The 573,551-nt window shown below is 48.5% G+C and overlaps 8 protein-coding genes, 1 non-coding gene and 1 pseudogene across 24 annotated transcripts in view; 6 read left to right on the top strand and 4 right to left on the bottom strand.

Moving 5' to 3' along the window:
- Nucleotides 1-52,570: 52,570 nt before the first annotated feature.
- PRIMA1 (proline rich membrane anchor 1) lies at nt 52,571-89,391 on the top strand. 3 transcript variants are annotated; one of them, XM_058655504.1, is made up of 5 exons: nt 52,571-52,979; nt 53,679-53,802; nt 60,082-60,217; nt 82,949-83,078; nt 85,950-86,197. In XM_058655504.1, exons 2-5 carry the CDS (start codon nt 53,710-53,712, stop codon nt 85,963-85,965), a joined length of 375 nt encoding a protein of 124 aa, XP_058511487.1. In that variant the 5' UTR covers nt 52,571-52,979; nt 53,679-53,709; the 3' UTR covers nt 85,966-86,197. The 3 variants fall into 3 exon arrangements, with proteins under 3 accessions (XP_058511487.1, XP_004584375.2, XP_058511486.1); XM_004584318.2 differs by lacking the exon at nt 85,950-86,197 and adding an exon at nt 88,107-89,391 and having other exon boundaries at nt 52,579-52,979; XM_058655503.1 differs by lacking the exons at nt 52,571-52,979; nt 85,950-86,197 and adding exons at nt 53,028-53,149; nt 88,107-89,391.
- A 9,953-nt stretch (nt 89,392-99,344) lies between these two features.
- UNC79 (unc-79 homolog, NALCN channel complex subunit) lies at nt 99,345-360,737 on the bottom strand. 10 transcript variants are annotated; one of them, XM_058655396.1, is made up of 52 exons: nt 360,596-360,737; nt 282,365-282,485; nt 276,464-276,768; nt 273,345-273,515; nt 264,910-265,002; nt 259,635-259,690; nt 258,916-259,045; nt 242,585-242,649; nt 236,927-237,015; nt 236,253-236,293; nt 233,663-233,691; nt 224,942-225,171; nt 223,298-223,469; nt 221,799-222,029; nt 213,064-213,254; nt 212,401-212,524; nt 210,367-210,507; nt 207,552-207,773; nt 203,447-203,674; nt 200,078-200,219; nt 197,985-198,064; nt 197,752-197,900; nt 193,856-194,013; nt 192,367-192,548; nt 188,648-188,849; nt 187,829-188,008; nt 186,390-186,455; nt 179,664-179,950; nt 177,104-177,286; nt 176,219-176,381; nt 173,698-173,847; nt 171,891-173,111; nt 168,508-168,615; nt 164,933-165,049; nt 162,398-162,481; nt 158,807-158,909; nt 155,978-156,118; nt 153,386-153,424; nt 148,647-148,759; nt 148,480-148,565; nt 147,472-147,645; nt 143,461-143,529; nt 140,008-140,118; nt 130,462-130,566; nt 125,753-125,830; nt 121,391-121,480; nt 119,311-119,486; nt 117,656-117,842; nt 115,743-115,940; nt 112,783-112,860; nt 101,964-102,005; nt 99,345-100,531 (listed from the first exon to the last, which is right to left on the bottom strand). In XM_058655396.1, exons 3-52 carry the CDS (start codon nt 276,708-276,710, stop codon nt 100,331-100,333), a joined length of 7,923 nt encoding a protein of 2,640 aa, XP_058511379.1. In that variant the 5' UTR covers nt 276,711-276,768; nt 282,365-282,485; nt 360,596-360,737; the 3' UTR covers nt 99,345-100,330. The 10 variants fall into 10 exon arrangements, with proteins under 10 accessions (XP_058511379.1, XP_058511382.1, XP_058511385.1 ...); XM_058655402.1 differs by having other exon boundaries at nt 99,393-100,531; nt 276,464-276,609; XM_058655397.1 differs by lacking the exon at nt 360,596-360,737 and adding an exon at nt 341,967-342,092 and having other exon boundaries at nt 99,393-100,531.
- LOC131478053 (Y-box-binding protein 1-like) lies at nt 242,691-245,894 on the top strand (annotated as a pseudogene). The gene is made up of 2 exons (XR_009244286.1): nt 242,691-242,703; nt 245,104-245,894. The product of XR_009244286.1 is annotated as a Y-box-binding protein 1-like (transcript).
- An 820-nt stretch (nt 360,738-361,557) lies between the features above and the next one.
- On the top strand, nt 361,558-414,007 carry BTBD7 (BTB domain containing 7). The gene is made up of 11 exons (XM_058655407.1): nt 361,558-361,863; nt 376,157-376,344; nt 377,599-378,678; nt 396,366-396,574; nt 398,225-398,300; nt 402,368-402,528; nt 404,567-404,710; nt 406,202-406,391; nt 409,688-409,866; nt 411,058-411,501; nt 412,718-414,007. Exons 2-11 carry the CDS (start codon nt 376,263-376,265, stop codon nt 413,534-413,536), a joined length of 3,384 nt encoding a protein of 1,127 aa, XP_058511390.1. The 5' UTR covers nt 361,558-361,863; nt 376,157-376,262; the 3' UTR covers nt 413,537-414,007.
- A 9,196-nt stretch (nt 414,008-423,203) lies between these two features.
- UBR7 (ubiquitin protein ligase E3 component n-recognin 7) lies at nt 423,204-441,822 on the bottom strand. Its single transcript, XM_004584324.3, has 11 exons — nt 441,665-441,822; nt 438,175-438,308; nt 437,676-437,736; nt 436,459-436,554; nt 431,909-431,962; nt 431,648-431,753; nt 429,113-429,321; nt 428,817-428,966; nt 428,185-428,347; nt 427,181-427,242; nt 423,204-423,369 (listed from the first exon to the last, which is right to left on the bottom strand). The coding sequence occupies exons 1-11, from the start codon at nt 441,812-441,814 to the stop codon at nt 423,277-423,279; spliced, it is 1,278 nt and encodes a 425-aa protein (XP_004584381.2). The 5' UTR covers nt 441,815-441,822; the 3' UTR covers nt 423,204-423,276.
- A 229-nt stretch (nt 441,823-442,051) lies between these two features.
- Nucleotides 442,052-447,120, top strand: GON7 (GON7 subunit of KEOPS complex). 2 transcript variants are annotated; one of them, XM_058655410.1, is made up of 2 exons: nt 442,052-442,265; nt 446,997-447,120. In XM_058655410.1, exons 1-2 carry the CDS (start codon nt 442,055-442,057, stop codon nt 447,104-447,106), a joined length of 321 nt encoding a protein of 106 aa, XP_058511393.1. In that variant the 5' UTR covers nt 442,052-442,054; the 3' UTR covers nt 447,107-447,120. The 2 variants fall into 2 exon arrangements, with proteins under 2 accessions (XP_058511393.1, XP_004584613.2); XM_004584556.4 differs by lacking the exon at nt 446,997-447,120 and adding an exon at nt 443,358-443,688.
- Nucleotides 447,121-454,768: 7,648 nt separating this feature from the next.
- Nucleotides 454,769-455,981, bottom strand: LYSET (lysosomal enzyme trafficking factor). Of its 2 annotated transcripts, none has more exons than XM_058655409.1 (2): nt 455,903-455,981; nt 454,769-455,339 (listed from the first exon to the last, which is right to left on the bottom strand). In XM_058655409.1, exon 2 carries the CDS (start codon nt 455,321-455,323, stop codon nt 454,928-454,930), a length of 396 nt encoding a protein of 131 aa, XP_058511392.1. In that variant the 5' UTR covers nt 455,324-455,339; nt 455,903-455,981; the 3' UTR covers nt 454,769-454,927. The 2 variants fall into 2 exon arrangements, with proteins under 2 accessions (XP_058511392.1, XP_004584382.1); XM_004584325.4 differs by lacking the exon at nt 455,903-455,981 and adding an exon at nt 455,699-455,806.
- A 9,271-nt stretch (nt 455,982-465,252) lies between these two features.
- LOC131478070 (U11 spliceosomal RNA) lies at nt 465,253-465,386 on the top strand. The gene has a single exon (XR_009244288.1). It is a non-coding gene; the product is annotated as a U11 spliceosomal RNA (small nuclear RNA).
- Nucleotides 465,387-480,153: 14,767 nt separating this feature from the next.
- ITPK1 (inositol-tetrakisphosphate 1-kinase) lies at nt 480,154-564,111 on the top strand. Its single transcript, XM_004584326.2, has 10 exons — nt 480,154-480,368; nt 505,450-505,474; nt 535,691-535,816; nt 545,868-545,985; nt 554,298-554,396; nt 554,600-554,640; nt 556,215-556,380; nt 559,952-560,019; nt 562,489-562,651; nt 563,651-564,111. The coding sequence occupies exons 1-10, from the start codon at nt 480,274-480,276 to the stop codon at nt 564,019-564,021; spliced, it is 1,272 nt and encodes a 423-aa protein (XP_004584383.1). The 5' UTR covers nt 480,154-480,273; the 3' UTR covers nt 564,022-564,111.
- A 3,634-nt stretch (nt 564,112-567,745) lies between these two features.
- CHGA (chromogranin A) overlaps nt 567,746-573,551 on the bottom strand; it is a 9,136-nt gene continuing 3,330 nt past the window's right edge. The window contains exons 4-8 of one of the 2 annotated variants that reach the window (XM_004584327.2): nt 573,473-573,541; nt 571,736-571,834; nt 569,840-570,256; nt 568,814-569,283; nt 567,746-567,885 (exon numbers count right to left, since the gene is read on the bottom strand). In XM_004584327.2, the coding sequence (XP_004584384.2) occupies nt 567,802-567,885; nt 568,814-569,283; nt 569,840-570,256; nt 571,736-571,834; nt 573,473-573,541 (1,139 nt within the window). In that variant the 3' untranslated portion in view covers nt 567,746-567,801. The remainder of the gene's footprint in view (nt 567,886-568,813; nt 569,284-569,839; nt 570,257-571,735; nt 571,835-573,472; nt 573,542-573,551) is intronic. The other variant, XM_012926790.2, reaches the window with a different exon arrangement.

Here is a 573,551-nt window from a genome sequence, read left to right on the forward strand (position 1 = left end):
AGAGTGACTGGGGTTTGGACCCTCCCTTAGTGCACTGGGAGGAGGCTGACAAGGTCTTTGGTTCAGGTAGCCAAGGACGGGGAGCTGCAGGCTGCCTTCCCAGGCTGGGCTTCATGGCGAGTCATTGTTTCTCCATAATGTGACCCAGACAAGCCCCTCTGAGTTGGCACTGCTGGGTCACCCAGGGCACTCCCGGCTGTTGGAGAGGATACATGGCCATCCCAGGTGCCTCGGCAGCTGGCTGCAGGAGTTGAGGCTTGTCCATGGGCCTCCATGCAGCCTGAGTCCTCCTGCAGCGCCTGGGGACTCCTCCCCTGCATTGCCCGCTTCCTCACAGCTGTGGCTGTGACCCAGGCTCTGGGAAGGCCTGACTGCAAGGCTGGCAGGAAGGGTCCAGGCCACTGCCCCTGGTGGTCTTTGTTCGAATTGCACTGTCACCTCTGAGTGTGATCTGAAGGGGGCCAGGAGGCATGGCTTCACCAGAGTGGTTGACAGGGAAGGCATCCCTCCCGTTACTGGTGGGCTGCCCTCCACGCTGCTGCTGTGGGTTAGCAAGCGTGGAGGGCACATTCTGGGCCAGCTCGCTGTGAATCAGTCCCGGGGCCTGCTGAAAACTGCTCACAGCCTCATTTGGCTCCTGGTGTGTTCAGTGCTCATGACCAGCCTACGAGGTGAGCATGTTGTCAGCCCATTTCACAGACTGTGTTCCCTGTGGGTTTTTCCCTCCTGCCGCCATGTGGGCTGTGGCCTGGAGCCAGTGCCTTTCCTTTCTGGGCCCCAGTTTTCTTGTCTGTACAATGGGGGAATGCACAAATTCCATGAACTTGGAGCTGCCACAGCCTATGCTAAGAAAGAGTTCTCTAACTTCAAAGTCAAGACTGAATGTTTGCCCTGTGTGTGTGTGTGTAGCGACTCTGAAAGTCCACATCCCATGCCAGAGTGCCTGAACTTGAGACCCGCCTTGGCCTCTCTTGCAGTCTACCCCACAAACATGTATTTCAGAGGCATCAGGGAATGGCTCCGAGACCAGAGACCTGCTGCCCACAGAGGGACCTGGATGGAGTTCTAGACCCCAACCTGTTTCAGCCCAGGCTGCATGGGCAATTAGGGAAATATACTAGTTAATGGGAGAGGAGAGGGGAAGCCTCATAGATCAAGTTCTAAATCAGATTTCTGAACCGGAGCAGATACTGCCTGATGACGGCCTCCGGCCCAGGCTTGCAGTACAAGCAGCTCCACACATCACCCAGCTTCCCCACCCGTGGCCGTCCTCCGGCCTGCAGCCTGGCTTCGCTCCCCAGAGCCCCAGGCTATGAATCAGCCGCTTGCGGGAGGCGCAGTGGAGGCTGGGGGCTGCACCTGCTTGTGACGCGGAGGAGGGGCAGATGCGGCATGCTGAGAGCACCGAGGCACCTTGCACACCTTGCACACTTTCCTTGCACACTGGGGGAGGCAGCTATGGAATGTGACAGCTGCCAGGTCCTCACGGTCTCCTGTCCGTCTGAGCAACTGCCCCGCTCTGGGACCAAGTGTGCAGTAATGAGTGGGGGCAGCACACCCACAAGTGGTAGGGGGCTTTGCCCCCAAATGCTCTTATTCTGTGTCATCTGCAGAAAGAGCAAAGCTCTGTCACAGGCAGTGACACAAGCCAGACCTGTCCACTATGACACAATGCTTCCTGTCACTTAAGAAGATTTGCCCTTGTTTGTCAGCAGAGCTGGTGTCAAGCTGTTTCAGTTCCGGTTTGGAGGATGTTTGAAGTCCCATGTCACTCTCCTGCATGCCCAAAGAGTGTTCCCCAGCCTTCTTCATTTTCAGTCTGGCCCTCTGCGCTCATGTTCTGCGTCCTCACTTGGCCCTGTCGGCACTGGGATGCTCTTCCAAGCTGCCGACCCCATGGTGCACATTTTAATGAGATGTGGAGGGGAAGCCAAGCCTATGATGACACCCAGCTGTCAGCATCGACTGTAACATGCACCTCTATTTTTGGAATGGACAAAAACATGTGCATATGTTAGAATTCCAGGAACCCTGGTGTCCCCAGGGCTGACCTGAGGCACACCAGCTCGGCCCTCCAGGAGCCTCCACGTTCACAGCAAGATCCCTGCAAGTTGTTTCATGGCTATCATCGAGCTGATTGCAAAGGTTGTAGGGAGAGGGGGAGACCAGAGGAGCTGAACCAACAGTGGGGAGCAGCAGAATTGGAGGATGCTTGGCACCTGACCCGAATGGCTTCTGAGGCTGGAAGTGCTGGTGAAGGCAGCGGAACAACGATGAGTCCCAAGGGAACACAGCCAGCAGACCTTTGATAAAGGGACAAAGGTGATTTAATGAAGAAGTGACTGACTGAGAGCTGCATCCAAAACGATTAACCTAGACACTTTGATAAAGATCATCAAGGGGCAGCGTTGAGGCAAAGCTGCCGTTGGCCAGCCAGCCTCCCGAACAGGCAATGGCTCACATCGCAGCTGCTCCACTGCCAGTCCTGCTTCCTGTTAATGCAGCAGAGAGTGACCCACGTGTTTGGGCCCTGCCTCCCAGCACTGGAGATGTGCAAATAATTCCTGGCTCCTTGCTTCAGCCTGGCCCAGAACAGGCCACTGTGGTCATTTGAGGAGTGGATGGAAGATCTCTCTCCCTCTCCCTTTCTCTTGGTCATTTCGCCTTTCGAACAAATATAAATATTTATGTATTTTAATACACAAAGACTGGCTCAGTAGTCCCAACAAATGCACCACACAAAAGCAAGTCATTACCAAGAAGTGAGTGGGTGAGGGCCAGGCAGCATACGGGAAGGCAGTTGTTACACTAGCACTTTGATTCTCCACACAGGAAAGCGGCTCTGAGCCACCGAGTCCACCATGCTGCAGGGATGCGCCGATCTCCGTGTGGCTCTGTTACGGGGTGCGAGCGAGGTCACACCAGACATGTCTAAGGTTAATGGAGTCTTTGTTAACCAAGCTTGGTGATAATAAAACATACTAGAAATAGCAAATCACAAGTCCATATGGCAATCCAATCAGTCATAATGCAAGCAAACATAACCCAAAAGGGGAACAAACGGTCATTACCCTGTAGCCCATCTGTTAAGCTGAAAACCTGTGTCCCAGCTTCCCCAACAATGTAAGTTCTCCTAAGAGACATGCAACAAATAACCTGGACACACTTGCAAAGCTGCAGACATTCACCTTTCCCTGGCTTCTCTGCCCACACTCCACTACTGCTAGGCCTCACCTCTCCTGGAACTCCTGATAGCACACAAACCAGAAACAACATTACTATATCCACTGTCCAATCAAAGCAGCACACAGGGACCATGCTCAGGGGATTACCTGTCCTGGGTCAGCCAAGAGTCAAGGTACCAGAGTAACAGAAGCACCTGACCAGAAAGAGTGAGCGCCCCCCTTCCCCGGGCCTTTTAAAGGGGCTTGTGAGGGGAGTGGTTGCACAATGCAATACCGTCTCCTCTCAGTTCATCGGCATTCGCTCCTGCCCACCTGTGACTCACCTGAGTGTTGTGGGTTAAGGAGTTGATTAGTGCTCATTGGGAAGGACAGGAACTGGCTTGTGGCTAAAAACACCTAGACTAATTGGACTCATCTGTACCCAATATCCTGGCTAAATTAGGATGTGGAGAAGAGGAAGAGTATATAAGGAGAGGTGAAGGAGCAATAAAGCGAGACTTCGCAGAGACTCTACCATCACTGGCTGCACTCCATAACATTCCCCACTTCTCTTCGAACACCTGAGTCCAATCATTGACTCAGCCATGTATAACAGCTCCTAGGGCTGCTGTGAGGGTTGAATGGGACACTGCAGGACAACCGCTTGGTACAGGGTCTGATGCAGAAGGGCAAATGCCAGCACCTACGGGGAGCGTAGCAGTCATCAGTACTACCACAGCTATTTTTAAAAACTGCTTCTTTCATTACTATTATTATTTTGCCTTTTTTTTCATTTGAAGCGCAGAGAGACATGTAGCTCCCATTACTGGCTTGCTCCCCAAAGGCCTGCAAAAGCTGGGGTCAGATCGTGCCAAAGCCAGGAGCCTCAAATTCCATCCAGCTCTGCCACACAGGTCGCAGGAACGTGTGCTGTTTCTCAAGGTGTGCATTGGCAGGACGCTGGGGTCAGAAAGAGAGCCAGGACTCAACCCAGGTGAGGTGAGCACCCCGACCAGCCTCTTCAGGGGTTGCTGGCTTGTTGCTGGCTTGTTGTTGCAACTGTGGCTGAGGTTGTGGAGTTGACAGGCCATGGAGTGGTTCTATAATTGTTGGGATGGCTATGGAGCTGGGGTTCTCACTATGGTTGCTGGGACGCAGTGCCTGTTGTGGGTTTTGTTATAGCCATTGGTCAAAGTCATAGGTCCTGTTATGGTCACTGTGGTGGTACAATCTTGACCTTGGCCTTGACCAGCCAGCACAGGGCTCAGTGTGAGTCCCTTCTGCCAGGTGGAAGTCCTGGGCTAGACAGTCTGGAGCTCTCAGAAGCTGGAGGCATTGAATTTCAAGGGGCTCGCAGTGTGGTCAGCGGGCAGCCTTTGGACACTTAGTGGACGACGAAAAGGCAGCATCTTAGCGGAAGGCACACACTGGAGGCAGTGGGTGATGAGGGGCTGTGCTCGGTGGCGTGAGCTTGCTCTGCTTAGCACCGGTAGTTGCTCGGCCACCACAGGCCACGTCTCTGGTTTCATGTAAGCGACATTCTGGAAGGTAGATTACTATTGATAGAGGTGCATAAAAATGGGTGTGCTTATATGGAAAAGATATTTGTAAAAATATTCCATATGGGAGAGCTAGGTCAAGTCCCAGCTACTCCATACTTCCAAACTAGTTTGCTACTAATGTACTGGGGAGGCACTGGCTGACAGCCTGTTACCCACATAGGAGACTTGGGTGAGGTTCCTTGTTCCTGTTTCTGGCTTGGTCCAGATCTGGCTCTTGTGGGTATTTGGGGAATGAACCAGTGAAAAGAACTCTCCTTCTCTTGACCACTCTTTCAGATAAATAAATCCTTTAAAAGAAGGTTAGATGGCGAGAGAAACCCAACATCCCAGGCTCTCGAAGGCATCAGTATCTCCTGTTACACGGTGACATGGGAGCCCTGTGAGAGGAGCCACAGACCCCTTTCCCTGGTTCCTCTTCATGCCCCCTCCTGCCCTTGCACCTGGCTCACATCTGGCCCCTCCTGCCCTCTATTCGCTGGGATCAAGGCCTCCAGGGAATGTCAGCTCCACCTATATCCCCTTTCTCCCTGGAAGACTTGGAGAGTTTGCAGTAATGGGGATAGGGATGGAAAACAAAGGGCCAGTGGGACGGCAGCAGGTTAGGAGGAAGCCAGGGTGCGGAGGCCCCACTCTACTGAAGGCACAGGGACAGGCCCAGCCTGGACGGGCAGGCAGTGTCTTGCTGGGAGCCCGGCCGGGCATGGGCAGCGGGGGCTGGAGAGCAGCCAGGGAGGCGGAGGAAGGGGCTGATGCTAGTCCCTATGTGTCAGAGCTGCAGAAGGGGTGCCCTGGCCATGCCCTCAGCCCTGTGACCCTGGAACTCCTTGCATCATAATTTTCAGACTCTTCCCTGCCTCATACATCTGAACCCGTCATAGGCCATGTCACAGTAGAAGTGGCAATTTGTCAGTGACGTGAGCACCTTCAGATGAGCATGGGCAGACTGGTCTGCTGAGGGGTAGGTGAGCACAGCAGGCCGACCAGTCCCCCTGCTGAGCTATCTCGGCCCAGCTAACCCTCTGAAAGCAGCCAAGACTGGCCTGAGAACCCGAGAAACAAGCTCCCAAGTTCTGGGTTTTTAATGTTCTCGTAGCTTGCTCATCCAGCTATGTGGCAGAGCATCAGACGTTTGTGGAAAAATGGAACTAAAAGTCAGTTTGCTTCCGTGCAAAAAATGTTTTGAAATCCACACATGGTTTTTTTCCTGATGGGGAAAAGACCCCCTCATGTGCGCTCTCTTGTTGCCCCTTGCCTAGCGGCTTTCACTGTGAGGCTGTCAGGTACAACCGAAGGCCTGCTGCTGGCAAGCTGCTTTGTTTCCCGCACACGCTTTCCATAGAAGCATACGTTTTTCACGATCATCACTGTAATCCTAATTTATTCATAAATGGTTAAACCCAGAGGTCTGGGAACTACAGCCTGCCAGGGAAACCCAGCCCCTCACGTGCTTTTGTAATGAAGTTTGATTGGAATACAGCCAACCCTGCTCATCAGCAGCCTGTGTGCTTGTGGCTTCTCCCCTTGAAAGCAGGCCGAGCAGGGATAGCACAGGCACCGCAGGGCTCGCATGCTGGAAATATTTACTCTCTGGTCCTTGTCGGAAGACATTTGCCAATCTCCGGTTTAGACGTGTTCTTGCCAAATAGCTTTTCAAAAGCTTTTCAGTCGCTTTGTGCCAAATAGCTTCTCAAAGTATTAATTTGCATTAGCCTCAGGATCATGGAAAAACATCAATTTTTCTGAATCTAGGCCAGCTTCCAGGGTTTGTTTGTTTCAATCTTTGCATATTCGAAACATGAGATGAATAGCATCTTCTTGTCTCAATTTGAACTTCTTGGATGACTAATGAGCTTGACTTTTTTTCTGTATGTATTTCCTGAATCACTTTTCTTTTTTGTGAAAAAGTTCTTGTTCATTTATTTCCTGAGGGGTTGTTGTTTCATTTTCCCCCCAGCGATTCACATAAGCCTTTTATGCCGTTGAGATATGAATCCAGGGGATCGGTCTTTAGCTCAGGGGTCAAGACGCCTCCATCCCTAAGCTGTGCTGCCTACGCCTGCTTTCCTGGTAAGGTGGGCCCGTGTGGCAGTGGCAATGGCTTGATTCATTGGGTAACTGCCTCCTAGGCATGCTTGCTACTCCCAAGTTTACTGACTGGGACCAATCACTCCCCCTCACTCAGCTTCAGCTTTCTTACCTACAGGACAGAAAGAGAGAGAGAGAGAGAGAGAGTGTGTGTGTGTGTGTGTGCACGCACACACACACAATACTCTTGGGGAAACTGGAGAAGCACTAAACACAGCTAAAGAAATGAAAGTTGTTATTGTTTTGTTATTTTTATACATGGAAACAAGGCAGGAGAAAGCAAAGCAGCAGGTGCATTCTGCCTGGCTTCTAGAAGAATGACCAGGAAGGTGCAGGCAGGATAGAGAGAGCATGCCCAGGGGGAGGGAAGGGTGTGGAAGTGGGGGACACGGGACTGCCTCAAGGAGACACCTCAAGGAGACCTTGGCACCTCCTTTAGAATGCGAGGTTATCAGACATCTCCTGCAAGCTGGGCCTGGGATCCCAGCAGGGAGCAGGGCCAAGCACCACCCCCATGGGGCTGTTGTTCTAATTACCCAGACAGCAGCGTGCACTCATCAATAAAAGAGCAGAAGCAGTGTCTTCCAATCAAGGAGTGTTGCTGTTCTGAAGGAAGACACAGGGTAATCTGATAGAGAGCCTTGGGGCTACGAGGGGAGCAGTAACCCAGGCCACTAGGGAGGGCCTCTGTAAGAAAATGGCTTTTGAGCCTGATCCCAGAGAAATGCCTTGGGACATAGCCAGTGGCAGGGAAAGAGGCCCTGGGCTTTGTTTCTGAGCATAGACCAGCCAATGGGAATGTGCAACGGAGCCCCACAGAGCCTTGGATGCAGGGCTAGATTCCATCTGCCTCCCTTCCATCTCCATGAGTCCAGCCACCTGCCACCTGCCCCACCTCTGCCTCTTCCGTTCCTTTGATGTGCCTTACCCATGGCACAGCCACCTGTGCTTCCTTGCTGCAAGGGGTAATTCCAGGTCTAATTGGAAAGGAGTCAGCCCCTGCAGGGGGTCCCTAGAGCTGGCTGAAGCCCACTTGACCAGCTTGCCAACCAGACAAGGGCTCAAGACAAATGGTCAGGCAGGGTCTTACCTCCCCACCTCGGAACCTCCGGATGGCACAGAGCAGATGTGTCTTGCCGTCACTCTGATAACAAGCCTGGCACCAGGACCCCGCCCCCCAGAGGCTGGTTCACAGGTTTTAGGATGTTAGGGTTCAATGAAGACAAAGAGGGGTCTGGCGTTGTGGCCTAGTGGCTAAAGTCCTCATCTTGAACGCACAGGGATCCCATATGGGCACTGGTTCTAATCCTGGCAGCTCCACTTCCCTTCCAGCTCCCTGCTTGTGGCCTGGGAAAGCAGTCGAGGACGGCCCACAGCCTTGGGACCCTGCGCCTGCATGGGAGACCTGGAAGAGGATCTGGACTCCTGGCTTCGGGTTGGCGCAGCACCGACTGTTGCGGTCACTTGGGGAGTGAATCATCAGGCGAAGACATTTCTCTCTGTCTCTCCTCCTCTCTGTATATATCTGACTTTGCAATAAAAATAAATAAATCTTTAAAACGAAGAAGAGGCAGTTGAAGTAGAAAAGATTATATTTGAGTGGAGACCGAAGGCAGGGGAGGTTAAGAGAGTGGGGGTTGAGCCTGTTGGGAGAGGCAGGGGGTTTAAAGCCAGGCTTCCTCGTGCTTAGGGAGCAGCTGCAGAAGGAGGTGGTGAGTTGGGCAGGGGGCCACCCAGAATGGCTCCTTGGGGAAGCTATGAGAGCATTGACTGAGCAGTTTGGAATGTCCAAGTCGCGGGACTTTCCCAAGCTGTAAACATTTCACTAGTCTTGGATTGTCTGCACCAGGTGTGTTCGGATCTAGGGATGTAGCAGGCTTTAACATTTGTGATTTTTCCAGACAAGTCTCCTCTTTCTCATAGCCCTTTTAGAAGCTCCTGTTAAGACCGAGGCCAAATTCCTTGTCCTGGCCTTCTGAACGGGACGTGAAGTCGCTCGGTGAAACAGCACACACCAGCCGAAGGATGCAACAGCAAGAGGTTTATTTCATTCGCGAATGGGCAGCAACGCCCCAGTACTCCTGGTAGCTGCTGCTGCCCCGAAAAACATTTCTCCAGGGTTTTTATTGTCCCAAAACCACATACCATAAACTTACACAAACAACTTGACCTTTTTCTGCTATTGGCTAGTTTTACTCTAACGGCCTATTTCAAAACTACAACTAATAATTTCCTCATTCTTATACTACTTACTTCATTTTGGGGAAACAAAAACTTATATCTAACATGGCGGCTGTTCTTAAAATGGTTGCACTTACGTTAAGCCTTATTCTATTAGCAAGCAGAGTACAGAAGCAAACCAGCATCATTAAAATCATAAACACTTATAAAAAGACTTTAAGACTCTTCACCCCCACAGCCTCCTTGAGCTGGCTGGTAGTTCTTGGGACCCAGATCTGCCCACCTTCTCATTTGCCAGCAGATTGAACACACCTTGTCCTCATTCCTTTGATGCAGCCCTATGACAGGGACTGAACTTCCTGTGGGAATTGGAGTGTAGAAGTCAAAGTGTGTGTGGCTGAGAGTTGGAGACCCCAGAGTCCAAGGGCAGGTGATGGAAGTTGTCACAAACCTTGACAAGCTCACAGTCCCAGTCACTCCCACAGGGAGCAGAGTAAGCCTCGTGCTCCATGAGCCGGGAGCCAGCAGGGGCTCGGCATGCAGCCACGCCAGCTGCAGAGGGAACCCTAGCTCCAGCTTCATTAGAGAGGAGCCCTTTCAGGCTGGCCTCGGAACGGAGCTTTCATTCCCGTGCAGTGGCAGAAGAGGCCAAAACCCCAGGAGCCCCTGACCCTGTGAAATCAGCAGAGAAAAACAGGCAAACTCGGAAAAATAATGCTTAACAAAGTTTACAGTGCAAAGCGTCCACTTAAGACATTTTAGCAGCAGCCTGCTGCGTGCAGAGCAATCTCTGGAAATGATTTATTTACATATAAAAATGAGACATTTCCCAACAGCCTCCAGACAGCCCCTGGGGCGAGCCTCTCATTGGCCGGCGCCTCCCGAGGGCTCGGCCCCTCCTCGCTCTGGCCTCCGTGGGGGGCTGATTGCTTCTCCAGGGGGAGGCCTAGGCACCTGCCCTGCCAGCATTCCAGAGAGTTCCTGCTCCAACATCAGCCCCAGCATTTAGATGTGTGGGTGAGCATGAAGTAAAGTCAACTCTGTGATTCCGAGAATGCAGATGAACCCCTGAGGGCCTGCGGAGGAAGCAGCGACCTGGCCGCAGCTTGCTTTTTTTTTTTGCACTGTCAGGACAGACCTGGGGACGTGGAGGCTTCAGGGCAGCAAGGGGAAGAGGCAGATCACCTGAGGTTCTCCCTATGAGGACCCCGTTTATTTGCATCAGAACAGATGGGCACTGTAGGTCATTCCAGAGGAGGGAGTTGCTGAGACCGCACTGTGTATGCGTAGAGTCCCGGCTGGCTGGCTCCCTCTATGGCCCAGCAAGGAGGCAGCCCGCCCACCCTGAGGGCTCTCCCACTCATGGATTTCCCACACGGTGAAGGAGTTCCCCATCCTCTGATCCAGACAGGGCACAGGAGAGCCTTTTGTCCTCCCAAGGTCAAGGATGCTTGGTAGATGTTCGACACTCACTGCCACATCTCCATGAGTCCAGCCACCTGCCACCTGTCCCACCTCTGCCTCTTCCCATCCCCCCATCCACACCACACCTGCTGAGGCTCTTGCAGGAAGGTAGACAAGCGCTTAAGAAGGTGGCATCCTGGACAAGGGTTCCAGAAGCTCTGGGGGTGAGGGGCATCTTTGGGTCTCCTTGAGGCTCTAGCCCGCAGGTGTGGAGAGGCCTCCAAACTTCCTCACCTCTTACATCTCTCATGCTGACACCTGTGCTCCTGCTGGCCTGGGAGTGATGCTGGTAGAGCCATGTAATTGTGAGACGAGCCAAGGGCTTCCAGGGCCTCCCCATGAGCGAATTCCACCAGCTGGGCCATCAGGGATCTTGAGTTAAATCTGTTCAGAGGAAAGGCCATCTCGCAGCCCCAGTGCCCTGCAGGTGCCAAGCTCCCAACATCCCTATCCCTGCTCCCTGCTCTTCCCTACAGGCCTGCTTCTTGTCTTCTTTTGGTCTCATCTCCCATACCTCTGTCTGCCTGGGACAGAGCCTCCTGAGACAGGGGCAGGTTCTGCAGGTATGTCCAGCCCCAGCACCCATCTTAGTTGTGGCCATTGTGCCCTTCTAGGAAGTGAAGCAGCAGGTGTAAGATGGGTAAATCTCTCTGCCTCTTTCTGTAACTGCTGAAGAGCTGCTGTTGTCTGCCTCAGTGGGCACCTGGGGCTTGCACTAGCCTCATGTCCCTGAGCCCTTTGTGCTGCAGACTACTCCAAAGAGCCAAGGCTCTGGGAGACTTTGGCACCTGTGGCTACACACCTGCTCGCCCTGGCTCCTCCCACACTGCTTACCTTCATCTTGTCTACCAGTTTTTCTTTCAGCGGCTTTATTTCCCAGACCACATGCACACTGACCCAAACTTCCCAATGTCACAATGGGGGTGCTCTTGCTGAGCCGACACTTGCCCAGTGCTGCCCTCACTCCATCTAGGTCAGCTTGAAGGCAGTCACAGGCCACCAGGAATGGCTGGCAGATTTGCAAGCTGTTCTCGCATAGTGACAGTTGCAATGACAGAAGCATCACTGGATAAATTTCCATTTCTCAGCCATTACCGCGACCTCTGGCCATCGCCACCCAAGACAACCTCTCGAGAGGACGACCTTGTCATTCAACCAGCAGAGGTGGAACGTGCATGATAAACACTGGCGTCTGCTGTTGACAAAGCCAGGCTTGCAGAGGCTATGTCTGGGGCAGTTAGTGGCAGGCTGGCACCTTGGTTGGGGGCTGGCTGCACCTGCCATGCAGAGACAAATGCGGAGGCATCATTACATGAGCCTGCAGCACTTCAGTTTTCATAGATCTGCTGAAGGAAACCCAGGCGAGCACTCGAGCCAACACAGAACCCCCGGCCAGCCCTCGGGCTCTATAAGTGCCCAGGCTTACCCTTGCCTCCCACCCAGCACTCCAGGTACAACTCCCTCTCCTGATCTGCAACCCAGGCATTGCTTCCCTTCCATGGCTTTGTCCAGCCATATGCCAAGCCGGATGTATACGGGTTAACTCATTTCTCATGGCAGTGCCAAGAGACAAATGTTACTATGCCCACTTTCTGGAGGGCAGTGAGTAGCAGGTGGGCTAAGGGCTACATCTGACATCCCACAGGAAGTGGGTGGTGATGCTGGGAGGAACCACCACTTCCAATTGTAGAGCAATGTTTTTCCATGTTGGCAAAAGTGAGCATGGGCTTAGAATGCAGATTCCTGGGCCTGGCACCCAGTGGCTTTAATTCCGTGATTCTGGTTGGGACTTGGGACAGGTGCATCTGTTGTAATGGTTTGTATCCTGGACTTGGGAAGGGATTATGCTAAATAAACATATTTCCCAACCTGATGGTTCTCTCCACGCTGCCTGCCCATGGGACTGTCTCCTTTGCCCACTCCTACTGCATATTCTGACCTTCAGTGGTGCCAGAGTTCGAAATCAACTCTTCCACGTACCAGCTCTGTGACACTGGAGGAGATGCTCGCCCTGTAAGACGAGGGACTTGTGAGGAGCTACCAGAGAGTTGTTCAAGTGGTAGTTTGGTCCTCTGTGCCACAATGCTGGCCCCAGTGCACAATAAGCTTCTAAATTCCTGAAGCATTTGAGAGATTAGAATGGGCCAGGATATGCAATAAATACCCAATAGATATTCATTATGTCTACAAATTAAATATTGGGTTTTTAAGTAATTGATATATGAGAAAATGGAGAGTGAGGATCATGGAAGCAGACTATAAACAGTACTGTTGATTACTCATGAAATGCTTTTTATGTAGCAGAATTCTAGGCAAATGCTTTGCACGCCTATCTCACTGAGTCATCACAACAATTACTTGCAAGGTGGGGAGAATATTTGTAATGAGAAAACCGATGCACAAATAAGCTGAGCAATTGGTTCATGCTCTCAGGCTCCTAAGTGGTGAGACATATTTTGCTGCAAGTTTTTCTAATGCAAAACTCCTGCTCTTAACCGTGACATTGTGTGTCATTTTTCTCTGGCTAGACCAGAAGCTTCATCACGGGAGTACTTAGATATAATCGACTTTTTTCCCTAGCTATAGGCAAATAGCTTTATGGAAGTAGACCTCAAGTAAGTGTTTGGGAGTGTCCTTATAGATGTATGGATAAATACAAGGAAAAATAGGTGGGTGGATGGAGGGATAAATGGGACATGCAAGGATGGATGTATGGATACATGAATGGAGTGATGTGTGGATGAATACATGGAAGGATGGATGGATGAAGAGATGTATTGGTGGATGGATGGATGAATGGATGGATGGATGGAGGGAGGGAGGGATAGTTGGATGGAGGGATGGATGGATGGATAAATACATGTATGGAGTCACGAACAATTGAATGGATGGAGGAGTGGGTGTGTGGATGGTCAGTGGATCAGTTGATGGGTACATGGGTATTTAAGTGGATGTTTCTTCCAGAGACACACAGGACACATCTGCTGGAGACATATATGAATGAGCACTTTGGATGGAAGTGTGGGTGGGTGGGAAGATAGCAGAATAAGTGGAAGAACAAGAAGGTGGGTGAATGAATGAGAAGTGAGAGCACGCCTTTCCCATGTTACTCTGCAGAGTTACCCTCAAAGAATCCTGAGACAGCTGAGTGCTGGAAACACAGGTGCAATTGGAGATAAAAGGAGCTGAAAAGTAATTAGTGCTGTTCCTAGAAGGGAGTTGGAGGAAAGACACATCTGGGTGACGGGGAACAACATTTCATTCAGCATCTTCAAGTCTAAGAGGGCCCGGGGCTCCACAATGAAGGCACTAATTGGGTTTCATTAAAGCAAAGCAGATTTCCTAGCATTGGGAGAACTGGTTCATTAATTTGGTGTATACTCTATTTGCAGAAGACCCATCAAGAGGAAACCAGCTGCAGTCCACCTGGGCTTAGACAGAGCTGGAAACCCCACAGCTGATGCAGCACACAGGTTCTTGGTGCTTTCTCCATGCCCATGCCTGGGCTGGGACACGGCTCGATGTGCAATGAAGGGTCAGACACAGTCCTTTCCTTCAGAAATTCTCCGGGTGATAAGGGAATGCGTGTGCAGCAAGGCAGGGCACTGGACAAGGATGAGCAACTCGAGATATCTAACCCAGGTCCCTGAAAGTTATGGAGCAGTTCGATGGCGGTAAGAAATAGAGAAGAGTGAAATGGGTACAATAGGGATAAGGCTCAGGGATTCATTTTTCACAGAAGGAAGGTTGCCTGGACAAAGTGGTGATTGTACAAAGCCAAGGGAGAAGGGACGTGAGAGGGCTGAGGTTCACTCAATTGCTCAGCACTATTTACTGCACACCTACTACGTGTCAGATGTGTTCCAGGCACGGGACATTCAGCACGGCAGACTGGCGAGGTCCTGGAGCTACAGGGGATGCTCCGGGCTCGAATTTGAAATCAGAGGGCAATACCCAGCAGCAGGCAGATCCTGTCCCTCGGAAAGCTTGGGTAGGTGCCACACAGAGCCATGAGGGCAGAGTGGGGAGCCGAAGTCGAAATGCAGCAAGAGGTGGAGGCCAGGGGCTGGTGGAGGCGACGAGGAGCAGCTGAACCCCGTGGCAGCCACAGGAGAACCGTGGCTAAGGGACAGGGTGCCAGCCACCTGCGCATGCCCACAAAGGCTCTGAGCCCAGCGGGCTCTTGGTGGAGGCCTGGTGCTCCTTCCAGGACATAGAAGGAAGGGAAGTGTCATCTCTGGTGCCCCACCAACAGCAAGAGGTAGTTTCTCATTGCTTCCAGGGCAAGGTGTCTTCCTGCCTCACCGCTCATCCAAGAGGGACCAAAGAAACCCATTGTGCGGCCAAGGGTTGACCCAGCAGGCCTGGGCTGCCCACGCCCTGCACATTCCAAGGACAGCTCCTAGGCCATTAGAATCTCACAGATGAGCATTCCTGCCAGCAATGACCTTGGGCTACACATAACCAGTCTGACCTTGGAAGGGGCTGGAGACTGAGTGATTTCAGCCACAGGGACACCTATCCGTGCCTGTGTGACCCAATTCAGGACACAGTAGGTCAGGTGAGTTTCCCGAGTTGGCCACAGCCTTTCTGTGGGGTCACACGCTGTTGCTCAGAGGTTGTGCTCCGTCTGTGGAGCTCACCAGGGAAGGTGGCTGGAAGCACATGCCTGCACCGTTGTGGACTTCAATCTGTATGCTTCCATCATCATCAACCTTAGTGCTGAGTACGGCTGTGTGATCATCAAACCTGCGAGTGCTCTTGGGAGCCCTTAAATAACCTGCTACCCCACAGCACCCCTGCTTTGTGCCCACCACCGTGCCCCCAGACCACAGGCCAGGGCTCTGGGACCCACCTCTTTGTCCCAATTTCCCATTCTCCAAGCTGCTTCCTCGCCACCCCCTAGCTGGGTGCAACAGCCCAGGCGCTGGCTGATCAGTTACCCCTAAGCTGCCTTCCACTGTTTGCTTGACAAATTACAAGACTGATTTTCTCAGGCCAGCGTTGTGCCCGAGGGACCGGCATGACAGCCCCACCTGGGCCACTGTAGATGTCTATCCAGGCTGACAGCATTGCCCAGAGCTTTTGGGGCTGCTCGTTGGTCCTCGACTCTGTGGACTGAAGCACACAGTGCATTGAGCGAGCTGAGTGCATTCAGTGTCGCCTCTGCCCCTCCATCCACCACATGCACTACCCACCAACCCTGCCTTCTTGCTGCTGACCGAGTTCCCCCTTTCCCCCCACAGCTCTAATCCCCAACAGTCAGAGACCTCTGGGAGTTCCTGCTGGCTTGCCAGGCTGGGGGTGACCGAAGGTGACGGCCGCTCTACCAGCACAAGGTGCACCCAGCAGGATGACAGAAGGTTCCTCTGCAGGATGCAAAGATGTAGTCTTCCATGAGTTGGCTTCCCCAGCAAGGATGGAAGAGGAGAGCAAACAGCACAGTCAGAGAGTCAAGAGAAGCCTGTTTGGTAACTTCCTGGCTGGCCTGAGCCTGGCCTGGCTGCACACACCCTGGGAGGGACAGCTGTCCTCAGGACCCGTGACCGCAGCCAGGCCATCTCCTCCCTGCCTATGCACCCCCACCCTCTCCCCTGCAGCCCAGGCCCGCTTAGTAGGAGCTAGGCCAGGAGGTTGCTGCTTACTGCTGGTTGGTAGAGGCCTAGGCAGTGAGAGGGTAAATTCAGCTCCTTCTGGAGAGTTCGTTTTTGTTTAGATGCCCGTTTCAGCTCCTAGTAGTGGGCCAGGAATCTAAGTCACGTGTCCAGTGCTTCTGGTTTATGAGACCTTTTCCTGAGCGCTGCACTTGGTCATCACCATGACCCTGGGGGTCCTTTCCGGACAGACGCCAGGAGCAGTGAGCTGATGGGGGCGTGCGGGACAGTCAGAGCGGAGTATCCCAGAACAAAGGGGATCCAGAAGGGGCCACCTGGCCGTGGCCCACCGCCAATGGCCCTGGAATCTGCCACAAGCCGGTTTTCATGTTGAACCACTCCCTGTCCCCCAGCCAGGCTACTACTCATCCTTCTGAGCCCCACTGAAAGTCACTCTCCAGGCAAGAACTCCAGGACTCCCACCTGCCGACTAGATTTTGACTTTCCCTGGGCTGTTGCGGCTCCAGGGTGATTATTCCACATCAGCATTTGTCTTCCTCACTGGATCCCAGTCCCTGCAGCTCCAGCCCCTGGCACAGGGCATGTCCCAGAGGACACATACTCTAGCTGTTGGCCGAGTCAGTCATGAGTGTCGTTGACACTCCACATGTCTTTTACCCTCACGCAGATCCACACTTATATGTACTTTCACGGTCACTTGAATCATAAAGAAACACATCAGGACAGTTTTGATGTGAGTATGCTAAGCATAATTCTCTCCCTCAAAACCCTCTCTCAGGCCTGCCCCCGCATTGCTCTGGCCCCTGCTTCCCTCCCAGCCTTTCCTTCCCTGGAGGGCACCCCATGGCCTCTTTGGGGTGTCTTCTTCCAGGCCTCTCATTATGCATTGCCACAGATTTGTAGCCACATACAAAAATATGTGGTTTTGGGTTCTGTGTGTTCTTTTCACACATCAGCTGGGGCCCTGGGTTCTTCCTTGTGTCCCATGGTCAAGTGCAAGTGCAAGACTGGACTCTGACCACACGTTGGTCTTAGGTGCTTAAGTCTTCAAATGCCGGAGATGAAAGGGCTTCTGTTCCCTCCATGTCTGCAGTTTGTGGACTATTTCCTGAACACCTTAGGAAGTATTCACTGAAATGCTAATTCAATGGCCTGCTTACATTCCCCAGGGCAGTGGCTTCACAGTAAGGGGGCAGTGCTGGCAAGCAGACCCTCTTGGTGCAGCGATCCTGGGGACCTGGGGTCCAAGTGCAGGTTCCTCCTCTCCCTCACCACCCCCTGTGGCTATTGTGAGGAGCAGACAAGATGAAAGGACCACGCCTGGCCCAGGACCAGTCTGCCCAGGGCCTCCCAGCCTCTGATAGGACCAGTCTGCCCAGGGCCTCCCAGCCTCTGATAGGACCAGTCTGCCCAGGGCCTCCCAGCCTCTGATCCGCAGTGGCCTTCCAAGGCTGGCTCCAGCCCCTGCCCCATCCTGCTCCGCCCACTTGTCCTCATTCTGCCCCTGCTGGTGGCAGTGACGGCTGAGGAATGGCTCTGGGGTGTGTTTGGGAAGAGCTTGGCGTTTCCTTACATAAGACTAGGCTAGGAATTCACCTGCTGCCAAAGTCGCTGACAGTCACTGTTCCGGAATCCGAACGTGCTTGTGCCTGGGTCAGCTCCTTCCCCGGGCACCGTCGAGCCAAGGTTGGAGGAAAAAAAGACAAATCAGCAACAGAACGGCTCAGGCCAAGGCATGGTTGTGGTTCCAAGGTGGCCCACACTGCGCAGCTGGAGAACTCACAGTGCTGAGCGGTGATGTGTCCCGGCCAGAGGGTCTGGGAAAGGCTGTGTCCATGCTATGGGTGCTGCGGTGAGGGCTTGGCCTTGGCTGACTTGAACTTCCTCAAGGGACTGGGTGTTGTCAGATTGTCACGTAACCTCTCTCTGGGCCTTGTTGTCTCATCTGTGAAATGGGAACAGGGCTGTCATCTAGCTGGGCAGAGAAGCTCCTGGAGAGGCTGGAACGGAGCCAGGCCTCGCTGTCAGTGACACCCTTGGTCGGGGCAGAGCCAAGCTCACCTCCTGCACAAACGAATCAGGCAAGGAGGGATGGCCTGGAGCAAAATAAGGCGCAGAGTTGGGGGCCAGGGGGAGGAAAGGAGAAGAGGCAGCGGGGAAGGTAGAGACATGAAGAAAAGCAGCCTAGGCTGCCAGAGCCCATGTCCATTGCCTCCCTTTCCACTGCTGTTCCTGACACTCCCCAGGTGGGGCTCAGGCTGACCCGGGCGGGGGTGTCTGGGAAGCCAGGGAGCCCAGGCTGCCTCCCCGCCACCACTGTAAGCCTAGTCACTGCACTTCCAGCTCCTAACTTGGAAGAAGGCTCAGCAGCTGCAGCCCTGCCTCCGTCACCTTCCCCACTCCTGCCCAGCTCCCTGCCTCTCCCTGCCTCTGCCTCTCCACGCACACAGCTCAGCACCTCACCCTCCCAGCATTGACCTTGGCAGAGCCCAGGAACCCCAGCCCTGTCTGGGCCCATGAAGAGAGGAAGTGACAGAAACACACATACAGAAACATGCACGCACAGACACACACACCAGCAAAAGCAAGACCACACATGAGGCTGAAGGAGAGACAGAGATGGGAAGAAAGGAACAAAAAGAGATAGACAGAGGGAGGATGCAGGGGGTGGGGGAGCCGACACAGGCAGGGAGAGATGTGAGCTGGCATCGTGGATGTCAGAACCACAGCACGATTGAGAGCGGCAGGGTGAAAACCAGGAGGGGAGGGGCAGGAGATGGGTGCAGAGACAAGTGTGCAGGGCACCTCGGGAGAAGAGGAATAGTACATCAGAGACAGGCGTTCAAGTTCAAGGACACCTTGAATCCCACGCCGAGGCTGGCTGGGGCTCTCTGGGAGCCACATGGAGCAAGCCCTGCGAGGAGTGCGCCAGAGCACACGCTCCACGCAGTGGAGCGAGGCCACGGTGCAAGGCCTGAGAGTGCCCGCGCCTTGGTCCACGGAGGTGCTGTATCAGCTGCTGACGTCCCAACAACAGCCTGGCTTCTGGAGGCCAGGGATGAAATGAAGCCCTGAGAGCTACTGAACTGTTTGTTTTATTTTTTCAAAGATTTACTGTGAAGTCTATGGTTTGGGAAGAGCTTTCGAGATGAAACAGCAGCGGCGCGGCTGTGAAGGCTGGATTTGGCTGGCACTAATGCTGACTCAACCCAGCGAGTGTCTGCCTCCTCTAATCCCTGGTCCACGCCTGTGCCCCGGACAGCAGTCCCCGGGGACTCCTCTCTGAGCAGCCCAGCCGAGTCCCCTCTGTGTAGATTTATTTGTATCTGTGTTTCCCGCCGCCCAATCCGTCTCAATTTCTGCTCCAGGCAAAATGTGCCGGAAGGTTTCGCAGCGAGCAAACATCTGCTCCCTTCCTCTCTAGACCAGTTCACCTTCTCCAAGTCCCTATCCATGGCGTTGTGCCAAAACACAGATACGAGTGGATAACTCCCCTGCTCAAACACCTGCCAACCCCCCGTTAGCCACTGTGTCCACCCAGTGATCCCTCAGCCTTGAGAAGATGCTAAAGGCAGAATTCTTCACTGCCTTGCTTATGTTCCAAATAAACTCTGGCTCTTTCTTCTGCACTAGAAGAGCAGTCTCTTTGGCCTAGCCTAACCTGTGACTCACGCTTTGTGTGCCCTGCTCTCCCTCCTCGACCTGCTTGCTCCCAGCATCTTAGCCAACAGCCTCTGGGCACTCCATCTGCAGCACCTACTCATGTCTGCCAACAGTACAAAGCACCTCTAAGAAGAATCCATTGCATTCTGCTGCCCTCTCTTCCCCGGGGAAATGAGACCCACATTATGGAGTGACACATTATGGGGACCCATCCAACACGGTCCCCACTGTATTCTATAGGAGCTTGCTTCAGGCAAGCATACTCAACATTAAAGCTTGTTCTCTCCTGCTCTCCCCTGCTCTGTCACCATGTCTCCAGCCTGGATTAATAGAACGAGCATGCCCCTCCTTTCCTAGTTTCCAATACAGAGTGCTGGGTGCTTTCCTAGTTCCCGCTCTCCGTCGCTGCCCACTGCCCAGAGGGTGCCAGTCCCGTTCCACACTGCCTCAGCGACTTTGCTCAAGATGGCTGTCTTCCTTCCACCTCCACTTGGCAGGAGCCAAGCTCATCTCATCTCTCCCTTGGACAACTCCCAAGCTCCTGCCTGTTCCTCCCAGCTTCCAGGGTTTTCTCTCTCCAAGCTAAATTCCTGCCTCTACAGAGCAGGTGCGTCATTGTCTGGTTTGAAAACCTCAGGGGCTAATGAAATGTACACCCCTGACCTTGACCCACACCACCTCTCCCGATCCTCAGACTCCATCTGTTTCTCTGCCAAGTAGAACACTTTATCCCCTCCAGTCCATTGTGCAAGCCTTTCCCTCTGCCTCAGATGCCCTGGCAGCCACCACCTTACTTCTGCCCCACTTGGTTCCCATTTCTGGGCTGGCACTCATACTAGGAAGCTGTCATTTATTTATGTGTTTCTCTTCCTCAGCTTGGAACCCCCCTGAGTTATTCTGAGCTTGGTGCCCAGTACAGAAGCATGCTCAATAGCAATTCATTGAGTGAAGTACTGGATGGATTCATGGATGGATGAAGATTTAGACTGATGTATGAATTGTTGGATAGATGAATGGCTAGGTGAATGGATGGATGGATAGGTGGGTAGATAAATGGGTGGACTAAATGTATGAATTGTTGGATGAATGGAGAGCTGGATAGATTGATGGATGAGTGGATGGATGGGCGGGCGACACGTGGTCAGTCCCAGGCTAATGATGAGTTGTGACAAACAACTGCTACATCTGGCACCAGCCCCGGGACTGCTGAGAGGTGGAAGGAACAGAGGCCTGGTTGCCAAGCCGACCCCTGACAGCAAGACTGTCCCCGCTTCTTCCAGGGTGTGTGCCTGGGACTTGTGGACTTCTGAATGGTCTACAGTCAGAGTCCAGTGGTGTTGATGCCTTGAATAGGAAAAACTGTAGCAGAGGCAACCTACTACAGTTAGAGGAGTACTTCAAAACCGAGAAATCGCAAAGCTTTCCGTATCATATTATAGCTGTCACAGACATTTCCATTTATTGCTACCTACGTGTTGTGATCATCATCCACCATGGTCCGCTGCACTTACTGTTATCCCATCTTGTTACTACTGCACTGGAGATAAAGTCCACGTAGTAACACAGCACACACTGTTTATTACAAGATTTTAATATATTTTACTACAATGCAATTGTTTCTTACGCAATCCTTAGGCTTCCCACCCCTCCCAGCTGCCACAATGTCTCACTGCTGTCTATCAGTGCCTCCCTGGACATTGCAGAAGGGAGTCTGCTTCCTTAGGACTCCTCACCTGTGGGGACCCCAGTGACCTGCCTCTTGGGAAACCCTTCACTGGACCATGCCAAGCCAGAACCCTGTAGTACTGGCAGAAGTCTGAGAAAGGGCACAGCAGGCAAGGGCTCATACGCAGGCTATGTGTCACTAAGAACCATCTTTGCAAATGTCTGTGATAAGATAGAGTAACCCTAGGTTAGGCTTGGGGTTAGAAGTCAGCAGGTGCAGTTAGCACTCCCGCCTCACCAGGACTGGGGTAGGAACAGTGTGCTGGCTGAGACCTCACGGAGACTTTGTACTAGACCAGTTGGCCCCAGGATCCCTGTATCCCTTTTATATGGAAGCAAAAACCTCCACAGCTGTGCCTCAGGTTTGAGTTTGGGGCTAGGGTCCCCTCTACAGCCCTATCAGGGAGTGTCACTCTGGGACATGCCTCCCACCTGAATCACCCTGGTGGCTGTGGCTCTGGCTGATGGGTCACTTGTCAAAGTTGCTCCTGGTTCCCAAACTTCAGAAACTGGGTGAGCTACTGTGTGTGTCTTGTCCCAGATGGCTAAAGTTTGGGGTAGTTGGTGCCTTGGAGGCAAATGACCTGTGTCGTAGGAATGAGTAGGAGATGGGAGGGGTGGGAAGCCAGTGTCCCCACAGCAAGGAGGTGGCAGGGGCTCCCAGGGTGCTAGTGAAGGGAGATCCCCAGAGGGTGGCTTGGACAGCCAGTCTGAAAGGCCACCACTGCAGACTGGGGCAGCCCAGATTTCAGAAGCTTCTAGAAGGTTTAGATGATGTGAATGCCAGTCGTCACAGGAGTTTAGCGAGCCGCTAGTGACAATCACAGAGGAGAATACTGATACGGAGGCAAACGAAGGGCACCCCGCTTAGGCCCTTGCACAGCCCCTCCCCACACACCTCGGCAGGGAACAACCCCCACTGTTGGCCAAAGCTATCACCGAGCCTTCATCCCATAGGCTGAGCGGCACATTTTTCTCATGTGTTCACACCTCTGAAATGAATTTTTGAAGTCAACTGTTGACATTTTCTTCCTAGTGATACATATAAGCTGATCAGGTGCCTGGCAATTAGAATCACTGTGGTCTTCAGAGCAAATGCAAGATAGACACGTGTTTAAAAAATAAGAAACCAAAACTGAGCTGACACGAAAGGGTGGGCTACCTAGGCCTACGCTGGACCCAGGCTCTCTGCTGCCTGGCAGGTCCCACAATCCTTCCTTTGCACCTGCTTGGCCATTGCTGTCCACCAGCCCCACCAGAGACCCAAAGAATGGGATCTTTCATCTCTGGATCTCCAAAATCATGAGTTAAACAAACCCCTTCTCCTTCTTCAGTAGCCTGGATCAGGTATCCTGTAACAGTGATGAAAAGCTGGCCAGCATGTTGTTGTTAAGGATTCACTGCAGGACACGTGACCAACCTGCCCATTCAGTGTCCCCTGCTAGAATCGCCTGGCTGCAGACCTGCAGCACCCGCCCCCCAGACAAGACTGCCTCTAACCGCTGTGCTCTGGGCATCTAGCCTGCTGTCTAGCACCCAGTCAGTGCCCCATATACTCCTGGGGTGAGGGCACAAATACACATGTTAATGAGCTCCAGTTAAGGAAGAAGTGATGAGAACAGAATCATATTTCAGTTATGACTTGGTAGTTTTCTCTGGAATATTCACTCCCATGAGAATTCTTTCTCAAAGTGTGAGAAATAGATCCAGTTCTGGCAACAGCTGAGTGTTTCTCCAGTTGTCTGTGGTTTGCTGTTCTCTGGAAGTCCCCAGGCACTGACACAGCGGGACACGGCGAGGCAGCCAGCCAGCCACCCTAGGCTCTGCACTGACTCTGCCACAGAAGAGCTGGGCGGCTTTGAGCAATGCGGATGCTCCTGAGCCTCAGTCTTCCCTTCTGTAAAATGAGTCATAGCATGTCCTAGGTGAGGTCAGTGGAGGTGCCAGGGTGGTGTTCCTCTGGGCCCTCAATGCCTACAAGGCCCAGTGCCTTCTCCCTTGACCCATCAGCCAGGCGTCCAGTGTGTACTCAAAGGCATTAGCATGTATGAGTGCACAGGTGCGCAGGGCGCCCCGAAGGCCGATGTTATTGCTGATGGTTCTCAGCTGATGGCTCAGGGCTCACCCACAGCAGATGGGTCATCTGCCTGACTCGGAGACTGCCACCTAACTGCGTGTGTTGCCAAATGTGCGTGTCGCTCCAGCCGCACTCGAAGAGCTTGTGACTAAATGTCAGGGCCTTAGGTTAACTAGTGACATGAACCTTTGGAGGCTCTAGCTGTAATCCAGGCTCTACGTGGTCCCTCCCCCCGGCAGTGCTCAGCAGGAGGGGCCTGTCAGGGCTGCAGGTTGTCAGGGCATCCACATGACAGGAACCTGGGCGTTCAAGCAATGACTGTGACCAGAGCCCTGGACCCTGAGCACATCTTGGTCCCAAGGCCAGAAGTATAGAGGGGAGTGCCCCCGGCTGAGTGAACCCAGGGACACAGCAAGATCCAGAAGAACCCTGATTCTTCTTCTCCCTCTCCTGGGCCCATTCTCTGGAGGTGACCCTGGTCTTCAAGATACAGATGAGGAAGGCAGGGAAAAAACCTGAAGTCAGCTCACCAGTTCAAATTCTTTTCTACTGTTTTTTGTTGTTGTTTGTTTGCTTGCTTGTTTTGCTTTTGTAGAGCAGAACAAATGGAAGCACAGAGAGGTTGAGTCCTGAGCTCCAGGTCACACAGCAGTGCCAGGTCCTTGTTCTTGGTAAGTTCTCCTCGCCCTGGGTTGCACTGCATCCCTTCTCCCACCTGCCTTCTCCAGCCCCAGCTCCATCCCCCATCACTGTGCCCAGGAAGGAGCTAGAACAGCAAGGAAAACCATCTCAGAGGTTTGGGGAACGCCACTGTCTCTCTGAAGTTCTGAGATTTTATATTTAATACATGCCAACTTCTTTATGTGCTGACACTGTGCTAAGAACTATCACGTTGCTGTTATCAATTGAACATGGATACCAAGCCCACACTCTTGCAGGCTGGAGCCCAGGCGGTCATTCTGAGAATGAAGTGGGCTCCCATCAGGCACCAGGAGAAGCTGTGATGTGGGCTGAGCACATGACTGTATTAGGGAATCGTAGTTCATCTTGTTCGAAGTGATAATAACAGTGAGATTATGCCAGAGAAAATACCGTGTACACACACACACACACACACACACACACACATCCCTCTACTCCGAGCTGCAAATGGAAATATTTGTGAGTGCAATTTATTTAAAAAGCTCCAGGGACCAGGGAGTTGTTTGGCCTGGCAGTTAAGCTACCGGCGATGACACCTGCTTCTCCTCTCAGAGCTGCCCAGGGATAAAGTCTCAGCTCCAGCTTCTAGCTCCAGTTTACTGCTGCTGCAGACCCTGGAGGCAGTGGTGATGGCCCAGATAACTGGATTCCTGGCACCCCGTGGGAGACCTGCCCGAGCTCCTGGTCCCTGACTCTGCTTCATTCGCAGCCGTGGTAGGCATTTGATATGTGGGCTGGCAGACACAAGAGTTCTCGCTGGCTCACCTAAATTTATTAATTCATTGATGAATAATTTTCAAAAACATTCTAGGAACAGAAATTGACAAAATCTGGTGGTTGCTGAAGCTGGGAGCTGTGTATGTCACTGTCCTATTGTGAGAGTTGGAAAATTCTTCATAAACACCAAAAAGGAATCTAAAATGAATTTCTAAACAAATAACAAAAGGACCTCCTGGGGAAATTGTAAAGGTTTCTGAAGAGCCAATCAATGGAGACAGAGGGTGCTAAAAATAACAGGGAGACTCACTGGGCTTCTGCCCATGACGTCATTTGGATTGACGCCCCAACAAGGGAGCTTCATTTGACGGGTGGGGAGATGCCCACTCCTATTGGAACAGCTGGTCTTGTCCTGGAACGAAGTGCCTCTTCAGGACCCCATATGATCCTGAGGGTGCCCTGGGCTCCTTGGGGTGTGGGACCTTCCAAGGATCCCTGCAAAGGCTCCAACTAAAAATGACCCTGTAGAAAGACTTAGAAAAAAAACCCCAATATATGTTCAGGGCAGAAAATTTAGGAACAGAGATATTTTAAAATAAATAAGTAAAAACCACTCTCCATCTTTAAAAAAAAGAATCCCCCTTAGCATTGTCCCCTGCTCGTCACCATCAGCGTGGTGGGTCCAGCCTTCCAATGGCCTCCCAGGAAACTTCCAGTTTGTTGCTATTGTTTTTTGCCACACATATGTGCTTACAAAATTTATACCAACGGCCTCAAGTGACCCAAAATTGTTACAGTGTGGCTTAACATGCGTGTTTTCATACTGTTGTGCATTCTTCTACATTAATGTGCAGCTCCCTGTTAATGAGCCTGGGGAAGTAGTAGAGGATGGCTCAATGTTTGGGCTCCTGCACCCACATAAAAGATCTGGAAGAAGCTATTGGCTCCTGGCTTCTGCTTAGCCCAGTCTCTCTCTCTCTCTCTCTCTGGAACTGTACCTTTCATCAGAGGTGTTTTCAACAGAAGGGGTTGAACATAGGCGTTATTCATGCAGGAATAAAAGGGAAGAACTGTGACTGGCGGAGCTAGGATTGCGAAGGAGGAGGGTCTTTGTCTCCTGTAGCTGTAACAAAATGTCCAGGACAGGTAACTTACAGAGATTATGTTTATTTAGCTCATGATTCTGGGGTCCGGGACATCCAAGGTCATGGCACCAGCTCCACTGGCACTTAGCCAGGGCATCCTGTGGCAAGACAGAGCAGGTGCTCTGGCTTCTTCCACTGCCATCATACAAGTCTCCACCCACCACGAAGCCATCCAATACCAACTACCTCCCAAGGGACCCTCCAAGGACCATTGACCCATGACTTTGGGGATTATGCTTGCAATGCATGAATTCTAGGGGATAAACATTCAAGTCACAGCACTGCCTAAGGGTCACACTTGGTGCTGGGAGCCCTCCGAGGACACACACTGCAGGTGCTCAGGCCCACACTGCCCCAGAGGGAGCACCACGTGCCTGAGACCATCTTCTGTCCCCTTTCATTTTCTACCTTGCCTCCCATTGGCCAACTAGAAGACAGCAGGTTGTCTGGGATCTGCAGTTTGCGGACTTCCACTCTAGCTTTCAGAATGGGAATGGGGGCAGGCTGGGAAGGAACAGGTGGGGAAGGGGATGTGAAGAGGAGAGGCAATGAGTGAGTGACTCTCCTCAAGGTTTTAACATGCATTGTGCCACTGATCAGCTCTCCCTGTTGCCACCTGGGCACAGAAACATGTAGATCCCAACCTCAATTACACAGAGGAACATCATTCAATTTTGTTCTCAGTGTGATAGGGAAAAAAAGTCCATTATATTTCATTGGTTTTCAGCAATATTGACTATATTCCTCATGTTTTTCATCACTCCGGCTGTTACTTGTTTCACAAACTGTTGAGATCCAAAGATAAAATAATTCAAATGCCAGGTTTTACGTTTATTGCCCATTTTTAATACATGTGCCTTTTTCTTATCAATCCACAACATTACTTCATGCATTAAGGATATTAATTCTTGTTCTACAGTGCGTACTGCAAAGAATATTTTCTCATCGTTGTTTGACATTTAGTTTTACATATACTGTTATTTATGTCAGGCTGCTCAATTTATAAGTGGTCAAATCTATTTGTCTTTCCTTTAATGTGTTTGACTTTGATTTCCTACTTAGAAAGCATTTCCCCGAGCCAAGAGTCTATCAATATGTGTATTTTCTTTACTCCTTGCAGCTTTCCCATTTTTCGATGTGGAATTTCTTGGAGGGTAGAGCACAAGGTTCGAGATTATGGAGCAGTGTGTTTTCCCTCCGTAATTTGCAATGTCTTCTTCATCCTCCAGTCCATCTCAGTGAATATTCCGGGGTGACAGACCTAGTAACTGTGTCTCTGGTCTGAACTCTCTCATTCTGTTGTCTGTCTGATCATCACATTTTATGGGATCCTCACAGAGCACAAGAAGCCTACAGAAGCTGTGTCAGCACCAGCAGGACCTAGAATTCACTAGAAGTGACTTTGGCTGTTGGAGCCTTTCCAAAGGCCCGTGTGTTGCAGTCTTAGTTGACGGTACAGTAAGAGCGGACATCTAGTTCAATGGTGGTGCTTGGGAGCGTGCCTTTCACACCAGGGGAGTTCCTTTGAAAGGTGCCTGTCCCCAGAGTCGGCCACCATAGAAGCCTGGGACCCAATCTCTTGTCTGTTCCCTGGCTGGACGTGCAATGCTTTCTCCATGCACCCTCTACCTTTGCCCTTCACCATCAGACTCTAAACCCAGGGCTTGCCTGAACCTGGGCTTGAGCCACCTTGCCTGAGAGTTTAAAAAACCTCCTTTTCCCCTTCATAAATTAGGGTTCTTTGCAGTGTTTTGTAGTATGAATGGAAAGGTGATGACTAGCCATGATGTCTAAGACATGCTCAGAATGCAAGGGGCGCAGGCCGGGGCCAGCTCTGTGCACAGCAGGTTAAGTTGCTGGCATTCCATATGGGAGAGCCTGTTTGCGTCCCAACTCTGCTTCCAATCCAGGATCCTGATAATGTGCCTGGAATTGCAGCAGAGGATGGGCCAGGTATGGAGCTCTTGCTCGTCACATGGGAGACCCAGATGGAGTACTTGGCTCCTGGCTTTGGATCAGTCCACACCTGGCTGTTGTAGTCACTTGGTGAGTGACCCAGCAATAGTAGTTCTCTCTCCATCTCTATTTGTCTGCCCCTCTTTAGATGCAATTATTGGAGCTGGTCTAGGCTGAAGCCAGCAGCCAGGAAGTTGGAACGAAGTGGAGCAGCCAGGACTGGAATCTGCATTTCAATATTAGATGTTGGCATCATAGCAAGTGGCTTTACCTATTATACAACAACACTGGCCCACTATTGTGTTTAATTGATTTTTTTTAGATTTTATTTTTTAATTTTTATCACAAAGTCAGAGATACAGAGAGGAGGAAAGACAGAAAAGAAGATCTTCTATCCGATGATTCACTCCCCAAGTGACCGTAAAGACAAGATCTAGGAATTTCCTCCAGGTCTCCCAAGCAGGTGCAGGCTCCTAAGTCTTTGGGCCATCCTCAACTGCTTTCCCAGGCCACAAGCAGGGAGCTGGATGGGAAGTGGAGCTGCCGGGATTAGAACCGACTCCCATATGGGATCCCAGCACATTCAAGACGAGGACTTTAGCCGCTAGGCCACTGTGCTGGGCCCTGTTCAATTGATTTTTAAAAATTGAAAGGCAGAAAGATCAACTGTCAGAGAGAATGCTCCTCTTCACTGTCTTACCTCTCAAATGCCGGCTACAGCTGGAGCTGGGCCAAGCCAAAGTCAGAAGCCCGAAACTCAATTTAACTCTCCCATGGGGACGGCAAGGGTCCAGGGACTTAAGCCACCACCTGCTGCATTCCCTAATGGGCATCAGCAGGAAGCTGGAGTCAGAGGGGGAGCTGTGGGTCAAAGCAGTCATTTGGGGCTAGAATGTAGGAACCCAAGCAATGCTGTGCCTGACGCCCACACCCTGGGTTGGTTTCTAAGTAGACTGTGTTGCCTTTTCCAGAATGCCATGGCCATGGAATCACACTGCACACAGCCTCTTGAGGCAGGCTTCTTCTCCTAGCAAAATGCATCTGAGACTCACTCAAGCAGCTGTGAGCACGACGCTTCCTCCCTTTTTATGGCTGAGTAATATTTCATTGCATGGATGTATCACCATTTGTTTATCCATTTCTCAGGCGACGATAAAGTTGAGTTGCTCCTGATTATAATTATGGCAGCTTCCTAATGCGTTTTTATACTGAGACCATCTGTGAAGCTACCAGACAGAAGCCAGTTGTAGCCAGCTCTGGGCAGGACTCGATGTTCCTAGACCGTGGAAGGAAGATATTTTTCTGGGAGTGACAGTGGCAGCAACCAACTTCTTTTTTGTTTTGAACTTTCAAATAAAACTTTGTAAGACTTATTTATTTTTCATTGGATTATTCCCCAGGGCCAGGCCAGGCCAAAAGTGGGAGCCTAGAACTGCAACCCCATCTCCCATTTGGGTTTCGAGTATGGGTGCTCTCTCTCCAGCCCACAGCTCAGGCTGGATTTAGACATGGGTGCAGGATTTTCCTCCTTCTTTCCTTTGAGAGATGGAACCAACTTGGGACTGACCACTTCCACCAGCGCATGGGGCAGCAGCAATGTCAGGTGACTTCCGGTGCTTCTCTTTCATGTTTGCTGGGACACTTGCTACCGTGAGGCAGGAGGGAAGCAGGGGTCACGGTGCTGGTGAGCCCAGATGGAAGGCCCTGGGATCACCCAAATGGACAGAGCTAATGAAGGTACAAGCCATCTGTGAAGTGACTTACCCTAATCCCATCACCAGCCTGGTTCTTAGTTTCTTTCCCCAATCAGGCGTTAACCTCAGAAATTCCAGCCATGGGGCTCAGCCTGGGCCTCTGGGGAGACCCCTCCTCTCCCCAGCCACAGTGCTGCCTGCACAGATGCTGTGGGCTTGGTGCCAGCCTCAAGCCAGCTTCCCCTGGGGACCACAGAAGTCTCCAACTGCAGAGGCCGAGGAGCGGGCGGGGCATGTGTGCCCAGGGTGAGGATTTTATCTCCATCCATTCATTTGTAGGAGGGGAGGAAAGACAGGTACTTGGGAAATTTCAGCCCCACTGGGCTGCCCTCATAGCCTGCCACGTGTGATACAGATTAAAGGAAGAGAGGACAGCTCTAGCAATTTCAGCCCAAGCTGCAGGCAGCCCCAAAGGCCAGGAAGTGTCATGAAGTGGATGCCTAAAGCATGGAGGGAAAACTCAAGTCCCTATGTCTCATTGGAAGGAACATGGTGTCTCTGTCCCCTGGCCATGGGGCAGACCCTGTGCCCTCTTGTGTGGGGGCTAGGTGAGGGCACAGATTCAGCCTTGGAACTTGAGTTTTGCAAGGGCAGAGTCCAAGGCTGGTTTGTTTTGCACATGTTAGGCCTTTATACTCCATCATCAAGGCAGTGGGGAGCTGTGAAAGGATCCAGAGGAGGACAGTGATAAAGCCTTTGGCTTTGGTAAACACCTGGTGTTTTGGTTCCACTGTGTAAAGGAGCCAGCCATCCTAGGCTCCCCGCCGCCCCGAGGGTCTGCAGCAGCAAAAGTGACAACAAAGCCAGTATGGGACTGAGGGGGCACAGGTGCCCAGTGTGTGCTCTGCCTCCAGCCCCAGCTCACTCTCAGACAAGTCCCTGGGCTCCAGTCCCATGGCCCCATGGGCACAGGGACCAACCATGGAAAGATCCAGGTACAACACCGCTAAGACAACACCACAGAGACCTGGCTTAGGGCGCGTTCAGCAGCAGGAGCCAGCTGGTCTGAGTTTGGGTGACAATAGAGGAGCTGGGAAACCCAGGGAGCGGAGTTCTTGTGAGAGGAGAATCGAGGGGGCTGGCAGGACCTTGCAGTCCCTGTGCCATCACCAAGGATGTGTTCTGGAAGCGATGATTTCTAAAAATAACCAGCCCTGGGGAGAAGGGCAGGGTTTTCCAAGCCCTCCCGGGGGCTGCAAGAGGGTGGAGAAGGCTTTCCGCCAGGGCCAGGCTGACGCTGGGCATGGATTTGCACAGGGTGTCCACCAATCAGGGGGTGGAAACGCAGCTTCAGGATCATGAAACCGCCCTGTTGCTGAGGACAGAGCCCTCCAAGTGGCCCGGGGTGTGGGCGTCCGGCAGGTGACCAGCACCTGCAGGGCCTGAGGCAGTGACCAACTCCCTGCTTCCCCAGGGCTGGGCGTTGAACAAACGTCAGGGAGGCTCTACAGCCAACCTGTCCTCCAGGAGCCTGGCCAGGCTTGCTTTTAAAAAATAACAAATTTTTACAAAAATACAGCCATCACTTGTAACTTTTCATAGGCTCCCTCCCTCTCTACTTACTCCCTGCCCAGCCTAGCCCTGACTGGGTGCCGCCATATGGTTTCCTCTCAGACACTGATTGAGACAAGCTGTTCCTCAGCTCAGACAGACTGCTGTGACCCCCTAGTACCTGGAGACATCCCTGCACATGCCTCAGCCTTGCATTTTCTGAGAAAAATAAAAAATGGCACCTCCACCAGGAAGCCTCCCCTGATTTTTCTGCATCACCTGTGATGGTTCCCCTTTGCCCTATTCATGTTCACTTGTACTGGATCCAACACAAGGCCTGGGGTGTGAAGGCTTCATAGGACAGGGCACAAGAGTCACAGAGAAGAAAGACGAATGAGCGAAAGCAATGCCCACGACCACCACCAGGAAGAGCCAATGGCTTCCTGGGAGCCCCATGTACATTGCCACCTGGAGTTAGCCCCAAATATGTGTGGGCAAGACTGAATGTGGGGATGTTGGTAAACTTAAGTGCAATTATAGCATGTTCTGACCCAAGAGAGTTATCAGACCATCCGATGGAGTCCTATGCACATTGGGAAACTGGCTCGAAGAGGGCCAGAGAGATTTGCAGTTGGAGTTGGTGAATGCATTTGGCTGTTTTCGTTATTTGTTCTTTTAGTGACTCAGCACCCTGCCCATCTCCCTGCAGGACTCCAGCCCTCATGCCCGGCTCTGGCTGCACAGAGATGAAGGAGAAATGGCCCCAGCACCTGCAGGGCTGATGGGCAGGGGACATAGAGGTGTGATGGTCCCAGGCTGGAGGCCAGCTCTGGGGGTGGGAGTGGGGGATGCAGAGGAAGCAGGTGGCGGGTGGCAGGAGGGATGCCCAAGAGGAGGTTTCCCAGAGGAGGTGGTGCCTGGTCTGTGTACGAGGCACAGACAGCAGGTTGTGGGACCCCGGGCATGGACTGCAGAATGTCCACATTGCAACGCTGTCTGAGGGTGGTGGAGGGAGAAATGGGCCCTCTGCCAGCTGGCTTGGCCAGTACCCAAATAGCCAAGCTCAAGTCCAAAGATGAAGAAAGAAAGCAGGGAGATGTTTACGGGGTGGAAAGGCCCACTGTGAGCCCAGCTGGTCGTGCCGCGGTGGATCCTGGATCCCACGGCTACACTCTGCACCAACTGGCTGCCAGGGTGGTAGAGGCCTGAGGATTCCGGCAGGTGCCTCTTGCCGCAGGCTACAGAGTAGGACAGTGGCAGAGCAGACCTTGAAGCAGGCTGTTCTGCTCCTGAGGGGGAAGGCTGCAGAAGCCTGGGCTTTGATCACAGCCTTCTGAACCCACCCGGGGTGAGCCAAGCCTGATGGATGCCGTGGAGAGTCAGCACAGGTGTCAAGTGCTGAGTTAAGGTGACCTGGCCAGTGTCACCCATGAGCCTTTGCGAAGTACAGCTGACCTTCCTTCCTCCAGGGAGCCTTCTGGGATTTTCCTGCAACTTGCCTGGGCACCCCCAGTGAAGCATTTCTGTTTTGTATCCATATCCGTGCTTGTGCTCAGTGGACGGCACTGTCATTGCCTGTCCCCGGGGCTACAAGCTACTTCAGGCAGGGATGGTGCCTCATTTTAACCAACTAAAGAATAGACAGTCAGTGAACATATGCCAGTGACTGCACACACACACACACACACACACACACACACACACACACACAATGCTTTGCAAAAACATGTGACAGGGAAACACACCTGGGCCCTTCAGTTACTCATGCCGTTTTAGAGAGGAAAGCCCCTTCCCCAAGTCACAGGGCTGATCGGGAAGGGCCAGGACTGCAGTGGAGTAAGAGGCCAGGGGCTGCCCAGGGCAGTGGTCACCAAGAGGAAGCCTGGATCTCAACACTAGCAGGAACTTCGAATAGCCAGTGCGAGACACGGGTGGAATGAGTTGTGAGACTCCTGTCCCAGGAGGCAAGCAAGAAGCAACAGACACCTCTCCTTGGCAGGCCACGTTCACAGGCTCCTTTCTCTGAGGCTGTGGGAGATGTTTTCAGATTCCAGAGAGTGCACCCTGCTTACCCCACTCAGGAATGATGGCTGCAGACTCCAAGGCCCACTATCCCACACCAAAACTCCCAGGTGGGTCCCCCTATCTACTACTGCCCTGGGAGTTCCCATGCAGCCCGTAGGCATGGCTGAGTCTGGAGCTGCCTGGCTGTCACTGGCCCAGCCCAGCAGCACATAGCAGGGATTGTGGGTAGGGGGAGATGGCCGCCCCACCCACCACCTGCTGGAGCCACAGCACCACACTCTGTTCCCTGCCCAGTTCCACTCTGTAGACTCCAGGCAAGTGAGAAACTCCAGCACCTGAGCCTGGCCCTGCTGTGTCCCAGGCAGTGACCAGCAGCCTTTTCAACTGTGCAGTAAATCCAGAAACACACAAGAATTAATGAACAGCCAAGGCAATTTGGAAAGAGGACCTGAGAGATGGCCATCCAAGCAAACACATCAATGCAGCGAGCAAAGGCGCAAAACGTCAGAGGACAGTTAACCCGACACTCAAGGTGTCTCAGAGCGAGTGGTCCCTGCTGGGGAGGGGACACTGAGCTGAGAGCCCACGTATGGAGGCCTGGGACCCACACCCGGCCACGTGGCTGTCCCCCGTGCTGCGTGACTGTGACGGCAACAGCTCCTGCTCTAAACAATGCCGAGGGGGGTGTCCTCACCGCCCCACCGCTCTTCCCTGTCGAGCTCCGCAGGTGACATGGCAGCCCACAGTGCTGCCCAGATCAGGCGTCCGTGTGACCACAGGGCTCCTGTGCGGCTGTTTTCACAGTCCCTTCTGACCTCACAGCAGAGGTGAGGCTCACAGTTTCTCATCAGCATCACGGCTGGGGGTCTCTCCTCCTACTGCCCAAGGCCTCTCTGTGGCAGATCCTTCTAGAATATCAGCATCAGCAGGAGGATGGCCACAGAACTTGTCAGGAGAGAAACGGGAGTGGGGGTGGGGGTTAGAGGAGAGGTTCTGCAGCTCACAGTGGGTCTGACATTACAGCTGAGTCAGGACCCTAAGCAGCAAGCTTTTCCTTTTTTTCCACTTTATTTTGCTTTTTTTTTTAAAAAAAATGAGCAATGTATACATTTTTACATAGAATTGTCAGGTTTATTTATGAAAGGAAGAGAGACGAAAGTTGCAACAACCAAGGCAGCACCAGGCAGCTGCTGAGAGCTGGGCACCCCAGCTGGTCTTCCCCATGTGAGCGGCAGGGCCCTAGGAGCTGGAGCCACATTGCTGCTGCCAGGGCGCGCATCTGCAGAAGGCGGGGATTGGAACCCAGGCTGTCCGGCGTGTGGTGTGGACGTCGGACACGGTGTCTTCACCAGTGCCCCATACCTGTCCCTAGGAGCAATGTGTTTCAGAGTTTGTTTCCAGCTGGCAGCGGCCCCCTGTGTCTCCCATAGGTCCCTGTGTCTCCCATAGGTGGCCCCTGCGTCTCCCATAGGTCCCTGTGTCTCCCCCAGGCAGCCCCTGCATCTCCCATAGGTCCCTGAGTCACCCACAGGCGGCCCCCTGCATCTCCCACAGGTGGCCCCCTGTGTCTCCCATAGGTCTGTGTGTCTCCCATAGGCGGCCCCCTGTGTCTCCCATAGGCAGCCCCCTGCGTCTCCCCTGCACACAGGCCCTCGCTGCAGCGGGGAGCAACTGCCAGGAGGCAGTTGCTCAGCCACTTGGCACAATGGCTTTTTATTAATTATTGAATAATTGGATAAATAATCCATGCCTTGCCTGCTGGTGAAGGCATCTTCAAAACCTCACCAAGTGGAAAGCCGAGCCAACTCACAATTTCCCTAAAATTGGACTAAGTCCTGTCTGTTTCTCTAGTGTGTGTGTGTGTGCGTGTGTGCGTGTGTGTGTATGTGTGTCAGGAAAGGGTGGTTTTTTCTTTGTTATCTGTATAGATCATTCTCAATAAAAATGTGTGCATTCCAAATAAAGGAAGTTGAAATAAGAACAAAAAAAGGAAATGTGTGTGTGCGCGCTGGGGAGTGGTGAGCAGTGGGGCACAGGGACAGGACAGCAGGGCTGCAGCTGCCACCAGGAAACTCACAGCACCCAAGCCAGGCAGGTCAGGGTTGGCACGTGGCCGTTCTGCAAAAATGCAGAAGACGAAAGCAAGAAGTGACCCCGTATGAATCAAGGCATGCACACTCCATCCACTCACTCAGGGATCCCCTGCACCCAGCAGCTGATTGATAGCCTGGCTGGCACATGCCACTGCCTTGGGCTACCTCCCTCCTGGCACCCGCCTCTCAGTGAGTGGGAACTTCCCGAAGGTGTCTCCTGCTGAGGTTGGGGAAGTCCTGGCTGAGATGCTGCTCTCTGTGCAAGACAAATCATACACCCTCTCAAGCAGAAGTTGGGGTTCTCAGTATGAGGGGCGTGGGGTTTCAGTTGCCATGGCTACAAACCAAGCCACGGTGGTGCAAAGTGTCTGCTGGCTGTGCTCCGAGATTCCATGGTCAGGAATCCAGGGGGGGCCTCTGTCAGACAAGTTTTGCTTGGTGTCTCCTAAGATGAAGACACAGTCAGATGTGCCCAGGGAGTGCTGCCTGTGGCTGCTGGCCTCGGCTCCCCGCCCACTCCCTCACCCCTGCCTGAGATTGTTCAAGAGCCATCTAGCAGCTGGAGGACAGGTTAGAAGCCCAGATGTCTTGGCCTTAAAAGTCAGACATTGTCATTTCCAGCCAGTTCTATGAGTGACCCAGGCCAGCCCTGACTTGGCGACAACACGAATTTCCATACATCAGTGGGTCCTGACCATGGGGGCCACCTGGGCGGGTTCCCTGAGAGGCCTTTCCGAGGAGGGTGAGGGTCCCAGAGTGGGAACAGAAGGAAGACACCACACGCACCCCTAGGCTCTAAATCTGCAGCCATCAAGATGTCTAGGGGTGGTGTCTGGAGTTAGGAGCCTCTCTGGGGAACCCGCCACAGCAAGGCCAAGGATGACATGAAAGGGCCCTGCAGCAGGCAGATATTTAATGCCATCTCCTGTGACATCAACCACCTCTGAGGTCAGCTGTGACTGTCATGGCAGTCCTTCAGCACAAGACAGGGCCACCCATAGCACCGGCCACACCTGCGTGCCTGCCTGCTGCTGGCTTGACCACCAAGGTACGGAATGGTTAAGAACACTTGCAATCCACTGTGGAGGACCTGGGTTCGATTCCAACACTGTGGCCCATGGCAACAACCAGCTTATGAGAGCAGAGCATCTCCTTGCCTGCCTCCTGTCTGTCTCATCCCCTGCACCTAGCCTCAAACTCCGCTTCCAGAGCCTTCCCAAGCCAAGATACCTGACCTCGCCAGCATTGCCAGGAGACCCCTTTTCCTGCACGCAGCCAGGCTGCCTGTGCCCACACTCAGCCAATGCGCTTGCACAGGGGATACCAGACATGAGCTCAGCCTGCCCAGCCCTTAAGCCTCGCGTTCCAGACAAGGGCACTCCGAGGAGGGCAGGGACTGCTGTCCCAGCGTGTGACATGATGGGAACCAGGAGAAAGCTCTCTAAGGCAGCCAGCAGCCTAGGAAGCCACACAGAGGAAAATGCCCTGGCTAGAGGCACAAAGGAAGATACGTCCCCAAAGATTTGGTTTAAGCCGAGGGAAGGGACTAAGGGACAAACAGAGGTTGTCAGAGAACCACACGCAAGGCTCTTGTTGCCAGATATTTCACGGGATCAACACAAGTACGGGGTGTGCCAAGTGTTACTGCACCCAATTTATAGATGAGTAGGTGGAGGGGAGGGGTGACCTGGCTGAAAAGTGGCAGAACTGTGCATCAAACACAGGTGAATCTAGTTCCATATCCCAAGGCACTAGCCCGCAGGAATGTATTTCCTCCCATGGGCCAGGCTTTGCTGTGGATGGGGTGTCGGGCAAGGCTGAAAAAAACCAGGGAATCCTATTTTAGGATAGAATGCTGATAGCAATCAATTCTGGAAGTTAAAATGAGAGAGCATGGGGTTGGCATTGTAGTTACTATCTGGATACTAGCATCCCAGATGCTAGTTCAAGTCCCGGCTGCTCCATTTCCTATCTAGCTCTCTGCTAATGTGCCTGAGAAAGCAGTGGAAGATGGACTAAGTGCTTGGGCCCCTGCACCCACATGGGAGACCCAGAAGAAGCTCCTGGAACCTAGCTTCAGTCTGGCTCAGTCATGGCCATTGTGGCCATTTGGGGAATGAACCTGCAGATAGAAGATTTCTCTCAATCTTTCTCAATCCCTGTCCTTTCCCTACTTAACTCTGCCTTTCAAATAAATCAAATCTTTTACAGAAAATGAAAACAAGAGAATGACCATCTCAAATTTGTGTGTTACAAAGAGAGCCACTTGTCCTAGCAAATCCTGTCTATCACTCCCTGTTAAGATGTTGTCTAGGTGTTCAGCCCCTAGCTTAGGATCCCCGCATCCCACACTGGAGTACCTGGGTTCAATCCCCACCTCTGGCTTCTGACTCCAGTTCCTGCTGGAAGAGAACCAGGAGGCAGTGGGGATGGCTCTGTCTGGATGACCCAGATTGAGTTTCCAGGTCCTGGAAATTTGGGAGCCAACACATGGGAATTCTGCCTCTGTGCCTGTCAAGCAGATTTGCCAAATAAGAGGGAAAAGATATTGTCCTCCAGTGCTAACCTGCCAGGGTCCACAGTTTTACCGGGAAAAGTCACATTTTCTTTCAAGTGTATCCCACTTGGAAAGCTAGACAAACATTTCCTGGGGAACAGGAAGAGGCCTTGGGCACCATGATGTATGCTACGACTATTTTTGACTCATCCAGGCTTTTTCTAGAATAATCTTAATTAAGTGGAAGCTGCCAGTAACTCCAAAAGAATTAACCAACTGCCTCTCAAAAAGTAACTCTGATTAATAGTGGAGGCACAAACGTGTGGCCATAGTCAGATCACATGATACAATACAAATGACTGTTGCTATTTTTAAGTAATGTTTATCAGAATCCCTTGGTGCGTAATAAATTTAATTTACAGCTGCTTGCAGTCCGTCTTACACACGGCCTCCTGTGGCTCGGCTCATTAACATGCTCAGAGATGAAATGAGTTTGCTTTTGAATTCCCACTCCATTTCTCCTTTCTAATGAGGCCAGATTGTGAAACTCTGCAGAAGACACTTTCTCCATCACCTCCAAGTGCAAATCGTTTTAAATGCTCAAAATGTTTCATTCTCACAGAGGCACACAGCATAAATTTATGTGATGGCTTAGGGGTCAGAGCTGGAGAAAGATACAGAGCCATCCATGCTCACAAGGGAAGACAAGGAGGGATGGCCTGGAGGGGCCTGGGGCTGCCAGGAACACATCCACCTGCCTCTGAAGAGTTCCTGGCTAAGAGGTCAGAGCCCCGGGCTGATTCTGCCTCTGCCAGTTGGCTCACAGACCGCCCTGGGACTTCCAAGCTCCAGATGGTCTGCTTCCTCCCCTTGTGTGGCTCAAGGGTCAAATCCAAAGAGCAGACATCTCAGCCGAATTCCCTCACGGAGTGAGAGTCAGCTGACCAGCTCTGTGATGGGCCGGATGGCCTTGCTGGGCCAACGGATAAATTTGGGCTCTCACATGAATAGCTGCAACGTGAGAGAACAAATGTCCACACAGTGGTACAGACCAAATTTACGCTCGAAGAAATCACAGTGTCTACTACTGCCTAGCATGGGATGTTTTCTGATGGGACAGCAGTTTTGCTTTCCGGGACCCAAAGACCCTGTCCCCCATCATTCAGGGCATGAGAAGTGCTCATCCATGCTGACCTTTCTTAGTTCTCGGGCCAGATGTGGCCTGAGGACCATCCTTCACCAACTCCCAGAACTTGGATTGTGCAGACCAAGGGCCTGGGTTCAAATCGCAGAAGATGAAAAGTGCAGTTCCCACCTAAGCCCCACAGAACTTCCCCCTCCCAGCTTGCCTGATTGCCATAGGGCCTGTATCCACAGGAGAAGCCGAGTAGCTCGTCCCTCTGTGAGGGTGACTCAGAGAAGGTGGTCTGTTATTGGAGGAGCATGGATAGCTTCCAGGTCCCTGGTGGGACACAAGGAAGCATCCCTCCTGCCACAGCACCTCCGACATTTCTGTTCCTTGCTCCAGTATCCTCTGAGCTGTCCACATTCCATCGTGGAGAAATTCCACACAGGAAGTTCTGTGCTACCAATCACAAAGACATGACGGAAGCTGCTAGATGTCTGGGTTCCCCAGCGTCTTTCGCTCTTCCTCATGAGCAATGGAGTATGGCTACCCTCAATAGGAACATTGCCTTCCTTGAAGCCAAGTGGGGTCGTAGGTTACCTCCAGGTCATGAGGATGCAACCAGAAATGTTCCTTCGGACTTCCAGGAAGTTCTCCAGCAGGGAAGACTAGGGCTCCTTTTCTCTCCCTTTAGCTGGAAAGTGTATGTAATTAGAGTGTGAATGATTGTCTTGGAGCATGAGGTAAAAGAACCTCCCCCACTACGTGCTGGGCACAGCAGTTTAAGCTCCAAATAGGCTGCATCTTGCTTTGTGGGGGCATGTAATAGCCCCAAATTTCTTTTAACTAGAAAGACACAAAGAGAATCCTGCCACTTTCAGCCTATGTCTGGGCAAAACTATTCAAACCTAGTGTTCACATGGTGTTTTTGAGTCCACAAGATCGATTCCCATTTAACAATGAGTGTATTTGATACTTCTTAACATACAGATGAAAACCGAGACTTGAGTTTCAATCACACTGGATGTCTGACAGTGGCACAGATGCCATTGATAGACCTGGCCTTCGCAGGCAGCAAACCCAGGCTCTCATCTCCACAACTTCCACCTGCCACAGCCTAGCTTCCAGTCCAACACTGCCAACCTGAACTGTGCACCTGCAAGAGTGGGACACCACTCTGGCTTAAAATGCCCAGAATGAATCCCACAGTCTCAGCCTAGCTCAGTCTTTCCCACGATGGGGGCTGTTTTTCTCCCAACCCCCTCGCTCACACACCCTGCTCTCCCCTTAGGCTCAAGGTCCGCATCCTGGGACTCAGCTGGTCTGTGGGACACCATAGGCAGCCGTCATTCTCTGAAGCCATCAGCCTCCCAGTCCCTCATCACTGTCAGAGTTACACAGCACAGAGTGCAAAGGGCAGCCGTCTGGGTCTCCAGACACGGAGCGAGCCCAGCCGGCTTGGAGGAAGACGGCGCGTCAGGCTGGGGGGCTGCTTCCCAGACAACTGGACTATAAGACTGACAGGGTTCTGTCGGGAAGGCAGGCGGCAAAGCCTTTCAGACGGGAGGAACCTGCGTGCTCAGGCAGGGTGGTGGAAGCTACAAAGGGTGTGCAGCAGCCACCGCTGGGTGCACGCTAAATCGTGTCCAGATGCCGAGGGCATGGGGCTCCTCCTGCTGCTTGCAGGCCGCGCCACCTCACTCTTCCCCACTCCCCAACATCTCCATCGTCTCCTTCCTTTCCTGTCTTCTCCATCATCCCTGAGCTCCTAGCTGTGGGTGGGGATCCCAATCTCTGACAATTCCAGTTCCTGGAGCCAAAGGCCTGGCAGAACGTGCGTTCCGTTCACATTTGCTGCTGCCTAGCTAAGCAGACACTCTCTCGAGTATCCTGCAGGGTCTTTCAGCCCAAGGTGTTACACTTGAGAGGTGTCAGGCCTTTGCAGAGTTGTCAAGAACAGCTGCGGTCTGGGCCGCTCGAGGCCTGTGTTGGGACCGGATCTGCAAACCTTCAGATGCTTCTGACATTTCTGGCTAAAGTAAATGGTAATATTCTCATTGCCCGCAAAATCTACAAGGCGCAGAGGCAGACAGGTCTGCGGGCAGAAGCCATGCCATGAAAATCCCACAGTAAACAAGAGGAAACAGCACTCAGCAAGTTCTTCCCTTGATAAATCAGACGCCCAAACCTTTCATCACCGGGCAGGAGGCAAGCTGGGGGACTTCGCACCTCTCTTTCTCTCCTTTCTTCAACAAATATGTCCTGGATGTCTGAGGTCATGCGCTGCCCTGAGCTCCCGGAAATAGGCTTGGTGTCTTTGTTTGAGGCCTCCCCAAAACAGAGCATTGAGCCTTGATTGCAGGTGGTTGGTTTAGGGGGTGCCCCCTTGCACAGAAGAGAACAGGGAGCAAAGGCCAGGGTAGGGGGAGAAGCCGGAGCCTGTGCTGGGGAGGCAGTGACCTCCGTGGGCCAGCAGGCCTCAGTCCATGGGGACCCCATCCAGGAGCCATGTGGCATGAACCCACAGCTGTCTCTGCAAAGGTGAGCCGCATGTCCCTAAATCCTGCTCAGGCTGCTCTGGGTATCTCAGCAGCCGCCCCTCCCAACCTGGCTTTCACCAGTCCCCCGCCCCCTGGGCTGTTTGGGCTCTTAGGCAGGTAGCAGCAGCTGCTGCAATGTGAAAGCAGGTAGACTAGAGATGAGGGGACCCCAGGATCCAGAGGAAACATCCATCATGGTTGCTGTGGAAACCAGAAGTGGGCTGAGGGGACATGGAGCAGGAGGCAGAGTCTACTCCAGGCCACAGATGATGGACTCCAAACCCCTGTGCCCATGAACCCATTCTCCTGGTGCAATGCTCACCACCTCAGCACTCACAACAGGCCCCACCTCCCGATGCTGGCGCTGAGCGTCGGTTGCCACCACATGAATTTTGGAAGGGACACACCTTTCAAACCACAGCCTTACTATCCTTAAAAAAGTGATAGGGAGCAAGGGTTCAGAAGGGGAGTGGGGGAGAGGGCCCTGCTGACCCTCAAGGGGTGGGGGGACACTCTAGGCGGTGGAAACAGCCAGGCCGAGACCTCAGGGCTGGCTTGGACATGAACTTCCTCATTGCTTCCTCCTCACTTGGTGTGTCTGTCAAATATAGCCTGACAGGTCACTCAAACATATGAGGATGCAGTCACGTGCCTGAAGCCAGAGAGCAGCCAACAGGGTCCCAGCTCTGGGAGGAGGCAGATCTGCCACGGACATCACTTTTACAAAAACTGACTCAGGGGGCCAGCATTGTGGCATACCAAGTAAAGCTGCCATGTGATATGGCCTCCTTCATGGACACTGGTTTGAGTCCTAGCTGCATTACCTCTGATCCATCTTCCTGCTAACGATTTGGGAAAGCAGTAAGGGATGGTCCAAGTCCTTGGGCCCCTTCACTCACATGGGAGACCTGGAAGAAACGCCTGGCTTTGCAGCAGCCAGGCTCTAGTCATTATGTCCATTTGGGGAGTGAACCAGTTGATGGAAAATCTCTCCATTCCTCTCTCTCTCTTTCTCTTTTACTCTGCCTTTCGAATAAATCTCAAAAATAAACAAACAGATGAAGTTTCTTTGGGGATCTCCCCAATCGAACTGCTGGGCTCAGAACCCCAACCATGAAGAGAAGTGCAGGTTCCATGGTCTGACAATGGAGTGCAAGTGTCAAAGCTGTCTCCTCAGAGGCACAGACGGAGCAGTGGACAGCATACCCAGGTGCTCATGGAGGATATGGCAGTCCATCAGAACCTGCAGAGGACACTTAGTACCACAACAGAGGACAGAACAAACAGATCATTTAGCCCAGCCATGTGTTGACAGTGAAAATCTGGGCAAACAGAGAGTCTTGAGTGGACTGTGTCAGCCAGTGGATTCTGCAGCAATTTCATCGTGCTTGGAATGGTGAGATTGGCAGTGATTCAGAACTGTTGAATTATCAAAACCACTCGAGCAGGACCCTCAGAACATGCCCCATACAGGGACCTAGGATGGGTGGGAGGCCGGGTGGGGCTTCTCCCTTTATCTCCCTCTTTGCCCCAGATACAGAATAATAATAATAATAATAATAATAACAATAATAATAAAGTGGAAACAATAGTCTTACCCACTTTACTGTGGCCCTTGACCTTTTGTGCCCTGATCAACTATGTAAAGATTATCAAAAGAAAATCATTACAAAAAAATAAGCAAACAAACAAAACCTAACTCAGGGTGCATAATAACTCCCAAAGAAAGCATTCGAATGACCTCGTAGGCCACTTTAAAGAACCCATGACCTGTCACTACCATCACAGGTGACAGCCTAGTAAGGTTCATGGAATAAGTACCCCGGGAAAGGCCGTCAGAGGGGAGGGAGGCAAGACTGACTGTGTAGGGCCGAGCAAGCTGACAGGAAGGGAAAGGCTGGGCAGAGGATGCGGCACCAGCAAGGGCAGGGGGAGCTGTGATCCAAGAAGGTGCATGCCGGGGAGCTGCAGGAGCTCTGAGTGAAAAGGGACAGTGAGGAGGGGAGGGGAGGGCCCGGGGCTGGGGCAGGGAAAAGGTGCTGTGTGTGGAGGGGGGTCTCCTGGTGGTGGGGGACGGGGAGAAATGGCCTGTTTGCAGCCCAGGGCTGTGTGTGCTTCTCCTTCTCTGTTAGAACAGGAGCTCTTGGCGAGTCAGGCCCTCCTCCCTGCCCTGATGGCCCCTGCCTGGTGCATTGCAGGCTGCCGCTCTATGCAGCTGGCCATCCTGGAGGAGCTGGCTTTGAATTTAAGCATTCTGGCCAAAGGCATGGCCAGCCAAGCAGTCCTGACAGGATAACCTCTTGAATTCTGTCTGTCTGGACTCCCCGTGGGTGGGAAGATGGTATTGAACCAGGCTGCAGCTGCAAAAGCATGGACCATCCTCATGGTTTAAGCTAGCTCAATGAGGGAAGAAGATATAGATGGTTTTATTTTTATTAAGATTTATTTATTTATGTTGGAAAGACAGATTTTACAGCAAGAGAGACAGAGAAAGATTTTACATTTGTTAGTTTACTCCCCAAATAGCCACAACAACTGGAGCTGAGCTGATCCGAAGCCAGGAGCCAGGAGCCTCCTCCAGGTCTCCCAAGTAGGTGCAGGGTCCTAAGGTTTTGGGCCTTCCTCCACTCCCTTTCCAGGCCATAAGAAGGGAACTGAGTGGAAGCGGAGCAACTGGGACGTGAACTGGCACCCATAGGAGATGTCATGCTCAGACGTGGAGGATTGAGCCATTGCACCAGGTCCAAAACACAGATGACGTTAAAGCCAATAAAAACCTGGGCTCCTCCCTGGCTCCCTCCTTCACCCCTCACCCCTCACCCGCTTACCCCTGGCCCCTGCACCCAAGCAACTGAAGCACCAAGGTTTGGACTCACACGTTCTTGGGGCAAGCATAACCTCTTAGGCTGGGGAGAGCACACCCGTCCCCATCCTCCAGCCCCACAGCACCCCAGGCAGGTACGGGTATTCCTCAGGTCTGAGGTTGCCAATCGGCGTGTGGGGCACCCATGGGAACGACAAATAACAACTCAGACCGAGCCTAGAGGTGACTCGCAGCTTCCACGGCCCCTGCACTGGGCCGGTCAGCAAAGCCTCCTGTGTGGTCCGAGTCCCAGCTGCTCTGTAAACTGACATCAGCAGCTGCACACAGGGTTCCAGCCGAGCCATGAACAATGTGGGATCACCGCTGTCTTTTGAAATATGTGTTTGATGATGTGGAGCCGTTCAAATCATGATCAGACTGCACACGCTCAAGGTTCAACAACGAGTGCTCCGGGTCAGATCAAAGCTGTCACCTTCATTTTGTGTTTTGCTCCAATGTCCCCCAGATGCCAATTAGCACTGTTGCAAAAGGGCAGCACCTTTGCCTCTCTGTCCCTCGAGATAATTAGCTTTTTTCTTAGCATGTGTCAGGTTAAGTGTTTCTGTGAATGATCTTAGCTGTCACAGAACTCTGGGACCTCACTATTAGTAAGTCAGCCATCCCTTGCCACCTGCGGGGACGTGGTTTGCAGGACCCTTGCACATACCCAAATTCACAGGTGCTCTAAGTCCTCTGTAAAGTGGTCTCAACCCTGCGGAGATCTCCCATAAATCCTCCTGCTCACCCTCTAGTCATCTCCAGATTATCTAGCATACCTGGCCAATGGAAACACTGTTTACATTGTTATGCTGTCTTATTTGGGTAACGACAACCAGGGGAAAAAAAATCTGTACATGCTGAGTACACATGCACTGTTTTAAAAAGATTTAGTTGTTCACGTACTTGCATGAGAGACAGGATGAGAACAAGACCTCTTCCATCCACTGGTTCGCTCCCCAAATGACTGCAATAGCCAGGGATAGGCCTGGTGCAGCCAGGAGTCCCAAGCTTCTGTGGCTTGTAAGGGTCACACAACCATGTGGATTGCAAGGGTTCAAATCCACGGGCCATCTTTTGTTACTGCCTCAGGCATCTTAGCAGGGAGCTGGAGGGGAAGCGGAGCAGTCAGGACTTGAACTGGCCCTCATTAGCCTGCCTGCTTTGTGAGCAACCACTTAACCCATTGCATTAACCCCTTCCTTTGAAATTACGGGCAAATTTGTGCACACAAAACCCATGAATTCAGAGAGTCAACTACACGGTGATACTCCCTGAGAGACTGTCGAAACCTCTAGAATGCAGGAAACTCCCAACAGTCTAGCCTTTTGATATGTGTCATGGCACCTTTTAAGGGGTACAGGTCCAGGACAGACAGGGCGAGGGAAACTCAACAGAGAAGGAAGGGAAGCAATTCAAACCTGAGGCTGTGCTGGGCCCAGCTTGGCCAGCAAACACGGCCAGCGGCTGGTCACACAGGACACCTGCACAGAAGCCAGAGGACAACATAGGTGGAGGGAAGGAGACACGTAACCTGACCCTTGTCGCTCACCTGTAAGAATTAACCCTAAAGGGACTGAAGCCCCCATACCTCAGGGGTTCCTCGACTGCACAGAGAGCTGTTGGAGAGTGGGGGGCCTCTGGGCCTCCCATAGTCACCCAGCCACCCTCTCCTGGCTAAAAGTCCCCTGAGCCTGCTTGGACAACAAGGAACTCAGTGGATGGAGGGAGGGTTGCCGCTGGCCCTCCAGGGTCCTTGAACACAAGACCTGTCATTCAGCTGTCCCTGAGATAACACGGTGAGCTTCTGTCTTGTCTTAGGGAGCTATGTCCCAGGAGCTCCAGGTCCCGAGCCACCTGTAACCCCCACCTGCACATAGCCCCCAGCGTGACTGGAGCCTGCTTTGCCACCACCACAATGCTCCTAAAGAACTTAATAGCACCAACCCAGGGAAGCAGGGCCCCAGCACCACGAACCAGCCTAGGACCCAGACCGGTGCTGAACACATCCTTCTGAAACCCCACCCCCGTAAGCTGTAGCTGCCTTCATCCCTCACCTGCCAAGGAGCCAGGGAAATAGGCGATAGCTGTCCGGTTCTTTGCTCTGCCCTTGGCATGAAATACCCGCCTTCTTCCAGCATCCTGGTGCCAGGCATTGGCTTGCTGTGTGCTGGGCCAGCAGACCCAGATTTGGAGAAAAACAGAGCAAGTGTGATTTTTTTAAAGTGGACCCCTTGAGCTTCCTGAAAAGAGAAGAATTAGTGAACCAAGCTGCAGGTCCAGCACAGTGTCCCAGGGCCTGGAATGACATTCACCTCTCCCACCCCCTCCTCGGTTCTCCACCTCCACAGCCGAGTCGGCAGTGGAGACATCCCAGTGGAACCTAACCTACCAGATGCCTGAGCCCGCTCAGGCTGCCATAAGGAAACACTGCCAGCTGGCTGGCTAAACTAGACCACTATCTGTGTTCTCAGGGGTGGGCATCAGGCGAGGGGTCAAGGCACCTACATCCCTTATCCGAGTACCTGGGTTCAGGTCTGCTCTGCTCCCAGCCCCAGCTTCCTGCTAACACGCACTTGGGGAGCAGCAGTGATACTCAGGTCGCTGCCACCCATGCGGGTGACGTATGTGGATCCCCAACTCCTGGTTTGCGCTTGGCCCAGCCCCAGTTCTGTGAGCGTTTGGGGAGTGAACCAGTGGATGGGAGCACTCTAGTAAGCTGCTGTCTCAGTCTGTTTCTTTCTCTGTCTCCCTGCCTCTTAATAAAAAAAAAAAGAAGAAGAATCTTCACCTTAAAAATGTAATTTCCTCACCAAAATGGAGGTTCAGTGGGGCTGGTTTCGGGTGAGTCCACCCCGCTGGATCACAGAAGGCTGCTGACCCCTCGGTCTCCTTGGCATGTGACTCTAGCCGCTTTCTCTCTCTCTCTTTAAAGATTTATTTATTTTCAGGTTGGCATTCTCTTTTTATGAGGACAACAAGTGCTGTTGAATGCAGCCACACCCTTATGACATCATCTCATCGCAATGAGCATCTAAAGACCCTGAGCTCCAGTACAGCCCGGGGATTCCTCTTCAACGTACACGATTCAGGCCTTTACACCAGAGTCACTCTGCCCAGCACTCTCTGGGTAACAACCACCCCTCACAGCAACAAAGGCAAGCACCCACCAATAGAGCAGCCCCCCGCTTGTCATAGCTAACCTGCCCGCACGAGGAGGCCCTTGCAGTCACAGCTTCCGGGTAGTGTGGGTAGTGCTACCATGCCTGGTTTGTCCAATACGTTGCACCTTTTAGAAGCCAGATCTTCATCTCTCTCTTTTTTTTAAGATTTATTTATTAAGTTGGGAGGCATGGCTTTATGTGTGTGTGTGTATGTGTGTGTGTGTGTGTGTGTGTGTGTGTGTGTACATAGAGAGAGAATGGGAGAGAGAGGGGAAGGGACAGAGAATCTTGTCTCCTGGTTCGCTCCCATGTGGGTGCAGGGGCCCAAACACTTGAACTATTCTCCTCTGCTTTCTCAGGAGGGCTAATAGAAGTGGAGCAGCCAGGGCTTGAACTGGGACCCACATGGGATGCTGGTGCTGCAAGCAGTGGTTTAACTTGCTACCTTACGACACTGGTCCCAAGCCAGCTCTTGGAACCCTTCAGGATACCTCAGTTGCTGCAGGCCTCAGGGGGCCTGGCCTGCTCCTGCTCCTTGCTCTCCAAACTTGCGCTCCAGCTCTCTGAGCCACATCTATGCTCAAGAGTTGTTACCCTTTGTGCGATGTCCCAGCTGACCCCTCTGCTCAGGGAAGCGCCGGCATAGCTGAAGTGAGCCGCAGGGTCAGCCTGTGCTCACGATGGCTGACAGCCTTTTGGCAGGGGACTCCTCCCCATGAGCACACCGAGGCAGAAAGGCCCTCAGCCTTCACGCATGCGTCCATGGGCTCACCCACGTGCTGCCAACCTGGTCTGCCCCACCTGGCCTCGCTCCGTCAGCCAGCCTTGCTGGGAGCCAGGATGTGTCGGCATCTTGGGCCACTCCCCTCTTGAATGAGGATGTGACTCATTTTGCGTTCACTTGTCCATCGGTGAGGCTTAGCTCCATTTCTGCTCCATCACCCGGATGAAGCTACAAGGATCAGCAAAGAACTTCAGCTGAGATGACATGAGGCCAACTGCTCAGGCAATTTGCCTGTTCCTTTCGGTTGGACCACTCTTGGCCAACCTGATGTCCCAGTAGCATTGCATGGGCCTTCTTCAAAGAAGCCAGCCTCTTCTTGCACCAGTGGCCTCTGGGCTGCACCCAAACTGAGCTCATTTCCCATTGCAGTAGCTGATGTCATCTTCTTGGCCTTGCACGCTTGCCTTCCCAGTACTCGGACCAGCTGCGCACCGCCACTGCTAGCTCTCTTGCTCACGACCTGTTAGCCACTGAGTTGGACTCCAATGGCTCATGTCATCCTGATGGCCACTCTGGCACTGTGACACCCTGGTGATGACACCCCCTTTCTGTCATGACCCACTAGCCTCGGGACCCTTGACACCGACTTCCATTGACACAAGGGCCCCAAGGACTGCCACAGAGCCGGGTCTCCAGCCGGTAGTTCTACCACACCCTTCAAAGTGGCTGCTGCCGCCCTTGCACTTTGTTTTCTGTCTCAGTGAAAGGAGTGTTCTCTGAGCGGTGGCAGGGGACAGAGTCAGGAGGCGGGATCTTGTTTGCCGTAGGCATGGAGACTGCTGTTCCTTTTTCCCTTGCGATGCCAAGCAGCCCTGACGTGCCATCTCAACCCCTCTAGGCTCTTTCCACGAGGACAGGTGCCACGATGAGATCAACGTGGTCCCCGGCCAGGGGGGTGAGCTTCTCTCTGCCGGAGGACCTAGGGAGGCAGTGGGTGTGGAGGTTTCTGGTTTCCCCATCCAGATGATACTTTCAGACAGTACAAGATCCCAACTGTTTCCTCTTAATACCCCAGGCTTGGACACAAGACGGTGCATTTAGAATCCTTTTGAGCTCTGCTACCCTTACGATCGGATCCGGAGCTGAATTTGCAGGCTGGCCTGTCTGGTAAAGTAGCAGCGTGTCCTTAGAGCTTCCATGAAGCACGCCTTAAGTCGCACAGAGCTGCCCTGAGCCTGTCATCTCATTTGGGCAAAACACATAATCCTGCCAGCCCAGGCCACCTGGCCCCCATCCTTGGGATTATCATTATCCTACTCTGAGCCAGTGCAGTAGCCACTTAATTCCATAGTGGCTTTCTTTCTGAGTACATGTCACTCTAAGCAGCTGCAGGTGGAGCTTAAGAAACAATATGAGGGCCAACCTAGTGGTGTAGTGAGTTAAGCTGCTGCCTGCAATGCTGGCATCCCATATTGGCACAGGTTCATATCCAGGCTATTTCACTTTCAAACCTGCTCCTTGCTACTGGTTTGGGAAAGCAAAAGATTGCCCAGGACCCGGTGTGACAGCCTAGTGGCTAAAGTCCTCGCCTTGCCTGTGCCAGGATCCTATATGGTTGCGAGTTCACATCCTGGCTATTCCACTTTCCATCTACTTCCCTGCATGTGGCCTAGGAAGGCAGTAGAGGAAGGTCCAAAACCTTGGGACCCTACACCCGCATAGGAGACCCGGAAGAAGAACCTGGCTCCTGACTTCAGACCAGCTCAACTCTGGTCATTGTGGCTACTTGGTGAGTAAACCAGCAAATGGAAGATCTTTCTCTCTCTCTGTCTCTCCTTCTCTCTGTAAATATGACTTTCCAATAACAATAAATAAATAAATCTTTAAAGAAGAAGAAGAAAAAGACCACCCAAGTACCTGGGGTCCTGCCACCCACATGAGAGGCCTGAAAAAAGCACCTGGCTCCTGGCTTCAGCTTGATTGAACCTTGTCTGTTGAGGTCATTTGGAGAGTGAACCAGCAGGTGGAAGATACATGCCTCTCTCCCACCCATACCTCTGCCTTTCAAATAGATCAATGTTTTAAAAAATTAAGTGACACAATATCCAGAGACAGTCCTGTTACTGTCAGCAATGCAGCCAACTCCAGCAGCCCTTGCTGAAGTTGTGCTTTTCCGCTCCACATGTGCTACGCCTTGCCCTGATCCCTACGACACTCAGTGTGCAGCAGTGCCTGCTTGCTCGGACTTGACTGGAGGCTACGATGCTCGGACAATAGAAACAGGAGGAAAAGAGAAGTGAGGCCAGCAAACAAGCACAAGATGGCGCATCACCCAGCTGCCCACACCTTCTGAGGCTACATCTCCAGTTGCTCAGTGCACCTGCTGCATGGGCCACGTGGACTCACCTCAGCCACTTCTGCTGGGTCGCTTCCTCACTGGTCACGCATTGCTTAGCAATTTCCCAGCAGCTGAACCCCCTGCATTTCTGAGTTGAGTCACCTGGAAGATCCCACGTGCCCTGGTGTCTATTGCCATCTGAATCCAGGAAGGGGTGAGATGCCAGGACTTCCAGGGGCCCATGTGAGCCCTGTCTTCACCCTAAGGGGTGCTTGGAGCTTCCCTGATGTTGGGAGGCCTGAGAAGAGGTGGGACCCAAGGAATGCTGGAGAGATGCATGGATTAGGTCTGGGATGGGGGTACTGAAGACCAGAATGGACTGTAGATGCTTCCCCACCTACAAAAACTGCCCAGGCTCTCCCAGTCTTGGATCTTTCATTGGAGGAGGTTAATACTTTTGAATCCCAGGGAAGCAGTTGTGTGATTCAAGCTAAGCCACAAACAACATGGATCTTGACGAATAGGGCAATTGCGAATGATCTCCAAGTCGCAAGAACGTCATTACAAGGCAATGTGAAGAACATTTGTAAGGGGCACGGGGCTGGGTGCACACACCGGGAAGTCGCCATCACAGTTAAAGGTTTGCTCTTGACCCTGATCAGCTCCAGCTGCAGACACCTCAGCAGCTAGGGTCACCTTGATCTCAGCTGGCTCAAGTTGAGCTAGGAAGCATCTCGCCTCATCAGTGGATCCATCATCCTGCTCTGACAATGGGTCATGGCCAAACATGATTGAGTTACCATTTCAGACCTATCAACCGGTGTTCTGTCTGGATCCTTGCAGACACTGCGTGTGGAATGAGTGGACAAATACTTCCACAAATTTTGCCCAAAGAGTGACCAAAACACCTGACATGTTCCCCTGTCCCCAGTGGGTCTCCCGGGCTTGGCCTTCACTTCCTTCCCCACAGTCTCCATTCCTCTGCTCTGCCCTTACTTCACAGTCCCATGCTCCATGCAGTGCTGGTGGACAGTGGCCGGACAGGGCCCACAGGGATATGCTCCCAGACAGCCGCCAGTTGGGGTGTGGGTTTACAGAAGAGCCCCAGTCGACACTATCCGGCAGGAAGGAGGTGGATGTGGATGCTGCTTGGCAGGCAGTTTAAGCTCAGAGGTTTTTTGCCAAGGGTGACTTAGTCTTGCCCACAGAGAAAGAGGGAATCAATTATGTCCCAGACACCTGTTTCTTTCAACCAACTTAAAAAAAGGTCCTTCAGAACATCTGCCAAAATGCTGGCAAAATGTTTTTTCCTCTCCACTTCCCAAGCAGAGAGGCCTTGCGTCTGCTTCCTCTAGCTTATTGGACAGGTGGGACCCACTACGTCCCCAAGACTTATTGATAATCTCGCCTGTCACAGAGCCAAGGATTGGGGACCGGAAGATTTTCCCCAGGGCTGTTACAGCAGTGGAAGGCTGCGGGGGCGGGAGGGGAGACGGAGGCGGGGCCTGGGGAGGGAGATTCTGCTGCTGGGCCCCAATGGCAGGATCAGGCACTTGGACCTCCCGGGTGTGGGGGACATGAGTGGCCTGCACCTGCTGGCTCAGCCCCTGGGAGGCCTTTGGGGAGAAAAGCAACAGGGTGGATGCGAAAGGGGTCTCCATAAATCTGTTCCCCCAGGGAGACAGGGCAAGAGCGAGACTTCTCGGCCTCCAGGGTGAAGAAATAAATTATTAAGCGCCCAATACACAATAGCCTCGCTAGATGGAGACGAGGAACCACTGCAGCAGCGCCGGCAGCGGGCAGCGCGGGCGGGAGCGCAGTCCCTGGCGGGAGGCGGGCGAGGCGCGGGCTCGGCTCACGTCTGTTGCCCTTTTTCGTGCATTATTGATTTCGCCTCCGCCCGCGGCCCTGCTGCCCCAGCCCGCGGCTCCGGGCCCGGCCGCGGGAGGGGCGGGAAGAGCTCGGTACCCCAGCGACCCGGCCAGCCGTGCGGCGCCCCGGGGAAGGGCGGGGACCCGGGCGGTGCGGGGAGGGCTTGCGCGGCGGGTTCCAGGCGTCTCGGGGCGGGGGGACTTTACCCGCCCTCTGCCTCCGCCTCGGCAGCCCGCCCCGGCCCTGGGCGCAGGGTGCCGCCCCGCGCGCGGCCAGGCGCAGTCCGGAGCCGCCGCGCCCTGCGTCCCGAGCGAGCGCGCTGCGCCTGGGTCCCCGACTCAGCCGCCCCGGAGGCCCAAGCGGCGCGCAAACTTTTGCTCCAGTGCTCGGCGCTCCTCCCCGGCATGTGAAGCCCCCAGGCGCCCGCGCAGCCGCCAGGGTGAGAACGGAGGCCCCGCCTAGAGGGCGGGGGACTGGGGAGGCGGCGGGCTTTAAATGGGGGCCGTCCGGCGGGGAAACAGCCGCCGCGGGGACAGCGCGGACCTTCCTTCTCCCAGTACGGATCTGCTGGGGCCAGCGCCCGCGGAGGTGGCCTGAGGCGCTAGAGAGGTGCGGGCGGGGAGGAGGGAGTGATCGGGGATCGGGGGACTGCCAACGCACGGAGGTGCGAGTGTTGCGGTGTGCGCAGTGAGGCCGGCCGGGAGAGAGGGTGCAGGTTGCGTGTGATTTCGCGGTGCTGGGCATGCAGAGTCCACGAGTATGCACGGGCGTCCGTGGGTGGTGCACGACTGTGCCTGTGAGGGTGCGCGCAGGGTGCGTGGTGCCCGCCGGATTTGAAGTATGCTCACGGTGACAACGAGTTGTTTTGGGCGAGCTCTGTAGGTTGCACGGGGTTCGGGAAGCGTGCGCGTGCGGGCCACGGTGCACACGCTGATCCGGGTCGTGTGCCTAGGACGGGGTGTGAGTGCACGAAAGGTCGGTGAGTGTGTAGGCTGCAGTGAAAGTGCAGACTCGGCTGGCCAGGGCGTTAGGGAGCGCGGGGCGTGCCCGCTGCCCCGGGGCTGGTACGTGTGCCGGTGCGCAGCGGCGAAGGTGCTCGCGGCGCGTCCGCCTGACCCGAGCCTTGCTCCCCTGACAGTTGGCCGCTCCAGCGGGCGCTGCGAGCCGAGATGCTCCTCCGGGACCTGGTGCTGCGCCGTGGCTGCTGCTGGCCCTCTCTGCTGCTGCACTGCGCGCTCCATCCACTCTGGGGCTTCGTGCAGGTGAGGGGCAGTGGCGGGATGCCTCTAGGGCTGGGGCGGGAGAGGGGACAGTTTGCTCCCATCCCCAGACTTCCCCTCCTCTGGCTTCTCACAGTCACCCCAGTTTGGAGAGAGTTTTAGCTACAAAAACCTGCTAGGGTTCCTCTTTTGCTGGCTCTGCAGAAATGCAGCTCCAGAGCCAGGCCTCAGCTGTGGCAGGACCGGGGTCTTGGGTGCAAAGGGGCTGCTGGGAGGAAGACAGAAATGAGAAAGAGGCAAGTCTGAAATGGCAAAATGCTCTGGAACTGTGCATTCTTCATTTCCCACCCCAGTCGCTGGCAAACTTGGCAGGGATCTGTGCACAGTGCCCACTGGCCCCTGGTTCAAGAAGTCAGAAGGAAGTGTCCATGGGCCTCACCCCCAGCTCCTCCGGGCATCAGGACAGAGGCCAGGGAGTCCTTGCGGTGTTGGAGAGAGGTGACATGGCTCACAGTGCCGCAATGGGGCAGGAAGAGGTGGCCCTTGTGTCTGTCCTTCACCAGCAGGGCCACACACTTCACCTTTCCAGACCTTGGCTGCTGCATTGTGAAGGTGCCCCCAGAAGTACTGGTGAGGTAAAGCAGGATTCCCTGGGCAGCCCCATAAGAAGCATGAAGTGGCGGCTGCCACTAGTGATGGACGTGGTAGTAGTACCACTCTTCCCTCCCACCTGCCAGGTGGTTTGATGATCACCCATGTTGGAGTAGCTGGAGCTTCTGAAGGTTCTGGGCCACTTCTTGACTTGGACGGACCCAGGCTAGAGTCACTACAGCTTGATGTTCACCTGCTGGCCCTTTGGGGACTGGGAATGGTGCAAGTGCATGCCGTAAGAGTGACACACCAGGGAAGCAATGGGGCGAGGCTGCCAGCCCAGCAGGCTGCGACCCAGGAGCTGACCCAAAGACCCTGTTGGGAACCAGCTGGGTCAGTGCCACTGATGGCTGGCCTGGGTGACCACTCACTCCCCAGATAGCCAGGGACTTGGAGCTGGTTGGCAGCTCCACCCCATGCCAGCACCAGGCCCAGTCTTCTGTTTCACAATTGTTTTCCTTTTGGAATTGACAGCTTTGTTGAATGTGTGAAACAGCAGCTCTGAAGCCCAGCTGTGCTTCATCAGGATTGTGTCACTTCTAAACACTTCAGGGGCTTGGGACCAGGCATCCCTTGTACAGTTCTTGGCTTACTTCTCATCCCGGGGTTACGTTTAGAGCGCGCGCGCGCGTGTGTGTGTGTGTGTGTGTGTGTGTGTGTGTGTGTTCACTTGGTTAGTTTCCATGTCTCTGGAAGACTTTTAGCTAGGAGAGAGAGCCATGTGATAAAGGCAGTTGTCCCTGAGACAAAAATTCTACTGGGTGAACTAGCAGGGTCAAAACAGGAAACCCACTCCCACTCTGCACTGTGCCCCCTGCCCCCAAAGAAGGACCCGAGTGGGAGGCAGGCAGTGCTGCACAGTCAGGTCCCTCGGCCAGGACGGTGGTCCCTGCGTCAGTGGCTCCGGGTGTGTGTGCTTCAGTCGGCCTCAACTGTCTCACAACTCAATCAGAAAAGGATCCAATAGAGAGCTCGGCTAAAGGCTCTGGGAAAAGGTCTCTTACGGATGACAGGGACAGAGGGACCCCAGGAATGAAGTTCTAGACTGGATGTGCTGATCCTGAAGCTGAAAAGCTGACTCCAGAGCCACAGGGCAGAGCAGACAGACCTTGGGAGTCTGTGAGTAAGGCTGGCTGTTTGCCTGTAAGTGGTGACAATAAAACCTGTCACTTCACAGGTGTTTCTCGAATGGACAGGCCGAGAGAAAGAACTTGAGGCTATTTGTGCCTCTGGGAGCCTCTGGCCAGCAGAGTCCCCCCCAGAACAGCGAACTGATGGGGGGGGCAATGCGACAGTGCATCCAGGATGGGGTCCTGGGTGAGTTAAGAGCTAGGGCTTCCCCTCCTCCCACCGGCCCCCAGGGCTGCTGCTGGGCATCCAGGAGGCCCCTCGTTCAAGTCCAAAGCCATTTCCTGCCACTGCCACACCTCTGCCTGCTCCCTGCATTCTTTCACGCATCTGGCATTGAGCTTTTGTGATTTAGGGTTCTTCCAAGTTCACTTCCAGACAATTCTTTTTTGTTGTTTCTTGGCAAGGGGAGAGGATGGTAGGCTGGCTGATTGATTAGGTGTGACAGCGGCGTGTCTCAGCGAGTTACTGTGGGACTGGGCCAGCTCCTCAGAAGGTGCCAGAAGCCATCATCCTGCCGGTCACTCTCCTAAAGCAGGGAGACTGACTGTGCCTTGGGCTCACGGGGCTGTGCCCTGGGCTCACGGGGCTGTGCCCTGCACTGAGCAGGGGCCGCCCGGCCCGAGTGATACTGAACTCCCTCTAGAGTCACCCAGCAGCATCGATTGGGCACCTATTGTATATGTGGCCGTGTGTTTCGTGCACCAGCTCAGGAGTCCCTGCACTTGTGTTGGGAGTCTGCTACTGTCGGGTGCGGAAGCCAGGGATCTGAGGCAAGAGAGCTCCAGTGGGGGTGGACAGCATCGGCCTGGGGCCAGAGTGGATCAGGCTGAGGGGGCAGCGTGCCAGTGAGGCCAAGTGACCAAGCAGAGGGACAGCCCGTGGCCAGAGGAGTCAAGGGCAGGGAAGGCTGCTGGCGGGGACTTGCAGTTTGGATGTGATCCTGATGCCCCTGGGACTGGGGACTTTCTTAGAAGTCTCGACCCAGTGTGAAGCGGGGCAGCCAGGCGTAGCCAACGAACACTGAGCCCTGACATGGTCTCTAGCGCCGCTTTGTCCCGTACAGTATTGGGGGTGTATCCAAGATTCCCTGGCAACCCTGGTGAGAGGCAGGTGCCACCCAGGGGAGATTTCATGGTGGCAGAAGGGAAATGGAGAAAAGCAGACGAGAGCAAGGGCCATGATACAGGCAACATCCACCAAACCTGCGAATTGTGCCTGTTCGCCAGACAGGGCTGGTGGCTGAGGGGGTGGTGGTCCTAGGCTCGCCCTGGCAGCCATGTGGCACTGTGCCCCCTCAGTCTAACAGCAGGCAGCAAGTCCACATGCCCACAGCAGCTGGCCGGATTCTGGCCCCAGGAGGACGCAGCAGGGCGGATGACAGGAAGTACAAGGGGTCCCAGGAAACAGCTTTAGTAGCTCTTGGCCTGTGGGCTGCTGGCAAGACCCAGACCTCTGTCCAGGGACCTCTGCTCCCTTTTCAACAAGATCTGCTGAGAGCTGGCAGGCTAGCACCAAGCCAGGTGCTCAAACAAGCCCCTGGCCCCCGGGGCTCACCTGCCTGGCTGAACTGAACACAACCCTGCTCAGCAGAACCCCAAGTGGACCTGGACTTGGGGACTGAGGGACAGCCTACATGTCCTCCCCTCCCCAGTGGATTACACCCCTAACACATACACACACACTGTATACCTTCTCATTGAGCACCCATTGGATCCTGAGCACCCTGCAAATCCCGGATTTGCTCCCACTGGGCCTGTTGTTTTTGCCAAGTGAGTGTGGAAGAGAATTGCCTCTCCTAGCTATTCCAGTGTTAGGATTAAGGTTAGGCTTAGGCATGGCACTAGAGTTGAGGTTAGAGTTAGGCTTTACGTATATGGTTAGGCTTAGGTATAGGGTTAGGGTTAAGGTTAAAGTTAAGCTTAGCTATAGGGTTAGGGTTAAGGACTAGAGGTAGGGTAAGGGTTAGGGTTAGGGTGTGAATTCACAATTGACACCCAACAGGGGTTGGGGTTCACCCTCATGCTGGAGCCACACAGTACAGACTCACTTACCTGGCTGTCCCGAGACTCCCACATTATGGTGGGGGAGATAGAGACCATCAAACAGCAGGGAGGGTGCAGATGAGGAAGTGGTGCCAGCAGGTAGGGCTCCACTATTGGGGGAGGGGGACTGCATGGGTACACCCTGGCTGTCCCAAGCTACGGGACAAAAGGGGCTCCAGGATGAAGAGATGGGGGCAGGTAGAAAGTAAACGGGCTGGAAAGGCAACAGTCCTTGTGGGAGGCTCCGAGGTCACACAACTAGGCAGCTCCCATGGAGGGCCCCCTTTGGAGGAGGGACATCTGGCCAGACTTGACCTCCATGAGAAAAGTTGATACAGCTTGTGGTGCCTGCCCGCACCACGACGGGCCCTTCACACCACAGACCGGGAACCACAGACACCTTGAGCATCCAGTGCCTTCCCTTCCTCCTCGTTCGGTGTCAAACTTGACCCTTGCTTCCACACCTGTCATCTCTTCACGGTAAACGCTCACGCACCCCTGCACCCTTGCTGCCACTCGCAGAACATCACTGCGTCTTTGAACTCTGTCAACACCGGGGGCGGGGGCTGGGAAGTACTGCTTCCATAGAGATGGCCTCAGGGGGTCAGCATTTGGGGACACAGAACCTCCCAGCCACTTTCACCCCCCCACCCACACAAGGGCCCCCAAAGGCAGCCAACCCATGGGAGCTCCAGCAGGTCTGAAGCCCAGGGGAAGAAAACTGTGTCCCAGGATCTGAGATGCAGGCAGTGGTCCTTTAAAACCAGTAGATGCTGGTGAGTGAGCGCATCCTGGCTGCCTCGGCATTGAGCTCAGGCAGACCCATCTGTCCAACACCAGCTGTTGCCCACCATGACCCTGCCCAGTCTGTGGACGTTGGGGGTCTTTTTGGGGGATTTGCTCCCCAAGAGATGATAACTAGAGCGGGTCACTAATGGGGGGTGCTGGGTGGCTGGCAACTCACCCTTCAGTGCCTTTAAATCAGTTTGGTCCCTGGGAGAAGCGCCAAACCCCAGGTTCAGGAGTAACCAGCCCCTCGGAAGGCTGGGGTGCAGGCACTCAGCATGACCAGCGTGCTCAGGTCTTCCCCGTGTGGACTTGGAACCTGGGTAGCTCCCCCTAGCGCATTCAGATTCTGGGTTTCTGAGACATAAGACAGTCTAAGGGGCAGATGGGGTTGGGAACTCCCAAAGGCACAGCCCCTCCCCTCTCTACCTTGGCTACTCCAGTCAAGGAAACCAAGATACAACAGGCCAGAGAGCAAGATGCCTGGATTACGGCCTGGCTTCCAATATTCACATTCACTCACCAAGAATTTTTTTTAAAGATTTATTTATTTTTATTGGAAAGGCAGAGAAGGAGAGACAGAAAGGAAGACCTTCCATCTGCTGGTTCACTCCCCAAGTGGCCACAATGGCTGGAGCTGAGCCAATACGAAGCCAGGAGCCAAGAGTGTCCTCTGGGTCTCCCACACAGCTGCAGGGTCCCAAGGTTTTGGGCCGTCCTCAGCTGCTTTCCCAGGCCACAAGCAAGGAACTGGATGGGAAATGGGGCCGCCGGAACACAAACCCGACCCCACTCACTAAGAATTTATCGAACACTAGGCACTCCCTTAGGAGCTGTTTTGTAACACTGGGAGGGACGGGGGCAGGCCTGGTCCCTGGTCTGATAGTGCTGACAAAGGTGCTTCCAAATGCTCATGAAAATGAAATAGAAACATGTATGTTGGGGACAAAAAAAATCTGAAATTTTTGCATATGAGAGGTCTTCACAAAGTTCGTGGAAAATGGGATATAATGAGAAAAACCGCGTCTTTTCTTGGTGGCAAGTACACTTATTTTTTCGTTCTATTTTCCACTCGTTTGTTGACGTCTCCTGCTAGAATCCCATGGTGAAGACTGTGGGAAGCAGGGGTCACCCAAAGGTGGACTGGCACTCCCAGGGAGGAGGACGTGGGGCAGGCTGGGCAGTGCCCTGGGGTGGGGCCCTCACAGCCACTCAGGGTGATGGAGAGCGGCCCAGTGCCCTTGGATCATGTGGGCCACAGGGGCAGAGGCCTGGGCGAGTGAGCACCCTCCCCTTGGGGAGGACCTTTCCCCCCAGTGGGCACAGGAAGGTGGGCTGAAGCCAGGAGGAAGGGAACGGCAGTGAAGCCTGGGAGGCTGAGGAGGCAGAAGCAGCTCCTGCCATTGGCTAGGTGTGACATCATGGCCGCTCTCCTGGAGAGTCCGCCAGGTGACCTTCATGCTCTTGTCCATCCCTGCACACACAGCCAGGGACTTGCCCAGGGCCCCATAGCTGGTCCCAGGCTGTGTTGGGTGTGCAGCTGTGATCTTCCGACCACGCAGGCCAGCCTGGCACACCTACATCCCATTGAAGCCACCCAGCTGCTTTCTCTCCTCCCATCCCTGAAGTGTGCCAGGTCGCAGTGCTGTGGGGCACTGGAGTGGGCGGGGCCCATCTGGGCCGCATCTCTCAGGTGTGCTCATGTCCGCAGGTGACACACGCTGAGCCCCAGAGGTCCTGCTCCAAGGTGACTGACAGCTGCCAACACATCTGCCAGTGCCGCCCCCCTCCCCCACTGCCGCCACCACCCCCGCCCCCACCGCCTCCCAGGCTCCTGTCAGCCCCAGGTAAGTCTTGGCTCCTTTCGTTTCCAGGTTTCTCTTTGCGTTTTCTTGGGTCCGGGGAAGATCCAGGGAGCAAGGCCGAGGGCAGCCCTGCCTCCTTTGTAATTTTCCACTGGCCGAGCAGGAGGGAAGCCAAGGCTAAACTTTCCCCTGCAGTCTGCAGAACGCCGTTCCCACAGAAGGCTCCTGCGAGCTGGACAAGGATGCTGTCCGTCAGTTAATCAGATCACAGTCAATCTCCATCTGATGAGTGCCCGGGCCTGCATGGTTGAGGAGGCCAGACTTGCACAGGGGCTGGACTTCAGCACCCCTCCACATGCTCACTCACACACACACACACACATACTCACACAGTTTTGTTTTTTCCGTTTTAATTCCCGTTGAAGGGAACCACAAGGCTAGAACCACAATCAAGCAGGGTTATGGGAGCAAAGTGACCCGATGGCCTTTTAGCATTTGCACAAGATTCTGCTAGGACCTCGCCGGACAATGGGCATCTTTAAACTAGCTGATGGCCTGGCCCTTCAAACAAAGGAGTGTTTCTCTAGCCAGCACTGGCCTCGGCCTCGGCCTTGACGTAGTGAAGTTTCCTACGTGCAATGGCAGGCCGATGGAATCTCTGAACAGGGAGTCTGGGGTTTGGTTTCATCACTCGGTGTGGCTGCAGGACGCCCGCCATCGTGCCTGGCTCTGCCTCGTTAAACACGTCCCTGTTGAGTCACGTGGGGCGGGTCTTCAATAACCTTGGTGAGGCGGTGCTGTGGCTGGCTGGTGTCCAGTCAATAATGCAGCGTCTCTTGGCATTTGGTGCCCATTTCTGCCTTTTGATGCCCAGGCCCCTCCATGTCTCCATCCTCCTCTGGCAGCCTGGGACCCGCTGTGGCTCTCAAACTTCCTTCTCCAACTTTACCCGCGGCATTGGTTTTCAAGTGCACCTTCACGGCTTCACTGCAGTCTGTACTTGGTTGGGCCCAGCCCCGGCAAGCGTCGCTTTCGTTTGTTTTGTCTCGTGCTGGGTGAGCATCTGGGCCTGACACAGGTGCATCTCTGTTCTGCTCTTCTGGCATCTCTCACCTTCAGGAGAGGCTGTCTGGTTGTAAATCTCAGAGGATGGACAAGAGGACACAGGCGTGGTCAGCAGCTACACCACAAGTGCACTGTCAGGCAAGACGACACACCTGTACATGGTGACTTTACCCAGGGTCTTCAAAAAATCAATGGACTCATTTCAGGTTGAAACCTTGTCAGCTAGGCTGTGGGGAAAGGGCAGCAGGGCAGACAGACTGGTATGGGCAGGGCCTTGGCTGTGATCAGCCTCCCTGGGACTTCTCCTGCAAGCCAAACCCTCGGGGTTGGGGGGTTTGTATCCACCCATTTCCTGTTTTTGGACCAGAGTCCCCAGGGCTGGGTGGTTTAGGGTTTGGGGGCTCCTGGCTCTAGAGGTTGGCAAGTCTGTGACAGGTTGGCCAAGCCATGATAGGGCTGGAAGGGCAAGTAGACATGTGCCAAAGAGGGGGGCGCAGGGGCTGGGATCCATTTCCGTGGCAACACACCCCTGTGCTCAGGAAGTATCAACCTCTGACTCCCACAGGCTGCACCTCCCAAGCCTGGTGCCCTGGCAGCCAAGTTTCCACAGGCATTTCGGCAGGGACAACCCCATCCACACCATAGCAGGGCTTAAAGGTGTGGCAAGGAGAGAGGCCCCACGTGTCTGACCGGGTAGATGGCATCCATGGTTGGCCAGTCCACCCACTTGGCAGGTGCCTCGTTTTTCCCCTTAAGTCAACTCACATTTGTGGGATACAAAGGCATTTCTGAAGAAAGAAGCCAGTGTCACTTGCACTGGTAGAAGGTGACCATGAGAATCTGCAAGAAGTCCAGCTTGGGCAGTGGGGACACCTGGAGCGCAGGGCCTCCCTTCCAGTTTGAAGGGAGGGAAGTGAATGACGGAGCAAAGCAAAGGCCCTGGTTGCAGCATGCCGACCCTTCCTCTGTCCTACAAGGTTTGCAGGAGCCCGTGTCTTGTAGCTGCCCAGATGTACAAGTGTCAGGTGCCTTTCAGCCTGGAGACGTGGGTCCCTCCTGATGAAACTCCACCCTGGGCAGTGGTGAACCCAGGCAGGTGTGAAGGCTGGCAAGTGCTGAACTTATTTCAGCTCTTTCAGAGACATTCATTTTGCTGACAGTGTAGAGGATGGATGAGAACCGAGCTTCCAGACTGGAGTCCAGTTAGGGGGTGGGGGGAACTCCAGAGATAACTCAGGCACCAGAATACCATTGAGGGCCAGCAGCCAGGCTAGGGGGACTGTGCAAGAGGGGAGGAGGCCAGCCAGGGCTCAGTGAGGTTCAAAGTTGAGCTTTGGGCCTGCAGGGGAGGATAAGCTGTGGTTCGAGACCATAGAAGGGCCTTGCCCATTGCAGGCAGCCAAGAGGCATGTTAAGTGGATTAAGCGACGCAGAACGGAGGAGCTGCTCGGTTTTGTCTCAAGCGTCAGAATATGCTGGCTGCAGGACTGCTGGTTCCATGGCATCCAAGCACAGCACTGTTGGATGCCCACCTCCCTCTTTGCTGCTGCTTTTTTCCTGGGTAGCTTTTGCTCTTAGACCAGAGACTCTGACTCTGGAATTCCTTCAGCCTCATTTTCAGCAGTCTCCCCTCGCTGGCACTTTCTCTTTCCCAGTGTCCAATAAAAGTCAGGGGGCTGATTTTCACTGGAGTGGCTTGGGCCAGATGTCCATTCCCAGCCCAATCACAATGGCCTATGAAATGGACTAAGGTGATCGGTTTGGCCTTGGCCATGCGACCAGGCTTGAACTAGGAGAGTCATTGCTTGGCACTGTGAACCCAGGAAGAGGGGCAGTAACCCGAGGGTGAGGAGGAGAGGTGTAGGAGGCTGATGTGCCTGCAGCCATGGTGGGCACAAGGACCCAGGAGGCAGATGGGCAGAGAATGCTTGCTGCTTTCTCCTGGTCTTCCTGGCGCCTAGCCCAGAACCCTGCACACAAGTAGTGCCCGGGAAATGTCAAGGCCGTGGCCACATCCACAGCTTCTGCCAATTGTGAAGTGCAGACACACGGTCTGCAGCCCAAGTGTCTCCCAGAGAGTCCATGGTTCAACCCTGGGAAACGCGTTGTCTTTCCAAGCAACGAGGTGTTTCAGACTAATCACTCAAGGTCCCGTGCAGCACCCACAGTCATGTCAGGATCTGTTGCACAGCTGTGGGAAGTGTGCCAAGGGCCAGGGAACCGGCAACCCCCACCTTACAGAGCCCAGGGACCTGTGGATGGGGTCCCCACAAAGTGTCCCCAGGAGTGTCCTTCAGGCCACCTCTCTGGACACTCTGGTGCCAGGCACTGTTGTTTTATCGATGGTGTCTCATATCCCTTGTTCCTGCAGGAGCCTGTCCCTCCCCCAGTTCTGTTTGCTGACCCCTTGTTCCATGCCCAGCCCTGTGTCGGTCACCTGCGTGGATGCACAGACACACGGGGACCTGCCACTATTGGCAGGAACATGGGCACTTAATACTGCAGCCTTGGTACACAGGCTCGATTCTGTGTCCCTGGACAGTGAACTAGCCCTGCCTTCACCTCTCCAAGGATTCAGGAGTGCTGGTCAACTCAAGCCTCCATTTCTTCTATAAGATACGTCTGTGGGTGATGACACCCACCCCAGGGGTTGACTTGAGGATTCCCTTTAGTAAGAAGTGCTTTTAAAACCTTGTTACTATTCATCACCCAGTTGGTACCAGCCAGACAGGGGAGTCGGGAGCACAGGGGAGGGTACTTAGTACCAAAAGAGATTGACAAGATCCCAAAGGAACTTTCTGTTAGCCAGGCGTGACCTCGGCCCTAGCCTCTACCTGGCTAATTATTGGTCACTGCAGGTGGATGAAGCCTCTAAAAGGAAATTGTGTACCTGGGAGTCTTGAAAAAGTTCCTAGAAAATGATTTCTGGACAAGATAAACTCATCTGTTCATCCCATTTTCCTGCAACTTTTTTGAAGCAATCCTGTGTGTCAGATCAATCATTTGAGTTTTGGCCCATAGAATGCCATGATCATGTCCAGATCTACCAAACCCAGCAGGGAGGGAGCTGGGCTAGGCCAGGGCAGAAGGAGGCCCAGACAGGCCACAGGGGAGAGGGAGTGGCAGAAGCAGCGCCCCGGAGTCCCAGGCAGGGGATTCCCTGCAGAAGTGACCTTGATCCACAGGGCTGTGTCCCAGGAAAGAGGGATAAGGGGGTAGGGAGGAGACACCTGTTAGTGCAGACAATGATTATAGATGCCTGAAGGAATCGCTGTACATCCCCAACACAGTTAGCCCAGCCTCCTCTCCCTCCCAAGCACACACATGCATCTCGACTTGCAGGAAACTCCTGTGTCCCAGGACACTGCATCCGGGGACAGACAGTTGGTCTCCCCGGGGCCAGACTACCCTTCTTCTGGCCAATGCCATGTGGCTTTCCAGGTCCTTTTGTTGCATTTGCTCTGTTTGGCCAAGAACTTTCAGAAGCACTGGCTCCCAGAGGCAACTCCCGGCTGCCAAGGGAGGCTCAGCCTTGCCACCCTCCACAGGTTACTGTAGAGCCCTGCTCTGAAGCCCGTCTGCCACTGGGAAGCCTATGGCCAGGGTTCTTGGGATGCTCAAGGTTTCCAAGTCTGTTCCTGCCCTTTGCTTGCCAGGCTCTGCCTGCAGCCCATGTGTACAAACACAGGTGCCACCTGCCCATGGTGACATTTAGCCAAGCTGTGGGCTGAATGGGGAGGGGATGTGCTGGGCCAGCGGTTCTCAAACTCGGCCTCATTTGAACATCCATGGGGCTCCCGGACCTCCACCCCAGGATCTCTGACTTGGGAGTCTGTCCCCGCCCTCCTCTGTGATCTGGGTCTCTCTCAGAGCCTGATTCCCATCAGGGAGGGGTTGCTGGGAGAATAGGCACAAAGTGTAAGGGCACAGGAGGCATGAAGCCTCACATTCCTGCCCTTCAGACTTGTTCATAAGCTAAATCATGCTGGCAAGCCAGACTAAGCTGCTTGAAAGCTTAGTTTTGCAGTCTGTGAAATGGGTCTGCTGACCACACCTGCTGTAGATGAGTGGTTAGGAGGACTCAAGGCCATGGAACTCGCACAGCGCAGAGCCTGGAGCCAATGGGGCAGCCTGCGAATGGGGCAGCTGAGTCAGGGTACCAGCAGTAACACGCACAGGTCACTCACCTACAAGGGTGGGAGCTGCTCCGGTGAAGTCAGCTGAGAACGGAGCAGCACAGGAGAGCTTGGGAGGCTGAGGCTCAGGTCTCCCTCAGCAAAGCAGAAGTTCCTGGGGCAGTCCTGGCTGGGCTTATGGTCCGCAGAGTCCCCCAGGGAGCCCCCCAGGGAGCGTAGCTCCTGCAGGTGTGGGTGGGAGTGAGCCGAGGCACCGTCACACGCTGGTGTCTCCCCGCCTGCAGAGCCCACCGCAGACAGTCGCCCCAGCGCGGGGACCAGGGCTGGTCTTGTGACTGCCGGGACGGCCCCGCCGTGACGCACGTGGCTGAGGCCCTGGAAGGAGCCTGCGCCTTCAAGGGAAAACACACGTCCACCCCCTCGGAGCTCCGCTGCCCGCGCTGATGGGACAAAAATAGCTGCGGTGGAGCAGAGGCAGGCGCCGCGTCTCCAGGGCTCCGCTGCTGGAGCTCCCTCTCGGGATGGGGGAGGGAGTGGGAACGGGAACTGGGAGGTCAAATGGCTTGCAAGGGTCACACAGCCGTGCAGGAGCTGGGAAATGGGTAGCCTGGCTTCTCTTCTCTGTACCAAGGGCAAGTCTGAACCGAGAGGCTACAGGGAACCTCTGCATCCTGGACCGCTTAAGCCGACTCAGCCAGAGCGGAGGAAGAAAGGTGCTGACCGGGGTCTCTGCTTCCTCCCTCGTTTCCCTGCTTAGTAGCCCCTGTGGTAGCAGGTGTGTTGGTCCCAGCAGCTGCCAAGGAAGGAAGTCACTCAGGGCCTTGGAGTCAATTCCTGCTTAATTCCCCACTGCCTGCGCCTCCACCCTCCCTCACTTTGAGTCCTCCAGGAGTCTCTTCTGGGTCTCCCACGTGGGTGCAGAGTCCCAAAACTTTGGGCCTTCCTCTAGTGCTTTCCCAGGCCACAAGCAGGGAGCTGGATGGGAAGTGGCAGGAGTCAGTTCAACCATATGGAAAGCTGTCGCTTGCAGCTGGAGGATTAGCCTGTTGAGCCTGTTGGGTTGGTCCCAAGACAGATCTGGTATCTGCTGGTTTATTCCCCAAAAGCGCATAATAGACAGGGCTGGGCCAGAACTCTGGAATTTCATCCATATCTCTCATGTGGGTAAGGGGAGACAATGAGGTGAGAGCCGGGGGAGGCAGTACCCAGAATGCACAGGGCCTGGAGGCTCCGAAGGAGCTGGGACTTTATTCTCTTACGTGCAGCGGGAACGAGGGTGGTGTGACCTCACTCTTCCTGGGGACTGACTCCAGAGGAGGAGTGTGGTGAAGACTGAGAAGATGGTGCTGGCAGCCCAGCAAGGAGGCGGATGCTCTGGGAGACTGGGCAGCAGGGCGGGATGGGGCCCTCTCCGGGCACCTGGTGCCACAGACTTAGGACCAAGCTGGTCCCTGCTGTCCAGGAATTCTGAGTCTTCACACAGTGAAGGGAAGCAGGCGTCTCAGCAGGGGCCTGCAGGGACCTACCTCCTGGTGCGTTTTTAAAATGAAAGTTTTCAAGTTGAGATACAATGCACCATTCTATAGCACCTCTTTAGAACCTACAATTTACGATTTTGACTGTTTTAAAGTGTCCGGTGCCAGGAGTTCCCCTGCAGTCACCATGCTGTCTGTGCACTGTCACCAGTCACTGCTTCTAGACGTCTCCTACCAGAAAGCACTGCCTGTCTCCCAACACAGCTGGCCTGCCCCTCTCCCCTACCCCTAGCAGCCACAGAGTCAATCTGGGCTTGGTCTGCCCTGCAAATTTCTCTGAAGCCTGGCTCATCTTAGGCCAGCAGGGCACAGTTTTGGCCTTGGGGTCCTTTCCTGCTGACACTGCTGCCCAGCCTGGTTCCTGGCCCTGGGACCCTGCTTCTCGGCACACACTCCTGCTTTCCCTTCCTTTCCCAGGCCCTCCTTTCTGCAGCAGCAGCGAAAGGCTGCTCCAGTGAGAACCGTGGGGCTTTGGGCAAGTCCTTCATCTTGACCGACCCTAACGTCCTAATCTGAAAAGTGGGAATAAACCTACCACTTTCTGCAGTGGCTAGTGGTGAAGATTCCGAGAGCAGAGGATGTAATCTGTTATCCCTGGAGCTTGGCTTGTGTTGGTTCTCAGCAAGCCTTGATGCTGGTTAGTTCTGGTCAATGCACCTGCTGGCTGGGCGTTTTCTCTTTTTGGCTCAATCGCTTCTGCCTGGAGGACCTTTGCAAAAGAAGCTCAGTGTGTCTCCCGGAGTTGGATTCCAGACTCAGAGGCGCAGCACAGCAGTGAGGGAGGCCTCTCTCCGCCCTATGGGGTGCACCTGCTGTCATCAGTCATATAGAGCCCACGGTGGGCACCAGGTGCTGTGGGAACCCTAGGAGGGTTTCTGGGAGGAGGTATTGGGAACCACCCCTCAGACTGAAGATGAGGATTCTGAGGAGCAGGTGTGGGGTGGGTCCAGGGTAGATAGAAGTGGGGAAGAAACTGCGCGAGCAGAGGTGGACATTCAGGGAGGCCCAGGGCTGTTGATGCCACCTGTGAGATTTGAGGGCCACAGGCGTGGCACTGCTGGAGTAAGCGAGGCCCAGAGGAGCTGAAGGGTTCTAAGACACTGAGTGACCAATCAAGTGATGTGCTAGGACATTGCACTCAGAGGAGCCAGGCTCTATGTCGGCCTTGTATCTACGATAGTGCCAGAAAGGCCTTGTTTAGCTCTCTTGCATGGGCCAATCTGTGGTGACTTGATTTACGCGGCCTCTCCACCTCAGCCCTGCCATGTGTTCCCTGGACCTGCTCTACCATGGTCACCTCCCACTCCCCAAAACCTGGAAGTGGTGACCAAGACCAGCCAACGAGAGAGCTGCTGAGCTTAAGACATCTGAGCTATGTGCACAGGAAATGCAAGTTTCCCAGACATTGAGAGGCCCACCTGGTCCTTCTCACAGTCACTTTTTTTCCCTCCTCTCCCCTTCCTCATCCTCTCCTCTCCACGGTCACTCTCACCGTGACCTGACTTTGTTCTAGGGGCAAAAGCAGCACCATGGGTATGTTGGGAAATACGGGGTATCCATGGCTTGTTTGCCTGGCACGTAGTGACTGGCATGAAGTAGGCAGGGGCCAGGGTCAGCAGTGTCTCTCCCAGAGCACCAGGACCCTGACACTGTGCTGAAACACGGCTTCCCTGCCCAGCCGCCTTCCCACGCAGCCAGGTATCAGTCCCTAACCTGGCACCCAGGTGGAGGTGATGCTCACTATCTGGGGACTCTCAGGGACTCACTTGGGCAGGTGGCGACTGTGTCTTTTCGAGATGCTGTTTCACTGTTGTGTGACAGTCTGAGACTAATCCAGGCGGATCATGATGCATTTGCCAAACACTTACTCGTCCAGGCAACAGAGAGATGAGAGATAGGTGAGGCCTGCCCCAGGTACTCCAAGAGCTGGTGGACCTCGCAAGGGGTCACTGACTTACAGAACCCCCAGCAGGAGGACAGCAGGATCCCTTCATCCCTGAAGCACCCCCTCTTTCCTCTCAAGGCCTGTGGACCCTGAGACTTCGTGGCCATGACTGTTGATGTCCTGCTTGGCGGGGCCACAGGTCTCTGTGTCCACCCCCAGGGCGTCCACTGCGTTGCAGGCTGTTTCGCATGGAGCCGTCACGTGTTCTGATGTGACCAGTACCCAGCAGGGACTCTGAAAGCTCCGTGTGTGTGGTGATTTCTGTTCATTGTCCTGTCTTTGGTTGGTTCCTGAGAGCCAGAACCTGGCCAGGGGCTTTGACTGTGAGCCACGGTGAAAGAGGTGGCACTCTCCAGGAAAAGTGGTCAGGAAGTGAGGGAAGCAGACCAGGGTCCACAAAGGAGCCAGCTGGGGCCTTCCAGGAGAGCCCACAGGGAGCTGGGGCTGTGACAGGCACCCCAGGAGGGCTGCCTGGAGATCAGGTGGCCCTTCAGTCCTCCCTGTTGGGGGAACCACCAGTGGACCACTGAGTGATCTTCTTAGACAGGAGGAGCACCGTGCCTGCTTCAAGGTCTTGACCCAAATGCAGGAATGCCCGAGGGCATCCAGACCCTCATGCCCATCTCACCATTCAGAGGCTTCTGAGTGCCCCCTTCAACATTCGTGCCCCCGCCATGTCCTCTGAATTTTTGTGCCCGGCACGGCGGAGCCTGCCACATAGCTTGGGGAGGTCACCCAACTCCACAAGACCTCAGACCACGCAAGGGTCACTCCCGCCTAGGGCCCCCGAGGCTAGCTGAACGCTGGATTCCTTTACAGTCAGGAAGACACCAAGGCATTCCTCCTGGAGCTGAGACCCTGGGGACCCTCATCCCGCATCCTGGTTCTCTGCAGGTTCAATGCCAGGGTGCTATAGGGTGAGCCAGCCCCAACACCTCTGGGCTCCACAGTCTGCCCCAGCCCTCACCACTCTGAGTTGACCATGGGTTAGCTGGTGTGGTGGTGGCTGGAGTTAGCTAGTGTTCCCATCTGGGGGCTGCAGCCTTTAAGGAAAAGGCAGGCACTTCTCTCCCTTCCTTCCTCTTCTCTTCTCCCTCCTCCTTCTCTTCCCTCCACAACTCACTCATCCTCTCCTTCAAGTGACCCTGTTGGCTCACTCTGGCAGTACTGTCCCTAGGAAGTTTCTAGATTCTTCTCTACAAAGATTTGAACCCAAGAGACCATGCTGTGGACAGCGCTGAGCAAAGAAGCTGTGATGACGAGATTGGGGGTGGGGCAGGAGTGTGATGTCATCTCAGCCTCTTGCTGGAGGGTGGGTGGATTTGGGGTTGGGTAGGCATGTGTAGGGGGAGGAGAGAGACCCCTTCAGAGGCAGAACTGAGCCTCTGACTGCTGCAGTGATGGAAGGAGGGTCTGTCAGGAGAGACCCCCAGATGAATGGTGACTGGGGGATCAGAAGGTTGAGGAGTAGAAAAGTACAGAATTTAATTGTGGCATGTATACTCCAAACTGGGTTGCGGGCTACGCAAGCGCAGACATGGAGTCGCACGTGAATTTCAAAGTCGGGAAGTGCTGGGGCTGAAGCTCTGCCTGTAGGTGTCTGACCAGGAGGGGAAGGAGCGCTGGTGTGGCCTGGGCAGGGGCAGCTGCGCGGTTCTCTCCCAGCTGCAGGCTAGCGGGGAGAGGCAGGCGAGACAGCCTCTGGAGGTCCAGACACTGCAGGTGGCTTACTTTGTCTCTTCAAGATAGCAGCCTCTCTCCTCTCTGTGTTCCCAAAAGGCTTGATTAAGATGCACCTGTCGCTTAGGCCATGGCCTGGGTCGCTGCCCCTCAGGAGGACAGGCAGAGCTGCCACATGAGATGCCACAAGGACACAGATGGGCCACAGCCCAGCCCAGCCTGGTGTTTAAAGGGAGACAAGGAAAGACCCGGCTTTCCTAGTCAGAAACAGGGACCGTGCTGAGTTCATTTGCTGTTCTCTCATAAGCCAGCGGCTCAGAATGGCATGAGACGGAGAGATGGGGTGGAGAAGGGCACAGGCAAGGACTTGGGCAAACAGCAGTGGGGTGGGAGGGGTCTTTGTTCTCCAGGGAGCTTGGGGACCTCTTCCCCACTGGGCCAGGAAATGAGGTGGGGGGTGTGGGAAGCAAGAGCCACACCCAACGGCCCCGCCTGCACCACCTGCTTTCCCCATCTCCATCTAGGTCTCCATCTACCCCTCCCCCAAGTCCTGGAAGAGGTCCAGGTGGCTCAGCAACAGTTACAGGCGGGGGCGACAGGGGCGGGGGGCGGGGGTGGTGGGCAGGTGTAAAAACGTGTGGGTGTTCCCACTTACACGAATCCAGCCCACAGGCCACACACTCAGCTCAGAGTTGGCTGCCAAGTTGATTCTGGTACCTGTCTACCCAGGCAGTGGCCGCTCCTGGACTCGTGAGAACCATGGAGGCTGTTAGCAGTGGCACGCTACACAGCCCTTTACATTTTCTTAATATTATTTTTGTAGTTGAGAGGGATGAAGGGCCATGAGGCCATGATTAGGGTGAGAGGTTGAGGTATGGAGGAGGGTTGGTGGGACAAATGGTCTTTTTTTTCCTGTCTGCAGGGAGGGGCAGGGGAGAGAGGGGACGGCTCTTTCCTGCCAAACTGTATCAGCACCCAGAGACAGGGGAGGGTCATTTGATGACTCCTTAGAGAGCCGGATATGGGGAAGAGTGTTCCGAGGGTGTTACCGGGTGTTTTTGGTAGTTCTGAGACATTGTTGGCTTCATTGCACCAGGACTGAAGAAGTCCTGCAGTCCATTGGCGGACCAAGCCTATCTCAGTACTTCCACAGACCCAGACATCTGCTGTAAAGCTTGGGCAGGAGAGTTGTCCAACCTGTTCTGCTTTCCATCCTCTGGTGAGGCACTCAAGGTCCTTTGCTGGCCTAGATGAGCTGGCTGTCATGCCTCCCATGTGCATCTGGGCATGCTGTCCACTGCACAGGCATCAGCAACAGAGGAAGCACAGTTTGATACTTGGACTCCAAGGTCAGACCACGTATCCTATGACTTTCCCCGTGGCCGGATCTAGAGTCTGCAGTCTATTTGGGGAGTTCCCCGAAGAAACCTCACCTGGAGTGACCTCACACTTAACTCCTGTGAGTGTCAGCTAGTGCAGGGTCAGGTTTAGTCTGTCACCTGCACCAGCCAACCCATGTTCAGGTAGATGCAGTTTTCCCATGAAGTTATGGATGCTGCAGCCTAGCCTAGCCCATCCTGCCACAAGCCTGGTCCTCATGCACACCCAGTGGGTGCTGCAGCCTAGCAGGGGAGCCTAACCCTAATAACCCTCACCAGCCCTAATATATGCAACTGCCAGCATGTGCTACCGCCTAGCCTGACCCATCCTACATTCTGTCTGGCTTTTGTGCATACCCATGGGTGCTGTAGCTAAGCTCAGCCTGACCTATCACTACATCCAGCCCACATGTATGCCAACAGGTGCTGCTGCCTTGTCCAGCCTGGCCTGACCCCAGCCCTGGCTCTCATGCTCACCAGTAGGAGCTGCAGCCTAGCAGGGGAGTGTCCACAGTTCCCCTACTTAGGCCCACTTCCAGCCCTGGATCTTGCATTTGCCAGGGGGGTAAATCTAGCCTGACATGATCTGCATTCAGTTCCAAGATTTGCCAGAGGGCGTTGCGGCCTAGTCTGGCTGGCCCCCACGCATTCTGGCTCTCTCTCATGCCAGCAGGTAGAGCAGCCTAGTCCAACCTGGTCTACCCCAAAATCAGCCCACATGCTGGTGACAGGTGTCCTGGTTTGGCCCAACCGGCCCCCAGTTCCAGCTCTCATACACTTCAGTGAAAGCAATAGCCTCGCAGGTGAACCCTCCAAGTTCCCCTCCCAGGCTCACTCCCAGCTCCCGGTCTTGTGCATGCTGGTAGGTGCTTCCACACTGTAAGACCAAGAAGGGGCAGATGACACTTAAGACGCCACATGCCACATCATAGCGGGTTTGAAACCTGCCTCCTCTGCTTCCCATTCTGGTTCCCTGCTTGTGCACACCTGGGAGGCAGCAGGTGATGGCTCAAATACTTGGGTCCCTGTCACCCAGGTAGCAGACCCTGGATGGAAGTCCAGGCTCCTGGCTTTGGCCTGGCCTGGTCCTGGCTATTGTGAGCATTTGGAATATGAAGCAGTGGATGAAAGATCTGCCTCTCAAACAAAAAAGAAGAAATCAGGTAGCTCCACTCAAATGAAAGAATTGCCAAAACCTGATGTAGACTGTATGCTGTGTTTCATGAGTGATGGCATTGCTGGTGTTTGGGGGATGTTCTCTTTAAGATCATAAGAGGTTTACTCACTCCCTAAATGCCGAGGTAAACAGCCAGGCCTGAAGCCAGATGCCAGAAACTCCATCCAGGCCTCCCACACAGGTAGCGAGAACTCACTCTCGACCATCACCTGTGTTCCCAGGGAGGTGTCACCAGGAAGCTGGCATCAGGAGCCCGAGCTGGGAATTGAACCTGGTGTGGGAGCTGAGCATCCTAACCACTAGGCTAAATGGCTACTCCTCTTATCATCACATCTATATGAAGCAAATGAAGTATCTCCTTCTTAAAGATGTGTTTATTTGAAATGTAGAGTTACAGAGAGACAGAAAGATCTTTCATCTCTACTGGTTCACTTCTCACATGGCCTCAGTAGTGAGGGCTGAGTCAGGCTGAAGCCTGAAGCCTGAACTCCACCCAGGCCTCCCACATAGGTGGCAGGGGCCCCAGCACTTGGGTCAGCAGCCACTGCTTTCCCAGGTGTGTTTGGAGGGAGCTGGATGAGAAGCAGAGTAGCGAGCTTGGCCGCAGCTTAACCCACTGCTTCACAGCACCGCTCCCCCATGTTAGACCTTCTGAATATAGGTATCTACTTCATCACATTTTTCTGAAATGTCAGGTGTTGGCTCATGTATCCACCGATGACAAGTGGCAGCCCCTGGTACGGACTCAGATATAGCCTGGCAGGTGTCTTGATGACCATGACCCGTGGTAGCCCTGACTCCACACACCACAGTCACAGCATCTTGTACGCTGGAGCAGTTGCTCCAGTTCATAGCAGGGGTCCCCTGGGGCTTGGCATCAAACACACCTGTCTGGTGCTGTTTGTGCCTGGGAAAAGTCAGAGGGGCTCTGTCACCTTAATCCAGCGAGTCCTGTTCAGGCAGAGGGCTGGGTGGTCTCCCAGCTGACCAGGAGTAGTCTCCAGGGACCTCTGAGAAGGCCACATTGTTGTGCCTTCCCCTTGGGAAGATTGACATAGTCCTGCCTGACCCTTCAGGGAGAACCCCCTCCCATGCATACCCACTTCCACCCGAGAGAAATAGGCACTTGTTCTTGTCCCAGGTCTCTGCATCACCCTTGCCAGCGACCAGAGAAGGCCAGAGGGCACCACTTCCTGGAAGAGATGTTGACCCACTCCTGCCCCTCCAGCCCCAGCCCCTGTAGGAGTTGAATGAGTTCTTTGTCGCCAGACTTAGAATGAACTGGGCTGGCAACGGGGTGGGGGCGGTGCAAAAGTACATTGTCTCCACCCTGGCAGAGGCCGGCACAGAGGCCTGGGTTCCTCCTCAGACCCGACAGACAGCTCCACTGCTCAGCCTCTGAGCAGCCAGGCTCAGACTGCAGGTGCTTGGCTTGGAGTTTTAGAAAGCGCTGGCTGGGAAGGGAGCAGCGTGCTTCTAGGCACCAAGTCAGACTGTGCCTGTGTTGGCTGCAGCTGTGTCCACCCCTGGAGGTTCTCCTGGCCCCTGTGGACCCTCGGTTTTCCAGGCAGTATATGATCGTCAGGACTCAGCGTGGTGGCTGATAGATAAACCACAGTGCCCAGGACAACCTTAGGCAACAGGCTCATCAGCTCAGCGCACCCATGGTGCCGGGGCAGGCAGCATAACCAGGGCACAACGGGACAAGCAGCTGCAGGCCAGCGATGGTGATAGAGCCCAGATGGCGTGATTTTGGTCTTTAGGGTGAGCTGAAGTCAAGCAGAAATTCCCAGGCAGAAACAGGAAGGCTGCCAAGTGAGACCCCTTCCTTGGCAGACTGGCCAGGGTTGTGGCCATTGTCTGTGGACACGGCAATAGTGAGTCCTGGGCAGGACCTACCTCTGCAGTGACAACGCTTCCCCCGCAGCCCCCACAGACTAGGGAGCCACGTGGGGCAGCTGGGTGCTGTTGTCTCAAAGATGCACTCACCACTTTATATAATCCAAGGGGTCTAACTTTGGCTAAGCCAAGTAGCTAAGGTGAACATAGGTATCAAATTTGGTGCCAGAGCCAGCCCCTGGCTCACCTGTCTCAGGAGGAGGCATCTGAGAAGCAAAGCCTGTATAAGGAACTTGTGCTGTGAAGTCGGATGGCACAAATGGCTCTCACTTTGCTGTCGGGGTTAAGTATACTACCCTCGACTGCCTTCTTGGGTAGGGAAGCAGAGGTTTCCCAGCCTGCCTGCCCATCTGACCACACCAGCCAGTCAACTTCCCCAGAGGTAAAACACGCTCCATATCCCAGTTGGCCTCCATGGCAGCCACTCGGCACGTGTGGTCATGGGCATTTAGACTCCGCCAAGTGCCGCTGAGGCCAGGCAGCTGCTGTGCTGGACAGCGCCTCCCCGTGGGTAGTGTCCTCTTGAATAACATGGTTCGGTTCCAAACCAGGACTATTTCAAGTTTCTTACATTTCCAACAAAAACCCTGTGAACAGTGACTTTTCTCAGTCCTGTTATCGTCCTTTTGTGTTCCCTACTTGGACAAAAGCTTCATGCCACAGGGACCTTTGCACGGATATGAGACCCTGCAGCACAGGGAACCAGCACCTTCTGAGTCTCTATGAGGTCTCATCTCATCCCCTGCTCAGTGCATTAGCAGCAGGCTATGGACCACCAGCACCCCAGTGACTGTGTGTCTGGGGTTCCTGATATGGAAGCTGTCCATAGACACCCTTGTCCCGACAGTTCAGAAGAGTCTGTTCCCAGGAGACACTCAGGGGAGGCGGGATGGGCCAAGCAGAGGCACCAACTGGCCAGATCCCACCACGGCAAGGTGGTGGCGGGGCTGGACTGCCGCACTCTGCACCTGCCAGTGTCTGCAGGTGGGTGACTGAATTCTCAGGGCGTGGCCAAGAGCCACAATACAGATTCACCTCTGCCCAGGCTCCCTACTCCCCCCCTTGGGGACCTCATCCTATCCCAGACCTGGCACCAACCACATCAGCTTCTTGTCCCCAGAACTCAGAATCCAGATCTGGCTGCCTGTTTACTACTTCTCTTCATGTGTGCTGGCAATGTGCCTCCTAACGCCCGTGCCCTGCAAAGCCAGCCGTGTCCCTGGCTTCCCCATCACTGGGTGGCAGGAGTCTTGTCCTGCCCCTCCCATTCTGCATCCACCCACAAGGCATTCCTGGATCTGACATTTGCCACCATTCCCAGTGCTGGCTCCAGGCTGAGCTGCTTGTTTCAACAGGGTCCTCCCACCTGCCTTCCTCCCCTTCTTAGCTGCCACACACACGTACTCACTCTCAGGCACACAGGCACACACATGCAGGTACACACTCACACGAACATATACACAAACACACATGCAGGAACAGGCACACACATGCAGGGCACACGCAGGTATGCACTCATGTGAATACACACACATGTACCTGCACATACAGGGTCCTTCCTAAATGCGAGTGACTGCCCACCTCCCCCTTCTGGGACCTTCCAGTGCCTCCTGTTTCTTAGCCGTTTTCGAGGCCTCCAGATCCCTCATGATCTCAGCTCCTCGTCTCCTCGTCTCCTCACCCGTGTCACATCAGCCCCAGTGGCCCCGTTTCCTGTCCCTCCAACGTGCCGGGCCAGGCTGCCCGCAGGATGGACTGCTTGGCCACACTAGTGTCTGGAGGCTGAACCCACCCAGACACTGCATCTCCTGCACCCTCTGCTCTTGGAAGCTGCTCTGCTTTGGGGTGAAAGACCCTGCAGTGTCCAGGTGTGCCCTGCCTCTTCCTGTGGGAGACCACTGCTCTAGGGATGTGGAGGGGGATTGGGCAAGGAGGCCTCCCCCACTGCCGCAAGCTTCCAGCACAGTGACCTTGGAAGGGGGTCATGGCAGTGACTAAGAAGTGGTGGCAGGTAGGGGAAAATTTAGGGGCACAGAGTCGAGGAGGGAGGGCTAGGGTCCCCCCTCCTGCCCACGCCCAGGGATAGAAGGGTGCTAGTTCAGCTGCAGGCACCAAGGAGACATCTGTCTTCATTCACTAAGAACGAGGGTCTTATTCCAGAGGTCATCATGAGCCCCTAAAGTCCACTTCTATGCTTGTGGTTTTCAAGCCAGCACACACACTCGGGCACCCATCGGGTAAGACACGCGTGGACCACCCCACACCCATGCTGATCCCTGGCACTGGCCTCCCCGTGGGTGCCCCATGCCCATGAATGGCCGGCAGGGGCCTGAGAGTCAGTCCCTTGTGTCCAGAGACAATGGGGTTCTGTGTGGGGGTGGGGCGCCGGAGGGAAGAGGCGCCAGCCCTCCCAGGGGGACTCTGGGTCAGGCAGCCAGTAGGGGCGGGGCTGGGGTGGGGCTGGGGCGCTGCCAGCTGCAACTTCCTTGTGTGCTGAGCCACTGCAGGCCTTTGCGAAAGTGCACAAAACAAGGCCCAGAGATCCTTAGTCTGTCCCTACGGGGCCTCAGGCGAGCTCCTGCCCTTCTCTGAGTCTCAACTCCTTCCGCTGCCCCTGTCCAGAGTGTCCTTGTCATGTCCCCTGCATCTCCGGGTTATATCTTAGGGGAGCCGACTGGGGCAGGCGGCAGGGCAAGCAAGTTCTGGAACATGCGATGGCTTTGGTCACCTCCTGGGTGCCACATGGCTGCCCCACTCCAGGCTGTGCTGCACAGGCCCCCAAGATCCTTCAGGTACATGGCAACAGGTGCACAGAGAGGGACCCTGCACCCCCAGGGACTGTGGTACCTGCTGTGCAACTCCTCTCACTTCTATACCCAGTGCTTGGTGCCTGATGGTGTCACCCAGCAGAACTGGCGCCCAACCCAGCCTCTCTTTGGCACTGGAAAGCCTGGACTTGACCTCTGTGAACTGGGATGTGTGTGCACAAACAAGAACCCCTCGAGGAAAGCTGGGATGGGCTCCACTGTGCAGAAGCCTTGAGCCAGCTGGCCTGTCTACAGAGCTGAGAGCTGGGCTGCTGAAGATGGTGCTGGTAGACAGGAGCTGCAGGTGGCATCGCCTCTTCCGCCCTCGGCTAAGCTCTGTCACTCCAGGGGGCCCCGTTAGGAAAGCACACAAAGCAACCTGGGCGTGAGGCACCCACAACTTGAAATGTGAGGAGATGTCCAGCGGTTCTCCATGCCTGCCTAGCAGTGCCTGGCCCCATACCAGAGTCACGTGCGTGAGTGCCAGCCTCTGCAGGTGGTCACTCACAGGATCAGGAGGCTGAGCACAGGCAAAGCTTTAGGTGGAGAAGTGATCCTGAACTTGGCCTTTGCGCTGCCGCTTACGCAGTCCCTGGAAACCTGAAATTGCTTCTGACCTTCTTGCCGTTGCCCAGTCTTCGGCCAGGTCGCTCCTGCTGGGCGTGGCTCCTCCGGAGCCCTGTCTGCCCAGTTCTCACATGAGGTGTGTTCAGTTGGCTGTATAGCCTCATACAGTTGCCTCACTTGCAGAAGGGGCTCTGCACCCGGTGCCTGCCAGCACACCTCAAGCTCAGTGCTGAGCAGAGTGGCTCCATTCCCTGTGCCCCCAGGCCCACTGCCCCCATTGTCTCATTCAGTGATCTTAAACACCCCACAGGAGAAGAACTGTTCACAAACGTGTGACAGGTGTGTCCTGGGCTTCCCCAGCCCACTTGCTGCTCCTCCAAAACCTTGATCTCTTTTTTAAGTCTTCGGTAGCACATACCCCAGGAAGCAATGACTGGCTTCCTCTGCTTGTCTGAGCTGTCGCACCTGTCATGTTCTCAGCTCTGTGCCCTGTCTTCCAGGGCACGTGAGGCCCTGGCTGGCTGCTGTCATACCCACTGCAGGATTGAGTGCCAGCTTGAGGCAGACAGTGGGCCGGCAGCAGCTCCCATGTCACTGGCTTCTTGCCTGTCTTGGGGATCGCTGTCTTCTGTCGCATGGTGTCCACTGCTTGGTCGGCTGAGGATTTGCGTTGCATATCTCAGGAGGAACTTCCTGTCTCAGCCCTGGGCCTGCACCCTTGCTGGGAGCTTGCCCTGGTATAGATCTTCCTTTTTGTAAGTTTACTTATTTTTATTGGAAAGGCAGATTTACAGAGAAGGAGAGACAAAAGTCTTCCATCTGCTGGTTCACTCTCCAAGTGGTCACAATGGCCAGATCTGAGCGTATCTGAAGCCAGGAGCCTCTTCTGGGTCTCCCATAAGGCCACAGGGTCCCACGGCTTTGGGCTATCCCCCACTGCTTTCCCAGGCCAAAAACAGAGAGCTAGAATCAAAGTGGAGCAACCAGGAACAACCTTCACCTTGCACCTGAGCTCATCTCTCTCATCTCTGGCTCCTGGAGCTAGATGGTCAAGGTCTTAGCTTTGTAATGAGCCGTGGGACAGCTGGTGCCATCGGTGTCTAATTCATCCTTGGATTCCCAGCTCCTAACACATCACTGGGCCCAAGGATGCTCAGTGTATCCTTGAGGGATGGATGAATGAATGAGCAGGTGAGTGCCGTCTCAGCCACCGGCAGACTGCCCACATTAGAAGCTGCCTTGCCACCTGTGAAAGAGGCCCTGACTCGGGGGGAAGAGACAGGAGGGACATGCAGCGAACAGAGTTGGCCTGCTTCTGCATTCTGAGCACCAGTTTCCTCTAAACTGGCACCCTCCAGCTCCCACAATCGCCTGCTGACCCAAGACTCACTCTCAGAACTCAGCAGCTGGTATGCAGAGAAAACTCAGTGTAGATCCCACCCCTCGTTTCACATAGGCAGCACCTCTGCCTTGAGTACTTTAAAAAAAAAAAGATTTACTTATTTTTTATTGCAAAGTCAGATATCTATAGAGAGAAGAGACAGAGAGGAAAATCTCCAATGGTTCACTCCCCAAGTGAGCGCAACGGCCGGAGCTGAACTGATCCGGAGCCAGGAGCCAGGAGCTCTTCCAGGTCTCCCACGGGGGTGCAGGGACCCAAGGCTTTGGGCCATTCTCGACTGCTTTTCCAGGCCACAACAGGAAGCTGGATGGGAAGCAGGGCCCCTGGGATTAGAACCAGTGCCTCTAGGCCACCACACTGGGCCCTTGGCTCAGGTACTTTCCTCACCTGCTGGGATGGGGTGATCAACGCCCTGCTGACTACTGGGGGTGGGGCCCCAGGCCGAAAGAAAAGCAGCTCACAGCTTTCCCTTTCCATCTTGTCTGAGAAGTCATTAGAAGAAGAAGACACAGTCCCACCTTGTTAACAGAGCAGAGGTAGCTGGGAAAGAAGTGCCAACATCACAGTGAGGTTTCCTAGCCTTCGAGCTGCTGGGCTTTGTCAACAGAAGTCCGCTTATATTGTGGAGGCTGTCCATTTCATTGTCATGAACATCCGTGGCTGCTGGACTCACTCCTTGTGGCCACCAGACAGCCCTGCGCCCGACCCTTATCACCCAGTGATCTCAGCAGCAGCCCCCGCTTGAGGCCACACATGGGTGGCGACCTGCCAGAAGCTCAGCTCAGTCACAGAGTCAGTGATGGTCCCTGGGCAGGTATGCTGAAAGCCAAGCCTTTCGGGAAGACAGCTCTGGGCACTCTGTGGCATGTTGATTCTCCTCCCAAGGCACCCCTCCACCCCGCGCAGCACTGAGCTCCCACTCTTCAGGGACACCCCATCATGAGAAACTAAAGGGTTTGGTTCAGGTATTCCACCAAAAGCAGTCCTGGGCAAGTTCCTCCCCAGAGAAAACGAGCATGCTGACGACCCTGCTTCCTCTCACAGTCCAGTTTCCTTCCATTCTGAATTCTGCCCCCTGTAGCTTCTCCGTGTTTCTAAACACTTGACCCTGCTTTGGCTGGCAGCAGCCAAGTGGCGCCCCGTCGCAGCTGATTCTAGTGTGCAGAGCTGACACTGCCTGGCTTTGAGGCTCTCCCCCCTGGGGACCTGGCTTTTGATCCTAAGTGCTGAGCATCCCCTGGTCCCCTGGGGAGAATCCAATGGCTTCCTGGACCTTCCAGCTGCAGCAGTCAGGCCCCAAGACAGCAGCCACACCCTGCTCAGTCTCCTTCCTGTCCCTTCTGCATGCAGAACCGTCCAGCGCAAGCACTGGCAGTGCCAAGTGCAGGGAGGAAGACACAGCCTGTGGGAGCGGGCACGCACAAGAGCCAGGTACGGCAGCCGGCTCAGGCTCGCCCACAGCTGGAAGAGCTCAGCTATGCTGCTGCAGGGGACTTGCTTGTACTGGAATACTACTTGGCCATAAGAAGGAAGGGCCCTTCAGGATATGCACCAACATAGGTGAACTCACAAACAACTGTGCAAGACAAAGAAAAACACACACACTGCCTGATTCCATTTATACAAATGTCAACAGCCAGCATGCCTGACTTACGACTTTAGAAATCAGAATAGCAACCGTCCCTAGGGCAGGGTTTTTTTTTTTTTTTAATTTTTTTAAGGTATGCTTTCCAAGCGCTCACAACCTCTGTCCTCTATTCAATTCAGCTTTCCAGTTTTATTTGTTTTCATTTTATTTGACACAGAGAGATTGATTGTCCATCCCTGCTTTACCTCCCAGATGCTTGAAGCAGCCTGGGCTGGACCAAGCAAAGTCAGGGGCCTGGCACTCCATCCACATCTCTCCCTTGTGGGTGAATGGGACTCGCATTCTTTCTGTCACCTGCTGCCTCCCACGGTGTGCACCTGCCAGAATCTAGATGTGTAACAAAGTAGTCAGAGCTCTAATCAGTTCACATCTGTGCCAAACGCTCACTCCAGCGCATGGTAACTGGGGGCAGAGAAGACCCTCCCGGGTGTCAGAAACAGTCCGTCCACTTCTATCTGCATGTGTTGGAGCCGATCAGACGAATCAGCAGATGGGTGCATCTCACTGACGTCATAAGCCAGTCCTTGGGCAACACCAAGGAGTAACAATGAAGGCGTCCAAGGTTCCCTTTGCAAGGCCACCCTGCACTTCTCCCCCTGTGCTGGTCCGCGCCTCCCCCCAGAGGCCAGCCATGGAGTGGACACAGAGACCTTTTTGTGTAAATTTACGTCTTAAAGACCTGCCCAGAGCTGCTGCTGCTGTCTGTCCAGTGCAGAGCGCCTCCTCCCTCGTTCCTCCTCCCCAGACCTTGCTGCCTTCCTATCCCTTTCCTTTCACGGCTCTGAGCCCTTTTCCCACTTGTGTCTAAGGTAGGCATGTGGGTTTTTTTTTCCAGGGGGAAGTGACCAAGCCTTGTCTACACTTGTCTGTTTTAAGTGTACCCAACATGGCACGAGCCAGGATGGGAAGGGCAGGATCAACCCCAAGCACTCCACAGATCCCGTAGCCATGGAAGGGGCCCTAAAACAGCCAGGGTCAGACCCGTTGCCAAGGACAGACTTCTCCAAATGTCGGCTGTGCCCCCACAAGCTGGGATGGCTACAAGTGCCCATCACGTGTGCAGAATCCAAAAGGGGAGAGGAGAGCTGTCTGTTGTGAGAAATTAGCTTAAGAGCTGAATCTCGCTCCGGCCTCCCTTCCTCCCGCAGCGTCCCCTGTGAGCCCTGCTCCCCACCCCCACCTGCACAGGAACCGGATCTAATGCCTTAACCGAGAGAATGAGATGTTCTGTTATTTTTCATAGGGAATTAGACTTGACCCTGCTGGCCGTTAGCTCATGCCAAGAGACGATGGATGGCCAGGCCCCGGCGCTCAACCCCTGCTCTGAGCACGCCAGGCCTGGCTGAAGGCTCTAGGGGCAGCAGCCTGGCTGGGGGCCAGCCATGACGTCACCTGCTGCGGCTGGGGGTGGGGATGGTGGGGAAGGGCAGACAGGCTTCATGCAGCGATGGATGGCAGTGTCACCGCTAGCGGTCCCACCTGCTGACCAAGCTTGTCTGGGGATACTGACCCTGCTCCTCCTGTCTCTTTCAGCTCCCAACTCCACCTCGGGCCCTGCTGAGGAGAGCTGGTGGTCGGGGCTGGTGATCGTCATTGCTGTATGCTGTGCCTCGCTGGTGTTCCTGACCGTGCTGGTCATCATTTGCTACAAAGCCATAAAAAGGTGAGTGCCCATCCCCTGCACTAGCTCTGAGCCCAAGGGGACCGAGCCACCCGCCTTGGGTATCTCTGTGAATTAGAAGGACCATAGAGCTCGTAGCATTTCCCTAGATGTTGCTGTGTTTGCTGCAGCTGTTTCTCCTCTGCTTGTCTTTCTCATTGTTGGAATAGTTCAAAGCTAATTGCAAGCATGACATCCCCGCATGTTCAGGAGTTCAGTTTCACCAACATTGGATGAACACCTGTTCTGTGTCAGGCCCAGTGCAGTATAAAACAGAAAAGGAATGACTTCAACTCACCAAAGGGGAGCAGGACTTATAACAACAGCGTTTAGTTGTTTAATTCCCTGGGGCCCAAAGTCAGTGCACTTGAACTATTTACTTCAGCATGTTTCATTGGATGTTGTGTGTGACATCACGTTCATCATTGAAAGGCAGACAGAGAGGAATAGTAAGTGCGTGGACACAGTGGTGCCACCTGGGACGGGCCCTGCCCTAGGCACCTGCTCCCCACCCAGACTCCCCACCTCCAGTCCCCCTCCATCATGTTTTTTCAAGGCTCAGGCTACACAACAGTTTCCAAAAGCAGGGACCAGGAATGTGGGCATCACTGTCATGGGACAATGCCAGGGCTGGGCACAGGGCTCTTCACTGGCCCCCTATCTCGGTCCCTCATCCCTGCATGTTTCCCTACTCAGCTCCACTTTGCAGATGAGGAAAGGGGTTAGGGAGCTGCCCAGACCATGCACTTGGAGCCCAGGACCATGAGACGGCCACACCCTGGCCCTGACTGCAGCGCTGTGGTACCCACATGGTGAGACAGCGAGCAGGCTGGTCCTTCCCAGCTGCCCTTCCTCAATAGTATAGACATGGATGCCCTTTGAAGCCTGCAGACAGACATCCTGGAACCCACATGAATGTGTTAGAGTCACGTGTAGGGAGGCAACTGGTTCAATTCCCAGTGGTCTGTTGGTACCAGACCAGGAGGACACAGCCAGGTTAAACCCAGCTATGAATAGCAGGGCTATGCGAGCCTGCAGTGGGCACCCAGAGCAGTCTTGATGAGTTCTGATAAATCACATAGCTCTCGGGCTTAGAGGGAAGAACGCCTGGAGGGAGGGATGCGAGGGCAGGGAGCCCACCAGGGAAAGCCTGTTTCCACAGGCTGAGCACTGGGCCCTGGGAGGATGCTGCTCCAGTAGGGCAGGCCCTAAGGCTGCCCATCACCACTCCCTCCCCTGAGAGACCTCACTCAGCCTGATTCCCCTTATCTCCCTGCCCAACACCAGTGTGTCCCCCGGAAGGGCTTTGTTCCAGTGGACCCTGGGCTTCCCAGGAAGGAAGGCAGGAGGGAGGTGCCTTCCAGTGTGGGCAGGGCCTTCTCCAGGGCACCCTTGAGTCCCTCAGCAGAAAGGGTCAGCTCAGTGGGGACACAAGGCCAGGCCCTGGGAGGAACTGTCACATCGGGACCCAGTGACCTGGAACCTCACTCATTTTAGGGACTACCCAGGAGGAGCCGTGGCTGGAACTGCCACGGGAACGGAGGGGGTAGCAAGGTCTCCTGTGGGCCAAGCCCAAGACTCATGGACAGCAGGGAGGGAGCTGGAGGTACAAGGCCGGGTGCATGAGTGAGATGGCAGCACCCCACGCTGCGTCACCCCTGGGGACATGGAGTAAGAGGCTGGGGGCTGCACCCTGGGGACCCTCCCCTATTCAGGGAGGGTGTCCGTGCAGCTCGCAAGATGGCAGGCGGAGGCAGCCTAGCCCGACCTCGTGCCTGCCCTGCCAGGCCTCTGAGAGATGCTTCCCTAGCTGCCTGCCTGCATCTCTCTGCAGAGTAAATGGAGTATTTGTACTCACAGCAGGTGGAGAAGGAGTTCCTGTAGGCCAACACTTCATCCTGTGACTCCAGGACATCCCCAAGTCCCAGCCCTGGCTGGGCCACCAGGAACCCACTCTGGGGGGAGAGGTCACTGAGAGGACGAGGGAGGGGTCGCTCAGAAGGCAGGGAGCGGGTACTCAGAAGGCAGGGAGTGGGCACTTACTTAGACTTGGATGCTACATAGGTTTCTTAGAAGCAGGTGCATTTTCCAGGTCAGGGGACTGAAGTGAGGTGCTCCCCAAATCGGGGCTAGCAGATGCATTGGTCCCAAAGCCCTCTGCTGGCTTTTACAAACTTTAGAGGGTCTCGCAGTTTCTGGGGAGCCCACACAGTTTGCATTTTGGATGCCTCTCTGCCCCAAGCTTGTTCTGAACAAACTTCTTTCTCCAAAGTACTAGAGCCCATGGTGTGTTGTGCCCTCATGTGCCACAACTAGGTGTGGCCCCCTCCTTCCAATGCTATGCCTGACATGCCCGTTCTGGGCTGTGCATGTGAGTGTGCATATGTATTTGTGTATATGGGTGTGTATGAGTATGTTTGTATGTGTGTAGGTGTGTGTCTATAGGGGTGTGTATGAGAGAGTATGTGTGTGTGTTTATCTGCATATGTGTGCATGGGGTGTGTGTATAGGGGTGTATACATGTGAGGTGGTGTGCATGTGCCAGGGTGGGCAGTGGGGTGGGTGAATGCCAGCATTGGGAGAGGCAGGGCCAGGGCCTTCCCGTAGCCAATAGCACACCTCCAGAGCACGTGGCACCTGCCGAGGGCACGCAGCCCCCCTTCTCCCTGCCCTGAGCAGCTGGGGACGAGTGCCGTCACATCGCCATCAGCCACACCCCAAGAGGTGCCCGGCGCTGGCCCTGCCTCTGCAGCCCGCGGTGCCAGCACAGGTTCCCAGTCCCCACAGGCGAGCAGAGGAAGAGGCCACCCTCCCATGTCCAGGACTCCTGGGCACAGCCAAGCAGAAGCTCACCAACCTTTCTCTCGGTTTTAGGAACCACACCATTTAGGGCACCCTCAGTGGGCACATGGCCCAGCCTGGGGTGGAAGGTCCCTTTGTGGCTGCATAGGATTAGCTCTGACTGGCTCCAGCAGCTCCGGCGACTTCGAAGCCCACAGGCATGTGTCCGGTAGGAAGTCTGTACAGGCTGCAGCTCCCACTGGCACCTGCCAACACTTACAGGGCACCTGCCGTGTGCCAGCTCCTTGACTAAGCGCTTAACCCACATTAACATGTCTCACCACCCCCTATGATCCCCAGCTAGCCTATGGACCGGACACCAGCGTCGTGTCCATTTTATAGACAGGGAAACTGAAGCTTGCTCAAGGTCACATAGCCAGAAAGTGGCAGAACGCATGGTTGCTGAGCCACGGCCTCTGGTCTGGGCAGTGTCACTGTGAGGACAGTGCTTGTCAGGGACGAGGTATCTCTGGCTCTCAGTGACAGCTTGCTGCATCCCAGGGAGGGCTGGGAGGGGGAACCTCTGGGAGCAGAGTGGCTGGATACCCAGTTCTGCTGGCAGACCCTGTCCTCTTTTGGGGAGCCCTTGGGATGGAGTACACCACATGCAGTCAGAGGCGCAGCTGCTGGGAGAAGCCCCTGTCTTCCACCCAGACTCCCTGCTGCCTCTCCTGTCTAGAGACCAGAGAGCGTGGGAGGAAGAGGAAGAGGAGGAGGTGTGGCAGAGGGGACTCCAGGCCACCTCCTAACTCCCACTCCCTGCAGCCAGGCATCGGAGCCACTTCTTCCAGAAAGGCCTCCAGGTATTTCACAGAGGGGTCAGACAACAGCCTGGCTTCTGAGCTCTTACCTCTTTGGCAAAATGAATACTGACTTCCTCCTGTCCCCCTCCAAAGGGCAGAAATTCTGTATCCTCCAGGACTTGTCTGCAGGGAAGCTCCATGCTTCCTCTTAGCTGCCCTGAAAGGCCCTTCTGCCTGCACCTCCTGCAGAGCGTGCTGAGGGCTGAGGGTTCTGTAGCAGGAGTGGAGAGTAGGCTTGGGTACCGAGGGTTTAGCTGCGAAGTACCTTCACGTCCTGATGCTGGTGTCTAGGTGGCAAATGTTGGAATTCCACTGAAGTCCCTCTGCATCCTGGGGGCAGCCACAGGACTTGAGTGTGAGAAAAAGCTCCCCGCACAACCCTTCCAGGCCACCCAGCAGCCTCAAACAGGCAGGTGGAGGTAGGCAGGGGGACACAGGGCATGGGGGGAGCAGAGGACACAGGAGGTGGGCCACAGCTTCCATCATCTGCTAGACCCACCAACCGGAAAGTGGCAGAGAGCATCCAGGTAAGAGGGCTGCTCAGATCCCGCCGCTCCCAGACATGGCCAGGGAGATGAGATGGGCTTTTTGGAGGGCGCCGTCCAAATTCCAGGCTGCTCTCTGCGGAACTTGAGAGCCTGGTTTTAGGGATGGCCTGGGAAGGGGTACTGCTTTGCTGGGGAGATGTCTGGACCAGGATGCTGTAGCACTGGGTGCCAGCCCAGGACCCACCCTGCACACCTCCTGGTGGTCCTTGGGCAAGTCAGAGCTTCCTCAAGTCTCAGTCCCCTCACTGCAGGCCTGGCCGCCTCCAGGGACTGCCAGGAGAGGGGCCCAGGGTGTCTCCACCAGGGAGACCAGAGGCAAAGCAAGGATTTGCACATTGTTCCTCTAGCAGGTGTCAGGGTGGTGGGCATGGCCAGGGTGAATGCCCTGAGGCGTTTGTGCACAAAGTCAAGAGAAGAGTTAGGGGTTGGATCTTGGTGTTGTGACCATGGCAGGCCAGGTCCGGTCCTCCCAACCACAACTCTACCCATAATTCTTCCCTGCCCTGCCCCTCCTCTCCTGAACTGATGGAGATAGGGCTCTGGCCAACAGGCAGCAAGCACCTGGTGACCGAGCAGCAGCTCTTCTCAGGCCGGTCCCCTCCTAACCTCTCCTGGGTCCTGGCTTCCCTGGTTACTACACTGGTTATTTCCCTGGCTACCCAGGATAAGATCAGACCCAGCTTCCAACTGGCTCAGTGCCACATATCCTGCGTTGACTTCCTTCTGGAGCTCTCGCAGACTGAGAGCCAGCTGGGAGGTTACGCCTTGGCATTCCCCGCTCTCTAACGCGACGCCTGCTCCCTCCCCCTTGCCCTGCCTACTCCCTGCACCCCTTCCAGGAAACCACTGAGGAAAGACGAGAATGGCACCAGCACTGCTGAGTACCCCATGAGCGCCTCACGCAGCAGCAAAGTGGTGGACGTAAACAACGCCGTGGTGTGAGTCTGCAGCCCCTGCCCCTACTGGCCAGGGGAATGGCTTGGTGGCAGCAGCAGCGGACAGGGGCAAGCAGGTGGACACGAGCTGACCCCTGGGTTTATCATGGACTTCATCAGAGGAGCCGTCCTCTTCCCAGGCCTACCCTGCCCACTTGTGGGCCAGGGCAGCCCTACACCAGGCTGAGCCCGGCTCCCCCGCATGTAGTCCTGCAGCCACAGAGGCCCCCAGATGTTCCCCTTGTCTATGTCTGATACACTTCTGCTTCCCACCCCAAGCTGCTCTCTAAAGCTCGCTCTGACAAATGCAGGAAGTCTGCCTGCTGGAGAGGGGTGGCATCCCCCATTAGCCAAAAGGAAGCCAGTTTCCAGGGGCCCACTCCCCTGCCTGAAAACCTCTCCCCCTCCAGGAAGCCCACCTGTTGATGTTCCCAACAAAGCCATCGGCCATGAGACAGACCTCCCTTTCAAAGGTGCTTCCCAAACACCCACCTTATGCCCCTTTCCCATCTGGCATCTTTTCAACTGCAGGGCCTGCCTCCTTCCTCCCGTCCCCACCTGCATCTCAGGCCCTGGGCTCCCAACCACCTGCCATAGCGGGCTGTGAGCCCCGCCTGCAAAACCCCCTCCTGAGGAGCAGACAGAACCCTGGGTCATGGGCAGGCAGCTGGCAGGGGGCAGAGTCCAAGGTCCCACACCTGTTCTGCCCCCTTCCTGCCATGACACCATGGAAACCTGTCCGTCCATTGCGAGCCAGGCCCTGGAGGCCACCACTTGTGCCAACCCCCCTGGGACTGTCTGTGCCAGGCCCAGCCGCCCCCGGAGCTGAGTCCCCATCCCCCCTCACCTGGGGGCAGGTGAGGTGCTTCCCAAGTCACCCCAGAGCCAGCTAGAAAGGCAGAGAGGACAGGGCATGGGGCGCCCTCGGGCCTGAGGCTGTCCTGCCAGTTTCCCAGGGTCTTCCTGGTCTGGGCTCTGGGATCATCTGACTTGGGAGAGAACCAGACAAGTTAAGTGACTGCACCTGGTGCCCTGTGGGCACTTGGCTTGGTGGACCCCACTGGCCTCCTAAACCACCTGCCAGCTTTTCTGGGGGGGGTGGAGGAGGAAGACTGCAGGAGAGATCTTGCACAATCCGGGTGAGACCTAGGCACGTAAAGCAGCAAGGCCACAGCTGGTCCTGCTATCTCTGTGCCCTTGTCCTGAGGCTGGAGACAGGCCAGCTGCACTCCTATAAGGAGGTTTTCTTTCTGTTTTTTCCTCCGTTTGAGGACTTCCTTAGGATTAAATCCCAAGTTTCACTTTCCCAGCCCCTCACCCTGGTGAATGCTTGGCAGGTGCTGTCAGAGCGGGGGGCGGGGTGGAAGGGTCTCACATGCCCACCCCGGGGTGCCTCCTGGTGCCTGTGAGCCCCCCCATACCCTTAACGTATACCTGGACAGAACTCTGCCCCTAAACACATCCCACCCTGGGCTTCACCAATGAGAAAACGCAGCTGCCTGGGGCTGGCTAGGGGTCAGGGGTCATCAGAATGCATCTCCGTTGAAATGGAGGCTCCTGGGGGAGGGACGATTCCAGGGGTGCTGGGGTCTACCATCCACCTTGGGTCCCTGCCCCGCTCTGGGTCCCAGGCACCTCCAGCCCCGGTGTGGACCTAGGAGGCCCACCCATTGCCCTTGGCCTCAGCCTCCAGCCCAGGAGAGAAACCTCAGTGATGCCATGCATTAAGCTTGGGGGGCCACAGGATGCTCCAATTTGGACATAAGCTGTGCCTCGTCTGGGCTTATTAATTCCCTCCCTGCCCATAAGGAAACCAAGGGAAGAGCCTGGCTTTGGAAAGTCCCTCTTCCCACCACTCGCACCTACAAGCCAAGGACCAGTCAGAGGGTAGCTCGGCTCCCAGCCCAGCGCAGAGTCCTCACCAGGCATTTAGCTTCTGAGACTGAGGCGTACACAAAGCCACACCGGGCCTCGTACGTGAGCTTAGGACTTTGAAGAGAAAGCTGCAGCCCCTACGCACGGATCCAAGTCCCCAGCCTGTTCAGGCCAAGAATGACACGTGCACTCCCTGCCTCTCAGTTTTCTCCCATAGATGTTCCAGCGTCTCAGAGCTGCAGCTGCTCTTGGAGCTCAGTGGCCAGTGGGCGTTCGGGTTGTTCTTGGGAAGAAAGACGACTAGGTGTTAAAAAAACATAAACATATATTCTATAGAGCTATATATATTTAAAGAGATATCTATATCTACAAAATTCCTGTGCTCCCTGCAATCTGTACAAAGCACGCTTCAGCAGCCTGGGGGTGTGAGACGCCGTGTGGGGGTGTGAGACGCCGTGTGGGGGTGTGAGTACCCCAAGCACTGCCTGCTCAGCGCTGCGCCGTCTGGACGTGGGACAGGGGTTTTGCCTCAAGGGACACAGCCGGTCAACACTGTCTTGTCCACCCATGAGCCCCTCACATTGGCTTCACAGAGAAGCAGGACTGGTGGCACTGTGGGGAAGGGGCGTGTGTACTGTTGCTGCTACTTACAAGGAAGAAAGCATTGTGACTTTTTTTATTTTCAATAAAAATATCCTTATAAGATGGCCGTCGTGTGTGGTTGTGTGTGGTTGGCATTGGGCCCCGGGTGTGGGGTGGACAGAAGAGGGAAAGGCAAGTGAGGGTGGGGCCGTCATGAAGATCCTTTCACATCCTGCTCTGGGGCTCAGCTGCTGTCAGCCACGTGCGAGGCCACGGGACACACTGGGGTACAGCACCGTGGAAGTTGGTCCCTTGAGGCTGAGGGCACTGTCACACAAAACCCCAGTGCTCACTCAGGCTCCATCTCTAAGCACAAGCACCCAACCCTTCCCTCCCTCTTCCAGACTGCTTTCAAAAATCATTTGGCAACTCCCTTGCCACACACCCAGTGCCTATCTCCCTCCCTGGGGACCAGGTGCCTCTGTCTACCCTTTACCTAGCGGGTCCAGCTGGAGAACCACCCCCCACCCCATTCTTCTCCTAGCCTCTGCTGGAGGAACACCAGTCTGCTCCCCACCCCCACCAGCTTGTCCTGAGCTTGCTGACTTCAGATCCTCCATCATTTGTCATGCAGACATCCAGGCACCCTCCGAATATGTATGGGGAGTCTGTTAACTGCCAGGTCAACTTCACCCACTGACAGTCCCAGCTGGAATCCTCAGCCTCTGGAGCCTGGTGGAGCCTGCCTTGGTCCTGCAGTCTGGCCCCCAGTCCACCTCCATTCGCCCTATCCAGCCCACATCTATCCCTGCTCTCTGCTGCCCAGGTGTCTCAGCACTCCCCCGCCCCCACTCATTGCCTGGCCACTCAGGATATCCCTGGCACTCCTTGGTCTGGCTGCCCTGGGCCCTGCTGACCAGCTCCCCCGATGCAGCTGGTGGCTGGCTGCCAGCCTTTCCGCCCCTGCGCTGTGCTTACTACCCGGCTCTCTCTGTTTCTGCATGGCTGTATCTTTGGAGACAGACAAGTCCAGGTCCGTTTCCAAAGCTGCCTCCCACCTGAGTGCAAATCCACACATAGAGCTGGAGGGAACGGCTACCTTTTGGGGCCAGCACCCACGGCCCGAGGCTTGGCCCCTGCGTCTGTCTTGCCTCCTCTGAAACTGTGGGTCCTTCCACAGCTTCAGCTCACTCACTCTAGGTATGGACCAAGGATGCACACTGGGTCCTAGGGGTGAAACACAGGGCCCTGCTTCCCAACAGCAAGGTGGCAGTAGACCGGCCATGCACACAGAGGAGGCAATGCCAGTGTGCACATGAAGGGGCATCAGTGCCAGCTTCCCGGAGCTGCTTCTCTCTTCTTGGCCCAGGAGGCACCAAGGTCACCCCACTTTCCAGACAGAAAGAATGAGGTTCAGGGGCTTAGCGAGGGCCCGAAAAAAAGCAGCCCGTGGCAGAGCTGCCGTTCAGACCTGGCTGTCTGAAGCTGACAGCCCCTCGGGTTTCACATGCTGAATCCCAGCTAGACATGTACCTGTTGGACAGTTGGGAAGCCAACAGCCCTTCGGCAGCTGGGAGTGGGGTGGGGATTCGTGGCTCCGGCAAGGGTCACTCAGTATGTGGGTTCTGGCCAGGCCCTTTGCTCACACAGCTTCGGTGTCCCAGCTGGCCGACTGGGGGCAGTAAGTCCTGGCAGGCTCCTCCTTTTTATGGCCACCTCTAGTCCCTCTCACTGCTCTCACCCCTTCTTTTTGTTTGTTTTATGACACCGTTTATAGGCACTGGGGTCCCCCTCCCCAAGTTCCCTCTCCTCCCCCTTCTCTCCCCTCCACTCTTACAATGGCTGTCTTTTGTGAATTTTCACAAGTCCATCATGCTGCCACGGAGGTGTCTCCCAACAATGAGGGAGACTATCAGCCGTTTCGCTGTGAGTCCGTCCTTGTAGTGCTGCGTGGGGACATACTCTGTTTCCGCCAATGAACATATTCATTTCCATTGCACTTCCATTAAGCATCCCCTTGAGTACAGTCCACCGCAGGGAGAAAAAAATTTATATAAAAGAAAAAAAATAGTGAACCTTCATCCACATTAGGTTGACTAACATAACCAAGGTGTCAGTGTGGCACTCAGGTGACTACAAGTAATCAGTCACTTGTGGATGATTGATTAATGGGGTTCATCACAAGGTCTTATTACAAAGGTACAAATAATTAGGAAGTGCAATAAGGTAGAATTAATTCACAGGTAAAACCCTTAGATTTGACATATTGCTGGGTCATATGGTAGGTGCCTAAGTGTTCTCCATACTGACTTCCACAGTGGCTGCACCTGCCAGCAATCCCACCAGCAGTGGAGTAGAGTTCCTTGTTCCCCATTATCTCTCCAGCAGGTATTGTAGTTTTCTGTATGCGGGCCATTTTTACTAGAGTTAAGTGGAACCTCAGTGTTGCTTTATTTTAATTTCCTTTATTGCCAGGGAGCTTGAGCATTTTTCATATGCTTGTTAGCCATTTGGATTTTTTTCCTTTGAAAAGTGCCTGCCCATTTCTTGACTGGTTTATTTGTTTTGTTGTTGCTATTTGCTCTCACCCATTCTTAACCCAATGCTTCTCCCGCCTGAGAATGACTGCTGGGATGTGTTGTGTCCTTCACCTCTGGCTTTGTTCTTGCAACCATATCTCCAGGACTCCACACATGCAAACTTGCCTGGCCCGGGGAATCTTGGCTGAAGGGATTCGTTAGAGCATGACAGTACACAGACGCATAAAGAAAAGAAAGTAGCATTTTATTGCAGTGACTATTGGTAGCCCCCTTGCAGGGAAGAGAAGGGAGGAACTACCACTCCTGGTCTCAGCAGTCCCCTCACCTAAGGGATGTTCAACCTGTGTCTCCCTGGGCAGGTGTCTGTGGTGTCTGATGTGGGGAAGCTGGTCCCAGACCCCAGTGGGGTCTTCAGGGTTTCCACACTTCCCTGATGCGAGGGGCTGGCCTGGACTACCTTCTGGTGACGGTGAGCCACACTGAAGGCCAATAGGCCACCTGCAGCTGTCAGAGCTGTAGCCACCATCTATCTCATCATCTCGGCAGATGGGCAGCAGCCCCCAGCATGCTGCAGTCAAGCGAGGGGCTGTGACCACCGCCCTCAGAGGTGGGGACTCCCTGGTGCATTTCCAGCAGGACATTTTTCTCTGGCGACTTCCTCCCAAGAGGGAGCTGAAGCCACGCCCACCTGGCCCTGGGCCCCGCCCTGTTTGCCGCCCATTGTTGTCTGGCTACCATTCCATCAGGGGCGTAAGAGATGTGGGCTCTGATCAGAACATTCCCTGTGTGCTAACCTCGTCGTGTCCTATGCTGTCCATGGAACCACACCCGGACACGCCGGCTGCCGAAGAATAAAAAGCAGCTGTGTCGAGCGTTCCCCACCGGGTTGCCCTGGCACCCAGGCCGCTGCTCACGGGCACCATCTGCAGGACCAGCCCCCAGCCGCGCATTCACAGGCACCCAGGCGGAGGAGCGCAGTCACTCCCAGGCCTCGCAGCGTGGGAACACCACCCTCCTTGCAAGCTGTGATTTCGTTTTAGCAAAACACCAGCTGCCACCCGGCGTGGAAGCAAGGCGCTCGCACGGAGCCGGGCATAGGGGGAGTTGGGAAGGCCCCGGGAGGGCATAATGCTGGCTTTTACTTGGGACTGCCTGTCTTCTGGTGCTAAGCCCCTAACCCACTGACAGCGCTTGCGCACACGTTGACAACAGACAGGAATCCTCCACTTCGCAGCCCATGAAACCCGGACTGGGCCAGCGGGAGGCAGAGAACCGGTTGTGCGGAAGAACCACAAGCTTAGTCCGAATTGGCGGGCTGTGTCTTCTCTCTGCCACCCAAGGAACACCGCTTGCTGCCTGCCCGCCCTCCAACCTGTTCCCATTTCCCACCCCACCCCCAACGCTGCCCACATGCAAGGCAGCCCGACTGACCTCACCTGGAGAGGCTTCTGACCTTCATGCTTGATTGCTTGCTGGATCCTTGTCCACGTTGCCACTTCAAGCAGCGGAAATCAGGGCCTGGGCCAAGCAGCCCTGAGAAGCCGCCGCCTTCTCCGCTGGCCTGCATGATCACCGAACCAGCCTCTGCTCTGAGGCAACAGCACCCACGCAGAGATGGTGTCACCGGCTCACCTCGGCCCTCCACTGTCCTGGGCTTCCATCCAGAGGCACCAAGGAAGGGGATGGCTGGGCAGAGTAGCAGGATGCAGGGGTGAGGGCAGGGACAGAAGGCCAATATGGGGCTGAGAGCCTGGCCTGAGGTCCTGCCTGGCTTCTGGCTTAGAGACTGGGGGAGGTGGGTACATCCCATCCTCTCCTGGGCCCACTGAGGGTAGCAAAATCACAGGCCCTGGAACCAGGTAGATGCACGCTGCAAGCCGAGCAGGTCTCGTCTGTACCAGAGGCCCCACTGGCTTCTGATCAACAGCTGCTGGGTGGGCCACTGGTGGGAACCCAGCAAGTCAGGAACCAGATGGTCCCCGGAGGAGCCTGAACCAAAAGGATTTAGGAATGCCAGATCATCGGACAATAGGTGCTATGGGGATGCTAGCCTCAGTGGTGGTCACTTAGCTTGCTGGTCCAATAAGCAGCAAGGGGCGCTCCCTACGAGCTATGGAGTAGACAGAACCTGCACCCCAGAGCCACATCCAGGTTCTGTCTCAGCTTTCTCATCGCTAATGTGCTACTGATAATCAAGCACCTACTTGACACCACTGCTGTGAACGGAAGTGACATCACCACACTCCGAGCTCTCACAGGAGGAGCTGTGATTAGAATGAGTGAGCACTGGGGCCGGCAGGGTGGCTCAATAGGCTAAGCCTCTACCTGCGGCCCCAGTATCCCATGTGGGTGCCAGTTCATGTCCTGGCTGCTGCCTGCTTATGACCCGAGAAAGCAGTGGAGAATGGACCAAGTCCTTGGGCCTCTGCACCTGCATGGGAAACCGGGAGGAAGTTCCTGGCTCCTGGTTTTGTGCTCAGCTCCAGCTGTTGCAACCATTTGGGGAGCGAACCAGTGGATGGAAGATCTTTCTCTCACTCTCTCCTTCTCTCTGTAAATCTTTCAAATTAAAAAAAAAAATTAAATAAAAGAGTTAGTGAGTGCGAAGTCTCCTTAAGACTGAATGAACTGTTAGTCAATGCCAAGTGGCTCTGGACCACAACCTTCCCTGCCTACAGCAGTGTTGTGAACTGCTGTCCTGCCCTAACCCTAACTCCTCTTCATAACACTATTGTCTTAAAAAGGAAACTGTGTGAGCCATCACGTTCCCCTATGAATGTGCTCCCAAGCAAGCAGGTGTTCAATCCTGCCGTCAGCTGGCCTGATGCTGATCTATGGTAGCTGAGCAATAAACACAGGCTGCCTCAGAAAACCCCCAGGGTCCTCCAGCCCGTGCCTTGATACATTTTAACTGAGAGCTCAGAACCACAAACCGGAAGCTCTGGTCTTCAGTCCGACGGCCGGTTCCGAGGCTGCTATGGCCAGCTAAAGCCCTTGAACTCTGGGGATAACAACCACACCTGCCTCGCCCCAGGGAGGGCTGAAGAGTAAATGAGGCCCACGTGTGTGAAGCACCTGGTACCTGGCACATGCTCAACCGACAGCAGCTACTGCGGTTCACCTCTGACCCCGTGCCCAACAAGCTCACCACTTGATCTGCACCCCCACCCCGCCCGCCGCACCTCTTCCTCAGAACACCTCAAGCCACAGGACAGGATTTGGTATTATTGAGTTCCAATCAGCCACCCCCGTCATTCTTAGGAGCCCAATGAGACTATCAAACACCCCATTCCCCCAAACACATTGGCAAGTTAGTTCTATTTAATAGGCATAATCAATGATCAGCATTGTCCAATTCATGCCAGAGGCCCTTCAGGCCCCTCAGAAGAGTGCTGGAGGGTGAGCCATCTTCTTGGTGATGTGATCCAACTCACTGGCCAGTGGAAATGAGACGAGCGCTGCCACCACTCGGCTCGGATGAGACGTGTGGGAAGAGGTGTGCCGGCCACAGGCAGTGCTGGATGATACGCGTTCCAATGCCCACCATCCTGCAGAGGTTGGGTAGCTGGTACTCGTGGCAACATTTTCACTTCCACGCACCCTGTAGGACTTGAGGCGGAGACACTGGCCAAAAGCCAAGCCGCGGGGGCCTGCAGCCGGGCGCTGTTCCTGGCAAGCGTCTCACCAAACAGCAGCAGTCTGCGGAGGGCTCTGAAGAATCCAGCACAGCCTCCCAAGGGTCATCACAGCCCTCTGTCCACGGGTGCTTTTCAGGCCCCACAAAGATAGCTCCATGTTACAGAAAGAAACGCCAAGGTCCAGAGACATTGTATTCACTTGTCAAGGTCACCCAAGCAGTAAGAGGCACGCCTGCCATGGAAGCTCCCTGAGAAGGGAAGTTGGGCATTTGGAGATTCTAGCCCATTCCACTTGTCAGTTAATCTCTCAACATTGTCTTCACACACAGATCAGTGGGAGTCCGTAAAGGGACAACGGAGGCTGTTCCTCAGTCCTCCTCCGAGCTGGGGGCAGGGCTGGGGACATCTGGACCATAGGTTTCTCGGCCCACTGGTCTGCCTTCACCTGGGGCTGCGTGTGCCGTGGAGAGTCGGCATGGGTAGTGATGGAGAGCAGTCCTCACTGAGGGTGGGGAGAGGTCAGGGCGCGCAGTCCAAGTCCTGGCCCCACCCCTTACTAGAGGTGTGGCCTTCGGCAAGTAACGGCTTCGTAAGGTGTTCACATGAGGTGAGCGTCAGCACTGGTACCTGGGGAATGATCAGGCTGCCAGCTTCCTTCCACCAGCTCAACCCTTGGAGGTAGAATGTGTGATGGTCCCACGTAACACATGAGCAGACATTAACAGTGAGCTTCCAAACCCTTCAGGTGGTGGGAAAAGCAGCACTGTGCCAGGGTTCCAGCTAAGGCTCCTTGGCAAGCCTGCACCCAGGCCAGGGGTTGGCGCACCTTTTTCTACAAAGGGCCAGAAGGTCAGCACTTTCAGCCTTCTGGCCCATCAGTCCCTTTCACAACTCTTCCATTGTAGCACAAAGGTAGCCTTTAGTGCCGACATCCCATTTGAGCACTGGTTCAAATCCCTGCTTCTCTACTTCCCATCCAGCTCCCTGCTAATGAACCTGGGAAGTGCTTGGGCCTCTGTCCCTCTGTAGGTGATGTGGATGGAGTCCAGGGCTCCTGATCCAGCCAGTGCTGACATGCAGGGAGTGAACAAGTGCATGGAAGATCTTTGTCTCTTATCTCCTTGTCCTCACTTTAACTTTGCTTTTCAAATAAACAAAATAAGCCCTCTTAAAAAATTAAAGGCAGTCACAGTAAAAAGGCAGATGTGGCTGTTACCAATGAAACTTGACCAAGACAAGCAGAGGACTGTCTCTGGTCCCTGAACTGCAGAGGGCTGTAACTTACTGATTGACCTCTGACCTAGGCAAAGGGCTTCTCCTCCTACCTGTTAGACTTAGTCCTGCTACGCTTCCAGAAGTTCCCTCTCATCTGTGGTTTTCTTCTCAGCGCCTGCACCCAGCCTACTGGGGGGCTGAGACAAGCAGTGAAGGAAGGTGAGGGCGGGAAGTATGTAGGGATGGGGCAGGTTCCCAAACTCACTGATCCCTTAAGAGCCAGGGCAGTGGCTGGGTGCCAGCAGGGGCAGCACTGGAGCCAGCTGCAGGGCAATGAGGTAGTGTCCTCAAGGTGTGCCTGTGTGAGACTAAGACCCCATGGGGTGACCAGGGTCATGTTAACAGGTGCAGGCAGTGGGAAGCAGTATAAGGGGCCAGGTCAACAGTGCTGAGTTCAGGGTTCATGTCCAGCCCTTGGGGGAACAGATTCACAGGGCAGTTGAGGCAGCTGTCCACTCAAAAAGTCAGACCAAAGGGGTGGAGTTGGAGAAGCTTCCAGGGGTAGGGTGGACCTGGGTAAGGGCTGGGCCTCCAGCCTGCTCCAGCACCCCTCCAAGGAGCTCCCTACCCAGAAAGGGATCAGCAAAACCCAGTCCTGCCAGGGCTGCTCAGTAGCTCATTTGGCCTAACTGAATCAAGAGACATCGAACTGGCACTAAGTGCCAAGCCCCGGGGGCACGGAGAGAGGCCTCACCATTGGAACTGCCAGGCTTCACAAGTGAGACTCACCAGCACAACCCACCACAGTGCAGACAGAGCACACAGCATGGAGCAGAGGTGGGCGGGTGGGGGGCTCTCAGCAGCGCCCTCTGTCAGTCCAGAGAGGTGTTGCTACCTCTAGCATGCACAGAGAGGGTCTGCATGGCTCAATGTGCTTATTCCTACACATACCCTTCTAGAACTCACACGAGGCAGTCACCACGCGGGGACTGGTGTTCCTGAGAAGCACTAAGACACCAGACCTCCCGGAAGCCAAGGGCTGTCCCTTCAGTTGCCAACATTCCCAAAGCGCCACGCCTCCTGCCCCCAGGGTCCTTCCGAGAGAAGGGACTCTGGGTCACTTCTGTGTTTCTGTCTTGCTCAAACACCTGCCAGAAAAAAGAGAAAAAGCCTTTCCCTCTTACCAACTGCAGTCTAAAGGGAAGTTAAAAAAGCTGAGGAGGAATGGCGGTCCAGAACTAAACTCTAGCTCTATAAACTGGTTGTAAAAAACCCCAGGCTCACAGAGTCAATAAAAAAAAATGCATTTAATAGCATGTCAATATACAGCTTCTTCTTTGAAGTCAGTGCATTACAGGGACGAAGGAGAGAGATTTCATTTGGAATGCACAGTCAGATGCCAGTGGTCAGTGCTGACAGACCTCGCGGCTGACGCTCCTAGGAGGCCATCTTAGGAACTGTCACTCCCCACGCGGTGCCCTGTGCCAGCGTGGCATTCGTCTGACCCAGTAAGCAACCAGCCGTTGTAATGGACTTGTATACGAGTCTATAACCAAAGAATAAAATTTATTCTTCACAAAACTAAAGTGGTTGTCATAAAGCTTACAAGAGAGTACAGCCTGGAACAAATGAATTGAAAAAAAAAACGACTAGTTTTAAAAATAATAAAATGTACTGGACAGTTCTGGAAAAAGAGATTATAAAACAACGAACACCATTGGCACGGTTTGACCACCTAATTTCTAAGTGCACTTTGTAATGTTCCTCGCAAGCTGCCACTTTTCCCAGGATTATGACAAAAAAGCATCAGTCAGGTGTCCCTGGCTTATGGTGACGGTTTTTTGTTTGTTTTTTTTATTGCATTGCCAAGAGTGGATTTTAAGAAAAAACACTACAAAGGTTTCAAAAACCCTATTTATTCTCTATCATCAAAAATAGCAACAGGGGGCTTAGACAACTGTTCTGTGAGTACCCGCCAGTCTATTTTTTTTTCTTAAAAAAAATAGAAGTTAGTTAAAGAAAAATGATTTGGTTTTTTTTTTTCTTAAAAAATAATGTAAGGAAACACTTAATCAGATAGCCCAAGGAGTCATCAGAAATGTGTGTAGCAAGAAAGCTTCTTGTTGGCCCTCTCTGGCCTCTGCGCGTCCTTTTACTAAACTAGAAAGAGAAGGTACAGTACCAATATGTTCCCCGACCTGCTTGAATCAAATTGTTTTGTTTTTGAAACCCATTATTGCTAAACCAGAGTGTTGACACTGAGAGCCGAGGAGTCCGCTCAAAGAGGGTAGAACTGCGAGGCTGCTTCCGAGGACTGGATCTCCACCTGCGCCATTTTGAACTGGGTGCACTGCAGCCACTTGCGGAGGGCTGCGAGGCCAGCACTGCTCTGGCCCGAGCCGGGCAGCGTCCTTAGGCTATGGTGGTTCACGTTGGTCTGAATGGCCTGGAGGCGAAGCTGGAGGCCCGCAGGTAAGTGCTGTTAAGAAAGGGCAGACCACTTAGTGCCTTGTACCCCCAGATAGTGGCCCAGGACTTGGGGCCCAGAGAAGGCAAACTCCTGAACTTGGCAGAGCTCAGGATGCCAGCTCATCCCACATCTCTACAGTCACCCTCGCCCAGATCCATCTGGTTGCTGACCAGCCTGTCAGGCCTGGCACAGACAGCAGGAGCACAAAGCTGACACTGGTTCGGCTTGACACACACTCTTGATCCCCAGTAACTATCCACCACACGGGCCAGTATCAGGGTGAGGGGACTGGGCCCAATATCAGGCTGCCTAGATTGAAAATTCTGGCTCCTCTTGGGGTGACTTGGGGCAGAGGGCTTTCCAGGCTACATTTGAATCATCTCATTGACAGGTGGAGACAGCAACACTGGAGGGGCTCTTGGTGCCAGGGAGTCCACCAAAGGACCTGGCCCCTCCACGTGCCCACTGTTTTCATCAGCCCATAAGCCCTCCATCCTTGTACCAGTTCAAAGTTCTACTGGTTTCTCACAGCGCTCTGTGCAATGTCCAATTGTCACAGACTGCCAGACAGCAGGGAGACAGGTGCAAGTCTTGTGGATGGGACCAAGCCTCCCACCCTGCAGAGTGAAAATTTGGACTTGGAGGAAGTTGGCAGCAGCGCCAATGCCCCCACTCCCCAGGTGGTCACATTTGGCACCAGTTTCCGAGGCACTTAAGGGCCATGGTCACTGCAGGTCCCTCCATTTCCCTCTTGTGGTGTTGGGGATCTTGAGCTCAACCCTCTTCCTCGCACCAGCACTCTTCCTCGTGCCCCCTTATGCTCCTAGCGCTGAAGAATCAGGCAGGTTGGGGACCACAAATGCATCTGGTTTCGCTGATTAATATCATCCCCAATGACATCTGATGTGCTTGCCCCCACTATGACAAAATGCCACTCAAGGTAAGGTGTGGGGCTGGGGAATACATGTGACCAGCGTCTCCCTTTCCCGCCCTGGGACCCTAACCAAGGCACTCTTCCTTCCACTCCTGAACTTCCTCAGATGTCCAGGGGAGGGCTACAGGTGTCTTCCAACTCAATAATGGCATCTGTTCAATGCTGTACTTTCCCAATAGACTTCTCTTCACCACTGTAAAGCAACACTAGTGATCAGGAGACATCTCCAGGCGTGCCTAGGACCAACAGCCTGGGCCTCCTCAGTGACTTCAGGGACATAGCTCCTCCACCTATACCCATGTCAGCAGTGAGCAGTGGGCAGTGCTGCCCTGCCCCATCTCCCTCGTCTCCTGCCTCACCAGCCTGATGCAAGTTGGGTCAGGCTGACCTCATTTTTTTGCAAAGTCGGCATGGCACTGACAAACCCCAAGAATGCTCTGTCGGGGAAGGTGAGCACCCCATTAGCCAGGAGGGGTGGCAGCGGGGAGTGGGAGGCGGATAGCTTACCTTGCTATTGGACTGAATCATTGGCAGCCACATAGGTATGAGCTGTGTGGAGAAAGACAGAGGTCTGTTATCACTGTTCTCCACTCTCTTGCAAGCACACTCCCGCTACCGCCAGAGGAGACACACGCATTGAGTCCCCAGCATGCTGCTGCGTGGCTGTGGCCCCCATGGTGGGTCTGCCCGCTTTCAGCCAACCCCGCAGGGCTGGCAACATTTGAGCTTAATAAGCCCGCCAGGGGTGCCTGCGACATACACACTTCAGAGTAGATGACTGATTGCTCTTAAAAGCTACCAAGCTCAGGACAATTAAATGTGTATTTATTTCATTAAATTTTCACTTTCTTAGAACAGAATTTCCTGCATGGGCTCCATGGAGCAGAGTCTGAGCAGCTCTATCTGCCTGAGTCCTTAGGGAGCAATGAAGACACTCCAGTGAGAGTGGAAGGAGCAACCAACAAGACAGAGCTCGGGGTGGAAAGGGGGTTGATGCCCACACGGGGTGATCAGCACCAAGTCCCACTGGGGTAACCAGCCCCTGCAGGGGGTCATAGGTGGCCCTGGCCCAAGCACCCATAAAAGCAACTCCTCGCTCTGGTCTCTCCATCACATCTCAGGCTTTCAGAATCGAAGCAGGCATTCACAGCCTGGTAAATCCGAAAGTCAGAGGCCAAACAGGATGCTCCTCTGGGTGTGCTGCAGGGAGCTCTGGCCTGGTGAGGTGTGGACAAGGAGAGGAGAACTGTGGCCCTGTGTGTCTGGAAACACTCATCTCTGTTCTTTACTGTCACTCAGGGCATTACGTTGATACACAATCACTGACATCTCACTCCAGCTTCCCTCCAAACTGGCAGAGGGAATGATTTGGTAGGACCTGACGCGTGTCCTAACCCCTGCTGTCTCCTAGTGTGACCTCTGAGGAATGAGATGGTTCAAGATGCAATCAGGTATGGTGGGGTTGCCATGCAGGAGGGTGGGCCTTTGCTGCATTGTAACTGGTGTCTTCATCATCAGGGGAGGTAGGACACAACATACACACACAGGAAGTGCCCTGTGGATACTTCCGGCCTGCAGAAATGAGAGAAAATGCATGTGGCTCGAACCTCAGGCCTGGGGCACTGTGCCACAGCTGCCTTGGGGAGCTAGTGCCAACAGGGTGGGCACTGAAGGGAAAGCAGGAGTACAGCTCTGTGGTGGGAGTGTGCGGGGACACGGATATAACCCAGATCCTAGGAAAGGCCGCGGAGAAGGCCAGAAGAGAGCTCAAGGCCAATGGGGCAGTCTGGCTGGCATCCCAACCTCAGGGTGACTTCACCATGAGTTAAACTGTGCTCTGAGGGGATGGCAGCAGTCTGCAGCATGTGGGGATGAAGGCCTGCAGACCACCGGCACAACGCCAGGTGTGGCTGCCTCGGAGGGCTAGGCACGACCAGGGCGGGTGGCTGAGAAGAGAGAGGGACCCTGCCTGTTGAGGCAAGCTCGCGGAGCTGAGGGTGAGGCCTTCAGAATTGCCACGGGGTCAACAAAGTGTCAGCTGCAAGCCTGGGCAAACCGCAGGACCCTGACACAAGACAGAGTGGCAGGAGGAGGACCTCTGGGATGCAGGGTGCTGACACAGCTGGCCATGGCCTCAGGCTGACGGGCTCACTGCAGGCATCAAGTCAGTTTCTTAAAACCAAACTGGGTGGACAATGAAATGCATCTCTGTCGGCTTTGGTTTCCGAGGCTAACTCTACTTCCAGTGTTGTCTTGATGCGTATAATGTGCATATTTGCCTTCCACTCATGCCTGCCCCTCCACATTCCGGGGCCCCCATCTCTACTGCAAAATTCTGGGCCTGCAGCAGTCGCCAGCCAGATGCGGGCCTTCAGAAGGAAGGGGCCATCGAGGTATTCCAGATGGGAGCGGGACGGGGCACTTGGACAGCTGACTCCCACACACTCCCTGCACAGCACCGGCAAGGCCTGAGTCCCAGGGTCTACAGACTTTAACTGACCTTTGAGTCTTTGATGTGGAACCTGTCCCACACAGTGAGGCTGATTTTAAGCAGGCTTTTATCCTTTCCCCATTGAAGTAATATACGGTCACAGGTGGAAAAGTCCGTCTGCAAGGGGCCTTCACTTTTTGGCCCTACAGAACAGCACACCTGAGGGTATCAGCTTATCCTTGTCGCTGGCAAACACCCCGCAGTCATCCTATTTCAGGAATGCTAATTAGACTGCCTGAGTAATATTTATTTTCGCTAGTAACTCCTGCAACACTATCATTGAAACTGAGATGTAATTTGGGGGGAACTCTGAAACGTTATAATCAAGTTGGCTGGGTTATTCTTCCTCCCTAAGAATGAAGAAAATATTTTTTACACAGGTTGCTCTCCATCAAACCAAAGTGGGAAACTCTTCTCTTGGTTTACACTACAGAATGTGGAAGATTTCCTGAACGGTTGGACTGCGTTCAGCCCACCCTGCTCAGTCCGGCCCTCAGAGCCAAAACTGGTGGTGAATTCTTGTCTGTCAGCCCAGCTGGAATCACACAGACCAGATTTCTCCTGCTGCCTGCAGCCACGGAAAACTCAAACTTTCCGAAACAATGGCTTTCACATACCAAGCATCTGGCCATGCAGGCTAGAGATGACCAAATGAGAGGGAACACACAGGGACCCCGCTGGCCCCACAGGGTCTTCAGGCACTAGCTCAGGGAGCAGGGGCCTGGGGGAGGCTGGCTGTCTTCCTGAGTGGATAAGATGCCAAGGGTAGAGGGCGCGAGAGGTGAGAGCTGCACCCACACAGCAAACTCTGCAGATCTGCAAAGGGATCCCCTGAGTGCACACTGGGAACAGAACTGCCCAGGCTCAAGCAGAAACAACCCACAGGCATCAAGAGGGTAAAACCTCTGGAGATCACGGAGCCAGCAACACTGTGTACTCCTGCTAGATGGAGTGGAAAAATGCTGTTCATATAACATCAGGTGAGGTACCCACAGGCCAGGGGCGTCGTCGTCACAGTGGTAGTGAGAAAAGCAGCCCTAGCAAAAATGCCATCTGCATCGTCCCAACTAGGCTGAGAAGTCAGCCTCAAAAGGATAAAATACCTGTGAATAATCTCACTGTTACAGAATATGGCTCCAAACGTTTACATGAATGCAAAAATGTCCAGAAGCCTAGAAAGGCAAAGGGACAGTGTCAAAAATCCGATAAGAAATGACCAGGCATGCAAAGAAACAGGGACAGTGTGACCCAAAATCAGAACAGAAATCCATCAAAAGGGGCAAAAATGACACAGATGTTGGCATCAGCACACAAGGACCTGAAAGAAGTCATTACAACTGTATTCAGTATGGTCCAGACAAGAGAAAAGGTTGAGCACGCTCAGTAGAGGCACTGAGGAAATACACAAAGAAACACCCGTTGATCCTTTCCAAATCTAGAGAAAAAAAAAAAAAAGACCCTGTGAATCCACAGAATCAAGAAACTCAAAGCCAAGTCCAAGAAACATATAGGCAAATCCCACTGCAGTGGGGCATCACCAAGTTGCTACCCAACTGTGCAAAAACAGAAGCTTCAAAGCAGTGAGCACACAGGCATTCTGCAGACAGATGGGAAAGAGAAGTAGGGCAGGGATTTCAGGGTGGAAATAATGTAAGCGGGGAGACTGTGAAGAAGGAACACCTCAACCCCTGCAGGAAAAATCCTGTCAGTCTGAATCCAATACCCAGTGGAATCATCTTTCCAAACTGAAAGCAAGATAAACACTTTCCATCTGAGGAGAAAAGCTGAAGGAATTAACCACTGGAAGATTTGCACAAGAAATGTACCAGAAAGTCCTCAGGGCAGAAGGAAAGATAATAAAAGTTGGGCGTTTAAATCGATGAAAAGGATTGAGGAAAGATGGAAAAATGTGATGTTGCAGTAACAGCAAGGAAGAAGTAGAAAACTTAACATCTCTTTATGAGATAACTGGTCATTTAAAGCCGGATACTTGGGACGTATGGTTTGCTTTAAAACATAAATAGGGGCCCGGCGGCATGGTCTAGCGGCTAAAGTCCTTGCCTTGAAAGCCCCGGGATCCCATAAAGGCGCCGGTTCTAATCCCGGCAGCTCCACTTCCCATCCAGCTCCCTGCTTGTGGCCTGGGAAAGCAGTCGAGGACGGCCCAATGCATTGGGACACTGCACCCGCGTGGGAGACCCGGAAGAGGTTCCAGGTTCCCGGCTTCGGATCAGCGCACACCAGCCCGTTGCGGCTCACTTGGGGAGTGAATCATCGGACGGAAGATCTTCCCCTCTGTCTCTCCTCCTCTGTGTATATCTGGCTGTAATAAAATGAATAAATCTTTAAAAAAAAATTAAAAAAACATAAATAGGAGCAAAATGCATGACAACAATAGCACAAAGCCAGGAATCAGGTCATGGCAGTTTGCTGCTGTGCAGTTCTCACTCAATATACGAAGTGTTTTATATTCCTTGAAGGTAGACTGCGATCAAGTTTAAAACATACACTAATCATACTTCTAAAACATAAAAAAATGCACTTCTAGAGTTTCAAAAAGAAACCAAATTGGAAATCAGGAACTAATTTTAACTGAATGCAAGTGAGAATAGATCAAAATTTGGCTGGGGAAGCAAACAAAACAGTATTTAACAGAACCAAGCACTAAATACAGGGATTTAAAAAGAAGGTGATTCTGCAGTTAATAATGACTTCAATTTCCATCTTAAGAAACTAGTCAAACAGGTAGAAATTATATCCAAAATTTCAGCATAAGGATGAAACGAATGCAGTCAAAGGTGTGACAGACATGTTAGCCTAGCAGTTAAGAGACCCATATTCCACCGTAGAATGGTTAGATGTGATGCCTGGCTCTACCTGAAGTCCTGCTTCCCATCAAAGCTGACCTTGCAGGCATGTGTCACAGTCCTAGTAACTGAGTTCTGCTCTGGCAACAGTTCAGGCTCAGCCCCAGCACAGGCTCAGCCCAGCACAGGCACAGCCCATCACAGGCTCAGCCCCAGCACAGGCTCAGCCCATCACAGGCTCAGCCCCAGCACAGGCTCAGCCCCAGCACAGGCTCAGCCCAGCACAGGCACAGCCCAGCACAGCCCAGCACAGGCTCAGCCCCAGCACAGGCTCAGCCCCAGCACAGGCACAGCCCAGCACAGCCCAGCACAGGCTCAGCCCCAGCAGAGGCACAGCCCAGCACAGGCTCAGCCCAGCACAGGCTCAGCACAGCACAGCCTCAGCACAGCACAGGCTCAGACCCAGCACAGCCCAGCACAGCCTCAGCCCAACACAGGCTCAGCCCCAGCACAGGCTCAGCCCAGCACAGGCTCAGCCCCATCACAGCCCAGCACAGGCTCAGCCCAGCACAGGCTCAGCCTCAGCTGTTGCAACATCATACAAATCAGCAGAAAACTGCAGTCTCTCTCTCTGTAACTATTGACTTTCCAAAAAAATTAAATAAATAAGTATCTTTTTAAAAATCCAAAAGGTACAGTAAAAGAGAGAATAAGGGACAAAGATTGGAAGGAAATGTAGAGAGCAGAGCATGATAATTAATTTAAACCTGAAATGATCACAGAACTCATTTTATAAAAGACGGTCTAAGGAAAAAACTTTCAGATTAGAGTTTTTTTTGTAAGTAAAATTAAACTGTATACTCTGTATAAGAAATCTTTCAAACATACTGAACGTTAAAAGTAAAAGAACTGAAATTTACATACACAATTCTAACATTACCATTAAAAAGCCTGGACTGTTTTTACAAACATCAGACAAGCTACTTTTGTATTGCCAAGCACAAAGAGAAGTTTATACTTTAAACTCATTACCAAAGTATAATAATCACAAACATTTATGTACCAAAGACAGAGCTTAATTATACACGAACCAACAACTTGTAGACCTTAAAGGATAAACAAGCCCACAATTGAAATACAGATATTTCATTAACTAAAAATTCACAGAAGGGGCTTGGTGCAGTAGCCTCGTGGCTGAAGTCCTCACGTTACACGCACCAGGATCCCATAAGGGCACCTGTTCATAACCTGGATGCTCCACTTCCCATCCAGCTCCCTGCTTTTGGCCTGGGAAAGCAGTCAAAGATGGCCCCAAACCTTGGGACCCTGCACCCACATGGGAGACCCAGAGGAAGCTCCTGGCTTTGGATTGGAGCTCAGCTCCAGCAATTACAGCCACTTGAGGAGTGAACCAATAGACGGAAGATCTTTCTGTCTCTCCTTCTCCCTGAAAATCTCACTTTCCAAGAAAAACAAATAAATCTTTAAAAACTGATCCTACAAATATCAAAAGTATAATGGAAGAATAATATAATCAATTTAATGCCAAGAAATGATTACTTTTATGAAATGAAAACACAAATCCCTTGAAAGACATTAACTCTCAAAAAAAAAAAAAAAAGAAAAGAAAATCAGAGAGCAGCCAGGGACAAAGAATTTAGCCATCCAAACTGCCATTTGCACCCGTGGTTTTCATTGTTATCCTAAAATAATTAAACCTCTGTCTGTATCTTTATTCTGTAACTGTCAGTTACGACAGCATGAAAGCGTCTATCTTTACTTTCAGAAAGAAATACCTTTGTGACAACTCAAAATTCCATACTTCAAGTCATACGATGGGTTCTTAACAAAATAGGTTTTGAGTACAGAGGACACAATTACCTATTTTCTGCGGTCGCTCACACACACACAAAAAAATCCTAGAAGGTGACAAAGAGTCCAATTTGCCAGATGCTGTGTATTTAAAAAGTAAGCATATTTTCCTTAAATTAATTATTTTAAAACAAAAAAACAAAAAAAAGAAAGACATTAACTCTCAAAGTTCACTCAAGAATAAATCAATGATTTGATTAACCCTGTATCTACTTTAAAAATTGAATTCATCATTTAAAATCCTTCTGCAAAGAAAATTCTAAGCTCAGATAATTCCAGATGAATTCTACCAAATATTGAAAAGAGAAATAATACCAGTTCTACATAAACTTCTTCAAAAAGCAGAAAAGAATGAATTCCCAAGTCATTCTATGGGGCCAGCAACACCCTGATTCTAAAGACAAATACAGTCAGGGCAAGAAAATTACATTTCAAAATCCCTCATGAACATCGATGCAAAAATTGTTTTTAAAAGTCAGCAAATTGAATTCAGCAAGATACAAAAAGGGCAAGTATGGTTTGTCTCAGGAACACAGACTGGCTTAACATTCAAAAATCACCAGGGCAACTTACCACCCTACCGGTCAAAAAAGAAAGGTCATTTTATCATCTCAGTGGACACTGAAAATATGTTTGAAAAAGTTGGCATCCATTCCTTACAAGAATTCCTGACAGAATAGGAACAGAACATTACTCAACCTGTTTGAAGGGTATATAGTTAGTGATGAAAGTATAATTGCTTTCCTCTTGGGAATGGGAATAAGTCAAAGTATCACTTTGTATCACTTCTATTCAGCCTGGACTGTAGGATCTACCCAGAACAATGAAACAAACTAGGACAGGCACTGTGGCATAGGGGGTTAAGCCCCTGATTGTCATGCCAATATCCCACCTAGGTCTGCCTGTTTGAAACACAACTTAGCTGCTTCTGATCCAGCTTCTTACTAATGCACGTGGAAAGCAAGCAAAACATGAATTAAGTATTTGAGTTCCTGTCAACCACGTGGGAGGCCTGGATGGCATTTCCTGGTTCTTGATCTGTCACAGACCCAGTTGTTGTGGGCATTTGAGGAGTTAACCAGCAGATGGAAGAGCTCCACTTCTGTCATTCTGCTTTTCAAGTGAATAAATAAATAAATAAATAAATCTTTTGTAAAAGAAATAAAACAGAGCTGGAGTTGTGTAAGCTGCTGCCTACCACAGCAACCAGTTTAAGTTCAGCTGTTCCATTTCCAATTCAGGCGCCTGTTAATACACCTGAGAAAGTAGCAGAAGATGGCTCAAGCATTTGGGCCTCTGAATCCCATATGAGAGACTTGGATGAAGTTCCAGGCTCCTGGCTTTAGCCTGGCCCAGCCCAGGCACTGCAGCCACTTGGGGAGTAAATCAGTGGGTGGAAGATTGCTCTTTCTTTCCCCCTCCCCCTGGAACTCTGCCTTTTAGATAAATACATCTTAAAAAGAAAAAAAAAAGCTACAAAGGAAAAGGAAGAAATAAAAATGATCTTATTTTCACATGACATAGAAAAACCTACAGAACTAAGACACGGGTTTAACATGTAACAAAGTAAAAACTCCACACAAAACACTAGCAATGAAAAATCAGAAATTTAAATATAAAAAGCCACACTATTTATCATAGCATTAAAGCACAATTGCCTTCTAAGTTTAACAAAAACACTAGATATATATGAAAAACTATACAATATTGCCAAGAAAAGTTAGAGAAGACATAAAAAATGGAGAAACATACCATGTTCATGAATTGGAGGGCTTAATACAGTTAAGATCTCAATTCTCTTCAAACGTAATCTGAACAAGACTTCCAGAAGTATTTCTGTTGAAACTGACAAGCTGATTTAAAATGTATAGTCATAGAAGTGATATAGAATAGTCAAACTACCTTTGGAAAGGCTGGATACATTTAGAAGACTAACACCACCTGATTCCAAGGCAGAGAAACAGTCGTTTTGACAGTTTGGCATAGAGACAGACAAGGAGATCAAAGAAGCCAAATCCAGATTCCAGAGAGAGAGAATCGAATACATGTGGTTCGTTGATTTTTCACAAAAGCTCGAAGGCAATTTGACAGGAAAAGGGTAATGTTTCTAACAATGCTGCTAGAGTAACTGGTCTTAATCCACCACTACACCATATTACAAAAGTCAACTTAAAAAGGATCACAGAAAGTAACAGGGAGAAGACAGAAGTGATCTTGGATTAGGCAAAGTTCAAAAAAAAAAAAAAATAAATAAAACATCACAGCATGATTTATAAAAGAAAACCCTGACAAACAGTTTATCATTAAAATCAAGAACTTTGACTCTTGCCAAGGTACTGTCTAGACGGCAAAAAGACAAGCCGCTGAGACGGTCTTTGCAAGTCTCCTCTCTGATAAACCACTTGTATCTCAAAATAAAATAAGAAGAAAGCCCAACCTGGGAAGAAATAATTTTAACAGACACATCACCAAGCAGATATATGGACAGCAAGCTGGCACATGAAAAATGCTTAACATCATTTGTCAATAGAGCAAATACGATTTAAAAACACAGTTCATAACACTTAGAATAACTGATCTTCAAGACTGACTTTCTGAACTAGTTCAAAGCTATGAAGAGGCTGGAATGCTCAAACACTTCTAGTCTGAACACAACACATGATCATTCTGGAAAACAGTTGGCTAATGCCTTAAAGTTAAATACATAGCTTCTTGCTGCCTATTCTACTCCCATACTCAATAGAGGTGAAAGCTTAGATGCACACAAAGACTTACATGTGAATATTCATAGCAGCTTGATTTGTAATACCCCAGAACTACCAATCAACCTATCAATAGATAATATAAAATGCGGTATATCCCTACAACTGAATATTCCTCAGAAATGGTCTATTAACACATGTACATCATGGATTAATTTCAAATAATTACTGTTCTCAGAAGAAGGCAAGTGAAAAAAATGTGTATTATATAAACCCATTTACAGGAAGTTCTAGAAAGTTCCAACTAACTAACTGTACTGACAGAAAGCAGAGCAGTAGTGACCTGGAGAAAGAAGTGGTTGAAGAGGGCAATCTTACATGGGTAGAACGAAACTTCTGGAGAAGTCGGACATGTTCATTACCTCGATTGTGCTGAAAGTTCCGTGGGTGTGATTTAAGTGAGGACTCATAAAACTATCGACTTTGAATGGGTACGGTTTGCTGAACGGAATTCATATTCCCATAGAAACAGTCAGTTATGACACTCAATGGCCGGGGACATAGTCCCTCTCACAGTGTTGACTTTTGCTGTATCAGGCTGAGAAAGGACTACCTGTCCCTTTTGAACCAATGAACTTGCACCTCGGTGATCCAATCTCCTCTGCAGGGCTACTTTGCTTCAGCATAATTTGCAGGACAAGCATCTTTAACAAGAGGGCAGTCAGCTTAGGAGGGAAACAGGTGTAAGTAATACATTTCCCGGTGGGTGGTGGCGGAGGTGGTGGGCAAGAGGACAGAACACAGATGAAAGGTCAAGAAGGAAGAGCTGGAGGGACAGGGAAGTGGCATGGGGCAGTGAGACAAGTAGGCAGACTGGCAGGAAGGAGAAGAAAAAGCGGGGAAACAGAGCAAGTGCGAATCTATCTTATCCTGGACTGTCATTTTTTTTTAATAACATTAGTCTGTTTCCGACATCCTCAGGCAGATAACAAGTGCTTTGAATTACTTTCAAACACTGCATAATGAGTTAGAGTAATAGCATTTGGAACTAAATTAATTAATATTCAAGAAAAGCACCAGATACCAAACGCATGCAATTACAGGCTATTTTCCTTGATTTTTCTGGATATCTTTCAAAAGGAGAAGTGTCACTCAGCAATCGGCATGAGTCTAGAGTCATTGTCAGCTCCCTGTTCCCAGGTAATAGCTCACTTCGTGCTGTCTGGTCTCACATTTTTCACCTGTGCAGTTGGTCACAGCGGCACAGCAGTAGAGAGCAGAACACAGTGACCATTCACAAAAGGTTGGTATAGGAGCTTGACTTCTCTAGCCCCAATTCTGAATATTAAAACCAAACCACCATTGCTTTTCTCTTTAGAAAGCACACTCAAAATAAATCCACATTTGTTTTTAGCAGTAAGACACAGTCTGTAAAAATTGTAAGATTTTCCTACCTTGACAAAAATGGTTGAATTGCATTCTTGTAATGCCTCCATTAAGCTAATCACATGGAGACACACCATTTCTACCATCTGAAACAACAAACAGGAAAGTCAGGTCCACTCCCAATGAGAGGTAAAACTTGCAGACTGGTCGGTAGCCACACACAACTGTTACCTAGCACCCAGCAGACATTCCTGCGTGACGACCATGGGGGAAGTGGTGCTCATTCACCTCTAAACTTGAGTCCAGAAGTAGAATTTGTAAGAGCAGAGGAGAGCTGCAGGTGAACTCAGGCTTCAGTGTTGCTAACCTGCTCCGTACTGGCAGTCACGCCAGAGGACAGTGGCTTCTGCTCCCAGCCTTCTCTCCAGCCGGAGTGTTCTGAGTGATGCCTCAGCATCAGGGAGGGTGACCTATGATGCACAGCCACGCTCACTCTGACGCTCAAGGCTGCTGCGCCTAGCACATTCGGAAGTACACTACACTTGAGATGTAAGGCTGCCAGTTCCCAAGGCTGAGCTTAAACACACCCGCGGGGGGGGCGGGCGGGAGGGTTGACAGGATTGGCTTATGCGCCTTGACAACATCCTCAAGCTAAAATTCATTTGAACTCATCTGGAACATCATTTGCTTCAAATTGACTCCTAACAAATTATTTTGTAACATTCGAATATTAAAATGCATCAAAAAAGCAATGGCAGTAGAAGGAGGTTTTTTTTTTTATAAGATCCATTTTATTTATTTGAAGGATAAAGTGACAGAGAGTAATGAACAGAAAGAAAGAGAAAAAGATATTCCATCCGCTGGTTTCCTCCTCAAAGGGTTGAAACAGCTAATGCTGGGCTGGGCTTAAGTCAAGAACTCCATCCGGGTCTCCCATGTGGATTACAGGTGTCCGAGTACTTGGGCCATTGTACTGTCTTCCCCGATGCACTTTAGGGAACTGGACTGCAAGTGGAGCTGCTGGGACTTAACCTATCACTCTGACTGGAGATGCCAGCATTGTAGGCAGTGACTTCACCCGCCATACCACAAAACCGGCTCTCAGAAGAAAATGTTTTAGAATTCTAGTTTAAGCTCAGGGTCCTAGTTTCACTGATTGTATGAAATAACAGACTAGGATATTGGATATCCACATTCTCCTTTAGTCACAGACTCTGACCCAACCAATGGGAATTCTCTGGAGAGCAGCTAGAACTCTCCACGAACCAACCCTAAAATGCATTTCCTTTAACTACAACATCTCTCTGGAGACAAGCATGTGACAAAGTGGTTAGATCACTGCTTGGGGTACACACTGCCCGTGCTAAGTCCCAGCTACTCTGCTCCTGATCCATCTGTATCTGTTCCTGTATACTCTGGTGTGGCGAGTAATGACTCAAGCACTGGGTCCTTGCCACTGCTGTGGCACAGGTTTTTTTTAAAATAACATATTAAAACGTTTATAGCATATCAAAACATATTTAATAACGTAAAAAACGCAGTTTTTAAAACAACATATTCTCCATGAACTTTCCAAATGAAGCTGAAAGAAGACATTGTTTTTGACATACAGTGAAGTAAAAAAAAAAATCACGTTCTGAATGCTTGCCATGGTGGACAGTGCAGTAATGGATTTCTGGGCACACTGGAGTATCACCATGATGTTCTTCAAATCCTTCATCCCCTATAGGAGAGGACTACTCTTAGACTGGCATTGCGGCATAGCATGTCAAGGTCCTACCTGAGATGCCAGCATGCCGAGTTGGAGTGCTAGTTGAAGTCCTGTCACTTTACATACAATCCAGCTCCCTGTTACTGTGCATGAAAAGTAGCACAAGATGGCCCAAGTCCTTGGGCCCCTGTGTCCAGGTGGAAGAACTAGACAGAGATCCTGGCTCCTGGCCTTGGCCGGACCCAATTCCAGCTGTTGCAACCATCTGGGGAGTAAACAAGCGCATGGAAAATTCTCTCTCTCTCTCTCTTCCCCCCCCAACCCCCATTCCCTCCAACCTTCTCTTCTTTTCCTTATTTATATATATATTTCTTAAATTTAAAAAAAGTTACTCTTAGAAAGAAACAAGAGACTGGCACTGCTAGTGTGCCCATAAACAAGACCTTGACTGCTGCAAAGGAAAGCAAAGCCATCCCATGCCAGTACCTTGAATGTGCCCTTCCCTCTGGACTCCACAAGGACCAGCCCAAGCTGGCGGCATGAAGCCGGCTCTAGCGAGACACACCCAGATGTTTCTAGGTGGCCTGTGAACAACCAGCCCCTCCAGTGGGGGGCAGTGGTCCTGGGTCTGAAGCCTGAGGTCCTCACAAGGACAACTCCGAAAGGGGAGAAGGTTTTCAGGACACATAGTGAACAACTGAGGTCCATCTTCTTGGAAACCTCCACGAAAAAAATGATCTCATCTGCCCAAGGTTTTTCCAAATTAGTTGCAGACCTGAAAAGAACATGTAATTCATTCCCAGGCCACTTTCTTTATAGTGCATGGACAACCCTTATGTGTAGAAATCTCACATATGTTTCAGTTGGCCCCAGGCACATGAGACAGAACAGGCCTGTAATGAATGGACTTGCTTTCTGGCTTGATTCTGTATGTCTATGGTATATAACTTAATGTTATAGTGCTAAGTATATAACGCAGAATGGTTAAATCAAGCCATTTGACATCTGCATGGCCTTACATAGAAATAATTTGTGTTTGTATGTGTGTGCCCGCGTGAGAGAGACGGAGTAGGTTAAAAAAAAATACTCTCTCAGCACTTCCCAAGGCTCACTGTATTGTTCATAGGAATAGAGACCATGATGTACAATGCCACCAACTACCGCTTGCTTGTTGCTTGGGTTTCATCGGAGACTCTTGGGAAGTGGAGCATCCACCATCACGGGTAACAAAATCCCGACTCAAGGACGTCCTCTTACACCCAGGGCTGTAGGCACTCGGGGAGGGAGAGGAGGGAGTTCACTGCCCCGAGAACTCACCACTTTGTTATGGGCCATGAGCTGCAGGATGCTGGGAGTGACCCTGCTCCAAAACTCCAACGCCGTCAAGATGGCCGTGAAGCTGAATTCGTTCTGGTTCTGCACGTTTGTGGCGACGGCGCTTTGCTCACAATACACGGTCCAGAGCTGAGCAAAGATGAAGGCGTGGAAGAGCGAGCACATGTGTAGCACGGAGGTCTGGGAAGGAAGCAGGCAGGTGTGCTGCGGCTGTGCTGCGGCTGTGCTGCGGCTGTGCTGCGGGTGTGCTGCGGCTGCACTGGGGCGTCCCAGGGGCGTCGCCCCCTCTCCCTGCCCCAGAGCCAGCCAAAACCTCTAAGCTACAGTGCTGGGATTCACCAGCTGCAAACACAGTGCTTCCCCCAGTCAGTGGGAGTGCTCTCCCTCCCCCCGCGGCTACCCAGGGAATGGAGCATCTTTTCATGGCTTCACAGGGGAGTGCCTGACTACGGTTTCAATCTGCCCAGCCCCTGTGGCTTTCATGAAAGTCACAGGCTCTGTTCCCACATCACATTAGGAAAGTCAATCCACCTGCCACGTGAGGACACTTCCTCGTTTATTAAATGCAGTCAGCGTAGCCTTTTCTGAGAACTGGAGCTAGGAGCAAGGGGGTAGGGGCGTACAGAGGAACGCCCTGGCCAGCACCCAGGGATGACACTGCTGGTGTGGACCAAGCTGCAATGCTCCCCATAGGCCAGGCCCAGGGAAGGTCTTGCCTTCAACAGCCCTCAAATTCTCCAACTACTCCCACCCCCAGCTATTCTACAGATGAAGCTCAGAGAGTTAAAGTAATCTTTTTTTCAGACCATAAAATGGCAAGTTTAGAGTTAGAAATGAAACAGTTTTGCTGCAAATACAATGTGTTTTTTTTTTTTTTTTAGTTCAAACTTTGTTTTAACTCTTGGTCAAGTAAATTGGGAGGAATTACATATTCCCATAGTTTCAGTGATTTTGTGACTATTTAAAAATGTCCATGCATGAAATTGAACTGCTTTTCCTTTGAATACTGTGTACAGTCCTGGCCTGTATTCCTGTTGGACCAGAATCTTTTTGCTTTTTATTGATCTCACCCTTTATTTAATGGAGCCGAGAGGCCTTTGACTATAATGTAAATTTTAAAAGTGCTATTTCAAAAAATAATCAATAACAAATTAAAAAGAAAAATATCTGGGTGGCAATATTAGGAAGTGAGTGCCTAATTCCTTCTGCCAACATCATGCAGGTGGCTTGGCTGGGTGCTCAGTTCTATTGCACAATCAGCTCCCAGGCCTCCCAGGGCTGGCCTGTGGCTCCCTGGAGCTGATGGGCACTGGGGCCTCCCAGGGCTGGCCTGTGGCTCCCTGGAGCTGATGGGCACTGGGGCCTCCCAGGGCTCACCTGTGGGCTCCCTGGAGCTGATGAGCACCGTCGTGTCTGGTTTGCTCATACAAATTCACGAATGATGCCTGCCTGGGGTTCATTCCACTCCCTTAAGCACAGCTTCTGGCTTCACAATTCACAGAGCTCCTCTAAGGAGATGATCCCAGTGTGTGCTGCACAGATGGGGCCCATCTCTCCTTCCCATTTCATCCCTGGTTCTGAAAACCGAGCTCGGAATTCTCATTCTTTCATGTAGGCTCACTAATTTTGAGACAGCAATGCCTAGGAATACAACTCAGGCTTACCCTCATAATTTATCTCCATAAAGGAGGCAGGAAGACAATTTAAGGGGAGAAACAAAGGACAGTGAATTTAAACAACTTTAAATAAGGCATTAACACAAGGTTGCTTTTCCGACCTCTACGGGAGGCAAAAGATAAGATGCAATTTCTTCTCAAAAGAAACGTAATTAGCTGATAAGAGTCTCCATTAGCAATTTGGATGCACACGGTCTTGATCCTACGGGAATCACTCACCTTTGATTGCTCTGGGAATCCAATCAGGATCACAATCAGGTGGTCTGCGATGTGGGATCCTGCATCCAGAGGTATGGGGAGACAGGGCGAAGAAGAGTTTGGGCACACGGCATTGTGAGTGAGCGAGCCCAGGAGCAACCAGGACAACAGGCGGATGTGGGAGACACACTCGATGAATTCCTTAGGTCTATGGGGCAAGAAGGAAGGGATCAGGATGAGTAGACGTTCACCGTGTCGTTGGGTGTGTCCGAAAGCGAGGGGTGAGAAGTGCAGCCCCATGGCAATCCCAGAAAATGAAGCACCCAGGCAGCCAAGGGCTTCTCCACTCTCCTCCCGGGTCTGAGCCTCGCGAGCAAAGCACACCAGCGGTAATGGCATCTGAAACTCTCCACTTGTTGGGAAATTCTTCTGCAGGAGCCGGGGTTTGGCACAGCAGTTAAGATACCACTTGGCATGCCTACGTCCGTTTCGAAGTGCCTGAGCTTGCGCCCAGTCTCCTCTTTTCTATTCCAGCCCCTCTGTTGAGTCCAGCTTCCTGAGAGCACACATTGAGAGGCAGCAGTGGTGGCTCTAACACTTGGGTCTCTGCCACCCACGTACAAGACCTGGAGTGGCTTCCAGGCTCCTGGTTTCCATGGGGGCCAGCATTTGAGAGAGTGATGTTGAACCAGCACGTGGGAGACCTATGTCTCTCTCTTTGCTATTCAAATAAAATAAAAACAAGTATTTTCTTTAAAAAAATGTCCTCTGTGACGTCTCTGACAGAGTGGCAGGGCAGAGGAGAAGGCGTCACACACAGGCACGCACGTTGCTGCTCACCAACAGCAAGCGTTCTCCACCCTCCTCACTGCCCACTCTAAACTGCCCCGTTAGCCAGGAAGGCTCACCATGCCAGACAGCAGGCCCAAGCCTGCTCTGAATCTGAGGAAACTGGCCCAAACACCCTGCTCTCCTTTCTAATCCCCCTGAGAAACAGGAGGGGGTGTGGCACCTGTTCTGTTTCATCCCTGCTATCGCCTGTGCTCTGGTTGTAAGCTAAGCTGCTTGGAGGCGGAGGTCAGGGAAGTGCTTAACAGGGGCCCATTTTCTGAGCTGGTTGGAAAGAAGGGCTGAGAAGCCGGGCACTAAAGGACCGCATCCGCCAGCATCACTGACACTCTGCGGCAGAGTGCATTTCTTTGGCTGGCAGCAGGTCCCAATTGCTCCAGGCCAGCAAGTAAAATGGCAGCAGCCTCAGCTTGTTTTCCTCCCTGCGTGTCTCGCATGTCCTCCCAGAACGCGTAAGTTGGAAGCTTGGTCCTCAGCAGGATAGTGTGGAGATGGTGGGACCTTTAAGAGGTGGAGCCTGGTTCACTGGGAACATAGTTCTGGAAGGGAGGAAGGCCATTCTCTCAGGGGGCCATATTTGTCACTCTGACTTACTGTCTGGCCATGGGATCTGGGCCTCCCACAGGCGCCCCTACAGCTGTGATGCCACCCATGCTGAGACTCTCATCAGAAATGAGTAAAAGCCAGTATCGTACCCTTGAACCTTCAGAGCTTGGAGCCAAATCAGTCTCTTTTCTTTAAAAGTACCCAGACAAATAAACCACCTGATCCATGTTTCACTCTCGCCAGGCAGCTTAGCAGCACCTCCTGGCTTTCGAGGGTCTTACCCTTGCTGCATTGCCGAAGGAGGGTGGTAGAGCCAAGGCAGGTAGCGGATCACAGCTTTGTTATCTCTGTGGTTGCCCCTGGAGATTTCCATTGCTGCAATCTGAGCTAGCCCAACTTTGAGATGTCCACCAAAGGTATCTTCATGCAAAGGCTGGGAACATGTCTTCATGTGGCTCTACAAAACCAAACGGCATTGTGTAACTGTGGCAGACACCCTGTGGCGATACTGGCCACTCTTGGAAGACCCGGATTATCTTTCTCCCCTCTCCTTTCATTCCCTGGAGCATATCACCTGTTGAGGATCCCAGCTGTCTTTAGGACATAGAGCTGAACACTCCTTAGGATGTTCTATAAAGCCAGAATGAGCTCTGCTTCTTGCTCCTTCCCTCTGCGGCTCCAGCGGTACAGGCTCCACAAGTCCCCACCCACTGAAAAGCTGCTCCTGCGGTGACTCACATCCCAACTCAAACCATACCCACTGGGAAGCCTTCTCTGAGCGCCCTCAGCATGTGCAGGCTGCTGTCTACCCATTCTTCAGAGCAAACAGGAGTCACTGTCTTACTCTGGTTTGTAAGATGAGCTTGTTAAATTTGGTTTCTGTTCATACGAATTGATTGAAGGCATCCCCCTACCCAAATCTGTTTTTGTTCATCACTATAACTCCAATGCCCAAATCAGGGCCAGGCATGCTGTTGGTGCTCAGTGCCCAAATCAGGGCCAGGCATACTGTCAGTGCTCAAAGCATATTTATTGATTGACATTTGAAGGCATTCTTTTTTGAACTGGAAGCTGCAAACTAGGTTCTATACACAGTTCTGCCCTAAACAGTCATCTGGCCTCAGACAGCCCCTTGTCACTTGATTTTTCCAATCACATAACATCTGCAGTCCTTAATCTTTTCATTATCATGGATCCTTCTTAATATTTTCAAAAGTGTTTGCCAAGCAAGCTCAGAGTGTTTCTCTGTGTACTTAAGCGTGGTAAACAGACGCAGCAACAGTAACCAGCATCCGACTGGCTGACAAGGGGGTTTAGGGACTACTGTGCTGACAGATCATGGGATGCCATCTGTCTAAATGGCATTTTCACTTCTATCCTTGCATTTATGAAGGTGATTCAAAACATTTACAGAAAAATGGGCTAAGAGATAAGTCCAGGGCCAGAGTTATGGCACAGTGAGTGATCTACTGCGACACCAGCCTTGGCTGTTGTGGCCATGGAGTGGACTGCTGCAAGGAAGGTGTTCTCTCTCTCTCTCTTTCACTCTGTTTCTCTACCTTTCTTTGTCACTCCACCTTTCATACAAGAAAATAATTAATATTTGAAAAAGGCATCATTAATGCCAGGTTCTATCTGGCTGCTTTTTGGGCCTACGTTCAGGGTCTTTCTCCAACCCCTCCTACTCTTAGTCTTAAAGCTCCCCGGGGGGACTCACAGCGGGGGACAGGGTTGAGAGTCCGCCAAGCCCTCCATAAACTCATCAACTTCCCCGAGACTTTGTCCATACAAAAGTTAAGTTCTGACCTCCCCTTTGATAACTTTCTTGAAGAAGATAGTCTGCTTGCAGATAAAAGTATTAAATGGCTTACATTTGTACAGTGTGTTAAAATTTATGGGAGGTTCCCCACATACATCAATCCTATTAATGGCAGGCAACGTTTGTTGGACCAATGAGAACACAGAGGACCAAGTAGCTGAATGACACCAGGTGGTGGAGTGAGGAGAGTAGCTAGAGAACCAGAATGATCTCAGCTCCCACCTTGACCCTGGCACTCCCTGCTAGGTGACTTTGAGCAAATCCCTCTCTCCTCCGAAGCCTCAGTTTCCACATTAGCAAAACAAGGATAATATCTTCATAAGGGCGCTGTCACTAACGGCCAAAGTAAAGCCATGTTCACAGCTGATGCCACTCGCGTGCCTTGCCTTACTTCTCCCTGTCTCTGCGGGACAGGACCTGAGTCTTTCACACTCCAAGACAGGGTTTCAATTCCAAAGGGCTACTGCTGCCTCCCCAGGGTGGCCTCTAAGTGTCCCTGTGATCTGTGAAGGGAAGCAGTGAGCAGACGCATGCTGCCTCACCTTCAGTTTGGTCAGCGTATGCATGTCTGCCGTGAAATCCAGCACTTCGGTGATGTACTGCCGCACGCACTCCATCGCCGCCGTCCCACACTGCAACACAAGGACACAGCTGGTCACAAGTTCGTTTTTGCCCTGGTAGCAACGACTGTCACCTTCCAGTTTCATGATGTTTACTCAAGAGTGTTTTGTTTCCTGGCTTCCTCTCTTGTCCGCACAGCCTGTGATTGTCTGTTCAGAATTTGGACAAAACTGATGTAAAAGATTCGTGATAGAGAGCAAAGGAAATGGTGGAGGCTTATGGGAAATAAGATTCAATTCTTTTCCTCTGGGGAATTGAGCTGATTTTTATTTATTTTTACCCTGGTTGGTATAAAAACATTCAGCCCATTCAATTCCATTAGCCCTGGAGTCCTTAGAATCCTCCCCAAACCATGGTAATATTTTATTACTCCTGGGACATCTCAGAAGCACATAAAATCATGTGCTGCCAAATTTGATTGCCACAATCTTGAATCTATTTTCAAAAGGAGCTTAAGCAACATCATGGATGCTGGAAGAGTTAAGTAGCGTCATGCTGAAGTGACTTACAACCTCTTAGGCATAGCAGGTGTGCTAATAAGGAGATGGGCTCTTGTCTAGTCCCTGCCAGGGATCAAGAAAAGAGACAAAATGTTCACCTCCCCCATACACTTGACGTGTTTTGGGAATATTAAAGGAAAAGAAAAGCATTCTTGTCTTTTAGGTTATTAAACGGCACCAACCTGCTCCCTCAGGGTAATGCAGCAAATTTAGGATTATTAAAAAAAAAAAAAAAGAGGTAAAGCCAAATGCAGGGACAAGCTGCTACATCAGAGCTGTGTGAGAGAACCCCACATCAGGCTGGGGATACAGTGGATCAAAAGAGGGCCATCTTTGAAGCCACGTGAATACGAAAAACCTGGAACATGATATACTTAACCAGCTCACCCAGTGGGTCTCATTTTCCCATGCTCATGGAAATCTGCACAGCACTGAACTACATCACCTCCTCGCTCTTCTAGAATGTTCCGCCTGTCAGTCCCTCTAACAGGATCACAAACAGAATGAGGCCATTGGCTGTCTGGCAGAGTGTTTCCCAGCATTTCATCCGTTCTAAGGTTTTCTTCTTTTAATTGAAATCAAGTGAAGAAATTGTAAAAGGTTATTGTGTGCCTGCTTTTGCAATATGAATCCTTGAGGGGCCAGAAAGAATTCCCCCTCTGATTTGTTCCATTTTCTCTGACCATTAACATGCCATGCAAATTGGAGTATAGCCTCTGTTCTCAAGTTTCTTGAATGGCATTTGTTTCTTCAGTGGGTAATATTTTATACTGTCTCTGGGAGGAAGGTGTCACGGGAGATGACTACTGGGTGCATTATTCAATGTGTGCATGTTACGTTTAAATCTCAAGAGAGTGAGGAATTGACTATTAGCCTTACTCTGTTCTATGACAGCCACTACATTGGGTAAAGGCCTTAAAGTCCATTTCACAGTCAGGAGATTCCCAAGGAGCCAGCCACAGTGTGCAATGCACAAAACACAGTCAAAGGTAACAAGCTCCTTCTGTATTAGGGAGTCTGCAATTACCACAATGAGAAGCCTTTGCATCAAGGAACTTGAAAATACGTTCTGACATCAAACACAGGAGTTGAAGCAAGTTGTGTCCAATTCTTCCTCAAAGTGAAAACTTCTCTAAAGTTAACATTTCTCAGATTATATGAGGGTTCTTCCAAAAGTTTATGAAAAATGCATATTATAAAAAAGGTACATATGGATATGAACATTTTTATACCAAGATACATTTATCATATAGGTCCATTTTTCCACAAAGGTTGTGAAGTACTCTCATAAAAATACACACATTCCATGTAGAAAAGTTGGAAAATAAGAATTCTTAAAAAAATTGAAGTTACTATAGTCCTACTTCATGTTTTTCATTTCTAAGAAAATGCTTTCTATTTTTTTATGCACACAACATATACAAATACAACTCTTTTATGTAAGATTGTGATAAGCTTTCTTTAACATGCTTTAAAATTAAGCCCTTCAATAGGCATTTCCAATGACTTAAATGTTCTTTGAAACTTACTTGAAAGCCACATAAGAGCCTATCCGAGGATGCACATTATTTCACTTAAACAACATCTGGTCTTGGATATTTAGTCTGCTTCCAATATAATTTTGCTATTTTAAACAATGCCTTAATGAGTATCTTGTGTGTAAATATTTATGCACACACGTCTTTTCTTGAATGTACTTCTCAAAACAGACTGTCAAACTTCCTCAAGCAAAATCTGCTGGGGGGGCGGGATAACAAAGGGAGGGAATACCAATGTACCAATGGCACAAAGTTTCAGTTATGCAAGATGATAGGTCCCGGAGAGCTAGTTAACCTCTGGTTAGCAATACGGTATTATGTACTTAAGATGTGCTAAGAGCGTAGATGCTATGTAAAGTATTCTTAGAGTAACTAAACAGCGCAGAGGAAGTGTTGGCAATGGTGGATGTATTTATGGCACGGCTTGTGGTGGCGGTGTCCCAGGTGCACACACATCCACAACCTTACTAAGATGTTAAGCCTTCCATAAGGCCACATTTTCACAAAGTGATACATGAATCTACTGGTTTGCTACCCCATTTCAATTTTTATATCGGTTGTGACTGGGGAGGAAAGGTCCGTTTGGAATGCCTCACTGCTGTGTGCTCAGTCCTCAATGCTCTAAATCTACATGTCAGTCCCATGACTGCTGATTTTTTTGCACTGTTGGAATAGTTGTCCTTCACTCACTGATTTCAATAAACCTCTTACATGGTAGGGATGTTGCTTTGCAGTTACCACCTAGAGGGCAAGTGTTGAGTTCTAAAGAGACAATGAGTGTGCAGCAGAGGGTCAGCCACCCCGCAGGGCCACTTCTTTTCTTCCCTGGCACACAGCTGTGCCACATTCCCCACCTTCCTTTGTTAGGTGTGACCATGCAACTGAGTTCTAACCAATGGCATGGGTTACATTCTAGAAGAAATATGCTCTTCTAGACCTGGCGCAGGAATACTTTCCATAGCCCGGATTTTCTCCTCTTTCCTCAGCCACCAGCAGATTGCAGGGGAAGCTCCTTCCTCTATTAATCAGGATACCAATTTAAACTTAATATGAGCAAACAATTGACCTCTTTCTGTGTTAAGTCACTGATACTGGAATTTTATCTCATAGTAGCTTGCATAACCAAAGTGTTATCACAAACAATCTAAAGGGAGGGCATCTGGTACAGCAGTTGTCACTGGGGGGCCCTGCACCCCATGTCTGAGGCCAGGCTCCACCTCTAACTATAGCTGCCTACTAAAGCAGTTCAGGAAGCAGAGGTGAGTCCCGCACTTGCTCCCAGATACCCATGCGGAAGACCCAGACTGAGTTTTGGGCTCCTGGTTTTAGCCCTGCCCAGGCCTGATTGTTGCAGGCGTTTAAGGAGTGAACCAACGGGTGGGAAATCTCTGTCTCTATCTTGCAGCCTTTCAAATAAAAACAAATAAATGAATATATTAAGGCATCCTCTAAAAAATACAATGTAGTGATTTTATTCCCAGAAATCTATGATCAAAACAATGTAAAATGTGGATAAAGATTTAACCACAAAGATATTCCTTGTGGAACATTGAAAATAACTAAAATATTCAAGGTCATGTCTGTTGAGAGTAAATTAATGTTTGTTAAGAATATATTTAGCTGGGCCCGGCGGCATGGCCTAGCGGCTAAAGTCCTCACCCTGAAAGCCCCAGGATCCCATATGGGCGCCGGTTCTAATCCCGGCAGCTCCACTTCCCATCCAGCTCCCTGCTTGTGGCCTGGGGAAGCAGTTGAGGACAGCCCAAAGCTTTGGGACACTGCACCCGCGTGGGAGACCCGGAAGAGGTTCCAGGTTCCCGGCTTCGGATCGGCGCGCACCGGCCCGTTGCGGCTCACTTGGGGAGTGAATCATCGGACGGAAGATTTTCCTCTCTGTCTCTCCTCTCTGTATATCTGACTTTGTAATAAAATGAATAAATCTTTAAAAAAAAAAAAGAATATATTTAGCAAGTAATATGTACTTGCTGCATGACTGGCATTGCATTAATATGCTCTATAGACGCTGCCTTGTGCAGTCTTGACCTATACATTAGGTCCTGTCCCATCTGACTGTACTGATGATACACATCAAAGCATCAGAGATTAGAAAAAAAACTGTGAAAATTACACAACTCGTCAATGGCAGGAGGCCTCACTCCTGGACAGGCATCAGCAGCCTACACTCTTAAGCATGTCAAGCAACAATATAAAACTTCAGATGGCTAGTGTAGAAGTCAGGACTTACTCCAGGAAGAGAAGCGATCATTTGCTTGCTCAGGATTGTCGACTCAGCTAGTTTGGTTCCAGCATCTGCACAGATAAACTAATAAAACATTGAAAGAATAATTACTTTTGAGAGTACGTGGACGTAACAAGTAATTAATAATCTTATTAGCTTGGCTTAAATCCATTAGTGTTTTCTTGCGTGACAATCTGCCCTTGCCATCTTGAACTCGCCAATCATGACTGTCCATTTGTACTGGGAGCTCAGAAACATCAGGCTGACGTCAACACAGACATTCTGACTTTGCCCAGAGAACCCAGTGGCACTGAAAGGGTGTCTTGAGTCCAGGAAGAGGTTAAAAATGCCGGCAAGGATCCCAAAGTCATCCCACTTAACTCTTCGGCACCTCCTCACAGTTACTACAAGCTTGTATTTGTACATTTCTTTCACAACTTTTAACTTGTGGAACAAAAACAGAAAAACAATCAACCTCTGAGAATATTCTCCCAGTTTCTTCCTCTTCAGGAACCCTTGGTGTCTTGTCTTCCTCTGTCCAGTGCAGCCACTCCTGTCCTCCACGCTGGTAATGACCCCTCACACACGTAGGGCACTTCACACACCTGCACTGTGCCAGTCATCATGTTAGACTGCAGTCACCTATGGGTCTGCTTCGCCCCTGCTGCGTGCTCAGCTCTAGCCATTGCAGCTACTTAGGGAGTGAACCCACGGACAGAAGATTTTTCTCTCTATATCTCCTCCTCTCTGTATATCTGACTTTCCAGTAAAAATAAAAATAAATCTTTAAAAGAAAAGAAAGAAAGAAAAACCACCCTCAAAGTCAGAGAGAACCTGATACAGGAAAAAGACTAGAAGTGCTTGTGTTTCTGAAGTCATTGACTATTTGTTTTTTCATCAATGCATTTTAATCAATGCATTTAATCCAAATGAAAGCTTTAACAAATATTTTTGTCTTTAGTTTATATAGCAACCAACTATGGGCTGAAGAGAACCTCTTACAATCTTATAGAACTGTTCAAAGTATAATGATACAATTAAAATCAGAGGGGAGAAAGCTAATTACTGTGGAATGAAGAATCCTATACTTTTAGAGAGAAATGTGTCACTGATATATCCATGAGTATGAAAGAAAAGAAACCCATTATGTGTTATTACTAGGTCCATTATCAAAAAGACCCCCAAAATAGTATCTCCACCCCCCATCCTATAGTGATCAGGTTATTACTAACTTAACTAATATCAATCACCCCACTCAACAGAAACCCCTTGAATTAAAAACAATAGCTGTTCAGCTGCCACTTCTTTGTCCTCCAGCACACAACCCACCTATCTTTTAAAAAACACCTTTCACTGACATGATTTCTCAGAAGTTGAGTTTGCAGATATACCCCACAGAGTGGGAGTGATACATACAAATGAGAAGAATAACTACCTTTCACACATAATAGGAGCCAAAGAAATTCATCTTGATTTGAACTCAGCCTTCTGCCGCTTTTAACAAGCCATTTCTCTACAGTGATACCTTCCCATCTCTACAACTAAAATAACCTGTCACACACAAAATGTCTACAGCAAGGGCAGGTGTTGCAGCAAGATGGGTTAAGCTGCCACTTGGGACACCTGAATTACACATCAGAGTGCTGGTTCAAATCCTAGCTGCTCCACTTCCGATCTGGCTTTCTGTTAAAGCACTTGGCAAGGCAGCATATAGACGATGGAATTCCTGGTTCCTGGCTTTGACCTAGCCCAGTGGATGGAAGGAGTTTCTGTCACTCAGCCTTTCAAATAAATAAATTGCCTCCCACCCCCTAAAAAGCCTACAGCAAACCAGCAATAAAGAAAAAACTGTGAACAGAAGCAAAAATGTCACTTGTCCCCAATTAAAACCACAAGACAGTCCACAGCCCAGAGGAAGAGCTATGCCCTAACAGTAAACAACCCAAATTCTTAACTATGTGATTTTTTTCTTTGCTATTTGGAAAATACTTTTGTGTTTCTATGCTCTTTGGGGGAAAGCAATTTACTTCAGCCTCTAATGTCATTTGACTTCCTTTTTCTGTAAAAAGTAAATAAATAAACACCAGCTGTCATGGGTAGAAAACCATAACGCAGCAGACCAAGAAATCCGCCAGGTAGCAGGCCTCTGGGAAGAATTCTCAGGAATTCCAAACCAGATTGGTACCAATCACAGCCCTGACATGAACAGAACTTGGATGACCCTACAACCCCTGGACCAAATGTTTCCTTGTCCCATAAAGAGTCTCTCTTCCTGCCAGAGTATTTTAGATAAAACAGGCACTCATATCAGTGAGAAGAACATGGACGATTAGACTTCAGCAAACTCATCTGTCTGGTGTTACAGACCAGAGCAGCAGTAAACCCAGAGACCCTGGTGTTTCCACATGGCATAGGAGAATGGAAGGCAAGCCCGGCTTTGGAACACCCAACCTTCATCTCACTGCAGTGGCCAGTGTCATCTGCTTTTCCCTCCCACTGTTGGCTTTCTTTCCTGTTTCCAAGTTGCATCCCCAGTTAAGCAGATCCATTGCCACTACCCTGGGATGCCAGCCACTGGTATCCATGAGGAGAGCCACCTTCTGCCCACACTGCTAGCCTGGCTGGCCAACTGGCCCTAGGAAAGTGAACGCCTTCCTCTGACTCCAGTGAGAGCCTCTGGCCTAAAAGAAGCTGCCAGAGAGCAACCCATCACCTCCGCTGTCCTCCAGGCAGTAAAGTGAGAAACCATGGGGAAGATGCACTATGCACAAAGGGAAATCACCATGCTCTCCAGCTCCTGAACAGCCCATAACGACTCTTCTCCATGCTGGGCAGGACACAGAGCAGGAGGGCATTCTGTTTCATCTCTCTCACTGACAACGGAAGGGGCTGAGAATTTACAGAACAAAGACACATTACTTGAAAACAGAAGGATGCCTTAGGCTGGGGAAGATTGAAAGGTTATTCATAAGGTTGGCCAACACCAGCATGATCACCAGTGTCGCCAAAACACTCTTTAATTTGTGTTAATTCTATAACTTTACCTTTTTTGCTTAGTGAGTCAGTGACAAATATGTATTTTTTCAAAAATGAAAATGTTATGCATTTGAAACAACAGATGGAAGTCCATACAACACACTTAGAAGAACCTAGCTTTTGCCTTCTTTCTTCCTAAAGCTAATTCGTTTTTATTATTTATGCACCTAACTATGATGAAATAATCACTGTTTTCATGGCTTCCCCAGGCACAGGCTAATTCCAACTGTCAGGGCTCTTTTCCTGTCTTCTGACAAGTGCTGATTATGGTGGAGTAAACGAGCTTCATAGAAAACCAGGGCCCAGAAGTTACAGCACCAGGTGTGAGACCCCAACAAGGATCTGACACCCTGCGTCATATGCTGAAGCTACTACTGAGGCCAGCTGTGGGATCTCAGGAACATCACGGAGCCCCCCTGAAACACAACCAGCATTTCCCCCACCCCACTTTAAGCAGGAGTAAATTTAAATTGTAGAGCACAAAGCAGGTAATTAATACCCCCTCTGCCTCTCTCCAGAGGGTACCCAGGGAATCTATGATGCAGGGAAACCTCTCCTGTTCCTTAGTCTCAGGCTCCCATTTCCCCCCAATCGTTTAACCTCAGAGTCCACACTCTGAGATGTATCTTATTGCTCATCAGAGACAATCTAAACAGCTGTAAGTCAGTTACTGGGCACTTTGCACAAAGGTCATTTGAATGCTGCCCTGGTGCCAGCTGTAACTCACAGCCAGCTCTTTGAATGGGTGGGAGACAAGGACCCAGGCTCCCTGATTCCTGCTCACTGCTCCTGCTCTGCCACTTGGCTTTTTCTCAACCTTGCCTTCACATCTTGTCATCTACACCACCTTCCTGCCTAAGCCTCCCCTACCACTCAAAGCCAGTCAACCTCACCACTGAACCCCAACTCCAGACAAAGACGTTTGCCTGTACTCAGATGTCATTTCCTTCATGAGGTCTTCCTGACTTTACACCATGACGGGTGGGATGCCACCTGCTCACATCTGCTTCCTGGAGCTTTGGTTACCTCTCGCACCATCAGTCCCAGCCAGACTTGAGTGATCACAACCTGCATATGCTTGCCTGGGGGACTGACGGGGGACTCGGGGCGGAGTGGTGGGCTTTGGCCCCTCGGAAGAAGCCCTACCAGAACAGCACAGCCGTTGCCAGTTCTTCAGAGCCTGCCTGGGGTGTGCCCAGTGGTCACTGGCTGCTTTCAGCACTAGCTGCCATTCCACAGGACCTGGCCTGGCCTCCCCTCCCCTTTGCTGTGGCCACACACAAGAGTCACAAGCCCCAGAACCCTCCTGGTTCTGCTACCATCCCTCAGCCTACACTCTGCTCTTGACTTGTGAGGTGTGTCTCAGCTGTGCTGAGCGAGCTGTCCCTCTGACCATCTGGACTGCAAACTTCCTACGGACAGAAGGCACTGCTTCATTCCTCATGTCTCACATAGAATTAATTCCACCACAGGAACAAAATAAACACACTCTCTACTTCTTTTTTAAGCTAGTGGACGTGCCATGCACACAGCCTAAGATCTTGGCTTGTATGATACATTATTTCTCATCTCCGAGTAAAGACATTTGGTTTTACACACATACCTCGCACGCACTTCCCTTAATTTTCCCAGATATAACAGGTCTCATGAAAAACTATACAGAGAAGGCATATGCTTACCTGGACAAGCAGAAGGAGGTTTGTGTCTGGTAAAGGAGATTTGAGCTTTAGGGCCTGTAGAAGTTCTAGAACGACGCTACGAGACAGGTAGAATTTATCGCGTTCCTAAATGAAAGAAGACACAGGAAGGTAACTAATTTTGAAAGTCAACGAGAGGAGCAGTGCAACCTGCTAAGCCACTGCCTGTGACACTGACATCCCGTATGAGGGCCAGCTGGGGTCTCAGCTGTCCCACAGCCAATCTAGATCCTTGCTAATGTGCCTGGGAAAGTACCAGAAGATGACTCAACTACTTCTCTACTACCCAAGCAGGAAACGCAGATGGTGGCCTGGCCCAGCCACAGCCATCCCAGCCATTTGGGGAGTGAATCCATGAAATGGAAGATCTCTCCCTGCCCTTCTCTCCTCTTCTCCTTCTGTCTCCATAACTCGACCCTTCAAACACACAAATAAATCTTTAAAACATTCAATTAGAGTAGATCTGTCAAAAGGCCTTCCAAAAAATCCACAGCTCAGACATGAAAACTTTTTTAAAAATGCAGAACGGATTGTGCTGAAGAAGTGAAAAACGAAGGCTAGAAAGATGAAAGGCACTTTGTGTATGTGTAATGAGCTTCCTGAAGCATTGAGAACACATGATGTAACAGGAAAGGAAAAGCTACGTGATCTCTTCAGTACTGAACCCGCAGGGTTTGATCTCAATCACAGCGAGACAGAGAGGTTCCAGAATCGTATCAGTCAAACAAATCTAAAGGGGAAAGTATTTTTTTAAACAGGACATTTCCGGAGCACAACCAAATGGAGAGAAGGGATCATCCCAGGCACCCATCACTCATCCTCTTCAGGATGAAGAGGATTTGTCCACGCTGTTGGTTTGATCCACGTGACCCACCCTTTTCTAAATACAAATAAAACATGCCAGCAGCAGCTGGAGCACCCCAAGAGGCTCCTTCCTTAGTCACTATCATGAGTGGTGCTCATTATTTCATGTATGCTGTCACATTTTGCCTACAAGTGTCTGCCTCTATTGTAACATATTATTATTTTGCAGTTTTAAATGTTCTATAATGGCAGCCTACTAAGCATATCACTGTAAAACAGAATTATTTGCCACATGCTATTTCTGAAATCACTGACACACATAGCTCTTGTTCTTTCAGCTTAACAGCTTAGATGAATTCTTGTATGAAATTATCAGAATTCATTCATCAGGCCTCTTGGTGGGGGACCATTGGATTAGGTTTAATTTTGTAAGTCTTTTTACTTGTATTGTCAAATATAACATGCACACAGGACAGTACAGAAAATATAAGTCCAAAGGACTGAGACAGACTGAACACTCGTGCAGTTACTGCACGGGCAGGCAGAGGCACAGAAGGGCCCTAGAGGCAAGTCCTCTGGGTTCTTTCTTGATCTTTTCAAACTGGGAAACCCGATCTCCGTGGCTCTGCATCCACTGCTGATTTTCATTCATTATGTCTTGCCTCCTGTACTTCTGGCTATATTTGATTATGTCGTGAATTCTTTCTTAAAAACTGCTGGCAGGAGCTGGCATTGTGACATGACAGATTAAGCTGCTGTTTGCAATGCCAGCACCCCACAGCAATGTCACTTTAGGGCCAATCGCCCCCATTTCCCCTCCAGCTCCCTTCTAACACACCCAGAAAAGCAGCAGAAGATGGCTCAAGTACTGCAGCCCCTGGATTGTGGGAAACCTTGAGGAAGCTCCTGGCTCCTTCCGATCCAGCCCTTGCCATTGTGGCCATTTGAACAGCGAGCCAGTGGATGCAAGATCTTTCTCTAAGTCTGTCCCTTTCTCTCTGTAATTCTGCCTTTAAGAGAAATAAATGAATCTTTAAAGACTTTTTTTTCGGAAATAATTTGAAGCCTGAAATGTTAACTTCCTTCACAGAATTTCTGGCTCATTTTTTGTCAGCTATGTCAGGTGTCACGGAGGTGATAAAAGACCAGTGTTACCTTTATAAGACTGCGAGGATACTTCAGAAAGTTTGTGGAAAAAATGAAATTAAATGACAGGTTTATTTTGGTGCAAAAAAATTGAAACCCGTGAACACAGGGGTTTTAAACAGTTCCTGGGAAATGCATATTATGGAAAAAACTATGCACTGTGGACAGTGTTGTGGCATAGCAAGTTAAACCAAAGACTGCAACACAGGTATTCCTTGTGACTGCTAGTTGCAATTCTGTCTGCTACACTTTCTTTAAGATTTGCTTATTTTTATATGAAAGGCAGATTGAGAGAGAGAGAGAGAGAGAGAGAGAGAGAGAGAGAGAGAGAGGAAGAAATCGTGCCTCTGCTGGGTCACTCCACAAACGACCACAATGGCCAAAGCTGAGCTGAAATTGAAGCCAGGAGCTTCTTCCGGGTCTCCGCGAGGGTACAGGGACCCAAGCAATTGGGTCATGCTCTGCTGCTTTTCCAGATCCTAAGCAGGGAGCTGGATGGAAATGGTACATCCAGGAACAGAACTGGTACTCTTTGGGGATGTCAGTACTGCAGGTTACTCTGTGAAGAGTTGTGGTTTTTATCAGCCATGAAAATGAGATCTTTCCCTATTTATTGAGTACTCCTTACCACTTTCCAGCAAGATTTTGTGATTATTGCCATAGTATCCATGCACATTCTTGCCTCACTTCTTGTCAGCTTCATAAATGACATTTTAAAGTACATCTGATAATCATTTGTGGCTGAGTACTATTCATTTGTGTGCAGCATCCTTGCTGGAAAACTCTTTTGTAAGTTCTAGAAACGTGTTCGACATCGATTCTGGCTCATTTGTAATCAGATCAGGTGTGACACATGAGAGTTGCCCTATGACTTTCACGGTTCCAGGCCTGGTACCTTTGGTTTCCTCTCCCTGTCTTGCTCACCTAAGTAACATCTCCAGCACCGTGAGGACCAGAAGTAGCAGCAATGGGCATCTGTGTCCGTTTTACGATCTTAGCAGAACTACTTTGGACATTTCACCATCAAACAGGATGCTTGCGAGAGGCTTCCAGTAGACCCCGCTTAACAAGTTAGGAAGTTCCCTTCAGTGCCCAGCTTGGTAAGAGTATATGACAAATGGGTTATTATAAATAACTTTTTTCTTGCATCAGCCAAAATAAGGATAAAAGCTTTTCCCCTTTAATCTAGTAAGATGGTGACTTTAATAGATGTTCTAGCATGGAAACCATTTTCATATTTCAAGAAAATCCCAACTAGCTCATGAGGTTCTATTTTTAATGCATTGATTTGCTATTATTCATTCAGGACTTCTGCTTCTATGAAAGATATCAGCCTATAATTTTCTTTTCCCTTGCTGCTCCGGTCTGGGTGGCATCAAGCTCTACTGGTCTTATAAAAGGAAAAGTTTAGGAAGAGCTTCCCTCATTCGTTTTCGTCAGCTTGTATAAAGTCAAGATCAATCTTTCCCCAAATGCTTTGTAGAAGCTGTCTCTACTGCTGGTACAGTGTTTAAGCGTTGGTTTATAACCACTCATTCCATTTTAAATCATTTAAGTCCAGTCAGCTTTTTCTTTCTTCTGACACATACGTGATTATCCTCAGAGTTCAAATATACTGGCATAAAGCTTTCACGTTTAGATTTTCAATTTGTATGTATTTATTTGAGAGACACAGAGAGCGCCTCTATCCGCTTACCTACTCCCCAGATGCCTGAAACAGTCGTAACTGGGCCTGGCCAACCGCAGGGGCCAGGAACTCAACTCTCACATGAGTGGCACGAATCCGCCTAGTTGGGCAATCACTTTTCCCTCCCAAGGGTCTTCATTAGCAGGAAGCTGGCACCAGGAGCCATATCTTGAGGTTAAACTCAGGCACTCTGACACGGGATGCCGGCCTCTTCTGTGGCAAGCTTTCTGCCTGCTCACTTCCACGCTCCAGTATGCCTGCAGTTACATTCCCTCTCAGTGCTAATATTCTTATCAGTGCCTTTTGTCTTTTTTTTCTCTCTTGAAATTTTAAAATTTATTTTCATTTTATTTGCAAGGCATTGAGGCAAACACTGAAACAGACAGGGAGAAATCTTTCAAACATAGTCAAAAGCCGGCGATAGTCAGGGCTGGATAGGCCCAAGTGAAGAGCCCAGACTCAGGCTGGGTCCCTAACACGAATGGCAAGGATTCAAGAATTTGTACCACCACCTGCTGCCTTGCAGATGTGCATTGTGGGAAATTGGGAATGGAAGAGGGGCAGGGACTCGAACCGTAGAACTCTGAGATGAGAGGCAGGTGTCGCCAAGCGATGTCTTAATCACTGGGGCAAATGCCCAAACCTATCTTCTCGTCTTGATCAGTCTTTCCAAAGGTCTCTCTATGTGACTAATCAAAGAGCCGCCTTTGGGTTGCATTGAATCTCTACTGTATATGTTTCCTTCTTCGCTGGTTTCTACTCTTGTCTTTATTATTTTATTCCTGTACATTTCCTTGTGATTATCCTGCTGTTCTAATAAGCTGATTGCTTAGCTCCTTTAGTTTTGTCTTTTCAAGAAAGTATTTAAGGCAATAAATTTTCTTCTAAATATCTATGACTGCAGTTCCATACTTTAGCAGGTATTTTCATGAACAGCTTAGATTTAAATACTTTTCTAAATTTTCACAATATTTCCTTTGATCTATGAATCACTTAAAAGTACATTTTGAAATTCCCAGCACAGCCTCAGACACCATTAGCTTGTACAGCACCTCTGACTGAAAAACAGAATGTGCACACGTGCACACACGCTCACACAGGTGAATGTGTGATCGTCAAACCTGAACAACTCTAGGAGTTTTCAGGGGCCCACTCCATGTGTGCACATGCACTTTTCCCACATACACCATCAACACACTCCACACACATTACATCCTGCAGGTAGAGACTGGATCAAAATCGAGTGGGGAGAGAGGGTTTGGCTACCTGAGAATAGAGGGCAGTCAAGAGTAGCCCTGCCACCGTTCCTGGGGTACAGTTGCGGTGGGCATGGCCATACAGACTGAGTGTCCCCAGGGATGTTGCCTGCTGGTTCTTCTCCTGAGTTCGCAAGGCCCTGTGAACTGATGTGGTTTCACCTTTGTGTCGGGGGTGGAGGGGTGGGGACAGGTTGAGGGGAAGCCTCTTTGGGCTGCTCTAGAATTTAACAAGGATGACATGAATCTCTATGCTTGCCTCCATAGATTCAATAAAATGTGTACGTCTGGGAAGCGAATGATGCCCCCTAAAGGAAGAGCCCTTCCTCAGCCCACCCTGGAACATTTACAAAAGTGGTGGATTGTAAATGGATTTACAATACTTACACTGTGATGAAAGCACTTGATCTCTGTGGAGTCAAGATTTTTTCATATGTCCATTGAGTCCAATTAATGTGTTGATAAAATTTACTGTAGCTTTCATCACTTTTTATCTGCTTCATTTATCAAATACTTGAAGGGCTCTATTAAAATCTCCCACCTTGACTGTTAATTTCCTATTCTATTTTTTAAGCTTTATTTCTTATTTATTATTTGAAAGGCAGAGTTACAGAGGGAGGAGGAGAAATGGAGAATCTCTCATCCATTGGTTCACTTCCCAGATGGCTGCAACCCCCGCACCTGTTTCCCCATACACTTTAGCAGGGATCTAGATTGGAAGTGGAGCAGCCTGGACTTGAACCAGACTGCAAATGGGATGTTGGCGTCTTGCTGGGCCTGCATGCCACAATGCCAGCTCCCAGCCTATCTGGAGGTTATGTATTAGGTTCCATGAAGCTTTAGAATTGTCACCTTTTTCCTGGTGGACTGTTCATTTTATCAACAAAAATATGCCATGCCTTTCTTTATAATAATGCCTTTCTGCTTAAAGTCAGTTTGTTGACTTCAGATTTGATTTAATATTTGCCTGAGACTTCTTTTTCACTCATTTTCTTTCAAGCTTTCCCAGTGTCTTGAGACATACTGAGATGCATCTGTTACAAATAATACGTGGTTTGAATTTCACAGTGCAGTCTGACAGTCCTAGCGAGTCCCATCAGCTGCTGCGCACCGTGAGGACAGCTGCAGTTTGTTTTCTACCCGCTTACGCCTATGGTAGTCTGTTCTGTGATTCCCTTCTTGTCTGTTGAATTTCTATTCCCATTTTACTCTATTTGTTTAGAATTTGCATTTCTGGCTTTTGGATTTCACACTCAAAATATATAGAAAATTCTTAAGACTATACTTCTGTCCTTCCTGTGAACAATATATAGAATGCTTTAACTCTAATTCCCACCCCAACATATGCACACACACACACACACTCATAAATCAGAGTACTGTTATCTAGAATTTTCGTCTGATTTTGCTAACATTGCTATTTTTGACCACTGAGATTTTCATATTTTATCCATTTCCTTGAGTATTTCTCTGTACATTTCACTCCACTCTTCTTGATTCAATTTTCTCCTTACTGAATCTTTTAGCAATTTTTTTCAGGAAGAATTTATTAGAAAATCTCTTATTTTCTGATAGTGTATTTATTTAGCCTTCACTCTTAAGGGATAGCTTAACTGACAGAGAATTTCAGAAAGCTACTTATTTTATCATTTGAAGACATTTTTTTGCATGATTTTCACAATTGCAGTATCTGGTTAAGAAGTTTGTTGTCGGGCCCGGCGGCGTGGCCTAGCGGCTAAAGTCCTCACCCTGAAAGCCCCAGGATCCCATATGGGCGCCGGTTCTAATCCCGGCAGCTCCACTTCCCATCCAGCTCCCTGCTTGTGGCCTGGGAAAGCAGTCGAGGACGGCCCAATGCATTGGGACACTGCACCCGTGTGGGAGACCCGGAAGAGGGGGTTCCTGGTTCCCGGCTTTGGATCGGCGCGCATCGGCCCGTTGCGGCTCACTTGGGGAGTGAATCATCGGACAGAAGATCTTCCTCTCTGTCTCTCCTCCTCTGTGTATATCTGGCTGTAATAAAATGAATAAATCTTTTCAAAAAAAAAGAAGTTTGTTGTCAATCTCTCTTTAGAGGAATTTGACTGTAGGTTCCTCCTAAAACATTGTCTCAGCTGTTCTGCCAAACTGTTGCAGACTATTCTTGCAGGCCATGTGATGAGCAGGTAAAACATTAGTTAGTTTGTAATAGCTTTAGGAATCCTTATGCTCGCTTAGATAATTAACTGTTTTCATCAAGTACAGAATAGACACAAAGTCTCTTGCATTTCTCATATTTACTTCTTATTAGATGCATGATCTTTACGTTTTCTCTTTCTTTCCCTTTACTGTATTCAGATGTTTTCTTCAAGTTTTTCCGTTTCAGCAACTCTCTTTGGTTGCATATAACTTGCTGTTTCACTTTTTTTTCATGCCAGTCACTAGTTTTCATTTCTAGAATCTCTGCTTTGTTCAAATCTGGCTCTTTTTAGAAAATAATTGGATATCCTGTGTTTTCTCTTAACTGTTCCTCAGGTGTCTATCATCTGAAGCTTGTCTTTGGAGTATCACACAATTTTAGAATCTTGTCTGCTGACTGCAGATGCTCAGACAAGGGTCATGGGGCTTAGTTTTCCACTTCTGTCATTTTCCATGGTGAGCTCCTGTTCAGTAGGATCCCGGCCACAGGAATCCTGGTGGACCTGGGCTGCAGGATTACCCCTCAGCGCTATCTAAGGAAGGAGTTTGAGATCGCTTTTGCCAGATGTCGCAGGACTAACACGTGCCTAGTCTTGGTAGTACTTGGCTTTTCAGCTTGGTGCCTTCCAGAACATGCTGGTGGTATTTTAAATTCAAACTCTAAACCTATTAAAAGATAAACCCACGTCTGCTAATTAACGAGAGATTACAAATCTCTCTTCTAGGTTGCAGAGTGAGATAGATACCACTCCTTGTCACTTTCATAAAAGAATCTGTTCTTTCCAAAGCATCTTTTTTACCAAGTGCCCTTTTGAGGGCTCTGAATTTCTGCGGGGGATGACTCAGCTTCCACTCCCACCCTGGAAGAGTTCCAAAATTGATCTATTTTCCTTGTGTGGGGGCTTAAAATCTCAAGCCACTAAGTTTCCAAGACAAGAAACACTTATGCAATTCCCTCTTCATCTTCACCTCCATTCATTCTTACAAAATTAGGTGCACATGTGTAAAATCATGCCTGCTCTATTTTATCTAGCACCTTTAAATGGGATACATTTCAGATCACCTTCACCGTCACACTGCGTGAAGGGAAGGCACCCAAGCTCTTACCACCCCGAGTCTTTGGATTATATCTGGGAGAAGGCTCAATTAGATACCAATACTCTAAAACTATTTCTTATGGTTTCTCATCAATTATGAAGAAGATGGGACCATCGTGGATGGAGTCTTTCTAACATCTTGTGTTGGAAAAAAAAATGAGGGAAGGCAGATGACAATGGAAAGTAAGAGGATATTAATGTGAAGATAGGCTAATGGCAGGATGTGTTTTATAATGAATATCTTGAATTCAGAATGTTAGAAGACCCCCTATAATCGATCCCTACATTGTACAACATGCAAAATACAATTCATTGGGTTTCTTTCTCCAAAAATAAACATATTGTATTTGGTGTTATTACATCTTTCTCTTTTTAATTAAGAAAAAGGTGTAGGTATGGAGAAGTTACTTTTCAAGAAGAATTTTAACAGTCAAAACTGAAGATTATCATGACGTTAGGAAACCAATGCTACAGATACACTATTACATACTTTATCATCAGAAAGACCAAAAAATGAGATCAGGCATAGCATTTACCATGGCAGAACAGACACAAGCTGGCAAGAAAGGAGATGAGAGTGTCTTTAGCAGAATGAAAACCTTAGTCTAACATCGGGTTTATTATGAGAAAAACAAAGGGCTCCTGGAAGTGCACAACATGAGTAAAAGCGCTTTCTGCATGTTCAAGTGAGACACAGATCCTACTGGAAACAGGAAGATTGGGCGTTTGGAAGGGTGACATTTGCATAACTGTTCTTAAGACAGAAACGTAGTTTGCCTGCCCTCTCCCTGCCCATCAGCTCCACACAGGCTGCTGCAGCCATTAGGCAAGCAGTACTTTTCCATTTTCTCAGTCGTGGGGAAGGGGGTGCTGGAGATAATGCAATAGAGAAACCATTATTAAGGCAAGATGGCAAAAGATAAGATGATAACTTCAGAGGCCAGGAACCCAGAAATGGGGAGACAGACGGATGATGAGAATTAAGGAGCTCCCCACGGGCTTTTGGAAATGTCAAGCCCAGAGTCCTCTACTTCGGATAGAAAATGATGTGGAGTGATGACTTGCCTGTGAATAATGGGTGCGGACTTTGAGAAGGAGCCTCAGAGGTCATTCAGACCACAAACATTTCATTCAAATGACCTTTCCTCTTCTAAACCACATGACCCTCAACTCCCCACATCTGTGTATTTTTGGCAGTTCATGCACGGACGTGTAAAGCGTTTTCTCCCAATTGTATTCACTAAACCCCAGAGCTGCTCATTGTAAAACTATATTAACTAACCCGATAGGGACTTGGCACTGATTGGAAAGGCTATGATTTCTGCTAGTTCTCGGTTTCAGAACACACATGGGAACGTACCTTAGTGAAGGCTCGGTAGCACAAGCCACACAGCTCCACCAGGTAGGCCAACGTGAAGACAGCATTCTGGATTACGAAGCTGAGCAGTTTTGAAAATGGCTCCAACAAACTCTGTAGGGAGAGAAGGGCCAAGAAACATCAACCGCTGCATTCTCTCACCCCAAACAAAAGTTAATATCTCCCAATCTTTAATGATGGCATCATTCTTTTCTAAAATGTAAAACTTCTTACCAGGTGACTCTTATGGCAACTCTGTTGCTCTACTAGAACCTGAACTGCACCTTCAAAAAATGGCTCCAAGAACATGATTCAGTTATCATATTATTCAAAAATTAGCCCACGCTGCCTGTGGCATCATTCACAAACCCACCTAGACTATTATCCTAAGTCAATGTCCACTAAAGCCTTCAGAACCCTGGGAGGTTTGCGCCAGATCTTCTGGTCAGTGTCTCAGCACCCAGGCATCTGTGTATCACTTTGGGGTCTTCTAGAAGTCTGTCTTCTTAGTGTTGCCATGCAAAACATCCTTGTATTTCTGAAGTACCATTGGCTTAGAGAAAACCCATGGGCAGCCCCAGTTTGCTGCTGATTCATACCAGGACCGCACCACTCACTGGGGTTTCTCCATCGGAACTCCACCCATAAAGGGTCCACTGTAGCTCCACATCCTCTCTTCAGGCATTTAGAAACATCCTACTGAGTGTCAGGCAGAGTGAGGTGCTTTCTTACAGCTGATCTCACTCAGATGTCTTTGTGTCCTGGGAGACCACATGTTTACCTCAGGACACAGCTGTAGAATCTAACACAAATGTTTTACACTCTAGCTCTAGGACCCTGAATAAATGACTTCCGAATTTTTAAAACTGACTTTGATTTTATTTGAAAGGCAAAGAAGATAGACAGATGGAGCAATCTTCCACCTGCCAGTTCATTCCTCAGACACCTGCAACAGCCATATTTACACCAGGCCAAAGCCAGGGAACCCAGAGCTTGGTATGTCTTTGCGTGGATGGCAGGGGCCCAAGCACTTGAGTCACCAACTGCTGCACCCTAGGGTGCACATCAGCAGGAAGTGGGATCAGAAGCAGAGTAGCCTGGCTTGAATCAGACATTCAGCTGAGAGATGCAGGATCCTAAGCTCTGGCGTCATCCCTGTGCCGACTGCACGACCCTGAAGAAGTGCTTGGATGGCTCTGAGCTGTAGTTTTCTCCTCTGTGATAACATGGCTTAATCATGGCCTCACTACAATAAACCTTTATTCAGATGATGACAATGAAAGGACATAGTTATTTGTGTAGAATACATGGCAACAACGACCTTCATCACAAACCCCAACAACAGCTTGTTAGGTAACCTCGCCTGAGGCCATAAAGCTACGCAATGAAAATCAAATCAAAGTTCTAGAGCAATTTTACAGAGGTACAATTGCTATGTAGAGGAGACAGGATTTTAAGTGGACACCAAAGACGTCCATGCCTTAATTCCATAACTTCTAACCTTCTTAGACCTCACTGTCCGGATTATAAAAGTGAGACATGTTCAGTGAGCAAACTCAATCATGGAGAAAAGTAAAGGTGAGGAAATAAATCATTCGCCAGCTCATCACCAAGCGGTAGCACTGTGTGCACAGCTACTTTCTTCACCTTACCAGTTTATTTAACTGAAACCTTAAACATATGCTGTTTTATTTTTTGTTAACAATACAGCATAAAAAATTTTCCAGTGCTGTTCAATTTTTAATGGCTGTAAAAGTCACATTTCATATAAATACCACCTAAGTACAACCATTTTTGCATGAGATTTTCATGTTCTCCCTTTCAGTAAATTCTCAGGAAAGGAATCATGAGATCAACAGAAACAAGCATTTTTGAGATTCTTTCTGCTTACTGACACAAAAACAAGTTCATTACATGTTAGTTAACCCTGATAAAAATTATTTTACTTATTTGCATCCCCCACACAAGCCCATGTAATGCTTATCATATGAAAAAAACCTTAAAGAAAATCTTCAAAATCACACTATTAATTCAGTCTGTTTGATCTGTGACTCCCCCTTAAAACACTGACAGTTAATGAACTGGGTAGGGCCTTGGTCACACACTCACATTATGCATCCTTGATGGTCGAGAAGAGAAAACTGGAGAAAAGCCTGAATGGAAGTCCCAGAATGGGGCAATGTGGTGCAATACACCAGCCAAGCTTGGTCTCAAAGGACCTATGTGCAAATCTATTTTCTACCAACCAGCTATGTGAGTAGGCCAAAATACTTCATTTTCTGAGCCTGTTCCTTATCTGTAAGCAAACACATGAACCAGATGATCTCTTGGCAACTTTCTGACATAAACTCGAGTCTATGAAACCACAGTGAAGGTAAACAGGTTCAGAAGACACGCGGTGTTGATATACTAACTGGTAATCACCAACTACTGGAATACAAGCGATTGCTCTGTGCAGCCCAGAAATGTAGCCAGGAACAAAAACTGAATGAGACACTGTCCTGATTTCCTGATAACAGTTTCCAAGGGAAGACTGCGTGCAACGCAAGTGCCAATATAGAGAGGTCTATCAGGTATTCTGAGACTGATATGCAAGAATGTTAGTACAGATGATCTAAGCATTGTTTCCATTGCACCTCCAAGAATGAAAAGGAGTTCATCAGAGGAAATAGTTCAAGCAAAGACAAGCAGACATGGACCCAAATATGAACAATAGTGAAAAGTACTAAGCACACAGTATACCTGTGGTGGCTGTTTTGATAACAATAATAGCAATTTTGAAAGGATAGAGCAGGCATGGGAGAAGGGAGACATCATGAAACATTAAATTGGAAATCGGCGAGATATGAAGCAACTTCTCGTATGCCAGACTAAGGAATCTGGGGGGTCATCCTAAAAGAAATGAGAAGTTAAAAAAATATTTTTAAGCAAGGAACGAGTACAATGAGATCCACGTGGAGAAAGACCATTTTCTGGACCTGACATTGTAGCGTAGCAAGTGGGTGCCAGTTTGTGTTCTGGCTGTTTTACTTCCGATCCAGCTCCCTGTTAACGGCCTGTGGAAAACGGCCCAGGTGCTCAGGTCCTTGCAGCTCAATGTTGAGCCTGTCTCAGCATTGCAGCCATTTGTGGAGTGAACCAGCAGATAGAAAATTCTCTCTCTCTCTGTAGCTCTTTCAAATAAATAAATCATTTGAAATAAAAAGATTCTTTTCTTAATAATATGAAGAATGGATTGATGGGCATGGGCCAGAACTTGGAGAACCAATTATATACAATAATACTGTGATGTCTTAGAGTTCTTTATGTCAGACATTGGCCTGGCAGGAGCAGAGGCAAAGATGTTAAAAAAAAAAAAAAGGCCTTCAGAATGCACTACCTTGTCTTCAGTGCTGCCTATTTTCAGATCAAACAATAACTGAATAATCAGTTGGTTGCTTTTCTGAACATACATACCCTGGTGGCGTTGGTAGAGGGTATCTTCAAGAGGCAAATCATAATTCTCAAACTGGAATCTAAAGAACACTGTGAACAAATATGAAAAAGCAGAAGTCAGTACCTTCTTAATATATCTTCTACTTCAAATAGTTTCCTTAAGCATTTGTTAGGAAAAAGAAACAGCTGAAATGTAGCTGCCTCTATAAAGTGTCCCATACCACACATTCAAGGTGATAAGAAATCATTCTCAGTTTTAAAATGTTTAGTTAAACAATTTTAATTAAACATAACTTCTAAGTCAGTTGTCAAAAGTATAGCCCTAAACTTGAATCATATACAGAAAGGATGGAGGGATGGATGGAAGGAGGGGGCCATGGATACATAAATGGACAAGTAGATATTAAATGCCACTTGGGGAGTGAACCAGTGGATGGAAGATCTCTCTCTCTCTCTGTGTGTGTCTCTCCCTCTATCTCTTTGTAATTCTGACTTTCAAGTAAAATAAATGAATCTTTTAAAAAAAGGTCAGTTTTAGTAAGAAAAGACTGATCTTCACCTGCCCTTTCTTTGAGTTTAAGGCTTCTTCTGAAAAAGGAACGAAACTACTGTAAGCGAAAATTGAATGTTACAAATCTATTCAGAATTCTATTTTGGTAAGAAAGATACCCATCCAAATGTACTTTTTAAGTTGAATTTTCTGAGATTAGGGGGAAATTTTATTGAACATTGTACTTGAATATCTGTAGCTGTATGCAGAAAGTTCTTTAAAGCAGACTAAGCTGGTGTTCCGCAAACAGAACCCCTAGATCAGCAGCGCCTCTCTTCCCTGGAAACCCAGTGGAATGTAAACCCTGAGGACCCACCCCTCTCAATTGGGGACTCCTAGATCAGCACCAGTCACCTGGGCAACGCATGAGAAGTGTAAAAACCGCACATGGTGTATCAACGGTAACATTTTCCCCTAGAGATTAAAGACAAAGGCAGGTGCCAAGGTTGTGTATTCAGGTGCTGCTTGGGATTGCCACAACCTACACTGGGATACTTGGCTGACTTCTACCCACCCCATGCTTCTGATCCCACTGCTGTGCCTGGGTGGCAGCAGATGATGGCCCAGGTTCCTGGTCCCTGCCACCCATGTGGGAGACCCGGATAGAATTCCTAGCTCTTGGTTTCAGTCTGGCCAGGCCTAGCCCTGTGTTGCAGGCATTTGTGGAGTGAACACTGGACAGATCTCCCTCTCTCTCAACTCTTCTTCTTTTAAACAAATCGACAAATGTTTTAAAAAGAAGAAGGCAGAAGCTGGTTATAGCCAATGCCCAGATCTGACCTCGCAGACCAAATTCCTACAGAAATTCTGAAAGTATTTGACAAGTATCTTCTAAGGGAAGCACTGGTCCATTTAATCTGCTCAGTAGCCATGGGAGCTGATGTGACATTTACCCTGATTCAAGACAAGGGCTGAACACTGGCTGCTCAGCAGTCTCCCACAGTGATTGAAAAATCAGGAAATGTCTTCTTAGAAAGAATGGGAAGGTGGGCAACATGAGACCTGTGTTCCCTTGGGACGACAATCAGCAGGTGACGGACAGCACCTAACCTCATCACTGCAGTGGGAAACCTTTGTGCCAAAGGCCACTTGAATGGTTAGAATATCATTTATGGGCCACAGAAAATAATCAACTTAAAAACTACTTGCCATAGCAGTGCTGAATTTTGAGTCCCCCCTGTGTATCCCTTGGCAGGGGAGGCCTGGTATACTGGACACCCCCCATGCCTGTCACAGAAGGACAGGGGCCACCCAGTTCTCAAGAGTCATTTTCCTAATTATCTGATCTCTTTCCACTTCATGAATCAATCTTGCTGACAAGGTCCCTATGGGCAGGGCTGACTGTCACCAATTAGGCACACTAGTTGCTTATGGCTAGTAACATCCCCAACCAGTCAGTGTTCACGTGAAATATGTTGACTGTTACACGTGCACGCAGGCATTTGCCCTACTTGTTCCTATGCCTTCTCTCACCAGGGATGGCCCTCTGGCTCTATGAAAAATGGCCGTGGAAAATGTGTGGGATGCCCGGTCCTTGTGCAGTAACTCTGAGAGGGATCTTTGAAAAGCTCATAGTTATGAAAACATTGTGTATGGATTTCAGTCCTTCTGCACCATGATAAATTAATCCCTCCTCTTGAAAGTGTTTACCGATTTAAGAGGTAGCAGAAGGGACACAATTCCAATCTACTGTTTCACACTCGAAATCCCCAGCCAGGCTGGAGCCAGGACAGAAGAAAGCCAGGTGCTGGCAGCTCAACCCCATTTTACCATCACCTGCTGCCTCCCACGTCTGCATGAGCCGGAAGCTGGAGTCAAGAGCTAGAGCTGGGTATCAAGCACCAGCACGCTGATGCAGGACACGGGCATGTCAACATCTGCCTACTAACCGCTAAGACAAACCGTCACCTCAACCGACCCTTAAATCACATTTCCCCCAAAATCTCTTGAGGTACAAACTTTCAAAGTGCAGGTGTGCTTTACTTAGATTTGCTCAGCTGTTCCAGATTTGTAGGCCAACAGGATCATAAAAAGAGAAGTGGCAAGGATCCCTTCCTCTGTGCCCCCTCTGGTCTTTGAAGTTTCTTTCTTTTTTTGTTTTAAAGATTTATTTACTTTTTATTACAAAGTCAGATGTACAGAGAGGAGGAGAGACAGAGAGGAAGATCTTCCGTCTGATGACTCACTCCCCAAGTGACCACAACGGCCGGTGCTGTGCCGATCCGAAGCCGGGAACCAGGAACCTCCTCCGGGTCTCCCACGCGGGTGCAGGGTCCCAAAGCTTTGGGCCGTCCTCAACTGCTCTCCCAGGCCACAAGCAGGGAGCTGGATGGGAAGTGGAGCTGCCGGGATTAGAACCGGTGCCCATATGGGATCCCGGGGCTTTCAAGGTGAGGACTTTAGCCGCTAGGCCACGCCGCCGGGCCCAGGGTCTTTGAAGTTTCAAAGTCAAAGGAGCATAGCCCATGTTGGGTCCTGAATGACCACCCTCCCAGACCATCAGAGTGTTGCTGACTGGCAGAAAGGTATTCTCAGAGGCCACTGATATTCAGGCACCAGGTTACATATGAATTGTTAGATCAGAAGTGTAACTCACAGCATGCAACTTCACTTATCAGATTAACATGACATTGATCTCACTTCTGGGCTAAGTACTTCTGCCTGTGCGCTGCATGGAAAAAAAGCACAAAATCCTCCTGGAGTAAGTGAGGTTCAAAGATGCGACCACGGCTCTGCTAGTACCTCTTGAGACTTGGATGCCTTCACGTCAGCCCCACATGAGACAGGTGCCGGGAGTCTGTTGGTGGGAAGGACCCAGGACTGTGAGGTCCCGGCTTAAGGGCTGATCTCACTGCCACCACCGAGCTCTTTCAGTCATACCACCTCTCTGAATTTGCAGTCCTTCGTCTGGGAACTGGGGAGCCTGGGAAGGAGTTTTACAGTGCCCTTCCCCCCCAAGCAGAGTACCTTTCTGATCTTGCATTGAATGTGTTCGTATGGATAATGATGGTTAGGTCACCAGTCTCCCAGCAGGTAAGGAAGTACAGTTGTGATGGTATGATGTTGGGGGAAGGGAAATCAAAGAGAACATGGCTTCCACGAGTACATAAGCAGAGCCATCTCTTACATAATTCTCCAAAATTGTCTTTCTTTTCTACGTCAGCTCCTTGTAGACAAAACTACTTAGCTGTTTACTTAACATCCACCTGAGAAGTTTCTACATTTAAAAAAATTTTCACTAGCATCTCTCTGACATGTTAAAACACCCAACCCCTAAGTCTAGCCGTGATTAGTGAACAAAACACCCGGTCTGCCTTGGAAACAACAACCCAGAAAACCCTCACGTGGTGGAGGATTCGGGTCCCTTCAAGTCCTGGGTGATAAGTTTAATGCCCCTTAGAGATTCTGTTTCTCTCACTGTTCTCTGTAGGCAGAAGGTCCGCAAGGGTCAGAGGTGAACAGAGGTCCTGCTGTCAGCTCACCTTCAGAGGTAAAACACAAGGCAGCTTGGCGAAGAACGTCTGGAACTGGTTGCTGATTGTAGTCCAGAGGCTACTGGGAGAATCCATGGGCAAAGCTTCCATGAAAGTAGCCATGTTTTCCAAACAGCGTATCATAGCACCCCCTGCTGGTAAATTCTTTTTGTTATTTAGACCCTAAAAACAAAAGCATAGGCAATCAACTGCTGAAACTGCGTGGAAGTTCATAACAGCTATTGGGCGAGCAGCATTTGGAAAATGACATATTCACACTAAAAACATGGGTTTGAGTTCCTGCTCAACAATCACTGCAAAAGCAAGGAGGACCACACGATGAACAAGTCCAGATGAACTTACGGGGAAACGTGGGTGCTCTTTAAACTTAGTGAGAGGTGGAAAGTGAGTGAGACCTACGACATGTCTTCTAAGTCTTCTAAGGACATGTGTCCAGACACTAGGGAGGCACGACAAATGATGCTTGCTGGGAAGGATGCCCAGGGCACCCATGGAGTGTAAAACTGACAGAAGCAGCAACTTTTCTTCCCAGCCACTGGTATTGGCTGACAGAGAGGGCTAACGCATAGTGAGCTTGTCTGGACTCCAGGTCCCGAGATGCAGCGTGTATCTCAACGCACCACTCCACACTTCAAAGGTCGGACGATGCCAGGAGGCGAGTATGAAGCTGGAGTCTACCACTTAGCGGAGGACACCGAGCAGCTTTAAATCATGGGCTGGGAACCTGCTTCCTGCCAAGGGCCATGTGGATATTTACAAGATGATCACCTTAAACATCTTATTGATACAGATTTATTGAATTTCAATCCCACCTACAGTTGCCTTAGCAGGGCCAGACCAAATGACTTCATAAGCCGTGAGCAAGACTTTCCTGAACTCTGCTTTAACAACATAGTAAATCCGTGTAATATTTACTTAATTTTTAAATTAAGTGACTTTGCCTTCCTTCCCCCGCAGAAGCACACAGAGCTGAGAGTAGCATGAAAGCAAACCTACCTCCAAGAGCTGGCTGAGAGCGGCGATGGAGCTCAGCTCATTGAAATCCATCAAAGATGTGGCCAGGGTTCGTAAAAACGTCCCATCTGGAAAAGCCAATGACTGGGTTTAGTCGTGTTGGGGACCCAGGAGGTCTGTGGGGTCTGGATCCTCGACGGGTCAGTTACCTCTGATCGTGCTCTGGAACAGCTGTGGGAAGATGCCGTTGGGTGCCAGCTGATGGAAGATACAGCGCAGGAACTGCTTGGCCACTCCTGCTGCATTGCCTGGGACCATCATGCTGGGATGGGGCAAGGAGGAAAAAGACAGGAAATCATGGGCTGAGGGCCATACACTTAGGCATTACTTTCTTCATTTACAGTTCAGGCATTTATACAGCAGCCCTTTCAGGGAGCAGTTTGTTGCATTTTTGTCTGTAAGACAAACTATTTCAATCAGACCTTACCTACTCACATTAACAGTATTGGGAAGAGAAGACTGTGACATGTCTGAGCACTTCTGGGCTTATTCTAGGCCCCTGAAGGAGCGGAGGAGGGTTCTGAGGCCCAGAGAAGAAAGCCATGTTGCTGATGATGGCAGAGGCAAGACCAGAACTCTGGCTGCAGGATGGACAGCAAGGCCCTTGCAGGCAAGTGGCACTGGCTCCAGCAGAGCAACCCTGAGGCACGATGGGGGGGAAGGGGAGACTGGTCACTCCCACTGCAAGACAGGAGAGTTATCCTGGTGCCTCCAAGCTGGGATTTGTCTAAAGCACAGGCCTTCAATAGGCACTACTTCCCCTTCACCCACTGTCCACTTCTGTATGTCAAAAGGGGGAGCCTAAAGAAGTTTCTGGGACCCTGTTCCCTAGAATTAGGTCTCAGAGATGATTCAGGGACTAGGTGAGCAGAAGAAAGAAAGAAGAAATCAACAAGTCTAGTGGATGAAGGATAAAAAGGCCCATTTTCCTAAAATGAAACCAGTTATGGCCCCGCTATGTCAAGCCTACCCTGAAATGCTCTTCAGGAAAAAGATTAGACCAAATGTAACATAGCTTTCATAAAACACAGAGGGATGAAACACTTCCCAGTCTGTGTTATGAGACTAACACATTCCTGAAGCTAAACTTAGACATGTATAAAGCCATTAGCAAAGTTAATAAGTAAATTCAAAGAAGGAAACAGAAGAAATGGGGAGTGAAATGAAACACTACACAGTCCTCATGGACACCAAAGCCAACCATGCACTGAAAGAAGACGCATAACTGAAGGGTTATCCCAGGAATGCAAAATGAGGATAATGTCAAATGAAGTATATTAAAGAATAAAACAGGGCTACCACCGTGGCATAGGGAAGCCACCTGCAAAGCTGGCATCCCTACTGGACAATGATTCAAGTATCAGCTGCTGCACTTCCAACCCAACTCTGTTAGTGGCCTGGGAAAAGCAACAAAAGATGGCCCAAGTGTTCAGGTCCTTGTACCCATATGTGAGACTCAGAAGAAACTCCTGGCTCCTGGCTGTTGGCTTCTGGCTTCAGCCTGGCTCAGCCCTGGTAGCTACAGCCATCTGGAGAATGAACTAGCAAACGGGAAGATCTTTCTCTTTCTCTTTCTCTTTCTCTCTCTCTCTCTCTCTCTCTCTCTCTCTCTCTCCCACCTCTCTCTGTCCTCAGTTCTCCCGACTCCAGTTCTTGGCTCTCAGCCCTCTGCTGTCCCCACTAGCCTCCCTTGCAACTCCCTCCTCTTACTATGGCAGGAAACCTCTCTTCTTTTCTTACTCTGCTCTCTGCCTTCTCTCCCTTCCCATAGCCATCTTCCTCTGCCCTGCTTTCTCTCACTTCTCCCACTGGAATAAAGCCCTTCCCTGCGGCCGCCTCTCCTGCTGAAACAGAGACCTCTGGTGTAACTTGCTGTGTCTGGTGCTTGCGTTTGTGGCATTCTTCTCTAACACCAACAACTTCAGGCTCAGGTATCTATACAAGAGGAATCAACACAGTTTTACAAAGATCCTGCATAAGGATGTTCACAGCAGCTCCCTACAGACTGGAAACAACCCGCAAGTCCCTCAGTAGAAAAGCAAACTATGGAATAGAATTCAGCACTGAAAAGGAAACACACCTCATATACAAGTGACAATATCACTAAACTCCCAAAACAGGCACCGTAAAAGAAGGCAGCCACAAGCCAGCACACAGACAGTACAGTTCTGTTCATATGATGCACTACAAGCAAAACTGATCTCTGGTGGTGAAAGGACCACCGCACCTGCCTCTCTGGGGCAGGGACTGGAGGAAAGGTGGAGGGGACTGGTGTTTGGAATTGGTGGCAGCGTTCTGCATGTTGGTGGGCGTTTAGGCTTGCAAGCTGTGCCTCTGCCAAAACTCTGTGAAAGTACGCTTAAGATTTATAGATTTCTTGTACACACAAGGTTTATAAGACAAAGAACCATACTTAACACACGCCATGGTGGCTATCACCAACAGTGAAGTATTGTTCACTGAAATGTGCTGAGACAAGAGAAGACCACCAGGTGAGGTTATAGGAATGAAAAGGTTATGCCTAAGTCCCGTCACCTTACATATAGGGCACCTACAAAGCTAAAACTGAGTAATAAATATACTGCATCACTGAAATATTTACACAATTAAAACACTGGAATTTAATGGGATGCTTGACCATAGCAATCAATTCACAAAAGGACATGTATATCAAAATACCATGTTGCACGTATTAAATACCGACAATTTTTATTTGTCAAGCATACCCCAATAAAGATGGAAAAAAATAAACGACCATATGCAAAAATTGAACTTTGGTTAAGTGTAAGTATTTGGGGAGTAAGTGTGTTGATATCTGAGATTTACACTGAAATGCATCCCAACCAAGACAAGACAGACTGTGGAGGTATGGTTGTACATACGGTTAAGCAAATAAGATGCTCAAAGTTGGATGTAGGTAATAGGTGTATTACTGTAAAAACAGTATGCCTAAAAAGTTTAATCATGTAAAAAATCTAAAAGAAAAATGCTTATAAAAGTCTGTGTTGGAACAGGGCAAGAGAAAGGAAAGCAGACACTGTCAACCCAGAAGCTGTAGGAATAGAATCCTGACAACTGTGTCTCACACCTGCACAAGTGATGAGAAATACGCTCACGCACTATCCCTTGTGCTTCATGGAACAGACTACTGTCCTCGCACAGGTAACAGCAACCAGTGGACCCAAAGTAACACCTACATTCATCCTCACACACAATACCACACAATACCACACACACTCGTCATTCAAACATTCTTCAGTGTGCTCCAACCACCGCCAGAAGGAAGTCCCTGCACACTCGGGTAAGCCCAGGTCAGCAAGAGTGTGCGGCTCTGTGCTGTGGCCACCCTGGTGCTGTCACAGCTCTCTGCATGCTAGGTGCCTCATCGCCTTGGGTGTCTTACACTGACTGTTCCACAACTGCTGGCATAGTGAAGCTCAGCTCATGATTTCAGCTCTTGTTTGAAATCTATCACTTCTTAAGGAAAGTCCTTCCCTCCTTCTCTCTCCCTTCCTTCCTTCCTCAACACCCAGAAGAGACCATGGTATCAGCTCTCCTCTAGGCTTGTCCATCTCTGTAAATGGCACACTCGGCCAGCCAATTGTTCAGACCAGAACCTGCAAACCACTCTCGCCTCTGTAACTCCTGCCCTTTTATCAGCAAATCCTGTTGGCTTGACAAACCTTCTCTCTACCTGAAATCAGACCGCTACCAGCTTCCACCTGGAGGGGATTTCCGAACTGGTTTTCCTGCTTCGACTCTTTCCCACCATGACTTATTTTAGGCTCACGAGCCAGAATAACCCTTTCATTTGATTTGGTTTTAAATTTCCCCTTTGAAAAACTGCAATGCTATTCTGATAAGAACACTTACTTGAGAACTAGCCTCTCAACAGCGTTTTCAGGGAACCATGCATCACTGTTGGTTACAGGTGCAAGGCTGATGAGAGCCACTCAAGTGAAACCACACCTCTTCCCTGGCAACTCCCCTTCTCCCCAGTTTCCAGCACCCCATGTTCCTCTGTCATCCTATGAATTCAAAAGAATGGGCCCCAGAAACACAAGGCAAAGCGTGTGACTCAACTGTTGGCCTCAGCGACAACCTCCTTCACTCAGTAAAAGCCGAACTCCCTGCAATGACCGACAGACAGGGCACTGCCTGGCTGCCTCCCCGTTTCCTGGTCCAGCCTGGCTCCTACCATCCTTGGGCATGCTCCTTCCTTCCCAGCATTTTGCTGACGTAAAGGCACTGCGTTTGCTCTGTCTGGAATATTCTCTCTCTAAACTGCTGCCTAGATGGCTCGTTCATTTCACCCAAGTTCATTCAAATACTTCCTCAGAGAGAACTGTCCTTGATCATGGCCTCTAAAATACTACCTGCAGTCACGTTCTGTGACCTAGACTTACTTAGTTAATTTTCATAGCATTTAGCAGTAAAATAATATTAAGTGGCAGATTTCTTGGTGGTTAACTTGCTTATTTCCACTTTCCTAAGTTCCACCACAGCCAGACTGTGCCGCTTTGTCACCACAGCATCCTCCATCCTCAGCTGTCTCTATACTTGTCCTTCACAGCACTTGGCAAAGTTGACAAAGGCAAATGGGTGCAATGATTTCATCTGTGTTTGCCTCCCTGGGAGACTGTAAACCCACCAGGGCAAGCATGCAATTCTGTCACCGATTAAAACCCAAGCACCCTGCAGAAGACGGGCATCAACGTGTCTGTTGACTGAAATGAATGAATAAAGGCATGAACAGAAAATGGACAATCAGTACTCTTTGGGGCAGCAGTTGGGACCCCCGCTGGTCCTTGCCGGGTGTGAACTGGCCACAGAATGGACATGCACAGGGGACAGAGCAAGTGAGCCTGGGCTCACGTGAGACCCTTACCTTTCTGCCTGATTGGAGAAAGTGGTGCTGGATGCCAACCTAGGAGAGAAACGAAACAGTCACACGATGGCCGAGGCTGCCGTGAGGTAGGACGAGTGTCCTGGTGGGGCCTGCTGCCGCTCGGTGATCCGTGGGAGAGAGGCGAAGGGGTTTCAGAAAGCAGTAGGATGAACAAAACTGTGCAGTTTTTGGGAGCAAATTAATTTTTGAATCCCCTTTTTCTGTAAACTTTTTGAAGCTCCCTTCTGCGGCAACATGGAGGATATCCGTGCATAGCGACGGGGACCCACTCGGAGCTCACGCTCCCGGGACAAATACAATCTACTTTTGTGTCACGTCAGGTATTTCCTCAGACAGGCTCTCAGCCAAACTTTTTTTCTATCAAACAACCCATCAACAAAATGATCTCCGCAGCAGGTGTGTAGATACCAGGGCAAACCTGACCTAAACCGTCCCCATTTTAACTCAACTAAAATTCATTGCTTGGTGTCCAAGATATCTAACTACAATGAAGCACAAATGGTTAAAAAAAAAACCACCTCTATTATCATAGGATAGATACTGAATAGATAATACAATAGATAACAGATAACTTGAATTAATATGTTAAGCAAGGAAACCTATTCTACTGATAAATGGATTTTGTAAGTAATTAATAAATGACATGTAATTTTGACAAGTTTAGGGGACTGAGTGCATCGAAATAGTCTATATGTCATCATATCGAAAGGAAATGTCCTAACTTGGATATGAAAGGTTGCAGCTAGAAAAGAGAACAGGGGTAGTTTAAGAGGGATTTAAGTTGAAAGCAAATTATCAAATCACATGGAAATGCTTCAGCGACAAAAGAGAGGGTCACGTTGACCTTCTGCACGCTCAGAACACCCTGGGAATGGATGGAGCCGGCGGTCACCTGCACGAGTGGACAGTCAGCCCCTGCTCTCATGGTGTAACTGAGGTATGCAGGGAAGCCCTGGCACGCCGGCCGAGTCTCACCTTGGAAGCTCCCGATCACCCTGGGCTGCTGAGGACTGCAGCAGCTCCTGCCGAGTGCTCTCTGCCTTACCAGCCTGCCGCCGGAGGCAGACTTCAACACACGTACATGTAAACATGTTGTTCGCATCTGCTACTGTTTTTCCCTTGTTTTCTTCAAAGCTCATGTGCTTCCAGCCTGAGTGCTGGCAACGTTTGGAGAAGGATTATCTTTGTTTATGCTAAAACAAAACAAACCCCTCCATGTATCTGTTACAACTCAGAGCAGCTGCTTTACGAAGATGGTAACAGACTCAGATAATAATTCTAAAAGGAGAAACTCTCACAGCAGAAATGAGACCTGACATTAATTAAAAACTCCCAATTCCACCAGTATTGCTGATAGCAGATACATTATTTATTCCACAATTATTGTGATTAGTTTGAAATCAAGGACCTAAATGAAAATTCCATCTTTTCTTCTCTCTCCGTATCTCCATATTCATTATTTACTTTCACACACTGGCTGTTATAAAGTCTAGAGTTGGAATAGTTAGGCTTAACTCTCCACTATCTCCGGCAATAAACTCTTGCGCATGCTACCTCCAAAACATGTGGGAAGAGAAGTGAAAGGATCATATATTTATGAGGGCTTTTTAATGCTTCCCTTTCTGTCTTTAAAATAAAGATTTCTTTATTTAAAAATATTATATTCAACCTCCATTAAAATTCACTTTGCCCTTCTTCAGATGCCAGGAATTTGCAAACCCCTGTTGCTGTTGTGCTGCCTCTTGTATCTCGCCTCTTCCACCCTCAATTCCCACAGTTACCCTAAGTCACACCTATCCTGGCTGGCTTCTCAGACAGGCCTCTTCAACACTAGGCTACAAATCCCCAGACAGCTCGAGCTAGGACTGTGGCCCTGGGCTAGCACGACCAGCAAACTTCATCGATTCACACAGAATTTAATTCAGCCCTCCCTTCCACGTTGAGTTCAGTTCCCGGACTGGGACTGCATTCACATCATTTCTCATCTACCGTCTATCTGCCAAAGGGAATTTTCATAACGTGCACACTCTCAGAGCAGCCAAGTCTCACCTTCCCTCATCGGGCTGATGGCCTGTTGTCCTTCCTTCTTGTGAGTCAGAAATGTGAAGCTGCTCTCACTCTATGCTTATTCCCCCACATACCAATGCCACAGCTGCAGGGTTACTCGGCGAATCCATCTCAAAATTCAAAGAGATGATAACAACAATACCAGCAGTAACAACAATGAGAATGATAGTGATGGATCCTTGCAGTGCCTACTACGAACTACTGACAGTTCTGCACTGTTAGCTCAAGCTCACGGAGTATCAAACTTTGATAAGTGAGGGTTTTCTATCACAAGAGCAGCTTCTTCTATTTTTGCTCTGATGTTGTGACTTGACCCTACAATGCTGAAGAACCCAGTCAAAAGAGCAGTTCATCCAGTTTTTAACACTACTCTAGGTTAACCCCTAGACAGCAAGCATCTGCAGCATTACAAAACGCTTTGCTGCAGAACCACAGTTCCTATTTCAACAAGTAGCTTGCAGAAGGCTCCCCTCACCCAACAGAACAGAAGCTGACATTCCTCACCTTCCTACAGACTGCATGATGTCCAGCAACAGCGGGGCTGCCAAGTCTGGACTTAGGTGAATGAACGTGGAGAGGACCACGATGGCCAGCCCCAGCGTTTCTTCATCGTATTCTTCTAGAATGGCCCCACAGTCATGGCATCTGCAAAGAAAAAGGAGAAATTATCTCCATGCACATGAACCACAGTTTTTAGATACTCTCCACAGCTATTTCTGGCAAGCCTTGGAGAAGTCCCCACATGGAGGAAGGAGGAGACTGCGTAGCACTACCACCACAGACACAAAAAGAACACACACAGCAGCCATGGCAAGGGCTTCTTTGATAAGCAAAGAGATTCTTCCGGCTCACAAGCATCTGGCCCATGCACAAATTATTGCCAAACTAATGCCAAGGCTGGCATTGTGGCCACTAGGTAATGTTGCAGTCTGAAGTGCCAGCATCCCATATGGCTTCTACTTCATGTTATAGCTGGTCCACTTCCTGTCCAGCTGCCTGCTGGTGGCCTGGGAAAAGGAACAGAATATAGTTCATATGTTTGGGACCCTGCACCCATGTGGAAGACACAGATAAGGCTCCTGGCTCAGCCTCAGCCACTGTGGTCATCTGGGAAATGAACCAGCAGTTGGAAGATTTTTTTTTCCTCTCTCTCACACTTTCAAACAAGTAAATAAATCTTTAAAAATAAGATGAACGAGTGCCATTTGAATTAATAGTTGAAGCTTCTGGTTGAGAGCTTGGATGCATGTCAAATTATTGTAATCAATAACTATATCTATTTTTTGTCAAAATTTTAAAAGATGTATAAACATGAACAGAAACTTTCAAAGAAGTGTCCTATTTGTAAGAGGAAACTCAAGAGATGAATACATTAGAAGCCTTCAGAGTCCACCATTCAGCCCGATCAGTCACATGAACTCATCAGGCCTGCAGGACAAAATATGCAGGAAACCATAAGCAAAGGCCACCTGGTCCTCAGGTTTGCATAATTTGGGGTTCTTCCCACATGTCCTCAATGTGGTTTCCCTTAACTGAACTCAACCAAAGCTAGCCTGACATAGTGAGCAATTTACCAAGCAAAGAGGAAAGCTCCAGAGAACAGCAAGGCAACCATAGGCCCTATCACAATTGTGATCCTTCCATCTGAACCCATCCTAAACCAAAGCCGAAAAACACACAATGCTGACAGCGGGACTCTTAACATAGAGGATTCCCATTTGTAATAAAAAAAAAAAAGAAGAGAAAAGAAAAGAAAAAGAAGAAGAAGAGAAATGAGCACACACAAAAATCAACCAGCATGGCAACCAGGAAGGCCTGGACCTGTAGGAGGGGGAGCAGTTGTCTAAAATGGGGAAAATGATGCTAAAGGGGGAACCAAGAAGAGCCCTTCTGGGTAACTCAGGGCTCCCCAGGTAAACAGACAGGCATTGAGACAAGACAGGCATCTTCACTTCTTCAGCACCAACTGTCAGCTCATGGCCAAGGGGAACAGACGGGTAGCTGCACGGACCTTCACACTGCCCCTTCTCTCTTGCCAGAAGCCTGGTTCCCGAGATCTCCCAAACATGAAATCCTGCAAGTCTTACAGGATTCATATCATATTCACTGAACAGACCTTTCCAGGTCAGGTATATGCAGAGAGTGCAAAATACAAGACACAGAAGAAACAGGGCTAGGCCCCAAGGAACTCCCAGTGCGTTAGTATTACAGAACCCACACATATCAACAAAGCATAAAACACAAGGCTGTAAATGCCAGAATCAGAGTTGTACAAAATGCTATGGAAACTCACGGAATGGCATGACTAACTGCCTAGTGAAATAAGAGAAATTCCGGATCTTGGAGCACAAATAAGAGTTTATCAGGTAGAGAAAGTACACAGAGAAGGGCACCAATGAAATCACAGAGGACAGAACACATCAGAGATCTTCTGAAAAAGTTGAGGGCATTGGGGAAAGAACATGGTGATGTTTTCATAATGCAAAAGATTTTGTACCACAAGCAAAGAGGCATCTGGGCTTGGCCCTGGAAGAAATCTGGGGGTACTGAGGACTGACAAGTCTCCGAGTCTGAGACTCAGAGGACGGACATTGCTAGCAGGATGGGGAAACAAACAAGTGTCACCTTATTTCCATCCTGACAGTTTTATGTTTCCGTGTAAGGGACTTTATGAGTATGACATCACTGCCAGGGATAATGAGCAAGTGATACTTTCTACATTTGTCCAACTGAAAAAAGGAAAACTTTCAAGTGTAAACAGAAACTGCTTTTACAAGGGAACTTCCAAAAGCTCATGGGAAATGAAATTAAAGCATAAGTTCATTTTGGTTCTAAGGAATTCTGAAATCTGGGACTATATGAGATCTGAAGGAGATCATGGAAAAACTATGCACTGATTTCAAAAGTTTTGAACCAAAAATAAGTTTATTTTCACAAACTTTAAAAAAGTTTTTATTTGAATGGCAGAGTGATAGAGAGAGAGAGAGAGAGACAGAGACAGCGACAGATAAGCAAGGAAATATTTCATCCCTTGGTTCACTCCTCAATGGCCAAGTGATTGGGGCTAAGATAGGCTGAAGCCTGGAGGCAGGAACTCCATCTTGACTCCCTTGTGGGTGGTGGGTACCCAGGCACCCAGGCCATCTTCCACTGCTTTCCTTCTGTTAAGTGTTCTTGTGTAATATGGGATTTCTAACATCAGAAACGCACACCAATCCTTAGAGCTACTGCCATGGGTGAACAACAAATTATTGCTTAAAATCTTTCACCATCATGGTTGACAAAACTCTGATTTCTAGAAACAAGGTGAAGAAGATAGCTATGTGGGCTTACTTGTCCGTCATCACCGTGGGCTGCTCATCCGTGAATTCCTCAGGCGCAGGCACAAACATGCTGACTACACTGGGTGCTGACAGCAGGCTGGACTTGGTGGCACCTGGTTGGGCAGCAAAGAGACAAGCAGCAAAGATCAGCTTCCGGGGGTCCGGGAAGGTCCCCTTGGCCCCTCATAAGCCCCCCAAGGAGGAAGAATGTAACTTGCATTCCTAACCACACCTGGGAAATACTTTTCGTAAAACCAAACCCAGATAGATGGTGTCTGGCTTCTGCTGGCCTGATTTTAAGAACTAGATTTCTATAGCTCCCTTTGGTTTATGACCAAAGAAAGCCAGAGAGCACTCAAGTGTGGAAAGGAGGTGCCAGGATAAAGGAAGCAGCCTGTTCGAGGGTCTCCTTAAGCAAGCTGGAGCCCTGACCTGCCAGGAGTTTGCAGAGATCCCACACAGCACTTCATCACAACGCAGAGGCACGCCAACTTCAAAACATTACTAACTGGAAGGGGAGAAGATTCTGAAACTCCACATACCTTAACAAGAGAAGATATTTAAGCTAAGAAACAACATTGCCATTTTCCACTTTGGAAATTAATATTGTAAGTCCTGAGCAAGAGACTTCATGTTGGACACAAACATTTACAAATGGAAGGATCTGCCCAGCCAGTCACTCCTTTAGCATTTAAAGCTGGGTTTTTGTGCCATCCAAGGAACCAGAGGCAGGATCGTGGACAACACTTGGCAGTAATGAGCACATTTGGAGAGAGGTGGTGGGGAGGGGGGGGGCTCTTCTCTATTAAGAAAGCCTGTGTGTGTTAAACTTCCACCTAGGATGCTGACAGTCCATATCAAAGAACCGGGTTGGTGCCTGGTTGCTATTTTACACCCAGTTCTCTGATGCTCCTGGCAAGGCAGTGTCTGGCACTCTGCCACTGTCAAACCAGATGGAATTAGTGGCTCCTGACTCTAGCTTGAACCACCACCAGCTGTTGCCACCATTTAGAGAGAGAACCAGTGGATGGAAGATTTCTCTCTCTCTTTAATTCTGCCTTTCAAATAAATAAAAGAGATCTTAAGAAGAAGGAGGAGGCTGGATGATGAAGTATGTTGTAAATACCCAAATGGCCACAGGCAGAGAAAAGGCGCCCCACTCTTGCTGCACAGTAATGGGTTCTTCCCATAGGAGAGAAGGTAGAGAATCCACAGTCACTAAAAAATCTGTTTCACATCAAGGAACTGGCAACTAGAAGATGAAAACAAAATCCTATGACTTCTTTCCTTAAACCAGGTGGCCCATGTGTTTGTACCTGAGAGGAAAGCGTAGAACTAAAGGCCTGAATGGTCAAGACGCTTCCACACTACAAACAACCCTGCCCTGCCCTGCCTGGAACAAGGCGGCAAATTCTGCTTACACTTGTACAAATCAGGTCATGTAAATTCAGACAACAAGTAAAGTATCTCTCTGTCACTTTATTTAAAAGATTCATTTTTATTTTGAAATGCAGGGTAACACAGGGGAGGGGTTGAAGAAAAAGAGAGATCTTCCATCCTCTGGTTCACTTCCCAACGGCCACAAGAGCCTGAATGAGCGAAGCCCAAACCTGGAATTCAGAATTCTGCCTGGCTCTCCGATGTAGGCAGGAGAGAGTCCAGGGGTTCTGGGGTGTCATCTGCTGTTTTCCACATGTATTAATGGGATGCTGGAATTCCAACTGGCACTTTGATACGGGATGCCAATATTGTAAACAGTGGCTTAGCCAAACCTGGGCCCATTGCAGACACCCTCCAGGATCCCAAGGGGAGGTCCAAGCTTTACTGCTGTGTTGGTCAGATCTGAGACAACATTTTTTTTCTAACCCTAAGAGCCTTATTAACAAAGATCTCTGATTATTTCATACAGATATTATTGTGACTTGAAGACAAATATAATTATAAATCAATGAATTGCACAAAATGAAAAAAATAGGTCAACTGATGATTAGATAGTATTGTAAACAGAAGAAGCTTCTCGAAGAAACCAAAATATATGAAGTTTAAATTCAAAACTCCTCACTTCTTAAATGCAATCAACATTGGTATGGTAAACACAATTTTGGAGAAGAGGGAGACCAGAAGTTTTTGGCAGCCCCAAATCAATCCTTACCAAATACAAATGCCAAGGAGGACATATTTTTTGCCACAGCATCATGAAGTTGTCTTTCTTGGTGGAGTGCTTACAGCAGCTGCCTGCTAAAGCAGCCACCTGCAGGCCAACATAAGCCGAGGACATGGACTCCTGAACACTGCTGCTGAAGGCAGAACAAAGACTCCCAATCCAGAAGTGGGAGAACGCAGAAAGGAAGTCTTGGGTCTCCTCTCCCCTTTTGTCAACTGAATCATGCCAAGTCTGCACCGAGAGAGCAGAGCGTATCATCTCCTGGCTGCTGCCAAAGCTCTCACTCCTGGGTCCCCCCAACCCCTCCTGCAAATACCCAGCACTCAAAGCAGACACAGAGTGACCTCAGAAACCCAAAGAGGCAACTACTGCCAAAGCTCAACTTCAGAACTGGGGAGGTTAATAAAAAAAAATTCCCTTGGGAATCTTGTAGCTAGGAGAAACCATGAAATGGTCCATTTGTCTCAAAGCTTCCACACATGTATGTACACATCAGACCCCAATGCACTAATGCAATTATGTGACAGAGGCCAACTTTCCAGCCTTGTTGCCATGCTCTCATTCAACCTCGGTGGCTACTGAGTCACTAGTTCATGAACAAGCACCAGAGCTTATTCCTCCACCCTGTTTTGAGCTCACAGAAGCTTTCCCTGACACAGATGAGAGATGTCTTACTGCATTTAACACAAGGGTCAAATCTGCTATTCAATTTCCAAGTATTAGCAAAACCCAGACAAAAACACCTTCTTTTGGAGAACTCGAAGAGGGATAAGGTCTAGGAAAGTGGGTTTGCTTTTCTTTAGGGATGCAGTCTTAATTTCTTGTTGTTGTTTTACCAGTGGTAGGCTTACCTAACTTCTGAATAAGAAAAAGAACAAAAGTCATGATCAGCTACTTTTGTCATTAATATTCATGGGCTGAATTCTGATACTATTCTGGTGATCTCAGAACAGATTTACATTCAGGGTTCTCCCATGAGAAAGCTGTGTGGTTAAGTGTGTGGTCTCAGTACATTAGACAGCTGGAAAGAAATGAGGATCTGAACATTCTAGAAGAACCACAGAGAAGCTGGACCATGCTCAGAAGAGTAGGTAAAGGACAATATGGAAAATGATCTGTATTAGGAGGAATACTAGAGAACCTACAGCTGTCTAGTTTACTGAAAGGCAGAAAAAGCAATGCATGGCTATTTCCTAAAATTCAAAACATGATAGGGGAAAGACTATACTTGTTTTACATGGCTCCAAGGGTTATAAAGTCATTCTTTGGGAGAGTTTTCTGTTGGTCTTGTTCAAACATGAGACACCGCAAGTCCCCAGTCCCTGCAGGCAGGTGGGCAAAGGCTGGAGAGGAGTGGCTGAGAGGAGCTTAGTGGCTGCTGGGACCCTGGGGTGCCCACAGGTCTCCTCAGCTCCCGAGGCTGTGTGACTCACTAACCTCTCATTCTCAGCGGCTGTCCCTCCAGGTCAGGGTTGAGGCACATTGGCACATTACACTGGCGTTTCCCAGGCTGTATCTGTTCTGTGGATAAATAGGGCATTTCAGTCTTCAGTGTGATCAATTTCAATACAATACACAGTACAAGAAACAGAACCAGTTATCACTCAGGGGCTTTTGTGGGGTCATTGTTATTGTTAATGATTAACATGGAAGGATGCAATTTTTATATTAGGACAGAATTATCTGGATTTTTACTACAAACCTGCCATTCCGTTACATACAATACAACCAAAAGCAGGGGACATTTAAAACCATTCTGAGAAATTTCATAACTCCCCCCATCACTCCCTCCTCCACACCACTGCCAAAAGCTCAAATCTCACGTCTCCTGATATGAAATGGGAGACTAATGTCACGATCATGAAACAAATGTTTTATGCAAATAAGTCAACACATTCTGGGAACAATGGTCAGAAAAGTCATACAGAAAACATGTGGAACTGGTAGAAGGGAATGTTATGGTTTCACTGGAGGGATGGGAACCAGAATAAGCAGGCAGGGATAGGAAAGATGAGGCAAAGAGGTGGAACACCTAGCTGTGTACGATGGAGAGAGGCAGCCGTTCTGCATGCAAGCAGGCGTGTGCCAAGGTGGATGGGCCTCAACCCACAAGCTAGGCTGTGTTCTCAGTGTGTCCATGTCCACATGACCAGACTCATTCTTGTGCAGACTGAGCCACCGAGTCAACATGTGTGCTTTACTGCAACGTGCCACCTGGCATCGTGATACAAGCTCTCAGGCCCTCCTGTGGGCTCCACTCTGAGAAGTACTTTTTATCAGCATGACTGAAATAAAAAATGCTGGGATGAAGTTCTGATAAGACGGGGTGACTAGAGGACTCAGGGGATGGAAAACTCAGCTGGAAAAAATTCAGACATTATGTAAATGACAAGTTGTAATAAGAAACCAGAGTGACATGAACAAGAATGGAGTCTGGCTGAAGAGTGAAAACTTTAGTTAAATAGGTAATCTGGTATCATGTACATTTGTCTATTTTGAAATTGGGATTAGAAAATAATAACTCTACTGAATCAATCAATCCATCAGAATCTAGACTGATTAACTTGGGCAGAGCTACTCACTAAGGAAAACAGCAGCCAAGTACGATAGTTTTCAGAGCTGCCAGGTCAATCTCAGGGAGCCTGAGCATTTAGCGACAGCAGACCCAACCAAGCAAGAGCCACTCTCACTGTGCCACACTGCTCTGTCTCAGCAGAGAGAAAAACAGCCCTTAGCAGTGGATGCTGGCAACACAATCTCGTCTCCCTCTCTCCCTTGCCTGTTGGCCTTCGGCTGCTCACTGCTTACTAGTACGTGTCAATAAAATAAAAGGAAAAAATCAAGCCCCGTACAATATTTAGAACTGCACAAAGTTCAGGAGACCTAAAACTCCTTGTTAAATGTGACATTGGGTTTGGCACGTAGAACTAATCCACATTAGCTCTCCACCATTGTTTGAACAGTAACAAGGGTTGATGACATGCATATAAAAATATGGCTTTGAAAAAATAATCTCAAGATTTGGAGTTTTGTAGACATTGAATTTCCTGGTCATAAGGAAGAATATTAAAACAATCTCCTATTTGCGTAGCCAGAAAGTACTAACCAAGGTACTGAAAGAGGCCCAGTGTTGGCCTTTAGAGCTCCTCATGGCATTAAGCCCTTCATGTTGCACACATGGTTTGAAGGGCCTTCATGTATAATGGCTCCTAAATCAAATGACTCAATGTTTTTAAGCGGGAGGCAGGCATTTCAGAGGATTATGGCAGGGACAGTTTGTGCGCAGAACATGCCAAGGAAGTCTAGGTCAGGGCATGCCTGTGTTACAGAATTCTTGTTCTTATTGCAGAACAATTCCATTTTTGGAATTAACTTCAGATACAAACAGTTTTCAAAGGAACAGACGCATCGCAGCAGTCAACCCTGACTTTGAAACTGAGGTTGGGTGCAGCCCTTCTCACATGATGAGGCTGCCAACAGGTAGCTCTACTGACCACAGCTCACAGTTCTTCTCCACACACCTGCCAGCAGTTCACCACTGTCTCACCAAGGTGGCATTTGTTATTTCTATTGTTATTACCATAACTATTCCTTTATATTTTACTTAACAGCTTATAAAATAGAGGATATTGAAAACCTGAATTTTTTTGTTTTAAAAAATCTTTTGCATCATGAAACTGTGGTTTCACTTCCTCTTCCCCAGATAGATACTCTAATATCTGGAATCTAGGTCTTACAGAGGAAAAATAAGAGAATTGGTCTAGCTTAGAAGGGAGAACATAACACCCCAAAACACCTTCAAAGTGTTAACAGTCTTATTAATCACCTTAGATGCTTTCTGCAAAAAATTCCGTGAACCAAAGAACGTGAGAGAAAAAAAATCTACTGTTTTAATAAGGGAGCAGAGTGGACACAGAGAAAGTGACGTTAGCTAATCTGAGAGGTAAAACAAGAAGAAAAAGCTTGACCCACCAGTGTCCCAGTTGCTGATGTTATGAGGGGCGCTAGACTGATGTTCCAGCTGCCGCTTCATTAACTGGCTCATTGTCAGAACTCCCAGGGATCCCCTTTTCATCTGTCTATACTGAGCTAAATGGAGGAAATTAGGAGATGATTACTAGGGGGAAAAATCCCCACCACACACAAAGGCTCTACACACACATACAGAATCACAATTGAACCTCCATTCGCTGCTTGCAATGCTGGCAAATGACATGAGGCTATCCAAGTGAAACACACTAGCAAATCCTGGGTGCCTGCCTTCACACAGCCATGACAGCGACAGTGCCCAGTGCACAGCTTACAAAGGAATGAAACAGGATTCTTTGTTTTAATAAATACACTCTGCTGTGTTCCAACAAGAACTGAAGGCAAAGGACACTTACTATATGGCATGTATAGCCTCACTTCGTATAGTGTGGCTTTTGTATTCATAGCTGCAGTCTTCATGCCGTCTCTATGACGTCCCCATGTATATAAGCCTGTGTGCACAATGTGTGTCTGTATACACACTGACATCTCAGAGTAGGATAACACATCAAAACCTCAAATTTTACAGCAAGAAATGGAATCAAATGAAATGTTTCTTGGAATCAGCCAGCCACAGAAGTGATCCTGGAACCTAAATATGTCAACGCCAAAGCCATGCTGTGTCCAGCCTCTGTGTGAGCCTCTGCCTGCTGTTGGAAAAGTGTGAAGCAAATACCATTCTGTAAGTACAGTCTTGTCAACATCTTTGCTTCAGAAAATGGTGGTAATTTCTTTTTATCCTGCAGTGAGGCACTGACAAAAATTCCAACAGCAAAATGTTACAGGCATTTCCAGACCGGAAAACAATGCAGCACATTTATGCCAGCGCACCCTAGCATAGGAACATGGCCTGATGCCTGATGCCACCATCCCACCCAGGGCCAATGAAATAGAATTCCCAACGTTGCTTTCCTACACGGCCCCAGACATTGGGTATTTGGCATCTGTGGCTATATACACCCTTCCAAATGTAAATTCAAAAATCAAAGCTATGAAGTACATCACAAAGAAGGGGATGGTAGGAACCAGGATGCTGGCATGGTCCCTGGAAAGCTGTAAACGTTACACAGAGGTTTCGCAATCATGGTACCAAGGCAGTAACTTGGTGTGATATGAAATCCATTAGAACATTGTTTTTAATGTTAATTAGCATGCTGTTTGATTAATGGTAGTCATGGTACATTTAACTACAAAATAACTAGCTGATAAGGCTGATCAAAAGAGAGGAATGTGATGAGAACAGTTGTGTCTTGGAGTTCATATTAATCGAATTCATGGAAATGACTACTCAAGTTAATCTCTCTTTGTTTGCTGTTTGCTTTTGGTTGATTGATAAAATTTATAATTTCACGAGTCACTGATAAATTAAAAATTAGAAATCTAAGAGATTTAATCAATGTAAAAATTAATAGTACCTACCAAACATAATCAAAGGAGGAATTAAACCCTATAAGATTTAACACATTTTCCAGTTTCTCAGTTGTTTTAAAGACTGGAAAATTCCTTGGGACTGAAAACCCATAACGCTCAGCTCAGGGGGTGAAGCACCTGCTATCACACCTCCAAGAGCAAACCACCAAGAGCTGCAAAATGTACGCTGATCATGGCAAGCAGAGGAAGAGCAGAGATCTAACGATGCACTGGATTTATCGTGGCTTAGGATTGGGACACACTTGACACATTCAGTGAATGATAAATTTAACTAGTGCCAAAGTTGCACTGACTTCACTTGGAATTCTCATTAGACACCACTATCTTTCTTAAGATGACATGTAAATTTGAAGAAAAACACATTTTCATGATTTTAGTGTGTGGCCTTAAAAATGGCCATTTGAGGGCCCAGGGTTGAGGCAGGGCAGGCAGAGCCGCAACCTGTAATGCTGGCACCCCAACTGGGTATTGCTCTGAGTCCTGGCTGCTCCACTTTCAACCCAGCTCCCTGCTAATGGTTTGAAAAAAGCAGCAGAAGCTGGCCCAAGTTCCTGGGCTTGTGCATCCACGGGGAATATCTGGAAGAAACTCTTGGCTTCAATCTGCCCAAGAGTTTGCTGTTACAGCCAACTGGGGAGCGAACCTGCTATAGAAGATCCTATCTCTCCCTTTCCTTAACTCTGACTTTCAAATAATTTAAAAAGATAGGAAATCCTTACAGTGGGGGCAAGTACTTAAGAAACAAATAAAAGTGGGTACTTAACATTCTCAAAGAGATCTTTTGTGATAAACAAAGAACAATTAGATTCACAGGTAGTTGTTCTCTGCTTTCCTAAAGGACAAATAATTGTCATTTGGAAACAATTTCTTGGAATGTTGATATATCTATCACATGTGAATTTGAGGGAAACTTAAAAAAATGAGCTCAAAAATCTAAGAGAACTAGTATAAATTTCTCCATCTATCACTTAGCATCTACATGACTTGGGGCAAGCCATTCAGCTTTTTTGAACCTCAGTTTGCTCATCTAGAAGATGGGAATGAATATGATCTGCCATGCAATGCTGATGAGGATTGGAATGGATAACAATATATGTGAACCAATGGGTACAGTGACTGGCACTTGATGGGCATTCAATAAATGGTTGCTAAGATGCATGCTGTACTTGTAAATGCCTTCAGAGCAAGGGGTATCTTGTTCACTTTTGATCCCAGTGCCACGCACAGTGTCTGGCAACCAGCAGACACACGTGAGTAGCCGCTGAATGAATGCACGCATGAGGAACAAGTGAATGAACGGATAATGAAGATGATGACGTTCCGTTCTACCAGTCCAGCCTTTAGAATCTTTTACTTGGTTTATTAGCACCATGCTCATTTCAAAAGATGATCAAATGAAACTTCAGTAGCTGTTTAGGTGGCATCCCCACGGAACACAAAGCTTGTGGGCACGTGTGACAAAGGTGTGCAGAAGCTGTGCCTTTGAAGTCTCTTAACTGGCTTCACAGAGCCACACGGACGCTCCTGGGGACCTTCAGTGAAATTCAGACTTCTCAGAGACAGAATCTAGGACCCCAATAACAAAAGGAAATGTGAAAACCCTTGATCCCTGTTATCCTGGCACAGGCCAGGATATCTTTATTTTCTCGTTCAGAGGGAATAGATTAAATCACAACTTTGGAGTCAATAATGCATTAACTTTCTGACAACCTCAATAAAATGTCTGTGGAGAAGGTGATTTGAATTAAATGAAGGTTTTTATGCAAATTCTATCATAGAAAATGTTTTCCACCCATCCCAAAATCAGCTCCATGTTTTATGTATAGGCTAGTAATATACTAAAATTCAGTGATTATTGAACAAATAGTTAGATTTCTTGCCAATCAGTAACCACAGTGATTTGTCAAACACTTGAGACATGGACACAGTGGCTAATGGCATCTCTCAGGCTAACAGCAAATAACAAGGAAGCTAACACATTCGTTTTAAAAAGTGAGAGAAAAAATTAAAACTCCTAAAGTTGATAACAATACAGCAGACTATGCTCCAAAATCAATGTGAGGCGCAACGATCACCAGAGATCTTACTTGTTATGGAAGAATGGCTACTTGTTTCCGGCACACCTGCTTCTAATGTAGGTGCAGAGGAGGATTCTCGTGGCATTTCCAAAGTCGAAAGTCCTTTCGCAGAAGGATCTACAAACAGAAGATATTATTGAATCTTTCCCTTCAAAAGCATGTTGCAATCTTCATATACTTTCTTGTCCTAATAACTGTTTTAATGGAATTACATATATAGCAGGTTCCCAGTCCACGGACAGCTGATGCCATATTACACTCTGCAGCTAAGTGCTTGCTTCTTGGAGACTGAAGTTCACACAATCCCAGAGCCAAAGCTCAGCACGCTCAGAGCAGAGCCCTTGACCATGCCAACTCTGTTTCATCTAACATCTACAGCTGCTTAAGGTTCATTCCCCTACCTCCACCTCTGTCCTACAATTTACTACCCATCACTTCTAACTCAATTTACATAGAAAATTGCACTTCAAGGAGGTTTCCAGGACCCTTTTCCCTTCCCCAAAATACAAACAAAACCATTGGGTCAAATGACTTTCTTATAACTACACAGCACCTTGTCCTTAACCTTTTCCAAACTTAGCCACACAACAGTGTAACTGTTCACTTGCCTTTCAACTTTAATAGCCAGAAGCAACTTAAGAGTAGACACTGCGTCTAACATAAATGCTCACTCTCAGTTCATATGTTATATTTTATTAGGTAAGCAAGAGACATTGCATTGTTTTCTTGTATTTGATCACGGTTGATCTGCAGTGGAATATTTCCTACGTGTACTATTATCCTATTGGTCTATCCACAATATTAATCTATCAAGCTGATTTAAGTAATTTCTGACTATTCTTGAGCACTTTCTGAAAAGTCTGATGACCTGTCGTGGCAGAAGTTCTAAGGAAACTTTCTTATTATTTTCAGCAGTATTATACAGTAAGAACTAGACATCTCTCACTACCTGGCAAGCTACCAGAAGAAGCTCCTAGCTACCTGGCAGATTGTGAGGGACCCTGATTCTGCCATGCTGTCATTCAGTGAGATGCCCTCTCCCACAAATGGCTTAAAGTCTTCAATCTTAGTAACATGTCAATCCCATCTTTCTCATAGGCTTGCCACAGAGCAACCCACCATGTGTTCACCCAAACATATAAATAAAGGATGCTGTTTGGTTACTGTATAATATTAAGCTCACTCAATTGTCAGAAATAAAAGGAGCTGGGCCAGGCACCATGGCCTAGCAGCTAAAGTTCTCGCCTTGAGCGTGCTGGGATCCATTATGGGCACCAGTTCTAATCCCAGTGTCCCTGCCTGCCATTCAGCTTCCTGTTTGTGGCCTGGGAAATCAGTTGAGGACGGCCCAAAACCTTGGGACCCTGCACCCATGTGGGAGACCCAGAAGAGACTCCTGGCTCCTGGTTTTGGATTGGGTCAGCTTCAGCCATTGTGGCCGCTTGAGGAATAAACCAGCAGATGGAAGATCTTCCTCTCTGTCTCTCCTCCTCTCTGTATATCTGCCTTTCCAGTAAAAAATGAAGAAAATCTAAGGAAGGAAGGAAGGAAGGAAGGAAGGAAGGAAGGAAGGAAGGAAGGAAGGAAGGAAGAAAGAAAGAAAGAAAGAAAGAAAGAAAGAAAGAAAGAAAGAAAGAAAGAAAGAAAGAAAGAAAGAAAGAAAGAAAGGAAGAAAGAAAAAGAGCCAGTGTGCTGGCTCAATTGGCTAATCCTCCACCTGCAAGTGCCAGTATCCTATATGGGTGTTGGTTTGTGTCCCAGCTGCTCCACTTCCTATCCAATGTCGTGCATATAGTCTGGGAAAGTAGTGGAGGATGTCCCAATGTACCCCTCAGCGTCTGCACCTAGTGGAAGACCAGGGGGAAGCTCCTGGCTCCTGTCTTTGGATCAGCTCAACTCCAGCCATTGTCATCATTTGGGGAGTGAACCAGAGGAAGGAAGATCTCTCTTTCTCTCAATAAATCTGACTTTCAAATAAAAATAAATACATATTTATTCAAAAAGAAAAATCAAATAACTCCTAGATAAGGACCTGTAAGCAAAAGGGTCCGAGCATATTCTTTTCTCAGGCATTTTCCCCTAACCACTGTGCAGACACATGCGCTCTGTCTCTCGGTCCTGATTTGCCTCTATTCTATGTGGGCTGCAATTCTGGCATAACAACCCCATACACAACAGAAAATGAGAAAGCTTACAGTGAATTTAGGACTTTGGGTATGATTATTAACATCCTGACTACATCTTTAAATTTTAGAAATTTACTTGAGAGGAAGATAAAGAGAGCTCTCCCTTGTACTGGCTCACTATCCAAATGCATATACAACAGCTTGTGCGAGCTAAGTGGGTGGTGGTAACCCCCTGCCTCAGCCATCTCCTGTTGCCTCCCACAGTCTATGTTAGCAGGAAGCTGGACTCAGAAGCCAGAGACTGAGCCAGGTACCAAAATGCGGGACACGGGTGTCTTCACCAGTGGGCCAAACACCTGCCTTTATCTTAAAAGAAACAAATTATTGTAAGATAAACACCAAGATTCTTGAAGCCAGGAATTTTTTCTTCAGCTTTCAATCTTTTAGTTGCTAAGCCATAAAACTAGGATGAGACCACAAGAAAGTGAGTGTCCATGAAGAAAGACAAATGACCAAGAGGGAAAACTCCAGAACACGTACTCACTGGGGAAATTAGGTAGAGTCAATAAAGTAACTGGACAAGCAGCAAATGAAGAGAGCACGGAATTCTGAAAGCCAAGTGAAGTGGAAGGGAGCGACTGTGCCAAATCTGGCAACTATGTCAGAACCCTAAAGGGCTCTGCCGCCCCTGTGGAAGGCACAGAGTCCTGGTTCTGCAGCAAGGGTAGCCATAACAGCCATCTGGGGTACCACTTCGAGGGCATCTGTCTCTCTTCCCTATCCCTCTTTCATTCCTTCTCTCCTCTCTCTCTCTCTCTCTCTCACTCTATCTACTCTGCTCACTCTGCCTTTTAAAATCTTTTTTAAAATCCAAAAGGATTATACAACAAAATCTTTGTCACTGTAAGCACATTTTGCTTTGTTATTCTATGCCTATCCCTCCTTTAGACCTGATCTTAGTTCACACAAGTTGGACAGGGGAAAACATGTTGAAATGATATTTAGAATGTCCTGATCTGAAGCAACCATTGCTTCTTTCTGCCAAGGGTGGTCAAGAATGGACTGCTGAGTTTAGAAACAAGTATAGAAGAAGCATTTAGGGAGCCCGTGGACTTGCATGTGATTGCAACATTCTCCCCAGTAGGATGGATTCAGAGTGGCTGTGAAATGATCATATTGGCACACCCAGAAGTGATGTCTATTCAGTACCAATACCCTACCGAATGTCATGAAGCAGGGCTGGGAGGAACAAGGGACACTGCTCACCTGGATCCTTCTGCTCTCCCAGCTTGTCCAGAATGTTGAAGGAGATATCCAGGTACTCTCTCTGGATCGCACTGACAGCAATCTTTCTCTGCTTTCTCTGCCTGGGGACGATCTGAATCTTGAACTCTGACTCCTCTGTCCCATCCTCTTCCCCTTTCCTTTCGGGATTCTGTTCTGTGTCAGACTCGGCGCTGGTATCAGGCTTCTCACTTTCTGCTGGGTTCTCAGCATCCTCCGGAACTTTGAGGAGAACAGTCTTGACCCCTGAACTTGGCACCAGCCCACCAGGCCTCTCCTCCTCAGTGCTGGGCTCCAGGCTCTCGTCCACCGACATCTGGGGGAGGGCAACTGACTTCTGCAGAAGGTCTCTCTTCTGCTTCAGCGTCAAAGGGCTGCCACAGGAGAACTCTTGCCTCTCCTCTGGCTTGGACAATTCCTGGGAGTCTGTCCGGTCTTCCAGGGCTGCGACAGTGACATCCTGGGTGCCTGCTGGCTGGCTGTTCCCTGAGTCCGTAGAAGCAAAGTCTTTGGAGCAATCCTCTACGCTGACTTGCACAAGGGGGGTTGTGCTGAGGCTGAGGACAGACGGCTGGCTGGGGGTGGAGGGCGAAGAGGTGGTATTTTTACTGGAGGGACCATCATTTCCTTGCTTCCTCGCCTCCTCCTCTTCATCGCTCTCAACTATTCTGAGAGGGGGAAGGGGCTCGAAGACAAGAGAGTCACTGTCAGATGTGGAGAGGAGGGAGTGTTTCTCTGGGCCGGATGTGGAATCCGAGGACAAATCTATGAGATCTAAATCTTCTTTAGGGGCTGGCTTACCCGGAGAGTCCACCTTCACCTCAAAGGTCTCCATGCAGTTCAACCGAACTTCGGGGATCACCGGCCTCCGCGGTTCCTGAAGGCCCTCCAGGGCGGGGTTCTCGGGGATCTCCATAGGGTCGGGCCTCGTGGCCGAGTTCTGCCTAGAACGCGCATGGTCACTCTGTCTCTGTGGCAGATAGGCCACCTGACCGGGAGGCTTGTCTATGTCACAGCGGTCAATACAAGACTTGCGGCGATGCTCATCTAACGTGAACAAGAGGGAATCTGCGTTCCCTATATCAAGAGACTTTTGCTTTAAGGATCGCAGCTTTTTTTTCTGAATGCTTTCTTCTCTGACACAGTGAAGAAGGCTGTCTTGCAATGCGCCCGTGTCTCTATATTCAGCCAGTTCTATTTCACCTGATTAAAACAGAGAAAGCTAGTACTATTTAACTTTGAGTTGTCACCTGTTTTTATAAACCCCTCGTACCTGGGCATACAATTGGCATAAGTCATGATCACAATCCCAGATCCACCAGAACACGAAACCAACTTTCTGGCCAAATTTTTGTAACATTCAATTTTATTTCAAAAACCAGAAAACGTTGGAGTGAAAGAAACCCAAACTGGCAATTTAAGATTTGATTTAGAAAAATCAGGCTTTGGACTAATTCCTCAGCTCTATTCATTCATACACAGCAGAGGGGGATTTTGTTTTTGGCTGAGGCAGATCTAGGCAACCATATTTGAATTGTGTGGAAGAGAAGCAAACGTTTTGCAACAAATCAAGTCAAGCAATGGCCCTCAAAGACGATCATGACACTAATGATGTATCTGTCCGTTCACGTATATATATAATCAGGTATATATATACACTGTGCATACATAGATATATAAATCAACAGTATTAAAATGTGTAGTAACACAATAAAATTAAGATTTCACCCCAAACAAACAGTAGAGTACAACATTTCTGCATAAAATTACTAAGAGAAAAAATTCATACTTCTCTGAACATTCATCTCAACCGGCTGATATTTCACCATTTTGCTGCCGCCTATCCTTTTCAATCTTGCAAAAAAAGTTTGAGACTCTTTATGGCAGGGTCCAGTAGGTGTATCATGAATATCAGATTCATCAAAAACACTATCTTCTTCTAATTGGGGAGAGAAAGTCAAAATTACACTTAAGAGGTTATTCTCTCTTAGGCTGTGTCTACACAAGCAATTCAGCAAAAGCATTTAGAAACAAGGCGTGCACTGATTTCAGCACCAGCCTCAGCCTAGCCATGGATTGATGTTTTATCCAGGCAACAAATGACCTAGCAAAGCCACTTGTTGCAAGATTGCCCATCATTTTCCATGTGGTACTTGGCAGCATTTTTAAGAGAGGCATTTCAGGATGTCCATAGTGTCCTCCTGGAGACAATTTCTGCTGTACATAGAGCAGGTGGCACGCAGATGCCAGCTACTTTATTCCAAGAACCCATAACACTGCTTCAACTTGCCAGCAATGGGTGTCCAAACATGCTAATTTGGCCAAAGGAAATCAAATGTCATGTGTTGCAAGTCTTGCCCTTTCCAAAAAAAGATATGCCTCCCTGGGTTTTGGGAACTGGCATAGACACAGCCTAACAGTACATGCACCTTATACTGTGTAAATGCAAAATACTGTACTCTACATTGGGTAATGAAACACACAACACACAGAAAAAGCTCAGAAAAGCCACTGGTCATCTCAAAAGCTCCACAAATGATCATGGACTGAAAGAGGAAACAAAGGAAAAAGGAAACGGAAAATAACATTTCCTCCCATTAGAGCAAGACCCTTCTCTGAGGAGTTCATCATGTGTGATGATTCCCAAGATTTCCAGAGAGAACCTCTGGCCCTTGTGGCCCTAGGACTCCACAGACAGAAGTTCACAAGAGTCCCTGGTATGCTCATTTCCATGGCCTTGCTTCTACCCCTGTCTGACCCCTTGGCAATCAAACACAGCCCCTAGAACCCAGTCAGGAGCAAGGGACTGCTATGCTGCTACCCACGGAATTCACTCAACGGATTTTCTTCTTCCATTCTACCAAAGGTCCAAAGGCATCCAGCCAGTGGCCAGAGAAAAAGCTATTAAAATGCATTTACCACTACAGTAAATGGAAATAGGCTACTACTGGAGTTAAATATCACTGGAATTTGTAATAACTGTCCTATATGTATGTCTACCTGTGTGATTGGTTATGATAATTCAAAGTTTCTTATAAGAAGGGGAGACAGATACGAGTTTTAAGGACAGATTTGTTCCCGCACACAAGAGTCAGCAAGTACAGGAAACTGTAGATGAAATAGCCAAACTAATTTATTTAATCAAGTGAAAAAATGGGTCTTAAATATCAAAATGGATGTAAACTCCTGAGGGAACTTCCACAGAGACGAAAATGCCTATTATATCCCCGTACTTGTATGGAAATACAACAAAATGTTTTATTTCATTATTCCTTAAAAAAAATCTCCTTTGACATACGGATTTCCAAGCAAGTAACTGCTGCTTCCATTCTACGCCTCTGTATGATAGAGACATAAAGACCGCAGATAGCACTTCCTATCCAGAAAGGTTTATCTAGGATTAGACCAAACATTCTCATATTGATAACATCTGCAGCTTATCAGAATCTAAACTCTCTGAGACTAAGACCTAACCCAGTAGCCTAGATCTGCTTCAGGAGGGAGCTGATTGATGCTGGAACCCACACAGCTTGGTTCTCACCCGGGTGTCAACGGATACCCTAGATGCATAGACCTTTCAGCAACAAGCCAGAGCACACTGGATATACTCCATCCTGTGGAGACACATTTAGGGCAGTCCCAGCAAGGCAGCCAGTGCCAACACCACCAAGGATCACCAAGCACTCAGCTTTCTCCTTGGCCAAGGCTAGCTGTGCTGGAACAGGTACTAAGGAGACACCTTCATGCTTCACCTCTCACCGAACAGCTAGGCTATAATTTTACTCTAGCTAAAGTTTTCATTCTGCTGCCTTCTAAGAGGAAGCTCTTAATAGAAAGGGTGTCAATACTGGAAGTAATTTAAATCTAAGCAGCACAACTGTTTCACCTCTGCTGCCTTGAATTAGTTCATTTTGCATAATGAAGCCAGAAGGAAGGCACACTGAGGTTCCATTCAAAATCTATGAGCACCAAGTTCAGGGGGCAAAATAGAGACCTACAAAGGAATGCTCCACGAATATTTCCAAGACTCAACAAAAGGCTTAGTATTGTGGCTCAAGCAGCAGAACTTATTTTATAAAATTATCTATTAGGATAGGGCTTTGGACACATACCGATTATTTCTCTCAAGTGTTCAATTAGAACATTAGTAATATTCATGGCAAAGTGGGAAAACTAAAAAAGTAATCAGTGATTTTTTTTTTTTGCGACTCCAGAATGGTATCTGGGGGTGTTTTCCTATCTCTCAAAACAAACACACAAACACTGTCATCTGAGCTCAGTTTGGGGTGGAATTCTAAGATGGGAAGTACCTTTGTCTTTCTCACTGTATCTGCTGATGTTACTGTTGTCACTGTACAGAGGTCCTGCAGTGGCGTGGGGCTTGCAGCTGTGATACTGTGCATTGAGGGTATTGACTGTGATGTGAATCAGGTGCAGCAGGATCTTGCTGATCTCACAGTCTCGGTATGGGTACTAAGCAAGGAAGTGGAGGGAGAGAAACACAAATGGTTAATTCAAAGCATAAGTCAGTCCACTTGACCAGGCCAGATATTTTTTCCAAGACTCTGATTATAACCGTCTTTCCTCTTGCCCTGAACCACTGGCTTTCAAGAAAATTATCTGGCAGAAACATTTCATGGGTGAATGCCCTTCCTTATTTTCTGGCAAACTAATTCATACTTAGATAAAATATGAGATTGTGAACATAAATAATAATCACTGAACATGCCCTACAATTCATCATTTTTTGCTTTAAATATTTTTAGAACATAAAATGATATGGTCTCCCTTTTCTATTTTTATTTCAGTAGCTGTTTGCTTTTCAACACTAATTACATATCATGAGTATTCTTCTGAAGGTTAAAGCTTTATCCTACAAAATTCTCATCGTCAGTCTCTGAGGATGTTCTCTTAAGAGAACACCAAACTGTTGGTAAATTATTGCAGTCATAGGTTTCATGGAGTTTCAGGTTCTCAACTTATACATCTATAGTAAATATGAACCATGTATTTAGAAAGACAGGGAGAAACGTGGGAGGGGGAGCAGAGAAAGGAAGCTTTGGTATCTAGAATGGCACAGCCTTGCTTCATCAGACAGCTGCCTGCACTGACAATCACTAGTCAGCAGGTTCTCCGAGGCTGCACTCACCAGGGGAATTGTCCCATCTCCAAAAGCAGAGACTGTGGCAGCTCACCTTGTAAAGGATGACAAGCAAGGCCTTCAGCCACATCTGCCGGATGTGCGGTTTTAGGGACCAGAGGGAACAGCGAGGTGGCTGCTGGAAATAATGTCGCAGCTGAGGACAAGAGCAGTATTTGAGCACCTGAACCACCAAGGGGAGAAGGTGTTTTCCCAAATTAATGTTATAGTCCATAACCTGAAATAGAGAAAAGATTAATAACCAAAGGAAAAACCACCAGTCTGACACAGTAATCACAATGAAACATCTTAACCACTCCAGCCAAAACAGAGGCAAAACCTTTGTAACAGCCTTCTCGCAAAACAGCAGCTGCAACAGCTGTACCCGTTGGTGAAAAAGTTCATCCTCACAAGAAATGTTAAAACCCTCTGAATGAAAATAGCTTTCATCTCCTTAAATATGCATGCATTTATTTCATTACCTATTGAAAATAATGTTATTTTACTAGTATAAAACCAGACACACTGAAAAAGTATGGTATTAATAATTAGGTGGGGAAATGAGTATTCTCAATGACTGGTGGTAAGAATGTAACTTTTAAAATCTTTCAGAAGAGCAATCTGGCAAGTGGCTCTTATTCAGAAGGAAACATACATATCCTATAATACAGTAATTTAATATGTCCTGACAAAATAGCCAAGAAAGTGTTCCAAAATGTATGTAAAGATTATACAGCCTGGTTTTGTTTAAAATCACTTCAAACTGTAAACAGTCTTCATGTCAACACTTTGGGATTAGTTCAGTAACATACTCTGTGTATACTGGCTACTAGCTATGTAGCCATCAGATAGGATACAAACGTGTTTATATCCTAGGAACTTCATAATAAAGTTTAGTTTAAAAAGGTTACACTTATATGTGTTTGTGTCACCCATCATAAAAAATGTATATAATGTATCCATGGATATAGGTAAAGTATATATGCCTGTTAATTTGAAGGGGATAATATACTCCAAAATGCTGATAGTTATTTCAGTCATGAGTTTTACGGAGTTTTTCATTTTTACTTTCTTGCTTCAATAGCTATGGTAACCACACACAATGCAGGCGCAGAGAGTCGGGTGAGGGAGGAAGGGAAGGAAGTAGGTTTTCATATCTGAAACTGTACATCCTCGCTTCATCAGTGGGCATGACTGGCAATCAATCCATTAGCATCCTCAGCCACAAACACCTACACGCATATTGTTCCATTTTGCCCCTCTGTGGTCATTATAACATAACCCACTGGAGCCAACTGATAACAACAGCTACCATCTATTAAGTTTCCACCATGAGATAGGCACTGATGAAGGTGTTTTGGCAATATATGGTGTTCAATCTCTCAAAAAAAATCTGTATTATCAAATGAGCAAGCAGCAAAAGATACCCAAGGCCATAGAACTAGTCATAGCCACAAGGCTGAAATTCAGACTCCTCTCTCTCTGCTTCAGGTCCCACAACTTTGCAGACTGGTGCAGTTATCCGGAGAGTGAGAATGGTAGCACTGCTCAAATGGAGCTCTCCTATACCCCATGATCAGTTCTCCTGTGCCTGGATCTACATCAGAAAGGACTTCTAACACTGACTGATAGAGCAGAAGAGCAAGGATGCTCACTGTTGAACTGCTTGGAGTAGCGAGGATTAGAGCCAGCATCAGTGCAGAAATGGGGAAGTAAATGGGTTGACGGTGCAGCAAAGCGTACAAGACAGATGCACCGGGAAAACCCTAAGCTGCAGGATGAACTCAACTCCCTCAAAAAGTAAAGGATAAAAATGAATCAGAAACAAACCCCCCATATTCCTTCACTGTTCTATGGTCACCGAGTTTTCAGTACAGAATGATGAAAATATCTAGGGACAGGTGGTATTAGCTGCATGATAGCGTGAATGTACTTGATGCCACTGAATTGTGCACTGAAAAACAGCTAAATTGGTAATGGGTATGTTACAATACAAATTCATCTTCTCACAGCACTGCAGAATAAAATTCCCAAGAACACGATTCATGCAGGTTTGATTTTTTTCTGTCATCTTTCTGTTCAGTTAGAAGATGACCAACTTCTCAGCATGTCTTTCCATGGCCTTAGCTGTATATCTCTCTTAAGAAGACACCAGTTTATTTGGATTAGCGTCTAACCACAGGACCTCAATTAGCCGTAATTATCCAGTTGAAGGTTCCATCTGTAAATACAATCACTTGGGATTTGATGTCCACGTAGGTTTTAACTGGGACACTAATTGAGTCTATGACACAGAGCCAATCAGTAAGAGTACCACAAGGACACATGAGACCTGCTTTTAGGGTGTACATGCTTTTGCTGGTGTTTAAGATGTCTGTGTAAGGCTGGCTGTCTACCTCTGGTTTCTGATCTGGTAGCTTCAAGCTTCAAACTCACTGCCCATGATCTCCTAGTCTATGTCATCCAACCTTGAAGATACTCATCTTTTGTCTCTACCCCACCACCAACAACCACCCCTCACACACGCACCTGCCTAATATCAGTTAATCTGCACAAACTTTTACATGAAACAAATGTTGCTAACCTAACGTTGCACAAGCTGTTATCCCACTTACTTGGGCAATTCCTGCGATAAATGCATTAAAGCAAGTCGACAGGCGCATCTTTTGCGGTGCAATCATGAAGCAGCCTTCCTGTTGGTCATAGCCCAGCAGAACGTACAGGTGCCGCTTGACTGTATTGAAGGCCTTTGCGCTGCTGATGTCCGACTCGGCACTGCTCTCATCCTTGGCCATGAACTTCATGAGCACAGTGATCAGCTGATGCACTGTCTGGTGGTCTATCCCTGCATCTTCTGGGAGCAGGTCCTTGATAGTGTTGTCATTCTCGGGAGACTGTTGTCCTGCTGGTACAAGATAAGTCATCAGCAGGCAGTCCCCCGTAAGTTTAGTTGATACTAAAATCCCATTGAGACAACCTTTCTGCTTCCAATAATTATTTAATGGTTCTTTTCTAGGCAAGAAACTTGAGGGCACAATATAGCCAACTAAGAAAAACACAAGTCCAAAAGTAGAAGTTACTGCATTCATCAACCAAGAAACTGGGGAGAACCAAAGGAATGGAAACAAAAATCAGACACTAAAAAGCAAGGCTTCCCTCCAGAAGGAAAGGCAGATACCCAGATAAACTTTGCATTTAGTACACTGTTACTATCTTAACAAAACTTAATCCTCAGGAATAAAGGAAATTTCCTTCAAGTTTTGTAAAAAACACAAAAAAAATTAGTGGAGAACCCACTGAACATAAAAGCATTCATTGGGTTATTTTGCTCCAATTATTACCTCAATACAGTTTTGCTTGTGAATTAGTGCAAAAACAAAAACTTTCCTTTTCCACATCTTGAACAACAGTACTCTTAGAAAGTGAGAGTCAAAATTATAAACAGCAAATCAGAATCCCTGCTGTGTATAATGAGAAACATGCAACAGGTTAGGGACATGGACAACGAGAAGCATGGACTTGTAGAAACAGAAAACATCGCATGAAGGTGAGCTGGAAGTTCACATGGAAAGAACAGGCTTCCACTGATCGAATAAATGCATGGTCCTAAGCCACCCCCTGACACTGAGTTTCTTCTTTCAAAGTCAGGAATCACATCCTGTCTCCCTGCTTTGCCTCTTCTGATTGGGCCGGATGGAGGACCACTGGGACAGGAACAGAAACACTGGTTGCCCTTCTATATTTTACTTTTCAGGATTCTTTTTCAATTAACTAAATTGAAAACGAAGTTATTGCCTGATGGGTTAGAAGAGCAGACCACATTCTCATATTTCACCTTGCAAAGAAACGTTCTACTAAATGATTACCAGCTTTGGTTAAAATCAAACAATTCTTTGTTACATCTGTTATTACAGTATAAAGGATGCAAAAGAAGAGTGATCTGTATTCATGAATTCTTCAATGAATGCAGCAATACTGCAGTGCTCGAGGATACAGTCAAGAGAAGAAAGACACAAGAAACCTTCCCTTTGGGCAGGTGCTCTGGTGCATGTAGTTAGGCTGGGGTCCCAACGACTCTACTTCCCATCCAGTTTCCTGTGAACACTCCTGGGAGGCAGAAAATGGTTCAAGCGTATTGAGGCTCCTGCCACCCACACAGGAGACCAGGATGGAATTTTAGATTCCTGACCTCAGCCTTGCCGAGCCCTGGCTACTGTGGCAATCTGGGGAATAAATCAGCAAGTAGAAGATTCATTCCTCCTCTCCCCCAACCCCTACACTGCTTTTCAAACAAACTTAGAAGAAAACTGTTGCTACTGACTGTAGAAATTAGCTGAACTGAAGCCCTAACACTTATCTCTTGAAGCAATAACATGGGGGAACTATTAAGTTCAGATCTGACTACCCAGATTTGCATGCAACATTAGAAAGTCCGGTTGTCTAATTTCCTCAGGCAACCAGGAGCATGTTGGTCTGTTCAAAAATTAAGATCTGAGAAGACATCATTGACAATGAAGGGTGATACAGCAGAATCAATTTAGCCTAAGGGCCTGCAGTACTCACACAGGGAAACCATGTAACACATCTCAATACAACTCCAGGACACTAGTATTTTCTGTCTCCCAGAACCTGGTCACACAGGATTAAATACATGCAGTGTATTTCAGGGAAATTTCTCCAAAATCTGTTCAAATAAAACCTAAGGACTTAACACAGTATTTCAAATGCAGAAAGTGATCAATAAGTTGTTAATATTATTGATTAGGCATGCATAAGAAAACAAAATTGATTTATAAACAACACCATATTTCAATGGGAAGTCAAAGGGGGACTTTAGTGATTAAATTAACGCTTGGAATGGGAGGTTTGACCAGAAACATTATCTTTGGAAATTCTTGAAAACCCTAACAAGAAAAGCTCAGAAACTTATATTCTCAGCATTAAAAACATTGACTCTTGATTCTTTTTCTTTTCAGAGTATCCTTTTACAATTTCAAGAACACCATTGCTTTGGATGAGTTTGGGTGGAGAATGTGATTGTGGTAACAGGTGACGGCTGTTACAGAGAAATCCAACCCTTGGTTCCCTTTAGTTCTAGGAGTCAGGGTTTAAGACCACACATATCAGCTGGATGCCAAAGACTTAAAGATAAAGCAAAAGTAAAGGGCAGTGGGGAGGGGTGGCATTGGAGAGGGAGCTGTGCCCTTGTTTGATAACTGATAACACAGAGACTCCAGAACAGCAGGAGAGCCATTCAACACGGCCCGGCTAGAGTTCCACCCCCATTTCACTGCACCCTAATTTAAACCCAGAAACTAAACCATCAGACTCCAGCTTAAATATTCCAAAACTTGCTTCCCATTACAAGTAGCCAGGCTGAAGTTTTCTCAACATGGTTTTCTAGCCTTTTGGCTAAGATCAAGCACATCGTATTTTCCCAATGACTGAGGATCGTGTCACACATGGCCTGGTCTCCCTGTGACCTTCAGTGATTCGCTTGTTGCTCTAGGTCTGCTTTCTCTCCACCCCAGCAATGCATGATCTTCAAATAAACCATTAAACTGAAAAGAGAACTAGATAATGGAACCTTTTGCACAAGATGGGAAAGGTTTTTCTTCTCCACATTCCTCCAATTTTGATATATGCAAATCTGCATCCCATTATCTTTCTTGAGTATTGAGTAAGCTTGTAACGGGACAATTTTCACAAGGAAAAGGTGCCTTAGTCACACCCCTAAGAACTTTCAGCTGTAAACAAAATGAAAGCCTCCTTTCTGACAAAGAGTATACTATTGTCTTAATTTTCTATAAAAGCTTATTGAAGTTCCCATTTTAAAGTGAAATTAAATGCCTACAATACTTTCTCTCGTGGTTTAGATTTCTAACCTATGAAATTCCTGTAGCTGTCTTAGCCATACGGACTGAACACAATCGAAGAGCTTGGTTTTACTCTTTCTACAAAGAAAGTGTCCATATCATTATAATCATGGAGGCAGAATTACTCGTTGGTTAACTTGGACATGGCCTGAGTTCACCACAATCTCATCTCACAGTCATGTCACTGATTAAAACGCAGAGCTGTCACATAGTGCTGTTCATGTGTATGATTCGAAATGAACTAGGAAGGCTCAGGATCTGCTTTCCAAGGCTTCTCTCTACTAATCCATCAGCATGCTCAGCCTTCTCGAAGATGGCTGCAGCCAACATTTCCCTCACCTTTGTGGATCCCTGCTGGTGCTCCCCACACCTTGCAAGGGGGTCTTCCACACCCTCTCTCAGTTTGACGCTACAGATCTGGCTGGGTACTAGAAATCATTCTTATCATATATGCCCACCCTCCTCTTACCAACACAACGTGGTCCCTAAATTCTAGGACTTTTCAAAGACAAGAAGGGAGAAAGGGCAGGGGTGGGGGGAAAGGAGAGAAATGGAGGAAATTTTCCTTTAGCCTTTCCTAATTCTCACTTAGCAAGATAATCAGTAGACAAGGAGGAACCTTTTATTCATTTGCCTTATTTCCGCAATGAGAACAGAGGTTCTCTGAAGGCAAGTGCTATGCCTGACCCAATATTTACAAGCCTTGTAGCATATAGAGCTGGATCTGACATACAGTAGATGTTTGTTGTTCGCAAATGTCCATTTCCATGTGTCAAATTCAAGTAAACTCTGTCTCCTATATGAGAGAAAATTTGACGGAGCAGGGAAACAGGAATTTTTCTCTGTGTAAACTGGCTCTTTGACCCTTAGGTTGAACCAAAAACAATAGGGAGGAGCAGAAAGTAAGAGCGTCCTTCCACAAGCATATTCTGAATTTGACCCAACCAAGTCAGTGATCAGAAATGATCAGCCTGGGTCTGGGGTGGGCCAGACTGGGTTAGATTCCAACACCCACTGGTGCTTGTCAGAACCAGGGTAGGTGTAGGATGGGCTAGGATGCTTTCATGCAGAATTGTTGTAAGGTGACATTAGCTGATTTGCATAAACCATCATTTACAATAAGGAGTGACTATATATTTTTAAATTATTATTATATACCTACTATTAATCAGTTAATCATTCCGGGGAATGAAGGACAAGATAAAACTATGCATTCTGTGTTCAGAGGGGTTGACAGTGTTCATTTGGTATTGTGCTGATATCGAAGGGGTCTTTCCAGAGTTCAAAGAAAACACAAATTATGAGGAAACTATCCACAGATTTCCATTTTTGTACCAAATAAATGTATCTTTTAATTCCACTTTTGCACAAGCTTTCTAAAGGACCCTTGTAAAAGAACACAACTGCAGCATCAGATTTCATTGACCGTCAAATATCCAACACCAAGATCTCTGATTCTCAGAACAAATCCCAGATTAGCATTTGGAAAGATGATACAGGTCATCAGTTAGGATGAAATAAAGGTGCTGAACTCTCCCAGCGTTTACCATGCATGCTGCGTAAGGCAGCTGCCATCAAAGCTGGTGATCCTTGTTCCTCGGGAGCAGCCGCAGGGAGAATGCAAACACACCTCTAAGGTCCAGTCGTACCATTCTATGGATTTTACTTAGATATCTTTGATTTGACTCGTAAGAGTCACAGAGGAGTACAGCTCTTTTTAAATCTTACAGAGTATATCTTCTATAGAAAATAGGATATTATGTTCTGTTGGTTGCAGGTACCATGCAAAGGCTAAGATCAGAGAGTCATAAATTGTAAATCCAATGCCAAAAAGTTCAGCCCAAACAGAAATTCACACCAAGTCTTGCTGCCTAATTAAATAGCATCTATATAATTTCAATAACATGTCTGCACAGAAGCACTCATTATCTAGGCCAAACAAAAGTGTATTCGTTAAATAGCAAGTTCTTTAGATTCCATTTAAACACCATCTTCAACCATCCCACACAATCTTATGATTAGCCTGGCAAGTCTTTGCTTCAAAGTTAAAACATTCAGTGTCCAGCAAATAATAATGTAAAAATGGAACACTCATTTAAAGTTGCTTTTGACTGAGCCAACTGTTTCCCAATCTAACCAAATTTTGCTTATGATGATGGTGTTGCCTTTTGGGAGTTTTGGCTTCATACTGATTTTGGCTGTGCTATTAACGGCTCCTTTCCCACCTGGCCAAGAGGTTAGGATGATTACAGATCTGCACCCTTTTCTTAATTTCAGGAAATGCACGTACACATTTTCCCACAAAGATGTGAAGCAAATATTTTGGTTGAATTATTAAAATAACAATTAAAAAGTTATTAGTTTTAAATAGATAAGCTGGAGTAAAATGAAGATACTTTATGAAATTGCATAAGGAAAATTTCAGAAACAGCCACCTGATGGGGAATGGAGGACTTCACATTTGTAATGGAGTTTGAGATCTTCTCTTTAAACCGCAACACACCGTACAGCCGCCAATGATGTGTAAAATGAGGTGGAGGGACTCGATCAAGTCTTTGTCGGGCTCGACTCATCAATTTGAGAAGAGAAAAGGCACACTGGCCTCCATTTAAGTTCATAATTCTCTTCTCTGCCTCTCCAGTCTCCCTCTCCTTTCTTTTTTAGAACACAAAACACCCAGCATCTTGTGAAGTCTCCTGGCTTCAAATTTTCCTTCTAAGGGAATCAGGACCACCCTGAAAAGTCTATTTAAAAACTATTCTCAAAGGAAAACCAAACGTTGCCCAGCACGAAACAGGAGGTAATTCCCAAGTTTGGTACTGACAAATGAGCAGTGTCCAGGTCTTGGCTATCTTCCCAGTGAGTCACAGCACCACGTCTATGGAGAACACTGTGACCTCCTGGTCTATGTCATCCAATCCCGAAGATACTTCGTGATTAACTGTCATCTTCCACGGAACATCAAGTGATAGTTAACACCAGCCAATGCTGATTGTGATTCTATGGTCCCCCAAACAATGGAAACTCCTCTCTTGGAGAAACAGAAATGCATGTAGTTGCAAAAAATCAGGAATGGCCAAGGGGATGAGTGAATGATGGTGGTTCAAATGTATAACTTTATAAGATGTAAATGAAATGTATGCTTTTTCTATAGCAGATATATATGAGCCAAATATTTCTATGTGTAAATACACATACAAATATAAGGACTATTTTCACATAGTTCTAGTCCTATTGGCTCTCTGGTGCATACTCGAATAATACGATGCTTCTTACTGGACCAAAAGTTGACAAGATCATAAATCAGCTGCTAACAGTAAAACAGAAAAAGCTACCAACTCAAGGGCATCTGGGGTAAGGCCCTTTTCAGTTTACCAATCCTCAGTGTATCACATTGGTCCAGTTAGAGACACCATTTTGTCTGCCTTGTCTACCTGGGATAGACACTTGCACAGGAGTACCCACCTGGCGTCTGTTCAGGTGTCCCACCGAGAGCTGGAGCAGACTGCTCATGCCTGGTCAACCTCATAGCTTAAAAATCAACAACAACTCTATTTAAATAAACATCGTAGACAACTCAAGTCTAAAAATACACTCAGTGGTAACTGCAGTGGACAACAGGGGCAAGCTGAGTCGTCTTACAGGGAAGTCACATCACATCAAAGATCTTTGTACAACAAAAGTTTCTTGGTTTTATTTGCATCTCAAAAACATCCTTCAGTGTTAACAGGTCTTAATCTTCAAAAGTTTCATGTGTGTCAACTACCAATAGCAAAAAATAAACTACATCTCAAAATCAATCGGACTATAAAACAGCTGGAAACTCGTAAAAACCACAAATCAAGTAGTATAGATTTTGATTTCTAAGATCTGAAACTGCTTTATCTGGAGCTTAGTACTATACTACTGCAGGTGATTCTTAAATGTTTACTTGCAATTATTTTTGATCCCTGAAACACTGAGTTACTGATGAACTAATGGGCTTTAATCCACTCTTTCCAAGTTCAAGATATCACATTTCCCTAGCTTTTCATAAGATAAAGGTGTAACAAACCAAATCAAACACTATTTGGTGATTAAAAATGTTTACATTACATAATGTTGTCTTTCAAAAGACACCAATGAAAATGCAAGTCTTTCCGCTTTTGAGAGGATAAAAAAAATCCATGTGGACTGTTACTTTATTAACTTAACAGCAGTTACTCAAAAATTATTCACTTAATATTCGCAAGTCAATAATAATACATGTAAATACACTCATTAATATGGTCATTTAGTGACTGATTTTAAATTATTGGTCAATATTGTGCCTAGTCAATTGAAAAGTTAAGAGAATTTTTATTATCTTTAAAGGTATAATACAAAGAAAGAATTTCATACAAGCCTAAGCAGACTTTTTTTTTAAATTGGCAATGAAGCTTGTTTCTATTTATAAATTATCTCACAAAGTTGGGCAGAAATTCAACTCCTCTGCTAACTCATCTCAGCCAACAGCACACACGATGAATAGTGTATTGGGGGCCAGAGTGACTGCTTCTACCAGAAAGCTGAACTCCCAAGTTCAACCCCACCTCCTTAACTGCCAAGGGTCTTGCTGTCTGAGCCTCATCCAGAAAAACTTAAGCCATGAGGCTAGTGGTGTCAACTCCCAAATCCCAGACTTAGGGCCAAAGGCTCTTCAAGTCTCCCACCAAGCAGCTGCTGCCTTCTGCGTTTCAAAGCCATCTACTTCCATCAGGACTTTGTTGACCGTGGACCATTGGGAAAAGCCACCCATGGGCTGATTCTCTAGAGGATCTGCAATCCCTATCCAGCAAGCGCTACTCTGACAACATGCCACAGGTAAGTCAGCCTCAGAAAGACACTGAATAGTCTTCACGGAAGGAGCGAAGGTGATACTCAACGGATTTTGGAGGTCAGGGTCTCGGGAAGGGAGAGCGCCCTCTTGGACTCCGCTGGCCCTTTCACACTGTCCCTCAGGGACCGCACGCTCTTCTGCCGGTTCCGAGCGAAGCGGGCCCTCTTAATCTTCCACAGGGCAGCATCGCTGAGGTTGGCCACGTTGGTCCTCACGGCAGTGATGGCTGTGCGGGGGAAATCAGAAAGGGGATCATGTGCCTCGACTGGCCAGATAACGCAGCTAGTCTGAAACGATCCATCCAGGTATCATTTCAGAGTTAAAACACTGAAGTTGCTTAAAATCTTTCTGGATGCTTGAGTCCTCTGTCAATGATGAGTCTGATGTGTTAAAAAAAAATCATAACTACTGTCTATAATGACCAGGACATGTCCTTTTCCTGTTCAGATCATAAGAGTTAATTGTCTGATTTTGTTATTTCTGGACAGTTGAGGGACTAACATCTTTTCCCCATCTAGCTAGAGCGGCAGGTAATGAGTTAATAAGAACGCGGGAGAAAGTTTGCAAAGTGCAAACACATCTTGCATAACAGCTTACAAACATTACAAACATAACAGCTGACCAACGTTAGGGACAACATAGTCACACACGGTTATCAAAGGCCTTCCAGGAAATGAGAAGAGGTCTCACTTTGGAATGCCAGAATACACTGAAGTCTACCCATGTCTATAGTTAAGATTTAATAAGGTTTTGATCAGTTGAAGACATGCGGTCAAGGCATTCTCCCTGCGGGCAACTTGTATGCCAAGCCTATTCTGTGTTATCCAGCAAACACAACAGAAACTGGAACCATTGTTTTACTTACTTGTAGGAAAAGGAAATTCTTTGTTGCAATCCAAATGTAACTGGGCTTCCAGGGACAGGGTCTCAAACCTGTTTACAAAGAACTCCCAGCTCAAGGCAGGGATGTCTTGCTTAAGAAAATGCAGGAGCAAAAGCTTGCTCAATATCGTGGGTCGGTCTTTCACCACAGTGTCAAACTGGAAGTCAAGACAAAGACACAGACCCTGGGGAGATGGAGAGAAAGGGATATCAAAGCTAGACACCTAAGTGACTTCACCACTGACACACCGTGCAAAGCCAGAGCAACAAGACTGCCCCTGCACCCACGCTGACAGTGTAGCGATCCAACCCATCTTTCTGCCTACAAGTTTTAGTAGGGAAAAAACAAAAGGCAGAAGAGAAACTTCTCCTAATTGAGTTGTGATTCAGAAATCTGAACTAAATATAAGTTACTGGTTTTTTTTTTTAAGATTTATTCATTTTATTACAGCCAGATATACACAGAGGAGGAGAGACAGAGAGGAAGATCTTCCGTCCGATGATTCACTCCCCAAGTGAGCCGCAACGGGCCGGTGCGCGCCGATCTGAAGCCAGGAACCTGGAACCTCTTCCGGGTCTCCCACGCGGGTGCAGGGTCCCAATGCATTGGGCCGTCCTCGACTGCTTTCCCAGGCCACAAGCAGGGAGCTGGATGGGAAGTGGAGCTGCCGGGATTAGAACCGGTGCCCACATGGGATCCCGGGGCTTTCAAGGCGATGACTTTAGCCGCTAGGCCACGCCGCCGGGCCCAAGTTACTGTTTTTTAACATATTACATAAGGACTGCTTAATCAAAATACCCTGAAACCCATTTTTTTCTTATTTTTAAAATATTCATTTAATTTATCTGAAAGGCAGAATGAGACAAAGAAACACAGTGAGAGACAGACACGGAGAGAAAAATCTCTCACTTTCTGGTTTACTCCCAAATGCCTCCAATACCCATCCAGGTTTGGTAGAATCTGGGAGCTGGATATTCAGTGCAAGAGTCGCCCAAGGTGGCCTGGGCCATCATCATCACCCATCGCCTCGTAGGGTGTATAAGGACGAAGCTGGACTCACACCCTGGTGCTGACATTGATGAACCATGCAGTGTCTTAACCATGGTATCAGTGCCTGCCCCAAAGCTTTTAATTTGAATCATTTCCACTAAGAGAGACATACATTTGAAGATTTATTTTTCATTTACTTGAAAGACAGAGTTATACAAAGAGTCCTCCATCCACTGCTTCATTCCCCAAATGGCTGCCATGGCTGAGGCTGGACCAGGATAAGACCAGGAGCCCGGAGCTTCTTCCGGGTTTCCCACATGGGTGCATCCTGCTGCTTTCCCAGGTGCATTAGCAGGGAGCTGGACTGGAAGTAGAACAGGCTAGTCTCAAAATGTTGCCTAGGTGGGATGCCGGCATTGCGAGCGGCAGCTGGATCCGTCACATCACAGTGCCAGCCCCAAGAAGCATATTCTCATACCTGCATTTTAGAATGCATGAGAAGATGACCTTTAAATTCCCTCCCAGTCTTAAACTTCTTGCTTTTATAAGAAAGGGCACCTTTTCTTCTCGAGATGTGAATGGAACATGGAATGCTAAAAAGCTGTGGCTGGAGTGGATTGTACATCCCTTTCTCCAGTGCATGAGTCTACCACTCTGCCTCTTCTTAACAGAATGAAATTTAAAAATTGACACTCAGGGACCGGCATGGTAGCAGATCAGGTTAATCCTCTGCCATGGCACCAGCATCCTGTATGGGCACTGGTTCATGTCCTAGCTGCTACACAACTGATCCAGCTCCCTCCTAATGGCCTTGAAGAGCAGTGGAGGCTGGCTTAAATGTTTGGGCCCTTACAGCCATGTGGGAGACCCAGAAGGAGCTCCTGGCTTCAGAGCAGCCCAGGTAAGAACGGGGACTTCAGGAGTCAGTGTTCCCACTGCCACTTGCTAGTTATGTGATTCTGGAAAAGTTACTTAAACTTTGTAAGCCTCAGCTTCTCTGTCTGCATCGTGAGAACACTTAAAAGGCTACTGTGGTGATTAAATGAGATAATTTACAATGGGACATTTTTTAATACACCGTCCTGCCAACATAGAACCTAACTGACAATACTGAAATAATAATGAAATTTAAAAAGTCATGGATAAACATGAAAAACAGTAAATCTGGATTTTGCAGGTTCTGGTCTCGGTTCTCTCACTAGTTCATTTTGCATCCCAGAGCAGGCGCTGTGGAAACGTGGGTTAACCCATCCTCTATGATGCTGGCATCCTACACTGGAGTGCCAGTTCTAGTACCAGCTACCCTGTTTCTGATCCAGGTTCCTGTTAATGTGCCTGAAGAAGCAGTGGGAGGTAACCTAAGAGGTTAGGTCCCTGTCACCCTTCTGGGAAATCCACACAGAGTTCCTGGCTTCTGGCTCCTAGTCACTAAGACAATTTGGGAAGTGAACCAGTGCATTAAAGATCTCTGTCTCTCTCTGTCACTCTTTCAAATACATAAAATAAATTTTCATAATAATTTACTTTGTATCCTTTGATAAGTTCTTAGACTTGATTTCTCAATTATAAAATAAGGATGCCGGGCCCGGCGGCGTGGCCTAGCGGCTAAAGTCATCGCCTTGAATGTCCCGGGATCCCATATGGGCGCCGGTTCTAATCCCGGCAGCTCCACTTCCCATCCAGCTCCCTGCTTGTGGCCTGGGAAAGCAGTTGAGGACGGCCCAATGCATTGGGACCCTGCACCCGCGTGTGGGAGACCTGGAAGAGGTTCCTGGTTCCCGGCTTCGGATCGGCGCAGCACCGGCCCGTTGCGGCTCACTTGGGGAGTGAATCATCGGACGGAAGATCTTCCTCTCTGTCTCTCCTCCTCTCTGCATATCTGACTTTGTAATAAAATGAATACATCTTTAAAAAAAATAAAAATAAAAATAAAATAAAATAAGGATGCCGAGCAAGGCATAAAAAGAACTCTGTCCTGATCCCACAGTTGATTTTTCTTTGGCCTTCATTTGTCAGTAGACTATTTACTTTCTCAAGTTTAATGCTGATTAACAATACACAATTAATAACATATTGATAAGCTACGTTATTTCTCTAGTCTCAACTGACAGAGCTTTCAGCCCAGGAAGCAGCCAAATATGGCAGAAAATAAATCAGCCTATTCTCAAACCTGCCCCCCTCTGCAATACTCACAACTTTAATCATAACAGCAGCTGTACAAATGTGCTATCAACCCAGAGACAAAGAAGGGAAAGAAAGTACCAATAAACAAAAGAAGGAATCATTTGCTATGGTGTAGTTCTGGGATGGTTTTCATTCCAATTTAAAAATTCCACTGTCATCATCATCTATGTGTTCATGTGATGCTGCAATCAGATGCTTGTGTCCCTCCCAGAGGTCATCACCAGGGTGATGGTCCCAGGAGACAGCCAGGCCACACGGACAGAGCCTTTGGGAGTGACCTTAGCGTCACCAGAAAAGAGGCACCAGGCACAGCGGATGATCCCACCTGTGATGAAGAAAGCAGCCCTCACCAGGCTCCCAGCCCCATGCACCTTGATCCAGCCTTCAGCACTGGGAGAAGTTAAACTACCCAGTCCACGGTACCATATGGCAGTCGGCCAGACTGACCACACCACGTGGCACCTCTACAGTTTAGTGGCGCTGACACTGACCACATGCAGAGCAGCAGATCACACACCACACGTCACCTGCAACGCGGGCCTCTTGATGGTGTCGAGTAGCAGACCAGCCCTGGTGGCCACCGCGGGGTTGACGTCCTCCACAGCTGTCAGGAAGCAGCAGAAAGCATGAGCCAGGGAGTACTTCAGCAGGTGGTTTTTGGTCACTGAATGAATGTCCAGAAATCTACAAATCACAGCCACTTTTTCCACTGCAGTGACAAATACAGAGGACAGTATTATTAGTATATATGTATGTATGTATATACGTGAGGAGAGACAGTATACATGAATAGACAGATGTTAGATAGATAGATAGAGTCTGAGAGCTGACCTTTCTCAGAACAAGGTAACTTCAACACTGAGAGGGAATTCACAAGGCACTGTCTCTACTGTCCCACCTCAGTCCAGCAGAGATCACCTTTACTCATACAGTGCATTTCTGCCACGTCTCCGCTCATCTCCAGGCCATTCCACAGAAGCTGCAGAGAGCGGAGATCAGCCTGGTTCTGGGCCCCCAGTCCCTACTTCACTCTCAATAGGTCATCATGAGAAACGACAAAATCCGGATAGACTCTTATCAGAGCTATAGAAAGCGCACATGTCTTCCACGATATGAATAGATCTATGCTTGCTAGAGTTCTAATTATTCTGCAAGCCTCTGTGCTACATCACTAAGTAAGGGAGACTGATGTAAAGCACAAAGATGAATCATTTCAAACTCTTGACTTCAAAGTCAAGTTGACTGAAAGAGTTGAGGAAGGAACAACTATAACAGAAAAGTCATATAAAGCCTCTATGTCTAATGAGGTACAGACATTTGTAGGATGCTTTGGGAGATCCAGGGATAAAGAAACCACTGTCTGTGAAGACAACAAAACAGGGGGAACTGTGTAACATGACCTTGCCTGCTGCACCTTCCTACAAGACAGGAGGCTCAGAGAATACCCACAGGTCCCTCTTCACCATACTCTGAGAGCCTGCCATTGTGGGCACTCTGCAATCAGCCCCGTCACTGTGCCAGACTCAGTCCCCCATGCCGTGATGGTAAGAGAGGACTGCAGCAAGTCTCCAATCTCCTGCAACTACCTGGAGGACTTGTGGAAAATCCACAGTCCTGGCCTCAGCTCACCCCTGGTTCAGTCGATTTAGGGTTGGACCTGACAAATGACATTGTCACAAACATTGCCAGCATCTGTGGTGTAAGTAACCTCCTAGGATGGCCACATTATGGATTGCCCAAGCAGAGACCTTTCTGGGAGCAAATGGGGGTGCAGTTGATCGTGACACCTGTACAACAGGCATAAAGTGGGGTTACCCTAGGCAAACCTGGCAGCATCACCCTACCTAAGGACCACTCTGCAGAGAAAGTTCAGCTACACAGACCCACAAAGAGCACCATCCAGCAGAAGGATGCCCTTTTGCAGGAGGGGAGGAGAAAGACGGCCACACATGGGTGAGCGTCAGGACTGCACACCTGCTTTCCGGAGAGATATTTTTTAAGCTAATACAGAAGTACCTGCTTCAAACCTCATCTTCCAGTCTTTGCTGTTGAAGTTGCCATTGATGACTGCCCAGAAGATGTCAGCACCATGAGGAAGTGACAGCGCATGCAGCAGGAGAGGGACGGCCAGCGAAGACAGCTGAGAGAACTCGGACTTGAGTACTCTCCACAAGCTGGGGATGAGGAATGGCACAGAGGTTAAGGTCATCGCCACCTTGCCAGAAACGTGACCCTCTTCTCTCCAGGAACGGGCAATCTACAAGGATGCTTGTGGAGAAAATCCCGCTCATCTACAAAACCGTCACCCTCTGACAAACCTGCCCCAGGCTCTGCCAATACAGACAAACACCACTTAATACTATATTCCCAACAGTGAAACTAGATCTCATAAAATCAGCTGTATAAAACCCAAGTGACTTAAGAACATATCAAACTGATATTAGATATGTCACCACAATACAGGACTAAGTGATTCTTTACTTTTTTTTTCTGATAGTGAATATCTTGGAAGTTCTGGTTCTGTCTGCCTGGCAGGCATTTTCCTTTTATTGCAGCAAAGAGCAACTCCTTGTCTATTATTACCAGCATCTTGGTCAACTGACAATGCTGTCAGTCAAACTCACCCACCTTCCTTCTCACAAGGGAGAACAAAAAATATAGATTGATCAAAGAACATCATTGCCCTGGGGAGTGATTATTCCAGGAGTGGGCATGTGATGCCTGCTTGGGCAAGCCAAATGACTGGTATGGACTAGGGGAAACAGGTCTCTCTCTCCTTCTTAAATCTCAGCAACAGAGGGCAGTGTCCATCCAGGGTTATCAACAGCCCTACTGACACCCCTCTGGAAGAAAGCCAACACTAAACTACCAGTCAACATGTACTTCCATGTAAGGAGCCAGCAGTAACTGATCCAAGTGATGAGCAGGGGGGTGGGAAAGAGAGTGGTGGGAGGAAGAAAGAGAGAGAGAGAAAGAGAGAGAGAGAGAGAGAGAGAGAGAGAGAGATATCTGATAATATTTTGGTTGAGGATTCTATTTTAAAAAAAAAGATCTATTTATTTTACTTGAAAGTCAGAGCTATAAAGAGAGGGGAAGAAGCACAGTATAAGATCTTCCTCCTGTTGGTTCACTCCCTAAATGGCTGCAATGGCCAGAGCTGGGCTAGTGTAAAGCTGGGAGCCAGAAACTTCTTTCAGGTCTCCCACACGGGTGCAGGGGCCCAAGAAGTCGGGCCATCCTCCACTGCTTCCCCAGGCCATTAGCAGGGAGCTGGATCTGAAGAGGAACAGCCAGGATTCAAGCGAGCACTCATACAGAGTGCCTCCCCAGAGGCTTAGCCTGCCTTACCACTGCGCCAGCCCTTCCTTGGCAGTATTTTACACCTCAGCAGACTTAACTCAATCTCACAGATTCCACTATGATCTGGACACATTTTAGTAGTATTTGTTTCAAAATCTGTGGTCAATTATTTAAGAATGTTTTGTTCTTGTTTACTATTGGTTAGTTTGTTTCCTGTTTGGTTTCATGATTAATATCAGAATCAGCTTGTGAGACTAAAAAGCTCATAAAGCACAGTTCAAGGATGCAAAGAACCACCCACAATGGCAATGCCTTAGAGAGAACACAGGTGGGCACAGGTCACCAGGGGCTTTACTTCTCAGATGACGCTCCAGAACCAGAGAACCAAGAGAACAATTCCCAAACCCTGAATACTTCACCCAAATGCATGTGAACAAACAAGGGCCTAATCCCAACCAGCCACTAGTAACAGGAAGTGCTCAAAACGTGGAGTCACAGTTACAGTACTGTGGAAATAAAGTTTGCTAAATATGTGTTTTGCCATAATACTGTTGTAACGGAATGTAAAAATGGAATTTGCTGGAATGTGTGTTGAAGTATTTGCTTTGCTAAGATATTATTGTAATCTTAAGTTATAGATATTTCTGCAGCTTGTTGTAGACACCTTTTTGCAGGAAGCATATTGAACTTGTCAAAAAAAGAGAAAAAAAAGTGTTAAAATGTATCTATTGCTAAAAACCTGTTGCCACCTTGAGCTGTTAGGTACTTTTTGCAAGGAGCTGGATGTTCCGGGAAGTGGCCCCGACCACGCTGTGCCAAGCAAAACCACAGCAGCAGATGTTCTGCGACCCTGCCCTGAGAACCGTTGCCACTTCTCTATCTCAAACTCTTCTGCCTCACCCTCCCCTGTTGAAAACACAGTATAAAAACCTGCCTAAAATGTTCTTCGGGGCTCTTGGTTCTTGGCAACCTCAAGCCCGCACACGTGTGAATAAATTTTTCCTTCGCCTCAGTGAGAGTCATCTGTTTATTGTGTCTCCTGCCGCTAACAGTACCACATCAAGTCCCACGAAGCAGGATGAGGAGAGGGGCCCTGCCTGCTGCCACTTAGTCTAATTGAAGCAAATACCCTTTTGTTTGCGACTGTACACTCTCCTGCCTTCCCAGGCTGGACTTCACCAACTGGTCCTTTCTTCTGGCCTCTCCTCTAACCTTTCCCCCCAGGCTGTGATGTTCACATTTTGTCCGAACAGTCCTGGAGGTCCACTCCCAGTTTTATACATGTCTGGCATTTCTCCTCCTCCAGCACATAACAGGTGTCCGCATTCCTGAAGCTCCCACAATGTCCTCTTTGCCTGGCCCAAAACATGGCAGTGTCCAAAGATCTCTCTTTCCTCCACCCTTTTCCTAGCAAAACACAACTCTGACCCTTTCCACATCTGATCTCCACGCATCGTTCAATAAGGTCCTCCTCTCCAAGGCGCCTTGAGTGAATCCTAAAGCTAGTTCTCCAGTGTCATCTTCCAGGACTCCTCTAAAACCACATTCTGTAACAAAAAAACCAACCATGGTCCCTCCGAAGCACATTTTGGCTCCGACTCTGCCATCTGCTCCTGACATGCTCACTTTCCAACAAAAGGCCCTCTACTTGTCAGGCAATAAAAATCCAGCATTCAAATGGGATCTGCTCCTCAGCCTTTCTCTTTCCAGTTATCCAGAAATGATTTTGCCCACCTGTGTATCACCCCAAAAAAGAAAGTAACTTTTTACATTTTCTGGGGATTAACAATGACTTATAAATGCACAGGGTAACTATGCATCTTAGAAACCCAAGACCTTCTGCTTGGAGAGTACTATGCAGGGCACTCCCCCTTACTCTTCAAGGTAGGCCAATCTGAATAACAGCTTCTATGGTCCCTTCTGCCTGTATAATATTCATCACTTTCCAAACTACACTGCACAATCCCAAGGTTCTTGAAATAATATCATATGTAGAAAGTCCTGATTTTATTTATCAAAGTGAATAAATGAGCAAAATTAGTAAAGACCAACAGAACCTCAAGTTGGCTTTGTTATTAAGCTAACATTAATCAACTCACTCTCTTACAAATTAAAATGAGGATAATATTTTTCTAACTTACTTCCAGAAAGACTGCTAATAGTTACTTTAAAGCTCTTAGGTAGAAAAGTACCGTAAATCTAGGGCAAATGCTTTAACAGTCTCTAAAACAAAACTTACTAGAGCATATAGAGAAGAACTTTATATTGTCTATTAGCAGCTCTATTTTCTGTAGGAAAAAAACTAAACCCTTATTTAATCATCCCAAGTAATTGTTGACTTATTAGCTGTTGACATTTGTCTGTAGTATGCTGTATTCTTAAGCCACCTAACAACCAAAAGCTCTAAACTAATCCTTGTTTTACCTTTTTATTCCTATAATATTTAGCAAATGAGCATTACATCTTCTCATTTGCATACTTCAATCCCTGTAAGATAATGAAGCTATCCTGGCTAAGAAAAACAAGCAAAATGCACTAGTAAGACTCAATGTAACATTCTTTCATGACTACAGCCTAAATAATCTTCAAAGCAAAATACAAGAAAGACATACCTTGCAATCAACATGTGGTCCTGAATGTAGGCCAGAAACTGGGGGTGGTCTTTCCTAGCAATGTACAGACACTCGCCATGCAAGCAGAGGATCTTCAGGCAACTGAGCATATTAAAAAGAATGTCTGGCTCTTCAAACTTAGCCATTTCCTATGCAAAGAATCACACAGTTAGTGGGAGATCCAAAGCATGAATGCCACCAAACCAAATAGTCAAAGATTTCACACATTATACCTGAAAAATGGTATAGATTAGTCTCAACGTTACAGGAAGTTGCTGGTAGCAAAATTTTCTTTCAGTGTCATTCTTTATTGCTGTCAAGAAATAATTACACAAAGGTTAATGAAACTCCTTTTCCCTACCCTTCATCAACTGAAAAATGAAGGATGTATCTAAAAGTGAGTGATATTTGTATTTGTTTTCCAAATCAACAAACAACCCTTCCACAAAACTTTTTGAAGGTAGCACTCTAAGGCTTTATTTTCTACTGGACAATCCATACAAAATTCAGATATCTTTTTTTTTAAGACTTATTTTATTTTTATTGGAAAGTCTGATATATAGACGAAGGAGAGACAGAGAGACAGAGAGGAAGATCTATCATCCGTTGGTTCCCTCCCCAAGTGGCTGCAACGGCCTGAGCTGAGCTGATCAGAAGCCAGGAGCCAAAAGCTTCTTCTGAGTCTCCCACGTGTGTGCAGGGTCCCAAGGCTTTGGACCATCCTCCACTGCCCTCCCAGGCCGTTTGCAGGGAGCTGGATGGGAAGTAGGACCATCAAGATTAGATGCCCATATGGGATCCTAGCACATGAAAGGCAAGGACTTTAGCCACTAGGCTACTGCACCTGGCCCATAATTCAGACATCTTTAGCCCCTGGGGCATCCCAGCCAGCCCCATGCTCCTGTGCGTCACCAGTTCTGCTGCTTCCTAAGGGAGCTCTGGAGCTTGGCTGGAGCATGCTTTGCTTAGGGAAAGGGAGCAACACAAGTATTAAAGAGAGGTATTCAGGGGTTGCCACTGTGGCACAGTGAGTTAAGCCAGCATTTGTGACACCAGCATCCCACCTGAGCGCCTGTGTGAGTCCTGGCTGCTCATCTCGAATGCAGCTCCCTCCCTGCTGACGTGTCTTGGAAAGCAGTGGAAGATGACCCAAGTGCTCAGACCACCAATATAGGAGACTAGATAGAACTCCAGGTTCCTGGCAACCTCAGCTTCTAGGGCCAGTTGTGGGGCTGTGCCAGTGGATGGAATGTCTCTCTCTCTAACTCTGTCTTTCAAGTAAATAAATTCATAAAAATAAAGAGAGGTACTCAGGTCACATTGGCAACTACAGAGGTTTGAGCTCACAGACTTACACAATAGGTCCGGGTAACAGCCTGGGGAGTGTTTTGGAGAAGTTGAGCATCTTCTGCTGAGCGCAATGACTGGAGGTGTTCTGCTATGAGAAGCCCCGAAACCCTCCACAGCAGGAACGGCAGCACACTTACTGTTCAGGAGGTGCGCCAGAAGAGGTCACTCACACATGAACCTCACTTAAGAGTGAGGGTAAACTGCCTTCACATCACCACTGTGTGTTCTGGGCTTGTCGAGGATCAGACAGTGGCAGCCAAACCTACTGAGTCTACACACTCAACAGCTGACCATGGAATCTCCCACTCAGTGGCACTTGGCTCCGTTTTGTCTCAGGCGAGGGTTTAATCAGTGGCAGATAGAAGTGATCACTCTAAGACACAGGTGTCGGGCTGCTAAATGCAGAAAAGGGAACCACTCTGGCAGGAAGGGAGGTCACTGAACAGGACAGTGCCCCATCCAAGGGGTACCTCTTGGTTTTCTGACAGCACAGCTTGGGACCCAGGTCTGAAGGTAGGACCAGGCTGTGAGCAGCAGGGAACACAGACTATGGATGAAAAGTCAACAGGGTTTCTAATTGTGTCCCACAGGACAGCATGAGCACCAGTTACGCTGCTCCAGCCCAAAATGCCCCACTGTGGCCATAGTCCCACACAGTTGGTGAGACCTCCAGCACTCCTGCCCTAAGCCCATGCAGCCTTCCCTCATAGCCACCTCTTCAGGGAGAGCACAAGGCTGGGCAGGTGGGGCGGTGATGCTTCTTACGCCAACACGATCGGTTGGCATCTATGAAAAACCTCTGCTGCCAGAAACACACATCGGAAGCAGTGTCTCCAGCCCCAGAGTGGCTGGGTGGCACCAGGCCATTCCGAGGAAGCCCAGTCTGAAGTTGTCTGAGTCCATTTGCACCTAAGCAGCCAGGGTTCAGAACCTGAGGCCCGGCTGCAGCGTTGGAGAGGGGGTGCTGCCCACCTACCAGCAGGTTCGGTGGGTGCGGCACGGCTGCCTGGGTTCTCCCCATGCCTGGCTGCAGGGTTCTCCTCCTCCTCTCCTTCGGGGCCTATGATGAACTCTGGTCTGGAAGAGAGGAGACTGTCTTCAAGGCTGTCTGTGGGTTCCTGAAACAGACGCAACAAGCACCCAGATGAGCAGCCCTCGAGGGACACAAGCCATCGGGCTAAGATCCACAGAGACCAGGACCTTCCTGCTCTGTCCCTGACCCCATCTGGGCCACAGGAAGGCAAGGGGGCCACCTCACAGGAGCCCTGGGCCCACTGCCAGCCCACTGAGAGCCAGTCTCTCTCAGCGGGGGCTGCCACATTCGCTTTCAATTGAAGTCAATGTGGGAAAACACAACGTTGTCGGATCTTCCCACAGCTGCTTTCTCACCTCCACTCTAATCCCTAGCACCCATGTCCCACTCACCAAGTGACTCCCACGCATGCACATTTTGTTCAGAAACAGAACTGGGAGAGGAAAGAGGAATAAGAGAGTCCTGGAGATACATTAAAATACAAATATTGGCCATCTGGGGAAGCCGGACTTTGAGCAGCAAGAAATTGCTATCCCGCAGGATAGCAAGCGCTCATCAGCAGGTGGGTGGATAACAGTGTGTGGTCCACACATACACAGTGGCATGTTACTCAGCCTTCAAAGGGAAGGAGGTTCTGATTCAGACTACAGCACGGATGAGCTCTGGGGATGTTTTGCTCAGTGAAATGAGCCAGTCCCCAGAGGGTCACCACTATATGAGTATCTACAGTTGTCACACCCAAAGCAACAACGTGAAACAGTGGTTGTCAGGCACCAGAGGCAGAAAGAATAGAAAACTGCTATTCAGTGGATGCAGTTTGTCTTATTCTACCTTTCCTCTTAGATTTCATCTTCAAACATCCTCCTTTAAAAATGTCCTCTTCTGGTGACTGTTTTAAGTAGTAAACATTTTTTCAAGCATGACTTGAGGGTCAGCACAAAGAGAGCAGGGGACAAAGACCAAGGGGATACAAGGTAGACCCGAGGCAGAAGGAAAGCTGGGCAGGCCAGCCCCATGGCTGGGAGAGCTCTGATCGCCTTCGCTGGTCGCTCTGGCCCTGTGCTGGGATCATTCAGCAACAAACGCTCGGTTGCCCCAGGCTCTCGTCCTGTACTTCTGCTGACAACACAACAGTTCAGGTGGCCAGGACACACCACAGGGACCAGTGTGCTACGGCACAGGCCTCCTGTAAGGATGGACTTGAGAGAGGAAGACTGGATCTTTGAGCTTCATCTCCAAGTATGTATGAAACACAGGGCAAACCTCCAAAGCCTCACGGGAAAGGCCCTCTCGAGTAGCCGAGCCCGTGTTGGCACAGTACCCTTGAACTCCCCGGCTTCTGGAACCAGCAGGCAGGTCACCTTCTGTTTTCCATCCACACAGTTTCAGAAAGCACGGTGGAGTTTGTTTTGGTGACTCGGTTTCCCCACCTTCCCGCCTGTTCCTGTCCTGTTCATGGGGTGGTATCAGTATTGGAGGCAGAGGACGGGGTTCAAGACACCCCCACCCCACCTTGTCACCCCCCACTGCCCGTGGCCACTTCCTCCGCTGAGTCTGTTCTCCAACAACTGACGCCTGGGACCAGTGTCAGTTTCTTCCCAGTCACCTCCCTCCCCAGGGCACCAAACACGGACCCCGATGTCAGGATCCCCAGGGCACTTCTCAGTCCTGCCTTTCTCCTCACTTCCGAATCTGGCATGGCTGGCAGCCTTGGTCATTTCAAAATGATCACCCCCAGAGCCTAGCTCGCCCTGGTTTCTGAGCTATTCAGTATTCCTCTGCATCTCGGCTGTGATCAGTTTAGTTTTGACCTCTTCCCTCTTCTTCCCTATTATGTGGGCACTTCCCAGAATTCTAGCCGTTGCCCTCTCCCCCTTTCCCTGCACACATCCTACCATAACATGACCATGGACTCCAAATGTTTGTCTCCTTCTGATCGTTCTTGTGAGAACCAGACATCTTGGGTGAGGTTTCCACTTGAATGCCTAAAAGTCACCTCAACTCACTATGTCCAAATATGATCACATTACAATCCACTTCCAAAAAAAAATAAACTTTCACAATTACAGTAACATCATCTGTAAATGGCAACATTATCAACTCCAGCTCTCAAGGGGGGGGGAGGGAGAAGGGTTACTGCCTTTTTACACGAAAACACTGTCAAGACCCGAGGTGCTGTTGAGTCTCCTTCCTACAGTATCTTCCAGACTGACCCCCTCTCCATGAGCACTGCCACTCCACGGGGGTGGCCCGCCTAAATTCCTCCCTGGGTCACTGGACTGGCTCTCATATTTGACCTCACCCTGTTCATTCAACCCTTTTAGTCTATCCACTCCACTTGTCCTGTGTGTTTCTCCAATTGGTGGAACTCACCTCTCTGCTGAAAGTTTTTCAGAATTCCCTCATTGAGACGTAACCAAAACCCTAACTAACTTATTTTGTGAATACAAAATTGGGTTCATCTTTCCAAACTGAACTTTCACTACCTTCTGGTCCATTTCATGGCCTTAGCCACATGGAACCACTTGCACTTTCCTGAGTACATCCTCCTCTTCCATCATCTATAAAGAGAGAGTTCTGGGTCTGATGGGCCCTTCCCTCCAATTCTTTTCATTCACTCCTCATTCGGGGAAGAGCTCAGATGGCCTTCCTGTACCAAAACACCTTCAAGCTAGCTCTACTCTCCCTTCTCTGTATTCCTATAATTGCCCTGGTCACTGGCTCAGATAATTCAAGTTCACCTACTGTGATGGTATCAGAGTATTTTAGTGATGTGTGTGCCTAGCTTTTTCTTTATGTAAGCAAAGAACAGCCAATATCTGAAGTAGCTAAAATATGACATATATTATCTGTTTCACTTCAGACAATTTTCTTGGAAAGCTGAGTGGGAAAGTAATAAGAAAAAGGAATGATAACTTCTGACTGCCAAGGAAGTTGATGGGTTTTCCAAACTGAAGTTCCCGAGGAATTCTCAGTGTCCACGTGCAGTTTGCAAGTATTTACTTGAGATTTGTTTGTGCAATCTATAGTACTTACTGGTATTTAAATCTTGTAAGACGATACTGTGATCCAAGTTCTTCTAAAGATAACGGGAATGTTTTGCATGCATGAACACTGCAGAAATGAGGACATTACAAACCTAACTCAAGCCACCTAAGAGCAGGAGCCTGAGCTGACAGAGCCACCCGGAAAACTTTCTTCCAACACAGTGTGAGGCATAAAAGATAATACTGGAGCAAGAGACTCCATTGCAGCAGCTCCCACAGACTTCATCACTGTTACACATGCGCATCGCAATTCTTCAACACTTACCACCAGCCGGCTCTCTTCTTTGGGAGCTAGTCTCTCCAGGAGTTCACAAGCAAGCTGATAGCAGAGAATACTCAACTGACAGAGGTTACACTCAACTGCTTTTTCATCCTTCTGACAGGTATGAGAGCCCCCCCAGGGGGCTTGGAAGACATTGTTTATGATAGAAATGATGTCCTTTGACAAGTTGTGCTCTAAACCCATCGTGATTCCATCATCTTGTAATTCCATCTGGAAGCCAAAAAAAAAAAAGGACAAAGAAAAGGAAAAAAAAGAAGAAGAAGGAGTTTGGTCTTTGTGTCCAACATTTCACTGGTATTTGACTTGGGGACAACTTTCCTAACTGAACACGTTTTTAAATTGTTTCAAGACGATGTTAGCATTCAAGAGTATCAGTACACTTTTTTTTTGAAAGATTTATTTTTATTACAAAGTCAGATATACAGAGAGAGGAGGAGAGACAGAGAGGAAGATCTTCCGTCCGATGATTCACTCCCCAAGTGAGCCGCAACGGGCTGGTGCTGCGCCGATCCGAAGCCGGGAACCTGGAACTTCCCCTGGGTCTCCCACGTGGGTGCAGGGTCCCAATGCATTGTGCCATCCTCAACTGCTTTCCCAGGCCACAAGCAGGGAGCTGGATGGGAAGTGGAGCTGCCGGGATTAGAACCGGCGCCCATATGGGATCCCGGGGCTTTCAAGGCGAGGACTTTAGCCGCTAGGCCACGCCGCCAGGCCCTATCAGTACACTTTCTTGCCACAGATTCTTCCAGCGAGTCAAAGCATTAGCAATTAATTTAGAACATTTACAAAGAGTTAGTTTTCAAACTCCTTACTTCATGAGATTTAACAGATTTCTTTAAAGGCTTCTCCTCACCTAGTGGACAGATCTTGGTATCTAAAACATCATTTTCCACTAAAAGGAATCGTGGATAACCCCTGGGAAGGCATTAGGAAAATATGAGCCTGGAGGGCCCGGCGGCGTGGCCTAGCTGCTAAAGTCATCGCCTTGAAAGCCCCGGGATCCCATATGGGTGCCGGTTCTAATCCTGGCAGCTCCACTTCACATCCAGCTCCCTGCTTGTGGCCTGGGAAAGCAGTCGAGGACGGCCCAATGCATTGGGACCCTGCACCCGCGTGGGAGACCTGGAAGAGATTCCAGGTTCCCGGCTTCGGATCGGCATAGCACCAGCCCGTTGCGGCTCACTTGGGGAGTGAATCATCGGACGGAAGATCTTCCTCTCTGTCTCTCCTCCTCTCTGTATACCTGACTTTGTAACAAAAGATAAATAAATCTTTCAAAAAAATACATGAGCTTGGAACATCTTTTCCTACCAGAAATTAGGAAAGTGCTCCGAGAGCTGTGCAGCCATGTCAAAGGAGTGCAGAGGTCACTCTGCAGGGACGACCACTGGCCAGATACTCCACACTAAGAGCATCAAAACAACTAATCCTAGTAACAGGGGACAGCCCGCTAAGTCAAGGTCCACAGGTGCATGGGAAGACAAGCAGAGAAATAAACAAACTCTCTCCCTTCTTAGACTATCAGCTAATGAAGTTAGAAGAAATCAGAGAATTAGAAAACAGTTATTGAGGCTGGCACAGTGGCTCCACCTGCAGCAGTGGCATCCCAGATGTGCACTGACTCAAATCCTGGCTGCTCCATTTCCTGATCCAGCTGCTTGCTAAAGGCCTGAGAGAGCAGCGGAGCATGGCTCAAGTCCTTGGGCCCCTGCATCCGCACGGGAGACTCAGAACAAGCTCCTGGTTTCCAGCTTTGGACCAGCCCCAATGGAGTCACTTGGGGAGAGAACCAGTGGGTAGAAGATACTCTCTCTCTTTCTCTCTCTCTGAAATGCTTTCAAGTTAAAAAAAAATTTTTAAAAAGAATTATTTGGCAGGCACCAACATTTATAATGATTTAGGTGTGAATTATCCCTTGATGTCAGAACTAGTAGATAAAATTCTGATACAATACAAGGAGTCTCATCAATTTAAAGTATTTCCTGCAAGTTACTTGTTAATTACAAAAGGAACAACACTGTCATCTCTCAGTGTCTGTGAAAGGCTGACTCCAGGCCTCCACACAGCCCCGTCCCTGCTTCTGCAGACCCAAAAGTCCTTTATTTAAAATGGCACTAACTTGGGGCCAGCCTTGTGACATAATGGGTTAAGCCACTGCCAGCAGTGCTGGCAATTCCATATATGAGTGTTGCTTTGAGTCTTGGCTTCTCCACTTCCAGCTGGGCTTGCCACTAATGCACGTGGAAAACCCAGAAGATGGGCCAGGTACTTGGGTCCTTGCCACCCACGTCGGAGACCCAGATGGAATTCCAGGCTATTGGCTTTGGTCCAGGTCATGCTCAACCACTGCGACCATTTGGGTATTGAACCAGCAGTTAGAAAAATCTCTCTCACTCTCTGTCTTGCCTTCCCCTTCTTTGTAATTCTATGTCTCAAAAGACAAACATGAATCTTTAAAAATAGATAAAATGGCATTATTTTCATATAAACCATGCCCCTCCTCTGAAATACTTTCAATCATGTCTAGCTTACCTGTAAAAACTAATACAAGGCAAACAGTAGTTACGCAGTATTGCTTAGAGAACAATGACCAAAAAAAAATCTGGACACATTTTTTTTCAAATGTTTCATTCCTTGATTGGTTGAATCTGTGAATACAGAACCCGTGGACACAGCGAGCTGACCGTAGCGACTATGCATTAGAGAAACCTGGCAGAAATCACCTTAGGCAAGACACTAAAGTCGTCATCACCAGCAATGAGGTTGTTGGATTTTATATCTCCTGATACAATGTACCATAAAAGACATATCACATCTGTGTTCTTCCTGCCAGAAACGTCTAACTCAAACTAGTTCATAAGAAAACAGCAGCACAATCAAATTGGGAGACATTCTATAAAAGAACTGGGCAGCACTCCCTAAAAGTGTCAAGGATATGAATTAGAACCAAAGACTGAGAAACTAGGCTGGGCTGAAGACGATTCTCATTACTCCTGTAGCAAAAAAGGTGATATTATTATTAAATCAATTTAAAAAAACTAATTTATATTAGAAAACAATGACATAATGATATGAGTTCTCTGATTTTTGTTAGATGTTCTGTGACTCTGATAAGATTTTTGATATGTGTTCTGTGACTTTCTAAGAAGATGTCCTTATTTTTTACACAAACAGGGATAAAGAAATATCATGTTTGCAGATTACTCTCAAATGATTCACTTAAAAATGTATGCATTCAGTAGATGCCTAGCACAGCAGTTAAGATTCCATTTGGGACACCCCATTCTCCAAGGAAGTCCCAGAGCTGTTTCTGATTACAGCTCTCTGACGATGCACAGCTGGGATGTAGCAGATGACGGCTTGAGCCCTTGGGTCTCTGCTACCAACACTGGAGAACTGGATTGAATTGTACGGCTTTTAGCTTTGGCCTGACCCAGCTGTTGTGAGCACTGGGGAGCGAATCATCAGATGGAAGACCTATCTCTCTGTCTCTCTGCCTTTACAATAAAATGAAAATAAATAAACTTTAAGTACGCATATACATACAGAGGAAGACAGAGAGCAAGAAGTGAGTGTAAGAGGTCTGAATATCTGGAGATTTGCAGGAGGGGTGTTGAGAAATTCATTGTACTATTCTTGCAGTATTTCTGCAAATCTGAAATTATTTCAAAATAAGTTAGAAAAAACCATTCTGTTTAAAATGTTTTAAAATTTCTTTCAATTATTTTCAAAATCAATCAATAACATGGACTAAAAATTAGCCTCATCACTAGAAAGTTTACCTAGCCCTTCCCATCAACAGCATAACCCAATTTATTGACCCAGTTTAATCTCCAAAACCAATTCTAATGATGCTGATGTGTTTCTAAAATTCAAATGCAAGCTCCTACGTTGACATCATTGCAAATATTCACAGAAATCGTTATCAGACCCTTTAGGAAGCCCCCAAAGGAGTCTGCCAAACGTCTGGAATGGTACTGCACCACTATCATACGTGTGAAGATGCCCAACACATGGAAAGAATCACCAGACACAGCTTCCCCTCCTCTGTCACCTTTGAACCAAAGGAAGCTCGTGCTTCAGCTACCTGCTTCAGGAGAAGGTCAAACATGAGGATGAAACAATTTAGATTCATTTCATCATCTTCACAATCAAAGTCAATAGTCCTTCCTCCTGGGTGCCCAAAATTCTTGAAAGGGCTACGAAATGGGCTACGCATAGGACTCCGAAATGGACTCTGGAAAGGACTATGAAATGGACTGAGCATGTTGTGTTGAACTCGCCGGCCAGGATCAGAGGCGACACTCACCTACAAGAGAGAATGTCAACACACAGAAATGAACTCACGGGTGTACAAAGGAGGTTACAGACATTTGAAGACTCTATGGAAGCTATCTCCAGCTGTCATACTGATTTCCTTCTTTAACCCGTAGCACTGGCACCTCCAGATACTTTGGGCCTTTTCCCAACAGGAACATAAGAAATGAAACCATCCAAATTTTCACTATTTGTTAAGGACTAAAAATGAAGAATGAAGGCATTTCCATCTGTATTTTCCATCCTACCAAACTAGATTGGCTGAACCTATGGAAAATCAAAACTTCAAATGTAAAATATTGCAAGATAATGTCAAGAATCATAAGCCCAGATTCTTAGATCGGCAATGACTACTTTTTTTTAAAGACACCTTTGGGAGGTTACAGGGATTCAATTATCATCGTTGAATCCCCATAACCTACTACTATTGCTTTGGTTTTGCTCTATGCACTCAAGCCCCCAGTCCAGGCCATAAACACCCTTCTCTGCCCTCCTCTCGAGTCCAGGGATCCTACAGACTACCTCCTGTGGCTCTGGCTTCAGACAGGGCTCAGTCATTCGGGAGGCAGCAGCAGGAGACCTAAAGCTGGAGGAGGGAGGTCAGAAAAGTTCTTGCTGCCCCTTGTAGGCTTTAATGCTACCAGGGTAGTGTTTCCATCATGTTATAGCTTCTCTAGTCAGCACCTCTTCTTCTTGTCCCTTAGTCCTAAGGATATGATGACTCCATAGGGGAGTGTCGCTGGACTCTGGGTGCCTCAGCAACCGTTTCTGGCCCTTTGATTTTTCTCACAACTCTGTAGGCAGAATCTTTATTGAAGTCTTTTCTTCTTAATTGTCTGGGATAAATGCTGTATCTGAACTTTAACTGATTTATCTACAAAGCTTTCTGAAACCATATTTTCTCTCTTGAAGATCTGTCTTGTAGTCAGAAAGCTCCTTCAACACTACTTCTAGGTTAAACAGAAAAAGTAAAACCCATCAAGAAACATAATAATGGGACCAGCATTGTGGTGCAGCCGATTAAGATGCCATTTCTGACAACAGAATCCCATGTCAGAGTACCAGGAATCCTGTTTCTGATCAAGCTCTCTAATGTACTTGGAAACAGCAGGTGACAGCCCAGGTACTTGAGCCCCTGTCATTCCTGGAGATCTAGATGGGTTTCCAGGTTCTTCACTTCAATCTGGTCCAGCCCCATCCATTGTGGCCATTTGGGGAGTGATACCACAGATGAAAAAAAAAATCTGTCTCTCCATCTCTCTAGGTAACCCTGCCTTCCAAATAAATAAATACATTTTTAAAAGGCAGAACACTGGCATAATGGCCTAGTGGTTACAGTCCTCGCTTTGCATGCACTGGGATCCCACGAGTTCATGTCCCAGCTGCTCCACTTCCCATCCAGCTCCTTGCAAATGGCCTGGGAAGGCAGCAGAGGAAAGCCTAAGGCTTTGGGACCCTGCACACGTATGGGGAACTCAGAGGAATCTCCTGGTTCCTGACTTTGGATCAGCTCAGCTCCAGCTGTTGCAGCCACTTAGAGAGTGAACCAGCAGATGGAAGATCTTTCTCTCTGTATCTCCCTCTCTCTAAAAATGAAGAATGAAGGCGCTTCCATCTGTATTTTCCATCCTACCAAACTAGATTGTCTGAACCTATGGAAAATCAAAATCTGTATATCTGCCTTTCCAATAAAAATAAGTAAATCTTAAATAAATAAACATACACATATATATACACACACATATATAATTGCCAAATATAGATACAAGCCAGAACATATTGACATTGATAATATTGTCTACAAGAAATCACTTTGCTGAACATCGGATTAAGCAGGTGTAGCTGCCTGACAAGGTTCCGCAATTTGATTCACTGTTGACACATTGCACAGAGTAATATGTTACACAAAGTAACACCATCTTAAAGGAAGGAAGTATAAGTGGTTTATAGCTTCTTTTTAGGCAGAGGGAAAAAGAACGCTATTTTTAAAAGGAAAAGGAAAGGTGCTGAATACAAACTAGGATCCCATGGTTATGTTCTACTTTCTGTCCCTAGAAGGCAGGTGGCCTGGCTGGAGGCATGTAGCAGACAGTGAGGGAAATTACACAGAGAAGCTAGACAAAAGGAGTTGAGAACAGCGCTTGTCAGCCAGCTGATGAGGGTCACCCTCTTCAACACACATTATGGCCTGAGAACATGAGTCTAGCAACAGAAAAATCAAGAAACTTCTCAATACTGAAAACTATTCAAAACTATCAATACTGTAGACTATTTTGACTGTTCTCATCCCCAAAGACACAAATGTGTCAATCAAACGGGATCAACTGGTTCACAGTGACAGAGGGTGTCACTCATGGTCAACATCCGCTGACCCTGACCTCCCAAGAAACGAGTAAAAACAACCCAAACTCCTTACGCTCGAGGGAACCACTGACTTATTGAACGGGATTAAAATTTCAGCAGTGAAATGGGCTGAGGAAGCATTTCAGCGAGGTGTCTATGATGCTACTTTCAAGCTTGCTATCACTGACAAGAATTTTCAAAGTCCTGATGAATAAGACAAGAACAGTTGCGGCAATAATTACCCTTCGAGCTGCCAAGTTCCCTGCCAGTTCATTGGCTCTTGACTTTCTTTGATTTGCCAGTTCTTTGACAGAATTAACTCCATCAGAAAACATACTTATTAATAGCTGAAGTGGAACCATGATATCTAACTCCGATAATACCTGGGGAAAAAAGGCAAACACCCCCACAATGAATAGGCAAACATTAGAACTTAGGGGGAAAAAAGCACACTGAATATTTTCTTCCAAAGCAAACTATTGAACATGAAGACATTTAGGGTTACCCACATCCCATTAGCACAGTCATCCTCAAATTCTTCATAACAAGAAAATAATTGTCCTTATTCCCCAAACCCAATATCCAGTGAGCCCCCAGATTCCTCATAGTAAAACTTTATAGGTTTCTCTTAACATTGCCCTCTTATCCCTACTCAAGCCAGTGTCCTAGTTTACTCCTCTTCCCCTGGACTAGTCAACACAAGCAAATTTCCTCTTGAGCCTGAACCTCCCAGCCAATCTCACTCTCCCGTATAAGTCACCTTGTCTGAGGTGAACTTTCTGGATATAATTGTCTTCTTCCTTCCCCAAGAAGGAACCCACTATTCTTTCTTAGAACTGAACACATGCATGTATTAGAGCACTTGTTACTTCATGCTGTACCTAATGATCTAATATCATCCCTCCTGCTGTGGAGTGCTTAGAGAAAGGGAGAATGAGGAAATGACCACTTCTTCGCCTGCTTTTACTCCCAACAGGTGCCAAGCACAGAGGAGCACTGCCAATGTTTCCACAATTAAATGAGTCAGCTTCAACCATGCAGCGATCCACTCTGCTGCCGGAATGGAAGGGCTTTTAAACCTCAGCCACAGCACTCTGTCTTCAAAGTGCATTCCACAAAACACACAGATTGTAGCAGCTCTAGCTAGAGGTGGTGGAGCTGGGCTTGTGCATGCGCCACAGCATAGCTTAGAAGACAGGCAGCATCCAGCCATTTGCACAAAGACTGGCTTTCCTAAAATAAGAATAGTCCCATGGGAATCTGGGCTGAAGTTAAAATTTTGGTGACTTATCCTTTTATCCTTTGCCAGTTATAATGGGCAGCACCCAATGCTTTGGAAGAGCTTGTGGGCTCACAGTTCAGAACCCAGAAATGCATTTGTGCCCATGGTGAACTAAAACACGGATTACATCATCCTTTTCTGAAACTCCCCAGACTTTATAAAATCAGGTATCCAACCCAGCTTGATCAACTTTTACTGAACTTCTTGAAAAACAAAGTATTGGTCAGGTTCTGCAAGAACAACTCAAGAGGATCACACATTCTAAACGGGGTAAAGCCCTGCCCTGCACTCCCAGAGTCTGCAGGCAGCAAGAGGAGCTGAGGAAAAGCAAGCACGCAGCAGAGAGGCAAGAGAGACTGGATGACTGCTGGGGGCAGGAAGCTGAATTCCAGTGGGAAGGTAGCGGTAGGAAGGAGCAGAAAGGAGTTGAAATTTCAGGAATAAATGGAGATTGGGGGGGAGGGAGGGCCCATTCCAGGTTGAAGAACAGCAGGAACTATTTCCCAAGCAGTCATTCCCAGACTTTCCAAGTAAAGGATCTGCTTAACATCCAAGATTTAGCAGAATCCCACAAAACATCTCTTATGCTTTTAATATCCATTGATGAAGAAACATCTAAGGACTGACAGCTGCCACTAAGTCAGGCAAACTACTGCACAGAAGTGTATATTATTAACCATAACAGCAGCTACATAGTGAGGGTACTTGCAAAGTTTGCAGAAAAAGGGACTAAAAGATAAATTTATTTTGGTGCAAAAAAAAATTTTTGAAATCCATGTGTAGTTTTTTCATGATGTACATTCCCCCCCCACCCCCCGTATATCTGAAACTCATTTATTTACCCATGTGATGTAATGGTTTGTCTTAGACCATCCCTGCTAATTGTTAGAATTGACAGGCTCTTGACAAAAACTCCCTAGCCCTCCACCAAGAGTCTAAAGCTCAGAGGCTAAGAACGTTTCCCCCAAAACCATGGGAAGCATCAGTCACTTACATGAAGCCACAGCAAAGCTTGCTCCTGCACAGAGGAGGGGTATCCCGTAAACCGACAACTAATAAAGCCAAACATCTCTTCCATCGAAAAAGGTAGAGGACAGAGCTCGATGTCAAACATTTTGCTGGAAAGCAGAGCAACAAGAGTAAATGATCAGTGAGCGTGTGACAGGATCCACCAAGGCTACCCTGCATTGCGCCCACACCCGAGCGGAGAGTCAAACCCTTCCGGTTTGTGTTCTGAACAGTTAGTAACATGTCTCATCTTACCATAAGAAAAGAGTTTCTATCATTAGCATAGGAATCTGACAGGGTTATAAACATATTAGCTTTAACCAAAGGAACTGCATTTCTAGGGAATTAGTCACTCCCCAGCACCTAAAAAACGTTTCCCTTTGTACTTTGTCCCCATATCCCACCAATCCTAATTATATTTGAAAATAAGCAAGCAATACAGGATGCTTATGCATCACTTACTCCACAAGAAGAAAATCTTTTCTGAACCATCTGATATCATTTTAGCTCCAGTTTACAGCTGCTTCGTTTGAAGCCACCACGGATTTTGTTTTCAAAGAAAATGGCATCATACACAATGTGGGCAGAGTGCTCAACAAACGCTAGATGTCATCACAGTTCTGATGACTCCGTTCCACTCCTTACGCACCTTAGTACTTCCCTGAATTCTTTCAACTGGTTATCTGGGACTTCGGTTCTGATGGCTTCCAGCCACTCCGGCATGATGCATTCCCACACAGACTGACTGATCACATTGTAGGGGATGAGGCAGAGGATTCGGTTGAGACCTTCCTTCAGCTGCGTCACTGTGCTGCAGGATTTATCCCAGTAGCCACCAACCTGGTGGGTTTCCGTGACCACAGGGAGCAAGAATCAAACACACGTGTTACAATTACGCTCAAAGACATGTTAAAGGAAGTGGGCATAGAGGAGGACCAAAGTGCTCGAAATCTGAGTCCGGAGCCAAGAACTTTCGGAGTGAGATTTGCACAAGTCTAGAAACCACGGGGAACCCAAAAGTTTTAAAAAAGAAAACATGTTTGTAATAGATCTAAAGATTGATTGCAGACTGAAGTTGAACTATTCTATCATGGGCTTTCCAAGCCACACATGGATTAGAATTCTGAAGATTTAGCCCCAACAAGATAAGCAAACGTTACCTCTAAACTTTGATTAAATTCATTATACAACATGCAGTGAGAACTGTATTTCAGAAGAACATGGCTTTCTGCCACAGGCCACTTTGTACAGGTGTTTTCATCATAGCACCGGGATGGAGAGCTCTGCTCTTCCTAATGCTGTATATTCTGCCATGATTTTATTCCCTAAGTACATTCTGGAGCAGAACAAATCAATGCATTTAAAAAAATGAATTAAGATGACGTACTTCCTAGATTAGCAAAGCATTCAAATTGTGAATTTATACATGTAAGTTGTTTATAATCCAGACAATGAAGACTGTTTTTACTATGACCATAGAAAGTGACAGAGGGTTAACTAGTTCTGAGTCTTTGCCATGCAGTGTAAGATTTGTGGGAAACAACCGCTTTAAATGAATCCAATTTTAATGTCTAATCATTACATCCAAAAATCTAGGTTTTTTTTTCCCCAGAAATCAATCAATTCTATTTTAAAGCTCCAATATTGATGTTGTACCATACCAATCAAAGCTCTAGATGACCACATGCTTCCCATAAACAACTGTATTTCTGGGCTTTCGGAAATACAGCTGGTGGCGATGCTGGTTACAGATAGGGCTGGCACTGCCGAGGTCTCCTTGTGGCTGTGATGTTAGTGGTTCAACAGCACAGAGGCTTTGCACTTTGGAAGAGGTACATCTTTGGAGAGCCGAGGATTTCAAGGGTCAGATGATGGATCCATTGGTTAGAAAAAGCTTTGACATCTAAAAGCAGTTTTACAGAGCATCTCATCCCAGCCCTCTTCCCTACAAATGTCCCCTTACTCATCTGCAAGGATCAATCTAACAGGACACACAAAAAAACCATGACAAAGGGGAGGGTGGTCTAGTGGTTAGGAAGCCAGTTGGGAGGCATTCCACTGTGCTCTGGTTTGAGTTCTGGTTCCGCTCCTGGTACCAGTTCCGTGCTTGTGCATCATCCAAGGAGGCAGCCGAAATGGCTCCAGTAGTTGGACCCCTGTCACCCACGCGGAAGGCTCAGATGGAGCTCCCAGCACCCACCTTTAGGCTATGACCCAGTCAAGGCTATTACAGAGTGAACCAGCAGATGGGAGGGCCCTTTCCCACACACTAGTCAAATAAGCATAAGTGATTATTTTTAAAAGAACAACAATGTATTTTTTTAATCCCAGTTAGTCTGTGAGACTCTTAATGAAATTGAAAAGCAGAAATATTTTAGAACAAAAATTGGAAATCTGTACCCATCCTGAATTCCCCTCCACAATCTTCATCCTACAAAATAATGCAATTGGAAGGATATTTAGGACCTAGCAGGAGCTCTTAGGGGAGCTTTCCCTCCAAATAATTGGGCAGAAGTGGAAAGCTGTGCTCAGAAGGTTGGATTATATCCCAGAGGCACAAAAGCTTTGCTGAATGATTTATAAAAACATTCCTAAAGCACGCTGCTGCAAATCCAGAAGCCCCAGAACACACAGCATTGTCTGCTTCCACATTAGTTGAAGATCGCCAAACCAGACTGCCCCTTAAGAAGATTTCCTCTTGACACCCAGGAACCCAAAGCTTCCTGCTGTATCTCCCTATCCTTTCCCAACTTTCTGCTTTAACCATGGCTTCCAGTCACAAGGGTCTGATCACTCTCTTTCATTCTCTCAAAGTTCTCTTCTGTATTGACTTGAAGGGCAGAGTTGGAGAGAGAAATACAGAGAGAGACCCAGAGACAGATATCTTCCATCTGTTGGTTTACTCCCCAAATGGTTACAATGGCTGGAGTTGAGCCAGGTCAAAGTCAGGAGCCAGGAGTTTCATCCAGGTCTCCTGTATGAATGGCAAGGGCCCAAGTACTTGGGCCATCCTCCTCTGTTTTCCCAGGTACATTAGCAGGGAGCTGGACTGGAAGCAGAGCAGCTGGAATTCAAACAAGTACCCACATGGGATGTGCCACAACACTGTTCCCAAAGTTCCTGTTTACTTAGGAGAGTTATTGAAGACTTATTTGCCCAGATGCAGAGCAACCTGGACATACACAGAGGAAAAATTGAGCTATGGTCCCATGGACATCGAAGCACACAGTAGCCCTTTCAGAAATGAGGGATCCACTGAACAGGGAAACCCCATGTTGGAGTTAATCTTATGACCCTTATCATAAACCCTGATTCCAAGCCCTCCAGTGAGATCCTACCTTGCCAGTGTTTCCTCATATAAGTCTCTCCTATCTAACGCATAACATTTTCTGCAGCCACCTCTTCCTCCACCCCTGTCAATGAGGGAAGCAGATATGAATCCCATTCTTTGCTTCCCTTACTATCCAGCAAATAAAGCCTTTCTCTCCTCCAAAGACTGGTGTGGCAAATTGGTCTTTGCACGCCTTGGCAGTTGACCTATCTCTATTTGGTAACATTTGCTCTGATACAAAAGAAGCAAATTCACAGTAATAGAGTTGGGTGAGTAGGCCAGCTCCTTCAGGCAATTATTGAGGCTGCCACCCAATGCCTTGAAGAAGCAAAATAACTGACTTAGCGATCAAGCTTCACAGAAACAGAAAAGTGACTCTAGGAATAACCCCAAACCCAGTCATCCCTCGTACCAACCCCCAAATCTTTCATATTCATTGCAGGTGCTTGAAGATACCCTGAAAGTTGACACAAAGGGAAAGGAACTGTCTAGCATTAGGAAGAAGAAAAGCTTGAACGGAAATCGCCCTCAGGCTCAGCTCCTTGGCTCCCCACTCACCTTGCCACTGAGGCCATGACCCTCACCTATAAAAACTGCACCCTCAAACAGCGGACTCCATCCACCTCCAAGCCCTCTTACAATGCTGGCTTGCCACAGCGCTCTGCTGCAGCATCCACTGCTTATCCCACATGCAGCCAGCTCTCACCCAGCGCCCTCAAAACCCTCTTAGAAGAGTTACCTGCTAAGTCTGCATCTTTTCCCTGCCCCTTTGGTATAAACCTTCCAGCAAAAACATCTCAAACACTCAGAGATGTCTCTTTAAGAGGCAAATATCTGAGAAAATATCCCTGATTTTCAGCCCAGAATTGCTTGTTTTAATTTCTCTGGCCATAAAACAGGAGGAATTTATTTCTCCTCCAAATAAGCATCAATTAGCACATGCACTCTCTCTCTCTCTCTTGCGCTCTCTCTCTCTCTCTCTCTCTCTCTCTCTCTCTCTCTCACACACACACACACACACACACAGAGTAATCCCCCTGCCTTCTCCCTTGGTCCACCCCACCATGCAGTAACTTCGCACACACCTGAGCCACAGCCACCATGAGGTCACCTGTCAGAGCAGATCAAAAAGACCTGAAGGATTCCCCTACGGATTCAGATAACTGCTTTAACTTTGACATTGAACAGAAGCGCAATTCAAATAAAAGTAGGGCAAAGATGAAAACCAACTCTCGTATAAACTAGCAACTTATACTCTGCATAAACTTTGAAAGTTAATAGGTTTCCTTTTGTGCATCTTTGGATAGATGTGATACATGTGTAAAATCTTCTTAACTCAGAATAACATTGCCAAGTTATAAAACCCATTAACAGAGTTCCGTTCTAAATTGCTTTTATCGGAAAATAAAAAATTTCTTCTATTGCTTAGGTGCCTGCCACCCACATGGTAAATCCAAGTGGAGTTGTGGGATCCTGGCTTTGGCCTGAGCTAGCCAGCCCCTGCCCTTACAGCCATTCTCCCTCACACCTTATCGTTCATATATATTTAAGATTTATTTCATTTGAAAGGCAGATTTACAGAGAGACAACAAAAGACAGAAAGAGAGGGATTTTCTGTCTGCTAGTTCACTCCTCAAATAGCTTAGCAGCCGGAGCTGAGCTGACCCACACTCAGCAGCCTGGAGCTTCCTCTGATTCTCTCTCCCAAGTACAGCGAATCCAAGACTTGAGCCATTCTCCGCTGCTTTCCCAGGCCAAAAGCAGGGAGCTAGGTCGGAAGCGAACCAGCCGACACAAAGCAGTGCCTGTACTGGATGGCAGCGTTATCTTAGTAAAACCAGCTTGGCTTTCTTTATCTGCAGCATTCTCAATGTTAGCAGACACAGGAGGAAAGTCGCTTTCTGATACCTGGAGGACTTCCACAGAAACGATTCGCCTCACCCGCAGGTGCCACACGTGAAAGCTGATGCTGAGCCTTGGTTCAGCTGCTGGGACCAAGAGACTTGAAGCCCAGCTGAAGATTCCTCATAAAACTTCTGGTAAAGCAAACTTTGCAAAGCACTATGTGGGAACAGATATTTAACCTAGTGTTCACATCCCACATCAGAGTGTCTGGGTTCAATGCCCAGCCATAGCTCCTGGCTCAGGCTTCCTGCCAGTACATGTACTAGCAGGCGTAGTAACTGGATTCCTGGTCCTGGATTGAGTTCCTGGCTCTTGGCTCTGGTCCTAGCCTATCCCAGGCTGTTGAAGGCATTTGGGAAGTGGATCTGTAAATGAAAATGCCTCTCTCTGTCTCTCTTTCTCTCTCTCTCTTTCTGTCTCTTAAACAACCATTTAAAAATGAAGAATTCTTTTGTGGTCAGTTCCCATTCTTGCTACATTTACACAAATGATCAGGAAAAATTTAATAAGACTAGGTTCATTTTCTGAACAGGAGAAAACTTCTTGTCTCTTTTATTAAAATGAAGGCGACTACAGGGAGAAATTTTATTTTTCAATGGAAAACTGCAACTCCACCCAGTCTTAGTCTTCATCTTTGAGCTGATTTTTTTTTTTTTGCCTTTTTGTAAATTGGATCCTGCCATTTTACACATTTAGTCAGTGAATCACAATTCCACTTTTGTGCCTCCTTCCTGACACAGCGCCAATGAGAACCACATTGCCTGGTTTCAAAGTCCTGGAAGCAAATGCTAGATGCCTCCATAGGAACTTCAAAGGCCCTATTACTCTGGCAGTTTAGACCACTCAGGAAGTAACCAAACACCCACATTCTGTACGCTCTGCTCTGGGAAATAACCATGACTGTGATGTTGACCCTCCACCATTGAAAGATTTAGGCAGAGTGACAGAGAGACCAAAGCGTAGGCAGGAGACATCTTAATCTGCTGATAACTATAACAGTTAGGGCCAGTCCACACTGAAGCCCCCAGGAGCCTTAACTTCATCGCGTCTCCCATGTGGGCGGCAGGCGGCCAAGCACGTGAGCCATCTTCTACTTCCCACTATGAACACTAGTGGGGAAGCTAAATCAGAAGTGGAAAATGCAAGACTCAAACTGGTGTTCCAGAATGGTATATTGGCCTCACAAATGAGTAGCTTAACTCATTTGTGCCCAGTGCTATCCCATGCCCTCTCTACCCTTTAATGATGTTTTGAGCCTGGCATCTAGAAATATCTTCAACCAGCTTGCTTCCTGGACTCAGAAATGAGGTCTATAACATAACCATCCATGTATGTTTCTGTCTGTTTTGTCCTACTGATTTCCTTCTTTGCAGATACTGCACCTATTAATTTCTTGTTTTTTATTTTTTAATCAGAAAGTCAGATTTACAGGGAGAAGAAGAGATAGAAAAATCTTCCATCCAATGGTTCACTCCCCAAGTAGCTGCAACAGCCAGAGCTGAGCTAATCTGAAGCCAGGTCTCCTACATGGGTGCGGGGTCCCAAGGCTTTGGGTCATCTTTGACTGCTTTCCCAGGACACAAGCAGGGAGGGGATGGGAAGTGGAGCGACCGGGACACAAACCAGCACTCACACGGGATCCCAGAGCGTGCAAGGCAAGGACTTTAGTCACTAGGCTACCATGCCAAGCCCTTACCTGTCACCTGCCAACCTGGACTCCTACTCCACAGCAATTAGCCTGCCTGTAACATCAAGGGATGTTTCGAATGGCAGGGATGTGGGAACACACTCATATCCTCTGCATTGCTCTATTTTCTGTTGCTGCTGTGAAATGCCAGGGGCTGGGCACTTTATAAGGAATACAGGCAATAATGAGTTCACAGTTTTGGAGGCTCAAAGTCTAAGACAAGGTAGTCCTATATGCTCTCTGTGTCCCTGCGGAGGGAGCACCTGGAGGGACGGGATGCCAGAGCACGGGAGAGGTGCCAGGCTCACCACACTCCAGCCACTAACTCTGGGGAATACAACCAATAATCCTGACCGCTTCCTCAGATTCTCCCCAGGGTCTCCTACCCCTCCCACAGAATCCACCCAGAAAGGCCCCACCAGCTCCCCACGTCGTCATCCTGGGGACAACACCTCCAACACATAAATCCTTGAGGGACAAACCGCACCCAAGTCACTGCACCCTCAGAGTTGGGATAACAGTGACTTCAGGGTAAAACCACATGAGTTGCAGCAGCAGTACGAAGATGTCCACACCTTCTTGTGTGACTTGGAGCAGGGCCCCCCCCAAAGCTCACCTCCAACAACTCCCCCACCAAGTGGAGTTTCCTGGGATTTCAACTCTCACCAAGCTCTCCCTTGGCATTAACAAAGCCTAAAGAACATCCCTTGCCTTCTCCCAGCAGCCCTTCACAAAGTGCTTTGAGAGTCTGGCCTATAAATCCTGTCTCTCTGGTTATTCAGGGAGTAATTCGGTCCAGAGTGTTTCCATGTGTGCTCATAAACAAATCTTGCCTTCTCTCCCAATAATCTGTCTACTGAGCTAATTTACAGGCCCCCAGCACTGGATTGAAATTGAAAGAGGAAGATTTCCTTCAAACACTATCATTTCTTATCCTCCAGGATCAGATGAGGACAATCTTTCAATATTCTAAGAAAAGTAATCATAGAAAACATAGGCCAGTAAAAGAATACTAGGAAATGGGAAATTTCCGTTATGTGAAAATTCAGTTTTAAAGTGAGCCAGTAGGTGGCACCAAAGAAGAAGGAAGTATGTCTTGATAGATGCAAAGACCTTTTAGAGTTCTAGAAATCAAATCAAGCTACTGCTTTGGATGGTCTGTTCTGTTTGACCCTTTAAAGTCCCATTTTAGCACAAGTCTAAATTGAAATCTACCTCAAGACCACTTTGAAAGAAGACAAAAAAATCATGAGTAAAAATAAAAAGTTGAGCCTTCTGGTGAAGATGCCGAAATCCCTTATATAAGTGCCTGAGTTCAATGTCCAGCTCCAGCTTCTACCCTCAGCTTCCTGTTACTGCAGCTGGGGGTCAGCAGTGATGGCTCAGTCAGCTTCCTGTGTGGTGTCCTTAGCTCTCAAGTTTTTTGCCTGGTTTTCAGGATTTATTTTTTTATGAAAGTCAGTTACAGAGATAGAGGAAGAGAGAGAAATAGACAGAATCTTCCATATGCTGGTTCACTCCCCAGATGACTGCAGCGGCCGCTAGACCAGGCCGAGCAGGAGACAGGAACTTCATCGGGGTTCCCCACGTGGGTGGCAAAGGCACAAACACTCGGACCATCTTGTGCTGCTTTTCCCAGGTACATCAGCAAGGAGTTGGACAGGAAGTGGGGCAGCCAAGGCTTGAAGCAGCACCTATAGGGGGGTGTCAGTGGCTCACGCGGCAGCTTTACTCTATGCCACAGTGCTGGCCAGAGCTCCCAGTTGTTGTCCTTGTGCAGTTCAGACTGTCGTGGCCATCTGGGGAATGAATGGGAGCACTCTGCCTGTTCTATCTCAAATAAATACACAACAGTGTTTTAAAATTTCAGAACAACAAAATTTAGAAAATATGTTGAAAACAATTATGTATTCCTGCCAAAAAGAGATTCTAGGCCTACAACCTTCTTCTTAGACACAAGTTGTATTGAATCAGAAGGCTTCCCAGAAGTACCCATGCAGCCTAAGACCGATCGAGGCAGGGGCAAGGATGACACAAATACATCCTGAACCAGAGGCACAGGGGTGTTCGGGTGCCCCCAGACCTGTGTGGCACTCCAGGGAGCAGGACAGGCCTCCCACCACTGAGCCAGAGAAACAGTGAGCTCTAGACGCCGCTTAGAAAGGAGTGTTGCTGCTGTAAGTTTCTCCACAACTAATGTTCCACAGTGTCAGGAAGACTGTGTCGTCTTACATTCCTAAGGACATCTCGCAAATTCATCTTGTCATTCTGGCCCCTCCGTAACCAATTTCAATAGCAGATCATCCATCACCCAAAATGTCTTTGACACACTGGACTCTCCCCTGACGGAACTGGGGAGATGTTTCTCATCTGAAGACGCTAGCTGCTGCAGCGGCTGAGGCAGCAAGGGTCCCCAGACGCCCCTTTCTTTAATGAGATTCATAAGAAGGCCTCCACTTACCCTGGCAAACTCCATGGGTTTGGGAAGAAGGCACATGACCATGACATCAAAGCGAACGTCGCATACAGTCTTCAGCCACTTGGTGACAAACTGAGGCTTCAGTTTCTCCACCAAGCTTCCCACTTCATCATCCATCATGTACGCTGTGGAGTGGAACCACTGGAACACCATGGCCACGAGCCGGGCCAGGCTCTCCGTGGGCGTGTTCTCGCTGGGCGTACAGAGGCTCACCTGGAGGCAAGAAGAGCAGGGGCTGCTCAGCCTCCATCCAGCTTGACAAAGCGCTGACAGGCACATGGGAAGGCAAGAGGATGTGCCAGCAAACCCACTGCAAACAGGCAGTTTTAAAAACCATGGTCACTGTATTCCTCTCTACTGGGATATGTGGATTGCAGCAATAATTTGCCCTCCAGCTTTCACCTTCCAATACGCATTTTTTTTCTGCAAGAAATGTGTTGCGTAACCTGTATTAAATAATTCACCTGAAAAGTTAAGTCTATGAACTCAGATTTCATCAATATTTCCAGGGAAAAGCCACTGACATGCACTCCAGTTCTAAAATGATCAGGTACAGGTAATAATTTATTTTTTAACTCAGAATTTTGAGGCTCTGAAACCCCCCTCCTCCCCACCTTGCACAAGACTTTTTAAGGCTGTCATTCCTTCTGAAACCATCTTTTCTTGGTCACTAAATCAGGGTCCAGGGATACAAAAAATAAACCAAACACTGTCCCTGACTTCAAAGAGTCCACAGTAGTAGCCTTGCTGTCATTGGGCAATAAATCTGAAGGAGCAAGACATGCGAGATCAACAATGACCTCAATCTGGTAAAGACATTTTCTGGAAACTATGTACAAACATGAAAAGAGACCTGTCACTATGGAGACCTAACAAACACCTCACAAAAGCAGAACTGGCCAACTGACCTCGCCTGGGACTTTGGGTCTGCATGTTTGTACTCCACTGAATCAGTGTTGCAGGGGAACCAAGTAATAGCAATCACATCTCTTGCCTCCACTGGGCTATCATTTCTTGGTGTGCAGAGACCTGCGACAAATCCCCCAAAGCCCCTAAAACTCTCCAGAACCTCTTCAAGGATGGGAGATGGTGAGAGGTGAGAGGTGAACAACATGGAATCTAGCGTTTGGCAACACACTAGCAGCATCCCCACTTGTTCCTTGTGATCAGGCCCTGGTACTGACCACAGGTTCCAACACCTGCCGTTCATCAAAACCAACCAGGGAGCTTTTCTAAAACAAAATTCTCAAGATTCTTGGAAAGGATCTAGGCCTTGTTAGTTTTTTAAAAAGCTCTTCTAGATAAATCAAATGTGTATGCCAGGGCAGCAAGCTGCAGCCCCAGAGCACACAGGCCCGTTACAAAGGTTGGTTTTCACTAATTATAATGTCGTCCTTTCAAAGGCACAAGAGAAATCCCTCATGAGGCAGTGTTGTTGAGAGAAGTCAGAAAGCAAAGAACGGTAAACATCTTTGGCTTACTAAGAACCATATTCCAAATTGGCTGAGTAGCCTCTGGTCGTGTTTATCATCGTCCTTGTTATCAAAGTCCGTGTTGTCCAGGGAGTGGTGGGATGAGGAAAGGCCCAGCTGCCGTCGGCGGTTCAGCTCGTGCTCCCGCTGCTCCGCATGGAACTCAGCTTCTTTCAACAAGCTGCCAAGGCAGGGCAATTTCAAGTCAGTCCACCGGGAGGTTCTAGATCGTGACCCACTTACAACATCATCACTCGATCACTTCTCTGAAGCCCTTTCTACTTCATCCTTCGTTCCCATTGCGGAGACAGACACACAGAAGGTACCAAGAACCACTTCCTCCAACTAATGGGAAGTGAATTTCTGGTTCCCACTGGAAGTCATCGCTTCCTCTTAGATCTATCATGAAGCCAGGTGACAGCAAAACACACGATACAAGGAGTGACTGGGGGACCTGCACTCAGATGTAAAATTCTTCAATACCTAGTGGTAAAGACCTAAACGGGCAATGAAGACACCCTTTCCAATCAGCTTTACAAGTATCAGTGTTGGCAAGAATACAACAAACACTGGTAACTTCGTATGCCTTGCTGGCATTATTCATTCATGAGCATGCTTCGAGAAGCAATTTGGTGATATATCAAGAGCTGTTGACATAGTCATATCCTCTGATTCATCAACCCACATCTGGTAATCTACCCTAAGGAGACAGAAAAGATAGGAAGGGCACTGCCCACAAAAACATTTATCAAAGAGGAATTTATAAGAGTAAAACTTTTGGAGCAAGCTAAATATGTAATGGTGGGGGAAAATAATGTATTTCCAGATGAATATAAATTATTATACACCCACAAAAACTGACAAATATAGAAAACACGCAAAATGTAAAAGAGCTAAGAGTGTAATATCAAAAAGAATTGTGGACATCCTGTGATTTAGTTACACAAGTGAAACACACATTTGAATAAAATGGAAACCTATGTCAAAGCTGAGGCTGAGAAAGTGATATGGCTGCTTTTTTCTCTCTTTGCAAAACTTCCTATTTGGTTGGACAAACATTTATTATAGTTCTGCTAAGTGTCAACCACTCAGATATGGCAGGGGAGCTCATCCCTGTCTTTAAAATTCTACAGTCCTAATATCATCTCTTTAATTTTTAAAAAATCTTGTCTCCTTAAATATTATACAAAAAGAGAACCTCTTTTGAGGTTATCAGTTGCCACGTTGCTTTCTGTATCAGGTCCTGTCGCACCTATAGGACCCTCAGGGCCCAACCCCGGGGTCACACGACTTTGAGTTCTCCCACACACTAGTAGTTCTTCTGTGTCAGGAATTTGGTCATGAGGCCCTTCACTCTCGCAACTGGCTAACACTGCTGTCAGTCAAGCCAGGCACCCCTATCCCCGCCTCCTAATCTGCCTGGCACCCCCACTTCATTACTTAATGTGCACCATGCACTTCAGTTTTTCTCGCCCTTGCTCCCTTCTCTTCTCCAGTGCCAAGCACAGTGCCTGGCATTCAGAGAAATAGATTCGTGAAATTCACGCATCCAAACATCATCAGGGCAACCCCATGAGAAGGGGTAATATTCTAAGCTGGGTTCAATGTGCTTGTCTGCATGCGGGGAAGCAAGTGCAATGCCCGTGGGGTCACCTGATCACAGCCTCCACCGCGCAGACCAGCTCCTCGGCGCCACACTCCCGCGTGTTGATGGGTGGGGGGGAGGTCTGATAGAGGTGGGTCTCGGCCGCAGCCCCCACATCACTACTGTGATGATTCGAGTGACATCTCTTACAGTACCGAACAGGCCTGTTTCCGTGACGACCGCAGCACCCTGCTGAAAAGCAGGTGACAACTGCTCTTCTAACATGGGAACTGCAATTCTAGAAAGAGAAAAAAACAATCAATGAAAATCGGCCACCATGGGTATGAATTAGAACACTTAGGGGGCCACCCAGAGGGAAAGCACATTTCTGAAGCACCACTGATTTGCAAAATGCAGGTCATTCTGCATTCAGTTAGATGTTGGTCACAGCTCAAAATAAAAGCAAGAGGGGAGAGTGGTAGGGAGGTTCTAAATACTGTGTTGGGAGAGCCCTCGCTATCGTCACCTCGGTGGGCGGAGGTGAGGTGACTCGCTTTGTGGATTTCAGAGTGATGCTTGGAGAGTTTCAGCAGCAAAGAGAAGAAAGCAGAAGAGAAGCGTGGTCGGAGAGGGCACATCACACTGTGTCAGAGGAGAGAAGGGATGATTTCAGGATAAACTCTTTCAGAATCAAATCCTCCACCAGGTGCAGAGCAGATTTGCGTGGCTTGTGCTCTGCCTGGCCTTGACTCCAGGACAGACAGGGATCAGGGTGTGCTGAGCTGAAGGCCCTGCATCAGGTCTTGCCATTCCCACCAACACTCTCTCCTGATGAAGAGCTGTGAATATGTCAGTCAGCACCCTCATGGACAGAAGCAAAAGCACCCAGTGTCACAGCATTCACTGTGACATTAACCCCAGAGGGGACTCAACAGAGCAAGGGAGGGGGACAAAAACGGTGGGGCAGGCTGAGAGAGAGCCCACAAGAGACCACTGTCAGAGCTGCTTCAACAAGAGTGGGCAAGTGAGGCAGCCCTGGCACGGAGCAGCAGAGCAGCGTGCAGGAGCTGTCAGGAACACCCTGATAGCCACAGAGAAGAAGAAAAACATGCCCCAAGCCTGCTGGAGATGCTAGCCGCTCACAGAGCTTTCCAGCCTTTGAGTTGCACTTCCAACAAAATGAACACCCCAAAGGCTGTGATGCCCTAAGCCATTATGAACTCAGCATTTGGTGGGCGTTTGGAGATAGAAGGAAGAAAACAGAAAACGCACATCCCAACACTGACAGTGGACTGGACTGTCGGTGGGAATGACTGTTTACAAGCCAGGCTTGTTCCACTCTGATGTCAGCTGCAGGCTGCCGCCCCTCATTTGCCCCTCGGGGCTTAGGCTGTCATAGTTCCCCAAATCTCTAGCTCTCATGGTCTTAAGAGTCAAAAATGTCCACAATCCACCTTTAATGTTTGTGTTAACAATCTTGAAAAACAGAATGACTTGTTAAAATGCAGTGATTATTCATGGTGGAAGCCCTTGTCTTCCTTGACACCCACGTCAGCCCTGACTTCTCTAGATGGGTTCTTTCCCTTGCTTTGTGAGCCTTTCTTTCTCATCGCAGGGTAAGCCTCCTCTAAAAGTGCCCAAACCCTTATCCAGTAGGAGCTTCTACTGCTGCCCGACCACACCAGCACCACCACATCAGGCAGATCTTTTTACAGTGTTTCCTTCATCCTTCTGAGGGTTGCTATGGTTTCAGTGTCTCCATCTCCCCCGCTGACAAAACATATATTCTAAGGTTGAAATACTAAGCTCCAAGAGAATGCTATTAGAAGTTGGAGTCTCTGGGAGGGGACCAGATCATAAGGCTCAGGGCTCTGGGAACAAAGGAGTCCAGTTTCCTATAAGAGGATGAGGAAGAAGGTGCATGGGTGAAAAGGGGGGGCTCCCTAGACACAGGATCTGCCAACACCCTGATCATGGACTTCCCAGCCTGCAAAACCACAAGAAGTGAGGCTGATTGTGGGTGAGCCATTGGGTCTGTGATATTGTGTTATGGCTGCCTACAATGAGTCTTTGTGTCTGTGGGAGTCCCACCATTACTCAAGAATAAGATACGGATGTGGCTTACAGGGTAACTATTAGTGATAATAAAGTCCCAAAATTTAAGGTCTACTATTTCCCACCCTATTTTCTCTTAACCAAATAACACCTAAATCAAATTTCCTGACTTTCTGGTGTAGACCTTTTGGCTCAAAAAAGGAAATTTCTTTTTCCATAATTACCTACAGAGAAGTAGTTTAATGTTCTTCTATATTTTATTAAAGAATAGAGCAAATATATTTAGATACACAAAGAAAGCAGTCCCATAATCTTTACCAAAGATTTATTTATGTAAATAATGTAGACATCAATTATTTCAGAAAAAATGCAGCAGGTTCAGGCCTGGCATGATAGCCTAGTGGCTAAAGTCCTCACTTTGTACACACCAGGAACCCACATGGGTAGCAATTCTAATCCCAGCAGCCCCACTTCCCATCCAGCTCCCTGCCTGTGGCCTGGGAAATCAATCGATGACGACCCAAAGCTTTGGGACCCTGCACTCTTGTGGGTGACCCAAAAGTGTCTCCAGGCTCCTGGCTTTGGATCAGCTAAGCTCTGGCTGTAGCGGCCACTTGGGGAGTAAATCAACATACAGAAGATCTTCTTCTCTGTCTTTCCTCCTCTTGGTATATCTGACCTTGCAATAAAAACAAATAAATCTTTTTTTAATGCAGCAAGTTCATAGCTATCTTAGGAAAGCAATAATAAGGGCTTCTAAAAAGTATACTATACACCTGTCCAATACCAAATCCTCCACCAAGTCCCCCACTGGCACCCAGTGGCTGCGTATCTGCATGCTCTTATTTTGTGCTCCTGCACATGTGCACATGAATTCAGACCTGGGCAAATAGCGACACAGGTTCCAGGCCTGGGGAGCCTTGCCTATCAACAGGTGGATACTGTTTCCTCTGCAGTTGAGACTGAGATGACCCTGAACTTATTTTCGAGTAACCGAACGCAGCAGATGTGATGCTGGTGTGATTGCCAAGCTTCCACCACGTGGAGCCTAGACCTCCTGGAACCCTGTCGCAGAGCTAGGCCTCCTAGAGAACAAGATGACCCACCGGAAGGAGATGCTCAGCTGCCCCAGTACAGTTCCAAACATCTCAGCTGACGCCCCAGACACAGCACTAAGCATGTGTGGGACCAGCCAGTCGCCAATGTACTACCAATCAACTAGGCAAGACAGGAAGAATTTCCCAGTTATTCCCAAGCCAAATTGCTCATCTACTGGCTGGTGAACAAGTCAGTGGCTATTGCAAGAAGCTATTATGCTTTTGCTATAGCATAACTTGGTTCTCTGAGGAACAAAGATGTGTCGTCTCTGCCAAGCTGTTTGAGCCCCAACCCAGGGAATCCATGACCTTAGTAAAATGGTATTGGAACAGAACTGAGAACTGAATGTGAGATTTTACATTAAAAAAAATTCATACATGAATCATGAGAGGGAGGCATTTGTCTTAGTGGTTAACATGCGGTTAGGACAACTACATCTCACATTTGACTACTAGGATTTGAGGTCCAGTACCAACACCAAACTTCAGTTTCCTGCTAATATGGATCATGGGGATAGCAGGTGATGGGTTAAAAGAGTTGTGTCCCTGCAACCCACATGGGAGATCTGAATTGAGATCTCAACTCCCAATTCAGATTGTTCCAGGCATTTGGGGAGGAAAGCAGCAAATGAAAGCTTGTTCATTCTCTCTCCCCTTCTCTCTGCCTCTCATATACGTAGATAAATATGGTTTAAAATAAATGAAACAAAGCATGCATCGTTTGCTTGATGGCAGTGAGTGCTTGAGGGGAAGTTGGTAGGCCTCAGTGAGATGGGCCCTGGGGAGGATGGAGGAGAGAGTAAAACTCCTGACTGTTGGAAGAAGGTGCTTGTTGGCAAGGGCACAAAGTCTCCCAGGAGGCAATGCTATGGAACCCAATCTCGCTAAGAATTTTTCAGGAGTGTACCTGGCTGCTTCTAGATGCCTGCAGAAAAATGTGAAAGGACAGAGATTAACAAATTGCTCCATTCTCAACTAGAGTTTATTGAACACAGGACGGTTTGCCAGCCAACACAGGGTTCTCAAGGTAAATGTTAAATACAGGGCCTTTTAAGAAAACGTCATCTCCTGAAGGAAATGATGGCAAGGGCTTGAATATGATGTATTATATACAAAGAACTTGGAATTTAACATGGTGCATCACAGGCTCTCTGAGACAGACAAAAGGTCTCTGAAGGATCATCAGGGTACACTTCATAATCCTCTCCATAAGCAGCAGGGTTCCCAGCAGCCTCATGGGTTCTCCTTCTGACTCAGCTGCCAGCACTTGCTAGTTCACGGACTTGGGTCCCTGCCAGCCACATAGGAGACCTGGAATGAGTTCCAAGTTCCTATCTTCTGCCTACCCCAGTGCCTCTACCATAGACATTTGTCTCTCTCTGTCACTCTTTCAAATAAATATACAACTTTTTTAAAGATGCTTTTGGACTTACAAAGAACGAATAGCAAAATAATAATAATAATAAGAAGAAGAAGAAGAAGAAGAAGAATGAGCTGATAGAACCACTTAACAACAATAGCCACTTTTCATGGGAAAGAAAAAAGAGGCAGCTCGCAGCAGGGTAGAACCAAAAACCACAGAGATGGACTCCCAGGAAACTGGACTGATTCCAATGGAACTGGTGGCATGCACCTGCTGAGTGCCCACTCGTTGTGTGCCTCCCCACTGCTCACATTTCATGCCCCTTTCCTTCCCAGCTTTTCACAGCAGGAAAATCATTCCTAAGGGACCATAACTGCCATGCCCCATCCACACCCGGATCTGATTTAGAGAAGAAAACCCAGGCTGTACGACAAGAATGTGACCAACGTGTGGCCAGACAGGTGTATGAAGAAATTATGCTGACTTCCTCTCCTCTGGAGTCTGAATGGACGGTGGCTACTCCAAGCAAGCATGAAGGGGCATGAGCTTTCACCCAGCTGTCCTGAAATGCTCTCTTTCCAGAAGCTTCCTCATCAGAATGCTTTTCCTAGAACTCTGCCTTAAAGTCAGGAGACAGGCAGTGATTATACCTCAGGTCAACAGCACTGGATAACTTACCTTCAAGTTACCCCAATTCCAAGCCCAAACACACGTTCTGGACCTGCTAGATAAGTGCAGCCCCAAGCTACTCACACCTTCCTGGAGGAGGTCCAAACAGCAAGCAGAGATAAGTCATCTCCACTGTGCCCTCTCCAAATCCCTGAACTACAGATTCTCGGGACACAGTTAAGTGCTGCTTGTTTTACGCTGGTACACTTGGAGTCATTTCTTATGCAGTATCTGTATTTATTGTATGTGATGGTACCCAGAACACCAACCTGCTTTATCATCATGAGCCACTGACTCTAAGCAAGATCAGCAACAAAATATTTCTGAAAATAATATTTGGTTGGGGCCAGTGCGTTGGCGCAACAGGCTACTCCTGCACCTGCGGTGCTGTCATCATATATGTATACTGGTTCTCGTCCCGGTTGTTCCACTTCCAATCCAGCTCGCTGCTTATAGACCTGAAAAGCAGCAAAGGATGGCTCACGTTCTGGGCCACCAACCCATGTGGCAGACCTGACAGAAGCTGGTTTCATCCTTATTCAAACTCCAGTCACTGTGGCCATCTGGGGAGTGAACCAGCAGATGGAAGATGGCTCTCTCTCAAAATAAATAGAATTTTGTTTTTTTAATTACTTTTTAATTTTTACTTTCAGTATAGTACTAAACATTATAAGACATTCATCACATTATTATAAAGAAGACTTCGTGTTAGAAGAGTTTGCAGCTGTGGGCTAATACAAGTATTCCTAGCATGTGTAAGGTAGATGAGGCTTAGCTATGCTGTTTGGAGAGTTAGATTAAATGGATTTTTCAACTTACAATATTTTTCAACTTGGAAAGGGATCCTAATCCCAGGTTGGAAAAACTGTAACTCCATATATTTGTACCAAATGGCAAAAATGAAATAAATCAAGGTCTGTTTATCATTCAGTCATGTCATAACTTGGCTTATTTCAAATCTACTGTTCAGTGTAGGAATATACAGCTCCCAGAGACATAAACTGTGCCGAGAACAAGATCAAACAATTGTACATTTATATGAACTTGATCATAGTTCTCCAAGTTAGCTCTCATAAATGTTTATTAAAAGGACAAGTAATAAACATATGCTAAGTTGAAGCTTATTACTAAAAATAACTTTGTCATATGAAGCAGAGAAGTGTTTAAAAAATGAACTGCTCTGGGTCTCAAACACTTGAATATTACTTTAAAGCCAGGTCCTGCTGATTAAGGAAATAAAATGGCTTCATACCCTGGGTGCTCTTAAAAAGTTCCCAAGGTAGAAACGGTCTCAGAAGAAGGATGAAATCCAGGGTCTATTGTATGACTGCAAGATCCCATAACCAGATTTCGGCAAGATACCAGGCAGTGTCTCCCCATGGAGCTTCTCAGCTGGAACAGGGCTTCTCATGATTTCAGGGCAGAATGAAACGCTCAAAGTATAGAAATGGCTGCCTCATAAATCATTACAGAGGCAGCCTTGGGAGCACAAAATTCCAACAAGATTCACTAGAATTCCAAGACATTTTTAGGAAATGCATACCAGCAAAACCCCTGCCAGCTACAACTAAAGTGGGCACAGTTGAAAACGGAAAGAGTTCCGTGGGATCCTCAATTTCCACATGCAGGGCACAGATTAGGAAATCAGTCAGCTGCAAGGTGGGCTCCTTGTCATTGAAACAGAAAGCTATCTCAGAGTACAGAGCCGGTTGCTCTGGAGGACAGCACTGAACTAGGCAACTGCAGAGCACAACCATATTCTACTAAAGACAAAGGAACATGGCGGGAGCTGCTTACACACGGACCGGTGACTGCCACCTGCTTCCCTGTCCTCTTCTTGAACACCCCTTTACGGCTGTTATCTATCCTCATCTCACCACTGTCTTATTCATATAGAAAGCAGGTAACTCTCCCCTTTTAGTTCTCTAAAAGAATGTATCCCCCCAGAGAGTCTCCTCAGTGACAACACGAGTTTCAAATCAAAAGATCCTGAACATGAAGCCTGAAGCCTTAAGTAAGTAAGATTTGGTGGGAGAGGAGCCTTCATAAAGCACCGGACATATTTTGCACTTGGTAAGAATATAAATACTTGGGACCAGCACTGCGGCATAGTGGCCCCCACAATGCTGAATTCCACAGTGGCCACCAATTCAAGTCCTGGCTGCTCCACTTCCTTTCCAGATCCCTGCTAATGCATCTGAGGCAGCAGTAGAGGATGGTCCGAGTGCCTGGACCTCTGAACCCACGTGAAAGACCCTGATGAAGCTCCTGGCTTCAGTCTGGCCCAGTCCCTGTCCAGTCTTGGCCATCATGCCCATTCAGGGAGTACACCAATGGATGGAAGATCAATCTTTCTATCTGCCTCTCTTTCTGTGTGCAACTCTGTGTTTCAGATACATACATAAATATTTTTTTTAAAAAAAGAATGTACATAGTTAAGTCCAGAGGGCACATTGTGGTAGACTAAATGTGACCACAAAATTCTTGCCATGCCTCATGTAATCAAGAGGATTACAATCCCACTCTTTGAATCCAGGCTCGCCTTGGTGCTTGCTTCAACCGTTACAACACAGCACAAATGACACTGCGACCTGTGAGCTTCTGTCTCAACTGCTTCTGCTGTGAACTTTCTGCTTTGTGAAGAAATCGAGTCTGACCTCCAGGAGGAAGAGACACTGTCTGGAAAGAGGGAGGCCCAGACACCCTAGTCATCCCAACAGCTCCAGCCATTGCAGCTGAGGCCAGCCAGAACCAGCCAATCTCCAGCCTGCCTACCAACACACATGAGAACCTAGAGGTGCTCAGCAGAGCAACTGCATAGCTGAGCCTGGGACAAGCTGCTGATCCAGATAAATGTGATGAGAACTTGGTTGTTGTTGTTAGCCACAATGGTCAGGACAGTTGGTTATGCAGCATAACTGAGACAGCCCTCCAACGTACTGACTCCTAATTAATCTTCCAAAAAGTCTAAAGGACTTGTACAAAAGCCACATGGTTAGGAAGGAATAGAGCTTGGCAGAACCCAAGCATCTCAACCAAGTTGTATGATACCCCAGTACCTCTCCTTACATTTTTCAACTGTTAAAACAATGAGAAAATTTGTTATGAAATATGGGTAAAGGAAATTTTAAAGGAGAAATCTCCAGTTAGATACATTGTTCAGCTTATGTGTAAGTGAATGTTTCCCACAAATAGTCAATCAAGTGTTATAGATGACACCTGGAAACTGAACTGTTTGTATTCTTCCTCAAAACAAGCAAGACTTCAGCACACGAGATGTACCTTTTACTAAAGTCACATCCTATGAATTGTACAATCATTCAACCCTTTTTTATAATAAGACTCCTCAGAATTACACATATGCTTTTATTTCTGGTTACTTAACAAAAACACTATGCACAGGATGAGTGAGCAAAAGCAGAGATGCAAGCAAACTATTTAGACACAGCAATTTTGCATGCTAAATTATGTCCTTTACCCCTTCACAAAAGCAGTGACATGTACACACTGGGAAGCCAGGGCACAGAAATGAGGCAGATGCCAACGAGTGGATTACACACAAACACAGCCAATCATGCTCTACCACACAGATGGCCGGCGCTTACCTTTTTCTGACATATAGCCGATATCTCAGCTGCAAAGGGAAGGTACACAGAATATCAACAACGAAAGAGAGCCCGTTTTAAATAAGGACAGCCGGAAAGAGAGCATAAAGACAACCTAGGAACACCACTTCTAGATGTGATCAAAACAGCTTCTGACCTGTCTTGTAGATTGGTTTTGTTTTGTTTTGTTTTGTTTTTCTCCAGAAAGCCTGAATTATGTCTCTTTTCAATCTAGGAGTGACTGCAGAGGTCATGGTTAATTGGGGTCCGAAACACCTGTATGCCACAACTACTTCACCTATTCTCACAAGGAATTCAACCTTCTCACCCATGACCTAGAAACCAGAGCACACTGGAGCTATGCGATTTTAATCCGATCTCACCATCTCATAGATAACAAAGTCAAGGGCCAGTGTGCTTGGACGAGTGACTCAAGATCACACAAGCTCTCCCTGAATGAAGCAAAAGCAGAGCTCCAGTCCAGGGATTCACTGGTGCTGCCCTTCCCACTGCACTGTGACACCAGCTTGACTGGATATATTCAGAGCATCAACGTGGGGGTAATTTACTAAATCAACACTAAAGAAAACTCTGACTCAGGCTATTTAGACCACAGCCATTAATGCATTTACATCTTGACTGGTGTAAAATCAGCTTTACTATTTGGAAAAAGCAGTTTTCAGGGCCTGGCGGCGTGGCCTAGTGGCTAAAGTCATCGCCTTGAACGCCCCGGGATCCCATATGAGTGCCGGTTCTAATCCCAGCAGCTCCACTTCCCATCCAGCTCCCTGCTTGTGGCCTGGGAAAGCAGTCGAGGACGGCCCAATGCCTGCACCCGTGTGGGAGACCTGGAAGAGGTTCCTGGTTCCCGGCTTCGGGTTGGTGCAGCACCTGCTGTTGCGGCTCACTTGGGGAGTGAATCATCGGACGGAAGATCTTCCTCTCTGTCTCTCCTCCTCTCTGTATATCTGACTTCGTAATAAAATAAATAAATCTTTTAAAAAAAAAAAAGAAAAAGCAGTTTTCAAATCCAGTTGGAACAAAGCTGTCAACCTACAATCCACGTGTGGCTTTAATCCACAGATTAGGATTCTTTACTGGGCTTAGCAATTATTTCCATGAAAACTGGTGTTTGAGAGTACTTAAAAATAACTTTTCTAAGAATCTGGTAATATTCCCCTGAAACAGTTAAATGCTCAAAAAAGGGACTGACATTTGGATATGATAATCTATGTTACCATTTGTAACACAGTACAAAACCAAAAGTAAGAGTCCCTCAAATCCTGCCTAAAAAGTATGAAACAGTGGATGTCAAACCAATGAAATTTATAACTCAGCTTTAAAAACTACTTTTGTCCAATTAATGGTTACTTAACAGTTTTGTATCCTTGACTTTATCTTCAGTAAACTGAGTATCACATTTAAAAAGAAATTACGAAATGTTACTATCAATACGAATATTGCCTGAAGATACTGACCACAATTCAACAATATACCCAGTCTTAAAATGCACCTTAGGTCATGGCTATGGAGCTTATCACAGACTCACTAACAAAATGACCTATCTAAAGAAAAAAGAGTCAACTTTATTTATACAAATCTTTCACCAGATATTCTTCAGTAACTTTTCAAAATGGCCACTTGAAGGACACAGACGCCAATGCTGCTGCCCCACTGCAAAGCACTCACTAATACATTAACTTCTTTCTTAAGGTGGAGATGAATATGCTAAGTTATACTAGAAAGAAATAATGTATTTTCATAAAACAAAGGACTCAGTTTTTTAAGAACCACTCACAGAATTTAGTCACTGTAAGATTCTTGCCTTTCCTTTAAAATGGGCTTTTCAGGTGAGTCTCCCTATTATCTTCCTCTGAAGTCACACGTTTTTTTCCCTTGTCCTGATGCACACAGTATGCCCTCAGCCTGTTCTACTTTCTACCTTTCCCTGCTTTCCTGAGTGTTTTTCTTGGCATGGAGCTTCCAGTTAGGTGACTGATATAGCCACTTTTCCTATGTATGCAGGAATGCTGTCTGGACCTGCCAACCTTTAGGACATGGCTCTTAGAACTCTAACAGGTCTCAGGAAGTATGCCAAATCTTGGCTCTCCCTTCAGGTGGGTTAGCTGAAATTGATCCACCCTTGACTGATGAGGAGACTAAATCTCAGAGGAATTACATAATTTTTTCCCAAAATAACAATAGTAACAGGAAACAGGCCTTTACTCAATTCTCTTCCATGGTGTCTCTCTGCCCTTCTTGGACCTGGTCCAGCACATCCCACTGGCAGCATCTGTAACCTGTATGGAAAATTGCCCCTCACATAATTCAGTAGAGCTTTAGTCATTCAGAATGCTAATTGCAAAATCTAATGCTGGCTTTGGGAGTATTCATACTTCTGCCCTTATTAAGTGTATGTGTGGGTATATTACACACAAGATGTTGATACAGTATTTCATATCAATGAAGAGTCATAGAATATAATCCTTTGATTACTGTCTTCGTAAAATAAAGTAGGACAAAGAAGATGAATTAACCACATCATTAGTCATGATTACTCATTACTCATCCTTTCCAAAGTAAACCGTACCTTGTGGCAGAAGAACATCAACCAACCACTCGCTGTGGTCCCTGCAAAGAAAAACAAAACTCATTTTGGAGCTGCTTTGAAATTTTCAGGAATCCTTCCACATGAATGTTTATAAGTTCCACACTACTGCTGAAAGGCTTTTTAAGAGAAAGAACGTATAATTAAGAGCATGATCACAATAAACTTTTTAAATGTGCAGTGCATTCCAGCTAAATTATAAATTTTAGGCATTTCATCAGACTCAGTTATCTTTGAATGATACTTTCCAGATGCTAATTATGCCAACCCAAATACTGCAAGATCTGTAGAAAAGCTGAGCGTGCATGAAGCAGCCGCGAGAACCCACTTGAATTCCACGTCATGTTTGGAAATCGGTTTTATTTTACATCTCGTTTTCTTTGTGGCCTACCTAATGAGGTTGTTTCAAAATTGGAGCTGCTTTATTAAAGTAAAATTGTTTTCTCGTGTCACATGGAAATAGTGCAAAAACCAGATTTCAAAACTGAAATAATCCAAACGGAAGTTTTCTATCCAGTAGACATCAGACAAATTAATCATTAAGAAACACAAACTAGTGGGAAACTCAGACAATGTAACCAATTCAAGTCCACATGGTTATCTTCACCCCCCTTCTGTTGCCCTATTTCCTTTCCTTCCAGGCTTCTGATACCTACCCTGCGATCCTCTCACTGCATTCTTCACAGAGGTACAGTGGGGGTGGCTTATCACCCAAAGCTACCGACACAGAAGGGTCTATGCACATCTGAAACACAGAGAAACACAGAATGAACCTTCTGGTCCTGGCGACCCCATGCCCTGCACCTCGAGTGCAAATGCATGAGTGACAGTGCACCGTCAAAGCAAAGTGCAACAAAGATGTTTGGCAGAACTCACTCAGTATTATAACTCATCCCTGCCATGGCTGAGGAGTCCACAGGCACGATTCAAACCTGGATGTTGTACATTTCATTCCTCCCGTTATTTACAATTCAAGTAGCAACTAGTACCAACAAATCTACTCTCATTTCACAAAGTATCATGTTCTGTCAAGGAGCTGACCTGGCAGTTGGGCTGGAATGTCCACGTCCCACTTTCTAGTACCCAGGTTCAAGTCTCAGCTCTTCTTCCAATTACGGCTTCTTGTTAATGAACTCGCTGGCAGGCAGTTGTAGTTGAATCCCTGCCACACTCCAAGGGGAAATCTAGATTTGGCTCCTGACCCTCTGCTTCAGCCTGGCAAAGCCCTAACCATCCCATTGCAGGTTTCCAAAGAGTGAATCAACAGATGAGATGTCTCCTCTCCCTCTCTCTCCCTCTCCCTCTCTCTCTTTCTCCTTCCTGTTCTCCCTTTCTTCCAAATAAATAAAACTTTTTTAAAAGAGAAAAAAATCACTTGGATCAATGACTGTTCATATTTGCTATAGGGATGATAAACACAGAAGTTGCCTTAGGAAAGGGAAAATACACCATCAAGATTGCAAATCCAGGACCGGCACAATAGCCTAGGGGCTAAAGTCCTCAACTTGAACATGCTGGGATCCCACCTGGGCGCTAGTTTATGTCCTGGTGGCCCCACTTCCCCTCCAGCTCCCTATTTGAGGCCTGGGAAAGCAGTGAAGGATGGCTCAAAGCCTTGGGAACCTGCACCTGCATGGCAGACCCAGAACAAGCTCCTGGCTTCAGGCCAACTCAGCCCAGTTGTTGCGGCCACTTGGGGAGTGAATCAGCAGGCGGGAGATCTTCCTCTCTCTCCTCCCTCCTCTCTCTCTATATATATAATCTGCCTTTCCAATAAAAATAAATGAATCTTTAAAAAAAAGATTACAAATCCCTACTTGATACCAAAATTCTAGCAATAGAGATTTTTGCTTCTGAAGATATAAGCTCATTCAGAAAAGTCATCATTAAATATAACATTGAGGGCTTCATTAGTCCTACTCTGCAGGCTTGGATTTTTCTATCAACCATCCAATGTTTCATTCCCATGTCTGTTTGCTTTGTTTGTTTCTACCCATGTCCTATAATTTGTTGGTCCCTGCTGTTCCTGAGTGTTTATGGCTGTGCTCAGTCTTTCAAACTACAGATATGAAAAGTGTTAATTTCACAGTTCATCATCAGGATCTCTCAAATAAACCAAGTCAACAAGTATCTGGATGACAAGTTACATCCTGGGCTCTGTATCAGTTTCAATTTCTGCAGGATGAAGTCCTTTTGAATTCTGTTTCTGTCACTCCAAGATAAGCAACCCAGGCTGGAAGTGGTTATTCCATCATATGCTTAAAACTTCTTTGCAAATTCTTCCAAAACTTCACTTTTTCCTATTTTTAGTATTTACTATTTTAGTTTTACTATTTTAGAAGCGGTAAACAACTCAAACATACAACTCAAACAGCCTGTAATTCAATGTTAAAATCACAAGGGATTTCAATGAGTGAAGAAAAAAAGGAATAGAATAGCTACAATTTTTAAAATTACAACATCAGATTTATAGATTATGTATTTCCTAATGCTAAAGGTCCCATATACCTAATGTAAGTTCCTTGTTTCTTCAGAGGCAGTAAATAAAACTTTCTGATGTATCAAATCAGGAATTGATAAACGTTTCCTGTAAATGTCTAGACAGTAGATACTCCTGGTTTGTGGTATGGTACAGAATGCTATCAGCAATATGTAAGCAGATGAGCATAGCTGGGTTCCAGAAAAACTTTATTCACAAATAAGCGTCAGGTTACACTTGTTTGTTTCCCGCTGTTTGCTTTCAATCCTGTCTTCTTAGGTAATGTTCTGGGCTCAGAAGTGTTTCATAACGTGAATTTCAAATGGACACCATAAACTAGAACCTCAAACACAGCTCCATTTTCAGTCCTACCACAATGCAGGACTCTTGCCCCAAGAATATTTCGTTTGCAGCCTACGGTAACAAAACATCACAATCTTTGTACCTGGCACATTCTAAGCACCTAGTGATTTAGCTCACTGCTACAAACATTGGGCTCTTTGTGGTGACTCTTTCACTTCCCCCAAGTGTTTCCCATGGATAAGAATACACTCCCTTTTAAGGACCACTACTTTATTTTTTCTTCTAATGAGTCATTGATACCCTGTCCAATAGACATTTTTTTTTTCACTGACTTCAAAAGAAAAAGCTTCTTGGATGCAGGAACTATAAAGAGCCATCAAAGATACACTAGTCGGCCAATGATTTGTTCAATGATTCTTCTCTCATGGCCCACATATTTGTAGCTGCTGAGTTATCCCAGTTGTACCCTAAAAAGGTCAGCTTACACCTACACTCATACTAATGTTTTCATTATGACTATTACACTAGAACTTTTATTTTTCTGTTTATAAATGCAATCTCTGAGTGTACTTCCAAAAGTTTATGGGGAAAAAATTGAACTAACAGGGCTCAGCGTGAACGGCCTAGTGTCTAAAGTCCTTGCCTTGCATCCACTGAGATCCCACATGGGCACCAGTTTGTGTCCCAACTGCTCCGCTTCCCATCCAACTCCCTGCTTGTGGCCTAGGAAAGCTGTGGAGGATGGCCAAAGGCCTTGGGACCCTATACCCACATGGGAGACACAGAAGAAATTCCTGGTTCCTGGCTTTGGATTGGCTCAGCTCTGGCTTTTGCGGCCACTTGGAGAGTAAACCAGCAGACCAAAATCTTTCCCTGTCTCTCCTTCTTACTGTACATCTGCTTTTCTAATAAGAGTAAACAAATAAATCTTTTGTAAAAATTGGAATTAACAAATGAATTTATTTTGCTGTGACAAAAAGCATGTGTGGTTCTTTCAGAGTAAGTATTTTTCATGTATCTTTGGAAGTTTCGTCCCATGCCCTATGTAGAGCCTTGGGGAAATGGAGAAATGGAGTAAAGGTCATTTTAAAAGCTCACCAACCCTCCATCTTCATGCCATCCTGGACCCTCTAATGAGGACTGCCAGTTATTTTTTACTAGGTGTGTAAGTGTGAATACACATATGAGGAATTTTTCAAATAAATTATTATCTCCCCCCAAAAAAGCAAGAAATAAATTAGCATCCCACAGAATTCTCTAACTTTCTAATTTCACATACTTTTGCAAGTGCCTGTTGGATACTTTTGAACTGCATGTCATGTGGTAACAGTGCAGGCCTGAGGATGCTCACTTTGTATGGACAAAACATCACTGGTCAAGACCCTTGAGAGTGCCAGCACACCCCACTACAAGAAGCATTAACCAACAGTCTTACTGTGCAGTGACTTGAGTTATCAGCTGAGAGGCCTGCATCCAGTACCAGAATATCTGGGCCAGTCTACCTCAGTTTCCAATTCAGCTTCCTGCTCATGCAGGCAGGAGTACAACTGGGAGGCAACAAATGACGGCCCAATTACTTGAGTTCCTGCCAGCCACACGGGAGATCCAGATGCACTTACAGGCTCCTGCCTTTGGCTTGGCCCAGCTATGGTTATTGTGAGCATCTGAGGAGCAAATTAGTAAATAGAATATTTTCTTTCTCTTTCTCTCTCTCTCTCTATGCTGTGTATTTCTCTCTGTGTCACTCTTCCTTATAAAAAAAAAAGAAAACAGCTTTAAAGAATGATACCTTCTAGAAAGTACAAGGTGAAAACAAAAAAGGAAGCACTTTAGATAAACTAGTGCTAAGAAAGTGAAATTTTTGGGGGAACGAAAATGTCTTGGCACTACACAGAGGTTGCGGTCACAAACACTGTGAATGTGACAAGTGCACTGAATTGTTAACTTGAGATTAGCTCCTTTTTATGATATACACACATCAACTTCATTTTTTTAACTATAGAAAATGAGATGCCTGAGCCTATCCTGGAGGTGTGCCTTTTGGGGAAAATGTGGGGTCGACCCATAGGAGCGGTTAGGGCTGATTGCCTAGAAGGGAAGGGGATTATCCAATTCCGAATGATTTCTGGGAGGAAGCCAGAAAATATGACTAACCAGGATGTCAAGGAACACCTGAGCATGCAGGCTGACACACAATCCAGGGGAAAATAACTGAGGAATTCAAACAGGAAGAAGCCTCTTCCCACCGGTGTCTGGGCAGAAAACAAAAGCAAGGAGACAGAAGAACAAAACGGAAGAGGGAACAAGGAAAATCTCACTGGGGTGAGAAATCAAACTCTACTCCGTGAATCATACATGAACTCACATGTGCTTAGCTCCAAATATCCTCACAGCAAAGGAATGTACCATGAACCCCAATACCCTCCTCGAGGGAGTACAGAGGCAAAAGGAGAGGCTAGCCTCACCGGCTCCTTCTCCATAAAACTTATTCAACTTTCCTTCATCAAAAGCAGGTAGATGTTAAATAAACACGAAGATGTCCTTTATTAGCATGATAGACCTGGATGTTATTACTGGCACTCCTCTGCCACTTTTGGTGTATGAAACATGATTTCGTTTCCTCTTTATGCTCGTTAGATCTAACATCACCACTTCTGCGTTGATTCTGTGAAGCGGTGGTATTTGTATTCCGTTATTCAGTAATCTGCACAGTCTGTATGCACAACAGAAGCAAACTCCACAACACCAGGTTCTCAAAAGTCACTGGGAAGCCTGATAAATTGAGCTGACTCCCACGTTTGAAAATACAAAGCCTAATCCTTGAAAATCCAGATATAGCAAAGTAAGCCAGATTTAACAAATATACCACAGGCAATTTTTTTGTAAGATGTGACTATTTTTCTTAATACTCAACTTTCTAGACTTGGGTTAATATCAGCACATAACCAATCTGGCGTAAAGGACAGAGAATGAAGCTGATAATCCGGGTGCCGGCTCTCTCTTTGCAAAGGGACTCCTCTAAACCACTCTCTTTTTACCGTTCATGTAATTCCACCTATATGCTATCTGCTCAATCATTCCAACTCAGTCCTGTGTGCGATTTGAGCTGACTTGATTTAATCAAGTTTTGTTTGGGTCCTATAATTCTTGGATTTGGATAGCCACACACTTAGCATCCTTATTTTCTAGTATATACAGGAAAAAAATACATTTCCCTGAGTTTCTAGGCTCAGAGAGAAGCCAGGCAAGGACTATGGAAAGCTTTGCATCAGGAGTCTCCTGATAATTAGCTCAGTGTTACATAGCACTTGGCTATAAACTCATCACAAAACCCTTCAGATATCACTATACCCACTGTTCTGTCTCGACACAATCTGCCCAAGTACTGCTGAATTAAACGCAGAGGTCCTTGGTTTTACAAGAGAACACAGGCTTCCGATTAAGGACGCAATCCCACTCCATTCATTCAGCAATCTGCTAATTATTTGACCACCGACAACACAACACAACATCAGATCTAATAACACGGTACCTTCACAGCTGGTTTGTTAATTGCATTGTGGCATTCAATGTGCTGGCAGTGGATGGGATTCCAAGCTGTAAAGCAAAGCACAGATGATGAGTATTTCTCATTGAAAATGTCCATACCCGGTACAAACACAGCAAATACTTCACTTGTTTTCTTTTTCCTAAACAGAACGATCACCAAAGACTTCCTAATAAGATTCTTTTCACAAATATAAAATTGGACAAACACTTCAACTCTCTATCCATTTTCTTATGAGACAAGAGAGAACAAGCCAAAATCAGATGGCACATACAACACAAGATGGCAAACAAATAGTAGTGTGATAATGATAGGTTTTATAAGGCTTTTACAACTATGATTTCACTTAGTCCTCCAATAGCTCTGTGGTGAAGGATTCTTACAGCTGACTATTAACCTCATTTCACATAAGACTAAGTTAAAGTTTAAAAGATTAAATAGGTTGATGAGATCACAGAGCAAGTGAAAAACTGGGACCGATAGCTATATCTCTTGGTTCTTGACATTGCTCGTTCCATTATAGCAGGCTATGGTAAACATCCTATTCTTGGTACCAGGAGACATAAAGAATTGAAATCAATAGAGACACATCCTTTAATACCACATCCCTAACCACACTGGAGAGAGGAAAGATGAGGCCTGCCCAGATGAAACACCCTCTCTCTCACATGCACAATCTAAACACTTCACTACTGCTTTGCTACCATCTGTACCCAGCATACAAACAGAATGAAGAAAAACCCCAAGGGATCCTGGGTAAACCAGCAAACCGCACCATCTAGATTAATCTGTAGCCTGGAGCACTTAGCTAACAATATTCCATCATTTAAAAAAAAAAAAGATACTAGGCTTGTATGCTTTAAAGCAAGATGTCTCAAAGTGTCATATTCTAATCTTGTAGGACAATGATTGCCTTGATATACAAGAATTTTCAGATGAGAGCATATTTCTCCTTAGTTAATAATCCATTAGAATTAAAATACATTTAATATTAATGATCCAGGATCCAGATCTAATTTATACTGCAAATATATTACAAAATGTTCTATTTAACAGTCTCCCAACTTCAAATCTTCTATCCTATTGTTCGACAAGGTGCAAGACTATGTGTCTCATTTGGAATTTAAGGAAATACGGTTAATAGAGTGAATATTAAAAATGTACAATAATGAGGCAAAAACAACACTGGTTAAGATGCTTATAGGGATGCTGTGTCCCACATACACGTGCCTGGCACGAGTCTTGCATCCCTGCTTCTGACCCATGGAGGAGGCGGCAGGGGGTGACTGAGGGCTTAGGGGCTGACAATCCCTGGGGAGAGCTGAGTTCCAGCCTCCTGACTTTGTCCTGGTCCATTCCAGCTATGTGGGCACCTGAAGAGTGAGCCACTAGGTGGAAGATCTCTCTTTGTCTCTCTACCTTTCAACCACAGTGAAAATAAACTTTAAAAAACTAAAAACAAAAAGAGATTGATTTTTAAATAAAATATAATGTACAGGTTGGAGAGTACTTCTACTAGCATAACATGATATAAATAATATTTTTAGAGAGAAAGACAAGATGAATGAGTGAAGTGATGGGTGAAGAAATAACATATGTAGAGGAATTTCACAACTATAAGGTTTATTTCCCATATGTGGTAAACTCAAGGTAATATAAAGAAAAGCAACATGTTCTGCAATTAAAGAAACTTCAATGAAAAAGACTGCCTTGAATCAGTACATGCATTGGAAATACACAGGACATATGTCCCATTTCTCCAGTCTGAAACTCCTGCCACTGCAGCACGCCTTCCTGCTAAGCACAGAACGACCTCGGAATCCCACTGTGCCACCAGCAATCACCACTAGTGAATACAGAGTTGGCACAGTGAAATCTGCACAGCCTTTTAGAATCAGCGTAGTGTGAGTGTTCCCAGATGGCTCTGGAAATAGTAAGAAGCTTTGGACGTTTTCAGACAGAAGTTAGATTCAAAATACGTAACAATTGCTACAGCACAGACACAAACAAATCAGAATTTCCAGACTTCAGCTCTGTCAGAAAGCATTACTTTTTTTTACTGAGGTCCTAGCCCCCCGTTTCTTGTTCCATTTTTACTAAATGTCATTGGGAAAGAGCAAGCTGGATGATATGCCATTTATGGTCATCAAATTTATGGTCATCATACCAAATTTAGGCTTATTAGACCAGCAATTCTAAACGTTTCTGTGTGTCAGAAATCACTTGCCAAGGTTTTTAAATAGAATGTCTACAATCCATGTGAAACCAACTGAATCAAAAAGCACAATTGTTTGTAATCGGGAAGAGCATTACATCTGATTCTGATACAAGGACCATGCACATGCCCTATTTTGCACAGAATACAGTCATAATATATCCCTATTCAGACATGACAATAAAATACACTTTTAAAACACAACAGGTAGTTCGATCGGACCGCAGAGGGCCCCGAAGAGCCCCAGCGCCGCTGCCGGCCTAGTTACCATCACACCCGGGGGCTGTAGCTGCCGCCCCCGCCCTCAGCGCCGCTGACACCAAGCCACACCAAGCCCGGCACCACGGCAGCGACGCAGGGAGCGGTGGCCCAGGCAGCCCACCGGCGGGGACAAGAAGGTCATCCCAACGAAGGTTTTGGGAACAGTAAAATGGTTCAATGTAAGGAACGGATACGGCTTCATCAACAGGAATGACACCAAGGAAGACGTATTTGTATACCAGCCTGCCATAACGAAGAATAACCCCAGGAAGTACCTTCGCAGTGTAGGAGATGGAGAGACTGTGGAGTTTGATGTTGAAGGAGAAAAGGGTGCGGAGGCAGCAAACGTTACGGGCCCTGGTGGAGTTCCACTGAAGGCAGTAAATATGCAGCAGACCGTAACCATTATAGACACCATCCCCGTCGCAGGGGTGCTCCACGCAATTACCAGCAGAATTGCCAGAACAGTGAGCGTGGGGAACAGAGTGAGACATCGGAGAGTGCTCCCGAAGGCCAGGCCCAACACCGCCTACCGCGGGAGAAGTGATGGAAGGTGCTGACAACCAGGGTGCGGGACAGCAAGGTAGACCTGGGAGACAGAACATGTATGGAGGCTACAGGCCACCATTCCGCTGAGGTCCTCCTCGCCAAACACAGCCCAGAGAGGACGGCGATGAAGAGGATAAGCAGAATCAAGGAGAGGAAACCCAGGGTCAGCAGCCGCCTCAACGTCGGTACTGCCGGAACTTCGCCCAGATAACCAACCCTAAGCCACAAGATGGCAAAGAGACAAAAGCAGCCGATCCACCGGCTGAGTAAAAATGCCGGCTTAACATCTCGACCATCATCCGGTTTAGTCATTCAACAAGAAGAAATATGAAATTCCAGCAATAAGAAATGAACAAAAGATTGGAGCTGAAGACAGTAAGTGCTTGCTTTTTGCCCGCTGACCAGATAACTAGAACTATCTGCATTATCTATGCAGCATGGGGTTTTTATTATTTTTACCTAAAGATGTCTCTTTTTGGTAATGACAAAAATGTTCTTAAAAAAAGCCTGGTTTTTCTCTACACACCTTGAAAGGTTTTTAAATTGTTTCATATCTGGTCAAGTTGAGATTTTTAAGAACTTTATTTTTAATTTGTAATAGAAGTTTACAACTTGATATTAAAAAAAAAGTCAACAAACTGCAAGCACCTGTTAATAAAGGTCTTAAATAATAATAAAAAAAAAGGTAAGAATTCTGTTTCTAACTATGATGAGACAATTAACATTAGACTTGCCTTCCCAACTAGAAAACTGGGAAGTACCTATGAAAACATTATTTTCAGAAATTAAACCACAAGTATTGTGGGACTATCATCCTTGATAGGAAAAAAGAGTGCAGAGAACCCTACAATCACACTGACTTTCTCACTGGAAGTAGTTTCTACCTTGAACCTAGGAAGAGAAAGGTGAACCGGCTAGGATGTTTTGTTGCGTTAAGGTGACAGAAACTATAATTTGGAGATGCAATATGGTTAAAAATTTTCATACTAGAGTGCCAATGAAGAAAAACTTATGCAAAGAAACACCACGGGCCTGGCACTGTGGCCTACCGGCTAAAGTCCTCGCCTTGAATGCACCGGGATCCCATACGAGTGCCGGTTCTAATCCCAGCAGCTCCACTTCCCATCCAGCTCCCTGCTTGTGGCCTGGGAAAGCAGTCAGGCCAGCCCAAAGCCTTGGGACTCTGCACCCGTGTGGGAGACCTGGAAGAGGTTCCTGGTTCCCGGCTTCGGATCGGCACAGCACCAGCCGTTGCCGCCACTTGGAGAGTGAATCATCGGATGGAAGATCTTCCTCTCTGTCTCTCCTCCTCTCGTATATCTGACTTTGTAATAAAAATAGAACAAGTCTTAAAAAAAAAAAAAAGAAAAACAAGAAAGGAAAATAAATTCTTTAAAAAAATAAAGAAAGAAAGAAAGAAACACCACCAAATATCTGAATAGGGTTTCCTTTGGGTCTTTAGCCTCAGCCTAACCTGAACACATTTAGGGTAAAACTCCATGAGACTACATAAAGAACTACTATATGGGCTTGCTAAGCTAAACATCCCTTTCCACCTTGTTGCTGGTGGAGTTCCAGCTGCCAATGGAGTTCAGATTGCCACTCGCTGAATGCGACTGGGGTATCAGTCACTGCAACACCACATTGTTGTTTTTGCTGCTTTCCTGTGTCTGTCAGTCTCCAGGTACCCCTCTGCTGCTGTTCTGTTTTATTCTATTTCCTGGAATGTGCCCTCTCTGCTTCACACTGGCAAATATTTCTCCATCTGTTTAAACATGTCCTTACCCTATTCCGCCATCTTGATTGTAACTATTCAACTTTTAGCAGCATGTTAATATGAGGAATAAAGTCTTTTGTTTTATGGTACCTATTTTACCATGTTCCGTATCCTTAAGGCCTTTGTATAGATCTGAGCTGCTGTCTGGTGTCATTTTCCATAGCTTGGAGGATCTCCTTTCCTATTCTTATTTGGAGCTGAGCTGGCTATAAATTCTCAGTTGACAAGTTTTTGTTTTCCTTTAAGCCTGTTAAAAATGTCCCATTGTCTTCTACTTGCATTGTCTGTGACAAGAAATCAGCAAATTCTTGTGTTTGTCCCCCTAAACAATGTGTTCCTCTCTCCACCCCCCCACTGGCTGCTTTCAGATTTCCTTGTTATCATTGGTTTTCATGAGTTTTGGAGTGAGTTTCTTTGCTTTTATCTTGCATTGGATGCATTGAGCTTCCGTGTGTTGATAGTTTTTAGGTAACTTTAAAAAGGAATCTAAACATCATTTCTTCAAGTGTTCTTCACTTATTCTTCTTTATGATTTTAGTACTTGTATTTTATACTGGTGGAAAGCTTCCCAAAGCTCAATGAAACTGTATTTATTTTTCTCCCAGTACTTCAGTTTGATAGCATCTGTTGTTGTGTCTTCTAATTCACTGTTTTTTTTTCCTGCATTGTCTAATTTTCTGTTAGGCCCATTAAGGGCAATTTTCATTTCAGATATTGCCTTTTTATTTAAGGAGGCAAGGGCTATGGGGCAGGACTGCGCATGCACTGAGCCGGGAGTGAACTCATTTCTGAGCCAGTGAACTGCATCCAACAGGTTCCACCCAAAACAGGTCCGGGTAGCCCTCAAACCTGATGGCCAGCAGATCAAGAACTCTAGTAGTGGAACATTAGGTGCCATTTTATACACTGTGGCAAAGAATTTAAGACTGCAGGGGACACATGATAATCAAGCTCTCTTCAATCGAACATAAGGAAAAGATTCTTAAATGTGCACGCGAAAAGAATCAATTGACATATAAAGGAATGCCGATTAAGCTCACAAGAGACTTCTCACAGGAAACTCTATGGGCCAGAAGAGAATGGAGCGACATGTTCCATATTCTAAAAGCAAAAAACTGTCAGCCCAGGATAACGAACACAGCAAAGCTTTCCTTTGTCTTTGAAAATAAAATAAAATTCTTCCACAGTAAAGAAAAGTTAAAAGAATATGCCTCTTCCAAACTTGCCCTACAAATGATACTTAAAAATGTTCTGTTGACAGAGAAAAGGGATAGCACCCACCAAAACCAAAGCAAATGCAAAGAACATCCCAGTAAAATAACAACAACAACAACAAAAAGAATAAATCAATAAACAAACCATTGCTAAAATGACAGGACCAAATTACCACCTATTTGTATTAACCCTGAATGTTAATGGCTTAAACTCATCAATCAAACATCATAGATTAGTAGACTGGATTAAAAAAACAAAGCCCGGGCCCGGGGGCATGGCCTAGCGGCTTAAGTCCCTGCCCTGAACGCACTGGGATCCCATATGGGCACCGGTTCTAATCCCAGCAGCTCCACTTCCCATCCAGCTCCCTGCTTGTGGCCTGGGAAAGCAGTCGAGGACGGCCCAAAGCCTTGGGACCCTGCACCTGTGTGGGAGACCTGGAAGACGCTCCTGGCTCCTGGCTTTGGATCGCCTAAACTCTGGCCATTGCGGCTCACTTGGAGAGTGAATCATCGGATGGAAGATCTTTCTCTCTGTCTCTCCTCCTCTCGTATATCTGACTTTGCAATAAAAATAAATACGTTAATAAATAAATAAATTAATTAATTAATTTAAAAAACCCATCTATTTGTTGCCTACAGGAGACATATCTTACCAACAAAGATCAGCAGAAACTTGATCTCATGGATTTTGATTTTTTTTTGTTAGTTTCATCTCTTGAAAACACTTTCTTCTGATTAAATTCTTCAACGACTCAGATCATACAGTAGCATCATTTTCTTCAAGAAGGTTCTTGACTTTCTTTTTCATTTCTTCAGTGACACATTAGTCATTCAGTAGCATGTTTTCAACTTCATGGTGTTGTTAATTTCTTTTTTTTTTCTTCCTGTTGATTTTGTTTTGGGCTTTTCATTTAAGGGGATGTATAGTAGCTGTGTAATGGAGACTACCATATCTAGTAGCATGTTATTTAACTTCATGGCATCGTAAATTTCTATTTTTCTTCCCGTTGCTGATTTTGTATTGTGGCTTTTCATTTAAAGGTAGGTATACTAACTGTTAATGGAGACTATCATATCCAGATGTGAGGATACAATGCAGTATGCATCTCTACTTACAGACAATGATGGGCTTCCAATGAAACTGTTTACTATATCTTGACAGTAGGCTGCTGGACTCTGCCATTGTCCATGCCTACAATGATGGACATATGACTGTGTATGAAGAAATATACCAATAATACAGGGGAAATCAGTGAGGGGGGAGGGAATTGGGGAAGGAATAAGGGAAATCCCACAATCTATGGAATTGTATCATAAAATGATAATAATAAAAAGAAGTAAAATTAAAAAAAAAATGGCTCTCTGGCCAAATACAAAAAAGAAAGATGGATAGTTAAAACAAACACAACAACAATGACTTACGAGGTTAGTGTGTGTGCGTGTGTAAAAGGTGTCATAAGAAGACTAAAAAAGGATGGGGGATCAAATTAAACCATACAGGACTCTTACATTACATGTAGATCGGTATTTTACTTGAAAGTAGGTTGTCCAGTTAAAAGCATATATTGTAAACCCCAAAACAATTTTTTTAAAAGAAATGAATCTAATAATCCAATATAGAGATGAAATAAGATACCAGAAATAATTAATCCAAAACAAGAAGAACAAAGAGTAGATGAGAAATGTATGGAAATTTCTAGCAGTATACAATATGTGTTAATAAAGACACAAGGGAAAGTTTTTCAAATAATTAAAATAATAACAAGATGACCAATTGAAACCCAATTATATCATTAATGATTTTAAATGTATTCTTAAACAGTTTAAATAACTACAAATGATCTAAAAGTCAGAATTTGTCAAATAGGATTTAAGCATTTCTAAAACGCAAAGCAATTACATGCTGTCTTTAAGAACTACATTTGAAATAGATAAGTTAAAAATCAAAAAGAAAGCTATAACACAAATACTAACCACAAAAATTAGAGTTTCTATAAAAATACTCAACAAAAAGGTCTTAGGACAAAGGTTATTATCAGAAAAAGAGGAGAGCATTTTGAGAGGGTCAATTCACCAAGAAAACATAAATGTGTGCACCTAGAAAAATTACATAAGTCAAAGGAAAAATAGACATATGATCACAGTCGTAAGCTTCAGCAATCCTCTTTTTGGTAACTGATGAAAACAAGCAGATCAGAACAACATCTGTAACAGCTTTACTCATTACATTGATGCTGACAGAACCCTCCATCCAACCACTGCATAACACACACCACCTTCCAGGGCATATATGATCTGTATGATCTGTGCTAAAAAAAATTCCAGTCCAAAAAAAAAAAAAGTTTAAAAAAATTATATGGGGCTACATCAGAGAGTATGTTCTGCACTGAGAATGCACTAAACTGGAAATCAGTGACACAAAGATATCTGGAAAGTCATAGAATATTTCTGCATTAAAAAAATGTTGATCTACGAATCAAGAAAATCACAGCAAATATCTTATGCTGCAATGCATTGAAAATACCACACACTAATTTGTGTGATGAATCTAAGACAATGCTCAAATAAAAAGTTGAAACTTCATATTCTTGTTTTAGAAGTTAGAAAATATCAGGTCTTTAACAATGACTTACGCAACCAAGCTATAGGCAACCATCTAGGGTGCCCTGGACCTACACAAGTGTTACACTGATGGTAGAAGAGCAGCCAGTGACTGGCAGGCATCCGGGACCAATCCACAGCACACACTGCCAATGAGCAAGGACCTAGGCGGATGAGGGCTGGGGCTGGGTGTGGGCCAGGCTGGGTTGAGGGCAGGTCAAGGGCAGGCTAGGCTGCTGCACCTACTGGCACATACAGAGCCAGAATGGTGCTAGGCTGCTGCACCTACTGGCACACACAGAGCCAGAATGGGTGCAGACCACCAAGGCTAGGCTACAGACCAGCTGGCAAGTGCTAGCACTGTGTGCAAATCATGTCTGCTAGACTGCAGACCCCTTGGCAGGTGCAAGATCCAGGAGTAAGAACAAGCCTGGTAGGGGAACTGTTGGCACACTCCTGCTGGGTCGCAGCTCCTGCTGTGAGCATGAGAACTGAGGCTGGGAGCACGTCAGGCTGGTCAAAGTGGTGGCACCAGTGTACATGGGCTAGATCTAGGGGTGGGCCAGGTTGAACTACCCACAAGAGCCACGTGGGATGCAGGCCAGAATAGGCCAGGATGCAGCAAATGATAACCCATGCAAAAACCAGGGCTAGGGGCAGGACTGGCGAAGGTTTTTGCAAGTTGCATTAGCTAGGCCATGATACCCATTCACATGCATGAAGTCTGGGCCTGTGGTGGGCTGAGCTGGGCCAAAGCATCCATCAATTCATGTGAGAGGTGGGGCTGAGTGTGGAAATGACCAGGTAGGTGTGTCCATCAGTATGTGCGTTGGCTCGAGCAGGCAACAGATCAAACCTGACACTGCACTAGCTAGCACACGCAAGAGTCACACCAGGTGAGATTTCTTGGGGAAACTCCCCAACTAGAATAGGTCTCCTTCCTTTCTCCCCCAGCAGACCAGGAGAATAAACAGAGAATTAAAACATTTGCCCCACCCACCTTCTTCCATATCTTCCATACTTCCACACCATAATCGGAGATCCACATGGGTAGGCATTTCCTCTTGATTATGTAAATAATATTAAAAATAAAATATTTTAAATAACAAAAATAATTTATGCATCTATCTACAGGAAAAAGAATAAAAATTTATCTCAGCAGAAAATAATGAAGATAGAAGTAGAAATCAATGAAACTGAAAATAGAAAATCTATAAAATCTAGGTCTGTGGAAACAACAATAAAAATGAAAAACCTTCCAACTAGGCAAGAAGTAGGAAACAGAGAAGAAAAAAATTGCAAATCTCCGACGTGAGAGGTCTGACATCACTACAGATCTTACAGACATGCCAAAAACTTTGACAACTTGAAAAAATGTCCACATTCCTCAAAAAAAATAAAGATATGATTCAATAAAAACTGAATCTAAATGGCCTGATAACTATTAAAGAAATTAAATTCATATCAAACTTAACAGAAAAAAACTCAAATCGTGGGGTGGATCTTTGACCCAGTAGTTAAGACTGGGATGCCTGCATCCCATATTGTAGGCTCTGAGCTGAATCCCAGATCTGCTGCCAGTATCGGCTTCCTGCTGATGCACACACCCTTGGGAAACTCCAGGCGATGTCTCAAGCAGCTTGGTTCCTTGCCAGCACAGAGGAGACCTGGATTAAGCTCTTTCATCCTGGCTTTGGTGTGAACCAGGCCCAGATGTTGCGGGCATGTGGAGAACGAACCAGAGAATCATAGTACTACTCTCTCTCTTTCTCTCTCTGTCTCTCTCCCTTTTTTTCTCTCTCTCATGTATGATGCATGCACTCACACTCGCTTTTTTTTTACTTAATCTCTTGCAGAAACTAAAAAAAAAAATTAAAAAGAGAAACTGAATTCTGTTAACTGTTTAAAAAATAAATCCTACATAAACTACTTCAGAAAATGAAAGTGGAAATAGTTTCCAACTCATTTCACGAGGTTGTCATTCTCTGTAAATAAAACCAGGTGAAGACATTATAGATGAAAAAAAAAAACCTAGGTAGAAAAATAAATCTTCCCATATAATCCAATATAACAGAGTTTATGCCAGGAAGGAACACAAGGTTGGTCAAACATTGGAGAAAAGTCACATGAACATCCTTACATAAAGAGAAAACGTATTTGCCCAAAGTTGACAATCATTCAGGATTAGCATTTTCAGCAAACAGAACTGACGGGATCTTCCTCAATCTGACCCATTCATTTTTTAAAAAGCTAATATAATAATTAATGGCGAAGCACAAATATTTTATCCCATAGATTGGAGGAAAAGAAGATTGTCTACTCTTAGTGCATCTACTAAACGGTGAACTGGGAATATGAGGCAGTGCAGCGGGGAAAGAGCTGAACCTAAGGATGTAGTCTCACATACGCATGGTAAACGCTGAAAGAACTAAAGAAGAGTAATAGACAAATCCACAGTTATAGCCAGAGTTTGGACATTCAGCTCCTTGCTAACACAGAATAGGCAAAAGCGCAATTCAATGCTTTGTACAACATAAGTGTCAAATGTAATCTAACTGACATATGTAAAACACTGTAGAATCGCAATACATGCTCTTTTTAGTACACAAAACACAAATGGTCATATGCCTACCCTAAAGAACGTTTAAAAACACAAACATCATAATGTAAGTATGCCGTCTGTCCACAGAGGAATCAACTGATAAATCATTCTTCTAAATAACCCACTCGTCAAAGAAGAAATTATGAAGGAACTTAGAAATTAGCACAGCACAGAAGTTCCAGCCAGTTAAGGAAGTCAAGAAAACATAAGACATTTACAAATTGAAGGACTAAAATGAAGCATTGCTTTTCATGATGTAACAACATAGTGGTGCATTTTTTTTACATTTCAAGAGTTATCACAACTGCAAGAATTTAGAAAGTGATAAAGGCTTGCTTGATACAAGATCAATATAATAGAATTAACTGCACGTCCATATATAAGCAATAGTTAGAAAGAGAGAGCTATTACATGATATGTACACAGAAAATTACAAAACAACATTGACAGAAACCAAACAAAGATTAAAAAGGAATGTTCATGGATGGGAAGTCTCAAACTTACAATAGCTTCCAGCTATATCACGATTAGCACAACACAGATTCAAGGCATTCCCAACCAAAATCCTTGAAGTTGGAGTGTTTGCATACGTTTAACTTGAGAAACCTAAGTGAACGAAAAACTAGGAGTAAGCAAGACACTCCAAAAGAAAAACAAGGAAGAGAAGGATATAGAACAAAGAAAGAAAATTAATTCCAGAGACACCCAAAGAGGTAAAAGGAAAAGTTATTTTTAAAACCACGGCAGTTTGAGGTAGGCAAAGACTTTCTTAGATAAGATTATTTTTAAAAAGGACCAAGTATTAGACATTGCTAAGTTGATTGTGTTAAGAACTTGGGTTTATCAAGATGCAGCTTATCAAAAAAGAAAAAATGCAATTGACAAATATTATAAGAGGAGTACATCCAAAAGCCAATGAACATGAAAAGCTACACTTCAACAACAGAGAAAGGCAAGTTGTAACCAGAACAACCTACTTCTACACACCCTCAAAAAAGGCTGAGAGCTTTAAAAACCAACAAAATTAAGTATTGCGAAAATACAAAACATAAGACAAAAGAACTTTCACATAATGCTACTGTAACAAATTAGTTACTAATTTGAAAAGTTGTTTGTAATTTTTGCTTGTAATCATATACATGCATATCCTCCAATCTGGCAATTCCACCCTAAGCACACACCCAACATAAATGTACAGTTTGCACCAAACATATACAGAGAGATATCCTTAACAGCATCACTCAAAATAACCAAAAAAGTAGAAACAACTTCATTATCAATGAATAAAATGGATAGATATCTATGGCATGTTCATTTCATAGGCTCTATACAAAGATAAAAATTAATGAAGTAGTTATCCTCAATACTATGGCTAACATACACAAACACATAACAGATTATTCCATTTCTATAAAATTTCAAAACCTGCAAAACTACCTTCAGGTGCTGGAAGTCACGTTAGTGAGTCTACTAGGGCTAGGAGGACGCCTTCACTAATGTGGTGGGAAGTTTCACACACACTTGGAAAGCATGTGTGTTCTTCTGTTTGTACACAACGTACCCCAAAAAAGTTTCAGAGATAAAGTTTGTAGAGATAAAGTCAAGATGATAAAAAGGTTATTAAGAACTCAATCATTAGGAAGTTGTGACATAAATTTCTTATGCTTTCGTTATATGCAATTGAAGAGTTCCACTACGCTAATGCGTGGCTAGACATTTGATAGCCAGGACTGAAGCTCAACCTTGTACTGCTAACTTTACGTACTCTCTCTCTACCTTCGCCACACTCTTTGGCGTGGAAATACCTGCACATACTTTGTCCCATAATTCAGACAGAAACTAAAAACCCTAAAGTGTTCTGTACTAACACGACTGATTTATCTGGTAAGGCACTGTAACAAGAAAATCGGTAATTAAGTTTTATCTCCATCACAGACACAAAGCTGCATTAAACAAATTAATGGCCATTTTCATAATCAAGAAATTTTGTTATTGTGTTTTGTACTTTTACCAAGATAAAAATCATTTTGTGTCTGTATATAATCATTAGAGTTCTATAAAAACAGGAGACTCGAGGTTTTAGCATATTTGAAACTAACACTTAATGACAAAAGTAATTGGGTAGTTGTTGATATTTTATTAATAAAAGCCAAAAGTAGACAAACATTGCAGATCACTAAATTCTTATTTTCTAATCTTTGCGTGGGCAGTAATTATTCCTAAAAAGCAATACCTATAAGCATATATTTTATTATGGAGAGTTAATAAAAACCATTACATAAGTTCATCATGCTATTCCTTAAGCAACTCTGAATTTTAAATAGTATAAAAGAAAAGTGAAGAGGAAATTTGTACAACTAATATATAACAGATGCCATCCTGAAACTGTATAGAAATATACCAAAGTATTAAGATGGTGATTTATACATAATAGTTTTTACTCTTTACATAAAGCTATAATTTTTCTATAAGAAATTTCCTTTTCATAAAAAAATAAAACTTACTCTTTAAAGAGAAACTATCACTGAGAAAACATATAAAACTTCACTGGTTCCTAGGAAAAGAATTTTACCTTTCTGATTCCAAACCCATAAAATCCTACTTCCACATTATTTTTATGATTAAGAATATGCAGAGCTGCAGTACCACCTAAATATGAATGACACCCGTTGGTATGTTTCTTGCTGAAACAGACATTTCAAAAAAAATTATAATACTGAGCTAAAGTGGAAAGAACAACAGTGATGTCTCATTGCCAAGGGCAGAAAGATGTAGGACCCAGATTCTAGCTGTACTCCTCATTACTTGTGTGAATTCAGGCATGTCACTTAGACTGTTTCCACTCATCAACCGTAGAACTGAAATAAGGAGATCTGCTCAAGAGTTCAGTGAGGATTAACAGGGAAATTACCTATAATACATAACTTGGTCCATCAACTGTGTGTCCATCGTGGGAAGATAAAAAAAAAACTAGATGAAATAATAAATAGAACACTATCTGGCAATAACAACGTAAGCACTAAAATGATTCCGTTTTTCCATGATATTTTGCATCCTGTACAGAATGCCATTATTTTACCAGAATGAGAGCTTCAAGACAGCTACTTCCCCAGCGACAGGTAGCAGATGTGTTACTGCAGAACCAAGGGAAGTAGGATGCGTGATCCAAGGGCGGACTGACAAAGCCCATGGGAGGGTGAGAGCCTCTCTGAGCTTGGTTGTCTATCAGCTGAGCTGCCGGAGTGAAGACTGGCTTGGCTAGCACTTCCTGGAGGCTACAGCCACCGGAGCACGTGGAACAGCCGTCAGAGCGCTGAGCTTCAGGGTGACTCACCACGTGGCTTCCCCATTTCAACCCTGAACTTGGGCTCCCTTTGCCAATACCCTAAAATCCACACTCCTTTACCGGCCCCATCAGCGCCCCCTGGCGACCTTTCACTCTGCTACCTGGCTGTGTTTGGCTTTTCCACCCTTTCCTAATCACTCCTGTGCCAGCCTCAAATTCAGTTTACCCACTAGGACCTCACTCCTTGTAGGACATCTACTCTGTCCACACTCTTCAGGAATCCAGAACCTTCTTTAGTACACACCTCTCCTCAAACTTGCCAACAGTGTGAGGTCAGAGACCCTGCCTTTCTGCTCCATTCCACAGCTGCCTGTGTTTGCTTTACGCAGGACAATCAGAACATAAACTCCGGGGCAGAAATCATTTACTCAATCCTAGTCACTACTTTACCACCCGGGTGCCTAGAACAATGCCTGGCTAACGGTAGATACCCCCCACATATGCTGAATCAAACAGCCGAGCTTCTGGCTCTGCACTGCATTAAGCTCCTAAGGGCTGGTTTTGTGTGGGTTCCTGAATTATCAACAAAAAGTGCAGTACCTGACACATGGCAGCTACACATCAAGTACTTATCAAACAGATAAATGTCATTTGATGATGATTAGCCATTCATACAATAAGTAAGTGCTTATTTCAGGGATCCAATGAGAAGGGACAGGTATCAAACACGCAGTCATTCCAGATTTTATTCCTTTCAGGCTTCCAAATTTTTTGCTGCTTTGATACTCAAATGATTCACTTAGCAAATATACTATCAATGATAAAAATCATGAATGTTTTTCTTACCACCTGCTTTCGTGATTTTATTAATGTTATTGCTACCACTTGTTCTGTGTTTAGAATAAGCCCACTGAGGTCCTTCGAGGATCAGACGACAGGTATAGATACAGCCAACATTCACCTTCACGTCTTTTGTCGGGAATATAAATTAGACACCCAAATTAAGTTAGAGTGCTTTCGCACCACCTCCGATAACCTTTGTAAAGATGAGTAATGCCACCAAACAAGAGGATTATGGGAAAATAAAACATGCACAATCCCACAATGACTTGAAAAAAGACTAACCTTGGAAAAATAGCCAAGATTTCCGTTTGCATAAAACTACATACACAGCTAAACTGGGGAAGATGGTGGGGCTGGGCCACAGGTTTCTTCGTTGATTTTGTAGAATTCCAACACAAACAACACACTGCTAGGACCCGGGGTTGGTTCATTTTGCAGAATTTTGTTTCCGAGTATTTTTCTTTTTTCTTTTTTCTTTTTTTTTGTTATAGTTAACATTAATGCTTATTTCTCATGACTGATTACATCGAGATTCCTCCATTGTTCCACCGTGAACTCTTCCTGACCAACAAGACCATCGAGGTCACTTAATTCTGCTTCATCGCATGAACTGGTCATGATGAAAGCGCTGCACGCCTTCTCATCAGAGCCGAGTTAGCCAACTGGGGTTTTCTAAGGATGAGCAAGCCTGTGGTCCTCCTCTCACTGCTGAGGCCTTGATGTGATTAATGACAGTGACAGTCAAGGACGGACGCCAGCAACACAGCAAAGGACACTGACGCTTGCACGACCTGCTGTGCTGTCGCAGATGAGTTTCAGCAAATTTACTTTTAAACCACAAAGTTCAGAAAGCATTTGCAGTACCTTAAAGTACATTAAATAGACTCTACCATGATAGAAAAAAGAGGCTTCAGTGGGGTAACTGTGAGAGCTAAGGTCTGGGCCCCAGGACGCTCTCCTCTTACCTGTGTACTGTAACCCCCGGTACTCGCTTATTGCCCCAGGAGGTTTCAAATTGGGCCAGTAGTGGAAGAGCATCTGTACAGCTGGAGGCTTCACCTGGGAGGGCCCATAGGCAATCACATAGAGAAGGTCCTAGGGAAACAGGAAGCACCTGTTGACTTCGCGTCAGCCAATCAAAAATACAGGTAGCTCGTTTAGTATCACAGTGCAGGGGCTGGTGTGGGTTACGTCCCTGGAATCTCCTCAGACGGGGGCAATTTGCAGGGCACCTGAAAACACTGTCCCTCTGTAAATATGCCCTCAGAGTTCAAAAGTATACTCTCTTTTAACAAACTCCTCTCTAATCAGATTAATGTCAAAGAAAGATTTTAGGAAGCATACATCAGTTTCCCAAACAGTACATCAAAATACATAAATATTTTTAAGAATTTAAAAGTCTTTTCCTGATCACATTTCTGAAAAAAGATTCTTAGGCAATCTTTCTAATTAAGTAAGATTATTTGTCAGGCAATGTAACATTTGCTTAATTTCAAGTATGAAATACACTTAATTAACTGTCAGGACACTGGTCTTAAAATATCATTTCTGCTCTAAATGATAAACAAATAACCAGCATGTAGGATAATAAATTTGTCCTATATAACAGTTGTAATATTCAAACAATTTTTACTCTATTATAAATTCATTTTGTGATTATGGAAGATTTCCCCCCAAAACTTACTTTCCAGACTTCTTGCTTATATTTCATGAGGCATTCCAATAATTGACAATGATACACTGTAAGAAAGAAAATATAATTTTATATGAAATGTAACAGACAAAACATTCTTTGAGATATAATAAACTATGGTTCTCTACACTGATCATTAAAAATTACATCTCTATATATTCATATTTTACAAAAATCACATGTCCTTTACTATAATCAAAAGTCCTAAAGAAATATTGCCTGTGTCATATGATCAAAGGAAATATTAAGAAAACCTCCTAGTAGTCATACTTCCTTAACATAAACTTCAATCTACATAATCAAGAGCTACACAGCAGAAAATTTGCCTAGCAGGATTTAGCTCACATTTATTGAATATTATCGTGTGCCAGACATCATGCTAAGAACTGTATACAAATTATCTCACAACTTAGAAAAGTGTCGTTTAGTTTCCTATCTTGGTAAAGACTGGACAGATACCAAGTGACAGATGGATTCAAACTGGAGTGTTACTTGATCATTAATTCCACTTTGTAGAGGACTCTTAAAAGCCAGGTGACAGCAAACTTCCTCAATTTGCCTATCTTCACTAGAAGAAAGTTACTTTTGCCCTACCCAATGTTCCCTCTAATCTCTCTTCCAACCCCATCACGTAGCCAAAGCAGGCTCAGTTCAGGCCCCCGACCTCCATGTCATCTAGGTCCAGGAACATTTTTCAGCAGCAATTAGGACTGCTGGCTCTGTCCTTTATCGAACACACTCTCTACCTTGGCTTCGTGACATGTAACTTTTGTAACTTGTGCTGGACTCTGATGTTAGAACTCAGCTGCTGTCACCAATCTTTTTTTTCCCTTGCCCATATCTAATACACAGACTTTCCCAGACGCCCTCTGATGAAAAAACAGCCTTCTGAGATCTTTTTCTAACGACTCTGACTGATCACAGTTTGGGATGTGGCTGTTTGAGGTTACAGTAATCCCTCCTGTGGAAGCCACCTTGCAGATATGAGGAACACAAAGATGCCATCTCAGCCCACTGATGACCTTCCCTGGGGAGCCTACTCTTATTCCAGTACTGTCTTTATGGCTGAAGAGATCACTGTGCACATAGTTTAACCCAGAAAAGCCCATGTCGCACCTAGTCCTATCAAAGTTTATGTTCTACGTAACTTTCAGATCCACTTTCCTCGCTTCATTGTCCCTGCCTTTGAAAGACCCAGGCAAGCGCAGGGATCTCCTTGTTAGTGTATTTATATCCACTCGGCCTCCTGAAATTAAAAGTGTATTTTTAACTGCAACTAGAGTGCTATATGCACATGGTCACTCAAAGTCCTTCAATGGCTTCTCATGAGATCTGTGATAAAGACAGGACTCTGACAGGGCATACAGCATTCTGTATTTTCTCACAGAACTCCTATCCCAGCAGGCATCCCTCCCAGGCCACACCTTTCACCCATCAGCCCCATCTGAGACCAGGCGACTCCTCTGCCTGAGCCCCTGCTTCAACTCCCAGCTTACTTGTGGGTTTGGTCCATCTCACGCACCTTTTCATTCTCAGACAAAAGATTATTTCCTCAGAGACACTCTCTCTAATCTCCCCAATAAAAACAAAATCCCCTTTCATAGATCTCTGTAGCACTATGCACATAAAACACCAGTCACAATTGAAATTTCATGTGTGTCTGATTCTACAATCATTGTATGGATGTCTTCTCCCCTTCTTTAACTATACGATAAGATTCATGAGACAAAGGGAGAATTCAGCTCCACGCCACTAACCATAGTATGCCATATTCAGTCACTGGAACTTCAAATTTTGTCCTTCAGCTCCCTCGGCACTTCCTCCCACGGTGCCTGCCACCCTCTGCAGGTCTGCTCCGTGAGCCTTCCACACAGAATTCCATGGCCTGCTCCAGGGACAGACCTAACAGCTCCTTAGAGCCCCCGTTCCTCTCCCCACCCTCGCCCATCCACTTTGCAGACCCACAGTTTGCTCCAGTGGTATGAAGCCTTTCGGGGTCCTTGCATTCCACAGAATTTTCTGCTTCTGGTGAATTAACACTGAGTTTCAGGTTTATCTGGTATTTTCAAAGATGACTTTCACATTGTTCATTCCTGATTTCTGGGAACAGACATGCACAAAAGCTCCTGCCACGCACAGCAGCTGACATTTACGTGAAGTTTCACCATACCTAGCCCTAAAAGATGGTCTCTGTCCCTCAGACCCAGTCAGCTGGAACAGCAGCGTTCTTGACGTGAGGACAGGCAGAGGAGCGGCCATCTCCAGAACCAGTAGCCAGTCCCTCCCGGGTCACTGCATCTACTGGAGGCTTGGTCTTGGGCTTCCCTGTCTCAGGGCCGTGAGAAATCCATGTTGGCTGCTCCCACCTGTGGCACTTTTGTTACGGCATCGTCAACGAAGAAATTTAGAACTAAGAACTAGCACACTGCCATAACAAATGTGGAGGTGTTTGAAACTGGGAGACAGGAACGGCTGGAAGAGTTCTGGAATTCAGGCTAGAAAACACCTACAGCGCTGTGAGAGACCCTCTAATGCTGGTGCAGGCTTAGACAAAAATGAGGACACTATGCTAGAAACTTGGGGAAAGGCCATCTTCATTACAAAGTAGCATGGAATTCATGTCCTTCCCTCAACCTGCAGAATGCAGAGCTTGTAAGGGATGAAACTGGGTTTTGAGTTGAGAAAATTTGCCAGCAAAGTATGGAGGGGAATAAGAGGGAAACAATTTAAGAAACAGAATTGGGAAAAATTTTAAATTGTTCATTGATAAGGAAGCAACACTTAAATATATCTGTAAATTTCTCAGCCTATTCATACTGAAAGCCTGAGAAAGCCTGTAGCCAAGTTACTGGAATGAGGAGACTAACCAGCCACCTCAACAGCGGCCAGGCACCACCATCCATGACAGAGCAAACGACTCCCATCACAGGCTAAGAGCGCGGGTTCAAGAGCCTCGGGGCAGCTTGCTTCCAAGAAGGGGTCACCCGCACTTGTGACACCTCAGGTCAGATCACCCAGCACCACCTCATGGTGCGCTGTGACACCATGTCCTCAGCGGACTCCAGGCAGCGGAGGTGGTGTTCCCTTGACCCCGGTGCAGCAGGTGCTCCACCCATGAAAACTGTGGGGATGCAGTTGCTTATGTCCCAATTTCAAAGGCTGTCCAGGAGAGAAAGGAGCACAGACTTACAGCCTTGGGACAGAACCGGGGGCAAAAAAGCTCACATGGGGATGGGGCCAACCAGAGCCTTGGGCTTCTAATCTCTACCAGGGGAAGCTACAGGGGCAACTCTGTCTACCTCAAGTCCAGGACCACTTGCAAGCCTTACATTTTAATGTTGCTAGGTTTTTGCTTATCTGGAACCCATTACCTCTCTTCTTCCTTATGTCTCCCTTTTAGATGGGAACATTCTGTCTTCTTCTCCACCACCCAAACCCCCAAAATATCTCTCTCTCTCCTCTCTCTCTCTCTCTCTCTCTCTCCTCTCTCTCTCTGTCTCTCCAGCACTGTATTTTAAAAGCAGGTAACTTGTTTGATTTCACAGGTTCACAGCTGGAGAGGAAATTGCCTTAAGATGAATCACACCTTGACTCTCACCCATGTCTGCTTTGACAAGACTTACATGAGATGTTGGACTTTGAACTTCTCAGTTGATGCTGGGATGCATTAGCCCTGGAAACCACTGGGATGAAATGAACATAATTTTGCAAGCAAGAAGGATATGAATTTTGGTGGACCACACATGGAATGCCATAGATTGAATGTTTGTGCTTCCCAAAATTTACAGATCGAGTCCTAACCCCTGATGAGAAGGTATGTGGTATTGCAGCCTTCTATGAGATAATTAGCTCAGGAGGGTAAAGTCCTTATGAAAGGGTTCAGTGCCCTTACAACAGAGGGCTCAGAGAACTCACTTACCCTTTCAGCAAGTGAAAATAAAATGTAACATGGCCATCTGTAAACTGGAAGGCAGCTCCTCACCAAAGCTCACCAAAGCTGCAGGCTCCTTGACCCAGGGCCTCTCAGCTTCATGACCTATGAGAGGTAACTTGTTTCTGAGTGCCCAGTTTAGGAAATTTTTGTTGCAGCAGCCCAAAAAGACCAAAAATGATACTGTGTGCTCAGAAGTGCTAAGAATTTAAAATGGAAACGTGTTCCTCATCTAGAGGCAAAAGCTCAACTGCCATTCTACATAAAAACAGCTCCATAAGCACTGGAGAGCTGGCTGTGCAGCCCCATTCTCCTGCAGCACTGGTATCCCGCATGAGTGCCAGTTTGAGTCCTGGCTGCTCCACTTCCAATTCAACTCCCTGCTAATGTGCCTGGAAAAGCAGCAAAGCATGGCTCAAGGCCTGGGGCCCCTGCACCTGAAGTGGCAGACAAGAAGGAAGTTCCTGGCTGTAGATCAGATCCAATCTGCCCATTGCAGCCATCTGGAGAGTGAATCAGCAAACGGAAGATTCTCTCCCTCTCCCTCTCAGTAACTCTGACTTTCAAAGTAAAATAGATAATAAAAATCTTTTTAAAAAGTGCTATAACATTTATTCACTTTGCAAATAAAGATAAAATGAAAATGAAAATTAGATTCATATCTTAGCAAATGACTCCAATAAGCATCCGCATTTTATTTCCGTTTCCCAACGTTTGTCTGGAATTGTAATGATAAAAAGAAATCAAGTAGAAATCTATCTGTTAATCAAAGACATAAAAAATGGCACAAAATTTTTCATCTGTCAAACTCTGTACACATTTTACAATCACATCCAATGGGAGATCACAATGAGACAAGTGCTTTCACACACAACTAGTGAGAAATATTTTCAAGTTCTTCAACCCATTCATCTTTCTTTAATCATTCAGAAAAGCAACATTCAGAAGTATAGCAAAGCATTTATGCTCAGGAATTTTTATAAGGTATTAATGTAAAAAAATCACCAAAATACTAACAGTGGGTATCTTTAGCTGTTAGAATTACAGGTGATTTCTATATTTCTAATTGAACTACTCCTATAAATGTATATTCAACCAACTCTTAGTCGATGCTCTAAAACCGAGTCCTCAGACATTCTAAAAAATATCACTGGGCAACAAAATTCACTGCTAATAGCAAATAGGCAAAGCAAATTTATTTTTAATCAAATGTTTGTTTTCAAAATTGATCTGTTTCTTTCACCAAAAGCAATTCTCACATGAAAGCTGGTGACCCTTGACGCCCTGCTGAACGACTAGTTTTGGGATTAGTGCAGCCCCCCTGGCCCCACTCACCTGGGTTGGACGTGTACTGCATTGCAATCATGAGCATGGAGGATGCGGACAGGTTGACGTGGGCAGGGACTCCTTCTCTCCTTGAGGAACCCACTGAAACCAACAGTGTTTGCATTAGACCCCATTTCATCGCTGTACAGTTACTTACTACATTACATAGATCATGAAAGCTACAAGGGACGTGTGTGTGTGTGTGTGTGTGTGTGTGTGTTTCAAGGCAGTAGAAATTTCACACAAATAAAACCACAAATCTGCCCTGGCATACAAAGGTCTACCAGCAAAAGGAGCAATGCCAAAAGGTGATGTCATGGCTTTATCAGAGTTCACTTAGGTGTGTTGACGACTCCCAACATGTCTACATCTAGATGAAAAAAAAAGAGGAGAAAAACACCCTCAAGCTCAAGCATAAACTCAAATTGAAGGTTGTCCCAACAAGAACCTAAAAAGAAAAGGTTTTCAAAGCCAACTTGAATGTATTAATGTTTAGAGATGCAGATGAAATAGTTTGTTTATAATATGTAACATTAATTTAGCTACGCATGCAAATTTAAAGTAGTATATTATAAAACATAACATCAATTTAAATACTGTATTCAACTGCCGTACGTCATTAAACAGTTTAACGCAAATTCATTTGTAACTGTATTTGGTGTCTTCATGTAGAACCACTTTTTCCCAGAGCTTACCATCTTCACATCCGTCTGAGTTGTTCAAAAGAAAGCATTTTCAAACCTGTGACTAATGCTGTGTGGACATTTTAGCCTAAGCCAGCGAGTCATCAATCACAAGGCAAGTTGGTTTCTTCAAATTCCATCGTATAGCCACATAATCCTAACATTCACTTACATGCTGCTTTGAAAACATCTCTAAGTGGCTTGCTTATAATGACATCAAATGTTGCATTAAATATTTAAAACTTGCTTTGTTGGAAGTCAATTGGGATAACGGGTTGTCTCTAAAAGGTACCTACCCTATATTCCAGACACAAGGACAGGGAACATGCAATAGGAGAAACTCAATAGGAACCAAATGGAAATAGAAGCCCTTTTTTATTGGAGATAACTGCAGCAGCAGCAGGGGAAAACTCTCCACGTGTGGGCGTGGATGACAAGCTGGCCAGTAGACACAGCACAGTGCCCTGGGTGTGTAAAATAGAGGGTCAACTCTCTATCTCCTACACAGTAGAGGAAATCATTGCCGTGGGCAGCAATCAAAAAACAGATCATTACAAACTTTATTTTGTACTGAAGTACAATATGTGGGGATTACAGCTCACCTATAACCAAAAGAAAACCACATACAATACATGATAGAACCACTAAAACATCAATAAAATTTTTGCTACATACAAAGTAGAAGAGACAAAGAAAACTTAACATGATTTTATATATGTATATATTTTTTTTTACATAAAGGACTTTGAGTAGAAGCAGCAGCCTTTTACAACAGCGTAACTGGGATGAACAAAGAACAAGACAGATACATTAGGAATTTCCATTTACCTGAGTTTGCTTTTGTCAACAGTTACGTCTGGGCTGTTGCTAACCAAACAAGCACGGGTATTCAGGAAAACAAATTAATTTGGTTATAATAATAGACAGAGGTATAAATAATTACGTTAACAATGTGGAGATCAATTCACTGCTCTCTGCTGCTAATGTTGATTAATCAAATATGATTAAGTAAATAAATAAACAACTCGAAGCAAAACTCTCCAGAACAAGATGAAGTTACTCTTACACTCCAGCCGGGGCGTTTGCTCAAATTCTACTTCTTGGGTATACATATCTAGGGATTCCAGCTCCATAAGGCTAGAAATCAGGAAATTACATGTTTCATTAACAAGCACACCAGGTGATTATGATGCACACTGGGCCTGGACCTCTATTTGAGATGTATCATTAGCAGGATGAGAAATAAGAAAGGAAGCACCCAGTAAGGTGTCCAGGGACAAAAGGGACAACTGCCAAGTCCCTTGTACCCTTTGCTTAAAAAAATAAATAAAAAAGAAAGTCTGGTCTTGCATGCAGTGAAGAAAGAAAAGAATATAGATATATACGTATGTATTCATACAGTATGCTTTCTTGGTAGAACAAGTGTTTCACCTTTGTTTAAATCATCTTAGATTTTTTTAAATAATAAGCATTTTTTCTAACAGAAAAAGCTACCATTCGACAAGGCTGAGGGCTATTATGCCTGGAGGCCTTTAAAAATGGGAGAGTTGCCCAACTGTCTCAGATGATTTAAGCAAAGTCTGCTTGGAGAAATGCCCACATGGCTCAGCAGGTTTTGGATATCCCCACTCCCTCTCCAGAGCCCAGCTCTCCCTCACGGACAGCCAGCCAGAAAGCCGAAAGCACTCCCCTGGCTCAAAAAGCCCTAGGAAGCTGGCTCCAACACTCACAAAAACAGACGGTGCCTTGCAGTTTCTGAGCCTTCTAAGAGACTGACTAAAATCACCACAATTCTAATTTAATAAACATGCATAGGCATACATCATTTCTGGAACCTTATTTAAAAGGCATGATGTAAACAGATGTGCAGCTTGTCCTCGTGAGGATATTAAAAGGCAGCATTGTATACAATAGGAGGGAGAAAATAAGCACGTAACAAAATTTTACAAAATGTGCTGCGCTTGGGAAATAAAAAGTTTTCAGATCTACTCCCCAACTTCCCAGAACAAGCACTGTCATCATTTGCTCCTTCCATAAGCGGAATCGATACCCCGCTGTGTTCCTGCAGCTTATGGGTCCTCATGTACCACACTGATCCAAAGCAACAATGTAAATAAGTGGGAAGAGCTACCTGATGAAAGAGAGACCACATTATCTCTATGAGAGCAGCAGCATCATTGGTGGGTGGACACTTCAGTATGCGCAACTTCAGTTCATGTTCTAGGTACTTATTCATTCAGCCAGTATTCGTCATTGACTCCTACACTTAGCCCTTGTTCTTGGCCATAGGGATATAGTGTAAAGGCAGTCTTGGTCCTCATGCCCCTTACATACTAAGCTAACCATAACTATTCAAATTTAATTGAAAATTCAGCTCTTCACTCTCAGTAGACAGGTTTCAGTTCACATACTCAATAACACAGGCGACTAGTGGCTACTAGGCAGCACAGAACATCCTTACAGGAGCTCCTGACGGGAGTGGTACACCAGAGGAACTATAAAGTAAGGCAGGAGAATGACAGAAAGTGAGGCAAAGTCACTGATTTAGCTAGAAGGTCAAGGAGCACCCCATAAAATTGCTGTCCTTTAATCCAGCATTTAAAGGAAGTAAGGAAGCCAACCAGGTGACCATTTGGAAACAGGACCTCTAAGACAGAGGGGAAAGCACAGAACAAAAACTCAATTTTTTGATGAAAGTGCAGAGTGACCCAAGGAGAGTTAGTGATAAAAGGAGTCAGGCAGGGGTCAGATCCCAAAGAGCTGTGTGGAGCAAGCAGGGACACTGAATTGGGATATAGGGAGAACAGCTAGATGGTTTTGATGAGGAAGGTGACATGATCTGATAGACTTGTCTTGCCGGCAGAGAGTAGCGGCTGTTTGGTGGCGAACAGGCAGCAGGAGGACTGTAAGGGGAAGCAGTACAGACCAGGCCAGAGACGAGAAGGCGCAGGGCACACCCGCATTTGCATATGCTGAAATGAAGCCCACCAGCTCCCACTTCTCCAACACATACAAGCAAAGGAATCTGCTGGGGCGAAGAAACACAAGCTGCTGCCAGCTGTGCACTACGACAGAAGCACTTCTAGTGTTTTGCCAGCCTGCACCACAAGACGGCATTCCCTGGACCCACAAGTCTCTCCTCTCTTCAGGCTTCAGTTTGTACGAACAGAGGTCAGTGTTCCCTGAGACAAGGTTTCTGCATAAGACAGCCATCCCCTCCCCAGAGCCTATCAGTTAAACATCATTGGTGTTTAACTGAGAAGTGTAAGACAACATGATCCCGAAGTGGTTGTGTGGTTCAAACATTTGCAGATCAGTAGGTTAACGAAAAGTCAGAGACGGGATGCCTACCAACCCTTCAGAAGTGTGCTGTGAGGTTGTAGGAGCTCAAAACCGGCCATAACAGTTACAGTTACTTACACAGCAACCTCTAGGGGAAAAGAGTTCCAAGCCCCAGACGATGACTTCTTACCTCAAGCAACATTTAAGTTTTAAGATAACATGAAGATTTCGGCGGAATACTGGAAGTCATTGCAACATGATCTGTTATACCTATGATTCAACCACACATTGGTTCTGTTGTACTCTTGTGGGATGACACACAAAGGTCACTCCAAATATTATCTCATTTTTCCAATTTTCCCAGCAGGGAAATTGGGATTATTCACCACTTGACAACTAAGGAAACTCAAGTGTGATAAGGGTAAGAGATTGGCCAAGAATCAAAGGACTGCAATTCATTTCTTCTAGATCCCTATGCTAAAACAGTCCCCATGCTTCAACAATAAAGCTCTTAAGGAGAACATGACCTGCCTTATTTTTTTTTTAAATTGTCAGTAAAAAAGAGTGTGCATATATTAAACATTATTAGTTAAATATCATCAATATCTTGTATTCTTGCTGCCTTTTTCCACATATTATTATTCAGTTGAAAAATCGTAAGAATATAACACACATTATCTTTGGTGGTAGTAACTGAACAAAAAACAACAACTCCATGCTTAAAATCTGAAACCAGATAATCAGTTAAAATCATCCAGTTATTGTTAAATCAATGCAAAGATCTAAATGAGTCTTTACTTCTCCTGTGGGTAAATTTTTGAAAAAATTTAACTTGTTAAAGAAAAAAGATGAAAAGTCACAGTCCAAGATACAAGGATATGATAGAAGAACCTTGTATGTCATTGCTCATCTTTATTTGTTTGTTAATTTTCATTTATTTGAGAATCAGAGATAGGGAGAGAGAGTTCCTACCTGCTGGTTCACTCTCCCAAATGCCCACAGAGCTGGGGCTTGGCTGGAGCCAGAGCTGGCAGCCACACATCCCATCTGAGTCTCCCATGTTGGTGACAGGAATCGCTAAGTTCAGCCACCACCTGCCGCCTCCCAGGAAGCTGGACTCAGGTGCCAGAGATCAAAGCCACTTTAAGTTGGGAGACGGGCATTTGATCAGATGCCTTCATTCTCTAGGCTAGACGGCTATCCCATTTGGGTCTAGTTTTATCTTTAAAGTAGACTCTACACCAACCAGGGTTCTCCTGGAATTGTCCTTCTGTCTTTTCTGCCAGGGTCGCATCTTCACCACAGCCATGTTTCAGCTCAAACCTTAAATTACAGATCCTTTTACTGGAAAAAAGGTTTCCATGGTGACATGCAAATAACTCTGCCAATCTTTACTAACTCCCATAATATATTTTTCATAAACAAAGCATACTGCACACACTTAGAAGGAAAAGCAGTGTGTTTTATTTATGGAGGAGTTAAAAAGAAAAGGTTATGTGAGAGGAAAATTTTGTATTAAATAGGTTGAGGTTTGCTCTGAAAAACCTCAAAAAGAGCTATTTCAACATAAAAGTAGTATGTTTGATTTTTTGACAAAGATGGCATCTGATACACCTGAAGGAGCTACCATATATCCTTAAGTCCATTTCCAAAAGTTCAGAACTTTAACTTGGAGGTCCTTGGTTAAGGACTCATTGAAAACTGTGCGCTGTACACTTAATGTTAGGCACACCACATCAAAACGACAAAAGCTGTTTCGTGTTACAGACTTCATCAAGCACTTAGAATATGCAACATCCTTCATTCTAAGTCCCAAAACAAACATACAGCATTCTGGAGAAGGTCCAATATTATTGTCTTATTTTGGTCAACATTTCTAGACCCTGGGGTAACTACCAAAAACAGAAATAGCAAAGATACAACAGACAGAGCCACATTCTCACAGCAACCCATATTAACAGGATTACTCTGGAAACAGAGCCTTCTTTCTCCCACGTCCCTGTAACTGCCTTGTGAAATAACAAGTCAGAAAGAAAAAACCTGAGGACTGCAATTGAATTTGGCTACCCAAACTGGCACTACAAGGTAATTTTCAATGATTTAAAGATGACAAAGACTGGCTACTAACTCCAGGGATGAGGACAACAAACAAAACAGAACAATAGGGGGAAAAAAAACAGAGCAGGAGAGTTCACATGAAGCCGACCCAAACTGAGGTAGGGAAAAATATGAGAGGTGCTCGAGAAACTCAGGTGAAGTACTATGCAAACACAATGCACAGACTTAAAATTGCATGCACTTAAAGAAACTTATCTATTATGGTTTTCTACAAACTTTGTGGATGTACTTTCACATGTGCCTCTTACATAACTAAGATCGATGTTGCTATCCTGGACTTACAAAGTCAGAAATAACCTTAGATATCGAACATTTTTTTCCAAACTACTTCTTAAAGTTTAAAAAGAAAAGGAAATACTAAAGATGAAATGTTCTGTTTACATTTTTAAACAAAAATCAAATTACTCTACCAATAAGCACCAAAATTCATGCACTTCGTAAATTCAATTTACTATTTTATTCTTTCCTCAACTCCCAAAATTCAAACATTCTTTTATCTAATTAAGTATTCTAGCATGACTACAAGGTGATACAAGGTCTGTTACGTCTACGTAGTAATTAACAATCAGGGCTCAAGGAAAAAAAAATGCCCCTGTCAGAATACTGGATCAGTCTTAAATATAACTTCAGAGGTCTGATATATGTAATGCTTCTCTCAAAATTAATAACTTCTTCCCAGGCAAGGATACAGTGACTTGGTTTTGACACAGACTCATCTGCTCTTCTTCAAAAAAAGAAAGCAACAAAAGCAGCAAGAGGCGTGGCTCTTCGGCCTCATGGTTGACATCCCGCACCGGAGGGAGATCAACTCCCACCTCTGGTCCCTGGCTCCAGCTTCCTGCTAACGTGCACCCTGGGAAGGAACACTGATGGCTCCAGGTAGCAGGGCCCTGCCATCCAGGTGGCAAATCTGAGTTCCTGGCTTCCAGCTGCGGGTTGGCATGGCCTTGGTGGCCAGCTGGGTAAGTGACCCAGTAGTTGGGGCTGCTCTCACACTCTCTGTCTTTCTGTCACCATCTCTCTGCCTCTCAAATAACTAAGTAAAATGTTCAAAAAGTAAAAAAGCTAAGATTTCTACCCTGTTTAACAGTTCACACTCATAAAATTCTAAGACAATATCTGTAAGCCAGTGTTTCTCAGTAAGCTTGCATATAATTCAAAAAGATCAAACTTTGTACCACATAAGCAGTATGATCAGTCTGCTAAGGTTTTTTTTTCAAATTGTATGTAAAATTTATGCAGATGTCAAACACTTGGCCAAGAACACATGAAGATCACAATTTTACAATGAAAATTCACCTTGATTGTAAAATAAGCAAATGAACCAGAAAGGGCGGATTTGTTGTGACAGAGCATTGTCTTTAATAAGATCTTAAGTACATAAAACTAAAATGGTGAATAATGATTGCTACGTGTTGAGTGTGACCAACAAAGGTGTTTTTATAAGACAAAAATTGAGGAATCATCTTACTTGTCCCAGTCCCATGAGATAGCTAGGACTAGTACCTTCGATTTATAGGTCAGAAACAAAATAGTTAAGTAGTCAGTGGCTCACACAGTTTATCTGTGGCTGAGCTGTGCTTTAATCTAGTCTGTTTGACTCCTAAGCCCACAATCTTCTCAGATGATCCATTGAAACAAATTAATACATAATCTGTTTCTTGAAAAAAATATTTTAGAAGGATTCTGATCATAAACACCACAACCCCGCCTTTTTTCCCTTTCTTTGTTCTCATGTCTAAAAAGCTTGCAGAATCAAGTCTATGAAAGTACAACAAAACCCACATCAGTCCCGCGTTCATAGTCCTACCTGGCACTGGACTTGCAGGCCTTAGCTTTCAAAGAATTTTCCTAAGTTTGACTCAGTTTACCATTATAACTCTCCTGGGCGGGAAATGTGATTGGTTCCTCACTCTGTACATGGAATCTCAATTACACGAGCTGCGCAACATCACACAACAATTCAGGCACAGAGCTGGGATCCGAACCCCTACACATCCTGTCCTATTAAAGGTTGCTCGCATCACACCCTAATGTCTTCAGATGTAAACGAATGTCAACCTGAGGCTAAAATGGAAAAGGAAGCCGTAACTAGAATACAGGAAATACAGGCATATTCTGTGCCTCTACATGGTCTTTCTTCCTGTTCCACAGGATCACACTATATGAAACAAGAATTCTAAGCATAATTATCTTCCATTTCTTTGACTTTCCTCATAAAATATCTGTGCTGAAATGATTCAGTTTAAAACATGTACATAGCAAGTGACCCCATGACAATCTTGAGCCTTGAACACATAAGCAATTTCCATGTATACAATTCATAAAACTCATTTCGTATTGGGTAAAGATTGAACTTACATATAGCCATTGGTAGAAAAGATGTGCTGAGATATTCAATAATATCCTTGTGCAGAAATGGAGGAAAGGTAGCTAACGTGGATATCATCGTGTAGGGCAAAGTACTTAGAATATCATCATTGAGAAAGGGTAGCAAACATGTCGTTGTATAAAAGATTGACTGTCCAAGATCTACAAAACAAAATTGAGTAATTAGTCACTGGATATTTTGTCATCAACCAAATACACTGATTTTACCCTTAAGCTTTTATGAACTGGTTTAAGTTATAAGCAACTGTTTCACCCTTCCTATTAACATTTCTGGAGCATACTGCCCAATATAGAGTGCTACATACACAGTAGTTTGCCAGTGTGACCTGATGCATGAATATGATGAGAAGTACAAATACTTATTACATGAGCTTTCCCTCAATATCTTATCAATCTTCAGCAATATCTAGCATTCATAGCACTCCTCAATTTCATAAATTTATACAGTCAAAGCAGTTCCTGGGTAAAACCGAACCTTAAACCCCTCCGGCCTTCTTATCTGCATTACGGCTTACATGAGATAACTGAGGCAAGAAGATATTAGATCTTTTGTCCTTCAGAAGCTTTAGTAAAATCAAGAGCAGGACTAGAAATAAAGCCAAGCTCTTTATGAACAAATCACAGTGGTCATCATCTGGAGTCCCAGGCAACCTCTAGGATAGTAGCAGACTCACTGTGCACCCAAGAAATGAAGCCACAGCTGTCACTATGGGTCCCGGCGCACATGATCACCAATGACCATGGACTGAGGCTCCAAGTCAACGATAACCGTCCCCTCACGCTTTTAAACGGGGATAGTAAAAATACCTACCTCACTTCATTAGAAGGAATGTTAGGAGATAAAGCGTTTAGTACAGCACATATGTGCTTCACAAATATTAGCTGCTATTATTAATAGTTACTACTATTACCTGCATAAGGAGTAAAAACAAATGGTATTCAAGACATCATAACTAGTTAGCTTCAGAATGCATTCAGACCAAATCCCACTACACTAAATGTTCATTTTCACATGGCTGGACCTTCCAAAATACAGACCATTAGCCAATATTTAACAGTCAAGACTTTGAAGCTTTTTGTGTTCATTACAACACGAAAGGATTCGGTTCTCGTTGGTTTGTGGCAGCTTGCTTTACTGCTGCTGTCTCAATTCCCAATGTTCTTTCTGATTGCCATCAGAGATAATACGCCACCTCAACAGGCACATCGCTGACAACAGAGAGCATATGGCCACTTTGCACATGGCCACGCTCAGTTTGGCCTCGAATCAGTGAAATGGACAATTCACCCATGTTTTACTGAATGACCTGAGGCTATGCACAGACACTGCCTCGGGTGCTCTGGCTGAGGCTGCAGCCTAACCACAACGCAGCAGCGCTGTAAGGGACAGAGGAGACAGAGGAGCACAAAGGAGAGCAGCCCTGCCAGCCTTTTTCCATTTAAGGCCACAGAGGTCCAGAGGCGCAAGATCTCCTGAGAGGCAGTGGGTGACCAGTGACAATTATGCTGCCGAAAGCTCAGAAATAGCGCTGTGCTGTGTGTCTAACTCTTGTACGCTGCAGTATGCAAAACAAGAGCACAACACAGGAAGCAAGGAAGAGAAAAAAAAGGAAGAGAAAAAAACAGCTTGAGGTGGAAGAGCAAACATAGAGATGATCTCTCCTGAAACTGTCACCATTTACCCAGAAATTGCAACTCTTTGGATGGACGTTTACCAAGCTGGATGTCTATTTTAATCATAGGACTCTGAAAGGCAATGAGAGCTGTCCTGACACAGTGGCTCATTCCAGGACCAGGCAGGTCCAGGCTGCATTCAGAACAAGTTGTCGCCAAGGTCACCAGCACTGCCCGGGTCACCAGCACATACGGCAAGCTCTGGCAGCCTTGCGTTCAGATGTGTCTCAATGGGTTCTGAACTGGGAGAAGACCACAGCAAAGGCAGCCAGGCTTAAGAGGGTTACAAAAGGACATAACAAGCAACGATGCAAAATTCTACACTTCGTATATGCATACAATACAAAATTATATTTAAAGAACCAGTCATCATTACTTCATTTTTATGAAAGCATATTTTTTAATCAGGAACACATCATAGTGAATCAATTATGAGTAAGCATTCTCTTAAGAGACATAGCTGTAACAAAAGCAAAATCATTACCATCAATCAATTTCCCCAAATTGCTGGTTTGTTTTTTTACAGTGAGCTTTGGTTCTCATACTTCCAGGGACTAATTCATCAGTGCTTTAAAGTCAAGACAATCAATATTTTCAAGTATACTCTCTGAAAAACATCAACTGTTGTACTGTATAATTTTCCTTATGAATCTCCCAAATACATAGTGGATAGTTCAGTAGTCAACATTGTTTTATTTTCAGTAGGCTAGAAGGATTTGGCAACTAAGAAAGACAAAGAAACTGACCCAAACACGCAGGAGAAAGGCGGAGGAGTTAAACAGAGCAGCCAGTTCTTAGGTCTGTTCGTCAGCACGCACTAATGCTGTATGCTGAGCACAGCTCCACTTTATACTGTACCAACACACTGACACAGCATTTTCCAGTAACTACTGAAAGTTAAATGTGGAAGAGGTCTCGAGCATCTCTTCTCATTTACGTTCTTAACTGGAAACAGGACAAGCTGGCCCCAGAAGGTTTCTGTGATTTGCCCCCCCCCAAACATCAGAATTCCTCAGCTCTGTTTCTTACAATTTCTGGGGTGCAATTTCTCAACATCTTGTCTCCTTCTCTCCTTCCCCCAACATAATTTCGAACAAGAGTCCCCATTGTTAAGCTGCTCGGGGGGGCAGGGGGTGGGGGAAGACAGCTTCATTTTCTGTTCTTCCTCCTTTCTCCGACACATTGTCTTTCCCTACACAGGCCCCATAGGATCACAACTACGTGACAACAAAACAGTGCAAAGTGATCGGAAGTGGGAACACTATAATCAAGTTTCAGTGCAAGAAAGGCTTTAGCCACACAAGGCTCCTTCAAGCAATTCGTTACACTAACAAGTTCCCAAGCCCCTGCTCAGCATTGTACGTTTTCACAAGCATACATGTACATCTGTGAAGGTGTCAAGGAAATGTGCTCACCGTGTTGGCCATGCTGTAGTAAAGGAACTAGATCCAGGAGAGTCACCAAAGTCACGTAGAGGCCTTGGTAGTCCAGAGAAGGGTAGTCTGACAACTGAGCATCACGACTTTGCGGGCCGCGCTCTGAGGAAGCATCTCGCAGGACGCTGTAAAGGAGGGAGCGAGTAACAGTAGGGTTGATGGAACTGACCTGCGGTCTTAGAGATGGGGTGAGTGGGAATGGCACAGGAAAAAGACACATGGTCATGGGCACTGTCAAATTGGAGGCATCTTGGTTTTCCTTCTTCCCTGTGCGGGACAAAATGCTGTTGGGGGGACAAAGAAAAAAAAGAGACAACAAAGACACAAAGAACAGCACATTACATTGAAATGACACTCTAAAACAAATAATAAAACACCAGATACAACCCACATAAGATGCAATCGCCACAGCAGCAGGGTCTACAGATCTCATAGTGGTTATGTCGCTTTGGGCTGAGAGACACCAATAACGCAAGGTTTAGATTGTGGAAGTTTCATTGCATCTCATGTGTTATCTGGTTAGTAAGGAGCAAAAATATAAAAATGCATGTTTCAGTGCCAAACCCATGTTTTACAGTTTATCAACTTAATGAAGGAGAAGTTGCCTAGAAGGAAGACAGTAGCTAGTCTCACGAGTGAGGGCTCTTAGTCTTGGTGGCAAGGAGCGTTCAAAAGAAGAGTTTTCAGCAAGACTGTCTTAATCAGGTGGACAGAAACTTGCAAAATATAGGTATGGCACTTGCAGAAACATGTTTTAGCAAAGAATAAACATGTGTGTTTATTAAGAAAGTCTTAAAAATCACATGTTTATTGCATCAAAATAATGTCTATATGTATATTATGATACTGTTTCATGACATTCTGTCAGTATCATTTGAGATAATGAAGTTTAAACAGGCATATGAATTTAGAAATAATACATATTTCTAAAATGTTAGCTAAACTACATTAGAAAAGCTATAAAAGAATATATAGTAGATGGTCCATAGCATATGTTTGCAAACTAATGATAATGGTTATTCATGTGTGTTATTTTTTTTTTAATTTTGCATGTTGGAGAGGAAACATTTTATTTTATAATACAAACAGAGGTTTATTACATGGTTACCTTCAACACTCTAAAGCCTATGCAAACTGTGCATCATACAGGGGTGTCTCACATACTATTGCTGTTACTTACGTTATTATTCAACAAATTCACTAAATACTAAAGGAAAGACCACTTTAGAAGTTGAAAAAAAGTTTAATGGGAATAAAAATAACTTCTAAAAATAAAATGGTTTTCTTTTAGCTTAATTTTAAAATAAGAACCTTTTAGTAAGAGCGATGAAGCATAAAAGGTGTTAATTTAAAAATAAAAGCAACTACTGCTTAGCCAAATGTTTAGTATTTTTTAATTATGCTATACTAGTTATCATTCAAGACCACAGCTACACATTATAATGATAATACTTTGCACTTACAAAGTGCTGTTATATAGTATGCTTATATGTTAGTCAAGATAGACAACAGTTTTATAAATGTTGCATTACATTAAAATAATGCTGTTTAACACTTAGTCTATGTGCATCAAAGATGACTAACCTCTTAGTTAATGATTTCCATCTATAGTTTTACAATGATGTGATAAACTGGTTAGTGCCAAGCATGCTGCTAGGTCAAGTTTCCATTTATTTTCATTTATTCTTAGTGCAAAATATGTTACAATGTAAAGAAAATGACTACATGCTTTTTACTTCCTATGTGCCTAATTTACCTCCATTTCCTTTGTCTTCTGTTACCCAATGTCCAAGGAAAAACAATTGATAATAAAAATAATTTCAGAACAGTTACAGAATACCTCTTAACAATAAATAAGATTTGGAATTTTTTTTACTTTTAAAAAATTGAATTTACCTCTGTGTGTGTGTGTTATGATTCAAGTTTGTAAGCTTACACTTAATAATGGAACAATACCAACATACCAGTAACCCCTGCCTGCCTATCTCTGTTATAAACGCCATCAAGTTTTTCATCAGACTTAATACACTTCTCATATACTTCACCTACTTTTAATGTATCGTTAATAAGCCCAGTCACCATAAAATCTGTTTTAATCCTGAGGGATTCTATCACACTGAAGATTCCTTTTGAATTATAATGGATATAAGTGAGACAAACTATTTCCCAAACTCAGTCCTGCATTCACCTACTGACAGCATCTTTTCAAAATTACAAGATGTGGATCCTACCAAAACGGTTTAGGAAGAACCATATTTTGCCTTAGTGAATAAAACTGCTCCATTTTATAAAGGAGCGCTAGCCTTTAAGTGAATCTCGATGCTCTGCTCAGAATTCTCCTTGGTGGGGGAAACACTACACAGTATTCCTACAAAGATACTTTAGTGTTTTTCCAAGTTTGCTGTAACTTAACAAACACTAATCAAATAAAATTTGGAGGCTCTGCTTTGATACTTTGTCTTCCTATCTCTGAGGGGGGTCCTAACTGACAGCAACAACAGCTTCATTGCATGCAGGGAGGGCAATGTGGCTGCAGCAAAACAGCACAACTCCTCTCTCTCTTTCTAACACTGGATTTAATAAGTAGGTGAGGTTGAAGAAAGAAAAATGGCTGAAAATGAGTAATCCATGAAACCAGTTTTAAATCACCATTCATGTCTCAATGTAATAAAATGTTTTCACTTGTGAAAAAAACTCAAGAAGGGCTAATGAATAAATGTACAATGCATTGTGATCTTATGATGTTTTGTGAAATTTAATCAGAAAAAAACCCTTATTTCCCCAACCAAACTATCTAACTTGGGAATAATAAACCATCTGAATTTCTTTACTGGAGGTCTTTAGACCCAACCAGAAAAGCATTACAGGAATGCCCTGCTCAGAAGAGTTCGACTCAGCTGCCAAATTTTCACCTTTCCTATTCCCTCATGACAGCTCCCGTATGGAGTGTGGCCTTCCAGCAATAAGGTAGGGCAGGAAGAAGAACTCCGTGGGTGTGGGAAACATGACAAATCGTCCTGAGATATTTATAGCACAGGAAATTAATGTGTCAGATAAACTTTTTGATGATTATTAATTTTTGACATTGGACTTGAATCTGTGTGAAAAAATTCACTTAACAATGCTATGATTTGAGGTTACTCAATGGACTTCAGGTGAAATGAAGGAGATGTATGTGTGCCTGTGGTCTTCTTAATCAGTTACAAAGTACTATCCCACTAAGCTCATTTGAAATCTTTATTACTAAAGAGCAGCAAGCAACATTCCCCAAATGTACTGCTCTTCTAAAAAGTATCTGATAATGCTAGCCGCACCAATAGTACCAGGAGAGAGATGTGAAGAATTCCAGAAGAATGTTTTGACATAGGAAGAGAGGGATCGTGTAAATGTTCTGCCAAGGAAAACGGAAGATCCTGAACAGAGAAAAGTTTAAAAAAGCAACTATATTTCAAAGTTTTATGTAAACTGTATGTCCAAGCTTAAATACCTACTAAATTAAAATTAGTATAACTCAGCACTCAGATGGAATGACCAAGGACTCTCAGTCATTGCTAGATCCCATAGATCTCCAATGAATAAAAACTTAAGCAAAAGTCAATTAAATTGAACATCTATTTAGTCCTTTGTAAAGGCCCAAGATGGTAGCAAGTTCAAGGGCCAGCAAGCCAAATACCACATGGACAAGAAAGACAGAAAAAGCAAAGTATTCAGCCTGGAGGTTGAAAGTTTAAACAGGAATGTCTGCCCCATGGCACGTTACACTTCTCAGTATTTTCTTTCTTACCCCCATTTCATGTGTGTTCTATGCAATCTGTCAACACTGACCTACTATGCACAGCTGATTGCTGAGTGGAGATGGAGCTGAACACCCGGAACATGAAACGCTGTCAGCAGCTTGATTTAACTCCCAAACACGTGGCAAACCTTGGCACTGAGAATGCTCTTACTCTCGAGGACAGCCAAAACTACTCTAACTATTCAAATGGATATTGAAATTCTCAAAGGCAAAACTCTGGCTTCACTGAAAGACACACCTTTGTGATGGACGGGGATAGTAAGAAGAAGCAGGAGACCACAATTACTGAGAGCATCAGATGCAGATCAGGACCAGCTGGATCAAATCCTGGTTCTTACACATATTCCAGGAATATACGTAGTACAAATAAGCTGCCTTTGAGCAGCTTACTTAACCACTCTGTGACTTACTTTCATTATCTATCAAATGGGCACTGCAAAACACTGGTCTTAGATATTTCGAGAATTTAAATGAGATGGCCTGCTTAAAGTGCCTGAAACAGTGCTTGGCACATCTAATTACTATTAGTGTACACACTGTTGCTATAATAACAATGTCTAACTCTACTGTGACCAGAAGTAGTCACTGTCAGTGTTGCCTCCCTTTGAAAATAGACCCAGCTCAATTGCAGACTCTTCTTCAATAAACCTCTTGAATATACTACCTTAATGCCAGCATCCTGCTGTCATCCGTAATCATCTCCTACTTAATCTATTGCTCAAGGAAATGGAATGCTTATGTCTTGCCATCATGACTTCAGGGTCCTAAATCCCTTACCTTTTGCTATAATTATTACTAAGATCTCAATTCCAACAAGGCTGTCACAATTTAGAATCTGCAAATAGATTCCTAATGGTTCCTTCCTTGGAACCACTCAGAATTGCGGATAAGAAAAGCACTTCCCTTAGAGAAACCTGACTTCAACAACAAGAGAGGAACTCAAGAGGAGAGAATGAGATGCTTTGGCTCACAAATGTATCTGATTCCTATCATGAAAATTGGGCTAATTATTCCACTGCAGTTTGAAACGAAATAAAATGTTCTGTAACAAGGCCTGAGCAAGAACGGAATCTAGGGAGCTGACCAACAGACTCCCTTCAGTGCAGAAGAAGGGTCCTAAAGAACTCTGAAGAAGCAAAGCTAATCTGAAGGACAGAGCAAGCGGGTAAGATGGGAGATGAACAGAGCAGTCAGCAACTCGATCGCCTGACACTTCCCCTCGATCACAGCATTTGCTGGCAACTCCAGTACCTCCAAATCTGTGCTCTTCTAATACCAATCTGGCAAAACTTCGCTGCTAGAGAGCCAAGGAAAGAACCGGAGCAAGTCAATTTATGGGCTTCCAGATGCACAGCTGAAGAGAGAAGATCATGGGAATGGAAGAAATCAGGCTGGGAATTTCGCAGAAAGTGAAGGGTCCTTCTGACTCCTTCAAGGTGATGATCTCCCAAAGCAAACCAGGTCTTTACTTGAAAGGCTTATCTTGGCTCGCTTCTCCTAATGAGAAGTATGAAGCAGATGGGGCTTTTCTGGCTCCCCTTACAGTGGAAGAAAAGAATAATATCAAGAAATGCTGTGTTTTTGTTTCCTTTGTCTTCAGCAGAATTTCAACATCAACTGTAAGGCATGTTGAACTCTTGATATGTTATGCAGCTTAAAAACAATGACGACTATTTTAAATCACACTTGGGGAAATACGAAATACCAGTGATGAGCTTCAGGGCCGTCTAATTCTGATTTTATTTTAGACCCCAAGTGTTTCCTAGTCGTGATTTTAAGCAACAGAGGTTCTTTGAATCCTATGCTGTTTCAATGCCCAATACAGAACTTTCATCATTTTACAGATCTCTTGATTGAAAAGAAGTTGGGAGGATAAAAGCAGCCACTGGCCGTGCGACTCAGTTTTTCCCATGGGAACTGGGGTCTGATCTGTTCTCTATACCCAGGGAACCTCAGTCACACTCTTCTGGCAGAGCACTTGAAAATGTAAAGCCCTTCAAATCTTCAATAAAAATTTAGGTCCCAATAAATCCAGCAGTACTACCTACTAATTCTCTCAAAGCAGAGGATAGTTTAAAGCTTACCTTAACAAGGTTTGAGAAAAGTATTTCAGCGTGTTTGCGATATCTGTTCCAGATGGGACAGGGTAAATGTTGTGAAGAACTCGGTTATGGTATTCTTGTAGGTACCGAATCTTGGAAGCAACTAGATAAAAGCAAACAAAAAAAAAGGAGAAGAAAGAAAAAGAAGAGTCATTTTGTAATATGTATTAAGTATACCATCATCTTTTCCTTTCATGATTACATATAAGAATTTAAACAGTATTTAAAAGAATATATGCAAACTGTCACTGAGAGGTCACCATAAAAACAATGACAAAGAATCTTACACTTCTTATAATTAATTATATTCAACACACAAAAGTATTTTTAGTTACCTGGATTAATATTCTGTTCACAAAATTATCCATTATATTTTTATCACTAAGAAAAGCAGCAATATGAATTCTTTTCTAATCATTCCTAATAGTTTTATTAACAAAATAATAGTAGATAGAGATCTCGGCCACCAGAGAATTCTATTCAATGTTGCTTGGCTGAAGTTGAAAGGAAAAACTCTAAGGTCTTTGGACAATAACACTCGGGGAACAAAAACGTTAAAAATTAGGAGAGCTCCCTGCACAACGGCATCCATTGAGATCGTATTTTTAACATGTGATTTGGACATGTATTTGGTTAAGGCTGGAACAATGGGAACACGTGCAGAGTGGATTAATTGGGTGAGTATAAAGTAAGACTGCAACGATTGTTTAATAATAAAAATACATAAACGTCACATTTTGTTTCCCAAAGACTTGTAAATTGGGAGACTAGCAGCTTTCTGAGCTTTCCTGCCCAGACAGTCTCAGGATTCAGGAGGGGCTATGCAGGCTCATTTACCCTCCTAGACCTACCTGGAGTTCCAGCATTGTCCACACTCCTGACCTGACCTTTGACCTGGCTGTAGTGAATGGCCCAGTTCTAGTCATTCCTCTTTGCAAATCCCAAGGAGCCATGATGATCAACGGCTTTCTGGTCTCCTCTTCACTGTCCATTTCTCCTTTCAATCTTTAAGGCTACCAAGGGAGCCTTGTGGGTGGAATAGCTCACTGTCAGCAGTTAACAGAAGACATATCAAGCCCCAGAGAAGCAAAATTTGTTCCCCATCGCACATGGAAATAAGCTCTTGGATGCATTCTAATCGAAACGCTAGCATAAACAACTTAAAGAAAGCCAAAATGTTTTCTGAGAAATGTGGATACAGAATCATAGGACAGCAAAATGTCAGAACTGGAAGGACGTTCCAGGTGGTTTCCCACAACCACTTCATTTCACAGATGGTGGAAGGCGGGCAATGAGACACCCAGAGGATCAGCAGCTAGGCCACACTAGCATTTAGACTCCTGACTCCCAATCCAGGACTCTTTCCACTATGACAAACTCTAGGCATGACTCTGAAATGAAGTCAACATACAGATAACAAATGTTCATTACGTGACATCAAAGCAAACCTCTATATCCTAAATGTACAAAAATACATTTACCAGCTCTGCCTTTTCTTCCACCTCCACTATTTCCACAACAGTTAGCACTGTTTCCAACGAAGTAAGTTTAGATGCAGAAAGTAAAAACTTGAATTTATACAGCAAATTAGCACCATAGAAAGCAAAAAGTTCATACCCATTGTCTCAATTAACCTTTTTAGTGTGGGAAGAAACTTTTCCAGAGATAAAATACAAGAGGGAGACACTTGAAGCTATCTCAATTACATCATCAATAAAAATCCATTTCTCCACGTTTTGAATCTGCCATTTGTCGTCTTTGTAAAATCACACGGGGAGCCTCACACTGATACGTAAGTCCAGGTTCAAAACCTCTGAGGCCTTGGCAAGGCCGGCGTGTGTGTTCTGTCCCCCTTTATCACAGGAATGCTTTGCTACTGTGACCTTCCTCACGCTTCAGTATTCAGCAGGCTCCTGCAGAGTATTTCAAGAATACCATTAATCACTCCACCACCTAAAAAAATGAGTTGATGATAGTGCAGGGTGTGGACAATAAGCTCAAATAAAGAGCTTAAAAAAATCCCCGCCACTTTGGCTTGCTGATAATTTAGCAGCTATAAAGCCGTCACTATGTAACGACTGCAAGCATCCACAAACGTTTGTGAAATGGACACATGTGCTTTTTCTAGCGTCTTTGTTTAAAATGCAGCAACAGCTCCTCTCAATGGGTATCCCAACACGCCTGAGAAAACAGAGGCTAAAGTCATTTCCTTCTTTGAAATCAGTCAATATTTTACAAAAGTCACATTGCGTTGTCTTTGTTTACTTACCTGATTTTTTTCTATACCAAGTTGTACATTTCTTGAAGGCAGAAAATTATGTCTTACTCATGTTTCTATTCCAAGCCTAATTCACTTTCTGGCACTTAGGTACTAGACATTTGCACAGGGCTAAATGAACAAATGAATTAATACTTTAATAATAACACTTGTCACTTGATTATACATTGGAATACACACATATATATGTACAATAGATTGTGGAATCTATTGATCCCTAATGCTAGACACTTAGTAGGCACTCAATATATTGTGGATGACTGAAAATGAAACAAAAGGAGGAAAGATGGGGGAAAAGAGAGAAAGAGGAAGAAAGTGGTGAGCAATCATGAAGACAAGTTATGAAATCAGTTTGGGAAAAATGTTTAAATTTCATTTGTGCATTCATGAATATACCAAGTCTTAGCAGCCATGGTATTAACTTTTACATTTCAACTATGTGGGGAAAACCAAAAAATGTTTGCAACCATGCTGAAATCATGAAAAAAAACTATTTTTATTTCAACCATGCACAAGTAAACGGGCCATTCAGATGGTTAAGCAGTCTGTAGAAGAACCCAGCAGCTTCGTCATTTCACACAGGTCTTGAGTTCTACTGTACACAAGCATCTGCCTATGGCCACAGGGACTCAGATAAACTGGTTAGGATGGACACGGAAAAATGGCCAGAGAAAGAGCCAACCTGAGAGGTCCCATGGGCCACATTTCTCTAGGCAGCTCTTTCTTGCACTCTCTTCAATTCCAGTTACTGCCCTTCAACGTTTCCCCCATACCCACCACACCTTTGCTTAGACTTTACGAAGCCATCTAAAGTCAACTATTGAAACCATAACTTCAAAATGTGAAAATGTGACTGTATTTGGAGAGAACGCCTTTTGAAAAGGGACTGTGTTAAAAGGAGGCAATTTCAGTGGTGTGCCCTTAATCCAATCTGACTGGCGTCCTTACGAGGAGAGATGAGGACACGGGAGACACCAGCACAGCAGGAGCGCGGAGTGAAGGCTGTGTGAGGACACACGAGCCGGCGGCCATCTGCAAGCCAGGGAGAGAGGTGTCAGGTGCAGCCAGACCTGCCAACACCTCGCTCTTATACTCGGAGCCTTCAGAACTCAGGAAATCAGAAGCAGCACAGTCTCCAGCACTTGGACGGCAGCCTGAGCAAACCAAACCTCACGGAGGAAATCTTGCAAATCAGAGTGGGGCATAAGCTCCAAAATCAGGCAGTGAAGCCCTCTCCTTCGCCAGCGAACACCGATTTCCTCATCTGTAAAGTGGGGGTAATTGTGAGAGGGGCTTCATAAGGTTCTGGGAAATCGGAATGAAGAGATCTTAGGTTTATTTTGGAGCAAAAAAAAAAAAAAAGTTGTTTTTTTTAAAACTTACACACAGTTGTTTTACAATATACATTTCCCATGGCCTTTTGAAGACACCCCCATAGATCACCTTCATAGGGTTATTGTGAGTAATAAATATTTATTGTACAAACCACTTATCATGGTACCTAGTACAAAGGTACTTCAAAAAGTCTATAGGGGATGAGGGTATTGGCTCAACTAGCTAATCCTTCATCTCCAAGCACTACATCCCATATGGGCGCTGGTTCGTATCCTGACTGCACCACTTCTTGTCCAGCTTCCTGCTTGTGTCTTGGGAAAGCAGTAGAGGATGGTCCAAAGGCTTGGGACTCTGCACCCATGTAGGAGACACAGAGGAAGCTCCTGGCTTTGGATCAGCTCAGCTCAGGCCATAGTGACTACTTGAGGAGTGAATCAGAGGACTGAAGATCTTCCTCTCTGTCCTTCCTTCCCCCTGCAAAATCTGTCTTTCCAATAAAAGTAAATTTTAAAAACTTTCTTTAAAAGATACATGTATTCTAGTATAAAAACACCTTTTGAAATCTATGCAATTGTTTTCATGCTATGCATTCTCCCAGAGCTCCTGGGCTTCTCTGCTGGAATGCATTCCTCTCTAGGTGCCTTGCCTCCCCTCCATCACTTCATGTTTAAATGTTGAAATTCATCAGGGTTCAGCCTTAGGCCCCCTGTTCTTCTCTCTCAATATCTTCTCTGAGGGCAACCCCATCCATGTTCAGAGCTACCAGTACTCTCCACAGCCAACTCGTCTTAACTGCCAATCTCCATCCTGCATCCATTTTCAGGGCTACCAGTACTATCTACAGGTAAACTCAACTGTGTATCTCCATCTGTAACGGCTATCTCCTTTGAATAACAGGCTTCCTCTACCCAGCATCAGCAGTTAGCAATCATATAGATATCTCAAATTACACAGGTCCCAGAGTGAACCCTTATCTCCCCCCATCCCCAAAAGATGCCTACTCCTTCACCTGAGCGATCAACAAGTCATTCAGGCAGACTGCTTTGAAAGTCAGCCCTGGCGGCCCCATTCCCGCCTCCTCATTCCCCTAATCCAACCCACTGCTGAGCCCTGTCACTGACTCCTCTCAATGCTAACACCCAACATCTCCAAACTGTCTGCTGCTGTGCATTTTCAGAGCCAGCATTCCAGCTCATCACCTCCTGGCCAGCTCGAACAGCCTCCGAGTTCATCTTCCAGATTCTGTCTTGTTTATCTCCAGCTCCCTTAACATTATAGACAGCTTCATGTAATCCCTACTTAAAATCCTTCCATGCTAACCCACTGCCTCAGAATCAAATCCAGAATCCTGGCCAGAGCACACAGGGTCTCTGTCCGTTAGCCAAAAGGACAATAGACATCTGGCTCTCGCCCAACTTGTCTGCATTCACAAAGCCATCTTCTGCAGGAGACCTTCAGGTATGCTTGTCCTTCCTGGAGGGTTATCCCTCTGTGTTTTGTCTAACTCCTGCTTATGCAATGCTGACTTACAATGTCACTTCCTTATAAAAGTCTTTGTTGACTTTCCTGTCTGAATTCATTCTCTGGTCTCTGCCAGTCCTGCACTCTGACCTAATGCCGGATTCTCATTTCTCCTTCACAGTTTGGCATTTCATACAAGCATCCCTCGTTATTCATGGAGGATCGTTGGCCAGGAACCTCAGAGAATACCAAAATCCAAGAATGCTCAAGTCCTTTCCACAAAATGGCATAGCATTTTGCACATTATATATTTATATAAAATCTTATATACTCTAAACTACCTTTAAATTATTAACTTACTTGCAATATCTATCACAATGTAAATGCTATGTAAAATAGTTACCATACTGTCTTGCTTAAAGAAAAATGACAAGAAAAAAATCTGTATGTGTTCAGGAATGATGCAACCATCATGTGCCCGACAACATGTCAGATGATCCATGGTTGGTTGATTCCAATAATGCAAAACCCGTAGGTACTGCAGTCTCTATTTACATAGAAACAGAGTATATACCAAGAAACATGAATAAACATTCACTGCTATTACATCATGTAGCCTGAAGCTACATACATTACTTCTAATCCTTACAATCACCTTGTAAGATGGTTATTACCAAGAAATCCAAGCTCAAAAACACCAAGTCACTTATCTCAAGCATTGAAGTTACAAATGATACGACTGTATGTCATGCTTTGCCAGCATACCCCATTGTTCTCTAATGATGCGTACTGATTTGATAATATTAATTGTTTGAATAAAGAAATAGTAATATTTCCCCTAATCATTTAGGCTGTTTCTGATATTTCATTAGGCACCATTGTGGTGAACACTTGAAATGTCAGACTAAATCCTCTGTTCTTTTCTTAAAAATATTCCTCTTCACCCTGCAAGGCCCAACTTAAAAGTCACCTCCTTCCGAAAGTCAGCTGATGGACCCCGTCATTCTGCTCTCTCTCTTTTCCGACTACCCAGAGCACACCTTACTTATCTGCCTCCAAAACTGTGTCACTTCATTACATAAATATGTCACTGATTATAAACTATTCTGGCTATTTCTAAATTAGTTTCGTGTCTGTAAATCTAGTTTCCTTAAAAACAAGCTAAGGTCCTTGAGGACAGAACCACCTTATCTTCCATTTGTAGCACCCTTAGAACTGCTGATAACACCAGCTACACAACAGATGGTCACTAGTGGCATGGTGGTTGAAATGAATTAAAAGTCTAAATGCCAACTCTCTTATTTCCTATGCTAGTCTTTAAATACATTTTTTAAAATTCCAATTTCATAGCTGATTTTTCAGGTACAATTTACTTGGTTCAATGTAAATAATGCAGATCTGTATTTCAAGGTTCATTTCCTTCCTTATCTCATTTCAGTAAAACGCAAAACATTCATTTCACTAGATACATAGTCTCAAGGCTGGCTTTTTTTAAAAAATAGACGCTTTATTATAATTTGCAGTGCTTGTTTTTTGCCTTCCAGAGTGGCCACTCTGATTCTGTTTGTCATGACCTAGACTCCAACCGGCTGGGTAGGTGTCACGGAGTTACCACACCACCTATAGACAGCCTGGCTGGAGTGTGAGTTCCCACCTACAGCTACGTGCAACCTCAACAAATCATTTAATATCTCTGCACCTCAGGGGTTCTTGTTTGTTCTGTTCTATTCTGTTTTTGCCTAATAAGAAATTAAAGCAATACTTCCCCCACATTCTTTGCAAACCTTGTTTGCTAAATTATAAATGTAACAGTGTACATCCTAATTCTCTTATTTTTCTTTTGGCCTTTTCTTTCACTACATGAAGCCTAAAACAAAATTGCTGTCATTACCGCCTTTTAAACTATTCACCTTGTTTCATTCTAGCTTTTCACTGAGAAATAGCAGGCATAAAGAAAGACTGTTTGGGCATAGTTCACAAAGTTATCATAACAATGTTTAAGTAAAAATTATGCCTGACACTTTCAAAGTTTCTTTTCTGGTTGTAGGGATCGGTAAGGCACCAGACATCCTTCTTAATACCACTACAAATCCTTTCTAGTGAATCATAGCTTATTTCACCAATCATCTGTTAGTGAGGTCTGGGGGTACTTTCCATTGTTCCATTCAACATTTCAAAGGATAGCCTCGTAAATATTTTTAGTTACTTCCTTAGAATCAAGTTTTCATCACGAAATTGCTGGATCCATTTTTGTGCCCTTTGTCTCCAACAACGACTACTTCTGGGTTCTATTTGTTCTATTTATAAATCATCCGGCAGATCTACTCTCATCCATCCACCCGGATAAAACCTCAATTGAAGTTTGCTCAATCTCTTTCCTAGATTAACTGATGTGACAGCAAGACTCTGTTCTCTTTTGATCCCTTTCCCTGTGGCACCCAGGGTAATCTTTCTAAAACTTTCTCGTCTTCCACTGGCTAAAATCTAAACAATCGCCTAAGTACATCGGGCTCAGCATGAACAGCTCCCTGCTCACCTGCCAGAGTGCATCTTCAGCTTCTTTTTTGTGTGCCACACTTTGGCCATACTAATACAAGAACACAAGCTGTGCCTCTCAGCCTGGCCAACTCAGGATTCTTAAGCTCAGCTGCCACCTCTGCCCTGGTAGACAGTGAACCTTCACCCCAATAAGCTACGTGAGAAGCAGCGACTCCACATTTTTGCAGCACCCAGTGCTTCCCCCTCATGACACTAACTACTGTGTGTTTAGTTATCAGTTCAGCCATTGGACTGTCAGAGCTTGAGATCATGAACTGCCTCTTTTATGTTTGTTTCCACTGCATCTATGAAGTGTCTGGTCCTACATAAATGTTTGTTGGATGGTTGGATGAGTCGCATGAGCCTTGATACAATGAAGCAGTTAGAATCCACATTCCTGGCATGTTCTCCTCTTGCTCTGGATCTTAGATACATCAGTAAAGGTTGCTCAGCCTCCTCTTCCTAGTGCTTGAAGGAAGAACTTCTATCACTTCCTTCCAAAAGCCCCAATTCTGCCACTACCCCTTTGGGGTATGAAACTGGCTGAAAGATGCTAAAACATGAGGATGGGACAGTTTCTTCAAGATGGCATGAGAGCGAAAATGAATTATTCCGAGAATCGGAGGAGCCCACAGAAAGCCCCGTGCCTGTAACTGTGTGAGAAACCACACATGATCCTATGGTCACACAAGCCCACGTGCCCGACTCTAACTCAGGGAGCAAAGCACAGATGAATAAACAAGCTTCCCTCTCCCGTCATGCTTGACTGACAATTAGAGCTGTGCACCTCCAGCTAGAGAGAAGTGAGACACTCTTCATAGAAGCAGACCTCGAAGAGGGACCTTCAGGGAAAACAATCTTACAAGAAGAAATAGAAAAATAAACAAAACACAAGGCTTAGCAGGGCTAGGGCTGGTCCCATTTTATTCTGTTGGCCAAGAAGCACTGGAAAGGCTAGCACTGAGGTGCTATGAGTTAAGTCATGATGCAAGAATGCCGCTTCAGAGTTCTGGTTCAAGTCGCAGCTGCTCTGCTTCCCTCCCAGCTCCCTACTAATGCACCTGGGAAAGCCGGGGAAGATGGCCCAAGTGTCACAAACATGAAAGATCCAGATGAATTTCCTGGATTCTGGTTCTGGCCTGCTATGGCTTCTGCAGGCCCATTATTATTAACTTTCTGACACACCGGTAATTTTCTTCAGCTATGGCCAGACAAACCCCCAGCTTCTTCCTCATGACACTGCCAGTCATTAAAATGCTCACACTCTATTAAAATATTTCCATTCTACAGATAGAAAAACAAAGAAACTGGGAGTCCAAGTCATACCTAAGAGTAGAGCTGCAACAAAATCTAAAACCCAGGTGTCATTCAAATTCTGGTTCTTCCAGACAGTAAGCTATGAGAACTTGGGCAAAGTCATGAACCTCGCTGAGAGTCATTTCCTAATCTATAAAATAGAAGTAATGACATATCTCATGGAATTGCTGTGAGATTTTAAAATACTACAAACAACTTAGCATAGTGACTGGCACAGGTGAATTGAAAAGCACTACGATAAGTAATCAGTATTCCTCTTCCTGGTCCAATATTCCACCGCTTAAAAGGAGGCAAGTCACAGAGCAAGAGGGATACATCAGTGATTCTGCATCAATAAAACCAAGGATAAATCACACACACATACACACAAGTACACATAGACACACACAGCATGTGGCACTAAAATTCAATTCTAGAAGAATAAAAAAATAAACACAGCTAGTAATAAAAAAATTCTGAAAGGGAAACCTGGGGAGAAGAAAACCACAGTGTTCTCGCTGGGAATTCCAGTGGGGAAGCAGAATCCTTTGATGGAAGGATAGACCTCCTTTGAGGAAGGCCACCGTCTTTAAAAAAAGCAAACCCTCATAAAAGATCTATACAAGGGACGATGGACACCCAAGCCGGGGGTCAGAACACTCCAGAGGATGCCACGTGACAAAGCGCACAGGGAAGCTCTTTGAAATACTGCATACTCACACACGTACTCTGCAGCCAGGGTTAGGTCCAGCTGACTGACTGCACCTGGCACAGCCTTCAGACAACGGAGATCTGCAAAGCACACTCCCATTTTGGGGCAAGTGACACCAACACTATCATCCTCCTCATCATCATCAATTACCTTTGTGCAGCAATTTACATTTTTCAAAGTACTTCCACTTAACTATTCAGTTAAGTTTCTGAGCACGTGTGAAAAGCAGGGTTCTGCCAGACAGGAAACGGTCAGTGGGGACTCACATATACCTTACTAGGTAGGACACGAAAATAAGTTACTCCTCACTGGCGTATTGAAGATTTCTCTGCACACCCCTCCTAAAACTGCTCTGTGTCTCAATTGTTGACATATGCCTTGTTAAAGTTATAAGCCAGTTTGGACTATCCTAAAATCTGCCAAGTTCAGTAAAAAATATGCTTCAATACAATAAACTGCTAAATACAAAAAATGAAAATAGACACGAGACAGCTGAATAGTAGCCTACAGCCATTTTAAGATGTATAAAAGCTGGTTGTATAAAACTAAAATTGAAATGTTCATGAAGTAGTCACAGGATGTGGTTAAGAACTTGCATTTTCTAACATATCAGTCACTCAGTACCATGTCAATTAACTCCATAATGTTGTAAACTGCTGTTGATGTTATGATATGGCTTTTAATTGGTCAGGACGATATTCTGCCAGCTCTGCTTTTAGACCAGAGCTGGCCTCCCCAAGAAACTGTTGAATTTATCTGGACAATAAGATGCTGGACTCTATGCATGGTACATGCTTGCAATGAAAAAAAGCATGACTGGATTTGAACTGTAACACTGCAATAAGGTGGAGTAATCCACCATGAGGGGAGGTCACGGGGAGGGTTTGAGGGAATCCGAGAGCCTATGAAACAACGTCATAAAATGAAATGTGATTTTAAAAAAAAGGAAAGCAGGGTTCTGGAGTTTTAGCAGATGTTAGACATTCAGTAGTAAATCACACAGCAGAAGTGGAGGGAAAGATTTTAGCATCTTATGCATTCATTAGACGTCAATTGGCTAAGTACTTGAGGCGCTGATAAATCAGTAAGGAAGATACATAAGACACAATCTTCATCCTTTAGAAGGTCATAATGATAATTTTAAATCCCAAGTGTTTCCTGTGTGCTGGTAAACATAAAAGAGATGGTCACATTATTGTCATATTACCAGCAAGACACGAAGGCATCGAGAGAAGTTAAGTAATTTGCCCAAGGTCACATGTTTCCTACAAAATGAAATACTTGAACTATTTCAGGGGCACTGCACATTTTTCACACATTTAAAGAAAGGAGGGCAGCATGGTAGCCTAGGGGCTAAATCCTCGCCTTGCACAGTGGGATCCCACATAGGCACTGGTTCAAGTCTCGGCTGCTCCACTTTCCTTCCAACTCCCTGCTTGCTGCTCCACTTTTGGTCTAGCTCCCTGTTGATGGACTGGGAAAGCAGCAGAGAATAACTCAAGTCCTTGGGCACCTGCATCCATACAGGAGACCTAGAAGAAGCTACAGGTTCCTGGCTTCAGAATGGTTCAGTTCCAGCGATTGCAGCCATTTGGGAAGTGAATGGGCAGATGGAAGACCTCTCTCACTATCTTTCCTTCTTTCTGTAACTCTGCCTTTCAAATAAATAAAAGTAAAATAAGCATTTCTTCAAAAGGAGTAAGATCAGAAAAGGGGTAAAAAAAGAGTAAGATTTTTTTTTAAAAAAGCAGAAGAAACAAGTTATATCCTCTAAAAAAGCATGGAGATCCAGAAACGTCTGAATAACATGAATTGTGGGGTGAACTTTTGTCCCATTGGTCAGAATGCTGGCTGAGACAGCTGTGGTCCTTGCTGAAGTGCTGCCTCAGCTCCTGACCCCTCCTTTCTGCCAATGCAAACACAGGAGATAGCACTGATGGCACCAGTGAGGAAGTCCGTGCCATTGGCTTTGAGTTCCTGCCTCCTGGATTCAGCCCAGCCCAGCTCAGTTAGTGCGATCATCTGAGGATTAAACCAAATGAATGGAACTCCCTCCCCAACTTTCTTAAGTAAATCAGTCAAAGCTTGAAAAACAAAATAAGATTCCCAGTCAGCACTGTGTGCATCTCTAGCAAACCAGACGACCTCAGAGGAATAGTCTGGATCTTTTCCTTATGGACACACCTCATTGTTGGTGATAAAATAAGAGTTGAGATCATGATCAGCCTGGCATGGAAATTCATGGGTACTGCGATTCCACAACACTCAAGAATAATCCAGTCCATCATCCAATAAAATTTTCTCTAGCTTGCTCAAAATAAAGCAACAATTAAATAACAAATGATAACTCTCTGAGAACTATTTTTGAGACTCTTAGAAATATGAAAATCACATTTTTCTCATGTTTATCAGGTACCAGGCATCATTCTATGTACTTTACCCTTTTAATTCTGCTAAGCCTCACGACAATCCTGAGACGGGTGCTCTTTTTATTCCCTGACCCTTAATTTTTTTTTTTTTACAAATAAGAAAACTGTTGTCAACTCTAAATTGTACATGTAGTCACGTACAATTTGTTTCTTCACTCATTCAGCCAAGGCTTACTGAGGGTCAAATGCTGGGAACATGAGAGAGCAGGAGATTGCCACACCCCTCATCTTACCGAGAAGATGGAAAAGCAGGAAAATGAAAAAAGGATAATAAATACTTTCCAAAAGCTCATGAGGAAATATACAGTGGTCCCAGAGAGAGAATAAAGAAGGGGTTAGGAAATGCCTCTCTCGCTTAGGGATGATCTGGGAAGGCCTGAAGGGAAACATAAAGGAGAAGGTAGCAGATGTGGGGGAAAGAGGCTGAGTTAAGACTGCAAAGTTAAGATGATACAAATCACGCTCACCTGGAATGCCGCTACCCTAGGGCTAAGGGGATGTTCAGGTATGCCTATTGGAAAACAAACTGGCACGTGTACTTGACTTGCCACAACAGAGAAAGTCAGTAGCATGGAAAGCTGAGAATCAGATGCTGTGAATTTCAGAATTCTCAAAAAGCACAGAACTGGCAGCACCAGATTCCACTTGAGCCAGAGGGGAGCAGCAGAGGTGGGTGACCGAAAATTGTGGACTGGCTGAAAATTGTGTAGGAGCAGCTAGCACCTTCAATTATCTCTCTGCTTCCTAAGGAAACATCTCTCCCCAGCTTGGCTTATCTGAAGCCCACAGCTTAGAGCAAACATTCATCACAAGTTCTCCGGAATGAAGCAAAACAAACACAGTTGACAACAGTGGTCACCTTTCTAAGTCGAGGGGATTTGATGGCTCTGTGGAGCATCACTGCCCAACACCAAGCTGAGCCAACACCAACACTCAACACCTACCACAGCTGTTCACAAAGTGATACTGAAAGGCACTTTTTCCTCATTCTTCAGTGAATTTGACCAAAGACCTGGAGACTGTGACATCAGAGGCACCCCAACAGACAGTCCACCAACATGCCCGGATCAACCGCTTAGTCTCAATGTTCTATCATGAGGGCACAGCAAAGTGTTGTCAGCTCACAACATGCAAGACAAGAAAGAAGGAAAAGAAATTGACTACGTGGAAGAGCAAAACCTCCCAAAAAACTATTCTTAACGTCAGAAAGAAAGCATTCTCTATCTGTGAATGGATGTTGGTGCCTGTTAACACAGAGAGAACATGAAAGAAGAATCCTGCCCTATTAACACACAATCCCAGAAGTGGGAGACACTATTGAGGAAATTTCCTCAAAGTAGCAGCAGAAAGACAAAGTAAGGACAAATGATCAATCCAGAGTTCTAGATCAGAATATAAGGAGTTCCACTGAAAAACACACACAATGCCAAGAGAAGAAAAGTTATAAAAATTAACAAAGTTAGTCAAGAAAATACGTGACAATGGCAGGTTAAAAGGGCCTACCATGCCAGCACAGCGGTGCCGTAGGTCAAGGCACCACCTGTGACGGCAATCTCCCAAGGTAACAGCTCATGTCCCTGATGCTCTGCTTCAGGTCCAGCTCCTTGCTGAGGCACCTAGGAAAGCAGCACAAAGTGGCCAACCTACTTGGACACTGTCACGTATGCATTTCCGGGCTGCTAGCTCTGGTCAGGCCCAGCCCTAGATGTTGCAGCCATCTAGGAGTGAACCAGTACATAAAAGACTGATTCTCTCTCTCTCTCTCTCTCTCTCTCTCTCTCTCTCTCTGTGTGTGTGTGTGTGTGTGTGTGTGTGTGTGTGTGTTTCTGTCACTTTCAAATAAAGAAAGAAATATTTCTATAAAGGGCCCACCACACTGAATAAAAATAGACCTATTTTATATACACCACTGTAAAATGTCAGAAATGGCAGAGAAAGAAAAGATTCCACCTGCTTCCAGATTTTTTTCTTCTTTTTTTGTAATTTGTTCAACAGTTAGGAAAGATGAAGGACCCAATGACAGCACTGGCAGTGAGACATTGCTGACAGAATGCCTCCACAACCTTGGAAGAGACCATTCAGGTGAACAGAGCCTTGGGAACAAAGACATGTTCAGGCACGCGCAGAGTCACCAGTTCTCCTGGGAGAAGGGAGATCCCACCGTGCATAAAGCATGGAAGTCAGTCATTCAAGATCAGATCCGTGCAGTTCAAGAACAGACTACAGAAGGCAGTCATCACCGAGAGTCCCACACTCCATACAACTGTTGTTAAATCTAAGGCAACACGTCTAAGTGAAAGCAGCCAGTCCAAGAGCCACACGTTCAAGAGCACATGAAATTCTGCACTAGTCCCTAACCAGCTACCACAAAGATGTGCTCTGCTTTCGTTTTCTCCTAAAAAACAGAAGTATGTCAACTTGAGCTTAAATAAAAAACAAAGTAGCCCACTCCTCCACCACTTTTCTGCCAGAGATCCGCTGGCTTACACTTCAGCATTGCCAAACCTCCACTATTAGTAGACCCTTCTTCCTAAAACTCATGCCTAACCTTACACAGTAACTTCCAAAGGAAGGAATCTAGAGGAAGCTGAATTCAGGCTGCATCCTGGGGGCATCACAAAGGTGTAGTCAATCAAGGTTTCGCCTACAGAGCGAGAATCCCACACGGGCAGATTGGGTCTCCACTGCTCCACTTGCAATCCAGCTCCCTGCTAATGCACCTGGGAAAGCAGCAGAAGATGGGCCGAGTCCTTTGGCACCTGCATCCATATCAGAAACTTGTAGGAAGCTCCAAATTCCTGTCTTCGGACCAACCCAACTCTGGCCGTTGTGATCATTTGGGGAGTGAACAAGATGGGAAATCTTTTTTCTCTCTCTGTAAAGATGCCTTTCAGATAAAAATAAATGAACCTTTTTAAAAAAGGCATATCTGCAAGTATGTTAGAGGACATACAATTATATGTACACTTTAAAAATAACAATAAATGGATGCTCCTTTTTTTTCTGCAACTCAGATTACAAGATACAATATTTTTCATATTTTGTCTGTTTCTATCTCTGGTTTTTTTTCGTCACTCACCACAGGCATAAATATAGTCATGCATGGCTTAACATCAGGACAGCGTCTGGAAATACGTTCTTAGGCAATTTCATTTTGCTATCACCATGGCGTGTATTTACACTATCCTAGAAGGTACAGGTCAACCACTCCATGCAGTCTCCTGATGCATTCAAGAGAAACTGTAAACACAAAGCGGATGAGGCTATCGCCACATAACATGGCTCTCTGCTTCATGTTGACTTGTTCTGTAAGAAGGGCACACCCTACAAGCTCCACATTGGGAAACCTAGGATGAAATCAGGTGGCTGTTCCCCAGCCCTAGGCACTGAGGCCCTTGGGAGGCTGGGTGCTGCTTCTCCCCTTATCTCTTTCCTTTCCCAGGATTCGAGTAAAAGACAAAGAAAATTTGGAAACAATGGTCTCACCCACTTTCCCCTAACCCTTGACCCCTTCCACCTTAATCAACTATGTAAACATCAACTCACCCACTTTCCCCTAACCCTCGACCCCTTACACCCTAATCAACTATGTAAACATCATCAAAAATAAAAGTTAAAAAAAAAGAGAGGGGTACACTCTAAAATAAGGGAAACAAAAGAACAGCATAATATTCATCAGCTAGAAATGCAGGGGCTTTTTTAAGAGGGATTATTATACTTGAAAGTCAGAATTTCAAAGACAGACAAGGAGAAACAAAGGGATGGGAAGAAAGAAAGAGAGAATCACGACTCAGAGTTTCACTCCTCACATGGCCACCAGGACAACAGCTGGGCTGCTCCGAAGCAGGGAGCTAGGAACTTCTCCAATATTTCCCAAGGACTTGGGCCACTCTTTGCTGTTTCCCCAGGCCATTAGCAGGGCACTGGATCAAAAGTGGAGCAGCCAGGACACGAGCCAGTACCCATATGGGATGCCAGCACCATGGGCAGCAAATTAGTGTGCTATACCACCATGACAGCCCTGCAATCAGTTGGTCATTATGATTATTCAGTAGTATGCACAATGCAACTCTGACAAAACTTGGCAGTACAGTAGGTTAGTCAGCTGTAGTACCATCACAAACATACGAATGATTCATAGCACTTAGAAAGATGTGATACACAAGGCAACACTCATTCTTCAGTTGCAATATACGCTTACATGGGCAGTCCATGAGCTTAAAGTCATTTCACAGCACAGGGGGGTTCTTTCCGAACTTTTCCCATCATTGCTTCCTCAGTTTCTTTACAGTTCCGTCCTCTGAGGATATATTACACAAATACTACATTACTTAATCTCAAAAAAAAAAAAAAAAAAAAAAAAAAAAAAAAAACACCTGAAGAGCAAACAGAACTATTGCTTCATGCTAGGAAAACACAATATTGGCATTGTTGACAGGTTCCTGTGTTTACAGCTTGAGATAATCTCTTTTTTATTAAGGGAGCTGTCATGGCTCCATTTTGACCCAGAAATAAAGAGTGTGTGAATCCCTACAGCCTGGATTTAAAGGCAGTAACCATTTGTTAAACAAACGGATCTTGGGTTTTTTTTTTTTAAAGATTTATTTATTTTTATTACAAAGTCAGATATACAGAGAGGAGGAGAGACAGAGAGGAAGATCCTCTGTCCAATGATTCACTCCCCAAGTGAGCGCAATGGCTGGTGCTGTGCCGATCTGGAGTCAGGATCCAGGAACCTCCCTCCACGTCTCCCACACAGGTGCAGGGTCCCAAGGCCTTGGGCCATCCTCAACTACCTTCCCAGGCCACAAGCAGGGAGCTGGATGGGAAGTGGAGCATGGAGTCGCCCATATGGGATCCCAGCGCGTTCAAGGCAAGGACTTTAGCTGTCAGGCCACGCTGCTGGGCCCAACAAATGGATCTTGAATACCAGAGAATAGATTTTAAACATCCACCATGGGTCAGCTTCAACACAGTAAAAGAGGAGGCTTCTGTAATGTAGTTTTAAAGTCAACCCAAGGCTCTCCTTTAATAACAGAGAGGTGACTAAAGATAACCAAACGAAGAACATTCTGATAACAGCTAAAACAAAAGTAGGTGGCAAGGCATCCACATGAAACACCTGTGACAGCCCAGGGACAAACTACTGTTAGCTCGCACCCACAGGCTATCAGGCTCCACGAAGGTAGGCAGCAAAGAGCCAACTGGGTCTCTATGGTCCTCCAGACAAGAGAGCTCCCAAACCTGCACCAGGAGGTCCCAGGAAGCAGCAGGGCCCATCTGAAAAGAGCAGCCAAAGCATGGACAGGCTTCTGCTCTTTAGCCCTGGCAGAGAGGGAGCAAACTCCAAAACCAGCAAGAAGCCAGATTGCTTTCAAAGTATGGCTGTGCACTGAGACGAAACTACTGCGAACAGAATCCTAATGGACGAGTTGCTGGGCTTGAGACACAAACGAAGAACAGCCATAACCAACTGCAAGGATGGAAGGTTAAAGAAGGCATATATCAGAGAGGACAACAGCATGTGACTTATCACCTTGCAAAAACAAAAACAAGCCAAAACAGAAGAGCAACCGTACTATTCTATTCTTCCCTCTTTGAATTGTCGGTTTTTTTAATTTCACTTTTAAAAGGTGAATGTTGTATCCACTTGACCACTAAAACAGAATATAATACTCACCACAAAGTTTTACTACAATGAGAGGGAAGGCAATCAACCAACTAACCAGGACCAACACCTCTCACCAGAGTGCAGCCCCGAACAGCACATTTACAGGGTTTTTACAGGGACATTTTACAATAGCTTGTTGTGGTTGGACAGCCTGTGTCTCTTCTCTGGTCCAGTAGTTAAGACAGCCAGACGTTGGAACCACCTGTGAGATAACCAGACTGGGTTCCTGATTCCTGGGAACAGAGAATTATCTGTGCTGAAGGTCACGTAGCAGCTTGGCCTGCAAGCTCACAGAGTCTCACAGTTTCACAGACAAGCAAGGAAAGCAGAAGTTACAAAAGCAGAAAGTATTGCAGTTAGCAATGAGCCCTGTTTACTCCATTTGGATTTCAATTCTACAGTGAGCTACGTGGGATAAGAGTTCAGCCTCGTAATTAAGACTCCTGACTCTAACTTCCTGTTAGCACAGACCCTGGGAGGTAGCTGCAAGGGCGCTAGAGCTTGGGTTCCTGCCAACAGAACGGGAGATCTCCATTGGGTTCCTCGCTCTTCACTTTGGCCCCCTGGCTGCTGCAGGCATTTCTTCAGTGAACAGGTGGATGGCAGAGCTGTTTCTTTCACATTCATTCCCTCTCTTTTCCTCCCCCATTCTCTCCCATTCAATTAAATACTTTTTTAATATGCCAGTTGGTGATACAGCTGCTCCGCTTCCCACCCAGCTCCCTGTTTGTAGCCTGAGAAAGCAGTAGAGGATGGCCCACAGCTGAGGGACACTACACCCACGTGGGAGACCCGAAAGAAGCTCCTGGCTCTTGGATTTGGATCGGCTCACTCAAGCCATTGCAGCCACTTGAGGGGTGAACCAGTAAGTGGAAGATCTTTCTCTCTGTCTCTCCTCTCTGTAAATCTGCCTTTCCAATAAAAATAAATATATGGTACATTCAAAAGTCAATTTTGGGCTTGGCACAATAGCCTAACAGCTGAAGTCCTCACCTTGCAGGCGCCATGATCCCAAATGGGCACCGTTTGTGTCCTGGCAGCCCTGCTTCCCATCCAGCTCTCTGCTTGTGGCCTGGGAAAGCAGTCGAGGATGGCCCAAAGCCTTGGGACCCTGTACCTGCATGGGAGACCTGGAAGAAGCTCCTGGCTTCAGATATTTCACATTATAAAATATCTAAAATATATCTTCAGATATATAATATAAAATATTATAAAATATATATTTAAAATATAGTATTATATATTATATATAATGGTTATATTTTATCTATATTAAATATATAATATTTTTATATTATATATATATTTACACACACAACAGGAACTCCCCTATAGATTTATTACAAGAAAAAGAATCAGAGACCTCTTGATTTACAGGTGTATGTTCCAGTAAAGTCACCATATATTACGTTGAAAATTCATTTACTAACCTAACATATCAAACACCACAGATCAGCCTCTCCCACCTCAGAACACTTATACTAGCCTACAGTTGGGCATACATAATCACTTCACACAGAGTCCTTTATGAAAACATGCTGAATGTATCATGTAATTTTATCAAATCCAAAGTCTTCACAATTTAACATTCATGACCTCCAGGGTAGAGCTCAAAATCCTCCAATATATGAAGCACCAAAAATGAGAGACAATCCAGTCCAAAACAGAAATTAAAAAGATATTTAAATCAACAGACAAGGATTTTAATGTAACAGCTCCACTGTCCTTGAGGAAATCAAGTAAAACATGCTTTCAACACATGGAACTCTCACAAGACGAATGAGAAATCACAGTAGAAGAATAAAAATAATAAAAGAATAATATGGAGATTCTCCAACTGAAAAAACATAATTTCCGAAATTAAAAAAATTTTTCATAGGACTGCCTCAAACTAATCCAAAAAGGAAAAAAACAACAAACAGGAAAGAGCATGTGAACTTGAAAATACATCAACAGAAAGTATCCAGGCCTGAGGGGCAGCAGGGATAATAAAACGAACAGAGTTAGATGACAGAAAAACGTGAAGTGTCCCTGCAATGGGAGGACCAGAAGACAGGACCAAAGGATGGAGCAGAAATAAAGAGGGGAACAAAGATATCCAAAGGGTACCCAGATTTGATACAAAGCAGATTATTTTCAGACACAAACGATAAACATTAAAGCCGAAAGAAAACCACCCACAAATCCATTGCAACAGAAATACACCTGCTAATCAAACTACTGCAAGCCAAAGATGAAGACAATATCTTAAAAGTAGACAATAATTTACATTAATTTTATGGACAGATGACAAGTAGTGACTGAATTCCTTTCCAAAACCAGAAGGGCCAGATGGAGTGACAGCTTTAAAGGCTGAGAGGCAGAAACCTGCCAGAGCAGAATTCTATATTCAGCAAAAATATTACTCAAGAATAAAAGCAAAGTGAAGATATTTCCAGACAAGAATAATCTAAGAAATTTGGTCAGAAGCAGAGCCGCACTACAAGGAAAAAAAACTGAAAGAAAATTTTTCAGGCTAAAGAGAAATAATACCAAACAAAAAGCGGAATCCTCCAAAAGGAATGGAAAATATCAGAAACAGTAAATATTCTGGTAAATACAAAAGACTGTATTTTCTTGGGCCTGGTGCGGTAGCCTAGTGGCTAAAGTTCTCACCTTACACACGCCAGGACACCATAAGGGCACCAGTTCATGTCCCAGCAGCCCCACTTCCCATCCAGCTCCTTGCTTGTGGCCTGGGATAGTGGTCGATGACAACTCCAAGCCTTGGGACCCTGCACTCGTGTGGGAGACCTGGAAGAAGCTCCAGGCTCCTGGCTTTGCATTGCCTCAGCTCCAGCCATGGGAAAATCTTGCTCTCTGTCTCTCCTCCTCTCTGTATATCTGACTTTCCAATAAAAATAAATAAATCTTAAAAAAAAAAAGACTGTCTTGCTACTCTTAATTTCCTTACTAACCATTCAACTTTAAAATCAAAGACGGAACAATGCCTTTGGAGACTTACAACATATGTAGATATATTAGAACAATAAATTCAACATGGAAACAGAAACCTCTAAGGTTGTAATATTTCCTATTTTTTAAATAAAGCAGGAAATTATTAACTGTCAGTTACTTGTAAAATATTAAAATTGTTGGTCTGGTGCAGTAGCCTAGTTGCTGAAGTCCTCGCCTTGCATGCGCCAGAATCCCATGTGGGCACTAGTTCATATCCCAGCTGCTCCACTTCCCATCCAGCACCCTGCTTGTGGCCTGGGAAAGCAACAGAGTGTGGCTCAAAGCCTTAGGAACCTGCACCCACGTGGGAGAAGAGGCTCCTGGCTTCAGATCAGTTCAGCTCCGGCCATTGCAGCCACTTGGGGAGCGAATCAGTGGACAGATCTTCCTCTCTGTCTCTCCTCTTCTCTGTATATCTGACTTTGCAACAAAAACAACATAAATCTGTTAAACAAAAATACACTTCTAAAGAAACTTTGGATCAAAGAAAAATGCAAGATCAATTAGAGAATATTTTGAACTAAACCTTAATGAAAATATAGCCCACTGACAATTCTAGACTGTCACTAAAGCAGAACTTAAAAGAAATGTGTGAATTTAACGTGTCAATATCAGGAAGGAAGAAAGATTCCAAATCAATAATGTAAGCTTTCATTTTAAGAAACTAGGGGGGAAAAATCAAACTCAAAGCAAACAAAGGAATGAAACAGGAGAGAGATGTACAAAAAGTCAATAAAACAGAAAACAGAGAAATAATAGAGAAAATCAGCAAAACCCAAACATTGGCTCTTTGAAAGATCAATAAAATTTATAAACTCCTGACCAGACAGATGAGGACATAAAGAGAGAGGCACAACTTGCTAATAACAAAAATAAAAGAGGAACAGAGCAACAAATTCTACAGATATTTAAAAAAAAAAAAGGGAATAAGGGATTATTACAGGCAATTTTGTGACAGCAAATGGACAACGGGATCAATCTATCAAATGGAAAAATGAACAAATTCCTTGAAAGGCACAAATAACACTGACATGTGATGCTGCGATACTTATATGTTTTTTTAATTTCATCCGCAGTCCTGGCTCATGTCCCCATGGCCCTTGCTATTTCCTAAATGAACAGGACAGTAAGGTTCAAGTATTTGGCTTTCTGTCCTTGCTTCCTGATGCAGCTTCAGAACAGCATCACAGCGAGAAAGGTGAAAGACTGCATTTTGCTGTAAAGTTGGGATGCTTTGGGCGGCGGGAAGCAGACGCTCTCTGCCCTTCTCTGCCCTCTCTCCACCTGCTCCCTTTTCTCCCCAAGGCAGGCCACGGAGGCTGGATCTCTGTAATCTGCCATCACCTTTCTGTCTTCCAGTTAGCCTTTTGGAAATTCTTGGACACACCTGTCTGACAGCTCATCATAACACCCCATTTTGGAAGTCGTCTTCCCCGCTCCCAGAAGGGAAAAAAATTATACACAAAGAGGCCAAGAATAATTGGAAAAGAAAGACCTTGCTGGTCTCTCCCTCAGAGAAACAGCATTAGATCATACCCTTTCTGTCCAATCACCCCTCTGTACGGTTGTCCTTGCTTCAATCACACTTACGTAACTGAGTCCCCATAAACACTCAAAGCTTTGACGCAGCCAACTAAGCCACAACCTGAGGGGCCCGATTTGAGTCCAACTGCTCCACTTCTGATCCAGCTCCCTGCTAAGTGCTTGGGACCCTGCCAACCAGATGAAACTCCTGGCTCTTGGCTTCCGGCTGGCACAACCCTGACTATTGTGGCCATGTGGGGAATAAATCAGTGGATGCAAAATTCTCTCTCTCTCTCTCCCCTCCCTCCCTCAATCCCTTTCTTCTTCTTTCCCATTCCTTGTAGCTCAATCAAATGATTAAATAAAACCACATACTCAGGGGTTTAGAGCTTGCCTATAAACACGTGACTGGGTGGAGCATGTGGAGGGGGCATGAAAGCACCATGCTCTTCCCTACACCCTGCACCACTCAGCTCTTCAACCACAGCCTTGGTAACAGCCTTCAGCGTACACCAGTCAACGTACATGCTTCCCTGCATTCTGTCATCCACTTGAGCAAATTAATCAAACCAAAGCAGGAGGTTGTTGAAACCCTGATTTGCAGCTGGTTGATCACAAGTGTAAACGAAACTATCTGGGGCGGGGGGAGCAGTTAAGACAGCCCTTAGCAAGCCCACATTGCATCTCAGATCCTGGATTGCAGTCCGTGGAGAGGGTGGAGCAGTTAAGACAGGCCTTAGCAAGCCCACATTGCATCTTAGCTCCTGGATTGAGTCCAGACTCTGCTTCCTGCTCACGTGTTTACCTGCTTTTGTTCCTGCCACCCACATGAGACCAGGCTGAGTACAAACTCCTGGATTTAGGAGGGCCCAGACCTGACCACTGCAGGCATTTGGGAAGTGAAGCAGAGGATGGAAGATTCTTTCTCTCTCTATCTCCTTTTTCTGTCTCTCTCCTGCCACTCTTCTTTCTCCACATTTCATGAAAACAAACAAAATCAAAAGGAGAGAGACATTTTGGGGGTCTGGGCCCACAATCTATGAGCTGTATCCCCCATGAAGGAACTGTAAAAACTGAACCAAAACAGAGGACACCCAACCAGTATTTGCTACAGAATTAATTGATACAGAATTTGGAGACAAAATCACACACCTGCTGGGGGTCACAAGGTGATCTGCACTGTGAATATATAAACTATGGGAAAAACTGAATTTGAGTTCATTTCTCCTGTGTGTAATCAGATGACTCAAAAAGAAATTAAGGGCTTTGCACAACGGCTCAATTGGCTAACCCTCCACCTCAATGTGCCAGGATCCTAGATGGGGTCTGGTTGCTCCACTTCCCATCCAACTCCCTGCTTGTGGCCTGGGAAGGCAGCTAAGGATGGCCGAAACCCTTGGGACCCTGCCACCCACATGGGAGACCTAGAAAAACTCCTGGCTCCTGGCTTGAGAAAGGCTCAGCTCCAGCCATTGTGGCATTTGAGTAATGAACCAGTGGATGGAAGATCTTTCTCTCTGACATTCCTCTCTGTAATTCTGCCTGATAAAAATGAATAAATCTTTTAAAAATAAAACAAACAAACTAATATGGTTTGGTTGCTTGAAGCAGTGGTTAAGACAGGATGCCCACATCCTATATAGGAGGACTGAGTCAAGTCCCAACCCCCCTTCCTGTTCCAGCTTGCTGCTACTGCATACTCTGGGAGGCAGCAGGTAATGGTCCACTACTTGGGTTCTTATCACCCACATGGGACACACAGAAGAAGCTCCTGGCTTTTGGCTTCAGCCTGAACCAGCCGGAGCCGTTGAGAGTTTGGGAAGCGATCCAGAAGATGGAAAACTCATGTGTGTGTTTTCCCCTTTCTCTCGAGGGACTACACCTTTCAAAGAAATGAGTCTTTTATCTAAAAAATTCTTAACAGCATATGAACAAATTGAATTCATTCGTTGAACAAACTGAAGCAATACACATTATATCAATAGCTAATTTTAGAGAAGCAGGATTGGTCTGATATTGTAAAAGACACAAAGCTTCCTATGCATAACCAAAAACAAGGCCAAAAAGCCAGCTCACATCACATTTTATGTAGCATTGTTCTGAAGGTCCTGGTCACCGCAACGAGGCAATACAAAGAACTGGCAGGCACACAGATTAGAAAGGAAGATGGAAACCTGTCTACTGAAGACTAACTAATCCCCACAAAGGATACTAGCCCCGCAGGCAAGTGCAGGAGGGGAACCCAAGATATAAGCCATTCATACAAAAATCAATTGACTTCATCTATACAAACAAAAACTAACTACACAATAAATGTGTTAAATGGCTCAATTCACAAAAATACTTGGGAGTGAATTGCATTAAAGTTGTAACAACTACAAAATACTGCAATGGGGAGTTAGGCAAAAACTAAGAGTTAAGATTTAAGTCATTCCAAGGGTTAGAGAACTAAATGTTAAGGAATATTTCCAAAATGATTGAAAATTTACCAACATCCAAATCAATTTTCTTTTTGGGAAAAAAAGTGATTTCGGGGCTCGGCAGCGTGGCCTAGTGGCTAAGGTCCTCACCTTGATCCCATATGGCTGCTGTTTCTAATCCCGGCAGCTCCACTTCCTCTCTATCTCTCCTCCTCTCAGTATATCTGACTTTGTAATAAAAATTAAAAAATAAATCTTAAAAAAAAATGATTTCATAGTTTATAAGACAGAGAAGGAGCTAAAACACTTGATGCTAAACTAACTTTGCAAAAAAAAAAAAAGAAACTTACACTAATAATCACATCATTGTCATTGACTTAGAGATAGCCTCATAGGTGAATGTGCAAAGACTGAAGAAATGCTGAAGAAAACTTTTGTGACACTGGATTATCTTAATCTTTCTTAAATAAGATATCAAAGGAACAAATGGCCAAGAAAAGATCAACGAGACTTCATATTTAAAGTTTTGCTTCTTTAAAAAAAAAGTTTTGCTTCTTATAAGTTATAGTTACGAAAACACAAAAGTGAGCCACAGCTCAGAAGCAAAATTTTACAAAACAAGGCAACTGATTTATAACATATTAGGAAAACCTTACAACTCAATAAGAAGATAAAAAATCCAAAAAAAAAAAAAGTAGATAAAAGGTTAGAATAAAGCTTTCCCAAAAGACACCAGACAAATGGTGAATGAGCAGATGAAAACACGTCCCATCTCTCCAGTCCTCAGAACAGTGAAAGCAGCAGCACGTGCCTGGGATGGCAGGAATGAGAGGACAAAGTGCACGGGAATGGAGTCTTTATCAAGATTGTGATAGTGATACACACACGCAAAGATTATGATAGTGATGACATGGGTGAATATACTGGGCAAAATTCATCAATATGTTCATGGAAAATGGGTAGATTTACATGTAACTATTCCCATAATACATAAAAAGAGGACAAAATCACATGCATTCTAATGAGCAACCATTTGGGCACTCTGGGAGATGCAACAATCATCAGAGGTTACACCTGTAACTTATAACTCGAATTTATGAAATGTAAGATAATGCTAACCTGAATATTCTCAAAATGTATCTATTTTGACATTTTAAACTAACAGCTAAATAAATATATTTCTATATACATATAGAATCACCACGAATAGGTTAAGTTCACATGCAAACAAATACAGTTCGGTTGCATGAGTAACTCTAAAAAATTTCAGACAAAATAAAGATATTAGTAAATATTAAATATTAAGTGATCTACACACAAGATAAGCAAAGAAGTCCAACACACGCATGATGGGAAGCATGAGGGAGAATGCCAGATCAGGGAGCAAATCAAATATGATAATCATACATTCAGAATACATTCCTCAAAAAACATTTTGAAATTACATGTGGAAAAGACATATTGTCATCATTTCAATAAAAAGATTTTAAAAATAAGTGAGCAGCTAATAAGAAGACTAAGAAGCTAATAGGGCAAAGAAAATAGGATGTCCTTCAGACTTTCCACCAATTCTTGGTGCTCAAAGAAAATGATATTAAAATTTAAGATACTCAAGTAAGGGAAATACAAATCAAGGATGTTATATATCTACTCCAACTGAACTTCAAGTACAAAAGTGGAAAAACACTATCACACACTTGCTAAATTCCAGGAGCTATTACCCCTATGAGCCCTTCTTAAGGAATCTGTTAGCAAACAAGCTTTGCACAGTCACAAACACTGAGAGACAGCAAAAGAAGAATCAGTGATGAGCATTGCTTATAGACACACCTGGAGAACAAAGTTAAACCATGGTTGTAAATCAAGAAATATAGATACAGCATAATATCAAAACTTGGGGGGCACCAGGATTCCATATGGACGCCAGCTGCTCCACTTCCCATCCAGCTCCTGCTTGTGGCCTAGGAAAGCAGTCGAGGACGGCCCAAAGCCTTGGGACCCTGCACCTGTGTGGAAGACCCAGAAGAAGCTCCTGGCTCCTGGCTCAGCTCCAACCATTGTGGCCATTTGGGGAGTGAACAAGCATTCAGAAGATCTTTCTGTCTGTATCTCTTTCTCTCTGTAAATCTGCCTTTCCAGTAAAAATTAAATAATTTTTTTTAAGAGAGACTTCTTTCTATAATTCTTTGTAAGCAGATTTGAAAACTCAGACGAAATACACAAATTTTTAGGGAAATAAAACTTGACAAAGTTGACCCCAGTAGAAACAGAAAGTCTAAACAAAGAAGGAAGTCACAGAACAAAGAAAGAAGCCAAAAAGTCCACCACAAAGAAAAAACAAAAAAAAAACACCTAAGCAGATGGCTTCCCCAGAGAACTCCTCAAAGTTTTAAAGATCAGATGGCCCAAACGCTACATTAATTATTCCAGAGTTTATAAAAAGAAGGAAAGAAAACCTCCAAACTGAATTTACACAGCAGGTGTAACATTCTTTCCAGACCTTACCTAGAATTCTCCCCAAACATCTACAGACTCTGTCATGGCAGATTCTTAAGTAAAATGCAAAAAAAAAAAAAAAAAAAGCAACATGTTCATTATTAAAACAAGTCATATGGTCTCCTTAGATACAGAAAATGAAGTTGACTCAGTATTTATTCATATGTGAAACAAAACAAAACTTATTAATAAAACAGGAGCTGATGAATACTTCTTTAGTGCATGACTTCAACTCAAAAGAATTTATCACTTAACAGGGAAATACTGGAGATTTTCCTGCCAGAGTTCCAAGTACAAGAGAAACACCTGCTCTCCCTGCTCTATTCAACACTGTGTTGGAGATGTTTGCCAACATAAATAGGAAAGAGAAGGCAGAAAGAAGAGTAAAAATCGGATATAAGAGAAAAGACAAAATTCATTTATATTTTCGAATCATCATATATCTTGAAAGCCCAAAAGAATAGGTTAAGAAACGCCTACAATAAGAAAATAATTTAGTAAGGTATGGTTACAAAATTAACATGCAAAAATCAATAACCTCATTGCATAAAATGAGACGATAGAAGAAAAGACACATTCCAATTGTTGTGGCCAAAAATTAAAAGACAGAACAGAAAAAGTGAAGCATAAACATGCTCAACCACAAACCCCAAAGTCTGTAAGAGAAAAACATACAACAAGCTTGGAAGAGCCAAGCCAGACTTGAGTCACACAGGGAAAGACACACCAGGTTCTTAGACAACAAGAGTCAACACGGCAAGGACTGACATCAGTACTCCCTAAGAAAGCTATTTCATAAATTTAATGTGTATCATTATTTTCTCCAGAACTATGCAACTCAAGTATAGGATTAATTTTGGAGAATCAACAGGCAAAATTAAATAAAATAAAACTAGAGAAATAATAAGAGTGTTGAGTAGGGGAGGAGATATTCTAGTAAAATTGTTTACAGAATGCTTAGCCTCCAGTTAGAGAAATGATGCTCTTAGGGAGCGACTATTGGTCCTCCATGAGTAAATCACACCATGTTAATTTCCACTTCCTGTTTTAAGGGATCTGGCAGGGCTTTAATGAAAGCTACAAAACATACAGACATCAAAGTGCAGTAAGACACCAATCAGAGATTCACCCAAAGCCAAGGACAGTGCCTACCACATTGCAGGACACAGGTCTGAGAACCCCAATGATACTTTAACTATTCCAGAGCATAGAAAAAGGAGAAATAAGTATTTGAGATACTGAATCTTTTTACAGGTGCCTCATTTTAAGAAAGACTGGAATGTCTTCTAAAACAGCAATACGTAAAGTAAGTAAATATATCCATATCATCAATGAATATTTTTGAGCAATTACTCTATATATTCTAATATCTCAGAAGAGTTCACTCCACTACTATGGAGGCAGAGAATTAACAAGGTGATGGAAATTAGTCAAGTGCTTCAAAGAGAATGACACAATTTGGTTTCTGTATTTTAAATAGATAATTCAGACATCAGAATGGATCTGGTGGGAAAAAACAGACAATGGGAGGTAAATAAAAAGGCTATAATAATAAAAGCATGACAAACCTCATAATTAGGTTGACAGTGGAAGAATAAATGAGACATCTGAGGAATATCTGAGAGAGAAAACCAGAATATTATTGTAAGAACACTGTCTCTCCAAGCTATTATGAGAACAAATAGTTTTAAAACAGTGTATAGGGACCTGCATTGCGACTTAGTGGGTTAAAACACTACCTGTGGCATCAGCATGCCCTATAGGTGCCCATTTGAGACCTGGCTACTCCACTAACCACCTAGCTCACTGATCAAGTACCTGTGAAAACAGCAGAAGACGGCCCACGTGCTTGGGCCTCCATATCCACATGCGAGAACTGGAAGAAGCTCCCAGCTCCTGGCTTCAGCCTGGCACAGCCCCGGCTATGGCAGCCATTTCAGAGCAAAACAGTGGCTGGAAGGTCTTTCTTTCTGTCTCTCTTTCTCTCTGTAAATCTGCCTTTCAAACAATTAAAAATAATTTTTAAAATGGTGTCTATATATGACATAGTAGAGACACACAATGAATATATAAATTTTGTTTCTAGAAAGCCTAAGATTGAAATATAGGTAACTCTGACATGCCAAACTAAGTACATGTGAGTTATCAATTTCCACTTCTAAGGCAAACTCATTTATCCTTAAAAAGAAAATATTCATATATAAACATATATTTGCATACACATTCATAAATATGCTTGTATACGTGCATACGTCTTCTCCATTTAGTCTAGTGTCAGAGATTCACAAGATAAACGATATGCTGTTTGAGAACATGGGTCTGAAATACTCTGAAGTAAAAATAAAACATCTGGATTGAAAGCTAACAATTCTGGATGAAATGAGGGCGTTTCCCATGCCACAGATTATCAACTTATTGGTAAGAACATGTAGTTCCTTCACACTTCCTAATGCAGTGAGCACTTCAGGCCTAAGCGTGCTGCCTATTTACTGGCCGAGCCATCAATACATGGAATCTGAACATCCACATAAAGCTATGGCATGCAGAGTACCTGACTTTTGATGGATTGCCATAGGATCCTAAGAAAAGTTTAGATGTATGCTATCAACGAGGAATCATAATTATTATATTAAACATATTAAAATATTATATTAAACATATTAAAATTTTAGCTAATAGAAAGAACCAAAACCACACTGAATGTTCAGGAAAAGCATAACCTGTTACATAAACATTGTACATTTTTATTTAGAAAGTATATCTTAAAGTATTTTTCATGACCAGTTTTATTTCCCGTGAACCCATTTGAAAAGCAGGCATGTTATGCCATGTGCATACTGTATAGGATGCAAATTTCCATATCTACAAAAAGGTAAAATCTTCAAATTCATAATTTCTGAAAACCTTATTATTAATACCTCCTTGCCAAAGATATTTCATCCATCCTCAACCATTTTCACTTGTTCCTAAAGCAATTTTTTTGTGCCAACACCATGCACTAGGCAACTGGGTCATATGCTGCAAACACAGGACACCATCTCATCTACATACCCAGTACAGTAAATGGGGCCACTCACAGGAAAACCAATCACTGAGACACTGTATGAACACACAAGTAGGGCAAACAAGAAAAACGACCATCAGGCTAAGTTTTCAAACAAAAGATTGAGCAATAAGAAAGCATTAGACATCTAACCAAGGGAGCTGAGGAAGAAAGGAAGGTGTTTCAGGCACAAAGAGCCTGTGCATTGGAGAAACTTAAATAATACACTGAAATCAGATCAAAAAGCTAAGACAGAGTTGCATAGGCTAGAATCAACAGGGCTGGGGGATTTGCTCATTCCTTACAGCAAAAAGTTGGAAAAGTAAAAAAAAAAAAAAAAGAGAGAGAGAGTTGGAAAAGTGAAAAAAAAAAGTTGGAAAAGTACAGAAAGACTCTCGGTTTCTCAACATGGGTGGGTAAATAGAGTACTGTTCACTGAAACGAATAATACAGCCTGGGACAGAAGACACGCAAATTTAGGTTTGGGGAAATGTGTAAGATACCTAGATGGGGAGGCCTGTGGTTCTAGAGACCTTTCTGAACTAGAAGATTGTATCTGGGAATCATCCACAGGGAAGTGTAACTGTTACAAGTGAATGCAACCACGAGTCTGGGATGTCAACGCAGCGGGTGGGAGGTGACCAGTGACAGAATCCTTGGGGGGAGAAAAAGATTTTTAAAGAGCAGGAAGAAGAAAGCCCTAAGGGTCAAAAATCCAAGTAAGAAGAGCCATAGAAGAAAGGAGAAAGGTAGAATTGAAACAAGGAATAAAACAACTAAATCAAATGACACAGAGAGGTTACACAGTCCATAGCAAAACAACAATTGCTCTTTCCACCAACCAAAGATGTAGTTACTATTACCCGTACACTAATATTTTCATGTATGAGTAAAACTATAAAAAGTTAGTAACACCGTTCAGAGATTTTTTTTTTAGTAACTAGATTGCAGTGCACTTCAGAGGTGAAAGTACTTGTCCGTTTTAGTAATAGTATCATACAATGGGTTAAAATATTATATAAAGGAAGCTATCTACTGATTTCTCCAGTATGGCTCTTACACATGCATGGGAGAAGGGTAACTTCAACTAATAGCTGTGCTAATTAACTATACTCCTAAATTTTTTGTCTCTAGGCCTGGCACAGTAGCCTCTCTTTTACACAGATCCCATATAGATGCTAGTTCATGTCCCAGCTGCTCCACTTCCCATCCAGCTACCTGCTTGTGGCCTTGGAAAGCAGTCGAGGATAGCCCGAGGCCTTGGGACCCTAACCCGCGTGGAAGACCCAGAAGAAGCTCCAGGCTCCTGCCTTCAGATCGGCTCAGCTCCAGTCACTGCAGCCATTTGGTGAGTGAACCAGCGGATGGAAGGTCCCTCTCTCTCTCTCTTTCTCTTTCTTTCTCTCTCTCTCTCTCCCCTCTGTGAATCTGCATTTCAAATAAAAACAAATAAGTTTTTTTTAATTGACACATATTCACATTTCTATACTTAGCTAACTGAACTTGTAGCTGAGTTATCAGCAGATTAATTTTCAAAGGTGACCAACATTTTGATGGATATTTACATAAGAGATGTATGTATACCTGTTACTAGACTGTCATCAAAATGTAAAAGGTGATGAATATGTAGTTCATGCTTTAGGAATATTTCTGTTTAAATGACCTATATGTGTTCCATCAAGGCATAAAAAGTCAAGGAGTTGCGATGCAGGCATTGCCTCCCTCCCAAATCAAGTTGGGCTGAGAGCTAAAGAAGCCTGGAGGTGAGGAAGGGAGACTCGCCAGTGCCTCCTTGAAATAAGATCACAATTACATTTTGTCCCGCAACACTCAGAGAAGCTGGATACAAACTTCATCATTATTCCAATTTCAGTACATGGATTTATACTTGATGATGACAATGATGATAAAAGTAAGAGCTAACATTTATTAGCCACTCATTAGGCGCCAGAATGCTGTGTGAAGCACTTTTCATGGATCACATTATTTAATCTCCACAATAACTCCTACTATCCCCACTTTATAGGTGATGCAATCAGGACTTAGAGAATGATGTGAACTTGCCCAAGGTCATCGAGTCTGCAGGAGGTGGAGTCGGAATTCTAACCCAGCTAACGGAATTACTCTAGAACCCCAGCACTGAACTTCAGCTCTTAGTAAACACAGAACGCCTCTGAAAACAGCATCAAGAACTCCATACTGGGGAGCTTTCACTCTCACAGGACAAAGAGACTTTGGGGCAGGTGACAGATTGGACTCCTTAAAATCCTAAATTAAAAAAAAAGACACATACACAAATTCTTGTTTTTAACATTTCTAATTCTCCACCAGACACGTAAATGTTTTTACTACTGTAAGAAAAAGGAAACATTTGGAGGAAAAAATTAAAAATGAACTCTTATGCAGTCGCCTGAGAAACGCAGGAAGATTTCACCTCCAGTTAAGAGCTATGCAGACAGCACAGGGCAACAGATCGAATGTTTAAAAACAGACTCCAAACTGGATCTACTAAGGCTGGCCCCTCCTTCCTCAGCATTACTTGGCTCATAAAGGAAAACGTCTTCCTATCACTGCGATACAGGACACTTCAAAGGTAAGTCACGTAATCTTTTTTGGATTGAAATGCAAACACTTCCTCTTGCTGGTTGAACCTAACTATGTCTACTTCCTGTGCAGGGGAAATCTTTATCTATATTAAAACAGTCCAAGGAAATAGAAATAGAAATAATATTGTGACTTTATCTTAAACCTAATTCTCTCTCCTTGGTCCTGAAAAGGTGGTTCTGTGCACACTCCTGCATGTGGAGGCGACATGAAGCTTCTGTCCTCTTTTCCTTTGATGGGCCCACTCTCGGTAGATTGGAAAAACAACTTGAGGCCCTTCTTTCTCTTTCCCCTCCCTGTTAGCCACCTCGACAAAGTGCAACAATAAAATGCTACCATCTATTACAAAGTATTTATGCACCCTTTTGTGTTTTTGCTCTATTTTCAGGTACATGGTGTGCACTCATTTTGCTGCATTTATGAGAAAAACAAATGCAAGCCCCAACTTAGCTCCTGTTTAACCAATGATAACTACAAGCATGCAGAGAGATCTTATTGTTTTCACAGTCGACTCCCATCTACAGTCTTTGCCCTCCAAAACTCTTAAGACTCCTCAATCTATCATGAAATGCATAAAATTTGCTCACTTTATATAAATAAAATAAACCCTTAGGAATAAACAACAATAGCCAGCACACCACTAATTCCTTTATAGATGGACACTCTGAACATAAAACTATTAATTGTCCAATGTCTCCCAATTAATCAAAAGGGCATACAAAGCTCAAGTCCATATGTTCCAGACGCAAATATGGTGTCCTTCACACCGTCTACAGACAAAAAAAAAATCTGGTTTTACAAACAAATTTAAAATAGCTACTTAAGTTCACCGATGGCATTAGACAATCAAGTCCACATCTTGATTTTATTCATCCTGGAATTCACCACCCAGGAAGAGAGAAGATAAGACCAAATATCCAATGTATCTCAAAATACAAAAAAGAGAGCACACAGCAGGGGACCTGAAGTTACTTACGTAATATGTAACTATCAAATCCAATGACAGGTGGCGTTTTTTTTAACAACCATATTATAATAAAATGTTCAAGACTGTGAGATCCTCAAGTGAGATGATGTGCTCCTATTCCAACTAGGATACCATTACTTAAAAGAGAACACATTCATTTTTTAAAAGAATTCTGTCAAAGCAAATTTTTAATTTTGAGGATAGATTTAATTTTTGGAAGCTGACCCAAAACATAGGAAAATCACAAGACCGTTTCCTAAGTATTTAGAAGAGATGGACCATTTAAATGGGAAATATGTGTTAGTACCATGACTGTCATCGGAGAGCATGCCATGTAGGAGGCTCACGACTACACCTTGCACATGTGTTTTCTCACTTAGAATCACAACAACCCCATCAGAATTATTACCCCTGGTTTACAGATGAGGAAATCAAGTCTAGAGGTGCCAATTATCTTGCCCAAGGTCAAACAAGAACATAACCAGGATTCAAACTCAGATCCTCCAGACTACCTAGAACGCGATGAAGAGATACGAGCACTGGATGAGAGGCAACCATACACAGCCTCCAGCGAGCCATTCCCGTGGGAATTCAATCAGTCCTCAGTTCATCCAACCTGGTGAACAAGTGACATACTGCGTTGTCACCACATACAAGACACTGTCCCCAGATATGACTACTGTTTGTGTTTCTCATGAAATGGCTTGAAGAGCTATTCTTTAGAAGAATTACACAGCCTTCTAACTAGTGACAGTGCAGCCAACAGAAGTGTACTGCTTTGGAAAAAATTAGAGACATTTTGATGAAAAAGTGCTATTACATATGTTAACAGTTCAAACTCACTGCTTCACAAAAACATCTTTTATTTACAGTCAGAAGTTGCAGCTCCTGAATCACTCGAGAACACTCAGCCAAAGGTTTCACATTCGCCAACCTACAAGTACATTCTGAAGGCCTACTTGGGCGCATTGCAATAAGACAGACTAGGGGGACCTTATTAGAAACTTGCTTCACCCACAAAAGGAGTTAGCAGGTTGTTTCCAGCCAAGCACATGGTCGGTCATTGCCAGGGCAACCAAAACCCTCCTGCACAATTTGTCAGTTTGTAAGAGCTAATCAACAAGGAACCCTGCTCTTTGAAAAACAATCAAATCACTTCCATCATTACCAGTCCCTCAGAGCCCTTGGCACTTTCTTGTAAGCCCCGCATGGCTGTGGGTAGCTTCAGCAGCAGCCATGTGGGTATTCATGAGTTAATTTTCCCCACATAGAATCCAGAATCTGCCTAGCTCTCTGCTCCCTCCCCTTCTCTCCCTTCTGGCCTCTTCAACCCGAAGTGGAAACTGCAGACACCAAACTCCCCGATGGCTCCAGCACCAGACACTGGGCATGCTCAGAAGGCCAGGCAGGCTTTGGTTGCAACTGACAGTTCCCCGCCCCTGACTTGCCGCTGCCCCCCTTCCCCCACTCCAACAAGAAATACTGAAATGTTTATCTGAAAGATACGAGGCCTCTTCTTTTTCCCTCAGAGAATGACCCCATTTTAATTTCATTTCCAAGGGTCCTTTGCTCTTGCGAACACCCCCACCCCGCCCGCGAGCCTGGGGAGCATCGCATTATTTTCAGCACCGGGGACAGCGCCGCGCTGCCATTACCGTCCGCCCTCCCCCACATTCTCTTCCGCCCCTCACCCCCCACCCGCCCCAACCTCAGCCCCCACCCCCGCACCAGCACAATGCCAAGGTCTCCCAGCAGCCGCTAACGCCGCAGCTGCAATAGCTCCCAGCCGGGGGGCCGGGCCGGAATGCCGGGCCGGCTGCTACTTACACTGCTCCGCTTTGGTGGACATGGTGCTGTCCAGATGGAAAGGCTTTGCCCCAAAATCTGTGTCGTGTGAGCTCCCTCGCTCCGCCAGCGATGTTGCGAGGAAAAGAGCGCATACCCCCCACCCCCCACCCCCTCGCTTTCCCCCTCCCTTAGGCCCGTGTCGCTACCATTCGGACAAAACGCACATCAAATTGCAGAATTCGGTCCCGGAAGGTTAGGAAATCGCCCCCGGAGAAATGGGTGGGATTTAATAGGCGGCCAAAGGCTTCCTGTCCGTCCCCTCCTGGAGCTGCCCGCGTTGATGTGGGCGGGGAGACCGAAAGGAGAGCGCAGGCTGCGGCTCCTGGTGAAATGGGAAAATGGGCTCGACCGGGGGAGGAGTATTTCCATTCATAAGGCGCACGGAGGGGACGGGTGTTTCCCAGAGAAAAGCCTCTTAAAGTGCCGGAGTCCCCGACCATTTGGAGCTCCCATTGGCGTTCTCCGGGCCTGTAAATCCTGCTCGCCAGCGCAGCCCCCGGGGCCTCAGCGGGGCGGCCGCAGAGGGACCCAGGTGCGTCCCGCGCTTCGTCTCAACCTCTGGGAGGAAGGAGAGGGAGGCGGATCCGGGGCGAGCTGGAGAGGGCCGAGGCCGGAGGGCGGCGAGGATGCTCCCGAGGAAGGAAGTGCGGGAGGAACCCTCAGCATGGCCTCCCGGCGCGCCGCGCCCGCGCCCCGGCCGCCCCTCGCCGGCGCGCGCTCTGGCTTCCAGCGAGAGGGTCCCACTGCTCCGGGGCCCGGCAGCCGGGCGAGGGGAAGGAGACTTCCACGGGCGGGGGAGCTGCACAGGCCCCAGAAGAGGAAGATGAAAGCCTGGAGACTGGGGGAAGCCAGGTGTGTTCCCTGGCAACCCCGCGGGTCGGATGCGGGCGCCTGAGGAAGCCCCCTCTCAGCTGAGAAGCCCGAACCTAGAGGACCTAGACGACAGGGAAGGGCCTCGTGCACGTGAGCAGGGAGATGCCTCGGGGCTCACGCGGAGTGCCCGCGCGGGCGTTGGGAGCCTGGACCTCGAGTGAGGAGAGAGCCTGCTTCCAGACCCCAAGTCCAGAACCAACCTTTTAATCTCCCTACTCCTCTGTTCTTTGTGAAATAGGAACAGTCACAACCTGCCCCTGTCACCTCAGAAGTTCCTGGGCGGATCAACTGGTGCAGTGGATGTGAAAGTCCAGCACAACACGAGGTCCCCTTCGCCAGAACTCCAAGGAACACAACCCAAAGTGCTGAGCAGTGATTTTATTTTTTTAATTGATAGCTACAGAGAGTAAATCCATGTTGTTATATCTCACTAAAAAATAATGACCCTCATTTTCAGGAATAGAATAGCAAAATCTGTATAAGTACAGAATCTTCTGCTTAAATTTCTTAACAATTGAGGAGAAAGATCATGGGCAATTATCATGGTAATTCTGAGTAGTTAAAGTCTACAAGCTTCGGGGAAGTGGCCGGTTACAACGCAGTCAATGCGGGTATTGCAAAAGTGGACGTGAAGAGTTAGCAACTTGGTCCTTTGAGTCATGTCTGTGACTCGGCACTGTCACCTCCCTCATTAGCAGGTCGGACCCATTGATGGGACAGGCTGTTCTGTTGAGCCATTTTTCATTTCCCCAAACTACAGCCCAACGAGAAGTTCCATTCCTTAGTCAAAAGATTCCGTGAAGAACGCTGCTGAGGAGTTCATTTGGGAAAAAAAATAAATCCATCCGAATTATTCTGAAGAAAGTACAAAGAACATAACAAACAGTTCTGAGAAGATGACAGACATTTTGTGTCATCAAAAGAAAGCTCAAGATTCATTCAGAAATTTGTAAAAAGCTTGAGGCTTGAAGAATGAAAACAATTTTTAAAAGTCTTAGTCTAGAAACAAAAGATGTTTTGGGAAACTATTCTTCCTTCCTCTACTCTTCCTGCTGTTGACCATCACTTCAACTTCCATTACCCACCAAGACAAAGTAGGTTCCTAAGGTCATGTACTGGGAAGTGCACAATGAGGGTTGGAATGTGGAGAGCTGTGTGACCCTGTGCAAGTTACTTAACTTCTCTACACATCAATTTCCCCAGCTGAATAAACGGTCATCTCATAGCCACGTTAAAGCCTTATGGGGAGGCCAGCACAATAGCCTAGTGGCTAAAGTCCTAGTCTTGCATGCCTGGAATCCCATATGGGCACCGGTTCTAATGCTGGCTGCCCGGTTTCCCATTCAGCTCCCTGCTGTGGCCTGGGAAAGCAGTCAAGGATGACTCAAAGCCTTGGGACCCTGCACCCACGTGGGAGACCCAAAATAGGCTCCTGGCTCCTAGCTTCAGACTGGCTCAGCCCCAGCCATTGCAGCCACTTGGGGAATGAACCAGTGGACAGATTTTTGTCTCTGTCTCTCCTCCTCTCTGTATATCTGACTATTCAATAAAAATAAATAAAAAAAAATAATTTTATAAATTCTTATGTTATCACTACTCAGTGCTATCAGATTAGTATTGTGTTATACTGTGCTAAATGATGCTTTAATTTTTAAAAGTCAAAATGTTTAACAATACATTAGACTATCTCCATAAAATCTATTCTGAATTTGTGGTTAATGGTACACTGCTGATGGGATTGCAGGCTAGTGCAATCACTATTGAAGTCAGTATGGAGAACACTTGGGCAACTGAAAATCCACCTACCATATGACCCAGCAATACCATTTCTAAGAATATACCCAAAAGACCTGTTACATGAGAAAGCAAAGTGCACCCCTATGTTCACTGTAGCAAATCAATAATCGCAAAAACATGGAAGCAACCTAAATGCCCACTAACAGAGGACTGGATAAAGAAACCGTGGTTCATCTACACTATGGAATACTACTTAGCTATTTAAGAAATGAAATATAATTGTTTATAGCCAAATGGGCCAAACTGGAGACCATTGCGCTAAGGGAAATGAGCCAATCCCAAAAGATCAAATGTCATATGTTTGCCCTAATATAATATGATGTCAAAACTAAGGGTTTTACCTGTGAATTCTACCTTATTGCACTTCCTAATTATGTGTACCTTTTATAATGAGACTTTGTGATATAATTCATTAATTAATCATCCACAAGAGACCGCTTGTAGTCACCTGAGCTTGTCAGTGTCCCTTTTATCGCTGTTGTTGCTACTGCCCATACATAACGATGATCTAGTCATTATTGAACTCACAGCGATACAGCTAATAGTCTCCTACACTGTTGGGAGACACCTCAGTGGCAGCATGATGGACTTGTGAAAATTCACGAAAGACATCCATTGTAAGAGTGGAGGGGAGAGGAGGGGCGAGGAGAAGGAACTTGGGGAGGGGGAAGGAAGACCCCAGTGCCTATTAAACAGTGTCATAAAAAACAAAATAAAGAAATTAAGTAGCTGAAAAAAATTTATACTTTTTCTTTTATTTGTTCAGCAATTACTAATTGAGTAACCACTACATGCCAAATACTGTTCTAGGCACTGGGGATACTTCAGTGACCAAAAAAGACAGAAATTTCTGCTTCACGGAGCTAATATTTCAGTGAGAAAAACAAAAATAAGTTAAATACATAAAGCAGGTGGTATATTAGACATTGATATATACCAAGAATAAAAAAATATTAAACTAAAAGAAAGAGGAAAGTTGTAGTATGGGACCTGAAACTTTGGAAAGAGTAGAAGTTTAGAGTAAGCTACCTATACACTATATATATGTATTTACAGTTAATATACCTCCAGATGTTTTTAATTTCATATGATTAGTATCATACTGCACATATATTAAAATTTGTGCTGTTGGGCCATGCACCGTGGCACAGTAGGCTAAGCCGCTACCTCTGGCACTAGCATCCCATATGGACACCAATTCATGCCTGCTCCACTTCCAGTTGGCTCTCTGCTTAGAGCCTTGGGAAAGCAAAGAAGGATGGTTCAAGTCCTTGGGACTCAGCACTCTCCTGGGGGACATGGAAGAAGTTCCTGGCTTTAGATCAACTCAACTCTCGCCATTACAGCCATTTTAGGGAGTGAACCAGCAGATGGAAGAGCTCTGTCTCTCCCTGCTGTAACTCTTCCTTTCAAATAAAAGTAAAAATAAATCTTAAAAAAAATACTGTTGCTCAATATTACATTTTTACTTAATTGTGTTAATGAAAACTTATTCTTTCATCTTTTACTTCTCCACAGTATTTAGTTTTATAAATGTCCCACAACTTATCTACTCATTATAGGATAGATAGTAATTTTGTTTATGCCCCTTTTTTGCTATTACCAAAAGAAAATTACCATGAGTATTCTCACACGTGTCAATATGAAAATGTGGGAGAACTCACTAGGGATTGTGTGACCTCAGCTTTTACTAGAATCTGCCCAATTCCTCGCTGCAATGACCATATCAACATAGATCCTCTCTGTTTTCCACTTCCACTGTGAGCAATTAAATAGTTGTCAGGTTCACCTTATCAAAAATAACAACTTCTGAATAAAAGACTTTTTGGAAAAGCCATCTAAGGGAATAGAGAAATTCTGGCAGGTATAAACACTTTGGAGAGTACATTTCCATTCTTCACAGCTTGTGTGTGACCTGAAGGATGCCACACCTGTTATCTGAAGATTCCACCATCATTCTCACAGCCTTTTAGTCTGAAATAGAAAACTGCACAGTTTAAACCGACCATATCCAGCGAAAAGTAAGGTAGAAACTCTGAGAAAAAGCCAAATTGAAGGATGTCTGCTCAAATCCGTACCTCATCTCCGCACTATTCATGTGCAGACAATCAAGGATAAAAGAACTACAGTGAACACTTGAACTACCAGTCCAGAATGATGTTGCTGTTCCGTTAAATTAGATCCTCGTTTTAAAAAAAAAAATCAACATCCTTCACCTAATTCAGTCTCCACAAAATACTATTTACAATGTCCAAGGAACAATCTGAACTTACTCGACACACTAAGAAACACAGAAATGTGACTCATTTGACTTTCATCAAGATAATCTAAAGAAAATGAGCACATGCTTTAATTAACAAAGGTTTTAGATCGTCTGTTCCTCTAAATGAAATGAAAGAAGATATCACCTGGCCAGCATGATCACCTAGTGGCCAAATACTCCAGGATCCCATATGGGCACCACTTGCATGCTCTAGGATCCCATATGGGCACCACTTCATGACCTGGCAGTCCAACTCTTTGCTCGTGGGCTGGGAAAACAGTAGAGGATGGCCCAAAGCCTTGGGACCCTGCACCTGCCTGGGAGAGCCGGAAGAAGCTCCTGGCTCCTTGCTTCCAATCGGCTCAGTTCTAGCTGTTGCAGTCATTTAGGGAGTGAACCAACAGATGGAAGAATTCTGTCACTGTATCTCCTCCTCTCTCTAAATACTTCACTAAATTCTACCACGTGAATTTTAGAAGCAACTTATCAAAAAGCTTATTGAAAATTTTGAATGGAATGACATTGGATTTAGGAACAAGTTTAGAGATAATTGGTCATTTTAGTGTTCCCACATTCACGAATAGGATTTCTGTTTCCATGTACCTAATTTTTCAATAAAAGTTGTAGCTGTCTCCATTAGAATCCTGAATATTTTTTGTTAGATTTATTTCCAAGTATCTTACAATTTTTATTGGTATTTTGAGTGGGATATTGCTTTATAACACATTTTTGTTATTGTTGAAATAGAGAAAGAATATTTTTTTATCTGATATCCAGCAACCCTATTACAACCTCTCAATTCAGGGCTGGCACAATGGCACTTCTGGCTGATGGCATGCCTGCAGCAGCAGCAGCATCCCTTGTGGACAACAGTTCAAGTCCCAGCTGCTCCACTTCTGATCCAGCTTCCTGCTAACAGCCTGGGAAAGCAGTGGATGGTGGTTTAAGGCCCTGGAACTCTGCAGCTCTAACTCTCAGCTTCAAACTAGTCCACCTCTGGCTGTTGTGGCCATTTGGTTAGTGAACAGGCAGCGGAAGATCTGTCTCCCTCTCTTTATAACTCCTTCAGGTAAAGTAAATGAATCTTCTCAAATAAAAAGCTCCTCTTTCCAGTTTTAATGCATGTGAGTTTTCTAAAATGTCCTACATAGACAATTTAGTTCCTACAAATAGAGTTCAGATTTATACCTCCGAGGTATCATCATTGTTTAATCATTAAGAACCCCAAAGTAATCTTGAATAAATGAACTCTAACCTTTCCTTTATTTCTAATGTTATAAATAATGCTTCCAAAATCATGACTATATTTGTTACATTCACTACAAAACATTTTTATATAAGCCTTGATAAAGCTGAGGTATTGTCTGTTCAATTTAGCAAGAGTGTTTAATGATGCAAATTTACTGAGATTTTGTTGAAAAATACATTGAGGGCTTGGCAGCGTGGCCTAGTGGCTAAGGTCCTTGCCTTGATCCCATATGGCCGCTGGTTCTAATCCCGGCAGCTCCACTTCCTCTCTGTCTCTCCTCCTCTCAGTATATCTGACTTTGTAATAAAAATAAAAATAAATCTAAAAAAAACAAAAAAAAGAAAAATACATTGAGCGGTACATTGGTACAGAGGTGCCAAATACCCTCTCCCTGACCCCAAACACAGATACACACACCAAAAAATTGCTTCTTTTACTAATATCTCATGCTACTTTGATACATTTATCCAAGTTCATTAATATCCATATAGCATAATTAATTTTAGTTTTCATTCTTTACGTTATAGTCTTAGAGATGAGCCTGTAAAAGTCTCTTGAATTCTCTTACGATGTTTCTTTTCTCCAGCATTTTGTTCTGATCCTTTAAGGGAGCATGCTACTTGTTTATTTGCCATTGCTGTAACAAGACATTTAACATTAGGGCATACCCAAATATAAAGAAAAGAGGTTTGTCTGTGCCCAGTTACGAAGACCCGTAGTCCAAGATTGGGTGGCCCCATTTGTTCACCATCTTCTGGGGGAGCTCCCCTGGCTGTGTCATACACGGTAGTTGGCAACATGGTGGGAACACAAGGAAGACGAAAAGCCTGCGACGGGCAGGGTTTGGTCTTGTTCTCTTCCTAACAAGCCATTCTTGCAGTAACTGTGTTAGTCCCTTCTCGGGTGACACCACAACAACATAACCACCTCACACTAGGCTGCACTCTGAACAGCCCCACCGCCTCCCAGCATTTCCACACAGTATTTGCAGTATTTTGGTGCACAGACCCCAAGAAGCAACCACACCCGACCCAAAGTGGCCGTTCTTGGTTACGTTACTCTCTGTTTCAGTCTTTGTATTACCATAAAATCTTAGTTATTTTAAATTCCCTTCCTGATCATTCTAGAATGTCTACCATCTCTGAGTCTGGAACTAATGCTTGCTTTGTTTTTCATATCATGTTTTGTTTTGCCTTTTAAAATGCCTTGTAATTTTTTGTTGTTGTTGAAAATGAGCAGAATGTACTCACATTGGGCAATGGCAGTGGAGGAAAACGGGCGTTTAGTGTGTGGCTTTATGCTTGTGTTTTACGCTTGTTTTACAAGGAGTCAGTCCGGGTTGAATACTGCTGTATCTGTGGTTGCAAAAACCTCACGTTTGTTCTGTAGTCTTTGCTTTGTCTCCCATCATCCAAGTTTCCCTACAGACTTTGAAATATTCTGCGTTGAAGCTGTCCCACTTGAGTTTCTTAAGCTTCTTGCTTTCCCTAGTATGTGAATCAGCAAAACTAGAGTCAGCTTCTGTTATCTGAGAGCCTTTCCCTAACTCGCCAAAGATTCTGATAATTCGTTTTAACAACAGACTTTTTTTTATGGAGAACAATAGCTCTGGTGGTTCATTTTCATTTGATTTTGAGTATTTTTCTAATTGGCATTGTGATTGGCTCTTTAATTTAAACAGGGAATTTTATTGCTATCTTTATTGTGGATTTCTAACTTAGTTGCAGTATTTCAGGGAACATGACCTATGCAACATCAGTTCTTTGAATTTTCAGATTTTGTGACATAGTAAAATGGATCATTTTTACAATGTTTTCAGATTACTTGCAGTATTCCCTAGTTGTTGGAAAACAGAGCTATTTTAACTAATTTTGGAAAAGAAATTTTCTATATCTGTCAATTTTGGGCATACATGATTTATAAGTTTTTCACAATTTAAGTGTAGTTTTCATTCGTTTCTCCTTGTAATTCTGTCAGCTTTTAGTTACAGATAATATGCATAATATGTACTATTTTAAGCATTATATTGTTAAAGAAGAACATTTGCAATCATTACATATTGGTGTATTATCTGAATATGTTGCAAACTTATTTATCATTTCAAATTATTTTGCTCTGAATTCTAATTTGCAATGACTTGTCTACATTAACTTTTTAAAATCAGTATTTTGCTTCATACTTCCTTTGTGCATCATTTCTCATCGCTCAGTCCTCACTCACTCTGTGTGGTTTTTAGTTTGTCTCCTTTAACAACAAATATCTGCTTCCTGGGTAGGTAAATTGAACCTTTTAAAATTTCATTTTCAAAATATTTTATTTTTATTTGAAAGGCAGAGAGAGAGACAGAACTTCCACTACCAGGACTAGGCCAGGCTGAACGCAGAGGTGTAGAACTCAGACCAGATCTCTCACGTGGGTGACAGGGTGCTGAGTGCTCGAGGGGTCACCTCCGACTTAACAGGGTGCACATTAGCAAGAAGCTGAAGTGAGCAGAGCCGGGACTCAAGTCCAGCCAGTCCCGAGGAGAAGGTGCGTGTCCCAAACACTGTCTCATCCACAACACTGAATGCTCATTCCCGGTTATTTAAAAAATAAATAAATAAAACTCTAGTCATTCTACATCTGAAAATGTTGCCCTTTTAACTATGCAGAAGATTCTAAGTCAAAACCATTTTCTCTTCAACATTTTAAAGATACTAACATCTTTTTTTCCTGAATTTTTTTGTAGAGGAGAGATGTACAGGATGTTCTGCCTGAACCATTCACATGGCACTTGCTTGGTTCTTGTTGTTGTTAAAGATCTATTTAATTATTAAAAAGTTAGAATTACAGTGAGACAGGAAGAGTCTTCCCTCTGCTGGTTCACTTCCCAGATAACCATAATGGCCAAGTCAGGATCCAGGAGCTTCTTCCAGGTTTCCTACGTGGGTGACAGAAAACTGGACTGCAAATGTTGCTTTCAGGGCATGAACTGGCACCTAGATGGGATGCAGCTGGCAGAGGGGGCTTTACCCACTGGCCACTTGTTTGATAACTTGTATCATCCTTATCTACTTCCTGTGAGATTCTTGGGAACTGTTATACTTTTTTTTAAAGATTTATTCTATTTTTATTGGAAAGGCAGATATACACAGAGGAAGAGAGACAGAGAGGAAGATCTTCCATCCAATGGTTCATGCCACAAGCAGCCGCAACAGCTGGAGTTGAGCCAATCCGAAGCCAAGAGCCAGGAGCTTCTTCTGGGTTGGCCACATGGGTGCAGGGCCTCAAAGATTTGAGCCATCCTGAACTGCTTTCCCAGGCCACAAGCAGGGAGCTGCATAGGAAGCAGTGCCACAGGGATTAGAACCGGTGTCCACATGGGATCCCGGGGCGTCCAAGGTGAGGACTTCAGCTGGTAGGCTATTGCGCCAGGCCAGGAAACTATTATATTTCAACCAGAATTTTGCTCCCCTAAACCACCCAAAGACTCAGAAGTCTTAATGAACAGTTAATGTTGTCATGGCATAGTGTGTTAAACTACTAGCTGCAGTGCTGGCAACCTCCCTGCTCATGTGTCTGGATAAGCAGCAGAAGATGGTCCAAGTGCTTGGCTCCCTGTACCCATGTGGGAGAGGAAGCTTCGGGCTCCTGACTTCAGCCTGGCCCAGCGAGATCCTGAAATGGTGGATGGAAATTTCTCATTCTTCTGCCTTCTCACTCTGTAACTCTAACTTTCAAGTAAATAAATCTTTTTTTAAAAAGCTAGTGGGTAAAAAAAAAAAAAAAAAGTTGATGGGTGATGATTAGAGGTGGAGTCCTGAACTACTTAAGACTTGTGGCAGCTGAGCCTAGTGGGAGGTCTATTTAGGCCACTTGAGGAGTGCCCTCAGACTAATTCCTGGAACAGAGCTCGTTCGGTAAGTCAAGCTTGCTTCCCATCCCCCCCACTTGCTCATCATGTAGTCATCCCACCAGAGGCCGGGGATCTCCAAAGTGTCGGGCTGGAAGCAGCCCCTCTCGCCTCCTAAGCAGCTTCTCTCTGGCATTTTTATTCAAGTACTGAAGAGGCGGCAACTACAGGATCAGAGGTCATCTATATACCCACATCAAGTTAAATACACAATCACCTCCACTAGGACAAAAGGAAGGTGACCTCTGGGACACCCTCCCACTCCAGCCCCGACTGGGCCACTGGCTGTCTTTTACACATACTAAATTTTTTTTCCATCTCATCAACTTATCACTATCTTGTAGATTAACACCAAATTGCAAGATCTCTGTGGAACATAGAAAGTGCTTCTACATACATGTAGCATGCAAAACAAGGAAGAAATGGTTACAGAGATGACATCAATAAAAATGGCCAAGCAAGGAATCAAAAAATTTTCTCCATAAAAAGCAAAGAGAAAACTGGCAAGAATCATCAGAGTCCACTCTACGGAAGAACCTAGGCTTGCAGCAATCCAGCAGCGTTCACACAAGAGAGATGACTGAATTTCAGCAAGAGGAACGAGTCCTGCAATGTTCTAATGTACCCACTCCCTTCTCCTGCTCTCCAGATCCTCAGCAGCCTTGAAACACAACAGGCGACATTGGCAGTGAAAACCAGCGGCTGGCAGCATCTGGAGACAGCGTCTGGAGAGAACAGGATCAGACTAGGCCTTCATCAAAGCCGCATTCCCCAGAGGAGCATCATGAGCTGATCTGTCTGGTGGCTCCCTAGAAGATGTCAGAAAATTGTCTGTATTTTACCTGACTCGGATCTTGCACAAGTGCACACTCAAAAAGGCTTTCCCAAAACATTTGTCAAGAATAATTAAGGCAGCTCTTTTTTAGCTTCACAGATGCCTAAAGAGTTGGATAATAGTTGAGGCAAACAATAGACTAACCAAAAAGCTTAAAAAAGGAAAAGATGAGAAATGAAATGGCCTAAGGGTTTGTTATGACTTAAACAGGATCCTTTGAGTCGGAAAGAACTACTCTTGAATGTTGGTTTGCATCCATAACCATGAGGGATCATCTGGGAAGGCCCTAAGGTCTCACCTTGGACTGACCTTGAAGTATGGCATAAGTAGGAAGTAAAGGTTGTCAACTGCCTGGGTGAGAGCTGAAAGCATTCCCAAACACACACACACACACACACACACACACACACAGCTGAAGACGTTCCCAAACACACACACACACACACAGAGCTGAAGACATTCCCAAACACACACACACACACACACACACAGCTGAAGGCATTCCCAAACACATACACACACACACAGAGCTGAAGACGTTCCCAAACACACACACACACACACACAGAGCTGAAGACGTTCCCAAACACACACACACACACACACACACACACTTGTTCTCAGCAAAGACTGGAAGGCCAATTTGTTCCAGGCAGTTAAGGTAACTGACCACTAACTACCCAACTAGATTTCAGAAAAGTTACTCAACAGTTAAAAATAACCTGTTACAACAAACTCTGAAAAGTGAAGGAAAAAATCTGGCTTCCAGAGTTACCAAATACAGCATTTAAGTATCTACTTTTCAGCAAATACCCACAAGCCAGGCAAAAAACCAAGGATGAGCTATGTACAAGGGGAATACGTAGAAACTGCACAGGAGAAAGCTCAGACATGGAACCTACTAGACAGGAACTTCAATCAGGTCTTTAAAATATGCTCAAAGAACTGCAAGAAATCATAGCTAAAAAAACTGAAGGGAAACATAAGAATGATGTGTCATTAAATTGGAAATAAGGAAAGAAAAAAAATTAAGCCTGTAAAGAAATTCTGAAGTTGAAGATGACAATACAGCTCACTAAACAATCTCAACAGAAGACTTACAAGGCAGAAGAAAAACATTAGTGAAATTGAGAGTGCCCAGTTTGAAAAACAAGGAAAGAAAGGAACTATGAAAAATGATCAGAATTTCAGAGGCCTGTGAGCCACCATCAAGCATCTTAGGAGGAAGAAAGGAAAAGGTACAGAAAGAATACCTGAAGAATTGTCGTAAGAGCTGACATTGTGCTGTATCAAGTAAAGCTGCCACCTGCAATGCCTGTATCCACAGTGGGCATGGGTTCAAGTCCTGGCTGCTCCACTTCTGATTCAGCTCCCTGATACTGTGCCTGGGAAAGCAGCGATTGTGGAAATAAAGGAATAATAAGAACGTCACACATGGGGAAAAAAAAGCTGAAGAATTAGGGGAAAGCCAGTACAAAACGTATAAATATTTTCTATGAGAAAAATCTTCAATCACAACCAAAAGAATTCTTAAAGTTTTAATAACAATTTTTAAAAATGGGTTCAAGTTCATTGTTCCCATAAATAGGATATGCTAAGGAAAATGCTGAACTACCAGATACTACCCGATCCACCAGGAGAGTTTAATGCACACGCTTCACTTGTCCATGCTCCCGTGACACCATCTCGCCCTGCAAAGCGGCTAGAATGCACGTGGAATGCTCTACCGTCTCCATCTCTAAATTACTCCTAACAGCTAAAAATGTTTGGAAATAAGCCTATCTCATTTGGCTCAGCTTGATAAAGAAAGTTATTCTACTTGCTATGTTAATTATGTGGAACTATAATCTTTATTCTCAATATGATAATAATGAAAATAATCCAATGTAAAACCAATTTCTTTTTTTAAAAAGATTTTATTTATTTTATTACAAAGTCAGATATACAGAGAGGAGGAGAGACAGAGAGGAAGATCTTCCGTCCGATGATTCACTCCCCAAGTGAGCGTAACGGCTGGTGCTGTGCCGATCCGAAGCCAGGAGCCAGGAACCTCTTCCAGGTCTCCCACACGGTGCAGGGTCCCAAAGCTTTGGGCAGTCCTCGACTGCTTTCCCAGGCCACAAGCAGGAAGCTGGATGGGAAGTGGAGCTGCTGGGATTAAAACCGGCGCCCATATGGGATCCCGGGCGCGTTCAGGGTGAGGACTTTAGCTGCTAGGCCACAGCGCCGGGCCCAAAACCAATTTCGGAAACGAGACCAACTGAACAAGAAACATTTATTGAATCCTATGTGCAACAGCTTTAGTTGTCCACTTTTCTGGAACAGCAGAGTCTGCATCTGTTACTCTTCCTGTATGTATTGAACCATGACCTGATATGAGCCCCATTATTGATATTTCTGCAAAGAACATCCATCTGAAGAAAATGAACATTCTACCTTTTGTTTTTGGCAAAACAAAATTTTTTTTCTTAAAATGAATGAAGACTGTTCTTATAAAATAACAATGACAAAACCCCAAATTGCATCCGAACTTAGTATAAAAGCAAATGAAATCCCAACTTAGGAGTATTTTTTTTTTTTTGCAACAAAAGCCAGGTTTCAGCCTATCACAGGAAACCAACCAAATAGACCATGCACAAATAAGGCAAAAACCTCACCACATGAAGTCCAATCAGGAAAAAATGTAGCTCCAACCAGTAAAATGATGTCTACTTTTCCCTTTCTGGAAACCCACTGCTCACACTCTTGGTAGAGTTCACTGATCTTCCCCAGGTTCTTAAGGCCAACTAGATCATGAGTTGTTCTTTGCTCAAATAAAATCGGCTACTTCTATCTAAATTTATCTAAAGTTTTCTCTTAACAATATTTATACACACACACCCCTAGCTGTCTAGATGTATACAGATGTGATGTATACAGATGTGTAAGGCATATATAGAGCGTAGATACATGTGGAGAGCTACTCTTATCTTCAGAAGACCCCCCCACCAGGTCCACTCTAGGCCAGAATGCAGCAGCAAACGACGTTCATTTCCTGAAAACTGAAGAAAGGGAAAGAAAGATCTCTCACCACCACACGGAACATAGAAAAGCTGAAAAACAGGATAGTTCACTCTTCCCTCACAACTGCTCTCCAGCTGCTCTGATTGTCCCTTCTCCCAATATACATTATCAAGTGCTGCGGTGATCTGCTGCAGTACAAATTAGCCTCAAACTCAACAGCTTAAAACCAATATTTTGTTTTAATTCACCATTTTGTCTTTCAGGAATTTGGGCAAGACCCAGCTGCGTGGTTCTGCTGCTCCACATGGAACATCAAAAGTCCCTGGGTCACTCACCCAGCAGATGGGATGACCTGCAGGCTCCGAGATGGTTATTACTGACATGTCTGGCACTCATCCCTTAGCAGGGATGACTGAGAGGCTGGGGAACAGTGTGGGCTTTGAATCTCTGTACCTATTGTAGTACCTCCATGAGAGGAGTCTCCAAATAATTCAGAATGTTCCAAAAGACAGAAAATAGAATCTGTAGTTCTGTTAAGACCTGTGGCAAGAAGTTAACAGAACATTACTTCTGTCATATTTTACTCATCAGAAGTGTCACAGAACCTTTCCAGATTAAAAAAAAAAAGGAGACATACGTAAATCTTCCTCTCAATAGGAAGAATGTTGAAGAATTTTCCTCCCTAAGCATTGAACACACATTTCAGACTTATTTTTCTGGTGGATGATGAGGAAATGAATGAGTCTCTACCTTCAAAAACATAGCTCACTATTGTCAACTTTAAAATAATAGCCAGAGAAGAGTGGTCCTAAAAAAATGATATTTGGTAATAAACAGGCAACATTGCAATGTAGATCATGCATGCCATGGAAAACATGGTTATATTCAAAGGGGGATGAGGTAAAGGGAAACTTAAAGGTAAAAGGGGGGTTATGTAAGTTACTTTGGAACTGTAATCCTTAGTCACAAGAAAGAATAAACAGGATTTGCAAAGATCAATATCAAGGCTGGCGTTCATCCAGGATGGAGCAGGTACTCTCAGGCAGTGGCTTTCAGGAAAGAATCTGGTTTTGGCAGAGTTCTTGTTATTAGATGTGTGCAAAATCCAACCCCTTCATAATATCCCAGTTTTATTTTACTTTATTTATTATTTTTTGGAGGGGTCAAATCAGAGCTTGATACCAGTGATGCCATTTTGATTCTGATAATTTCCACACAGCATGAAACACAAATCTAGAGAGAGTCATTAACCCATGGAGCTATATTTTGTTAGGCCAAAATGATTGTTTTCATTCCTGGGAATTGAAAGTAGAATTCTGTTTTACTCATGAGAATTTGTCTCATCCATTAATTCAAGTTGGACCTTAAACTGGCTTAACTTTGGGAATACTTCCCATACTAGAATGATTAAATAAGGCAGTTTTCTCCATATAATTTTAAATGTAAAAAAGTTAAGATGATATGCTAAAAATACTGCATGTGCCAAATTTGCTTTGGAAAGGTATAGGAAGATCTAATAAAATAGAAAACAAAACCCAAGACAATGCCATGTTGTAAAAAGAGTACAAAGCAGGTGGAACGTTTGTATGTTTGTGATAAGAAGGTAACGGTGCAATCATTCCAACAACACTTGGGAAGTTTCATATCAAGTTAAACAGCCCAGGTTTGCAGAATAATAGGCAATATCACAGGCTCCGTGGATTATAAACTGATGCTGTGATTCAGCCTTCCCATTATAATGGGGAAGCCGCAATAGATTATTTGTAAGTGAATAAATTTGTCAGTGATTCAACAAAGCTTTATTTACAAAAATAGAATTATGAACTGGATTTAGCTCTTGCACCTAGAGAAATAAAGTTATATGCCATACACACAAACCCTGTACAGGAATATTTTCATGGCTCTTTCTTTTTTTTTTTTTTTTAAAGATTTATTTTATTTTTATTACAAAGTCAGATATACTGAGAGGAGGAGAGACAGAGAGGAACTGGAGCTGCCGGGATTAGAACCAGCAGCCATATGGGATCAAGGCAAGGACCTTAGCCACTAGGCCATGCTGCCAAGCCCCATGGCTCTTTCTTGAAAAGGCTTTTTCACATGTATTTTTTTTTTAAAAAAGATTAACTTTCAGAGCAGTTTTGGGTTCCCAGTTAAATTGAGAGGCAGGCCCAGAGATTTCCCAGGTGCTCCCCTGTCCTCGCAGGGGTGGGGAACATCTAGAACTCAGGCACTACAAATCTTCCTGAAATCATTTGTTCTGGCCCTGCCAAGAAAATCACAGGCAAGAACTTAAAATTCAATATTAGAGCAGGTTAATTTTTAAGTTGATAATTTTGTTTGGCCTGAGAATGATGTGATAAACATCTAACAGGCTGTTGGCAGATAAAAGGGCCCCATTCTTGCTGCTGCACAGCCTCCACTATGGTGACAGTCCCCCACCTGAGTGGTATGTCCTTTCAATTATAGGACCAAAACTGACACATTATCCCTCAAAGTCCACAATCTATGCAAGCATTCACGTGAGTGTTGCACCTTGTGTGGGTCTGGACCAAGGTACGGGGACTCACATTCACCAGAACTACAGACCCTCTGGGCTCTGCCTGTTCAGCCCTGCCCCCGCACCTCAGTCCCCATCACCCATCACTTTATTGTCTCCACGGGCTTCTCTTTTCCAGAACACCATAGATTATTGAAATCTTACAGCAGACAGCCTGTGCAAATTACTTTCTTTTGCTTCATAATATGCATTGGTATTTCCTCCAACTCTGTCCGTGACTTGTTAGCTCCTTTTTTAGTGCCAAATTGTCTTATGTTCCTCAGTTTATTGATTATTCATGTATCGACTAAAGGACATCTTGGTTGCTTCCACATTTTGGCAGTTAATAAAGCTGTTTTTGTGTGGCCATAGTCATCACCACCATGATGTAAATATCAAGAGGCTTGATGGCTGGATTTTTAAAAATGATTATTTATTTGAAAAGCAGAGTTACAGAGATAAAAAGAAGGAGAGAAGAGAGAGATCTTCCTCTGCTGGTTCACTCCCCAAAATGCTTGCAACAGTCTGGCTTGTGCCAGGCCAAAGCCAGGAACCTAGAAATTCATTCAAGTCTCCTACATAGGTGCCAGGGGCCCAAGGGTTTGAGTCATGTTTTGCTATCTTCCCATGCACGTTAGGTGAGAGTCGAATCAGAGGTAGGGCAGCCATGACTCCAAACAGCACTAATATGGGACCCTGATGTCACAGGCAAGGGCTTAACCTGCTACAGTACAATGCCCTGATTGCCGTATCTTATATTAACAATATGTGTAGTTATGAAACTACCAAGCTGTCATCCAGTGTGGCCAGATGGATTTGTGTTTTCACCAGGAGTGAGAGTTCCTCTTGCTCCACATTCTAGCAAGCATTTGTTTTTGATCAGCGTTGTGTGCTTTGTAATTGGTGTTTAATGGTATCTCACTGTTTTCATTTGCATTGCCTTGGAGATCTATAATACGAAGCATCTTGTCGTGTGTTTATTTCCCATTGTATAGCTTCCCTGGTGACATATCTGTTAACACTGCTGACCTATTTTAAAATCAGGTTGATTGTGCTTTCATCATTGAGTTTTAAGAGGTTTTGCACATTTTTTATAATCAACTTTTATTTAATATGCCTTTTACAAACACTTACTCCTACTCTGGGGCTTATCTTTTATTCTCTTGATAGTTTTTTTTTCACAGAGCATAAAAATTAAATTTCAGTGAATTTCAGATTATTGTTTCTTTGTTTTACAGGTTATGCCTTTGGTGTTAGAGTGAAAAAGTCACAGCCAAATCCAAAGTGCCCCAGGGTGTCTCTTGCTTTACTCTTACCACTTACAGTCCTCTAGAGAAAAAGAAATAATCAAATATACATGTGTGTGTATATACATACAGATTATTTAGTATAAGATTTTTGCTTGTGGGCCCGGCGGCGTGGCCTAGCAGCTAAAGTCCTCGCCTTGAATGCACCGGGATCCCATATGGGCGCCGGTTCTAATCCCGGCAGCTCCACTTCCCATCCAGCTCCCTGCTTGTGGCCTGGAAAAGCAGTCGAGGATGGCCCAAAGCTTTGGGAACCTGCACCCGCGTGGGAGACCTGGAGGAGGTTCCAGGTTCCTGGCTTCGTATCGGCGCGCACTGGCCATTGCGGCTCACTTGGGGAGTGAATCATCGGACGGAAGATCTTCCTCTCTGTCTCTCCTCCTCTCTGTATATCTGACTTTGTAATAAAATAAATAAATCTTTTTTAAAAAAAAAGATTTTTCCTTGTGTTATTATGGAGGCTGAGAAATACCATGATCTGCTATTGGTAAACTAGAGACCAAGAAAAGTCAATGGCTGAAGCCAAGGGCTTTTTCCAGGTCTTCTACATGAATACAGGAACCCAAGCACTTGGGCCATCTTCCACTGCTTTCCCAGGAGTGTCAGCAGGTATCTTGAATGGCCCTGGTGCAGGCAGGACTTGAATCAGCACCCATACTAGATGCTGGTGTTGTAGGCAGCAGCTTAGCCGGTTATGCCACAATACCAGCCCCTGACTGATGTTATTAACTGAAGCAGTTAGGTGGAGTAAACTCAGCTTTCCTTCCAACTTTTTGTTGTATTCAGTTCCTGGACCATTTGGATTATGTCTAGCCACTTTGAGGAAGACCTTTATTCAGTCCAGCAATCAAACATTAATATTTTCCAGAAAAAAATCCTCATGGACACCCCAAAATAATGTTGAATCTGATATCTAAGCATCTCTTACTCATGATCTTGTCAGGTTAACACAGAAAAGTACCAATGCAATGACTGGTCAGGATGCTGCCTGGGATGCCTGCATCCCTTACCAGAGCGCTTGGGTCTGATTGGCGGCTCCAATTCTGACTTCAGTTCCCTGCATATACACACCCTGGGAGACGGTGAGTGATGGCTAAAGTATTTGGGTCTCTGTCACCCTTGTGGGATAACTGGATAGAGTTTCTGGTTTGCAGCTTTGGTTTGACCAAGTCGAGCTGTTGAAGACATGTGTGGAGTCAAACAATGAATGGGGATACTCTTTGTATATTGTTGGGTTTGATTTTTAAATATTCTGTTCAGAATTTTACATCCTTATTTATGAAAGATACTGATCTCTACTTGCCTTGCAGCATCTCGGACTTTACTTACAGAAGGCTGATCTCAAAGAAACAGAAGCATTCCCTTTGCTTCCTTGTGCTGGAAGTTCAGGTAGAGAACATTTTCCTTTATGTTTAGTAGAATTTTCCTGTGGATCCATCTTGGGATGACGCTGTCAGTTTAGGAGGTTATCTTCTATTGACTCAACCACATTCATGGGTATGAGCCTGTCCAGCATGTGTTTCTTCTTGTGTGACTTTTGGCAGCTACCAAATTGGTCCATTTCATCCAGGTTATCCAGTTCATGTGCACAGAACTATTCCTCATCTTCTCTGCATGAAAATTTTAAAGTCCTTTGGCATTCCCATCTCACATAACACGTGTTGGTAGTTTTTCCACACTCCTGGGGATTTTTTTCAGTTGTCATCCTCTTTGCTTTTAGCTTTGTTTATATTGATATGTCCTCAGGCTCAGGCATCCTTAGCCATCTTCAGTCTCCTTTTAAGCCTCTCAAAAACATCTTTCTTTATGTTACACTTTGTATCTGCAGCATTTTCCCTGTTTCTATTGTTTCTCTGTTTCTATTGCCTTTCCTTACATCCTACCAATTTCATACGTATGAGTCCTTAGTCTATGAGCCACGGTTGTCTCAAATTCATAGTCTGACAATTTCAACATTCTTGCCATGTCTGGTTCTGATACTTTCCTGCTCTGTCTCTTCAAATTGTGCCTTATGCCTTTTAATATGTCTTGCAATTATTTAGATAGCTGGACATGATGTACCAGATAAAAGAAACTCCTGTAAATAGGCCTTGAGCAGTGTGATGATTAAGTGTCAGGGGAACGAAAGCCCTGTGATTAAGCCCTAGCCTTTTAGAGAGCCCGTATCTCTGGTCCATGAGCTTCCTAAGTGTTCCTTGTATTTTGTTCCCCACTTACAAGGGACAGAATGGGGACAGTGGTCTAGGGCTGAGTGATTGCCTTCTCCCATCTAGATTAGAACTGATTAGACTTGGATAATTCCCCTCCTCCAGGCCAGTTAGGCTGTGATGAAACCAAGTCATGGTTTTAATGTTCCCCTTCAAAACTCATAATGACATTCAAAGTTTTCACAATGGCAGGAGTAGGAGTTTTTAGCAGTTTTTAAGGGGTAGGAGTTTTTAGGAGTCTTATTTCATAAGGATCCTACCTTTATAAATGGATTAATGTCATGATTGGTACTGAATCAAACTCCTCTGCCCACCACATGAATATGACGGTGTAAAAAAGGCATTAAGGAAAAAGACATTGAACTATTCAGAGTACCAACAGACAAACCAGATTGCTAGGCTAGGGTGTTAAAGAAACCCTCCTGCCAGTCCTTATAACTGGCCTCAAGTAAGTACATGTGACAGGAAAGGGGGAGGAGCAGGAAAAGGGGAGGAGCAGTCGAAAGGGGGAGGAGCAGGAAAGGGGGAGGAGCAGTTGAAAGGTGAGGAATTACTGCAGACGCCTGGGCATCAGTTGGGAGTCTGCTCCAGCTGTTTCTACAAACTCCTTTGTTAACAAATCATTATTTCTGTGCATACCTTCTTATCTACTCAGGGGCACAGCTCCAAGACCCATTTGCAGAAAAATGAAGCTGCGAGCAAGAGTTTCCTGCTGTCTAGTTGGTTCTGAAAAATTTGGTCCCTTTCCCCATTGCCAAGCAAAATTATACAAGGATAACATTAAGGGTTGAAGCAAAGAGACCATTTCATGTCAAGAGATGATGGGGCAGCAGACCTGTGGGAACTAAGAACTACCATCCTGCTACATCAGAGTGTTTTGGGGTTTTTAAAAAGGTATCAAGGAGAGGTTGGTCTGGCCAAGTCGGTAGTGAGTTGCAAGTCCCTGGTGTCAGGTGCCAAAGTTTATACATCCCTCTCCGTTTAGTCTTTCAGATCCATGAGCGATGCAGTTGGACCAAGCCTCAGCAGGTTATGAGATAAGGAACAAGACAATGTGTGCACCTTAGGACATGGGCAAGCCGGTAGCCAGAAATCCAAGCCTGAAGCCTTCTACCTCAGACCTGGAAATCTAAACCCCTCAATGAGGCCAGTGCTGTGGCATAGTGTATAAAGCTGCCATTAGGGTGCTGGTATCCCATAAGGATGCAGATTCAAGTCTTAGCTACTTCACTTTTAATCTAGCTCCCTGAAAATGTGCCTGTGAAAACAGTAGAGGATGGCTCAAGTCATTAGGCCCTTGCACGATGTGGGAGACCTGGAGGAAGCTCCTAGCTCCAGATTAGCGTAGCTCCGGCCATTGCAGTCACTTGGGGAATGAATCATCAGATGGAAGATCTTCCTCTCTGTCTCTCCTCTCTGTATATCTGACTTTGCAATAAAAATAAATCTAAAAGAAAAAAATATCTTTAAAAATCTCTAAATAAATAAATGTTACTTTTTAAAATTTATCCATTTATTTTTATTGGAAAGTCAGATACACAGAGAGGAGGAGAGACAGAGAGGAAGGGCTTCCATCAGCTGATTCTCTCCCCCAAGTAGCTGCAACGTCCAGAGCTAAGCCAACCCAAATCCAGGTGCCAGGAGCTCTTCCAAGTCTCCCACATGGGCACATCCTCCACTGCTTTCCCAGGCCACAAGCAGGGAGCTAGATGGGAAGCGAGTCTGCTGGATCATGAACTGGTGCCCATCTGGGATCCTGGCACGTGCAAAGTGAGAACTTTAACCACTAGGTTACCACGCCGGGCCCTCCCTGGACTTGTTAACCCCCAGAATCATCCACACCGAGCCTTCAGAAATGTGCTGATCGCAGTTCAGGCTTTCCATACTGTTGCAGCCACTTGGGGAGTGAATCAGCAGACAGAAGATCTATCTCTCTGTTATCTCCTTCTCTCTATAGATCTGTTTTTCCAATAAAAAAATAAATATTTTTTAAGATTTATTTATTTTTGTTGCAAAGTCAGATATGTACAGAGAGGAGGAGAGACAGAAATATCTTCCATCCGATGATTCACTCCCCAAGTGAGCACAACGGCCGGTGCTGCGCCGATTCAGAGCCAGGAGCCAGGAATTTCCTCCACATCTCCCACATGGATGCAGGGTCCCAAAGCTTTGGGCCGTCCTCGACTGCTTTCCCAGGCCACAAACAGTGAGTTGGATGGGAAGTGGGGCTGCTGGGATTAGAACCGGCACCCATATGGGATCTGGACTTCAGCTGCTAGGCCACGGCACCAGGCCAAATAAATATTTTATATTGAAATAAAAATAAATAAATCTTTAGCAAAAAAGAAATCTTAAAATTTACACAGGATTTAGGAGTTACTCCAGGTGTTATTTAGTCTCTATTTCAGGTTCCCTTGGTTGTGATATTTGGTAAGTTATGCTATTTCACAGTCTTCCTTATTTATAAAATGTTTTTTTTTTATTTATTTACTTATTCAGAAGATATTGTTAGAGACAGATCATCCACAGGGTAGTTTGCTTCCTAAATGGCTGCTGTTACTGGAGCTGGGCCAGACCAAAGCCAGGAGCTTACAACTCCATCCTGTTCTCCCACTATCAGGGACCCAAGTACATGGGACAGCGTCTGCTTCTTTTCCCGGTCTCACTACCAGAGAGCTGAATCAGAAGTGCAGCAGCCAGGATTAGAACCCACTCATGTGGGATACCACTTTTGTAGGTAGCAGCTTGCCCTGCAGCACCACAATGCTGGCCCCGGTAGTTTCCATTGTAATGACTTTTCTACGTCACTAAAAATGAATGATGTCACCATGATGGCAGGAAAAGATCTCCAGAGCTCCACTTTGTATGGGTTAAATAATAAACCATTAACTACACAGTATAACTTGGTGCAAACCCAAAACTTTGGTATTCTAGAAAATTGAATGAAAATTCCATTTTGAAAGGGTGAGGGAAATGGCTTTTCTTGTACTATAATTCCTGCCAGCTCCACAAGTTAGTGCACCATCAGTCAGAGAGAAATTTTCACAAGCCATGGCACCCACCAATGATGAGAGAACAGGGAAGATAAGTTCCCAGCTTCTCTGGCATTAGGAGAAATTTCCCAGGAAACTGACTTCCCCATCACCTCCCTGGAAATTCAGGGGGAAACTGAACAGCTAGATCACCTGAGGCCCAGATGAATACAAGGCAAGGGGGAGAGCCTCCCAAGACCAGTGCTCTGGTTTGAGGGAATGCTCAGCAGAACTGCCAGCCATGGCGTGTGATCAGCGGAAGCAGCTAACAGCACAGCCACCTGCTAGGCTGATATGGATAGTTCTAGCGGTGGAAAGTGTCACGTGGTTCCAGTCTCCAGATGGACCACCTCTAAGCCCTGCCTGAAAATCCCTGCCTACAACCTAGAGACGGCCACAGGGAGAAGGCATCCACGGTGAATTCCACCAACAAGCCACCACTAGTTGTGCCACACCTAGGAATTTGAACAATGCTTCTTGAGGCCTCAAAGAGTACCACCAAACCCCTCCAGGACTGGGCGTGAGCAATGCTGCAAACCACAAAAACAGGCAGCCACTAGTTGAGCCACAGCTGGAACTTTAAATAACAGTCACTTCATCTCAAAGCTCACTCCTAGATCCTGCCCAGCAAACGGCACCAGTAAGTAGGCACCAGTTCTGTTACTTTCAGGAGTTTAATCAGTGTTTACCTCAGCCTCAAAGCTTAGGCCAAACTTCACATTGTTGAGGCAAATCTTAACCAAATCTTAACCATGTTGTACTGAACATGGCAGCTGATCTACCTACTCTGACCCATGCAACCACAAGGCCCTTCCTGCAATCCTCCTCAACTGCTAAAATCAAATAACAGCACCTTCTTGCCAAGGAATACACCCTGAGGTCCTGTAAGAACAAAAGCAATTGCAGTGACCATCCAGAGGCTGTTTGATTACAGAGCTCAACCAGAGAGCAAACAGGAGCACCTGCCCCACCTGAATTCGGAGCAAAAGCAGCACCTCAGCCATCTGGAGACTCTAAAGGCAAGCTCTGCCTTCACAGGTATGTTGCCAGCCAATCCATCCAAAATCATCAGCTATCACTGACAAAGAACGCCCGGGGCCCGGCAGCGTGGTCTAGTGGCTAAAGTCCTCGCCTTGGACGCCCCGGGATCCCATATGGGTGCCGGTTCTAATCCCGACAGCTCCACTTCCCATCCAGCTCCCTGCTTGTGGCCTGGGAAAGCAGTCGAGGACAGCCCAAAGCTTTGGGACCCTGCACCCGCGTGGGAGACCCGGAAGAGGTTCCAGGTTCCCGGCTTCGGATCGGCGCAGCACCGGCCCGTTGTGGCTCACTTGGGGAGTGAATCATCGGACGGAAGATCTTCCTCTCTGTATATCTGGCTTTCCAATAATAATAAATCTTTAAATAAAAAAAAAAGAACGCCCGGAAACAACAGGAAATGTGCTCATCTATAAGAACACAATATAAGGACGCAAGCATTCAAAGACTTGGGAAACCAGGACACTTCAGAAGAAAAAAATATTGCCAAATCGGTGCCACCAAAGAAAAGATTTACTTTTACTTTTTTTTTTTTTTTGAAAGGCAGGTTTACAGACAGATTGAGATAGATCTTCCATCCACTAGTTCACTCCCCAATTAGCTGCAACAGACATTGCTGAGTCAATCCAAAGCCAGGAGCCAGGAGCTTCTTCCAGGTGTTTCATGTAGGTGCAGGGTCCCAAGGGCTTGCGCCATCCTCCATCGCTTTCCCAGGCCATTAGCAGGGAGATGAATTGGAAGTGGAGCCACTAGGACTCAAACCAGTACCTACACAGAATGCCAGCACCGTAGCCTCCTATGTCACTTTGCCAGCCCCAACAGGCACAGTTAAAGATATACTGGATGAAGATTTCCTAACCAGAGGAAAGAAGTCAACAACCAAATATAGGACACCAAGATACTTCCAATCAGGTATAACCCAAAAAGGAATTCACTGGAACTAACAATAATTGAGGTTTCAAATATCAAGACAGAAAAAATTATAACATCAAAAGATCAGAAAAACATTACAGGGGCTGGTGTTGTGACATAGATGGTTAAGATGCCAATTTCACAAGTGGCACTCCTGTCAGAATGCCGGGTTGATTCCCGGCTATTCTGATTCCATTAGAGTTTCCTGCTTTCCAAATAAAATGATACCAACACTTTTAGGAATAGCATATTCTTAATGAAATGTATTTAATTGAATAGTATATTCAATGAAAGTCTTCTGTCAATGGCATGCATTTCACACCAGTTAATATACTTCATGTTATTAATGTTTCAAGTTCTGCAATTTTGATTATTAGAATATGGGGATGTGTTGGTAAAAGTCTCCCTCACATAAACAGTGAATGTTTACATCCAATCTTCTCTGGGTTCTCTGAGGATACAGAGACACATGAAATTCTACTGCTTCCTAAAGTCATTGGCAGTAGAGACATGAAACAGGACAATTACAGAAGAGACAGACGGCAGAAGGCTTTAGGGTTCTAAGAGTTTCAAGTGACGCAGTCATTCAGTGTCAGGTGGAAGACCAGGATTAGAATTTGATTCTGATACTGAGATTTGTGACAATACAGACACCTCTTAGCGATAGCAGGAAAGTCCTGCTCAAGAGTGGAAGAGTCCACAGAGGAAAGAGAGGGCAAGTAGCTCTATACAGATATTTCTCAAGGGGAGACATACAAATGACAAACAGGTACATGAGGAAGTACTCAGCATCAGTAATCATCAGGTCCATGCAAATGGAAACCACAATGAGATGCAACAACAACAACAAAAACCCTAAAGATAACAAGCGTTGGTCAGGATGCCAAGGAAAAGCAGCACTTGCATACTGTTGAAGGGAATGCAAACCAGTATAATCATCGTGCAAAACAGTTCAGAGTTTTCACAAAACATTAAAAAATAAAAAGATGTGGGCTTTGTGATCCAGCAGGAAAGTCACTGCTTGGAATATCCACATCCCATGTCAGAGGGCCTGGTCCCAGACTTGACATTTGTGATCCAGCTTCCTGCTAATCCACACCAGGAGGCAGTCAATGATGGCCCAAATAGTTGGCCTGCTGCCACTCATATGGGAAACCCAGGTGGAGTTCCTGAGTCCTACTGTTATCATGGCTCAGCCCTGGCTGCTGCAAGCACTTGGGGAATAAAGCAACAGACAGAAATGCTCTCTCTACTTTCTTTCTCTCTCTCTCTCTCTCTCTCTGCCTTTCAAATACATAGTTTGGTTTTATTTATTTTTCATTTTTTTTAAAGATTTATTTATTTTTATTACAAAGTCAGATATACAGAGAGGAGAGACAGAGAGGAAGATCTTCCGTCCGATGATTCACTCCCCAAGTGAGCCGCAACGGCCGGTGCTGTGCCGATCCGAAGCCGGGAACCTGGAACCTCTTCCGGGTCTCCCACGCGGGTGCAGAGTCCCAAAGCTTTGGGCTGTCCTCGACTGCTTTCCCAGGCCACAAGCAGGGAGCTGGATGGGAAGTGGAGCTGTCGGGATTAGAACCGGCACCCATATGGGATCCCGGGGCGTCCAAGGCGAGGACTTTAGCCACTAGACCACGCTGCCGGGCCCCCTAGTTTGGTTTTAAAGACTAGAACTACCATATGAAACAGCAGTACCATTCCAGGGTATATATGCAAAACAAGTTGATACCATCTGTCAAAAAACCATTTGTACTACCATGGTTAGTGCAAGACATTCACAGCAGACAAAAAGTGTCTAAACAAACTAGGTGTCCATCTTCTGATGAATGAATAAAGGCAATGCATATATCCAAATGAATACTGTCATCTGAAACACGATGGATGAAATTGGATACCAATACGTTAAGTGAAAGCCAATCACAGAGAGACAACAATGACATGATCCCACACAAATACGGAGTCCAAAAATTAGGTGATCTCACAGAAGTTAAAAATCCAATGATGGTTAGCAGAGACTGCAGAGGGAAGAATGGGAAAATTTAATTGGAGGGTTTTAACTTTATAGCAATAAGAAATTTGGGGGTTTTACTGCACTTTAGTGTGAATAAAGATCAGGTATGTTGTATATTTTGGCATTTTTTAAAATGTGAAGATAGAATTATGGATACTTCACTTTAAGGAAATAGTAAATGCTTGAAAGGATGAATATTTTTATCCTGATTGGATATCACACATAAGGTGAAGTATCACATACTAAATCATAAATATGCACAATTCGTATTTGTTAATTTTTTTTTTTAGATTTATTTTATTTTTATTACAAAGTCAGATATACTGAGAGGAGGAGAGATAGAGAGGAAGTGGAGCTGCAGGGATTAGAACCAGCAGTCATATGGGATCAAGGCGAGGACCTTAGCCACTAGGCCATGCTGCCGAGCCCCTGTATTTGTTAATTTTTTAAAAATAAAAGTAGAGGTGGGCATTGTGGCACAGCAAATCCAGCTGCTACTGCATGTTGTGGGCTAAGGAATTGATTAGTGCTCCTTAGCCTGGGCAGGAACAGGAACCGGGCTTGTGGCTAAAAACACCTAGACTAATTGGACTCATCTGTATCCAATATGCTGCTAAATGAGGATGTGGGGGGAAGAGTATACAAGGAGAGGTGAAGGGGCAATAAAGGGAGACTTCTCAGAGACTTCTACCATCACTGGTCTCCCATCGGTACTTCATTCCCCAGACCCTCTCCGTGTCCACGTTACTGGCTCTGCTGGCTGGAGCAACTGCAGACATCCACATTCCATACTGGGATGGGATTGGTTGGAGTCCAGCTTCCTGCTAGTGTCCTGGGGAAGACAGTAGACGAGGCCTCCAGAGTGGGAGTCTCGGCTTCAACTCCCAGCTCCCAGCTTCTGCCTGCCCTTGGCCCCGGCTGCTGTAGTAACATGAAGAATGAACCGACAGATGGAAGAACCCTCCCTCTCTGTCACTCTGCCTTTCAGATATGTAAAAAATTTTACAAAATAAATTAAAATTTAAAATCAGACAGTAAATAGTACAAAAACATAGCATCCCTGCATGATAAAAATAATCTTCAGCAAATGAAATAGATAAAGAACATAACTCAACACAAGAATAACCATTTAGGACAAATGCAAAGCTAATTAATGTCACACTGAATGAGAAAAGTTTCCTTTAAGACTCAGAATAATGACCCCATGTGATGGCTCAATTAGCTAATCCTCCCCTGCTGCAAGCGCTGGGGTCCCATATGGGCACCAGTTCACATCCTGGCTGCTCTACTTGCCTTCCAGCTCCCTGACTGTAGCCTGGAAAAACAGTTGAGGACAGCCCAAACCTTGAAACCCTGAGTCCAACTGGAAAAACTGGAAGAGGCTCCTGACTCCTGGCTCCTGATCGGCTCAGCTCTGGCTGTTGCGGCTGCTTGGGCTGTCCTCTACTGCTTTCCCAGGCCATAAACAGGGAACTAGATGAGAAATGGAGCAGCCAGGACATGAACTGGCACCCACATGAGATCCTGGTACTTGCAAGGTGAGGATTTAGCCATTGAGTTTGGTGTTGGGCCCGATTTGAAAAGGTTTTAAAATGCCAACATGCACCCCGTAGCCTTATTCGCGGATTGTTAAGCTTTCCTTGCAGGCTCTGATCAGCGCCTGCAGTACTTCCATGACAGGTTAAGCACAGGGGCAGAGGGGCAAAAAAATTGGGTCACAAGATACACACATTACTGCCAACAGATGTCTTCTGTGGTCTATTTAGTGTCATGTTTTTTACACACTTGCACACTGGTTGGTGATTTCACTACTTAAACTGGCACCCACTACAGACCCAAAGTACTCTCAACCAAAGAAAGTGGTGATGTGTGTCTTACGGAGAAAAACCGGATGAGCTTTATTCCAATAAGGTGACAGCATTCTTGGCTGAGTAATGATCAGACAATCCTGGCACATAACAGGAACGCAGAATTTGTTGAGTGTATAATGGTGAACTTGTCTGTCCCGTCAACAGTAACTTGTCTATTGACGATCTTGTTTTAGGCACTATGCTGGGACCTGGTTTATTTTTGTTCGAAGTCCCCATGTCGGAAAGAAACCAAAACTCTGAGTTGCACTCTGCTGTCTGCAGCCACAGCAATCCTCAAACATACCTCGAGGATTCTTTAAGCCCATGCAAGGGGTAGGGGAAGCTGCGCTGGGGAAGGGCAAAGTCACGCCCCACTGTATTTGCCACCAGTACATTTTCACCCAGTTTCATGATGTGTAGAAAACCGCTGGTAATCACACAAAATGCCATGCATAAGTGCTTCTATTTTATTTAACATCTGACAACAGTATTTTTTTTTTAACTATACCTACATTAATACAATAGGCAGTGCTAACAAATCGCAAAATATTTGCCACGCACGGTTAGGAAACAGCTCATTTAAGCCAGCGCCGGCAGTGGTGACACTGGCGTTTCCATCTTCTATCCTCGCCTGTACTGGCTCAGACAGGGCAGCATATAGGCGCACGGTGTTAGGAAGGCGGTAAATAGCACGGCGATTCCAACGGCCTGTTCCTGGAAGAGGAAGCCAAAAATGCCGTTAACGAGCACGGCGTCCTGGCCGGGCCTCCCAGCCTAAGAAATGTCACTTGGAATTGGACAGCTGTCCCAGAACGGGGTGCTTGACGAAGCCTAAAATGCAGGAACTCGACTCCAGAAGGCCTAACTGGAGACTTAAACACAACTTTTGTCTTCTGGGTTCCCCGCTTGCCACCTCGGTGCCCCAGGTATTCACGAGAATGAGCCCAGCCTGCACCAAGGCCCAGGCAGGCATGACCCCTTGAGGGCGCCAGGTCTCCAGTCCCAGGAACACCACACGGGGGTGCCTCTCTGTGATTTTCACTTCCCAGGGAGGCCACAGCGTGGATCCACATATCTTAGTCCAGTCCTCTTACCCGTCGAGGGCGGAGCCCCGTCCAGTCGGATCCCTGGACAATGGACCCCTCAACTCACCACAGGCGACGCGGAACGCTTGTGCGAGCAATCCGAGCTCTGCAGGCGGCGGCTGAACAAGACCATGCAGCGGCAGCGACGGCTCAGGAGTGGACAGAGCACAAGCAGATGAGGCATGATGTGTCTCGGGACACAACGTGATGAGCAGGCCAAGAGACCACCGCAGCGGGATAGCTAAGCCAGGCCAAATCTGGCGAAGCAATCCGTGTGCGCAGGCGCCGCTTCCCCTGCCAAACCCCGCCTCTTCCGCTGAGTAGCCTCTCTTAAGAGTCCTCCCAGCCCCACTGAACTGTCCAGCGGCCCTTGGCAGTTTGTGGCCCTGGTTTAGGCCCAGCTTCCCACTTCTTTCCAAACCAGCTGCTTTCCTGCGGGCTGGGATCCCAACCTGTCTGCTTATTTATATAGAAGCATAGCTCTCAATCAACTACTTGCAACGGCAAAATATATGACACACATATCCCATTCTTTAATGTCAATTTGCGTTCCCTAAGTTGTCTACAGGCTCATTCTTTTTAAAAAAGATTTATTTTTATTGGAAAGGCAGATCCACCGATAGAGGAGAGACAGAAAGATCCTCTGTCCGCTGGTTCACTCTCCAAGTGTCTTCAACGGCTGGAGGTGAACCAATCTGAAGCAGGAGCCACGAGCTTCTTAGGTCTCCCACGCACGTGCATGGTCCCAAGGCTTTGGGCCATCCTCTACTGCTTTCCCAGGCCAAAAGCAGGGAGCTGGATGGGAAGTGGAGCATTCGGGACATGAATTAGCACCCATGTGGGACCCCAATGTGTTTAAGGTGAGGATTTAGCAAATGAGCCATCACCCCAGGACTGAGTGTTAGTTATTCAAGCTGAGTTTCCACCTAGCTTCTCTTTCCTTGCTGAGTCCTTTGTGACCCTATGTCCACACACTCTTCATCACTGCCAGTCTCCGTCAGCCACCAGACTAGCTGGCCCATCATCTTGAAACATGAACCTCCAAACTGTAAGCCAAAATAAACCTTTCCTTGCCAAGAAGATCCTAGAAAGTATTTTAAAGTATTGAAATGCATATGTGATCTGCAAACATGATCACATTGCAGAACCAGCATCCGGCCCGTAGCCAGTCACCAATCTCTCCCCACAGTGAGGATCCAGAAGGTGCTTTTGCCTTGAGGACTGTTTCAACTTGCCCGCAGCATGGCTTCCTCCTTCACCCCTACGCCTCCCAACGAGGTCTCTGCTATCTCAGCAATTCATTGTTTCTTAAAGAAGACTCTGTAGCCTCAAACTAGGATAAACATTGCCAAAATATGCACAAAGTTTGGGAAGGGAGAGGAGTGAGCAATTGGCCTACATATCCTTTCTACCCACTGAAAGGGCTTCCTTCAGTTACCATGAGCTTGGGCCTTCGTCCCACTCCAGGTCTTCATGGCTGTTGATTTAATTGGTCAAGAAGGATAAGCTACACGGTGGAAAGTGCCTCTCTTGTCCCCCAGGACCCTGTGTGCTCATCAATAAGAACTATCTTCTTTCTCAAATTTTTTATTGTTATGTTAGATGATGTTTACAAGGTTGATTAGGGTGGGACGGATCAAGGCTTAGGTGAAAGTGGGTGTGATCACTGTTTCCCAATTTTCTTCCTGTTTCTGGGGGAAAGACGGAAATAAGGAGAGAAGCCATACGCAGCCTCCCAACTGCCCTAGTACCTGAGGATGGGGAATGGCCACCCTATGTCATCCTGGGTCCCCAGAGTGGCACACACTCCAACAGTTCTGCCCAGGTGGTTTCAATAGTTCAGAAATGCTGTCGAGCTTGCTGGTCCAAGGATGAGGGAACCCTTCCAATGTCCATTGGCTGACATAGTCAACCTTAGAGTCTGCACTCACCCAGATTTTTGCTGTTATCATTTGGCTGGGGTAGTTGTCTAATTTGTTCTGTTCATCTACTACAGCACCAGACATCTTCTGCAGGCCCCAATGGGCTTCCGTATCTTCCATGCGCATCAGGGCCTACTGTCCACTGGTCCATTATTCCAACTGAGGAGGACCAGTTTTTGCAGACATGCCCAAGGGCCTGGGCCAGGTGACCCCAGCCCCTGGGGCCTGCAGACCGGCATCCTCAACTGTCTTCTTCACTCATCAAGAAGAATTCAGTTAACTTACATTCTAAGAGAAGTTCACCAACATCTTTGGTTTGCTTGTGCAGTCCCACTTAAATTTCTCTCCTGGATGCATGTACTCATGTGCACGTTTACGGCCACTGAAATGGGTTTTTAGGGAGGACTGAGCTCCTTCCTCAATGTGCATGCTGCAGATGAGTCACTTGAGTTACTAAATAGTATGCGAACGTTCTGCCCACTCCCAGCAGAATAATGGGATCTGATTTCTGATTTGTTTGTTTAAATGATCACCGTGGGCACTGTTAGAAATGGAAAGTCAGGGTGAGAGGTTGTATTAGCATTCTCCAGAGAAACAGAACCAGTAGGATAGGTACATTATATATAAATATAACAGACTATTTATTATAATTATTAATAATTGTGGAAGGTGAGAACTCCCACAATCTGACATCTACCAACTGGAGATGCAGCAAAGCAAGAAGTATGATCTGGTTCAAGAGCAAAGGCCTAGGGCCTGGCTCAATAGCGTAGTGGTTAAAATCCTCAACTTGTACGCACCCGTATCCCATGGGGCATCAGTTCTAATCCTGGCAGCCTCACTTCCCATCCAGCTCCCTGGTTATGCCCTGGAAAAGCAGTCAAGGATGGTCCAAAAGCCTTGGGACCCTGCACCCGCGTGGGAGGCCCGGAAGAGCTCCTGGCTCCTGGCTTCGGATTGGCGCAGCTCTAGCTTTTGCGGCTGCTTGGGGAGTGAACCATCGGATGCAAGATCTTCTTCCTCTCTTGTCTCCCCTCCTCTCTGTATATCCGCCTTTCCAATAAAAATAAATAAATCTTAAAAAATAAAGAGCCAAGGCCTAAAGACCAAAAAATAATAATAATAAATAAATAAACAACAACAAAAAAATACGGATGACTAATTCTCAATCTAAAGGCAAGAAAAGACAGGAAGTGCCAGTTCCTAGTGAGGCAGGGGAAAGGGAGGAATTCTTCCTTCTTCACATTTTGTTCTGGTCAGCCCCTTTGTAGTTTAGAGGATGCCTACCCACCTTAGGGGGGATACTCAGCTTGCTGAGACCACCAATTCAAATGCTAACTTCATGTGAAAACCCTGGATAAACAGTGCTTCATCTGATAAACAGTGCTTCATCTGAGCGCTCTCTGACCCAAATCACATGAAATTAGGTACCACAACACTGGATACCTATGAGCCACACGTGACATCCACCTCCAGCCACACAAGTCATGTGCAATGTCCACACTATCCACTCTAGCCATCTAAGTGATGTCCACACATCCACACTAACCGCTCATGATGGCCAAGACCATTCATATTAGTCATATGTCACATATAGTGCTGACCACACTAGCTCCATGTGAGGTCCAAGCCCATCCACACCAACACATACAATGTCTAGCACCATCCACAGTGGCTGTGTGTGATGTCTAGAATCTTCTGTCTAGTCCCATGCGACACCCTGCACTATCCACAGTAGCTACATGTCCAAGATCATTCCACTAGGTACACCTGATGTCTAATACCTTTCACACTAGTCACTTGTGGCTCCCAAGTCCTTCAACTGTGGAAAATATCACTAAAGGACTACTTTTACATTGTCTGATTTTATAGAATTGTAATTTAAAAACTGATACGTGATTCCATTATTGGAAAACTTTAAGTTGTGAAAATTTCCAACGATAAACTATGACATCGAAATACATATTAAGAATTTCTGATGAATATTAAGTTGTGTTTATAATGACAAAGAGTTAGTAGGAAGACAGAAAGCAAAGTATCTCACTAATAAACTGTCTATATTGATTATCTATTGAAACACAATTTTGGATATGTTTAAAAATAATGCAACCATTTCTTACAAGTCCTTTTAAATTTCAATTATGGAAAGTTAACAATTATACCTGTGGTTTGCATTATATTTATATTGGACAGCTCTGCCCTGGCATCACCCTGAGCAATCAAGGTCCTGTGGGAACTCTAGCTGGCCACCTCCCTAAACTCATCTCTTTGCTTTCACAATCTTTGCTCACCCTCTTCCAGTCTCATCAACTAACCTATAATTTTAATTTGGAATACCCCGATAATAATCTGTACATCTCTCAGTTATATAATGAGTCTTGTAAGAGTTGATTTCATTAATCCAATTGATTGGTCTAAGATTGGGCTCTTGATTCAACTATTTATGCAAAGATGGATCTCCAGGGATGTTATGCTTGTGTTAAAACAAAATTCTCAAGACACATTTCCGACCGACCACAGATTGACTGATTAACTGATATATTACAGATGCTATCCAAAAAAAAAAAAAAGGAACAGACCCTGGAATAAGTTCCTGCATGTACTAGCAGCAGGGCTAGGTAGCAACTGGAAATGTGTCCACCAGCCCAGGGATAAAAGCACTTCCAAACAGAAATCTGGGGAAGGAAGGTATATGTCATTTACACTCGAGTTACACTGGTTATGGAGGGTGAGATTATGCAAAGCAGGGAATGCTTTGGGATAGAACAGTCAATAAAGAGAAGTACTGGTGCTTCCCAATCGGTTGGGGTTCTAAGAAGAATGCACTTGCTCCAAAAATGTTATGATGAAATTTGAGATAGGTTTTAACATACATTCAGAATGTTTTTGGTTTTTTTAGCCGTAACTGTTTACTGATTAACTTCCTACACATCTCCTGGTCTCTACCCTCTGGCCTTTTTAATTAAATGTAGGATATATTAGAATTTTTTCTTCTTACTTGTGACCAGAGGGCTAGACCCTGGTGTCCTCACTGTAAAGGATGTTCTGGTTTGGGAGTCATGATTTTTACCCATGGAAAAAGCCCTCTCATAATGAGTTAATGAAACCAAACCGCCCAAAGAGTCCAAGGAAGCATGCTCACTGTGGTCGAATCCCTGGCTCTCACTGTTCAGAAGTTAGGATGCTTTCCTGTGTATGAGTTCTGGGCCAGGCTTTGTATCCTTCAATGATGAATCCTGCTTTTGGTTTAAACCATTAGTGGCTGCATTTCTTTCATTTGCAACAAGAGTCTTAAAGACTAGATTAGTCAGGTTTTCTCTTCTCATGGTTGTTCCCCCTTTATTAATTTTTAAAGGGTAACAAAAATACTAAGTAAACTGAGAAACAGTCCAGTAACAGATAAGCCTAGATGAATTCGTCTTGAGAAATTTTGAACGTAGTGAAGCTGATGTGAGGATCAAGTATCTTAAGTCTGTGTCTGAGACAGAAGTCTGAAATTACACTTGACAGTGTCAGTAAAAGAAACTCCAAATACAGCCACAACACAATTAAGCTGCCTGATGCCCACCCCCAGCCCAGGAGGAGGCTCTTTTAACTGTTCAAATTACAGGGTCAAGCAATCTTCCTTTTTTGGATTTCCCCAAGTCACAAAAGATTAGCACTGTTAACTGAAGCCTGCACAGTTTTCAATACAAGGCTTAGTGAGCCCACATTCAATATACTCTCAGTGACCTACAATGCAAGGCGCTCCTCCTGCAGTTATATAAAAGGGCACAACTCGAGAGAGCGCCTGGACATCAGGGTTTGTTTGTTTTTTTTTTTCTCTGTGTAAATAATTAATAAGAAGGACACTCTTGCCTACCTACATCTTCTTAATGTGAATTTTAGAACTCTACATTCTTGAGGTAAATTTGTGTTAGGGTTCTAGAAAATTACATAAGTTAAGACTGTACTACCTTGGGCCCAAATATCTTGAATTTTCTCCTCTCTGGGAAAACACACACACACACACACACACACACACACACACAAACACACATTCAATTGCTGTTCAAGGACCAAAGGTCTTTGAGGAATAAAGTGCCTCTCTCTGTCTCTATTTGTGTCTTTACAATGGCATGACCTAAATGACAGAGAAACCCAGATAAGCAAGCAATAAGAGCACAGGAGTTGCAGAAGGGGAAAACACTTCAGTTATGCATGCAGTAACATCAGCAGCACACTCCTGGACTGCAAGCAGAATGGCAGCATGAGAAGATCCAACAAAACTGCAGTCCAGAATTACAAAGAATCTTGTGCAGGAAGTGCCCTTAGGCAGTTCCAAATATAATCTTGGTTTTCCAAGTTTGCTCTTTTTACAGATGTGTAATATTTTTAATATTAGTTCTTTCTTCACAAAATTACCTATGATGGAAAGTTGTTTTCATCATCTTTCTGTTTTTGACATTCCTTTCCCTGAATGACACCCAGAAATTCTTCAATGGATTCATTTTTTTCTTCTAAATTTTTTGAGATAGGGCCCGGCGGCGTGGCCTAGCGGCTAAAGTCCTCGCCTTGAACACACCGGGATCCCATATGGGCACCGGTTCTAATCCCGGCAGCTCCACTTCCCATCCAGCTCCCTGCTTGTGGCCTGGGAAAGCAGTCGAGGACGGCCCAATGCTTTGGGACACTGCACCCGCGTGGGAGACCCGGAAGACGTTCCTGGTTCCCGGCTTCGGATCGGCACAGCACCGGCCTGTTGCAGCTCACTTGGGGAGTGAAACATCGGACGGAAGATCTTCCTCTCTGTCTCTCCTCCTCTCTGTATATCTGACTTTGTAATAAAGTGAATAAATCTTTAAAATAAATAAATAAATAAATTTTTGAGATGGAGAGACCAAAAGACAGACAGGAAATGAAGGCTCCCACCACTGGTTCACTCCCTAAATACCAGCAACAAAAAGCGCTGGGCTGTGCCAAAATCAATCTTGGGGCCAGGAACTCAATACAGGTCTCCCATGGGGGTGGCAAGGACCCAAATGTGAGCCATCTCCAACTGCCTCTGAAGGTGAACATTAGCAGGAAGATGGACCTACAGGCCAGCAACTCAAGGCCAGCACTTGGGGGATGTGGGAAACTCAAATGGTGCCTTCAAGTGCAACACCAAATTCCTGTTTCCCCCTTGATGAGTCTCCTTTAAAATAAAGTGAAAAGAACTAGCAATCAAAGCCTAAAGATCAAAGGTCAGATCACAGCACTATCATAACCTCAGGCAAACAAAGTAAGTATAAAATATTTCTCAGGGACATAGTACAATAACCTAGTGGCTAAAGTCCTTGGCCGCGATCCCATATGGGCGCCAGGTTTGTACCCAGGCTGCTTTACTTCCCATCCAGTTCCCTGTTTATTGTTTGGGAAAGCAGTTAGGTTGGCCCAAGGCCTTGGGGTGCTGCAGCCCCATGGGAGATCCCAAGGAAGCTCTTGGCTCCTGGCTTCAAATCGGCTCAGCTCTGGCTGTTATGGACACTTGGGGAATGAACCAGTGGATGGAAGATCTTTCTCTCTTTCTCTACTAGCCTCTGTGAATCAGCCTTACCAATAAAAATAAAATAAAACCTTAAAAGAATTAGATTTCTTGAGCCTCATGTGGTAGCCTAGCAGCTAAAGTCCTTGCCTTGCACATGCCTGGATTCCATATGGGTGCCAATTCTAATCCTGGCAGACCTGCTTCCCATCCAGCTCCCTGCCTGTGACCTGGGAAAGCAGTCGAGGACAGCTGAAAGCCTTAGGACCCTGCATCCACACGCGAGACCCAGCAGAAACTCCTGGCTCCTGGCTCCTGACTGGCGCAGCTCTGGCCATTGTGGCCACTTGGGGACTGAATTAGTGGATGGAAGATCTTCCTCTCTATCTCTTCTCCTCTTTGTATATCTGACTTCCCAATAAAAAATAATTCTTTGAAATATATATATATATATGTTTCTCAGAGAATGTAGAAATGGAGATTTAATGAGATGATACATGTTTCAGTTAACACTACTTTGAAAAAATATCACAGGAAACCTAATAATAAACAAAACTGACACGAATGAAAAGATCACAGTTGGACCGAGCTTGGATGAAGCCTGAAAAATATCTTTTTTCTTTGGTTTCCTTACCCTGACTTTTGCTGTATGACAACACTGTACAACCAGTATTCATCTCTGCTTTTCTATACCCTGGTTTATCTTCACCTATTTTGTTTTCTATGGAATCTGGATGCCAATACTTGGTATCTTACTAAGAAAAAAAAAAAAAAAGAAAGATGCACCAGTATAAATCATAACCCAATGTTAAGAAGTCCTTCACTGAAAAATGTGAGAAATTTCACCAGTTTTTGAAAAAAATATATACATTTTAATATTAATGAAGTACAGTGCATGGAATTACCTTGTCTACTTTCGCGTCTTGCCTCCTTGATTTAGTCACCTGTTTAAAACGAATTTATATTCACTTAACGTGTGAATATACTACATTCTGGGGGCGAGCATTCTGCCTAAGGATGAAGGCACCAGCACCCACCCTGGGCCCGGGTTAGCTCTCTGCCTCTGGGCATGGCTGCAGCTTCCTGTTATCAGAGACCTCTGGAAAGGCTGCTGCTGATTAGGCAAATGGATTCGTGCTACACATGACACTTGCATCACGCTCCTCAGCTCCTGGCTTTGGCCCTGTTCACTCCATATTCCTATTTCAATGCTAAATTCCTCCATTTTTTTTTTTATCCCTCGCCTCTGGCCTGTGTTCAGCACATGGTATTGGATGGATGCTTTAAACACTGGTTGAAATGAAGAGAATTAAACAAATCTATATGTTGATAAACACATCTGACAAAGCAGAGGGGAAATAAAAATTCAGTTTTTCCTGCACTCACTCTACAATACAATGAGAAATTCCTGTGACAAAATGCATGGAGGGCATTCCCCACCAAGGGAGCAACTGAGGTGTAGCAGCAGATACCAGTTAAGTGTCCTCCAATCCAACCCGGCTCTGAGACTGTCTAGCCAGAGACAAGGTAGAGGGCTCAGTTCCACAGGACCACTGCCTACTCCCACTGCCAAGCACAAGGCCCAGGCTGTTTTACCCGTGCTACTGACTAACCGACTGTAAATTGGTCTTCCAATAACCCCCTCCTCGGTCCAGTTAATTTCCTGAAGAACTCAGGGAGACATGCTTACTGGCTTATTATAAAGGATATTGCCAAGAATACAGATGAAGAGATGCATGGGGGAGGTATGAGGGAAGGCCTGGAGCTTCTTTGCTCTTCTGGGTTCACATCTTCCAAGAACCTCCACACAGCTGGCTTCGTGCAAGTTCTCTGGACCCTGTCCTTGGGAATCTTTTGGAAGGCCCTCATTACATAGAGACAACTCATTACATCATTGGTCATTAGCAATCAGCTTAACCTTCAGCCTCTTTCCCTGCCACAAAAATATTGTGCGGAGGGACATTAATCCACTACTCTTTTTTTAAAAAAAGATTTATTTTCATTTATTTATTTAAATATTTACTTTATTTTTATTGGAAAGTGAGATATACAGAGAGGGGGTGAGACAGAGAGGAAGATTTTCCGTCCACTGGTTCACTCCCCAAGTGGCCACAATGGCCAGAGCTGAGCCAATCCAAAGCTAGGAGCCAGGAGCTTCTTCCGGGTCTCACATGTGGGTACAGGATCCCAAGACTTTGGTCCATCCTCGACTGCTTTCCCAGGCCACAGGCAGGGAGCTGGATGGGAAGTGGAGCTGCCAGGATTAGAACCAGCACCGATATGGGATCCTGGAACATACAAGGCGAGGGCTTTAGCTGCTAGGTTACTGTGCTGGGCCCCTAATCCACTTATCTTGCCTGGGTTTTCCAATGGCCAGTCCCAAGCCTGAGGCAACACAGATGTTGTTAGTCAGCTGAGCAGAATACAGAAAACATGCAACACTGACGTGTCCAAGGATTTTAGGAGTTGCATGCCAGGAAATGACAATGAAGGCCAAACACACGTTTTATAATATCACAACATAGAAGCTCAATTAATTTAGCATCTTATAGTACAGCTAAGCATCATAATAAGATAATACAAAGTAGGTAAACTGAAAGGTAAAAACCTTCTTGGAAAACTTAAATTCACTGTTAAAATCCTTATAGACCCAAATAATTTTTCAGAGTTGTCCAAATGTCCAGATGGACAAAAGGACAAGGTGGACCCAGCAGATCTTCCCTGAGTTTTCAAGTTTTTTTTTTCTCCCTTTAAGATTTATTTGTTTGGGCCTGGCGTGGTGGCCTAGTCACTAAAGTACTCGCATTGAACACACCGGGATCCCATATGGGTGCCAGTTCTAATCCTGGCAGCTCCACTTCCCATCCAGCTCCCTGCTTGTGGCCTGGGAAAGCAGTCGAGGATGGCCCAAACCCTTCGGTTCCTGCACCCGTGTGGGAGACCCAGAGGAAGTTCCTGGCTCCTGGCTTCAGATCAGCACAGCACCGGCCATTGCACTCACTTGGGAGTGAAACATCGGATGGAAGATCTTCCTCTCTGTCTCTTCTCCTCTCTGTATATCTGACTCTGCAATTAAAATAAATCTTTTTAAAAATTTTAAAAATAAAGATTTATTTGTTTATTTGAAAGAGTTACAGATAAAGAGAGACCTTCCATAATACTGGTTCACAAGCCAAATGGCCACAACAGAAAAGATTGGGTCAGGAGCTTCATCCAGGTCTCCCACATGGGTGCAGGGGCTCCAGAACTCGACCCAACAGCTTCTGTTTACCAGGCACATGAGCAGGAGGCTGGATCAGGAGCGCAGCAGCAGGAACTTGAGCAGATACCCCTATGGGACCTGGCATGCCACATGGTGGCTTAAGCACTTTGCACAATGCAAACCCCAACCCCATCTGAGCATTGGTTAGGGGGGGGTGGTCCAGTGATTAAGAGATCACGAGAGCAATGTTCATGTTCCACTTCAGAGTAACTGGGCTTGGTGTGTGGCTCCTGGTTCTTACTTCCTGTCATTGTTCACCATGTTTAGGTGATAGCCTCTTCTAACTGCAGGAGAGACCTAGACTCACAGATCTGTCCTCACCCAGCTGCCAATCACCGTGGACATCTGGTAACTAAACCAGCAGATGGGAGCTGTCCCTCAAATTAAGACAGCAAAACAAAGTCTTCCAAGATTTCTATATCTAAGGCTCTTAGAAAAGTAGTGGCATTGTTGTGATATGATTTAAATTTTGTGCTTCATACAGTGGGCAGAAGGTAGACCCAAAGTCAACAATGCCAGTTAGAAATAAATGAAAAAGTCTGTCTTGGGGACTGATTTTATTTCACCTTTTAACAAAGTATCAGGAAGACGTGTAGACACTGGGCTATTTACTTTGCATATAGTCCTAACAGTGTCTCCAGCTAATACACTATTTAGCTCATAAAGACAAAGGCACAGTAATGGAAAACAATGGTAGGTGGCCAGAATTTAAAAAAGATTCCATCACGCATTTAGGTTGAAATGTAACAGATATGCAGAAATAGGAGTCGGGCATCAAAGACAGCTGTTGACTTCAAGTAGATGGGCCTGTTTCCTCTGAATGCTCCCCCTTTCCCATTCATTTCTTGCCCATGCCCACAAACGTTTACCCAGCCAAGACCATTCTTTGCTAGAGGAATTCTTTTTTCTCAGAAAGGGTTACTACAATCTCCAAACTCCAGCAAGTGAGGCCTTTTGAAAGGGGAGAAATGACATAATACAAACCAGAATGAGCTATGTTTTCAAGGAAATAAGTGATGAGTGAACACAATAACCATGTACCAAATCAGAAGAAAACCAAAAGACCAACAGGTTAAAACCCTTCCATATCAATCAGTGGACGACCTCATCGAGCGAAACTGGCAGCGATTCATAACTGGAGAACTATTAAAACCACTTGAGCAAATATCTCAGCGCATGCCCCACATCCGGGACTTGGGGTGGGTGGGAAAACGGGTGGAGCTTCTCCCTCAATATCCCCCTTTACCTCAGATACATGATGGAAACAATATGGACATAATAGCATTACCCACTTCCCTATACCCCCCGAACCGTTTTTTTTTTTGTTGTTCTTTAACCGTAATTAACTATGTAAAGATTGTCAACAACAATACAATAAAATAGATTTAAAAAAAAAAAAAAACCCTTCCACCAAATACCAAAAGCATAAAATAACCGAAGATCAAAGGATGGTTAAAAATACAGCACCAAGCTCCTCCTGTCCTTTGATGCTTAGAGGTGTGTTGAGAACAACAGGAACAAGTGTGTCCAGAGCCACAGTGACCATGCTTTCAGAAGCCTGTCAGATACCTGTCGCTGGAATCCCACCTCTACTTTAGCTTCTAGCTTTCTTCTGGTAGGCACCCTGCCAGGCGATGGGATGACTTAAGAACTTCGGGTCCCTGCTCTAAGGCCCAACCGGTTGTGTGAGGGGCAACCTGGGAGGAGGCTGAGAGGTGACTGATAAGGCCGCACCTGCACAATGCAGCCCCCTCCTCAGCTGAGCAGCGATGGATTCACCAAGATCGAAAGGAACCTATTGTACTCTACAGCACCCCAAACCCACCTTTACAGCCCCCTAAAAAATGACACCTCATTTTCCCCGGGGTGCAACTTCCCTGGCCTGATATCTATACTGGACCAGTGAACCTTGCCCAGGAGTGCTCCCAATAAAGCTTGCTTTAAGCTAGTCTTTATTCTGTGTGGATTTCTGGTTCTGAACATGAACTCGAGCCTTACATCTGCTACTTACCAAGAAGATAGCTTGCGCTCCAAGCGTTGGGCTCCTGGTCTCAGCCTGGCTCAGCTCTAGCTGTTGGCAGGTGTTTGGAGAGTAAACCAGTAGATAAACCATCTTCCGTGCCTTTCAAGGAAGTTTTTTTTTTTAAGTTCTTTTTTTCAAGACATTAGAAAACTTGTTCCTCAGTTGATGGGCATAGACTGAGCACGCAGATGCTCTTAAATAAAATCCCAGAAAATATCCTGTAGTGCTGGGACCTAGTGAAGGGCAGAGTGACCAAACCAGATGCCAGGCTGTGAGGAGAGTGCAAAACACTAGTAACACCTGTGACGGTCACCTGAAGGAGTGGCTGGAGGCGTTCAAGCCAAACCGTGTGTTTAATGGTATGAGACCTGGAAGACGCTCCCTAAGCACAAAGTGTTTTGTGGGTACTGCCTGGTAAGAAGTGTTTGGCAAGTCCCAAACCAGGAGCCCCCACCGGGAAAGGGCTAGTTGGCTGCCCCAAGTGGCAACCGCTGCTTCCAGCCATTCAGCGCTTGGCTCGTGAGCGCTCGCTGAGGAAAACCTCGCAGCAACGGTCACGGCTTTCATTACACTCAGTACACATCCTCCAAAGACACTGCACGGAACCGCCAGGGACTGGCCACGGCGGTCAGCGAGGACTTCGCCGAAGCGCGGGTTCGCTCACCAGCCAACCAAACAACGCCGGCGCCGAACCGGAAGAAGTGGCCAAATGGCGATGCAGTGACTAAAATTCCCTTGTGAGACCCTAAACACTGTGGCACCTTGCCCTGCCATCAGCGGGATACAAAGCTGCCAACCCACAGCGACCCAGCGAGCAGAAGCACTCCCGCGCGCGCACCCGGCTCCCACGGTCTCGCGGGCCTCGCGAACGCGCCTTCCACCGGCCAGGCACCGCCAGGCGCGCGCGCGCCGACGTCGGGGCACGTAACCGCGGGCGCGGCGACGGCGACGGCGACGGCGGGCGGGGTCCGGGCGGGTTTCGCCGCGCCGCCGCGCAGGCGCTTCAGGGCCGTACGGAGCCGAGCCCCTCCTGCTCCCTCTAGAAGTCAAAATGGCGGCGAGGGGAATCTGGAGCAGCCCCGGAGCTTGAGCCACTGACAGGAGAGGAGAGGGCGGCGGCGGCGGCGGCGGCTGGAGGAGGATGGCCGGGGGTGCTGGCGCCGGTCCGGACGGCGGTGCTGGTGGCGGCGGCGGGGGCGACGGTAGCGGTCCCAGCGGCGGCAGCAGCAGCAGCAGCGGCCGGAGGAGCCTCTGGGGTGAGTGCCCCTTGGTGGCTACTAGGCTGTGGAACCGAGATCCGTCCTGCGAATAGGCGGTGGCTCCTGGGCGTGGGGGGCGCTGGGCCGGGTTGCCGGGCGGGGCAGGGGGAGTCGCGGCGGCGCCCGACTGGCCGGTCCCCGAGCGCCGGCGAGGGGCGGGCTGGGCAGCGCGCCGCCGTCCCGGGGGCTGAGGCGCGAGGTGTGGCGCTCGGCTGGAGGAGACGGCCGGAGGTGGCCGCGGTGGCCGGCTCCGGGCTGCCAGGGGCGGGAGCCGCCGCTCCCCGGACCCTGGCGAGACTTGGGGCGCCCGGGGACCCCCTCCGCGGGGCCGGCGCCGCCCGGGTGGGCGTGAGAAGCGGGCCGGCCGGGGCTTGGCCAGGCAGGAAGGCCTGGGTCCGGCTGCTGGCGGGGCAGGAGGGAGAAGTTAAAACGGCCCGGGTAAGTTCTTGTTTGGGGGATAAAACTGGAGCTGAGCGTTGACAGGTTGGGAGGGACACCCTACGGAGTGTTTGCAGGAAGCAGAGGCGACTGTGCTTGAATGGCAAAAAGCGTGCATTTTGCAGCGCCTTCAGCCCCAGCCCCCCACGAGCACTTCCTCGCTGTCCTTTGTTTTTGGGGGGTGGAGAGCAGCTGGGAGGAGTGCTGCTGGAGTGCACCTCTTCACATTCCAGCACAGATAGTGAATGCTGGAGCAGGCCCGATTCACAGAAGCTGTCTCGGTGCTCTTGACCAGAGCAGTTTGCTATCGAAAACCTCCTCCCAAAACCGGGAGCCAGACATTGCTTCAGGATCCCTTAGCGTCGTGAACCAGCTGAACAGCATCCTCTGATCAGCATCGTTTCCTGGAGATGGCCGAAATCCATGGGAGAAGGGTTTGAAATTGCTGTGCGAGAATCGTACCTGGTTATGAGACCTGGTGATCGTGTGTGACTCTTTTGGGGCTGGTGAGCCAGGCCCGACAAGCTGAGTGACTTCACACGGGGACCTGAACCTCTACACAGCTGGATTGGAGGATTGGAGAGCTCTGCACTCCCGAGCTGCCCCGTGGCCATCCCTTGGTCTGTGTGTGGTAAAGTTGGACTCTGTAATGAGCAGTAAGCCTCTCTCCTTGATGCTGATAGCTGCTGCAAATGTCCAGTGAAGACTTTTTCCTAACATGAATGTAATGAAACAGTGGATGACGTTTTGTTGAGGGTTTTCACAGAGCCGTGACTTGCATTTTGGCCTGATGGTCCCCACACCTGCATTTCAACAAGTTCTTGGTATGAGTGTAATTTTAGAGTTTGAAACACCTGTGTTGTTTTTCTGGCCGTGCTACCGGGTCTCCATGTGTTGCCTTGTTGAGTCACAGCAGTTTTATTTGCAATGTGTCACAAGTTAACCTTCAGAAATACAGTAAAGCCAAAGGATTTTTATTTCCTTTTCTAGTCCCTGAAATGCTCAGATTAGCACAAGTGATTATTGAAGCTCTATTTAGTTATCTCTCTGGTGCTGTGGGTGAAACGAAAGCAATGGAATACATGAATTTTGCCCTTAAGTTCTTATTGACACGTTGAGCTGTACCCACGTGAAGCTAGATGGATTGCAACAGAAGGCATGCTGCAGGTGTTGAGGGCAAAGGCAGACTTGCGCAGCCGCTGGAGTCTGAAGAACTTCCTGGGACACGTGGGTCTTGAGTTGGCCTCTGAGGCCTGAATTGACAGAGGTTGGAGCGGTGAGTTTGTGAGGGGAAAGTGAGAGTGTAACCTGCGGGTTAGCTTCCTGGGTGACCAGGCAGAGGTGATAGCTGGATTTCCTTGGGAAACGGCTTTCTTTGAGAAATGCCATTGTCTGTGGAAAGGTTGGATTTTATCCTCTTGTGGAAGCCTGGAGGCTGGAGGAGAGCTGCAGGTTGAGTTAGGAGTGGGGCATGCACCTGCATAGGCAGTAGCTGTTGCAGGTACTTGGGGATGAAGAGATGAGATGCTAGCCTGATAGTAAGGAGGATTGCAGAGCAGGTGCATTGTGCCAGCTTACTGCTTTTAAGTGTAGTTTAGTAGCATTGAATACATTCTCATTGTGCAAACATTACTGCCTCCATCTTTCCACACTGAGATTCTCTATCCATTGAACACTAATTCCCCATTTTAACTTTATTCTCATCTCCCATTAGCTACATTCTCCTATCTGTAAGTGCAAAGTTCGCAGCTCTAGGTGTTGCACATAAATGGAATCATACAGTATTTGTGATGGGCTTTTTTAAGTTAGTCTATATGTATATAAGATGTTTCAGACTTTTCTCCCTTTTTAAAACCTGATTCGTATTCCATTACATGTATATACCACATTTTATCTATTTATCCAGTGTTAGACATGAATTGCTTTTTTTTTTAGATGTATTTATTTCTGTTGCATTTAGATGTATTTATTTCCTTCTGTACAGAGAGGAAGAGAGACAAAGATCTTCCATCCACTGATTCACTCTCCAAGTGGCCACAACGGCCAGAGCTGAGCCTTTCCAAATCTAGGAGCCCAGAGCTTCTTCTGGGTCTCCCACACGGGTGCAGGGTCCCAAGGCTTTGGGCTGTCCTCAACTGTTTTCACAGGCCACAAGCAGGGAGTTGGATGGGAAATGGGGCAGCTGAGATATGAACCAGTGCCCATATGGGATCCCTGAGTGTTCAAGGCAAGGATTTAGCCATTAAGCTATTGAGCTGGGCCTAACATTTGGTTTTAATTATTCTAACTTGATAGTAAAATTTGAAATAAAAGTGTGATGCCTTCAGTTTGTTTTGTTTACAGGATTTTTTTTCCCCACCATTCAGAATTCCTTGACATGCCATATGAATTTTAGGATTGATTTTTTTTTTCTATTGCTGCAAAACTAAGCCATTGGGTTTTTGTTAGGGATTGTTTTGAATCTTTAGGTTGCTTTGGGGAGTATTGACGTTTGTAACAATATTAAGTTTCCCGATCAGTGAAGGGGGCGTCTTTCCATGTGTTTGTGTCTGGTTTCTTGAAGCAGTATGTCAGAGTGCTTCCAGAAGTGAAGGCTCCGTCTCCTCGGTTACTTTTACCCCGCAGTGTTTTATGCTCTCTGTTGCTGCCGGGACAAGGGCAGTGCTCTTCATCTTCTCTTTGGAATATTCATTGCTAGGCTGTGAGAACACAGCTTGTTTTTGCATATTGATTTTCTGCAACTTGGCAAAATTCATTTATTCTAAGAGTTTTGAGGTGGAATATTTGCATTCTGTTTTTAAAGATTTATTTATTCATTCATTCATTCATTCATTTATGTATTTATTGGAAAGTCAAATATACAGAGAGGAGGAGAGACAAAGAGGAAGATCCTCTGTTGGATGATTTACTCCCCAAGCGGCCCCAATAGTCAGAGCTGTGCCGATCCAAAGCCAGGTGCCTGGAGTCTCTTCCAGTTCTTCTCTGTGGGTACAGGATCCCAAGTCTTTGGGCCATACTCGACTGTTTTCCCAGGCCTCAATTAGGGAGCAGGATGGGAAATGGAGCCACTGGAATTAGAACTGGTGCCCATATGGGATCCCGGTATGCGTGCAAGGTGAGAACTTTAGCTGCTAGGCCACCATGCCAGGCCCGGAATGTTTGCATTCTTATACACATACGGTCATGTTATTTATAGATGGTTAAGGTCCTTACTCCTCGGTTCAAATGCTGTTTTTCTTGACTAATTGCTTATCTGGGATTTCGTTTACTGTGCTGACTTGAAGTCACAAAAGCAGGCATCCTTGACTTATTCCTGATCTTACAGAAAAGTTTTTAATCTTTCACCATTGAGTATTATATTTGTATGAATTTTCTAAGTATATGCTTTTTATGATGCATGAATGTGTGTATATATTTCCTTATAATCCTGGTCTGTTGAATGTTTTAGCAAGTATATGTGTGTACTTTTAAGTGTATATTTAGTTATATATTTAAAAGTTATTATGGATGCTGGAAAAAAAGTGTTTTCAGATTGGTGAATGAGGAAATTGTAATATCATTGGAAGAATGCTGTGTTATTGTGAAGCTGACATTTTAAATTTTATCTTTGTACATTTATAGACCTGTTTTGAGTGAAGAAAAACTAGTATTGTGGTTATACAGTGGGAAAGACTGACAATCAGATAATACAAATGTATACCTTGGATAATTATCATACTGTTTTGCTCATAACTTTATTCCTATCCTGACACGTAGTTGCTTTTTAAAATTAATTTTTACTTTCTATTTATTTTAAAGGCAGAGAGAGACAGAGATCTTCCATTTCCTGGTTCATTTCCTAAAAGCCCTGCACAGCCACATCTGGGCTGGGCCAAGGCCACACGTCACGGGGTGGCAGGGGATCAGGTGCTTGCGCCCTGCCCGCTGCGTCTCTGGGTGTGCCCTGGCAAGGATCAGGAATCCAGTCAGAAGGCAGGTGTCCTGAGTGGCATCTGAACTGTGGTGCCAAATGCCCACCGCCGAAATGGCAGATTGAATTAAGACGCAGAAGTCGAAGCTTTGATCCAGTACACTAGAAAGTATATTGCTTATCATTTTTTAATGGAGAATGTTTGTTTTTATTTTAAACCATTTCCACTGTTAACTAATGATAGTAAAAAAAAAATCAAGCTCATTTATTCTTGAAAGAAGACAAGTAACCTTTTTTTCTAAAGCAGATATCCTTTGTATGTTTTTATATTATTTAATTATTTTTATTGGAAAGACAGATTTACAAAGAGGAGAGACAGAGAAAGACCTTCTGTCCGCTGGTTCATTCCGCAAGTGGCCGCAGCGGCCCAAGCTGAGCTGATCTGAAGCCAGGAGCCAGGAGCTTCTTCTCGGTCCCCCACGTGGGTGCAGGGTCCCACAGCTTTGGGCCGTCCTTGACTGCTTTCCCAGGCCACAGGCAGGGAGCTGGATGGGAAGTGGGTTTAAAACTGGTGCCCATATTGAATCCCAGTGCGTACAAAGCGAGGACTTTAGCCACTATGCTACTGTGCTGGTCCCCAAAATGTGTGTTAAAAATCTAATACAGGCTATGGTGGTTTTTATTGTTTTTTTTATAAGTGGGCACATTTATGTTATTATCGCATTATATGAACATTAAGATTGAAATGAATAGGAATTGCCTTTAATCCAATACACAGAAAATGTTTTAAATCACGAAATACAAAGCAGTCTGCTTTTTTGAGCATTATTGGGGTTTTTAGATATAATTGTGATGTAATAGAACTGCGTGGAGGATCAATCCTCCAGTTTCTGGCCACCTTTCCAGATTATTCAGAATTGCTAGTTCTGAATTTCTCAGGAAATCTCTCAGCCTGTGTGAAGCTCGGTTTTTTGATCTATTAAAAAAACTAGATGTGGAAGTGCATTACTTAACCGTCTTTCTCTCTTGCATGTGTAGTTGTGATTGTTTCATTTCATTTTCTCGGACTCTTACACCTGCCTCACTAATCTGAATGGCTTGTCGCACAGACGTCTGGCTAAGTCTGTGGCTTGCCTGTTCTTGCTCTCTGCATCACTCTCCGTATACATCACTGTCACGGTTGTGTTCCTTAACCAAATTTGAGCTTGTTACTTCCCTATTTTAAAATTGCTAACTTCCATTTTCTGTAATACAAAGTCCAGGTTTTCAGGCTGTCTGACGGGATCTGATGCCACTCCAGAATCCCTAGCGGTTTCTGCTGTGTGCTTTTGTTTTTCTTCTGTTATCCTTCCTTTGTCATTCATTGCTAGCTGCATATTTTTTTTTATCTACTTTGCTTTACTAGCAGAAATCTGCTCTTCAGAGACGGAGAAAGGAATTCAATACCAACCTTAGGTGTAGATTTTGAATCTAAGCCGATCAGCTCGTGGTACTCCCTGTGCTTTTGTTCGTAGTCGAAGAGGCTACTTGAGACCTGGGAATTTATTTTTGGCTTATGTTTCTGGGGCAGGGAAGTTCAAGATAGGGCAGTCATATCTTGTGAGGGCCTCATGTTGGATTGTTACTGGAGGGGTGGCATCACAGGGTGGATGTGTGTGAAGAAGAGAAGCAAGGGACAGAGAAGGCCACCCACTTGATGACACCTTGCTTCTGCAAGACCTAGTCCAGTCTCGTGAGAAAGGCAGGAATCCATCCCCCCCAACACTGCTACCAACTCCAGAAATGCACCCCATGAATAGTTACTTCTCCCAGATTAGGAGATTCTGTTTCTGGTGGAGGATTCTTCCCTGTTGAACATGATCCTGGGGACCCAAGACCTCCTGTTACCTTGTCATCTGCCTGTGACGACCACGTCTAGAGACGGCAGATCCCAAGATCCGGGTTCTAGGCAACATTCCCCATGCTTTCTGCCACCTCCAGCCTTCCTTCGCTGCCTTGGGACTTTCTAGGACTGACGAACTGCTGGTCAGCTAAGCCAGTCCTTGGATTGTTGGTTATTAAAAACCTCCTGTTTGGTGCGGTCCTTTGTATTCTTCAGTTTTGTCATCCGTACAATAGTCATAGATTCTCTCCCAACCCTTACCACAGCGGGTTACAGTCACTTGCATGTGCATCTCACTCTGTGGGACTGTGTTTAAACCCAAATGTGCAGGATATAGCGCAGCATCTGTTGTGTAGTAGATATTCATAAGTGAGTTGTTGGGATGAAATAGCGTGAAAGAGTGCTTTGTAAGGTATTTTTAAATATGAGGTATGTTAACTGTCTTTGAAGTGGAAATGGAAAACTCAGACCAAGCACAGTTCTTTGTTCGCACTTCATTATTATCTGGAAAATTTCAGTAGCCAAGAAAATGGGACATATATACAAATATTACCTGTTAATACAAATTTTTAATGAAAATATGTTTTTCCCGCCACAGTCCTTTACAAAGGTACGGTGTGAACCGTGCTGTGTGCTGTTCCCTTCCTTCTTGGGCGTAGACTCCCTTAGGTAACTTCGAGTACGGAGTGTATCTTCTATCCCTGTGTTTTGGTCAGTTTTACCTGGCCAATTATTTTGTGAATATTTCTTTAAAGAAAAATTCTGAAATATACATCATAAGAGCTGCTTGTTCTTGTATTCAGACTTTCCTAAAATATTTTTTTGCTTGAGACTAGACATAAAAATTTTCTTGTAAGCAAAATGCTTTGTGGCAAAACTAGATGGGTTTGTAGCAAATGGTAGTAATAGCTTGTGACAGAGCAGTCTCATTATAGCCTTAATTATGGAGTCAGAGTGCTGTCACGTGCTTTGGCAATAAAGTCTGACAGGAGGAAGGAGAGTTAAAATATACAGACTCAATGTCATTTGCCATTTGTTGCTATAGTTAAAAATGAAATTTCAACATAGTAATTTGCAGTTATTTTTAAAACAAGGAAAAGAATAGAATATATATTTAGCAATTTGGGATATCATGTATGGGATGACTATGAAAAGATGCATTTGTCATATTTACCTGGGTAGAGCCTTCTTGCTCTGATGTGGTTGTTGGTTTTTTCTTTACTAAGCTGCAGTTATGTCACTGTGCCTTAATTTCCAAATCTAAAAATGAATAAATCCTTCTCCAGGTTCTCATGTAGACTCATTACAGTGATTTATGTGAAAACACTTATTATGTTGTTTGGAAGATAAATTCTCAGACATTCAATTTTCTTCCATGAACTTTAAAAAAAATTATTTGCTTTTTATGTGAAAGGTAGATTTTAGAGAGAGAGAACACTTCCATGCACTGGTTCACTCCACAAGTGATGACCATGGCCAGAGCTGGGCTGATCTGAAACCGGGAGCCAGGAGCTTTTTCCCAGCCTCCCACATGGGTACAACCTCCCACATGGGTACAGGCCATCCTCTACTGCTTTCCCAGGCCATAAGCAAAGAGCTGAATTGGAAGTGGAACAGCCAGGACACAAACCAGCACCCATACAGGAAAAGAGTAGAATATATATCCCTGTGCTAGCAGGTGGAGAATTCGCTTGCTGTGGCACTGCACTGACCCTTCCTCTGTATTCGTCTGGAGGAACTGTATGATGGAGACTAGCATACAGAAAAGTGAAGATACGTTGTAGTATGCATCTCTGTTTCTGAATAAAAGATGGACTCCCAATGAAACTGTTAAGTATATCTTGACAGTAGGATGCTGGACTTCGTACCTCTACCATTGTGTTTACCTAACAATGTCACGATATACTCAATAGCAGAATGATGGACTTGCGGTTGTTGTTGAAGGACTATACTACTGTAATAATATAGGGGAAAACAGTGCGAGGGCTGAGCCTGTGGAACTTTCCATGAAAAATTAAAAAAAAAATAGAAAGAAAATGTCTTCAGTTCTTTTTGGATTTCAAATTTTGAGTATTTAAGATCTCTCCCCTAGATTTTATATGTGCTCTTTGTACTGCATTCTCCTTAATTTCTGATTAAGAAAAAGTTCATACCTTAATTCTTGTAGCTCACAACCTGCTGCTGGGGCTGCACACCTTCCCCTGCATTTGATGTGCGATTTCTCTTACTCTGTCAGGGAAGCAGCTCCTGTCCTCTCCTTGAGTCTTACCGCGTTCTTGCTTCCTCTGCCATTCGGAGTGTTGTTTTGGCATCTCAAAGTCTCCTGCCACAGTCCTCACCAAGAGAAAATGGCATCAATCTTAGCTGCCATCTCAGCTGTCACTTTCTCAGCATTTCTGTAACATGGACATTTCTATTTATCATCAGGTGCAGAAATAAAAAATCTGCCCAAGATCATACAATTTAGAAATGGCAGAGCTGGCAAAAAAAAAAAAAAAGAAGAAGAAGTGTCTAGGCCCAGCATGGTAGCCTAGTGGCTAAATCCTCACCTTGAATGCGCCAGGATTCCATATGGGCTTTGGTTCGCATCCTGGTTGCTCCCTCCTGGGAAAGCAGTTGAGGACCCTCCCACCCATAAGGGAGATCCAGAGGAAGCTCCTGGCTCTTGCATTCAGATCAGCTCATCTCCAGCTGTTGTGACCACTTGGGTAGTGAACTGACAAAGATCTTTCTCTGTGTCTGTCCTTCTCTGTGTATCTGTCTTTCCAATAAAAATAAGCCTTTTTAAAAGAGAGAGAAAGGGCTGGCACTGTAGCCTAGTGGCAAAAGTCCTTGTCTTGAACGCACCGGGAATCCCACATGGGCACGAGTTCTGATCCCGGCAGCTCCACTTCCTGTCCAGCTCCTTGCTTGTGGCCTGGGAAAGCAGTCAAGGATGGCCCAAAGCCTTGGGACCCTGTGCCTGCATGGGAGACCCAGAGGAGTCTCTGGGCTCTTGGCTTCGGATTGACATAGCACCAGCCATTGTGGCCACTTGGCGGCTGAATCAACGGATGAAGTATCTTCCTCTCTGTCTCTCCTCCTCTCTGTATATCTGACTTTCCAAAAAAAAAAAAAAAAGGACTAATAATAAAAGAAAGAGGGGGGAAGGAAGGGAAGGAAGGTAAGAGGGAAGAAGAAAGGAAGGTGAGTTAATGGGCAACCATAGCTGGATCCAGATGTGCGTAGCCCTGCTGCATAGCTGGTGGCCATCTCCACTGACCTGAGCTCTTCTCCACGACTCATGCCTATTGAGCAGGTCTCACTCGGTGTGAAGTACCTGAAGAAAGGAAATTAGACCTATCTTGTTCATGACTAAATAGCTTTGTGCACATAGCAAGTGAATGAATTAAGATTCACTCATTTTAATGAATAAAATTTTTCTTTATTTGAGAGCAGAGAAATTTTTTCTTTAATTTCCCCCCATACCTTTCTGGTAGCTCAGTAAATAGTATTTTTTGTGCTTACATATGACCAAGTCAGTTGTGGACCTGAAATACATTCCTCTACCCACCAAAGATAAGTTCAGCTCTGTTTTTTCCAACTGTTAACTTCTCCTTGTGCTTTTTAACAGTATCACTTGCAGCTTTTAATACTGGAGCTGTTTTAGACCTCCTTTTCGTATTATCCCCCTGGGAGCAGCTGTACAGGTCTTTTGTGATTAGTTTTCATAGAGATGCAGGAAATGTTTAAATATAAAATTATAGGGATGGGAATCAAGTAGGTGCAGTGGTTAAGAGCCCCGGGGAGCCTGTATCCTGTACTGAAATGTTGGCATCAGTCTGGGACCTTTGCTTCCCATGCGGCCTGTTGCCAGTGTCTCACATGCTGTGAGTGCGTGGGTCCCTACACCATGTGGGAGATTTAGAAGCAGTGCCAGGCTCCTGGCTTCTGCTTAGCCCAGACCTAACAATCATGGACATCTGGGGAGTGAATCAGCAGATAGAAGATTCTGTCCTAACTACCTTTCAATCAAATGAAAACAAATTAAATTTTTAAAAATTAAACATTGGACACTGGTGATTTTTTAACTTATTTTGTGATAATATTTTAATTTGCATAACAGTGATTTAATGTTCTAAATAGTTTAATAAAAAGTAAAAACTCTGCAGTTGAGCAGAAAATGATCATTTCTACTGACCTTTTAATGAATATAACTTCTGTGTGTATATGAAATCTTAAAACATATTCCGTATTTACGTGACTGGCTCCGTCACAGCAGGTGAAGCTGCCCCTGCAATGCTGGCATTCCATGAGAGTGCTGGCTTCTGTCTCAGTTGCCCCACTTCCAATCCAGCTCCCTGCTCATGGCTTAGGAACACAGCAGGGGACAGCCCACAGGTTTGGGCTGCTGCTGCCCCATGGAAAATTCAGATGAAGTTCCTGATTTCATTTTGGCTCACCCCTGGAGATTGAACCAGAGGAGGGAAAGTCTCTCTCTCTCTCTCTCTCTCTCTCTCTCTCTCTCTCTCTGATTTTCAAGCAGATAAATCTGTTTTCTTTTTCTTCTTTTTTTTTTAGTATTCTGTATTTTTACCTTTACCTCAGAAGATAAGTAGCTTATCTATATCAAATCACAATATAGCACATAGTTGAAAGTTTACCCATATATTCATGTGCTTATTGGATAGATGTGATGTCATTATACTTCAATGGACTTTTCAAATTAAAAAAAAAAAGGCTTTGAGGCTATTTCTAGTCTCCTGCCGTGACAGTTAGGTTATTAGAGAGAGAGCCTGACATCTCCTCTGTTCCTTGAGTGGTCTCACTTAACCAGAAGCTCTGTTTCTCTGGTTAACCTTTCTTCTGTATCCCTCACACTCTTGACTACAGGTTTATCAACCTTAGATTACTTATATTTGGGGCTAGATAATTCTCTGTTGGGGGCGGGTGCTTGTCCTGTGTCTTTACAAAATGTTGAGCAGTAGTCCTGCCCTCTGTTAGATGCCAGTTTTCACCCTGCTGTTTCTCCCTTGTTGCAGCAGCCAAAGGTGTTTGCGCACATTGCCAGGTGTCTCCAGAACAGTGCACTCACATAACTTGTAGAAGTTTATCAAATCATTTCTGTTCACTTATTCATTTGCTTTCACACCTTCTCCTCCTCCTCACACATCAAGACTTCCAAATTCCTTTCTCCTAGTGCCTCAGTCCTGTGTGTTTTCGGTCCAGTTTTCTCCCCTTGAGTTCCGAGAGACCACCTTCGGCTCATTTCCTCTCACTTGCTCACTGATCTTTTGATCTCCTTTTTCTTTTTTTTTTTAAAGATTTATTTATTTTTATTACAAAGTCAGATATACACAGAGGAGGAGAGACAGAGAGGAAGATCTTCCGTCTGATGATTCACTCCCCAAGTGACTGCAACGGCTGGTGTTGAGTTGATCCAAAACCAGGAGCCAAGAATCTCCTCCAGGTCTCCCACGTGGGTGCAGGGTGCCAAGGCTTCGGGCTGTCCTCGACTGCTTCCCCAGGCCACAGACAGGGAGCTGGACGGGAAGTGGAGCAGAACCCATATGGGATGCCAGCACTATGTGTCACTGGTATGACCCAAGCAGGTTTTTTTTTTTTTCTTTTAAGATTTGTTTTTTAGTTATTAGAAAAGCCAAGTTTGCTGGAGCGGGTGCAGGGCAAGGGGACGAGGGTAGAGTGCAGAGAGGAAAAGACACAGTGAGCAACAAAGACAATGTCTTCCCTCTGCTGATTCACTCCCCAAATGGCCGCAGAATCACGAGCTGCTTCTGGGTCTCCCAGCTGGGTGCAAGAGTCCAAGCTTGTTGGCCCTTCTCTACCGCATTGGCAGGCACATCAACGGGGATGGAAGTGGAGTAGCTAGCTGGGATTCAAGCAAGCACTGTATGGAATGGCAGTACCGTGGGCAGCTGTTGAACTTGCTATGCCCACAGTGGTGGCCCTTGATTTCCTCGTGGTTTTTTTTTTTTTTAAGATTTATTTATTTTTATTGGAAAGGTGGATATACAGAAAGGAGGACAGAGAGGAAGATCTTCCGTCTGATGGTTCACTCCCCAAGTGAGCACAATGGCTGGAGCTGAGCCAATCCGAAGCCGGGAACCAGGAACCTCTTCCAGGTCTCCCACACGGGTGCAGGGCCCCAAAGCTTTGGGCCGTCCTCTACTGCTTTTCCAGGCCACAAGCAGGGAGCTGGATGGGAAGTGGAGCTGCCAGGATTAGAACCGGCACCCACATGTTTTTTTCCGGGGCCCGGCGGCTTGGGCTAGCGGCTAAAGTCCTCGCCTTGCACATGCCGGGATCCCATATGGGTGCCGGTTCTAAATCTGGCAGCCCTGCTTCCCATCTAGCTCCCTGCTTGTGGCCTGGGAAAACAGTCAAGGATAGCCCAAAAGCCTTGGGACCCTGCACCCACGTGGGAGACCCGGAAGACCCCCTGGCTCCTGGCTTCGGATCGGCGCGTACCGGCCGTTGGGGCTCATTTGGGGAGTGAAACATCGGATGGAAGATCTTCCTCTCTGTCTCTCCTCCTCTCTGTATATCTGGCTTTCCAGTAATAATAAAAATCTAAAAAAAAAAAAAAAATTATGTTTTTTTCCTTCTAAACCATTACCCTTTCTGGTCAAACGGTATATAGATTTAAAACTATCTTTATTTACCCTGTTATTTCCTTTGTGTTTACATTTCCTGCTTGGAACTCTGAGATTTAAGTTTAATTTGTAATTTAACTTAAAATTGTTTAAAGTTGTCTCTTACTGCTGCTTCCCTATTCATATTCAGTCACAATAACGAATGACCAAAAACCATATTTTTCAGAAGGAAGATAAATAAAATGTTTTGCTTTTTCTTGTACCATTATATTAATTTAAATTGTCTACCTTCCCTTCCTATAAAATGGCCAGTTACGCAAATAAAGATCAGTTTAAGCAATCTCATCTTAAAGCAGAAAAGCGAAGCAGTCACTTACTTTTTTTTTTTAAGATTTATTTATTTTTATTGGAAAGGCAGATTTTCAGAGAGAAGGAGGGATAGAGAGAAAGGTGTTCCATCTGCTGATTCACTCCCCAAGTGGCCGCAACAGCCTGCCTGAGCTGAGCCGATCCTAAACCAGGAGGCAGGAGCTTCTTCCAGGTCTCTCACAGGCAGGGGGGCGGGGAGTGCAGGGTCCCAAGGCTTTGGGCCATCCTCAGCTGCTTTTCCAGGCCACAAGCAGGGAGCTGGACAAGAAGTGGAGCAACCGGGACGTGAACCAGTGGGATCCCGGCACATCCAAGGCAAGGACTTTAGGACTTTAGCCACTAGGCTATTGTGCTGAGCCCAATTAGCTACTCTTTGAATCTTAAATGTTTTTAAGTGGTTTGGAAAGTTTGATTATAATATGTAATGGTTGCCTCTGAGGACACACACACACACAAAAAAATATTTATTTTTAGTTTAGACCAAGTACTTTCTCCCATATTTTGAAATACTTTTATTTTAAAATTTATCTGATGTGTTAGTTTCTTATGTCATACAAAGCATGCAGTTGTAAATTTTGTGATTCAAAATTGTAGCTAACAGGCGCGATGCTATAGCCTCGTAGCTAAAATCTTCACCTTGCTTGCACTAGGATCCCCTATGAACACCATTTCATGTCCTGGCTGCTCCACTTCTCATCCAGCTCCCTGCTTGTAGCCTCAGAAAACAGTTGAGGACAGCCTAAAGCTTTGGGAATCCGCACCTGCATGGGAGACCGGGAAGAAGCTCCTGGTTCCTGGCTTCGGATCAGCTCAGCTCTGGCTGTTCTGGCTTATTGGGGAGTGAACCAGCGGGTGGAAGAGCTTTCTCTCTCTGTAAATCTGACTTTCCAATAAAAAGAAATAAAATCTATTTTTAAAAATTGTAGCTAACATAGATTTATATTTCAGACTTGCAGAGACTTATTTGTATTTTGTAAGTAATTTACTTGTAAATTTGGCACTGTCATTTGTAAATGTAAACAGTTGTCAATAGTAGCTTCTTTAACAGTGTGAAAAGAGATACATTTTTAAAAATAATTATTTTTGTTTCATATCAAGAAATGGATGAAAGGAGGCTGCTGGATCCAGGGTTGAAGGTTCAGGAAGGCCTCTGGGATTACCCTCTGAAGAGCCAGCAGACGGAATGCCCGAGTGACTGAAGACAATGGGCGCTAATGCGTCTAACTATCCTCACTCCTGTTCCCCGAGGGTAGGGGGAGCTTCACAGGCCCAACAGACTTTTATAGGTAACTTTCAGTTTTTCTAATTTAATTTTGTTTTATAACCACAAGTGGATTTATATTCAGTATATTTTGTGAATGAAGAGAGAATTGAGCTTTGGACACCTTGTGAAGAATTCTGTAGCATATGAAATCCCCACTTCAGCAAATGTAAATTACATTTGTGCATAATCCTTAATAAACTTTGTATAGCCAAACTGATGTTTTCTTTGATGTCTTAACCATAATTGTCAATATCTTAGGTAAACTAGCAGTCTAATCTCTGCTAGTCTAAAAATAGTGAAATAGGTGTTGCCTGGTTCACTTACTTTGCCTATACAGCTATAGTGTATATTTGGTGTAGTTAATGAGAAGCATTTTATAATTACATGCAAGTAACATTCTTCACTTACCACTTGACCTTTTTTTTTTTTTTTTTTTTAAGAAAGCAAGCATAAGGGTTCCCATGGACTTTTTTAAAAGATTTTATTAATTTTTACTGGGAAGATTTACGGAGAGAAGGAGAAACAGAGAGAAAGATCTTTCATCCACTGGTTTACTCCCTAAGTGACCACAGTGGCCAGGAGTTAGGAGCCAATCAGGAGCCAGGAGTTAGGAGCCCCTTCTGGGTCTCCCATGCGGGTGCAGGGTCCCAAGGCTTTGGGTGGTCCTCGACTGCTTTCTCAGGCCACAGACAGGGAGCTGGATGGGAAGCAGGGCCACCGGGATTAGAACCGGCGCCCATATGGGATCCCGGCGCATTCAAGGCCAGGATTTTAGACGCTAGGCCACCACGCCAGGCACAAAAATAAAATAAATCTTTTTTTTAAAAAAAGCTATTATTTTAAAAAAAATTCATGCTTTGGGTTTGCCCTTTGTCCTGCTGCACTGTGTTCCACGTCACAGTGCCTGGATTCTGTACTTGGCTGTGCTCCTAACTTCAGTCGGCTATTGCGGGCCTGGCAAGAAGCCGTGATGACCCACATGTTGGGCTTCTCTTTCTCTTGCGAGAGCTTTGGGTTGAATTCCTGTCTGTTGTAGGCATTTGGGGAGTGAACCAGCAGAGCTCTTGTGTGTATACATTTACTATAAAAAAGAAAAAAAAAGTATCTACTGTCTGTCCTTTACTTAATGTAAAAATAAGTGATTTGAACTTTCGTAAAAGTCAGTGTTATTTGACTGGAAATGTGTTTGCGAAATTTTTCCTAGCATGAAGAATGTTACACATTGAAAATGTTTAAAAAGAAATGGATTTTTTCATTTGTTTCTTTTTCTTCTTAGGAACATCATCCTACTCCCAGCAAGGCTTTGGTTGTGAATCAAAATTGTATAGCCTTGACCATGGCCATGAGAAACCACAAGACAAAAAAAAGAGAACCTCTGGCCTTGCCACCCTCAAAAAGAAGTTTATTAAGCGTCGGAAATCTAATAGGTCTGCCGATCACGCCAAGCAGATGCGAGAACTCCTGTCTGGGTGGGATGTTAGAGACGTCAACGCCTTGGTGGAGGAATATGAGGGAACTTCAGCCTTAAAGGAGCTTTCTCTACAAGCCAGCTTGGCTAGACCAGAGGCCCGGACGTTGCAGAGAGATATGGCTGATCTTTATGAGTACAAGTATTGTACTGATGTAGACTTAATATTTCAAGAAACTTGTTTTCCTGTTCATCGTGCCATTTTGGCAGCAAGATGTCCGTTTTTTAAAACACTGCTTTCTTCCTCGCCAGAGTACGGGGCAGAGATTATAATGGACATCGCTACGGCTGGTATTGACATGCCCATGTTTTCTGCGCTCTTACACTACCTTTATACTGGAGAGTTTGGAATGGAAGACTCAAGGTTTCAGAACGTTGATATCCTTGTGCAGCTTAGTGAGGAATTTGGAACCCCCAATTCCCTCGATGTAGATATGCGAGGACTCTTCGATTCCATGTGTTACTATGATGTTGTTCTTAGTTTTTCTTCAGACTCTGAACTGGTTGAAGCTTTTGGTGGAAATCAGAACTGTTTAGATGAAGAGCTCAAAGCCCATAAAGCTATTATTTCTGCAAGATCCCCATTTTTCCGGAATTTATTACAAAGGAGAATACGGACTGGTGAAGAAATCACAGACCGAACTTTGAGGACTCCCACAAGAATTATACTAGATGAGTCCATTATACCAAAAAAATATGCAAAGGTGATATTATACTGCATGTACACCGATGTGGTGGACCTCTCCGTCCTGCACTGTAGCCCCTCTGTGGGGAGTCTCGGAGAAGTTCAGGCGCTGGTCGCAGGGAAGCCCAGCATGGCCAGGGCGGAAGAAGCCATGGAGCTTTACCACATAGCACTGTTCCTGGAGTTCAACATGCTTGCACAAGGTACGAAATTCCAAGTTGATGTTTTTGATTTCCAGCGTTACACCTTTGTCATCAAGAGCAGGGTGTTGTGTGAGTTGAGTTGAGTTGAGTTGGAGGGTGAGACAGGATCTGGTTTTCTGAATCTGCTGTTAAGACATCTGAGTCAGAGGAAGGACCAGTCTTAATGTGTCTTCATTTCATGTTAAAACCGAGCATTCAGTACTTGAGACTGAGAGTGTTAGTTGCTGAGGTGATGGCTATGGGATGTTTAAATGTCCATATGCATCCCACCTCCACCTGAGCTTTGAACTAGCCCTGTCGTCCAGGTTTCAAGGTTAAATTCTCATACTTGCATTTGATATATTGTTGATACTAATGTTTGGAATAACATTTTATTACAAAGATAAAGATAGTTGGCATTTGTATCTGAAACAACATTCGACAGGGCTTCTTATTTCCAGATACTCTGTCTTCTTTTGGAGCCTGACTGCTGTGTCTTGGCATAGCAAACGCCCATGGTAAAGCACAGGTGCCTTTTTGAGTTAAACTGAAATTTTTAAATGAGGAGAATACCTTTGTTGTCTTACTGGAAAATGAGTGAAAGTTATATTAAAAGTAGCATACGTCTGTTGATAAATGTTAGAATCAATATTTCAAAACTGGGAAGACACCTTCCTGGGGAGATCAAAGGGAATTTGCTACTCTGTGAAAGAGGAGCAAGCTGCGTGATAGCAGATTATCTTGGAAATCTAGGTTAGCTAATGCATATTTATTGAAAGAATAGTGTTGTGGCACAGTTGATGAAACAGCCACATTCTGCAGGGCCTGGGATTAAATCCTGTTACCGCCTCTACTTCTAATCCAGTTAACTGCTAACGCGCACCTGGAAGCCGCACGTGATGGCTCAAGTCCTGAGCTTTCCACTCAGAGACCTGGGTGGAGTTTCTGGCTCCTGGCGTGGGCCTCATCCAGCCCTGGCTATTGCAGGCAGTTAGGGTGTGAGCCAGTGGATGGAAGGTAGAGGTCTGTGTTTTAAAGAACTAAAATGGGGCCCAGTGTGGTGGCCTAGCAGCTGTAGTCCTCGCCTGTATCCCCGGCAGCTCCACTTCCCATCCAGCTCCCTGCCTGTGGCCTGGGAAAGCAGTCGAGGACAGCAAAGCCTTGGGACCCTGCACCTGCATGGGCAAGCTGGAAGAAGATCCTAACTCCTGGCTTAGGATCGACTCAGCTCCGGCCATTGCAGCTGCTTAGGGAATGAATCATTGGACGGAAGATCTTCCTCTCTGTCTCTCCTGCTCTTCATATATCTGACTTTACAATAAAAATGATAAGTACATTTTTTTAAAAAAAGAATTAAAATGAATAAAATTTTAAAAGCTGCCTTTAGAAGATAATGTTAATAATTTGCTTAAAGGACTTGAATTTAAAGAAAGCAAAAACAGGCCCAGCGGCATGGCCTAGTGGCTAAAGTCCTCGCCTTGAAAGCGCTGGGATCCCATATGGGCACCGGTTCGTGTCCTGGCAGCTCTACTTCCCATCCAGCTCCCTGCTTGTGGCCTGGGAAAGCAGTGGAGAACAGCCCAAAGCTTTGGGACCCTGCACCCGCGTGGGAGACCCGGAAGAGGTTCCTGGTTCCTGGCTTCGGATCGGCACAGCACCAGCCCGTTGCAGTCACTTGGGGAGTGAATCATCGGACGGAAGATCTTCCTCTCTATCTCTCCTCCTCTCTGTATATCTGACTTTGTAATAAAAATAAATAAATCTTAAAAAAAAAAAAGAAAGCAAAATACCTTTCTAACTTTCTAAGCCAACCCATTAATACAGCCTTGAAAAATTATTTAATGGCCCAGTTAAATAAATATCAGTATAAATAATAAAATGGAAAGAGTATGCAGAAGGCATTTATGATAAACTTGAGCGCAAGAATTTTGATATTTTTACATTAAGAATCGTAAATTTGGGCCCTGCGCAATAGCTTAGCTAAAATCCTCATCTTACACGTGCTGGGATCCCATAGGGGCCCGTTTCTAATCCCAGCAGCTCCACTTATCATCCAGCTCCCTGCTTGTGACCTGGGAAAGCAGTTGAGGATGGCCTAAGGCCTTGGGCCCCTGCACCCTCACGTGATACCTGGAGAGAAGCTCCTGGCTTCGGATCAGCTCAGCTCTGGCATTGCAGCCACTTTGGGAATGAATCAGCAGAGCTTTCTTTCTCTCCTCTGTTATCTGACTTTCCAATAAAAGTAAAATTTAAAAACAAAAGGCTAAAAAAAAAAAAGAATCTTAAGATCTTTAGTATTTTAGGAACAGATTAGATTTTATTGTGGTAACTGAAAATGTCATTAAAATACTTTTTAAAAATGGGAATTATTACTTTTTACAATAGTGGGCTACTTAAATTATAGGAAAGATATTATGAAGGTTAACCTAGTCGTTTGGACTGTCATTCTTTTAGCTCTAAAACATTTGTCAGAAAATACTACCAAAAAAATGTAAATTTATAGCATTAACAAAAACATGACACTCTCCATTTTTCTCACATTTTTTAAATTATTTCTTTGAAATGAGAAACACATCTTCCATCTACCTTCACTCCCCAAATGGCCACATGGCCAGAGCTGGGAGGCAGGAGCTTCTTCCAGGGCTCCCGTGTGGACGCAGGGGCCCAGGCGCTTGGACCGTCCTCCACTTGCCCAGGTGCAGCAGCAGGGAACTGGGTAGGGAGAGGAAACACTAGAACGCCAGCTGCTACTCACTGGATGTGGGTGTAGAACCACAGGGGACCACTGCACCACGGCACCATCCCTAAATACTTTGTATTTTTGAGGAGTTTTAGCAGCAAATCCGAATCTGTCACGTATACTATTTTTCAAAACACAAAGTGTCTCTTAATGTGTTTTGCTTGTTAAGTTTTGAATGAAAAGTAAAATTGTGTGCAAGCCCTTGCATCTTTGATGTCCTTGGTTACTAACTCATCTGCTCATGATGAATTGTCCTTGTCATTGAGCTGGAAATTGTAATGTAATAAACAAAAAGTTATGTATGTGGTTTCTTAATTTTGAGTGTGCATTCTCTTGTTTTCCTTAACAGTGCAAATACGGTTAGGGGTGTTTGAGTTTCTTTTATTCTGTATACTCTGTGTGTACACTCCCGCTTACCCATGGTGATACTACTGACGGCTTTATAATGCGGGCTTCACTCTCATTTTTTTCTCATTGGTGGGGGGGCGCACAGTATTTGGTCACTTGGAGACATTTTATGCTGTTACACTTAGAGCTCAATTTGTAGAAAGTTATCCTATATTTCATGATTTATTTGACGTGCAGGTCTTGTTTTCTCTTTTGTAAAATAAGAATAGTAACTGTGTAAGATAAAGTTATGAGGATTAAAGAAAAGTTAAGTGGTCGGAATAGTGCCTGATGCATAGCAGACATTTCATACGTACCACTGGTCCACTTCCCAAATACCCACAGCAGCCAGAGGTGGGCCAGGCCAAAGCCAGCAGTCCCAGGATCCTGCCACCTGCTGCCTCCAGACTGCTTGAATGGGAACTGGGTCAGCAGTAGAACAGGCCTTGAAACACACCCAGGCCCTCCAGTATGAAATGCAAGCTTCCTGGTGTTTTCTGAACTGCTGGACTCTTGGACACCTTGGGGTAGAACTATCCTTATCTTCGTGTCTCAAGTGTCCAGGGCACAGTAGGCTCTCACCAAATGTTTTTAAGACAATAGCTATTAACTTTTTATTTGAAATTCAATTTAATTATGTAAGTGATAGCCCAGTATTGTAAACAAATAGTAACCAAAACAGAATGGGCTGGCTGTGTCAATAGCAGATGAAATTTCAAAAGGTGACAAGAAACAGGTATATAGAAAAAACATGTAGTAGCTAGATGCATTTACATACCTCCTCAAATACATAAAGCAAGAACTGACAGCTGAAAGGTTCAACAGGCAGCTGTAGGATTGTTGGATATTTCAATAGCTTCCTGCCTATAATGGTTAGAATAACAAGACAGAAGGTACATAAAGGGAAAAAGGTGATCCTTATACCTACCAAACTGTATCATGGGAAATAATAAGAACTTTTTTAACACTTAAAAAATAACAGATGATACATAAAGGAATACAAGCCTTAACAAGGCTGTTAGCTCAGTGGACATATGTACTGACTACCCAACTAGTACATGCCTTCGCAAAGTTCACTTCCCAGGACTTCTAGTTGGCACACAGAGTAAGTCTCAGTAGGTTTTTATAAAATGTCTTTCCCATCTACAGCAGGATGAAGTTAGAGATTGTGACAGGTAAAACAAGAAAATCCACATATTTATGGAAATTAAAGAAAGCAGTCTTTTAAGTGGTGACTCAAAGAGCACCTTGAAAGCATTGTGCAAAATAAAAGTCACAGAAGGACAAATACTCTCTGATCCTACTGTGTGAGGAAGAGCAGTCAGAATTTTAGACACGAGTAGAAAGGTGGTTTCCAGAAATGCTGGAGAAGGGGAAACGGGGGAGTATTGTGTAACGGATATACAGAGTTTCAATTTTATAAAAGGACAAGAGAGAAATAGTGGTACTTGCTGCACAAGATCATGAACATGTTTAGCTCATTGGGCTCGGAACGTTAAAATGGCTATTTGAAAGATAGAGTTACAGACAAAAGAAGAGACAAAGAGGTCTTCCATCTCTGGGTCATTCCCCAGATGGCCAGAGTGGCTACAGAGCCATATGAAAGCAGAAGCCAAGAGCTTCCTCCAGGACTCCCATGTGAGCACAGGAGTCACGTGCTTGGGCCGTCCTCCTCCACTTTCCCAGCCATAAGCAGAAAGCTGCAAGTGGAGCAGCTGGGACATGAACTGGTGCCCACATGGGATGCCATTGCCACAAGCAGAGGCTACAGTGCCGGCCCCTAAGTCAATAGGTTTCATGTGCATTTTACTGTAATGTAAAAATTTTTTTAATGCATTTTACTGTAATTTTTTAACCTGAATGAAAATTTCAAGTCAATTTGTAAAGTCGACAAATTTTGCCAATATAGGGTGAAACCTCAGGACTTAAGATACACTCTTTGTGGTTGGTTGGTTCTTAAAAAGAGATGACTTAGTTTCATAGCTTCAGGAGCATCATTCAGGAGTGAATATAGGCAGACAACCTGATGGTTTGAGAATTGTTCAGAAGAGAGGGCTCTTTGCTCACACAAAGAATGTTTAGTTTTCTGGAAAAAGGCAGAAAGCCTTAACTATAGACCTGGCGTTGTAAGGCCACTTTTGACTTCACTGGATTTCCAGTAACAACATGAAACAAATACCTGGAAGAAGACAACAGTGGAAAAAGGGTGCTGCGCTCTGGGGAAGATGGAAAGCAGATTGAGAAGTGGTACTGCCTTGATCCAGAGGAGTGGTCTAGCTAGAGGCCGCAGAGGGGCTGGTAAGGGGGCACAGTTACCAGGTGCTGACAGGAAGTGCCCAGAAAGAAGGGTGAGTTCATTGTAGAAGTGAAGAGAGGGATTCTCTCCTCAGCCTTTCCCCGACATTGGGCAAAGGGGTCTGGGTTTGTTTCCCTCCGCACAGCGAGCTGAGTACTCCATGTTAAATAATCTGCCTCCCACCCCTCCACTCCTGTTTCCATTTCCAAGGGTTATGTGCATGAGTGACTGCTCAGTCTCCTTGTTCTGTGTGCTCTTGGCACTGATCAGCACTTGTAACCAGGTGGGACACCCTGCCCTGCTCCCTCAGGTCTCTCCTTTGCCTTTCCCCATCCGGACACAAGAGACCAAGAGTCTCCAGAATTTTCTGAATTTTCTAAAGCAACTGAGCTAGAGAAAGTCAGAAATTGGACATAGCTATGGGGCGGGGGGAGAAAAGGCACTAAGTTAAAATCTGGAATTCTGTGAAAGTCCACACACTCGGTGGTGAAGTTAACCACTTCCCTTTTCCAAATTCAGGACCAGGCAAGCAGATACAAGAGGACATTGGGACATTGAAAATGGTGAACATCCCGAGGTATACACATCTGTAAGACTTGTTGCTTGGGGCTCCACACTGAGTTTGTTGGGAGCTGTGCAATGAAAAGCCAGTTTCCCTTGCAGTTCTACAAGAGAAGCAGAGCTGCTTGTGGAGCAGAGCTTCCACACAGCTGCTTATTGCCCTGCTGCTAAGCACGAAAGCCCGTCCGAGGATTGCTCTGCATTTGAGAAATATCTTCAAGTTGAGGCAGAAACCAGAACAGAAGCAACACAGTGATAGAGGAAATAGTGGGCCAGCACCGAGGCTTAACAGGCTAATCCTCCACCTGCAAACGTAGCGTCCCATATAGGCGCCAGTTCTTGTCCTGCTGCACTACTTCTGATCCAGCTCCCTGCTTAAGACCCAGGAAAGCAATGGAGGATGGACCAAGTGCTTGGTACCCTGAGCCCACAGGGGAGATCCAGAAGCTTCTGGCTCCTAGTTTTGAATCAGCTCAGTGCCAGCTGTTGAAGCCATTTGGGGAGTGAACCAGCAGGTGGAAGATCTCTGTCTCTCCTGCTCTCTGTAAATCTCCCCTTTCAAAAAAAAAGTAGAGGAGGGCCCAGTGCAGCAGCCTAGTGGCTAACGTCCTGGCCTTGCATGTGTCAGGATCCTATATTGGTACTGGTTCATATCCTAGTTGCTCTGCTTCCCTTCCAGCTCCATGCCTGTGACCTGGGAAAGCATGGAAGGTTCCCCAAGTACTTGAGCCCCTGCCGCCCATTGGAGATACCTGGAAGGAGTTCCAGGTTTGTGGCTTTGGCCTGGCCTGTCCCTGCCATTGAAGCCAATTATGGGATAAAGCAGTTTCTCTCTCTTTGTCCCTCCCCCCCAGCTCTGCAATTCAAATTAAAAAGTTCTTTTAAATAAAGTATTAAAGTGAAAAGAATAGAAAGGTAAAGAATTGTGGAAAGTACACAAAGAATGTATGCATAGATAACAGGAAACAAATGTACACTATAGAAAGGCAAGGAGAAGACAGTGTCTAAGCGTAATTGCAAGAAGCATGTCCAGGGGCTGGCGTGGTGGTAGAGCTCGTTAATCCTCCACCTGTAGGGCCAGTGTCCCATAGGAGTGCTGGTTTGAGTCCTGACTGCTCCACTTCCATTCCCAGCTCCCTGCTAATAGTCTGGGAAAGCAGCATGGGAGACCCAGAAGAGGCTCCAGGTTCCCAGCTTCAGGCTAGCTCAGCTCTGGTCTTTGCAGCCATTTGGGGAAGTAGACAAGCAGATAGAAAATTCTCTCATCCCTCACTGCCCTTCCCCTCCCCTTGTTACTCTTCCAAATAAAAAGTTGTTTTTTTGTTTGTTTGTTTAAAGAGAGCTGGCCGGAATTAAAGGAATGTCCATATTAAAAGATTCCTTCCTTTTCAGAACACTAAGGGGAAGAAGAAGCTATTCTAAGATGTTGCAAAGAAACACTTAGGCTCCATATAAAGATATAGGCATCAAATAGTATTATATTTTCATAATAAGTAAATACTACAGTGTATTGGTATAGTACCTTGAAAAAATTGATGGCAAATTATTGTAAAAATCAAAATTTTATAATTAGCCCACCAATCTTTGAGGTCTGTTGATGGAGATCATAATTTTCATTGCTGAAAGGGCCTTTTCTCACCTCTTCTGATCATCCGGACAGCCTGGAAGTGTGCTGCTGCCTGGAGGCTAACAGCTGCCTTCTCCCAGGTCTGTGAGTGGGGAGAGTGGGACTCAGTCCAGCTCTCCTCCGCTTAAGTGAGACTTGAACATGGTGGGAGAAGGAGCAAGGTGAGAACTAGCTTCCAGGTCTGGAGTGGGAGGCTATGGCCAGGCATAGGAACAACTGGTAGATAGTGATGATTGAAACAGACGCAAGAATCTCAGCTGTGACCCGGTGGATTGCTGAGCCACTTGGGGTGGGGGGCATGTGAACCTAGCAACGTTGTTTAAACCCTGAGGGGGCAGGGTCCTGAGCAGGCAGCCCCTCATACTTGGCTTCAGGTGCTTAGCCAGGAAACGGAAGGCTTTACACTGTCTCAGTACACAGCATCCCTGAATTGACCATTTGTTGATGGTTTTGGCTACTCAGCACTGGAACTCTTCCTACTTTGGGAAATTCCTCACTGTGCAAGTTTATAGAAAGTAGGGCCCACCTCCCAGTAGAAAACTTGAAGGTCAGCTTCCTGTTGCCCTGCGTTGTCTGTGAATAGGACTGGAGTACAAGCTGGGCTTGGGAATTGCAAGTTATGGGGACAGACAAGCAGGGACTCCAGAGTTCCTGGACTCATGCAGGGGAAGCAGCATCTCCTGGAAAAGACAGCATGGCGGTGGTGCCGGTGATGTCATTCCCGGCCAAGGGCAACAGGGCTGCCATGGCCAGAGTCCCAGGGGACTCAAGAGTCCTTGATCTGTCGCCTGCCTTTGTCCCGGTTTGTTTGCTCAGCCAGGTCTTGAGCTTTCCCGGCAGTGCTGTGGCCTAACAATGCCCTTTCAGATCGGTTCCCTCTCTGTAAACAACCAGAGTTGCTTTCCGTGGGGCTAGTGTAAGGAGCTTGTTGATAATGTATGAAATTCCAAAGTAGTTGCCTGCCGTCCGGTCCGGTCAGTGTGCTTCTCCCGTGATCCCAGCATGCACGGAGCTTGGCAGTGTGACAGTAACAGTATGCGTGCACTTCTGATTCCTAATTTTTTGATGAAAACTTCACTTTTTAGGAGAACTTTAAGGTTTCTTTCCATATTTACACCAGTATCTAACAAGCACACATTTTACTGTAGACTTTAAACTGTAGTCTATTTTTTCAGCTTGATCAAAGACATATTTTGCAACCTTGGGGGTATGATATTTATTTATAATTTTATTCCCAAATAAATCTTGAGTTTGTCCTCGCTTTTAATCATAATGGGGGCAATTATATTGAATATAAAATTGTAAACAGAGAAGCAGTTGAAAGCAGTGACCTAATTTTTCTCTCTGACTTGGTCAGGTTCCAAGAGTGTGGTTGGACAAATGCAGAACAGCGTTCCCTGTGTCCCTGCTTGGGTGTCCTCCCGCTGCTCACCCCTCCCACCGCTCACCCTCTTCTCCGTCTCTGTTCACTTCAACTGGCAGTTCATTTTGCTCTGTCGTCGTTTCCTCTTTAGCAAATTATTCTGAAAATACTCTTTAGTGAATAATGGAGCTAAACTGAAGGCCATTATCAACAATCAGTAAAACATGCCACCTAGACAAAGAACTAATCAGTTTCGTGAGTGGCAGGTCAGGTAACTCTGCAATTACATATCTAGTCAGTATAAACTTGGCCTTTAAAAAAAAATCAGAAAGGTCAGGTACTCAGGTACTTTGGCATCAGCTCAGCTCCAGCCACTGCGGCCACCTGGGGAATGAGCCAGCAGGTGAGAGACCTCTGTCCCTACATCTGCCAATTCTAGTAAAATAGTGGGCCTGAACAAGATATTTTAAGATTTATTTTTATTTGAAATGACAGATGTACAGAGGAAAGAGGGACTGAGGACTGCTTTTCAGATTAAATAAAGGTACAAGGCAGATGAAACTGCAGGCACAAAGACCTAGAGACATGTGCGAGCAGAGCCCTTTGATTGGTGAGATTGCAGTTAAAAAGAGAGGTGTGGTAACAATAAAGCTGCCTAAAGAGCACCGTGCTGACCCATTGGGCTCTATCTTAGCTCTCAGTAGGGAAAGGGAACTTGTTCTCTGACAAGGGCTGTTTGTATGTTTATAACCTCATTCAAAGCCACACCAAATTATCAACTTAAAAATTAGCCTGCTTTGGATTTACTGAATGTCAGGTCCTGCTGTGGTTGCCTTGGCAGGGAGAGACCAAATGATTTCCCAGGCCTTGGGTGGCCTGCAGGCCAGATGATGCCCACCACTGCGGCAGATCTTACGGGCTCTGATGACGTTTGCATTTCCTGAGACCTCTGGCTGCAGGACATAAGAGATCATAAAAAATGTTCTGAAGTAGGTTTTTAAGAAGTGTATTCTGGGCCTGGCACAATGGCTTAGTGGCTAAATTCTTGCCTTGCATGCGCTGGGATCCCATATGGGTGCCGATTCATGTCCTGGCTGTTCCACTTTCCATCCAGCTTCCTGCTTGTGGCCTGGGGAAGCAGTCAAGGATGGCCCAAAGTCTTGGGACCCTGCACCCATGTGGGAGAGCCGGAAAGAAGCTCCTGGCTCCTGGCTTCAGATCAGCTCAGTTCCGGCCACTTGGGAAGTGAACCAGTGGATGGAAGATCTTTCTCTCTTTCTCTGCTTCTTTCTATATATCTGCCTTTCCAATAAAAATAAAATAAATCTTAAAATGTATATTAGAAGTGGAATAGCTAGAATGTGCATTGCAGGTGGCATCTATACCTGTAGTACCACAGTGCTGGCTCCTCATGAGCACTTTTAATCATAGTAACCATCATACAAAGCTTGTTGTTTTTTCTGCCTTTTCCTTAATGTATATTCCCATAATGTTCCTTCCCATCCCCATAAGGTACATATTTTTTAGGATTTATTTATTTGAAAAAGTGACAGAAAAGACGCTGGAAAGGAGAGAGCTTCACTTCCTGGCTCATTCCTTAGATGCCAGCAACCATTGGAGCGGGGCCAACCCGAAGCTAGGATCCGAAAGCACTTTCTGGCTCTCCCGTGTGGATTGCAGGAACCCAAGTACTTTCTGTGGCCTGTTGCGTTACAGGTGCGTTAGCAGGAAGCTGGATTGGAAGCAGAGGTAGGGTTCTTTCACACACACTCCAGAATGGAGTGTGGGCAGCACAGTTAGCTGTCAACCCACTTTGCCGTAATGTCTACTTGGTCGTTCAAATGTTTTAGTGTTTTTTTGGAAGGAAGAGCCCTCTTCCCAAATGCCTGTGACTGCCACCACTGGGCCAGTCCAAAGCCAGGACTTTGGAATTCAATCCCAGTCTCCCAGGTGAATGGCAAGGACCCAAGTACTCAAACAGTCACCCTCTTCTTGCAAGAATACACCCTACCAGATCTAGAATGAGGAGTGGAGCACGGACTCCTCCTCCGTATGAGGATACAATTGTCCAGTGTGATGCCTTAACCGCAGAATCAAACATATGTCCCCTGGAAGTGTCTTTGATGGCACTTTGCTGCAAAGGCTTCAGCTCACACAACTTTTCCACCTGTTCTGGTAGGTTGTTGACATCTCGATCAAGAGCTGTATTAAGTTAGCAGGAAGCTCTGTGCATCTGACACAGAGCTAGACGTTCACAAGCTTTTGCACTCTTTCCCTCTGTCTCGGTCTCTCAGTCTGAAAAGGTAACCCGGAATCCAGGGCTAGATGGCCCATTAATTTTACCAAAATACAGGTAATAAGTCAAATTATGTTAATTACTTTTCCTAGAACAGTGTAGAGACTGCAAAATTTTGTGTTTCCTCTTTGTAGCCTAGATTTCTGCCAGAAAGGTCTTGCATAGGTCAGATAGGTCTTGCATACAGATCGTATATATTCAGTGATTATGCCAGTCTAGGAGCAGGAGCCTGAGAGAAGTCAAACAGAATGAGAGAGAACCAAAATCAAGCGTGAGCGCATCATTGCTATGGGCAGCTGGTCTTAACCTTGCTGGAACTCTCTGGTGAGCTTTATGGAATACACTTCACAGTTGTAAACATGAGGGGAGAAAGAAGATGCCTCGTGTGCAGCAGCTTCTACTCCACTGCCTGAAAAGTGCTTGCTGGTTCGTTTGTCCCCTTCCATCTCCTGGTGTGCAGATGTGTCCAGCAGATTCCCAGAGGTGCCTCCTTCAAGCTGTCAGAGTTTCCATATCAGAAAACAAGAGGGTAAAATGGTACAGCTGAGGCAAGATGCTCGCAGTAAAAGGCAGAATGGATGTGAAATGGACATCACATTCATTCAGATGAATCTGTTTCACTGAATACAGCTCTTTACAAAATGGCTGATAGCCAGCCATACCTCATAGTTGCTAGTGTTCCCATTCCATTTAGGTGCCACCACTATTGCTGAGCTAATATTTCACCTTTCATTTACACCTTGTTTTAATTCATCGATGTTTGCAGAGGTATTATACCCCCACTTACCAGTAGGGATGGGGTAAGGTGTCTCGTTTTGTTGGTTTTTGTCATTTCTGGGAGAGTAGTCTGATGAATCCTGACTCCTAGGGCCATTTCTGGTTAACCTGCTATCGCTGGATATCCCGTGTTCCCTACAGTTTGTACTCTGAGCACAGGCATGAACAAAGGCATGCATGCAAATCATTTATTTAGAAAGTGCAGATTGGCTACCAGGACCATTGGGGCGGGGGCATTGATTGGTCTTCCTGCCCAGATGTCTGACTCTTTTGTCTTGGAGCTGGAATTCTTTGTTGACTTTCTAAAATAACGATATTTAGATTTGGTTTGATGACAAGGAAACGTAAACCTTTCAGCTGTGTGCTCAGTGTGGGCTGGAATACTGGAGGGAAAGACACGGGGGGAAGCTGTGTGCTCAGTGTGGGCTGGAATACTGGAGGGAAAGACACGGGGGGAAGCTGTGTGCTCAGTGTGGGCTGGAATACTGGAGGGAAAGACACGGGGGGAAGCTGTGTGCTCAGTGTGGGCTGGAATACTGGAGGGAAAGACACGGGGGGAAGCTGTGTGCTCAGTGTGGGCTGGAATACTGGAGGGAAAGACACGGGGGGAAGCTGTGCAGTGTGACGTGCCAGGGATTGGAACAAAGAAGGCATTCAAGGGAATAAAAAGTGAAGATGCTAGCTTTAGCTGCCTTTTGAAATAAGAGTCAGTAACATGCAGACCAGTAAGACACTAAAGTTAGAAAAAGTGGGGCCAGCAAGATGGTACAATTGGCTAATCCCGCACATGCAAGAGCTGGCAACCCATAGCAATGCTGGTTCGTGTCCTGGCTGCTCCAGTTTCCTTCTAGTTCCCTGCTTATGCCCTGAGAAAGTAGTGGAGGATGGCCCAAAGCCTTGGAACCCTGAACCTGTGTGGGAGACCTGAAAGAGGCTCTTGGCTCCTGGCTTCAGATTGACTCAGCTTTGGTCCTTGCAGCCACTTGGGGTGTGAACCAGTGGATGGAAGATCTTTTTCCTTCTCTCTGTAAAGCTGCCTTTCTAATAAAAATAGATACTTTTAAAAAAAAGTTGGGGCCCTGGCAGATAGCTTAATGGCTAAGTCCTCACCTTGCATCTGCTGGGATTTCGTATGGGCTCTGGTTCGTATCCCAGCTGCTCCACTTCCCATCCAGCAATCTGCTTGTAGCCTGGGGAAGCAGTGGAAGATGGCCCAAAGCCTTGAGACACTGCACCCACATGGAAGACTCGAAGAAACTCCCGGCTCCTAGCTTCAGATCGGCTCAGTTCCGGCCATTGTGGCCACTTGGGGAGTGAGCCAGTGGACGAAACGAAGATCTTTCTCTGTCTCTCCTTCTCCCTTTACATCTGCCTTTCCAATAAAAATAAATAAAATAAATCTTTTTTAAGAAGTTTGAAGCAGAGAAAGTAGGCACAGCAGATATTTAAATTTTTCTCTCCTGTAAGAGGGACAGTATATAGTCACTTTGAGGGACAGTATATAGTTACTTTGGCACCCTGTAGCCAAGATAACCCTCAGGACACTGGTGGATTATTTCATCCTCCATGCAGAGACAAGCTTGGAGCCAGGTGGGTTTGATTGGCTGGCAAATGGGACAGTCACAGAGGTAGTGAATAATAAAACTGCCCAGGCTCTACTTCCTACTTCCTGGCACCCTTCCTTCTAGCATGATCCATAACTACCTTCCTCCATAGTCAGAATCGGTCATCATAGGAAGGAATTACAATGAGTTTTTCTGTTTGCTCCTTTAAGTCCCATATTGCCACTGGTGGACATTTTTTACCATAATGTCCAAATGTTAATTTGAATAACTAAGATATAGCTCTTTAAAAACAACTTCCAGCATTTCAATTTTTTGCCTCATTGTCTTGTTATTTATTTTTAACTTGAGCTCATCATTTTGATGTGTTTATAAGGTGCCTTTGTGTTCCTGGGAGAAGCGGTTCTAAATGAATGTGTTCCCGTGAGTATTGATTAGTAGAATCTAGAGCGAGGATTAGATGTAGGAAGAAGGGGACTTTAGGCAAGAAGGGAAAGACGGATGTGTTGTAAGTGTGACTTGCCTTCTTCCTAGCTGTGGGGCCTTGGGCAACTTCCTTAGTTCTCATGAGTTTTAGCTTTCTTGTCCTCAACATGAAACTAACAATACCACATTTGTTGCCATACATTCTAAGGTAGGTCTGTAGCACAGAGCTTGATCCATACAGAGTATGTTTCTCAGAATGTTCTCTTTGTTATTGCCTATGTTTTCAGCTAATTAATCAACTCCGTGATGGACACTGCAGACTCGGAGAAGATAGAGCTTCTGCCCGAGAGGAACTCTGGGTTGTCGAGAGAGGCAGAACATCAAAATCTTTGAGATAGGGCCTGACCCTGCCTAACACCCTCATAGGCTTTGGGGAGACTCGAACAGGCTTTCCAAAGGGGCAAAGTGCAAGTCTTAAAAGCTGTGGTGGAGTAAGGAGGAGAGTGAGGAACATTTTGGAAAAGTGGACTAACATATATAAAGCCTGGAAGTACAAGAGTTTAAGGAAATTGTAGTGCCAGCATGGATGCTCAACGGGCTAATCCTCTGACTTGCAGTGCCAGCATCCTGTGTGGGTGCCAGTTCTGGTCTGGTTGCTCTATTTTCTATCCAGCTCCCTGCTTGTGGCCTGGGAAAGTAGTGGAGGATGGCCCAAAGCCTTGGGCCTCTTCACGCATGTGGAGGACCTGGAGGAGCCTCCTGGCTCCTGACTTTGGATTGACTCAACCTTGGCTGTTGCAACCATTTGGGAGTGAGCTTGGATGGAAAAGATTCTTCTCTCGTCGCTCCTCTCTGTAGATCTGCCTTTCAAATACAAAGAAAAATGAATCTATGTTTTTAAAAAGTGTGAGGGTTCTGAGCGATGCAGTGTGACCGGAGCGGGGATTACACACAGGCACAAGCTGAAGAATATGGTCAGGGCTAGATTATCCAGAGTGGTGTTCTTTGGATTTTCTTTTTGAAGTCAGGCTGTTGAATAACATTTTTACAGATTTATATATAACATTTTTTTTTTCAAAAGATTCTGGTAACAATTTGGAAAATAAGCAAAGATGAAAAGCTGGAGATAGAATTTTTTAAGGCCATTTCAGTAAAGCATAAAGAATCTATGAAGTGGTGGAGGTTGTGTGGAAGAGATTGATACAGAAGAAGAGTGACAACATCTGAGATTGGACGTGGACTTAAATAGGAGCAGGAGTTAGTAACAGTGCTTAGCTGTCTGGCTTTGGTGACAGGACTCCAAGTGTAATATCCTTCTCTAAAGTGAGCAGAGAGGAAGCTAACGGATTCCCCCTGAGGAAGCAAGCAGGTTTACAACTAGCATATCTGGAATATCCATGCGGAGCTGCCCAGTGCAAGTGAGGCGTGGTGGGCCTGGTTGGAAGAGAGCTCTGGGAACTTAGACTGCAGAGACACTGGGACGCGGAGGGTCACGGAGACAGATGACACCACAGAGAGAGGGGGTGTGCCAGGTTCCCCAACTAAACACATGAGAATGCTTTAGCAGATGAAGAACAGCAAGAGCACAGTTTCATTTAGACCTCCTAACAACCTGTGAGTTAGGAAATACAATCCCACTATTACAGATGAGAAAATTTCAGGCTTAAAGAATTAAGTGACTTGCCCAAGTCACTTTGCTGCTAAGTGACGGATGGGGCTGTTCTTTTTCCTTCCACATCCTGCTGCTTGTTAAACCTCAGAAATTTGAATGTATGATCATACTATCTTTAATTCTCTTTTCTTTACCTCTGCCAACATACTGGCTTTATAGGAATGTAGTGTGGTCATTTTAAATAAACACCTTCTATCTGGATTCCCCCTTCATCATCATTCCAGACACGTCTTGGGAGATTGCCTTTCCCACCAGCCTGACTCCTCCCACTCAGTTCCACTCCAGTGACTGCTTGGAAACAGCCAAGCAGCAGCTGCCAGAGATGGGTGTCCTCTGCTTAGCAGGCCTCACTACCTCAGGACTCTTCCCTGCTTCCCGCCTCTTAGCAGTGTGGATTCCTGTCTAGGTATCCTTTACGTGCAGATCTCACTGTGGTGGTCTCAGAATTCCTTGTAAAGGTATCATTTTTAAGTGTTAGATTAGATACATTAATCTTGCATTCTTTTCGGTTACCATTTTTGCAAAAATGGTTTTGCCTTTTGTAACGAAAGGAGCCTGTGTGTGTCTGGCCCTGGTTCTCCAGCGTGAAGTATTCTTGGCCTCCCTCCCTCTGCACCTGCACTTCTTTTGAGGAAAAGAGAGAATTTCTCTAACACCAAGGCAGAGGTTTCCCTACTTGTAACATCTGTTTCCCAGGAGCTGACACTGGAACCACAGACAAGTCAAGTCCTTTCCTTGCTGCCTTAGGAAGACCCATCAGCTGTTAAAGGACAGCTCTTCCAGCTCTCAGAGTCCAGCAGTCTGATGGTGTCCATCTAGAACCAGGACCTGGAGCAACACAGCACCCCTTCAGGGACCTGGGCCACATCGGGCCCTTGATGAAGACCAAGTGTCTGAATATTAACAGTCTGAGATTTCTTGGCTTTCATAGCATCCCTAGCAAATTTTCCCCTGCCCCCATTCTTTCTGTTAAAATACCAGTCATCTTCGGTATTCTATCTGGTATCTTAGCATAAAAGGAAATGAGGCATTACTTTCTGTAGACGACTTACTGGCTACTAGCCGTCTTACATCTGCAGCTGGAATTCATCCCTTTGTCTTTTCAGCTTTCATTGTTTGACAAATAACTTTGAATTTTGAAACTCTGGGGCTGGTTAAAGCTCTTTCTTTTAAAGTTCTGACCTTATTAGACAGTAGTCTATGTTGCCATACTTGTGGTAGTGATGATGTTGGCTGAATTTTTGTTCACATTATCAGAATTTTTAAAAAATTTTATAAATTTAGTGTAAAGTTGCTGCCAAGCCATTTTCCCCTCCACACTTTGGTCACTCAGGTTTTACTTCTACCTTATCTTCTGAAATGATCTTTTCTGAAGAGAATAACCTACTATCTTGGATTTTCTTCCTGAGTTCTCTGAATGGCATAATTGCTCTTTCTAGGATCTGGGTCTATTTCCCTTTAAGCTACGTACTTCCAAGTTTGCCAGATTTAAGCCCAGATGAGCATGATACTTTTGACATTTTATTTTCTAAGGCATAAACTTGAAACAGTGCAAGGTGTTGTACCTTCATGGGATGATGCAAAAAGCAAACATGTCTTTGTAGTTGGCAGCCCACCTGTCTGCTCAGTTAGGTGTCATCTCTGCTTCCCTTGCCCAGTTCCATGGTTACCTTGATTCCACCTGTCCTTCTTCTGATTTGTTCCATTGACTTCCACTATAACATCTTACATTGTTGAATTTCCACATAGTTATTTGTTTCCTTGAACAGTTGGAAAGATTTGCTGCCTTTTTCTATGAAGCTGTCTCAGTAGGGCAGTAGATTCCCATGGATGTCATAATCTATTGTTACCCTATCCCACCAAGTGTTGGTGATTTTCATGAGACTAGTTTACCTAGACTCCTTTTTTTACTACTGATTTTTAAGTATAGTGCCTAGCATTCTAATGTTCAACAGTAATATATATGATGAATCTCAAGAAGTTATTTGCCTTCTCTTTTAGGCTGTGAGGATATCATTGCTGAGAGCATCTCATTAGATACCTTAATTGCCATCCTCAAGTGGAGTTCTCATCCATATGGCTCTAAATGGGTCCACCGACAAGCTTCACATTTCCTCTGTGAGGAATTTTCCCAGGTCATGACTTCGGATGTTTTTTATGAAATCAGCAAAGACCATCTGCTTACTGCAATCCAGTCTGACTACCTACAGGTAATCATTTATGCACCTCTCACATTCATTGTCATTCATATACTCAGCAGGAATCCATCTGTACTTTGTTATTGACTGTTACTGATACGTGCAGCTGAAAATCCGTCAGTCCTCTAGAATTCCAATGAGAGCAAGGCAGGAGGAAAAAACAGAATGTGATCAAACCATCCATGAATGCCCTCTTCGTATTTATACAGCAGAAGCCTTGGGGGTCCCTGACCCTCCCTGCACACACTGCTGTCTTGACTCAGCACAGAAAGGTTGAGGCAGTAGGGAAGATCAGGAGCAAATCCCCGCGTGGTTTTCTTGGTTTATAATTGTCAGTTTGCTATTCTCAGTTCCCTTTCCTTTGCTGGCGTCTCAGGCACTCATGTTGCAGACAGCAGCTTAAAGAACACAAAGAATTTTGCATATGTTCTATCAAGATATAATAATGTCTTCAGCTACTTTCTCACAGATTCTTGTGGTCTTCATTTATGTGTTAATCTAATTTGGTACTATAACAAATAGTTTTAAATACTGCCAAAAAACTTACAGAATAATTGGTTTTCAAGCTTAGTTTTCTCTTACATTGGCTGCATGAATTCTGTAGTATAAGCTACAAGAATTTAAAAAAAAAAAAAATTTTTTTTTGACACCAAAACAGAGCACTCACCTGTGCTGTTCACTGCCCAGGCGCCCGCAGCAGCTGAGGCTGAGGGCTGAGAGGGAGCAGTGGGCAGATCGGTGCACATCTCCATCTGCTGGCATGGACTCATTGCTTGAGCATCACTGTGGTCTCCCAGGAAGCTGGGGTCAGGGACCAGGGCCAGGTACTCTGATATGACACAGGCATCTCGTCTGCTAGACTAAGCACCTGCTCCTGTAGAGCAGCTTATAGACTACAGAGACCTAAGTCCGTCGAGCCGTCTCCCCTCCCTGCACAAGAAGGACAAGGGCGTGAAGAGCGAAGGAATCACGTGCGCCCACCGCAGTGCAGACGCTGTCATGCTTGTGCCTGTGTCCGCGGGCCTGCCTGTTGTCCGCATCGGGGCCGGAGGTTAGGGTGTGTCCATTCTCTTGGGGATTGTCTTCAGGAGCTTTGCATTCTTGCTTAGAAAGTAGAAACACCTGAAGAACAGCCTAGTAGCTCTAAGATTTTAAGTAAAATACTAAGAAATGCAGGATACTGTGCCATTCCACAGGTTGTGCAGGCAGTGGGAGACATCGTGGACATTGTGAGCTCTTGTGCTGGAATTATCACCAGTCCCATCTTCCTGTCCCTCCAGGAATAGTGGTCATTCCCTGATTCTGTCCTTTTACCTCCGTTTATTTCTGTCGCATTTCAAAAGGAAGAGCCTAAGGTAACTGTATGGCAACGAGGCAGCAAGGTAAATTTATGATTCAAAGAGAACAGGATGCCTAACAAAGATAGAATTAAGAATAGAAAGGGTAGTTGGAGCTAGGAGTGAGGTTACTGCCTAGATACAGGCGATGTGGCGTCATGTGTGTTTGCTTCTGTCTGACCACAGATTTGACTCTGACTTTCTGACAAGCAGTGTGAAGAGTAAAACGCTGCATTTTCTGTCTACATTAAGGCCAGAAAAGTTGTTTGTGGAATTACCATTTATCTGCTCTCACTAAATAGCTATGAACCATTTTTTATTATAGGCAAGTGAACAAGACATCCTTAAGTATCTGGTGAAGTGGGGAGAGCATCAGTTGATGAGAAGAATAGCAGACAGAGGTAAGCTCAGGCCTTCCTTGTGCAGGTGTGCTGCTCTTTGTCCTCAGTGTACTCCTTGTAAGGATTTCTTTTCCTCAAGTCACAACCTCCACAGAGGCAGACAGTTCTACATTACTGGGGGCTTCAAATTCAAGGTGAGCTAATTGGTTTTCTTTCTTTTTTTTCTTTTCTTCTTCTTCTTATTTTTTTTAATAATCTTACTTGGTTAATTAGGGTACAAAGGGTCAAGGGCTACAGGGTGAAAGTGGGTAATACCATTGTTTCCACACTAATATTATAATTTTTCCCTGTTTCTGGGGTTAGGGGAGTAACAAAGGGAAAAGCCCCACTCAACCTCCCACCGCTCCCAGATCCCCAATGGGAGGCGCGCTCTGAGGGTCCTGCTCATGCAGTTTTGATAGTTCATCAGTTCTGGATTGCTGCCAATCTCTCAGTTCCAATCGCAATGAACCCTATTCAGAGTCCACTGGCTGACCTGTCTTCATGGTCAGGGTTCTAAGATCAGCAGTTCAATTGGAGGGATCTCCAAAGAAACTGCATCTGAGATGATCCCAGGCCTGATTCTTGCGCAAGTTTGCTAGTACAGAGTCCGACACCGTCCGTCACACCAATCAGCTTATGCACATGCTGGTCGTTGCAATTGCTGGGTCCATTCTGTTTCCAGCCCTGTCTTCCTCGTGAACCAACGAGTGTTGTAGTCCAGCTTGATCCTACCCACTTCATACTCGGTCCTAACGCAAACCAGTTGGAGCTGCAGCCTAGTTGGGGTGACTCCCCATAACCCCCACCAGTTCTGCCCCCTACCCTGGTTCCCATGCTTGCCAGTATGTACAGCAGGCTTGTCCAGTCTGTCCCACATTCCATTTAGCTCTCGCACATGTCAATGGGCATGGAAGCCTAGTTCAACCCAACCAACCTACTATCCAGCCCATACACCTACTGGCAGGTGCCTTTCTGTCTAGCCACCCCTGTCCCTGACCTGGTGTTCGTGCTGTCCAGTGAGAGTGGTAACCCCAAGGGAGGTGCCCACTATTCCCTCCTAGGCCACACCCACTCTCCAGGTAGTTCTGGCATTTGACTTGACAGAATTAACTCCCAATGCCAGCCTCTGCCAGCTAATGCTGCGGCTAAGCCCAACCAACCCTCCCCCACTCTAATTTTTGCTTGCACCAGTCAAAACAGTCAGCCCAACCTGGCTTTTCCCTTATCTAGCGCACATGAGGCCCACAGGTGTTATAGCCCTGCCTGGTCTGATCTGCCCCCATCCCGATTCACGCTTTCCAATGGAAGTAGTTGTCCGGCAGGGAAGCCCTCTTTCCCCTGTCAGCTTTGCCTCCTCCCCCAGGTTATCACATGTGCTGTTTGGGCGTGGCTCATCTCACCTTGGCATTCCTTAATGTGTACTGGTATGTGTCGCCACTGAACCTGGCTCGACCCACACTCTGTTCTGGTGCTTGGACTCGCCAGCGGTTGATGTGAACAGGTTCAGCCCTGTCTGCCCCCAATCCATGCCATGCGTATGCCAGTGGGATAATTTCCATTGCCTGTTCTGGGCTGTTTCCTATTGTGCTTCTTGAGCTTACCTGCAGGGACTGTGTCCTGCCAGAGAAGTTGTCCAGGCTCCTCCATCAGAAATTCCCAGTGCCAGATTTCGTGAATACCAGTGGGTGGGTCCATGAGCCAGCACTACTCAGTTCACCTCCTGTCCTAGCAGGAACAGTGGCTTTTCCTGACTGGTCTTCAACCCAATCTGGTTCTTACTGTTGGATGCTTCAACCCAGCCACGGCTTTTCCATTCCCCCATACAGCTCACACATGGTTCAGTAAGGGCTGAGACCTAGCCTAGTCTGTCACACATTTCCCCTGGTCCTGCAGAGCACCAGATGGTGTTGGAGTCTGGCCCGGTTTGAAATGGTGTAGCAGTGGGGTAATCCTCCACTCTGTGGTGCCAGCATCCCATATGGGCACCAGTTAGTGTCCCGAATGCTCTACTTCTGATCCAGTTCCTTGCTTATGGGATGGGAAAGCAGTGAGGACGGCCAGGTCCTTGGAACCCTGCACTCTCCTGGGAGACCTGGAAGAAGCTTCTGGCTCCTGCAATCAGCTTAGCTCTGGCTTTTCCAGCAATTTGGGGAGTAAGCCAGTGCATGGAAGACCTTCTCTCTGTATCTTTCTTCTCTCTCTCTAATATCTGCCTTTCAAATAAAAATAAATGTTAAAAAAAAAAAAGTTTGTGGAAAATAAGGTTACAAGATACAAGTTCAAGGGCCAGCACTGTAGTGCAACACATTAAGCTGTTGCATGTGATGCCTCCAATCGGGGCACTGGTTTGAGTCCCAGCTGCTCTGCTTCCCATCCGTCTCCCTGCTAATGGCGCCTGGGAAAGCAGGGAGTGATAGCCCAAGAGCTTGGACACCTACTGCCTATTTCAAGACCAGGGTGACGTTCTGGCCTCTTGGCTTTGGCCTGTTCCAACTCCTGCCATCTCTTAGGACTATTTGGGAGTGTCAGCCAACAGATGGAAGATCTTTCTCTCTCTGCCCCCACTCCCAACTTGGCCTTTGAAATAAGTTATTTTTTAAAAAGCAAGTTTTGGGCAGACATTGTGACACAGCTGAATAAACTGCGTAGTATACTCACATCCCATTCTTGAGAGCTGGTTCACATCTTGGCTGCTCTGCGTGGGTCAGCTCACTGCTGATGGACCTGAGAAGCAGCAGCTAATAGCTCATGTGCTTGAGTTGCTGCCACTCCTGTGGGAGGCATGATGGAGTTCATGGTTCCCAGCTTTAGCCTGGCCCGACCCTAACTGTTGTGGCCGTTTGGCAAGTGAACTAGTAGATGGAGAATCTTTCTCTAATTCTCCCTTGCTCTCTGTCATTCTGTATTTCAAATTAATTATTTTTAAAATAAGCTTTATTTTTGGTGTAAAACAAATTTGGAAATTGTGTATTGTTTCCATTGTGCACTTTTTCCATGAACTGTTTGAAGGAGCCTTCAGAGGCAGATTTTAAAATTGTTTGCACCAGTTTCAGCTTAACGTGTAATTGTTTTCCATCAGCTATTTGAAGTAAATTCCAGTTTGCTCATTTCTTGTTCATGTCAGCTTTCTAGAGCATAACTACTGCAGAGAACTATTGTTTGTATGTAATGCTATGCAGTCATTACACTGATGTAAGGTTAGTGCTAATAAACTGATAACACGGATTCTTAAGTGATTAAATTTTTTTAAAAATAGTAGTTTTTAGACTAGAGTGGTGAGTTCTGTAGGGATAAGAAGGAAGCACCCAGCCTCCAGCTGACCTGGCCAGTGGCGTCCCCACCACACAGCTTCCCTCATCCATGGGGCATGTCGTGTGTGTTGCTGTTAGTCAATAAACTTTCTATTTTTAAAAAAAGAAGGAAGAACCTGGCCACTTTTTTTTTGTCAGTCACCTTCATGTACAAGAGTTTTGCTCTTTCAGACACGTGTCACGTGAAAGCAGGATGCCACTACTGTAAGAAAAGAGATCTTTTTTTAGAAAGATAATGCCTTATGTATGTATTAAGCCAAATTACAGCCAGACAACATTTAACACTTTTCTCAAAGTCTTAAAACTGGAGTGTGCATTAGTTTGTGTTGCTTGGACACCTAGTAATAAATATGTTTTTAAATTGCTGTTAAATTTGAGATAGTCTAATAAACCTGTTGATAAACTGCAGTTACCAAAAAATAGCATATGCCTTGCCATGACCTTTTGTACTAGAAACTGTTATAAAAGAAAGAAAACTTCTTAAGAGCCCTTGATCAAATCAGATTTTAATTTATCTTTTCTCCTTTGAGTTAATATCCAGAAAAAAATCTTTTGTTCTTTGGTGCAAAACAAGCAGAAAAGAGTGTCATTGTATTATTGACACAATGCTGTTCCTTTGCCAAGAACATCTCTATTAAATACAGTTCTGATGACTGAAGAATAGCTGATGTACTTGCGTGTGAAGTGGTGCTGAGCTTGTGTGTGCCGGGAAGAAAGCAGGCTCCTCTCTGAGAATCCAAACTTGATTAGACTTTTTCATTCTCTTTGTCTTAGAGCCAAATCTACTGAGTGGCACTGCCCATAGTGTGAACAAAAGAGGTGTAAAGAGGCGAGACCTGGACATTGAAGAGCTGCGAGAGATCCTGTCTGCTCTCTTACCTTTTGTGCGGATTGAACACATCTTACCTATAAACAGTGAAGTCTTAAGTGATGCAGTAAGTGTCTTTATTGCTTCCACAAAAATGCCGGTCTTGTCTCTTCTTCCGGGCACTGTAAATACTTTGTACTAGTAAGAGTATTGCAAAGCTGGAAGTTCCTTGAGTCACATACGATTCTGTGTCCCTGCTGTTTGACACAGCATACAAATAAATGATAGGAGGAGGAGAGAGCGTTGATTAAGTAAATAGGCCTGAGTTTTGCACAAGCTGCATTTCTAGGGGAGTGAATGCAGCTGTTTAGACCATTGGAGACTCTTCAAGAAGGCAGAATCAGACAGCAGAATTTGGTATTGGTGCAGTATTAAAGAAAGATGTGGATCTTCTGGTTGGGTGAAAATTGAAAATAAATGCTGCTGAAAAATTACTTTTGTAATTTTTCTTTTAAAAAAAACTAATGTTTAATATAATTGGTTGAATTAATGCATGGGAAAAGTAAATATTAGATAACTTTTATAATATTTTTGTGCAATTAAAATCTGCTGTGATGACTGTGCCACTGCGCTAGCCTCGCTGTAAACTGTTGATGTCTCGGCCCGGCACAGTGGCTTAGTCAGCTAAAACCTCACTTTGTAAGCACCAGGTTTCCTCGTGGGTGCCAGTTCATGTCTTAGCTGCTTCACTTCCCATCCAGCTCATGTCTTTGGAAAGTAGTAGAGAACAGCCTGAAGCGTCAGGACCCTGCACTCGCATGGGAGATCCAGAAAAAGCTCCAGGCTGCTGGCTTCAGATCCGCTCAACCCTGGCCATTGCAGCCATTTGTGGAGTGAGCCAGTGGATGGAAAATATTTCTCTGTCTTCTCCTCTCCATAAATCTGATCTGTCTTTCCAATAAAAATAAATAAAATTTAAGGGGCAGGCACTGTTATCCCATTCGGGCACTGGTTCACATCCTTGCTGCTCCACTTCCCATCCAGCTTCCTGCATGTGGCCTGGGAGAGCAGTGGAGGATGACCAAAAGCCTTAGGACCCTGCCACCCACATTGGAGACCAGAAAGAAACTCCTGGCTCCTGGCTTTGGATCGGCTCATCTTGGGCCATTGCAAGCACTTGGGGAGTGTACCAGCAGGCAAAATATCTCTTTCTCTCTCTCTCTCTCTCTCTCTCTCTCCCCTCTCTGTAAATCTGCCTTTCCAATAAAAATAAATAAGTATTTTTAAGAAATAAAATAAATCTTTAAAAATATTAATTGATATATATATTTATCTTAGTGGATTTCTTTAAATACAATAAATATTTTTATTTGTGTATCAGAGATTCTAAGAAATGAATTAACAGAATTGATGTTGAGACACAAATCCTTTTTGGGGGCTGACAAAATGGCTCAGTTGGTTAATCCTCCACCTCAAAGTACCAGCCTCCCTTATGGGTGCGGTTCATGTCCCAGCTGCTCTGCTTCCCGTCCAGCGTCCTGTTTGTAGCTTGCAAAAGCAATGGAGAATGGCCCAAAGCCTTGGGACCCTTTACCACATGGGAGACCTGGAAGAAGCCCCTGCTTTTTGGATCAGCTCAGCTCCTGCTCTTGATGTTATTTGAGGAGTGAAACAAAGGATGAAAGATCTTTGACTCTGTCTCTGCTTCTCTCTGTAAATCTGCCTGCCAGTAAAAAATAGATAAATGTAAAGAACCAAGACATAAGTCATTTTGATGGAGTCCTGCCCGTAGTGTAGTAGGTTGGGCCTCCACCTGTGTTAGCACATCCCATGTGATCTCTGGTTCGAGTCAGACTGCCTGCTGTCACACCTGGGTAAGGGGCAGAGATGGCCTGACTCTTTGTTTTCAGCCCATGTGGGTACAGAGTTCCAAGGCTTTGGGCCATCCGCCATGCCCTTGTGCCTTTCCCACCACAGGCAGGGAGCTGGGTGGGAAACAGAGCAGTCAGAACAGAAACTGGCACCCAAATGGGATCTTGGCACTTGCAAGGGGAGAATTAGCCAATTGAGCCACCATGCCAGGCTCAATCTCTGGTTTCTTAGTGGTGTCATATTACCACACGGATTTCTAGTTTATCTAACCAGACTTTTTGTTTTGCTTTAAGATGAAAAGAGGCTTGATTAGTACTCCTCCCTCAGATATGCTTCCTACAACCGAAGGTGGAAAGTCAAATGCCTGGTTACGGCAAAAAAATGCTGGCATCTATGTCCGTCCCCGGCTGTTCTCTCCCTACGTGGAAGAAGCAAAGGTGAAAAGCCAAGTGAACATACTAGATGATATTAAACCACACACAGAGATGTTTATCGTGGTGTCATGTCAGTGTTTGCAATTAGCTTAAATATCTAGGAACTGGGAAAATGAATGCTACGTCCTAGTTTGCTCAACAGAGTGGCTCCCTGAATGTTTGTCAAGGATGTTTTTAAACTTCGGTCACGTGGAATTGCACTTTAGGTTTTTCTCATTTTGATTGCTTTGCAAATTGCTTTTGTTTTACTGAGCATTTTGTGATCTTGAGGAAAAGGAATGTTCTGGAGGAACACTGCACACATTTTTATCTTCCATTAAAAAAAGCCACAAGCCTTTGTAACATCTGTAACAGCTGACTTGGGAATTATGCATTGTGCAAATTAGAATAAATATACAAAAAAGAGTTTCAGGCACACTAAATAAACAGTTGGCATTGTGAATACTGTAATATGAAAAATACTCGTAGGGATGTGGTAATAGAAAATTGAAACTATAATTTCTATAGATGTAGCTGGTTGTAAGAACTTTTGAAACTTTTGATGGTCTTTTGAAAAATTGATAATCTTTGAAAGTGTAAGCTTTCTAAAATAAATTTTAGAAGGGAAAATGTTGTGTTCCCTTCTAAAAATGAAAGAAAAAGGGTTACTATTTCCTTTTAATACTGTTTTGAACTCCAATTAAGAATTAAGTTGCCCCGAAATGTCACAGTTTTATTTCCAGAATTCCTAGTTGAAGATGTATGGAAGAATTTGAGGTTTTGCCAAGTTGAAAACATACCTATTTTGGAGAAGTTGACATTTTAGATAGTCCTGAAGTGTAGCAGAAAGCAGGGTGGTTGGGTCTGATCTTTCTTCGATGAGTGCTATAGCGTAGTCCACACTGCGAGGCCCTTCCAAAGGCTGTGTCTAGCATGAGCTACATCTGCCTGCTGCAAGCCAGGGCCCCAGAGCTTGTCCAGCCGTCCCACAGGACTTCGGGTGCTCATGTAGCTGGGCCCATGCCTGAGGTCAGCATCTCCAAGACACGAGCTCTTCTCAGCCATTCTGCAGTTTGGTGAGGAGAATCATCTGAGCTAAGTTAGCTTTGAAACTGGGTTAATTTACGACAAGTCTGCTAACTTAACATCTTTGAATTTGTGTATTTTTATCCTTCTTTGTTTTATCTGGAATTTAGCACATGTATTAGTATGAATTGTTTTCCTTGTGACTGCATCATTGGCTTCTGATGAGTTTCATCTTTTTATTTTCAAGTTCTAAATACTTCTCATTAAATGCTAACTTTTCAGATGATGGGACTTTTTAAAGATACTCTAAAAGGAACTTTTAAAAGTTAAAGAAATAGGGGTACTATTTCCTTTTAGTACTATTTTGAACTCCAAAAACTAGAAATAGTGAATTAATTCTCTTTTTATGTGATGACGGTGAGCGTCTTCTTCCAGATGTGGTTTAGCATGGATGGAAGGCTGACTGGGTCTGTTAATTCACTGTTTCAGTCGGTGCTGGACGAGATGATGGTGGAGCAGACAGATCTGGTGCGTCTGCGAATGGTTAGAATGTCCAACGTGCCAGACACGCTGTACATGGTCAGTAACGCTGTGCCGCAGTGCTGTCACGTGGTCAGCCACCAGCAGGTCAGCAGCAGCCAAGCCAGTCCCCCGTCAGTGGTGGCCAACGACATTCCAGGTGTGCATTGAAATGGCTAGCCTTACTGGTGTTCATAATTGCCTTAAATGTGCCAGATTGTCACCTTTCAGATGCATGGTCATTACTATGGAATGAATACTTGTAAAATTAGGAGTATTGATTTTTATTTTATATTGACGTGTGTAAATGAACATGGTTTTTCACAGGGCCTAAGATTTATCAACTTTGGCCTTGTTGAAAAGTTAAAGCTGAATAAGTCTTTCTTTCTCTTTTCTTGTGAAATTTTTATTTGTTTATTTTACTTGAAAGGCAGGGAGAGAAAATCTGCTGAGTCACCCCCACAAGTGCCCACAACAGCCATTGCTGGGCCCGGCCAGGGCCAGAATCCCAGCACTGCGTCAAGGTCCCCTGTGGTGCCAAGGACCCAAGTTCTTGAGCTGCCACCTGCTGCCTCTGAGGATTCCATGAGCAAGAAGCTGGGATGGAGAAGCAAAGATTCCAACCTAGCACTCCGTGTGGGCATCCCCAGCATTGACCTGCCGCTGTGCCAGGTCAAGTGGTAGAGGGTGGCCCAAAGCCTCTATCACCACTGTGCCTGACGCCCACCCTCTGTTTTTGCTTGCACTTATTTATTTGAGAGGCAGAGAAAGAGACTTCCTGAGGCAGAGCTCTACTCTGCAGATTTCCTCCCCAGTGTCCCCACAGCTGAGGAGCAGGCCCCGGAACTCGGTCCCCATCCCCTCATGGTTGGCAGGAGCCCAGTTACTCAAGCTGTCCCCACTGCCTCTCGTGCTCTGGACTAGTAGGAGGAGTGGGAGTCCATCTGAGTCAGTGGAGCAGAAGCCTTTCCTGTAGAACAGCTTTTTGGAAACCTTTTTTTTTTTTTTTTTAATTTTTATACACTTCCAGATGTGCTTTTGGGGCAAATCCATCCCTATAGAGGACCACTGGCTTAGAGGAATTCAGATTTTTCATCACTCTGGTGTTGCTCACATTGAACACACTGTCCAGGTTATGTGACTCTGTGCTTCTGAGGCTGCCTGTGTTCCCCCAAAATGTGACCAGCACTGGTTTCCAGGACAGTCAGGTCCACAAAATCTGTTCTGGAAACTTTATCGTGGCCCAAGCTTATGTCTTAGGATTTTTGGGTAATTGCTTACAGGTAGTCTTCGTTGTCACATCCAGAAATACCTGAGCATCAGTTAATGTTTATTTTACCCCAAGAATTCGTTGTCGGTTTCTAAAGAAAAACGAATATTGGATGGTCTAAGCTCTGTACCTCTTGACAAGTACTGTTGGAAGATACAAAAGAAAAAGCAGCAAGTTAAGCACTGTAAATATTATCAATCATTTCGTATCTGTTTAAGGAACCACCACTATATAGTATAGCACGTTAAGCCAAGACCAACAGCAACCCTTATAAGCACAGGTTCTAGTCCTGGCTTCTGATCCACTCCCCTGCTAATGCATCTGAGAAAGCAGTGAAATATAGTCCAAGGGGCTTGGCGCGATGGCTCAGTGGCTAAAATCCTCGCCTTGCAGGTGCTGAGATCACATGTGGGCGCCAGTTCGTGTCCCAGCTGCTCCTCTTCCCATCCAGCTTCCTGCTTGTGCCCTGGGAAAGTGATAGAGGACGGCCCAAAGCCTTGGGACCCTGTGCCTGCATGGGAGACCCAGAAGGCTCCTGCCTTCTGGCTCTGGTCTAGCCCAGCCCTGGATCCTGGCTCTGGTCTAGCCCTGGCTCCTGGCTCCTGCCTCCAGCCTCCTGGCTCTGGTCTAGCCCAGCCTTGGCTCCTGGCTCCTGGCTCCTGGCTCCTGGCTCCTGGCTCCTGGCTTCTGGCTCTGGTCTAGCCCAGCCCTGGCTGTTACCACATTGGAGGCATCTTTGCCTTCCTGCCTTTGCTCTCCGACACCTAGTCAGACTTGACTTCCTAGACCAGGCTCTGACCTGTCACCACCTGCACAGGTGACAACCTCAGTGGACAGGAGAGAATTTAGATTCCTTGTGTGTCATCTGCCCCTGCCTCCATCTGTAGCGTTTTCCCAGAACAGTGTCTGCTTGGAACTGTCACACAGCTCGGGTCTCCTGCCCATGTTGGCTTCTCAGCATGTCACCTCTCCCTTGCAAGTCTCACACATTACCTGATTCTCCTTCCTCAAGATTGGGGGGTTGGGCTGAGTTCATTTGCCAGGGAAGCCCTTCTGATCTGCCCTGTGACAAGAGGGCACCCCTCCCTCCAGCTCCTGCAGGAGCCTTTGTATATTTCTCTCCATTCACCTGTTCACCATCGCACTGTCCTTGTATGCATCACTAAAGCCAGGGCTGTTTTTTGTTTGTTTGTTGGTACTTAATTTGAAAGGCCAGGGGAGAAGTCAAGGGAGATATCTTCCATCTGTTAGTTCTCCCCTAAAATGGCCACAGCAGGCAGAGCTGGGCCAAGCCTAAACCAGGATCACAGAACTCCAACTTGGTTTCCTTCTCAAATGACAAGGAACCAGGCACTTGGGCCATCTTCTGCTTTCCCAGGCACATTAGAAAGGCTCTAAATTGGAGGCGCAGCAGCCAGGACTTGTGCTAGCACCCAGGCATGGGATGCCAGCCTTGCAGGCAGCAGCTTAACTCACTGTGCTACAGTGCTGACCCCAAACCACATCTCCTTGAGGTCAGGGGTCATGTTTTTCATTCTGTACACTACTTTAACACCCAAATCCATTCCTGATGCATGGTGAAGACCCAAAAATTAGTTGCATAAAATAATGATCTAAGTTAAAAAACTTAGGAAATACCCTAATAAAAGAACAGGTACAGGAATATACCTGAACTATGAACTAAAGCCCTGGTGGTGGACCTTGGATCATTTGCAGGCCACGCACAAGGGTCAGCTTAAAAAAGTCAAGGCCTGGGCCCAGCACGTTAGTTTAATGGCCAAGTCCTTACGTTGCATCTGCCAGCATCCCCAATGACACCAATTCTAATCCCAGCTGCTCCACTTCCTATCCAGCTTCCTGCTTGTGGCCTGAGAAAGTAGTGGAGGATGGCCCAAAGCCTTGGGACCCTGAACCCATGTAGGAAACCTGGAAGAGGCTCCTGGCTTCAGATTGGCTCATCCCCCTGCCATTGTGGCCATTTGGGGAGTGATCCAGTGGATGGAAGATCTTTGTCTCTCCTTCTCTCTATAAACTGCCTTTCCAAAATAAATAGATAAATCTCTTTTAAAAACTAAGAAATGATGGGAATATTCTAGTAGAGAGCACATGCTTTTTCCTCATGCATGAGTGGGTGCCTCTTTGTAGAGGAGACAGATTTTGCCTACTTAATATCTTGTTCCCTTTAGTTCCTCGTCTGCTGATTATGAAAGACATGGTCAGACGACTGCAGGAGCTGCGGCACACCGAGCAGGTGCAGAGGGCCTATGCGCTCAACTGTGGGGAAGGCGCCACCGTCAGCTACGAGATTCAGATCCGAGTACTGAGGGAGTTTGGTCTTGCAGATGCTGCTGCAGAGCTCTTGCAGGTAATATGTGGCTCAGACACATGGTGAGGTAGCCAGGGCACAGCTCTGCAACACGAACCGACCTTGCTACTTACTGATTGGCTAGCTAATGAAGTTACCCACAATTAGCGTCAGGTTCCTATCCTGCAAAGTGGATTGTCACGACTATGCGAGGTGCTGTCTGTGGAGCCACTCTGCCTGTGCCTGCAAGCATACATGAAGCCGTCTGAGACGCTCCTGGGCGAGCATGTCGCACAAACGTGGCTGTGCCCACTCTGCTGTCATCCCCAGGGTGCCCAAGTGGCCTTGGCCTCCTGCCTACATGCACGACCTCCAGGTTACCCCTTGTCCCATGTGTGTACCCCTGGGAAGAAACACTGCAGACAGTGGTTCAAATCCAAGCATAAACAGAAGATTGGGGCAGGGGGCTCTTGCCTTCATTTTACTTCTAGTAATGATCAGGCATAAATGCAACATCAGTATTACAATTACGATAGAATTTATAAAGTAGTCTGATCACAATCACTAAGCAGGGCTGTAAATGAGGTTATCTAGTCTGGGGACCTAGACGCTGTCCTTGCCAGCTGACTCAGGTCCCACAGCCTGCGCCCTTTCCAAGGGGAAGTGTGACTACACTGTTTTTTAGCAAGTCAGCAGGTTTTTTAAATTTATTTTCATCTATTCCTACGAATACATAATGTGCTCTGATTTTCAACCCTATTCCCTTTGCCATCTTAAATTGTATCTTAATTTGGTATCTTAAATTGCATAAAAATAATTGTTCTTATGGTGTTTATCAAAATCAATCTAGCAGACATGCCATGGGTAAGGAGTAGCGTTTTGTGATTTGACATGAGACAACATGGATGGATGTTTGTCAGAAAGCTTCCGGGGAGAGTCTGTCTGTTATCTTCTTGGCGAAGATACTCCTGAATTAAGATTTATTGCCTGTTTTTGTGCTGTTTTATCATCTTGCAAGAGCTGACTGGTGGCCAGGGTGTGCAGTTGAACAGCTGTCCTTGGTAGCTGTGTCGTGAGCTTCCCGGCCTGGACTCTGGCTTTGCACTGTGGTGAAGGTCATTTCCTGTCGGGCTTCTGTCCTGGCAAACTGTGCCGTGCCTTTCCTCTTGCTGACTGTGTTCTTAGGGGCCTCTCTGGAGTCTGTCTGCCTGTGAAACCTGCTGCTAGGTTGCTGTTTGTAATCTCTCACAGAATCCTCACAAGTTCTTCCCTGACGAACGCTTTGGCGATGGAAGCCCGCTGCTGACAATGAGACAGCCTGGGAGATGCCGCGTGAACAGCACCCCTGCTGCAGAGACTACGTTTACAGAGCTGGACTCCTTTGTGGCCTTCCATCCTCCCTTGCCCCCTCCGCCGCCTCCGTACCACCCTCCAGCCACCCCAATCCATAATCAACTCAAAGCAGGCTGGAAGCAGAGACCTCCCAGCCAGCAGCCTTCCCGCTCTTTCTCTTACCCCTGCAATCAGTCGCTGTTTCACTCCAGAACAGCTCCTAAAGCTGGCCCACCCCCGGTCTACTTGCCCAGTGTGAAGGCAGCGCCACCTGACTGCACCAACATCACAGGGCTGGGGAGACAGACCATTGCCGCTGCCGTCGCCGCTGCCACCACCGCAGGAACGTCAGAGAAGCAAGTGGTAAGTGGACACTGGAGTGCCTTGCCTGCAGTGGGAAGTTCTGGGAAGAGTGAAAGTGGTCCCTTGTTACTAAAGTTGAAAATGTTGACTTGATGGGTGTGGAGAAAGAAGAAAATCTGGTGGAGGTAAAAAAAAGCAAGAGACCCCAGGGTGGTGAGCAGCCGAGCGTTCTCCCTGTCAGGGCTCACGGGCCCGGCGTAGCAGTGGGATCCGCAGGCACAGAAAGTGCACACACCTGTTGCAGCGTGCTTGGTCTAGCACTCCCGTGGCATCTGCTTTTCATTTCTGTTCTGCAATTCCATAGAATCCATTCACCAGTACTTGGATGGGACAAGACTGTCAGTGACGGAGAGTGGACCCAAGTAGTCCCTCGTGCTTGTCTGCCTCCGGGCTGCTCAGCCCTCAGACCCTAGTTTGGGAAGCTCAGTTGCTAGGGCAAGTTTGAGGTAAATGGAGAAAGAGGCTGCCTTGCCTGAACTTTACAGTGAGAACATATAAATCCAGAATAACTTGTGTTCTATATATAGTATATTTGGGAGAAAATAAAAAAAAAAAAACTGATTTGTCTTTGTACGCAGTCCAGTGCTGTCCACATCTTTCAGCAGATAGAAACCAGAGTTAGAGCTGTGGTTTCAGGGGCATCATTAACGCGTGGCTCAGTGAGAGCCACGGACCAGCAGGCACACGGGGCCCCTTAGAACCCTTCCTGCTGTCCTCCTCTCCCCACTACCTCTTCCCAACAGCAGCAGGTGCTACTGTTGAGAGCCCCAGCACCCTCAATTCTGCTCCCCAGAAGGCAGTTCACGCTATGTTCGTTGCAGTTTTGACTATTATAACAAAAATCGGAAACCACTTTTATCTATGCAGTAGGAGGAGAATGGTTTAGTAAGTCATAGTGGAATCAGTGTGCTGGGTTGCTACATAACAATTTGAAATAGTGACTGAAGAAAATTACATGCACGAAACTTTGCAAAAATCAATAAATGTGCAAAGAAAAAGCATGAGAGAAGCACCTACAGACACTGACAGTGGTTGCCTGCGTAGGAGAGGCTCCAGGGGATCTGCCTGCTGGTTATCTGTGTTTCTGTAATTCTTGAAAATAATTGTGTGTCACTTCTGCAATCTGAGGACACATAACCAGCAGACATCACTTTTACCAAGGAGAATTTGGGGGGGCTCTTTTTTTTCCAACCTCTCCTTCCATTGGTTTCTTCAGGGCCCACAGCCTGTGCTGAATGATCTGGTGCCAGACATCGCCATGGGTGTGTCCACGATGTCCCTGAAGGACAGGAGGCTTCCAGAGCTGGCGGTGGACACAGAGTTAAGCCAGTCAGTATCTGAAGCGGGGCCTGGGCCTCCCCAGCATCTTTCATGTATTCCACAGAGGCATACACACACTTCTCGAAAGAAACACATGCTAGAGCAAAAAACCGAGCTTCGAGAAAATCAGCAGGAATATCCAGATTTCTATGACTTCTCCAATGCTGCTTGCAGACCTTCAACTCCTGCTCCTAGCAGACGCACCCCTTCCCCTTCACAAGGTGGATATTTTGGTCCTGATTTGTACAGCCACAATAAGGCATCACCAAGTGGCTTAAAGTCAGCCTGCGTCCCCAGCCAGACCTCTCCTGAAAAGCAGGAAGAAGCTAGGAGAACATATCCACTTTCCCCGGACGGGCACCCGCACAGGCAGAAGAATGAGCCGATCCGCCTGGACGTGGTGGAGCAGCCTCCCCCACGAGCCAACTTTGCTTTGGCGGCCCCGGAAAGCGCTGGTAGCGGTCCAGCTCACGTCAGGGGACGGACCACAGCAGAAGCTGACTGGACCTTCGGGCTCACACCCAACAGGCCTTCTTCACATTCGGCATGCAGCTCCGAAGCTCCGGAAGAGAGATCCAGTCGGAGACTGGCAGGCAATGAGTCCCTGGGCCCAGGAGCACAGAGAAGTGCCGATGTGGAAAACGAAGATTCGGTCAGCAGAGGAAGGAGGTCACCCAGCAAGCCCGACTTCCTCTACAGGAAATCTGCCCTCTGATGTCCGTGCCTGAGATGGGAAGCATCCACTCTGAGCTGTGGCCCAGCAGCATGCAGCCCCATCTGTGGATGCCAGCTGAGGACGAGTGTCCCATCCTTTGATTCTGTTTCCGTGTGTGTGTGTATTAGACATGGCATGCTGAGAGGGTTGTTTTGAATGCTGCGTCTGTCTGTTTTGTGTTTGAACGATTGTGTGGGGAAGCGTTTTTAGGAACAAGCAAGCAAGCTGGCACTTTTTTTTCCCTTTTCAAAATGATGGAATTTTTTTGCACTTGTACATTTTATGTGTATTGGTTTTATATCAGTGTGTTAAAATTTATCGCCACATTTAAAGGACTGTATTTTCATACTTTTTTGCATTTTATCTTTCATCTACCAATTTCCATGTGCATTGGGTTGCACACTGAGATGTATTTTCTTATGAAATAATTCTGTGTTTATTTTTTAATTATAGAAATTCCAAAGAACAGCACATCACAATGTTCTTCTCTTCTCAGCAGTTGTTTCGTTCCGAGCGCTCCCTGCTCAGTCTTGGTAAATCTAATGTCATTTTCTCTTAACACGTCTTAGGAGCTGGTCTTCATTCCTCCACCAGGGGTCCAGTTAGGGCCCTGGAGGGTTCTGCTTCTTAAAGACAAAGGCCCAGATGAAAGCTGTTGCTTCAGCCACAGCGTGGACGCCATGGGAATCTGCAGATTCTGGTGGTGTGTGGGTCAGAGCGTCTGCCAGCAAGGCTCCGGGGTCTGCGGGTCCCTGGCAGTGGGGCACTGCCGACGCGACGGCCGCCCTGGGTAGTTCTGGCCTTGAGGCCAGACTCCAGCCGCAGCAGGAGAAGAGGCTGCCTGCTGACTTCTCTTGTGTTGCTCTCTGTGGGAAAACAACAATCCAAAGGGCTTCAGTCTTATGGATGTCATTGGGTGTTGGTAAGCACGTGTCCTGTTTTATGTTTTCCAAAGTGTGTCTGAAGTTTGGTGTCCTATAAAAAGTTGTATGATGCTCTTTCACCAAAAAAAAAAAGTTGACTAACATTTGTTTTCGGTTAAACACAACACATCCTACTTGAACTCCAGTGGGGATGCTGCTTGGCGTTTACTGAACCACTGAGCACACGTGGGGTCTCCCGAGACCCTCTCCCTTGGAAGGGCAATGTGTACGCCGAGGACTGTTTTTTCCTAACACTCCAATGTAAATATGATGGTATTTGAGTTTTTAAGTCACTTCCACAGTATTTGAGCATTTACTTTGTAGTTTTCCAGACATATCCACACACAGCTGTAGCACTTAGCAAGAAAGAGCCTTCCAGATACTGGGGAGCCTCTTTCCTCTATATGTGTGTGTGTGTGTGTGTATAAATATATCAACTCAGACTCACTCACACTCACTCTAAAACTATGCAGGGCGAGGGAGCCTTTACAAGCTACAATACAAATGAATTCTGTGCACTTGAAGGAAATAATTTCTATTGGGTGTCACCAACTCTTGATTTCTCCTGAAACTGTAGCTTCTCTTCCGGTTTTTCCCACTTTACCCTGTGGATATACACTCAGGAATAATCTGGCATTTTAGAAAACTCTGACAATAGAGGGTCTCAAGGCTGAGAACTTGTTGGCCTGCCAGCCGCCGCGTGTTCCGCCGCCTGCCTTGCCAGCTGCTGCCCGTGCACCTGTGGGCGTTGGTCAGCTCGCATCCCAAGCTGCTGCAAGGTGGGCTGTGCCATCGCCTGTGAGCTCCTCTTAGGAAAGATAGACAAACAAAGGACTCTGTTCTCGGTCAGGAGAGTTGTAACTTGGGTAGATGACCGTGCCTCTGCCTGTCTTCTGAAACCCAAGTCGGTTCCGTTGTTTTGCTTTGTGTGTATCTGTGCTTGTGTTGACATGAATTGCTATGATGGTTTTCGCCTTTTCTCCTGACTCAGACTGTCCTGTACTGGTTGTATACAAGAGGAGCAGGTGGATTGTGGGCTGTAAACCCGTCTCTCCTGTGCCCTGCTTCAGTTTTGTTTTGTTTTTATTTCCACGTGTTACACAAGAACTGTTGAGTATCACACATTCGTTTTTACGAAAATTCCTTAAATATTCCTTCACGTCCCCCAAATTTATGAATTTTGGCAAATGTTTATAATACTACTTAAATTGTGAAGTTCCCATTTAATAAGTTGTTTACCTGACTAGACTGTGTATAGAGGGGAAATTCACCCTAGTCTGTGGGGTTGTGAAGCAGTGACTTGCTGAAGGTGAACAGGTGTGGGTGCTGTGTGGGTTAGGGTAGGCCTTAGTGGGCTTGCACTGCGTTTGTGAAGTATCGTGAATAGGGTAAGATGACTATAGCTCTGTGCCTCTGGCTTGGGGACCCATTTATTGCATCTTTTTTAAATGCTGTACTGAGACAAATGTGAAGTCTGAGTAAGGTTGCTCTCAGAATAAAATCTAGATGTGTGTATACAACACAATTTAGGCCCCCAGGAACTGGTGTTTTACCTGGTATAGAAATATAATAAAAACCAAATCACAAAAATAAACCAGATCTCCTTTTGAGGCCATGGACAATCAGGCCACCGGGACAGTCACCTGCTCCGGCCAGTGCCCGCTCCTGTGCTGGTGACGACAGCCATTGTCTTGCATCAGCACACAAAGAAAACAGCCGTGCTGCTTAAAGATGCTGATGGCAGTTGCTTGTTTTCTTGTTTCAGTTGTGTGATTTTGATGAGTAAATTTAAGTTCAAAGTCACCTGTGGCTCCTAAGAGGGGGAGGAAGAGCATCAGGAAGAGTTCCCCTCAAGGGCGCTGCTGAGGCTTCCGCACGCGCTGCATCCTCTCTCCCTTGTTGCTTTTGTCCAGGCACACGTGCCTAGACCCGAGCGAGTCTAACCTTTCGGTGGCTTCTCAGGCTTTTGGGGCTTTCAGTCAAGTTTTAAAGTATTCATCTGTCTTTGTAGAAAACACATTGAAACTTCATCCATTTCTTGTTTTTGCTCCTGGCTGCACTGGGTTTCTTTCAGCCCTGCTGTTCAGGTTCTAGCAGTGGGCTGGGGACAGGCCGCCTCACCCTCCCTGCTTCCCCACAGCGAGCTGTGCAGGGGACTCAGAACCCGCCTCCAGGCCAGGGGCCCACATCGGGTTCCATGGTCACTGCTCGACACAACGCACGTTTTCTTCCTGGCCATTAACTGCTGGTAAGACGCTGGCTTAGCAGCTGTTCTCTTGGGACTGGGTTCGGAGGGCAGCCCCTGCTGCCCCTGGGTCAAGGGGTCAGCTGACTTTGGTGTCTGCAGCAGCACTGGGTGCTACTCCCGAGCCTGCGGCCATTCACTCTGTCCTCTAGGTGATTGACTTTCAAACCTCATTATAGATAATCTTACTGACAGTCACCAGGCACACCGCTCACGGGAATTTTACTATTCCTCTTCATGAGCCTTGTTGTATGAACAGTGTTTTATGAAATAAGTTGTCTTGGTCCTAGCACTTGCAATAACTCTTAATGTTGTTACCACCTGGGCAAGTCTTGGATATACTTTTGGCCTCTAGAAAAAGTCTCAGACGACATGTGGCCCTTCCATCTTCTAAACATAACGCTGTGGTTGTTTCTGTAGAAAGATTACTTGCAAGTGTGCGTCTCTTGAAAATACCCTTGTGTTTGTGTGTTTATGTGGGTTCTGAGACCATATAAGCTCTGGAAGCTTCGTGCACACCTGCAGGCAGCCATGCATCTGGGTTACCTGGGCGGCTCGTACAGAGCCTTTCTGGCTGACGGTGGCTGACAGGTACAGGTTCCTGCACTGCTCCTGCTGTGTGCGTGCCACATGCATCCTGAACAGAGGGGGGTCTTCTGCCACGCTGCGTTTCTTGTGGTTGTGCTGTTACTGGTATAAGTCAAGTGCCTTCAATGCTAAAGGCTCAGAATTTTTTCTTAAACTGATTTCATGTCCTATGCAAGTGTTTTCTACAACCTGCATAACCAGTACTTTGTAAAACTTGTTTACGCTTCAATTGTACATAATGTTTTTTAAAGAAATATATAGTATTTTTATTTAGGTACCTCCAAACTTGAATTGGTCTGTGTGAAGCATTGTAAAATGATACATTTCTCTTTTGAGTACCATTACAGTTGTGCAGAGGTTTTCACTGGTTCTATTTTTCTACTGTTACTGATAAGCATGTAACACTTTATCCTACATAGAGTCGGCATTTCCAATAAATGGCTTGTATAGAATCTGCTGAGTGGGACGCGTTCTGTTGCACAGTACAATGTATAGTGTTCAATTCCATCGGTGCTGCAGCCCCTCGAGGGTAGAGTTGGGAGGTTTTCCAAACAGATCTCTTGAGTGTATCTGGGATCTGTTGTTCCCACGCATTTGTTACTGGTACTATTTTCATGGTTTTCATGACAATCGAATGTTTTATTCTGAATCATCAAGTTTGCTGTTTTCTGTTATTTGGGAATTTCTGAGAGATCTCATTTTACGAGTGTGAGCAACACAGTTGTGTGGGCCTCTCCAGGGGCAGTTCAGCCTTTGACCCCATGCAGCAGGCCCGGGAACGGGCAGGGCCTGCAGGCAGCCCCTGGGAGTCCTGGCACGCCCGCTGGTCCTGGAGCTCCACGCAGCAGGAGGCCCAGCTCTGAGCTCTCAGGTTTGTCAGTGTGTTTCAGTTTAAAAAGGAAATGGAGCCATGGTCTAGAGTTGAGGGTCCAGATATAAAAAGCAGATTACCAAGTTGGTAATTTCCATTTTAAACATTGCTGTAGGATGGCAGTGCCTTAAGAGTTTAGCTCATCGCACTAGCAAGGTCTTTCTAGCATTTCGCCCTTTATCGGGCCCTTTATATCTTGTGACTGTCTAAGGGTATCCAGATAAATAAGGTTTTGGGGTGAGCTTTTACAGATCTGGAGCAGAGCAGTTGGCTGGCCCACAGTCCACACCACGGGTGTTTGTGAACTCCAGCTCCTGCTCATGTGGACCCTGAGAGACCACGGTGCTGGCTTCCAGTGAACCAGCGGAAGGGAGATCTCTGCCTCAGATTTAAACAAAGACATTCAGTGCTAAGCATTTGATGTTTTTTCTTTATCCTTCAGTGAGTCATGACCTATTTCCTTCACTATTCTGTGAATTGAGTACTACTCGTGTTAATTTCCAAAAGAAGAAAACTGAAGCAAGATAATTACAAAGACCTTGCCCGAGTCAATTGTCAGAACTTGGACAGAAGGCCGGTGGTCTGGCTCCACACCCCAAGTTCTTGACCATCACAGTGTGCTATGCACCAGAAAGGACAGTGGCCCAGGCAGGGGAACGTGGCACGCAGGGGGTAGAAGCAGGTCCCCACGTGATATCCTTTTGTTCAGCATGCAAATAGACCTTTATGCTGTCACCAGCCAGAGACTGGCATATGTTGAGCGGCAGCAGCAAACACCAGGGGGAGGCGGGAGGATTCCCTGTGGTGACAGGTGATGGGGAGCTGAGTGACGGTGACATGGCTGGCTGACACCCAGGGGCCTTCAGCAGCCCAGCTCAGCATTTCCAGTTTGACCCTGACTGAAAAACCAAGGCCACCACAAGGTTTCAGCGAGGCCATAATGAACTACAGGCTTGGAGTCATCCTGGCAGGCCTGTGAGGAGTGGAGAGCTGACCTCATGGCTGGCAACTTGATTGCATTAGGAGTTAGAGGGCTCTAGAAACACCCTAAGCTGGAGTTGGCAGTGGCGGTCCTTCACTAACAGCCTTGGGGGTGGCAGGAGTTGAACTACCCAAGGGGAAGAGGAGGATGTCCACTAGAGGGAGATATAGGGCAAGGACAGCAGCAAAACCAGCAGAGCCTGGGTGCTTAGAAAACCTAGACGGGATTGTTCTAGAAGGGAGGGAAGGAGTAGGCGTTTGGCACAGTGGGTAAGATGCCAGATGAGATACCCTCATCTTTTGTTTTGCAACTGTGTTCCTCAGTTCCAGCCCCAGCTCCACTCCGTCAATGCCAAGCCCTGAGGCAGCCAGCAGTGGCTCCAGTCCTTGGGTTCCTGAAACCCTTGTGGGACGTGGGAGACCCGAATGCAGTTCCAAGCTCCTGGCTTCATCTGGCCCAGCCCTGGTTGTGGCAGCTTTTTGGAGTAGATGAAAGGTCGCCGGCTTTAAAATGAAAAGAAAGTGACTCCTCATCTGTCTCGCAAACCGCTGCCCCATTGTGTTGGCAGCTCTCGGTCTGCTGCCAGAGGAGACCGAGTTCTCCACAGTGCTGTGACCCTGCCATGGTCACACCACCACCATGGGCCCCCGGGCACACCTCTGTGGCAGCTGTGTTGCTGCCCAGGCAAGGGAAGACCTAAACATTTATGGAGAGACAGGCCATTCTTCTTCCCAGTGTCACGGTACCCATAGGCCTACTTTACCTTGTATGTCATGTTTGCAGGGCAAGGAGACCCAAATAGGTCAGTTCTGAACTTTTCCAACTTTGGTCCATGGACCTGCTGGCCAGCTGGGCCTAGACAGAGAGGGAAGCCAGGATGTTAGTCCCCAGGGGCAGAGGAGCAAGTGCTGTGGCCCCAGGTGGGAAGTGTCAGGCAGAACTGTTCAGCAGGTATGGGAGAGCACACGCTGGGAGAAGGCCAGAAAAACCAGTGTGCGTGGACGCCCGGAGAAAACGCCCAGCCTTTTTCTGTGGGAAAGCCCTCTGAACTGAGAGCACTGGAGTGTGTGAGATCATGGAGCTCGGAACAGTCTCCACTATGGCCTTGTCTCCTGGTTGCAAGCTTCAGGTGAGACTTCGTCTCAGGTGAGGCTCGGTGTGTCAATGGTGAAAGATCTGGGTTGTTTTGTTTTGGTTTTGTTTTCCCCTTTGCCTTCTAGAATACTGACTTCCTCCTGAGGTTGGCTCCCCTAGTGTCCACAGTCAGTGTCCCTGAATCACACAGTAGGGAAGTAGTCAGCCAGCTAAGCACTGGGGCATTGCCAGTAAGAACATGGGGAGATGGCCACTTGGATGCAGACACTGACACATGTCCCCTGGAGGCCCCCCTGCAGGAGTGAATCTGGTGGCCTCTCAGATCCCTCCTAGAGCAGCTCAAAACTAGGCAGGATGCAGACTCGTCCAGTGCCCACTGAGCCAAGGGTAGTAGTGAGGGACCAGCAGGAGTTGGTGCTGGCAACAGCTTCAAGGGAGCCAAGGGGGAGGCAGCCTTCCTGGGCCCAAGGAGGGGTGCCAGGTTGGTTTCCTGTGCTGCCCATGCCTCATCCCACCCTCAGGCACCGATCCTCAGTGACTGGGCTAGCCTGCTCCCCAGGACCCTCAGCAGCTGGGCTAGCCTATTCCCTGGGCCTCTAACTACATGGGACTGCCCTTTCAACTTCCTTCTGGCCCACGGAGGTCCTTGTAAGAGCCAGAGAACCACAGTCCTCGTGGTGCTGATGACAACGTGATTTTCCAGGGTTGAAAATGAACTGAGGGCAGCCTCTGGCTGTGACCACCAAGGAAACAAGGGTCGGAGGCACCCAAAGGTGGGCCTGGATGCCAGCGTTTGGTTTGCCTTCTGAGACCATGTAGGGGAGCCCTGCCTTTTCTCTAGGCTATGTATGGACCCACAGCCCTGTCATGCTGCACACCTCTGCCTGAACACACCTTGCTTACTGCTAAAGCAGCCTGTTGCTTCCTATCCCAACAGTGATCATGGCCTGCCCTCCCTCCCAGGGGCGGTGGGAAAGCCAGGGAGTAGAGGTGTGCCAGGGACTCGGGTCAGGTCTGAGAGAGGGCCCCCAGGGCAGAGGGAGCTGGGAGCCTGCCTTCCGGTTACACCCCTTTTCTTAGAGCCCCTGGAGGAAGGCTGCATCGATTTAGAGGTGACTAACAACAATCTGAAAGCAACTATTTTGAATTTGGCTTTATTTAAACGTTACAGAAACCTGATTGGAGTTAAGTATGTTATTAAGCCCAGTAACAATTTCTACAAAAATGCACACATAATGTCAGAATTCCTTAAAAGCGACTAATACCATATTTTTTGTTTTTACATAAAACATGCATTAATTATCAATGCCACATGTTGGCCAAAATCAGTCTCTGCAGGCAGAGACAGTCTGATACAAGCGATAAGAAAACTAGTTATGAACAAGAGATTAAAAAAAAGTTTTCCGGCTAACGTAAAAGGAGCAGTACTTTCTGGAAAACAAGCCCTTCAGCACTGAGTGACCGCTGCTGCCCAGGAATGCTCAAGGCCGGGTCTTGACCTGCCCCAGGACAGAAGGAACTTCCTGAGAGCTGAATCCGACAGGGCCAGGGGTCAACTTTCAGGGCACCATGGTGCACTAATAGTGCAGCTTTGCAGAACAAGTTCAGAACGTCCTCCGCCTGGGCACTGCCAGGCTGGAACCCTCACCCGATGGCTGGCTGGGGCGCTCCCACAACCTGTCATCAGAGGTTGAGCACCTGAAAACATGACTCACACCATTTCTTAAGGTGCTTTTTGTAGGACAAGCTGCCCTTGCTTAGGGACTGCTGGATACACTATCTGTGCCTGTGGGACAAAAGGAACATCAACATGCCTGTGGGGCCCCAGAGTGGCCTAGTGTCAAAAGGCCTTATTCCTGCAGAGGGAGCAACTGCCCAAGCAGATGACCAAGGTCCCGCCACCTAAACCAGGTGGCTGCGTGGACTTCTTGGGAGCAAATGGAAGGCGTGCCCACCCCTTCAGCACGGGCACAGGGCACACCCCTGCACAAGGAACCTCCAGAGGAGGGCCCATCACCAGGGAGCCCCTGCGGCTACGGGACACACACAGGCCTGAAACTTGTCCTCGTCCCTGTGGCCTGGTCTGGAATCTTCCACAACAGGGCAGTCCTACCCTGCCCACTAACAGTAAACTTTTTCTTCAGCACAAAGAGAAAAACAATAATTTATTGGGATTCTAATAACATTTTCATAACAGAACAATATCAAAATAGGTCCATTTGTAATATATGCTTATGAATATCCCTGATAATGTAAAGAAATCCAGAGGACTTCATAAATCACCCAGATCTCAAGGGGTACGTCGGTGATTGGCGAGACGGCACAGAGGGCCTGCAACCCCGGGGTGTTCTCTGCAAGTCCCCAAGCACTGCGCTGCTCCAAGCCTCACGTCCCAGGGCCAGGAGACTCAGAAGGGAGATGTCACTGTGACAAACACGTGCTTCCTCAACCCATCATCATCCCCTCTCCCTGCTGTGACAGACATCCGTTCCATCCTGCTGACTCCAGAGGTTGGGCCCAGAAAAGAAAGTTCCAAGATGGCTTCTGGGCTGTGACCACAGCTCAGAAAGCAGGGGTGTGGCTGAGGGAGAGACCAGGCCTGAGGAAGCGCTGACCCAAGGCACCGTGACTGCAGGGGTGAGGGGATCTTGAGGGGCTGGCTGACCGGAAGAGCACCTTCCATGACCCTGAAGGAGGAGAGCCTGGCAGGCGATAGCCCCACAGCCAAGTACAGGCAGTCGGAGTTAAGGAATAATCGTCACAATGGGAAACCAACTCGCTTTCTCATAACCAAATCAAACATCTCACAACTTACAAGCAAGTGACCCTGGGGCTAGGAGGGTTATGGGCACAAGTCTAGGGGACAAGCTGCAGTTAGTTGAAAAGGAACACTGGTTGGGACATGAGCTTAAACATGGTGGCCCCTGCAGCCGAGGAGGGGGATGACAGCAAGGGACCAGACATGATGGACGCTTCCTTTATTCGGGGAGCACAAAGGGCGGTCGGCTGGCCTGAGCGGGACGGCGTCGGCGGCATCTAGCTGCAGTAATACTGCATCCCATCCACTCTCCTTCTCTTCTTGGACTGAAATTCCTCAAAGAACTGCTGGATGTCCTCTCTCTTAACAACCTGTGGGAGAAAAGCTGCAATCAGAACAGGGAGTGGCAATGTCTGAAGAGGCCAAGACACTGTTAACGAAAGCAACACTGCTCCACTGCCAGCAGGTCCTGCCGGGAGAAAGCAGCCTCCTGAACACAGGGCACAACCGGGGCGGCTGCTTCCCCTCGTGCCCATCACTGTGGCACCCAGCCCAGCACAGAGCTACCCGGAAAAGACCCCTGTTCAAATGCCACCGTATGGAGTCAGCAGTCTCCACTTCCAGAGGAAATGGGACGCCATCTCTGGGGTTCAGCCCGCAGAACGGCTGGAAGGCCAGGGCCCGCCTCCTTCCTGTTTCCCAAGGCCAAAGGAAAGCCAGCAGCAGCTGCCTGGCACGGAGAGCCTGGCAGGACCCGCTCACGTGGCAGCACTCCTGGGCTCTGCCAAAGCCCCTGGGGAGCCAAGCCCATGCCACTTTCAGATTGGAGCTTTCCTCTTCATCAACAACAGGGAATGTTTCAACAAAAACTGAATTTAAAAACCTCCCACTTTGAGTCCAAAATTGAAAACATTTGCTACATAAACAAAACTGAAAAAATACTACAGAAGCATTACTTGTAGTAAATCTACTTTATGCAATAAAAATGCGAATTCTATCCTCAGTTTTGATGAAAAACTTATTTATAACACCACAGTAAGGTGTTTATATTAGCAAAATAAAATATCAAAAAGAAGAGAAAGTCTTTCTGCCTCCTCTCAGGAGACACCCATCTCCAGGATTCCGACAGCAGCTGCCTTCCTCTTCCTCCTCTTCTTCACCTGCCCACTTCGCAAATCAAACTCCTTTGTGCACAACCAGTTCCTAGCTTTCTACTTCTTTCTTTCCTCTCTCTCTTTTTTAAGATTTACTTATTTTTAGTGGAAGCTAAATTTACAGAGGAGAGAAAGAAAAAGATCTTCCATCAACTGATTCGCTCCCCAAATGACCACAAGTCAGAGCTGAGTCAATTTGAAGCCAAGAGCCAGGAGCTTCTTCCAGGTCTCCCACGCGCGTGCAGGGTCCCAAGGCTTTGGGCCGTTCTCTGCTGCTTTACCAGGCCACAACAGGGAGCTGGATGGGAAGTGGAGCAGCTGAGACACGAACTGGTGTCCATATCGGAACCCAGACCTTGCAAAGGGAAGATTATCCAATTGAGCCATTGTGCTAAAGCCCCCCAACCCCCCAACTTTCTGTTTGTATACTAAGGTCCAGGAACATTTTCCTTGTGCCTCACATGGGACCAAGGCCGTGTGGCTCAAAGTAGCCATCCACTAGATGGGATCTCACATCTTCCAAGATTACCCCCAGGCTCCCCTCAGTTGTATCTAGAAATTGGGACCGATTCCACCCCCAGATCCTGAGGAAAAAGGCTTGGACCTTCTGCATGGAGGTCTGACTAAAATCCATGGGGGATGAGACAATGGCTGGATGCGGCTGGGGTAGCATGGTAGTGCCGGGGCTCACAGCCCATCCTGGTGGATGGTGGGCCCACCCTGCACACAGGGGTCAGCCTGGATGCTCCCCAGTTCTAAGGTGAACTTCCGGACTGAAGTTGGACAGGGAAAAGAGCAAGCCACTCTAGCCTTGTCATTGTCTCTGCTTAGTCATGTCAAGCGGCGAGGGCAGGGGAATTGAGTGTGCAGATTTGTCATAAACCTTTCTCCGGAAATTAAACTGAAAAAAAAGAGAGCAAGCAGGCAGCATTGCAGCACAGCAGTTTAAGTCATCACCTACAACGTCGTCACCCTCTCTCCGAGCCCCAGGGCGAGTCCCAGCAGCTCCACTTCCAACCCAGCTCCCTGCTACTATGCGCAGGAAGGCAAGAGCGCACGGCTAGGAGTCTGGAGCCCAGCCACCTGCAGGGCACACTGCAAGGGAGACGGGCCTGAAGCTCCTGGCCCCAGTTGTTGTGGCATTTTGGGAAGTAAATCAGCAGTTGCAAGGTCTCTTTCTCTGTAACTGCCTTTCAAAGAAATCAGACAGAGAGAAGGGGGAAGACAGGTGGGAAGGAAAGAGGGAAGGAATAATGAAGGAAAAAGAAGGAAGGAGACAGGGACAGGCATTTGGCCCTGCAGTTTAGATTCCTGGGTCTTCCACATTTTTTTTAAGTTTTATTCATTTTTATTGGAAAGTCAGATTTACAGGGTGAAGAACAGACAGAAAGATCTTCCACTCGCTGGTTCACTCCCCAGGCCTGGGCCTTCTCCGCTCACACGTGTCATGACTCAGTAGATGCTTTATTTCAGAGGTCCCCAAGTTACAAGATCTGGTGTGACAAACAGAACATTTACTGTTTTTGTAGATAATCTTAGACTAAAAAAAGAGAAAAGCTAAATTATGTTTTGTGGCATAGTGGGTTAAGTTGCCACCTACAATGCCAACATGTTACATGGTTGTCAGTCCAAGTCCTACTGGCTCTATTTTTTTCCTGGTGCCACCACTTCTGATCCAGCTCCCTGCTAATACGCCTGAGAAAGCAGCAGAGGATGGCCCAAATGCTTGCAGTCCTGCCACCTATGTGGGAGACCCAAAAGATTCTCCTGGGTTATGCCTAGCTCAGCCCTGGCCATGTGACCATCAGAGGAGAGGAACAACAGACAGAAGATCTTTCTCTCTGTGTCTCTCCTTAATTCTCCCTTTCAAATAAATAAATGTTAAAAAATAAAAATAAATAAACCAACAGATTCTCTTACTAGCACAAGTTATTGTTCAGCCCGCAAAGATAAAGTTCTTCTGTTCTAACCTGTGGCGTGTAGAACCCACCAGCCAGGCCTGCTCTTCCCTGCCCGGCCTCCTCATCCTGCTCACCCTCCCAGCATGCCCAGGACTCACTCAGCGGGCCGACTGCACAGTCACTCTCACGGATTGTCCCCAGCGCTCCCCTCTGCGGACTAGCAGCCCTCAGTCCTACGGCGCGGCTCTCTCCCTTACCCCCTTTCTGTTCTGGCCAAGGTTGGGAAAGATGCCCTAGGGGACCACTGATTGCTCTTCTGCCAAAACTGCTACAAGTCATTTCCGCAGTATTCTCAAATACGACAATTAAGTTAAACATTCTTAACCATCACAAAAATAAGCAGCTTATGCAAAACTTACAGTGTTATGATTAAAATTCTTTAACTCAGGGCAGGCACTCAGTTAAAAGGCCCAAGTTTCATACCAGAGTCCCATAAGTTCAGCATCAACTCTGGCTCCTAACACCAGCTCCCGGCCAATGCAGACCCTGGAGGGAGCAGTGACAGCTTAAGTGACCAGGTTCCTGCCACCCACATGGAAGACCTGAACTCAACTCTCAGCCTCAGGCTATGGCCTTAGCCCGGGCCCAGCTGTCCTGGGCATCTGGATTGTGAACAACCAGATGGGAGTGCCTGTTTATGTGCTCTGCTTGTCTATTTAAAATCAATGAACTAAAGGGAGGGCACTGTGACACGGTCAATTAAACTGCTGACTGTGACATCCACATCCCACTTCCGATCCAACACTGAAGCAACTGACTCAAGTCCTGGCTACTCTACTTCCGGTCCAGCTTCCTGGTAATGCACTCCTAGCAGAGAACAGGCAATGGCTCAAGTGCCACCCACGGGAGATCCAGAGAAATCCTGGCTCCTGGATTCAGCCTGGCCCAGTCCTGGCTGTCGCAGACATTTGGGCATTTGGGGAGTGGACTGTGGGTGGAAGATACCTGTCTATGTGTATTTGAGAGAGAGAAAGGAGAGAGGAAAGAGAGATGCTCTATCTTTAAAGTGGAAGAAAATCAATGTTTTTTTAAACTAAAAAAAAATAAAATTCTTTAGCTCAACATACCGTGCCTTCATCAGCAAATCTCTTGAGATAGTCCTTAAGCTCTGTCTTCAAGTCATTGTATTCTAAAACAAAACCACATGTGTACTTAGTATTTAAAAATTGAGACAAGTCATTTGCTTCTAAAGACAAAATATTTTACTGCCACTGACATCTACGAGCGGGGAACGCACTGTTAGGTAAAGCTGCCCAAAACACGGCGCAGTTTCTTACACTCTGCTGAGCAGCCTTCACTGGGACTTCCGGGATCTTTTTTCTTCAAGCAAACAAAGAAACCCACAGAAAACACAACTCTCTCTCACTCCCTGAAATAGTAGCGAAGATTTCTGTTGAAAGTTTCCTATTTCTATGCAATCTTAGCACTTATAAAGGCCCTGGGCCCAGGGAATGTTAGCTGTGCAGTGTGTTATGGAGGGCACTTCTGAATGCTACTTCTGGATGCACTCTCAAAAAGCTTTTACTCTAATAAATAAAAAAATTAATCAAAGTAACAAAAGAAATGGTCAGTGCCGTTAAGAGGATAGGAATATAGTGGTGTCTGAGTGGAAAGCAGCTGGGCTGGGCATGCCAGGAAGGACATGTAGAAGCTGACAACTAAGGCAGTTTTCCCCTCTGATGGTTCACTGTGAACCGCCGGGACAGTCTCAAGAACTATCAAGATGACAGGATAGTACAAGATCACAGGATCCCAAGCACGTGTAAGGTGAGGATTTAGCTACTAGGCCAAAGCACCGGGACCAATAATATTTCTTGCACTTAAAAAAAAAAAAATAAACAAAGAAACCATAGGCTCAGCATAATGGCTCAACAGGTTAATCCTCCCCTTTTAAGCACTAGGATCCCATACAGGCACTAGTTCATGTCCCAGCTGTTCCACTTCCCATTAAGTTCCCTGCTCGTGGCCTGGGAGAGCAGCAGAGGACAGCCCAAGTCCCTGAGACCTTGCAGCTGCGTGGAAGACTTGGGAGAAGCTCCTGGCTCCATTTTCATACACAAACAGCACTTACCACAAATAAGCTCCACTTGCTGCACTCTGTTCATGCTGTTCAGGGTATCCATCAGAGGGTCACGCCGGTCAGCCGCCTGGTCCACCTTGCCCTTGTTTTCATAGGCCAGCACTGTGTCACATTCGTCTGTCAGGAACAGCACATCCAGCTCTCCATACATTTTCTTTAAAACATAAAACCACATTTCTCATTAGCAGTGCACATCATCCTCAAGTGGACCTCATGAGCATAACTAAAAGTGTAACAAGTTCTATTGAAAACAGCAGAGTTCTGCACAGTTCATTCTGTTTGTGCAAACCTATTCTAGAAATCTCTCAGCTTCCTAGCTGACACTATGTGGTCTATATTAAAAAATCACTGATTTACTGTAACTTACAAACAACGTATGTTTCCAAGCCAACTCCACAGACACAAAAAATAACTGCCATTTTCCACTAAAATTAAAGTCAATTTAAAAATGACATAACTCTTCATGTTTTCCACAAGCATTCAAGCCGTAAGCACTGCTCCACCCATTCGCTTGGTATAAACATTTTGAAGCTCTGCACACTCCTACACCAATTCCACAAACACACCTTCAGGTGTTCTCACACAGGACACAAAGCACGCTGACACCAAGCTCAAGCCCTCACCATGCACTCCGGGCAGGTGCACAGCTGGCTGCGCCAGTTTGGGGGCCAATAGGTGGCAGTGTCCTTCTTCATAAACGGCTTAGCTCTCAGAGCCTCGAGTCTGCAGCCAGACTGTAGTTCTGTGTTGAGGCTTTGATTCGTAAGCACTTTCTGAAATGAAATTTGGAAGCACTTGTAAAGTGTCATAGCTTTACAGAGCAGAAATTTTATAAAGGGCTTTCTTTAGGCAAGAAGCGAGTGAAATCGTGAAGCTCCAGAGCTTTCAGAATTAGTTTTGCTGGCTTCTACATCATTACCTGAGGATGGGATTCAGAACTAGAAGTGGCACAGGGCTCTTCACTCTGCTCGGCGTTCCCTCCAGCGGCGGCCTCTTCTCTGTGCTCAGCAGCACCCCCTTTGAGGACACTCGCCTGATGCTCCCCATTGCCAGGTTTACTAACTTCCTGATCACCTGGTCCATCAACACTCAGCACCAAGCCATCATCCTCAGCAGACATTTTGGTTACTGTGGGTTCAATTAGAAACAAATACACTTACACACCCACCAATCTATGCAGACAATGAGATTCCTTATCCTGATTAAAAAATCTCTCGGAATCTAGAGAGGAAGCAAAGTCTGCAATATTGAGAAAAGAAATATCAATACATTTTAGTTATGCCTGCATGATCCAATAATTCAAATAATTGATCAGTTCACTGAATAATACCAATCACTTTGTCAGCATTTACATGTAAAAGAATGACATATTGTATATGTTAGAACTCAAGAGACAACATGCAGTAGGAAGAATTACAATGACAAACACTGGTAAAAGCATCATTCTGGAAAAAATTAAGAGAGAAGAAATAAAGGATGGCTGTGGAAACATACGGTGAAGCAGTAGGGAGCTCCAATGTGGATATGGCATCACAAGTTAACAGGAAGGGCCCGTGTTGTGGCACAGCCTCTCAAGCCACTACCATACCCATAAGAGTGTCACTTGACATTGAGGCCACGCCCCTTCAGATCCAGCTCCCTGCTAATGCTCCTGAGAAGACACTCAGGATGGCCCAAGTCCTTGGGTCTCTGCCACCCACAGGGAAGAACAGGATGGAGTTCCCGGCTCATGATTTCTGCCTGGCCCAGACTTGGCTATTGCAGTCATTTGGGAGTGATCAGAAAATAGAAGATCTGTCTGTCCCTCTCTGTCACTCAGCCTTTCAAGTAAATAAATAAATGTTTTTAAAATGATGTAGCAGGGACCTGGCGCCGTGGCCTAATGGCTAAAGTCCTCGCCTTGAACATGCCTGGAATCCAATATGGGCACCGGTTCTAATCCTGGCTGCTCCACTTCCCATCCAGCTCCCTGCTTGTGGCCTGGGAGAGCAGTCAAGGACAGCCCAAAGCCTTGGGACCCTACACCCACATGGGAGACCTGGAATAAGTTCCTGGCTTCTGGCTTTGCATCGACGCAGCACCAGGTGCTGCTATCACTTGGGGATGGAAGATCCTCTGTCTCTCCTCTTCTCTGTGTATCTGACTTTATAATAAAAATTTTAAAAATAAATAAATAAATCTTTAAAAAAAAATGATGTAGCAGGAAATGAAGCTATCTGCTTCACCCAAACGAAGGAAATGAAGGAAGACAGGGGAAGATCAAGAGAAACCCAATCAGTGAGAAATACACACCCAGGTCCAGAGCCTGTGGCAAGTGCTGTAACTGGAAGATATGAACAAGAGGGAGCACTAAGTTTAAGATCTCTGAGGCAAAATTAAAGTGCGAGATGACAACTTCCTACTAATGCTGCCCGGGAGGCAGCGGGCAATGACTCCAGCACGGGCTCTCTGCCGCCCACGTGGGAGACCTAGAGATGCAGACTCCTAGTAGCCTCATCCTGACCCATCCTGGGAGTGAGCCACCAGGTGGACAAGGTCTCTCCCTTGTCTCTCTCTTTGGTTTCATATACATAAAATAAGCAATTAAAGACAAATCTATGTGTAGGGTAAGATCTTAGGTATGGCTCTGCTGCTCCTGGTTTGAATGCTCAGTGGCCCTAAAGGTGAGACAGAGACCACAGGAGCAGATACTAAACTAAGCCACACACTTATCTAGCATCAGTATGAACACACCGAACATTTAGGAAACCATTCAGTGCAGCCTAGTTGTTTCAATTCAACTTTTCAGTGTGAGATAAACAGTCTCACCACCTGTTACAGTTCAACGTTTGTGTCTCCCAGTTCGTGTGTGAAAACCTGACCTCCAACAGTCACAGTCCTTTAAAAGGTGACAGTCACGACTGCTCACCTCATACATGGGGTCACTGTCCTTCTATGAACAGAAGAGGTCAGAGGGAACAGACACTCTCCTTGTGCCACGGGAGAATACACAGAAAGCTCAAGCTAGGAGACGTGAACCCTCACCAGGAAGTGCTCCGTTGGGGCTTAGACCCTGGACTCCCAACCACCATAGTTACAGGCAGAACATTTCTGTGACTGATGGGTTATGGAATGCTGTCAATGGTATTTTGGTTCTAGCACCCTAAAGGGACTAAGACATCACCCCTCCCAAACCGACAGCATGTCTTACAAATAATCAGTTTATTTTAGATTTATCTTTCAAAGTTTAACTCAAATACTACTGCCTCCATTTTCTCTAGTTCTGGTCTCATCTATACTTTGCACCACACCACTGAAGTACAAATTTGATGCTTTTACCAGTTTGACTCCCCACCAATTTACAAACACACTGGGAAGGAACACATCCTTCAGGGTTTTCCATATCTGAGTCCAACTGAAGCTAGGTGCAAAAAGTCTGGCTTAAACATCCAAATCTCACCAGCACAATCCCTACCTGCCAAGCGCGCAGCGTAAGCCCACAAGAAGGAACAGCGCTCCATGCATGCCTGGCACACCATTTCCTGGAAATCTCCGCTCTCAGGAGGGATGGCTCCGAGGTGCTACAAACACACACAGCAAGCGTTTCGTCAAGGTGCACAAGCAAATACCGAAACTGTACCTGGATAGTATCTTTATTCTTAAAAGCCAAACTATAATATAAAATAACAATTGTCTTTTTGAAAAGACAGCAAGTTTTAAAGGTGAAAGTTCTTACCCTCCCGTGGAACCAGTCTTCACAGACCACACACTGGATCATCTCGTCCGGAATCTAGCAGAGAGAGGCAGTGTGTGTGTTAGCAATCACACTGCCTGCTGGACGCACAGTGAGCCCCAGCCCATGCAGCAGGCACGCAGGGCAGAGGCCTACTCCACGTGACCTTCTCTTAGAGGGCTACACTGAGGCAGGCACTTCACAGGCAGTCATCAAAGCTCTTTCAAGTAGAAACCTAATATGTGCTTCTCACAAAACTTTAGGAGGTAAATAGGCATTTCTGTTTTACAGATAGACCCAGCCCATGAAGTAATGAGAGTACGTTAGGTGATAGCTTAGATATAACCACCCACGCTGCCAAGCACACCGAGAAGTCAATGTCACAACTGCTGATTACAGGTAATCAATTGCTTCTACAATTTTAATAAATTCAATAATTAAATATTGGCCCTAGGAAATTATGCACCAAAAGACACAGACTAACTAGGGTATGAGATTTTCCTTTATTTTCACAATCTTTCCTGTCTGCTCATTAACATGTCAATGTTGTCCTTCCTATTCTTTTTGAAAAGTCAGTAACAGGGCCCAGCATGGTAGCCTAGTAGCTAAAGCCCTTGCCTGTGTGCGTCAGGATCCCATATGGCCGCCAGTTCCTATCCTGGCTGTTCCACTTCCCTTCTAGCTCCTTGTTTATGGCCTGGGAGGGCAGTAGAGGATGGCCCAAAGCCTAGGGACCCTGCACCCACGTGGGAGACCCAGAAGAAGCTCCTGGCTTCAGATCAGCTCAGCTCTGGCTGTTGCAGCCACTTGGGGAGTGAACCAGTGAATAGATCTTTCTCTCTGAATCTCCTTCCCTCTGTATATCTACCTTCCCAATAAAAACAAACAACAACAACAACAACAACAACTCAGTTACAGAGAGAGGAAGGGACAAAAATAGAGAACTTTCATCCACTGGTTCAGTCCCCAAATGGCCATAATGGCCAGCCTGAAGACTTCTTTCAAGTCTCACACATGGACAGCAAGGGTCAAGCACTTGGATCACCTTTTGTTGCTTTTCCCAGGCAATTATCAAGGAGTTGGAAGGAAACTGGAGCATTTGGGACTCGAATCAGTACCCATGGGATGCCAGCATTGTAGGCAGTGGCTTTACCCACTCAGCCACAACACCAGCCCTCCTGTATCAGTGTTAGTTTGAGTCCTGGCAGCTCCACTTCTAATCCAGTTTCCTGCTAATGTGCCTTGAAAACAGCAGAAAATAGCCCAGGCACTTGGGTGCCAGCCCTCCTGTGGGCTCCTAGCTTTACTCTAGCCCAGTCCTAAACTGATGTGGCCATTTGCGAAGTGAACTAGGAGAAAAAAGACCTCTTCCTCTTTTTTGCCCTCTCTCTGCCATTTAGCTTTTCAGAAAAACAAATCTTTTTTTAAAAAGTTATAATTTAAAACATTCAGTTTTAAATGTTCACTTTTGATAATCCAAAAGGATATCTTCAGTTTGCTCCTCTATGCAGTTGCTTCAAGAATTACAGTTGCGGCCCGGCGGCGTGGCCTAGTGGCTAAAGTCCTCGCCTTGAAAGCCCCGGGATCCCATATGGGCGCCGGTTCTAATCCCTGCAGTTCCGCTTCCCATCTAGCTCCCTGCTTGTGGCCTGGGAAAGAGTCGAGGACGGCCCAATGCTTTGGGAGCCTGCACCCGCGTGGGAGACCCGGAGGAGGCTCCAGGTTCCCGGTTTCGGATCGGCGCGCACCGGCCCGTTGCGGCTCACTTGGGGAGTGAATCATCGGACGGAAGATCTTCCTCTCTGTCTCTCCTCCTCTGTGTATATCTGGCTGTAATAAAATGAATAAATCTTTAAAAAAAAAAAAAAAAAGAATTACAGTTGCAAAATAGTGCGAAAGCAAAGAGGAGGCCAGTGTGGCATAGCAAGTAAAGCCACCACCTGCAATGCCAGCATCCCGTATGGGTGCAGGTTCAAGTCCCAGCTGCTCCACTTCTGATTCAGCTCCCTATTAAATGGCCTGGGAAAGCAGAAGATGATGGTCCAAGTGCTGGGGTCTCTGCATTTACTGGGGAGTTCAAGGAAGCTCCTGTCTTTAGATCAGCCCAGTTCAGCTCTGGCTGTTACAGCCATTTGGGGAGTGCACCAATGGATAAAAGATCTCTCTCTCCCCTCTCTCACTGTAACTCTGACTTTGAAATAAACAAATCTTAAAATACCTACCTATCTAGATATATACATGGATATATTTACCTATCAAAACACACGAACATACAGTGATCATGCTTGGGAAGCAAGAGATACAGCAGCAAGAATCCACTTTAAAATCTGTGTGTTTGGGCCCGGCGGCGTGGCCTAGCAGCTAAAGTCCTCGCCTTGAAAGCCCCGGGATCCCATATGGACGCCGGTTCTAATCCCAGCAGCTCCACTTCCCATCCAGCTCCCTGCTTGTGGCCTGGGAAAGCAGTTGAGGACGGCCCAAAGCTTTGGGACACTGCACCTGCGTGGGAGACCCGGAAGAGGTTCCAGGTTCCTGGCTTCGGATCGGCGCGCACCAGCCCGTTGCGGCTCACTTGGGGAGTGAATCATCGGACGGAAGATCTTCCTCTCTGTCTCTCCTTCTCTCTGTATATCTGACTTTGTAATAAAATGAATAAAATCTTTAAAAAAAAAAAAATCTGTGTGTTCTAACTATACACTCCATTTCTTCTTTTTAAAACATGTTCCTTTTTATTGGAAAGGCAATTTTTCAGATTTTTTTGAAATTACTTTATTTTGATAATCTTTACTTAGTTGATTAGGGTACAAAGGGACAAGGGCTACAGGAAAGTGGGTAAGACTGTTGTTTCCACATTACTATTTTTTTTCTCTGTATCTGGGGGAAAGTGGGAGATAAAGGGAGACCCACCCAGTCACCCACCCATCCCTGGTCCCTGATGTGGGGCATGCTCAGAGGGTCCTGCTCGAGTGGTTTTGATAATTCAACAGTTCTGAATCGCTGCCAATCTCACCATTCTAAGCACAATGAAATCGCTGCAGAATCCACTGGCTGACATAGTCCACCTTAGAGTTTCTATTTGCCCAGATCTTCACTGCCAACACATGACTGGGGCAGATGACTGATTTGTTCTGTCCTCCATCCTCTGTTGTGGTACCAGGTGTCCTCTGCAGGTTCCGATGGACTGCCATATCCTCCATGTGCACCTGGGTATGCTGTCCACTGCTCTGTCTGAGCCTCCTGAGGAGGCTCAGCTTTAACACTTGCACTCCATGGTCAGACCATGGAACCTACACTTCTCTTCAAGGTTGGAGTTCTGAGTCCGGCAGTTCAATTGGGGAGATCCCCAAAGAAACTTTGTCTGGTAATCCCAGACCAGATTCTTGTGTGTTTGCCTCACACAAACCAGTGGGAGCTGCAACCTAGTCAGAGCAACCCACAATAACTCTCACTAGGCCTGCCCCCTGCCCTGGGGCCCGTGCTTGCCAGTATGTACCACAGATTAGTCCAGTCTGTCCCACATCCCATTCAGCTCTCTTATACATCAATCAATGGGCACTGAAGCCTAGCTCAACCCAGCCAGGCCCACTATCTAGCCTATACTAGTTGGTGCCGTTCTGTCCAGCCAGGTCTGCCCCAGTCCTGGTTTTCATGCTCTCCAGTATGAGTTATAACCAAGAGGGAGGGGCCCATTATTTCCCTCCTGGGCCCACTCCCAGATCATGCACTCTCCAGGTGGTTCTGCAGTTTAACTTGACAGAATTAGTCCCCGGTGCCAGCATCTGCCAGCTGAAGAAAGGCAAATTTAGAGAGAAGGCAAGACAGAGAAAGATCTTACATCCACTAGTTCACTCTCCAAATGGCCACAAATCAAGTCAGGCCTGTACATTCCATTTCCTTCCTTTCGAAGAGGCAAGAAATTGAAGCTTTCTTAGAAAATGTGTGTGTGGTGGGAGAAAGGAGACACAATAACTCAGTTGACTACCACTCCCCTCACACACATCAGGATCCCATGTGGGCGCCACTTCGTGTCCCAGCTGCTCCACTTCCTATCCAGCTCCCTGCTTGTGGCCTGGGAAAGTAGCAGATGATGGTCTTGGGAGCCTGCATCCATATGGGAGACCTAGAAGAGGCTCCGATCTCCTGGCTTCAGATTGGCTCAGCTCCTGCCATTGAGTCAATTTGGGGAGTGACACAGTGGATGGAAAATATTCCTCTGTCTTCCTTCTCTTTGTAAATCTTTCTAATAAAAATAATCTTAAAAGAAAAGTGTTTGGGAAATGGTGCAAGCAGGCAGGCAGGAATGTTAGAGAGAACAGGATTTTGGTCCTAGGAAAGTTCACTCTAACATCTCGTTTCTATGATGCAGAAATGGGTATGGTTGAACTCTGTAGCAGTTATAGATCCAACCTAGATGCATTAGAGATAAATCTAGACTCCTTCCACATTCCCAAAACTCCTCCTAAAAAGCATCAGAGGACAAGATGAGACAAGAGGCTGAGAAGTCAAAGCTGTAAGAGAACACAGTTCCGGGTTTCACTCTCCAATTCTCTTACCTCATCTTCAGGGTCAGGATAAGGTCTCTTGCAAGTGCAGTATAATCCAAAAAAGTTGTCATTGTACTTATTGCCAGAATTTACATTTGCTTTATCCTAAAAGATACCAATTTCAATTTGCAGTATGTCAAAATTTTAATTAGAGCTTCATCTATCACAAAATTCAAACATTCAACAAGTTTCTGCATTAAAATTCTCTGACATAAGGTGGTTTCTTCAACTTTCAGAGTATGGAGGGAAGAAAAGTCACTCTTACTAACAAGACACCTTTTCCAGGACAGAGAATAAATAAAACATACAGCTTATACCCTTTTTGTGGCTGCTGTGGAAAACCCAACACACTGTTAAATAAAACACAGATGAAAGTTAATTATGAACATTGATTTATCAACCTATATGCACTGTTAATGGCCTAGAATTGCAAAGTACTTCTTTAGGCCGGTTGTGATAAGCAAGGCTCCCAGCTTACCTACCAGCAGGCAAAAAGAAGCAAAGAAATGTCTAAAGCTAATTGCGACGGAGGGGAAAGCGTGAGTTTCAGCAATGATGAGAGAAATGGAACATTCCTACGCGGATCCATAACATCTATTAGCCATCCTGGGTGCATCTTGTCCACCTTCATGATTACAACAGATCATTTGTTTTAAAGCTTCAGAGAGAGAGCATGCAAGCATGGAGGGCACTGCTGTTGGGGTGCCACTCGAGGGTTTGCACCCCAAAATGAACGCCTAGCCTAGAATCCCAGGTGCGCCAGCTTCCTGTTGAGGAACACGCTTGGAGACGCCAGTGATGGCTCAAGTACCAGATCCTGTCACCCACACGGCAGCAGGGCTACACTGGGCTCAACACTCCCGGCTCTGGTTCGAACCAGTATCAGCCATTGCCAGGACTTGAGGAGTGAGCCTCTAGTTGGAATATCACTGCCCGTGTATGTCTCTCTGCCTTTCAAATAAAAATGCACGAACAGAGCAAAAGCTTCAGTGTGAGCACAACCACCATGAACAGACCTGATTTACTCTAAAGAACATTTTCATTCAAAACCTCTCATGTTATTGACAATCTCTATAGCAGGCTCTGAGCAGGTTCTGCAGTTTACCCAACAAAACAAGAAATGGCATTTTTGCAAAAAAGAAGCATAAAAATGTCCTTTCTAAAAAATATTTGTCAAGTATCAACTTTAACTTCTTTAAATGTCTATAGTCTCAGTGCTTACTTACAGGAAATAATTTGCATTCCAAATTTTTAAATTTGCTGTTTCCACAATCACAACGAAAATTTCTGGGGGGGAAAAAGACACAATTTTATTTTTCTTTAAATTCTAACAAAGTACTTTTTAAACTCAAATCATCACCTCTTTGTATTCTGACTCATTTCTAAGATTTAAAAAGTGGTTTTGCTTGCTGTTCATTTAGCCAATTTGGAATCTCTCCAAATATAAAACAATAAGGCATTTTAGAACTCCATAAAATATGCGTAAGACAAACATTGTTACCACAGATACACAAAATGCTGACAGACAAGGTGTGGTGATTAGAGCACATACTAGAATTATATTTTAAAAGGTCCTAAAACCATGTATATATTTTATTACACCAAACAACTAAATTAAATTTGACTAGTGTACAACTCCTTTAAATGACAGCACAAGGTTAAGGACAGAGTGCAGCTGGGAAAGACTCTAAGCATTTAGAAAGCATTCTGCCACGATCTCTATACCTTTTTGTGTACAATTCAAAGAGCTTATGACTCCCATGACACTCGTAACTGCAGGCGAGGCAAATTCCTGCTGGTTCTTCTCCCTCTGGGGTGCAGGTACTACAAGCATACAGAGCTTGTCGCTTCACCGAGCCCTAGAAGCAACAAAAGAGCAAATGAATTAATGACTGGGTCTATTTACTTAACACCTGTACCAAGATCTGAGAGAGAGTGAAAATCATGTTGTCTGTGGTTAACAGGTTCCTTTAAAAATCACTGTGATAATTAAGACAGTCTGTACAAGAGTATTGAAACATGCTGTATATTTCATATCTATACTAGTATGTGTTCCTCCATTTTTTTTTTTTAAGATTTATTTTATTTTTATTACAAAGTCAGATATACTGAGAGGAGGAGAGATAGAGAGGAAGTGGAGCTGCCGGGATTAGAACCAGCGGCCATATGGGATCAAGGCAAGGACCTTAGCCACGAGGCCACGCTGCCGAGCCTGTCCAATTTTTTCTTAAAAGTCAGAAGTTTTAAACTTGTCCATCACGTGAATGAATTGGTCTGCAGACTCATTTTAACAATGAAAATGTCAAAGGCCCGGTATGGTAGCCGAGTGGCTAAAGTCCTTCTCTTGCATGTGCCAGGATCTCATACAAACACGAGTTCATATCCCAGCTGCTCCTCTTCCCTTCTAGCTCCCTGCTTATGGCCTGGGAAAGCAAGAGAAGATGGCCCAAAGCCTTGGGACCTTGCAAGCATGTGGGAGACCTGAAGAAGCTCCTGGATCCTGGCTTTGGATTGGCTCCGGTTGTTGCGGTCACCTGGGGAGTGAACCAGTGGATGGAAGATCTTTCTCTCTGTTGTAAATCTGCCCTTCCAATAAAAAAACAAACCTTTTTTTCAACATGGAAGTCTAAGTAATATCTTACTTTCAGGTTTGAAAAATGATTGTTACTTCTACCAAAGAGAAAAATCAATGCACAAAAAAAGAAGAAAATTCTTTTATTAGGAGATGCGTGTTGAGACAGAGATGTAGGATCCTTATCTCTGTAACTTATTTTGAAGTTGTTCAGAACAAAAGGCAAAGGAGAACTAAGGCAAGTGCAGCTCAGCGTCACAAAGGGAGCACAGGGCTGTGTGCTGTGGCACAGGGCAAGACACCACATGGGACACTCGGATCACCTATCAGCTCAGCGTCACAAAGGGAGCACAGGGCTGTGTGCTGTGGCACAGGGCAAGACACCACATGGGACACTCGGATCACCTATCAGCTCAGCGTCACAAAGGGAGCACAGGGCTGTGTGCTGTGGCACAGGGCAAGACACCACATGGGACACTCGGATCACCTATCAGCTCAGCGTCACAAAGGGAGCACAGGGCTGTGTGCTGTGGCACAGGGCAAGACACCACATGGGACACTCGGATCACCTATCAGAGTGCCAGCTGGACTCTGGCTTCCTGCTAGTGAGCCTGGCAAAGCAACAGATGATGGCTGAAGTGGCTTGGGTCTCTGCTGCCTACACAGGCAGCTCAAATAAAGCTTTGGGTTCCTGCCTTCAGTCTGGCCCATCAGGGTTTGTTCCAGCTTTTTGGGGAGAAAGATTTGTCCCATGTATCTCTCATATAAACAAATCTTTCATTTAAACAAAAATAGGTCCAAAGCAAAAAGCTAAAGAAAAAGCATAAAAAACTTGTAGACATCTCCACAACGGAGGCTCACGTTGTAGCATAACAAGAACAGGCATCCCTTGTGGATGTCAGTTCGAGCCCTGGCTGCTCTAGTTCCAATCCAACTTCCAGCTAATGCACCAGGAAATGCAGAGAATAGCCCAAGTGCATGGGGCCCTACTCGTATTTCAGAGATGTGGATGAAGCTCCTGGCTGTACCCAACCCTTGTGGCCTTGTGGGGAGTGAACCAGTAGATGCAAGGTCTGTCTGTAACTCTTTTTTGAGTTTTTTTTTTTTAAATGGCATTTATAAAAAGGAGAGAAAGACCGTCCATACACTGGTTCACTCCTCAAATGGCCTAAACAGATGGAGCTGAGCTGATCTGACGCCAGGAGCTTCTTCCGGGTCTCCCACACCTGAGCAGGGTCCCAAGGCTTTGGGCCATCCCCCACTGCTGCCTTCCAAGCCACAGGCAGGGAGCTGGATGGGAAGAGGAGTAGCCGGGAGAGAACTGGCTCCCACAGGGGATGTCAGTGCTGCGAGGTGGAGAATGAGCCTGCAGAGCCACTACACTGGCCCCCTTTGCTTTTCAATTAAATAAAGTTAATATTTTTTTTAAAGGCCAACAAAATCTCCATAATGGCTTAATTCTACTCTGAGGAGAGAAGTGGGGAGGGTCAGTATTTCCTTGGATGTCAGCTGAGACCTGATCCCACAGCTACAATGTGAGGACACCCATGCTCATACATAACACTTGTGCAAATAGGCCTTTGGTTTTACTATAATAAAAAGAAAAAGATGCATTTGTTCAACGAAGCTCACTTTATTTCCAAAATAGCTCACAAAGAGACTTAAGCCTTTAGTTTCTTTCAGTTATTTTTAGTGATGACCAAAGGTTTAAATCCCAGGCAACATCTGGGATTGCGTCCGGGCAGCCAGGTTTTCTCACTTATCTAACCGCCGGCCAGGGTCAGCTCGGCAGAGTCAGACGTGACTGGTGGCATTATGATCTCAGTCCATGCCATGAAACGCCCGCCCGTCCCTCCTCACATCCCCCGTGTGCCGCCCATCCTGGGCCCTTGTCCGTTTTTCTCCCTACCCACCCTCCTCCATGTTCGTATCTAGAAATATTTAGGATGAGTCACTCCACCGAGGACATCACGCCCCCTCCTGCCCTCGTCATAAGCCCTTCCCAATATCCAAGAGATCCTCCCCCATCCCCGCCTCTTCGCTTATCCTCCCTGGCCTGAACCACCTGCTGTCCCGGTTTTGGTCTCCCCCCCACTCCCCAAGCCCACCCCCCCAGGAGGGGAAGAATGTAGATGACGCGGTCCTGGCTTCATCCATCCCCCGTAACCCCTACCCCAGGAGGAGCAGATGGACGTGGTCCTGGCTTCATTCCGCCCCAAACACTACCTAGTGGCACCTATACCTCCAAAGGAGCCCTCCCGTACCCCGAGTGCTCTCTCTCGTCCAACCCTAAAACAAATACCCTCGGGAGGGGGAAAAGCGAGGACAAAGACGTGGAGGTGAGCGAGGCCACCGGGCTGGGGGAGGGTTTTATGGGAAATCGGCCGAGGGGGGACAGAGCATCGGTTTCGTGAGGCCAAGGCCGGGGAGTCCTGGGGAAACCAGACACGGACTGAGGGAGGCGGGGAGGTCCCTGCTGGAAACTGGAAACAGACTGAGGAGGAAGGAGGCAACCGGGCGGAGAGAAACGGCCGCCTCCCCAAGGAAGACCGCAGAGCCTGCAGGGACGAGCAGAGGCCGGCCTGGAAGACCGGGTTCCGCCGGAGCCCGAGGGGGCAGGGGAAGCCCGGGCCACGCGCCCACCTGCGAGTAGGAACACTTCTCCGAGTCGCTGCCGCCCAGGACGGCGCACGCCTCGTTCTCCAACTCCTCGTCCTCCTCGAGCACGTCGACCAGCGACACCACGGGCTCCAGCTCCGCCTGCTGCCCGGAGGCACCGTCAGCTCCGGCCATCCTCAACTGTCACCCGCCCCGTAGCTCGGGCTCGGCGGAGGCGGGAAAAGCGGCCGCGAGAGGCGGGGCCGGAGGAGGCGGGGCCTCCGAGCCAGGAGCCAATCCCGACGAAGGATTAGCGAGCGGGGAAGGGGCAGGAAGTCGCTCGTCCCCGTTCGGCCGTCTGCGCTGGCCCGCGGGCTGGTTTCCTCTTCCGGGGCGCGCTGCTCTGTGGCGCGCTCTTGAAGCGCCGTGGTCGCTATGGAGCTGGTGGCCGAGTACGTCGGGGAGGACGGGCAGCAGCGGAGGTTGCAGGTGCCCTGCGCCGCCGACGCCGACAACGCCGACGCCCTCGAGGGCCTGCTGACCGGCGTGGCGCGCATGAAGGAGCTGGTCACTGAGCTCCTGGGCCCGCCGGGGCCGCGGGAGGCACACGACCAGCCGGCAGCGGGTGACGACGAGGCCTCGGACGGTGAGCTGTGAGGAGGTGTGGCGCGAGGGCGACCCTTGGGGCGGAGAAGGGGCGCCTTGGGAGGGGACCCCCGCGCTCTGGCCGACGGGGCGGAGAAGGGGCGCCTTGGGAGGGGACCCTCACCTGAGCCCTGTCGCCTGGGCTGCTGGCTCCCAAGCGCGTTGGCGTCCCTTGGAAACGCTTTTTGGTTTTGTTTTTGATTTTTTGGTTTGTTTTCTGTTACCAATAAAAATCCCCGCTGAGTCTTAGCTCCCAAGGACTCTTTCTCCCAGTCTTGGGGAGATGACAGTTTCAAAACAGAAACGTGTTTCGCTTCGTGGATTTAAAAGCGAAAAATACTCGTGTCCTGAATACAAAATTCACGAGGTGCATGTTGACCAGACTCAAACACGTTGTTTAGCGGAGCTTAAACAATCTACAGGACTTTTTGCGTTTCCCTGGTTTACGATAATACTAATACGGGTCATGAAAATAACACATAGGCTGGCAGTCATCAAAAATAAACAGGTCATTGGCTAGGCCCGGAGGAGATGGGAGATGTTGTACGTGATTTGCGGGAATGTAAAATGGTGTTCCCGGTTCCCGTGAAGTTCCTGAAGAGCCAGCCGGCCGGCTGCTCACACACCCCCAAAAAAGGTGCAGGTATTCACAGCCGAGTCCATCAAGTGGGTTGACGCCCCCACAGTGTTGAGTGAACGACGAGATCAGCGTGCGGGAACAAGGAGAATCCTCAGTCCACAGAGGCAAGCCATGGCCTGTGGCGGCGGCTGGGGGTGAGGGAGACCCAGTGCAGATGGGTGCCAGGTTTCTTTTGGGGGTGATGGGGAAAGTGTTGTAGAATCAGGTAGCAGCACTGGTTGCACAAGTTGCTAGACCCGCCGACCTACACACCTTCAAGAGTAAATTTCTCATGGTAAATGATTCAAAGCTCTTCCGACAGTGATTGTAAGTGCTGGAAATTGCATTTCTTTCCAATTTAAAGTATGCATGATTTTGTCCATCCTTAGAGTGGTCTCTGTCAGCCGTCTTAACTGTCAGTACTTCTTTCAACCACTGATCATAATGTCGTACAACAAATGTTTATTTTGAAAGGTGGTGATGAAGATGGTGCAGAAGATGAAAATCACGTTGATAACAAAACTAGTGCAGGCGGACGCTCTGCAAAACGGCCCAAGCTGTCGTCATCCTCACCCTGACAGTAGCTTTGTGACATTTTAGAAACTGCTTTTGTGTCCATTATCATGACTGATATTTATAAAAGATGTGGGCTGTGGTTGGAAAAAGTGTTTGTCTCCCAGGATAATTTTGCCAAAGAGAAAACTGCTTCTATTGAAGAAAGGTAAAATGGGTTGTTTAGAAATGAAGTTTGTTTTCACAAGTGTGAAATCCAGGTCATGGAAATAAAATAGAATACTAAAGTGAAGCTGTTGAAATTCAGTTCTCTAGAATGCTAGTTGAACTTCTGTTTCCTGTTTTTAAAACCATCGTTAGGTTGGGATACCTGCACCTTTTAACTTCTGTTGTAAAAACTGCAGGTCATGATTCCTGAGCAGTAACATTGTGAGGAACTGGCCTGAGCCAGATGGTGAAAATTGGATGTTAGGTGGTATACTGTCAGTTGTTTAGAAGAAACAGAAGGGATAGAATACTGAAAAGAAAGAAGAGTCCTTGAGAGAAACCGATGGAAATCTTGAATTCACACGTGCACTCAGTGTCCAGCCACCCAGAGGTGACCCATTCGTTCGATGGCCTCGACGTTATACCTGTGCCTGGTGTCCAGCCACCCAGAGGTGACCAACTCATTTGATGGCCTTGACATTACACCTGTGCCCAGTGTCCAGCCACCCAGAGGTGACCAACTCCTTTGATGGCCTCAACGTTACACCTGAGCCCGGTGTCCAGCCACCCAGAGGTGACCAACTCCTTTGATGGCCTCAGCGTTACACCTGTGCCCAGTGTCCAGCCACCCAGAGGTTACCAACTCATTTGATGGCGTGGACTGCTATTTTTGAGAGGCTGAAGGCATGTGGTTTCTATACCCTGATATGTTACACCTACAAATACAAATAAAAGGTGTTAAGTAAACAAGCTATGTTGGTAATAACATGGATATTTCCTCTTTTCCTGTAGCCATGCTTTGTTTTTCTTAAGAAATTATTAAATCCCTTTACATATATATGTATGTGAGTGTGTGTATTCTTTTGTGCTTGTAAGGGGGACTGGGGCATTTTTGTTTACTGCACATCTTCCTTGAGTAATGTACATAGCTGAAATGCAAAGAAATCAAATAGCATATGCCTAAGAAAAGTGAATGCTGGGACCAACGTAGTAGCCAGGTAGCTCAAGTCCTCACCTTGCACCCACCAGAATCCCATGTGGGCACTGGTTCGTGTCCCGGTGGTCCCATTTCCCATCCAGCTCCCTGCTTGTGGCCTAGGAAAGCAGTGGATGATGGCCTAAAGCCTTGAAACCCTGCACCCGCGTGGGAGACCCAGAAAGAAGCTTCAGGCTCCCGGCTTCGGATCAGCTCAGCTCCGGCCATTGCAGCCACTTGGAGAGTAATCAGCAGACAAAAGATCTTTCTGTCTCTTCTCTCTGTAAATCTGACTTTTCAATAAAACAACTCTTTTTTTAAGGAAAGAAATAGACCTGGCACCGTATCCTAGCAGCTAAAGTTCTTGCCTTGCTCTTGCAGGGATCCCATATGGATGCCGGTTCTAATCCTGGCAGCCCCGCTTTCCATCCAGCTCCCTGCTAGTGGCCTGGGAAAGCAGTTGAGGACGGCCCAAAGCCTTGGGAGCCTGCACCCATGTGGGAGACCCGGAAGAGACTTTAGGATGCTGGCTTTGGATCGGCTAAACTCTGGCCGTTGTGATCAGTTGAGGAGTGAACCAGTGGTAGGATGATCTTCCTCTCTGTCTCTTCTCTGTGTATATCTGACTTTCCAGTAAAAAGAAATAAATCTTTAAAAAGAAAAAACATGTAAAAGGATTTATTTTGTTTATTTGAAAGAGTTCCGGGCTGGGATAAGGTATGTCTTCCCCAAATGGCTGATATGGCCAGGGTGGGCCAGGCGAAAACCAAGACACTGAAACTGACCATGTTCCCCGCTTAGGTGGCAGGGGCTCAGGTGCTTGGCCCATCCTTTGCTGCCCTCTGAGGTGCATTACCAGGGAGCTGGATGGGAAGTGGAGCAACAGACTGTCCACAGGGTTCTAATATCATAGGCAGCAAGCAAGTTAACCTGCTGCACCACAACGTCCTTGGTATTGTATTATTATTTAGTTGAAAGAATTACAGAGAAAGGGCTAGGCACAGTGCCTCAGTTGGCTAATCCTGTGCTGGAGTACCAGGTGGGCACTGGTTCAGATCCCAGCTGCTCTGCTTCCCATCCAGCTCCCTACTTGTGGCCAGGGAAAGCAGTCGAGGACGGCCCAAAGCCTTGGGACCCTGCACCTACATGGGAGACCTGGAAGAAGCTCCTGGCTCCTGTCCTCGGTTTAACTCAGTTCCAGTCATTGAGACCATCTGATGAGTAAACCAGCAAATGTAAGTCTCTATAAATCTGCCTTTCCAATAAAAATAACAATTTTTTTTTTTTAATAACAGAGATCCTTCATTCTTTGATCCATTCTCCAAATGGCCGCAATGACCAGAATTGGGCCAGTCCGAAACTGGGAGCCAGAAGGTTCTTCCAGGTCTCCCACATGAGTGCAGGTGCCCCCAGGGCCTTGGAACATTCTCCACTGGTTTTCTAGGCCATCAGCAGGGAGTTGGGTGGAAAGTGAAGCAGTTCGGACCCATACCCTAATGGGATTTGGCTACTGAGTCATTGCATCAAGCTTATCTGCTTTTCAAATAAAAATTTTTAAAAATCGTTGATTCTGTTAAAATGTTAAATGTACATACTTTTTAAAAAAATCAGTTTATTTGCACCAGATGACAGAAGCCCCCCCGAGTGTGTGTACTCTTTGTCTCAGCAGTTTCCCTCAGGAATTCGTCCTGCAGATGGTAACATGTGTGCACAAGGATTGTCTCCAGAGTATTTGTTGCAGCATTTTCTTAGTAAGATTATAAATAACATCAGTGTCCATTAGCAGAGGTCATAATTAGCTGGAAGAGCATCAATACAGTATCATGTGAGCATGACAAAGACCAGCAGCGTGATACAGGATTGTGGAAAGCTGCTCCTGCATCGTGTAAGCTGGATATGCTTGCAGTATTGCTGTAAGTTCAACTGCCTCCTGGAAAAATGATCTGGCATGGTGGCTCAACTGGCTAATCCTTCCCTCCCCTTCCGCCTCCCTGCTTATAGCTTGGGAAAGCAGAGGAGGAGGATGACCCAGTGCCTTGTGACCCTGCACCCACGTGGGAGACCTGGAAGAAGCTCGCTGCTTAAGATTGACTCAGCTCAAGCCATTGCAGCCATTTGGAGAGTGAACCAGCAGTTGGGAGACCTGTCTTTCCAATAAAAACAAAATAAATATTAGAAATTTTAAAAAGGCTAGTGAGATGGAGCCGGCGGCCACAAGGCTGACTCAGGAGGACCGCACATGTGTATGTGGGGGGTGTTGTTGTTTGGGGAGTTCTGCTGGCTGTGTGTGGAGCACGGCTGGACTTTTTCCTGCGGAAGCAGCTGGTACATGTGAATGGCTGGCCCATCTGGAAGGGACTGACTGCGGTAGCCCTCCCCATCTCTGGAGAACTAACTGTGTGTGTCCGTCCATTTAGGAAAGCTTCCTCAGCCTGGGTGGAAAAGTGTTTGCTCTGAACTGAACAGTATCCAGCCTGGATTGAAACAGAGTCAGTCCCCATCATGTAAAAGTGAAACACACAAATAAACAAACAAAATAAATTTTTTAAATTTTTAAAAAGGAGATTTCCATTGTTTATCCTTCCATTCTCTGGGCCCTGTGCCGGGCCCTGTGCTTGCTAGAACATACAAGAATCTGGTCTGGGAATACCTCAAGGTTTCTTTGGAATCTCCCCAATCGAACTGCTGGACTCAGAACTCTAACCAAGAAAAGACAGAAGACAGAACAGGTCAATCATTCATCTCAGCTATATGTTGGCAGCGAAATATGGGGCAAACGGAGACTGTGATGGACCATATCAATCAGTGGACGACCTCATCGAGTGAAACTGGCAGCGATTCATAACTGGAGAACTATTAAAACCACTTGAGCAAATATCTCAGAGCATGCCCCACATCCGGGACTTGGGGAGGGCGGGAAACTGGATGGGGCTTCTCCCTCAATATCCCCCTTTACCTCAGATACATGATGGAAACAATATGGACATAATAGTATTACCCACTTCCCTATACCCCCCGAACCTTTTTTTTTAACCGCAATTAACTATGTAAAGATTGTCAACAACAATACAATAAAATAAAAAAATTATTTCATTTAAAACTCAAAGCAAAAAAAAATCTAGACTTAATTCCAAATTTTCCACCCAGTTGCTTTGACAGATGATGAACTATGCAAACTCTGAAAGGTTGGAAACGAAGGGCTGGGGATGAGATGAAGTACCATAAAGGGTGTGTGTGCGTGGCAAGAACAGTGTGCCTGAAATATAAAGTGAATTTCACAATGTTGCTGTAACTGTTTTCAGGTGACCTTTGGGTCAAAATTGCTCTATTTAAAGACCTGCCCCAGGAAACAGTGAATGCTAGAAATAAGCCCCTTTTAAAAGAAACAGCTCATGTTGGTACACCAACATGTCATTGGTATGGCTTGTGAGGTTTTTTCTTTGTTTTGTTTTGAAGAGTATTTATATGAAAGGCAGAGTTGTATTGGTCACAGTGGCCAAGATTGGGCCAAGCTGAAGCTAGGAGTCCCGTCTAGGTCCCTCACAAAGGTGCAGGGACCCAAGTACTTGGTCATCTGCTGCTGCTTTGCCAATGGCATTAGTAGGGAATAGGTTAAGAAGGGGGGCAGCTAGGATGTGAACCAGCGCCCGTATGGGATGCCTGTATTATGAGTGGAGGCTTAACATGCTGCACCATGAGGCCAGCCCCGGGAAAACTGGCAGAGGGAAGGAGTAACTGCTGGAGTGAGTGCTTCATGGGCCCAGGGTATTGCTTCGAATGCCAAGTGCTAGACTTGTGTGCTGGAGCTGTGGGAATCCTGATGGTGTGTGTTAGGAAACTTACCTTCAGGATTGTAACTTGAATCCCTCATGGGCTCTGAGCACCACCTACAACCTTGTCTGTAAGGAAACTTCCAGGACACTCTCAAAAGAACTATTGACAAAAATAGATGCCTTATAGAATTTAGCAGTACAAGTTGAAACCAGAATTTAATAACTTGACATTATATTATGTATTTAACAGTGAATGTTAACTTTTAACCTTTTTTCTTTGGAGTGTGAAACAGGTTCTTTTTCTGTCTAGTGAGAATAGTGTCCATTGATCCAACACTATGACCTGCTATGTTCCAGGCACCGTAACGGGCCTGTGGGACTGAACAAACAAAATACTCACCCTTCTGGGAGTTTAGATCCTAACAGAATCTGTGACATATCAGTGATGATAAATGCTATGGAGAAAGGCACCATGGTTGCCTAGTTTTAAATAGGGCAGCCAGAGGGAGATCAATTTTCCATTCACTAGTTCCATCCCGAAATGACCACAGATGGCTGCAGCTGGGCCAAATCAACCAGGAAGCTGGAAGTTGGAGTTCCAGCTGGATTGGATGTAGAGCAGCCAGGGCTGAGACCAACTATCACATGGGATGCAACTTAACCCACTAGGTGAACTTATGCTGGACCCGTAAATCTTTGTTTGAAAGAAAGAAACATCAAGAAAACCAGAATGGCTGGATTAAGTCAGGAGCAGAGAGACATGTAGAAAATGAAGTACAGGTAAAAGGTTGGACTTTTAGCTGTTGTTCTGAGAAGAGACACTGGAAAGGTTTCCGAGAGAGCATGGTGAAGGATCTCCCTGGCCACTTGGAGAGCACATTTGGTCAGTGGGCATCAGCAGCTTGGTTTGGGCCAGACACAACTTGTGTCTGGTAAGGCCAATCAGTAAGCAGTTGCATATTCCAGTCTGAGGCTCAGGAGAGAGTGGAGATAAAAGGGAGGGGGTGAGTTTCACACTATGGGTTGGGATGAGATGGCCAAGGGCTTAAACATAGAAAAGAACTGTGCCGGGCCTGGCACAATGGCCTAGTGGCTAAATCTTGGCATAGCATCTGCTGGGACCCTATATGGGTTCTGGTTCGGGTCCCAGGTGCTCCACTTGCCTTCCCTCTCCCTGCTTTTGCCCTGGGAAAGCACTTAAGCTCAGGCTAAAGCCTTGGGCCCCTGCACCTATGTGGGAGACCCAGAAGAAGCTCCTGGCTTCGGATCAGCTCAGCTCCAGCCGTTGCAGCCACATAAGGAGTGAACCAGTGAGCAGAAGATCTTTGTTTGTCACTCCTCTCTGTTTCAATAAAAAGATAAATTAAATAAATCTTAAAAAAATAAAAAGAACTTGGCCCCCTCAACCTGAGAGCCAAACAAAGAAGATGGGAGGAAAAAGACCAAATAAGAAAGAATCTAGAGCTAGACTTCCCGTACACAGCAGCTGTTTGCCACATGAGGCTGTTTTTAATTAAAATTTAATGAATTCTTGGGCCCGGCATGATAGTGTAGTGGTTAAATTCCTCTCCTTGAATGTGCAGGATACCATATGGGCACCGATTCTAATCCCTGTGGCCCTGCTTCCCATCCAACTCCCTGCTTGGGGCCTAGGAAAGCAGTCAAGGACAGCCCAAAGCCTTGGGACCCTGCACCCGCGTGTGAGAGAGACCTAGAGGAAGCTCCTGGCTCCTGGCTTCGGATCAGCTCAGCTCCAGCTGTTGCGGCTGCTTAGGGAGTGAACCATCAAATGGAAGATCTTCCTCCTTGTCTCTCCTCCTCTCTATATATCTCACTTTGCAGTAAAAATAAATAAGTTTTTTAAAATAAATAAATAAAACTTAATCTGTTCTCAATCACATTAGCCACATCTCAAGAGTTCCTTTCACGTGGCTAGTGGGTACTGATCTGCACAGCATCAATGGGAGCCCATCTGTATCACTGCTGAAGTTCTGTTGAACAGTGCTGTTCCAGAAGCCAGCTGAAGAAAGTAGTAGCTCATGGACAAGGAGTGTCAAAAATGGCACCTGATTGTTAAGTGATGATGGCCTCTGAATAAGCTGAGGGGTACAAACTTGAAATCGGAATATATCTAGGTGACTAGAAGTTTGCAGTTAGAGTGGCTGCTGGGTGGCCTTGTTAAAGCTACTTCAGAGATAAGCAGAACTCTGAGGACCCAAGCAAATGGCCCATAAAGAAAACACCACCTGCCAGTGACTCCCAAACAGAATGGCCTGGGACCCACCCCAGGCTGACGGGATTGCCTGGCATGGCTTCCCTGTGAGGTTTACCTTGTTTCCTCAGATAATTCTCATATACGGCCTCAGTTCAGGGCTCACTCTTTGCCTTGTATCAGAACCTTGCTACTACTATGCATGATTTCCCAGGTGGTGCCTTGTGGGGAGCGGCCGACCCCCGTGTATGTTAGGTAGTCACAAGATGGTGGCTGGCCGAGGGCCAGGAGGCGGGATTGCCCCCCCCCCCAGTAGGCAAACAGGAAGTCCTAGAGATAAGGTAATGCCCCCCCCCCCCCCGCGATTGCTGGCCTATCAGCGCCCAGTGGACCCACAGGGAGAAGTGATTGGTGGAGAACTATATAAAAGTAGCCGGTAAAAGCTAGATGAACGAAGACGTGCGAAGACGGAGGGACGGAACAGATGACCACGACGGAGAAAGACTGGGGAATGAAGCAGAGTACGGGAAGAAATGTGGGAAGAAGGGTGGCGGAAAACGGGAGGAAGGGTGGCGGAAGAAGCGGGTAGGAAAGCTTAGACCAATGGGTACAGGCGCAGCGGAGAGAAAGTTTTAAATGCAGCCGCTTTTGACAGGGAGAGGTCCGGCTGCCAGCTTTTCCTGGACCCCCAAGAGTATGACTTGGCGTTTTTAGTGTCGCCACTGCTGGCAGCAGCGGCGACAGTGCCTATTTGATGAAGTGAGCCATGCAGTAGCATAGGGAGCTTTTCCACTAGTTTGCTAAGTCCACCACAAGGAGATCAGCACTAGATAACAAAGAAGACGTAACACTGCCTTGACAAACAAGTATGCTGGTTTTTGTAAAAACTTTTGGAACAGAATCAAATGCTCAACCTCAGAATCACATTTTTACTGTAAAATGTATAACATCGTTAAACCAGAAACTTTGTGTGGTGACTCAAGTTCCATGTCTCTCAGTTATTATTCCTATATCGGCCTATATCGGCAAGTTATTTGAAAGGCAGAAAACAAGAGGGACAAAGATCTCCCTCCCCTCCACGGTTCACCACCCAGATGTGCACAAGAGCCAGGGTGGGAGGACCCCAGCACCTGCTCCCTCCTCGGGAATGCGTAAGCAGGAAGCCAGAATGGAGAGCAAAGCTGGGACTTGAACTCAGGCTGTGGCATGGGGTGCAGGCATGGAGCAGTGGCTTAGCCACCCCTCCACTGGGACCATGAGTGAAAAACACTGGACAAGGTTACTTCATTTCAGGGGTAGCTGCAAACAAAAGGAGTTACACCAAGTCACTGTGGGCTAGAGCTTTTATCTCTGCGAGCAAATATTTACTGGGTAAGGATTCCTTATCTTGCTGCATTTTGTGCTATAGTGTGACCATGAAATAGATAACCACCTTTTCTTAGATAAGTAATTCCTAACTCAAAAAGCAGACTAACATGATAAACTGAAATCCAGTCATTACATTTAGCAATGTTACACTAACCCTACTTTATTATAGTTTCCTGCTATCAAGGTAGTATGATTTTGTGGACAGGGATGGCTGAACATTTACTTAGCCAGATCCCCTAAACCTAAAATTTGAGGTATCAATGAGGTAAGATTGGGCCTGGCGCGGTAGTCTAGTGACTAAAGTCCTCACCTTGAACGTGCCAGGATCCCATATGAGTGCTGGTTCATGTCCTGGCAGCCCTGCTTCCCATCCAGCTCCCTGCTTGTGGCCTGGGAAAGCAGTCGAGGACAGCCCAAAGCCTTGGGACCTGCACCCGCGTGGGAGACCTGGCAGAAACTCCTGGCTTCTGGCTGTGTATCAGGAGACAGAAGATCTTCCTCTCTGACCCTCATCTGACTTTCCAATAAAAATAAATCTTAAAAACAAGATCTACTTCAATAAAAAGGAAGCACTCAAAACAGTTCTAGTGTTGCAAAGTACAAGGCAGGGCTGTGGTAGTGCACAGTGAGGCCCACATACCTAGGCCAGGGCCTGAAGCAGAGGAGCAGGGCGGTGGGCCTTGAGTGCCCAGAAACCTGTACCTGTGCTGGGCCCACTGGCATGGCCTGATGCTTGACTAATTCCTCGCCTTGCATCCACCAGGATCCCATATGGGTGCAGGTTTGTATCCTGGCTGCTCCACTTCCCATCCAGCTCCCTGCTTGAGGCTTGGGAAAGCAGTAGAGGATGGTCCAGTGCTTTGGGACCCTGCACCTACACGGGAGACCCAGAGAAACCTCCTGGCTCCTGGCTTCGGATCAGCTCAGCTCTGGCTGTTGTGGCCACTTGCACAGATCTCTCTCTCTCTCTGTATATCTGCCTTTCCAAGAAACAAAAAATCTTATTTAAAAAAAAAATGTACATGTGCTACTTGTTACATTAAGATAAACGGAAAAGAAGAAATGACTCATTTCCAAGGGACAAGTTCATTAAACCTTGTATTACATCAAGCTCTTATAAAACAAACAAAAAGTAATAATGGAAATAGTTTTCTTCAGTCATTTCCAGACTATTGCTGCCTCAAAATGAATGAAACTAGAAATTGCCCAAAGACTTTCCTCAAATCCTTTTTTTAAATAGAATAACAAAGAGCTGAAATGGTAAAGTTGGACATCTTAGGTTCAAATCCTGGCTCTGCTGCTTACAAATCATTGGTTCCTATGTGCTTCAGGTTTCCTTGTCTGTACCATATGTGCCTCAAGGGACTAATGAATGTAAACCATTCCTACAGGAATAACCTGCAGAGGGCATACTTTGTCCTCACAAGATGCCAGTGGTCTGACCAACTGACCATCAAACATGTGGCACCTGCTGCTTGCATATTCTCTCCAAAGACGTGACCACCATTGCTCTGGAGGTGAGAGGGAGGCGGTGGAGACACTGTGGAGCAAGCCTGACCCTGCTGCCTCAGCTCCTCAGGAATTCCTACAGAACACTAGGCCTTCCTTTCTGGTCAGAACTGATCAGAGTAAAAGGTGACATTTCTAAGAAATAGTCAGATTTGCAGTCCCTCATAGAAACAGAAAAACCTTTCTCTAATACTGCCATTTCCATTCTTTGGCATGACCTGGCCGACAGTGTCCAGTGCTGACGTGAATAGCTCAGTGGTTAGGAGCAAAGGCATCAAGGTGCCCAAGTATGTGCTGACCTCGCTGTTTCATTAGATGTGTGACCACTGGCAGATTGCTTACCAGCTCTATCTCAAACTCCTTATCTGTCAGAATCTGCATTACTGAGTTAATTCAGGACCCAATAGAGTAACACAGCTTATGCTAATTAAAGCAGTATCAAAGATTTCCTAGTATTAACAATGTTACTTTTTAAAAAGTGTATCTTAAATCATGGGCCCTGCACGGTTAGCCTAACGTCCCCCCCCCCCCCCCCCCCCCCCCGCCTTGCATGCACCAGGAGCCCATATAGGCACCGGTTCGTGTCCTGGTGGCCCTGCTTCCCATCCAGCTCTCTGCTAGTAGCCTGGGAAAGCAGTGGGGGACCCAGAAGAAACTCCTGGATTCTAATCAGCTCAGCTCCTGCCGCTGCGCCCACTTGAGGAGTGAATCAGTAAATGGAAGATTTTCCTCTCTGCCTCTCCTATGTGTATATCTGACTCTCCAATAAAAAATCTTAAAAAAAAAAAAAGGATATCTTAAATCTCAGCTCACCTTTCTCCCCAGCCCCAACCTTCCCACTGTCTATCTGGGTGCTACACGCAGCTAATGCAACACTAAGGAAGAGGCACAAATTTGACATCTCCTGGCAGTCTGACCTCAGGCCAGGATGAAGTATTTTAGACAGATATGCTTCTGATAAAAACTTGGGTTAGATTATCTGTAAGCAAAGAAGAAAATAAGATGAGCAAGATTTCCACGAGCCACCTCTTTCCTGTCCTCTGTATAAATTACTCATCAACTTTGACAGTGTCTGTGATCAGCCATCGCCAAGAACGAACTCTGCTTACCTAAACAGCGTCAGTCACACCCATGCCCCCGAGCTGCTGGGGAAGGACCAGCAACGGCTGGCCTAGCTGCTACAGGACAAACTGGTTTTTGAGAAACATTAAAGCAAACCAAGTAGTTGTATAAAATTTAAATTTTATGACCATGTTTGGACCTTTAAACACTTAACACAATGGAAATGTTCATATTCATTTTTCCTCCCCAAAGGAAAATTTTCAGAAATCTCAGTTCAAGTTTCTAAAGAATGCAAATAACAGACACAATTTTACTTCCAGAGTCTGAAGTCACCAGCATGATTGTGTTGTCCTGTGTCAGGCTGCAGCCACACTGCTGAGCAGCCTCCGCCCAGCACAGCTTCCTGGGCCAGTGAGCGCCCAGCTCACGTGTCGATCAGCTGCAGCCTGCTGATCTGGTTCGACGCCTTGACAAACGCCTGGTGCCGATTGCACAGCACCGCCAGGCAGACGGGGATGATGCAGTAACCCACAGTCTTGGGGTCAGCTCTCGTACACGAGTAAAGGAACAGAAACATCTGTAAGTAAGGGATCAGGAAAATAACTGTCCACAGCCAGAAAGGCAGGGAGAGTAACCGCGCCTTCAAGGAGTGTGTCCACGTGGCTCCCCCGAGGGGCTCCTGCGGGTGCTGCCGGATGTGCTCCAGGGCCAGCCTGTTGTAGGTCTCGTTGATTTCAAAGACGTAGTAAAAGGCGGCTGCGCTGGCCAGCAGGTACAGTCCCACTCCAACCCATCCCATCCGCTGGCGGAAGTTCATCATTCTCCATGCTCTGTGCCTTGGATGAAACCAACAGGTTAGGGTCTGGTTAAGGCTGTCCCGACAGCTCCCCGGGCCCTCAGCCACCCCACCACACCTCCTGTGTCTGCAAGCTGATCCATGCATTGCATGTTTTATGTAATGTCACAAACGAGTATCACGGGCTCCGGGGTACAGAGTTCTGCTTTCTATGTGACTCCCACTAGGTAATCAACCGTTACATCGCACTTAAGGAAGCCCGAGCACGTTCCGTTCGAAACTGCAACCAAACTAGTTGATTTTCCGTGGCACCTTTCACTTGCACCCTGGAGGTTCCCCTGGCGTGGCAGGACCCCTGGGCCAGCGCCCCCCGGGGAAGGCAGGCACCCCTCAACTTACAGTGGTCCCGAAAACCGTGCCGGCCCCACGGCCAGCGCCCAAGCATCGCCCGGCTCCGAGTACTCGGCTGACGTGGGCATTTCACGGAGAGCCACCGTCCACCATCGCCCCGGGCCGGGGCCTCCTGCCGAGCGCCCGGCCTCGCCGCCCGCCCGGAGCGCAGCACCCCGAGCCCGCCCGCCGCCAGCGGCTCCCGGCGCTCACCTTCCTGTCCCGAGGGGCCCGGATGCCGCCGCAGCCGAGACTTCCGGGTCGGGCCGGAAACGCTCGCGCCCCGCCCTGCAGGGCCCGCCCCCTCGTGACGTCAGGGCGCCCTGCCGGCCACCTGGCCTGGCCCGGAAGCGAGCGCCCTGCAGGCAGCTGGAACGGAGACCGAACCTATGACGCACGGACCTCCAGCCATCTTCTGCCTTGTGGTACCAAGTCACACTTTTGTGCCGTTCTCAGTCTGAGCCCTTGTCCTTTAAGCTCATTGACTAGGAAAGTAGTTCTACACTGATAACCTATAGTCACTGCTATGATTTATTTTCGGTCATACAACATTGTTATCACTCACATGTGTGCAGTAGCCGCCAGGGTCAGACAAGGCATAGATGGTTATTCTGCCCAGAGCTCATTAAGAAGTTGGCTAGCTTGGTAACAGGTGCACATATGGCCTATCACATTTGATCTTGTGCAATCCGTAGTTTTGAGGTGTGTATTGCCCCATATTTGATGGTGACCATCAGCGGTTAATATGTTAAGGGGGCTGGCATCATGGCATATCAGGTAAAGCCATGCCCATGGCACTGGCATTCCATATGGGTATCAGCTCAAGTCATGGCTGCTCCACCTCCAATCCAGCTCCCTGCCAGTGTGCCTGGGAAAGCAGCAGAAGATGGTATGGTCCAAGTGCCTGGGCCCTTGCATCCACTTGGGAGACCTGGGAGACGCTCTTGGCTCCTGGCTTCAGATCCACTCAGCTCTGGCCATTGGTGCCATTTGGAGAGTGAACCAGTATATGAAAGATTTCTCGCTCTCTTTTCTGGTTTTCAGATAAGTAAGTAAATCTTTATTTAAAATATATATTATTGGGCCCGGCGGCGTGGCCTAGCGGCTAAAGTCCTCGCCCTGAATGCGCCAGTATCCCATATGGGTGCCGGTTCTAATCCCGGCAGCTCCACTTCCCCTCCAGCTCCCTGCTTGTGGCCTGGGAAAGCAGTCGAGGACAACCCAAAGCCTTGGGTTCCTGCACCCGCATGTGGGAGACCTGGAGGAGGTTTCAGGTTCCTGGCTTTGGATCGGCACAGCACCGGCCATTGCGCTCACTTGGGGAGTGAATCATTGGATGGAAGATCTTCCTGTCTGTCTTTCCTCCTCTATGTATATCTGCCTTTCCAATAAAAATTTTAAAAAAATAAATATATATATTATTTTCTGCATAACTCAGACCTGGGTTTTGTTTAATCAGAGAAAAAGGCAGATAGAGGGCAGATGTTGTGGTACTACAGGTTACCCCACAGCTTGCGACACCCCCATTCCACATCACAGTGTCAGTTCAGGTTGTGGCTAGTCCGCTTCAATCCTGCTTCCTGTTAATGTGCCTGGGAGGCAGCAGACGATGGCTCAGGTACTTGGGTTCCTGTCGCCTAGATGGGAGACCCTGCTGGAGTTCCTGGCCGCTGGCTTAGTCTGGTCTGGCCCAGGACTGACTGTCAGGAGCATTTGGGGAGTGAACCAGTGATGGGAGACCTGTGTTTCTCTCTCCTTTTCCCTCTCTCTCACCTTCCGCTCTGCTCTCTGTCATTCATTTTTAAAAATACAGAATTGAGTACTGAGATTGATAGATTTGCAACTGCCATCTTTAGCCCTACATTTTTTATATGTTTAGCTAATGTCTGTAGTTCTTAAACCATTTGCATAATACTATAAAAATTATAACTGAAAAATTGTAACTGTGAAGTTATAAAACTAAAAATGGATAGTAAAAGGAACTTGCCTGTTTTTGCTTGTATCAGGTGCCAAGCAAGATGTCATTGGAACAAAGGGTTCCTTAAGCCTGGGTCTGGAAATCACCGAGTTCCCCCCCACACAGTTCTTTGGCCTTCTTCCTCTTGCAGCCCATGAGCAGGAAGTCAGCTGAGTGACGTGGCAGGAGGAGTCTTCTGAAGCAATAAAACCATGAAGTGAAATGAGATGCTTCCCAAGTAGTACACGCAGCAGGTGCAGACGTGTCAGCATGGCGAGCTTGGAGAAGTGCAGGAAGACATGACGGGCGCGCCAGGGCACACCAGACAGAGAGCGTGTCAGGACACTTTCTCCCATCATCCTCTCATTAAAATTCTGTCAAAGGAAAACTCAGAAGCACATGTGTGAAAATGCACAGATTAGGAAAAACTTGCTCAAGGTAAAACAGCTCTGTGAGTAGCTGGGCCAGACCCCTGTCCTAAGATTTGTTTATTTTTATTGGAAATTCAGATATACAGAGAGGAGGAGAGACGGAGAAGAAGATCTTCTGTCCAATGATTCATTCCACATAGGGCTGCAATGGTCGGTGCTCAGCTGATCTGAAGCCAGGAGCTCCTCCAGGTCTCCCACATGGGTGCAGGGTCCCAAGGCTTTGGGCTGTCCTCTACTGCTTTCCCAGGCCACAAGCAGGGAGCTATATGAAAAACGAGGTCACTGGGATTAGAACCGGTGCCCATATGAGATCCCAATGCATGCAAGGCAAGGACTTCAGCCATTAGGCAACTGCACCGGGCCCACCTGTCCTCTGTCTTACTCCAGGGCCTTCATTGTCACCAACCCTGAGGGCCACTCTACCCAGAGCCTGCCATGGGAAGGTGTGGACTGTGTTCCATCCCCGTGTGCTCCAAAGCAGCAGAGCTCCGCCACAGACCACACCTGCTAGCAGGGGAAAAGAAGAGAACCCAGAGGGTCCCAGGGCAGCCGGGAGGGTACTCTGTAAAAGGAATGGAAGTGGGGTGTATTATGGGTGCAGCACTTAAGGCTCAGCTTGGAGCACACACATCCCCTACTAGAGTACTCGGTTCAAGTCCTGGTTCTGCTCCCTATTGCAACTTCCTTCTCAGGCACACCTGCTTAGCAGGTGAAAGAACAAACAGTGGGACGCCTCGCTCCACGTGGGCAGTCGGGGCTCCTGGCTGTGGCCTGGCCCAGCCCTTGCTGTGGCAGGCATTTGAGGAGCAAACCAGCAGATGGGAGGGTTGTGTCTCTGTCTCTGCCTTTGAAATAGATAAAAATTTTCGGAAAAAGAATAGAAGTGATGGCATGAGGAAAGTTGGAAAGTTGCTGAAATGTAGGATAAAGTCTAATAAAAGAACCTAATTGGAATGTGCAACTTCCATTTTAGATTCAAAAACTTAGTATGTTCCTGCTAGGACAGAATGTCATGACTGCGTTCATTTAACTTTCCCTGCTCTCCATAGTGGAAGATGATGGCATGGGCTCAGGATAAATTAAAAGATGTGAGTCTGGGCCTGGTATGGTGACCTAGCAGCTTAAGTCCTCTCCTTGAATGCACTGGGATCCCATATGGGCGCCGGTTCTAATCCTGATGGCCCCACTTCCCATCCAGCTCCCTGCTTGTGGCCTGGGAAAGCAGTCGAGGACGGCCCAGTGCTTTGGGACCCTGCACCCGCGCGGGAGACCCGGAAGAGGTTCCTGGTTCCCGGCTTCGGATCGGCGCGCACCGGCCGTTGTGGCTCACTTGGGGAGTGAATCATCGGATGGAAGATCTTCCTCTCTGTCCTTCTCTCTGTATATCTGACTTTGCAAAAAAAAAAAAAAAAAGATGAGTTTGCTCTTGCTTCATGGTTTGTTTGTTTTGTTTTAAAGATTTATTTTTATTTGAAAGGAAGAGTTACAGGGAGAAGAGACAAAGAAAAAAAGGAGTTCGGCTACTTCTTTCCCTAAATGGCCACAGTGGCCGTACCTGAGCCTATCCAAAGGCAGGAGCCAGGAGGGTCTTCCTGATCTCCCATATGGGTAAAGGGCCCAAGGACTTGAACCATCTTTTGCTGCTTTCCTAGGCCATACACAGGGAACTGGAATGGAAGTGGAGCAGCCAGGAGTCAAACAGGTGCCCTTACGGGATGCTGGTGGAAAAAATGCAGAAGCTTGCCAGAGAATGTCACGGCACTGGCCCCAGTCTGCTTCTGTTCTGTTTGTGTCACCATTCAGAGCTTACAAGTTCCCATCACACAGGTCAATCATTCGTTGGAAGCAGCTCTAGTGTGTTCAGCTGATGTATGAGTGTGTACACACAAAGGGCGGGATCTCTGCCTTGCAGACCCACTCAGGGGCCACAGCAGTGGCTGGTGTTGGGTACTGGTGTTGGCCAGACACTGAGCACCATTGGACACATTTGATCCCACAGTAGCCCGTGTCTTACCTCTCCCCCGTTTACTGGTGAGGCTGAAGCACAGAGAAGCAACTGCTGGCTATTTCCAGAATACTCCATCTATTCTGTGTGGCTATGCCCAGGGCCTCATGAAGCCTGTCAGGAACAGACCATCATTTCCCGTGTTTCACGGAGGCGAAGCCTGAGGCTCAGAAAGATTCCGTGCACATTTTTGTTTTGTAGAACTTTTCCGATAACACACATCTCATGAACAGCACGTAATTGTTAAAGCAGGGGCGCAGGGTGGGTGTTGAGCACCACTGTCAGGATACTGCCTGGAACACCTGCGTCTCCTATCGAGGGGTTTGCTTCCGATTCTAGCTTCCTGTCAGCGCACACCCTGGGCGGCAGCAGCGAAAGCTCCTCACAGCACCAGCAGACCAGGACATCTCGGCCTCTCTCTGCCAGCCTGCTGTGACCACAGGAGCCAGCTTGAAAGTTCTTAAAGGCAAAAGCCACCGCAGTCACAGTGTAAAGCAAATACCTGTGAGTTCTTGCTGATATAAACAAACAGCAATAAAGAAGTATAGGCGAAGAGACAGACCTTTCTTCCTGAAGAATTTCATTTCGGATAACTTAGGGGGACTCCCCAACCAGGGCTGTGCATTTCCTTTCCCTCCGAAAAGGGCCTGGAGCTGGCAACTTAGTGACTCCCAGACGAGGGCACTGCAGAGGGGACACAGTGAGCTCTGAGCGGAGAAGCACAACAGGTACTGGTGAATCATGCTGACAGCACACCTCATGAAGGGTGAGAAGGTGAATACGTTTCACCTTAAAACCCCTAACTCCAGATTCATCACTGAGAAAGAAGCCAGAAAAGCCCAGTGCGAGGGATATTGTGCAAAGTACCTGGCCAGGAGTGGCCAATACTACTGTACTGAGATTGTAGAAAAAAAAAAAAAAACCAAGAAACCCTAAACTTAAGAGTGATGAATCGAGGGGGACCGGATCCTGGAACAGTCGGCATTAATGGGAAAGTGAGACCCAGAAACACTAAGGAGTTGAATTCATAGCAATGTTTCTGTGTCAGCTTCCTGGAGGTGGTATGTACACCGTGGCCAGGTAACACATTGACTATAGGGGAAGTTGAGTACACAGGAAGTGTACTGTAGAGTAATTAAAAGAGGAAAGCACGGAGCCTCTGTAAAGCTAAAGCTCTACCTAAATAAAATGTTCGTTGAAATACTGTGGAGGTTCACACACACACAAGTACGTACACAGGCAGGGAAATCATTACCTGTTAAAAGGCATCCAGGGAGATGGGCCGCTCCCCTGCCAACCGTAGTTATTCATCTATACACCACTAGAGGGCAATGGGCCCTCAGGCCAGCCAGAGCCTGGTGGAAACAGGAAGAGGGATTCTTTTTATTGGTTTATTTTTGTCTTGAAATGCAATGAGACAGAGAAAAGACAGAAGCAGTGAGAGATCTTCCATTCACTGGCTTTCCCTCATCCCCCCAAATGCCAGCAACATGTGGAGATGGGGTCAGGCTGAAGCTCCAGTCAAGATCCCCCTGGGTCTCCTTGTGGGTGCCAGTGACCAAGTACTTGAGCCATCCTCTGGTACTTCTAGAGCGTGTATTGGTAGGGAACTACAGTCAGGGGTGAGGCAGGGTTTGAACCCAGGCACTCTGATGTGGGCCCAGACATCCCAAGCAGCATGTTAACCCCCAGCCCTGAGAATCCTTTGGTAAACAGCATCTCCCCTGCGCATTGGCTGACAAGAGTCCACCCAGTGCGTCCACCAGACACTTGCTGCCGAAGTGTGGCCAGGAGAGTTGTCCAACCTGTTCTGCTTTCCATCTTATTACATGGCATTTGATGTCCTCTGCAGGCCCAAATGAGCTGGCTGTCATGTCCCCTTATATATGTGGGCATGCTGTCCACTGCATAGGCATCAGCAACCGAGGAGGCCTAGCCCTCATATGTGCATTACAAAGCTGGACCACAAATTCTATGATTCTCCCCATGGCCAGAGTTTTGACTCCAGTGGTCCAGTTGGAGAGTCCCCCAGGAAACTTCACATGTACCAGGGTCCGTTTCAGTCTGTCACCTATCAGCCTATGCACACACTATTCCCATGCCTGGTAGGTTCCATCCCCAGCCTCATGTCCCATGCCAGGCCCTCCCGCAGTGTGCCACAGACCTAGGCCTTGTGCATACTAGCACAACTTGCATAACCGTAGGCTGGTCGAGGTGACCCCCACAACTCAGGGACCTCCATTCTTCCTCACTTTGTACGGGTGGACGCAGAAGCTGGCCTGAGACCCGGTCAATCCGGATCAGCCTGGCTTTCTGTCTCTGTCTCTCTCTCTTCCTCTTTAATAAACACACATACATATGCATGTATGCACATATATGAAAAACAGTATTTAACCAGATGTGTTCCCATATCCTTTAAATATTTTTATGAATAGCTTTATTGCTTCTTCCAATTGTTGAATACTGAATTTTTTGTTTTCAAAATCGTCTTACATTCGGGACAAGTAGACAGGCCACCTCTTACCCAGATGACATGGTTGGAAGCACCCAGGATGGTACAGTTAAAGCGCAACCAGAGCACAAAGGCACACCCTGGGCATGCTGTCCCGACAGCAGCCATGAATGTCTGAATTTGGTTTTTCAAGAGGGCACCTGATTTTTCACCCAAGAGTCTTGAGTGACCCTTTCCAGGCTACATTATCTTTGGCTCTGGTGTGATCTCAGAGAAGGCAGAGACCCAGAATATCAATTCCCTGCACGCGTCTGCAGTGCCTAGGGGACACCCTCGCTGAGTTCCCTAAAGCTCATGCACAGACTGCATTTGAAGAGGAAACGTGCAAGAACCCTTCCCTGGAATTAACATTTCAGAGTAGTACTGTTGGAGTAAAGGAAATTGATCTTATATTAGGGCAAAAAGGGGGTTTCTGTATCCCCTCGCTACCCAAGTGTTTTTTACATGTTTTTTTTTTTTTAAAGATTTATTTCTTTTTACTGGGAAGTCAGATATACACAGAGAAGAGACAGAGAGGAAGATCATCCTTCCACTGGTTCACTCCTCAACTGACCACAACGGCCAGAGTTTAGCCGATCCAAAGCCAGCATCCCAAAGTCTCTTCCAGGTCTCCCACGCGGGTGCAGGCTCCCAAGGCTTTGAGCCGTCCTCGACTGCTCTCCCAGGCCACAAGCAGGGAGCTGGATGGGAAGAAAGGCTCCCGGGATTAGAACCCGCGCCCATATGGGTTCCTGGTGTGTTCAAGGTGAGGACTTTAGCCACTAGGCCACCACGCCAGGCCCTACTGTATCCTTTATAGATACCACACAAATCATAAATAGTGTAATCATTATGTGTGTTTATATAATGCATTTCTAAGTTGGCAAGCATTTTCCTTATCATGAAAGTATTTGAACAGTTTACATGAACCCTTGATAGAGTCCATGTTTAAACAACCTGCTGTACCCCTCTTCTTTCTGGGGTTTGTAATTCAGCAAGGTTGTAATGAACTAGCACAGAGCAGGAATCTTTATTACCGCCGGGCATCAGAACCGTGGTGTTCAGCAGCTGGAGGTGAGACACTGAGACCCCTGTCGCTCCCGATCCAAGATGCGCGCACGTGCTCTGTGTGTCGGGCAGTCGTGTGTTCACCATACGGCCCAGTTTGCAGCTGGAGACCCCACGTGTGAGGCAGTCGTGTGCTCACCACACGGCCCAGTTTGCAGCTGGAGAGCCCACGTGTGAGGCAGGCCTGCGTCAGCCGCGGTGAAAGCAGCAGAAGGTGCATTTCCTCGTGCGCTGTCCGGGCTCAGTGGGAAGAAACACGTCACCAAGCGGCGTGGCCGTGAGGTCGGGACCTGCACCCGCTTCTCTCTCGCTGCCCAGAGCCGCCCCGCGTTTCTCCAGCCATGAGGAAGGGCTTTGCCAATCCCTCCAACATGTCCACATGATTGTTTCAAGTTAGCACTTGACAGCGTTCTAGAAAAAGCACACTTTGCCAGAGCTCCTGTGGTAGTTGAGTGGGGGGAGTATCTAGCGTCGAAGCAGCCCCTGGGGAGGCTGTGTGGCGTCTGACTCTCTTCTTCTCTCCCCGCGGCCACCTGCGCAGCATCCGCCTGGGCATCTTCCTGCGGAGGTACCCCACTGCCCGCGTGTTCGTCATCATCTACATGGTAAGTGCCTGCGTGCCCAGCTCTGCACCCGCTCAGCTCCCCTGTGGCCTCACCAACAGCCGGGCAGTCCATTTGGAAGGGGAGTAAGGGAGCTCACTGTTGATGTTCAAGAATTCTGAAAGTAGATAACAGTTCTTTGTGTCTAGGGTAGAAAAAGGAGAGAAAAGTGCAATCTGAAACCAGGAGCCAGGAGCTCCTTCCGGGTCTCCCATGAAGGTGCAGGGTCCCAGGGCTTTGGGCCATCCTCGACTGCTTTCCCAGGCCACAAGGAGGGAGTTGGATGGGAAGTGGAGCAACCGGGACACAAACTCGTGTCCAAACTGGGATCCATATGGGATCCCAGCGCTTGGAGGTGGAGGATTAGGCAATTGAGCCCAAGTGCCACAGTCCCTGGGCTGTTTTCTTGAAGAGCCTTCTGAAAAAGAAGTACCCTCATCATCCACTAGAGGGAGGAGTTATCCCTTTAGATAGAAGGGAGTGTCCGGGACTGGCGTGATTACTCAGTTGGTTAGTCTTCCACCTGTAGCTCTGGGATCCCATATGGGCACCAATTCAGGTCCCGACTGCTCTGCTTCAATCCAACTCCCTGCTAATGTGCCTGGGAAGGTAGTGGCAAGTGGCTCAAGTCCTTGGGCCCCTGCACCCATGTGAGAGACCTGGAGGAGGCTTGGTTGAGCTCTGGCTCTTTGACCATTTGTCTGAGATGGAGATGGAGGGTCTCTGTCTCTCCTTCTCTCTGTAAGTCTACCTTTCAAATACAAATAAATATATATAAAAAAGAAGGGGGTGACTGTCAAGATTCAGAGTATCTTCCCCCCTGCAGAGGGGCCAGTGTGGGGGATTCCTTCTGTCAGTGGGAGACGTGGAGTGTTGCCATGAGAGCACTGTGGGGCACCTGTGGGGCCCCAGTCATCCTCTGACACCCCGACGTACGGCTCCCAGCAAAAAGAGCTCCCCAGCTCCCCTTCCCCAAATCTTGGTTAAAGGTTTTCGAAACACCGGTTGTAAAAAGGGCTTCTGTTATAAGTGCACACGTAGAGTGGCTCTGTTTGCGCTTTGTGCGGAATCGACAGCACGAAATTTCGGAAGCATCAGTTTTTGACTTCTGGGCCGCTGGTGATCATTGATTCTAGTGCCCTAAAAAAACACCAATCACAACTATTCTTTTAAGAACTTATTTTTATTTAAAAGGCAGATTTACAGAAAAATCTTCCTGCTGGTTCACTCCCCAGATGGTCTCAACAACTGGAACTGGACCAGCCCGAAGCCAGGAGCCAGGGACTCTTCTGGGTCTCCCATGTGGGTGCAGGGACCCAAAGCACTCGGGCCATGCTCTGCTGCTTTCCCAGGCATATTAGCAGGGGACTGGATCACAGGTGGAGCAGCCAGGACATGAACCAGGGCTCATATGGGATGCTGGCTCTGCAGGCAGAGTTTAAGCTACTGCACCACAGCGCCAGCCCTCAGAACTGTTGTCAATGCCTTGCCTACCGGTTTCTTGTATACCTAGCACTTTTTTTTTTTTTTAACATAACACACTGTCATCTGAGAAGAACATTTTCTTTTTTTTTAAGATTTATTTTATTACAAAGTCAGATATACAGAGAGGAGGAGAGACAGAGAGGAAGATCTTCCATCTGATGATTCACTCTCCAAGTGAGCCGCAATGGCCAGAGTTTAGCCGATCCAAAGCCGGGAACCTGGAACCTCTTCCAGGTCTCCCACGTGGGTGCAGGGTCCCAAAGCATTGGGCCGTCCTCGACTGCTTTCCCAGGCCACAAGCAGGGAGCTGGATGGGAAGTGGAGCTGCTGGGATTAGAACCGGTGCCCATGTGGGATCCGGGGGTGTTCAGGGCGAGGACTTTAGCCTCTAGGCCACGCCGCTGGGCCCATACCTAGCACTTTTAACCAAGCTCTCTACTCTTCATTATAGTCACCTGGTAGGTCATTCATGCCCCCACACGTGTGTGTGTGAGTGCAGGCAGGTTCGGGCCGCCTCTCCCTGAGCACTCTAGACAGAGAACAATTGTCTTCCTCGAGTGTTCCCTTTCGTTCCTTGGTGGGTCCGCCAGTGACCGTGCACAGAGACCCTCCCGTGCCTCCCACGGAGGGTGCGCAGGCTGGGCCTGCCCGCAGTGCACCGGCCCTGTTTGGCTAAGCCACAAATGTATCTCTTTCTCCTTTCCTTAGGCTTTGCTTCACCTCTGGGTCATGATTGTCCTCCTGACTTACACGCCGGAAATGCACCACGACCAGCCAACCAGCAAATGACGGCAGCCCCATTGTCTCAGCAGCAGCTTGTCTCCCTCTGGACAGGAGCCCCCGGGACTGCCAGCTGCCTGACGTCCGGGGAGGGCGCGCACAGTGGATTGCATCACTACAAGCCTTTGACTAAGTTATTACCAAGGATTCCACTACTAAATCTTCCCCTTGTTTCTTTCAAGTGTAAGCTTCTAAAACAGACAGTAATTTCATCAGCTCAGCTCTGCATGTTCTGAGTTCAGTGGCGTGTGTGTGTGTGTGCGTGTGTGTGTGTGTGTGTGAGAGAGAGACTGCCGCCTCCCAGTCCTTGTCCTGCGTGTCCCTCCACTCCCCCACCAGGCTTCTTTTTTGGATTCTCTCGTTGGCCTCTTTCCTCTGTAACTCCATAGACACTGCTTAGGAGTCAGATGCCTTTTAGCAACCTGTTTCTGTTATTTTTTGAAACTTTTATTTTTATTAAAAGGAAGATTTACAGAGAAGGAAAGACATAGAGAAAGATCTTCCATCTACTGGTTCACTCCCCAAGTGGCCGCAACGGCCACACCTGAGCCAGTCCAAAGCCAGGAACCAGGAACTTCTTCTGGGTCTCCCATGCAGGTGCAGGGTCCCAAGGCCTTGGGCCGTCCTCTACTGCTTTTCCAGGCCACAGGCAGGGAGTTTGATGGGAAATAGAGCACCTGGGACACGAACCAGCACCCATATGGAATCCCAGCGAATGCAAGGTGAGGATTTAGCCAGTAGGCCATGGGATCCCCGGTGGTAGCAATGTGAGGATTAGCCACTGAGCTGTCACACTGGGCCTGAAAAATATGTGTTGAAATATACGCAGTTTTCATAATATATGTTTTTCACGAATTCTTTGAAAACCTCCCTTATATGTGGATCCTGGGCCATACAAGGAGTCCTCCCAGTCAGGAATCCTTCCCTGAGAATTTGTTAATTTTAAAAATTACTTATTTGAGAGACAGAGAGACAGATCTCCCATCTGCTGGCTCACTCCCCAGATGCCCACAACAACCCAGGCTGGAATCAGCTGAAGCCAGGGAACTGGAACTCAGTCCAGGGTCCTCCATGGGCGGCAGGAGCCCAAGCCCTTGAGCTGCCACCTGCTGCCTCTGGAGCTGATTGGGGGCGGAGCTGGGTCTCAGAGCCACCTGCTTCAAGAAGGGATGGGGCTGTTTCTGAGGTCTGCTCAGGGCTCCCGGCTATTGTTCCGATGACCTTGGATTCTGCGAGGAAGGATCTGGGCATCTTCCATCCCATGTGGGAGATCCGAAAGGGAGCGGATGACCTCAGAGTTCTTGGCCTACAAGGACAGTCCAATTCCCCATGGTCTCCTTGGCAGTTGGCTTCGTATTGGCTCAGCTCCAGCCATCGGAGCTGCTTGGGGAATAAATTATTGGACAGAAGATCTTCCTCTCTGTATGTCTTACTTTTCAATAAAAATAAAATCTATTTTTAAAATAAATAAATCTTATTTTTAAAAAAGCATTTCCCAGTGCTTGGCTGGCAGCACATATATTGAAATGGGAATGCCACAGAGATGAGTGTGGCCTCTGCACAAGGCTGGTAACCCCATGTGTGAAGGGTTCCCTATGAGGGATCGTCAAAGTTCCTGGAACTCGGCATGTTCTGTGAAGCCTACAGGCATGCATTTCAATACTTTGCTGCACATCTTCCATCACATTTGTTCCCTATGAACTGTTCCGTTGACGTCTGCTTGCATCGTCCCGTTTACCTTTTGAAATGAGTCGCAGACGTCCGGAAAAACCAAACCAAAGAGCAAGGCCAACAGCATGTAGCAGCACGAAGCACCTGAGACAGCGCGGGGGACATCTGGGCAAGCTGAGAATCGCGCCTCAAGCCCCTGCAGGCCTGGGGCGAGGGGAGGGGGGAAGACTCCAGGTGTCAGTGGGAAGGCAGGTCTTCGTGGCCCCGGGAACTCAGGTGACAGCCCAGAGCTCTGGGGATTATGTGACACGGGCCATGAGTAAAGCAGGGACCCACCTAGCGATAAGTACCCATTTCCCTGGAGAGCGAAGTCCACGGTCCCTTGATGGGGCAAGCTGGCCTCTGAGCAAGTGGAGGAGCTGCCACGGGCGGGGCTGCCTGCATGTTGCAGGCTGTCAATGCCCCCTGCATTCCTGGCAAAGGATCCGGTGACAGAGAACTGGAGGACATCTGGGAGACATTGACTCAAATTCCTCCCAGAGATGTGATTTCCTAAAACAGCTACTGTTGCATCCCAAAACACTGCAAATTGTAACCTTCCCTGCTGCACACAGATCTGGAGGTTTGTATACAAAATACGTTGTGCTTCGTTACAGAACCAAGTTGGTTTCCAGGCTCAGATAACTATAAACAGGCTTTTTGCTGACATGGCTGCCTGCTGGGACTTTCTAGAGGGGCTACTTTCGTCGCCCACCCTGATGATCTGAATGCCACGACAGGATGCCTTGGTTCCATGCCCAGGTGAAGCCTCCAATCCCAGAAATGGCCAGAAGGGAAAAAAAAAATCTGTGGGCATCTCCAAATATTTCGCCAGATGGCGCTGCCACCCAAGCCAGAGCCTCAGCTAAGCACAGGTAGTTTGAGGGTGGCCACTGCGTTTGCAGTGTCTGGGACCGCGGGCCGCACAGCTTGGGCGCTCAGGTGATGGAGGGGATGAAGAGATGGTCTCCACCACTGCTCTGATTCGGACCCTAGGAACCGCTTGCTAAAGTGTGTTCAGGGCCTGGGCTTTGGGCCTAGTGGGCGCCTGCCTCCTCTGTGCAGGGTCTGGCTCCTGACACAGCTTCCCGGTTAATGCAGACCCTGGGAGGGACTACATGCTGGCTTCTGACTCCCCAGTGTGGCATCTGGGGAGTGAATCAGACTGTGGGAATTCTGTTTGCGCATGTAACTGAAATAAACAGATGAAAAGCATGATGGTTCTTGTTTTTACAAACATTTCGAATCACCTCCAAGGGATGCGAGATTTCACCAAATGACCTGCATTGATTCCCTTTAACATGGAGAATTTCAAATAGGATGATGCCAGCTCACCTTTCACATTGTATTCTAATGAGGTCCTGCAGTCACCATCTGAGATTGCAGTTCATTCATTACAGAAACAAACGTCAGCAGCCACAGATCACACACAGCAGGTACAGAGGGAGCCAGGCCCAGGCCACAGCCCTCCCAGCAGATTCCACTTCACCAAGAAGGAAGTGCTGCTCTGCAGAGATGGGGTTTGCCCAACCCCCCGCACACGGCAGGAGGCCTGGAGGAGTGGGCAGAGGGGGGTTCCCATCTGGGTCCTATGCTGCCTGGCTGTGGTGCTGACCCGCAGTCAGGGTCCACACTGGACATCCAGCAGGGCGCACACTCCTCCGCTTAGATTCTGCAAGGTCTGGTTGCATCCTGAGGAACTGGAGAAAGAGCCTTCTGGAAGCCAGGGTGTGGCTGCCAAGAAGTTGCCCCAGGGAGGGCCAGCTCTGGATGTGTGGAAGCCCCAAGGGCACTCCTCGGGACCACGGAGGATGCTGAGCTGGCTTCTCCCAGCCTCTGGGACCAGGCCTGCCTGGGTAGACCCATGTCTTCTCCCCAGGGAAACAGACCTCCACCCACTGGAGGTCAGCAGGCAAAAATCTTCACCCAGCAGCACAGTGGGGCCATGTGTGCCAGTCCTGTCACACTCCGGGGAGTGCAGCCCTGGCTCTGGCTGTTGTGGCCGCTTGGAAAGTGAGTCAGTAGGTGGAAGATCTTCCTTTCTGACTTTCCTCTTCTCTGTAATATCTGACTTTCTTTCTTTTTTTTTTTTAAGATTTATTTATTTTTATTACAAAGTCAGATATACAGAGAGGAGGAGAGACAGTGAGAAAGATCTTCCGTCCGATGATTCACTCCCCAAGTGAATGATGCTATGCCAATCTGAAGCCAGGATCCAGGAGCTTCTTCTAGGTCTCCACATGGGTGCAGGGTCCCAAGGCTTTGGGATGACCTCAATTGCTTTCCCAGGCCACCAGCAGGGAGCTGGATGGGAAGTGGAGCTGCTGGGACACGAAGCGGCACCCATATGGGATCCTGGTGCATTCAAGGCGAGAACTTTAGCCACTAGGCCACGCCACTGGGCCCAATATCTGACTTTCTAATAAAAATAAAGTAAATCTAAAAAAATTGCAGACATTATAAAAAGCCACCTACAAAGGCATGTTCTTTTATTTACCTTTTAAAACATGTTGTATTTAATAGCTGGAAAAGCACACTGCCATCCACTGGTCCCCTGCCCCGAAGCCCACAATGGCCAGGAGGATGGAATTTACTCCTGATCTCCCTGACAGGTGATAGGAAGCTAATTGTATGAATCTAGGTAGGAACACAAATGTAGATAGCTGTCTCTCTTTTTTAAATTTATCTATTTTTATTTAATTATATATAGGAAAAAAGAAACACAGAAAGAGATATACCATCTGTTGGTTCACTCCCCAAGTGGCCACAATAGCCGGGAATGTGCCAGGTCAAAACCAGCAGCCAGAAACTCCATCCAGGTTTCTCATGCAAGTGGCAGGGTTCAAGCACTTGGGCCATCCTCTGCTGCCTTCCCAGGTGCATTAGCAGGGAGCTGTATAGAAAAATGGAGCAGCCTTGGGCCCGGCGTGATAGTGTAGTGGTTAAAGTCCTACCTTGCACACCCGGGATCCCATATGGTCACTGGTTCTAATCCTGGCGGCCCTGCTTCCCATCCAGCTCCCCGCCTGTGGCCTGGGAAAGCAGTTGAGGATGGTCCAAGGCCTTGGGACCCTTCACCCCCATAGGAGACCTAGAGGAGCTCCTGACTCCTGGCTTCGTATTGGCTGAGCTCTAGCTGTTGCGGTCACTTGGGGAGTGAACCATCGGATGGAGTATCTTCCTCTCTGTCTCTCTTCCTCTCTGTATATCCGCCTTTCAATAAAAATAAATAAATCTTTAAAAAAAAATGGAGCAGCCAAGACTCAAATTGGCACTCCTCTAGGATGTTGGCAGGGCAAATAGCTTAATTTGATGTGCCACAACACCAGCTGCCGATTTGGTGTAGGATGTGGCCATTAGGTTAAATGTCTGCGCCAAAGCAACCTGACACATTGGAGTTCAGCAGTTTTGTTGTGGGAGAGAACAGTACTCATTTACGTATTGCAAAAAAGAAAGATTTTATAAAAACAGTGAAACCATTTAGAGCAAGATGGTGGGTGAATGTTTTCCAGCTGGGACCAGCCAACAGCGCAGGCACTGTGGGCCCAGGGGTCTCGCTGCTGTCGCTCAGCTCTGCCCTTGCAGCCCGAGAAGACTTAAAGGGACCGGAGTGACTTCCTGCCAGTGAGACTCCACACGCTGCTGCTGCTGCTCTGGGAATCTCCTACAGCTGTGCTTTTCATGACCCACTCCACTTCTGATCCCCTCCCCTGCAAGCATACAAAGATGGAAAAAGCCATTCCCACTCCAGGGGCCCCACAGAAGCTCCTGGGGGGTGCAGCTGATTCCTGACTTACGCCACAGGCTCTGGCAGCAGCTGGGCCCCAAGTTCAATGCCATCTCACACTGCTGGCTGGCCTTGGAAGCTTCCTGAGCCCTTGAGCCTCAGTCTCTTCAGCTGCAAAGTGGGCGGAACGGATGTGTGTGGCTGGCGCAAGTTCTAACAGCACTGCGGAGTAGGAGGAGTCCCGGGAGAAAAGGGTGCTGAGCAAAAATGGCGCAGGGATCCCCAAGAGGATTTGCTCCCCAAATAAGCTTCTGCTGTGTTTCATGAACTTTTAGGCACATCCTGATAGGTGTCCTCTGGGGAAGAGTGAGGAGTTGGACGAAACTGGTGACAGACCTGCCACCCTTGAGAAGATGAAAAAGTCAGCGAGAGTGCGTGCGTGTACACTAGGTCGCACGTAATCACGGCAAAAAAGGCGTGCACCTGATTAATCACCTTGTAATGAACATGGAGTGCCCGATTGTAACAGATGACGGTTGACTCATTTGCCTAAGGGTCATAGGTCCTGTGCCCCCCCATCCCTCGGGGAAGACTGTCTTCATGATACAGTTCCATAGACTCAGGGATTTCCCCTTACACCCCTCTTCCCCCTCTTCCCCCTTCCCTCCCTCCCCCGTCAACCCCCCATATTATTACAATAATATAGTCCTTCAGCAAGTCATAACCATTGTTGCATTTAAGTATATTCTGGCATCATAGGTATAGACAATGATAGAAAGTATAGTATCCTATTGTTAAGATGTATTTAGCTGTTTTATTAGGAGTCCATTGTGCCAGGCCTGGAACAGAGGCTTCTTCAATCATGGCTGTCATCTCATCACACATCATCTCTTGGGTACCTGGCAAGGTGTTTCATCGTGGGGGTCCAACTTACCCTCCAAGCCCTTCCCCTTTAAAAATTCTGCTTCCATTGGTCCAGGGAGAACCCTGTGTGATTCCATGTGTAATCAAGGGACCCTTTAATTTTTTTCTAAGTGTATTTATTTTTATTGGAAAGAAATACAGAAAGAAACATCTTCACTCCCCAAGTGGTCACAATGGCCAGAGCTGAGCCAGTCTGCAGCCAAGAGCTTCTTCCAGATCTCCCACACGGGTGCAGGATCCCAAGGCTTTGGGCCATCCTCCACTGCTTTCCCAGGCCACAAGCAGGGAGCTGGAAGGGAAGTGGAGCAGCTGGGACATGAACCGGTGCCCATATGGGATCCTGGCAACTTGGCTGTTCAGTGACCCACAGGATCAAACTGCACCTGTTGGAAATACAGCGTTTGCACCCCAAGTGGACCCCATGAATTGGAACTGGCATGTCAGCAGGCACCCAGAGTGAGTGCTACATCCTAGCATTCCTGCTTCCTAGGCACTGTGCTCTTGAAAGCTGGAGAGACATGGCTCTCATGTTGTGCGCTGGAAGGCCCCCTTTTAGGCATTGGCATGAACTTGACTATGCTATTTGGGGCCGTCTGTAAACAGAATCTGGCACAGGCCCAAAGGGGTGACAGTGAAACCCTGGCCACCGAGACATGTCTGCTGCGAGCTTTTCTCCCCCTTTCTCTTTTTAATCTTGAATTTTTGTAAAAGTAAGGTTATGTTGCCATTGTCTGGCAGGGGCTAGAGGCCAGCACTGTGCCAGGAAAAGCAATTTAGAACCCAAGAGGCCACCAGGGGCCTCTTTCCCCATGACCCCAGAGGTTGGATGTCCCTGGGGCCCATGAGGCTGGCCAGGGATGGCTGTACATGGCATTTCTTAATATAGTGAATCAGTAGCTATGTTTTTTAAGTGCCACAGAGGACTGGAGGAATGTCGCTAAATGTTTTGCATGGACGGAGCTGATGGCTTTGAGAAGAGATGTTTCCCAGGCCGAGGAAAAGGAACCAACCTCATAGGAGGGGGCTGTTGTGGAGACCAGACCAGCTCTTGACTTTGACCTGACCTTAGCCTTGGACATGGACTTACCAGTGAGAGCACAGAGCCAGCTTTGTCCAGGGTATCTCCGGTCATGGGCTCGGCCCTGCTGAGGCAGCAGGCAGGGCTGGCGGCGACTTCTCTCTCCACCTCAATTTACTAGCCTGTACAGAGGGCATGTGGTTGCCCATAGCTGTGTTCTAAAACGCAGTTGAATGCCCTGTTTCTCTGAGCGTCTCCTTCCTTCTTTTTTCGGGAGAGCATGATAAGAGGGTTCCCATGCTTACCTTTCTTTGCCTCTCATCACACTGAAAAGAATGGCGGGGACAGCCCAGCTTGGCCATGGCCATGTGACCTGGAGCTGGCTCCCCGAGGCTACCACATTCAGCCAAAGGCGCGGAGCGTGCCCACGGAGCCACACAGGTTGCTTGCTTGCTTTCTTTCTAAGATTGATTAGAAAGGCAGAAGTACAGAGACACACACAACGGCAGAGCGCTTCTGTCTCCTGGGTCACTCCCCAAATGGCTGCAGTGGTCAGAGCTGGGCCAGGCCCAGCCCAGGAGCCAGGAGCTACAGCTGGGTCTCCCATGGAGGTGGCAGGTGTCCAAGCCACGAGCCTTCTGCTGCTGTTCTCCAGGTGCGTCAGCAGGGAGCTGGATCAGAAGCAGAGCGGCCGGGACCAGAACCTGCACTCCAGCACGAGGCGCTGACGCCGCTGGTAGCAGCTGCACTGCGCTGTCACGGTAACTGCCGTCCCCCATCTTCCAGGGACAGCAGGCAGCATCGGTGTCTCATCAGTGTGACTACTCAGACCATCAGCAAGTGAATGGATAATAAAACTGAGGCATGTTCCATGAAATGGGAAGACTGGGCCCAACATGGTAGCCTAGTGGCTAAAAGTCCTCACTTTGCACATGCTAGGATCCCATATGGGCACCAGCTTCTGTCCCAGCTGCTCTACTTCCCTTCCAGCTCCCTGCTTGTGTCCTGGGAAAGCAGCACAGGATACCCAAAGCCTTGAGACCCTGCACCAGCATGGGAGACTTGGAAGAAGCTCCTGGCTCCTGGCTTCGGATTGGCGCAGCTCCGGTCATTGTGGCCACTTGGGGAGTGAACCAGCGGTTGGAAGATTTTCTCTCTTTTCCCCTTCACTCTGCAAATCTGACTTTCCAATAAGAATGAATAAATCTTAAAAAAAAAAAAAAAAAGCAAACAGTGAGCTGGACTGGAGGTGGAACAAGCAGCTCTTTGGGATGCCAACATTACAGGACGAGGCTTGGCTTGCTATGCCACATGCAGTCACTGGTTTTTTTTCCATGAATTTTTCATTTATTTGTAAGCATGTATTTATTTACTTATTTGAGATGCAGAAAGACAAAGAGGGAGGGACGGACCTGTTCACACTCGTTCCTTCCCACAGGTGCTGCAACAGCCCCTCTTGGGCCACGTGGAAGCCGGGAACTCAATCCAGGACCCCTCCTGGGTGGCAGGAAGCTGGTTACTTAAGCCATCCCGGCTGCCTCCCAGGGTCTGCGTTAGCAGGAAAGCTGGAGTCCGGGATGGAGGTGGGGACTAAGCCCAGGCCTGGTCCCCCAGGGCCTGCTAAACCCAACTGCATCCCTGCCCCGCCCAAGCCCCGCTCCAGGGCTGGTCCGGCCACTCTTTCTGACTGCAGAACTCTGTCACCCCCTGGGCCCTGTCCCTGACCTTTCCCCTGCCTGCACTCACACCCCAGGTGAGCTCATCCAGTCTCGCAGCTTCCCGGGAGGGGTCTGTCCCAGCCGCCAGGGAGTGCCGATTTCCTATCTCCAGCCTGAGTCACAGCCTTGAACTGCAGCCTCTTACTGGGGGCCTGCCAGGGTGTCAGCGCACAGGGGTCTCAAGCCTGGCCTACAACTGCTCACCTCATCCACCAACTCTTCCTCTCCGTCCCCCACATCAACTTCTGGAAAACCCAGGCCTGGAGTGCCAGCTGTCCGTGACTTCCTTGCAACTTGCACCCCCACTGGCTGCCTCCGGTGAAGCCTGCGGGTCCTCTGTCCCAGCAATTTCTGGAACTTGGCCACTCCTCACCACGGTCATCACCGCCACCGGGGCCTGAGTCACTGTCTGCTGAGGCCATGTCACTGTAGCCCCCTCCTAGCTGGGCTCTCTACTGCACTCTTGCCCTCCTACCAGTGGAGTGGTCGTCTTCTGACTCAGTGTCAGGGGGCACCCTGTGGCGGCCCGCCAGCACGGTGGGCCACGCTCCTCTCTCCGCCTCGCCTCCTCCTGTACCTTCTGCTCCCACAAGGTTGGCCTCCTACCCCACTCCAGCGCTGTTCAGCGCCAGGCTGGAGCCCACTCTAGGGCATCTGCTGTCTCGCCCCCTGCCAGCCCTCCCCTGAGACTGCTGTTTGTCTCACCTGCCCACCTTAGGTGCAGTTTTGCCCAGATACCAGCTCCCTGTGGAGTCCTCCCTGGCCTTGCAATTCAGGTCTGAAACCCACCATGGCCTATCCCCGTTAGCATCTTACCTCTCAACCTTGCCCCCCCTCCCATCTCCCCTCCCAGAACAGAAGCTGCATGAAGACAGGGACTTGGCACTGCTTTCCCTCACAGCCATGTCCCTGGCGCCTCAAACAGTGCCCAGCACATAGTGCATACTTATTAAATGTTTATTGACTGAATGAGCAAACAGATGTTATCCTATTGGTTTCCTTCACTGATTGTTTGGATGGTGTGGTAACAGCAGCATAGCAGGGCAGAACACACCCAAGGCATGTCTGATAACAGGCCTCGCTGCCTGAGTTCCTTTACTAATTTACAGGTCTTTTATAAACTTTGCTTTATGAATTCAGACTCACTGCAATGTCTCATAGCCTTAAGGACCAGATTCCACTTCAGAGATGATAAAGCTGAGGTTCAGACAGGGTGATTAATTTGCTACAGTCACCCAGATAAGAGACGGTCATAGGGCCGATGTTTGGCACAGCAGCCCAAGTACCACGTGAGACACCTGTCTCCATATCAGGTTACCTGGGCCTAGGCCCTGCGTCCACTCCTGGTAAATGTGTACTCTGTGAAGGCACTCAAGCGCTTGAGTCTTTGCCATCCTTATGGGAGACCTGGGCCGAGCTGCTGGCTCCTGGCTTCAGCCTGGCCCACTCACAGCTGAGCCAATGGAGTAGCGCATCTCTGTGCGTCTCTCTCCCTGTACCTGTTCATGTTAGTGTTAACGGAAAAGGGCTCTTTGTGAGAGCCACCCTGCCTTCAACTAGAATCCGATGGCACTGTGTGTCAGGGGTCACAGAAAGCCCACAGCAGCTCCCCTTAGGGATGTGTAACCCTAGTGGTGGCAACCAGGGTAAAAAGTGTGGGGGCCCCGCATGGTAGCCTAGTGGCTAAAGTCCTTGCCTTACTTGCGCTGGGATTCCATATGGGCGCTGGTTTGTGTTCCGGCTGCTCCACTTCCCATCCAATTCCCTTCCTTACGGCCCAAAGTCTCGGGACCCTGCACTTGTGTGGGAGACTCAAGACAGGCTCCTGACTCCTGGCTTGAGATCAGCTTAGCTCTGGCTGTTGCAGCCACTTGGGGAGTGAACCAGTAGATGCCTCTCCTCTCTGTAAATCTGCCTGTCCAATAAAAAAAATAAAGAAATCTTAAAAAAGATCAACTGTGGTTCTCACCATCGCTGGAGGTATGGATAGCTTGACGGTTCAACTGCTGGGGGAGGAACCGTGGAGCTGGCAGATGAGCAGCGAGTCACATAGGGAGAGCTGCACGGCTAGCAACCCCGGGAGTTGGAGTGAAGAGAAGCCTGCAGGGCAGGCAGAGGGCCAAGGGACCGGGTGGCAGCCAGAGACAGGAGGCCTTGGCCTTGACTAAGAGCCGCAGCTTTGTCCCAGGGATGTCAAGGAACCAGTGAAGCTTCAGGAAGACCATGGCCTGCCAGGTGCTGTCTGCCTTCTGAAGCAGATCTGGCTGAAGGTGGGGAAGCGTCCAGAGCTTGACAGCAGAGAACGCGAGAGCCGTCAGGCTCAAGCCCTGTTGCTGTGGCATCCGGTGTGTTAAGCCACTGCTTGCCGAGCAGGCAGCCCACTTCAGAGTCTTGTTGGCTCCACTTTTTTTGCCCTCGGGGAAATGGGAAGTCCTATCTTTATCTCCTGGCCTTAGTCATTCCACAGGATCCCGCCCTGCAGCGCTGTCCCACCTGTTGCTGCCCACCCCACCCAGTCAACCAGCCTCTGAGTGAAGGTTAATTGTAGGGAGGGGCACAGCCTGGGGCCAAGTATTTCTTCCTTTTTTTGCCAAAAGATTTATTTTGTTTATTTGAAAGAGCAAGAGAATCCAGGGTGTGCATTTTTTTTTTAAATCATACAACTGATGCACTCCACCTCACGGCCCCAGGGTCCAGCCTGAGACAGGCCAAAGGCAAGAGCCAGTGTACTGGCAGGGACCCAAGAGTTTGGGGCATCCTTCATGACCTTCCCGGCGCCTTAGCAAGCAGGTGGATCAGAAGTGGAGCCAACAAGACACCTTTACAATCCAGGGCTCCTGTCCACTTTCCAGGCACTTCAGGCCAAACATCACCTCTATCTTAATTAATTAGATTGTACTTGAAAGGCAGGGAGGGAAAGAGGGTGAGAAATCTTCCATCCACTGCTTCATGCCCTAAAGTGACTGCAAAATCCCAGGCTGTGTCAATCTGAAGCCAGGAGTCAGGCGCTCTTCTGGGTCTCCCACGCAGGTGCAAGGTCCCAAGGCTTTGGGCCATCCCCGACTGCTTTCCCAGGCCACAAGCAGGGAGCTGGATGGGAAGTGGAGCAGCCGGGACAGGAGCTGGTGCCCATATGGGATCCCAGGACATGCAGGGTGAGGATTTAGCCTTGGGCCCTTCCTGGGTCCATTTCCCACCTTGGTGCAGACAGTGTCCTCACTGGGATGAGGAGCCAGCCCAAGCTGACTCCTTGACCTTGCCTCCCCCTTCCTGGTTCCCGTGGGCCCAGGACACAAAGCCCTTCCCAGGACCCACAATCCCACGCCCCACTCAGTCATTCCCACATCAGGGGCTAGGCACCTGGAGTAGGCAGGCAAGTGCCACGGGTAGCTGGAAAGGGAACTTCAGGGCTCGGGCTCAGCAAGATTCTGGCTGCACTGGCCTTAGGGGCCAAGGCCAGCACCCAAGGCCAGGGTCTCAGGAGCGGAGCCCAGCACGCCCAGGGAGGCCGCCTGTGCCAGCCCTGCACAGGCTCTGTCTCAATTCAGCTCCGCTGCCCCCAATTTGAACCACCCACTCCCCCAGTAACCCCCTCCACACACCCTATCCCCCTTTCCCCCTGGTTTCCAAGGCCAGTCTCCTCCGCGACTGGACTGGGAGTTCTGGAAAGCACGTCCACCCAGCGCCTCCCTGGGTTGCAGCGATCTGGTGGGGGGGCAGAAGCTGCGGACCCGCCTAGGAAAAGAGGGCGTCGGGCGCTCACCCCTGACGCCTCGTGTTTTCAGGCCTGGGCGCTCAGGGCGAGCTGGTGGGCAAAGTCCCGAGCCCGTAAAGACCCCTGAGTGTCCACACCCTAGCTGGCTCTTCTTGCCGGGCCATGTTGGGGTCCCCAGGGTTGACGGGTGACCTCATCGTCTTCGCCTGTCCTCCGCTGCGACTCCAACGAATGGTCCTAGGGGTGCTGCAGAGCACGAGCCAAGAATGCCCTCGCTGCCTCCTGGAGAACGCATAATCACCCGGAAGACAAGGCTGCGCCCTACATTCCGACTCACACACGACCCCTCCAAATCACTACGCGGTCAGGTGCGGCGCCTTTAAGAGGCGGTGGTGGCGGCGGTGCTGCCCCCTGGCGGTGCCTCCGCTGCCCGGCGGGCTACCGGGGTCCCGGCCGGGGCGCCGTGTGCACAGGCGGCGGGCGGGCGGGCTGCGCGCGAGGCCAGGGCCTAGCGGGGCGCGCGGCTGCCCCCGTGCACCCCGTACCCCGGGCCCGAGCGCGTCCGGGGGCACGCCGCGGGGGCGGACGGGCGGGCTGCGGGCGAGACCGGGGCCTAGCGGGGCGCGCGGCGGGCTCCCCCGCATCCCGTACCCCGGGCCCGAGCCCATCCAGGGCGCGCCGCGGGGGCGGGCGGGGCAGCGCGGTGGGCCGCGGCCCAGGGCGCGGCGAGGCCTGGGGCGCCCCGCTCTGAGCGCCGCCCCCGGGGCCGGCCGCCCGCCGCGCCCCGCCCCGGCCCGCCCCTCCCGGCAGGACTGCGCGCCCCGAGCGCGTTCCGCGTCTCCGCCGCCGCCGCCGGGAGGAGGTTCCCGCACGCTCCGGCGCGCGCCGCCCGCCAGCCCTCGGCCTGTGGGGCGATTTCCTCTGGCCCAAGGCTCCGTCCGCGCCTGGGGAAGATGCAGACCTTTCTGAAAGGGAAGCGAGTGGGCTACTGGCTGAGCGAGAAGAAAATCAAGAAGCTCAATTTCCAGGCCTTCGCCGAGCTCTGCAGGTGAGGAGGGACGCGCGGCTTCGGCTGCCGGGGTCCTCCCAGCCCCGGACCGAGTCCGGCGCAGCCCCACAGCGCCGGCTGGGGAGGCTGGGGCGAAACGGGAAGAAGGGGGTACGCGGAGCGGGGGTGTAGGGCCACGGGATCCGGGCGCCTGCGCCAGGGGTGGGGTGGGGGCGCCGAGGCCGGTGCGGACGATGTGGCACCGACCGGGACGCTCAGGTGTACCAGGGAGCCCGGCCGGGGACGGCCTCCCTCCCAACTGCCCAGGACGCAGCGGGGAGGTGGGGAGGGCCCTGGGGAAACGGGGGAGTTCCCTGGCTGTCCCGCGAGGGCTGGAACGGGAGTGGGGGCCGCCTTGGAGCCCCCTGCTCTTTAGCACAGAGGTGCACCAGCGTGTGTGGACTGCTGACTACGGGCCCCCGCGTGGGCGCCGCTCCGGGACCTGTCAGTGCCATCCTCGCCGTGAACCCAGCTGGAGCGAGTAGCAGGACATGGCATGTCCGTGGTGATTTGCTGTCTCATTAGCGCCTCACAGCAGCCTTGCAGACCAGCCAGGGTGGCGACTGTGGGCATGTGTCTGAGAAGGGGCACCCACCCGCAGAGGGGTGGGTGCTTGAGCTACAGAGTGGGGCGAAATCCCACAGGCAGGGAGTGGCAGGGGCCCAGCAGCTGCCGGAGACTTGCCTGTGGCAGTCCCAGCTCTGCACGGGGCTGTTCCGGTGCTCCAGCATGCTGGGCTGTGTGTGATGGATCCATCACGTTCTTCGTCCATCGCAGGAGCGCATGGACTTGGGTCGGGTGTGTCTTGCCTGGCCAAACAGCTGGGACTCTGCCTGTCCAAGAAGCTGCGTCGGTTGAATGGTGGGGCTCCGTGAAAGCTGAGGGCAGCCGGCTCCCAAAACCCTCCTCCCTCAAACTCCTGGTGGGGATCTTTTGTTAGAGCTGATTTTTGAAAATCTGCCCCACTTGCCTTTTTTGTCCCTCAAGTCCCCGGGCGTGTTGAGAACAGAAGAGAACTGCTGGCTTTCCTTAGGCCCTGAGGCCTGGGTGGGCGCGTGGCAGGACTAAGTGGCTCCGTGGCTGGCCAGGCACCTCTGTACTCCTGGTGGCCCTCCTGTCCCCCGTGTTCTGTGAAGGCCCCCAGCCGCAGGGGGCAGGGCTTGTGTGAGAAAGCTCCTAGCTCTGCAGCTGGAGCTGGAGGTAGCCACCTTCTCCCAGGCTAGCTTCGGTGGTGTGTACGTTGCAGCCCTGGGAGCTCACGAGGAAACCAGTAGGAATGAGCAACAGAGCTTTACAAACAGGTCTGCTTGCACACGGTCCTTGCAGAGACCCTGTGTGTGGCCAGGGACGCCTTGGTGGCTGAAGGCGTTGGAAGAAGGAAGCCCTTCAGCAGCTTCTGGAAGCCTAGCTCAGATGGGAGGCCCTGGGGCTCCCCCTGCAGTCGGATGAGGCTTTGGGAGCCCCAGGAAGCACCTTGTCTCCTGGGTGCTGATGGCAGCCGGCATCTCTGTGTTCGGTCAGAGCTCCAGGCTTGCCGCTGGGTTGGGGTGAACTCAGCAACCAGGAGGCTGCAGCAGAGCAGCCTGGGCGGGGACCCAGGGTCAAGTCCTCATGCAGGACTGGCTGCCTGCTTGCCCTTCACGGGACCAGCCCCATCTTTAATAGGGTGGAGCGTTTTGGGGCAGGCACTGGCGTCCTCTGGCCTGGAGGCCGCCGGCAGTGGGGTGTATTCATTTACCTGAAAGGGATTTTGTGTCCAGCTTTGTTGCCTGCCTTTGTCCAGAGTATTCATTTCTAGGAGGAGGCTGAGAACATCTGGGCCACCCCGGGACCCCCATAAACTCACCTTGTGTTTCCCTGGGGGAAGCTCTAGATGTTTTGTCAATCCAGCTGAAGAAGGAAAAGAAAACACCAAAAAGAGTTCTGTTTCTTCTTTATGACTTTCAGGGCACTGCCCCCTGGCGGCCACATTTCCCTGCTGGCCGCAGGATGACCCGAGCCTCCGCCCTGGGCTCTGGCCGGGGTCTGGTCTGGCCTCAGCAATGCTGAGGACGCTGTCGTGTTGCTGGTGGTTTCAGCCCAGGCACGCTGCACTCCTGTGTTGCAGGATGATGAACTATCTGTGAATCTCCTGGAGACAAAGTCCAGACATGTGTGAGCCCCACGGGACTATGCTCCGGTGCCACGGGTGACCTGGAAGGTCTGGACTCATTGTTTAGTGGAGTGTCAGGCCTCGCAGGAATTCTGTCTCCAGGCAGGCCAGGACACTGAGTGTTATAGATGGGGGACGGGCACCAGCGGGCAGGCTCCAAGCTTTCTCCTTGGGCTCCTCCAGGTGGTGAGAGGGGCAGTTTCTTGGCAAGGCCAGTGCTGGCCCTCTTATGCCTGGGGCAGTGCATCCATGGCACCCCTGGGTGGTGGCAGCCATGACCTGGGCAGCACCCTCTCTGCCTTTGGGGATTGCCCTTTCTTCGGCCACCCCTGGCGGGATGGGCCCAGCCGACAGGTAGTGTTGCGTGGTCCTCCCGCTGTGGTCCCCGCCCTGCAGGGCTGCCTCCAGCCCTGCCCTCACCTGTGAGCCACCTGGCAGCTCCCCTACACCTTCTCTCAAGGGCCTGCAAGGCGCTTCAGAGGTGGAGAAATGAAGCTATTTGTTGGAAATAGTGGGTGATTTTTCAGCATTTTTTTTCTAAGACGTATTTATTTTTATTGGAAAGGCAGAATTTCAGACAGTTGAGAGATATTTCCTATCAGCTGGTCCATTCCCCAAATGGCTGCAATGGCCAGACCTGACCCCATCTGAAGCCAAGGAGCCAGGAGCTAGGACCTTCCTCCAGGTCTCCCACATGGGTCCCAAGGACTTGAGCCATCCTCTGCTGCTTTCCCAGGTCATAAGCAGGGAGGTGGATGCAGAGTGGAATAGCAGGGACTTGACTTGATGCCCATATGGAGCGCTGGAGCTTCGGGGACGTAGCCTCCTATGCCACGGTGCTGGCCTGCTGGCCGTCACTTGTTTTCTGAGCTTTCCCTCCTGCTCTGTTGAACCGCTGGCTAGCCCGGGTTCCCTTCACTCACACTGTCTGCAACTCTCCTCCTCCCCTCTGCTACTCCTCTCCTCCCTCCTCCCCTGCCCCCCTCTATCCTCTGCTCCTCTCCTCTCCTCCCCTACCCCCTTTTCTTCGTTCCTCTTCCTCTCACCCCTCCTTCCCCTCCCCTCTCCTCTCCTCTCCACTGTTCCTGCAGCTGCACTTGGTGTTGCGGGAGGCAGTGACTGGCGCGCATGGCTTCCTAGGGCTGTGCACTGTCGGTGTTTTTACTATAACCTGCACTGGTTAGCGCTCCCAGCAGCCAAGGATGATGCATTGGGGAAATAGGCTCAGTGAGGGTTTCACCCTTAAGAACCCTGGGGGCCGGCTGGACCAGCCCAACTTGAAGGATGCGAGCTCTGGCTACGGTGCCTGACCAGGTTGTTGGTGCCTTTTTCCCCTGGTTCCAGGAGGGGTCTCTGGGCTCACATCTACCAGGTACTTTCCAGGGCATGGGGGGAGCTTGGGGTCAGCTGTTACCAGCCCTGGAGGTCGGCTAGGGAGAGTAGAGGTGCACTCACCCTTGTCCTGGAGAGGGCCGATTTGGAGGTCCCCTTTGCCAGGACGATTTGGTGTTCCCGGTCTGCGATTCTGTCAAGAGGTGTATATGTGTGTGTGGGAGGTTCCCTTTGCAGCTCGAAGGATAATGGTGGACATCTCTGTGTGGGTATGGTTGCCTGCCTGTGCCCCCATCTCAGCCTGTGGAGGTGGAGCAGGCCCCCATGATGTCCTCCCAGGTGACAGGTGCACACTGGGGCATCTGCAGCCTAGCCCTGCTACTCACGCTGCACCTGTTGGGATGCTGACATGGGCCTGGGGCTCAGGAGCAGCTGCACACGCCTGCTGTCCCACCTGGCTGCTCTATGTGAGCCCCTCATCTGTACTACAAGGGGAACAGTGGTGCACAGCCAGCTGCTGAGAGCATCCCTGAGTGGACATGCGCCCCTGTGGTCCAGGGGTGAGCCTGCTCGGTGATGTATTGTTGGCTTTGGAACAGTTTGGGAATGACCTTGCAAGTCCTGCAGTGACTGCCCCATCAATCATCAGCATCCTTCGGGTCTGAAACTCGTGTCAGTGGGGACAGTTGGTGGGGGCCTGCTCTGCCTAGTCACACCATCCACTCCGGGAGGCAGGGGTACTGTGCTTACCTGTTTCCTTGGCGGGGAAGCTGTGGGGACGTTACATGTGGGTGAGGGATGTTTCCATTCCCTTTCTGTTTGGAGATTACGGCGTTTCCTCAAAGTGCCTGGATCCTGCGGTCACCCCTTGATGGGCGCTGCGATCGGCTGACATTGGTTTTCAGTTTCGTTTTGGATATTTCTTTTCTTTTTTTTTACTTAAAGGTTTATTTATTTTATTACAAAGTCAGATATACAGAGAGGAGGAGAGACAGAGGAAGATCTTCCCTCCGATGATTCACCCCCCAAGTGAGCCGCAACGGCCAGTGCTGCGCCGATCCGAAGCCGGGAACCTGGAACCTCCTCTAGGTCTCCCACGCGGGTGCAGGGTCCCAATGCATTGGGCCGTCCTCGACTGCTTTCCCAGGCCACAAGCAGGGAGCTAGATGGGAAGTGTAGCTGCCGGGATTAGAACCGGTGCCCATATGGGATCCTGGTGCATTCAAGGCGAGGACTTTAGCTGCTAGGCCACCACGCCGGGCCCTCGTTTTGGATATTTCACACCTGTGGATGTGGAACTGGACTTCAGAGGCCATCATGCAAAGTCGTCCGTTTCCGTCTCATGGTGAGTCCCAGCCGCTGTGGGGCAGCAGGCGTCTCCGTGGGCGCCTGCACGCCCCGGGCATGGGCAGGTGCAGGGCTGTCCCCGCACCCACTGCTGTGTTCCACCCACGGCCCGCAGCAGTGTCTGTGAGGAATTCTGTGTGGCTGCTTCTCTTGGAAAGTGTTTTTAAAGAAAGATTTATTGGAAAGGCAGTTACAGAAAGAGAGAGAGGGAGAAGCAGAGATGGAGACTTTACGTCCACTGGTTCATTCCCCAAATGGCCTGGTTTGGGCCACACGCAAGCCAGGAACCAGGAGGTTCTTCCTCATCTCCCAGGGGTCGACAGGGACCCAAGCACTTGAACCATCTTCTGCTACTTTCCCGGGTGCATTAGCAAGGAACTGGATCAGAAATGGAGCAACTGGAACATGACCAGCTCCCATGCAGGATGTCAGCACCGCAGGTGGCAGCTTTACCTGCTGAGCCTCATCGCCAGCCCCTTGAGTTTCCTTTCTCAGTGCTGGCTTCCTCCTGCCCTGTAAGAGTGGAGTGTGTTTCTTCCCCTTGGGATTGGCTTCTGCTGGTGTAGCCAGTGCATGCCCTGCCCCTTTGCTGGGGTGCGTGTTGCTAGGTGAGTGAGTGCTGGGGTCAAAGGGCATGGCATTTTACTTGTTCGTACCAGTTCTGAAGCTGCTTCTGGACAGCTAATGCCAGGTTCTGCTGGTCACCCGCCCGCTGCCAGGGCAGTCTGTAGGCAAGCACAGGCTGTCAAGGGTCCTCTGGACTTGTAGGGTGGCAAACAGAAGGTGAGCCCCACTGCATCAGGAAGCACCAGGCGGAGCGGAGGACTCCTGCATGTTAGGTGGTACGCTGGTTCATTCTCCTACCTGGGTTAGCAGCTTGGAGACGTTGGCTAAAAACACTGGAGGACAGTAGCCCAGCACTGGGGCGTGGATGAGGCTTCTCTTCCCACTCATGTTCTTGCCTGCTCCTTTTTAAGCAAATCCTCTGTGCACTGCCTTCCTGGGTTGGCAGAGTTCCTCCCCAGACACCTGCCCTGTCCTGCATGGTAGGGGCCCGCCCAGGCTGCTCCCGCCACATTGGCCGCTGGAGAGGCACCCTGGGTGTGGGTGGCCTTGCCCTGAGGAGAGTGTGGGGCTTTTGAGAGGGGCCCCATGGTGAAGGTGAGGCAGTAGAGTGCACTGTGCTGCTCCAAGACCAGTACTGCCTTCCCACTTGCAACAGTGTGGGCACCTGTGGTGCCAACACCATCCCCATGGGACTGCGTGACTGTGGGGCCTTTGTCTGGCTTGCCCCTATTGTCTCCCCAGTAGGGTCTCCTCTCCAAGCTGGCTTTGGGGGCCTCTAGGGGTGCCAGGCTGAGGGTGGGACAACCCTGGAATGCTCCCCATTCACACGCTTATAGGGTTCTGCAGGTGGCTGTGGACTCTGCCCCCCCCCCCCCCCGTTGACTGCTCCCCTTTTAGACTCTCCTGGGCCCAGCCTCTTTGGAGGTGCACAGCTCCACCTTCCACGGTGGCTGGGACCCAGGCAGGACCAGGTGACCACCCACTGCTGGCCTGGCCCTCTTCTGTTCTTTCACTTCCCTGCCTTACTTGTTGACGCTGTTTTTGTTGGTGCGTTTTGTTGTACTTTTTTTTGTTTTTGGTACCAAGGTGGCAGCTACAGTAGGTTCATGTGATGGGTTGGTGAACTGCCTGGTGCTTTTGGAAACTTTTTTTTTTTTTGGAAAGGCAGATTTACAAAGAGAAGGAGAGACAGGGGAAATCTTACATCCTCTGGTTCACTCCCGAAAAGGCCACGGTGTCTGGAGCTGAGCTGATACAAAACCAGGAGCTTCTCATGGGTCTCCCATGCGGGTGCAGGGTCCCAAGGCTTTGGGCCGTCCTCCACTGCTTTCCCAGGCCACAAGCAGGAGGCTGGATGGGAAGTGGAGGGACTGGGATCCCAGTTACGGCAGATAGAGGATTAGCCAGATGGGCCGTCATGCTGGTTCCTGTAGCTTATCCAAGGCCCCTTGTGACTCGGGTCACTGGGTCAGTCAGGGTTTGCTGAAGAGGGAGTGATGTGGGTCCTTGTCATCGCTGGCTCCTTTTTCACTCAGCAGATCTCTGGGCTGGATGTGTCCTTGCCCTCGGGTACCTGTGGCAGGTGCCGGTGGAACTGGCATGCAGGTGATGGGAGTGGATCTAGGGGCGAGCTGCAGCAGAGCAGACCATGGCCACCTGGGCACTCTGTGTTCAGAGAAGGCCTCTGAGGAGGGGACAGCTGGGGCAAGGCCTCAGAGCCTTCCCCAGGGTAGCTGGGTTGCTTCCGGCGTGTGCCCTGTGCTCTGTCCAGCAATGATGTGCTACAGTGACTGACCTCCCACTTGGAGGTCTGTAGCCATGCTCTGGCAGTCTGAGGCATGAGTCCCTTTGGCCTGGAAGTTGGCAACTCTGGGCTGTGGGATAGGGTGCCTGGGTCCTGGGTCAGCTGACCTTCCCCAAAGCCCCAGTTAGGCCTCTGGTGGCTGAGCCAGGTGAATGTGCCTCTGGCTGTCATTTCTGTCCCTCTAAGTCAGTGTTGGGCCACATTTGCCCAACACAGGTGACTCTTGGGGACCTGGTAAGGATTCAAGGTCTTTGAGCCCACCCTGCCTATGAGACATGGGCTTGCCAATTCTCTGGCACTACAGGCATGGGGACACACTGGGGTTCTGGGACAGAATGCTTCAGATGAGCAGGGGCTAAAGTGCGCTGCTGGAGGCCAGGGATCCAGGCCACCTTCCCCAGGGCTCATGCTGGGTACTCCAGTCCTGTTACAACCACCTGACCACCCCTATTGTTGTAGCCCCATCATGTGGGAGAGAGGCAGGGCAGTTGCTCCAGGCTGCCCGCCCAGCTCTGCCAGCTGCTGCCCAGTGTTGACGATGCCTGTAGCTGCCGGTCTGTCCTGGGGTGTGCTGACTGGTGGATTCTGGAGCTGTTTGCGTGTGTCTGACATTCCTGGGGACCGGCCAGGCCAGATGTGACACTGATTACCCAGCCTGGGGTAGGAGAGGTGATGACATAGCCGGGAGGTGTTTGCTTCTGTGGTTTACACGGCAAACCTGAGTGCGTGGTTAAGGTCTGTGTGTGGCCTGGGGTCACTGGGGACCCGTGGCTTTGGGCTTTTGGGGTGGCCTGGCTGTGTTGCTCTTCCGTGCTCTCGGCGTCTGTAAGTGGCCACAGCAGTTCTCAGGATAGTGGGATCCTGCCCTGGGCTGGGCGCCACGGTCGATCAGAAGCCTGCAGCTTGGGCAGGGACTAGGGGGCCTGGGTACTGCTTGGCGTGAGTGGCAGAGCTGGGACTGTTGGCTCTTGGTGCTCTGCTGTTGGATGCTTCTGTTTTGAATTAGCGTTGCGTGGTACTTGGCTGGGATCAGAGAAAAACCCAAGGGTTCCTTTTTAAAAGAAATTGAATGTTTATTTTCAGGTACTTGAAAGGCAGTGTGACAGATAGATTGTGAGGCTGAGAAGAAATAGAGGGAAATTTTTCATCTACTGGTTTACTCCCCAAATGCCTGCAACAGCCAGGCCTGGGCCAAGCCAAAGCCAGGAACCTGGGACTCAGTCTGGGCTCCCACGTGGGTGGCAGGTGGCCAAGTACTCGAACCATTGTCCACTGCCTCCCAGGTTGCATTGGCAGGAAGCTGGATCAGAAGCGGAGCAGTCAGAATGCAAACTTGCACATCGATATGCGGTGTGGACGTCGGCCACAACATGGGTCCCCAGAGGATCCTTTCTCTATGTGCAGTTGTTGGACCCGGAGGGGTGATAGGTGGTGGAGAATGACAGTGAACTTGAACTTGGCATATTAGACTTACTAGCTGGCTGCAGATAACCGAGCCAGTGCTGCTGGCTCCCCAAGCCTCTACTCCTCTGTTGGGACAGTGGGCGTGGTACACCCAGCCTAGGCCTAGGGCAGCCAGTACCTTGTAAATTACAGGGTTCCACTCTCCCCAGTGCCACCTCCTCCTACCATCCCCAGCCTGGGTTCCTCAGCCCTGTGTGTTTTTAGGGGTAGAGGAGACCTTGTCTGCCAGGACCAGTGAGCAGCTCGCTGCTTCCCAGGAGGGTGGGGGCGGGGTGGCGAGCTGGGGCACAGAGAGGCCGGGCCTGTGGCAGTTTTACTTTCGCTTCTGCCTCACACCCTACTTCTACCCAACAGTGGAACTTCTGGTCCTCACCCTGGACCATTTGACCCGGGGCAGACTCCGGGGCCTCCTCCAGTCCCTGGGATGGAGCAGGGCAGGCCCTGTGCACTCCTTCACACACTCATGCTGTGTGCCCTTCTGACTGGCCACTCTTGGGTTCCGGTCACTGCAGGGTTCCCTCGAGCCCCGGGCTATCATGAATGAATCCTTTGAGGGCTGTGGTCCAGCCACCAGGCAGGGCAGGCTTTGATGTGAACCTGGCATTGCCCCCATTAAATCTTATTCTCTGCAACATGTTCTGGAAGTCCTGATAGCATTTACGGAGTCCTTGAGGAGAGGCAGAGCTGTGGGCTTTTTGTTCAGGTCCTGGTGTGGGCAGGCCCGGGCAGCAGCGCTGGCACCAGGGTCCTGTGAGAAGGAGGTACCACTCCCTATGGAATCGGCCTTGACCTGGGTGTGGCTGAGCTGAGCTTGTACCAGCAGATTGGCATGCAGGCACCCTTACTACCCTGCACCTGAGCTTTCAACCTTTGTCTGTAAACCATGGGGTGACCCTTCCTGTGAGGAAGGTGGAGCAGGCAGGGAATTCTGTTTCCCAAGGGCGGGCTGTTCTGAGACCGGGGTCTGCCCTGTGCTGCCTGATAAACTGCACACACACACACACACACACACACACAACTCATTGATCTGTAGTTTTACTCCCCAAATGCCCACTGGGCCAGGCCGAAGCCAGGAGCCAGTCCAGGTCTTCATGGAGGTGGGAGTGCCCAGACACTTAAGCTGGTACCTGCTGCCTCCCAGGGTGCTAAAACAAGAATTGGGGTTGGAAGCAGAGGAGCTGGGATGTGAATAGATACAGGCATCCCAAGCAACGCCTCACTTGCTGTGCCAAGTGCCTGCCCCTGCGGCTGCTACAGGCACAGCTTGGCCCTGGAAAATACCAGCACCTCCGGTCTGTGGCTGATGCGGTGCTGAGCGCAGCTCCCTATCGTCGCCGTGCACGGACTTGGGCTCAGGGAGGCTGCATGCTCGTCCCTCCTCAGATTGGGATTGGAAATGAAGGTGGAGGCCGGCCCCCTTGGGTCTCAGGTCTTCTCCAGCCACCCACCCTCAGCACCCCTTAGCTGCTGACCCTTCTTTCCCCTCGTCAGATTCAATCGGATGCATCGCTCACCTAGAGTATCAGGAAATTTGGGCACTGACTCAGCCGATCCCACTGGGGCCGGGAGACCGACCCTACGTAGCTGCCTATGCTGTATGGGCTGAGCCTGGGCTGCCTGGGGTGTGAAGTACTCTCTGTCCACGTTGCTGCAGCCTGATTCCCAGGCTCCCGGCAGGGTGGGGAGGTGTGTGGGGGGGATCCTGCTGTGCTGTGTTCCTGCTGTGAAATGCTGTGAGCCTATGAGGCCAAGGCTGTGTGGCCCACTGCGCTGTTCATCCTGTCAGCCTCCTCACTGCATGTCACCATGGGGCCCTGGCACTTGGCTGATGTCAGGTATTTCCAGAGACCCCACAAAGCTAGGAGGCACTTGGGGATGCTCTCACTGGTCATAGAGTGGGGGATGCCCGTGATGGAACCTCTGGACCAGGAGCAGGTACTTGTGACTTTGAGTTAGGGTCATGTGGCTTAGCCCCTTTGAGCCTTTCTGCTGTGTATCTTACATGGGGGGTTATCATCCCAGCTGGCAATATTGGGCTGCATATGGCATCTCAAGGCCTGGGCGAGGTTATAGCATGATGGCTCAGTGGCTAAATCCTCATCTTGCAAGTGCTGGGATCCCTTATGGAAACCAGTTTGTGTCCCATCCAGCTCCCTGCTTATGGCCTGGGAAAGCAGAAGAAGATGGTTTGCAGCTTTGGGACCCCGTAGCCGTGTGGGAAACCTGGAGGAAGCTCCTGGCTCCTGGCTTCCGATCGGCTCAGCTCTGGCTGTTGCAGCCACTTGGGAAGTGAACCAGTGGAAGGAAAATCTTTCTCTCTGCCTCTCCTCTCTGTAAATCTACCTTTCCAATAAAAATAAACTAAATTAAAAATCTTATTATTTATTTTTATTGGAAAGGCAGATCAGATTTATGGAGAGAAGGAGAAACAGAGAGAAAGATCTTGTATCTGCTGGTTCACTCCCCAGATGGCCTGGCTGCTGGTTTGGATCCTTCATTATTCCCTTCTGGAACCAGTGAGCAAGTGAGCCCCTTTGCCCTGGCCAGGAAGTACCTGTGCTTGTATTCCTGCTTTTTCCAGGCTGTGATCCCCAGGGCATTAGATGCAGGGGGTAAGTGATGGGCTGCTGCCATGGCCCTCACCTGGTGCCAGGGAGGCTCTTGTTGGGCCCTTTAGAGCTGTCTGCGAGAGCAAGTAGCCCTGAGGCCTGGTGCCGAGGCTCTGGGAGGCCAGCCTGGGACCCGGCACTTCCTCTTTAGCTGGTATATCTGCAATTTGGCCCAGACTGTTGGATGGGTGTACCGAAAGCTGGAGAAGGAACCCCAAGTCTGCTGCTGGAATGCGGGTGGCCAGGTCGTGGTGGTTTAGCAGCTGGGCAAATGCTCTGGGGGCCAGGCGGCTCTCAAAGGGAGAAACCTGGCATTGGAAGCCCTATACAGGGAACACCCTGGTTAGCAGGGAATATTGCACATGGCCAATAGTCCAACCAAGTGGAGGGCACACAGCCCCAGACCCCATGGAGGGCACACAGCCCCAGACCCCATAGGCAGCTGCTTGCCACCTTCTGTGTGTTCTCTGACATGTGCCATGTTTGACACACTCAGTAGCTTGCCTGTGCCCAGTGCTGTATCAGTTAACAGTGCACACAGAAGATTCTGGATCTGCCCCTGCTTTGAACTCCTGGGAGTTAATCAGGGCTTGCATCTTCGCCTGCTGTCTTGCAATCCCAGAAATCAGAGCCCCCCCCTGCCCCCCAGGAATCTCTTCTGTGGGTTCCCCTCTCCCAAGTCCTACTAGGTCCTGACTGCATTGACAGACCCTGTGCCCTGGGAAGCTTCTGTAGTGTGCAGGTGCAGGGTCAAAGTGTGGGCAGGTGTGGCTTCCCAGCTTGCAGAGGCTGCAAGGGACCCCTCACCCTCATGGCCTTCTAGACACTAATCACTTCCCAAAGGCTCTGCCTCCCAATGTCACCTCAGAGGGGCTTAGAGCTTCAACCTTGGACTTTTTTAGGGGGACGGGGGTGGTGGAGACAAGCACATTCAGGTCACAGAGACCTTTGCGACGATGCTGGAGGGTTGTGGTGCTGGAAGATGCCTTTCCCCAGGACTAGGAGGGTCTCCCGCGCATGCAGGTTCCTCTAGCTTCTGCCCTATGTGTGTGTGGCCCCTGCACAGGTGTCTGGAGAACAGGCCTTCAGATGTGCTGGCCTGGGTCCACCATTTGTCTTCGGGACCCAGCCTGGTACGTGGGAAATGACAGGGCAGGTGCAGGGCCGTTTGTGAGATGGGTGTGGGCAGCACTCAGTTGTGTGGTTCGGGGGTTTGGAGGGGATGGGGACACATAGGCAGAGGTGGCTTGTGACACGTAAGGGGCCGTCTGGTTGTTATTTACCTTCTTGCCTGAGTTTGCTTTTTCCAGCCAAAGATGCATTCTAGAGCTGCTGCTTGTCTCTGCTCTCAAAACTGGCCCAAGGGAGGGCTGCTGGTCCCAGCCTTCAGACTGTGGCCTTGGTGGGTGCCCTTCACCCCTTCTTTCCTTCACTCTAGGTCCTGGGCTGAAGCGCGAGGGCCTGCTGGGGGCTGACCAGGGTCCTCCCCATGACCAGGCAAGTCTGGATTTGCATAGCAGCTCCTGCAGCATCCAGCAGGCAGCGTCCCTTCCCACCACCTTTGCTGCTCGCCGACCCAGCCAGCCCCTCACGCGAGCCCGCATCACCCCCAGCTGCATTTCCTTTCTGTGTGTTCTCTTCCCTTTTTGGGCCTGTGGGTCTTGCAGAGCTGAATTCGGCTCCGCTGCAGCTTCTGCTGTCTGCCTGCTGCGGGGAGCATGGTCACCTCAGCCAAGTCCCATGCTTGGATTTTAAGCAGTAAAACGAGGCTCTGTCAAAGCCCATTGTTAACTCCTGGCTGCTCTTGTTTTATTCTCCGCCCCCACATTGCCTATACTTTGAGACAGATCTCAGAAGTAGAATTTCATAGGTAAAAACTGCAGTATGATTCTTAAAAGATTAAAAAAAAAAATGCAGCTGTATCTTCACACCTGGATGTAAAATGTACTGGAGAGTGGTTGTTTTGATTTCTGCAGAATGCATGTCTTCGATATCCACGCTACGATTTATGATGTTGCAATCCCAGTGCTGCTGGAAGGAGCTCCTGTTTGCTTGTTGCTGTTGATGCTGCTGCCCAGACCCCTTTGGGAATGAAGAGGTCTTCCTTCCCTCTCTGATTCCGTCACATGGAAGGCAGGGTTTTTATCAGTTTATGTTGTGTAAGGTGTCGCCCTGAAACACGGCAGCTTTGGGTAGCCACCATTCGTGGAGCCTGTCGACCTATGGGTTGGCAGTTGAAGCCAGGCTTGGCTGTGTGTTTCTGGCCTTGGCTGGCCTCCCTTATGTGTCTGCTTAGCTGCTGTCCAGTAATCGGGCCTTGGCCTCTGGTGACCTGGGACAGCAGGGCTGGCCCAGCCGTGAGTCTCATCCTGCAGCAGGTTGCTCGAGCTGCTTTCTGGCGGGAAGTCAGGGGTCCTGGGAACAGTGGGCATTGTCTGGGTGCCCAGTTTCTCCTCTGTGCCTTCTTGGCCAAAACAAGATGATAATACAGCCTGTTCCATTTCCAAGGAAGAAAAATAAGTCCCCTCCCCCATGGGAACATCAAAGTCATTGCAGAGGGCAGAGACACAGTGGGGAATCAAGCATCGGAAACCCCGTGGCTAAAGGCGTGACAGCCAGTGGCGGCCCGTGGGCTCTCTCCTATTAGTGGCTGGCAGGTGCCCAGCTGGTGCTAGGCTGGGCTTGCAGAGGGTTGTCTGGCCCTCTGTGTGCTCATTCTTGAAGGGGCCTGACAGCCAGCGAGCATCAATCCATCATTCAGAGAGCTGCCTAGGAGCCCCATGTGGCCCAGCCTGAGCTGGGTGCTCCTGGTACTCAGCAAGGAGACTGGGCTGTGAGCTTTGCTCTCAGTCTAGGGCTGGCACTGCATTGCTCATGTGGCAGTTCCCATGATGAGCTGGACGAGGAAGATGGTAGAATATAGGAGCCCCAAGTTCAAGAACATTCTCACGTGGTGAGCCAGTGGGATCTACAGAGGGGAGATGAGAGTCTCCCTGGCTGGAATTAATTGCTGCTCATCGTGGCATTCCGGATTGGTCCCAGGCCCACAGTACCCTGCTGCAGGTCTGCCACGTGTCTCTTAGTGTCCCTGCATACTGGCCAGGTGGGGAGTGGAGCTGAGCAGTGGTCAAGATGGACAAAACCCTGAGAGCACAAGGGAATTAGCCAGAGAGAGGCTGGGGCCAGAGTATGTGTGTGGCAGGACCAGCAGCAAGTGCAAAGGAACAAAGGGCCTGGCAGGGAGTGAGGCCTGCAAGGAGGAGGGCAGTGGAGGGGCAGGCGGGGCCAGATCATGATTATTTTTTAACTTGAAAGGCAGAAAGATACAGGCAGGGATCTCCCACCCACTGGTTCACTTCCCAAATGGCAGCATTTGGGGGCTGGGTCAGGCTGAAACCAGGAGCCAGGAACTCAGTCTGGGTCTCCCATGTGGGTGGCAGGAGGCCACGTCGTTAAGTCATCACCTGCCACCTGCCAGGGTGTATAACAGCTGAAGGTTGGCATTGAGAGCAGAGCCAGGGCTTGAACCCAGGCCCTCTGAGGGTGATGGGAGCATCCCTGGTGGGATCTTAAATGCTTCCTCAGATGCTAGTCCCTGGGGCTGGAGTCTCCAGGACTTTGTGGGCCGTGACATGAGGGGGAGTGCAGGAGCTCCCGTCCCATATGTTATCCCCACACTGACAGCATGTGTGTTAGTGTGCCTGCGGGAGCATCCAGCTGGGCCCTGCCCATGTGTCTCATCCAGCCTGCGTGTCTTCCGTGCAGGCAAAAGTCCTGCCCCCAGCACTCTGGGCCCCGCTCAGCCACCTGAGGGGTCTGTGCTTCAGAGTGGGTGATTTCTCTTGGGCTGCAGGGTTGGCTTGCTCTGCGGGCAGCTCATGCTTTGGCATCCCTGCCATCATGTATGGTGGGCACACATGATGCTGCCCAGATCTCATCAGCAGTGGCCACAGGTACCGCAGACTCCCTGTTCCTGGTCCTGGACCAAGGGCAGAGAGTCCCGATACTTGGGGGTGGGTGGGTGTGGACCTGCACTGGGGACGCAGCTTTTCTTCCACCATGGGGGCTCAGTCAAGGGGTGAGACCCATGGAGCTGGTGAGGGGTTTGGTGAGTCTTGATGTCCAGGAAGATCATAGGGGGTCACGTACACAAAGCCCCATGGTGGCCTCTTTGAGGGCAGACAAGTGTGGGTTTAAGGTAGTTCAGGCAGCAAATGAGCACCTGTAAGGTGCGATGATGTGAACTCGGGACATGGAGGGCGGTGGGCAGTGGGCAGCTGCAGGAAGATGCTGGAAGTCAGGATAAGGAGAAGGAACCTGTAACCCTATGCTTGGTGGATTGCGTGTGGAGCCAAGCGGCACCTTCCAGATTTGGATCCTGGCTGCCTTGCTGAGAAGTGCAGGGCCTTGAAAGGTCTCCGACATGGCCAAGCTTCAGCTGGGGATGGCGCTGTTGCCCCTCACAGGCTGGTGCAGGGGCAGGACATGGTCCTTGGGTGGGACTCAATACAGGGCAGGCACTGCACCCTGGGGACGTGAGGGCCGTGTCGATGGAGCTGGAGGGCGATATGTGTCTGGTGGTACCCACTGCTCTGGGTGATGCCTCTCAGGTCAGCCAGGGGACATTGCTTTGCCTCCCCCGAGGGCAGGGAGAAGATGGGGAGACCCTGGTGTCTGTAGGCAGAGGTGTGTCTGCAGTGAAGACACTAGAAACCCCTGAGGGATGGCCGAGAGAGAGAGAGGTCCGCCAGGGTTGTCTGAGGGTGCAGTGTTGTCTGGAGCCTGACCTGGAATCCCCTAATTCCTTCCAGGAGGATTTGGGGAGTTGATCACCCCCCCAAGGGCAACTGGAGGCCTTGAACAGTGTGCACACAGGATAGTGGGGTGGCTGTGCCTCCAGCTCTGTGCCTGTGCTGGGGACCCAATCCCAGGCCACCCTCTTACAATGTGGGTGGTGTCCACTCCCATGGAACCACAAGCTCCTGGCTCTCATTTGGTGAGTGAGCATGCTGAGCCCCTGGTACGTAGCTGTGGGCGGTGCCCAGAGCAGAACCCCGTGCTGTCTGGCCAGCATCATAGGGCCACAAGCATGCAGAAGACCAGAGTCAGGGAGGAAGAGCCATGGCAGGAAGGGCCAGCTGCCGTCAACTTGATGGGACCAGACACTTCTTTGGGGCACGATGGCTCCCGTGGTTGATGGTGCCTTGGGTGGCTCCGCCCTGCGGGAGAGTGGTGACTTCATGATGGGGACAGCTTGCTGGGCCTCCTGGGAGTTCTTGAGGCAGGGACACTGGGTCAGCACCACCCCCTGGAGTCTCCTTGGCGCCTGGAGCTTGAGCAGGACTGGGCAGTGAGGCCATGGTAGAGGGGGTCCCTGCGGGATCTGGGTGGATGTCTGGTCCGCCTACTTGGCATCAGCCAGGACCACATCACTGCAGCTTGGCAGGGCTTCTCTGTAGCTCTGTGTGCCAGCTGTGCCCAGCATGTGCCCCTAGTTCACCCCCCGGGCACTGTCTGGTATCCTGTGACGATGGTGAAAAGTGGGCAGCCTGGCTTGCTGTCTTTCTTCCACATGTGCACGCTGGGCCCTGGTGACAGCTTGCTTGCGGGTGGGCCACTGGTTTCCTGCTTAGGACCTCGGTCTGGGGTTTGGAGGCCCAGTTCTTTGTTGGTGATCCTGAACCCGTCTCTGCATGTCTCTCTGAACTTCAGTTTTCTCATCTTTGAAATGGCACCATGCTAGCTCTTCTGCAGGTGCCTGGAGGACCGGGCTATTCGTGTGGCCCTCTCCTGTGTAGGGCTGCATTCTAGTGTTTATGCCAGCTGTCGCTCAGTCCCCCCAGCAGTGCCATGAGTCACTCCTGCGATTGTGTACACCGTACAGATGAGGAAACACGAGGCTTGGGCCGCCGTTCCTGGGCCTTAGAGGAGAAGGCAGACTATGAGGGAATTGGTCCTGGCTGCTTTTGGCATTTAGGTCTGCACATGAAGGACTTGAAGTTGAGAGAGAAGAGAGAAGAAAGTTGGGCAGGACCCTCAGCCAGAGAGGCAGGAGGTGGACCGAGTCTGTTCCCGGTACTCTGAGCTGTGCCTTCCTGGGGCGGCCGGAAGCTTGCTCCTGGAGCCGTCTGGCACTGGCGCCTTTGTTGGCTGCGTAGTTGCTGTGTGCCTGTAGGGGTTGGCGGAGCTGGGCTAACAGTAAAGCATTCTTGAGGCTGATGCTGTAATCATACTGCGAGGAACACTTGAAATTACATCTGCATTTGGAGGCTGATTGCCGGGAATGCTCGTACTCCGTCAGCCATCAGCTGGCATAGGGAGGCTGGGGAGGATGGGGTGGGGTCCCTGGGCATTCTCTCCCTGCATTTTTGTCCAATCCACAACGAGCTGCCTGCCTGGGAGAAGCGGAGAGGAGGAATGGAGGAGGAATCTAGCCCCTGGCGGGGCTTTAGGAGCCATGGTGGCATCTGTTTCTGAGATAGGAGATGCAGTTTGCTGTCCACAGGAATATCTGGGACTCTTGGGCCCACGCACTGGGAGGTGGAGATATGGTGTATCTGAGAAGGGGGCCGGGGTCAGGCCTAGGACCCCAGGCTATAGATGGGAAGCTGGACAGAGCTTTGGTGTGCCTGTGCTGGGTCTGCAGGCCTAGCTGGCACCAAGGCTTCAACTGCCCTTGTGTTTCAAGAATATTCCTGCTGTGAGATGCTGGGCGAGGCTAAGGGATGTGGCTGGGCCTTCAAGAACTGGGAGGTAGCTGGCTTGGGCATGTCATCAACTCAAAGGGAGCCCAAGGGTCGGCTGGTCACCCCCTCCCCCAGTTACAGCCCGGGCCTGGGGTTCCTGTCATCCCATTCCCCCGAGTCCTCCCTTCCCTGGCCGCCCCTTCCCCACGGATCCTATCAGGGTCCTTGGGAGCAGTGTGTGGCTGTAGCCATTGTCCTACAGGTAACCCTCAGCCTACTCCTTGCTGGCTGCCAAGGGGCACAAATCCTTACCCATCTCTGTGCCACTCATTGTGGCCAAATTTTGTGGGTGGCAGGCCTGCAGTACCTCATTTGCCAAATGGGGCAAGGCCCTAGCCACCCCAGCCAACCTCTGCAATCCTTCTCCTTGGGCCTGGAAGGACTGTAGGCAAGGGGGTGGTTGTGGGTGAGACTGAGTTAAGGATCTCAAGATGGGAAGATTGGCTTGGATCACCCGAGTGGGGACTGCTATAATCATGAAGGAACAGGAGAGGCCGAGAGAGCAGTAGATATGACCGTGGAAGCAGAGGTTGCAGCATGAGTGACAGGGCCAGGAGTCAAGGAATGCAGACAGCTGTGGAGCTGGGACCCCTCCCGGGAGTCTGCAGAAGGCAGGCGGCCTGCCGACGTGGCTCAGCCTCCTGACCCCAGGACCGCAGGAGAATACGCTTGTGTTTGGGCCACTGCACTCGTGGGACTTGTGGCAGCCAACGGAGCTGAGTGTAGTGTTGGGACACAGGGCCAGGGCTGGGTCAGAGGCAGAGCCAGCATGTGGCCAGCAGGTCCAGGTTCTGCCACTCCCTGCCCCTCTTCACTGACCAGTGAGAGGGTAGCATTGTGGAGCAGCGAGTTAAGCCACTGCTGCTAACACTGGCACCCTGTGTTGTAGTGCTGGTTCAGGTACCGGCTGCTCCACCCCTAATTCAGCTCCCTGCTAAGGCGCCTGGGAAAGCCACAGAGGTTGGTTCAAGTGCTTGGGCCCCTGCACCCATGTGGGAGACCCGGATGCAGTTCCAGCCTTCTGGCTTTGAGTTGGCCAAGTCCTGGGCGTGCGGTCATGTGGGGAGTGAGCCAGCAGATCTCTGTCCCCTCTCTTCTGTTTGTCTCTGTCTCTCGTGCTCTCTCTGTCACACTGCCTCTTAATAAATGACAGTGAATGTTTTTCAGAATCACATACACCTCTTGTTACCTGACTGCTTAGGGCTTCTGCCCTGGGAGGCGAGGTGTTGAGCAAGTTGCTCTGTGCCACACCTCACCTGACTTACACCCCTGCTCTGCTGTGACACGGTTTGGTGGCTTTGGTAAGGGTCTGGGAAACTCCCTCCCGGCTGTGTGCAGGGCTCAGCAGCTCCTCCAGGAACTTCCTGTGCCTCCTGCTGGCCCCCTGATACTGAGTCTCATTGGGAGCTCCCTTCCATCCCCCCTAACCGTGCACACAGTAGAGAGCAGGGCACAGATTCTACCGACTATGCCCAGGCAGCCCAGGGCTGTACCTGGTAGGAAGGCCAGCAAACATCTGATGAACATCAAATGAGCAGACTCTCCGTTGAGGCTTCCAAAACCTCAGGAGCTTGGAGAATCCTCCCTGTGGTCTTGAGTCCAGGGGCTGGACTCTTGGCTGGCTCTTGGCTGGACTCTTGGCTGGCTCTTGGCTGGTGGGGGAATGCGTGGGCAGAGAAGAAGTTGACCTGAACTGCTCTGCAACAGCCTCTGGGGCTGTCAGCATCATGGCCCTCATTGGGGCATGTTTTTGGGCTGCTCTCATCACAGCACAGGCTGCCCCTGCAGACAGGTGCTAGAACATTCAGCACTTCCTGCCTGCCAGCTTGCCCGCACTTCTTCCCTGGCCGGACGCGTCCTGGGACTCAGGAATTTCTGCCTCATTGCCTGCAGGAGTTTAAGGCGCTCTGGAGACCCATCTTAGCCTGCATTCCCAGGATTAGGAAACGGCTTGCTGTGCAGGGGACTCACTGCGTCATCCACCCTGGGCAGGCTGGCCGGCCGTGGGGGTGTGGGAGGGGTTAGCAGCCCTTCCTCACTGCAGTGCCCTCTCCCGTTTCTCCCACCCCGCCCCCAGCCCTCACTCGGGAGATGAGTTTCAGCACCTGCAAGTGGGTGCTGAGAGTCCCAGACATGTAAGGGGAAGACTTTGGTTCTGATGCAGAGCCTGAAGTCCAGTGCCTTGAAGGGAGGAGATCTTAGTGGAGGGGGTGGAATGTAGTGTTTTAACACCCTGGGGGGATCTCCTGTATACCCCTTACCCCCTGGCTGGGCTCCAGGTTCTTATATTTCTGAAGATGGGGGAGGTGTGAAGATGCAGGGGTGGGTTTCCCAGGCAGGATGCTGTTGCCAACTCCTGCGCCCACCCCGACGCCTGAGCCTCTCCAGGAAGGTGAGCCACTGCTGGGAACCCCACTGGCTCATTCTAGGTCTGCTGGTAGCACTGACTCAGGCCGTTGCATCTGCCCTGAGGGAGACCCGGATGCTGAGGCACGCTCTCCCCAGCCCGCCCGCTGTCCTTCTATGGGAAGGCCATCCTTTAGGGTGGTTGGTGACTATGCAGTCAGGGGAGGGATGCCCCCTTCCCCTAATAAAATGAGAGATGGCAGTAGCCAGTCTCTCTGGTTCTTCTCCTGAGCTGTCCAAACAATTCTACTGTTTACACTGGCTTTAAAATTCATTTCATATGTTGTCTTTATATCAGGCCATTTCAGTTCCTGGCACTGCTAATAGGCGGAAACTCAGAATTACAACCTCAGCCACAGTCTGCCAGGGAACCAGGAATGCTACATGGCAGGCGGCCGGCAGGGGCGGCTGGAGACTCATTTGCCGAGTGTTTATGGAGCACCTGTCAGCCTCAGGCAGCAGGCACAGTGGCACGGGCCAGCGTCAGGGTACCCCTAAGCCAGAGTGCCAACATAGGGTGTTTTCAGTGATCTGTGCTTCTGCAGGGCAGGGACCACTCTGGTGGATGGCAGGTGTTTGTCAGCTGAGCAAGGCAGTCCATGCAGAGGAAGGGCTGCGTCCCAGTGCAGTGCTTAGTGTCTGCACACAGTGTTTCTTTGCTTCTGTGCAGTAGACGATTGAAGCCAGATAATTGTTCGTTCTGGGGGCCTTCCTGGGTGTTACGGGCCTTCCGTTCCCTGGTCATACCAGCAGTGTCTTCAGGCATTGCTGGAAGTCTCAGGGCTAGGAACTCCCATTGCCCCTGGTTGGGAAATTGTACCCATGGTTTCTTCCTGGCTCAGCTACAGTTGTTTCCAGGCAGGTGGCTCTGACCTGCATCCCCTATGCCCTCCTTGCTGAGGCTGGAGAGTGTGGCTGGAGAGCCACGCCCTGGCCGTTGAATGCTTTACCTTGGGAGTATCACAGTCACTTCGGTGCAGGTGTTGGTGGCCAAGGTGCGTGGCTTGATCCTGCCCAACCCTGAAGAGTGGGGTGCAGTGGTGGAGGGTTGCCTGAATTGGAGGCCTCCACTGACACCAAGTCCAGTAGAGGGCAAAGTTGGGGCCAGGCGGTCCTACTCAGGGCTGTGGGTGAGGCCCTTTCTTCACAGGAGTTGGCCTTAGGACATGGGAGTGGGGTGGGCAGTCAGGTGATGGGGCCGGACAGCATTCGGGGCAGGGGAACCACACAGGCTTCTGCACATCCAGGACAGGGAGGCAGCCTTGTTTCCCGCTCAGAAACCCCTGGTCCTGGAAGTGCTGTCTGCAGGCAGGGTGGAGGGAGGCTGCCAGGCTGTTTGGCTCCTCCAGTGTGCTGCAGGGCCTTACCTCTGTGCTACAAGTCGTTAGCAGAGAATTTGCCCGCTTCCTCCTGTGGAGTTACACACTTCCCTTCCCCGGGCGCCCAGAGAGCTATATGCAGATGCAGCCTCTTGCTCCTTGCCCCTTGATGGCAGTGAGCCTGCATTGCTGGCCCAATTCCTATACCAAGGGACTGGCCAGTCCCTGGAGGCCTCGCGTGCCCCATCCCACACTCCCACCCTTTATCATGGTGTGGCCAGTGCTCAGCTGGCAGGGTGACTCTGCCTCGTGACAAACCCGTCGCCATCCTCCAGCGAGAGGGACAGAGGTTTCACTCCTGGAGTGCTCACAGCCCCCAGGGTGGACCCCGATGCTGTCTAGGTCTCCTGGATGTGCTATTACAGGGAGCTGGAGATTAGTGTGTAATGTGCACCTCGAACCGCCAAGCGCCTGCTCCCCAGACCCTGGGTGCACACCCTGGGCCCCAGCTGTCCCTGGACTTTCCTCCCCTGTGGACGTCTCAACATAACCCCACCTCTCCTGCTTTTTCATTTCCTGTGTTGCGTACATACCTCTGCCTAGACAGGTCTTGCTGAGCCCCCCAAAAGTCTGATCCCTGGAACAGCTTGAGGGCTCGGAGCCTCTGCAAGGGCTGTGGCAACAACTGAAGTCTCAGAAATGAGCGCCTGCAGGCACAGCCCACTGTGGTGCGTGTGGTCCCTTCTCCTGGAGTGACCCCGGCTCATCCTGATTCTGGCTGCTCACAGGCCGCCACTGTGTCCGGCGTTTCTAGGCAGCGCCTTTGTCCTGTCACAGCCCAGGCCCTTCCAGCTCCTGTGGGGTGGGGTAGAGGAGGAGGGGTGCTTGGGAGGCCGAGCAGAAATAACAAAGCTGTGTGCCCAGTGGGAGCTGGATGCTGGGTGGGCGCTGACCACCTTTGCCTGCCTCAGCCCTGGCCGGGGGGCTGCCAGCACCCTCCCCACATGGTGGATGGGAAAGCTGAGCCTCAGCTTACGGCTGGGTCTGTCTGTTCTTTCAGGGATTCACCCATCTCCCCTCCACGTCCAGCGGCCCCCCAGATTGTCCTCTGGTCCCCTGAACTGTCCAACTCAGTCCCGGGCTGTTGACGACTTCCGACACCCCTGTGGTTGATGGGTTACTTCTTACCCTCTTCTCCCTGACCCCTGTCCATGGCACCTGGAAGGGGTGCCCCCCCCCCCAGCCCATCCTCCCACCCCCAGCGCCTCCCATCCTGCTTCTGTGTGTATCAAGGCTAGTCAGGTGGAGCTGCTCCCTGTGGACAAGCCCACAGGCTGGGCCCACAGCTGCTCCTGAGTAACACCTGGGAGGTGGGCTAGTGCCAGCCCTCTGCCAGGCCAGGTCCCAGCCCCCTGAGTCAGAGCTTCTGAGGGGACCTTCGGTCAGCTTTTTAAAAAATGATTTCTTGGGCTTGGCGGCGTGGCCTAGTGGCTAGGGTCCTCGCCTTGATCCCATATGGCTGCTGGTTCTGATCCCGGCAGCTCCACTTCCTCTCTGTCTCTCCTCCTCTCAGTATATCTGACTTTGTAATAAAAATGGAATAAATCTTTAAAAAAAAAAAAAGATTTCTTTGAAATTCACAGATACAGAGAGGTGGAGGGGCGGGGGAAGACGGGGAGAGACAGATTTCCCATCGGCTGGTTCACTCCCCAGATGGCTGCAGTGTCTAGAGCTGGACCAGGGTGACGCCAGGAGCAGGGAGCCCACGTGCTTCAACCGTCTTGTTCCCAGGTCATCAGCAGGGAGCTGGGTCGCAAATCGGCACCCCTGGGGAAGCTGCTGCCACAGGTGGCGGCTTTAGCTGATACACCACAACGCTGACCCTGAGTCAGTGTTTTGAGAGGCAGAGAGAGGAAATCTCTATGACACACAGGATGAGCTCCCATCTGCTGCTTCATGCTCCAGCTGTCCCTGACAGTCTCCATTGGGTTTGAATCCAGATGCTTAGGCTGTGGCAGTGTGTGGGGGGTTCTGGCGTGCATCAGCCTGCCTGCTTGCTCTCCCTATGCCCTGAGATCCTGGAGGCAGAGGCCGGCCAGCTGTGCCTTCTTCTGTACTCTGCTGCACCTGCCCCTGAACGCGGTGTGTGCAGGGAGCCCCCTCCTGCCCTGCCGGCCCCCGGGGGTGGGGCTGGTGCTGTGGCAGTGGCACAAGGGGCAGGGAGCAAGGGGTCGGCAGTGGGCCTAGAGGGGGAGCTGCACAGGACTGGGACCTGTTTCCTGCCGGAGGGGCTATACGGGATCCCAGGAGCTTAACCTCACTTAACCTCTCAGCCTGCCTTTCCCCTGCCTGGCTTTCCTGTTTTATGTGTTCCATCTGCTTTCAAAGCTGGGGGAAGGGGAGCTGTGTGCGAGCGGTGACCGTGGGTTGATGGGCCTGGTACCAGACAAGCAACTTGCACCAGATCACCTGGCTGCTGCTTGGAGGGCGTCTGAGACCTCAGCCCAGCGGTCACACCCACCCCCTGGTGGTCCGTTCTCAGTGGTTTGGGGTGGAGAGCTCCCCTCTGGCAGGTCCAGTGCCCTGGGTCAGGTTTTTACCCTGATGCTTCCATTTTCTTACCTCAGCAGTGGGCGGATGGTTGACCAAGGAGGAGGGGGCTGTGAGGCTTTCACAGGTGCTTGAGGTGGTGTGGGGTGGCCCAGATTCCTCGCCATACTGTCTGTCCCCTTTGCATGGGCCCTGGTGGCCCATCCCTTTGAACTCCGGCACTGTGGTTCTCAGCCTGGGTGCCCATGGCTCAGAGTCCTGTCATGGTGCTGGCGGGGAGTGGGGGACAGCTGAGCACTGCTGCGGTGGCCTGCTGTCTTGGGCGTGGGTCTTCCTGCCCTTGGAGGGCCCGCTCAGGTGCTGCTGGGCTGGTTACATGTGTGACCGCAGCTGTGTTCCTGGCTTGGCCAGGTGCTGTGAGGATGGGGGTCTGGGAAGGCCTTGGCTGCCTGCCTGTGTGTGAGCTAGGCCGGGGTAGACTTGGGAAGCCACGGGCAGGGCTGGATATAAGTAGGGATGAGTCAGTGTTGGGAAGGGTCTTGGAATGGTCTGACTGGGACTGTGTCAGTGGGAATTGGGCCGGGTTTCAGAGGGGGAGACAGCTACCAGTGGCCCTGCAGGACCCCCGCCGCACGTGCCTGGTGGGTTAGGGACTCATGAACCTGACCTATAAGTTCAGGTGCCACCAGTTCTCCCCTGATCACCATGGGCTCTGTAGAATCTTCTGGAAAGATTGCCTCCTACCTGCTGGGTAACACTTGTTTTTTGTTTGTTGTTCTCTGCAGGAAGCGTGGGATTGAAGTCGTGCAGGTGAGTACAGACCTAGTCCTCGCCGCCCCCATCCTCACTTGTTTCTTGTCTTTGGCCCGGGCCAAGGTTAGGGTGGTCATTGCAGCCTTGCTGGTGAGGGGAGTGGGTGAGAGGGAGAAAGTGGGTTTGGGAGTCTTGGAGGGTATGGCGGTGTTTGAGCTATGGGTATGAGGGGAAGCGGCCATCAGCTAGTTATCCTGTGTGGTCCCCTGTGGTACCTGCCTGCCTGTGGTGCTTGGCTTGGGTCAAGCGCTCTGTGGCCGCAGAAAGAAAGCTGAATGGAGGGAGTGGGAAAGATGGATGGATGGATGGGTGGGGCTGGGCCAGTGATCCAGGCCCAGAGGGGCCAGTGGAGGACTCACTGAGCCTGGACCCTGTGTGGTTTGGGAGGCTGTGTGGAGCTGGGGACCTGTGTTCAGCAGCTCCAACCGCTGCTGGCTGCACTGTTTCTCCTGACTTCTGCAGGCTTGGGGGATGTAATTTGTGGGTTGAAACTTAGCGGGCAGCTGAGGTTTGTTTTGGGGTGGGGAGGTAGTTTCTGGAAGCTTTACCTCATCTGAGACCTTGTATGTTCCACATTGAGCTTTTCTGTAGGCCCAATTTCCCTATACCTCAAATGGAGGATGTGGGGGATTCAGGAGAGGCTAGGGGGTCATGTTTCTCATTGGCTGATTGGCTGTGGCTGCCTGGGTTGTTTGTTTTTTTCATTCGTTTAAACTTTTGTTTAATTGAAAGGCAAAGAAAGAGGGCTCTTCCATCTGGTGGTTCACTCCCTAAATGGTAGCAATAGCCAGGGCTTGGCTAAGCTGAAGCCAGGAGTCAGGAACTCCATTCAGGTTTTCCAAATGGATGCTGGGGCCAGAACACGTAGGCCATCCCTGCTGTTTGCCCAGGTATATTAGCAGGGAGCTAGTCAGAAGTGGAGCAGCGGGGACTCAAACTTTGCTCAGGGGAAACTGGTGTCACAAGCCACGGTGGTTTAGGCCCTTGAAATTGCCAGTCGCCTTGTTAATCTGTGAATGGGTGAGGCTGGCAGTTGATTGACAATGCCTGCCTGGGGCACGGGGCGTGTGGACACAGGTGGTGTGGTTGCAGGCTTGCTGGTGGACAGCTGCTGCTCTAGGATGCAGGTCCTGCGAGCACCTGTTCTGATTGATGGCTGGCTGGAAGTGTGTGGATCCTTTGTGTTTTCGCCTGCCGGTGAGCTGGAGCTAGAGCTTGTTTTGTGAAGGAAGGTTTTGGGAGGTCCCCTGTGGTTCTTTGCAGCTGTGTGGGGGAGCCCGCTGGGGTGATCACTACTGGAGCTACTTTTAGAGGTGCTATTTTGCTGCACAGTGGCTGCGCTGATTTTGCAGCAAAGGATCCTCTCCCATCCACATCTGATTCCTGTCCACACACAGCATCCTGACCTGCAGCCAGCAGGGTGTCCTCTCTCGTCCCCAATAAGCATGCAAGAGACAAGCCAGGGGTCTGTGGGTGGACCCTGTGACCTGAGCCATTGCTTTTAGAATGTGCCAAGTGGGAGAAGGTTGAAGAACTCTCTGGATGTGCCTGCTGTTCGTTTTGGCGGTGGCTGGGGCCCAGAGTGGAGCCCCAAAGCATATTTCCCACCGCGTCCCCCCGCCAGCCTCTATGAACACACCCCATCAAGGTGACGCCTCGCCGTCCACCTTCCCCAACATCTCTAAGGGTTTAGAGAGATGTGAGAAAGACTCCTGGTCTGTTTGGAAGCCGCCACGCTTGGCTGGTTTCTTTTTTTCTTTTTCTTTTTTTTTTTTTTTTTTTTTAAGATTTATTTATTTTTATTGCAAAGTCAGATATACAGAGAGGAGGAGAGACAGTGAGAAAGATTTTCCATCCGATGATTCACTCCCCAAGTGAGTGCAGTGGCCAGCGCTGTGCCGGTCCGAAGCCGGGAACCAGGAACCTCTTCCAGGTCTCCCACGCGGGTGCAGGGTTCCAAGGCTCTGGGCCGTCCTCAACTGCTTTCCCAGGCCACCAGCAGGGAGCTGGATGGGAAGTGGAGCTGCTGGGATTAGAACCGGCGCCAATATGGGATCCTGGCACGTTCAAGGCGAGGACTTCAGCCACTAATGCCAGGCCCACTTGGTTGGTTTCTTAAAGACAGCCGGGCTTGTGTGTGCCGGATCCCTAGGTGCTGAGCAACAGCAACAACGTGGTGGCCACTGCTGCTACCGGCACCTGAGTCGGCTGCTGTGGTAGATGACACCACTACTCTGTAGGTCCACGTGGCTGCATGCCCCGTAGGGGTGGAGACACTGGGCATGCTCAAGATGTGTGGCCTTTCCTGGCAAAGATGGCCAGCTGGTGGCAGAGTCTGGATCAGAATGGAATGTGGGGCCATAGGTCTCCCAGTCTGTCTGCTCTGCCTCCCCCAGGGCCTTCCTTGCCCGGGAAGGGTGCTTGGGCTTAGCTGTTGTCTGCTCAGAGATGTCAGGGCCTCTGTTTTGGGACCCAAGATGGTAAAATGCTGCAAAGGGCCTGTGATATTTATCCTGGTCCTGGGAGTTATTTTTCTTCCTGTCGCTTCATGTTAGCAGTGATGACAACAGCGGCTTCCTAGTTACTGGGGACTGCGTGGCCAGGCATGGATGCTGCCTGCTTGCTTTAGAGAAGCATTTGTTCAATGCTCCCTGAGGCCCAGCTGGGAGCATACTTCTCAGACCCTCTGCTGCTCCCTGGCCATGCAGGTCCCCACTGAGCGAGTGCTTGGAAGGAGCACTTCCAACTCTCCTTACCGCCCTGAGGACTGCTTCTACATCCTGCCCACACCTCTCCCTTGCAGGGGCAGAGGCTGCAGGTGAGGGAGGGAAGAATGCTGCCTGGTTGGGTGAAGTTCCTGGCTGTGTGATCCCGGGCTGGTGGCCTCACTACTCCGTGTATGAAATGAGGGTTACACTGGCATCTTTATAAGGACCAGTTGATTCCTGTAAACGAGTTGACAGCAGCCCTGGCCCTCGGGGAAGCTGGCACTGCACAGGAGCATCACCCTGGTTGCAGCCTGTGCACGGGAGCCCTGAGTCACAGGGGAGCCCTTAGGCCGTGCAGTCCTGTGAGCTATGTGGATCCAGTTTTGATTCCTTGCTTGTATCAGAATCAAAAGAGGACCTGCTGGCATTGAAGGTGGCAGGTTGCTGTCCTTCTCGGCTCGGATTCCCAGGGCATTCACAGAAGTTGACTAGGGTAAACGCCTTTTCCTTGTCTCTCTTCATTTGGGCGAGTAGTTTCACTGTGTGCATCTGCAAGCATTAAAGGATGGAGACATTGACAGGCCCTGTCTCACTTCAGCAACTGGTGACTCTCTTCAGAGAGATTCCCAGGGAGGGTTTTTTGGAATGGTAATCAAGAATTCAATCTGCAGGGGACTTGAGCATGGAAGAGCTTTATTATCAGGGCTGGCCTTGTGATGTAGGTTAAGCCGTTGCCTGCCGCGCTAGTGTCCCATATAGGGGCTGGTTGGAATCCTGGATGTTTCACTTCAGTCCCAGCTTGCTGCTGATGGGCCTGGGAAAGCCGCAGAGGATGGCACCCATGTGGGAGACCCAGAAGAAGTACCTGGGTTTGGCCTGGCCCAGCCCTGGCTGTGGTGGTTATTTGGGGAGTGAATCAGCAGATGAAAGATCTCTCTGTCTCGCCTGCCTTTCTAACCCTGCCTTTCAAATAAAAGGAGCTTTATGGCCATGTGAAACTTTTAAAAAGATAGATTACAGGGGTAAAATAGAAGAATCAAGAAAAGGCTTTCCCCAATGAGATCCATCAAATCCACCATGGAAGTTTAAACATTGCCAAAGGAAGCGGGTTGGAAATTGGAGCAAAAAGATTATTGTTAAGTTTGAGGCTGATGAAGAAGACCTCAGTTCCGTGATTTCAACATGGATGAGGGTGGGTCTCAAATTGTTCGAGGATTTAGAGTCCGTTGAATCCCTTTAAAAGAGAAAGAGTAACAGTTTTGTTTTAGAAATGTTAATATTTACAGTATGTTGGAAATTACATCCTCTGAAACCATTTAAACTTGGGATGAGAAATTTTGATGTAGTCTTAGAAATGTGCAAGCGGACACGTAGTTTTAAACACTTATGGGATGGGGGTGGGGTTGTTGGCATGGTGGGGGAATGTCTCAGATCCAGGATCGCAGGCAGATGTCTTCCTGCAGTGTAGGCCTGGTTCCCAGGCCACCAGGAGCCGCTCGCCTGGCCTGGCCTGGGCCTGGCCTGTGCCTCCCCTGAGACCCAGAAAAGCCCACGGAGATTGTTTTGGCATGCCCATCACCCTGTCCACCGCTCTGGCATGTGCCTGGGGCTGCCTTTCACAGCAGATGGGTGTTTGGGGTTTTCCTTACAACATGTGAGTGAGCAGTGAGTGCAGAAGCCAGCTCTGGATCCCCTGCACCCCGTCCACAGTCCAGAGTCAGGAGCCCCACTGTCCCAGGCAGCCAGTGAATAAATTAGCACCCCCCTTTCCACCATCTGCAAAAGTGTGGCAGGGGCAGTATGCTGGTGTGCACCAGCCTTTTAGGGAGGCACTGGTGGTGGACGATCAGGCCTGGGATGAGGCTGACAGTGGGACTTTAAAGGAAGACCATGAGCCAAGCCTGGTGTGGGAGTGGGTCCCAGGGAAGACAGGTGCAGAGATCCTGGGCAAGCTCAGTGAGTGGGGCAGCTGGACTGCACGGTAGTAAGAGTGGGCCAGCACAGGGAGTGGACCAGCAGAGGCCAGGCCTGCCAGGGAAGTCCATTTACCCTCCTGGCATGAAATGAATCAGGCACAGTTGCCAGCTGGGAGCAGGAGCTCAGAACGGGCTATGCAGGTGGGAGGCCCTGCACTGACAGAGGCTGGACAAGGTGGCTTGGGCTGGCTGGAGCCAGAGACCAGAGCCAAGAGGATGGGAGGTGGGCCAGACCTCCAGAGAGCTGGGGCAGCTGTTCCTCGGGTCACACTTGGGCGGGAAAAGTGCACATTACATTGGGATGCAAGTCTGGGTTCCCCAGGCTGGACTGGAAGGTGGGGAGCCAAGTCAGACTAGGAGGCTGGAATCTTGGGTTGTCAGTGGGGGGTTCCATCTGGCTGGAGTCTGCCTGGCGATGGAGGGCAGTGAGAGGTGGCAGGAGATGGTTCTGGCACGAAGAGGTGGGGACAGCCCTCACACTGCTTACTTGTGATCGAGGTGTCTGGGCTTGGGGGTCCGGGAGAGGAGTAGCTGGAAGAGTGGACCTTGATGCCCCACAGACAGCCCCTTCAGGCAGGTGAGTGGAGTGCCAGCACCTGGCTGCCTCACGGAGTGCCCACGGGGGATCAGGTGATTGTGTCACGTGCCTTCCTCTAGGGCTGCAGATGCCAGCTTCTCCACCTCCAGGTTGAAATACTTATTTACACAGTGTTTGTACATGGTTCCAGTAGGTTCTAAAAAGAACGTAAAATAACACGTGATCGCCTATTCTACTCGCTGGCTCAAGTCCCTGCTGCTTCACTTTGATGTAACTACCCAGTCATGTGCCGGGGAAGGCAGTTGAAGATGACCCAAGTGCTTAGGCTACCCCCCTACTCCGCCCCTGCATGGGAGACCTGGTTGGAATTCCTGGTCCTGGCTTCGGTCTGGCCCAGTCCCAGCTGGTATGTGAACTACTAAATGGACACTTACTCTCTGCCTGTCCCTCTTGGTCACCCTGCCTTTTCAATAATTAAATAAATACATACTTTTTTAAAGATTTATTTTATTTTATTTTTTTAGATTTATTTATTTTATTACAAAGTCAGATATACAGAGAGGAAGATCTTCCGTCCGATGATGCACTCCCCAAGTGAGCACAACGGCCGGTGCTGTGCTGATCCGAAGCCAGGAGCCAGGAACTTCCTCCTGGTCCCCCACGCAGGTGCAGGGTCCCAAAGCATTGGGCCATCCTCGACTGCTTTCCCAGGCCACAAGCAGGGAGCTGGATGGGAAGTGGAGCTGCTGGGATTAGAACCGGCGCCCATATGGGATCCTGGCTCGTTCAAGGCGAGGCCTTTGCCACTAGTGCCGGGCCCAAATAAATATGTAATTTTTTAAAGAGGTGTGGAAGTGAAGGCAATGAATGGTCATTCCCCAGCTGGGATCCCTTTGCCACTCACACTCTCTCTGGGCACCCTGGCCTCCTGTCCCCATCCTCTCACTGGACGCTGCTTCTGGATTACTGGGGTGCAGCTAGGCTCTGCAGCCTGCACACATCCCCTCCTTTTCTTCCTGCCACCAGGCACTTGGAGCCATGCGTTGGCATGTTAGGGATGGTACTGGGCTTGACCTTTGTCATGGGGGCCTGGCATCCTTCTAACTGGGTGAGCTGCTGACAGGTGGCAGTCCCCGTGCTAGGCCTTGACCTTATAAAGACCACCAAGCCTGCCTCAGACTCTAGGAGACCCCAGACCTCCAAGGAGGACAGCCACAGAGTTGGGGACTGGGTGGAGATGGACTTTGGCCCTGCCCAACTCTTGTGGAAGCCAGAGACCTGCTGGCTGTGAGATCTCATCTTGTTTGTCATCAAAGTGGGGATGACATTTGGCATTCAGGATTCCAGGCACCTGCCCAGGTGTGGAGGGAAATGAGTTTTGTTCTGAACAGTGGTGAGCCCGGGGACAGAAGCAGCATTGCAGGCAGGACTATGCTCCAGGAGCCAAGCATGGCCTCAGCCCGGAGCTTGTCATGGATTTGCCACCCCTGGCCTCCTGGTTCCATTTTTTAAATAAGATTTATTTATTTTTACTTGAAAGTCAGAATTATAGAGATGGGACACACATACACCAATTTCTGTCCATTGCTTTATTGCCCAAATGATTACAATGGCCAGAGCTGGGCCCATCTGAAGCCAGGGGTTAGGCGCTTCTTCCGGGTCTCATGTGGATGTAGGGGCCCAAGCACTTCGACCATCCTGCACTGGCTTATCAGGCTATTAGCAGGGAGCTAGATCAGAAATAAAACATCCAGGACTCAAATTGGTGCTCATATGGGGTGCTGGCATCTCAAATGGTTCACACCCCAGGTGCCCCAAATGGCTGTGGCTGGGCCAGGAACCAGGAACCCAATCCAGATCTCCTGTGATTGACAGGGACCCAGTGACTGGCTCTGGCAGTGCCGCCTCCTGGGCTATGAATTAGCTGGAAGCTGGAGTCAGCCAGGGTCAGATGTTGGGTTCAGGGCCTCTGATGTTGGGTTTGAACATCTTAACCATGAGGTGTTGTTTTTTTGTAGCAGTGACACCCAGGGTTGGGGAAGGAGTTCTGTGGTTCAGTGAGGCATCCTGGCACACCCCCTCCTGTAGAGAGGGGCTGCGTTTCCCCAGCACCTCCTGCTCCACTTCTGAGCGGGTTTTCTGCCACCCTAGAAGGTGCCCATGGAACTGTTACTTAGAAGCAAAGGACAATTAGAAGAGCTGGGGACAGCAGTTCTGCTGGGAATGTGGCTGCCACTCTGGGGCTGTGGTGGGTGGGGCAAGGTCCTGCAAGATGTCACAGCTGGAGAGGCCGTCCCAGCCCAGGTGAAGCAAACCCAGAATGAACACTGGACTGCCTGGAAGCCGGTGTCCACCTGCTCTGGCGTGGGGCCTAATGGGGGCCATGCAGGTGCAGGTGGAGTACTGAACTCCGAGCAGATGATGCCAGTGTGAAGGTCCAGGACTCGGAATACTCTGGCAGCTTTACTTAGTCCTGAAGTCTTGTGGCTGAGTAAGACACTGTCTTACACTCCTGTCTCTCCTGGGCCTTGACGCCCTTCTTAGATTTCACTTTGTTCTTGTGTCCTGAAGCTGGAACCTTCTCTTCTCTGAGAGGTGTAAAGTCAAGCCCAGGATGGGTGAAGATGGCCCCCAGAGGGTGTCAACCCCTTCCCTGGCCACCCCAGGGCCCCCTCGCCCAGAACATGCCTGCCCGCTCACCTCTGCCCAGCAATGTCCTGGCTTCTCCCAAAGTTCTGCGTGCAGAGCTGGCACTTGCCCCTCGCCCCTCTGTCTTCCTCCATCCGTCCCCTCGGTCTGAGCACTGCCCTGGGTGTCGCAGTGTCCTCAGCCCTTGGGGGGGGTGTGTGCATGTGTCTCTCTGTCTTCTGAGGTTCCATGTTGACCACACGGCCTGCTCTGCTCCCAGAGACTTGGTTACCAGCACGACTGTCAACCAGATGCTGTCTCTTTCTGAACTGAATAGAGTAGCCCCGGAGCATACCCTATAAGGAGATCCCAGCACTACAGCACGGTCCCAGGAACTTGGCTGTGGAGTGGGGCTCAGGCGGCCCTCCACAGAGGCCTGGGGAGGCTGTCAACATTGCAGGGCAGCAGGGGGGCGAGGGGCTGAGATCATGTGTCATGTGGGACCACTCGTGCCCCTGGAATTCACTGTGTAGTGATCAGCCCTGCTCTGGTCTCTGGGTAGGGCAGCACCTGGTGTGGTAGCCGCAGAGTGCTGGGCTCCTGTATGGGAGCCCCAGGATATGTCCCGCCCTCTAGACTCTACCATTAGTCTGCAACATGGTGCTGTGTGCCTTGCCCTCTGTTGCCAGCGGCAGCGTCCCCGCATACCACCCCATGCTGGATTCCAGGCGAGGACAGGAGAGAAGGCTCCTCCTTGGAGCCGTGGTGGGCCGGGGCCAGGGCCAATGTCAAGATGCTGTGGTGGGTGAGAGGCCCTCTCTGCCTCTTCGCCTTGAAATGATTTTCCTTCTCTGAGCTGAATCAGGGGTTTTGTTGAGCCCATTCCCCCCACACCAAACTGGCACAAACGTGGCCCCATGCTGACTCTGCCATTTCAGGGATGGGACAGTCCTTGGCGGTCCCGCTCTGTGCCTGGGTGATGCTTTTGCTCAGGCCCTACCAAGCGCAAGGGGACAGACATGGGTTATTTAGTGTTTTGACAGGATCTCCAGGATCCTGGCTCAGCAGGGAGGCCTGCGGGACAGGGCTTGGTGGCCGGGGCAGGGAGGGGGATGGGCCTGGCCAAGAGGGGTTGAGGGCAGGCTAGGCCCTCCCCACCCTAACCTGGGGCATTGGCTGGACTTCCTGTTGGCTGAAATCCTGGGCTGTTGCTCAGGTCCCTCGGTTCTTTCTCTGCTTGGTTTGGAGGGGGATGAGCACCTCTACCTGAACATGACGTGCCAGGAGAATTCATAACCCCCTGGTGTGTGGTGGGTCAGGCTTCAGCCAGCCTCCCAGGAGCCTCAGGGGCGCCCTCAGCCCAGTGCTGAGGTGGACAGGGCTGCCTGGTAGACCCCCGCCCCTTCCTGCTCTTGTGATTGGCTGAAACTCCAGGAGGGGGTGCAAAATGTGCTTCCCCGCTTGTGTGGCCCAGTTAGTGAAGCTGCTGCCTGTGGTGTCAGTATCCCATGTGGGTGCCTGTTCAAGTTCCAGCTGCTCCTCCTCCTGTTACCTCCCTAATAAATGCACCTGGAGAAGCAGTGGAAGATGGTCCAAGTCCTTGGGCCCCTGCCACCTGTGTAGACCTGGATGCAGCTCCTGGCTCCTGGCTTCAATGTCCTGGCCTGGCCTTTGTGACCGTTTGGGGAGAGAGCCAAGCAGAAGGAAGATTTCTTTGTCTCTTGTCTATGTGAATTCATCAAATAAGTAGGTAAATCTCTAAAAGGAAGGAAAGAAAAGTTGTTTTTCCACAGTTCATTAGTTGATTTGTTTTGACTTATTTAAGAGATTGAGTTCCCACCTGCTGGTTCAATCCCCAAATGGCTGCAGTGGTTGGGGCTGGACCAAGGCTGGAGCAGGAGCCAGGAGCTCCATGGAGAATTCCCATATGTGTGGGAGGAATCAGATACTCCCACCGTCTGCCTACTGTGTCCCAACCTGTGCAGTAACAGGAAACTGGGTTACAAGGTAACGCAGGCCTGGAAGCTGGGTACTGCCTTCTGGGATGTCGGCCTCCTGAGCCATGGCCTGGCTGCCATGCCCACTGCCACATCTCTGGTGCTATGCTTTGAGCAAGTAATGGTCCTGCCGTGGCCTGCCCCACCGTGGCCTGCCCCGGGGCCACACTGGCCGCCTGTGAGTGTGCCTCTCCATCACCTGCTGCTCTCTCAGGTTTGTTTTCTGACCACCTGAGACTTTCTGTGCCTGGAGACTTTTTCTGTGTCTGCATCTCGCGGCGGCCACCGACCCTGGTTCTTGTTTGTCGCTATTATAAATAGCAGTGTGGTGAAGGCTGCCTGTTCTCCTGTGGCTGGGGCAAGGCTGTGGCTGCTGCCTCTAGCCACATGAATCATCAAAGTGATGTGTGCCTCTCTGGGGAGAAAAGCCCGCCAGACGCTGCAGGGGGCTGCAGAACATGGTGTTAGCGTGCACGTTAGCACATGCGCATGGGGACCTTAGCAGCGCCCGTTTTCTTTCCTCCCCGTGTCGTAGGCCAGCCTCTGTCCATTGCCCCGGTGGCAGCTGACATCAGGTGGGGCAGGTCAGCCTCACAGTGCTGAGGACCTCGGCCTTACTGCCTGGAAACAGGGTTGTCCCAGCTCCTGCCTCTGAGGCCCAGACAGATGTGAGCACTCTGACTTGGGGCTGTGGTCAGTTGTCGGTACCTGGGGGTAACTGGCTCTGATAGGAGTGTGAGAGGAGGATAAATAGAGCTGCCCCTTCCCTTCCCACCAGTGCCTTGACTTGCACATGATGACAGCCTGAAGGATGGGGTCAGCGGGAAGTGACCACTCCCATCCACCCCGCCTTGTGACCTGAGTGGCTGTGTGTCCTGTGGCTTCTGTCCCCATGCAGTCTTGAGTGTGGGCATGCCACCCCTGACCTTCTAGTCTGGTCCTCTCAGATGCCTCTGTGGCCACACTCCAGGAGGGACATGTTTCCCACACATGGTTGCCTGTGATTGGGTCTTTGAACCAGGAGCTTCTTTTGGTCTCCCATGTGTGTGCAGAGGCCTCAGGCCTAGGGCCAACCTTCACTGCTTTTCCAGGCATATTAGCAGGGAACTGGGTTGTAGGTGAAACAGCTGGGACTGGAACTGGTGCCCATACTGACTGCTGTAGCTGCAGGCGGAGGATTAGCATGCTGTGCTGCCGTGCTGACCCGAGGGGCAGGAAGACCCACCAGGCTGGGGACTGCAGGGGTTGGACCCCTCATACTTTTCATGCTGGGACTCTGAGGTGACCAGTGGCTCCAGGAGACAGATAACCAGAAGTTTGCCTTGGGAGGGCTGGGAGCAGAGGAGGGTACCTACTGGCACTATGTGACCCTGCAGCTCAGGTGCACAGCCCCCTTGGACCAGGGACCTAGAGCCACTGACCCCTGCAGGGGGAAAAGCATTAGGCCAAGGCCACCCTGCCTGACAGCTGGCTGAGCATGGAGCTCAGCTCCCGGCTTGCCTGCTGCTCCTCCGTATGCCTGCTCCCGCTCCTACTCTGCAGCTGGTTTCTACACTCCCCAGGGCGCTGTCACTCTTCTTTTTTTTTTTTTTTAAGATTTATGTATTTTTTTATTGCAAAGTCAGATAGATAGAGGAGGAGAGACAGAGAGAAAGATCTTCCGCCCAATGATTCATTCTCCAAGCGGCCGCAGTGGCCAGTGCTCCGCCGATCCAAAGCCAGGAGCCAGGAGCTCTTCCGGGTCTCCCATGTAGGTGCAGGGTCCCAAGGCTTTGGGCGTCCTCCACTGCTTTCCGAGGCCCCAAGCAGAGAGCAGGATTGGAAGTGGGGCTGCCAGGATTAGAGCCATATGGGTTCCTGGTGCATTCAAAGCGAGAATTTTAGCTGCTAGGCCACCTTGCTGGGCCCAGCGCTGTCACTCTTACCTGCCATGAGTCTCTGGCACCTTCGAGAGTCCCTGTGTGTGCCGGAGTCCAGCTCCGGCCCGGGGTTTAGAACTCGTGAAGTGTGCGTGGAGTCAGCGCAAAGAGAGAAAGAAAGAGACAGACCACTAGGATTACATGATTATAGTGGACTATGCAATAATGCCGTCAGCTTTATTTAAGCAGAATCAGTGAAACTCTGGCTCAGACTTTCCACGTCATGGTCAAGTGGGTGTTTCTAAGGACAACCCTGCCATCTGCTTTACCCAAAAACAATAGAAGTTCCTGCTACAATTCTTATTCTACAACTTAATCTTGTATCGCAAAGAAAAGGAGAACCTAAAGATTAAGGAAAGAATGAAACCCTAAATACAGGTCCCTTGATTAGCATAAGGTCAATGGGGACAGCCAAGACAGTAGGAATAATAGAAGGCCCTTTTGTAAGACATTATTATTGACAGTAACCTCCAAGCTCACATTGTGTAAAAAGCCAGTCTCACAGTAGCAAAAATGCCTGGACAGATTAGAATTCTTCCGCAGGGTGGTCCGGTATCCATGCAAAGGAAGGTGGAGCTGCATCCAGGTGGCTGTAGCTATCCCCCGGCCCTGCCGCAGCGGGAGGTTCCTTGCGGCCCTGCCAGCAATGGAACAATGTCTTCACACCCTCCTGTCCCCCACATCCACTGCACGGACCCCAACATGTGTGCATATCTCCTTTCTTCACTTTTCATCTTGAAGGCAACCCCGGGAAGTTGCTGTGTTCTGTCTCCAGAATCCAGGATCTGAGCCCACTGGCTCCCTTGGGTGTGAGGGAGCAAGATGTGCCTGTTGGAAGAAGGTCCCTTTGATGCCCTTTCAAAAGAACAGGTTTCTGAAGAGTTCCGCCAGCCCCCCACCCCACAACACGTGAGCTGTCCCTGGGGTGCACAGCAGATGAACCGGATGCCTGTGTGTGCTGTGGACTTGAGCAGCCTTGCTCTGCCTCCTGCCTTTGGCCTTGACTGGCCATGGGACCCTGGACAAGTCACTGTACCCCAGTAAAGTTGTAGATGTGTCCTGTGAGCAGTGGGCAGATGGGTGGGTGCAGGTGCCCCATGGTGTGCCCGCAGGGTGGGAAGATACGTGGTGCACTCTCCCAGCCCACGTTGGAGGTGCAGGAAGCATTCCCGCTCAGGCCCGTTTTAGCCTAATGGCGTCATGCTCGAAAAATGCTCGCACGCCATTTATTTAACTTTAAGTGGGGGGTGAATTCTGAAATGGGTTGTTTATTGTTCAAGTTGAATTTTTAATTTCTCATAAATTCCCCACAAATTGCTGTAGTGCATTTATATTTATTGAATCTGTCAGGGTTGTTTATGGTGCTGGGGCCTGGGCTCCTGTGTTTATGGGCTGTTGCTATGGTGACTCCAGGGTCTGAGGCTCTGGTGGAGATTCTGTGAAGCAATATGGAAGGTTCTGGAACGGAGCTGGTGATACCAGTAGAGCTGTGGCTGTCCGGCTGAGAGCCAGCCTTGGGCGGGCTGCAGCACTGCAGGCTCTTGCTTCGTTTCCGCTGACTTCATTGCTGGGGTACCCATGTGAGGTGCAGGTGTGAGGACCTCCAGGTCTGCATGCCCGGTGACAGGTGCCTTCCTGCTTGAGTGGTTGAACTGCAGAAGCCAGTGCCTGCCATGCTGTCCTCCACTCACTCCCCAAGGTCTTAACCTGATGGTTCCTTTCTGGTTCTTTCTCTCCTACCCCCCCCCCCCTCTGCTGTGTAAGGAGTGGATGCTGCCCTTCACCTTGCCACACCTGGTCAACTCCTTCACTGCATGAACCAGTCTCCATATGCACTACCCACCCCAGCTTCCTCCCTCCAGGGAGCTCTGGCGTCTTGAGCAATGCAACTTCCGAGACACCTCCTTCATGAAGCCCTCCTGGCTTTCCCCTAGATCAAGCCAGGCTTAGCTTCACTCTGAGTCCTAAACCCTCACCTGCCCCATCCCCCATGGGGCTGCCTGACTCACCACCTGGGCAGTGTCCCACCTGGCTGGGAACCTGCTCGTTATCCCGGGTGTCCCACCTGGCTCCTGGGTTCCTAGCCTTCCCGGAGCCTGTGTGCCTGCCTGATGAACATTCAGGGCTTGGGAGAGGGTGGGGCCTCTGGATAGCACCCCTGGAGGAGGGGGCTGAGCAGGCCCAGCTGGTGTGTGTGTGTGTGTGTGTGCAGGTGAGGTCGTGGAAGGTCCCTCGGCCTACAGGTGTCTGTGGTGAATCTGCTGTGGGCCAGGCAGGGTGGAGGCATCAGGGACCACGCAGGGAGCCAGATGGGAGGCTGGAGAGAGAGCAGTACATGTGTGAGGAGCGAGAGATGGGGCAGGCTGCAGGGCTGAAGATACAGGCAGGAACCTGGCACGCAGCTTGGGTTCACTGGACCAAGAGCATGCCCATCCTTCTGAGGGCTCTGAGCCCCAGAGAACGGTTTGAGCAGGAGTATCCGCCATGGGCTTGGAGTGGAGACACCCCGAGTGCCCACTTGCAGCTGAGGGGCTCTGCTCTTACAGTCATATCTCAACGATGAGAATGAAGCCATGGTTTTTGTGTGCACTGTCCTAGAATGTGATGAGGAGCCAGGTGGTGACCTGTCCTTGACCTGTGACCCCGTTCCCAGGAAGTTCTCTAGCTGGCGGAAGCCTGCTGCATGTGGGGAGAGCAGGCAGCCAGAGGACCCCTTGCACTGGGGCCCTGGGAGGGCATTCAGGGGCACCTCTGGCCCCCTGCCCCATCTTCTCATCTTCATCATGGATCATTGGTGTTCACTTACAGCATGTGCCGACTTTCTTGCAAAAAAAGGACAAAGCTGCAGAAGCAGAGGATGGACACCGTAAGTTCTCTCTCAGTACCTGTCAGAACACCCCTTTTCTCAGGGCTTCCCCCTGGGAACAGGCTTCCCTGGTCGAGGCCAACCCAGGCTCTTGAGAGAGGCAATCTGGTGGGGCCGTACCCCATTCATCTCCCCCTTGCTTTCCCTGGACTGGGGTCCCTCTGTAACCCAGGCAGGGGTGTGACACAAGTTCATACCCCTGGTCCTAGCCCCGTGTCCTTGGCACTGGTCAGGAAAAGCGGGTTCTGTCACCGAAGCTCCTGCTTGGCTTTGGGGCTGCAACGTCGGGCCGAGGAGACTTACTCCTGTGCTTAAAGTCTGGAGCCGGTTGGTGCTGGCAGGAGCCGGGACCATCCATCATCTGCCATTTCCCACTTGGCACAGGTGCACTCCAGCTTGCCTCAGGCCATCCCTAGTAAGCCGTGTTCAGCGTGTGTTTATCCCGAGGCACCCCCATCTTTGAGCTGAGCGTGCACTCTGGGTTGAGGAGATGGAGGCTACAGCAGGTGCACATGGCTCATGGGCTGCGACTCACCTACTGGGATGCAGGGACTCTGGCTGACCCCACGACCGGGGGAGGGCCAGAGAGGGCAGGGCTTACAGCATGCCGGGAGGAAGCTGTTAAGAACAGGACTGGCTGACTGGCTCCTTGGCAAGGAGAGAGAGGTGTAACGTGTGCTGCATGTTCTTCCTCTCCTGTCTTCCCGGGTGACATCAGCCCTGGGGGTTTTACCTGCTGTCTTGAAGTCACCGTCCGCTCCCAGGCCCGCCGGGGTACCTGAGTCAAGCCTCCAGGAGGATTTTCAGAGCTGTTTTGGCTGACAGTGAAGTGGAGCAGAAGGCATGGGGAGTATCCACAGAGCCCTGATCGCGCATGCCGGGCAAGGCCTGCGTCCTGCTCCACACCCTCCCCAAATGGCCCGTCTGTTGCAGGGGACAAGGTGCTGCAGCAGTGTTATGGCTGAGCACCCAGGCTTGGTGTGGGGTCTCACATGGGCTTTGGCACGTGCACAGTGACGTGGCGCTGTGCTTGTAGGCTCGCATGGAACCATGAGGCAACACGGGCCCAAGAGAATTGTGGGCTTCCTCTCTCCTCTTTTACTTCCTCCTCCTTCACATGAAAGGCTGAATTACAGTCAGAGAGAGAGAGAGAGACAGAGAGGGAGAGCCAGAGAGAGAGGTCCATCTGCTGTTTCTCTTCCTAAATGGCTGCAACAGCTGGGCTGGATGAAGCAGGAGCCAGGAGCTCCATCCTGGTTTCCACCCTGGGCGGTTGGGGTTCAGGGACCTGGGCGGTCACCTGCTGCTCTCCCAGGAGCATTAGCAGGGAGCAGGATCAGGAGTGGAGCAGCCGGGACTTGAGCTGTAAGGGGTGTGATGTCGCAGGAGGCAGCTTTACCTGCTGCACCACTGCACCACCTGCACCAAAGCACCGCCCGCACCTCTTTTCTTTCAAGAAGCATCTGGGCCGCATCCCTGAAGCCCAGCTGTGTGGAGGTCCCTGATAGCTCTGACTGATGGTGGCTGGAAGCAGGCTAAAGGTCCCTGAGCCTCAGGGACCCTGCTGTGATGTCGCTGCTGCTGGCACGAGCCCCTCCCAGCAAGAACCCCATCTTCAGATAGTGGTGACCTGGGTTGTGCTGGGGCCTGGTGTGCCTCCAGGGAGAGCTGCTAGGGAACCTCTGGGTCTTCTAGTACATCTGTGCCACTCTCTCCCCCAGGCCAACTGGGGACCAACCCTCGGTAGGGGAGATGCAGGCTGGTCCCGTTTCAGCCCGTGGACTTGGTTTGAGTGGTGACATGGACAATGTGGGCCTCCCCAGAAGTCTGTGTTCCTGCAGGGCGAGATGGGGGTGGAGTCATTTCTCTCTCCCTGGGATTTCCCTTGGCCTTAGTACTGGGTCAGACTGGACCAGGTCTCCCTAGGTGGGGGTAGCCTTCGTGGCTTGGCCTTGAACCTGGGGCCTTGTCTGGAGCCTAGAACACCAGGTCCTTGTTCCGCAGGCCCAGGCTGCCTGGGGCACCCAGTATCAACAATAAAAGACTTTCAACAGGAAGCCACCTGCTGCACTGTGTGCACTGTGCGTGGCTGCTCATGAGCCCAGCCGTAAAATCAACATAAATACAGCCAACATTTGGGGAGTGGCTTACAGCGCACTTTATCCCTGCAGTAGCCTAAAGCCAGTCCTGCAGGCCACAGAGAGCATTAATTATCCTACCTTTTGGATGTGGAAAGAAACTTTCAGAGACGTTGGATTACTCGTCAAGGTCCCAGAACCATTTGGTGGCCGAGCTGAGGTTCGAACCCAGGTGCCCTGCCACTCAGGTCCCTGTGCTGTCTGCTCTCTCAGCCCTTATCCTCATGCCCTGCCCCCTCTGAAGAGACCAAAGATCCCCCGCTTCTCCCCCACTTCTCCCTCCCCCTTTGGCCGGCTACAGAAGGGTGAAGCTGCTGGTAGTGTCAGCAGTGGAGTGTGCTGGAATTTCTATGATGGTGCTTGGCCGTTCCTCACCCAACATCGAAGTGAGCTCTCCGCTCTCCTGGTTGAGCTGATGGCAGGGAGTTGTTCTGCTTCATGTTGCCTGCTGTTTCCTGTGCTAAGGGATTGGAGGCACAGGTGGGCTCCACTCTCCCTGGGTCAGGCCTGGCATGGGACAGATTCGGCCTTGGCTAGACACTGGGTCCTATAGCAGCACCTTCCGGACACGGAGAGGGTGGCATTTGGGCCTCCTGCAGGGGTGTCTCCTGCCCTTGTCCTGTTCTGCACTCGTACTAGTCCAGCTCATTCCCTGCTGAAAACAGGAGGGCCTGGTTGAGGCAAGCCCGTGGGCATTGGGTGCCTTCAGCTCCCTGGGTCTCCCCCCACCTGGCCCCACCACCTCAGGTTTCCTCCAGACAAACCTCTCTCCTGCCAGGACATGCACTTGTTGGGTTATTCCTAGGGCCGCCTCTGATGGGATGGTAGCAGGTGTAGGGGAAGGGAGAGGCAGCCTGAGCCGCCCAGGCTGGGAAGATGTTAAAAATGCAAGCTCGGCCTCTGGGAGCAGCTGGCTACACTGATGCAAGAGCCAGGTGGCTGTAGAAGGTGCCCCTGCTGAGTCCAGCAGGGTCTGCTGCTGCTGGGACAGAGTTGGTCTTGCCACTCGCTGCCCCCTGCTCCTGCAGGGGGCTTCTGCCACTGGCAGCCTTAGTAGGGTCCCAGTTCTGTACCACCCCCACCAGCTCCCCTTCCCTAGCCTCATTTGCCTCGCCTCTGTTTTGGTCCCTAGTGCTGCTCCTTCGGGATGCGTCTTACCCACCTCCATCCTCCATCATGTGGCCCAGCTCTCCACAGCCCCACCCACCCCGGCTGGTGTCTCTGACGCCTGGCTCTCTCCACTGAGCCATCCCCTGGTCCGCTCTGCCCTGCTCTCATGTTCCCTGCAGCCTTTGTGTTCAGGTTAAAGTCTGAGCTCTCAGGAGTGTTGGGAGGCTCTCACCCCATGGGCTGGGGCCACCCCATCTCCCGCCACTCCTTAAGTCAAACACCAGCAAGGCCAAAAACACTCCAGATCCCCGGGCCCTACACACAGGGCCTGAGCCGCCTTGGCAAGCTCCCTTCCGTCCTTCAAATCCTGGCTTCCTGGTCCCTCCCCATCCCTCCGCTTGTAGAGTCACTCTGTGCTCGGGGCTGCTGGACTCAGGTCCCTTAGCTGTCCCGTGTCCCCGCCCCTTACCTGTGGGCTCTCCAGGCCACTTGCCTGGGTACCACTGAGGAAGCTGGCATGCACCTGGCCCTCGGTGAAGGACCTGTGTCCTTGTTGACTATCCCAGAGTCAGTTGAGCCCATAAGTGCTTTTGAGGGCCCTTAAGGGACTCAAACTCCTCAACAGCTTTGCCCTCTGAAGTCACCAGCTTCAGGCTGGAGTGGGACAGATCCTTGCCCTCCACCCCGCTTGCATCTGGGGGTGCCCAGGTTATGCAGTTTTATTCATGTATACGACCAGGGAAAGAATATTCTCTTTCACAGGGGGCAGTTTGGGGCCTGTCCCCTTATTTATGCCTTCAGCCCTGGAGCCATGGCAGCATTCTTGTGACCATGAGGTAACAGGCACCCAGACAGAAGTCTCCTACGGTGAACATGGCAGAGCAGAAATCAGAAAAGCACCTGTTCTTGGTGATGTCAGGCAATGGAGACACCCCCAGGGACCCACTGCCTCCCGATTTTCCGGCTTTGGGATCAGAGCAGTTTTTTCACCAGTGCTTAAAATCAAACACTTCCTTTCTGGTGATGCTGAGCTTGGTGGAACTTGTTCTTTGTTATCAGAAAGCAGAACACACCTGAGGGACCAGGACCAGCTATCATGGAAACAAAATGTGGGCAGCTGGGTGCATTTGCCAAGCAGAGGGGTGACGGGCATCACACTCCTTCGTGGGTCAGGGTGAAAGGCACATTGTGAAGGCCCCTTGGGGCAGGTGTCACCGATTGCAACACAAATCCATGTGTGAAACAAAGTGTCCCTAAGCAGAATTTATTAGCTCCGTGTGTTTCAAGAGCATGCAGAGCTGGCAGCTTTTGAGTCAGCAAGGACTGAAATATACGTCAGTGTGTCATTGGTGTGTTCTCCATCCTGCAGGCTTACTGGGAGGGTTACATCGGGTGGGCTGTTGTCAATTGCATGTCAGTGGCTGCTAGTCACTGCCGCCTGCCCTCCCCTCCCCGCCAGCACCTGGATCGCCAGTGTGGAGGGCTGGGACTTTTTGGTTCTGACTAGGTCAGGCTTAGGCCGTGTTCCTTGTGTGCTGGTTTCCAGGGCTGCCCTATGAGTGCCTGTCAGCTGGAAAGCTCCGCCAAACACAAAAGCTGTGAGTCTGGCTCTTACAGTGTATCAGTGCTCCCTCTGTCTGACCCCCTCCCCAGCCCCCGGTTCAGTCCCCAGATCCCATTCTCTGACTTAGGGGAGGGGCCCAGGGACTGTCTCTGGGCCTGGCTGCAGCACACAGGACCCAGGACAGCTGAGACCATGTTGGGCTGCTGGGCGGTCCTGGCCCACACCTCTCAGGGTGCAGGGTACAGCCCAGGCCAGTTACTTTGGGTGTGGAGATTTGGTGATAACAAGCCGCCTGTGTGTGGTGGGTCCCCCAGGTGCTGTGCAAGGCTGTCGGAGAGTCCCAGGCAGGAGGTCACTGGGCCTGCAGGCCACAGAGCAGCAGAAAAGTACCTGTTCCCTGATGCTGTTCCCGCTGTTCCGGGGAGCGCGCCCCTGCAGGCGTCAGCTCTCACGTCCTTCCTGTTGCCTGGCCTTGCAATGCTGGCTGTGGGAGCCCCAAATTCTTGGGGAAGTCAGACACTACACAGGTCCTATGCTAGTGCCTCTTCCTGCATGTGCCTCTACCCTGTTTCTGATAGGGACATTGGCACATAGGGAAAGGCAGCCTGAGCCAGGCCACCCTGTGTAGCTCTGTGCCACTGCCATGGACCCCCCAGTTAATGCCATTTCTCTGTGCCTTGGTGCCCCTTTCTGCAGAACTGAGTGGAGGAGTAGCCAGGGCCTGTGGGGCCACACTCCTGAGGCCTTAAGGCCAGCCAGGGGAGTGTCGGTTTGAGCTTCCATTTGGCCTGGCAGGTGCCAGCTGATGACTGCAGGCCACCTGGTGTTTGACATAGAAGCAAAAGGCCTGGGAGTGAGGCTGGACCCAGAGAGGACTGCGTGTGTGCTGGGGACTTGAGGGCCAGGGTTGTGTCAGGGTGGCCTGGTACCGATAAGGCCATGGGCTGCTTTGTGAGCCATGAAGCTGGAAGCAGTGTGAACCTTCGTGGAGGGCTCTGGGGAGCCGTGGATTGATTTGGAACAAATGAAGAGACTGGTTTCCAGAAGGGTGTTCTGCTGGGTCTGGCCCAGCGTGGGTTGGGGACAGCCTGGGCTGGAAAATCAGTTTGGAAGCAGTGGAGACGTCGAAGTTGGAGAGTAGAGTTCAGTTCTCGTTGCTGGCTTTGTCTGTCAGTTCCCTGGTGATGGACAGGCTGGGAGAGTAGGGGTGTGTTGAAATGGGCCTGGGTAGGCCTCTATGTCCCTAGTTGTGCTTCTTGACCCTGTTGCATTTTCCCATCGGCTGCCCCATCTGGGAGTTTGAGCAAAACCTTCAGAATGGAAAAGGGGGGTGGGAGGGTGCCACACAGCCTTCTGCAGATAACTGCTTGTTGGGGAGGGGCAGGGGCGTTTTGATGACTTCAGAAGGTGCCATTCATTATCTGAGACCCCCTCATCCCCTTGATTGGAGCCAGAACTCCTTGGCTGGGGCGCACCTTCCTGCCTGCCCCTGACCATTGTTTGCTGAGTGGGCGTTCGTCAGAACTGCAGGGTTGTAGCAAAGAGAGGATGTGTGTTCCTAGTCAGCTCCTATTATGTCGGAGCCTTGGGTTTATAACTGAGATCCAGGACAGTTTGCCTAGTGTTAATTGAGAACGGTGAGGACTGAGAGGGTGTGCCTGCACGAGGCGGATGTGTGATGGGCACCACACTGCTGTTGTTTCACCACAGTATCAGAGATCTGGGCACCCAGGGAGGTGAGTGGCTGCAGTGTTAGACACGTTAGCATGCCAAGTGTGGCCTGCTCTCCTGTGCTGACCAGGCTGAAGCTTCTGCTGTGAGCACGCTCGTTAAGCCCCAGCCTCTGCACACCTGATCAGATGAAGTGTGACAGGTGGGGAGCCAGGGTCTCCGGGCAGCTAAGTTGCTTGGTGCTGGTTCCAGGTCCCTGTGTTTCAGTCTCTTGCCTTCCAAGGATGGCCATTTCTTCCTGGTCCTGTGGAGTCCACCCCGGGGCAGTGTGTGCAGCCACAGAGAAGGAGAGTGGCAGGAATCTGGGCTGGGCATGGTGCCACTTCCTGATCAGGCAGCGCCATGGGCTTCCCTGGGAGGGAACCTTGACCCCTCTAGGGGAGGCTGGAGGCATAGCAGGTAGGTAGGAAGAGGAGGGAGTGGGGCTAGTAAAGTGTGGCCTGGAGGGGGCAGAGACCTGTCCCCTGGACATTGCTGTCCCTGTCCTTGTCCCTCAGGCCACCTTCATAGGAGAAGGCAAACCCTGCTTCATGACCCAGGCTCATGCTTGCTTGTGCTCATCTCTGAGGTCTGTGACTACGAAGATTAACCCCAAAGAAACACATTAGCCCTAAAGAAACAAAAATACCCTGGGAGGTTGGGGCAACGAGTACATGTGCTCTTGGGGTGTGCCTGGTGTGGGACGGCTGGGGGGTTGGCATTGTGCTATAGTGCATTAAGCCACTGCTTGCAATACCAGCATCCCATATGAGCTCTGATTTGAACATTAGCTACTCCCAATCTAGCTCCTTGCCAATACGCTCAAAAGAGCAGCAAAAAGATGTCCCAGGTGCTTGGACCCCTGCCGTTCATCTATGTGGGAGACCTTGATGGAGTTTTTTTTTTTTTTTTTTTTTAAGATTTATTTTCATTATTTGAAAGTCAGAGTTACACAGAGATGGGGGAGAGAGATGGAGGAGGGACAGAAAAAACTTCCATCCACTGGTTCACTCCCCAAATGGCTACAATGGCCAAGTTTGGGCCAGGCAGAGGCCAGGAGCTTCTTCCGGGTCTTTGGCCTGGGTGGCAGAGGCCCAAGCACTTGGATCATCTTCTGCTGCTTTCCCGGATGTATTGGCATGGATGGTGGAGGCCAGCCTCACAGATGGGTGCAGAGGGAGGCAGGTAAGGGGCCAGGAGATCAGGCCACCCAGGCCTGGGGCAGATCCTGTGACTCAGCCCAGCCTTCAGGCACTGCCACAGTGAGGCCTGACTTCCCATTTCCTGAAATGCCTTTACTAATTCTCAGCACATTTAGAATTTGCATTAGAGGTCAGTGCGAATTCAGCCCTTGGCCAACTCTGAAAGGAGGCAGGCACATGCATGCACACGCACACACACGCGTACGCACACACACACACATGCTCACTGTGCTCCCGGAGGTGAGCGCTGACTCTCCCACCCCCACCCTGGGTACAGCCCTGTAGCCTGTACCCAGCATTGCCCTGGTGGGGTCATGGACTTGGCAGGGAGGTTTGCTGTGACTCAGGGGCTTCCTGTGTGGTCCCCAGGGGGTGAGACTGGCCTGGCTTGGAGCAGGACTGCCCCTGTAGCACGGGAGCCCGCTTCTCCCCAGGCTGTCCAAGTCAGCTGCCTGGCCCTGCAACTTCCTCCAGGAACAGAGCCTTGGCAGGTGAGGGTTGCTGCCTGAGAGAGGAGTGAAGGGGAGGTGGGGGTACAGCCCAGGCCTGACCTCTCGGGAGGGAAGCTGGGCTTTGGCTTTCCCAGGGTGGGGGCAGCAGGGTATCTTATGCCTTCGAGGTCCCCGGGTGTCTCAAGCCCCTGCCTGTCTGCCCTGGAAGGTGCTTAGCCATTCCTGGCTCTGGGCCGCCCTCAGTCTGCCCCTCCCCCTGCAGGATTGAGATCAGTGGGTTGCTGGTGAGGATCCCAGACTGGGAGAATAGAGGCACTGAGCCCCGTGAGTCATGAGGGGAATGGGGGTGCAGAGAGCTGGAGGGGGCGGCGTCTGGCAGCAAGCAGAGCGGCGGGCGTCTGGAGGTCTCATGGGGCTGGTGCCCAGCCCGCATCCTGCGGAAAGCCGCGTGTTACTGCACACTGGGCCTGTTGGAAGAAGGGATGTGGAGGAGTCAGTGCCTCTTCTCCCTGGTCTTTGTCTTTACCTTGACCTGTGTGAGGCATTGGCCCTGGAGCAGCTGCCCACTGTGGCCTTGAACACATGCCCTTGCGGAACCGTTTTCTGGTGTTAGTAGCAATGCATCCCAGGCTGGGAGTTCAGCTAGGGAAGAAGGGAGAAGCTCTGGGCCAGGAAATGAGGATATCTCTTGGGTACTGGCAGCCGTTCCCATTCACCTGGCTCTCAGGGCCAGAACTGGAGGCCCCATTCGAGGTCTGGGCCTCCATCTAAGTCCCTGTTAGATGATGGCGCTGGGCCACCTGCCAAGCCAGTGCCAGACCGCTGACCTGTAGCCCACTGCGCTTTGTAAACACTGTTGTTTCTAAAGTTCTTTCCTAAGGCCACATTCCTGGAGCTCTGGGCATCCTGGAGCCCTCTCTGGGTCAGTCCAGACAGCACTTCCCGTGCCCTTGGGCAGTGGCTGTGTGCCGTCCCACTGCATGGGTTGCACATGTGGATTAGCCGCCACTCCCTCCCTGGTGGCTATTTCACAGTTTACTTACCTGACCACCTGTGTATATGCGAGTTCATCTGCAAGCTCTGTTCCTAGTTGCAGGATTCCAGGATGTAAGGGCGTGTGCATTTACAGACTCAGTGGGTGTGACCGACTTGCTCCCTGTTCACGTGATTCCGGTTTGTGTCCTGCTTAGCCATGGTGGGAGGGCCAATTTTTTTTTATTTTTAAAGATTATTTATTTATTTATTTGTTTGTTTTTTTTATTGCAAAGTCAGATAAACAGGAGGAGAGATGGAGAGGAAGATCCTCCATCCGATGATTCACTCCCCAAGTGAGCGCAGCGGTCAGTGCTGTGCCAATCCAAAACCAGGAGCCGGCAGCTTCCTCCAGGTCTCCCATGCGGGTGCAGGGTCCTTAGGCTTTGGCTGTCCTCGACTGCTTTCCCAGACCACAAGCAGGGAGCTGGATGGGAAGCGGAGCTGCTGGGATTAGAACTGGCGCCCATATGGGATCCCAGCATGTGCAAGGCAAGAACTTTAGCCACTAGGCTACTGCGCTAGGCCTGAGGGCCAATGTTTTATTAATCTCTAGGACTTTAACCAATCTGGTATAGAAGAAAGGACCTCTGGTGGCCTCTTGGGACACTTACATCCCCTTAGAGTTCTGGCTTGTGCCCTAGCTGCTCCACTTCCAATGTAGCATCCTGCTGACAGGCCTGGGGAGCAGTAGGACTGTGACTGAGGTATTTCAGCTCCTGCCACCCACATAGAAGACCTGAGTGGAGTTGATGGCTGCTGGCTTCAGCCTGGTCCAGCCCCAGCTTTTGCAGTCATTGGGGGAGTGAACCAGTGGATGGAAGGTCTCTGTCCGTCTTTCCAGGTGCATGTGCTGACACTAGGAAGGGGTTTTGTTCCTTCATTCTGCAGGCTAGGACGCAGCAGGGACTGCTGCTGTCCCTGGGGCCCCATAACTAGAGGCTCAGGCCTTGCTCTCTGACCCCCCTCAGCCTAAGGACAGGAGGGGAATACATGGACCCAACGCTGGCCTGCCTCCCTGCCCCAGCCGAGCCACATGGAGCACAGGCAAACCTTGCTGGGTGACCTCGACGCCCCGCCATGGCACTCCACACCTGTTGGCATCCTGCTTTTTGGCCTGGGACGGGAATAGACATGCCCGGCAGCCCAGCCGGGGTTTCGTTTCCACCACGGCACCATGTAAATAGGAAGAAGACCAAGCAATGCCCTGGGCAGCTTCAAGGGACTACAGGAGGCTTTTCTAGGATGCCAGGAAGCGGTGATGGCTCTGACCAAGGTTCTTGCCTTTTGATCCCAGGGAACTGGACAAGGGTTTTTCCCTTTCAGAGTAAATTCCTGTTCCTCTGTACCACCCACCTCTGCAGCTGTAAAGCAAGATCCAGCTGTGCCCCAGCTGTGCCCCAGCCTCAGTCTTGCAGTTGCTTGTTGGGGACCTTCTGGCTTTAATTCCTTGTTCTCCCTATTCCTCTTCTTTTCCTATGTCCTTCATTTCAACAAATGCGAAAACAATAATAATCATCTTGGGGTGGGGTACCACCTGTCTTACCAGAGAGGATAGACAAGCTGGTGCCCCAAATCTCAGAAGCTTAAAGACATGAGCTATTCCTTGTTCTTGCTGTACTCACATGGGGGCAGCTGGGGCTGTGTTCATCCTCATCAGAGATCCCAGGCTGAGCAGCCTCCATCCTGGGCTAATGCCAGAGAGAAACACTCTAGAGACCCTCCTACAATTAAATGTCCAGCCTGGAAAGTCACATGATCTGCCTTCCCCTGCAGCTCATTGGCCAGAACAAGTCACATGACCACACCTAGTTGCCCTGGGATCAGGCAGTGAGTGCTGCCCTGTGTCAGTGAAGTGGCCCACGTACCCACAGTGCTGCCAGTGAATGTCCCATGTGGTTGCAGTGTTGACTCACTATCTCCCCAGCCCAGTCTCCACGGAAGCCTCTTGGCTATCATCTCTAGTGCCCATCCCGTTGTGGCTGTGACCCAGTTGGGGAGCCAGCGCCTGTCCTGGCACCGGCATGCTGTGTCTGTCCTCCTGTCCACAGGGCCTTGGCATTTGTCCCAAAGATCATCTCCCAGACCAACTGCCCACCAGAGGGCTTTCTGGGTCAAAGGGCACAGTCATATTTGTTCTTTTCATCGGCCCTTGAACCTGGCTCCCCGGCTCTGGCCACAGACTGGGTTTCCCTTAGTTTCGGAGAACCGGGGGACTGTCCTACTTCCCTGGAGTGCCATTCCCTCAGCAGTCAGTCCTCAGTGCTCCGCTGCTGCAAGTCACCGCCAGCCTCGGCCCTTGCCTTCTGGGAGTGAAAGGTCTTTGGCTCCCTACCCCCAGCCAGTTTGCTCTTCCATCTGTCCCCCTAGTGTCTGGAAACCAGTTACCAAGAAACTGTGGAACTGGGTCAGGGAGCGTTTGCAACAGAGGCTGCTGGGTCAGCTGGCACCAACCTGCTAGGCTTGGTGGCGACACCAAATGACCTCTGGCTCCTGACCCCTCTGAGGGATATGTGGTACCCCTTGGAACACACACCTGCTGGCCCCAAGTCCACTGAGGTCATGTGCCCTGTGGGCAGTCTGCCTGCATCCACTTGGCCTTCAGGAGAGACCCAGCTTCTGCTTGGCAAGGCCGTGGCACACACTAGCAATGGTAGTTCTGCCCCAGATCAGCAGAGAGTGTCCCGGGATGAGTCACACCGGCGCCCGCTCACCTTGCATCTGGGCCATTGCCAACGCGCCCTTGCTCGATCTGGCAACTTCTGTTTGAAGTCACAGGAAGAAAAACCCCAGGCCCTCACGCTGGCCTCTGGTGTTGTCTGGCCTTGGCAGGAAGGGAGCCTGTGAGTCCTTGACCTTGGGCGTGTTCTGTCCTCCTGGCCCAGCTGTTTGTCTGGGATGTGGCCCCAAGCAGGAACCCAGTGAGGACTTGTTTTCACCTCTACTGGTGATGGTTAGCATTGGTGCTGCGGCGGACACTTTGGAAGGTTCTCGTGGGATCCAGGCTTTGAGCAGCTCATATGCTTGACCCGTGTGTGCACTCTCTGTGACACGCGTCACAGGAGCCTCTGCTATGAGAACAAGAGCAGCTCGCAGGGCGTAGCATGGCAGCTGGTGCTTCTGGTGCTCTGTGCTGGGAGTGGGGGTGGGGGTGTGGTGTTGAGAGCCGAGACCTCGGACCTTGGCTCGGCCCTTAGTCCATTCGCCGCCATGTCTCGCCCCTATGTAAATGAATGAGTCCCTGTGAGCCAGGCGTGAGGGCAGAACAGGCGTGCAGGAGCTGGCGCCCTGCGCTAGGACCATGAGGAGATGCTTTGCATTCTGAGAGGCGCCCCTTATCCTTGCACCTGTCTCGCTCCCACTCTGGCTGCAGCCACAGCATCCAAGCGTGTCTGGGCCTTTGAGTCGAGTCACTCAGCTGCCTGGGGGCTCTGTGATGACAGGAGCCAGAAATTCTCCCTGCCCAAGAAGATGAGCATTCCTGACCTTGGAGACAGCAGCTTAGAGAACTGGCTTCACAACCAGTGCCCCGGTGCTTTCCCACAGGTCCTTCCTTTTAAATGGAGAAACTGAGGCATGGCACAGTAGAGTGACCTGCACTGCCCAACAGGAACAGCTGAACTGGACTGGGTTTCTAGGTCTGTTCTCTCTGCCTACCCACTCACCGTAGCAGGTGCTGGGGGAGAGGGTCGCAACCCAGCCAAGGGTCTGGGCAGTGTTGGGTTAATCATTTTTGAAAGTGGGAGGCGACTCTTGGGCCACTGGGGCTCATGGCCTTTGTCCTCTCTCCTGCCAGCCCTGCCCCCACCCCCGCCACGCTGTCTTAGTCACCAGCAAACACTGGCCCCTTGTTTTCTCCGGATCCAGGACTCCAAGCGCAGCACACAGCATAGGAGCATCAGCTTCTTGAAATGGCTGGGGTTGCGTGATGAACACTACAACGTCCCTGCTGGCCACAGCAACTGCCCCTGGCTGCAGTGGGCCACCTTTCCTTGGAGGTCACCTTTCCCCTCCCTGGAGGGACCCACTGGACCCCTTCTACACCAGAGAACCAGGAGGTTCTAGAGTTTCAGGGTGACAGTCCAGCAACCGAGGGAGGCCTCTTACCCCCAAGACCATGCCGCTGCAGCATCCCAAGGTGTCCTCTCTCCCAGGATTCACCTGTCTGCTTTGGGGGCTGAAGCCGGGGAGGCTGAGGCCCCACCGAGTGAGAGACTCACCTGGGGCAGTGGAGACACCCGTGTGGTGGGGTCCTACACACATCCCATGAGGATGCTGTGGCAGGCCTGTCATAGTTGCTGTTCTCATGAATGCGTGTTTTACTGGCAGAAAAATGCCTGGAAGATACACACAGGAAGGTGGCTGACTTCCAGCGCTGCACTGTTTACCTTTGGCGCAGTGGCCAGGGATGCACAGAGCTTATTTTCCAAACAAACCCTGGTTGTCAGGTCTACAGACCGTAGGCTGATGCCAGGTGGGGATGCCAGGGGCACCCCTCTGCCCACCTCCTCTCCCCAGCCCCGGGAGCCCTGTGACTGCTCCTGCACAGACTTCTGCACCCTGGTGCTGCAAGGGCTGCGAGGAAGCTCCTGTGGTCCAGCTGTCTCCGTGCGCAGCCGTCCTGGTCTCCTGTGTGCTGTCCATCTCAGCAGAGCCAGAGGTCCCAGCAGAAGCGAGTTGGGGTCTACAAAGGCAGGCTGCCCTTCCCCTCAGAGTCTGCACGTTCTCGGGGAAGGGGAAAGGAGGGGAGGTACATGGAGCCAGCAAAGGAAAACAAGGCCTGGGGTGTGGATGGGGGTGCTGGACCAGCTGGTTGCTCTGCGGGAGCCTTGACTGGCTGGCTTGCATCCACTTCCTCCTGCTAATGTGGTCTATGAACTTGGACTTGCTGCGGGGAGAAGAGGGCTGGCTGCCCTTGGGAAAGAGTGGAGGGGGTGCGTGTTTTGCCTTGTACATGGGCTGGTTGTCTGTCCATCACCATGGTGAGGGAAGAGCTTTCTTCAATGTTTTCTTATTCCGAAGTCCAAGGGATTTCTTCTTTCTTCCTAAATAGGGGAAATCCCGAAACTTCTTTCCTGGCGCACAGTGAAAGAGAGGAGTGAGACCACCCGCAGGAAGAAACTGGCACATTCTCCAGGCTTAACAGGGAGACTGGGAGGATTGTTTCAGGGCCAGGCTGGGTCCAGGACACAAGAGAGCGACCCTTGTCACTTGCAAGTGTAGCAGGAACTGCACAGCCTAGAGAGAGGGACCAGGCAGCTTTCAGAAAAAAGGCAGGGCCCCCTGGACGCCAGGGGTGAACACCATGACCCCTTGCTGCCAGTCCCACCTGTCTGCTGCTGCGTGTGGCTGGCCCGAGTTGCCCTGTGACAGACCCGCCAGCTGGCTCTGTAGGCTGGAGGTGGAGGACGCACAAGGGCGCTAGGGGACCCTGCACGGAGGGCTCAGCTTTAGATTTGGGTGTACATCCTTACCCTAGTGCCTCCTCCGCTGAGTCCCCGAGCAGGTTGTGACCATTCCTGTGTTCCACTTGCCTCTTATGTCAAAGTCGCTTCTCTGTCTGTGGGTAGCAGAGCTGCACGTAAGCTCCAGTTTCGCTGCCTGCTTATATGGTTCGCCTTAGCTGTCATTATGGCATCTCTACTCGCTACGTGGACACAGCCCTGAGTGCTGGTGGGAGCCCCACTTGGGGCGGGATGGAGGCAGGCTGGGGCCTGTGGCCTTCTGGGACCTCAGCTGAGGCCAGTGGGGGGGTCAGCCAGGTGCCGAGCTGGCGCCATGCAGGTAGGGGTGGCCGCGTGCCGACGGCAGACATCTGGCAGGTCAGGAAGTACCGTGTCAGGCCGCCCTCGCTGTTGGCAGGTGCTCCTGTCTTGGGGTCAGGTGGTACCGACTGTCAGCTGGCAGCTCTGTCTCCCCTGGGGCTTGATCTTCCCAACCCCGTGTTCTTGAAAAAATAAAAACACATTCCGCAGTGGAGCAGGGCAAGTCTCGCTGAGTGGAACATGGAGGGGCCTGGGCTCCTTGCTCACTGGGAGGCCTGGCTTCCAGTTTCTGTGCGACTGGATTCCGGAGCTACCAAGCCCACCGCTTCTCGGAGAGGCTCACGATTTTGTGGGTCTGAGTTGTGATCCAGCTGTGTGGCTTGCATGGGGTTCCCTGCCCTCTCAGAGCCCTCCCTGATCTCTCTGGACATTCAGGCATGTCCAGGGAATGCTCTCTCCATGCAAACACTGTGAGCCCAGCTTGCTTGCTGTGCCTCCTGCATAGTGGGTAACTCCTCCTCTAAGCACTGCAGGCAGGCTTTGGCACTGTGTCGGGGTGTGTTGTGTGGCACCAGGGACTGAAGCTGTGCCTTGTGTCTCCCCTGCAGCTGAACCTCAGCCGGCCCATCGAGGAGCAGGGCCCCCTGGACGTCATCATCCATAAGCTGACCGATGTCATCCTGGAAGCCGACCAGAATGACAGCCAGTCCCTGGAGCTGGTGCACAGGTTCCAGGTGAGTGGGGGGCAGCAGAGTCGCCCTCTGTGTGGGTGCCAGCAGTTCTGGGTGGGCACCAGGACAGGGCCCATGTTAGCCCATTTATTACAGCAGAGCCCTCAAGGCTGGGGAGTGGTTAATCAAGAGATCCATTTAGCATGCAGGTCTTAGAGCTTCAAGAGCATCACGCCAGCATCTTCTGGGTTCTGGCAAGGGCTCCCGGCTGCGTCACATACTGATGGGTGAAGGTCTGGTGGAGAGACGGAGCAGCAAGGGGGTCAGGCCTGCCCCCACATAGCAGCCCTCTCACTTGGTGAAGTCACCCTGAATCAGCACTCATTTCTTCCAAGAGCAGTGCCACCCTTCATGGGCCTGTGGCCACTCAGCCTGGCCACATGGAGGGCTAAGCTTCAATACCCAAAGCCCTGGCAGGCTCTGCCCACATCCCAGGTAGCAGAGTCCAGATCCACACTCGGAGAACAAGACCCCCCCCCCCACCAACCCCACAGGGCTTAGAACTGAACCCTGTCTTGATGGTAGACCCCTGTGAGCATGGCTAGTCTGACCCCTTGCAAGTTCCCCGTGCTGTTTTCCCATCAGCGTCTATGTGCTGGCCCTGCAGTGACCTGGCAGTCTGGTGAGCGGCTTAGGGAGTGGCCGCCCCAACTTGCCCTGTGTTTCCTCTCTTGTGGATGAGGGTGAGACTCCTGGGATGCAGCTCGGGTCACTGAAAGCACGGTTATCTTAACAGCGAAAACTGTAGCCCAGATAGGAGTCGTTCCTAGCTTCCTTGTTGGTCTGGGGTGCTGGAGTATGTGTGCTTTTCTGGGTGATGGCAGGTTTGGATCCCACTGAGCATCCTGATACATCCCCCTTCAAGGTCAGTCACCTGGAGCTCCCTCCCTACTGCCCGGGGCTTCCACCTGCCTCCCATGCTGAGGCCCTGCTGCACGTTCCCACTTGCTGCCCACATAGCCCAACTAGATTTGCAGCAGCCTCCTGCCACACCTGTCCTGGGGTGGGCTAACCCCATGCCCTTCCAGGGGCCTCCAGTCTGGCTGGCTGGCTGGTCTCATCCTGTCATAGGCTGGCGGCTGTGGTGCTGGAGGGCTTGGCTCCCCTGTTGCCGACAGAACCTCTGTTTTCTTAGTCGTGGGATAGGTGGTAGTAATAGGGAAGCCTCCGGTCACACTGGGCAGAGTGAATCACATGATGCATCTGTTGTCAGGCATGCTCCCTGGGCCGTGAGCCCTGAGCTGGTGCACTCTGAGGGCTGTGTCATCCTGACCCAGTTCCTGCTGGGCACCAGGAGCACACACAGGCAGGAAACATCTGCCCTGTGGACCAACTGCTGGCCGAGCAAGCCCCTGTCTTGTGCCAGGGCTGGGCTGCCAAGCACTCAGCTGTAGGTCACCCCACATCCAGTGGGATGTGCCAGGCAGGAAGAGAGGCAGAGAGAGCCATCCCCAGCCGCTGGTCCATTCCCCTCTTAGACCCACAACACTGAGCATGGGTACTCCATCCGGGTGTCCCATAGGGGCGGGAGGGACCCAAGGATTTGGGCCATCACCTTTTGCCTCCTGAAGTGGACATTACTAAGAGGTTGTGGGATGCTGGCATCTTAACCTATGGATGAGATGTTCATGTTCCGTGGAGACTGACTCCCTGCTGCTTTTTGGTCCTCTGCCACTCCCACCACCCAGTCACAGGTGGAGGATCTGTGAGTTTCCTCAAACCTGTCTGTATTAACTCATTTGCCCTGGTGATTAGTGGATGTAATTCTTCCCCAAATGCAGGTGGGTTAACAGGTGCAGCAGGGCTGGGTTAGACCCATGGCCAGCAGTGGGAGATTTACATGGGATTTGAGCAGTACAGGTGGAGCCTTGCTCTGCCCTGCTCTGCCCATCCTTTCTGTTGCCTGGAAGGTAGACCTGAGCGCCCAGATTATGAGCCGCATGATCCCGCCCCCCAACCTCAGTCTCCTTGTCACTCAGTCATGGGTGCTGATGGCTCTTGCTACTTGGCACCAGCCGGTTGCTGGGAAGAGGTCTTGGCTATAAAGTGCCTTTGGCTTGGTGCTTGCAGCCGCTCCTGCTGCTGCCACTTCCGTTCCAGCCAGCACCGTCCAACTGTGTCTTCCTAGATAAAGGACCAGAACTCCCAGCCAGCCTCAGAATTGCTGAACAAGTACTCCCAGGAGGGGCAGCTCCCACTCCCCACAGATAGCAGAGTGCTGCCCCTGCCCCGTGTCGCTGTTCTGGACAGGGAAGGAACAGTACGGGCAAGGGAGCGTGCGTCGGGGCCAGTCCCTGAGGCTGTGCATCCAGGGCACAGCCCTGGCCGGCCCTCAGCCAGACCCAATGACCTCACGATGACCTCCAGCTCCGATATTTCTGGGATCAGTTTCCACCGTGCCTCTCTGGGAGAAGCCGGATCTCTGATAAGGCCCGGAGGTTTCCTTCTTTGTAAAAAAGAACAATCCAGGCCATGGGGAACAGGCGGGGGCTGGCAGAACCTGAAGATACAGTCCCCGTGGTAAAGGCTAGGGAAGGGCTCCCCACGGTCCCAGGGTGAGCTGCTTGAGGTGCAGGTTCAGGCCACACAGACTTGGGGAGGTTGGCACTTGACTTTGAGGGTGCCTTTTGTTTTTTATTTGCAACAGAGGGGGAGAGGGATGCTCTGGGGAGGAGAGAGGGTGGGAAGATAATTAAGATGCACCTGCCTGCCTTCCTGGCTGGGCGGTGGAGCAGTCAGGTGGCTCGCCCCAGAAGGCAGGTGTCCAGGGTGCCTTTTCCAAAGGCACCTAGGGGAATGAGTTGGGGAAGAGGATCTCCCAGCTGCTCCCAACAGCCCTGAAGCACTCCATCTTGGGCTGTCTCCATTAAGCCCCTGGTTCCCCAGGGAGGGAGGGATTCCTGAGCCAAGAGGCCATGCTGTATGCCAGCCGCCCTGGCAGCAGGGTGGTGGGTGTCATACAATCCCACCCCCTCAAGGCTTTCTGTCTGTGATTGGCTTGGCCTGCAGACTCTGGGATGATTCAGTTGTTTTGCTCCAAGGATCGTGTGGAGCCAGCAGCCTGGTGCCACGATGGCTCTGTCTGGGACTTGGTTATCAGCAAACAGACTCGGGCAAAGTTCCTTGGGGCCCTGCCCCTCCCATGGGGGAGTGGATGGGTCTGTGCCCCCATGTTCAGGGCCTCCAGCAGCCTCCTCCGCAGAGCAACGGGAGTCTCCGGGCACCTAGTCACCTGTTAGGTGTGGCCACAGGTGTGGTGTGGTAGGCCTGGCTCTGTTTTCCCTCCCCCTTAGGGCCCTGGCAGGGTACAGTGGCCGTGACCCATAAGGCATGTGGGTCTACCTAGGACTTGCCCTAAACTGTTGCCTTTTCCAACTTGGTCAGCTGAAAGATCACTGATTGTTCTCCAGTGTTCCCTGGGTGCAGGTCAGCCTCCACGCCATCTCCAGAAGCTACCTCCCTGACACTGAGCATAGGAGCTGAGCCCCCAGCTGGAGGGCGAGGCCTGTGGCCAAGCAGGAACCCCCACCTCAAACCCCAGGAAGAGGGTGCAGACCGTTGCCTGTCCAGGCCTGAGAAAGTCAAACACTGTTGCAGTGCGGTGCCATGGGAGACAGTGACCCAGCCTCACTGTGCCCATGCACTCTTCCCCTGCCACACTGGCCCTGCATGGCGTCTGCCTGCCTCAGTGCCCTTGCACAAGCTACAGCCTCAGCCCCAGTGCCCCTTCTGTAGGGATGTGTCCCACACCTCCTGCCCTGGCCCCTCCCAACCGTGTGCAGGCCAGGAGGGTCTACAAGGTGTGGCTGTGGAGGTGGTGGGGCAAGGACACCTGGCCGCTAGAACCAGGCCTCTGGGCTTTTGCTTGGCAGGTTGTGGGTCTTGGACTTTGTCCTGTAAGGGGCTGGGGAAGGAGACAGTGGCGATAAGAGCAGATAAGGGGTGAGGGACTGGCCAGCGCAGGTGCACACTGAGCAGGCGAGGACATAACTCACCTGGTGGAGCTTGGGTGTTTCCAAGAAGAAGGGGAAGCCTGTGGCAGCAGCAGCTCCCTGAGATCGGAATGTCTTCCCCCAGTGCCACAGCTGCTGTGACGGTTGATGGTCAATGTTTAGCTGTGGGGAGTGGGTCTGGAAAGGGTGCTCTTTGCTTGTCCTCTATGATGTAGGTGAGAATGCATGCTTGGCCGCCTGGGCCCTTTGCCGGTGGTTGCCCTGAGGGGAAGTAGCATGTAGTTAACCTTCATCAACCCCCTGGGCAAGGACAGGAAGCAGGCAGCCAGGCAGAGGCATGGAGAGGGTGCCCTGCTCATCCCAGCAGCGCAGCTGCTGGCACGGCTTGGCCTGGCTCAGTTCGGCTTGGCTTAGCTCGGCTCTGGGAGCTGTGGGAGGGCCCGGAGTCCACAGCTCTTCCTTAAGCAGGCCAGGCTGTACAACTGGTGCCAGAAGTTCCCGTCTTCCAGCATGGACTCCGTACCGTACCGGCTCATGCCCTGTGGCCACAGAGGGGGTGGGTACAGCTCTGTATGTTTCCGGGAGGAGGAGCAGACCCTGGGCCCAGGGAGAGTGGAGTGGGGGAATTAAAACAGCAGGAGGTTGTGACTGGGGGGTGAGGAGGCGGAAAAGCTGCTGCTGTCCCTCAGTGACCCAGATGCTGACCCCACCCTGGCCACACCAGAGCTCATGGCCATGAGCAGCTGTAGGGCGTGAGGGGCAGCATCCAGAGCCCTTCTTGCAGGTTGGTTTTCTTTCCTAAAAGGATGTACCCCCTGTTATCAAAAACCACTTGCTAGGGATGTCATGAGCATTTGACAAGTTTACACATGCGGCGACATGGCACAGGTGTTAGTACGAAGGTAGGGTTGTGGGTATGAGTGTATTGGCCGCTCTCACTATTAACACCCAGGGCATGGGTGTGGTACAGACCCCAAGCACAGCCAGGTTCTCCATGGGCATCAGTCAGGGTGGCTGGCTGTATCACCACCACCACCATGAGCAGTAGTATCCTGCCTGCTGACCTATGCCCTGGCCAATTTCAGGATCACCGAGGCAGAAACTCCAGAATGTTCCCAAGCAGAAGGTGCCTGGACAACAGGGCAGCAGGAACATGGACTGAGTTAGCCTCGGGTCCATGGGGCTCGGGGGAGGCCCTTGGCCCCCAGCCTCACCCCCCTCTTCCTTCACCAGCTGACCCACTGGGGCCCCAGTCACCCTGCCTGCCTCCTGGGGAACATGCTGAACAGAACATGAGCCAGGGGCCTGGGAAGCTGGTGAGTCCCACTCCCACGGCGGCTCCCTGAGCTGCAGGCCACCCCTTTCAGCCCAGGTTCGCAGGCCCTGGCTCTCGGTCCCATGAGAAACAGCAGTGTCTGTTGTCCTTTAAGTCCAGCTGGGAAAATAGCCTCAAGCTGGCCGACCTGCACGATGTCCCTTGTCCCCTGAGACACATCCAGAGCCCCTCCAAGGCCTCCAGGCCTGTCTGCTGTCTGCCCTGCAGCCCACTGCGCACGTTCTCCCCCAGCCGGGCTGTGCCAGCCACGCGGGATGCCTGCGGTCCTCAGCCTGCGTGGGCCCTGTTCTGCCAGAGGCTCTGGGCAGACACTGCTCTCTGACGGCCTCCCCCCCAGAAGCCTGGGACCCTGTCCTGAAGCGGCCATGAGGTCAGCATCAGCTTGAACACTGCCCTGGGTCACTGTGCCACTCCTGTGGAGGGGATGGTCACCTAGTCAGCCCATTGTGTGCTTAGGTCAGACCAGGAGGGCAGGGCTGGGAGTCGCCCTTTCCCGGGTAGGGAGGGTGGCGCCCTTCAGTGCCGTCAACAGCTGTGGGCACCCTCACCCTGGGCAGATCTCCAGCCCTATTCCCACCCTGGAGCGCAATGGCCAAGCCTGGGCCTCAGATGGGCGTGTGTGTGTGTGTACACATCAAGGTTGGGCACATGTGGAGTTTTAAAAACTGGTGTTTATTAATTCATTTTTCAAGGTTGTAGGAAGAATGCATGTGCCATGAATGGCTGGGGTCAGATAATCCTGTGTGGTTAGGGGCCGTCCTGCACAGCCCTGGGTGGTCAGTGGCCTCCTTGGCTGGCACACCCCGCCCTCTCCTGGTTAGGACAGTGAAGGTTCTCAAGCTATCCCCAGGGGCAGGGCAGACACCTGGATGTGCTAGGAACTTGGATACCCAGACCCCATCAGGCAGAGCACCCCAGGATTTTAGTGACTGGGGTCTCGGTGTCCTCTGGGACCCACCTCTTAAGTCACACCTGTGGCAGAGAGGACCCTGTTTCCCATTCTCCTGGACTGGGTTGGGAGTGTGATTTCCTGTCTAGTTTATGCCGCCCACTGAGCCACGCACCCCTGATAAAGACCGGTGTGGTTTCCTGTGGCTTCGTGTGGTGAGTCACGTTGCCACCTTCTCAGCCAAGAGCACGGCTGGCAGGTAGACCACACGCCTGGCCTCTGCTGACCTCATTCCTCTGGGGACCTGTAGGGTGAGGCACAGGCATGTCCTGTGTGTCCCTCTCCACACACAGACAGGGTCTCCGCTCCCTGCCTCAGGCCCCCCATATCAGGTATCTGGTCCCCGATCCGCGTTCTCCATCAATTGGGGAGGATCAGTCAGCAAGTAACTGTGCAGGTCCGTTCAGTCATCTGTGCAGCAAGTGTAAATTAATCACTAAACTGGGTGCCAGAAATAAGTACTATTGCAGGTTTGGAAGTCAGGGCAGGTCAGGTGGACACCAGCCCTGCGCTCCTGCAGATGTATGTGTGTATGCAAAATACCTCAGAGGAGGTGGTCTCAGAGCTTGCTGGCAGGGAGCTATTGGCCACGCTGAGGCCCAAGAGGGCAGGACGCAGCCATCAGGGAGCAGTGTCTGCCCAGAGCCTCTGGCAGAACAGGGCCCACGCAGGCTGAGGACCGCAGGCATCCTGCGTGGCTGGCACAGCCCGGCTGGGGGAGACCGTGCGCAGTGGGCTGCAGGGCAGGCAGCAGACAGGCCTGGAGGCCTCGGAGGGGCTCTGGGTGTGTCTCAGGGGACAAGGGACATCGTGCAGCTTGGCCTCAGTGCCCCTTTCTAGCTCCCAAGCTCTGCCAAGAGGAAGAGGCCCCTACCTGTGCAAGGATTCCCAGGCAGGCTGGCAGCCCCTGATGGGGGGTGAGCCTTACCTCCGAACATGCCAGGGCCTCTTGTTTAGAAGCGGCTGAGCTGTGCAGCAATGCAGCATGTGAGGCCAGGGTCACCTGGCTGCCTCTCTTCTCAGAACAGCAGGAACCCGTGCTGAGAACCGCGCATGTGGGGATGACCTTGGGCAGGGCTGAACACTCCTAGAGAGGTTTGTAATAGTGTGTTTTGGCCTGCCAGAGGCTACCAGGAGCCCAGCAATCCCCTCCCTTGTGTCCTGGTTTTGCTGCAGGATGCTGCAGGCCCAGGGAGAGGTGGTGTCTGGCTCGACTCACCTGGGCAGTTCCCTTCTGCAATCAGGGCCTGAGCCCATGGGATTGGATGATGATCTGAGAGCTGGGCCCAGGGGGACTGCCTTGTGCAAAAGGTCAAAGTGGCTGCTTCCGCCAACACGTACAGCGAAGCCCAGCACTCACGCCCTACATCCAGCGTGGGTCTGACCCTCTGGTATGGCCTCGTCCCTTCCAAGTGCAGTCCAAGTCCTTGCACGCTGCTGGACCGGTCACTCTGATTCAAAGCTGTCTGCATCGCTCTCTGGCTCAGGATCCTGTTGTAGGATTGACTCCAAGCACCTTGGCTGATCTGTCTGCTGCTGTCTCTCCTGCCCACAGCCTTCGCTTAGCTTGCTTCCGCTTTGAGACCCATGTCTGCTCCAACCATGCCAGGCTCCTGGCAGGTCCTCAGCTGTGCTTGACTCCCTCCCCTCTGCCCGGAGTGCCCTTTCTCCTCCTGGACTGTGCCTATAACCCTGGGTGACTCCACATCAGTGGCCTTCGGCACCCTCCCCCCCAACCCCTAGGATGGCAAAATGAGCTGCTCCACCCTGGCCCTGAGCCGGCAGGCCATCTGTCATCATGTCACCTTACACTTCTCCCTACCACTCAATGCGGGTTCTGTGTGAGAACCCCTGAAAAGTGGATAGAACATGGCTTCTACCAGCGCACGCACAGGCCCACACACGTGCACCCACGCACATTACTGCACACATAAGACACCTGCCTGGTACACAAACCAGGGTCAGTTCAGACCAGAGTGTCTGCTGATGGGGAGCTCTGCCCTCCAAGGAGCCATTGCAGAGAACAGTGGTGAGTGAGGACATGCCCTCAGCTTGCCCAGGCAGCGGTGGGACGCACATTGTCTCCTGTGGGCTGATGGCTGTAGCCCATGTGCCACGGGCGCCCGTCCCTCTTGCCCATGGTGAACATGCATCTCCCAGGCCTGCAGGTACTGGTGACCTGTGTGTGCTCCAAGAGGGGCTGTGTCTCACCTGGCTCAGGTCAAGTTCACCCACCCAAGTGCATCTTTTCTCCTGACTGCCTGGGAGCTTGTCCTCTGGGCCTACATCGGCTGATCTTGGGCCCTGGGCTGTGCCTTTCTGCATAAAGCCAGCTCTGCCTCAGGGGCCTCCACAGCAGGGCGCAGTGACTACAGTCTACCATGGAGAACACGTGGGCCTTTCTTACTCTGAGTGATGATGAAGTGGGATAAGGCCTTCCTCCTTTCCCACAGCTCCTTGTTAGTCCTGAGAGCCTTGTGGGAAGTATGGATGGAAGGAAGCCTTGTGGGAAGGGGATGGAAGGAAGGAAGTCCCTGTGGATCGCAGGGGGGTCCTGAGAGGCCGTGTTCCAGATAACTCTCTGGTGAACACTGGCATTTTCGCCCCAGCTGGGAAGCCCACAGCGCCTGTGTGTCAGATTTCCACTTTGCCTCCCCGCCACCCCACTGCCATCCCACACCGTCTCTCATGGAAGGTCACATCCCTGTGTACTGTGAGGATTGGGCCACAGCCATGGATGGCGCCCTCTGGGGATGGGGACTTTCTACCCAGCAGGAGGGAGCATCCTCACCTGTTAAGGAACATTCGTTGCTGGAGGCCGCCAGGGCCGCCTGTCAGAGCTGACTCCCGGCTGAAGGATGTTTGTGGGGCTCCAGGACAGCCGCCTTGGTGGCCTCTACCACTGCCAGTGGTGCGCCTCGCTCATCTCTCAGAACACACTCCCAGACGCCAGAACCATCATTACAGAGACCTCGCAGGTCACAAATGAGAATGCTGGAGACCTCAAGAAGCTACGTGGCTCCCCCAGAGGCCACCAAGTGGTGGTAACAGCCAGAGCCTGGGCTGGCTGGCTGCACCCTTGGCCCCCCACACCCTGAGCCACATCCTGCCTGGGGAAGTTGGGGGCGGGGTTGGGATGAAGGAGCCGAGTGTCTGTGTTCATGGTCTGGGACTGGAATCTGCCGGCTGGAAGTACCTATCTCGTAGAGGTAGGGGGAACTTCAGACCTACCTCAGCCTGCGTGGCGCCCCAAGCCTGTCCATGATTTGAGGGTGTAGGGAGTGGGGTGACTTGTTGTGGTAAGGCAGTTTCATCTGTGTGAGCCATGTGGTGGCCAGGCCTAGTTTAATGGAACAAGCCCTGATCAAGGGGGTGGTGGTCCATGGGAAACCATGTACTACAGGCAAGGACTTGGACAAGGGCTCTTGGGTGAGAAATGGGGTCTCTGGGTGGTCGTGGCAACTGCAGAGGACAATGTGGTCAAGAGAGCCTCCCAGGTCATCCCCCGCCTGGGCTAGGGAGTGCGGATGTGCGCACGCGTGCCTTGCCCCCCAGTTGGCGGCCCCGGCTATGTTCACTCACCTGATGCATCTTTTCTCTGACTGTGTGGGCTGAGGCCTGGGTGGGCGGCACACCTTCTCACACTCCCCAGGGCTGAGGCTCTGAATCCAGCACAGTGCTGTTGGTTGCTTCTAGAAGCTGCGAGCTGGGCCCTGTGCTGGCCTCAACAGGAAGTCAGGCCTGGTGGGGCAAGGCGGACACACCGAGCCCCAGCCTCCCTGGCCCTAACCAGAGTGTGTACGCTGTGCTTTCCAGGAATACATCGAGGCCCACCCCGAGACCATCATCCTGGATCCCCTCCCCGCCATCCGGACCCTGCTCGACCGCTCCAAGTCCTATGAGCTCATCCGGAAGATTGAGGCCTACATGCAAGGTAGTGATGGTCAGGGTGGGCACTGTGCCAGGTGGGGCCAGAGGACTTGTCCCTGAGTGCTTGGGGCAGGAAGCAGTGGAATTCCAGATGGGCTGTCAGCGGCTCCAGTGACAGGCAGGGTTAGGACACCCACAGCGCCAGGGTGCTCCGTGGGAGGGTGACCCCGATGGCTTGGGGCAAGGGGTTGAGTTCATTTTGCTGCTTCAAATCCCAGAGGTGGTGACAGAACATTGCTATGGCATGTGGGCTTGGCACGCAGGAGCATGGCAGGTGGGCCAGCACAGTTACGTAATCCAGAGAAGGAGGCAGGCAGACCACAGTCACCTTGGGTCAAGCATGCTGAGATTGGGCTTGCTGGTTGTGCACTGCCCCGGGGCGGGAGCCTGCTTTGTCCTCTGCAGGTGCGCTTGGGGCTTCCTGCTGCAGCCTCTTTCCTGGAGACACCAGCCCTTTCCTGTGAATGCCCATAATTATTCTTGCCATTCCCTGGACTAATGACAGCAATCCCAACAGCGCACTCTGGTGTGGGGCAGGGGGTCTGGGGGAGTCTCCCTCAAGTTGTCACTGTCGCTGGGCTGAGGTGGTACTCCCTGGGGGACAGCTGGAGAGGCTGCAGCAGGGCTGCTGGGCTCCTGGTGAGCGGGCACGTGGGGAGGGGTGATACACACACAGGAGGACAGCTGTGAGCACCCCCTGTTCCTGTCTCTTGAGAAGGAGGTCTGGAAGCCTTTCCCACAGCTTCGGCAAGAATTCACAGGTTGAACTGCGAGCAAGTTGGGAGATGGAGCTCAGCTTGGGCAGTCACATATCCTGCCCAGATTCAGGAGTTTTGTAACCGTAGAAGTGACAGTGAACCTTGGAGGACCACTGGCAAGAGTGCCATGTCACCGTCCAAGACGTGGGTTGGCCCTGGGACCCCCCCAGTTCCCATGGGCGAGTGACCAGGCCTGCTGTGAGGGGGACAGGCCTGTGATCCCGGTGACCTGGCCCAGAGTGCCTGGACTGTGCCCCCCAACCCACCCATGAGCGGCTATGGGAACGCCTAACACCCACAGCGCTTGAACAGAGGCAGCGCCGAGCCTGGAGCCCCTGGAGCCCCGGCGTGGAAGTTATTGGAAGTTATTGGCAGTTATTGGCAGTTATTGGAAGCCAAGCACCATCTGGTCTGGTGTGGAGGAGGGGAGAAGGGATGGAGGAAGCTGCAGGGACAAACCATGGATATGTCTCCGCCAGCCAGCTCCCTCTGCCACCCGGCACTGGGACCCAGAGGAAACCCCAGGGCCTCAGCCTGGCTCTGCCGCCTGACGCTGTGTGATCCTGGACAAGGCCCTGTGGCTCCTGGGTGTGTTTTTGATGCCTGGCTCTGTGTGCTTGTGCCCAGGGGAGTAGGTGCAGGGGATCTCAGGCAGCTGGCTAGAGACCTCTCCCGGCCCCTCCTGCTCACCTGCTCAGGAGGTGCCAGATGGCCTGTGCAGGGCACGAGGCCTCCCCGGAGAGGGCACACACGGCTTATGGGGATTTAATCAGGGCTCGGGCGGAAGCTGTTGGGAGGCTGTGTATGAGGGAGTCAGAAAGAATCAGCCCCAGCAGAGCCCCCCTCTCCTGTGTGGGAAGTGGAGTTACATTCACAAGTGGGAGATGCCCAGGGCTGTGGGCTGGGGTTGGGGCTCAGCTGGCCTCTGCCCCCAGTGGCCACATGGCACTAGGCAGCAGCCTGCAAAGACACTGTGGTGCAGAATACTGGTAGCTCCTGGTCGAGCCATGGAGGCAGGGCTGGTGTGGGAACCCACCCTGACCTGGCATGCTCTTGGCCTGCAGTTCTGCCCTGCCCCCAGCACCAATAGAGATGGATATGGTCTGGGCTTGATAAGAAAAGGGGTCTGCAGGCTCTTCAGGTACCAGGGCCCAGACAGCTGCTCTGCACCCAGGGGCGCCCTCTGGTGTCCAGGAGGTGGCACTGACCTGGGAAAGGCCCTGCTGTCCATTCAGCAACCTGAGGGCTCTGCCACCATTGCCTGGGAAGAACGATGCCCTCTGACCTTTCCTGGGGCAGCAGCACATAGAGCAGAGAAGAGCAAGGCTCTCCTGCTAGAACTTGGGCTTGCCTCTTAGCTGTGAGCTTCCTGGACGGGAGACCCCTCCATTGTGTCGGTAGGGCAAGATTGCCGATGCTATAGATGCCTTGCTTGCTGTAGGTTAGGCAGAGGAACCCCGTTTCCCCTCTGTTTGCCAGGGTCAGGTTGAGGGGACAGCATGTCCCCTTGCAAGGGTTCAGTGTGGGGCAGAACAGGGTGTCAGCCCCAGGCCGCACAAGCCCCTGTCCCCAGGGTTACAGGCCCGTTCCTCCTCACAGGTGGCTATGTGCTGCCCAGGAAGGCAGGGCCCCATGGAGAGCACTTGGCTTATGATTCTGCTTCCTGGGCCTCAGGGTGTTTGGGGCAGATAGTGACTGGCTGCGCTCTTTGCCACCTGCACCCCAGGCTAGAAGGTCACCCCTCAGTGGAGGTGAACTGCCTGCAGTACTGGTGGAGGCGGGTGCGCGCCATACTCTAAGTAGCCCCCGGAACACCTGCTTAGGACCACCAGGCAGCAGCTGTGGGCCAGGTCGTGGCAGGACAACGGGGATTGACGCCACCCCCACACGTGAGCCTCCCTCGCGGCACCTGCCCTGTGTAGGTCCCGGTGCTCCCTGGTTCAGGAGCAGAGTACGAGGTGGGGCCACACGCACTGGAACCACACCTGGCCCTGACAGGGCCCCCCTTCTCAGCCGAGACCCTGGAGCTTCATTCGTGGTTTCTGGGTGGTCCCACTTCCCTCACCCCTGTGGTCTGCTGGTTCTCTGAGGCACCCCCTCAGCTCCTTCCTCACACCCTGTCCTTAGCTCCAGGACAGAGGCCACACCTGCGGGTGCCCTGCCATTCTGGCACCGCCTGCCTCCTCATTCCCAGCCTTCATGCCCTGGGAATCATAGAGGCGTCAGTCCTGTGGCCAGGCGCTGCCCAGCCCCCAGGCCCAGGTGCCTGTGCGTCACCTCCAGGGACTCCCTGATGTGGCCCAGCCTGGCTACCTGGGAGGGTGGGGCCAGGTCGCCACCTCACCTCCCACTGAATGACAGCAGGGAGACAGCGGTCACAGCCAAGGGCCACCCACAAGGAGAGCTGTCCACCATGTACCTCGCCCGCCGACCCGAGCCTTGCTGGCACTGTGAGCCGCCAGGACGGGGGTTGGGGTGGGAACCCCCATTTCAGAGGTGAAAGCAGGGGGGACAGGCCCCAGGATCTGTGACACACAGCAGGTTCAGCCCCATCCAGCCAAGCAGACGGGAGGCCCCTCACCCCTGCTGTGGGGGCTCCTGGCGTTTTCCACCGTTGGGGCAGCCAGTGGAAGTGGGTAGGTGTGTGTGCGCGATCTACTGGCCTCACTCTAACTCCAACCTCTTCTCCTGGGTTTACAGCTTTGGAGCCATGCTTCCAGACCCTTCTCACACACATAGAGACACATGGGTCGCAACAGAACCTGTGTTCCTCCTTCAGGATGTATGCAAGCTTCTCCCCACACTGGTCTCAAGAGACGTAGTGAGATGAGAGCTGCACTTTTTGATGGCTGTGTAATATTCCAGTATTTGAGCCCACAGCTCGTAATGTGTTCTGTGATGCTGAACTCAGTGCCATCCCGGCTCTGTTTGGCTCCTGCCATGGACAGGCCTTCCCTCATGCAGGCAGATCCCACCGGCTGCCTGAGGGAGTTGGTACCCTATTCTCCTGATTTGCAGCCCTGTTGTCCTTGGCCAGGTGGCAGCTCCTTTGGGTGTTTCTGGGGTGTCTGTGTCTCTCCTGCAAGAGGATCTTCCTGGGGTGCTTGCCCGTTTCTGCCGGGTCATTGCCCTTCTGCCTGTTGGTGGCTCAGAGCCCTCTCCATGCACAGACCGTCACCCCCTATTGCAGAGCCCAGGGTCCAGTGACGGACCTTGGCGTCGCCTCTGCCACAGAGCCTCGCAGGTTCTCCCACTTCCAGAGTGCTGGGAGCCTTTTTCTGTAAGGCCCCTGGGGAGCTGCAGCTGTGGGTGGGGGTGGGGACTCGGCAGGGAGCGTCTGCCCTGGAGGCCGGAAGGGGCTGTCAGTCTGCTGGAGCAGCTGCTGGGCATTTGATCCACTTTCCCAGCAGCCACCTCATGGTGCACAATGTCTGTGGCTCCACCAGCGCCTGTGTCTGGCTCCTCTGCTGCCAGCCTTTGGACATTCCGGGGGTGAGCGGGGGGTGAGCGGCCGTCTGGCCCTGAGACAGGAGACGATCACTCGCTGGGTCAGACAGGAGGAGAGCCATTGTCCTGCTGACAACAGCACGCGTCATCTGACCCTGTCCGCCCCAGCTGGGAAGCGTTACCCCTGTGGCCTTGGCCTGCCCCTGTCCTGCCCTGAGCCATGCCCTCCACTGTGATGTGTTGTCTCTGTCCCGCAGCGATGGACTTGGTGCACGGAGCCGATAATAACACACGTGGACCCTGACTGATGGTCAAAAGCCGTAGTTTATTAGTAGCATCAGACTTTATACACTGAGGGTCATACAGGATTAGGGTAGAGATACTTAGTTCATCAACAAAACCATCAACTGTTTCTATGCCTTTGTTTGGAAGTCCTTTTCTCTTGTATATTACTTTCCACTCATCAGGTATACAAAAGGTAGTCATTCAGTTCTCATGCAAAGGATATCCAATCAGTCACACCCATTCAGTTGTTTATCAGACAAATATTGTCCAATCAACTGTAATCCTGTGCTCGCTGACCTTCTAGGGTCACAATGTCCTCCTACAGTGTGGGCTGCTGCCCCCTTCCTTCACCACGTCCCTGCCCTGTGTCTTCTCCTGTAGCCAGGCAACTCCCCGAGGATCAAGCTACTGTCAGGGTGGCCCTCGGGCCTCTCAGAAGCCTGCAGTGAGTTAAGATGGGGCCCTCCAGCCCTTGGGGAAAGACAGACTGGAGAACCCCAGTGTAGCCCCAGTGGTGTGATGACAGTGCCGGGGCAGCCTGAGCCTTGAGCTTGGTGAGGAGTAGGCTCCCCTGTGCCCTGCACCCTGCTTCTTGTTCTGCTCAGGCCCCAGGCCTGCTGGGAAGGGCCATCCCTGACTCACACTGATCTCATCACACACACCCAGGACAAAGTGCATTCAGTCACCTGGGCAACCAGTTGCCCAGTCAGGACCCCGCCGTGCACCGCCCCACCCGCGTGGGGCCCACGGGCTGCTAAGCACGGGTGCACAGTGGAGACTGGCTGTGGGGGTGGCGGGAACAGCGGCAGGTGGTAGCAGGGCTTAGGCTGCTGGACATGTGGGATGGGAACTGGATGGTGAGCGGCGCCCAGTCCTGCCAGGGCCGGGAAGGGCTCAGACTGACTCGATTTCTTGTGGACACTCACCTGTGGCCTGGAGCCCCCCGAGCCGCACGCAGCAAGGGTGTTCTCTCCTCCCCGTACCCCAGGACACCTTACTAGACACTCATGGTCAGGGCCTGCTCCCCAGGGCCCCTGTGGGCCCCTCATTAGGGGAGACGTGCCATGGCCCCCTTGCCTGGTGCTCAGCACGTGTCATTTCCCCAGCACCCTCATCCTGCAGGTGTGGATACTGAGGCCCAGGGTGGGGCCGTGGAACTGGGATGGAAGCCCAGGCCTCAGCCGGCGAAAGCCTGTGTGCCCTTGGTAGAGGCTGCAGGGTCAGTTCCTGGCGGGACCGTGTGGATGAGGGTGTCCTGTTCCTGGGTTTCTCAGTGGCGTTCCAGAGCCAGGCTGCTGGCCCTACATCCCCAAGGCTTGCTGGTTCCAGGGCCTGGGACTTTTAATGTCTTAACAAAACCAAGCTGGTTACTTGAATTTGATCTCATTCAAGGCTAGTAATGGGCCTAGACAGACAGACAGACACACACACACACATTTGTTTTCATCCTTGTCCAAGTAACCCAGGTCCCCCTGCAGATCCAGTCCTGCCCTTGGGGAACCCTTGGGTTCCTAAGCTGGCGTGCCAGGACTGCTGTGGGAGCTGCTGGGGACGTGCTGTGGAAGCACTGGGAAGTCACTTCTGCAGAGCTGAGCCAGGGGCAGAGCCCCAGGGAAGGGCACAGCTGGAGCGCTGCCCAGAGCCTTGGGGCCAGGGGTGGTGACCAGGATGTGGATGTGGTGGTGAGCTCAGGGAACGCCCAGCACAGGCCCATGCCCTCGCAAGTCCCTGCAGATCAGGAGTGCGCCTGCCTGTGACTTCACCATTGGGTGCGGCCGGGCAGCAAGAGCGACCAGTACACCTTTGTCGCTGTTGTGAGCCGCCATCAGGCTACATCGTGGTTCACACAGGATGCATGGAATGTGCTACCCTGCGCAATTCAGGAGCCGGCGAGGGAAGGTGGCTTGGGTGCTGGCTGCCATCCTCCGGGCTGTTCCAGACCAACAGCGCCCTGTGGTGACGAGACAAGGGCATTGCAGGCCTCCTGTTTCCCTTCTCCAGTGTCCGCCCCGTTTCAGAGGAAGGAGGTCCCGGGGAGGGGCAGAGAGGTGATCACACCAGTGGAGCTGGGGTTTGCCTGGGAATGACAGCAGGGCTTTAGCCGGCTGGGCTGGCGGGTGTCTGCAGGGGCGTCTGACATGTGACTGAATACATCGTCCTGGTGTTCTGCCGAGCTCAAAGACAGGTTTTCTCCAGCGGTCTCTTTCCTTGGCTTGGGGGTGCCGTCTGCTCTCGGGTTTCATTTGCCTCCAGTGTGTGTCTCTGCTCCCTGTCCCCTCATCTTTGTCAGTCCTCCTGGAACAGGACCCACCCTGATGATTTGACTTTACCATCATACTTGACCTCCTCAGAGCCCTTTCTTGGGGACAGCTTTGTGGCATAGCAGGTTAAGCAGCCACCTGCAATACCAACATCCCATAAGGGCACCAGTTTGTGTCCCTGCTGTCCCACTTCTCATCTGGCTCCTTGTTCGTGTTCCTGGGATAGCAGCAGAGGATGGCCCGGTACCCACTGTGCAGACCTGGAAGAAGCTCCTGGCTTTAACTTGGCCCAGTCCTGGCCTTTGCAGCTGTTTGGGGAGTGACCCAGCGTGTCTGTCATTACGGGGGAAATGCTGTCAATGAGGCAGCTGGGAGATACAAAATCCCGTGAGAACAACAATGGCTTCACATGCTCTAAAAGCAGAACTAGAAAGGCAAATCCAGTTACGACGCCACTGTCAGGATGCGGCCTGACACATCCTGGGCCCTGGATGCACCTGTGGCCTGCCTGCCTCCCTGTGGGTCCCCAAGCCAAGCACCTGCTACGTGCCAGGCCTTCCAGGAACCTCTCGGGAGATGTTCCTCCCATTTTACAGCAGGTTTCAGACTTCAGTGTTCTTTTTTTTTTTTTTTAAGATTTATTCATTTTTTATTACAGCCAGATATACACAGAGGAGGAGAGACAGAGAGGAAGATCTTCCGTCCGATGATTCACTCCCCAAGTGAGCCGCAACGGCCGGTGCACGCCGATCCGAAGCTGAGAACCAGGAACCTCTTCCGGGTCTCCCACGCGGGTGCAGGGTCCCAAAGCTTTGGGCTGTTCCTGACTGCTTTCCCAGGCCACAAGCAGGGAGCTGGATGGGAAGTGGAGCTGCCGGGATTAGAACCGGCACCCATATGGGATCCCGGGGCTTTCAAGGCGAGGACTTTAGCCACTAGGCCATGCCGCCAGGCCCCAGACTTCAGTGTTCTTATGGAGTCAGCAGGGACCCTGGGGTGGGGTGGTCGGCGCAGGCCTGGAACAGCGCCAGACGTGCACCAAGAGCCAGCTGCACCTCATGCTCCTCCAGGGGCTGTTAAGCCCACTGAGTTCACAGTGGGGAGTGGAGGCAGGGTGGTCTGTTGCGGGCGTGGGCATTTAGTTTAGCAGTTACAGTTCTTGTATCCCACGTGGGAGTGCCAGAGTAGTGTACCCAGCTCCGGCTTCTGACTCCGTTTCCTGCCAACACCGTAGCAACAGCTCAAGTAGCCAGGTTCCAGCACAGAAGGTCTGGATTGAGATCCCAGCCCAGTCTTAGCCATTTTGGGCACTGGTAAGATGAACCAGTGAGTGGAAGTTCTCTCTTTCCCACTCAAATTAAATAAATAAATAGGCCCATCTTTTCCCAGTCATGCCTAAAAAGATAGACAGGACTGGTCACTTCCGTGGGCGTCCTTTACTGGTCTGTGCTGTTACACGATTGTCACGCTTTCCATGGAGTGACAGTGATACTGCCAGCCACCCGTGACATCTGGGACAGTGGGAGGTGGTCTCCGGCGGGCTGACCGAGTCCTCCTCTCCCCAGATGGCAGGATTTGCTCTCCGCCCTTCATGGAGCTCACCAGCCTGTGCGGGGACGACACCATGCGGCTGCTGGAGCAGAATGGCTTGGCCTTCCCCTTCAGTATGTACCTGCGGCGGGGTGGGGCGGGCACAGGGCCTGGGCTGTGTTCCCCTCTGCCCAGGTGGCCCTGGGTCCCTCCTCCACCAGCACCCCCGGGGGCCCTGTGCACCCTCGTGGTGTGAGCAGTCACTGACTGCGCAGGGTCCTCCTGGGTCTGCCAGGTAAGCGACTCACTGATCTCTGCCTTTCTGTTCCATCCACAGTTTGCAAAACCAGAGTGGCCCATGGCACCAACTCTCACGAGGTGAGTGGCACATTGCCCTGTTCCCATCCCCTGCCTTTCCTGCCGGACGTCTGGCTGCCTCCCTGCCTGCCCCGAGCGACACAGGAAGGAGCAGAAGAAACTTTGTGGTTTAGTGCTCCGGCTTGACCTTGGCTGCTGCCCGTTCTATCCCCCAGGCCACAAGGCCGTGCTGGCCTCGGCCAGCTCGGCTGCCGCAGTCCAGCCCCAGGGCACAAGGCCACCACCAGGGTGCTGGAGGGGTAGATTCCTGGTGAGAGACCTCCCCTGCCTCATAGACAACTCTTGCTCATGACCTTCTGTGGATTCCTGTCATGTTCTTTGTGGTCAGAGCCCCAGTGGGTATGCTACCCTGGGAAGGCACATGGGGGCAGCCCCTTGAACCTAGCCTGCTGCCAAGGTTAGGGTCTCCTAGGACCAGGTAACCCTTGGAGGGTGCAAGCCTTAACTGTCAAGGCAAGGAGAGGAGGGCTCCCTGCCCCTGCTGCCCCTCACCACCACCAGCACACCCCTGTCCACCTGATATCCTTGGCCCTGGCCAACACCAGATGGCTGCTCTACTGGTCAGTTCCCGGGCATTTGAGACAGGAGATGTGAATGTTGTCATGGATGTGGCTGAACTGGCCTAGGTGAAGTTGGATCAGTCGGGAAGGCTCAAGGAGTTGGACTGTGGATCACACACAGCTGGAACCCATCTCATCAACCCCTGTGCTGTCAACTTTGGGCCTCTCTCTGTCTATAGGGACTGGGAGGTGGCACTCCTGGGGGCAGGCTGGCTGGTAGCAGAAGGATGGGACTTTTGATGGCATGTGCATTCCTCAGGAAGCCCCTAATGGCCATGAGGGGCTCGGCCCACAGGGGTGGGATCAGTGCCCCAGAGAGAGGCCATCCTGGCGCGGGTTGCAGCGTATCCAAGTATGCCCCACCCACATACCCCGACACTGGCTCCTGTCCCATCCACAGCCGGCCACACGCGTGCTGCCCAGTGCTGGAGACCCTGGTATGTGTGGTGCTGCAAGGGGGCCACTACTCTGTTGTGGGTATACCAACAAGAGGCAGGGGGTGTAGCACTTCATGAGGGTTGGGGTACCTGGGCATGCTGGAAGGTGCTAGGACAGACAATACTCCGACACACATGGCTGGCTTTCTGTACACAGTGAGGCTTTCTACCTGGGACCCTTGTCTGCACCCCCACCTGCTCGAGGCCTGTCCCACATCTCTGCCTTCAGTTCATGTTCACAGGCCTGTAGGTTCTAAAGAGACAGTGACTGCCTCCCCTGGCCCCTACCCAGCCCAGCACACACAGGTGCTTCGTCTCCTATTGTGTGGGCTGTGTTTGCATGTAGGTGCCAGGCTGCTGGCACAGGCGCTGCCTGTCCAGGAGCGTGGGCAGAGGCACTGGCTCCTTGGGTTGACACTCTGGCCAGTCTTGCACAGAGGCTGGATGAAGTACTTGGATCCCTGGGCTCTCTGGAGTCCCGTAGCAGTCCTCAGGTCCCTGGGCCCGGGGCTGTGGACAGTGTGGGCAAGGCTGTGCCCCTGGCCCGTGCCTGAGGTTCCACACCCTATCTCCCCAGATGGCCATTGTGTTCAACCAGGAGGGCTTGAGTGCCATCCAGCCGCCGTGTGTGGTCCAGAACTTCATCAACCACAATGCTGTCCTGTACAAGGTGTTTGTGGTGGGCGAGTCCTACACCGTGGTAGAGAGGCCCTCGCTCAAGAACTTCTCGGCAGGCACTTCAGGTACCCACCCCGCTCGCCATCGGAGGCACACTGGGGCTGTGGGGGTGAGGGAGGAGGGGATGGGCTATACAAGCTGTGTACATGAGTGGTTGGGGAGGGATCTTGGGGACCACCCATCTACATCTAGGAAGCCCTGTAGGTTTTCTCTGCCCAGGACGCCCGAGGCCTATAAGAGAGTGAGGGTCAGGAGGACCAGTGGGAGGAGGCGTGGCAGAGACTGAGGCTGGTCCCGTGCTGGTGGCTTCATCCTCTCTTCCGACACTGGGAGGCAGAGCCTAGGAAACTGCCACCCCCACAGCCACATTCAGGGTGGCCAGCTGCTGGATAAGGACTCCCTGGTGCAGGCCCTTGGGCCAAGGGGGGGCCCCTCCCAGCAGTCCATCAGCCACCGATGCTCCCCGGGCGTCCCCTGGGATTCCTGCAGTCTTGGTGCTCTCGGGTGCGCCTGTCATTTGGGGCGCAGGAAGCAGACCTGATGGGGTGGGCACCCTCTGGGTTCTTCCCTGCTCAGCTGCTCACCTGCTTCAGGCCTGACACTGCGCAAGTCCTTGGCTGGTCCCAAAACCCGCACTGTGTTCAAGTCTACTGCCCTGGGGGCTGCTCCGAGGAACATTCTGGGTGTTGAGTCTTTGCTGCAGGCTCCTGGTGCTGTGGCACCATGGCCGACTCTCCTGGGGTCCCCATGGAGGAAGCTGGCTCCCCTGGGGTGATTATAGTAGAGTGCATGGCACAGAGCATGCTGCTGTCTACACCGGAGCCCCCCGGGCGTGCACGGGCTGCCCTGTCTCCACCCCGGCAGGTGGGTTCATGCACCTGCAGCCCCTCTCCCTGGAACTGCCCGTCACTGTCCATTCCCCCCCGAGAATTGAGCTCAGCTGTCATCTGCACCCTGGCTCCGGGGTGACTCTTCTTCCCACTGACACGGTTCAGGGAGCAGATGCTTGGAAGCCGGGTGGCTCTTTGTATCTCACCTCAGGCCAGGCCATCTTCCCAGGGCTCGTGACAGCCTAGCCCAGCACAGTGCCTGCACGAGACCGGGCACCACCAAGGAGACCTCTTCCCGTGGGTGGGCCAGAGAGCTTAACTCGTACAGAAATCCTTGGTTTTTTTTCCTTTGAAAGCAGAGAGAGGGAGATAGACATCCCGTCCCCTGGTTCACTCTCCAACCCAGGAACTCAATCCGGGTCTCTTGCATGGTGACAGGGGCCCAGCACTTGAGCCCACACCTGCTACCTGCTACGATGAGCGTTGGCAGGAAGCAGGAGTCCGCAGAGCCGGGGCTTGAACCTGGGCTGTGCTGGGGTTGTCCCAAGCATCTTAACCACATACATGGCTCATCCCCTTGGTTTTTCTTAAACATTTGCTTTAGCTCTATGGGAAATGCCTTAAATTAGGAGTAATTCTGATGTACTAACTCCCTTCTCTTTTCTTCTTTTACCCAAATGATTCCATCTCTGAAGCTTAACCACCAGATCTGTTTGTTTTTTTAAGATTTGTTTACTTTTATTGGAAAGTCAGATTTTATAGAGAGGAGAGAGAAAAGATCCATCCACTGGTTCACTCCCCAAGTGGCCGCAGCAGCTGAAGCTGAGCCGAGTGAAGCCAGGAGCTTCTTGCGGGTCTCCCACACGGGTACAGGGTCCCAAGGCTTTGGGCCATCTTCCATTACTTTCCCAGGCCACAAACAGGAAGTGGAGCAGTCGGGATATGAGCTACCACATTGGACCCAGATCTCAGAATTTCTTACCCATACAAAAGCATGAGGTTCTTTCCCCCACTTCTCAAGGCCATGTGCTGCTCGTTTAGCATAAGTAAAAACTGGTGCCAAATTGTCGAGAAAAGCTAGGAAAGAAGCCCGTGATGGCCGTGCAAACCATGCAGCTTTAGGGCATTGTCTGATTCTTACCCACAGCCTCCAGGGCTCCAAGTCTGGAGAGCAGCATGCATTCCACACTGTTCCTCCTGTTCTCTCCCTGGACACAAAGCAGAAGGTGACAGCAAGCCGTCAGGCTGGGCCCATTGGTGCCATTGACCTCTGTGGCTCTTGCCGGGTGCCAGGTCCATGCTGCTGCCACAGCCACGCAGGCAGCGTGTGCACTGGACTGGGGACAGGACACATGTCTTCGTTTCCCAGCTGCCTTTCTGTCTCTCTCTCCCTTGTAAAATGTACTGGAAGGGCAGAGAGAGAGCTACCATTAGCTCGTTCACCCTCCAAGCACCGGCTGGGGCTGGGGCACACCCAGACCAGGCCCCTGGAACTCCTTCCGGGTCTCCCACACAGGAATAGGCAAGGCTATGTTCCAGTAAAACTTTATTGACAAGTGCGGGCAGCTTCCCCTGCAGCCTGTGACTGGTCACTGCTTTGAAAACTTGATATCAATGAAAGGAATGAGAAGCATTGATGACCCCTCCCCATGCCCGGTGCCCAGATGGGGTGGAAGAGACAGCCCTCAGGGAAGGAGCGTCCTCTGTCCACCAGGTGAGGGTCCCTGGTGGAGATGAACAGCCGCTGGGGTCATTTATGTGGTCGCTGCAAGAAGGCATGGCCACCCCACCCACACCCTGGGATGTGCACCTCCTTGAGAAATAGGAAATGAGGCCACAAGGGGCCAGAGAAGGTGTGTCCATAGCTTAGGGACACATAGCTTCTTTTTTTACTTGGATTACTGTCCCACCTGCTGATGCTGAGTGACCAGCCGGGAGCAGGAGCTCCATCCTGGCCTTGCACTTAGTGACAGAGGCTTGTTCCCGGCTGCCTTCCCAGGCACCTTAGCAGGAAGCTGGGTCAGAAGTGGCATCACCAGGGGACTTGACCTGCACTCTAATATGGGATGCTGGCATTGTAGATGGCCACTCAACCTGCTGGGCCAACACCTGCCTCTTTACTTTGTTGTTGCTCTTGTTGTTGTTAAGATTTATTTTTATTGGAAAGGCAGATCTATAGAAAGGAGACACAGAAATAGAGGAAGATCTTCCATCTGATAGTTCACTCCCCAAAAGGCCGCAATGGCGGGAACCAATCTGAAGCCAGGAGCCTCCTCCTAGTCTCCCGTGCAGGTACAGGTTCCCAAGGCTTTGGGCCATTCTCCAGTTTCCCAGGCCATAAGCAGGGAGCTGAATGGGAAGTGGAGCAGCTGGAACATGACCCACTGCCCATATGGGATGCCAACACTTAGAGGCAGAGAATTAGCCAGTTGAGCCAGTGCACCAGCCTCTACTCTTTTTATACTTGCTTTTGTTTTCTGTAGATTTCAAAACAAACCTCCTCCCCCCTATCCTCTCTTCCCTTCTCCTCATCCTCTCCCCTCTTCTCTGGCAGTCAGTGGCCACGTGTTGCTCAGGGGCAGAGCCTGAGGGAGAGACTCCTGACTGGGTGCATGTCAGTGCGTGCCCTAGTGTCTCCCGGGGTGCAGGAGCTCCACTCATAGTGGTACCCTCAGGGCACTGCTGTTGATCACCAGGCCAGAGGCACCCAGCCTGTGACTGGCAGGTGCTGCCCTCTGGTGGCAGCTGGCCGACACATTCGCTGCCTTGAAGTTCTCACTGGGGTCCCTGTCTGTGCTTTTTCCAGACCGTGAGTCCATCTTCTTCAACAGCCACAACGTGTCCAAGCCAGAGTCGTCGTCCGTGCTGACCGAGGTGAGCCCCTGCACCTGGCCTTCTCCTATACATTCCAGACCAGCCTGCTTTCACCTTGGGCAGCCCCAGCAGTATATCTGTTCTCTGTGGATTTATGGCTTTTGGGAGGAAGAGTAGCATAGAGGACCATGGTGTAGGCGGGGCTCTGGAGGGGCATCCTTGTCCCTCGGGACTTCCATGCATGTTCCCTGGTCTTGGGAACCAGGTCTTCGGCAGGTGCTCTATGAACACAAAGGTTCTCTTGTTGGCTTCAGGATCCTGAGGGTTTATACCCTGCAGACCACCTGCAAGCTTCCACAGAAGTACCCCACCCAGTCCTCCCAGGGTCCAGGCTGGTGGTCACTGGGGCTGAGAGATGGTCACTTGGAAGCCAGTTGGCCTGTGTCCTCATCTGGATATGAGAAGGGAGCAGAGATCTGCCCCTCCACCTCTGCAGCCTACGGCCAGCACTCTCCCCACTCCCCAGGCCACCCAGGCAGCAGCTTTAAAAAAACAGGGAGGTGCAGCCGGCCCCACCTTTTCTACTTGGGGTCTAAGCCATTCTGGGGTGCCCCAGGTCAATGTGACCAGGCAGCTTCATCCCCAGGTTTGGGCATCCAGAGCTTTCCCCTGCAGTTGGCAGTGTTATGCAGCCCCCAGTCCCAGCCCCACCCAACCCAGGATGGGGGCTTGTTAAGAGCTTGGCCCCTGATGGGGCAGCCTGGGTCCCAGGGTCCCTATGGGCCCCAGCTTCTTCTCCTGCCCCAAGGAATGTCTGTGGGCACCTGGGGCTCAACAGAGAAAAAGTGACATGCAGCGAGGAGCAGCCAGCGAAGGTGTCGACCTGGGTACTTGCGACCTGGTAAGGGCCCAAGCTGTGGGACCCGGGACCAAGCTGCCCAATAGCACTGAGCCTCGGACCACCCTAGTGAGAGTGACTCGGGGCCCAGGCTGGTGCTGAGTGCCTGGTAGAGCCAGGCAATGCCACTCCTTAGCAGATGCATGCCCAGGTGTACATGGTGTGGGTAGGATTCCTGGCCTGCACTGCAGGGCAGCAGGGTGCCTGTTGCAGGGGCTGGAGTTTTTCCAGCAGCCCTGTCTGCCACAATGCTTGAGTGAAACCATCTGTCTTGGGAACCAGGCTTCTGTTCCCAGCCATCCCAGCCCAGCTGCACACATTATTTTAAATTGAGGTGAAATTCATGTATGTGAAATCAGTTGTTTCCAAGTGGACGTTTCGGTGGCAGTGGTACATTTGCATTGCCAGGGACTGCCACCCTTCTTGGGATCCCAAGCATTATGGCATAGTGGGCAAAGATGCCACCTGTAATACCAGCATCCCATATGTGTGCTAGTTTGCATCCCAGCTGTTATTTCTGATCCAGCTCCCTGCTCATGGCCTTGGAAAAGCAGCAAAGGATGGCCCAGGTATTTGGGCCTCTGCCACCCACTTGGAGACCCTGATGGAGCTAGCTCTTGACTCCAGCCTGGTCTAGGCCTGGCCATTGCAGCCACCTGGGAAGTGGACCAGTAGATAAAAGATCTCAATCTCTCTCTCTTTCCTCTCCCACTTCCATGCTGTGTAGCTCTTTCAAATAAATGAAGAAGGCAGGGGAGCCCTACCTCCCCCCAGGGCCCTGCCTGAGGCCTGAGACCTGAGCTGTCCTGGGCATTGCGTGGTGGGAACTGTGACCATCTGGCAGCAGGCTGCTGTTGCTTCGTGTAAAATACAGTTTTAAAACGTATTTATTTTTGAGCAAGCAAGCTCTAGTTGCTGGTTCACTCCCCGGGTGTCCTCAGGGGTCAGGGCCGTGTTGAGACCAACGCCGGGAACTGCCGGTTCAGTCCAGGTCGCCTGTGTGTCAGTATGCTGGCACAAAGCTGGGAGCAATAGCATAGCTAGGACCTAAAGCACACCCAGGCACCCTGATGTGGGCTGCGGGGGTCCCGGGTGGCCTGGCGCCTGCCCCCATGTCGACTTTTCTGACCCAGCTTTGCCCTCTTCTGCCGTGGACCAGTCTCTACTTCCCTTTGGCTCCTGGAACTCTAGGACTGAACAAGCGTGGCATCTCTGTTCAGGTTGTGCCCCAGCCGCTCCTGCCAGCCTGGCCTGTACTGTTCCCACTTCCTCCTGGCAAGTCTGGGATGGAGGTCATTACAAATGGGCAAACTGAGGCACGGAGCGGCCGTGCTCTTTTTCCCCGAGTCCGCAGAGCTAGGAATTCGCAGTCAGGTTTCCAAACTCCAGAATCCTTGCTCTCCTTGGAGGCCTTGACCAGGGACCTGTCCCAGGCCAGCTAAGGCCAGAGCGGGGGAAGTCCTGTGGGCTGCTTCCCCAGTGGTGTTGCAGCTGGAGCCTTGCAATCACAGGGCAGCAAGGCAGCAGGCCTGGGAGTGCTCGCATCCTGGGGTCAGAGAGGGGAGTCTCTATGGTACAGCCTCGCCTCCTCTCCCACCCTGGGCCTGACCCCCTGCCCTATGTGTCGGCAGCTGGACAAGATTGAGGGTGTGTTTGAGCGGCCGAGCGACGAGGTCATCAGGGCGCTGTCCCGCGCCCTGCGGCAGGCGCTGGGCGTGTCACTGTTCGGGATCGACATTATCATCAACAACCAAACAGGGCAGCATGCTGTCATTGACATCAACGCCTTCCCAGGTGAGCGGGCACCACCTTCCCGCTTGCCCAGGTGTGCAGCCAGCCTCACTTTTCCCCATGGGGCCTGGGCTGAGCACTCCCCTGCTAAGCCTCAGCCCCACCTGCAGAATGGGCTCATAGAGTGGGAAGAGGCGTGGACACATGGCCTGCAGGTGCAGGTGGGCATGGCCCACAGGGAACCGCCACGGGGCACACTGGGCGAGACGGGAAGCAGCTCTGAGATCCCCAGAGGTGATCACCCGGTTGTCTCCGGGCAGCCTGGGGCAGTGTAGTTTGGGTCTCGGGTTTCACAGGCATGAGAGGGAACAAGGGAAGTGAGGGCAGGATGGGGACAGTCAGAGCATGGGAGTGGCACTGGGAAAAAGGCAGGGTCAGGGGCTGGGGGGTGGAGTACATGTTCTAGAAGGCAGGAGGAGGCAGGCCTGCGAGGCTGCCAGCCTTCCAACACCACCAGCTGACCACGGGGGGCCAAGAGCCATCTGGGGTCAGAGGAGGGGAAGTCCCTGCCAGCCAGCAGGGACAGGAAGGCTTCTTCCGTAGGCATGAGAAGGGCCACCCAGGCACGGTGGAGCCAACGTCTGTGTTTGCCAGAAGGCAGGATGAGGCTGGCCTGGCATGACTGCTAGAGCTGCTAGCCCCAGGGGAGTCTGCCTCGGCCACATGGCATCCTGCTGTTTGCAGGGGGACTTGCCCATGACACTGGGAATGATGCCCAGTCCCCCTGTGTGTCAGGCCTCCCTGGGGCCAGGGGTGGGATGCATGGCATGGAACAGGAGGAACTGCCCATGCTGCAGCACATTGGGTGGGTGGGTGGCATTCAGTGAGATGGTGGCTGGGGTCCCAGGTGGCCTTCTATCAGCCCACACCCCGGGGGGCAGTCAGGGTCACGTGCACACAGATTTGAGGCAGGCAGTGTGGCGTTCATGAGCGGGACCCCAGGTGCACTCAACACTCCCTCGCACACTGGCTGACTCAGTGCTGTTCGTGTCCCCTCTGCAGGCTACGAGGGCGTGAACGAGTTCTTCACAGACCTCCTCAACCACATCACCAGCGTCCTGCAGGGCCAGAGCACAGCAGCCGCCACCGCCACTGCCCCTGCCCCTGGGGAGGCGGCCCCACTGAGGCACAGCAGGATGCTGACAGAGCAGGCGGGTGGCCCGGTGGCCGAGCGGACGTCCGAGCAGCGGGCATGCAGTGCCAGCCCCAACTGCTGCAGCCTGCTGGGCCAGGACACCTCCTGGACCACAGAGGCAGATGCAGGTGGCACAGCCAAGCTGCCGCACCAAAGACTCGGCTGCACCGCTGGCGTGTCACCCAGCTTCCAGCAGCACTGCGTGGCCTCCCTGGCCACGAAGGCTTCCTCCCAGTAGCCCTGGAGTCTGGGGGTACAGAGCCTGTCCACTGTGGGAGGGGGGATGCTCCTCCCCAATTCCCAACGACGATCTGACTCTATTCTTTTTAATCTGTAAGCTGACCTTCTGGTGTCGTGATCCGGCGAGGGGGAGTGGGGAAGGTGCGAGACCCGCAGGCCCCCCACTCTGCCTTGTGGGAGGAAGGGGGCTTCCGCCTGACTCCTGCTGTGTTTACACACGTGTGCGTTTTCAACACTAGGGCTGAATGTGAGTGGGTCTGCACGCACGCATGGGTGTGCGTCCAAGTAGGCCCAGAAGGCCACAGGGGACCCCGGCCAGGCTGCTGGTGCTGGGCGGAGCCAGTCTGTGAATGGTTCCTCCTCCCACCGTTCCCCAAGACCCCATCCCAACCCTTCTTCGCTTCCCCAAAGCCAGTGTGCCCGGTGCCAGAAGGCTCCCAGTGGGGCCAAGGCTGTGGCTGGCTGTCACACTTCATGACTAGCACCCTGGGGCCACCAGGCCCCTCTGTCCTGCGTAGTGAATCTCCTTTCTCCAGTCCCCTTTCTGCCACTCACTGGAGTCCGAGGGATGCTGGCATGGGTAGGAGCCCCAACGGGTACCTACTGGGCCCAGGTCAAGGTCTGCGACCCCGGGGCTGGCCTGGCGCTCCTGCCCGAATGCTGCATCTTCTGTCTGCCCTGTGTGGTCAGTTGGACAGAGACAGGCACAGGAGCCTGGACATGGCACCATAAAGCACAGGGGTGCCCCCGGGCATGCCGGAGCCACCTGCGGTGTCCCTGGCACACCCTAGGCACTCAGCCAGGAGTAAGGCTGTTATCCCTGACACTCCCTCTTCTGAGATTCACCACATCACCACAGCGGCGACAGAGAAGGGACCAAGTGGGGAGAAAGGGGCTTCAGGGTCCCTGAAGACGTAGGACCCTGTGTGAGCTGCCTGAGTGTGATTTTGCATCCGGGGACATCAGCTGGGTGTGGTCCAGTGATACGAGGATGCTGCAAAGAGCCCCAGCTATCCCCAGGAAGGTTGTAGCCTGGCAATGCCCACAGTCTGGCTGGGCAGGGAGGGCCTGGGTCCAGTGTGGGGCAGAACGCATCAGAAGTGCCCAGCTCCCTTGGTGGTGAGGGCCCGGCAGCTGCCCGTGTTCACATGCCTCAAGTGCTGCCCCCCCCATGAAAGTGTGTGTGTCACCTGACCAGGTCTGCCCTGAGCCCCGGGACACAGGGAAGCGTGGCCAGCCTCTTGCACTGCTTTGTCTTCAAAATAAACTACTGAAATGAAGTTACATCCCACTCGTGTCTGCACCACAATAGCCCAGCCTTCTGGAAATAAGACCCCAGTCCCCTTCTGCCGTGGGAGCAACAAGTGTTGCAGCTGAACCCTGCAGCCTTGTCTTCCCCAGGGTCACACAGGTTGCGTCCAAGGCCCTGGTATCAATTCCCCATCTTCTGGTGACTCCACATTTTCCGCTCGCCTCCGTGCACGTGGGGAGCAGGGCGAGCCCACATCCAGAGTGCAGCATCGCCTCAAAGGCCTAGGAGCATGGTGGAAGGGTGCCAGGCCCATCCAGGCTGGGAGTGCTGTCCAGCACGGTGGAGGGCCCGACCACTAGTACAGACACCCTTGGCATGCCCCCTGACCCGGCCGGGAGAGCCCTGTTTTCTAGGTGTCCCCTGGCACGTGCTCGTTTATTTAGGGTCAGAACATTGTACACGGGATTTGTTTCCCTGAGACCCCAGGGGCCCCACGTCTAAAGCAAGCTTGACCTTGGCACTCACTTCCCCAAGATGCAGTAACTGCGGTTTCCTGGGTGGGAACATCAGGGGTCCCTGCAGGCAGAATGCAGGTGGGCACAGGAGGCGCTCAGGGTGCTGGCCTTGACTCTTGGACCAGGTGACCAGACGGCTGTGGGAGCAAAGGGCAGGGCCACATTCTGGGTCATGGCCAGGGGTCATCCTGAGCAGAGGCCCTGGGCCAGGTTCTTCCAGTGGTACTGGCATTGGAAGGGCACCCCACAGGCCTCTCTCCAGGATAAAGTCAAGCCACAGGCTCCCCAGCTCAGCTGTGCTGCTCACACTCTCCTAGCAACCTTGGTCCCCTGAATCCAACAGCGGTCCTAATGTGGTCCTGTAGTGGGCTGTGCTGCCCCCTGCCGGATGCACATGGCCGCCAGGGGTTGCTGTGTCTGCTGATGGGTTCAGCATACTGGCTGCACAGAGAGCATTTTTTTGTATATGTTGTGGGGGTTTTTTTTTAATGGGTTTTCAATTTATTTGAAAGGCAGAGAGAGGTGGAGATCTGTCATCCACTGATTCACTTCCTCGACTTCCCATGGCAGCCAGGGCTGGGCCAGGCAGAAGTCAGGAGCCCAGAACTTAATTTGGAGCTCCCATGTGGATTAGCAGGGCGCTGGGGGGGAAGCCAGGCTTTCTGATACAGGATGCCTTCCCCAGCTTAGGCCAGGTCTTGTTCCAGCCATTGCTGTATGACCAGACCCACTAGGCACAAGCCAGCTGTGCAGAAACGTTAGCACAGCTCACTCATGGGCCCTGCCACTTAACTGGTGCCCGGGAATCCAGTGCAGCCTGCCCCTCTTGGGCAATCTTGCATGGTTTCCTGGCTAATGGGCTTTGCTTGTTAACCTGGCCTTGACTTTGACCTTTGCCTTAGTTTCCTTGTTCCTGTGTGCTGGGACTTCAGGCACTGCCCCCTACCCCTGCCAGTCCTGTGCATGGATCAAGCCAGCGGTGACCATGGAGGAGTAGGGAGGACATGTGCCAAGGTGGGCAGGTCCACAGCTGGCCTGGTACTGCAGGCTGTCACGGGCTCTCTGGGCCTGAACCCAGTGTTATAGCAGATAAGGGGACATAGGCCAGCAGCAGGCTGCGTGGCCTAGCTCAAGGACAGCTGAGGAGACGGCAAGAGCAGGGCCTCGGCTCCTCATTTCATCCCAACACTTGAGGCAGGGTGGCAGCCCCTTCCCTGGTGGAGGTGGGAAGAAACCGAGCCCCGAGGTTCCACACCTGCCAAGTGGCCCAGATCGGATGGCCTTCTCCTGGGTTCCACGGGTCGCTGCCTGCCACATCTTACAAGTGTGAGGGTTTGAGTCCCAGCTGCTCCACTTCAAATCTAGCTTCCTGCTAATGCACATGGGACAGCAAGAGAGGATGGCCCAAAGCCTTGGGTCCCTGGACTCACACAAGATACCCAGATGGAGTTCCAAGCTACCAGCTTTACCCTGGCCCCGCCTCAGTTATTACAGCCCACTGGGAGGATAAACCGATCTCTGTCTTTCTCTAGCTCTGTCTTTCAAATAAGTAATTTAAAAAGAGATGTGAAGGGATGGGCTCCAGATGCACAGACTCCTTGTCCATCAGGTCAAATCCAAGTGCAGCTCTCCCTGCTTGGAGCTGAGAAGGGAGCAAGAAATAAACGAAAAAGCCCAGGACAGATTTATTTTCCTTAGCTAAATTCATACAGAATCTTACAGTCAGGTGTTCTCAGCTTTCCCCAAAGGTCAGAAGTTACCACAGTTGTGTCCAGTGGAAGGGAAACTTCTAGAAAGCTGCTCGTGCTCACAGAAAGAATGACCGATGTGGGGTGGAAGGAGATTCCAGGGCACGGGTCGAGCGTGGGGGCGGGGGAAGGAAGCTGGGGAGTCCCAGGGGCCTGGGCTGCAGCAGGCTGGAGGCCAGCTCCCGACTGGGAGGAGGGTCTGGGCTGCACGGCCAGGACCACAGGTTGCGGAGGGGACCTGGGTGGCCCCGCCGACCGGCGCCTCAGCCCCGCCGCAAAGCCTGCAGCTGCTGGGCCACCTTCTCCAGCTCGGCCTCGATGGCTGACAGGCTCTCCAGCTCCTGGTCCTAGGAGAGAACATGGAAGGTGGCTCAGATGGGCATGGAGGGGACAGGGGTTGGGTACGGGCAGCTGCATGACCTTAGAAAGGGTTGTCTTCCTGTATTCCCTGTAAATGAGACAGCCAGGGCTGGGGGCCTGGCTATGGATGCTGCTCTCCACCCCGCAGTTCTGTCTTGGAGTAGCCCTGGGGGCATGAGTTCTGAGGTACTGGAGCTTCTGAGAGGCAGAGAAGACCCCACCCTGCCCTGCCCACATGACTCTGGGACCCTGCCCCTGCTGTGGAGAAGAGAAGCCAGCCGGCGCCTCCAATCTTCCCAGCTTTCTGTAGCAGTGCGATTGGAGCTGCAAACTATGTACCCTGAAGCCCCTTCATCTCTATGGCAACAGGCAGCAGCCCTCTCCCAGCTCCCAATAGCCTCCCTGATCTCTCGCCGCCCAGGAGACCCCAGGCCCCAAGCCCAGAAAGAGGGCTGGGGGCTCCAAGGAGAGTGGGCAGGGATGAATGAACACTGGGGCCAGGGGTGTGGACGGGGTCTGGTCTCCCAGGTGCCATGAGGTACTACGGTTTGGGTCAGGCAGCCATGGGGCTACCTCCAGCTCCCCGTCTGGAAAACCCAAGTGCACCTGCTGAGGGACAGTGTCCTGGCACTCCTGCTTCCCAAGTGGCTCGGGGTGTGGCTCGGGGTGCAAGGTAATCAGGAGAGGATGCCTCCATTTCATAAATGGGATGAACGATGAAGCTCCAAGAAGGGCAAGGACCTGCCTAAGGTCACACAGCCAGGAAGCAGCCAGACTCAGGGCTGCTGGCCCACGTCCATGCCTCTGATGCTCTGGGCAGGCCCGAAGACCGTGTGCCTTGGAGCTCAAGCTTGTCCCAGCCCGAAACCCCTGGGCCAGCCCCTGTCCAAGGCTGGACTTCCGCCCAGTACCAACCTCAGCCCTGCGGTTGGCGCTGCCCTCCTCCTCCTTCTTCTCCTCAGGGTAGCTGTGGCCCCGTGCGGGCAGGCCTGCCTCCACGCTGTCCTCCCGGGAGGACGGCCGCCAGCCCCGCCGCAGATGCGACCCGGGGTCCCTGAAGCCATAGGCCCGGGACCGGAAGGAGAGCTTCATGGAGCGGTCAGGATCAGGGTCTGCGTCATCCTCGTCCTTGCCCTCCAGCCGCTTCTCAGCTGTCAGCTCCTGGGCCAGCTGTTCCATTTTGCTCCAGCGCTTGGCATCCTCCCACTCCTTGGAGAACTCCTCCCCCAGCTCCTCCAGCTCCGGCTCCCTGCTCGGCCTGCCCCGGGTAGGGCCTGGGGGGGCTCCTGCCGGCTCCTCCTCCTCCTGCCCCCTCTCTCCCTGTCCCTCGGAGGGCTCAGCCTTGGTCTTCCTGGCTCCATCCAAGGCCGAGGCCTCAGACCTACCTGCAGCAAGTGAGGACAAGAACAGAATGAGGGTGGTGCCAAGCCCTGTCCCTGTCACCCCGCCCCCCCAACCTACCCCTGGGCCCTCTGCTGTGGCCACCAATTCCGACCCGGCCTCCCCACAACCCAGTCCACTGGGGGAGCAGTGGCGAGAGCCCACCTCTTCTGCAGCTCCTGCAACCCTGGAGCCACTGGCCCCAGCTGGTGCAGGGAGCAAGGAGGAGACTCTGACCATGTCCTGTGGGGTGCTGGGGCCTCGCCTCACTGAAGCTCATGCTGGGTGGTGTGAACATTGGGCTCCCTCATCATGCTGCCTCTCTGTTCCCAAAGCCCACCCACACCCCTGCAGGGGCCCTCGCCTCTCCTGTGGACTAGGGTAAGCTGCACAGCCTTTTACTACTCATGAACTGTGTGACCTCAGGCCAACCAGTTGACCTCTCTGAACTCAGCTGCCCGTTAGGAACACGGCAGGGCTGCTGTGCGGGTGGGCAAGGCCCCATCCTGCCAACCCCCTCCTCCCAGAGACGCAGGCTGGGGGCTTGGTCGTCATACGTACTCTCGCCTTTGCGGACCTCCTCCAAGCCTCGGCTGGCTGGGGTGTCACCTGCGGCCGTGGGGCCTTCCTCCTCCGAGCTGGCCTTCTCTCCAGCCCTGGCTTCCTCCTCCTCCTCCTCCTCCTCTTCTCCTTTCGCCTGTGGTCCTTGCTCTGCACCCAGCCCTCTGTCCCCGTCCCCTGGGCCCTGGGAGGGACCCTCGCCATCCCCGTTGGCCTGTGTGCCTGGTTGCTTCTGGCTTGGAGGGGGCTGGGTGTGGGGGGCCTCCACCTCCTCAGGGGTCTGGCCGGTGCTGTTGGTTGCGGACTCTCGCCCAGGCTCTGGGAAGACCTGTGACCTGGCTCCACCTGGGGCTTCCCCGCTGCGCATGTCCTGCCTTTTCTCCACCGTGTCCTCTGGGGCTGCCACCTCCGTCCCCCCTGCAGAGGCAGCACAGCACGTGAGGCCCCACGGAGCAGCCAGGCTCTCGGCCCTGTCTCCACGTGGGCCTTTGGCTTCTACCAGACCCAGCCTCTTAAACCAAAATAAGCAAAAGAGAAACCTGCAGAGTGAAAAACTCACCCAAGAGTACAGAAGCCTGAACAGAAAATTAAGACATCAGCTGGAGCGTTACGTGCCCCTGGACAATCACGTAACCTGTGTAAGAGGCCTATGGCTGTGGCTTTGTTCTCTGCAGGTTTCTCTGTAGATATTTCTTAGCAGGTGCTCCCATGGCTGCCTTGAGGATGACCTCTGACCAGTAGGACTTCCTCCCTCCCATTGCTGGAACCGCTGCCCCTGAACCCCACAGGAGCTCCTCCAGGCTCCGGGTAAGAGGGCCTCCCAGGCCCCACCTCGCGGAAGTTCCACTGGCCTGCAAGGAGGTGGGGCAGCCTGGCATTCCTGTGGGCTGCAGGTGGCAGAGCCGATGATGCCCAATGCCAAGTTCAAGGCGTGCGCTGACATGTGGCTGCCTCTCCAAAGGGAGTCACACACACACACCTGGCACACACTCACACACAAATACACACTCCCACACAGCTACAGGGTTACACACAGACATGCACACACACAGAGGCACAGACATACACATGTACACACACACACAGAAACACAGGCGCACAGAGACACAAATAGACACGGGCATACATGCAGACATGTGCGCACGCATGAACTCTCATGGACACATGCTGACACACAGATATGCATACTCACATACATGCACAAAACACATACATAACCAATACAGAACACATGCACACAGACCCATGGACACCACATGCATGTGCATGCAGACACGCACTGCTCAGTCCCTCCATTCTGCAGTCATGGCAGGCATCCACGCTCAGACCAGACACCTGCTCTCCTGTAGCCATTACAGGAGGCTGAGCTGCACCCCGCAGCCGCTAGGGAGGCACTGCAAGTATGGCAGCTGTGAGTTCCCTGGCAGGCCCAGAAGAGGGGGTCTGGGGACCCAGCTCCCGGACCCCAGCTCATGTTCCTATCTTCAACACAGCACGGCGGGGCAGCCTGGGGTCTTACCCGGTGGGGAGGATGGGTTCCAGATCACAGCGCTGACCTAGGCCACTGTCTTTCTGATCCCTAACAGTCTTGGGGTTCAAGGAAGCTGACCCAGGTTCTGAGCATGCTGCCCACCCTCCCTGGAACCCTTGGACTGCAGTGGCTTTGGGTGAGCAAGGCTGGGCAAGTGAGGCTGACCCAGTCTTGGGTCCCCAGTCATGCGGCACGCCTTGGGCCAGAAACTGTTTCTCTGGGTCCAAGTTTCTTCTTTTTGTGAAGGGAAGGAAATAATAGCAACCTCACAGGGCACAGAGACGGGGTTCTTGGCTCTCAGGCGCCCATGATCCTGCACACCCACCACGCTTGGGGCACCCCCGTCTGCCTCCGGTTGGACAAACCTGGTTGTGCGGCCTGGTCGCTCTGGGTGTGCAGGACCTCCGAGAGCTCTGCCTCAAAGCCACTCTGCTTCTCCTGTTGCCTCACCCTCTCCTGGGCCCCTGATGGCAGAGAAGCAGCAATCTGTTCCATGGGCTCAGCCCTGGCCACTGAGCTGGGCATGCGGGCATCTGCTTCCCCACCCATGAACATGATCCAGCATGTTCCAGGCCTGCTCCGCATGACCCTGTGGGGAACCGAGTTCAGGAGGGCCGGCAGGGAGCGGGCAGGCACCCCAGGCCCTTCTCTGCAAGAGCCATTGCAGCTCCCCAGAAAGACAGCAAGCCCTGCCTGATGCTGCATGAGAGCAATGTGGGGGACCGGTGCCGGGGCCTAGCGGCTGAAAGTTCTCTCCTTAAATGCGCCCGGATCCCATATGGGTGCCGGTTCTAATCCCGGCAGCTCCACTTCCCATCCAGCTCCCTGCCTGTGGCCTGGGAAAGCAGTCAAGGACGGCCCAAAGCCTTGGGACCCTGCACCCACGTGGGAGACCTGGAAGAAGTTCCTGGATCCTGGCTTTGGATCAGTGTAGCACCAGCTGTTGCGGTCACTTGGGGAGTGAATCATCAAACGGAAGATATTTCTCTCTGTCTCTCCTCCTCTCTGTATATCTGACTTTGTAATAAAAATAAATAAATCTTAAAAAAAAAAGGAATGTGGGGGATCCCTTAGGGCCTGGTAGTTGGCTCCAGGGCCAGTGACTGGCTGGCTCCTCATAGGAGTTCAACCCTGGCCATATGGGGAGTAAAAGTGGATGGAAGATCTCTCTCTAACTCAAGTAAATAAAGTATTTAAAATAAAAAGAAAATAATACTGTCTATTGTACACACACAATTCCCCTATAATAATCTGCTAGTTTAATTATTTAAAGGCAACAAGTCACTCAATATCTAATTAAAATGATAATATTATCATCATATTTAATATTTAATTTAAAAACACAAACTCAGAGCTCAGGATGATGAAATGAACAGTGACCCCTGTTTGGCCCAGCACCTGCCATGGTACCTGGCTCTCACTTTGTCCCCCCAGTGACCCCAAGAGGCAAGGGTGGGAAGCAGCGCTGTGCAACCCGGGGGTGGCCACAGGGGACCCTGTGGCTGGGATTCTGTCGACTCGCTGGGCGAGGTGCTGGGTAGCACGGCTAACTGTGAGCTAACAGCAGCCCGAAGACCTGCATCCCAGCACCCTGACTGACCTTGACTACCCCAGTGATGGGGAACTCACCACCTCCCTCACTAAGTATGTCTCTTCCCAGGACTGTGTGGACTTGCTTAATCTCGTGGAAAAAAAAAAAAAACCAAACAAACACCGCTTGCCTTGAAGCATGCTGAAAATCTGGACTGTGCTTGAGGACAGGCAAGACCCATTTGTCCCCACATCCTTCTTAGTAAAAGCTCTCCTGTCCTGCCGCCAGTGTATCCCATAGTTCACTGGGGTAAGGAGCCCCCTGCAAATGCCCTCCCACATGAGCTACAGTCTAGCTGCCCTGGGGCACGAGGACTGCTGCATGTGGTCTCGGCATGTCCCTCCCCCTGTGTGACCAGGGGGAGGTGGCTCAGCTTCTCTGGGCCTCCATCATGGCACAATCAATGGCTGAAACAGGCGGCATGCTGGGATTGAAAGGAAATGCCCGTGTTGCCCCACCTGCCGCCCTCCTGATCTGCCCCTCCTGGCCTGGAGTTTGGCCTGGAAAATACCTTGCAGAGCCAGGTCTTGGAGCTCCTTCAGCAAATTCTGGTGCCGCAGGATGGAGAGGATGCGTTCGTCTGGAACGAG

This window comes from Ochotona princeps, chromosome 26 (genome assembly GCF_030435755.1).
Source record: "Ochotona princeps isolate mOchPri1 chromosome 26, mOchPri1.hap1, whole genome shotgun sequence".
NCBI lineage: Eukaryota > Metazoa > Chordata > Mammalia > Lagomorpha > Ochotonidae > Ochotona > Ochotona princeps.

What these genes read in the sequence shown, in the direction of transcription:
- PRIMA1 (XM_004584318.2), top strand. Translation starts at nt 53,710, where the DNA reads ATGCTCCTCCGGGACCTGGTGCTGCGCCGTGGCTGCTGCTGGCCCTCT. An exon ending in CACTCTGGGGCTTCGTGCAG is followed by an intron (nt 53,803 to 60,081) that starts GTGAGGGGCAGT and finishes TCATGTCCGCAG; the next exon opens with GTGACACACGCTGAGCCCCA. An exon ending in CAGGCTCCTGTCAGCCCCAG is followed by an intron (nt 60,218 to 82,948) that starts GTAAGTCTTGGC and finishes TGTCTCTTTCAG; the next exon opens with CTCCCAACTCCACCTCGGGC.
- UNC79 (XM_058655396.1), bottom strand. Translation starts at nt 276,710, where the DNA reads ATGACCATGTGTCTTTTTCCTGTGCCATTCCCACTCACCCCATCTCTA. An exon ending in AATTTGGAATATGGTTCTTA is followed by an intron (nt 222,030 to 223,297) that starts GTAAGCCAAAGA and finishes TCTTGCCTCCAG; the next exon opens with GTGAGCCTCTGTACGCCCAG. An exon ending in CCCACGGTGATGACGGACAA is followed by an intron (nt 156,119 to 158,806) that starts GTAAGCCCACAT and finishes TTTTCTTTGCAG; the next exon opens with ATGCCATGACTGTGGGGCCA.
- BTBD7 (XM_058655407.1), top strand. Translation starts at nt 376,263, where the DNA reads ATGGGCGCTAATGCGTCTAACTATCCTCACTCCTGTTCCCCGAGGGTA. An exon ending in CTGCTGCAGAGCTCTTGCAG is followed by an intron (nt 409,867 to 411,057) that starts GTAATATGTGGC and finishes AATCTCTCACAG; the next exon opens with AATCCTCACAAGTTCTTCCC. An exon ending in GAACGTCAGAGAAGCAAGTG is followed by an intron (nt 411,502 to 412,717) that starts GTAAGTGGACAC and finishes TGGTTTCTTCAG; the next exon opens with GGCCCACAGCCTGTGCTGAA.
- UBR7 (XM_004584324.3), bottom strand. Translation starts at nt 441,814, where the DNA reads ATGGCCGGAGCTGACGGTGCCTCCGGGCAGCAGGCGGAGCTGGAGCCC. An exon ending in TTTGAATTGTACACAAAAAG is followed by an intron (nt 437,737 to 438,174) that starts GTATAGAGATCG and finishes TTTCCCCCCCAG; the next exon opens with AAATTTTCGTTGTGATTGTG. An exon ending in AAGACTGGTTCCACGGGAGG is followed by an intron (nt 431,754 to 431,908) that starts GTAAGAACTTTC and finishes GTGTGTTTGTAG; the next exon opens with CACCTCGGAGCCATCCCTCC.
- GON7 (XM_058655410.1), top strand. Translation starts at nt 442,055, where the DNA reads ATGGAGCTGGTGGCCGAGTACGTCGGGGAGGACGGGCAGCAGCGGAGG. An exon ending in TGACGACGAGGCCTCGGACG is followed by an intron (nt 442,266 to 446,996) that starts GTGAGCTGTGAG and finishes CCGTCCATTTAG; the next exon opens with GAAAGCTTCCTCAGCCTGGG.
- LYSET (XM_004584325.4), bottom strand. Translation starts at nt 455,778, where the DNA reads ATGCCCACGTCAGCCGAGTACTCGGAGCCGGGCGATGCTTGGGCGCTG. An exon ending in GCACGGTTTTCGGGACCACT is followed by an intron (nt 455,340 to 455,698) that starts GTAAGTTGAGGG and finishes GTTTCATCCAAG; the next exon opens with GCACAGAGCATGGAGAATGA.
- ITPK1 (XM_004584326.2), top strand. Translation starts at nt 480,274, where the DNA reads ATGCAGACCTTTCTGAAAGGGAAGCGAGTGGGCTACTGGCTGAGCGAG. An exon ending in GCCTTCGCCGAGCTCTGCAG is followed by an intron (nt 480,369 to 505,449) that starts GTGAGGAGGGAC and finishes TGTTCTCTGCAG; the next exon opens with GAAGCGTGGGATTGAAGTCG. An exon ending in CTTCTCGGCAGGCACTTCAG is followed by an intron (nt 556,381 to 559,951) that starts GTACCCACCCCG and finishes TGCTTTTTCCAG; the next exon opens with ACCGTGAGTCCATCTTCTTC.